We start from the raw sequence: 573,651 nt of genomic DNA, 5'->3' as shown, positions 1-573,651 counted from the left end.
CCAATTTAGCTTGTGGGGATGGGAAAGGGGTAGGGGACCTGCCACTCATGGTTGATACAGGAAGCATTTATGTTGGGTTTCTTCCCCCCAACATTTTTGCTGAATCCCATCCCTTGTAATACTCAAGAAATATGAGAAAAAGAAGCAGAGGGCTGGGTGCAGTGGCTCACGCCTGAAATCCCATCACTTTGGGAGCCCAAGGTGGGAGATTGCCTGAGCTCAGGAGTTCGAGAGCAGCCTGCAAAACATGGTGAAATCCCATCTCTACTAAAATACAAAAAAAAAAAAAATAGCTGGGCATGGTGGTGTGTGCCTGTAGTCCCAGCTACTCAGGAAGCTGAGGCATAAGAATCACTTGAACCCAGGAAGTGAAGACTGCAGTGAGCTGTGATCGCTCCACTGCACTCCAGCTTGGGTGAGAGTGAGACTGTCTCCAAAAAATAAAAATAAAATAAAATAAATTTAAAAGGCTGGGCACAGTGGCTCAAGCCTGTAATCCCAGCACTTTGGGAGACCAAGGCGGGTGGATCAATTGAGATCAGGAGTTCAAGACCAGCCTGACCAACAAGGTGAAAGCTTGCCTCTACTAAAAATATAAAAATTAGCCAGGCATAGTGGCAGATGTGTATAGTTCCAGCTACTCAGGAGGCTGAGGCAGGAGAACTGCTTGAACCTGGGAGGTGGAGGTTGCAGTGAGCCGAGATTGCACGACTGCACTCCAGCCTGGGCAACAGAGTGAGACTCCGTCTCAAAACAAAAAAAAGAAAGAAGAAGCAGAGCAAAAACAGTAGTCTACAGTTTTCCCCAAGCCACTCTCTTCATTAGGGCACTGCTCCCCCTTCTCCCAGCCTTTTAAGCAACAGGCACTAGGTTCACAAGCGAGCTACAGAATGACAGACATAGCCCACTTGGCTAAGTGCACATTGGCGAGCGGACGAAGGGAACTGGGTTGTATACTCAACGGTGTACGTTCTCCTGATCCCCCTTTAATCCCTGGACGATTCCAGTATAGGCTTCCAAGCAGCTTTCCCTTAGCTCATTCAGATAATCCACCATGTCATAGTCTGACTGTAAGACACAAAGAACAGAACCTACATCACACTGATCACTTTTAGCTGCATGTTTGTCAATAGTCCCTCCAATTAGAGCTAGACTTAAAGAACAGCCAAGATAGCTTTAAGCTTACCTTGTCCACCTGGGCTTGGGAGGCCTGCTGAAGAGTATTCAATACAACCTCTAAGTATTTTTTAAACTCTCCTCCAATAGCAAGGGCAATATCACCAAACACTGACAGAATCTGCGGCTTCACAGACCTGTGGACGTTCTCATTCTGACAAGGAACAAAAGGAAAAGTGAATTAAGTCAAAACTTGTTTGGTCCAAAGATTCATGAAAATTTCATTTCTAACAAGCAACTATTGATTTTAAATATTTGGATGGTCCTTTATAGCTTACAAAACCTTTCCCATTTGCACCTCACACCAACTCTAAGAAGCTAGCCCAGGTATTGGTATTCCCACTTTACACATGAGGAGACTGACTTAAGAATCAAGTGACTTGTCTGAGAACACACATGTACAATAATTAATGATGGCTATCTCTGGAGAGAGGTATAATATACAAATGGTCCCCTGCTCATGATGGTTTGATGATTTCTCCACTTTACAATGTGTTTATTGGGACCTAACTCCATCATAAGTCAAGGAACAACTGTATTTACTTTTCCTTTGCATTTTACTGTTTTGTTTTAAAAATCTCTAATAGAGCACACATTCCTTTAACTTTACAATCTTTCTTCAGAGTCATCTGTGAAATGAACAACTCCCCTCTTTATAAGCCCAAAGCCAATGTTCTAGAAACTTACAGCTCCCTGTCACTGATTTTTTTTTTTTTTTTTTTTTTTTGAGACGGAGTTTGGCTCTTCTTGCCCAGGCTGGAGTGCAATGGCGTGATCTTGGCTCACTGCAACGTCCACCTCCCGGGTACAAGCGATTATCCTGCCTCAGCCTTCCGAGTAGCTGGGATTACAAGCGCCTGCCATCACGCCCGGCTAATTTTTTTTGTATCTACAGTACAGACGGGGTTTCACCATGTTGTCCAGGTTGGTCTCGAACTCCTGGCCTGCCTCGGCCTCCCAAAATGCTGGGATTACAGGCCACTGCGCCCAGCCTGGTCGATATTTAACTATCTTTCCAACTGTTGTTTTCTTCAAAGAAGACTGGTTAATTAGATTGTGTGTAGATACTCACCCCCAAATTTTCCAGAAGCAGCTGCATCACCTCGTCACAGAAAGGTATGATGTTGGATTGCAGGGCACGGCACAAGTCTCCCACTAAGCCCACAGCTGCCAAACAAACCTGCCAAGAATCAAGGAAATAATCTTCTAACAGAAAAGGCTGCCTGCTGGGGCAAGATATTATTTTTAACTAGCTGCTGAGCTTTTATCACTTGAACCTAGAGTTAAATCCCTCTGCCGAGATTAATTTTTCAACAACCAACATGGCAGGCAGGGAACAAAGACTATCCGAGAGAGATCACTGATAAAGTTAAAAAAAAAAAAAAAAAAAAAGCCTTGCTCTCCAGGGTGCTAATAGCTCAACTTTATAGCTGCTCCTGCATTAGTACTGTCTAAGCAAATAAACAGTCATCTTGTCCACCATTATCTGTTACATCTAATATCTTGTCCACCGTTATCTGGTACATCTAATATCCTGTTTTTCATGGACTACTTCCAGTTCAAACGTTCAGGCAATGAATAAAGTAGCTTGCCTTTTAGGACAATGTATCAGGAAAAACTACTTAAGCTATAAGAACCTGGTTTTGCGTGCACTACAGTGACTGTCAGATATAAATGGGAACATACTATTTTGAAAAGCACATCCTACCTGGTATTCAGCATAATTTTTTAATCCAATGCCCAGGAAGGGTTTAAAGGCCTCCATGTACTTGAGGAATTCACCACCCAACACTGTAATGAAATAAGCTATTAGCCAATGACAGCACCACGGGTTAACACAGAGGCAGGCAGAAATAACCCATCCTACCTCTCCCAAAATGTACTCGCTCCACTCAACAGGTTGGGTGAAATGTGCTTTAGTTACCGATTCCATCATGAAGACATTAAAGGCTTGCATAAGCCAAATTTATTACTGCTGGAAGGGCCCTAATTCATACGCCACAGAGACAATGCCCACTGTCCACAGAATAGGGCTTTACTCTGACTAATACAACCAAGTGGTATGACCCTCAAGGAATGTCAAGGTTAATTTTAAATGGGCTGAACCAGCAATACTGACTCTTGTCCACCTCCTCATCTGATAATAGCATGTCCTTTCTGCAAGCCAGCTTCAAAACAGGGTCCTTAGGCAATTCCATCAAGGGCTAAACAAGCCACAGCCAGGAAAAGCAGCACTGGGCTTCAGATCCAAATCAGCCACTCCAGGAGCCAAAATTAACTTCTTTGCCCTTTCAGAGGAGTGGTCACATGTTGACAGACCAGTTGGACATAGGCTGTTTATGCCAAAAATAGGTCTAGTCCTCAGGAGAGTGGTCCTCAGGTAAATGGCCTTAGCAATGTACTTACAGGCCACCCCTGAAAAGGCATATCAGATTCCTAAAGTGCTTCGTAATGCCCCTTCAAAGAGTCTTAAGTCAGATATGGCTTCCCCAAACCAATTTTGCAGTCAGACATGTAAAAATCAGAAAATCAATTCCTAGAACTCGCTCAATGTTTCATTTCATCCCATACCAGGCACCATGATGTGTCAATCTTAGTCCAAAGCACTACAAACCAAACCAGGTGATGACAAGTACCAGGAAAGAAAATAGAAACTTTTAGCAGGGCACAGTGGCTCATGCCTATAATCCCAGCTACTCAGAAGGCTGAGGCAGGAGAATTGCTTGAACCTGGGAGGTGGAGGCTGTGGTGAGCCAAGATGGTGCCACTGCACTCCATCCTGGGCAACAGAACAAGTCTCAAAAAAAAAACAAACAAAAAAAAAAAACAAAAAAAAAACAACACCTCTGCCAATCTCCGTTGCAAACTGGCTCCCCATTTAAATGGACTGACAAGGCAGTTATACAAATTTAAGTGGTGTGCACTTAAGTTCAATCTAACTTTGAAGTGACTCATGCCCCAGTAAAAGGACTATGCTTTCTATAGTCAAAAATTCTTTAATGCTCTGACAAGGAGGCCCAGGAGTTTGAGACCAGCCTGAGCAATATAGTGAGACCCTATCTTCACACACAAACAAAATTAAGCTGGGCCCAGTGGCTCACATCTATAATCCTAGCACTCTGGGAGGCTGAGGCAGGAGGATCACTTGACTCAGGAGTTCAAGACCAGTCTGGGCAACATGGCGAAACTCCATCTCTACCAAAAATATAAAAATTAGCTGGGCATGGTGGTGTGCATCTGTTAGTCCCAGCTACTGTGGGGGCACTGAAGTGGAAGGATCATGTGAGCCCACGATTTCAAGGCTGCAGTGCGCCAAGATCGTGCCACTGCACTCCAGCCTGGGTGACAATTATTTAAGGCCACTGAAATGCCTACATTCCAAAGACATTCCCTGACCAGACAGTATTTCTCACCGACCTTCCACCAGTGTGCTAACTGCCATCAGGGCATCCTCTTGTACTCCCCCAGACCCAGCTGTGCTTTGGAACATCCTTAACAGGGAGGCCATAACCACATCAGAGATCTGCAAAGCATCTTGATGTTGCACTTTCCGAAGAACATTCTGTGAAATGAGTAAGAGTTCAAGATCAGTTGATTCCAAATCTCCCAATCAGAACACTATACCTTTTCTTTTTAAAATCAATTAAGTCCCTTGATATTTTTTAATTTTGGGAATGCCAAATGTATTTTATACACAAAAACATTGACAGTACCAATCATCAGCAATACATTTTAACATTTCTCCTGTTTCTCAATTCAGAACAAACGTGAGCTGATCCTCCGTTGTGCAGAAGGTCATGTCCTCTCAATTTCATTTGTCTTACTGTCTGACAAATCCCTGCTGGTAGCCGCCATAGTCCAGTCTTACTGGAATGATAGTTAAATTACTTCAGCTTTAGAGAAGGCCCTATCACCTTAGAGCTCTTATTCATAAAACAAACAAAAAGCAACCCTTCCTATATCCTACCTATTTACAGATGACCTAGAAATAAACTTGATAAAATCAAACCAACCTGACTTCTCCCATCAAACATTCCTTCCTCACTCGTTTGTTTCAACTAATGTCACTGACATTAGGTCAAACAGCAAATGTTTCAAAAGATGACGGTACAAATTCAAGGCTTTATTTTTAGCCAAGTGAACTATAGCTGGGAACCAAATCTGACTGAGCTAGGCTTGAATAACCTAATGAAAAACCAAGAGTTTTTTGGTTTTCAAAATAAAAAAACCAAAACCATTCAAGCTGCCAACACAAATGAGCTATACATCTGGAAGGAACCATCACACATTAAGTAGTTTCCTTCTCTACACAGTGACATTAGTTGAAACAAACGAGTGAGGAAGAGAGGTCTGAGGAGTGTATGTTGAATTAGGAGAAGTCAAGTTGGTTTGATTTTATCAAGATTACATCTAGACCATCTGTAAATAAGTAGGATTTGAATCTTTCTAGACAGACAGGTAAGGCAGGTGGGGAATTCCTCTCCCAATCAACCAATCACAGACCAAAGCCTTCTGAGAACAGCTTCTGATCCGCATCATCTATACCATTTTCGAGTTCTGTGTGTACACGAACTTGTTATACTGAGATACTAATAATTCTCCAACCTGGAGTTATTAAGTCATAAGGCACCACCATACCTGAAGAGTTGCACAGAGTAAAGACTGAAGGTCATTGAACTGGATTCTATCGGATGTGCTCTGGATATGTGACTACAAAGAAAATAAGAAAACATACTCTACATGAAAACCTTCCACTTTTGCTGGGACCATTTAATAATCTTCCCTAATACTAACATAGGAAAGTAAACAACAGCAACAAAAAACCCATAATACATATAGTGTAACACATATATGAGTAAACCATGACAAACAATGCTAACGTTAAGGTGCAATGTTTTTTGTATAAGCTTTATTATCTTTCTGAGAAAATATATACTTAAACACTAAAAAGACAGAACAGTCTGGAAAACAGACCTAGGTGTCAAAAGTACTACCCAATTCCCACCCATAGTCAGGGGCACTCTTAGGTCTCACCTCCATCTGAAGAACCTGTTGCAGTCGTTCCATGATGACCAAAGTCGTTTTCTGGACAGCAGGATAACAATCCTTGGCACTGTTTTTCACAATTTCCATCAGAGATTCATATGCAGAACTCCTCAGGTTGTTCTGGTGTCCATCAGGTCTGTAAAGAACACAGCGAAAATCTTAAAGCCTCAAATGAAAAGGACAGGGAAGAACATAGACAATGTCTTGCCAAAAATAAGAACTCAGGAACCGGTATGTCTGCAGACCTGGTTTGAGTTTGAAAACACAATATCCAAGAATGAAATCTTCAAGTCCTTTGAGCCAATGGCTATGTTCATTATGGTCTCCAGACAGTTAAAATTTAGAATGGCCCTTTTGGAAATGGGCTAAAATTATAGAGGAAAAAATGGTTTGAAATGGTAAAAAATCATGTGAACAATTTAACAGGTTGTCTGAAGTGCTATGAAGAAAATACCCCAATTTTCCTGGCTAGACGTGATGGCTCATGCCTATAATCCCAGCAATTTAGGAGGCTGAGGCAGGCGGATCACTTGAGGTCAGTTTGAGACCAGCCTGGTCAACATGGTGAAACCCCACCTCTACTAAAAATATAAAAATTAGCCAGGTGTAGTGGCTTGTGCCTGTAATCCTAGCTACTCAGGAGGCTGAGGCACGAGAATTCCTTGAACCTGGGAGGTGGAGGTTGCAGTGGGCCGAGACCGCACTCCAGCCTGAGCAACAAGACCGAAACTCCGTCCCAGAAAAAAAAAAATACCCCAATTTTCTTCATTCATTTAAAAAAGATGTCTTCATATATAATCTCAAAGAGGCATGGACATGAACTAGTTAAATGGAAGATTTTTTTTTTGATGGGCACAGTGGCTCAGGCCTACAATCCCAGCACTTTGGGAGGCCAAGGTGGGCAGATCACCTGAGGTGTCAGGAGTTTGTGACCAGCCTGGCCAACATGGCGAAACCCCATCTCTACTAAAAATACAAAAATTAGCCAGGCATGTTGGTGGGCACCTTTAGTACCAGCTACTCGGGAGGCTGAAGTACGAGAATCACTTGAACCCAGGAGGTTGCAGTGAGCCAAGATTGCACAATTGCACTCTAGCCTGGGTGACAAGAGAAGACTGTCTCAAAAAAAAAAAAAAGGAAGATTTTGTGCTCAGCTCTCTTCCTGAAGGTTTACTTTGCTCATGACTTTAGGTATAGCTCATACAAAACATAAATTGTTAAAGGTTGTCTCCAACTTATAATCCCTTTAAACAACATTTCAAAAGCTTGTTTCTAAGTCAACTGTATTTACCCCAAGTTCTTCATCCTATATAAAAATATGGTAGTTGGCCGGGCATGGTGGCTCATGCCTGTAATCCTGGCACTTTGGGGGGCGAAGGCAGGTGGATCACGAGGGTCAGGAGATCGAGACCATCCTGTCCAACATGGTGAAACCCTGTCTCTACTAAAAATACAAAAATTAGCCAGGCATGGTGGCATGCACCTGTAGTCCCAGCTACCCAGGAGGCTGAGGCAGGAGAATCGCTTGAGGAGGTTGCAGTGAGCTGAGATTGCGCCACTGCACTCCAGCCTGGGCAACAGAGCAACACTCTGTCTCAAAATAAATTAATTAATTAATTAATAAAATAAAATAAAAATGGTAGTTATTGATTTGGTGTGGCAATCAAATTCATAATGAGTACTATCATTTCTCTTGTAACCAAATACTCCTGTTAACTGTCAATGCTGCAAAATGAAGGAACCTCTCTAGATCTATTACTCTCTACAAAGAAAGCAGAGAAATTACACTATATTCAGATTTCAGCTGTAAACTGAACAATTCTAAGGTAGGTGGAATCTGCATTTCTTTCTCCATCTTTAAACAAACCAATCAATCAATCATGGAATTCTTTTTTTTGAGACGAGTTCCACTCTTGTTGTCCAGGCTGGAGTGCAATGGCGCAGTCTCAGCTCACTGCAACCTCCATCTCCCAGGTTCAAGCAATTCCCCTGCCTCAGCCTCCCAAGTAGCTAGGACTACAGGCATGCGCCAGCACGCCCGGCTAATTTTTTGTATTTTTAGTAGAGACAGGGTTTCACCATGTTGGCCAGACTGCTTTCGAACTCCTGACCTCAGGTGATCCAGCCGCCTTGGCCTCCCAAAGTGCTGGGAATATAGGCGTGAGCCACCGCGCCCAGCGGGTTTCTTTTAATTCCTCTAGAGAAGGTAGAGTCTTGTCCTGTCTCATTATGCTTCTATGATTAAGCTAGATATCCTCCACACAGAAGGCAATAGAACTTGGATGCAAAGACGTCACTCATTTCTGTGAAATATCAGTTACCTGTCTGTAGTCTCTAGGAGCTTCTGAACTATGAGTTCAAATGAAGAAGATAAGCAGTAAGTAGCTGGTTCTTCCTGATCATCAGCAACGTCTGCAGCTTCATAAGCAGCTTCAGCCAGACTGGAGAAAGCCTGAAATGCACATAGGTTCAATGTTAATCCTGAAAGAACCCCACACCTTAGGATTATCTCATTTTTCATTAAGATACTTTGGGCCGTGTCAGTGAACTTCCAACTTTTTCTGCCAAGGTCATCTCAAGACAGCATTTTACAGGTATCTTTTAAACTAACTATTTATTTATTTGATTTGTACTTCCTGTTCATCCTGTCTGATAATCTGACAACTCTCTAAGCAGCAGAGTACTTTCACCAATACCTGCCATTTCTTCTGTTTCCAATCACAGAAATCCTGTCTGATAATCTGACATCTCTCATCATCCTGTTTGATAATCTGACAACTCTCTAAGCAGCAGAGTACTTTCAACCATACCTGCCATTTCATTTCTGTTTCCTTTCACAGAAAGACGTTTAGCCCCATTCCTTCCTTATTTGAACTTCCTCCCCTTAACCAATTACATTAGCCTATACTGACTCAGCATTTAGGCTGCCTACCTTCCTTCCCTCTTGCCCTCTACTCAGCAATGATACTTCTTACAGCCAAAAACTCTCTACCTTAATCAAAACTTCTTGTCCCCAAGCAATTCAAGAAAGCAACCCAAGTCCAGATAGTTTCCCCACTGGGTTACCATGACTGTTCTAAGTGGTTCAGGAACCAGTAACCATAAGTCAAGTGTTCCCACTGGCTCTTGCAGTTGGAATCTCCCCCACATTTTAATTGAATAAATTAGAAAGAAAATCAGAAAAAGCATTCCAGTGAGGCAGATTGATTTCTCTCCCACACCTTCTACTTTCTTGCCAGTGGCGCAGGCAAGCTCCTTTTCTCACCAGCAAGAAAATCCCTTACCCAGCACACATTTGAAGCCACTCTGGGTTCAGCACTGAGACCCTCAATCAGACACTGTAGCAGGGGAGCCAAGTAGACATCATTGATGGCAGCTTCAGGAAGCAGCTCACAAATTCTGCCTACAGTCCATGCAGCTGTATCTCGAACAACTACACTGGGGTCTTTCATTAATTCTATTAGGGTGGGCATAGCCTGAAAATATAACAGTTATTAGCAAAGCAAAACAAAGATTAAAATTCATGTTAACTACTACCCCAGAGAAAGAAATACTGATGGATGGCTTAACTCAAAAAAGTCACCAAGATACTTCTGTAATTTTACAGGACATGGTGTGAAACATCTTTCAAAATATTTGAAAATATCTTTCAAAACTCCAGTTTAGAGTTTTATATTAAGAATTTGGTGTAAATGCTTTTAGTAGTCTGCAATAAATTACTCAGATAGAGGCCGGGCATGATGATGGCTCATGCCTGTAATCCCAGCACTCTGGGAGGCTGAGGCAGGCAGATCACTTGAGGTCAGGAGTTGCTTGAGGTCAGGAGTTCAAGACCAGCCTGACCAACATGATGAAACCCGGTCTCTCTACTAAGAATACAAAAATTAGCTGGGCATGGTGGCACATAGTCCCACCTACTCAGGGGGCTGAGGCACGAGAATTGCTTAAGCTGGGGAGCTGGAGGTTGCAGTGAGCCTAGATTGCACCACTGCACTTCAGCACTCCAGCATGGGTGACAGAGTAAGACTCCATCCCCCCGCCTCCCTACCTCAAAAAAAAAAAGAATTACTCAGATACTCAGAATTCTCAGGATGCAGCTATGATGGCATCTGGCTATATCCAGAAAGACTGAAGACTGAATTCTTTAAGCACTAAACTCAACTATAACAAACTCTTTTTTTTTTTTTTGAGATAGAGTTTCGCTCGTTGCCCAGGCTGGAGTGCAATGGCACGACTTGTAATAGCAAAACAAGCACAACATTTCCATAAGAACATTTTCATTACATAAAGGACATTTTGTCCAAAGAATAGAATAATAATGCCATTATTAAAAATTATGGGGAATCAGTGCTAGGTGCAAAAAAAAATTATTGGGAAATGTTTACAACATAGTATTAAATGAAGAAACAAGTTATAAAACAATCTGCACAGGAAGAGCCTGTTGCACACACATGCACATAGGAAAAAGCTTCAAGGATAAATACAGAGTTAAGAGTGGTATTTCTGGGCAATGAAATTAAAGATGACTTTTCTCTTTTGGCTTCTTTCACATGTCTCTGGATCATGCTGACTTATGTAATTAAAAACCTAAGAAATATATTTTACCCTCATTAAAAGTAAACAAGTATCTAGAGATAATCTTTGTAGATGACAATTTACAGTTTTGTTTTGAAAAATAAAGATATGCTTTAAGTTTAAACAATAAATATCCTACTTTCTACTCCAAAAATCCCTCAGTTTCACCTGTATAACTAGTGGTTTGAGCTGACTGGGCTCTGGTCCTTCCAAGATACAACCAAAAGCCATCACTGCTGCATCCCGGTACCGCCAATCTGGGTTCTTGATGTGTTCTTTAATGAAGGGGAGGACATGTGGGACAATGTCATCTTCACAGCAGGTGGCCAGAAGCATGAGGCACACCCCTGCTGCTTTGCAGGGGTTCCAGTCATCGTCATCATCATTTTCGTCCTGGTGAAAGAATATGGCACTAGTTAAGATTTTGTCCAAAGAATCATTTTAACTCTAAAGGTCCTCTGACTACTCTTGAATGTCTTTAGAACTTAAACTCCAGGGAAATAAAATATAAGACCTTTATATTTTGTCTCTTCCACAAACATTCATCACAGCATAGCCTTTGTTAAACAAGATTCAGATGGAAGAAGATTCCATTTAGTACTACACAACAAGAATGAAAAAATTTCAACTACATCCAAAAAGAATGAATTCCAAACATTTAGAACAAAATACAGAACTAGAATGTATGCTGTATGATTCCAGTTATGTAAAGTCCAAAATCGGCCAGGCGCGGTGGCTCATGCCTGTAATCCCAGCACTTTGGGAGGCTAAGGTGGGTGGATCACCTGAGGTCAGGAGTTTGAGACCAGCCTGGTCAACATGGTGAAACCCCATCTCTACTAAAAATACAAAAATTAGCTGGGTGTGGTGGCACGTGCCTGTAGTCCCAGCTACTCAGGAGGCCAAGGCAGGAGAATTGCTTGAACCTGGAAGGCGGAGGTTGCAGTGAGCCGAGATTGTGCCACTGTGCTCCAGCCTGTGTAACAGAGTGAGACTCTGTCAGAAAAAAAAAAAAACATAGTATTAAAAATAATAATAAATAAAGTCCAAAATCAACAAAAATTAACCTATGGAATAAAAGACCAGGAAAGTAAGGGAGTTTCATGACTGGGAAGAAGACATGATTCAATCAAAAGTTCAAAAAAGAGGCAAGGTGCAGTGCAGTGGCTCATGCCTGTAATCCCAGCACTTTAGGAGGCCAAGGCAGGCAGATCACTTGAGGTCAGGACTTCGAGACCAGCCTGGTAAACATGGTGAAACCTCGTTTCTACTAAAAATACAAAGACTAGCTGGGTATAGTGGCACACACCTGTTAATCCCAGCTACTCGGGAGGCTGAGGCAAGAGAATCACATGAACCAGGGAGATGAAGGTTGTAGTGAGCCAAGACCGCCCCACTGCACTCCAGCCTGGGTGATAGAGCAAGACTCTGTACCCCCCAACGCCACCCCAAAAAACCAAAAACCAAAACCACAAAAGTTCAAAAAAGAAAAGATTCCACTAATATCTCCTCTTAAGTTAGAATCCAAGGTATAGCTTCCTAATTGTGGCCATTCACACCACATAGTAAACTTAAGGCAGGTTGCCTATGCAGTTTCAGAAAATCACACAAAGAATAATTTGTTCTCAAATAGGAAAAGCACAATAAAAATATAAGAAAGGAGGCCGGGTGCAGTGGCTCATGCCTGTAATCCCAGCACTTTGGGAGACTGAGGTGGGCGGATCATGAGGTCAAAAAATCGAGATCATCCTGGCCAACATGGTGAAACCCCGTCTCTACTAAAACTACAAAAATTAGCTAGGCGTGGTGGTGCATGCCTGTAGTCCCAGCTACTCAGGAGGCTGAGGCAGGAGAATCGCTTGAACCCAGGAGGCGGAGGCTACAGTGAGCCGAGGTCGCACCACTGCACTCCAGCCTGGCAACAGAGTGAGACTCTGTCTAAAAAATAAATATATATAATATATATAAAATATATATAATTATATATAATATGTAGTACATATAAAATATATAACATATAACATAATATATAATATATAATATATAACATAATACATATAAAATATAATATATAACATTATATAAAATATATAATATATAACATTATATAAAATATATATAACATAATATATAAAATATATAATATATATATAAAATACACACACACACACACACACACACACAAAAGTAAAGACACGAAGTCAAAAGATAAAAATAGCAACTATAGGCCAGGCACAGTGGCTCACGCCTATAATCCCAGCACTTTGGGAAGCTGAGGCGGGCGGATCACTTGAAGTCAGGAGTTCGAGACCAGCCTGGCTAACATGGCAAAACCCCGCTTCTACTGAAAATATAAAAATTAGCTGGGCGTGGTGGTGCGCACCTGTACTTCCAGCTACTGGGGAGGCTAGAGTGGGACACTGCTTGAACCCAGGAGGCAGAGGGTGCACTGAGCCAAGATCATGCCATGACACTCCAGCCTGGGAGACAGAGTATGACTCCATCTCAAAACAAAAGAAAAAACAAAAACAAAAACAAAAAAACCCTGAGAGGAGAGATGAAAATTAAGGGAACACCCAGTTCATTTTAATCCAAACACATCCCTACTTAGCTTTTGAAACTGCTATATTGAGAATTATACACATCCCTAAAAACAATTACATTCCTGTGTACAAAGAAATGATGCAATGCTCAGTTACCAACATTGTTTCGTCAGAGTACTAGCAGCTCTTTGGTAATACTTCACATGCACCAGAAGAAGCTTCCCAAATACCGTATCAAAAAACACTGTGTTGCATCAAGTCAGGAGAACAAAAGCAACCAGGACACGGTCCTCATAAAAGAACTTCTATATTTACTCATTAGACCCCAATCTTTATGAAGTCTTGTCACTTTACTTTCATCCTGAATCTTAATAATTGAAGTTAATTATCTTAAAGGATCAGTAGAAGGGTTTCTTTCTTGGGTTGGGGTCCTTCATTAGCATCTGAATAACTTATATCCAACTTCCTTAGAATTTTAAAAACATACACCCTGTGAACTCACGAAAGTATCCTGGATATTACAACAGATACGCAAGTGGCCTAAAACCAGCACATCTTTGCTCCTAACCTTGCTTCACTGAAGCTTTGACAGAGCACCTTTCTTTTATGAGTTTGGACAATGGAGCACTCAGGAAATCAGAGCAGCATGTGGCTCATTCCTGAGCAAGATGCATCTGAGATGTTAAGACTCAGTTCTCCTTCACAAAGAAGTCAGAGCCTAGGGGATCTTATAGATGCAGCTTAGCTGTTTCTAAGTCATCAACAACAGAACATCAAATAGTTGATGGGCTGCGAAGTTCCTTCCATGGAAAGTTTCCACAGTTTACTCTTAGTAAGGTTCCACAGCTTACCTACCTATATTTGGAAGGTAACTCACCTGTTTAGTTAGTGTCTGTGTGAGGATTGGAACCAGATACTGTAGTGCTCCCTTCGCATAAAACTTGCTGGTGTGCTCAGGGGGCCGTCCTTGTTCTGCTGCCTGAGGAGAAACAAAGCAAATTCTAGACAAAAGCAACCGAGCTCTGTATACTAAAGGCATACAATGAGAGCCGAACAGGGATCTCTTAACAGAAACAGAAACATACAAGGACAAATGGTAACATACAATGTGATCTTGGAAAGTGCTAATTTTTTGGTCTACTTCAGTGAGAATCTTTTAGGCCATATAATATAGGTCCAAGGCAACATTAAGTATAACTTTTTTTTCATAAGTTCAATTCATATGGACAACCTGATATTTCAGTGTTCCTTGGATCAACACACACTCAGTTTGCCTAAAGATGCCAAAAAAAACCTTTTTATTTTTGTCCTGAAATAAAAGTGTGTAAAGACCAAGCTGGAAACAAAACTTGAATTCAAAGATCCCAAGTACAGAACTCCCCATTCTCTTCCATATCTGACTCTTTCACCAGAGTTAGTAAAGTATCAATTATACATCCTAGGCTTGCATTAGGACTTCCAAAAGGAAATAATTCAGCATCAGGCATCACCTTGGTAAACTGCGACAGCCTGCTGCCCCCTTGTGTTCACAGTGATAATACCACTATTTACGATCAATCATGCCTGACTGCTTGGCAAGAACGTGAGCCCTCATTACTGATGTGCCTCCTTCATGAAGGGCTCTGGCTAGCAGAAAAATCAAAATCTCTGCCAATGGAGATACCCTCTAAACCCAGACAGAATAAAGTTCTCCTAGAAGGGGAACATCATCCACAAATGAGATATGTCCCAAAGCGTATTCAGAGTAATAGTTCTCCCCAGCTCACCTCTGAAGCTTCAATGGCCAAATCCATTTCCTCATCACAGACATTGGACCAGAATTCTATCCCTTGTAAAGCCACCTCATCAATGTCACTTTTCATTGCTTCGATTGTGATCTTAAGAAGAAAAACACCCCAGGCCCCAAATAAGTACTGATTCAAGTGAGTCCCTGCCCCAACCCGGCTTTAACCACAGACATGCAAATTTCAGAAATGTAACTATAAAAAGGAAGCTAGGCTTGAAAGAAAAGATAGGAAAAGAAAGATTTTCTTTTCTTTTTTTTTTTTTTGGTGATGGGGTCTCACTCTGTCACACAGGCTGGAGTACAGCAGCACAATCTCAGCTTACTGCAACCTCCACCTCCCAGGCTCAAACAAACCTCCCACCCCAGCCTCCTCCATAGGTGGGACCACAAGTGCATGCCACCTCACCCAGCTTATTTTTGTATTTTTTGTAGAGGCGGGGTTTCACCATATTGCCTAGGCTGGTCTCAAACTCCTGGACTCAAGCGATCTGTCAGTCTCAGCCTCCCAAACTGCTGGGATTACAGGCGTGAGCCACCATGCCCAGCCTCAGATTTTCAAAATGCAGGTTGTTTCTTTTTTCTTTTTGAGACAGAGTCTCGCTTTCTGGCCCAGGTTGGAGTGCAATGGCGTGATCTTGGCTCACTGCACCCTCCGTCTCCTGGGTTCAAGCGATTCTCCAGCCTCAGCCTCCAGAGTAGCTGGGATTACAGGCACGTGCCACCACGTTCAGCTAATTTTTGTGTTTTCAGTATAGACGGGGTTTCACCATATTGGCCAGGCTGGTCTCGAACTCCTGACCTCAGGTGATCTGCCCACCTCAGCCTTCCAAAGTGCTGGGATTACAGGCGTTAGCCACCGGGCCTGACCTCAAAATGAAGGTCTTTTACCCACACAAAGTTAGCACCAGTTTTCTTGGCACACCACTGATGAGCTTAAACCGAACAGTCTCGAGGAATTTCCTTGATTCCATAGTATTAAGTAAAATATTACAGAATTGGCAAAATAGCGACTAAGGATGATGGGCTCTGTAATTAGCCACAAGCTCAAATCACATAAATAGAAATACTTACTGCAAAAAGAGCAGGACCCATATATGTCTCCATGTACTGATAATATAAGGACATTATCTTCACCAGATTCTGTAAAGCAGCCACTCGTACCTTTTATGAACAGCAGATCAGATAGTTTACTAAAATAACAACGCAATCTGACAAAGTTAGATTCACTCAAATGGGCCAATAATCCTAAGGATTAATTGAGGTAAATATGGGATACGTTATCATTTCCCTAAAATTCATTCTCTCCCTTTAATTCCCTCATTATCTGTTCCTTTATTTTCCCATTTTGTCTCTCTTTTTCGGGGAAGGGACAGAGTTCCGCTCCTGTTGCCCAGGCTGGAGTGCAGTGGCATGATCTTGGCTCACTGCAACCTCTGCCTCCCCGATTCAAGCAATTCTCGTGCCTCAGCCTTCCAAGTAGCTGGGACTACAGGTGCCCGCCACCATGCCCGGCTAATTTTTTGTATTTTTAGTAGAGACGGGGTTTTGCTATGTTGACCAGGCTCATCTCGAACTCCTGAGCTCAGACAATCCACTCACCTCGGCCACCTAAAGTGCTAGGATTAAAGGTGTGAGCCACTGCGCCCGGCCATTTTTCTCTTTTTTTTTTTTTTGAGACAGTCTTCTTGCTCTGTCGCCCTGGTGCAAGTATAGTGGCCATGATCACGGCTCACTGCAGCCTCAACCACCAGGCTCAAGCAATCCTCCCACTTCAGCCTCCCACGTAGCTAGGACTACAGGCTCGCCCCATCACGCACAGCTAATCTTTGTGGACATGGAGTTTCGCCATGTTGCCCAGACTGGTCTCCAACTCCTGGGCTCAAGTGATCCTCTGGCCTCGGTCTCCCAAAGTGCTGGTATTATAGGTGTGAGCCACCACAGCCAGTCCTTTTTTTTTTTGAGATGGAGTCTCCCAGGCTGGAGTGCAGTGGTGTGATCTCAGCTCACTACAACCTCCGCCTCCCGGGTTCAAGCAATTCTCCTGCCTCAGCCTCCTGAGTAGCTGGATTACAGACATGCGCCTGTAAAGTGTTGGGATTACAGGCGTAAGCCACCGCGCCTGGCCTCAGTCTTTTTTTTTGCATTAAAGGTGCGTGTGGAACCCATGGTACGGCTAAATTCACTAATACTATTCAGACTGAAGATATTACTTCTATCTTCTTGAAGGGTCAGGTTTTGGGTATAGCAATAGCAAAGCTGCTTTAATGGCTACAGGGGAAAACAATCACTTGAATAACCTATGGCAATAAAGTAGCAAAGCTGATCAAAAACCTTTTCTCCCTTAACTGTTTGTGTATATATATTTTTTAGTAGAAATGGCTTGAATAACCTACGGCAATGAAGTAGCGAAGCTGATCGAAAACCTTTTCTCCCTTAACTGTTTATTTGTGTATACATATTTTTTAGTAGAGATGGTGTCACTATGTTGCCCAGTTTGGTCTCCAACTCCTGACCTCAGTGATCCTCCTGCTTTGGCCTCCCAAATTGCTGGGATTATAGTGTGAGCCACCACACTGGCACCTTAAACCTTTTTTAAGAGGATGGCAACTTCCATGACAATTCTTCCCTCTTCTCTAATGTTTTTATTAATTATCATTATTATTTTTTGAGATGGAGTCTGTTTGCAGTGGCATGATCTTGGCTCACTGCAACCTCCACCTCCCAGGTTCAAGCGATTCTTGTACCTCAGCCTCCCCAGCAGCTGGGACTACAGGCACGTGCCACCACACCCAGCTAATTTTTTTTTATTTTTAGTAGAGACAGGGTTTCACCATGTTGGCCAGACTGGTATGAAACTCCTAACCTCAGGTGAACTGCCTGCCATGGCCTCCCTAAGTGCTGGGATTACAGGTGTGAGCCACCATGCCCAGCCAGAATATTAATTATTAGTAACAATATTAATCAAACCTTATTGCTGAAGTCAACTGATTCCCAGTATTTCAAACTTATATTAGATTTGACATTTCCTAAGAAAGATGTAAGACAGATTTTTCATATAACCTCACACTTACCCTCGTATCTGGACACTGTGTGGCTTCACAGACCACCTGCATAATAAAGTGCCTTTCAGACTGTAGGAGGAATAAAAATAAAGAGAATTAGGAGAGCATAACCTGTACGTAGGAAGATTTCCAGACTCCCTCTACAAGGAAAACCTCTCACTCCCCCTCAGGGCCCCACACAGCCCTGCCTGGTACAATCAAGCCACTCTCCCTTGAGATGGTACAGCACTATAAAGGCTATAAAGAGTTTACCTTCGGTGTCTGCTATGTGACTTGCCCTCCAATGAGGTCCCTAATCTTTTAATCTCCAAAATGACCACTAACAAAGACTTCAGGGAGGAAACAGAAAAATGTAGGTCACAAGTTTTAAATAAAAATGGTTAAAAGATAAAAATTTACATGTAGGAAAATCAGTTTCCTTATATAAGAGAATTCAAAACATCTGCTTTATTTCAGAGACCAAATTTGTTTTCTGAGAGGTAGCAAATTCACATCAAATGTGGTGAGAAAAGGGAGAATGAACTTTATGTGCTACCCTCCTAAATCTTCCAAAATCTATTAAGGAAAAATCCAGTTTTCTAATCAATTAGAATTGCCATTTGCTCTGGGGTTTCAGACCTTTCCAAAGTCAAGAAATGGTAAAAACCCAGCTGAAGTGTCAACAAACATATATACAGAAATACTTTCAGACCATGACCCTGGCAATTTTACTTGTCGGTATTTACCCTAAAGAACTGAAAGCAGAGTCTCAAAGATACACATGCATGCCCATGTTCATAGCAGCATTACCCACAATAGCCAAAAGGTGGATGCAAACCAAATGGCCATGGATGGAAGACTAGATAAACAAAATGTGGCATATACATATAATGGAATATTAATCACCCTTAAAAAGCCAATTTTGACAAATGCTACCCCTTAGATGAATCTCGAGGACATCATACTAAGTAAAACAAACCAGTCGCAAAAAGACAAATATGATTCCACTTACGTAAGGTATTTCGTTAGAGTAGTAAAATACATAGAAACTGAAAGTAAAATGGTCGTTACCAGTGGCTGAGAAAGGGGGAAATGAGGAGTTGTTGTTCAGTATGTACAGTTTCAGTTTTGCAAGATGAAAAAGTTCTGGAGATTGTTTCCACAGCAATGTGAATCTACTTAACTAACTATACATTTAAAAATGATTTAAGATGGTAAATTTTATGTTATTCATTGCATTTTCAGCCAAAATGTTTACATATATATTATACATACACATACATATACATATATATATATTTTTTTTTTTTGGAGACAGAGTCTTGCACTGTTGCCCAGGCTGAAGTACAGTGGTGAAATCTTGAGCCTTGAACTCCCAGGCTCAAGTGATCCTCCCACCTCAGCTTCCCAAGTAGCTGGGATTACAGGCATGTGCCAAAGCACCTGGCTATATATCCTGTTTCTTAAAAACACCTTCCTAAGGTGGTATGAAACAGACCAATTGCTATAATTTTTATTTATTTCATTTTTCATTATTTTTTTTCCATTATAAGCCCTGTAAACACAAGAGCTCACAAAACTGGTTAACAACTCAGTTGTTCTTCTCCACAGAAATTTTTTTAGAGACAGGGTTTTGTTACGTTGCACAGGCTAGTCTCAAACTCCTGGCTTCAAGTGATCCTCTTGCCTTGGTGGCCCAAAGTGTTGGGATTACTGGATGTGAGCCCCAGCACCCGGCCTCCACAAAATCTTTAGTACAAGGCAAAAGATTCACACAATCTTAAAAGAAACCAAAGTAAACCAACATATATAGTACATACCATAATTTCTTTCTTTTATTTTTTTTATTTTTTATTTTTTTTGAGACAGTCTTGCTCTGTCGCCCAGGCTGGAATACAGTGCTGCAATCTCGGCTCACTGCAACCTCTGCCTCCCAGGTTCAAGTGATTCTCCTGCCTCAGCCTCCTGAGTAGCTGGGATTACAGGCGCACGCCACCACACCCGGCTAATTTTTTTGTATTTTTAGTAGAGATGGGGTTTCACCATGTTCGTCAGGCTGGTCTCAAACTCCTGACCTGATGATCCACCCGCCTCAGCCTCCCAAAGTGCTGGGATTACAGGCTTAAGCCACATCGCCCAGCCTATTCCTTTCTTTTTTTTAAGGGACGATATCTGACTTTGTTGCCCAGGCTGGCCTTGAATAACTGGACTCAAGCAATCCTCCCGCCTTAGCCTCTGAAGTAGCTGGAGTACCAGTATGCACCACCATGCCCTATAATTTAAAAAAACCCAACAACATTCCACACTTTGGACTGCAAAAGGAAAAACCTAAGCTTAGAAACACTTTATTTCCAAAAGCATGATGAGAAACGGCAAACACTCCATGGGGATATCTCACACAATACGAACTCGACTAAACTGGAAACAAATACTTTTAAGTAGGTGGTACTTTCTAAACCATAAACTTAAGAAAACAAAACAAAAAACTTTCATTCAACTCTTTCATCCCTTACTGTCTGAATCTATACCTTATTGTCAAAAAACTTACCTCTTTATCAAAGTTTGCTTTGGTGAACTCCAATGAGTTCAGGAGTGCATTCGTAGCAGCTAGCTTCACATTATTACTAGGCTCTTCTTTCCTCATCCCCTGGATTATGGCAGTCAGAATCTCATTGGATTTATCTTGTAGCTGCTCTGGGTCCTGTAACAAGCAGAGAAGTGCAATGAATATACAGTCAGCCCTCTGCAGCCATGGGTTCCACATCTGTGGATTCAAACAACTATGGATTGAAAATATTTAGAGGAAAAAAAATGGATGGTTGCATCTGTACTGCACCAAAAGGTGCATGTACACCTTTTTTTCTTGTCATCATTCCCTTAATACAGTATACCAACTATTAATATAGCATTTACATTGAATTAGGTATTGTAAGTATTCTAGAGATGATTTAAAGTATATGGGAGGATGTGCATAGGTTATATGCAAATACTACACCATTTTATGTAACAGACTTGAACATCTGAGGATTTTGGTACCTGAGGAGGGTGCTGGAATCAATCCCCTCCAAAAGACTGCCATAAGGAGCTTCACGACAGAAGCAGTCCTTCTTCTGTTCTTAAGAGACAGGGTCTGTATTGCCCAGACTAAAGTGCAGTGGCTATTCACAGGCACTACCACAATGCACTGAACCCTCAAATTCCTGGGTTCAAGTGATCCTCCCACCTCAGCTTCCCAAGCAGCTGGGACTACAGGTGTAAGCCACTGTGCCTGGCTTAATTGGCAGTCCTTTTAACTGTAAAGTTCACTCAAGAAAGTATCATGAATTGGTGATCTTTCCCCACCCGTTTCCATTTGGGAATAACACTGCAAACCACCTGCAAAATGTCTCATGGTACTGGCAATCCAGAACTGAACAAAACCAAGTCAAACTCATCAACTTCATCTTTGACTTCTTAGCATAATGACTCTGGGTATGAGGTAATATTCGCTTTCCTCCCCACTTCTGTGCAAATGGAGATGGCAGTCTGTTCGTATTTTCCAGGCCATCTGTACTCTAAAGTAAAGCTTCAGGGCATTTAAGGGCCAAGGCCAAGGATCGACACCTAGGCACATCTAGGGAGTCTAAGTCTGGGTCAAGTGCTGTGGGCTCCTTTGCTTCATAAAGTCTATATATTAAAATACACACCAAGAGTGGTAACCTCATCAGGAACAACAGTGCTGGGGGGGCTACATCTAAAATACTGTGTCTCCAGTGGCTAAACCAACTACATCAAATGTTGGCAAAACTTTCCGTAATGTTGTAAATGAAAATGCGCCACAACATTCATGGTACATTCGGGATCTTAAGAAAAAAGACTGGGTCAGGGATAATCCAAATGAGAATATCCTCATTTTGTAAGTCTAGAATCTAAGACTCTTCAAACATAGACTTCTGTTTTCAGTTTGCGATCCTCAAGTTTCTTTACTTTAGGGCATGATTAGCAATGTGAAGACACAGGCCTAAGGGAAATAAATCAGTCTCACTTTCAAAACTGTGCAATTTAGCTTGGCTTTCTTCGTGATTCAATAAGGTAGTACTAATATCATTGATGTCACAGCTAGAGGCAATCAGAGGTATATAAACCAGATACATTAGGCAAGCACTTACTATATCTTGGCAAATATAACCGATGGCTTCCAATGTCGACTCCTTCATGTGCTCTGTGCTGTTGGGGTTTGTGACATTGGCCACCAGCTGAGGAATGAGTTCTGGCCACTGGTTTACTGGGATCTCTGCACAAGCAATACCAGCCACACACTGTGAGGCAGAACTAGGCCGGTAAGTTTCTGTACCCAATGTCTGCAAAACCTGCACCAAAAAAAAAGACAAAAGATACAAATTTCTAACACTATTTGACCACATTTTGCCCACCACCATACTTATATTAGTGTCTCTGAATTCTTTTTTTTCTTTCTTTCTTAAGACAGGGTCTCACTATGTTGCCCGGACTGGAGTGCAGTGGCACGATCACAGCTCACTGTAGCCTCAATCTCTACGGTGCAATCTATCCTCCCGCCTCAGGCTCCTGAGTAACTGAACTACAGGGGTGGATATGCTGACATGCCCAGCTATCTTTTGTTGAGACAGGGCATCACCATATTGCCCAGGCTCAAAAAAAAAAAAAGGAAAATACAAGGCCTCAGTCAGTTGTCCAGGGTGGAGTGTAGTAGCAAAACGATAGTGCAATGGCACAACGATACTGCAGCCTTGACCTCCCAGGCCTCCCTGAGTAGCTTAGACTACAGGCACATGCCATCACACCCAGCTAACTTTTTTGGGTTTTTAGTAGAGATGGGGGTCTCCCTATGTTGCCCAGGCTGGTCTCAAATTCCTGGCCTCCCAAAGTGCTAGGATTACAGGTGTGAGCCACTGTGCCCAGGCAGCTGTCTCAGAATTCTTTTTTTTTTTGAGACAAAGTCTCGCTCGTGTCCCCCAGGCTGGAGCATGATGGCGCGATCTCGGCTCACTGCAACCTCCGCCTTCTGGGTTCAAGCGATTCTCCTGCCTTAGCTCCCCCCAGCAAGTAGCTGGGATTACAGGTGCCTGCCACCATGCCCGGCTAGTTTTTGTATTTTTAGTAGAGATGGGGTTTCACCATGTTGGCCAGGACAGTCTCAAACTCCTGACCTCAGGTGATCCACCCACCTCGGCCTACCAAAGTACTGGGATGACAGGCGTGAGCCACTGTGCCTGGCCTCAGAATTCTTATCTATAATACGGAGAAGTAGGAAAGGCTGTCAGAAAAAACCAGCCTCAGTAGCAACATCAGCATAATCAACACTGCCCTAGAACCTAGAAACAAAACCAGTCATCCCACCTCACTTCAACCTTCAACACGAGGTGGGAAACCAGAAGTTACAAGAGGAGGTAGCAGTAAATGGCAAAGGAGAGAGATGGGGACAAAACTCATCTTCCAGGCTCATTGTTGCTGTTATAAGGAAAGGATGTTCACACCCTCGTTTTGTAGACAGACATGGACACTAGAATGAAGCTAGTTCTGGGGCATTCAGGTGGGTCTTATTCACAGTAGATCACTGTCTAATCTGATCCAAGGAGATCTTACTCATGAGACGTGGGCTGAAACAAAACTTTTTCCTTCTAATCACTAACAACTCAGCATTCGGGGTGACTTACATAGAAAGGCCTTGGTCAAGTAACAACATCACTAAATACAAAAACAACGTTGCTGATGTTAATAACACCTATGAACTAATCTTTATATAACTTCCAATCTGAAAGGATTTGTTCTGTTTGCCCAAGAATCAAAGAACTGTTCTATCACTGACAGATACCAAAATCTAGCCAGATGTCAAAACAAGATCCACTTGTCATTAAACATGTCTCGCTTGACATGGTAACCACGCCACCATTTATGTAAAGAGTAAAGGCACAGGTATGATAAAAGATGAAGCCACAATTGACCTAGAGCTAATTATTACCGTGATCAGCTAATTCAGTCAATGAACTCACTAAGAATCAGTAGTCCACTCAAAGGCAAACAGTTAACTGTTCTGGCATGAACACGGGACAAAGAATAGCTGCCAGATATTCAGGCCAGCTCTGCTGACTGGGTCGGATCACTTAGTATCCTGCTTTGCAGCTAGCACCAATAATGAACTCCCCCTTTCCTTCTTATACGGTATATCATCATCCCTGGCCCCCACCCCCATCAGCTCTACCCAACTACAAACAGTTCTGATTGATGTTAAATGAAAGGCTTTGCTCTCGAGGACTAGCAGAGCTAGAATGGACAAAAACGGTATGTCAAAGACACGAGGGAATGAGGGGGAAAAACAAGGTGAATTGTCCAAAATATCAGGGGCTGAATGGGTATTATTAACCCAAGTCCAGGGTGCCTTCACACCACACTACATAGTCTCCTAGTACATATGTGGAGTGCACTGAATCCCATTCTACCTTTACCTTTTTCCTTTAGATTGCTTTCTGAAGACTCCATATTACTTGAGGTGATTTAGAAACTACGGATGTCCACCTCCTGAGTACTAAAAGTTTTCTGTTTAAACTAGAGGTAACCTTAATAGTAATATTCAATTATCAGAAAAGAGAAACTAGCTCCCAATTGTGCCCCAATATCCAGATTTCAAAAAAGATCACCAACAGTGAAACTTAGTATTAGTTATCGTTGTGCTATGAAAGGGAAAAAGGCCAAGGTACTGTTAGCTTTTTTCTCATGCCCGAGGGCTTAACCATGCCTATACAAATTATCTAATTTTTTTTTTTTTTTTTTTTTTAAGAAATGGAGTGTCACTCTGTCACCCAGGCTGGAGTGCAATGCGCAATCTTGGCTCACCACAATCTCCGCCTCCCAGGTTCAAGCAATTCTCCTGCCTAAGCCTCCAGAGTAGCTGAGACTACAGGTATCCACCGCCACAGCCAGCTAATTTTTGTATTTTTAGTAGAGACAGGGTTTCGCCATGTTGGCCAGGCTGGTCTCGAACTCCTGACCTCAGGTGATCCACCCACCTCGGCCTCTCAAAGTGCTGGGATGACAGGCATGAGCCACTGCGCCCAGCCATTATTGTCTAATTTTTTTTTAAAGGGTTGGTGTTAAGAGTGATGTGCCAAAAAATAAGCCAATTACAATTCCAATTACATCTTATCCCATTTACTAGTGTGTAAATTAAGGAAGATGAGAAACTGAATGGGCACTATCAGTATCGAGATTTCCAGTGATAGAATATACTTCCATTTATGTCACTTAGCTGAGGGAGAAGGAATTAAAATGTTGTTATTACACAAGCAGAACCAACATGAATAGAAACAGCTCTACATGCTCCAAAACGATTTGAAACCAAGTTGGATTTAATAACCCGGCTCCTTATCATGGGTATGCAAGATTGGTGACAGAAGGAGGTACACAACCAGATACAGAAGTTACTGCCTTACAGGGCACTACTTTACCTAATGCTGATATCTAGAACCAGGAAATAGCAAGTATGATGTGCATAACCATGTCCTGCACAAGTACATATGTAGGAATTCCCCACTAGTTTCCACTCAAATACCAAGGACAAAATGATGACTGCACAGATATTTAACTCACTCCTCTTTGTGCCTTACCCATGTAAGACAGATCACTAAAGAACTTAATTTAAAAACAACAACAGCCAGGCGAGGTGGCTCACTCCTGTAATCCCAGCACTTTGGGAAGCCAAGGCAGGCAGATCACCTGAGGTCAGGAGTTCAAGACCAGCCTGGCCAACATGGTGAAACCCCGTCTCTACTTCAAGTACAAAAATTAGCTGGGCATGGTGGTGGGTGCCTGTAATCCCAGCTACTTGGGAGGCGGAGGCTGCAGTGAGCCGAGATCATGCCATTGCACTCCAGCCTGGGCAACAGAGCAAGACTGTCTCCAAAAAAAAAAAAAAAAAAAAATTCCCTGAGCTGTACTCCAGAAGTACCGAATCGGAATTTCTGGAGAGCTTGGAAATACCTATTAACAAATTCCCTAATTTTTATACAAATGTAGCACCAATTTGTACACTACTCCCATTTGCCAAACAGATTTTACCAATTATGGCACGTAATTAAAGTTTCCCAAACTGCTGCAGCCTACCTCAGTCATCTAAAAAGAATTCCAATCCATCAATGGGAATGGACAAGCTGTGTTGAGAAAGATTTAAGACAAAGACAATTTTTATCTTTAGGTAAAGTTGAGGTCCCAGAAACCTATCACACTGTTAGCTCTATCCCATGCAAATAGCAAAAGATCTGAGAAAGCGATTTCTTGTTCTCTGGGCAATATAACCAAACAGATAAGCGTTACTCACATAGTTCTTGACTTCTCGTCGAGCATTAGCATCAATAGCAAGCCACCTCTGCTGATATTGTGCCTTGATATCTGGATCTTTAGATGTCAAAGAGTTCTTGATTTGTAGACCAGCTGCAACTCTGGCAACCTGACTGTTTCCTGGATTTGCCAGCACTCTGGACAGTTCCACAAGGAAAGTGGGCTGTTAAGGGAAGATAAATTTGTAAATAAAAATATCTTAGGAATTTCCACAACTGAGGATAATTTATAGAGCACTGAACCACCAGAGGGGCGGCGAGGGGGGGAACTAATGTCTAATTTTTTTTTGATATAAGCATTTCAGGAAACCACAAAATATTTACTTCACTGACTTCTATAAAAATGTTACTTAGTGTAACAGGAAGTCTTCCACTTTTCTCGTGGAGCCTAGCACTTAATGAGGAATTACAGATTTCCCTATCAAGATCATTCTTAGTGCCCAAATTGTCATGTTAGACCCCCGAATTGCAAGGTTTCAGAGTATGGTAGTAGTAGTCAGTCTTCTATGTATACTGAGGTGTCCCAAGAACTTTTAATAATGTCTGGTACTCAATGTTTGTTAAATGAATGGCTGTTATGATGGGGGGTAGAAAATAAAACTGTTTATCTAAATTTCAAAAACCTTGGTCCCAAAAGAATGATCCAACTTTCCATCTCATGGCAGCAGCAGGGTAGCTTTTCAATCCATGGAAGGAGGTGATCTTTTATGAGAGGGGGAAATACAGATAAGCCTAAAACAAACTTAGGAGCCTCATCCTCCGTTTTATTTGTGGGCACTCAGCAAAAAGGGAACAATGAAAAAAGCAGATTTATAAGGAAAAGTGATAAGATATTTAGAAATAGGGAAAAAGTGAAAGAAAAAATCTTCAGGCAAGCTGTTCAAGCAAAATAACTTTGTATCTAATGATCAACAATTACTTGCTCCTTTACATTTGGACTTTAGTTGAGGAATACAGTGGATCCCTGAAAAGCATGTTCTTTTGTAACCTTTTGTAATCCACAGGCCTCAAAAACTACTCCCTTTGTTTAAAAATTTAGCACACACACACCTCTCCACCAAAAACCGTGCCCAAACAGCAAAGTTAGCAGGAAAAGTCAAAAGCAGACACATTTTTCTTACTGCTAACAAGCTCTGCAATCACAGCAGAAGATAATTCTTAAAAGTTTTATTAATTATGTACCACTAAAGAATGTTAAGAATGTTAGGAATAAGATAAAAAGCTTTTTGCAAAATTTGCAAAAGCAGAAACAGGAATAATACCCTAAATGGAATTATCAGCCTATACTAGTGGAAAAATCTCTTCTAGGAAAGGATAAACAGGTTAGTTGTAAAAATTGGCACATATGAAAAACAACAAAAAAATCATTCAAAGGCAGTCTGTATAAAATAAGCCTTGTCACTTTGTTGATGTTGACATTTTGCCTATATAACACAAAGGAACACATATGGTTAGTGTTACTCAGACTTAATTCCTATTACCTTTCTCAAAGATGTCAAGCATCATCCAATCCTTCCCTCTGACCCCATCCCCCAACAGGAGATGGACACCAAAGAGAAACTTAACTGGCATCTAGGCTGTTTCAACCAATCCATCCCACATTTTTATACAAAGGACCAGTCTCTAGCGGACTTAGCTTCATTTTCTCCGGACCCCTTAAATTTTAAAATATGAAAAACGAGGAACTTTCCCCTGTGATTTCATCAGCAAACAGGCCCCATCTCAAAGATGAGCCTCAGTCTGTTTTCTGGGTGCAGATCCCTAGTGATTAGGTCTCTATTCATCCAGGTCAGAAGAAAAAAAAAAAAGAAAGAAAGAAAAAGAAAAAACCCCAAGAGAGGAATAACCGAGCAAAGAGGGAAAAATATCAGTGGAAATGGGTTAAGAGGCAGTCGGGTGCCAGGCCTGGCCATGAGTACAGACCAAGGTAGCTAGGAAAGGGCAGAGCTCTAGGAAATAGGTGGGGAGAGCCACAGGGGCCACGGGATAGGAAGGAGAAGCCGGCCGGGGTCAGACAGGGCGGGCGGCCGGGCCCGGAGCTTCCACATGGCCCCTAGGCCCGACTCCCCCGCCCCCACCCCTGCTGAACACGCAGCGCCGCGCAACCTAACTTCCCTTCCCTCCCTCTTTCTCCCTCCCGCTGCACCGCCGCCCTCAGGCCGCGCAACGATTGGGCGGCAGGCAGCTCGGCGCGCCAAGCCATTGGCCAGTCGCGAGGCCCGGGGCGGGACACACCCACCGGCTTCCCGATGGCGGGGTTAGGTTGGACCGGGTTGGGGGGGGAGGGGGAGGGGGGAGGGGGACGGGATGGGGCGGGGTAGGTTCCCGAGGCCTGGGCCTCCGGGAGGGCGGGAAGGCCCCGCACGCAGGGGATGGGGACGCGGCGGGATGGGCGCGGCGGGGTAGCACGCACCAGGTTCTCCACGGCCGCACGCTCCAGGAACTTCTGCGCCGCTTCCAGCTCCAGCCGATCTAGGGGGAGGAAAGTGGGAGACGGAGCGGGGTCAGAGGGGCCGGGCCTCCCCTCCCCCACCCCAATCACCTCAGCCCTACCCCCGGCTCCTGCGTCCTACCGGGAGACACGGTCTTCTCGAGAATGGTGATCAGCTCCATGGCGGAGGTGGCGGCGGCGGCGACTCCTCCTAAGACGACGGCCCGGCCTTTCGGGCGGCGGCTCGAACTGGGGATGGGGGTTGGGGGTCGGGTGGGAAGGGAGGGTGGGGTGGGGGGCGGGGGTCACCACAAACCCATTCACCGGCTCTGTCTGGGTAGTCGGTCCGGCTCCCCTTCCTCTCCTCTTCCCTTACTTCCTCCCTCCAAATGGGCTGCTGGCGGCGGGGGAGGGACCCTGGGGGCAGCTCAGAGCGCGCTGGTGCTCGGGAGGCGGAGGGAGAAAGAAGGAAGGGAGGCTGTGAGTGAGAGGCGGCGCGCAGGGAGGGAGCGAGGGAGGGAGGAAGGCGGAGGGATATTCGGACCGGACCTCTCCGCGGAGGCGCCGCGCTCCACGACGATTGGCCGTTGTCCTGGCCACGCGGAATCCCTAACTGGCCAGGCGCTCAGCGTCGAAGGGCCGTCTCGCGCCCATTCGCCTGCTGGTTTCAAGGCCCGGGTTGGCTGGGCGGGCAGCGGAATGGAGCGCGCGGATTGGCCGAGGGGAGGGAGATTGGGATGGGGTAGGAGAGAGCCCGCCGTTGATTGGGTGGGCTTGGTAAAGGCCTTGAGCTCAGACCGGCTGAGCGCTGGGAGGAGGGTGGACCGGAGGCACGACTCGGATCCTGCGCGATTGGCTGGGATAGTAGGCGTTGATAGGATAGGGTGCCCGGGAGAACTAAGGAGAGGAGTTCGGGGTCGGGGCGCGGGAAGGCGGGAGGTGCCCGGCAACCCTAGGAGCCCGGCGCGGGGCACGATGGGACGCCCCCGGGAAGAGGCGGAGCTGGGTTCGAGCGCTGGGGCTGCGGTTGGGTAAGCGCCGTCGCTCCGAGGGGCGTGTTGCGCGAGGTTTTCGCGGGCCTGAGCGGGGGAGGGGGGACTGTTGAAGTCCTGCGCCGCGCCCACAGGAAGCTGCTTTAATGGCTAGGTCGGCTTGGTACCCTGCTTTCGGCTGGGAGGGATCCGTAAGGCCATGTGGCTCCACTGCCAATGTGTAGATGTGGAAACTGAAGCCCAGAGAGGGTATGGAACTTGTCCAAGGTCACACAGCTGGTTAATGGCTTGGTAAGGAATGGGTTCAGGAGCCCAGAGAGGGTCTGGAACTTGTCCAAGGTCACACAGCTGGTTAGTGGCTTGATAAGCTCAAGCTCTCCTGACGGCCCTTGTCCCTACAAGCAGCTTCCTCTCCAAGGAGTCCCCTAAGCCTGCTTATATGGGGCTTGAGACCTGTGCTGTGATAAATCTGACTTGCTTAGGGGTGAGCTAAGGGATTCCTCCTCTTAGACCCCCCATCCATAGCTACCAGGTACTTGACAGGATGGAAATGTTTCACCCTCCAAAAGTACCCTGTAAAGGCCCAACCTCGAACCAGAAAGAATGTGTGTACAGGAATAAAGGATTGTGGTTCTTAACCTGTTTCAGTTCTCAACCCCGGAAGAAACTCATGAATGCCTTTTCTTAGCAAAATGCATATAAAGAAAACGTGGGCCGGGCGCTGTGGCTCGCGCCTGTAATCCCAGCACTTTGGGAGGCCGAGGGGGGCGGATGACGAGTCAAGAGATCGAGACCATCCTGGCCAACATGGTGAAACCCCGTCTCTACTAAAATATAAAAAATTAGCCCGGTGTGGTGGCGCGTACCTGAAGTCCAAGCTATTCCTGAGGCTGAGGCAGGAGAATCGCTTGAACCCTGGACGCAGAGGTTGCAGTGAGCCGATATCGCGCCACTGCAGTCCAGCCTGGCGACAGAGCGAGACTCCATCTCAAAGAAAAGAAAAAAAATGTGCATACAGTATGTGGCTCAGGCCTGCAATCCCAGGACTTTGGGAGGATCGCTTGAGCCCAGGGGTTCAAGACTAACCTGGACAACTTAGCGAGATCCTGTCTCTTTTAAAAAAAATGAAGATTTTTAAAATGATAAAGGAAAAGTGTAATAATAGGGCCGGGCGCGGTGGCTCATGCCTGTAATCCCAGCACTTTGGGAGGCCGAGGCGGGCGGATCACTTGAGGTCAGGAGTTCAAGACCAGTCTGGCCAACATGGTGAAACCCTGTCTCTACTAAAAATACAAAAAAAAAAAAAAAACCTAGCCGAGCGTGGTGGCGCACGCCTATAATCTCAGCTCCTCAGGAGGCTGAGACAGAATCTCTTGAACCCGGGAGGCAGAGGTTGCAGTGAGCCAAGACTTCACCACTGCACTTCAGCCTGGGCGACAGTTAAGACTCTCAAAAAAAGAAAAAATAAATGGTAACAAAGAATTTCTTGAATTGTTTCATTTTCACAGTAATGATGTAGGGGTAATTGGATGTAGCTGGTTCATAGAGCTTTTTACCATATGACTTGAGCTTGTGAGGTAATTGCCCTGCAGTAGCCACACTGGGAAAACCTAGGAGGAAGTCTGACTTTGTTGAAAGGTTTCACAAAGAATTAGGAAAGATTGGCCAACTCTTTGTTAAAAGAGGAAGAAATGGTCTTTCTCTGCTAGAGATATCTTTGCAGTTTTGAAGCTAGAAATGTAGGGACACCATTCCTCACACCATACTGTGACTAGTGGATTTCCCATGGCTTAGCAGCTAACCCCAGCCTTTTGCTTCATCTATTAACTGTGGAAGAACTGCCCTGTGTGTGTAACTTTGTTATAAATCAGTGAAGATTGGGCCAGGGCGTGGTGGGTCACGCCTTTAATCCCAGCACTTTGGGAGGCTGAGGTGGGCAGATCAACTGAGGTCCGGAGTTAGAGACCAGCTTGGCCAACACAGTGAAACCCTGTCTCTACTGAAATACAAAATTAGCCGGGCGTGGTGGTGGGCACCTGCAATCAATCCCAGCTACTCAGTAGGCTGAGGCAGGAGAATTGCCTGAACCCGTGAGGCAGAGGTGGTAGTGAGCTAAGATTGCACCACCGCACTCCAGCCTGGGTGACAGAGCAAGACTCCATCTCAAAAAAAACCCACTGTACTCCAGCCTGGATGACAGCAAGACTCCATCTCAAAACAAAACAAAACAAAACAACACTGCATTCAGCCTGGGTGCCAGAGCAAGACTCCATTTCAAAAAAAAAGAAATCAATGAAGATTGGCCATGCGTGGTGGCTCACGCCTGTCATTGCAGTACTTTGGGAGGCTGAGGCTGGAGGATCTCTTGAGCCCAGGAGTTTGAGGCCAGCCTGACCAACATGGTGAAACCCTGTCTGTACTAAAAATACAAAAATTAGCCGGGTGTGGTGGTGGGAGCCTGTAATCCTAGCTACTTGGGAGGCTGAGGCAGGAGAATCACTTGAACCCAGAAGTCAGAGGTTGCAGTGAGCCGAGATTGCGCCACTGCACTCCAGCCTGGGCGACAGTGAGACTGTGTCCCCCCACCGCCGCTAAAAAGTCAATGAAGATTAAGTGAGATGACATCTGTGAAAATCCTGGAATTGTCCTTACCTGAGTTACCTACACTACAAATTATCCATAATTTGTTTCACTCAAGCTAACTTTCCCCTGCTCTCCAGCAGTTTGCTGGGCTACCTCTGTCTCAACATCAGTCATGATGATACCAGTGAGGGCAAATGGATTTTTAAAGCAACTGAAATAAGAGCAAAACCCTGTCTCTATACAATTTTCTTTCTTTCTTTCTTTCTTTTTTTGATACAGAGTCTCGCTTTCACCCGGGCTGGAGGGCGGTGGTGCCATCTCAGCTCACTGCAACCTCCGCCTCCCGGGTTCAAGCAATTCTCCTTTGCTCTTAGGATATAGACAAAACCACTTGCATGGCAGGCAAGGTCTTGTATGATCTTGCCTCCGCTCAGCACTAGCTCGACTCAATCCCTTGTTCTCAATCCCTTGTTTTCCCAAGTAGCTGGGATTACAGGTACCCACCACCACGCCCAGCTAATTTTTTTTATATTTCAGATGGGGTTTCACCATGTTGGCCAGGCTGGTTTCAAACTCCTGACCACAAGTTATCCGCCCACCTCGGCCTCCCAAAGTGCTGGGATTACAGGCGTGAGCCACCACGCCCAACCCATACAATTTTGAAAAAGCCGGGCATGGTGGCATGTACTTCAGGAGGGTGAGGCAGGAGGATTACTTGAGGCCAGGAGTTTAAGGCTGCAGTGACCTATGATCCTGCACTCCAGCCTGGGTGACAGCTAGACCCTGTGGCTGAAGTAAAATGCTGGGAAAATAAAAGTTTTACAGCAAAGTTCCAATCAAACATAAAATCCTTACCAAAATCAAAATGAACTGACTTTAGTTGAACTAAAGTTACTGATGGTGCTGTTTAGTTCTTATCAAAAGTACTCACATTCAATAAATGCTGGTGAGGTACCGGAGCTTGAGTGATGAGCACAGACTCCAGAAATTGGGTGCCTGAGTTCCTATCCCAGCTCTACCACTTCTTAGTTTGTGAGTTAACTTTCCTCAATGTAAAATGAGACTATTAATTGTCCTTACTATGTAGGGACAAATAGGGAGGTCCTAAGTGAGTTAAGACATGGTGAATGGGCTGAGTGCAGTGGCTCATGCCTATAATCACAGCACTTTGGGAGGCCAAGGCTGGAGGATCACTTGAGCCCAGGAGTTTGAGGCCAGCCTGGCCAACATGGTGAAACCCTGTCTGTACTTAATACAAAAATTAGCCAGGCGTAGTGGCAGGAGCCTTTAATCCCAGCTACTCGGGAGGCTGAGGCAGGAGAATCACTTGAACCCAGGAGGTGGAGGTTGCAGTGAGCCGAGATCACGCCGTTGCACTCCAGCCTGGGTAACGCAGCGAGACCCTGTCTCAAAAAAGAAAAGAAAAATATGGCAGCTTTAATTTTAATTTAAAAAAATAAATAAAAGACATGGTGAATGCCAGTCTAGCATGTTATGTATGCATTGGCTGTTATCTCCTTACCATGTATTTTGTGCTAAGTGAGTGGTCCTTGGTCTATTAGGGAAGATAGACTTTAATCATTTAATCTCTCAAACATGTAAAGTTGTAAAAGTGACACATGTCAAGGAAGGTTCCAGTCAGGGAGTTCAGGGAAAGCTTAGCTGAGGAAGGGAAGAGAGTTACTCAGGTGAAGAAGAGAGGAATAGTGTGTATGGAGACTCTCGTGGGAAGGAGCTTGGGGATTACAAGTTACTGCAAGAATGCCAGTGTCCCCAAAACAGAGAACAAGGGATTGAGTTGAGCTAGTTTTGAGTGGAGGCAAGACCATATAAGATCTTCCCTGCCATGCAAGTGGTTTTGTCTATATCCTAAGAGCAAAGGAGAGCTATTGAAAGGTTTTAAGAAGGATGGTCATTACAATGTCGAGATTGGGTGGGAAGGGGAAAGAGCAGATGCAGGGAGACCAGTTAGGAGGCCGTTGCAGTAATCACATAGGACATGATACTTGTGAAAAGGAGAAGGGTGGAAGTAATGGTAGAAACACAAAGAGATATCGAAATTAATTGAGCTTGGTGATTTTTTTTTTTTTTTTTTTTTTTGAGACAGGATCTCGCTTTGTCTCCCAGGCTAGAATGCAGTGGCATGAAGAACTTTGCGATTGATTGAAAGAAGAGGGAAGTGTCCACTGGTCCCTACTAGATTTCTGGCTTGCACTGCAGAATGGGTGGTGGTGCCACTTTGCAGTGTTTCCCAAGTGGGAGGAGTTGGTGGCCACATGGTTTAGTAGGATGGGGAGGATTACACCGAGACTTCAAGTTGCATTTCCTTGAACTATGTATGGATTACATCAGGCTTTTTTTTAGACAGGGTCTTACACTGACCCAAGCCGGAGTACAGTGGCGCAATCTTGGCTCACTGCAGCCTCCACCACCGCTATTCAAGCTGGGACTACAGGCACATGCCACCACACCCAGCTAATTTTTGTAGAGACATGGTCTCACCATGTTGTCCAGGCTGTCTTGAACTCCTGAGCTCAAGCAGTCCACCTGACTCAGCCTCCTAAGTGCTGAGATTACAGGCGTGAGTTACTGCGCCCAGATGCTTTCTTCTTTCTCAGATTATCAAAGAAATATATGTTCCTCACTGTAGGAATTTTGAAAAGGAATTCCGCAGAAACCACCTGCAACCTCAAATTATATCCACCATTAAAATATTGGCATATTTTCCCCAAAATGGTTCTATTTTAAATGGAAACCAAAATATTCCTATGTATCATTTCTTGTTGACTCCAAAAAATGTACTTTTAATGATTTTATTTATTTATTTATTTATTGAGACTGGATCTTGCTCTGTTGCCCAGGCTGAAATGCAATGGCATGATCTTGGCTCACTGCAGCCTCAACCTCCCGGGCTCAAACAGTCCTCCTCCCTTAGCCTCCCAAAAAGCTGGGACTACAGGTGTGAGCCACTGCACCTGGCTAATTTTGTTCATTTTTTTGTAGAGACAGGGTCTCCCTATGTTGCCCAGACAGGTCTTAAACTCCTGGACTCAAGTGATCCTCCTGCCTCTGCCTCCCAAGATGCTGGGATTATAGACATGAGCCACCTTGCTCCGCCCTTTTAAGAATTTTAAATTGACTCAACTCTTTATCAAGTTGCATTGAAAAGATAATATGAATTAAACATATGTGAACTGGCCCCAGTACATTTTCACACTGGTAGTGCAATGCAGAAGTGAAGCCTTTTAACTTTGACTTAACCTTTAAAAAAGGTACCTACTGATAGAATAAGCTAAAAGTTGCAAATCGTTGAAGTATGTCCACTGGGTCCCAAAACTGGAAGTTCACTGAGGCCTGTCTTCCTGGCCAGGTGTCACAGGGAATCCTGTACTCTGGCCCAGGGCTATTCTATCTTTTCTGTTTTTTTTTTTATATGTATAATTGCATAATGCTCTATTTTGATTGTCTGCCTTGTACAATTTGTATGTATGCATGTATCTTTTGTCCTGAGTTAGACTATGACTCAGGGTTTCTCAACCTTGATTATTTTGGACAACATAATTCTTTTTTTTGTGGGTGTTGGGGGGCGGTGGTGGCAGAGAGCAGAGTCTCACTCTTGTTCAGACTGGAGTGCCATGGCGTGATCTTGGCTCACTGTGACCTCTGCCTCCCAGTAGCTGGGTAACCTCCTGAGTAGCTGGGATTACAGGCATGCACCACCACACATGGCTAATTTTTGTATTTTTTGTAGAGACGGGGTTTTGCTGTGTTGCCCAGGCTTGTATCGAACTCCTGGCCTCAAGTGATCCACCCGCTTCGGTTTCCCAAAGTGCTGGGATTATAGGCATGAGCCACTGTGCCTGCCCTCACATAATTACCTTTGGGGAAGCTGTCCTGTTCATTTCAGAATGTTTAGCAGCATTTCTGGCCCCTGCCTACTAAGTTCCACTGGCTCGTCTCCCACCAAGTCATGGTGGGACAATCAAAAATGTCTCCAGATGTTACAGAATAACTCCTAGGAAGGGAGTGAATCCCTGCTAAATCCTCCCCACAATTGAGAACCACATTTATAGCTCCTCAAGGTTAGAAGCCATGTCATATAAATTCCTGTGTTTCCTGCCTAGCACATAGTAAGCATTTTTATTGTCCAAACAATATCATTGCTTCATGAAAATAATAGCTTTTTTTTTTTTTTTTGAGACCGACTTTCGCTCTTGTTTCCCGGGCTGGAGTGCAATGGCACGATCTTGGCTCACCGCAACCTCCGCCTCCTGCGTTCAAGCGGTTCTTCTGCCTCAGCCTCCCGAGTAGCTGAGATTACAGGCATGTGCCACCATGCCCAGCTAATTTTTTTGTGTTTTTAGTAGAGACGCGGTTTCTCCATGTTGGTCAGGCTGGTCTCGAACTCCTGACCTCAGGTGATCCACCTGCCTCGGCCTCCCAAAGTGCTGGGATTACAGGCGTGAGCCACTGCACACGGCCCTTTTTTTTTTTTTTTTTTTTTTTTTGAGACAGCATCTTGCTCTGTCACCCAGGCTGGAGTGCAGTGATGTGATCCCACTGTAGCCTTGAACTTCCCGCTTAAGTGATCCTCCCACCTCAGCCTCCTCAGTAGCTGGGACTACAGGTGTGTGCCACCACACCTGGCTAATTTTTGGGGTGTGTTGGGGGGTATTTTTTGTAGAAATGGGGTTTTGTCATGTTGCCCGGGCTGGTCTCAAACTCCTGGGCTTAAGTGAACCTCCCACCTCCCAAAGTGCTAGTATTATAGGTATGAGCCACTGCACCCAGCCTGATGTTTTTAAAACACTTACTCTTTGTATTGTTCAAGGCTCTTTACATATAGTAACTCATTTAATCCTCCCAGCAACCCTCCAAAATAGGTACTCCTATTGTGCCTTTTTTACAGTCAAGAAACTAAGGCTTGGCCAGGTGCGGTGGCTCATGCCTGTAATCCCAGCACTTTGGGAGGCCGAGGCGGCGAGGCGGGTGGATCATGAGGTCAGGAGTTCAAGACCAGCCTGGCCAAGACGATGAAACCCCGTCTCTACGAGAAAATACAAAAAAATTAGCCGGGCATGGTGGTGGACACCTGTAATCCCAGCTACTCGGGAGGCTGAGGCAGGAGAATTGCTTGAACCAAGGAGGTGGAGGTTGCAGTGAGCCAAGATCGCGCCACTGCACTCCAGCCTGGGCGACAGAACGAGACTCCCTCTCAAAAAAAAGACAAAAAACGAAAAAGGAAACTAAGGCTCAAAGAGTTTAGGTTAGTTGCTTAAGGTCACCCAGCTGAGAGAAGTGACACCTGGGATCTGAATACTACTAGCCCAGGTAGTCTGGCTACAGATTCTGGGCTGTCAACCATTTTGCTGTATACTGCTTCTAAATACAAAGAAAAGAATTAACTCATGACAGTGCTTTCAAAAAGCCTCATGTTATCCATCTGCCCACAAAATTTGCATAGACAAACATATGGTAAAAATAAAATTTCCTGGCCAGGCACAGTGGCTCACGCCTGTAATCCTAGCACTTTGGGAGGCTGAGGCGGGTGGATCACCTGAGGTCGGGAATTCAAGACCATCCTGACCAACATGGAAAAACCCCGACTCTATTAAAAATACAAAATTAGCTGGGCATGGTGTTGCATGCCTGTAATCCCAGCTACTTGGGAGGCTGAGGCAGAAAAATCGCTTGAACCTGGGAGGTGGAGGTTGTGGTGACCCAAGATTGCGCCATTGCTTCCAGCCTGGGCAACAAGAGTGAAACTCCATCTCAAAAAAAATAAAAAATAAAAATAAATAAATAAAATTTCCTATTCTGCCACAAAACATGATACAGTATAGCAAAGCATGTTGCTGTGTTGCTGAAATTTTCTAAGTTTGAATGGCTGCATCCTAGTCTATCAAGAGGATAAACAATAAACTAATGTAACCAGTCCCTTGTTATTGGGCATATGGGTTGTTGCTGATATTTATTTGAAACATAACTGTTTTTGAAATATAATTTACATGCAGAAAGTGCACCAATTTTAAGAGTACAGTTTGGTAAGTTTTGACAGATGTATAAACCTGTGCTACCACTACCACAGTCAAGATACTGACCATCGGATCACCTTTGTTCCTTTCTGTGGTAATGTGCTGGAGCTAGCTAGTACCAGCTCAGGAGAGCCAAATATGTACATCTCTTCCCAAATCTACATTAGTAACATCGTATTAGTAGCTCAAAGTTGGTCATGGTGGGAGTATTTACACCACAGAAAACAGTAAGTACCACAAATCCAGGCTTTTTCTTTCTTTCTTTTTTTGGGAACCAATTTACCAGCACCATGACTTACACTCCTTTGCAATCAACCTCCTACATCCTACAGCCACAGTCTACTTGTGGACATTATTTTATTTTGTGTTCTCTAGAATTTTATGTAAGTAAAATCGTGCCATATGTACTCTTTGGTGCTTCTTTTGCTCCGTGTGTTTTTGAAATGAAGCACATTGTTATGCATAGCAGTAGTTCATCCCTTTTCATCGTTTTCCATTGCATGGATGTACCACACATTTATTCATTCATCTGGTGATGGACATTTGGGTTGCTTCCATTTGGGATTACTATAAATAAACTTGTCATAAATATTTATGTGCCAGTCATTGGATGGACAAGTTTGAATTTTCTTGGAAAAATAGCTAGGAGTAGAGTTGCTGGGTCATATGTTAAGCTTATATTTTTATATAAGGAGCTGCTAACCTGTTTTCCAAAGTGGTTTGAGACAGGATTTTGCTGTGTTGCCCAGCCTGGAGTGCAGTGACCTACAGCCTCAACCTGCCCAGCCAATCTTCTCACCTCAACACCCCAAGTAACTGGGACCACTGGTGCATGCCACCACTCCTGGCTAATTTTATTTTTTGTAGAGACAGGGTCTCACTGTGTTGCTCAGGCTGATCTTGAACTCCTGGGCTCAAGTGATCCTCTCACCTTGGCCTCCCAAGGTGCTGGGAATACAGGTGTGAGCCAATGCACCCAGTCAGTCTTGTCTTTTTAGTTTTAGACATTCTAGTGGGTGGATGTATAGTGTTATCTCATTGTGTGTATTTTTAAATTGCCTTTATTGTGGTATAATATATTTTTTAAAATGCAGGTTTTAGGTTTCTATGCTAATCTGATCACCATCACAATCAAGATAGTGAACATTTCTATCACCACCAAAAGTTCTTGTGTCACTTCCAAACGACTCTCCTCCTCCACCTCCATCTCCAGGCAACCACCAATCTGTCCTCTGTCATCATAGATTGGATTTGTCTCTTTTTTTTTTTTTTTTGAGGCAGGGTCTCACTCTGTCACCCAGGCTGGAGTGCAGTGATGCAGTCTCGACTCACTGCAACCTCCATTTCCTGGGTCAAGCAGTCCTCCCACCTCAGCCTCCTGAGTAGCTGAAACTATAGGAATGTGCCACCATACCCGGCTAATTTTTGTGTTTTTTGTAGAGACAGGGTTTTGCTATATTGCCCAGGCTGGTTTCAAACCCTGGACTGAAGTGATCCTTCTGTCTCAGCCTCCCCAAAGTGCCGGAATTACAGACATGAGCCACCACGCCTGGCCAGATTTGTCTTTTTTTAGACTTTTGTATAAATAGAATCATAAAACATGTACTATTTTTGTGTCTGTTGTCGTTTGCTTAGTGTGAGATTCATCCAGTTGTTCCATGTATCAATAGTTTGTTCCTTTTTCTTGCTGAGTAATATTCTGATGTAGGAATTTGCCAGAATTGGCTTAGTCATTCTCCTGTTTATGGACATTTGGATTATGTCTGGGGCTACTATGAATTAATGCTGTTTTGAACGTTTTTGTGTAAGTCTTTGTGTGGACATCTGTTTGTTTGTTTGTTTTGAGACAAAGTCTCACTCTGTCATCCAGGCTGGAGTGCAATAGGGTGATCTCGGCTCACTGCAACCTCAGCCTCCCGAGTAGTTGGGATTACAGGCATGTGCCACCATGCCTAGCTAATTTTTTTTGTATTTTTTTGCAGAGACGGGGTTTCACCATGTTAGCCCAGCTGGTCTTGAACTCCTGACCTCAAGTGATCCACCTGCCTCAGCCTCCCAGAGTGCTGGGATTACAGGCATGAGCCACCGTGCCCAGCTTGGACATGTGCTTTTATCTTATTTCCACCTAGGAGTGGAAATGCTAGGTCATATGGTGCGCATATATTTATAAGAAACTGCCTAACTCTTTTCCAAAGTTGCTGTATTACTGTACATTTCTACCACAGATGTTTGAGAGTTTTAGTTGCTCCACATTTTCATAAACACTTGATATTGTCAGTCTTTTTAATTTTAGCCATTCTAGTCATAGTATTTCATTATGGTTTAAATTTGCATTTCTATGATGACCTAATGATGTTGAACATTTTTTTTTTTTTTTTTAGATGGAGTCTCACTCTGTCACCCAGGCTGGAGTACGGTGGCATGATCTCGGCTCACTGCAAGCTCCGCCTCCCGGGTTCACGCCATTCTCCTGCCTCAGCCTCCCTAGTAGCTGGGACTACAGGTGCCCACCACCACGCCCGGCTAATTTTTTGTATTTTTAGTAGATGCAGGGTTTCACTGTGTTAGCCAGGATGGTCTTGATCTCCTGACCTCATGATCTGCCCGCCTCGGCCTCCCAAAGTGCTGGGATTACAGGCTTGAGCCACCGCGCCCGGCCAATGATGTCGAACATTTTTTACCAGTCTACTGACCATCATATATCTTATTTTGTGAAATACCTGTTTAAATATTTTGCCCATTAAAAAAAAAATTGATCTAGGCCGGGTGCAGTGGCTCACACCTATAATCCCAGCATTTTGGAAGTCCAAGTGGGGTGGATCATCTGAGGTAAGGAGTTCAAGACCAGCCTGGACAACATGGCGAAACCCCATATCTATTGAAAATACAAAAATTAGCTGGGGGTGGTGGTGTGTGCCTGTAATCCCAACTATGATGCCTAGAACAGGACAAAACAAAATCTAAACTTTAAACAGAGGATACATATTCTCAGAGATATAACAATGTTGTATCAATGAAATAAGAACAGGTTTTTTTTTAAAAAAGAACATTGGAGAATAAAACATCTAAAAAATATGATAACCATTAACTTTAATCAATGAGTTGGAAGATAAAATTGAGAAAATAGCTTTTTAAAAAACCCTAAAAGCCAGAAAAATTTTTTAAAAACTAAAGGTGGCCCAGTAAGACTAATACTCAATTAAGAAGCATTACAGAGGGCCGGGTATGGTGGCTCACACCTGTAATCCCAGCACTTTGAGAGGCCGAGGTGGGCAGATCACAAGGTCAGGAGTTCGATACCAGCCTGACCAACATGGTGAAGCCCCATCTCTACTAAAAATACAAGAATTAGCCGGGCATGGTGGCGCATGCCTGTAATCCCAGCTACTCGGGAAGCTGAGGAAGGAGGATTGCTTGAACCCCCGAGGCGGAGGTCACAGTGAGCCGAGATTGCGTCAGTACACTCCAGCCTGGGTGACAGAGTGAGGCTCTGTCTCAAAAAAAAAAAGAAGCGTTATAATGATATGGAACATAGAGAAATGGAGAGAAAGCAATCATCAAAGGAAAAATTCAAGAAGTCATCTCAGATCTGAATGGCCTAGATTTCCAAAATGAAAGGCCCACTGAGTATACAATGTAATGGATGAAAATGTTCATTCAGACATATTATCATGCAGTTTCTGATCAATGTGTTAATAGAGGATCCTAAAACATAGAAAAAGCAGGTCACATTCAAAGGAACAGCGATGAGAATGGCATCATGTTTCTTATTAGCCATGCTGAAGGATAATGTAGGAATGTTTTCCAATGATTTATGATATATAATTTTATAAATTATTTAAATTGTGAATTCAGTAGAGTAAGCATATTTTCAGGGCCAAGTATAGTGGCTCATGCCTGTAATCCCAAGCCTTTGGCAAGCTGAGGCTAATGGATCACTTGAGCCTCAGGAGTTCAAGAGCAGCTTGGGCAACATGGTGAAACCCTATCTCTACAAAAAGAAAAAAAAAGGTTTGTGCTTGGAGTCCCAGCTGCTTGGAAGCTGCACATGGAGGATCACCTGAGCCCAGGGAGATAGAGGCTGCAGTGAGCCATGATCATGCCACTGCACTCCAGCATGGGCAACAGAGTGAGACCCTGTCTCAAAAAAATAAAAAATAAAGCATATTTTCAGATACGTGAAATCTTATTTCCTATCCATGTACCCTTTCTCAGGAAACTACTGGAGGATGTGGTGCACCAGAATAAGAGAATAAACCAAGAAACAGGAAGACGTGATCCAGGCAACAGGATATTCCAGTATAGGTGAGAAATAAGAAAGTCTCCAAGATGATAATGAAGGGAAATCCTAGGGTGATAGCTGGCCTGGCAGCAGGCCTAGGGAGCAATCAGTAAGGCTGGAGCCAGAGGACAAAAGCCTCCAGGAGGGAGGTACCCAAGAAATAAGATGAAATGAATACAGGAAAAATCTACACTTTTAGTGAATGATGGAGAATAAATTCATGATTGGAACATAGAAAACTAAGCAAATAAATCCCAATTTTGTTTTTAGGTATAATTGACTCCATGAAATTTTTTTTAACTAACAAAGAAACAAAACATAATCATAGTAGGCTAAATTGCCCAGCGGTGAATAATATATCCAGAGGCATAAACAAAGTGTGTCGATTTCCACCAAGCCCAGCATAACATGGGCTTTCCTCTTTATGGTCCAAGATGGCTACTTTCCAGCCGTCCTGCCTGCACTCCAGCCAGCATGAGTCCTCTTTGTTCCAGCTATCCTGGGTTTCTTTTGGTTAACTAGGAATTGAATTAATGAAATTCAATTAGTAAATTAAAGCATTAAGTTAATAAATGTTTGAATTAAAATATTAGTCTGGGCATGATGACTCATACCTCTAGTCCCAGATACTTCAGAGGCTGAGGTGGGAGGATCAGTTAAGCCCAAGAGGTAGAGGCTGCAGTGAGTATTGTGCCACTGCACTCCAGCCTACATGACAGTGGGAGACCCTGTCTCCAAAAAAAAAAAAAAGCCAGGCGCAGTGGCTCACGCCTGTAATCCCAGCATTTTGGGAGGCTGAGGTGGGCAGATCCTTTGAGGCCAGGAGTTTGAGACCAGCCTGGCCAAGATGGTGAAACCCTGTCTCTACTAAAAATACAAAAATTAGCTGGGCATGGTGGTACACGCCCGTAGTCCCAGCTACTCAGGAGGCTGAGGCAAGAGAATCTCTTGAACCTGGGAGGCAGAGGCTGCAGTGAGCTGAGATCTCACCACCACATTCCAGCCTGGGTGACAGAGCTAGGCTCCATCTCAAAAAAAAAAAAGAGAGACCCTGTCTCGGGCGGAGTTCCAGAACAGCCAGGCCAACATGGTGAAACCCCGTCTCTACTAAAAATACAAAAATGAGCCAGATGTGGTGGTGGGCGCCTGTAATCCCAGCTATTTGGGAGGCTGAGACAGGAGAATCGCTTGAACCCGGGAGGCGGAGGTTGCAGTGAGCCGAGGTTGTGCCGTTGCACTCCAGCCTGGGTGACAAGAGCAAAACTCTGTCTCAAAAAAATAAAGTAAATGCATCACTGAGTATTCAGAACAGCTGGGTTTTGACAGAGTTTCCAGTGATGACTTGTGTGACCTTGGGTAAAGCACTCTCTGGAACTCAGGTCCTTTTCTGAAAAATGGGAGGGTGGAAGAGATGATAATAAAAACATCAACCACAGTGCAGATCACAAGGATGTGGCAGTGCTGTGTAAGTGACTGAATGCTATGTAACCAGCTCAGCCGCCTGAGTAGCTGGTACCACAGACACACATCACCATGCCCGCCTAATTTTTTTTGAAACAGTCTCTCACTATGTCACCCAGGCTGGAGTGCAGTGGCATGATCTCGGCTCACTGCAACCTCCACCTCCTGGGTTCAAGCAGTTCTCCTGCCTCAGCCTCCCAAGTAGCTGGGACTACAGGTGCGCGCTACCACTCCTGGCTAATTTTTTGTATTTTTAGTGGAGACAGAGTTTCACCATGTTGGCCAGGCTGGCCTTAAACTCCTGACCTCAGATGATCCACCCACCTCCACCTCCCCATTGCTGGGATTACAGGCTGAGCCACCGCGCCCAGCCAACCCTGTGGGTAATTTTTAAATTATCTGTAGAGACAAGGTTGTGCTATGTTGCCCAGATTGGTCTCGAACTCCTGGGCTCAAGCAAGGAATCATCCCGCCTTGACCTCCCAAAATGCTGGGATTACAGGCATGAGCTGCTGTGCTGGATGGTGATTTTTCAAGAAAAGCTGGTAATCTGGATTTTTATTTAAAATACCTCGATTTTTTAAAGCTGGAATGGAAATTTTCAAGCAGATTGAGGGTTTTTGGTCTTCCCACCCACTGGCCACATGAGAAAATAAAATAAATAAGTAAATAAAATTTCAAAAAGACTTTGAAAGCATTGTGTAGGTCAAGAAAAAAAATGCAAGTTTGCAACCTCTGGGGTATAGTACTATAGAACATTTAGAGTAGTCAGTGACCTCTCTGGGGAAGAACTGTGTTTAGTTTGTTCTACTCACAGTTAGCAAGAGGGTTGTGGTAATGGTAAATCACATGCCTATCTGGGCAGAAGCTCTGCCCTCCTATACTTGGGTAATGTTTCATATTTTGCAGGCAGAGAGGAAATGGCCCAAAATGAGCCCTTATGTTTCTCCATGGTGACATGTCAGGGCTGGTCTGGAGAGGTAAACTCCAGGTTTCTCATCCATTCTGTGAAATTTGACTACTTGTTGTGCCTACTACTCGGAACCATTGCAAGAATAAAGTATCACATATTTGGAAATAGGTGGAATTTCTCCTAAAGTGTAATAAAGCAGGCACCAATTGGGATGATGATTTTGCCATGAACAGCTCAGAGTGTAACATTTCTGGAATGATGGCAGCTGCTATAAAAGCTGAGCTAGGACCAGCCTGGCTAACATGGTGAAACTCCGTCTCTACTAAAAATACAAAAATTAGCTGGATATGGTGGCGCATGCCTGTAGTCCCAGCTACTCAGGAGGCTGAGGCAAAAGAATTGCTTGAACCCAGGAGGCGGAGGTTGCGGTGAGCGGAGATCGCACCACTGCACTCCAGTCTGGGCGATAGAGTGAGACTGTCAGAAAAAAAAAAAAAAAGAAAGAAAAAAAAAGATGCTGGGCTTGAGCTTTGGCTATAAGAAATCAAGAGGTGGCCGGACGCAGTGGCTCACGCCTGTAATCCCAGCACTTTGGGAGGCCGAGGCAGGCGGATCACAAGGTCAGGAGATCGAGACCATCCTAACACAGTGAAACCCCGTCTCTACTAAAAATAGAAAAAATAAGCCAGGCAAGGGGGCATGCGCACGTAGTCACAGCTACTCGGGAGGCTGAGGCAGGAGAATTGCTTGAACCCAGAAGGCGGAGGTTGCAATGAGCTGAGATCGCACCACTGCACTCCAGCCTGTGCGACAGAGTGAGACTCTGTCTCAAAAAAAAAAGAAAAAAATCAAGAGGCAAGAATGCTTTGGTGATTCTGCTCTGGTGGGTTTGAGAAGGAGGCAGAATGATCTTTTCTGAAAGCGGTGTCAGGGAGTTGGTGTAGAGCTGAGAAATCCACATTGCCATAAATGGTGTGATCCTGTTCCAAAGAGCTGCATTCACCCCCAGGCTTCATAAGTCTCACACTGGAAGTTTCAACTGAAATAAACTTATGACCTTTCCATCAGTTCCCTGGAGCAGGTCAGGGTTTTAGAGGGTATTTCATATTCCCATTATGAGGAGATTTGAACTCTTGGGTTCTATTAAGAAAGCAGCACAACTTCTTATTACTAATAATATAATCTTAGTAGTATTCCTATAATGCTTTATAACTTAAAAAGACCTTTTATTTGTATTATTCTCATTTTGCTCCCTGATAACTATGAGATAACTGTTGTTATTATTCCCACTTTACAGGTGAGGAATGTGATGTTCTCCCATTGTTCCTTAGTTAGAGTCCTGAATATTTTTACTTTTTTTGGAGAATTGAGTCACACTATGTTTCCTAGGCTGGTCCTGAACTCCTGGGCTCAAGTGATCCTTCCACCGTTGCCTCCCTAAGTGCTGGGATTACAGATGTGAGCCACCATGCCTGGCCGAGTTCTGAATCTTTAACAAGGCCCAAGTTCTTGCCAGCCTGGCTCTAGTCTGTTTCTCCAGACCCCTCTTGTACCACTTTCCCAAGAGCTTTCTGTTCTCCTGGGTTTCTTTTTTTTTCCCCAGTATCTTTTTTTTTTTTTTTTTTTTTTTTTTTTGAGACAGAGTCTCGCTCTTGTACTATCTTGGCTCACTGCAACCTCCACCTCCCGGATTCAAGCGATTCTTGTGCTTCAGCCTCTCAAGTAGCTGGAATTACAGATGTGCACCACCACGCCTGGCTAATTTTTTTGTATTTTTAGTAGAGACGGGGTTTTGCCATTTTGGCCAGGCTAGTCTCAAAACTCCTGACCTTGGGTGATCTGTCTGCCTTGGCTTCCTAAAGTGCTGAGATTACAGGCGTGAGCCACTGCACCATGCTGTTTCTTCTGCTAATAAGACTTATTTTATTTTATTTTTTTAAATGGAGTCTCACTCTGTCGCCAGGCTGGAGTGCAGTGCTGCGATCTCAGCTCACTGCAACCTCTGCCTCCTGGGTTCAAGCAATTCTCCTGTCTCAGCCTCCCAAGTAGCTGGGACTACAGGCGTGCACCACCATGCTGAGCTAATTTTTATATTTTTAGTAGAGACAGGGTTTCACCATGTTGGCTAGGATGGTCTCGATCTGTTGACCTGGTGATCTGCTCGCCTCGGCCTCCCAAAGTGCTGGGATTACAGGTATGAGTCACTGTGCTCGGCCGAGTATCCTCTTTTTTTTTTTTTTGAGACAGGGTCTTGCTCAGTCACCCAGGGAGGAGTGCAGTGGCTGGACCACATCTCATGTACCTGAACTTCCTGGGCTCATGCGATCCTCCCACCTCAGTCTCCCAAGTAGTTGGGACTATGGGCGCATGCCACCACGCCTAGCTAATTTTTTTTTTTAAGTAGATACTGGGTCTCACTATGTTACCTAGGTTGGTCTTGAACTCCTGAGCTTAAGCGATCCTCCCACCTCAGCCTCACAAAGCGCTGGGATCACAGGTATGAGCTACTGCACCCAGCCCATCTTGGATTTCTTTTGCTTTTTTTTTTGAGACAGAGTTTTGCTCTTGTTGTCCAGGCTGGAGTGCAATAGCACTGCCTCGGCTCACTGCAACCTCCATCTCCCAGGTACAAGGGATTCTCCTGCCTCAGCCTCCCGAGTAGCTGGGATTACAGGCGCCCGCCACCATGCCTGTCTAATTTTTTTGTATTTTTAGTAAAGACGGGGGTTCACCATGTTGGCCAGGCTGGTCTCGAACTCCTGACCTCAGGTGATCTGCCTGACTCGGCCTCCCAAAGTGCTGGGATTACAGGCGTGAGCCACCGCGCCCAGCCCTCTTTTGCTTTCTTAAATAGGTCTGCTTCCTTCTAACTACAGGCCCGTTGCACATGCTGTTTCTTCTGCTAATAACACTTTTTCTCTCCTCTTTGCCTGGCAACTACTCATCTTTCATGTTTCAGTTTAACATTTCTCCAGGGAGACTTTCCTGAACCTTCAGGCTACTTTGAACTGTCTGGTATAGCACACTAAACTTCCCACTCCAGAGTTGGCACACTTAAAATTACTCATTCGATATCTCTTGTCGCTGCTAGATTGTAAGCTCCATTAGGGCAGAGACCAAGTCTACCTTATTTGATACTGTAGCCTCAATATCTAGTATAATAGGCATTTCCTTCTGCAGTAAAAGCTTTTGCAACTATGTAGTGTCTGCCATCTGAATCCCATAGCCATTGAACAAATCCATCAGAACCTTGCCTTGAATACTGCACTCAGGTTTAATGCTGTGGGGCTTTTCTGATAAGGTTCTTGTGATAACCAAGGTCTTTTGATCAGTGGCCAAAATGCACACCCGTCCCATCAGATAGCAGCCTGTGAGGCTGGAGCACAGTGCTGCTGTATTATTTGATAATGACTAGAAAAGGCTGGTCCCCTTCTCACCAGCCTTCTGTGATGCTTATGTACCAATGAGAACGTTTGCCCAGCATCTTAGTGGGGATGGCTAAGTTTGGATCCTAGAGAACAGGAACATTTAAAGCTACCTAGATTATTCCTATCTCAGGTCTTTCCTGGGTTTAGTGCACACTTGGGGCATTTCTGGATGGATGGCACATTTGTTTTATTTGTTGGAAGCAGTGAGGTGTAGTCACCAAGTTAACAGGGGTAAGCCTAGGAGTCAGGGCAACACAGTTGCTCAGGCTGGCGTGGCAGGTGTCAGCAGGTAAGCAAGCCCCAGTGGGAGGAACGCATGGCCTCATTCAACAGTGTCAGCAAGCTGAAGTCCCTGCACATTGGGAACCTATGAGAAGAATACCCTCACCCCCCTTTTTTTCAAACCAGTCACATCTCTCTTCACCAAAATCTTTGTGAAATTCATCATCATATAACTTCCTGAATCTAGTTAATGGTGATATTAACCAAAATTTGTAGCTCAACACCCAGGCAACAGTGTATAGGATTGCAAGTGTTAGTTCCAAATATAGTGCAGTTCACATCTCCAGTGAGGGAAGTACATTGAGTGAATTCATTACATGAGCCACTTAAACTAATTGAACCAGGAACTTAAAGTCACGTTCTTCAAATGTGTGCAGTCCACAAAACTGGCATTTAACATCAGGAAGTCAGGCTGGAAAACATTCATGAACCAGTGACTCTAAACAAGGAAGAAACACTTCTCAAGGTATGCATTTGCCAGCTGTTACTTTGTTCACAAGTAGTCTTTGGTGATTAGCTTCGTGACTTAGGACACGGGTGGCAGCTCTGAGCATGGCACATTTAGTTTCATACAGCAAAGACTGAAAACACGTGGCACTGGTTACGTGGTCAGACAAGTGAAGGAGGCACAGCCTATCTTCATTACTAAAAATATTCAAAATGCATAGAGTATAAAAACGTAGAGGAGTTTGTAAGAAGAGAGTCACTTTTTTTTCCTTCAATTTTTGGAAAATGAATACGACATGTATTACATTCATGAAAAATAAAATTTTAAATGAATAGGGGTTAGTGATAAAATGTTCTTAGGTGATCAGCAATTTGTTACAAGATTAGTAAAAATGTAACTTTGTTTTTTGGAGACAGGGTCTCATTTTGTTGCCCAGGCTCTATAGTGCAGTGGCACGAACATGGCTCACTGCCGCCTCCACCTCCTGGACTCAAGTGATCTCCCAACCTCAGTCTTCTAAGCAGTTGGGGCTACAGGTGTGTGCTACCACACTCAGTTAATTTTTTCAATCTTTTGTAGAGACAGAGTCTCACCATGTTGCCCAAGCTATTACTTTCAGTGATACACAAAAAAATACACTTGGATATATGAGGTGTAGCTCAGGGTGGTCCAATAGAACTTTCCTGAGTGATGAATATGATTTATATCTGTGCTGTTCAATACAGTAGCCACTAGCCTTATGTGGCTGCTGCGCAGTTGATTTGTGGCTAGTGCAACCAGGCAACTTTTTTCTTGAGACAGAGTCTTGCCCTGTTACCCAGGCTGGAGTGCAGTGGCATGGAGTGCAATCTCCGCCTCCTGGGCTCAAGCAATTCATCTGCCTCAGCCTCCTTAGTAGTTGGGATTACAGGCATGCGCCTGGTTAATTTTTGTATTTTTAGTAGAGACGGGGTTTCACCATGTTGTCCAGGCTGGTCTTGAACTCAAGTGATCCACCTGCCTTGGCCTCCCAAAGTGCTGGGATTACAGGCATGAGCCAGCCCCAAGCAACTTTTTATTTAATTCTAATTAATTTAAATAGCTGTGAATGGCTAGTAGCTACTGTATTGGTCACATAGGTCTTCCATTTGCTGAGAGTAAGAAATTAAGAGAAGGCCAGGTTTGGTAGCCAAGAGATCTAAGTCATGTACTATTTCGTTGTTTATCCAATAGTCTGTCTACTCTGTTACTGTTATAAGAATGAACTAAGAGGCCAGGCGCAGTGGCTCACGCCTGTAATCCCAGCACTTTGGGAGGCCCAGGTGGGCGGTCAGGAGTTCAAGACCAGCCTGGCCAGCATGGCGAAACCTCATGTCTACTAAAAATACAAAAATTAGCCAGACAGGTGGTGCATGCCTGTAAGCCCAGCTACTTGGGTGGCTGAAGGTGGGAGAATCGCTTGACCCTGGGAGGCGGAGGTTGCAGTGAGCCAAGATCACGCCATTGCACTCCAGCCTGGGCAACAGAGCAAGACTCCATCTCAAAAAAAAAAAAAATGAACTAAGGCGGGGCAAGATGGCTCATGCCTGTAATCCCAGTAACTTGGGATCACGTGAGCCTAGGAGTTCGAGACAAGCCTGGGCAACATGGTGAAACCCCACCTCCACAAAATTAACAAATTAAATTAGTGGGTGTGGTGGCACACACCTCTAGTCCCAGCTACTCAGGAGGCTGAGGTGGGAGGATCCCTTAAGCCCAGAAGTTCAAGGCTGCAGTGAGCCAGGATCGCACCACTGCGCAGTGAGCCAGGATCGCACCACTGCACTCCAGCCTGGGTGACAAAGAGATCATCTCAAGACAAAAAAGAAGAAAACAAAGAACTTCTTTACACTTGTAGAGGGCACAGTATTAACTTCATCCTATCACATCCCTTTACATTCTGACTTACAAGTGCTCTGCTGATAGAAGAGGAAATTGACCTGTTAGAAAAGCAACAGCAATCTCATCCATTCTCATTCATCTCAAATATTTTAAGTGCTTTGTACATTTTCTTGTAAGTTGTTTCCTTCCATCTCCCTTCTATTATTTTGTATGGTGTTCTTGAGACTTCTCCCACTAACCTAATAGCCACTCCACATACTGATTTTTTCTTCTCCTTATTTTTATTACTATTATTTTTGTTTGTTTGAGACAGGGTTTTGCTCTCACCCAGGATGGAGTGCAGTGGTGCCATCCTGACTCACTGTAGCCTCAACTTCCTGGGCTCCAGCGATCCTCTTCCCACCTCAGCCTCCTGAGTAGCTGGGACCACAGGCATATACCACTATGCCTGGCTAATTTTTTTGTATTTTGTATAACGAGACGGGGTTTCGTTATGTTGCCCAGGCTGGTCTTGAACTCCTGAGCTCAAGCAATCCACCCACCTCGGCTTTCCAAAGTGCTGGGATTACAGGCATGAGCCACCCCCCCGGCCCTATTATTGAGACAGGGTCTCACTGTCACCCAGCCTGGAGTGCAGTGGTGTGACCATAGGTCAGTGCAGCCTAAGCCTCCTGAGTAGCTGGGACTACAGGCACATGCCAACATGCCCAGCTAATTTTTTTTCTTTTAGTAGAGATGGAGTTTTACCATGTGGCCAAGGCTGGTCTCAATCTCCTGAGCTCAAGTGATCCTCCCACCTTGGCCTCCCAAAGTGCCGGGATTACAGGTGTGAGCTACCATGCCTGCACCTCCTTAACTATTTTTTATTTTTTTGAGATAGGGTCTTGCCTTGTCACCCAGGCTGGAGTGCAGTGGCATGATCTCGGCTCACTGCAACCTCCTGCTGGGCTCAAGCGATTCTCCTGCCTCAGCCTCCCAGGTAGCTGGGACTACGGGAGCATACCACCACACCCAGCTAATGTTTGTATTTTTTGTAGAGATGGGGTTTCACTATGTTGTCCAGGCTGGTCTCAAACTCCTGGGCTCAAGTGATCCGCCTGCCTCAGCCTCCCAAAGTGCTGGGATTACAGGCGTGAGCCACGGTGCCTGGCCCCCTGCTTAACTTTAAAAGTACAGGCTAATAAACATTAAGGAAGAGAATGTCCAGATGAGTACAAATAATGCAAGGTAATCAGTGCCCTATTAAGAGTTGCCCAGAATTGCAGTGTAACGTAATACACCTGTAAAATTTGTCAAATTGGTGATGAAGGTTAAAGGTGGTTAGAGTAGGGGTAGGGGATGTCTCAGAGGACCATATTGGTACTGTCAGCCAAACCACGGCAAGGATTATTTTTTTCTTCCTGGTAGTCATCTTAATTGATGTATAGTATATCTGCTGTTAGCTGCTACAACCTCCCTGAGAAAGCACAGATCATGACAGTAAACTATGTTCATTCTCTGCCAATTCCTCCCCAGTGTTGGAAACAGAAGCCCAGTAGTGAAAGCTACAGCTGCCATATACTTGCAGTGGAATCACAGGAGCAATCACAGGTCTTTGTAAGTGGCAGTAACAACTCACTTGACTTTCCTTCACCTGACACTGTCACCTATCACAACACTGGCCATCAAACTGGTAGAACAACCAGTCCTCTGATTTGGTTTCCTAGGGAAGGCAGTTGTTCGGCTCAATGTTTTGTTAACATCAAGGCTCTTATTCTTGCATTTGAAACCAAACACCTCAATCATTTTGCTTGCACCAGGGTTGGTACAAGAAGGCACGGTCCTTCTTGGGTGGGTATTTTGCATTGTCACAAATACTCTTATTTAGAGAAAACCAACTCTGAAACCCTAAAACTAGTATCTAGTAAAGGAAGAGATTCAGTTCTATCAAGCAATATATTTTTCAGTCAAGAGTGACGCTGTAAGTATAGATTCAGCAGTATAAACATATTACCAAAAGCTTGGATTTTTATTTATGCATTTTATTTTTGAGATGGAGTTTCGCTCTTGTTGCCCAGGCTGGAGTGCAATGGCGCGATCTCGGCTCACTGTGACCTGCGCCTCCCGGGTTCAAGCAATTCTCCTGCCTCAGCCTCCCAAGTAGCTGGGATTACAGGCATGCGCCACCACACCCGGCTAATTTTTTTTTTTTTTTTTTTTTTTTTAGTAGAGACAGGGTTTCTCCATGTTGGTCAGGCTAGTCTCAAACTCCCGACCTCAGGTGAACTGCCCGCCTGGGCCTCCCAAGTGCTGGGAATACTGGCGTGAGCCACCGCGCCTGGCCTGTTTATTTTAAAATTAATTGTTTTTTTTTGAGAGGGAATCTTGCTCTGTTACCCAGGCTGGAGTGCAGTGGTGCAATCTCAGCTCACTGCAACCTCTGCCTCCTGGGTTCAAGTAGATTCTCTCACCTCAGACTCCCGAGTAGCTGGGATTATAGGCATGCACCACCACACCGACTAATTTTTGTATTTTTAGCAGAGACGGGGTTTCGCCATGTTGGCCAGGCTGGTCTTGATCTCCTGACCTCAGGTAATCCACCTGCCTTGGTAAGTGTTGGGATTACAAGCATGAGCCACTGTGCCCGGCCCACTTGCTTTTATTTAATAACTTGCTAAAAAATAAAAACAAAAAACATTAGCACTTACATGTGGCTCCATGATGTCTTTCTGGTAATTCTGGAAACTTTTTGGGTTATAGAATTTGAAGAATCTATTTAGAGCTATAGAACTCCTCTTAATCCTCCCCAAGTTGTACTCAACAGATTTATTCCTTGCTCCCTAAAACCTATCCTTAGAAATTGCAAGTTGAGAATTCACCCCACCACTGCCCACTGTTCCAAAAAGCTTTACTGAATCTCATTAATGAAAAATAATGTAAAACTCTCCATAGGAGGCATTAACATACTTGTTTCTTCCAAACCTTCTGATTTCCACTAAAATTTGTAACCAAAATATATTAGGAAAAAGTAATTAAGCTTTAATGCTATTGCCTGGCCCAGTCTAACTATGATCTTTTAATTGTGGAGACATGGCAGTTCCCTGAAAGACCACAGCCTTTGGAGACTAGCAAACCTGGCTTGATCACTGGTTGATAGTTATTTTGCTGTATTAATTTGCCTTACTTTTCTGAGTCTGCATTCTCATCTGTAAAATGGGTGTATGACTTATGATAGGGAGCTATTTGAAAAACAAAACATCTGACACAGAAAAGGCTGAATTAAAACCTTTAGAGACCCAAAGCAGCAGGGCTATTGTGCCCAAATCACTCAAGGTATTGGTAGGAAAGAACACAAACTGAGGAAGGTTTAATAAAGGACTATTTACAGAGACATGGACAGAGTGCAGGAAAATCAATGAAGAATAATGGCGTAATCCAGGGCTGGTAACTAAGTCCTTTTTTTTTTTTTTTTTTTTTTTTTTGAGACAGTCTCGCTCTGTTGCCCAGGCTGGAGTGCAGTGGCACGATCTCAGCTCACTGCAGCCTCTGCCTCCCAGGCTCAAGCAATTCTTGTGCCTCAGCCTCTCAAGTAGCTGGTATTACAGACATGCATCACCATGCTTGGCCAATTTTTGTATTTTTAGTAGAAACAGGGGTTTCATCATGTTGACCAGGCTGGTCTGAAACTCCTGACCTCAGGTGATCTGTCTACCTCAGCCTCCCAAAGTGCTGGGATTACAGGTGTGAGTGACCGCACCCAGCTTGAGTCTTCTTTTTTTTTTTTGGAGACGGAGTTTCACTCTTGTTGCCCAGGCTGGAGTGCAGTGGCACGGTCTTGGCTCACTGCAACCTCTGCCTCCTGGGTTCTGGCAATTCTCCTGCCTCAGCCTCCCGAGTAGCTGGGATTACAGGCATGCGCCACCATGCCCAGCTAATTTTTGTATTTTTAGTAGAGACGGGGTTTCACCATGTTGGCCAGGCTGGTCTTGAATTCTTGACCTCAGGTGATCTACCCGTCTCGGCCTCCCAAAGTGCTGGGATTACAAGCGTGAGCCACCGCACCCAGCTCTCGAGTTCTCCTTTCTTTCTATTCCTAGATGTGAAGGAGCAAAGAGAAGGAGCCAGAAGCTAGAGGGGGCTGCTTGGTAAGAGCTGTGGTCTTTGCTAAAGGGACACAGACAACCCATGTGACCTGGCAATGAGAAAGCCAGAGTACTCTGACCATCTCTTCCTTATATCTTCTCATCTTCTTTGGATATTAATAATTGGATAAACAGAAGCTGAAGTCAGAGGGCAAGGGAGCCATTCATGCTGCAGTCCATGTGGGTCAGCACCCGCTGGGGTCCAGAGTGGGATGAAGAGGGGTTCTGAAAGGCAAATGGAAGACATCTAGTATAACCTCTCCCTGAACGTAATTCAAACTACTTAACTATTATTACAGACAAAAATCACATGTATGCTGAAAGTAAAATAACCTGTTTCCAGAATTTCTGATTGCAAAATTCTGAGTTCTTCAATTAAACCTGCATTTTTCTCAGTCTTTTTGGTGCCCCTGCTTCACTGGTGCCTTAAGAACATTTGAGAGCCTAAGGGCAGCCCTGAGCATGGTGCCTGAACTAGGGTGCCTCAAAACTAGGGACTGAGGAAGTCTCAAGTTCATTCCTGAATGCTGACTATAAGAGTCTCTGAGAGAGTTTTGAGAATGTAGAACTGATTTAGAATGAATCTCAGGATTTTTCTGTTAAGATCTATAAATTAGGAATTAAGGAACTGGATTTTTTTTGAATTTGAAAAATCCTATGATAGTATAACTTTGCATAAGCCTACTGAATGATAGGAAAGTTTTTAGTTTCTTATCAAAGAAAGAGAATAAAGTGAATCAGGACATCAGTTTCACATTGACATTTTTATTAACGCCAACTGTTTTTTAATTATTTTTTTAAAACAATAGCACAAAAATGTTTCAAGGAAGCAGTCTCACAATCTGATGACCTTCTGAAATACCGTTAAGCCACACCAAATATGAATTTCTGTTAATAACACAAAATATTTTTTTAAGAAAAAAAGAAAAAAAAGGTAGGGAAAGAAGAAGGGAATGAGATTTAGATTTAAAACTCATTGGATTAAATAGGTGAGGCTTATTAGGATATACTGTTGAAGCAAACAGTGGCACACACAGGCTTACAGTCTTTGTTTTTTAAACCAGTTACCACTAATGTATTAAGCCCTGCAGCAGTTACCACTGACTTCTCGCACGCATAAAATGAACCGGGAGAAGCCAGTGTTGATACTGTTGTGAAGAGGTTCAAGAGCTGGCTTTTCAGACAACTAAGACCATTTTTAGCAGAATAACTCCTTCAGAAAGGCCTGGCTGAAGATCTTTTTATTTCTATTGTCTCACCTATATAAATTTCAGGGTTCTTATAAGTCATCTTTAAAAAGAAAAAAATAATGTATATCAGTTTCTCTTATTTAATGTGGCTATGAAAGATGTTTCCTTATTATTTCTTCATCTCTAAGAAGGACACCAGGGAATGGGGGTTGGGGGTGGAACTAAAGGGAGGAAAAAAACCAGAACAGGGTAGGTTTTTGTTTTTTGCTTTTTGTTTTTTTTTGGCCAAGGGGTCGGTCACACAGAAGGGAAGGCAAGGAGGAAAACTAAACTACAATCCTTGGTTCAGATTGAGTTATGCAGGAATATATCTTCCTGATCAGTCCCCGTGCCAAAAAAAAAAAAAGCCACTTGGAATTATGCACTGACTCCAACTATGTGATACCAGCTATCAGCCTTTTGTGTTTAACCATTCCCAGAAATGGACACCACCCTTGGCTTTATAGGCTCCTTGCAGAACCCACTTCACAAAAATGCTCTTCACCAAGAAGCCTCTAGTTTCCTTTTGGTAGGTTATAAAAACAGAACATCTGTCATTAACAGTAGAGTGTTAAATACTTTTAACCACTGACAAGGCTTCAGAAAGTTTCACAGTTTCGTTATGCTCTATTTTATTACTATCATATTTACATTTTTATTTTTTATTTATTTTTTGCTGAATTGCTGATTTTCCTTTTTCAATAGAATTTAATTCTGGAGTGTGAGCAGGAACCAGTTAACTACATTCATTGTCCAACCCCCACTGGTTTGAAAGAAGACTCCAAATTCTTGGCATATGAATCAGCTGTTCGGTAGCTCCACCTTATCCCTGCAGCGAAGCAGCAGAACCGCCAATGGCGGCACCTCAGGATTCACACTGTGGGTGGTGAGGCCTTCCGCTGAAGGAGGTACTGGTGGATGCTCTCAGCATCTCGCTTTAGCCAGGCAGCATTCAGCAGAATATTTTCACAACACTGCTGGATGGTACGCTCAGCTGAAGGAGCTGGGTGACTCTCGAAGAAAGCCTGGTATAAAACAACCCAGAATGCAGGATCATTACTAGCAATAAGAAGTTAATATTACAGGTTATGAAAAAATACCCACTGGTCTATATGAAGGATGCATAATCTTCAGGCATGAGAATTTACCACTGCCACCCTCAGGCTAAAAGAAAACAAGCAACTCCTTGGACCTGCATATAGGAATTCTCCCCTTAATTATATGCTTAACAACCTAATCAAAAGTTAATAAAGAGACAGAACCTACTGCCTTTCTTTTAGGCTAATTGTGTAGTGGTAAATATAGTCTTTGGAATGAAGACTTGGAACCTGAATCCAGGCTTAGTCATGTACTAGCTTGTGACTGTGAGAAAATTAACTGCTCTAAGTCTCAGTTTTCTCAACTATGAGAAAATATCTACTCCAGAAGATTAAAGAGACAATCCATATAAACATTTGACAAAATACCTAGCACAGAGTACTTAAGGATTCAACACATTTTGGCTGCTTCAAATAAAGATTAATTTGTAAGGGATGATAATACAAAGAAGTTTAAATTGCTGCTATGCCCTAATAATTTAACACCCCATGGTCTTTTTTTTTTTTTTTTTTTTGAGACAGGGTCTCACTCTGTTGCCCAGGCTAGAGTGCAATGAAACGATCATGGCTCATCACAGCCTCAACCTTCTGGGCTCAAGTAAACCTCCCACCTTAACTTCCTGGGTAGCTGGGACCACAAGCGTGCACTCCCAGGCCAAATTGTTTTTTCCTTTTTGTAGAGATGGGGTCCTACCATGTTGCCCAGACTGGTCTTGAACTCTTGAACTCAAGCAATCCTCCCACCTCAGCCTCCCAAAATGCTGGAATTACAGGAATCCAACATTTTTAATACAGTAAACCAAACAATTTCTAAGTTTACAATTTATCACAATGCTTAATGATTAAAAGTTGAATAAACTTTTCTAATGCAGTACACCTGGTTTCACAGAAAACAAAGCAACTCTTAAACACCAGCTGGCAAAATGATAGGGCTTTTCCTTTGAATTAGTCACCACAGGTGTGAAAGACAGAATGACTAATCCATCTGATTAAACATAGACCTTTTAGAAATCAATAACCTTATTTACACAGATGACAATTGCTACTGTTCCAAGGCTCCTAATCATGGTTCAGTTCTCAGGGCCTCAAGTCTTTTTCCATTCCATCGCAGAGTAGTACCAACATTTATACACCAGAAACCTGGGGATTATCCTGGCTTGTTTTTCTTCCTCTCCCAGATATGCTCACAACAGAGAAGCCAATCAATAAATATTGTTGAACTAAATGGTTAACAAATTCAAGCCCCTGAATCTCCATTATTCCATCTCCTCCACTACTGCCACTACCCTACTGTAAGCTATTCTATCATTCTTGCTAGGAGAGTTAGCTTCCCAACATCTTCTCTTCCCCATTCCAAACTATTATCCACATTGCAGCCAGACTGAAATTTTTATAACACAAATCAGATCAAGGCACTGCCTTGTTTATAAACCATTCGAAGGCTTTCCATTTTTAGGACTTTTTTTTTTTTTTTTTTTTTTGAGACAGGAGTCTCGCTCTGTCACCCAGGCTGGAGTGCAATGGCACGATCTCAGCTCACTGCAACCTCCACCTCCCGGGCTCAAGCAATTCTCCTGCCTCAGCCTCCCGAGTAGCTGGGATTAGAGGCGTGCACCACCATGTCCAGCTAATTTGGGGTTTCACCATGTTGCCCGGGCTGGTCTTGAAGTCCTGACCTCAGGTGATCCACCCACCTCGGCCTCCCAAAGTGCTGAGATTACAGATGTGAGCTACCATGCCTGGCCATTTTTAGGAAATTCTTAATATGGCCTATACAGCCCTGCATGATGTCTTTCTCTAAACAAAAACACAGAGATGCTACAGTACATTATCCCAACACTATAATTACAACCAGGTTATTGTTTTTACTTACTAGACTGAAAAGTGAAGAGTAAACAGTATTTTCCTTACCTTAACCTCTCCAGCCATTTTATCAACTGCAAATCCCTCAACTGATAGCTGCAAAACAATGGTTTTAAACAGTAAGTGAAACCAAGAGGCTGAGAACAAACTTCCATTTACCCTAAAAATAAATCATTCTGTTCTCTGCCAACTTCAGTCTGTTATAAAGGATGTGTGATGGGAGATGGAGAAGTCCTTAAATAAAGCCAGTAACTATTTAAGGAAACTTTTTTTTTTTTGAGACGGAGTTTCACACTTGTTGCCCAGGCTGGAGTGCAATGACCTCATCTCGGCTCACCACAACCTCTGCCTCCCAGGTTCAAGCGATTCTCCTGCCTCAGCCTCCCAAGTAGCTGGGATTACAGGCACACACCACCACGCTCAGCTAATTTTTGTATTTTTAGTAGGGACAGGATTTCACCATGTTGGCCAGGATAGTCTCGAACTCCCGACCTCAGGTGATCTGCCCACCTCGGCGTCCCAAAGTGCTGGTATTACAGGCGTGAGCCACTGCACCTGGCCACAGGAAACATTTAAAGAGCAAAGACCACAATGTATGGGTGTAGTGAATCATGGATGTCACTAAATAATATCCATGATTAGCAAGCTACTCAAAGTTTTTCACATACCTTTATTAGTCTGGATATTAAGAATCCTCCCTGGTATCGGTTATAAAGTTCTTCCCAGTTGTCCTTTATGAATTTCCAAGCAGCTTTCCTACCATGCTTGCTGCCTCCAGCTACTCCACCAATTACCGATACAGTGTCCTGTGGACGTACCTCTTCCTAAAAAAAGAAAGAGAGCTAAAAGTCTAGTGTATCAAAAACATATTCTGGTACCAGAAAGTGCACCATACTGTGACACTGAAGTAATCACACTGAAGACACTTATTCCTTGTTTTAGGAATAACTGGAACCAGAAGTTCTCAGCAAAGAAGATAATGTTTAAGCTAAAGATAACCAAAATGAGAATGAGGTACTGAGACAGGTTCAGACAGACAGACTGCTCAACAGATACTTGCTTAGGAGCCTATAGGTTTAAGAAAGGAAGAGACACAAAGTAAGCAAAGGCATAAGCCAGTTTCCCAGTTTTCAAGAGTCCCTGTCCTCATAGTTTCCATTCTGGAGAGACAATTTGTTTACTCTCCCAACTATTCTGATTCTCGCCACTAGTGGGAGAAAAACAGAAGTCAGTAACAAAAACTCAAGCCAGTTACTCTGGAAAAGGAAGCTTTAGTTAGGGTTAAGGCAGCTCAAGAGGATCAGAGCTGAATCAGAGACACTTCTCAGAGATGGGTAACGATTCACTTCTAAATGCAGTTTTCACCGTAACTTACTGAAAGTGCAAACGTGAGGACTTTTTGAATCAGGTCAGGCAAAAGAGTAGCGCCAAGGACTCTTTCGATTCGGTTTTTCTCTTCTTGCATATCTGCTTGTTTATGAAGCTACAGGAAAAAAGATAAAGATAGGAATAGTTAACTCTCCCTTGGATGTTCTGCATATGATTATATGAGCTTCTTCCCCAGTAAGGTAAAACTTAGGTTCTATATTCTCACTAGGTAAGAATGGCAGGGCATTATATTAAAGAAAGAGAATACTTTTCAAGATGCTTTGGGCCAGGTGCGGTGGTTCACACCTGTAATCCCAGCACTTTGGGAGGCCGAGGCGGGTGGATCACCTGAGGTCAAGAGTTCGAGATCAGCCTGGCCAACATGGTGAAACCCTGTTTCTACTAAAAATACAAAAAAAAAAAATTAGCCGGGCGTGGTGGTGCCCACCTGTAATCCCAGCTACTTGGGAGGCCGAGGCGGGAGAATCGCTTGAACCTGGGAGGTTGCAGTGAGCTGAGATCGTGCCACTGCACTCCAGTTTGGGCAAGAGAGCGAGACTCTGTCTCAAAAATAAAAGAAAAAAAAAATGATGCTTTGGCACTAAATTTGTCATCTGCTGTTACAGTAAGTAAATCACTAGATGTAAATGCTACCAGATGAACAGCCTGTCATTAGTTCAGACCAGTTTAACATCAAGATCTAAGAGGTAAAATCTATCATAGCCAAATTCTTTACATCATTGATATCTGGCTAATGTTCTGTTTTAGAAGAACAAACTAATCATTAGTGTTCTTATACCAGATCATCAAATTAATTTATAATAGTGAAAAATTGAAAATGAATACTGTACTTATAAAAATGCATTATTGAAAGTTATATTTTAAGAATATATCATAAACATGTTCTTATATTTAAGTGAAGAAAGCAGACAAAGCAGAATTATCCTAAAAAATATATATATATATATGGCTGGGCACAGTGGTTCACGCCTGTAATCCTAGCACTTTGGAAGGCTGAGGTGGAGGTTGCAGTGAGCCCATATCGTACCACTGCACTCCAGTCTGGACAACAGAGCAAGACTGTGTTTCCAAAAAAAGGGGGTGGGGGAGAACCCCTGGAAATACATCAAAATGGTAGTATTAATTAATGATGGTTTCTGATCAGTGGGATTATGCATCTTCACACTTTTTAACTGCAAAAGCAGCACATACTGAATGCAGAATATCTGAAAGACAGAGAAGCATAAAGAAAAAAATAAAATTACTACTATATGTACATTAACAAATCTGGAAAGAGAGCATGTTATACATGCTGTTTTTGCTACCTGCTTTCTAAACTATAGGTAAGTTTTATTTTCCTCTTTATACTTTTCTAGTCTCTAAATCTTCCATAGTATATATGTATATAAAATCTTTTCATAGAAACAAAATGTTGTAATTCTTAAAAATTAGAACTATAAATGTATAAGAGCTATGTCTCCAAGACAATTTAGACTCTTTTGATCTTTTCTACCCCTTAAGATTTAACACTGACCAGAGTGTCTGGAGACCTCATCAAAGCTCTCAGTTTCCTCTTCCTTTCGACACTTTTTTTTTTTTCAATAAACAATTTTAATTTATAAGAAGTAGAGATGGGGTCTCGCTGTGTTGACCAGGCTGGTCTCTTTTTTTTTTTTTTTTGAGATGGAGTCTCGCTCTGTTGCCCATGCTGGAGTGCAATGGTGTTACCTCAGCTCACTACAACCACGCCTAGCTAATTTTTCTTTTCTTTTTTTTTTTTTGAGACGGAGTCTTACTCTGTCACCCAGGCTGGAGTGCAATGGCACAATATCGGCTCACCACAACCTCCACCTCCCAGGTTCAAGCAATGCTCCTGCCTCAGCCTCCTGAGTAGCTGGGACTACAGGCGCCCGCCACCACACCCGGCGAATTTTTGTATATTTAGTAGAGACAGGGTTTCACCATTTGGGCCAGGCTGGTCTTGAACTCCTGACCTTGTGATCCACACCCGCCTCGGCCTCCCAAAGTGCTGGGATTGCAGGCGTGAGCCACCGCGCCTGGCCTAATTTTTCTATTTTTAGTAGAGCCGGAGTTTCTCCATGTTGCCCAGGCTGGTCTTGAACTCCTGGCCTCAAGTGATCCTCCCATCCAAAGTGCTGGGATTACAGGCATGAACCACCACGCCTGGCCCCTTTGGACTCTAAGCAGCAGTGCAGTAAAATAGACAGGACCTTGGGAGATCTGGGTTCTAGTCCCAGTTTTGCCTCTAACTAGCTGTGTGATCTTGACTAAGTCCTTCATCCCTCTGGGTCTCAGTTTCCCCATGTGTAAAATGAGATGGGTGGACAGATAATTTCTAAGGCCCTTTTCAGCTCCAATATTCAAGGTCTGAACCTCTGGCTTTCAGGAAGCGTTTTCCTCCATAGAGAACTGTTATTCTAGTCCACTAGATGGCACTCTAACACCACATTTCAAATATACTATGAATTAATGTTTTTTAACTCTGCCACATTATTCCTAAATTACCATCATAAGACAACCCTCCTCATCTCTTACCAAGTGGCTTCTTGAAGAACCATGATTCGGCCTTCATTAGAGCTATTTCCATAGTGAAGCTGATTATCGTGAACTCTCTTGTGTTAAATAAATGCAAACTCTGAATAAATACACATACTTGTGGAAAATCTTAAAAGTGCCATGACATGAAAATATCAATGTATCTGCCATGAAATTTACAGAACCCCTATTTTTTTCCATATCATCATGGAATAGATGGAAAAAAATCAAATATCCCATTTCATACATATCATTTATAGTATACAGGTTCACAGAATATTAAGACTGAGAAGGGACCTTAATGTTCAGGTGGAAAGTAAACCCAAATTTAACTTTTTTTAGGGTCTTTTTTAAGATAGGGTCTTGCTCTGTCACGCAGGCTGGAGTGCAGTGGCACAATCATAGCTCCCTGCAGCCTTGAACTCCTGGGCTCAAGCGCTCCTCCTGCCTCAGCCTCCTGAGAAGCTGGAAATATAGGTGCATGCCACCGTGCCCAGCTCTCCCAAATATAACTTTTATATTCTTAGAAAGCAGGCCAGACATGGTGGCTCATGCCTATAATCCCAGCACTTTGGGAGGCCGAGTCGGGTGGATCACAAGGTCAGGAGTTCGAGGCCTGCCTGGCCAATATGGTAAAACCCCGTCTCTACTGAAAATACAAAAATTAGCTGGGTGTGGTGGCGGGTGCCTGTAGTCCCAGCTACTTGGGAGGCTGAGGCAGGAGAATCACGTGAACCCGGGAGGCAGAGGTTGCAGTGAGCCAAGATCGTGCCACTACACTCCAGCCTGGTGACAGAGTGAGACTCCGTCTCAAAAAAAAAAAAAAAAAAAAAAAGAAAGAAAGTAAACCTATTACAACATGGGTAAAGCAGTACATTTTGAGGTACAGTTTCTTAAAGTTTTTATTTTCAGACATCCTAATCATTTTTCAGAGGATTTGTTTAAAACCAAAATATCAGAATTTAGATCTGCAATTATGATCATTAGAGCTATTTCTACAGTGAAGCTGATTATCATGAACTCCCTGTAAGTCAGAAGAGTGTTGTTAATCCATGAAAGGTAGAGACAGTAAAGCACATTCCACTCCTGTCCTAAGCGTGGATCTTTTAACAAATGGGTTTTTAGGCACATTTTGCACATTTTATTTAATGATTAAAAAGTAGATTCGGCTACCTCCACCTCTAATGTAGCCAGTGCACTCAAGCCATTTCTTTATAGACCGGAACTGTATGAATAGGGACTGGAGATAGCATTTGCTTCACAGTACTACTATTGATTCAAAGTTGCAAACACTGCTGCCATTATGAGGACATGGAAAGTTTTATCTATATTTTGTCTAAGTCAGAGCTTAATTATATGCCAATTACTCTGGGAAAACTAGAGAGGCTATGAAGGCAGGTGAATTAATTTCCTGTCTATTAATAAAGGACCCTGCCATAGCTCAAATGCTTGAGACACTTGATCATCATCTGTCTATCCCTTTTCTAAGCACAAAAACAAACCTAAGCACAGAACCTAAGCACAGAAACAAACGTTTTGCTTAAAATGGGCAGAACCCCAAGTAAGTTTACACTGAAGATAAAATTTAAAGAAAGTGACTTGTTAATCAAAACGAACATTTATTTCAGTGTTAAAATTTCAGCTGGGCACAGTAGCTCATGCCTGTAATCCCAGCACTTTGGGAGGCTGAGGTGGGTGTATCACTTGACCCCAGGAATTTGAGACCAGCCTGGGCATGGTGAAACCTTCTCTCTACAAAAAACACAAAAATTAGCTGGATGCGGTTATCACACTCCTATAATTCCAGCTACTTGGAAGGCTGACGCAGGAGGATCACTTGAGCCTGGGAGGTTGATGCTGCAGTGATCCATGATTATGTCACTTTAGCCTGGGTGACAGAGTGAGACCTTGTCTCAAAAAAAAAAAAAATAATAATAAGATTTCAGATGCAAAAAGTGAGTAAAAAAGGCGGGGAAAAGTAAGATGTCTTTGGCATCATACTGATAATACTGATATAACATATATGGATAGACATAATTCTCTCACAGTTTTAAAATACTTGCATGTCTACAATATGCATCTTTCTTTTCTAGGACTGTCTTTTTTTTTAACCATTTAGAGGTTTACTGTGTGTCTATCCAAGTTCAAAAGCAGGAAATGGGAGCCTTCTCAAATATACTTACTTTTAACATAATATCTAAAGTAGTGCCATCACCATGCTTCAAAACAGTCAGATAGACCTACAAGGGACAAAAAATAAGTCATTTGATTAAATGTACCTTGTTTCAAGTATTCTAATACTAAGAAAAGACAGAAAGCAAGTAAACAATATTGTAAATGTTGGCCGGCTGCGGTGACTCACGCCTGTAATCCCTGCACTTTGGGAGGCCGAGGCAGGCGGATCACCTGAGGTCAGCAGTTCCAGGCCAGCCTGGTCAACATGGTGAAACCCTGTCTCTACTAAAAATACAAAAATTAGCTGGGCGTGGTAGCAGGTGCCTGTAATCCCAGCTACTCAGGAGGCTGAGGCACGGAGAACTGCTTGAACCCAGGAGGTGAAGGCTACAGTGAGCCGAGATCACACCACTGCACTCCAGCCTGGGTAACAGAGTGAGACTCCGTCTCAGAAAAAAAAAAAAAAAAAAAAAAAAGTAAATATTATAAATGTGAATATTACAAACTGTAGTTAAGGAGCTAGCAGTGCCTGTGAGCAACCACAAAGGTAAATGGCATGTTGTACCAGCAGAGCACAGCAGCTTTCAGGGGAATGTGCACAGCTAATCACCTTTCAGCACTGCAACACTGACTGAGAAACTTTAAACAAATAAGAAGAGGACTATAAACCACTTAAATAGTATATATTAAAATAGAGTTAGACGTGGTTTGTGGGTCAGTTCTTAGGTCAGTTTTGGCTATTAAAAAATGTTCCAGGCTTTTTAAAAAAAGTTACAGGCATGGTAGCTCACACCTGTAATCCCAGCGCTTTGGGAGGCCAAGGCAGGTGGATTACCTGAGGTCAGGAGTTCGAGACGAGCCTGGCCAACATGGCGAAACCTCGTCTCTACTGAAAATACAAAAATTAGCTGGGCGTGGTGGCGGCGCCTGTAATATCAGCTAGCCAGGAGGCTGAGGCAGGAGAATCACTGGAACTCGGGGGACAGAGGCTGCAGTGAGCCGAGATCATGCCACTGCACTCCAGCCTGGGCGACAGAGCAAGACTCTGTCTCAAAAAAAAAAAAAAAAAAGTTCCATGCTTCACAAAATGATGTTACCTATAAGTCAAGGGAATTTATGATGAAAACCTACAGGACTCCTCAGATCAGCGGAGAGAATCTGTTTTCCTTCCACGTGGTCCTTAAACCGACGACGGGCTTCTTCTAACGTTGCCTTATGTCCTGCTTTTCCTAGTTTTCCCAGAACCAAGCCCCTCAGGAGTGCATCGAGATGACCTGATTTGAGAAGTAAAAGAGACATAAGACTACTTAAAAAGCCTATTTTTATAAGTTTGCCATTTGGATATCTTATAATTGTGCTATACCAATTCTATGGTCTTGAACAAACACACTCAATTAACTTAATACCTGAGAGAATACTCGTTTTACATTTATCAAATCATAAGAGTGATATGCTAAACAGACTAGACAAGCAAATAAAGTTGCTGACTTTATCTACAGTCACGAATGCAAACTATCTGAGTTTACTAAATGTTTACTCAGTCTAGTTAACTACTCTGCTAAGGATTATGTGTGAAAAGGACAGGCTTACATCATGCTGTTTTGACCCAAGGTTCAAAGAAAGATCACATATGGAACTAGTATGCTCTTTGTATAATAAATTGAAATCTTAGATTTTAAAAATCAAAATCTGATGGGTCCATTCCTCCAAGACACACAAATAGCCAATAAGCACATAAAAAGATGTTTAACACATTAGTCATTAGGAAAATGCAAATCAAAACCACAATGAGATACCAATTCATACCCACTATGATGGCTATAATAAAAAAGATAATAGCAAGTGTTAGCAAGGATGTGGACAAATTGGAACCCTCAAACACTGCTGGTGGGAACACAATATGGTGAAGCCACTTAGAAAATCAGTCTGGCAGTCCCTCAAAAGGTTAAACATACAGTTATGGCCAGGCACAGTAGCTCATGCCTATAATCCCAGCACTTTGGGATGCCAAGGCAAGAGGATCGCTTGAGCCCAGGAGTTCAAGACCAACCTGAGCAACACAGCAAGACCCTGTTTCTACAAAAAACTTAATAATTAACCAAGCATGGTAGCATATGTCTGTAGGCCCAGTTACACAGGAGGCTGGGGAGGGAGGATCGCTTGAGCCCAGGAGCTTGAGGCTGCAAGGAGGTTGAAGCTGTAGTGAGCTATGATCACACTACTGTACTCCAGCCTGGGCACAGAGCAAGACCTTGTCTCTTTTTTTTTTTTTTTTGAGATGTGGTCTCGCTCTGTTGCCCAAGCTGGAGTACAGTGGCATGATCTCAGCTCACTGCAGCCTCCACCTCCCAGGTTCAAGCAATTCTCTACCTCAGTCTTCTGAGTAGCTGGGAATACACGGTTGTGCCACCACGCCCGGCTAATTTTTGCATTTTTAGTAGAGACAGGGTTTTGCCATGTTGGCCAGGCTGGTCTCGAACTCCTGACCTCAGGTGATCCACCTGCCTCGGCCTGCCACAGTGTTGGGATTACAAGCGTGAGCCACTGCCACCCAGCCGACCCTGTCTCTTAAAAAAACAAAAGGACGGGCGCGGTGGCTCACACCTGTAATCTCAGCACTTTAGGAGGCTGAGGCAGGCGGATCATGAGGTCAGGAGATCGAGACCATCCTGGCCAACATGGTGAAACCCTGTCTCTACTAAAATACAAAAAATTAGCCAGGTGTAGTGGCACAGACCTGTAATCCCAGCTACTCAGAAGGCTGAGGCAGGGGAATCACTTGAACCCAGGAGGCGGAGGTTGCAGTGAGCTGAGATCATGCCCACTGCACTCCAACCTGGAGACAGAGTGAGACTCCATCTCAAAAAAAAAAAAAAAAAAAAAAAAAAGAGTCATCATATGACTCAGCAATTTCACTCTTAGGTATCTTGAAAATAAATGAAAGCATGTCTACACAAAAACTTGTATACAAATGTGCATAACAGAATTCATAATAGCCGAAAACTGGAGCCCTCATGAATGGGAATAGTGCCCTTATAAAAGAGAGCCGGGGGTCTGGGTGTGGTGGTTCACGCCTGTAATCCCAGCACTTTGGGAGGCTGAGGCAGGCAGATCACGAGGTCAACAGCTCGAGACCATCCTGGCCAACATGGTGAAACCCCATGTCTACTAATAATACAAAAATTAGCTGGGCGTGGTGGCGTGCACCTGTAGCCCCAGCTACTGGGGAGGCTGAGGCAGGAGAATTGCTTGAACCCAGGAGGCGGAGGTTGCAGTGAGCCGAGATCGCACCACTGCACTCCAACCTGGCAACAGTGTGAGACTCTGTTACCCCCCCCCAAAAAAAAAAGGAATGAAAGACTGATACATGCTACAACATAGATGAATCTTGAAAATACTATGCTAAGTGAAAGAAGGAGATATAAAAGGCCAAGTATTTTGTGATTCTATGTACATGAAATGTTCAGAATAGGTAAATCCATGAAATAGAAAGTAAATTTGTGGTTGCCAGGAAATGGAGAGTGACTGCCAGTGGACACAAGGCTTTTTTTTTGGGGGGGTGGGGTGGGGCTGAGAGTGGGGAGGGTGAAGAAATTCTTCTGGAAATATAGAGGTGATAGTTGCACAATCTTGTGAACATACTAACAAATACTGAATTGTATACTTTAAAAGGGTGAATTTTATGGTATGTGAATTATCTCTCAAAAAAAGTTAACATCCAGGAAATAAATGATTGATTAAAAAAACAGTTAATGGCACACAAATCTGATGAATTGCAGCAGTACAATGGACAAATAAAATGTAGTATATTCATATGATGAAATACTACTCAGCAATAAAAAGCAATGAACAACCCAGATTATCTCAGAAACACTACGCTGAGTGAGAGAGGCCAGGTATAAGAACAGAACACACATTGTATGATTCTATGTATATAAAATAGAAGAGATAAATATTAATCTAGGTGAAAGAAATCAGAATGGCATGTGCCTGTGTGGGGTAGGCACGGGAGGCTCAAGTAGCAGGGACCAATTAGGAAGGAGCCCAAGCAGCTTTCTGGGTGATGGAAATGTGGTATGTGTTTGCCGAAAGTCATGGAACTGTAACATTTAGATTATTCATTTTGCTACACTTAAATCATAATTTAACCAAAAATAATTTTAAGAAAACCATCAGAGATCAATAGATAACTACACATTGTTGTGATGATTCTTACAAGAAGTAATTTATAATTCTGGCTCTGGTACTAACACGCTGTGTGATGCAAGGTAACATTTTATTATTTTGCCGTGTTTCATTCTCCCATCTGTATAGCTAGGAAATTGAAGGCATTCTCCCTATATTGTAAAGATAGTTTTGAAGTCAAAAAGTGTCACGTTATCATCATGAAAGAAAAGTGCAACATCCATTAATTTACCTGCATCTGTGTCCATGTACTCCTATCCTGTCACTATTCATCTGTGCTCCTATCTAAAACCAACTCCTTAACTTCTGCACTGGACCTCAACTCCTCTTGATTATTCAGCTGTCACTATAGCAATAAGCCCTCTCTCTCACAAAACATGAATTTTCTCCTGTCTCAGCCTCCTGAGCATATTACTACCGCATATGTTCAAATAGTTGCAGAAAATGTAATATAAAATCTCCCAACTTAAAAAATTCCTTCCTTTACCCCACGTCTCTCTCATCTACCCCTTTTCTCTGATCTTCTCAGCAAAACTCCTTTAAAAAGTTGTCTAAGTGTGTTGTCTCCATTTCCTCTCCTCCTATTCTAAAGAACCTGCTCCAAAAGTGGAGAATTCATTATTGTTCCCCACTACTCCACAAAACTTGTTAAATGTAATATTGAATTAGCCTTCATCATTCTGTTTGACTTAGTGTAGTAGCATCTGACACAGCTGATCACATTCCCTCTGCCTTCATCTACTGTTTCTTTTCATCTACTATTTATTTAAATTCTGGGATACCCCCCCTCTCTCCTGGCTCTCCTTCTACCTCACTGGCCAGTCCATCTCTTTTGCTGTTTCTTCCTTTTCCACACAATCTCTAAATCCTGAACTCAGACCACTTTCTTCTACTTACACTCAGTCACTGGTTGATCTCATCCAGTTTTGTTTTGTTTTTTAAAGACATGAGTCTCACTATGTTGCCCATGCTGGGCTTGAACTCCAGGACTCAACCAACTCTCCTGTCTCAGCCTCCTGAGTAGCTGGATTACAGGTGTGAGCCACATGCGTGATATGATTCCCACCCCCTCACTTTTTTTTTTTTTTTTTTTTTGAGACGGAGTCCCGCTCTGTTGCCCAGGCTGGAGCGCAATGGCGCAATCTCGGCTCACTGCAACCTCTGCCTCCCAGTTCAAGTGAGTTTCCTGCCTCAGCCTCCTGAGTAGCTGGGACTACAGGCGTGTGCCACCATGCCCAGCTAATTTTGTATTTTTAGTAGAGATGGGGTTTCACCATGTTGGCCAGGCTTGTCTCAAAACTCCTGACCTCAGATGTTCCACCCCCCTCAGCCTTCCAAAGTGCTGGGATTACGGGTGTGAGCTACCACGCCTGGCCTGATTCCCTTTTACACCCAAATATGCTTCTATGCCAGGCACAGTGGCTCATGGCTGCAATCCCAGCACTTTGGGATGCTGAGGGAGGAGAATTTCTGGAGTCCAGGAGTTCAAGACCAGCCTAGGCAACACAGTGAAGTCTCATCTTTTCCAAAAAAAAAAAACATAGCTGGGTATGGTGCATGCCTGTAGTCCCAAATACTCAGGAGGCTGAGGTGGGAGGATAGCTTGAATCCAGGAATTCGAGGCTGCAGTGAGCTATGACTGCATCACTGCACTCCAGCCTCGGCAACAGAGCGAGACTCTGTATCTTTAAAAGAAAAAAATGTTTCTACAGCAGTCTTCCCTATCCCTGTACATGGCAACTTCATTCTTCCAGTTCTGCAGGCCAAAATTTGATGACACTTCTCTTTCTTTCCACCACACAGTCCATCCTTCACCAAATAGTTTCAGTTGCACCTTCAAAATATACACAGACTTTACCACCTGTAAGTTCTAGTTGCAACCAGCATCTCAACTGGATTGCTAAAATAGCCTTCTGAATGGTCTCCCTGCCTCCTCTCGTCTTCTCTTAGTCTGTTCTTCAGAAAGCCGAGTAAATCAAATCAAGTTCCCCTGCCCAAAACTCTCTAATTAGCATGTCATATCACTAAATGTGAAAGTCAAAAAACTTCTCACTGTAGCAAACAGGTTCTACAGGATCAGAAAGGTCTCCCATTGCCCTCTCCCACTCATTCTTGTCCTGAACTCAGCAGCTTTCTTGTTATTCCTCGAATACCCTAAGCATGCTCCCATCTCAGGTCTTTTGTACTTGCTGTTTCCTCTGTCTCAACCACTTTTCTTCTAGGTAGCCTCAAAACTCTCTCCATGTCTCAGTTTATGCTCAATATCACCTTATTAGAGACAGTTTCCCCAAACACTCTCTATAAAATAGTGGCCCAGCACTCCTTATTATCTGACGACTTTCTTTTTCTTTTTTTTTGAGATGGAGTCTCGCCCTGTCACCCAGGCTGGAGTGCAGTGGCCTGATCTCAGCTCACTGCAGCCTCTGCCCCCTGGGTTCAAGCAATTCTCTGCCTCAGCCTCCCGAGTAGCTAAGATGAGAGGCACCCGCCACCACACCTGGCTAATTTTTGTATTTTTAGTAGAGACGGGGTTTCACCATCTTGGCCAGGCTGGTCTTGAACTCTTGACCTTGTGATCCACCCGCCTCAGCCTCCCAAAGTGCTGGGATTACAGGCGTGAGCCACCACCCCTGGCAACTTTATTTTTCTTAATGATACTTCCTGCCACCTAGACCATTATACATTTAATTATTTGCTATGTCTCCCATTAGAATGTAAGCCATATAAGGCAATATTTGGGTTGCTGCTGTTTCACCAGCTCTTAGAATAGTATATGGCATTTACTAGCTACATAAATATTTGTTTGGGACCAGCTGTAGTGGCTCATGCCTGTAATACAGCACTTTGGGCGGCCGAGACGGGCAGATCACTTGAGGCCCAGAGTTCAAGACCAGCCTGGCCAACATGGCGAAACCTCGTCTCTACTAAAAATACAAAAATTAGGCAGGCGTGGTGGTATGCTACTCGGGAGGCTGAGGCAGGAGAATCGCTTGAACCCAGGAGGCAGAGGTTGCAGTGAACCGAGATGGCGCCACTGCGTTCCAGCCTGGGTGACAAGAGTGAAACTCCATCTCAAAAAAAAAAAAAGAAGACAAGACATAGAGCTCTAGGTATTGCTACTATTTTTATTACAAAAGACTTCTGGGTCAAGACTGGTCAGGAGGAAACACCACCTTTAGTTATTAGCAGATGATAAAAAATAATGATATGTAAAACCTTTAAATAATCATCCCCAATATTTAAATGAGAGCAAAAAGAGTAAATATATGCTTATAGAAATAATCAGAGCAGAGAACACATGTAGAAAGCAAATAATTTCCTTAATTAAAAAAGCTGACCCCTGTGTCTCTCAGCACCTTTACAAGTTATACATAAAGGTGCCTGGTATTTATGGTAATAATAAATAAAACTTGGGAGGCCGAGGCAGGCGGATCACCTGAGATCAGGGGTTCGAGACCAGCCTGACCAACGTGGTGAAACCCCATCTCTATTATAAATATAAAAGTAACCAGGCGTGGTGGCACATGCCTGTAATCCCAGCTACTCGGGAGGCTAAGGCAGGAGAATCACTTGAACCTGGGAAGCGGAGGTTGCGGTGAGCCGAGATCGCGCCATTGCACTCCAGCCTAGGCAACAAGAATGAAACTCCGTCTCAAAAAAATAAAATAAATAAATAAATAAATAAAACAAAACAACCTAAAATTCCCTTTAGCTTTTCTTGACTAAAAATAGGCCTTTGGAATTCTGCAAAAGACTTTTATTTCCACCATGTGCACAAATTATATTTAGCATCGAACACACATAACCACTACTGTTTCTATGTTGTTGACCCATGTAACTTCACCAGCAGACTTAAAAGACTCACGTCTTAATTTCTGGCTTGCTGAATATATAGTAACATCCAGTAGATACAAAGATGATATTAATTATATTGTTAACCACATAAAAAAGTACCAACTTCTGCGTAATTCTTTCTCCATTTAGTATATCCATTACCTTCTCCAGGTTTGGGGTCCCAGCCCAGTCTCTCCCCTATAGGTGAAAAGACATCTTTCACAAACTCCTGGATTTCCTCATAGAAGTCTGTGTGGGACAAGAGAGTTGAGAGAATCCCCAGGTTACAGCTCAGGTCGCTCCATACAGTATAATTGGGCTCATTCACAAAAGCCTCCATGACTTTTAGAACCTCTACAGTGCTAATGATTCCAGCTCGAGCCTGGGATAGGAAAAAACATAAATTAACCTAGTCTTCAAACAAAACCAAAAAACATAAGCATGCATTTTTGGCATTATCTACTGCTAGCAATTTCTTTGGTTTAAGGAAATGGGACTGTATAAGCTCAGAACACTGTTAGCATAAAAATCCTATTCAGACAACATTCCTTCTTTAATCCTTTGTTATTTTTTTCTTTTTCTTTTTACAGAAAAATTAGAATGAATCATTTGCTATTTATACAAGAACTACTTTTAAAAATTACACTAAGAGTCCCAACAATTTGAGAACAACAACAAACCACTTAACTTCTATTTCTACTCAGTTTCTGGGGACTTGGCTTTGTTACTGTTTTGAAATTTTTCATACTTTCAGAAAAACTGCAAAAATAGTTTGAGCTTTGGTTTTTGACAAACATTCTTTCAAAGCCGGACCTGCAAACTGTGTCAACTTAAGCCTCTCCTTTACTCATTTCTAAAAGAACATAAACTAGAAGGCACTACAAATTCAAAGTCCTTTCAGAACTAACAGAGTTAGGAAAAAGAACTTCTGTTACAGCAGCCAGCTGCACAAACAGCTCACTCTCCTGGGACAGGTCTCTCTCAGCAATTAGATCAGCAGATGTGAGGTTTTGTGCATCAATGCTAATCTGTGTTTATACAAAGGCAGAATCCAAAACCAATGACTGCAGAGGGGAGGGAAAATTTCCAGTCCAATTTAAAGAAATACTAGGAGGAATATGACAATTTTATCATAAAGACATCTGGAAATTACCTAACCTACGCTGAAGTCATAAAGAAAATAATACTAATTGCTGCTTTAAATCCTTTCTGGAAGAAAGCCAAATATAAATATAATTCTAAAGCTAATGGGATATAATTTGAAATAAGAACACAATGTTTAAAAATTATGGCTTTCCCAGCAAAGTACAACCACTATTTAGAAAAACATAAAATCACTCTGACTTAATTATTTTAAAAACCTATCAGTAGGGTCATTTCTTCAAGGCTTATATTTATTTCTACTGAAAAGAAAGGAATTTTTTGCCTTACAAAGGATAGTTTAATTAAGAGTTTCAGAAAGCTGGCTTAGGAGTAGTGAAATGGGATTTAAATTATATAGCCTCAATCTTGTCATATTAAAAACAGTGATTTGCTCTAGTCCCAAAGGTGTTTTTAACCATCATGAAGACCCATATTCTTCTAATTATGTTTCAGACACTCCAGGAAAAACAGAATCTTTTAATCAGCAAAATCCATCATATTACTTAAGTCACAGATGCTCACCAAGGAGAAGAGGTCATTCTGTAATCCAAGTCGATCCACAGGGGGCAGAGAAAGGTCACGAATGCCTGGTAATAAACTTTCCAGCATGGCAGAGCTGTACTGGGTCCGATAAAACCCAACTGTTCCTAAGTTTAACTGCAAAGATATCCAGTAAGTACTATTAAACAGCTCCATTAATTTTTTAAATCAACCTTTTGTATGTTTAAAAGGAGTTCTGGTTTTAGATATATCTGGATGAAAAACAATTAAGACCATCTATGCCAACTAATGGATTAAAACAAGACAACACATCAAGACAGAATGAATGCACAGACAAAAGAAAAGGGAAACTTGAAATTGTGAGGGCCAAAGTGAGGGACAGTAGAAAGAACAAGGAAGGGACAAAATAATGTGGGTTTCTATTTCTAACCTCAATTTTAGGTTTACAGAAAATACTTAATATATATGAAAACACCTGGACAGTGGAATCTCTAAGAAAGCTTAGGCCTTTACAAACATTGATCTTATAAGCACAGAGACTGAACGGAATAACAATTTTCAGATTCCAATTTTAAAGAAGTACATGGACCTAAAAGGCAATTTCATAAGATTTTTGGCGTGAGGTAATTACTGACTGCATTATTCTTTTTTTTCTTTTTGAGATGGAGTCTTGCTCTGTCACCCAGGCTGGAGGGGAGTGGCATGATCTCAGCTCACTGCAACTTTCACCTCCCAGGTTCAAGTGATTCTCGTGCCTCACCCTCCCAAGCAGCTGGGATTACAGGCACCCGCCACCACACCCAGCTAATTTTGTAATTTTTAGGAGAGACAGGGTTTCACCGTGTTGGCCAGGCTGGTCTCGAACTCCTGACCTCAGGTGATCCGCCGCGCCTCAGCCTCCCTGGGATTACAGGCATGAGCCACTACACCTGGCAACTGCATTATTCTCTATAGGCTATTTACCAATAGCCAAAAAATAGTTTTGAGAACATTTATATTCAAAATAGTTAAATGGTAAAACAGTAAGATACAAATATTTTACTATTTATATGTAAATATTTTTAAAACCACCCCTACAATTTTAACGCAACTATCACTTTATTGATTCCCTTTATTTAACCTAATCAAAATTGTAGTGTACATAACTTTTTTCTCATTTATAAGAAATTTTTCATATTGCTACAACATAATCTTCCAGATTATAATTTCAAATGGTAATATTCCAGTGAGTATATTTTAAATATATATTTAAAAAAGTAAAACAATGCCAGGCATGGTGGCTCATGACTATAATCCTAGCTACTCCGGAGCCTGAGGTGGGAGGATCACATGAGCCTAGGAGTTTGAATCCAGCCTAAGCAACATAGTGAGACCAACTCAAAAAAAAAAGAAGTTGATAAACAGAAAAAATGGCTTTTTTTTTTTTTTTTTTTGAGATGGCGTCTCACCCTGTCACCCAGGCTGGAGTGCAATGGCACGATCTCGGCTCACTGCAACCTCCGCCTCCTGGGTTCAAGCGATTCTCCTGCCTCAGCCTACTGAGTAGCTGGGATTACAGGTGCACACCATCACGACTAGCTAATTTTTTTTTCGTATCTTTAGTAGAGACAGGGTTTCACCATGTTGGTCAGGCTGTTCTTGAACTCCTGACCTTGTGATCTGCCTGCCTCGGCCTCCGAAAGTGATCTACCTGCCTCGGCCTCCCAAAGTGCTACCACAGCGTTCGGCGGGCTTTTTTTTAAAAAAAAGCACAAATGTCTGATACAATGTATAATTCCTATTAGGAACATACAATTAAGAGTCTGTAGTAAATACTTTCATTATGAAAGGTACAGAGTACAGAATAATGAAAAATAATTCTTACCTATTGGTATTTTTGTGAAATGGTTTTGAAATACCAACTAAGGAATTTTACATTTCAGTGACACGAACCGATTATTATGTATGTCTGCTCTCATTAGATTACAGTAGTACACATATGGTGACAACACATCATTGAAGTTAACCTTTCATTACAATGACAGGGGAGTTTGAAGGTGTGAGACTACACATATTTTGGTTCATATATGCTTACACTCAGTCTACTTTTTTTTTTTTCTTCTCCTCCTTAGTCCTATGCCTTTGGATCTGCTTCTCTACCACTACCTTCCCTAACATAAGGACAAATGTCTGGACAATACTATATGAAAATTCGTCCTAAGTTTCACAAAGAAAAGTTTAGGTTTTTTTTTTTCTTTGAAACTACTAAACTGAAGCAGAATTTAAAACCGGCCATAAAATGTATAAGTGAGAGAAATCTGTTTAGGTAAGATTCTGAACTCACCTTCACCCATTGGTCTGGTTTGACATTTTTCAAAACCACATTCATCTCTGGCTTGTCCATTAGAATTTTTAGTTTGGCCTGGTTGGGGTCTTCACTAGTAGAGATTGTGATAGGGACCATCCACTGGGGACAATCTTCACCTAAGCCAGAGAAGAACAAACAAATTTTGCACTGGGACAAACAGAAGGTAAGGTGGAGAGAGGAGTGGTGGTGTTCTAACCAGGAGCCTAAGCCAAACTGTTAAGTCAATAGTTCATTCTTAGTGGTACATGAACTCTTCCAGATAACCTGAATAGTATCAGTGCAAAGGAAGGGATCATTTACTAACAAAATCACAACATGTTGTCTAAAAAAAGAAAACAGTTAACTCACTTGTAGAATCACAAATGCAATGACTTAAACTTAATTATCATTTTCCCCCTAGAGAGCAAAGACAGCAATTTTACTGTTAAAGTAAAAAAACAACAACAACAACAAAAAATATATATATATATGTATGTATATTTTTTTTTGGAGACAGAGTTTTGCTCTGTCGCCCAGGCTGGAGTGCGGTGGCGTGATCTCAGCTCACTGCAACTTCCACCTCCCGGGTTCAAGAAGTTCTTGTGCCTCAGCTTCCTGAGTAGCTGGGACTACAGGTGTGTGCCACCATGCCCAAAAATATACAATATTTTTTTGTACTTTATTAGTAGAGATGGGGTTTTGCCATATTGGCCAGGCTGGTCTCAAACTCCTGGCCTCAAGGGATCCACACGCCTCAGCCTCCCAAAGTGCTGGGATTACAGGTATAAGCCACTGCGCCCAGCCTTCATATATCATTTAAAAACAAATTCTAAGGTGCAGTCCTTAACAGGTATACACACTGCTGAAATATCGAAGGGTTAATTTTTATTGTTGTGATAGACAGGATACAACCTGGAAGCTGTTATGTTCCGTCACAGAGGAGTCATATCTACAAGCCAAAGCTTTTGTAAGGCAGAAACACTGTCTTACATATCAGACAGCAAAACAGACTTGGCATTAAGATGCCAAACAAAAAAAGAGTCCTTGCCCAGTACATTCATGGAAATGGAGCTACTTTAATAAATTACATAGCTTTATGCTATCAGGTTAAACCACAAAGTAAAATTTCTCCAATATTGGGATACTGCAAGTTTTAATGTTACCTCTACTGGTCACAGAGTATTAGAAAAACCTGTCAGTACTACAATGTGGATTATAGGTAAGAGGCAGAAAACGGCAACTGTGACACGTACAGATTTATTTGGATAATAAAACTGTCATCTGATTTGTTAGATATTTTTTCTCCCCCCAGACAGGGTCTCGCCGTGTCACCCAGGCTAGAATGCAATGGCACAATCACGGCTCACTGCAGCCTCGATCTCATGGGCTCAAGCAATTCTCCAACTCAGGCTCCCAAGTAGCAGGGACTGCAGATGCATGCCACCATGCCAAGCTAATTTTATTTATTTATTTTTTTGAGATGAGGTTTTGCCATGTTGCCCAGGCTGGTCTCGAACCCCTGGGCTCAAGCAATCTGACCACCTTGGCCTCCCAATGTACTGAGACTACAGGCGTGAACCACTGTGCCCAGCTTTGTTAGATATATTCATTAAAAGAGTAATTCTATGGCTGGGCACAGTGACTCACACCTGTAATACCAACACTTTGGGAGGCTGAGGCAGGCGGATCTCGAGGTCAGGAGTTCAAGACCAGTCTGGCCAACATGGTGAAACCCTGTCTCTACTAAAGATACAAAAAATTAGCCGAGCATGGTGGCATGTTCCTGTTAATCCCAGCTACTTGGGAGGCTGAGGCAGGAGAATTGCTTGAACCCAGGAGGTGGAGGTTGCAGTGAGCCAAGATCACGCTATGGCACTCGAGCCTGGGCGACAGAGTGAGACTCCTCAAAAAAAAAAAAGAAAAATTTCCTATTAGTTGGAATACTACTGGTATTAGTTAATATCCAAATTCATCAATCATATCTCACTTACAGCCATTTACTTACCAACATATGACCCACCAGCACAGAACTTCTTTTGGGACAACCTCAATAATCTGTCATCTTCTACCTAAAGAAGCAAAACAAAGGCTATAATAGTACTGACACCATCTGGGGTTTTGGTTTTTGTTTTTGAAGAGGAGGGAGACAACATTTCTGTGACAAATGCTGGAACGAGCACAACCAAATGTCTCATGAGTATACAAAATGCAATTGTGATGAAGACGGTAATACTAAAGAGAAAAGTCCAAATAACTAAAAAGCCAGAGGCAACAATGGTAAGTACATGTGTTTACAAAATACTTCAACAATATGCAGTCATTTGTGTCATTTATTAGTTACCACATCCTGGATTTCAAATAACACAGACTTAAGATCACCTAAATCAAATGTAAAATTGGGCTAATGAGTTTCATGGATAAACTTACTGCAAGAAATAGAATTGAAAAACTAAGAAAAAATTTAAGTGAGAAAGCAATGGCCACTTTGATGCCACAGGGAAACTATTAATGAACGTTAACACTAGATACTAATTATATATATAATCAGTTATATATCACACAGATTTCCCTGAGAAAGTTGAAACCTTTTACATTGATTCAGAATTAGAGCAAAAATATTTAAATTTGGGGAATGTAAAGTGAGAAACAGATCATAATCAAGATATGTTACACAGCTCTCCTATTCTTAAAAGAATTAAGAGCAACAGACAGGCCTTTAATTTCATTAATATATTTTTAATTTATTTTTAGTTTTTTTAGAGACAGGGTCTCACTATAATATTGCCCAGGATGATCTCAAACTCCTAGGTTCAAGCAATCCTCCTGCCTTAGCCTCCTAAAGTGCTAGGATTATAAGTTTGAGCCACTGCACCAGGCCATTGGCCTTTTATGACAATGCAAAATGGAGGATGAGTTTGGCCGTGCCTGTAGACAAAAAAGAAAACAAAGAAAGCAAGACCTTGAAAGCCCCTGGATGGAAACAGTTTCAGTAACACTGAGAAGTGTGGCATTACTGTTCTCTGTTCTAACTGATAAACTATTATTTCTTAAAAGTGTGTTCTGCTTTAAGAAAAAATTACGGCTTAATAATCTGTTTTATGTGTAATCATTAACATTTCAATAGTTTTGGGTTTGTTTTTTTGTTTTGGTAGAGGCAGCATCTTGCCGTGTTACCCAGGCTGGTCTCAAACTCCAGAACACAAGTGATCCTCCCAAAGTGCTGGGATTACAAATGTGAGCCACTGCGCCTGGCCAATTGTTTGTTTTTTAATACATGGTCTTGCTCTGTTGCCCAGGATGGACTGCAGTGCTGCCATCACAGCTCACTGCAGCCTTCACACCTCCTGTGCTCAAGCGATCCTTCCAACTAAGCCTCCCAAGTAGCTGGGACTATAGGCACGTGCCACCATGCCCAGCTAGTTTTTTTTACTTTTAGTAGAGACGAGGTCTCACTATGTTGCCCAGGCTTGTCTTGAACTCCTGAGCTCAAGCAATCCTCCCACCTTGGCCTCCCAGTATTCTAAGTACAGGCGTGAGCCACTGTGCCTGGCCCAGCCAATAGTTCAGTAGTTTTGAGGGAACGAAATGCTCAGATGAGAAGTAACAATAATTTTTGTATGTTAATATTCTTAAAAGAGTCAGTCTATATGCAGTGTCAACATCAAATTCAATTAGTCATCTCCTATAACAAGACTAGTCCCAAGTGCAGAAAAAAGACTGCAAAGAAATAGAACTGGTCACAGTGGCAGGTCACTAAACTTACAGGTATTCTTTCCCACCAAACATGATCAATTGCATTCCCTAAATTGCCTTTCCAAGTTATTGCAGCCAATCTAACTGAGAGGTCCTCCAGTGTGCACACTTTAGTGTAAAATCCAATCATGTTTAAAGTTAAGATTTGGCTCTGAAAGGGTAATCTGCAAGCTTACACGTGAAAATGTTCCATGTAAATTTGGGAGCATTTTGAGAGTGCAAGAATTGGTTTAAATGTCACCTAGAATACAAATGTGCAGAAAAGCAAATTTATAACTTAGATTGCCACATTGAGAAATTATTTGTAAAACATACTTGGCTTTGGCTGGGTGTGCAGTGGCTCATACCTGTAATCCCAGCACTTTTGGGAGGCAGGGGTGGAAGGATCACTTGAGCCCAGGGGTTCCAGACCAGGCTGGGCAATACAGTGAGACCTCATCCCAATTTTTTAAAATATAAAAGTAATAATAAAAAAATACTTAGCTTTGTGGACAATGTAGGACCACAAGAAAAAACACATACTAAAAAAGAACTATGAATCCACTTCCCTAAAAATGAACAGGAATTAATTCCCCATGCAGCTCACAAAACCATGGCAAATAAACTGAAGAGAACAATTTCATTTAATGAAACCGAGTTAAGATCACTTTTTGGTAGGCATTAAAGGATGTTGTGTAATTCTCAGTCCTTTTGAAGTATAACTCATACCAAAGTACTCCTCTCTGAATTCAGGTAACAGTTCAATTAATGAATTGCAATCCTAATTAAAATCACACTGCCATCCAACCAACATTAAAAACCTACTTTACACAATTGATATTATAAGTGGGTATGAAATTTTACCAAATGTTTTTTCTACATCTAGTCAGTGATTATGTGCTATTTGCATTTGATTCTGTTTATGTAGTGATTATAAATCAATACATTGATTTTTTTTTTTTTTTGAGACGAAGTCTCGCTCTGTTGCCCAAGCTGGAGTGCAGTGGCACAATCTCGGCTCGCTGCAACTTCCACCTCTCGAGTTCAAGCAATTCTCCTGCCTAAGTCTCCAGAGTAGCTGGGATTACAGGTGTGTGCCACCATGCTCAGCTAATTTCTGTATTTTTAGTAGAGACAGGGTTTTACTACATTGGCCGGGCTGGCCTCAAACTCCCGACCTCAAGTGATCCACCCGCCACGGCCTCCCAGAGTGTTGGGATTACAGGCGTGAGCCACCACGCCCGGCCTAATTTTTTAAAAAATGTTAAACCAACCTTGCATTTGTAGAATAAACCATATTTGGTGGTTTTAGAATTATATCAAATTTTACAGTATTTTCCCTGGAGACTAGACAAGCAAGTAACATTTTGTTTTCTCTCTTAAGCATGTATAATTTTAATGATGCAAGCTGTAAAATTACTGATAAAAGAGTAACAGGGCTGGTTTAAATGTCACTAGAAAACTTAAAGTACAGAAAAGCAAACTTGATACACTGTACTGAACTTCATTTAATACAATATCAGACAAATGGAAAGACTTTATATGTTTACCTGTTCAGCTTCCACATAAATGAGGGGAAATCCCATTTGTTTGGTCCAGGTATTCATCACAGCTGCTATAGGTTTACCACTAGCATTTTCTAAACTTTCCCAGAGATCCTCTAGAAGATAAACAATGATAATCTAAAATGTTTATATTTTTATTTTCCTAAACAAAAAAGAAATTTTATTTAACTTTTGACACTACACTGCTAATTCTTTGGTTCTTTCAGGTTCAGGAAACAGTGAGCCAAATTAACATTCCCCTTGCCACCCCTCTTCTGCAACTAAGTAAATTCTATCATAAAAACTGGTATTTTTTGAGATACGGTCTTACTTCATCACCCAGGCTAGAGTGCAGTGGCATAATCACAGCTCACTGCAGCCTCGACCTCCCAGACTCAGGTGATCTTCCCTCCTCAGCCTCCTGAGTAGCTGGGACTACAGGTGCACACCACAACACCTGGCTTTTTTTTTTTTTTTTTTTTTTTTTGAGATGGAGTCTTGCTCTGTTGCCCAGGCTGGAGTGCAGTGCCATGATCTAAGATCACTGCAACTTCTGCCTCCCAGGTTCAAGCAATTCTCCTGCTTCAGGTGCCTGAGTAGCTGGGATTACAGGCATGTGCCACCACACCCAGCTAATTTTTGTATTTTTAGTAGAGATGGAGTTTCGCCATGTTGACCAGGTTGGTCTTGAACTCCTGACCTCAGGTGATCCACTGCCTCGGCCTCCCAAAGTGCTGGGATTACAGGCATGAGCCACCGCACCTGGCCCATAATTTCTTGCAATTTTTTGTAGAGATGGGATTTCACCATGTTGCCCAGGCTGGTCTCAAAATCCCGGGCTCAAGCAATCCACCTGCCTCAGCCTCCCAAGGTGCTGGAATTACAGGTGTGAGTCATAACACCTGGCCAAAACTGGTCTTTTATTCTGAGATATACTTAATCATTCTAATTTATAAGAAAAATTACAAATTATAATAAAAGATAAACAGATGAGTTAAGGAGAAACAAAGAAATTGAAATGTGTTCAAGATCACTACTAAACAATCACTGACAAACTTAAGACCGTTATACCCATTCAATTAACCTCACTTTAAAAATATCCAGGCTGGACGCAGTGGTTCATGCCTATAATCCCAGCACTTTGGGAGGCCAAAGCGGGCGGATCACCTGAGGTCTGGAGTTCAAGACCAGTCTGACCAACATGGAGACACCCCATCTCTACTAAAAATACAAAATTAGGCTGGGTGCAGTGGCTCACACCTGCAATCCCAGCACTTTGGGAGGCCGAGGTGGGCACGTCACCTGAGGTCAGGAGTTCGAAACCAGCCTGGCCAACATGGTGAAACCCTGTCTCTACTAAAAATACAAAAATTAGCTGGGCATGGTGGCACACACCTGTAATCCCAGCTACTTGGGAGGCTGAGACAGGAGAATCACTTGAACCCAGGAGGCGGAGGTTGCAACGAAGCCAAGACTGCACCACTGCACTCCAGCCTGGGCGACAGAGCAAGACCCTGTCTTTAAAAAAAATAAAATAGGCCAGGCGCGGTGGCTCACGCCTGTAATCCCAGCACTTTGGGAGGCAGAGGCGGGCGGATCATGAGGTCAGGAGATCGAGACCATCCTGGCTAACACAGTGAAACCCTGTCTCTACTAAAAATACAAAAAATTAGCCGGGCGTGGTGGCGGGCGCCTGTAGTCCCAGCTACTCGGGAGGCTGAGGCAGGAGAATGGCCTGAACCCGGGAGGTGGAGCTTGCAGTGAGCCGAGATCGCGCCACTGCACTCCAGCCTGGGCGACAGAGCGAGACTCCGTCTCAAAAAATAACATAACATAACATAACATAACATAACATAACATAACATAACATAACATAAAATAAAATACAAAATTAGCCGGCCGTGGTGGCACATGCCTGTAATCCCAGCTACTCAGGAGGCTGAGGCAGGAGAATCACTTGAACCCGGGAGGCGGAGGTTGTGGTGAGCCAAGACTGCACCATTGCACTCCAGCCTGGGCAACAAGAGCGAAACTCTGTCTCAAAAAAAAAAAAAAAGAATTGAAAAGAATCAAAAAGTTAAAAAAATTAAAAAGTAAATTTAAAATGTTACAGTAAGCTAAGGTTAATTTATTATTCAAGAAAGAAAAATTATTTTTATAAATTCAGTGTAGCCTAAGTGTAAAGTATTTATAATATCTATAGTAGTGTATAGTAATGTCTTAGGCCTTCATATTCACTCACCACTCACTCAACTAGAACAACCTCTATAAGTTGTCCTATAAGCTGCATTCAGGTGTAGCACCTTATTTTCTTTTGAGACCGCGTTTCGCTGTTGCCCAGGCTGGAGTGCAGTGGCCCAATCACAGCTCACTGCAGCTTTGACCTCCCAGGCTCAAGTGATCCTCCTACCTCAGCCTCCCAAGTAGCTGGGACTACAGGCACATGCCACCACACCCAGCTAATTTTTGTACTTTTTATAGAAGCGAGGTTTTGGCATGGTGCCCAGGCTGGTCTCAAACTCCTGGACTCAAGCAGTCCACCTGCCCCAGCCTCCCAAAGTGCTGGGATTATAGGCATATCAGCCAGCTGGTGGAGCATCTTTAATATCATATTTTTACTGTACCTTTTCTATATTTAGAAATGTTCAGGTATACAAATACCATTGTGTTATAATTGCCTATGGTATTCAGTACAGTAACATGCTGTACAGGTATTTTGTAGCCTAGCAGCAACAGGGTATATACCATGTAGGCTAGGTGTACATAGCCTAGGACATACTGTGTAGGTTTCTGTAAGTACATTCTATGATGTTCACATATTGATGAAATTGCCTGACAACATATTTCTCAGAACATATCCCTGTTGTTAAGCAACACATGACTGTATTCCCTTTATTTTTTATTTTTTTCAGACAGGATCTTGTTCTGTTGCCCAGGCTGGAGTGCAGTGGTGCCATGATTGCTCACTGTAACCTCAAACTCCTGGGCTCAAGTGACCCTTCCCACTTCAGCCTCCTGAGTAGCTGGGACTACAGGCACATACCACCACACCCGGCTAATATTTTTGTATTTTTTGTAGAGGTGGGGTCTCGCTATGTTGCAAGCTGGTCTTGAACTGGGCTCAATCAGTCCGCACATCCTGGCCTCCCAAAGTGCTAGGATTACAGGCGTGAGCCACCACACCCGGCCCAGACTCTTTAAGTTGGCAAAATACTCAGTTATGGAAAGCAGAATGCTGGAGGATGACCAAAGGGATAACGAGTCCTGATTCATGTTGACCCTATGACTTACTGCAGGTTGAGTATCCCTTATCCAAAATGCTTGGGACCAGAAATGTTTTGAATTTCATATTTCTTTTGGATTTTGGAATATTTGCATTATACTTACTAGCTGAGCATCTATAATTGGAATATCCAAAATCTAAAATGTTCCAATGAGCATTTCCTTTGAGCATCATGTTGGCACTCAAAAAGTTTCAGATTTTGGGTGGGAATTGAACAATGAGAACACTTGAACACAGGGCGGGGAACATCACACACCAGGGCCTGTCATGGGGTAGGGGGCTGGGGGAGGGATAGCATTAGGAGAAATACCTAATGTAAATGACGAGTTAATGGGTGCAGCAAACCAACATGGCCCGCACATGTATACTGACGTAACAAACCTGCACATTGTGCACATGCACCCTAGAACTTTAATTAAAAAAAAGAAAGAAAGGAAAGAAAAAGTTTCAGATTCTGGAGCATTTCAAATTTCAGATTTTGAGATTAGAGATATTCAACCTGAACACAGCTTCAAATAAGGCTAATTTATTTATTACATGGATCCTGACCTTAAGTATTCAGAACAAAAATAAAATGTCCCAGCCTGGATAGAGTGACAATACTTTCTCTCCATTTCTATCTCAAGCTATTAGAGATTACCTGTGGCAGCATTCTTTTGTTGGAACTTGGTTAAATACATGTTCATTCCTTTCTTAAAGTCCTGAGAAAACACAATTTTTAAAATCCAGGGAAGTCAGATCTCAGAATTTATAGTATATTTGTATATCAGTAATCAAAAACAAATTTACTCAAATACTCAAGTATCAGATACACTGAAACACATATATCCTTCTGATGCCTACTGCCTTTTATTTAATAATGCGTACTCTATGCCTTCTATTCTTGCTCTTAAGTTTTGTAACAGCCTCCCATTTCCACTCCCAAACACACCTGCACATCACTCATCTAAGAGACCAGAGTAGTCAACTTCAAATAATTGAATTCTCATTCTTTTTGGTCATTAAAAAAAAATGACAAGCCAGAAACTATTTGGGAACTTAATCCAAATAAAGTGAGACTTTTTTTCATGCAAAACTCTTATGATTTCACCATAAAAGAATGAAATATTTAAAGTTTTTTTTTACCTTATCCCCAATGTAGTCATGCAGCATTCGGATGACAGATGCACCTTTGCTATATGATATAGCATCAAATATCTCATCAACCTCAGATGGATGGCCCACACTGACCTGGCAGACAGTGTGATTCAGGGTTATGACAGGAAGCAGATAGCCTGTAATACTGAATTACATAAAACGCTTTCTAGGAAAACCCTTCTAACTTACATTTTTCTGCCTTTAACTCACTCATAATGTATAACGATGGTCCTCAAAAAAATGTAGTAACTAATAATAATAAAGTTGAATAGAACATGATTCCTGTCATCCCTTAGAGCCTGGGTTCCAGTCCTGGCTTTGTTCTGCTGGGAAAGAAGCCACTATGGTTCTGTTTATTTTTGGGGTAGTTGCAGAGGAGTGATGAGGAAGATATGGAGGTGAAGAACATTAGATTTCTTGCACTAATTGTAATGAATTACAATTATATGGGAGCCTAATTAAATATGTTGAAGTAGCATTATAACTCTAGTTCTTTAGATACAAAATTTATATATATAAACTGAAGTAGGGATAGGCTAAGTCAAGAGAATTAAAGTATTCACAAAACAGACCCTGACAATAAAATATGTCCAGAATTTTCCTTGACATAAACAATGGAACCATAGTGTTACCCAATAGGTATGACTTCTCCCATACTATTCTTTTTCTTTTTTTTTGGCAGAGTTTTTTGCTCTTGTTGCCCAGGCTGGAGTGCAATGGCACGATCTCGGCTCACCGCAACCTCTGCCTCCCAGGTTCAAGTGATTCTCCTGCCTCAGCCTCCCGAGTAGCTGGGATTACAGGCATGCGCCACCGTGCCCAGCTAATTTTGTATTTTTAGTAAAGACGGGGTTTCTCCATATTGGTCAGGCTGGTCTCAAACTCCCGACCTCAGGTGATCCACCTGCCTCAGCCTCCCAAAATGCTAGGATTACAGGCATAAGCCACTGCGCCTGGCCAGACCAATTTTTTTTTACTGCCTACCTTAAAAAGAAATGTTAATTAGAACTTAGACTTACTAGCTTTTCAAGACTAGAAATATGAACCAGTAAAATCACCCATGCTATTTTCTCTTATTTTCAAAGTCCAAAGTATCTATGTAACAAATTACGTATTTCATTGTAAATGAGAGCAGTCATAGGCTAATGGTTAGAAAGTATGGCTCACTTCAATAGGATGGCTGTTATCTAAGGCGTCAAGCTCCTGGGCACGGGTGTAATCAGCAGAAACAAACTGAGTCCAAATATCATACTCTGGGAAGCAGTGGTCTACACACAGATATTCAATCCAGGATGCAAAACCTTCATTTAACCAAAGATGAGTCCACCATTCCTAAAAACAAAAGATGAAAATACTTAAAGAAAATGAAATGATTGTCATTCTACTAATCTAAAACACTCACATGTCCCTTCCACTATATTCCCAAACTCACAATTTAATGACCTAAAATTCAGTTCAAAACATTTGGCAAAGAACTCACATTTCTGAAAAAGAGAGAAGACTAAAAGAGATGTCAAGAAAGGCCAACTGGTGATATGAGAATTATATCTGAGGGTCATTTTCTTTTCCTTTCTTTTCTTTTTTTTTTTTTTGAGACAAAGTCTTGTTTTGTCACCAGGCTGGAGTGTTCACCAGTAGCTGGGATTACAGACATGTATCACTATGCCTGCCTAATTTTTGTATTTTTAGTAGAGAGGGGGTTTTGCCATGTTGGCCAGGCTGGTCTGGAACTTCTGAACTCAAGTGATCCACCTGCCTCGGCCTCCCAAAGTGCTAAGATTACAGGTGTGAGCCACCATGCCTGGGCTAAAGGATATTTTCAAAACATTGTAAATAACTTCTCCCGCAAACCCAGACAGGGTCTCATTCTGTTGCCCAGGCTGGAGTGGCAGGGGCACCATCGTAGCTTACTGCAGCCTTGAACTCCTGGGCTCAAGCAATCCTCCCGCCTCAGCCTGCCAAAGTGCTGGGATTACACGCGTAAGCCAGTGCATTCAGTCCTAAGTAACTTTTTAAATACCAAAGGTAGAAAAGGAAGAAGAGGGAAAAAAAAAGCCCATATATGGAAAAGGAAAAGACAACAGATAAATATAGGCAAATAGAGGTGGAAAATATAATCATGTAGAATTTAGTATAGTAAAGGATTATCTCTGAAAAACAAAAACAGAAAACTATCAGAGCCAAATAAAGAAAAATGGAAATGACAGGGGAAAACCACTCACTAATGAGTTGAATGTTCAAGAGAAACTGAGAAAGAGTACTGCTTATATAAAAATTATGTGAAATTAAACAAAAATGCAGTTCAGTAATGAATGGTGTTTAAGCACTTATGGAATATAAAATTATCACCTGTTAAATAAGAATGCATAGTAAATGGAATGGACAAAGAATATGAGTGACAGATAAAATCAATTTTAAAAAAATTTGAAAGATCTTAATCTAAATTTTATTAAAGTTGATTAAGCCTATTAGTAAAAGAAAGCAGGCCAGGCACAATGGCTTGCTCCTGTAATGCCAATACTCTGGGAGGTCAAGGCAGGAAGATCACTTGAGCCCAGGAGTTTGAGATAAGCCTGGGCAACATAGTGAGACTCCATCTCTAAAAAAATTAAAAAGTAAAAAAAAATTAGCTGGTCATGGTGACACACACCTGTGGTCCCAGCTACTTGGGAGGCTGAGGCAAGAGGATTACATAAGCCCAGGAAGATGAAGCTGCACTGACCCATGATTGTGCCACTGCACTCCGGCTTGGGTGACAAAGTGAGATCCCATTCTCCATCCCCAACCAGTCCCCCCAGAAAAGGCCAGGTGTGGTAGCTCATGCCTGTAATCCCAGCACTTTGGGAGGCTGAGGTGGGAGGATTGCTTGAGCCCAGGAGTTTGAGACCAGTTTAGGCAACAAAGTGAAACCCTGTCTCTACAAAAGGCAATACAGTGAAACCTTGTCTCTACAAAAAGTGCAAAAATTAGCTGGGCATGGTGCCACACACCTGTAATTGCAGCTACTCAGGAGGCAGAGACAGGAGGATTGCTTGAGCCCAGAGGTAAAGACTGTAATGAACCATGATTGTGCCATTGCACTCCAGTTTAAGTGACAGAGTGAGACTCTGTCTTAAAAAAAAAATTATTTTGATATTAAGTGATAAGTGGCTATTTGCCTAGTAGCTTCCTAAAATAAACTAGCATAAAATGAAACTTATTTTCCAACCTATCCCTAAGCCCTTGGAATTTCAGTTCTAATAACTAGAATAGTTACATAAAACCAGTAAAAAGTTGTTTAATAAGAATGTACACATTTCCCCTACTAAAATTTATTGCTTGTTTCAAAATAAAATCATAAAGTTATCTCAAAACCAAGCAAAAAAATTATTTGGTACAAAGTAGCAAACTTGCTGCATTAGAAGAAAAGGCCATTTCTTCACATATTTGAATACAGGCACCAACACATAATTCCACATGAAATTATATTTCTTTTTTTTTTTTTGAGATGGAGTTTCGCTCTTGTTGCCCAGGCTGGAGTGCAGTGGCGTGATCTCGGCTCACTGCAACCTCTGCCTCCCAGGTTCAAGTGATTCTTCTGCCTCAACCTCCAGAGTAGCTAGGATTACAGGCGCACACCACCACGCCCAGCTAATTTTCTATTTTTTTTAGTGGAGATGGGGTTTCGCAACATTGGTCAGGGTGGTCTCAAACACGTGACCTCAAGTGATCCACCTGCCTCAGCCTCCCAAAGTGCTGGGATTACCGGCGTGAGCCACCGTGCCCGGCCTGAAATTATATTTCAAAGAATTTTTTTCACCTGTAAAATTTTAAACATCCAAAATAAAAGGAAAAGATTTATTTTCAAGGGTTGACTTTCTGTAGAAACTCTCTGAGACACGTAATAGTTGATAAATGTCTTACATTCTTATTTATATGACGTATGGACTCAATCTACATTCAAATCAGGTTCTGCTCTTTGGCAGCCTAAAATGTCAGGGAATCTAGCTGGCTCCAGAATATCCAGTTATTTAATTGCAGAGGTACATCTAGTTCACTTATTAAATCCTGTGCTCCCAAGCTCTAACACAGTTGGCATTCATAAATAGTATTTACTTAGAGTAAGAGTGAAAAATCAGGACTGAAGGACAGAGATCATTACTGCAAACATTATAAGGATTTCAACAGAACAGCTGGAATTTTAATACAGCTTTATTCTGCAGTCACTCTGCAGTTTGTTTACTTTTATTTCATTAAATTTCAACTTAACATTTTAGGCAATGAAAAAACTGACTCCTAAAAACATTTCTCTCTAATTAAAGATCAGTTTGTTATTCATCAGGTTACTTTTCAGCTGTGAATCAGATTAACAAATAAGATTCAAGAAACTACAGTTAGCCTGGAATCTCACTGCATGATTCATTCATCTACACCTAAGAGGAATGTTTTTCTCTCACCCAAATTAGTATCTTGACTTTTCCCACTTGCAGACAAATTTTAGAACAGTTTAGGAAGTGTCTGTTGAATAAAGACTGTCCATATGCCCTTGTTCAATGCAGAGATTCTGATAAGCCTTTTCAAAGTGGACCTTTTAAAATAATACTTTTCTATCACTCAATTATTTTTTGGCACAGTGTTGCAGCCAAACTTGAAATACTATGTAGCCAAAATAATGTGGAGTAGGATGAAGATAAATATATTTGAGCACTTAAAAATATTAAATACCATAGTAACAAGATTTCCAAACCATTGATGGGCGAGTTCATGTCCCACAACCAGAGCAACCCACTGGCGGGATGAAGAACAGGAATTTTTTGGATCAATAAGCAATGCAGTCTCCCTGTGTTTAAAAAAAAAAAAAAGAAACAAATTTAAACAATAAAAGTGGGCATGCATAAGTTGGGAAGATTCAGACAGTAAGTCAGATGGACAAGTTAGGCTTTAGAGATATTAGGAAAATATTTCCTAATATGGAAAGAAAAAGTTTCACGAAGATTAAAGACTACCCCAACAGAATTAATACAACAGAATATCAAAGATGTGACACAAGTTTAATTATCAGTTTGTTGATAGAATAGCTGCCTGAAATTTTGGGAAAACATTGTCTAAGGGATTAGCGATTACTGTGCTAGATGGAGAGAGAAGAAAGTCCTTCCATTAAATGAGGGGAGTGGTGGAGGAAGATGCATTCCATAGTCCCAAAAACAGCACTGAGCCGGCTGTCCAACACTTAGCTCATCTAAAAAGGCAATTGAAAGTAGAAGGCAAAAACTTGTTTACAGACAGACTCTGCTTTTAAAAGTTATTCAACTCACATGTTTATGTTGTGGTGACAGACATGTAAAAACTTGGCTAGAAGATATGAAATTAGGGAAGGTTCTCCAAGCTGGATAAATAGCTATGAAACTACTGCAATGAGAAACTTAGCCAAGAATATATCTAAAAATGCTACTACCGCCAGATGCTCACTTTAAAATCTTACACCCTCAGACAGTAGCACCAAAGGGAGGGGTGTCCATCTGCATTCTTGAAATGTGCACGGAAGTGGGGGAAGGTAGAAAAATTTACACCATATCGTAAAGCAGAAGCTACTCAACTGTGATTAGGAGGGAAGCCCTTTTGAAATCAGTGATTTGAAAAGATAAGGCAGGGTAACACATCATTAACATACCTATAAGTAACAAGGCCCCAGTTCTCCATGGCACCTTCACAAAATAAATATAAACATTTATTGATATATATATATATATATATACTCTTGCATCAAAAGTCACAAAATTTTAAAAAGTTATTACAATTCAGCAATAAAATGAAATTTACTTTACCAGCTGCAAAGTCTGCAATAGCAATGAGATCAATTTTAGGTAGAGGATAAGGAACATTGAAGTAGTCCTTATAAAAAGGCAAGGTTTTAGCAGCAACCTATAAAAGTATAAACAAAATAACCATCTAATAAATATGTTATTATAATTCATATTGAAACCCACAAAGGAATCCTGTTGCAAGCCAATGTATCTTAAATTACTAGAAATGAATCCCGAGGAGCCCTACCCTCCGAAGACTGCCTTAGCTCCAAACTTTGAATACAATGGCCAAACTTTAATCCATTTATAACTTGATATGAAAAATATAACTACATATTTTCCAACCCATTCCCTAGAGAAATTCCACTCTTATATTCTCTTAATTATTATTTTGTAAAATAATGAAACACCAAGGTTGGCATTTCCTAAATTCTACTAAAAATAAACCAAGTAGCACAACTTTCAGATTAAATTATAAATAACTGTACTAATAATTGACCAGAAATGTAAATTCCCCAACCTGGAGTTATGGACTGTTGGAACAATCCTCTTCAAGTACATTTACCTCTAACGCAAATTTTCCTTGCTCTGCTTTGCCAACAGGAGTGTAAACACGGACACACACACCATCTTTTGACCTTGTTTCTACAAAGTCATATTCACCCACAACAAATGCCACCAGATATGTAGACATAACAGGTGTGCGGGCAAACTTCACTTCCACTAAATTTTCATCATCAGGGTATGGTTTCCGGTCAATTACATTCTTTAAGAAATAAAAAAAAGAAAAATTTAAATAGGTTTACATTAATACCATAGAGCAAATACCAGCCAAAAACTGTAGGCTTTATTGCATCTCTTTACCCCTTTCTATTCTAGCATGGCTTATTTCTCTACCCCAATTCATCCAGTGCTTTTATGCTGTCTTTAAGAAGGAAAGTGGTCTGATAAAACACTCATACTAAGAAGCTGGAGGCTGAAGTGTTAAAACTACCAAGGACCTGTGAAAGAAAAGAGGAATGGACTTTTCTCAAATACTTATTATAAGCCAGGCATTGGGATGATTTAAGTTAAGGGCTTCATACTTTTCAACTGACATAAGTTTAGGAGAAAATGACTATTAATAAAAATAAAATAGGGGCTAGGCGCGGTGGCTCACGCCTGTAATACCAGCACTTTGGGAGGCTTAGGCAGGCGAATCACAAGGTCAGGAGATCAAGACCATCCTGGCTAACATGGTGAAACCCCATCTCTACTAAAAATACAAAACATTAGCCAGGCATGGTGGGGGGTGCCTGTAATCCCAGCTACTTGGGAGGCTGAGGCAGGAGAATGTCGTGAACTAGGGAGGCGGAGCTTGCAGTGAGCTGGGATCACACCACTGCACTCCAGCCTGGGCGACACAGCGAGACTCCTTCTCAAAAATAAATAAATATAATATAATTGTAGAATCTCCCATTTCAAAGGATACAAACTTCTAGATCGAGGGCATTCTCTACCAAAGTTGGCTCTAAGCTTATTTGTGAAGAAATTTCAACTTTACCTTTGGAGTCCCTAATTTCCTTTGGTGTTCTCCCTCTTTTTCCTATTCAGGCTCTGTTTCCTCAAGCTCTCTCTATTCTTCCTTCCAAGGAAGACTTATTCAAGAACACACTGATAAATTCACTCATACTAAAGTGTGAATGAATATTTCCGTTTAATATATTAGCCTCCTCTTCTAAGAATATGTGAGAAGAGAATGACATTCTATTTATGGGATGCTCTCCCCCAATAAATACATAAAAGAGTTATTTTCAGGTGCAGCAGGTTTTTCCAAGTTCCCCACACAAGACAGTCCTAGACAACACACTTCAAGTGGGGAATGCTTACCCTGTTCATGAATGAGATCAATAACACTGGTGAAGAGAATACATTCCAAGAATACAAACAGCCAGAGACCTAAATATACTTCATTACGCAGCTACATCTTTTGAATTTTTTTAACTTTTTAAAAACATAAGAGACAGGGTCTTGCTCTGTTGCAACCTTTTTTTTTTTTTTCCCCCGAGATGGAGTCTTGCTCTGTCACCCAGGCTGGAGTGGAGTGGCGCGATCTCAACTCACTGCAGCCTCCACCTCCCAGGTTCAAGCAATTCTCCTGCCTCAGCCTCCCAAGTAGCTGGGGTTACAGGTGCCTGCCACCATATCTGGCTAATTTTTGTATTTTTAGTAGAGATGGGGTTTCACCATGTTGGCCAGGCTGGTCTCGAACTCCTGGCCTCAAATGATCCACCTGCCTCAGCCTCCTGAAGTGCTGGGATTACAGGCATGAGCCACCATGCCTGGCCTATTTTTTTTTTTTTAAGAGATGGGGTCTTGTTCTGTCACCCAGGCTGGAATACAGTGGCACAATCACGGCTCCCTGTAGCCTCAAACTCCTAAGTTCGAGAGATCCTCCCACATTAGCCTCCCAAGTAGTTAGGATTACAGACACGTGCCACCATACCTGGCTAACTTTTAAGTTTTAAATCTTTTGTAGAAATGAGGTCTCACTATGTTGCCCAGACTGGTGTCAAACTCCTGGCCTCAAGCAATCCTCCTGCCTTAGCCTCCCAAAGCACTGAGATTACAAGCAAGAGTCACTGTACCTGGCTTTCTTATGACATTTAATAAGTCAAGACCTTTTTCTTTTTTTTTTTTCTGAGATAGGGTCTGGCTCTGTCACCCAGGCTGGAGTGCAGTGGTGTGATCTCAGCTCACTACAAACTCCGCTTCCTGGGTTCAAGTGATCCTCCCACCTCGGCCTCCCAACTAGCTGGGACTACAGGTGTGTGCAACCACACTCAGATAATTTTTGTATTTTTAGTAAGGACAGGTTTTCACCATGTTGGCCAGGCTGGTCTTCAACTCCTGACCTCAAGCGATCTGCCTACCTTGACTTCCCAAAGTGCTGGGATGACAGGTGTAAGCCACCATATCCAGCCCAAGACCTTTTGCTTTTAGTTACTATAAATCTATTAAACTTGTCAATTTACCTCTCTAAATTAAAAGAAGTAGATAATCTTATAAATGTATTTAACGAGGAATTTGACAAAGAGAAAATCCTCCAAAAATAAAGCTATCAAGAAAAAGAGGTCTTGGCTGGGCATGGTGGCTCATGCCTGTAATCCCAGCACTTTGGGAAGCTGAGGCAGGAAGACAGATTGACCCCAGGAGTTTGAGACCAGCCTGGGCAACATAATGAGACCCCAACTCTACAGAAAAAAAAAAAAAAAAGAAAGAAAAAGAGGCTTATTGAAAATAAAGAAAACTAATATTTATGTTCCTATAATATACCAGCACTGTGGTAGGTGGTTTCATATTATCCCATCTAATCAGCAAACTAAATCTGCTAAAGCCTATTAAAATTTTAGATAAACTTATAAACACATACATACCATGTTTGATAAAGCTACTCTGTCTTTAGGAACAACCAATGAGATATCAAAAGTTGCTTTGATAGCAGGCTCATCCCAGCAAGGAAAAGCCCTTCGGGCATCAGTAGCCTTAAGAAAAGAATATGAAATATAAATACCTTAGAATTAACCTAACAAGTTATTTCATAAAGCAGTCACCATTTCCCTCTGTCATTCATTCATTCCCTTGTTCAAATATTTACTTTCTCTTCAGTGCCAGGCAACAAGCCAGGCATTAACTAGAAAGAAAAGACAACACTTGCTACCACTGCCATTCCAGCAAATATCCAGGAACAGTGTCTGCTATGGATTTTAACAATATATTATAATTATTTACAACTAAATTTTTGTTTACATTTTAACATTTCAAATTTAATGCAAATGCCTTCAAATCAATAATGTTAACACAACACAGCACAGAACAGTAAAGAGTATGCTATAAGAATTCAAAGTTGGGAAAACATGGTAAGTTGCCTCTCTGGCTTTTATTTTTGAATTAAAAATAAAAATATTCTCAATCTTTGACGTGCTTTGTTCTTTATCTGGAATGGCAGCAATGGGAATAAAGACAGATGCTCTATCAATTCAAGACAGGTCATTCATTTAATGGCACTTCCATATGCTACACATAAAACTGTCGCCACTTGACCTACTTGAGTCCTTACTCTTTCATTAAAAATTTAAAAAAGAGCAAACTTATGAAAGCAAAATAAAACTTAGGGGTTCTGCAGGGTATCAGTTATAAAGGAAAGAAACTTTAGTAAACAGAATTTTCCATTTATTTAGTAAATAAAATGGAACCAATGACAAGATTCTGTATTATAAAAAGAAACAACAGGCTGGGTGCAGTGGCTCATGCTTGTAATTCCAGCACTTTGGGAGGCCGAGGTGGGCGATCACCTGAGGTCAGGAGTTAGAGACCAGCCTGGTCAACATGGTGAAACCCCGTCTCTACTAAAAATACAAAAATAAACCAGGCATGGTGACACATGCCTGTAATCCCAGCTACTCGGGAGGCTGAGGCAGGAGAATGGCTCGAACCTGGGAGGCGGAGGTTGCAGTGAGCCAAGATTGCACCACTGCACTCCAGCCTGGGCGACAGAGCAAGGCTCCGACTAAAAAACAAACAAACAAACAAACAAACAAACCAAAGAGGTAGAAGAAACTTGGCTGACTATATTCTCAAAAACATTAAATAAATAATGAATTCTATCAATGAATAAAAAAGACATCTGAAAAGAAGGGAGAGTATAAGGAAAGAAATGGCAGCACAGAAGCATTTAAATTAGAAGCAGCAGCAGAGAAATGAATTTATACTAAAGGAAATTAATGACATAGATAACAAGATTTAAGTTTGAAAATATCTAAAGGACAAAGTGATAAAAGCAATTAAACATAATTTGAGAGACAGATACTAGAGCTAAACTGGGTATTAACTGAGAAGGGAATGGAATGGATATCACAGTGAAGATATAACAGAAAAACTCTTTCACACTGAAAAATTATCGGAATCTAAAAATCAATAGGGTTCACCAAGTACTAAGCAAAAATCAATGAAAAGTGAACACCTGGTTTAAAAAACAGTTTAATTTTCGATATCAAGATATAATTTAACAAGCAAGCAGGAAGAAAATAAAGCAAAACGAAACAACATCTTACCTACAAAGGAAGAAGAAACATTTTAGTCTGTGACCCCTCCTCTTGAAAAAGTGAGATGTAGAAGACTTTGGAAACAATATTCACAGACTTTTGAAAGTGAAAAATTGTAAGCTGATTGTACTACTCTTACAGTTGAATGAGCTGGGCCTATTACTCATGGCAAGAGAGAACTCACACCATAGGGAACCACTGGTGTCTCCATAAGAATGTAAGAAAGAACCCACTATACGATTTGGGATTTGGTTTACATGATTTGGAAGAGGGTCTAAGTAAACAGGGATTCACTCTAGATTGAGTGCTGCAAGAAGTCCTATGAGGCAATTCTATGGGTATGTATCTCAATAAATCTTATCTATACGGAGGCCAGACTAGAGCAAATCTAAAACCGTAATTGGTAAAGAAGCAGTAGTCACTCATTTTAACTGAGAGATGGAGATGTTTGATATTTTGCGGGTAGCATAGTGATCCTGTATGTACTGTACCTAGGCAAAATTATGGATCCCTTGTTTTGTCTCACTTTATTATGGTCTCAAGTAGCCTTGTCTAAAGTTGGTATTCTGTAATATTATGTCTAATAGGGAGAATAACATGGGCTAGCTGTGAGTGCCAGACAACCTCTGGATGTCAAAAGTTGCTCTTTTTACCTTTTTTCATCAACAAATCTATATACCCAGTAAATCTGGTCATGTATAAAGGCAAATGAAAGACTTTTCAGAAAAGCAAAGGCTCAGGAATTACATTACCCACATACCTTCTCCTAAAAAAAAATTGTTTAGAGACATACATCAGCCAACCATTCCAGGATGAAGTGTTCAAAGTGGGTAGAGAAAGGCATTAGAATCATTCAAACACAGAATTAAACCTAAATATCTGTGGCAAATATTATTCTAAACAGAAAGTAACATAAAATTATTGAAAGAGAAGATACATCAGGTAAAACAAATTAGTAGTAAACTGGATAAAAAATTTTAGGTTATCCCAAACAAGCAAACAATATAGGGATATGGGCAGAAACATAAGAACGGATATCATGAATTGTTTCTTTATCCATATTGAAATTTACAGAAATAAATTTAGATTTAACACTTAAAAATACGACTAGCAGATTCAAAACAATTTATATAATTTGCAAATACTTGACAAATAAAAATCATCCTGGCCTACATAGGACAGCAAATATATATATGTGTGTGTATATATATGTGTATACACACACACACACACACACACACACACACACACGGAGAAAAAAAAAATCAAAGACAGCACAGATACTACAGTAAGATAAACAAAAGATGTCAAAGAAGGAAAGGAATTCCAGAAAACAGCTAATAATACTGTAGGAAAAGCCATAGGTGTCAAATACTAAGAGAATGATTTTAAGAAAGGTACACAGTATATAGGCAATTCAGGTATCAAAATGTGTCGTGTGTTTGAGCGTCTGTGTGTATAACTGTATATAATCATTCCCCAACCCATACCCTTAATTCCCTCCTTTCTATAGAGATAATGGCTAAATATAAAATAAAAATTCTAAAATTGTGAATACAATCATGGCCAAGGGCACCTAGCCTCAAATAATCACCCCACATAATAAAACACAGCTTTGTCAGAATGCCTAATTTAAGAATAATAATATTTTAGAGAAGAATAACCCATACCTCAAACTGTGTTACAGCAGCATAGCGCACCTCTCCAGAAGGGGTAGTATATTTACTTCTATAGAAACCTTTCATTTTGTCATTCAGCTCTCCAACAAAATCTATCTTTAAGGTTCCCGTACCTGTGATTGAAGATAAATAAAAAACACTTTTATGGAGATGTTAAACACAGTTACCAAAAATATGTCCTCAAGACACTATATTCAGTTAGCTATTTACAATGTTCAAATCATTCCTTCCTTTTTCAAATATTCCTCCTGGCAATGGAGAGAATACAGTACTTACTAAAGTAAAAGGCAGACTAATCCTAAAATAACTCTTGAAAGTCATGTTTAGGGTGACTGCCTAAAAAGTTATTAACTTAGTCTCAAACTACCAATATGTGAAAATAAGAACAGGAAAGGAAACAAACATTTATTCTTAAATGCCTGATATGTGCTATTGTGCATAGTGCTTTTAAAATATATATAACTATTTATAAACCTGGAAGTAGATATTGTCCTCATTTTTTCAGATGAGGAAACTGAGGCTGAGAAGCTAAATAACTTGTCCAGTGTCATACAATTAGTAAGTAGTGAGAATGGGATAAAATGTTTAAGTCCAGAATTCATGCTGTCTGCCAATTATACATGTGAATTGGTCCTTTTACACAACTTCATGCATAGAAAGAGAAATGTAGCCAATTACTCTATCAAGATAAGACACTAAATGTTTACTCCAAATGGAACACTGATTGCATAATTTTGTAAGGAGCTATAGGGAAGACCAATGATTTGATCAGCAACAGGGCATAAAACAAATTCTTACAAGTCACCTCAATCATTTGAAATCTGACAAAGAAATACATTTAATTAATAAATTATTAAATGCAAATAAAAATACAACTTAAATATGTATTCTATTGTTGTATAAGAGCAAAAACAATTTAGACAAAAAAGTGAGCTTTTTTGAGTTCATATACTTTCTTTTTTATAACATAAAAAATTATAATTATTATCTAGTAATCATCTGCTAAATACAGATGCATGGCAAAACAGTAATCCCATTCTGTGTTTTACAAATCAAGTCACGAAAAAACGTAGAGGAATGGTGACTTTTTAGTTGACCATTTTAAAGGCCCTACTTATATCAAGATTTAAAGCATGGGAAGTCTAACAAATCAAAGATAGGGCATGACTATAAAGTAATTAACCAATCATACCAAACTTTTATATACTAATGTTTCAAATTGTCATTTTGGAATGCTAAAGAGCAATGACATTTGACATTGTTCAAAATGTTGTGACTTTCTCTCTTTTTTTTTTTTTTTTGAGACAGAGGCTTACTCTGTTGCCCAGGCTGGAGTACAGTGGTGTGATCTCGGCTCACTGCAGCCTCCGCCTCCTGGGTTCAAGCAATTGTGCCTCAGCCTCCTGAGTAGCTGGGACTACAGGCGGGCATCACCACGCCTGGCTAATTTTTGCATTTTTAGTAGAGACAGGGGTTTGCCATGTTGGCCAGCTGGTCTTAAACTCCTGGCCTCAAGTGATCCACCCACCTTGGCCTCCCTAAGTGCTGGGATTACAGGCATGAGCCACTGTGCCTGGCCCCTCTGACATTCTTTTGAATGATCTCAAAGTCAAATCTTCATCTTATAAAATTGAATTTGCTTTTGGAAAGGACCAAAAGTTATGGGGAGTGCGAGTCTACAGAATAAGTGAATGACAAACTACAAACTGTCTCTAGCCTGATGCCTCAAACTGGTTCTAAAAGTAATTTAAGTGAAAATTTCAGACCTTTAGAGCAAAGTCACCACTAATGAAAGTGCTATATTCTTAATCATTCTGAGAAAAAACCAACTCAACTGAAGCTTAATTGAAGACATTTGTGATGTTTATTTTTAAAAATCAGATGTTTGTAAATATCTAAAGAGGACAATGAATACTTTTTTCTTTAAAGAGAATGACAGGTTACTGGGACAGTATATATGAATATAGTAAAATAACTGATAATTCTAAATGATACTAAAAAATTAAACTATAAAGCAAAATTTAAATTAAAAATTTTTAATTTCTATTTTCTTTAGAAATTCACTTAATTTTTTTAAAAAAGCAAATGTATTCACATTAATAAAGTTTGCAAAGAACGTCTAACAGATTATAAAAACCTACTACCTTTAATGGAAACTATATGATGGAATTTTATGTTACAATTCCATAAGTGGAATTGCCCAGTCTGTTTCACTAAGTCAATCAACTGTTAAGATGTTTTTTAAATATAATTCATATTTCATGGTAAATCTACTTGCATTTTTTCCTAGTTGGAACAAAAGTGGTTTTAAAACTCATAACTAAATAAGAAAGACTGCTTACACTTTTACTCGGTTTTAAATCTCCAAGGCCATCAAACCATAACAAGATATTGACAGTGACCACTTCCAAAAAGTGGCATACTAAACAAAATACAAAGTATTGGAAAGAGTTATTACCTGAAATTCAAACAAAACACAAGTTAAAGTATTTAAAAATCATTAATAAGTTTAATTAGTGTCACATTATATGATACCAATTACAAAGTATTTACTTACTATTCATATAGTAGAATTTTAGGGCAAGTAGGAGAAAAAATGACTTTTTAATAAATTTCATTTATCAAATTTACACCATATTAATGAACGGATTGCCAAATTGTCTAATTTTATGCCTATCAACACACATAATTTACACCACTTCCTCAAATTAGATACCTTATTTCATATCCAATGTATGAAATATTTATGTTTGGGGTTGTAAACCTTTTGAAACATATATCAAGCTCGTTTATAAAGTAAACAACTGAAAAATTGGGACTTCCATCAAAAACCTTAAATGTTTAAAGCTTAGGAGAGTATAACAATTGTAAAACCTGGAGTAAATCTTGAAATACTTTAATAATAATAAATTTAATGAGCCTACTAAATGCTATAAAAATAAAGAGAATAATTTATACAAAAAGGGAATAAAGGTTGTTGCCTTTGTGTCACCACTTCTTTTTTTCTTTGGAAAATGGAGTCTCAGTCTGTCACCCAGGCTAAAGTGCAGTGGTGCAATCTCGGCTCACTGCAACCTTCGGCTCCCGGGTTCAAGCAATTCTCCTGCCTCAGCCTCCTGATTAGCTGGAACTACAGGCGTGCGCCACCAGGCCTGACTAATTTTTGTTTTTAGTAGAAACAGGGTTTCGCCATGTGTCACCACTTTTTATTATCTTGTTTTTGACTCTTCAAAATGCTGACAACTACCAGTGTTTCTCCATATAAATGCCACCCTTAGGACCCTCAGCCACTAATTCTAGGGTTGTTAGACCTTACAATAATTATGGTAATTTAATCACTATCCCAGAATGGTGCCAATTTCAGAAAAGTAGGTTTTACTTAGCTGTATAATAGCTTGCATTACTGTTAAATTTGATGAGGCTAAACACAAAGATTATTAATGTCCTCCTAAGATAAGCTCAGTATTTGCTTCATTATCAGATAGATCACTTGTGCAATCCGTCTTGAAAAAGATTAACTTCATTCTTAAAGCAAACCTTGGGAAAATGTGAAAGCCAATGATTTCAAACAGATATTAAATAATTCAATATTGTCGGTGGGGCGTGGTGGCTCACACCTGTAATTCCAGCACTTTGGGAGGCCGAGGTGGGCGGATCACGAGGTCAGGAGATCAAGACCATCCTGGCTAACACAGTGAAACCCCATCTCTACTAAAAATACAAAAACAAAATTAGCTGGGCGTGGTGGCAGGCACCTGTAGTCCCAGCTACTCGGGAGGCTGAGACAGGAGAATGGCATGAACCCAGGAGGCAGAGCTTGCAGTGAGCTGAGATCGCGCCACTGCACTCCAGCCTGGACGACAGAGCAAGACTCCATCTCAAAAATAATAATAATAATAATAATAATAATAATAATAATAATTCAATATTGTCACACCTGCAAGATAATTTTTCTGTTCTAATATTTATATCAGTTGTTATATTAGCTCAAAATTGTTATATTGGCCAAAAATATCAAAAATTATGTTAAATCATACTATACGAATGGTCATAACCTTCTCTAACTTGTTTGTTATTATTTGAAATAGCTTCACCATTTAGCATGTCTGCTGTAAACAGACCTTATCAAGAATGATACATCTCTTATATACTAATAATAAATGGCCTCCAATATTTACAGTTAAGGGGAAAAGAAGAAAGGTGCAGAACATTATGTATGGCATGGTGATTTCTGTGTTCTTAAAAAGTATATACATAAATGCTTACAAAAGCAGGGTATAGTTTTGAAAGGAAAATTTCATTTCATTCTGTTGAGGAATGGAGCTGAGAAAGAAGACGGTAGACTGGCAAACAAAATTTCATTGCATAGCATTTGAATTTCAAATTATGTAAATGTACTATGTTTTTGAAATATTTAATTTGAAAAATAAAGATAGCACAATGTGGTGGTTAAAAGTGCAGACTTTTCAGTTAAACTGCTTGGGTTTAAATCCCAGCTATGTTACTTACTAGCTATGTTACCTTGGACAAATTATTTAAGTTAATGAAATCATTTTTCTGCCTTAGTTTATCTACAAAATAGAAGTAACAGAATCTGGCTGGCGTAGTGGCTCATGCCTGTAATCTCAACATTTGGGAGGATGGCAAGATCCTCTCTCTGAGGTAGGAGGATCACCTGAGGCCAGGCATTTGAGACCAGCCTAGGCAACATAACGAGACCCTGTCTCTACAAAAAAATTTAAAAATTAACCAGATGCAGTGTCATGTGTAGGCAGTCCTAGCTACATGGGAGGCTGAAGTGGGAGAATCACTTAAACCCAGGAGTTTGAGGCTGCAGTGAGCCGTGACTGCACCACTATACTCCAGCCTGGGTGACAGAGAGACTTTGTCACAAAACAAATCTACCTCAAAAGGTTGTTGAAAGGATTAAATAAATTAATATTTTTGAGGCACTTAAAACAGTACTTGGCACAGATTATGTCGTGTGTGTGTGTGTAATCCATATCTTCTATCATGTTAGAAGTTTCTGTCTACTCTTCCCTGGTGAATTCTAGCAAATAAACTGATTCCTTTTGATAAATATAGAATGTTTAACTTTTTAAATTTAATGAAAAATGGTTACCATATTTCCTAATGCTGAACAACAATTCAATCTACGCTTTTATTTTCTATACTGGCTAGGTTTATATATCTTTTGGGACTATTTTTAAATATCAGTTTTTTAATATTTCTGCCCCTCACTTCACTTATTTCATTTGTTTCTGCTCTTAAAACTTTCTTCTACTTTCTCCAAATTACCTTTTGTTTTTATGAGTTTAATGCTTAGCTAATTAATTTTCAGTCTTTCTTCTTAACTAAATATCCTCTCTAATATTTTATCTGCATATGAAACACGTTTATCCCTAATGTTTCATATGTGGTAATTTCATTATTCAGTTCTAAATATTTTCTAATTTCCATAACAAGTCTTCTTTGACTCAATTATTCAGAGGTGTAATTTTTCCAAATATATAAAAAGGTTTTTCATTTCTTTTTCTATTGACTTCTAATTTTTTCACAGTGTAAACGCAGAATATATATAGTCTGTAATGATATAGATTTAAAACTCTAAAATTTTTTAAATTTCTATCAAAATAATAGTTCATAGTTTAAAATACGTAAGCTCCAGGCCCTGCTCAACACTAGGCCCTACTCCCCACACCCTGCCCCTAAGAAGCAATCAATTTCAAACTCTGTGACTTCTAAATGTCTTGCTTACACAGCTATTTTTTCTTTTCCTTTCTTTGAGACAGTCTTGCTCTGTCGCCCAGGCGCGAGGGCAGTGGTACAATCATGGCTCACTGCAGCCTTCAATTCATGGGCAAGCAATCCTCCCACCTCAGCCTCCCAAAGTGTTGGGATTACAGGCATGAGCCACGACCATGGCCTATTTCTTCATTTTTCAACTTTAGACATTTTCTCTTCACTGTAGAAAGTCATGCTTTAGCTAATCCATCCCCCACTCCAATATCTTTTACAAAGAATCAAATTTTCTATGACCTTGCAAATCTGAAAATATTTTTACTCCGAAATTCAAAGTTGGGTTAAGCATGCAATCTTAGGTTGAAAATCAGATTCACTTTGTATTTTGAATGAACAGCTTCATTAGAGTCTAAGTTTCCACTGTTCCTAATGGTAAGTCTAGGACTATTCTGATTCCTAAATTTTAAAGGTAGTATGCTACCTGCCTTCCCTCCTATTGCCCCCTACCCCAGACAGGAACTTTCTGGGAGTTTTACTTTATCGCAAAAGTTCTAAAATTTCAGTCAGTGTGGCAATTTTTACATTTTTTAAGCTAGTCTCTCTCAATGGTGTACCTTTGCAAACTGAAGGCTCCTGCTCTATCAGTTCAAGGAAATGTTCCTGTCTTTTTGAAAGTTTCTCTTCTGGCCGGGCACAGTGGCACACGCCTGTAATCCTAGCACTTTGAGAGGCCGAAGTGGGCAGATCACCTAAGGTCTGGAGTTCGAGACCAGCCTGGCCAACATGGTGAAACCCCAACTCTACTAAAAATACAAAAATCAGCTGGGCATGGTGGTATGTGCCTGTAATCTCAGCTACCCAGGAGGCTGAGGCAGGAGAATCACTGGAACCCACGAGGTGGAGGCTGTGGTGAGCCGAGATCGCACCACTACACTCCAGTCTGGGTGACAGAGCAAGATTCTGTTGCAAAAATGAAAATAAAAAAATCCTCTTCCCATTTTCTCTGCTTTCTGTTTCACTAGATGGATGTTGGTTCTGCTGGACTGGTTCTCAAATCTATTTTTCTGTTTTCTATCTGTTTTTTCTACTGCTTAGAAGTTTCCTCAACTTCATCTTTTAACACTTTTACTGGGTTTTTTATACCCATCATAATTTCCAAGTTTTCCTGCTGTAATTCTTCCTATCTGATGGCATTCTGTCCTGTCCTTGTTTAATGAACGCAATGCTTTCTCTTAATTCTCTAAGGATAGTAATTAGCTTTGGGTTTGTTTGTTTTTTTTTTAACTTTCTTTAGATTTGTCTTTGCTTTTTCCAACTTCCTTTATTTCTATTATACTTATAATTTTGCTTTTTGCCCTATCTTTCATTAGAAACTTTTTGCAAATGTCTGTTAAATGCTACCCCAGTGACTTTGGGCTTGGTCATGCTACTTGCTTTGGTCAATGAAATGTGAGTAGACATCAAGTATACCACCATCATACAGAAATTTTATTTTTTATTTTATTTTTTATAGAGACAGGGTCTCACTACATTGCCTAGGCTGGTCTCCAACTCCTGGGCTCAAGCAATCCTCCTGCCTCAGCCTCCAAAAATGCTGAGATTACAGGTGTGAGTCACCACGCCTGGCCATGCAGAAGTTTTAAATGTGTCTTTGTGTTCTAGCTTTCTCCCCTTCCCTGAGCCTCTGCCCTCTGCCATGCATGATACAGAGAGTGGCTGCCCGCTCACTACTAGTCCTGGAAAGACAGTTGGGAGCCAAGTGGAGCCAGTAGAGTTGGTGATATGGCTGCATATGATCAGCACTCCTCATGGCCCATGTGTAAAAAAGAAAGAAATCTCAGTGGTTATAAGCCACTGAGATTTGTGATCCTATTTGTGGGTTAAATTATATACATAAATTTATATATACATAGGAATATTTCTAGACAGATTCACCAGACAATGCAGCAGAAGAATCTCCTTCCTTTTCAAATTATATTCTTCAATAGCTTTTAATACATGTTCATGGCAAAGCATTTTTTGTTTTGTTTTGTTTTGTTTTTTGGGACGGAGTCTCACTCTGTCGCCCAGGCTGGAGTGCAGTGGTGCGATCTCGGCTCACTGCAAGCTCCACCTCCCGGGTTCACGCCATTTTCCTGCCTCAGCCTCCCGAGTAGCTGGGACTACAGGCACCTGCCACCATTCCCAGCTAATTTTTTGTATTTTTAGTAGAGACAGGGTTTCACCGTGTTAGTCAGGATGGTCTCGATCTCCTGACCTCGTGATCCACCCGCCTCGGCCTCCCAAAGTGCTGGGATTACAGGCGTGAGCCACCACGCCCAGCCCATTTATTTTTATAATAATTACACATAAAGGGCCTCCAAGAGCACTGAAATAAAAGACTAAACATCTCCAATTTAAATTTTTTCTAAAAATAATTTTATATTAATTCAATAGATTCTCAGTAGGAAAATTGTGAAAATCAGACAAAAGATATAAATAAGAATAAAAATCACCAATTATGTCAACACCCAGACATAACTATCATTTTACTTGTGCCATTTAGAGACATGATTCACCACCTTAAATATGTAATTTTATATTCTGCTTTTCAAGTTTACATTATAATAAGCACTTTACAGGGTGAAGAATTCACAAACCTCACTTTTAATTGCTAAGTATATTTCACTATATAGATATATATCATTCCTGGCTTGATCATTTCCTTAGTGTTGAACAAATATATTAATTATAATTTTTTACTACCATAAGTAATATCTCAGACACTTCTGGGCATAAAGTATTTTCTGTATTTATGACTTTTCCTTGGGATATATTCCTATTAGCAGAATTGCTGGGTCAAAGGACATGAACATATTTAGGCTCTTGATATACTGCCAGAATGCTTTTCAAAAAAATTACATGGATTTATACTTCCCCCAGCGATATCAAGGCAGCCATATCATTGGGAATTTTTAAAATCAGCTCACATGAGAAGCAAAAATTTCTCATTACTAGGAGGCTCAATATCTTTTCACATGTTTATTAGTCATTTACATTTTCTTCCTTTTGAATTATCTGTTCCTTTTCATTTGTTCATTCATCAAAGTCTTAGTACTTCACCAATTGATTTGTATATAATTTCTTCCACATACACTAAGCTCAGAAAGTCTATTTCTTTGTGCTTTTATACCTAACAATAGTAACATATCAACCTATCTTTCTTTCTGTGCCCTCAATAACACAATACCTATTTGATCTCTGGTTGTATATCAAAATCATCTGTGACCATTCACTTCAGGGATTTGGATTCAATTAATAGAAGATGCAGCTAGGTAAAGGTATTTTGTTTGTTTGTTTTAGACAGAGTCCCACTCTATCACCCAGGCTGGAGTGCAGTGGCACGATCTCGGTTCACTGCAACCTCCACTTCCTGGCTTCTGGCGATTTTCTTGCCTCAGCCTTCTGAGTAGCTGGGATTATAGGGATGAGCCACCACACTGGGTAATTTTTGTATTTTTTGGTAGAGATGGGGTTTTGCCATGTTCGCCATGCTGGTCCCTAACTCCTGGCTTCAAGTGATCAGCCCGCCTTGGCCTCCCAAAGCGCTAGGATTGCAGGTGTGAGCCACCATGCCCGGCCTAGGTAAAGGTATTTTTAAAAAGGTAAAACTGGAAAACAATACATTACATTCTAGGATAGAATGATCTTTAGTTTTTGTCCTGTTTTTCTTGGCTTGTTCGTTTAAAGAGAATATAGAGTGACAGGAGGTGGAAACCCTGCTTTTCGTAGCCCAACTTCCGCAGAAGGAAATGCTGGTGGCCCAAAAGTTGCAACAAACCTCTTTAAAAAGCTCTTAATACGGCTGGGCGCGGTGGCTCCTGCCTGTAATCCTACCACTTTGGGAGGCCAGGGTGGGCAGATCGCTTGAGATCAGGAGTTCAAGACCAGCCTGGCCAACATGGCGAAACCTTGTCTCTACTAAAAATACAAAAAAATTAGCCGGTGTGGTGGTAGGCACCTGTAATCCCAGCTACTCGGGAGGCCGACGCAGGAGAATCGCTTGAACCTGGAAGGTGGAGGTTGTAGTGAGCCAAGATCATGCCACTACTCTCCAGCCTGGGCAATAGAGTAAGACTCCGTCTCAAAGGAAAAAAAAAAAAAAAGCTCTTAATACTTAATCTGCTAATAACAATGAGGGGAAAAATGGCATACAATAAATTTCTCTGGAGGAAGTCAGATGTCACTATATTCATCACGAGATTTTACAAAAGCTATGTCTCTTACCTGTTTGCAGAGTACTAGGGAAAGACAAGGTGACTTTTTCATCTTCATTCTGATAGTTAAATCCTGTAGCATGTATTTCTGGAATGAGAAAAAAAATTACTTTACAATTCTGACTGGACTGACAAGACGAAATCAAGACTGCAACATTTTCAAGAGCAAAATCTCTACAAAAGCAAAATATTCTTAATTTGGTGAATTAAGTTCCTATTAGCAAGAGTTTCATTTCAAATGAGCCTATTCTAGGCTACATTATCTACATTAAATATGCTCCTTAAAAATAATTACAAATTCTTTAAAATTCACAAAACGTCAGTGATGTACAGGAAAGAAGGCTTTATAAATGTGATGCTTTTCTATCAGATTCCTGTGTGACTATGATATTGTGATATTGCAGTCTTACTCATGAACATTTGAGACTTGGCAACTTGCCAAGATTTCAGTGTTAAAGATACATCAAGGAAAGGTCTGTTCCCCCAAAGGTAAGTAGCAATTCAAACTAAGATATAAATCATACCCACTTCTGGTAAAATTCTTTGTTGTGGCCAGGCGTGGTGGCTCACGCCTGTAATCCCAGCACTTTGGGAGGCCGAGGCAGGCGGGTCACCTGGGGTCAGGAGTTCAAGACCAGCCTGACCAACACGGAGAAACCCCGTCTCTACTAAAAATACAAAACTAGCCGGCTGTGGTGGTGCATGCCTGTAATCTCAGCTACTTGGGAGGCTAAGGCAGGAGAATCGCTTGAACCCGGGAGGCGGAGGTTGCAGTGAGCCAAGATCACATCATTGCACTCCAGCCTAAACAACAACAGAGAAACTCTGTCTCAAAAAAAAAAAAATTATTTGTTGTTACATGAAAACAGGTATGCAAATTGAATTAAGGCTTTGACTTACTCTCTGCCAGGAATGAGAAGAGACTGCTTATTTGACTGATACTTTAGGATGCTTGGACATGTTAGGGAAATAACCAAAGAGACCAACTTCCAACTATGTCCTATCCCCATTCCAAATGAAAAGCTGGCCAATCAGGCCGGACACGGTGGCTCATACCTATAATCCCAGCATTTTGGGAGGCCGAGGCGTGTGGATCACCTGAGGTCAAGAGTTCGAGAACAGCCTGGCCAACATGGCGAAACCCCATTTTTACTAAAAATACAAAACTTAGCCAGGCATGGTGGCAAACGCCTCTAATCCCAGCTATGCGGGAGACTGAGGCATGATAATTTAGAATTGCTTGAACTCAGGAGGCGGAGGTTGCAGTGAGCCGAGATTGTGCCACTGTACTCCAGCCTGGGCGACAGAGCGAGACTCTGTCTCAAAAAAAGAAAAAAAAAAAAAAAAGTATAAGGTAGGATGTAGAGAAACTGGAGCATATATTGCTAATGGGAATGTAAATGGTGCAGCCACTTTTGGAAAACAGTTTGGCAATTCCTCAAAAGGTTAAATACAGAGGTATCATGTGATACAGCAATCCCATTCCTAAGTATATATCCAAGAGAAATGAAAACACATGTCCACATAATGTTTGTATACAAATGTTCATAGTAGCATTATTTATAATAATCCCAAAATGAAAACAACTCAAATGTCCATCAACTGATGGAATAGATAAAATGTGGTATATCCATACAACTGAATGTTATTTGACAATAAAAAGAAATGAAATAGCTGACACATGCTACAACGTAAATAACCTTGAAAACATTATACTAAGAAACCAGCCACATATTTGTCCATAACAGGGCAATCTATGGAGGCTGAAAGTAGATTCATAGTTGCCTGGGGCTAGGTGATAGAGGGGAAATAGGCAGGGTACTTTCTTTCTGGAGTTCAGAAAGTGTTCTAAAATTGATTGTGATGATGGCTGTACAACTCTGTAAATAGACTAAAAACCGCTGAATTGTATGCTTTAAATATTAATAGATGACATGTATGGTATGTGAATTATACATCAATAAAGCTATTATTGAGGCGGGGAGAAAGGAAAGTACTACAGAAAGACAAGGGAGGAGAGGTGGGCATGAGTACCTTTATCAGTCACAGGATGCTGTGGGTAACGATTCAGATTACATAACATTTTACAGGCAAGATGCCCATAATTCTTCCTTTCTTTTATGAATCACCCAAATATAGGATTTCAAATGTTTCTACTGTCACTATGGTTCACACATTTTTATAAAGCCAAAATCTCTACAAAACCAATTAAGAAACTGTAATTTCAGATTTTAAAAGAACTTTAATAAATCCTCTAATCAAATCTTCCTCATTTTACAGATGAAGAAAATGAGACATATAAAGTTAATGGTTTGTCAAATGTTAATTAGCTAGACTACAACTCAGTTCCCTCACTTCTATTGCCAAAATTATTTCTACAATCATAAGCTAGCTCCTAAATTTGTTTGGTTTTGTTTTGTTTTTTGAGACAGGATCTCACTTTGTTGCCCAGGCTGGAGTACAGTGGCGCTATCTCAACTCACTGCTACCTTTCCCATCAGGTTCGGGAGATTCTCCCACCTCAGCCTCCGGGATAGCTGGGGACTACAGGCATGAGGCGCCACTAGGCCCATCTAATCTTTTGTATTTTTAGTAGAGACAGGGGTTTCCCCATGTTGTCCAGCCTGGTCTCAAACTCCTGGATTCAGGCAATCTACCCACCTCAGCCTCCCGAAGTGCTGGGATTACAGGGCTGAGCCACCATGCCTGGCCTAGCTCCTAAATTTGAATAGAAATCAAATTTGACAAGAATCACTTCAATGCTTAAGAATGTTCCTTTCTGGGCTGGGCGCAGTGGCTCACGCCTGTAATCCCAGCACTTTGGGAGGCCGAGGTGGGTGGATCATGCGTGGTGGTGCATGCCTGTTATCTCAGCTACTTGGGAGGCTGAGGCAGGAGAATCACTTGAACCTGGGAGCGGAGGTTGCAGTGAGCCGAGATGCGCCACTGCACTACAGCCTGGAGACAGAGTGAGACTCTGTATCAAAAAAAAAAAAAAACAAAAAACCTACAGCTGTTGAATAAAAAGGTAAACAACCCAATTTAAAAATGGCAAGACTTAAACTTCACAAAGGAAAATTTATAAATGGCAAAAAAAAAAAGCACATAAAAAAAGTGTTCAGCATCATTAGTCATTAAGGAAAGGCAAATTAAAATCACAATGACATATCACTACACATCCATTAGACTAGGCTATTAAATGACTGACAATAAAAATGTTGCCCAGGGCCAGGCATGGTGGCTCTTGCCTGGAATTCCAGCACTTTGGGAGGCCAAGGCAGGAGGATCACTTGAACCCAGGAGTTCAAAATCAACCTGGGCAACACAGGAAAAATAAAAAAAAATTAGTCATACGTGGTGACACAAACCTGTGGTCCCAGCTACTCCAAAGGCTGAGGCAAGAGCATTGCTGAAGCCTAGGAGGTTGAAGCTGGAGTGAGCCATGATCATGCCACTGCACTCCCATCTAGGTGACAGAGTGAGACCCTGTCTCGAAAAAGAAGAAAAAAATGTGCAGGGTGTAGCACAATAACTAGAAGTCATGCTGGTGGTGCCTCTTTTACTATTCAGACTGTAAGCATTTTCCAACCCCAGGGTGTCTGCATCTGATTGCAAAGTCTTTCTCCAGATATCTAAACACTTTATGTCATTCAGGCCTCTGCTCAAATCACTTTTTTTTTTTTTTGAGACAGGGTCTCACTCTGTTGCCCAACCTGGAGTACAGTGCTGCCATCTTGGCTCACTGCAACCTTGACCTCTCAGGTTCAAGTGTTCCTCCCACCTCAGCCTCCCAAATAGCTGGGACTACAGGCGCCCACCACCACACCCGACTAATTTTTGTATTTTTTATAGACATGGGGTTTCACCATGTTGCCCAGGCTGGCCTCAAACTCCCGAGCTCAAGCGATCCTCCTGCCTCAGCCTCCCAAAGTGCAGGGATTACAGGCATGAACCACCACATGAAGCCTCGAATCACCTTTTTTTTTTTTTTTTTTTTTTGAGATGGAGTCTTGCTCTGTCGCCCAGGCTGGCATGCAGTGGCATGATCTCAACTCACTGCAACCTCCGCCTCCCGGGTTCAAGCACTTCTGCCTCAGCCTCCCGAGTAGCTGGGACTACAGGCACGCACCACCACGCCTGGCTAATTTTTGTATTTTTAGTAGAGATAGAGTTTCAGCACGTTGGCCAGGATGGTCTCAGTCTCTTGACCTCATGATCCACCAGCCTCGGCCTCCCAAAGTGTTGGGATTACAGGTGTAAGCCACCACGCCCAGCCTCAAATCACTTCTTTAAAGATCTGTTCTATCAACTTGAAGAACAATCCTCATTCTATACCCTCTTGTGATTTTACAGCACTTATCACTACTTTACATCACATATTTGCTTGTTGCCTATCTTCTCAAATATCAGAAATGTTGATGCTTGATTTTGTTCACAGCTCTACTTCCAATGCTAGCAGTTTCTGGCACATAGTGTGTGTTCAGTAAGTATCTGTAGAATGAATGAATCACTTCAAAAGCAACAGACTAAGTAATTATGTCATGGAGGTCATTAATGCTACTCATATGAAATATATTAATGAAAAATCACATTTACTAATGTTATGTGAATAGAGACATGGCTAGGGATAAAATTTCCAGTCACAACATAATATACTGATTCAAATAAGGATCTATCTCAAACCTCTTAGAAGATAATATTTGCTCTGGAACTGTTAGATTGTTCAAAGGGTAGAAACCCATAAATACTGAAGATGCATATGAGAAGTCTGAGGAGGCTTCACTGGAGAAAAAAGTATTTCTAAATTAATGTTTACATTAATACTAATATATAATTAGTATATTTATATATTATAGTAATATATAATACTGATATGATAAATGAATAATTCATTCACTAATACAGTTTGCAATATATTCATAATTGGAAATGTATATATATGTAAATTAAGCATTGTACATAGACACTTCACTATATATCATGTATCAATACAACTTAAACTTGATAGAAAACTTTTAAAAATGGAGTATGAGAGAATCTTATAAGGTATATACGATTATTCAATTCTCTAAGCCTCCGTTTCCACACCTATAAAATTAAAATCATATCATTACCTAATTCTTTCTTCTTAAAATTGAGATAAGGGTCTCACTATGTTGTCCAGGCTGGTCTCAAACTCCTGGGCTCAAGCACTGGCAATCCTCCCACCTCAGCCTCCTGAGTAGCTGAGATTATAGGAGTATACCATTGTGCCTGGCACTTGCTTCTTAATTAAAGATTGAGGGCCAGGCACAGTGTCTCACACCTGTAATCCCAACACTTTGGGAGACCGAGGTGGGAGGGTCACTTGAGGTCAGGAGTTTGAGTCCAGCCTGGCCAACATGGTAAAACTAAACATACAAAAATTAGCAGGGCATGGTGGCGTGCGCCTGTAATCCCAACTACTTGGGAGGCTGAGGCAGGAGAATCGCTTGAACCTGGGAGGTAGAGGCTGCAGTGAGCTGAGATCACACCACTGCACTCAGTCTGGGCAACAGAGTGAGACTCCATCTCAAAGAAAAAAAAAATTATATAATATACTCTTATATAAAACACACAGCACAGTTCCTAGTTATTGTTAAGAAACACTTTTCAGGGCCGGGAACAGTGGCTCACGCCTGTAATACCAGCACTTTTGGAGGCCAAGGAGGGCGGATCACGAGGTCAAGAGATCGAGACCATCCTGGCCAACATGGTGAAACCCCGTCTCTACTAAAAATACAAAAAATTAGCTGGGTGTGGTGGCACGTGCCTATAGTCCCAGCTACTCAGGAGGCTGAGGCAGGAAAATGGCGTGAACTCGGGAGGCGGAGCTTGCAGCGAGCCGAGATCGTGCCACTGCACTCCAGCCTGGGCAACAGAGCAAGACTCCATCTAAAAAAAAAAAGAAACACTTTTCTAGATCATAACACACCTTACAGTTCTTTATTGATCCAACTGCAATTGGTCCATTATATACATATATATAACAGCTTTTGCTGAAACTACTTATTAGGCCTTTTAAATATAATAAGCATTTTAAAATCTATAAACATACATATTTGGGTATAAGCATCTATGTGTAAGTGTGTTAGTCATCTATTAAATAGAAGTAAAATTTGATTATAAACATAGCATGTATAAAACCATGACCAGGCTGGGCATGGTGGCTCACGCCTGTAATCCCAGGACTTTGGGAGGTCAAGATGGGCAGATCACCTGAGGTCAGGAGTCTGAGACCAACCTGTCCAACATGGTGAAACTCCATTACTACTAAAAATACAAAAATTAGCCAGGCGTGGTGGTGCACGCCTGTAATCCCAGCTACTCAGGAGGCTGAGGCAGGAGAATCGCTTGAAACGGGGAGGTGGAGGTTGCAGTGAATTGAGATCACGCCACTGCACTCCAGCCTGGCTGAGAGAGCGAGACTCCATCTCAAAAAAAAAACAAAACAAACAAACAACAAAAAAACCATGGCATTATAAAATGACCATAAGCAAAATCAAAAGAGAAGTATATATTGGGGAAAAAATGCTCCAACTCATGATGGAAGGTTAATTTCACTCAAATATAAAGACCACGTTTTAAAAAATCAATAACAAGAATAACACTGCAATTAAAAATGGACAAATATGAATAAATTACAGAAAAAGGAAACACAAATGGTTTTTAAAATAATGAAGAGATTCTTTTTTTTTTTTACAATTAACTAAACTTTTTTTTAAATTAACTAAAGTTGGTATTTCACTAGGACGATTTAGCAGATGAAATGGGTTTTAAGTTTAGAACACCATTTCTTCTTCCTTATTACATTTCCCTTTTTAATGTTAGCCCTCTACAAACACACACATATACACACACACACACACACACACACACTCTGCATCAAAAAAGCCTTCCTACATTAATACTTGAGCATGATAACCTTACAATGAAAGGTAAATCATTAGTTGAATCATGAAACATTTTCTTCCCCTTGTGGAGAAAAATCAAATTGCTTTTCCTCTGCTCTTACACCACAATCATCAACACAGTAGACTTCTGTGACCAAATGTGTGGGGATTTCTCCCCACCAACAAGAAGCAATCAGTTCTGCAGACGATACCACCAGCTGAGCACCTTCTAATCCAATTCAATTATCATGCTATCTACCTGGAGATAGCATTAGATCCCACAGGCTGAGAGAGGGCTCAGTCTCACAAGACTGCCCCCACTTCAGACACTAGTTGTAAGGCTAGGCCTCATCCAGAACTTCTGGCCAACCAGCTTCAAGTCAGTGTTCCCATGACCCCCTTCTTAGGTTTGATTAATTTGCTAAAGCTGTGCCCAGAACTCAGGAAAACACGTGTACTGGTTTATTATAAAGAATAGTACAAAGAATGCAGATGAAGAGGTGCACAGAACAAGGCATGTGGGAAGGGGTGCAGAGCTCTCATACCCTCCCTGGGTGCACCACCCTCCAGGACCCTCCACGTGTTCAGCTATCTGGAAGCTCTCTGTACCTGGTCCAGGATTTCACTGGACAGTCACGACTGAAGCATGGACAACCGTGTAGAAATATGATTGGACAAAAGTAGGACCTAATGCTAACAGACTGAGTGGTGAAACCTAGCAAGGTCTCTCTGTTCAGAGTCTTCTTGGCCTCTCTGTGCAACTTCTTTCCTCCCAAGTACAGGGCAGGATGCCTTCTGAAATGGGGGTCTTATGACCTCCAATCAGACAAGGTAGGTCAGATAATTTCTTTGCTGTCAGCTCCAAGACAGAATGTTGGGGGATGATTAGAGTATATTTTTAGTTTCTATGGCCTGCTTGGGGAGAAAAAGGAGCAGGTAAAAGCAAGGCAAGAAAAGGTCAGAGAGAGATTCTGTTTTCTGAAGCCTGCTTCTGAGGTTTAAAGTGCCCCAACATTATTACAAAAGACCATCTTTCACTTTTATTGATCTGAAGCTGTACTGAAGCCACTTCAAAAACCAAGAATAAAAGGCCAAATATTTCAATAAAATATATGTGTATTGTTTTAGTCACTTAGGAAATAACAGGGACTATGGGTGTTCTATGACAGAAACTGTGGACGAAAACCAACATATATATCGTAATATCATAGCACCCCCCCAATCTTTTTTTTTTTTTTTTTTTTTTTGAGACAGGGTCTCACTGCATTGCCTAGGCTTGTCTTGAACTCCTGGGCTCAAGCAATCCTCGTGCCTCGGCCTCCCAAAATGCTGGGATTGCAGGCATGAGCCACTGTGCCAGGCCCCCTTTATGTCTATACATAATAAAACTTAATCACATAAAAGGAGGTATAGGGAAAATGAGAAGTACAAGATGGTATTCTGAGGCCACATTAAAAAAAGATTGAAATTTTTAAAAATAGCCGAAATCATTATTGCTTATACCATCTATACAAGCATCTAGTGGATTCTGCCTAGGCATTACATTGAGATACAGAAACAAAATCTTCTAAAATTTCAATATCAGAAGTGCCAAGTCAACTGTACTTCAAATTTTCCTTTACAAATTATCTATTTGAAACTCAGAATGTATTTTCCTCCAAGCCACTGCTATACTTAAACAAGTAATCTAAACCACATAATTCTATATAGCCCACATATACCAGTGTAGCTCAGTACTAGATCAAACACATTGTGAGGTTTTGTTTTGTTTTTTTATTCAGATAGCAACTTCCCTATCATATTGTTTATGTGGTTTTAGAAAGCAGTTCAGGTGCAAAAAAATAAAGTTCACAGTTCAAAGAAGGCCTACAGTGACCACCTGCTACTTGGAACATACTTTGTTTCTCCACAAAGCTGAAAATAATGTTGCAATGGGAAAGAAAACACATCATTCTGGAGGATATCCAAGGGGGATTCAAGTGAAAAATGGAACCAGGAACTTACTTTGCAAAGCTTCAAGGTGACCTCCTTCTCACCCTAGGGCATAAAAGCCAATCAGATATATGCATAGTTACAGTTCAAGCAGTACCTATACTGACAGGTCCCATATTTTCAAATGGATTTCATATTTATATAACATAGTGATGGTCCTATCTTATTAGGCTATCTAAAAAGTCTAAAAAGAATGAGCATGTGCCAAATATAAATCTGGCTCAACAGAACCAAAAAATTCCTTCTAGGGTGCCCCTGCTCTTAATAAATGACTGTGAACTATTTCGTTAAAATCACTCAGGATTCTGGACCAGGATTTCCATTGATTAAGTGGTCTTACAGGGTTACTTAATTTGTCTAGGTCTCAGTTTATCTTTTTTTTTTTAAAGGACTTTATTTTGGGTAATAGATGAGTATATAATTCAAACTAATTATCTCTCTCCTACTTGACACCCACAAAACTAAAAAAGCTGGAAGGAAGGGAAAACCTCTCCTTAAAAGAATCATAGAACAAGATAAGGTGATCAAGATGAAGAAGAGGATGAAATTCCATAAGGAGGAAGCTTTGCATTCTAGGCCACTTTTGCTCTGGGGTCATTTGCTGATCTAGCAGAGAAGTAGCAGATTTAGAAGCTGAGGCTATAGGCCCCAGGGACAAAAGTGGGAATCCAGGGACCATCAACACTGGGGGCTTTGTGGCTGGGTGGGCACTGTGTCTGTAATCCCAGCATTTTGGGAGGCGAGGTGGAAGGACTGCTTAAGCCCAGGAGTTCAAGTAACACAGTCTATCTAGGTAGCACAGTGAGACTCTATCTCTATTAGAAGAGAAAAGACAAGACAAGACAAGACAAGACAAGAGGCTTGAGTAAATGACCCCCTCCTTTGGGCTTGAAACCAAAAAAGTGATATCCTACCAGGAAAGATGAACAAGAAGAAAAGCAGTCCACAAGTGGAATGTGATTAAACTTCTGAACATCTGAAGCCCAGACATTGGAAAAAGATGAACCTTAAGTATTAGTAACCAACGGGGAACAAAACAAAAGCTCCCCTAGATACTAGCAAACTATTCATATACCTGCTTACTATGTTCAAAAATATAAAATCCCAATCCTGAAAAATTTGGCAAGTAACGCGAAGTTACTTTAAAAAAACAAACAAACAAAAAAACTCCAAAAAAAACCCAAAACCAAGCAAAACAAAGAAAACAAGCAAATTTGGAAAAATTAATTCTAGAACAAAAATATGTAATAAGAAAAAACAGGCCAGGCACAGTGTCTCATGCCTGTAATCCCAACACTTTGGGAGGCTGAGGTGAGAGAATCCCTTGAAGCCAGGAGTTCGAGACCAGCCTAGGCAACAAAGCAAGACCCCATCTCTACTAAAAAAAATTAGCCAGGCACCACGGTAGCGTATATCTGTAGTTCCAGCTACTCAGGAGGCTGAGGTGGGAAGATCACTTGAGTCCAGGAGTTTGAGGTTGCAGTAAGCTGCGATCCTGTCACTGCACTCTGGCCTGGGTGACAGAGCAAGACCCTATCTTTTTTTTTTTTTTTTCCTCTTTTTTGAGATGGAGTCTCGCTCTGTTGTCCAGGCTGGAATGCAATGGCGCAATCTCGGTTCACTGCAACCTCCGTCCGCCTCCCGGGTTCAAGCAATTCTCCTGCCTCAGCCTCTCAGGTAGGGGGGACTACAGGCATGCGCCACCATGCCCGGCTAATTTTTTGTATTTTTAGTAGAGACAGGGTTTCACCATGTTAACCAGGATGGTCTCGATCTCCTGACCTTGTGATCCACCCACCTCGGCCTCCCAAAGTGCTGGGATTACAAGCGTCAGCCACCACACCCAGCCGCAAGACCCTATCTTAACAAAAAAAGAGGCCGGGCATGGTGGCTCACGCCTATAATCCCAGCACTTCAGGCCAAAGCAGGCAGATCACCTGAGGACAGGAGTTCAAGACCAGCCTGGCCAACATGGTGAAACCCCATCTCTACAAAAACACAAAAATTAGCCAGGCGTGGTAGCAGGCGCATGTAATCCCAGCTACTTGGGAGGCTGAAACAGGAGAATCGCTTGAACCCAGGAGGCAAAGATTGCAGTGAGCCGAGATCTAGCCACTGCACTCCAGCATGGGTGACAGAGCGAGACTCCGTCTCAAAAAAAAAAGTGGGGGATGGGCCAGGTGTGGTGGCTCAGGCCTGTAATCCCACCACTTTGGAGGCTGAGGCACGTGGATCACTTGAGGTCAGGAGCTCAAGACCAGCCTGGCCAACATGGTGAAACCCCATCTCTACTAAAAATAGAAAAAATTAGCCAGGAATGGTGGCACAAGCCTGTAATCCCAGCTATTTGGGAGGCTGAGGCAGGAAAACTGCTTGAACCTGGGAGGCGGAGGTTGCAGTGAGCCGAGATCACACCACTACACCCCAGCCTCGGCAGCAGAGCGAGACTCCATCTCTAAATAAATAAATAAAAATTAATTAATTAATACAAATAAAAACCCACAAAAATGAGCCACGTGTGGTGGCGTACACCTGAAGTCCCAGCTACTCGGGAGGCTGAGGCACAAGCATTGCTTGAAGCCGGGAGGTGGAGGTAGCAGTAAGTTGAGATAGAGCCACTGTACCCCAGCCTGGGTGACAGAGACTGTACAAAAAAAAAAAAAAACATGGAATCAAATCATAATTGCCTGGGGAAGGAGCAAGGAAAAGGAGAGAAAAGGATTATAAAGGGGCATGAGGAAATGTTCTAGGGTGATGAATATGTTCATTACCTGGTTACATTCATGAGAAAACTTATCAAATTACATATTTTAATATGTACCCTTTATAGTATGTCAACATTACAGGTACTCTCACAAAGCTATCAACAAAAATAGGAAAGAAGCAGCAGCAAGCAACAACAGCCATAACTACTGCCTGGAGAATTTCCCCCAAAACAAACAAACCAAAAAAAGTGTGGGCTGCAGCTAAAAGCAGTACATTTTTAGGATTAAAATTTATATTTAAATGAATATACTAGAAAGAAGGACTAAAAAGTAATAAGCCAAACATCCATCTCAAGACTTCTGTTTGTTTTTTGTTTTTTTTTTAAGGGTAGTCAAGTGAAGCAGTGGGAGTGAAGAAGGAATAAAGAAATCTGTAACTGGCTATGATTGATGAGTTATAAACACCACTGCACTGGGACCAGCCTAAAGAAGTTTTTTTAAATCTGCAAAGTAGACCGGGCATGGTAGCGGTGGCTCACACCTGTAATCCCAGCACTTTGGGAGGCCAAGGCGAACCGATCACTTGAGGTCAGGAGTTTGAGACCAGCCTGACCAACATGGTAAAACTCCGCCTCTACTAAAAATACAAAAATTAGCTGGGTGTGGTGGCACATGCCTTTAATCCTAGCTATCAGGAGGCTGAGGCATAAGAATCACTTGAAACCAGAAGGCAGGGATTGCAGTGAGCCAAGATCACGTCACTGCACTCCAGCCTGGGTGACAGAGTGAGACTCCGTCTCAAAAATAAAAAAAAAACCTTGCAAAGTAAACCCAAAGGAAGCAGAAGTTAATAAGGAAATAATAGTCAACTGAGGTCTACAAAGCAATGGTTAGTTCTTTGAGAAAAAAAGCAAGAAAACTGAAAAAGATCTGGGATCAAGAAAAAAGTAAAACAGGCTGGGTGCAGTGGCTCATGCCTGTAATCCCGGCACTTTGGGAGACCACGGCAGGTGGATCACAAGGTCAGGAGTTGGAGACCAGCCTGGCCAACGTGGGGAAACCCCATCTCTACTAAAAATACAAAAATTAGCCGGGCGTGGTGGCCTACATCTGTAGTCCCAGCTACTTGGGAGGCAGAGGCAAGAGAATTGCTTGAGCCGCCCCGTCCCGGAGGGAGGCGGGGGGCAGCCCCCACCCGGCCAGCCGCCCCGTCCGGGAGGTGGGGGGCACCTCTGCCCGGCCGCCCCTTCTGGGAAGTGAGGAGCCCCTCTGCCCGGCCGCCACCCCGTCTGGGAGGTGTACCCAACAGCTCATTGAGAGCGGGCCATGATGACGATGGCGGTTTTGTCGAATGGAAAAGGGGGAAATGTGGGGAAAAGATAGAGAAATCAGATTGTTGCTGTGTCTGTGTAGAAAGAAGTAGACATAGGAGACTCCATTTTGTTCTGTACTAAGAAAAAGTCTTCTGCCTTGGGATGCTGTTGATCTATGACCTTACCCCCAACCCGGTGCTCTCTGAAACATGTGCTGTGTCCACTCAGGGTTAAATGGATCAAGGGTGGTGCAAGATGTGCTTTGTTAAACAGATGCTTGAAGGTAGCATGCTCGTTAAGAGTCATCACCACTCCCTAATCTCAAGTACCCAGGGACACAAACACTGCAAAAAAAAAAGGCCGCAGGGTCCTCTGCCTAGGAAAACCAGAGACCTTTGTTCACTTGTTTATCTGCTGACCTTCCCTCCTCTATTGTCCTATGACCCTGCCAAATCCCCCTCTGCAAGAAACACCCAAGAATGATGAATTAAAAAAAAAAAAAAAAAAAAAGAGAATTGCTTGAACCCGGGAGGCAGAGGTTGTAGTGAGCCAAGGTCACGCCAGCACAAGACTCTATTTCAAAAAAAAAAAAAAAAAAAAAAGTAAAACAGAAGGCACAAATAAATAAAATGAGCCCTGACTACTACCTAACTTCCCTTCTAATTCTATTAACTTGAAACTATAGCAGAGCTTCCCTAACTGTGGCAGATCCAAACATGGATTACAGGTTTATCAAGATAATAATTCCCTTGGCCCTTGGACCAGCCTGGTAGGCCTAGAGCAATGAAAGATCTCTGATACCCTCCAGTTGTGAGCCTCCTCTTCCTTATGTACCAGGAAAACATCAGTTTCTACTAATGCCTTGAAAAAAAGTAAGGAAGCATTGATTTGGAGAACAACTAACTCTTCCAGCTTCACACTTAAGAACAGCATACATGGCCGGGCGCGGTGGCTTGTGCCTGTAATCCCAGCACTGCGGGAGGCTGAGGCAGGCAGATCACCTGTGGTCGGAGGTTCGAGACCAGCCTGACCAACATGGATAAACTCCATCTCTACTAAAAATACAAAATTAGCCGGGTGTGGTGGTGCATGCCTGTAATCCCAGCTACTCAGGAGGCTGAGGCAGGAGAATCACTTGAACCCGGGAGGCTGAGGTTACGGCGAGCCAAAATCATGCCATTGCACTCCAGCCTGGGCAATAAGAGCGAAACTCCATCTCAAAAAAAAAAAAAAAAAGAACAGCATACACTACAATGTTACTAACATTATGCAATCAGTGTTTTCTCTACATTTAATGCAAAACTACATAATTTACAGCAGTTTTTTATGCTCTCCATTTTCTTAATATTTAAAATACCGTAAAGAATCTTTACAATTAGTAAGTATCTTGATGGTAGTCCTTAAAGGGAAGTAAAATACAAGTTAAAGCTGGTAACAAAATAATCTCAAATACGAAATAATTTTGTTACCCATAAAGTTAATAGGATAGAGCACATGAAGAAATGCAGACCTGACAAGTCCCCCCTTATCTGCAGTTTCACTTTCCACAGTTTCAACTGCCTAGAGTCAACTACGGTCTGAAAATATTAAATGGAAAATTCCAGAAACAAAGAATTCGTAAGTTTTAAACTGTACTGTTCTGAATAGTGTGATGAAATCTTGTACCCTCCCATTCCATTCTGCCCAGAACATAAATCATCCCTTTCTCCGACCTATCCATGCTGTATATATATGCCACCCAGCCCATTAGGCACCTAGTAGCCATCTCAGTTATCAGATTGACTGTCAATGTATCACAAGGCTTGTGTTTAAGTAACCTTTATTGTACTTAATAATGGCCTCAAAGCACAAGAGTAGTGATGCTAGCAGTTTGGAAATGTCAAAGAAGAAGGGTGAGTATAATACAATAAGATACTATAAGAGAGGCTGGGCACAGTGGCTCATGCCTGTAATCCTGGCACTTTGGGAGGCTGAGGCAGGAGGATCGCTTGAAGCCAGGAGTTCAAGACCAACTTCAGCAATAAAGCCAGACCTGACTCACAAAAAATTTTTACAAATTTGCTGGGTGTTGGTGCACACCTATAGTCCTAGCTAACTGGGAGGCTGAAGCAGGAGGATCACTTGAGCCCAGCAGTTTGAGGCTGCAGTGAGATATGATGGCACCACTGCACTCCAACCTGGGCAACAGAGACTCTGCCTCTAAAAATAAATAAATGAAATAATTTTTTTTAAAAAGAAGATATTGGCTGGGCGCGGTGGCTCATGCCTGTAATCCCAACACTTTACGAGGCTGAGGGGGGAAGATCACCTGAGGTCAGGAGTTTGAGACCAGCCTGACCAACATGGAGAAACCCTGTCCCTACTAAAAATACAAAATTAGCCAGGCGTGGTGGCGCATGCCTGTAATCCCAGCTACTTGGGAGGCTGAGGCAGGAGACTTGCTTAAACCCAGGAGGCAGCGGTTGCAGTGAGCCGAGATCACACCATCGCACTCCAGCCTGGGCAACAAGAGTGAAACTCCATCTCAAAAAAAAAAAAAGATACTGTGGCTCACACCTGTAATCCCAGCAATTTGGGAGGCCGAGGCGGGCAGATCACGAGGTCAGAAGATGGAGACCATCCTGGCTAACACGATGAAACCCCGTCTCTACTAAAAACACAAAAAATTAGCCAGGTGTGGTGGCATGCGCCTGTAGTCCCAGCTACTCAGGAGGCTAGGGCAGGAGAATCGCTTGAACCTGGGAGGCAGAGGTTGCAGTGAGCTGAGATTGCACCATTGCACTCCAGCCTGGGCGACAGAGCAACGTCTCAAAAAAAAAAAAAAGAGAGAGAGACGCACACAACATTCATGTAACTTTTATTACAGTATATTGTTATAATGGTTCTATTTTTTATTAGCTTTTGTTAATTTCTTACTATTTCAAATGTAAAAATTAAACTTTATCATAGTACATATGTATAGGGAAAAACATAGCATATATAAGTTTTGCTACTATCTGTGGTTTCAGGCATACCATTGGGGGTCTTAGAACACATCTGCCATAGATAAGGAGGAACTACTGTAACTACCATATGACAGACTTACTCCATTTATCTAGATTTTCTTCGTTTCATTCAATGTATATTTATTAAATCCCTACTATATGTCAGATACCAGGGAAAACCACAAATGAAAAAGAATGAATCATAATTACTGGATCTTTTTTTTTTTTTTGAGTAGAAGTCTCTTGTCCCCCAGGCTGGAGTGCAATGGCGTGATCTTGGCTCACTGCAACCTCTGCCTCCCAGGTTCAAGCAATTCTCCCACCTCAGCCTCCCGAGTAGCTAGGATTACAGGCGCCTACCACCACACCCAGCTAATTTTTGTACTTTTTTTTTTAGTAGAGACGAGGTTTCACCATGTTGGCCAGGCTGGTCTTGAACTCCTGACCTTAGGTGAGCCGCCCGCCTCGGCCTCCCAAAGTGCTGGGATTACAGCCATGAGCTACAGTGCCCAGCCCCTCAAGGATCTTAAGATTCCATTGAAAAGTAGTACAGACATGACACAAACAAATAATTGCAATATGGTGCGGTTATATTAATGACAGGCAATAGAGTGGCAAGTACATGGACCCTAGATCCAAACCGCCTGGGTTTGAATCCTGGCTCTAACATTTATCAGTTTTATTACCTAAAGTAGATACCCTCTCTGTGCCTACGGTTGTTCTCTATATGAACATGTAATGCACTTAGTGCCTGGTATAGAGTAAACACTAAACTCACCATTATTTTTATAATTATCACTATTAAACATTACATTATGAAAAATGTTTCACTTGGTTAGGCACCTAACCTGAACTGGAGGTTAAAAAGAAGATAAAACGTTCCCTCTATAGTCAGCAATAAGCCAACTAAATTCCTAAAACAGCAGTCACTAAAGCAATCCATATCACCTTAAGGCTATTTAAATAATGTTTTAAAACTTACCAAATATAACTAAGACAAAATTTAAAACTATTCTACACTCATATACTTTGTATATAGCCATATGGAAACCTACACAGGTTCTTTATCAGACAGCCCCTCAATATTACTCAAAACCAACAAATGTAAAAGTGAAAGAATGCAAATACACTGCAAACTTCATGTTCTTTATCTCTGATTTGCACTAAAAAGGAATAAAGGGGCTGGCTAACTATCACTTGCTCCTTCTAATGCTGACATTTCTTTATTTGGCTCCAGTTTGAACTAATGATACTTAAGGGTTGTTTATTTGAGAATGGATCTATCCTGCATAGAAACCAGAATATATTTCACAGATAAGCATAGAAATCCAAACAAGGGCCAAGCACAGTGGCTCATATCTGTAATCCCAGCACTTTGGGAAGCTGAGGTAGGACTGCTTGAGTCTTGGAGTCTGAGACCAGCCTGGGGAACATTGCAAAACCCCATCTCTACAAAAATTAAAAAATTAGCCAGGTGTGGTGGCACATGCCTGCCATCCCAGCTCTCCGGGAGGCTGTGGTGGGAGAGTAACTTGAGCCCAGGAGGCTGCAGTAAGCCACGACTGTGCCACTGCATTCCAGCCTGGATGACAGAGAAAGACCTGTCTCAAAAAAAAAAGAAAAAAAAAAAAAAGAAAGAAATCCCAACAAACAAGATCAGAAATTAGAAACTTAAGACTTTTGTCTTAATGTTAACACTATATAAACTCTTCCTCTTTGAAAAATATGCCCTCTGTTTGTCACTATTGTCTTGGCAATTCGTTATACTTTCTCACAAGCAAAGAAACCTATTTCAGACTTGCGTTCACACTTATCAAACTATCACTTAAACAGAGTATTTAAGGTCTGGTGCAGTGGTTCACACCTGTAATCCCAGCACTTTGGGAGGCCAAGGTGGGTGTCAACAGTTTGAGAGCAGCCTGGCCAAAATGGGGAAACCCCATCTCTACAAAAATTTAAAAATTAGCCAGGTTTGGTGGCACACACCTGTAATCCCAGCGACTTGGGAGGCTGAGGCACAAGAATCGCTTCAACCCAGGAGACGGAGGCTGTAGTGAGCCGAGATAGTGCCACTGCACTCCAGCCTGGGCAATAAGAGTGAGACTCTATCTCAAATAATAATAATAATATTTAATAAAAACTCTTTGAATGACACAAATTACCACTTAGGCAAAAAGAACCTTGGTATTTACAGGGGTAAAAAGTTCAAATAAATAATAAACTTCATTTATTATTATATATAAGCCAAGAGAATTTATTATATGCAAGGGAATCACTGTTCAGACAATGAGCTGAGGGGCCAGAATTTGTGAGACAGAAGGGGTCCTTTTCACACAATATTTACTTGAAGTTTCACAATAATCAAAGGTATCTGCTTTTAGCCCAGTTATTCATGTATACACATCAACAAGATTTAAATTCACCAAAATGTTAAATGTTTATTAAGCAGCCACCATATAATGTAGGTTTTGGAACTAGTATTTAAATGGAAGAGTATATCTTCAGAGTAAAGTTCCATTGAGAAATAGAAAAGTCTGTAAAACCAGGTCTTGTCTTATAACAAGAAACTGATACTGACTTCTGTAACAAAGCTAAATAGTCTCTTGATGTGTAGTTGGCACAATTCCAGAAATCTAAACTACTAGCAAATTTGCTTATATCTGGTATAACTGGGCCGGGCGTGGTGGCTCATGCCTGGTAATCCCAGCACTTTGGGAGGCCGAGGTAGGTGGATCACCTGAGGTCTCGAGTTCGAGACCAGGCTGGCCAACATGGTGAAACCCTGTCTCTACTAAAAATACAAAAATTAGCTGGGTGTGGTGGTGCACACCTGTGATCCCAGCTACTCGGGAGGCTGAGGCAGGAGAATTGCTTGAACCTGGGAGGCAGAGGTTGCAGTGAGCAAGATCATGCCATCGCACTGCAGCCTGGGCAACAAGAGTGAAACTGTCTCAAAAAAAAAAAAAAATTATATATATATATATACATATATATATATCTGGTATAACTGTTACTATATCTAAAGAAAGGGATGAGAAACAAACCTTTAATTTCTACTTGAAATGATCTTTCATTATTGCAAAGAGAAAAGGGTACATAACTAATATCCAAACAGCGTTAATAAAAGCCTATTAAGGATTATTTTAAAACAAGTTCTTTAAAACAAAAAAAAAAAAAGTAAGTTCTACTAGTTGCAGTGAGCCGACATTGCGCCACTGTACTCCAGCCTGGGCGATACAGCAAGACTCCATCTCAAAAAAAAAAAAAAAACACACACATGCCCATAGGTCTTTCAAGGATGACTGCACATATCACAAAAAAATGGCCTTTTTCTTCAAATAAAAACTTACACAAAGAAGTAACAATTGGCTAGGCACGGTGGCTCACACCTTTAATCCCAGCACTTCGGGAGGCCAAGGCGGGCAGATCACAAGGTCAGGAGATAGAGACCATCCTGGCTAATACGGTAAAACCTCGTCTCTACTAAAAATACAAAAATTAGCTGGGCGTGGCAGCGTGCGCCTATAGCCCCAGATGCTGGGGAGGCTGAGGCAGGAGAATGGCGTGAACCCGGGAGGCAGAGCTTGCAGTGAGCCGAGACTGCGCCACTGCACTCCAGCCTGGGTGACAGAGCGAGACTCCATCTCAAAAAGAAAAAAAAAAAAAATTAAAAGAAGCAACAATTTCATGCCTTGAGAGTAATTTTCTGATTTTACTTTTACCTTCTTTTTTTAAATTATATATATATATACACATACATGTGGAAGGCCAAATCTATCCCTGTTCCCAATCCAAACTTTTTTTTTTTTTTTTTTTTTTGAGACAGAGTCTTGCTCTGTCGCCCAGGCTGGAGTGCAGTGGCACAATCTCCACTCACTGCAACTTCCGCCTCCTGGGTTCAGGCGATTCTCCTGCCTTCAGCCTCCCAAGTAGCTGGAATTACAGGTGCCTGCCACCACGCCCAGCTAATTTTTGTGTTTTTAGTAGAGATGGTGTTTCACCATGTTGGCCAGGCTGTTCTCAAACTCCTGACCACAGGTGATCCGCCCACCTAGCCCTCCCAAAATGCTGGGATTACAGGTGTGAGCCACCACACCTGGCTGCCCCCAGTTCAAACTTTAACAACTCATACAACTTCCCATTCTCTTAAACTCTAAAATTACGTGGGCTTACACATGACTTCAGGTTTTTTCCCGTTGCTGTGGTAGAAAAGTGTTGAGAAATGTACCTTAGCTAGTTCTGAAGGAAAATATTTTTTTTTTGAGACAGAGTCTCTGTCACCCAGGCTGGCGTGCAGTGGCACGATCCTGGCTCACTGCAACCTCTGCCTCCCGGGTTCAAGCAATTCTCTGCCTCAGCCTCCCGAGTAGCTGGGATTACAGGCACCCGCCACCACACCCAGCTAATTTTTTTATTTTTAGTAGAGATGGGGTTTCACCATCTTCGCTAGGCTGGTCTTGAACTTCTGACGTCATGATCCACCCGCCACAGCCTCCCAAAGTGCTGGGATTACAGGCATGAGCCACTGCACCCAGCATTGAATATATATTATGTATCTAAAATAATTTAACGTTTTATCAGAATCTCTCTTCAAATCTCCTTTTCCATTAAGTTTTCATTTCTCTCCTGACTCTCTTAGTAAGAACACTAACTGGGCTTCCGTGAGATACAGATCATTATGAGCTTAGCAACATTCGGTTACGCATATTCAAAACTTTTCAGTCAGGTCGGGCGCAGTGGCTCACGCCTGTAATCCCAACACTTTGGGAGGCTGAGGCGGGTGGATCACAAGGCCAGGAGTTCAAGACCAGCCTAACAAACATGGTGAAACCCCATCTCTACTAAAAATACAAAAATTAGCCGGGTGTGGTGGCACACGCCTGTAATCCCAGCTACTCAGGAGGCTGAGGCAGAAGAATTGCTTGAACCCCAGAGGCGGAGGTTGCAGCAAGCCGAGATCGTTTGGCGACAGAGCGAGACTCCATCTCAAAAAAAAAAAAAAAAAAAAAGAACTTTTCAGTCACCTGAATTCTATCCTGACATTTTTAGTACAGGAAGATAAAAAACAAACTTGAGCTGAAACCATGCCAGCTGGAAGGTACACATTTATATTACTAGATCTACCTATCTACATACCACTTTAAAACCACACATCGAATTTAAACATTCTCTACCTGCAACAAAGAAAGCCTTGTTGCTTTGATATACCTGGCTAAAGTACTTCTATTTTTCTCCACAGTTAAAGAAATTAAATAATCACTCTTTCATTTACCAGACAATTTTTTAAAAGCTGGCACTCACTCAAGTCCATTTGAAGAATCTGTTCTTCCAGCAGTTTGATCTAATTTACAATCAATTGAACTTAAGTACTTCTTGGGAATAGTATGTTCAACTGCTACTACTTTGACTTTCTATAGACAAAATAGTTTAAGAAAAAATCATAAATGTTATGAGGCCTTAAAATGAAACTTCTTTTCAGTATAATGTAAAGGAGAGAGGAAATCAAAATATAAAATGTAAGTTAAAAGATCAAATGTGTAAATTATTTTATTTTATTTATTTATTTATTTTTTTGAGACGGAGTCTCGCTCTGTCGCCCAGGCTGGAGTGCAGTGGCGCGATCTCGGCTCACTGCAAGCTCTGCCTCCCGGGTTCACGCCATTCTCCTGCCTCAACCTCCCGAGTAGCTGGGACCACAGGCGCCCGCCACCACGCCCAGCTGATTTTTTGTATTTTTAGTAGAGACGGGGTTTCGCCGAGTTAGCCAGGATGGTCTCGATCTCCTGACCTTGTGATCCACCCGCCTCGGCCTCCCAAAGTGCTGGAATTACAGGCGTGAGCCACCGCGCCCGGCCGTAAATTATTTTATATTAAAGAAGTCTCAGAGTAACCAATAACCATTTTGACAAGGAATGTCTAGGTGAAATCAAAAGTAAAAAGGCAACCAGGTGTGGTGGCTCTTGCTGTAATCCCAGCAACCTGCAAGGCCGAAGAGGTCAGATCCCTTGAGCCCAGGAGTTCAAGACCAGCCTGGGCAATATAGGAAGACCACCCCCCCATATCTATAAAAAAATACAAATACGAATATTAGCCAGGCATGGTGGTACACACCTGTAATATCAGCTACTTGGGAGGGTGAGGTGGGAGGATGGCTTGAGACCAGGAGACAGAGGTTGTGGTAGTTGAGATCATGCCACTGCCCCCCAGCCTGGGTGACAGAGCGAGACTCTCTCAAAAAAAAAAAAAAGTAAAAAGCAATCCAGCTCCAATACTGATGTACTTGTAAGAGTTTATGCCAAACTTGGTGTCTATTTAAAAAGCAGCTCATACGGGAATAAGATTTCCAGTCAAAATGGACTACTTTCATACTAAAATTATAAGGTCTAAAACAGTTCTCATTTTATAGACACTAATGGAGTTCCACATTCTATACCATGTTTCTTTTTAGCATGTTCTTCCCCTGTAACTAACTCCATTATTTAGCTTCTAATCTTCATATTGTCTCATAAAGCAAATGTTTTTCTCCGAATTAGGAGTATGACTTATCTCAATTTTAAACTACAGTACAAAAAGAAAAAAAAACTTTAAGAAAAACATAAAAACGAAGCCTCTTTGAGGAGCCTTTCATGTTCAAAGTACTTAATTTTTCAAATAACTCATCAGCTTTATTATGCATATTATATTCATTTTATACTTATGAAAATGTGATTTCCCTAGTATCACAAAATAAGTTAATCTTGGAAGTAGAATTTAAATTGTGACATTTGGCCGGGTGTGGTGGCTCACATCTGTAATCCCAGCACTTTGGGAGGCAGGCAGATCACCTGAGATCAGGAGTTCAAGACCAGCCTGGCCAATATAGCAAAACCCTGTCTCTACTAAAAATACAAAAATTAGCTAGGTATGGTGGTGGACACCTGTAATCTCAGCCACTCAGGAGGCTGAGGCAGGGAGAACTGCTTGAACCCACGAGGCAGAGATAGCAGTGAGCTGAGATCACGCCACTGCACTCCAGCCTGGGTGTCAGAGCAAGACTCTGTCTCAAAAAAAATAAAAATAAAAATAAATTTAAAAATAAAATAAATTGTGACATTTACTTTATTTCACAATACTGTTAGGTTATACTATTCAATATTTCCCATAAACATTTTACCCTTTTTCTTTTTCTTTTTTTGAGTCAGGGTCTCACTCTGTCGCACAGGCTGGAGTGCAGCGGCGCAATCATGGCTCACTGCAGCCTCGGCCACCTGGGCTCAATAGATCCTCCCACCTCAGCCTCCCAAATAGCTGGGACTACAGGCACGCACCACTATGCCTAGCTAATATTTCTGTTTGTTTGTTTGTTTTTGTTTCGCCACGTGGCCCAGGCTGGTCTCAAACTCATGGGCTCAGGGATCTGCTCGCCTCAGCCTCCCAAAGTGCTGCGATTACAGGCGTGAGCCACTTCACCCAGCTGAATTTACCCATTTCTAAAGTAACAAACATTGAAGTCTTAACCTGAAAATGTCTCTCTCTCTCTCTCTCTCACACACACACACACACACACACACACACACCCCACATATGCACATGCAGACAGCAAATTAAAATGGAAAACAGCTCTTACCTTCATCTCCTTCTGGTGCATATGAAGCTGTAATAATATCAATATCAGCACAATTCATCACAATCTGATTAGTCGCCTGCCTCACCTAAGGGGAAAAGGAAAATCAACAGTGTCAGAAATAGCCTAGATTAATAGTATATACAACTTGGCCAGGTGTGTTGGCACACACCTGTAATCCCAGCACTTTGGGAGGCCAAGCAAAGAGGATCGCTTGAGCCCAGGAGTGAGACCAGCCTGGAAAACATGGCGAAACCCCATCTCTACAAAAAATACAAAAATTGGCCAGGAGTTGTGATGTGTGCCTATAGTCCCAGCTACTCGGGAGGTTGAAGTGGGAGGACTGCTTGAGCCCAGGAGGTTGAGGCTGCAATAAGCTGTGATTGTGCAGCTGCACTCCATCCTGGGCAACTGAGCAAGACTCTGTGTCTCTCAAATAATAATAATAATGATGTTCGTAAGACTTGAACTAATATCACAGTCAATTTTTTAAAATCCAGACTTCGCTAAAACCTAGACTGAGAATTTATGCATCAATGGTACAAATAAATGAAGTTTTAATAATCCAAAGCAACTCATATTTTCCAAATTATATTAAAAACAATAATGGATGTTTAAGTATTTCACATCACTTACATCTAACCAATGAGCCAAATAAAATAATGTTTTCTACTTAAACTTTGACTTTAAACTATTAAAGGGCTGGGCACAGTGGCTCATGCCTGTAATCCCAACACTTTGGGAGGCTGAGGCAGGAGGATTACTTGAGGTCAAAAATTCAAGACCAGCTTGGGCAACACAGTGAGACAAAAAAAATTTTTTTAATTAGGTGGGTGTGATGGTATCCACCTACAGTCCTAACTACTGGAGAGGCTGAGGGAGGAGGATCCCTTAAGCCCAGGAGGTCAAGCAAGGCTGCAGTGAGCTATGATTACATCACTGACCTCCGGCCTGAACAACAGAGTGAGACTCTGTCTCAAAAAATAAAAATAGGCTGGGGGCATCGGCTCACACCTGTAATCTTGGCACCTTGGGAGGCCGAGGCAGGCGGATCACTTGAGGTCAGGAGTTTGAGATCAGCCTGGCCAACATGGTGTAACCCCATCTCTACTAAAAATTAGCCAGGTCTGGTGGCACACACCTGTAATCCCAGCTACTCACGATGCAGGGGCAGGAGAATCACTTGAACCCAGGAGGTGAGCTTGCAATGGGCCGAGATCGCACCATTGCACTGCAGCCTGGGCGACAGAGTGAGCCTACGTCTCAAAAAAAAAAAAAAAAAAAAGAATACAAAAATCAGCCAGGCAAGGTGGCATAGGCCCATAATTCCAGCTACTCAGGGGGCTGAGGCACGACAATTGCTTAAACCCGGGAGGCAGAGATTGCAGTGGGCTGAAATCCTGCCACTACACTCCAGCCTGGTAACAGAGTGAAACTCTATCTCAAAATAAATAAATAAATAAATAAATAAATAAATAAATAAATAAATAAATACGTTTAATTTCATAAAAATCTTAATTAGGAAACATTTCTTACAACATATTGCAATAATTATATATTTTAACCTGCACATCGAACTCACCATGAGGCCTTCTGTGAGGATAGAGGAAGAAGGCTGACACTATAAATTATGTCAAAACTTTATACAATAACTCTTACCGCCGAGTGTGGTGGCTCACACCTGTAATCCTAGCACTTCTGGAGGGTCAGGCAGGCAGATCACTTGAGGCCAGGAATTCAAGACCAGCCTGGCTGACATAGAGAGTAGAGAGACCCCATCTCCACTAAAAATACAAAAATTAAGGCCGGGCACGGTGGCTCACGCCTGTAATCCCAGCACTTTGGGAGGCCGAGGCAGGCGGATCATGAGGTCAGGAGATCGAGACCATCCTGGCTAACACGGTGAAACCCCGTCTCTACTAAAAATACAAAAAATGAGCCGGGCATGGTGGCAGGTGCCTGTAGTCCCAGCTACTCGGGAGGCTGAGGCAGGAGAATGATGTGAACCTGGGAGGCGGAGCTTGCAGTGAGCGGAGATTGTGCCACTGCGCTCCAGCCTGAGCAACAGAGCAAGACTCTGTCTCAAAAATAAATAAATAAATAAACAAACAAACAAACAAACAAACTAGCATCTTGGTCCATGTTTTCCTGTGCACACATGAGAGAATTTTTCCATGGAAAGGAACCTAATAGTGGACTTTCTGGATTGTTGGACATAAATCTTCAACTTTACCAAGAACTGCCAAATTATCCTCTAGAGTGGTGTCAACTGACATTCCCATGAGCAAAGAATGAAGAAATCCCACTTTCAGCATGTTCTGAAAAACTTTAATATTTTTGACAATCTAATGGGTATTAAATGATAGTCCTGGCCAGGCACAGTGGCTCACGCCTGTAATCCCAGCACTCTGGGAGGCTGAGGTGGGTGGATCACTTGAGGTCAGGAGTTCAACACCAGCCTGACCAACATGGTGAAACCCCATTTCTACTAAAAAAAAAAAAAAAAAAAAAAATTAGCCAGGCCTGTGGTGCGCGCCTGTAATCCCAGCTACTTGGAAGGCTGAAGCAGGAGAATCACTTGAACCCAGGCAGTGGAGGTTGCAGTGAGCTAGACTGAGCCATTGCACTCCAGCCTGGGCAACAAGAGCAAAACTTTGTCTCAAAAATTTAAAAAAAAAAAAAATTTTTTTACTGATAGTCCATTGGTTTAATCAGAATTTCCCTGATTACTAATAACATTGGTTACTACGCATCTTTTCTCGTGTGTGTGTGTGTGCGCGCCATTAAGTTTTTCCACTGTGAACTGCTTGTTTAACACTCTTGTGCATTTTTCTTTTTTTTTTTTTTTTTTGAGATGGAGTCTCGCTCTCTCGCCCAGGATGGAGTGCCAATGATGCGATCTTGCGATCTTGGCTCACTGCAACCTCCATCTCCTAGGTTCAAGCGATTCTCCTGCCTCAGCCTCTTGAGTAGCTGGGATTACAGGTGTGCACCACCACACCCATCTAATTTTTGTATTTTTAGTAGAGATGGGGTTTCACCTTGTTGGTCAGGCTGGTCTCAAACTCCTGACCTCGTGATTCGCCCGTCTCAGCCTCCCAAAGTGCTGAGATTACAGACGTGAGCCACCACGCCTGGCCTCTTGTGCATTTTTCAATTTAGTCATAACCTTGCTTATATGCATTTATTTTGTTGTTTTAAACAAAACTTCAAATTCATTTCCAGACATTTGAATGTTCTAAATCTAAAATAACAAAAACACAGATGCCCTAAATCACAAAGAAATGCTTCCTGAGGCAGGTAAGTATAGCAAGCCATGTGGAAGCTGTGCACAACCCCTTAAAAGGAGGAGATGGTAGCCATTTCTTGGAGCCAATGAATTATCACTATGGTGACTGGCAGGTTTAGTGCTGACAGATCTTCCAATTTTTTTTTTTTTTTTTTTTTTTTGAGACGGAGCTTCGCTCTTGTTGCCCAGGCTGGAGTGCAATGGCGTGATCTCGGCTCACCGCAACCTCCGCCTCCCAGGTTCAAGCGATTTTCCTGCCTCAGCCTCCCTAGTAGCTGGGATTACAGGCATGTGCCACTACGCCCGGTAAATTTTGTATTTCTAGTAGAGACGGGGTTTCTCCATGTTGGTCAGGCTGGTCTCAAACTCCCGACCTCAGGTGATCTGCCCGCCTCGGCCTCCCAAAGTGCTGGGATTACAGGCATGAGCCACCGCACCTGGCCTGATCTTCCAATTTTTTTTAAAAAAGCTACAAATTCAGATTTCATGCGCAGTCTCCCGTTTTTTATTAATGGTAACTAATTCAAGTTTTCAGAAACACTGTATAGACCAAACAAAATCTGTGTGCAGATCAACAATGCTCTTAGACAACTGAACATACCACAAAACTAGGTAAGAACATCAGAGTAGTACGATATCTGCATGAAAGACCTGTATATGGGTAATCATTTATTAATAACCAATACATATTTAAACATGATTAGCTGGCAACTAAAATTACCTGCCTAAATGAGAGACAGTAAATTACAAAGTCTATAATGAGCTATTCAAAATCTCTAACACATAAAGTGAAACTACTTTGGCTCACAAAAAAAATGCTTCTCATAAATCTTCATGTTTCAAAACAAAGATGTCATTTAATGAATGGCTTATCTTTTAAGCAGCAATATTCCTTCACACTATTTCACCAAAACATACCTAAATAGCACTAAAACCTTTGTGTCCAACTGGCGATTTATAGCACTAAAGTTGAACAAAAAAACAAAAAGAATTCTTTGCCTATTCAGAAGTTGACTTAAAAATTCAGAAACATGGCTGGGCACGACGGCTCATGCCTGTAATCCCAGCACTTTGGGAGGCCAAGGTGGGTGGATCACGAGGTCAGGGGTTCGAGACCAGCCTGGCTAACATGGTGAAACCCCATCTCTACTAAAAATACAAAGATTAGCTGGGCGTGGTGGCAGGCGCCTGTAATCCCAGCTACTCGGGAGGCTGAGGCAGGAGAATCGCTTGAACCCAGGAGGCGGAGGTTGCAGTGAGCCGAAATCGCGCCATTGCACTCCAACCTGGGCGACAAAAGCAAGACTCCATCTTAAAAAAAAAAAAAAATCAGAAACACAAAGAAATGAAGCACTTACTGGGGTATGCTCCAATGGGTGAAATGAATAAAAACCTTTCTGAGTTTGAAGTTTATGCCAGCAAAATAATAACTGTGGTTTAGTTACTGGTCTTAATCATTATCTAGGCAACCACACTTTCATCCATCAACATCTACAGTGAATTTCACAGTAGCCAAGCAGTTAATCCACCAATGTCAAGATACCTGTACAACACTATACATGCCAAATCACACAGCACATTACTACTGCAACCATTCGAGAGAAAGTATTTGTGCATTTTGGAAAGGCACCATGCACAACATCCAATTACAAGTACCTTCCAACTCCTCCTGTGTTTAAGGGAAACTCATCTATTTATACTAATGAATTAAGCTGTTTCTTGAATTGTTACTAATTTTTTTTTTCCAGGATACTACCATTTCTGGAAGGGTGGGAGGGAGGAACCAAAGGAACAAAGGTACTTATCTTAAAAATAGAAATCCATTCACATTTTAAAAATTGGTCAGCATCTTGTCTTATATTAGAGATGCACTTATTTAAAAAGTTGACCAATAATGGGATAATCTATGTAAAGTCTCTGTTTTAGCACTTAGTGCTTCATATGTAGTCATCACTTAATAGATGTTAAGACATACACATACACACACACAGGTTAAATTGTGCTCTCATATCATCTAACAGCATTCACCTAACAGTTTATAAAGCTTCTGATCAGAATGATATGAAGTTTAAAAACTATGTATTGTATTATATGGCACTTTGGATATCAGCACATGTGTACTACCCCAAGAAGGTAATTTAAAATATCTGTTTGGACATAAGTGTATGTGCTGACTACAACGCAGTATAACACTGCTCATTGTGATGCTGCTCTTCCAAACAGTAGTGCTGACCTGATGGTGTAGTACATGATTTCCCACCTTTGACACCTTCATGTTAGTAAATATTAGCTGTGTGTTCCACTATCAAAAAAACAGGTAATAATTCAAAGAAATTTCAGCATTAAAATCTTCAGTTTCCCAGTTTAAAACACAAGTGAAACAAGGTTGGCATATAAAAGTGCACTGATAACAAGCTCATTTTCAATTTTTCTACTTGATGTTATTAAAGGATAGAATGTTAGTGTATCCTTGCTTTGTTTCAAACCCAGGATTAAGTCTTCTTGGCCTCCTATATAGACTGCACTTCAACTGAGCCAAATACTAAGTAAGGGCTGTACCAAAGAGGCAGCTTGACGCCTGGTAACAACTTTACAATGGAAGTTTCCTATGAGATAGGGAGGCAGAAATCGGAGATAACATTTTCCTGAATGAGTCTTTACTACAGTCACTCAGGAACATATCTTACATGTAAGATAGTAAGACTCAAGAGGGTTTTTTTCTGATTGTCAATGTCCTGAGATTTCAGTAAAAGAAAATCTCCAGTGTGACAATTCCAAATGCCAGTCTGAAGCCTGAGTCAATTTGCCTAATAAAACTGATTTCACCATTAAAATAGCAATAATTGTTGCCTTGGTGGAACAGTTCTATAATAGCTAAAGACAAGAAGAAGCAGATAATTAGTAAACTCAAGTTGAGCCAAGTTTTCTAACAAGAAACATTGAAAAGAGCCACTTGCAGAAGGTCAAAAATAATTACCATTAATGTAAAAATGCAAAAGGCACAGAATATTGGTATGTGATGTTTGTGGCTACTAATATGCAATTAAAGTTTTAAACTATACATAGGAATAAAAAGGAATAATACGCACCTACCTGAAGAAAGAAGTTACTTCTAGAGGCAGGGTGGGACGAGATGGAAATGGGCTTTAGTGATATCTGTGACATTTTATTCCCCCCCCAAAAAAAGCATGCACAGTCTGATGAAAATGGGGCAAAACGTTAACATCTGTTTAATCTCATAGTGTGTGACTTTCTTGTATTTCTAAAATATTTCCTAATTTAAAATAAAATTTTAAAGAGATTACAAGTGACCAAATAAACCAAGGACCACATACTTGTATGGTGTTCAAAACGAAATCACTAAAATCTAGAGAACTAATCTCAGTTAACAAAAGCCATCCGAAGGCTCAGATATTTCCCACTGACTCACATACAGATTAGAGTAAGATTTACTTCACAATAAGAGCAGGCTCATTTATGTGGCAAAGTTCGGAGAAGCTTCACAGATAATTTACTACTCAAGACCACATTTACCCAGGTTGTATCAGAGTATCAGTTGTATCTAGAACCAGGAGGCTAAAAAGAAAAAAGAAAAAAAAAAAAAAAAGGCCTAGATGAAAAGCCAAAATAGGTGATACAAAGTCCGTACAATAAAACGCATACCCTTTACTCAGAAGAGAATCCAACAAACTCTCACACAGCAATTGATTTTTTAGCCCAAACAAGCTTGTTTATCTGGCTACTAAGGCTTCTTCAGATGAAGTTCAGTAAAATACAAGAGGGAAGAAATTGCACAACAGGCAGCAACAAGGCACAATAAGCAGCAAGAAGAACATGAGAGTAAGGAAAACAAAACAACTTTAAAGAACAGATACAGGCTGGCCGGGTGCGGTGGCTCAGGCCTGTAATCCCAGCACTTTGGGAGGCCGAGGCGGGTGGATCACAAGGTCAGGAGTTCGAGACCAGCCTGGCCAATATGGTGAAACCCCTTCTCTACTAAAAATTCAAAAATTAGCCTGGCATGATGGCAGGTGCCTGTAGTCCCAGCTACTTGGGAGGATGAGGCAGGAGAATCGCTTAAACCCGGGAGGCGGAGGTTGCAGTGAGCTGAGATCACGCCACTGCACTCCGGCCTTGGCGACAGAGCAAGACTCTGTCTCCAAAAAAAAAAAAAAAAAAAAGAAAACAGATATGGACTAGGCGCGGTGGTTCATGCCTGTAATCCCAGCACTTTAGGAGGCAGAGGCAGGCGGATCACCTGAGGTCGGGTGTTTGAGACCAGCCTAGCTAACATGGCGAAACCTGGTCTCTAGAAAAATACAAAAATTAGCCAGGTGTGGTGGCATGCACCTGTAATCCTAGCTACTAGGGAGGCTGAGGCAGAAGAATCCCTTGAACTAGGGAAGTGGAGGTTGCAGTGAGCCGAGATCGCACCACTGCACACTCCAGCCTGGCCTAGGCAACAGAGTGAGACTCTGTCTCAAAAAAAAAAAAAAAAAAAAAAAGAACAGATATGGCTAGGCGCGGTGGCTCACACTTGTAATCCCAGCACTTTGGCAGGCGGAGGCAGGCAGATCACCTGAGGTCAGGAGTTCAAGACCAGCCTGGCCAACATGGTGAAACCCTGTCTCTACTAAAAATACAAAATTAGCCAGGCGTGGTGGTGCATGCCTGTAATCCCAGCTACTAGGGAGGCTGAAGCAGGAGAACTGCCTGAACCTGGGAGGCGGAGGTTGCAGTGAGCCGAGATTGTGCCACTGCACTCCAGCCTGGGCAACAGAGCGAAACTCCGTCTCAAAAAGAAAAAAAAAAGAAAAAAAAAAACAGATATGAAACTGATAAATTATAGTACATAGTTTGGGGTCAATGAGAGATGTTCAAAATAAAGTTCAGTATTTAAAAAAAACAATGAAACAAACCTACACTATGAGGAATTGCAAAGCATAAAAAGATAATGTATTTTAGAAATATTTCCATTCAGATTAGTCAACTTTTTTTTTTTTTTTAAAGACAGGGTCTCGCTGTGTCACCCCGGCTGGAGTGCAATGGCGTGATCTCAGCTCACCGCAACCTCCGCTCCTCCGCTTCCCGAGTTCAAGCAATTCTCCTGTCTCAGCTTCCCGAGTAGCTGGGATTACAGGCATGTGCCACCACGCCCGGCTAATTTTTGTATTTTTTTGTAGAGACGGGGTTTCACCATGTTGTCCAGGCTGGTCTCAAACTTCTGACCTCATGATCCACCCACCTCAGCCTCCCAAAGTGCTGGGATTACAGGCGTGAGCCACCACACCCAGCCTAGTAAACTTTTTTAAAAATGTCTAAGGGCCTCAAAGGGTAAACTTCAGTTATCTGGAAAATTCACTGCAGAATTCATTGCCAGATGAATTAGACAAAGCTTAGCATACAAAACTGTTATACTTCTTTCCTCACAGATACATTTCAAAAAACAGAAAATCTGAACAAATTCAATTCCTTATCACCAATATTTTGAATTTAATTTTATATATATGAATTTTTTTTAAGAAAATTTCTTCCTTTTTTTTTTCCTGGAGACAGGGTCTTGCTATGTTGCCCACACTGGTATCAAACTCCTGTGCTCAAGCAATTCTCCCACCTCCACCTCCCAAAGTGCTAAGATTACAGGAGTGAGCCACAGTGTTGGCCAAAATGATTACATAGAAAATATGCAGAAAATGGCCAGGCACGGTGGCTCATGCCTGTGATCCCAGCATTTTGAGAGGCCAAGGCGGGTGGATCACCTGAGGTCAGGAGTTTGAGACCAGCCTAGCCAACATGATGAAACCATCTCTCTACTAAAAATACAAAAAATTAGCTGGGCTTGGTGGTGCGCGCCTGTAATCCCAGCTACTCTGGAGGCTGGGGCAAGAGAAACACTTGAGCCTGGGAGGCAGAGGTTGCGGTGAGCCGAGATCGCGCCATTGCACTCCAGCCTGGGCAACAAGAGCAAAACTCCGTCTCAAAAAAAAAAAAAAAAAAAAAAAAGAAGCCAGGCACGGTGGCTCGGTGGCTCACGCCCATAATCCCAGCACTTTGGGAGGCTGAGGTGGGTGGATCACCAGAGGTCGGGAGTTCGAGACCAGCCTGACCAACATGGAGAAACCCCGTCTCTACTAAAAACAGAAAAAATTAGCTGGGCGTGGTGACGCATGCCTGTAATCCCAGCTATTTGGGAGGCTAAGGCAGGAGAATTGCTTGAACCTGGGGGGGCAGAGGCTGCGGTGAGCCGAGATCATGCCACTGCACTTCAGCCTGTGCAACAAGAGCGAAACTCCATCTCAAAAAAAAAAAAAAAAAAAAAGAGAGAAAATATGCAGAATTTGGGCAAAAAATTTGTAACACAGAATTGACAATAACCATTCAGGTGCCAAATTTTTAATCTGCCAAACAAACTACTATATTGGCAACTATTCACTTAGTGCCAATTTAGTTATCTCCAACATGTATATTTTGTTAGTAGAGGCCAGGGGTTGGCTAGGATATCCTGATTTCTGGCCTTGAATGATAAACTTAGTTTCTCTGGCACAGGTAAAATATTTCCATAAGAGAAAGCCCAGCTGGGCACGGTGGCTCACGCCTGTAATCCCAACACTTTGGGAGGCCGAGGAAGATGGAATGAGGTCAGGAGATCAAGACCATCCTGGCCAATATGGTGAAACCCCATCTCCACTAAAAATACAAAAAAATCAGCCAGGCATGGCGGCGCGTGCCTGTAGTCCCAGCTACTCAGGAGGCTGAGGCAGGAGAATTGCTTGAACCCGGGAGGCAGAGGCTGCAGTGAGCCAAGATCCCGCCACTGCACTCCAGCCTGGGTGGCAGAGCAAGACTCCATCTCAAAAAAAAAAAAAAAAAAAAAAGAATACCCAATTATTGTACCAACCACTACACACTCATAATCATAAATAGTAGTCACACACATAAACTTATAATTCATTTTAATTAATTATCCACAAACGGAGAGGATCAAAATATGAAATATCTACAAAAGTCCACTGCTCTCAAGTATCCAGTGTAAAGGGAGGGGACAGGGAATGAAATAAATTTTGGGCCTAGAGAAACTTCTGTATAATAACAAATTTTCAAAACCAGCTAGACCACACTAATGTGAAAGACAACTAATTTTTTTTTTTTTTTTTTTTTGAGACGGAGCCTCGCTCTGTCACCCAGGCTGGAGTGCGTGGCGCGATCTCGGCTCACTGCAAGCTCCGCCTCCCGGGTTCACACCATTCTCCTGCCTCAGCCTCCCGAGTAGCTGGGACTACAGGCACCCGCCACCACGCCCGGCTAATTTTTTGTATTTTTAGTAGAGGCGGGGTTTCACTGGGTTAGCCAGGATGGTCTCGATCTCCTGACCTCATGATCTGCCCGCCTCTGCCTCCCAAAGTGCTGGGATTACAGGCGTGAGCCACCGCGCCCAGCCTTTTTTTTTTTTTTTTTTTTTTTTTTTGAGACAGAGTCTTGCTCTGTTGCCCAGGCTGGAGTGCAGTGGCGCAATCTCAGCTCACTGCAAGCTCCGCCTCCCAGATTCACGCCATTCTCCTGCCTCAGGCTCCTGAGCAGCTGGGACTACAGGCTCCCGCCACCACGCCCAGCTAATTTTTTGTATTTTAGTAGAGATGGGGTTTCACCGTGTTAGCCAGGATGGTCTCGATCTCCTGACCTCGTGATCCGCCCGCCTCGGCCTCCCAGAGTGCTGGGATTACAGGTGTGAGCCACCGTGCCCGGCCAAGACAATTGATTTTTAAATCACTGAACATGGACTAATTTCTTCACCTTCTGCAGCAGTCCACACCCCAGGCCAGGTTAAAAATCCACTAAGTTGGCCGGGCATGGTGGCTCATGCCTATAATCCCAGCCCTTTGGGAGGCCAAGGGAAGGGGATCACCTGAGGTCAGGAGTTCGAGACCAGCCTGGCCAACATGGCAAAACCCCATCTCTACTAAAAATACAAAAATTAGTTGGGCGTGATGGCACACACCTGTAGTCCCAGCTACCCAGGAGGCTGAGGCAAGGAGACTCGCTTGAACCCGGCAGGGGCACAGGGTGGAGGCTGCAGTGAGTCGAGATCACACCACTTCACTCCAGCCTGGGAGAAAGAGCGAAACTCCATCTCAAAAAAATAAAAATAAAAAATAAAATAAATCCACTAAGTTTCTAATATGTAACCTACACAAATACTCTGGGCTTATCGTAAAATTTTGTAACTAAAGCAACTAAGCAACTTGCATGTTTTGTGTTATGTGATTCCAACTGTTAGGAAACTGATCCAATATCAGTCATAAATATAGGTTTCTACAGATAAGAATTTTGTCGCCGGGCACAGTGGCTCACGCCTGTAATCCCAGCTCTTTAGGAGGCCAAGGCGGGCAGATCACGAGGTCAGGAGGTCGAGACCACAGTAAAACCCTGTCTCTACTAAAAATACAAAAAATTAGCTGGGTGCAGTGGCGGGCACCTGTAGTCCCAGCTACTTGGGAGGCTGAAGCAGGAGAATGGCGTGAACCCGGAAGGCAGAGCTTGCAGTGAGGCGAGATCGTGCCACTGCACTCCAGCCTGGGCGACAGAGCGAGACTCCATCTCAAAAAAAAAAAAGAATTTTGTCAATATTTTAAAATGCCCACAAGATACCACCTAATGCCACAATTTAAACGTATTGCTCTAATTCATGGATTTCAAAAACATTAATATATGCTTTTTACTTCTTACCAATGTTAATTCCTCTTTTACCCTTCCAAACATGTCAATTAGTACAATTTAAAAGTCCAATCATCCTTTAATAAAACCTGTTGGAATTCACTATTGTGTCATCTTTGTGTTGCCATCTAGCCTGAAAAGAATTTCTGGAAAAAAAGTGTTTTGAAAAGTTCATGCTACTTAAAAAATTTATTTATTTTTTATTTATTTCCTTGCATCAAATTAACAAGTCCCTGCTAATATCTAGTATATTACCATATGCTCACTCAATGGCACAAACCAGTCTTCCACAAAAGTAGAAAAGAGGTAAGGAGAAACATGTCACTGCTTGTTGTTCTATCCCGATACTTAAATCAAACTCACTTCTTTAATAAGTAATCATTTAAAAATCTGTACTTTTTTCTAGACTTTTCCCAAAATATGTTTGCCTCCAAAAATTATGAATCCATTTTGGCAACTAATAGGGTAAAGAAACAAATGTTTTTTTTAATGTTAGTCTTTTCACATAATGCGAACTCATTCATCACTAGGTTCTCTTTCCCAAAGGTTTGCCAAGTCACAAGACACACTACTGTTTACAATCCCTCCCATCTGCCCCTTGCCAATATATATCAAACACTCTAGTCACTTGGCTTAAGCCACAGTTTCCCAAATAACCTTCTCAAATTCTAATTTAGACCCAAGATGCATTCGTTCTGATTCATATTCTTAATGGAAAAATTTTAAATCACCTGATTTTCACTAAGTTCTGCCTTTTGATGCTGCCAAATCCTAGAGCCCTCTTGCTTTCACACCAGTGCTCCAAATGTGACAGCTATAGTTATCTATCACAGATAAGTATAGATAACTATACTTTTAAATTCTGTACTTTTAGACATATTTTTAATCTGAGTACCGTACCCTCTTGGTTTTTCAAAGACAACTACCAACATTCAATTCATTCGAGCACCAGTCTTCACTTCATTTCATTACTATATACACCATGTTCTTTAAGGTGGGAGCCTACTGATTTCCCCCGACCCCAGACTGCAGTAGGAAGAGAAATGAAACAAAATATATTTACTAACATTCTATTTACAGATAACTATCAAACAGTTCCCATTTTTATTACAGGCTTCCTATTACATAGTATCATAAATGCCTATTGTGCAGGATGTTTGTCGGGCATCTATACTGATGGTCTCCAAAATCAAACAATACTTCAGATAATGCTGCGGGAGGAGGGAGTGGAGTATGATTCACCAAAAACTGCAGTGAAGAGTAATGGAATATTTTCACCGGTGGTATGTTATAACTAATAGCTTCTTTCTTTCCTTTTTTTTTTTTTTTTTTTTTTTGAGACGGAGTCTCACTCTGTCGCCCAGGCTGGAATGCAGGAATGCAGTGGCGCGATCTCGACTCTGCAACCTCTGCCCCCCGGGTTCAAGTGATTCTCCTGCCTTAGCCCCCGAGTAGCTGAGATTACAGGGGCCCGCCACCACGCCCCGCTAATTTTTGTATTTTTAGTAGAGACGGGGGTTTCACCATGTTGGTCAGGCTGGTCCCGAACTCCTGACCTCAAGTGCGCCCGCCTCAGCCTCCCAAAGTGCTGGGATTACAGGCATGAGCCACCGCGCCCAGCCAGCTTCTTGGGAGAGGAAGGTACTGCTAAGCAACCATCACGGTAGCAATAAATCCACCAGCTTCGAAGGCCGCAAAGCTAGGAAGATAGGTGGAAAAGCGGAGATGGGGTCCTCCCGCAGCTTCTCTGGAGGTTAAGAGAGAACAAAGTCACTGCTGCACTGTCACTTGAGGGAAAGGGGGAGGGGGCGGATCATCTTGGAAACCCAGCCCCTGGGCTGGAGCAGGCGGGGAGAAGTCAGCGAGGCTGCCTGGGATTAACATTCTCGTTCTCACCCTCTCCCCCCCCTTCTAGAAGCTCCCCTCGTCGCTCCAACGCGGCGGCCAGAGTCCCAAATGACCACCCCCTCCAATCTATCACCCGAGAGGTGTAGAGAGAAACCAAAGAAAGAACTGAGTCAGGTGGTTGAGGCAGAGCGGGGACTCCCATGACCTCTCCGTCCTCCCCCAACACCCTCCAGCCTCCCCCGGAACACTATCAAGCCCAGAAGGGTCCGGGGCGGGGGGGAAAGCCCCACACAGGTGTGCTCGCCGGGGAGGGGCGCAATGGCCGGGCCGCCGGCTCCCCAGAGCTCCCGCAGCGCGGCCCCAGCCCGAGCCCCAGCCTCAGCTCCGGCCACGGTCCCTGCCCCGGCCCCAGCCCCAGCCCCAGCCCCAGCCCCAACAGAGCAAGGCAGAGCACGCCGAACCCGGCGCCCTGCGGCCGCCCAGCCCCGACCCGAGGCCCGCCCGCCCTCCCGGCCGGGCCCTGAGTCCAGCCCGCGGGCGCGGCCTAACTGCTCGCCCCGCAGCTTGCCCCGGGGCCCGAGGGTCGCTGTACCTGGGCGGCGGCCTCCAGCTTGCCCTCGAAGGTGAAGTCCAGCAAGTCGGGCTTGAGGCAAAGGCTGTAGTTGATGGGGGAGACATCGGCAGGCAGCCGCTCGAAGGGCCTCTTCTCCGGCATCGCGGCGAGGCCCAGGCTGTGGAGGCGGCGGCGAGAGGAGCGGCTGAAGACGAGAAGGAGGAGGGGAGGAGGCGGAGGGCCGAGGAAGAGCAGGCGGCGAGCGAGGGAGGGGGCGGCAGCTGCCAGCCACATCCACCGAGCGCGGGCGACCGCCGGAGGAGAGCGACCGGGGGAGCCTGGGGGGCGGGGGAGAGACCCAGCCGGAGCGCTAGGGGCTGGGAAGGAGGCGGTGCGGGCGGACTGGCGGGCGGGCTGCCTACGGGGAAGGGGGCGGAGGGGAGGGAAGGGGAGGAGGGCCCGCAAGGAGGGAGGGAGAGGGGGAAGTGGTGGCGGCGGCTGCGTGCGCGGCCCCGCCGGCCGGGCGCGCCCCCGTGGAGTGCGCGCGCACGCCTGGGCAGAGGGCGGAGCGGCGAGGACGAGGGCGCGGCCGGCGGGGCGGGAGGGCGTCGGGTTGCTCGCGCGAGCGCAGGGCTGGAGGCGGGCGCTGCACCTGTCGGCGCCGCTCAGGACTGGGGGCGGCCTTCCAACTGGAAGGAGCCGGGAAGGGCTTGATCAGAGGAAGGAAAGGCATAAGGGGCCCTCGGGAAATTGAAGCCTACGCAGTTGGTCAGTTCAGCCAGGGTCGCATGCATAAAATACCAGTTACAAGCAAAACCCCAAACTGGATTCTGCCTCCAGGTCAGCGAAAAGCCCTGACTTGAGGCTCTCTGGCCTTAGTTCCTGTTAAGTAGCAAATTCAAAGGATGATTTGAAAGTTTTGTTATAAAACCTTTAATAGCCGGGCGCAGTGTCTCACGCCTGTAATCCCAGCACTTCGGGAGGCCGAGGCGGGCGGATCACGAGGTCAAGGAGATCGAGACCATCCTGGCTAACATGGTGAAACCCCGTCTCTACTAAAAGTACAAAAAATTAGCCGGGCGTGGTGGCGGGCGCCTGTAGTCCCAGCTACTCAGGAGGCTGAGGCAGGAGAATGGCGTGAACCCGGGAGGCGGAGCTTGCAGTGAGCCGAGATCACACCACTGCACTCCAGCCTGGGCGACAGAGCAAGACTCCGTCTCAAAAAAAAAAAAAAAAAAAAAAACCTTTAATAATCTAGGTTACTTCAACCAATGAGATTTGGACTTTTGAGGGAGTGATTTCAAAAACTGTATTTTTGTTTCCATGATTTAATGTTTAAAATGGGATGTTTCGGGCGGTCGCGGTGGCTCACGCCTGTAATCCCAGCAATTTGGGAGGCCGAGGCGGGCGGATCACAAGGTTAGGAGTTCAAGACCAGCCTGGCCAATATGGTGAAACCCCGTCTCTACTAAAAATACAAAAAAAAAAAAAATAGCCGGGCTTGGTGGCGGGCGCCTGTTGTCCCAGCTATTCGGGAGGCTGAGGTAGGAGAATCGCTTGAACCCTGGAGGTGGAGGTTGCAGTGAGCCGAGATTGCGCCACTGCACTCCAGCCTGGGCGACAGAGTGAGACTCTGTCTCAAAATAAATAAATAAATAAATAAATAAATAAATAAAATGGGATGTTTCACCTTTTCCCCATTTTCATCTTTGTTTCTTTTTAAACTAAAAGATCCTTCAGCAATCATGGCCTCTTTAATGGTGAACTATCTGTGGCTCTCTCAGTTCTGTAGATACCTTGCAAATTGAGGAGGTATATATACAAATGCATATATATATATATATATATATATATATAATGTAACTGAAATTATCTTTAAAAAGGGGGGCCAGGGCCAGGTACGGTGGCTCACACCTGTAATCCCAGCACTTTGGGAGGCTGAGGCAGGTGGATCACGAGGTCAGGAGTTCGAGACCAGCCTGGCCAATATGGTGAAACCCTATCTCTACTAAAAATACAAAAATTAGCCTGGCATAGTGTCATGTGCCTGTAGTCCCAGCTACTAGGGAGGCTGAGACAGGAGAATCGCTTGAACCCGGGAGGCGGAGGTTGCAGCGAGCCAAGATCACGCCACTACACTCCAGCCTGGGCGACAACGAGACTCTGTCTCAAAAAAAAAAAAAAAAAAGTGGGCCCAGGTGTGGTGACGTGTGCCTATGATCCCAGCTACTCGGGAGGCTGAGACGGGAGGATCACTTGAGCCCAGGAGGTGGATGGAGGCTGCAGTGAGCTGTAATGGTGCCACTGCACTCCAGATGACAGAGTGAGGCCCTGTCTCTAAAAAAATAAAAATGAAATAACAATTTTAAAAATGTTATTTAAAGTGTCAAAGGCAAGGAGATTTATCCATAATCTTCATATTTCTTTATAGAAATTTCTCAGATAGAACCCAGTAATTTCCAAAACTGAATGTAGTATGTTGTAATGGACCAGTACTGTCCAGCAGAAACATACTATGAACCACTAGGTAGTATTAAATCTTATAGTAGCCACATCACAAAAAAGTAAAAAGGAAACAAATGAAAACACATCTTATTTAACCCAACATATCCAAAATATTATCATTTCAACATGTAATCAATATAAAAAATATTAATGAGGCCGGGCACGGTGGCTCACGCCTGTAATCCCAGCACTTTGGGAGGCCAAGGCAGGTGAATAACCTGAGGTCAGGAGTTCAAGACCAGCCTGACCAACATGGTGAAATCCCGTCTCTACTAAAAATACAAAAATTAGCCAGGCATGGTGGCGCATGCCTGTAATCCTAGCCAGCTACTCTGGAGGCTGAGGCAGAAGAATCACTTGAACCCAGAAGGCGGAGGTTGCAGTGAGCTGAGATCACAGCACTGCACTTCAGCCTGGGCAAAAAGAGTGAAACTCCGTCTCAAAAAAAAAAAAATTAATGAGATATTTTACTTATTTTGTTCACACCAACTTTGAAATCCAGCATGTATTTTACATTTATAGCACATCTAAATTCTGACTATCCACATTTCACGTGATCAGTAGTCACGTGTGGTTAGTGGCTCTTGTACTGGGCAGCACAGTTTTGGACTCTGGGCCTGGCCTCTTAGCCTCTGAATCCTACATACTTTTCAGAAAGGCAGATTGAAAAGCTGCAATCCTTTCAAACTAAGGTGTGAGATGGGGCCTTTTCTTATATATATGTAGTTCTATGACCACTTACTGGTCAGAGAAATAATAATTTAAATAACATATAATAATTTTTTTTTTGAGCTGGAGTCTCCTCTGTCACCCAGGCTGGAGTGCAGTGGCGTGATCTAAGCTCACTGCAACCTCCACCTCATGGGTTCAAGCAATTCTCCTGCCCCAGCCTCCTCAGTAGCTGGGATTACAGGCGCCCACCACCATGCCCGACTAATTTTTGTATTTTTAGTACAGATGGAGTTTCACCATGTTAGCCAGGCTGGTCTCAAACTCCTTACCTCAGGTGATCTGCCCACCTAGGCCTCCCAAAGGGCTGAGATTACAGACATGAACCACTGTGCCCAGCCCATATAATAATAATTTAATTAACTGTAATTGAATGTTTTTCGAGTGCTTACTAAACACTTTTTTTTTTTTTGAGATGGAGTTTCGATCTTGTTGCCCAGGCTGGATTGCAATGGCATGATATTGGCTCCTGCAACCTCTGCCCCCCGGGTTCAAGCGACTCTCCTGCCCCAGCCTCCTAAGTAGCTGGGATTATAGGTGCCCGCCACCATGCCCGGCTAATTTTTGTATTTTTAGTTTTATTTGTTTGTTTGTTTTGTTTTTCTTGTTTATTTTTTCTTTTTTTTCTTTTTATTTCTTTTTCTTTTTTTAATTTTTGTATTTTTAGTAGAGACTGGGTTTCACCATGTTGGCCAGGCTGGTCTCAAACTCCTGACCTCAGGTGATCCACCTGCCTAGGCCTCCCTAAGGGCTGGGATTACAGGCATGAACCACCACGCCCAGCCCATATAATAATAATTTAATTAACTGTAATTGAATGTTTATCAAGTGCTTACTAAACATTTTGTTTTTTTTCTTTTGTTTTGGGTTTTTTTTGAGATGGAGTTTCACTCTTGTTGCCCAGGCTGGAGTGCAATGGTGTGAGCTCGGCTCACTGCAACCTCCACCTCCTGGGTTCAAGCAATTCTCCTGCCTCAGCCACCCAAGTAGCTGGGATTACAGGTGCCCACCACCACACCCGTTAATTTTTTTGTATTTTTAGTAGAGATGGGATTTCACCATGTTGGCCAGGCTGGTCTCGAACTCCTGTCCTCAAGTGATCCGCCCACCTCGGCCTCCCAAAGTGCTGGGATTACAAGTGTGAGCCACTATGCCTGGCCAACACTTTTCATATATTAATTCATTTAATTATTCTCAACAACTCTGTGAGGCGGACACCATTACCCCATTTCACATTTGAGGAAACAGGCACACAGAAATTCAAGGACTTGCCTAAGGTCATACACTAATAATTGGCAGAGCCACAGTTAGGACCTAGGCATTTTTTTTTCTCTCCTGAGAATCTTGCAGCAGATTCCCTGTTGTTCTAACTCTCCAGTTTTGTTTTGTTTTGTTTTGTTTTTGAGACAGAGTCTCGCTCTGCCGCCCAGGCTGGAATGCAGTGGCGCGATCTCAGCTCACTGCAAGCTCCGCCTCCCAGGTTCAAGCCATTCTCCTTCCTCAGCCTCGCGAGTAGCTGGGACTACAGGCACCCGCCACCAAGCCCAGCTAATTTTTCGTATTTTTAGTAGAGACAGGGTTTCACCGTGTTAGCCAGGATGGTCTCGATCTCCTGACATCGTGATCCGCCCGCCTCGGCCTCCCAGAGTGCTGGGATTACAGGCGTGAGCCACCGCGCCTGGCCCTAACTCTCCAGTTGTATTTTATTATAGTTCGTCTGTTTCTCAGCTTCTCAAAATGTTATTTTCATTATGTCTGTTAAAGCAAATTTCATTCATAACCATTTAAGGCTCTCCATGAACTGTCCTTATCATTTTCCCAGACTTGTTTTTTCTTATCCTTTAACATATATTCTCCAGTCTTAACAAGCTAACCGGTTTAATGCTTGGCCCTTACAGCTTGCTCATTCTTCTCTTCTCTACCATTGCTCAGGCATTATTGCTGGAATGACCTCCTCATCTTTTTCGGCAAACCGGGGCCCCTCCCTTCCTTCAACACTCACCTTTTCCAGAAAGTCCTCATTGACTAACTCCACCCAACTCTCTTTTCCCATCAGTTCACAAGTACTGGCTTTTGCTGATTTATTTGTACTTGTTCTGACTGTTACTCTGTAATTATGTTGTTTTTGTTTTATTCTGGGTTTTTTTTGAGATGGAGTTTTGCTTTTGTTGCCCAGGCTGGAGTGCAATGGCACAATCTCAGCTCACTGCAACCTCCGCCTCCTAGGTTCAAGCGATTCTCCTGCCTCAGCCTCCTGAGTAGCTGGAATTACAGGCATGCGCCACCATGTCTGGCTAATTTTTTGTATTTTTAGTAGAGATGGGGTTTCTCCATGTTGGTCAGGCTGATCTCAAACTCCCGACCTCAGGTGATCTGCCTGCTTCGGCCTCCCAAAGTGCTAGGATTACAGGCGTGAGCCACCGCGCCTGGCCTATAATTGTGTTTAAATTTATTTTATATGTGTATCTTTGCAAGATGTACTACTAGTAAGAGCTTGTTTCCTAATTCCTTTATTACTCTCAGTACTGGACCCTGCACAAAGTACATCTCAATTATTATTGAGCTGACTAACCAATTAACCAAGAGACAATATTTTACCCAGTCTGTAGCCTTTCCTGTATGTACAAGATGTATGCCCCATAGAGAAACTACGTGAACCTAAGACTGGAGGCAACTTTCTTTTATAAAATCACAGAAAAGATTAAAAACAAAACACTAGGCTAGGCACCATGCCTCACGCCTGTAATCCCAGCACTATGGGAGGCCAAGGTGGGCGGCTCACCTGAGGTTGGGAGTTCAAGACCAGCCTGACCAACATGGAGAAACCCCATCTCTACTAAAAATACAAAATTAGCTGGGCGTGGTGTTGCATGCCTGTAATCCCAGCTACTCGGGAGGCTGAGGCAGGAGAATCGCTTGAACCCAGGAGGCAGAGGTTGCAGTGAGCCAAGATCACGCCATTGCATTCCAGCCTGGGCAACAAGAGTGAAAGTCCATCTCAAACAAAAACAAAAACAAAACACTAGGGCCACAGACTTCATGGCAGCAGTAATTTTTGATCCTGCTGAGGAGAAAGAAGAGAACCTTACATGGCCCCATCCTTGGTCCCATGATCCAAGAGATTCCAATGCAGCAAGTCAAGAATAAACCCACACTTAGAACTTGGGCTAGAGGAATGGAAGGTAACACACAGTTCCCTTAAATATGACTGGATGACCACCTAACATATGCTCCATACAGGCTTCTCTGAAATAACAGAAATTAGAACACAAGGGCCCTTGGAAATTCATTTCCCTCCATGGTGCTTCAGAAGGAATGGGAAAGTCAGTAATGTCCCAAGATCCTTAGCCCTACTTTTAACAGGCTTCTAGGCTTCTCTGTTTACCACACCTTTGAAAATCTGCAAATGAAAAACCTATGGAAGTCCATATATATCAATAAAAAGTTAACAAAGATTTGGGAGACTGAGGCAGGAGGATGACTTGAGGCCAAGAGTTCAAGACCACTCTGGGCATCATAGTGAGACTCCCATCTCTACAAAAAAAAAAAAAAAAATTGGCCGGGCACGGTGGCTCACGCCTGTAATCCCAGCACTTTGGGAGGCCGAGGCAGACGGATCACGAGGTCAGGAGATCGAGACCATCCTGGCCAACACAGTGAAACCCCGTCTTTACTAAAAATACAAAAAAAAAAAAAAAATTAGCCAGGCGTGGTGGCAGGTGCCTGTAGTCCCAGCTACTCAGGAGGCTGAGGCAGGAGAATGGTGTGAACCCGGGAGGCAGAGCTTGCAGTGAGCCAAGATCGCGCCACTGCACTCCAGCCTGCGCAACAGAGCAAGACTCCGTCTCAAAAAAAAAAAAATGTTTTTAATTAGCTGGGTGTGGTGGCCTATGCCTGTAGTCCTAGCTACTTGGGAGGCTAAAGTGGGAGGATTCCTTGAATCCAGGAGTTTGAGGCTGCAGTAAGCTATGACTGCATCACTGCAGTCCAGCCTGGGCAACAGAGTGAAATCCTGTCTCTGTTTGTTTTGGTTTGGTTTATTTTTTTTTTTGAGACAAAGTTTTGCTCTTGTTGCCCAGGCTGGAGTACAGTGGCACAATCTTGGCTCACTACAACCTCCGCCTCCCGGGGGTTCAAGCGATTTTCCTGCCTCAGCCTCCCAAGTAGCTGGGATTACAGGTGCCTGCCACCACGCCCAGCTAATTTTTTGTATTTTTAGTAGAGAGGGGGTTTCACCATGTTGGCCAGGCTGGTCTCAAACTCCTAACCTCGGGTGATCCACCCGCCTCAGCCTCCCAAAGTGCAGGGATTACAGGCATGAGCCACTGCGCTCGGCCGAAATCCTGTCTCTTAAAAAAAAAAAAGTTTAAGAAAGAAAAGAAAGGAAAAAAAACAATCAGTCATTCTAGCCAGAGCCACTATTGTTTTCAGTTTTCAAGTACTAGCCTGACAAATATGAGGACACAAAAAGAAATAGTTTCAATATCATCACTGACTTTATGACCTAAAACAAGTCCTAGCAATTCTCTGCCTCAGTTTCCCCACCTGTAAAGCAGATGTGGGCATAATGCACGCTTATCTCAAAGAAAAGTATGATTTCTCCAGTGGTTTGAGAATTTCTTAAAAAGCCTATTATTGGGCCAGGCATGGTGGTTCATGCTTGTAATCCCAGCACTTTGGGAGGCCGAGGCAGGCAGATCACTTGAGGTCAGGAGTTCAAGACTAGCCTGGCGAACATGGTGAAACCCCATTTCTACTAGAAATGCAAAAAAATTTGCCGGGTGTGGTGGCGGGTGCCTGTAATCACAGCTACTTGGGAGGCTGAGGCAGGATAATTGCTTCAACCCAGGAGGTGGAGTTTGCAGTGAGTCAAGATCACGCCATTGCACTCCAGCCTGGGTGACAAAACGAGACCCCGTCTCAAAAAAAAAACAAAAAAAAAGCCTATTATTTTCTTAATGTGAGAATGGTCTTTGTAGCAGGACTAGTAAAAAGTTGAAGTAAAATTATAGAGAGCAAATGTAAGTCATCGAAAGAAGTATTTCAGAGCAAAGATAATGTAAAGGAATTGGATTAGGGAGGCAAAATATTCAGGCAGGAAGGAGAGAAACCCCAGCTATGGAACACAGAAAGAGAAAGATGTGGAGCGTTTGAGAGAACCATTACAAAACCACCAAGTTAGATCAAAACAAAGCATTACAGTTACTGTTTAGCCTCTCTGACTTACAAATTATGGCCTTCAATGTCAATTTCAAGCATACAAATTATAACTCGAATTCCACTAATATGTGTCTTACCTGCGGAATATGATGAAGGGGTTCCAAAGGCCAGGAACACAAAAACTTGGAGAGCAATCCATGGAAAATGATGCCATGAGGTCCCAGCCTTGACTCTTCCGTAACTTAAAATGGCTGTTGAAATGACAGTTGGAAATGTGAGTAGATGGAATGCTGCCTACCCATCCTGTGTTCTTCATGAAAGGAAAGTAGATTAATTTCACATGCTTTAAAATGTTTGCTATACTGATGGATAACTTAATTTGTCATAATAATATATGAGCTATAGATTGGATAGATTGATGGATAGATACATAGTTTTATTTATTTGGGGATAGCAATATGACATTATGCACATAAAAATGTGGCCAAAGGAAGGTCCTATCTGGTCATAGTTTTATTTCTCTTTGTATCTTTCCATTAGGAAGTTGAAAAAGACATACATTTCCACCTTTCTCACTTCCTTTCTAGCCCTCCTCTTTTTTTTTTTTTTTCAGTACTTCTGCTTCCCTTTTCACAACTACTTCTGCAGGTCTGTTTACCAATCCCAAGGGAGTGACAACTACAAGAGCAAACCTAACCCCTTTGTTGATGATCTTCAAACTGAGATGACCTGTTTGGCTGTGACCTGTTTGGTTGTAAAGGGTTAGCCACCAGGGCTTTGCAGAATATAAGTTAGGGAGCCAACTTATATGATAGGGTGAAGCCAATACCCTCTGCTGCAAAGAGTGCATATGTCTATGTCTGATGCGTGGGCCTCTGGAATGCTACTATAACATTTCTCCTGAAATCCCAAGTCTTTTTTTTTTCTTTTTTTGAGACGGAGTCTCTCTCTGTCGCAGTGGTGCGATCTTGGCTCACTGCAACCTCCACCTCCCGGGTTCCAGCAATTCTCCTGCCACAGCCTCCCGAGTTGCTGGGACTACAGGAGCATGCCACCATGCCCGGCTTTTTTTTATTATTAGTAGAGACGGGGTTTCACCATGTTGTGCAGGCTGATCTCAAATTCCTGACTTCAGGTGATCCACCCGCCTCAGCCTCCCAAAGTGCTGAGATTACAAGTGTGAGCCACCACGCCCGGCGAAATCCCAAGTTTTTAAAGGTTACAGTGCTCTGGAGCTGGCATGCTGGAATTGAGTTTGCAATGATGTTTGCCTTGACGTCAAATCCAAAAAAATCAGTGCGAGCTCAGGTTGAACCAGACCAGTGGGGTAGCCAAGAGGATTAGAAGTCGCAGCTTGGCAAGTCAGGGGGCCTCAGTTTCTCCACCCTTGGCTCTATTTCTGTTTGCTTCTTAAATCCTTGACAAGAAGAATTGACATCAGAATAGTCCTCACCCAATGTGCTATCCAAGGCCTAGCAAAGAGAATAAGCTTAACCCAGGTTAAGGGTGGGGTGAAGAGAAGAGACCCAAGACATTAAGGCCTACTAATCTGGCAGAATCACATCTCATGGGGCGTGATTTTATGAGAGCAATTTGCCTTGGAGTCTTAGCCACATAAATAACTAAGGATAAGAATCTTCTGCTGCCAGCCTCCCTACAGTTTGAGAGAGCAATTTGCCTTGGAGTCTTAGCCACATAAATAACTAAGGATAAGAATCTTCTGCTGCCAGCCTCCCTACAGTTTGCATAGGAGTCAAGATTAATAAATACTTAAAAAGTGTAAGGGGAGCTAAAAATTGGCTTGTGACCTGCTTATTCATAGGACTGAACCAAAAGTCATAGTGTCCCCAGTAAACAAATAATGCTAGAGCTAAAGAGAAACCATAAGGTAAGCATCTAAGATCCTTTCATTTTCAGATATACATGCTTTAGAAAAATTGTCTTGGCATGGAGACTAGCCTTTGGGAACTAGTGCCTTTAAAAAAAATCTGATGGTAACATCTCTATTTTGGTAAATTGATTCAAGAAAAAGGCAAAGAGACAAAAAGCAATTCAAACTGCTCATACTCTTTAGCCCTGGGAAGCCTGCACCGGCAGGTTTCTGGATATGGTCTATTTTAGTTCAAAGTGCAATCACACTGTATAAAATATAAAGTCACTACGAATGAGGCATAGCACAAATACCCTAGGGACCTGACATCAGGAATTAGGGCAGGTCACAAAAGAAAAAGACAAAACTCAGAGCTTCACTCTTGTTGCCCAGGCTGGAGTGCAATGGTGCAATCTCGGCTCACTGCAAACTCTGCCTCCTGGGTTCAAGCGATTCTCCTGCCTCAGCCTCCCAAGTAGCTGAGATTACAGGCATGCGCCACCACACCTGGCTAATTTTGTATTTTTAGTAGAGACGAGGTTTCTCCATGTTGGTCAGACTGGTCTCGAACTCCCATCCTCAGGTGATCCACACCCCCTCGGCCTCCCAAAGTGCTGAGATTATAGGCGTGAGCCGCTGTGCCTGGCCAAGACAAAATTCTTTAGGCAAAAAGGCACAATTTAAACCATTCGAGAGAGATTTATATTCCTGTTGCCCCAAACCTACATTAGCTGTTAAGTGGAGGCCACAGTTTTAGCAACTCTACATCAGGAAACCCTGAACTCTTGTTGTGCCCTATCCCAATGTGTCTCAGTGCCAAGAGATGCCAAACGATGTCATCTTTGTTTAGCTCTATGTACTTTTGCTAAAGTGATTCATTACTGTCTTATCTCAGTGTAAGAGGATATCAGTAGATGCAGGAGAGGGTGACAGAATCAAAGGAGTGGAGGAGGTGGAAGAAGAGAAAAAGTCGTCACTATTTTACAGAAAAAGTGCCATTATTGGTGTCTGACAAGGTAAATCGTTTTCTTTAGTTTATAAGCCCTGCCTCCTTTTATTTTTTCCAGAAATTAGAACAATAGTTCTATCCAGGTTTGGTTCAGACTTGAATTGTACAAGTCGCAGTTCTTAGAGCTGATACCAGGGTCCCATTCTGTCACCCAGGCTGGAGTGTGGTGATATGATCTCAGCTCACTGCAACATCTGCCTCCCAGGCTCAATGATCCTTTACCTCAGCTTCCCAGGTAGCTGGGACTACAGGCATGCACCACTAGGTCTGTCTAGTTTGTGTGGAGTTTTTTGGTAGAGATGGGATTTCACCATGTTGCCCAGGCTGGTCTCAAACTCCTGGTTCAAGCGATCCTCCCGCCTCCCCAAAGTACTGGGATTATAGATGTGAGCCACTGTGTCTGCCCTAAAATGGTAAAATCTTTAAGACCCTTGTTTTCCCTAATTTTTCCTCCCCTTCATGGTAAAGAAGTCCAGTATGCTATGTTACTAACGCTAGGATTCATAACTTACATTTTAAGGATAGCCAAAGTAAGTTGAAAATTACTTCCTATTGTTTTGTTCTTTATAATTGTTTTAGGGGGCCTCAAGTACAAGGGGTCAAAAACTGATGTAGGACAAAGATAGATGCAGTCATTGCCCAGAGTTAACTGCAAAGCAATGACTAAAAGCCATGATGAGAAGAATTTCTGACTCCCAGGCCTCTCTTCTTTCTGAATATCCTAGCAGTCCTAGATAACTCTCAGAGGACAAGTGTTGAAATGTGTTGACAAGTGTTGACAAGGAGGACCACACATACCCTAGATTTTCCAGGACAGTCCTGATGGCAAATATTCTCCACTGTCATCAGAAGCCATGTAAATAAATGTCCTAGAAATTCCAATATTCTAGCATTTTGGGTTAAAGAAAATGGAAGAAGAACTGCATGCCTGGGAGTCAAGGCAAAAAGGGCACATGATAGTTGGTGTCAAGGCCAGGTAACAGGAAGGAGACAGAAAGATCTGATTGCTAGAATAACCAGGCAGCTCAAATGAGGGTAACAGAATCTTGTGCAGCACAGCATCATGATGCTAAAAAAAAATGCTCTTTCCATGAGTGCTTAAAGCAGACTGAGAGAAAAGTTGCTGTTTTCAACCCACCTCTGGAGTACTAGTACTCCAGCCTCCATTAGTCAGGCTTCCACCCTGGAGATCTGACATAGTATGACAAGTCCTACAAAGCCAAACAATGAGGTCATCCTTTGTAGGTTACTTCATTGTGGGTGATAACTTAATCAGGAAAAAATATGTTCATTCAGCATTTTTCAAGTCCTCAAACTGCTTTATGAAATCAAGTCTGTTCATTCCTCTCTAGGAAGAGCAAACCTAGCAAGAGAAACAAGTTCTCTAGGTTTATAAATCTATATGGTTAATCCTAGGCTCTTAGCCCCTACTTAAACAAATCCTAACCCTAGAGATCTAAATGAAATATTCTCTTTACTTAGTACAATTAATCCATTACCACTCTGAATAATTGGAAATATATTTAAATGCTTTCATAGTGTGAGAGACAGAATGGAAATCCATGGAGCAGAAGAAAGGCTCAGTTCTTCTCCTTTTACCATGATCATGATAACTTTATAATTCCATGTAGTAAACCCTAAGGGCACGTTCTCATCAGCCAGGTTAGAGCCCCTTGTTCTACAGAGTAATGAAAGAGTTAGACCAAGTATCTTTCCCCAGTAATAGGGTGGCCAGATAAAAAAACAGGACACCTAGTTAAATTAGAATTGCAGATAAAATGAATAGTTTTTTAGTGTAAATAGTCTCAACTATTTCATGGGACATGCTTAGACACATGCTTAGACTAAAAATATGCAATAGTTTGCCGGGCGCAGTGGCTCATGCCTGTAATCCCAGCACTCTGGGAGGCCGAGGCGGGCGGATCACGAGGTCAAGGAGATGGAGGCCATCCTGGCTAACACGGTGAAACCCCGTCTCTACTAAAAATACAAAACATTAGCCGGGCGTGGTGGCGGGCGCCTGTAGTCCCAGCTACTCGGGAGGCTGAGGCAGGAGAATGGCGTGAACCCGGGAGGCAGAGCTTGCAGTGAGCCGAGGTTGCGCCACTGCACTCCAGCCTGGGCAACAGAGTGAGACTCTGTCTCAGAAAAAAAAAAAAGCAATAGTTACAAGTTAGGTTACTAAATACTAAAAACTATTCATTGTTTATCTGAAATTCAATTATTATTATTATTTTTTGAGACAGAGTTTCACTCTTGTTGCCCAGGCTGGAGTGCAATGGTGCGATCTCAGCTCACCGCAACCTCCGCCTCCGCCTCCCGGGTTCAAGTGATTCTTCTGCCTCAGCCTCCCGAGTAGCTGGGATTACAGGCATGCGCCATCACGCCTGGCTAATTTTGTATTTTTAGTAGAGACAGGGCTTCTCCATGTTGGTCAAGCTGGTCTCAAACTCCCGACCTCCAGTGATCCACCCGCCTCGGCCTCCTAAAGTGCTGGGTTGTTTTTTTGTTTTGTTTTGTTTTTTGTATTTTTTAGTGGAGACGGGGTTTCACCATGTTAGCCAGGATGGTCTCGATCTCCTGACCTTGTGATCCGCCCACCTCGGCTTCCCAAAGTGCTGAGATTACAAGTTTTCTTTTCTTTTTTTTTTTTTTTGAGATAAGGCCTCACTCTGTGGTCCAGACTGGAGTGCAGTGGCATGATTACAGCTCACTGAAGCCTTGATCTCCTGGACTCAGGTGATCCTTCCACCTCAGCCTCCCAAATAGCTGGTACTACAGGGATGCACCACAACATTTGGCTAATTTTTTTTTTTTTTTTTTTTTTTTTTGAGACAGAGTCTGGCTCAGCTGCCCAGGCTGGAGTGCAATGGCGCAATCTCGGCTCACTGCAACCACCCTCTCCCGGATTCAAGCGATTCTCCCGTCTCAGCCTCCCGAGTAGCTGGGATTAGAGGCACCCATCATCATGCCCAGCTAATTTTTGTATTTTAGTAGAGACAGGGTTTCACCATGTTGGCCAGCCTGGTCTTGAACTCCTGACCTCAGGTGATCCACCTGCCTCAGCCTTCCAAAATGCTGGGATTACAGCTGTGAGTCACCACGCCCAGCCTTTCGGCTAATTTTTGTATCTTCTCTTTTTTAGAGAAGGGACTTTGCCATGTTGGCCCGACTCGTCTCAAACTCTGGGCTCAAATGATCTGCCTACCTCGGCCTCTCAAAGTGCTGGAATTACAAGTGTAAGCCACTGAGCCTGGCCCGAAATTCAAATGCAATTGGGCATGCTGTATTTTTATTTGCTAAATATAGTAACCCTACCAGTACTATGCTTTCAGATTTTTTTTTTTTTTTTGAGATGGAGTTTTGCTCTTGTTTCCCAGGCTGGATTGCAACGGCATGATCTCGGCTCACTGCAACCTCCACCTCCTGGGTTCAAGTGACTCTCCTGCCTCAGCCTCCTGAGTAGCTGAGAGTACAGGCGCCCGCCACCAAGCCCAGCTATTTTTTTTTTTTTTTTTTTTTTTGAGACAGAGTCTCACTCTTGTCGCCCAGGCTGGAGTGCAGTGGTGCGATCTCGGCTCACTGCAACCTCCACCTCCCAGGTTCACGCCATTCTCCTGCCTCAGCCTCCTGAGTAGCTGGAATTACAGGCACGTGCCACCATACCTGGCTAGTTTTTGTTTTTTGTTTTTTTTGGGGGGGAGGGGGATGGAGTCTCGCTCTGTCGCCCAGGCTGGAGTGGAGTGGCGCAATCTTGGCTCACCGCAAGCTCCGCCTCCTGGGTTCCCGCCATTCTCCCGCCATTCTCCCGCCTCAGCCTCCCGAGTAGTTGGGACTGCAGGTACCGGCCACCACTTGCGGCTAATTTTGTGGGGTTTTTTTCTTTTTTGTATTTTTAGTAGAGATGCGGTTTCACTACGTTAGCCAGGATGGTCTCGATCTGCTGACCTCGTGATCTGCCCAGGTCGGCCTCCCAAAGTGCTGGGATTACAGGCGTAAGCCACCGCACCAGGCCCATATCTGGCTAGTTTTTGTATTTTTAGTAGAGATGGGGGTGTCACCATGTTGTCTAGGCTGGTCTCGAACTCCTAACCTCAGGTGATCCACCCGCCTTAGCCTCCCAAAGTGCTGGGATTACAGGCATGAGCCGTCACACCCGGGGTAAATAGGGATTTTAAAATAGCTTTGTGTGCTGGCAAATATCTTTTTCTGGAGAGTGGAATGACATTCTGTCATGTTTAATTTTTTAGGCTATGAGACCGCTAAAAGGGATATCTAACTCTCTTCTCCTTTTCTTATTCCCTAGGGTATTCACTTTAGTGGAAAACAGCATAGGTTAATATCAACTGGCTCCATAAAAATCAACTTGTCCCTTTAAATATATCAAATACTTTAAATAGTTTTTCCAATATTAAATATCCATGTTCAGAATATGGTGGTGATTATGCTGTATTTAATAAGAGAAATTACTTTGAGAGTGATGTTGGCAAGATTATGTCAAGTAGCAGCCAAGGCCTGATATGCCACACTGTCAAACCAATGATTTTTTTTCTTTCTTTCTTTTGCCACTGTTACTATATTAATATACTTTTAGTATTTCCACTCACCTGAAAATGATGCAGGCAGATATTATAAACCTGATTCTGCCACTCCTGCAAATATCAAAGCTTAAACATTTTAATGGGGAGGAAAAAAAAAAACACTCTGAAGAATAAATATTCATAGGATTTTAATCCAGAAGTATCCCAACAGGCGCAGTGGCTCATGCCTGTAATCCCAGCACTTTGGGAGGCCGAGGCAGGCAGATCGCCTGAGGTCAGGAGTTTGAGACCAGCCTGGCCAACATGGTGAAACCCCCGCCTCTACTAAAAATATGAAAATTAGCTAGGCATTGGCCGGACACGGTGGCTCATGCCTGTAATCCCAGCACTTTGGGAGGCCGAGGCGGGCACATCACGAGGTCAGGAGATGGAGACCATCCTGGCTAACACAGTGAAACCCCGCCTCTACTAAAAATACAAAAATTAGCCTGGCGTGGTGGCAGGCACCTGTAATCCCAGCTACTTGGGAGGCTGAGGCAAGAGAATGACAAACCTGGAAGGTGGAGTTTGCAGTGAGCTGAGATCGTGCCACTGCACTCCAGCCTGGGCGACAGAGCAAGACACCGTCTCAAAAAAAAAAAAAAAAAAATTAGCCAGACGTGGTCGCAGGTGCCTATAATCTCAGCTACTGGGGAGGCTGAGGCAGGAGAATCTCTTGAACCCAGGAGGTAGAGGTTGCAGTGAGCCAAGATTGCGCCACAGCACTCTATCCTGGGTGACAGAGTGAAACTCCGTCTCAAAAAAAAAAAAAAAAAAAGTATCCCAGCCAGGTGCAGTGGCTCATGCTTGTAATCCCAGCACTTTGGGAGGCCAAGGCGGGTGGATCACGAGGTCAGGAGTTCAAGACCAGCCTGACCAACATGGTGAAACCCTGTCTCTACTAAAAATACAAAAATTAGCCGGGCATGGTGGCGCATACCTATAATCCCAGCTACTCAGGAGGCTGAGGCTGAGGCAGGAGAATGGCTTGAAACTGCAAGGCAGAGGTTGCAGTGAGCCGAGATTGCACTGAGCCGAGATTGCACCATTGCACTGCACTCCAGCCTGAGCGACAGAGTGAGACTCTGTCTCGAAAAAAAGGTATCCCAACAGAGTTTCACATTTTACCATAACCCACAGGAGAGAAATCTTTTCCATAATCATTAATAATTTAGTTCTTTAGAAAAATCATTTCCTTTTCATGTGATTTTTCTTGTTTTAGACGTGGTCTCATGATGTTGGCCAGGCTGGCCTCAAACTCCTGGGCTCAAGTGATCCTCCTGCCTCAGCCTCCTGAGTAGTTGGGACTACAGGGATGTGCCATGACTTGTTTATCAAGCAGTTATTGAGTACCTAGTGTGTGCCACTCAGTGGCTTGTAAGTGGCAGAGCCAGTGGCAGAAGCCAGGTTACCTTGACTCAGAACAGGCACTCTTTCCTAATACTTGGTCTTCCCATGATCTCTTTCTGGAACCCCCAGGGCTGATGAAATATAACCCAAAGAATAAACTGGAACAAGACAAAGAGAAATAAAGCTTGAGTTTCCATTTAGCTCTTCCCTGACAGGTGGTACATAACTTAGCCCATTCAAGAGCAGATGAGTTTCCATCACCTGTTTTGTTTAAATATTAAGAACTATTAAAAGACATTATTTTCCCTTGATGGTTATCAGAATCTTCTGGCTTTCCAACAGTGCCACCCAAATCCTTTATCTGTCTAGAACCCCTTGCTGTTTCAGTTTATTCATCTGTAAAATTAGGTAATGGATTAGATCATCTTCAAAGTTCTTTCTAGCTCTTAAATTATTTTATTCTACTAATTTTCTGTGGAAAAAAATTATTATGCTCAGATCCATCAGTTTTGGCTAATGAGGGCTGCACTCCACAGTTTGAAAAGTTTAGGAAATTCCCGGCCTGGTGTGGTGCCTCATGCTTGTAATCCCCGTACTTCCAGAGGGCAAGGCAGGCAGATTACTTTTGCCCCCAAGTTTGAGACCAGCCTGGGCAACGTGGCAAGACCCTGTTTCTAATAAAAAGGTAAAAATGGCATATCATCCATGGCCTTTTTACTTTTCCAACACAGCCTGGGAAATTATTAATAACAATAAAATCTCTACAGAGTACTCTTTCCTAATTACTTTGAATATTTTCCTTTCTCACAATGTCATTGAGACACAAGAAGGTATTATTCATCCACCAAAAATGAGAAACCGGACATACAGATAGGTCATGCACTTTTTTTTTTTAAATGGAGTGTTGCTCTGTCACCTAGGCTGCAGTACAATGGCACGGATGTCCACTCACTGCAACCTCTGCCTCCTGGGTTCAAGCGATTCTCCTGCCTCAGTCTCCTGAGTAGCTGGGACTACAGGCGCATGCCACCACACCGGCTAATTTTTTGTGTTTTTAGTAGAGACGGGGTTTCACAAATTGGCCAGGCTGGTCTCAAACTCCTGACCTCGTGATCCGCCCACCTCGGCCTCCCAAAGTGCTGGGATTACAGGTGTAAGCCGCCACGCCCCGCCTAGGTCGTGCACTTCTAAAACTCACAGTAAGTGGGAGTAGATCTAAAATGAGAAAGTGGATCTCTCTGCTGACTGGGTCTCTTGTCCAGGCTTTTTATCCACAATAAGCTTTCTGGTTAATGTAGAGAATGTGGAATGCTCATTAATTGCTCTTGGAAAATGAACCTGTCTCTTCCTCCCTTCCTACTTCAAAAAAACACACACACAAAAACACAGAAAAACAATAATACCCTCACTTTACTAAATGAGCAAGAGGAAAAAAAATGAATCTGGCCAGGTGCAGTGGCTCATGCCTGTAATCCCAGTACTTTGGAGGCTGAGGCAGGCGGATCACTTGAGGTCAGGGGTTCAAGACAAGCCTGGCCAACATGGTGAAACCCTGTCTCTACTAAAAATGCAAAAATTAGCTGGGCGTGGTGGCACACACCTGTAATCCCAGCTATTCAGGAGGCTGAGGCAGGAGAATCACTTGAACTTAGGAGGCGGAGGTTGCAGTGAGCCGAGATTGCACCACTGCACTCCAGCCTGGGTAACAGAGTGAGACCCTGTTTCAAAAAAAAAAAAAAGGAAAATCCACAGTAGGCGCCGTCTGGAATGGCTCAGGTGATAGCCAGTCACCTGGAGCAGAGAAAAAGCTGTGGTCACTAGTAATTTCAGTATTTCAGTGATGTTTCCCACCACCAGCTGTCATCACAATTTCCAGAAAAGCTGCCAAGAAAAAGCAGGAATTCGCATTTCACACAACCCTAAACACACACACACACACACACACACACACACACACACACACACACACACACACACACACACAATGGATCTTCCTGACTGCTCTTTGCCCTCATATCTTCCTTCCCTCAAGCATTCCAGATAAACAGGTAAGGTACTTGACTCACCTGCAGCTGAATAACTCAGTACTCTTGAAGGCGCCTCCCTTCTGCCAGCAATCCTTACTCAGTTATTCTTTCCTTCCCTAATCTGGATTGTTTCCTTGAAACCAAAAACCCCAGTAATAGGCGCCTTATCCCTACTTCCCCTTTTTCCTTTCTCCTCTTGCCATCCCTCATTCCAAACAATACACTCAGGTCTGTAGCAATCCAGGCTCTTATCACACTTAGGAGGTAACTGGCTATTGAAGTGCTTATCTTTATTTTTACAATATGTGATATGTTTATGTTCTATTCCAATCCAGCACAGTGTCTGCCCCATTGTTGGGACTCAACAAATGTTTGTTGAATAGAACTTGCCTAAATTGGCCTCAGGCACCTCCTAAATTTCACAGTATGCTGAGTTCCAGGGAAAACTAGACCGACTAAGCCAACTGCTCCCTTCCTGTCTGGGAGGACCCACCCACAGAGCAGAAAGGGGAAGCTGCACCTCTGCAGACAGAGAGGGTTTGACTGATGTCCCTCCTCCGCCTGTGATCCCACCCCATTCTCCTTCCTCTGTCACAGGCTAAGGCAGTCCTGGAACGCCTCCCCCCACCCCAACCCCCCAGACTGATCCAGGCCATTTTATGTGGCAGAGCTGCTAATAGAACAGGCTGTGTATTAGATAGGGTTCAGGGTAGAGATCAGAGCCTGAATTTTATTGTAGGGATCACTAAGAAAGTTAGATTAGTTTGTGTTGTTTTTTGCTTTTTTTTTTTTTTTTTTTTGAGGCGGAATCTCGCTCTGTCCCCAGGCTGGAGTGCAGTGGCACGATCTCGGCTCACTGCAACCTCCACCTCCCAGGTTCAAGTGATTCTCCTGCCTCAGCCTCCCGAGTAGCTGGGACTACAGGTGTGTGCCACCACACCTGGCTAATTTTTGTATTTTTAGTAGAGGCAGGGTTTCACCATGTTGACCAGGCTGGTCTTGAACTCCTGACCTCAGGTGATCCTCCCGCCTCAGCCTCCCAAAGTGTTGGGATAACAGGCATGAGCTACTGTGCCTGGCGTTAGATTAGAATTTGATATGAACCTAAGTAGACTAGTCTGAGATGTGTCTGTAGGGATTGAGAGTGTGAAGCTCTAGAGACCTAATGTCTAGGTTCAAATAGTGTCTGTGCAACTTTTTAACCATTTGTTACACATTTAACCATAAGTTACACAAGTTACTTAACTGCCCTATACCTCAGTTTCTTCACTCATGAAATAGGGATAATAGGCCGGACGTGGTGGCTCACACCTGTAATCCCAACACTTTGGGAGGCCAAGGTGGGTGGATCACCTGAGGTCAGGAGTTCAAGACCAGCCCAGCCAACAGGGTGAAACCCCGTCTCTACTAAAAATACAAAAATTATCTGGGCATGGTCGGGGTGTGGGGGCGCCTGTAATCGCAGCTACTTGAGAGGCTGAGGCAGGAGAATAGCATGATCCTGGGAGGCGGAGGTTGCAGTGAGCCAAGATCGCGCCATTACACTCCAGCCTGGGCAACAAGAGCGAAACTCCATCTCAAAAAAAAGAAAAAGAAATAGGGATAATAACAGTACCCGCATCACAAGATTGTCCAAAGGATTAAATGAGTTAAAACATGTTAGTGCTAGGGCTGGGTATTGTGGCTCACGCTTACAATCCCAGCGATTTGAGAGGCTGAGGCAGGAGGTTTCCTTGAGGCCAGGAGTTCCAGACCAGCCTGGGCAACATGGTGAGACCCTGTATCCACAAAAAATTTTGACAAAATTAACTGGTCATGGTGGCATGGGTCTGTAGTCCCAGCTACTCAGGGGGTTGAAGTGGGAGGATTCCCTGGGCCCAGGTGGTCAAGGCTGCAGTGAGCCATGATCGCACCACTGCACGTCAGCCTGGATGACAAAGTAAGACTTTGTTGGCTGGGCGCGGTGGCTCACACCTGTAATGCCAGTACTTTGGGAGGCCAAGGAGGGCGGATCACGAGGTCAGGAGATCGAGACCATCCTGGCTAACACGGTGGAACCCCATCTCTACTAAAAATACAAAAAATTAGCCAGGCGTGGTGGCAGGAGCCTGTAGTCCCAGCTTCTGAAGAGGCTGAGGCTGGAGAATGGCGTGAACCTGGGAGGCGGAGCTTGCAGTGAGCTGGGACGGCGCCACTGCACTCCAGCCTGGGCGACAGAGCGAGACTCCGTCTCAACAACAACAACAACAACAACAACAACAACAACAACAACAAACAAACAAAAGGCTTTGTCTCAAAAATAAAATAAAATACACTAAAAATAATTTAATTTAAAAATAAGGATAAAACCATGTTAGTGCTCAATATTATTACCGAGGAGAATGGCTCTTGAATAGCAGCAAGTTTACTATGTTGAGGTTTGTATTTATTTTCTTTTATTTTTTTTTTGAGACAGAGTCTCGCTCTGTCGCCCAGGCTGGAGTGCAGTGGTGGGGTCTCGGCTCACTGCAAACTCCGCCTCCCAGATTCAACTGATTCTCCTGCCTCAGCCTCCAAGTAGCTGGGATTACAGGCACACACCACCACACCCAGCTAATTTTTTTGTATTTTTAGTAGAGATGGGGTTTCACCATGTTGACCAGGATGGTCTCTATCTCTTAACCTTGTGATCCACCCACCTCAGTGTCCCAAAGTGCTGAAATTACAGACATGAGCCACCGTGCCTGGCTCTTTTATTTTATTATTATTATTATTATTATTATTATTATTATTATTTTGAGACAGAGTCTTGCTCTGTTGCCAGGCTGGAGCACAGTGGCACGATCTCGGCTCACTGCAACCTCTGCCTCCTGGGTTCAAGCAATTCTCCCGCCTCAGCCTCCCAAGTAGCTGGGATTACAGGCTCCTCCCCCTACCATGCCCAGCTAATTTTTTATTTTTAGTAGAGATGGGGTTTCACCACGTTGGCCGGGCTGGTCTCGAACTCCTGACCTAAGGTGATCCACCCACCTTGGCCTCCCAAAGTGCTGGGATTACAGGCGTGAGTCACTGCGCCCAGCCCCTTATTTTATTTTTTGAGATGGAGTCTTGCTCTATCACCCAGGCTGGAGAGCAGTAGCGTGATCTTGGCTCACTGCAACCTCTGCCCCTCGGGTTCAAGCAATTCTCCTGCCTCTGCCTCCTGAGTAGCTAGGATTACAGGCACACACCACCATGCCCAGCTACTTTTTTTGTATTTTTAGTAGAGATGGGGTTTCACCATGTTGGCCAGGATGGTCTCTACCTATTGACCTTGGGATCAGCCCACCTTGGTGTCCCAAAGTGCTGAAATTACAGACGTGAGCCACCGTGCCCAGCTCTTTTTTTTTTTTTTTTTTTTCCGAGATGGACTGTTGCTCTGTCGCCCAGGCTGAAGTGCAGTGGTGTGATCTTGGCTCACTGCAACCTCACCTCTGGGGTTGAAGCGATTCTCCTGCCTCAGCCTTCCCGAGTAGCTGGGATTACAGGCACCTGCCACCATGCCTAGCTAATTTTTGTATTTTTTTCAGTGGAGACAGGGTTTTGCCATGTTGGCCAGGCTGGTCTTGAACTCCTGACTTCAGGTGATCCACCCACCTCGGCCTTCCAAAGTGCTGGGATTACAAGCGTGAGCCACCACACCTGGCCTAATTTTTGTGTTTTTAGTAGAGATGGGGTTTCCCCCATGTTGGCCAGGCTGGTCTTGAACTCCGGACCTCAGGTGATACACCTGCCTCGGCCTCTCAAAGTAGTGGGATTACAGATGTAAACCACTGTACCTGGCTGAGGTTTGTATTTCTTTTTCTTTTCTTTTCTTTTTTTTTTTTTTTGAGACAGAGTCTTGCTCTGTCGCCCAGGCTGGAATGCAGTGGCACGATCTCAGCTCACTGCAACCTCCACCTCCTGGGTTCAAGCGATTCTCCTGCCTCAGCCTCCTAAGTAGCTGGGATTACAGGCGGGCGCCACCACACCCAGCTGCTTTTTGTATTTTTAGTAGAGACCAGGTTTCACCATGTTGGTCAGGCGGGTCTCAAACTCCCAACCTCAGGTGATCTGCCCACCTCGGCCTCCCAAAGTGCTGGGATTACAGATGTGAGTTACTGCGCCCGGCGCAGTTGATTTAAAAAAAAAAAAAAAACTAAATGGGCTGGGCATGGTGGCTCACGCCTGTAATCCCAGCACTTTGGGAGGCCGAGGTGGGCACACTTGAGGTCGGGAGTTCGAGACCAGCCTGACCAACATGGAGAAACCCCATCTCTACTAAAAAAAAAAAAAAAATTAATTGCACAGGTAGGAGTAGGACTGGTGTGACAGTATCTTGTGTGAAAAAGGTTCAGGTCTCACGAAACCCAATGCAGTCAGAGTTTCATGAAAAGACACACTGTCAGATCCAGAGAGAGAATAGTCTCCCTGCATTTTAAACTGACTGGTTCTGACTGTCCCATATTAAGAAAGATATTGAGGGCTGAGTGTGGTGGCTCACGCCTATAATCCCAGCACTTTGAGAGGTTGAGGTGGGCGGATCACCTGAGGTCAGGAGTTGGAGACCAGCCTAGCCAACATGGCGAAACCCCATCTCTACTAAAACTACAAAATTTAGCTGGGCACGGTGGCACACACCTGTAATCCGAGCTACTCGAGAGGCTGAGGCACAAGAATCGCTTGAACCCAAAAAGCGGAGATTGCAGTAAGCCGAGATTGCGCCACTCCAGGCTGGGTGACATAACGAGACACCATCTAAAAAAAAAAACAGGCCAGGTGTGGTGGCTCACACCTGTAATCCCAGTACTTTGGGAGGTTAAGGCGGGTGGATCGCTTGGGGTCAGGAGTTCGAGACCAGCCTGACCAGTGTGCTGAAACCCGTCTCTACTAAAAGTACAAAAATTAGCTGGGTCTGGCGCCTGTAATCCCAGCTATTCGAGAGGCTGAAGCAGGAGAATCACTTGAATCCAGGAGGCAGAGGTTGCAGTGAGCCGAGATTGCACCAGTGCACTCCAGCCTGGGCGACAGAGTGAGACTCCCTATCTCAAAACAAACAAACAAAAATCAAACATTAAAAAGAAAGAAAAATATTGAGGAACTAGAATATGCCTAAATATGAGATCATATTTGAAAAAGATCTCATAACTTTACCAGGTGAGAAAGAATTTGATGGAGTTTGGAGATATTATTGATGGGGAAGAGAAGACTAATGTCCTCAAACAGGTATAATAAGGCTGACAATATAAAACTGTCAATGTTCAACTGTTTTGATCTATAAAAATAGCAATTTCATTTGGTTCAACCTAATAGAAGAGGATGTAGACTTATTTTTTAATGCTGCAGAGGGCAAACCAGAATCACTGGGTGAAAGAGGGAAGCAAATGTTACATCAATATAGGAAGGAATTTGTCACAATCGGATGCTCAGAAACAGAATTAAGTACCTTACAAAGATCTAGGTTCTTTGTCTGAGAGAGCCCAGGCAGAGCTGGGTGACAGTGTGTTGGGGATATTTAAAATATTCCGCATTCAGTGGGAGACTCTCCATGATCCAGCCTGCATTTGCACCCCGGCCAACTGGACCCCACAGTACAGGGACAACATACCAGACCACTTAGGGCACCCTGGCCATCCCAAGTTCCCAAGTTGTTTTACACTGCCGTGTCTTCATGCATGTCAATCCCTTTGCCTAGAATATTTATTTATTTATTTTTATATGTTTTTTATTTTTTTTGAGACGGAATCTCGCTGTGTCGCTAGGCTGGAGTGCAGTGGCGCGATCTCGGCTCCCTGCAACCTCTGCCTCCCGGGTTCAAGAGATGCTCCTGCCTTAGCCTCGTGAGTAGCTGGGACTACAGGTGCATGCCACCACGCCCCACTAATTTTTGTATTTTTAGTAGAGACGAGGTTTCACCATGTTGGCCAGGATGGTCTCGATCTCTTGACCCCATGATCCGCCCACCTTGGCTTCCCAAAGTGCTGGGATTACAGGAGTAAGCCACCGCACCTGGCCAGATTTTTATTTTTATTTATTTAATTAATTAATTTATTTATTTTTTGAGACAGAGTCTCACCCTGTTGCTCAGGCTGGAGTGCAATGGCACAATCTCTGCTCACTGCAACCTCCGCCTCCCGGGTTCAAGCAATTCTCCTGCCTCAGCCTCCCAAGTAGCCGGGATTACAGGCACACACCACCATGCCCTGCTAACTTTTCTATTTTTAGTAGAGATGAGGTTTCACATGTTGGCCAGGGTGGTCTTGATCTCTTGACCTCGTGATCCGCCCACCTCGGCCCCCCAAAGTGCTGGGATTACAGGCGCAAGCCACCATGCCCAGCCCCTTGGCTAGAATTTTATTTCTCCCTGCAAATTCCTGCTCATTTTAAGTGTGACTCAACTCCAGTGTGGCCCCACCTGAATTCTCAAAACGGTCTTTCATGCTGTCCTCTGCACCACCTTGTACCTTGTGCTTACTTCTGTAGTGGCTGTTATGGTTCTTTTGTTATTTTTGGTGTATTTTTCTCTTTCCTACCAAATATAAGCTGCTTGTGGACCAGAAACATTTCTCTTTCATTTTTATATTCCCCAGTGATTTCAGCAATATCTGCTACATGGCAAATACTCAACGAAAAATTCATTAAATGAATGAGGTTCGATATTTTGATTTTATATATATGTAACATCAAAAAGTTATAAATAAAAATTTTGAATCAAATATTATTAGTTAATAAAAAATTAATGTCTTTACTATGTGTGATGCACGATGATATTTTCTATTCTATATTCATTTTTTTAAATGTAAGTCATGACCTAGATTCCAAAATTAACTTGGGTTCCCAGCCTTATTCTGAAAAACACTGAACTGTATGGTCCACAGCAGGGATTTGAATGGAAGGTATGATCATGGAACCCTTTGAGAACCCAATGGAAGCTATGGGCCTTCTTGCCAGAAAGATGCATACGTGTACTAAAATTGACATTCAATTTCAGGGGCTCCTTGGACCCACCAAACTCCTTCTGAGAATCACAGGTTATGAGAAAGTTCCTTCTAACTCTATGATCCTATTTTTCTGAGAAGTATTAAAAAGTAGTTGGGCCTGCCTGGACAACCTGGTGAGACCCTGCCTCTACAAATAATAAAAGATTAGCTGGGCATGGTGGCATGTGCCTGGGGTTCCAGCTACTTGGGAGGATGAGGCAGGAGAATTGCTTGAGCTCGAAGTCAAGGCTGCAGTGAGACGGTGCTATGATTGTGCCACTGCACTTCAGCCTGGGAAACAGAGCAAGACCCTGTCTCAAAAAAAACAAAAAAAAATTAGGTAGCTGGGAGCTGGGCACGGTGGTGAGTACCTGTAGTTCCAGCTACTCAGGAGGCTGAGGTAGGAAGATCTTTTGAACGCCAGGAATATGAGACCAGCCTGGGAAATATAGCAAGAATCTCTCTAAAACAAAACAAAACAAAAAGTATTAGAAGTAGTCTTGGGGCTGGGTGCGGCGGTTCACACCTGTAATCCCAGCACTATGGGAGGCCAAGGTGGGTGGATCACTTGAGGTCAGGAGTTTGAGAGCAGCCTGACCAACATGCTGAAACCCCGCGTCTATTAAAAATATACAATTACCTCTATTAAAAATACAAAAATTAGCTGGGCATGGTAATGCGTCTGTAATCCCAGCTACTCGGGAGGCTGAGGCAGGAGAATTGCATGAACCCAGGAGGCGGAGGTTGCAGTGAGCCAAGATCACGCCACTGCACTCCAGCCTGGGTGACGGAGCGAAAGTCCATCTCAAAAAAACCCCAAAAAAGACCTAGTCTTGGAACCTCAAACCTCTATTAATCATCTATAGGGAGAGCACAAATTTGGAGGGGAGCTACATAAAGAACAAATAATGGAAAGAAAATTTTGAGGTGAGACAGGTAGGATAGATACGTACATGTGAAAAATCAAAGAGTGAAGAACAAAAGAAATCCCGACTAAGGGTTAGGTAGAGGGGAGAGGTGTGGCAATGCTGACCCAGGTTTTCAGGCCTGCAGTATCTGATTTTCTTTTCAGACTATTAGGCTTGGGATTGCAGCCCTGTAACGTTCTTCTTCCCTCCCTATGGCTCCCTCTCTCTTCCTCCCCTTTAGGCAGCCCTTATGGAAACTCTGAAACTCTTTCTCTTTTCTTCCAGATGGGGAGCTCTGGCAGAAAGAATGTTCTGGCCTGTGTGCAATGACTCTGTTTTCTCTGCCAACAGATAAAGCTAAAATCTGCTTTCTTGGAAACCAGCTAATGTCTTTAGAAGCATGACCCTAGTTAAGGAGAGACTGGGACCTTTTTTTTTTTTTTTTGAGATGGAGTCTCGCTCTGTCGCCCAGGCTGGAGTGCGGTGGCGCGATCTCGGCTCACTGCAACCTCTGCCTCTCATCTTCAAGCAATTCACCTGCCTCAGCCTCCCGTGTAGCTGGGATTACAGGTGCCGGCCACCAAACACGGCTAATTTTTGTACTTTTAGTAGAGACTGGGTTTCACCATGTTGGTCAGGCTGGTCTCAAACTCCCGACCTTAGGTGATCTGCCCGCCTCAGACTCCCAAAGTGCTGGGATCATAGGCGTGAGCCACCGTGCCCAGCTGAGACTGGGATCTTTTTTTTGAGACAGAGTCTCTGTTACACAGAGTGCAGTGGCACAATCTCGGTTTACTGCAACCTCCAACTCCCAAATTCAAGTGATTCTCATGCTTCAGCTTCCCGAGTAGCTGGAATTACAGGCGTTTGCCACCATGCCTGGCTAATTTTTGTATTTTTAGTAAAGACAGGGTTTCACCATTTTGGCCAGGCCGGTCTCGAACTCCTGGCCTCAAGCAATCCACCTGCCTTAGCCTCCCAAAGCCCTGGGATTACAGGTGCGAGCCACCACACCCAGCCCAGATGGGGACCTCTGAATAAAGGGAGGGTAAGAAAATAATTTTCAGCATCTACTGGTACAGTGACTCATAAAGATATGAGGATCTTGAACAGCAACAAATGATTTAAAAATGGAATATTCTGTCTCTGAGATCTAACCTTAGGATCACATTGGTCTTCTTTGAATCTAAGAATAACATCTAAAGTGTTTTTGGCAACCCGTCCAGGAGGCAACAAATATATATCTCACGTTTTCTACAGGACAAACTGTGAAAGAGATACATGTGAAGCCCAGAAGCATCACAGAATCAGCTTCCTATCCAACCCTCAGGAATTTGACAATTACAAGAACTTTGGTAAAGTCCAGAAAGCCCAGGACATTACTGTAGTCCATAAGTAACTAAGCTGAGGGAAAGAATGGAATTTGGGGTGGGGTTAGGAAACCTGAGTTATGTCCCTAGTTAGGCCCCTGATTCACTGTGTGATAATCACCAGTCACTTCCTGGTTCAGTGTTTCAGTCCCTTCCCCTGCCCAAGTAAAATAAAATAATGATTTTATTCTTTTTTTTGAGAAAGTTAAGCATGATTGTTTCTATAGAGAAATCTGGAAAGTAGCCAATCTCTTAGTGTAGCTCTATGGGATGATTTTGGTCATTTTATAAGCAATGTAACCTGTAAACCTCCTGGTTGTTGTTGGGACCCTCAGAAGGGAATGAGATAAATAGGTAGTCTGCTTTCCTCCTGCGTCTTCTGTCTAGGATGATACTGTTGTGTTGCTAACAGAGGGCCCTGGAGAGAGATTTAGGAGATAACTGGGTAACACCCAACTAGGTCAGGGAATGAGTCAGGGCTCAAGGACTCGATACCAACCTCTCCCACTCCTGCCAGGAAACCTCTGGGTGAGACAGATGAGAGAGAAGCCGAGGGGCGGGCCTCACGGCTGCCTGCCCTGGGTCCTCTGGCTTGTGGTTTCACCCTGGTTTGCCCTGCAGCAGCTGTAACGTGTCTGCTGACACGCAAGCCCTGGACATGGCTGTCCCTCCCCCTTTCCCAAACTTCTGCTCAGTTTCAGAAACAGATGGCACATTCCACCCCAGAAGTGACTGTTGGAGAGATGAGAGGAAAAAGGCAGAGCAGAGCTAGGTGGAGATGTGACACTTCAGAAAGCACAGGGCAAAACACCATACATGAGACTTTTCATCCAGGAGGCGAGTAGGAAGTAGAAACTAAACTCACCTCCAGAGAAATCAGGATGGGAAAAGGGCAGAACCACATGGCTGGGCTGTTGCAGATGACAGAACACAGCTGAAGGATAAGGCTGGGGTGTGCCCTGCAGCGCTAGCCTGGAAACCTGCAAGCCTTAAGAGCAAAATGACAAAAGGTCACGTCTCTTGTTTGGAGGTATTCAGTGCCTGCAAATCCATCTTTCTCTCCTCAACATCTCAATTCCCAGTTTATAATAGGCCAGTGCAAAAACGGTTTTAGGCACCTACAATCTACCAAGTTACCTGTTTCCATATATGATTTTACTTACGTTCACAACTCCTCTATGAGGTAAGTTCTCTGCATTTCAGTGTACCCATCTGTGAAATTATCTCCATTCCACAGATGGGTTTGCACTGAAATGCAGATGACTTAAGTAATTGGCTAATAAAGTTTGGAAATAGTGGAGCAAGATCTACATCAGTTGCCAGAGCCCCCACGAATTTCATTATGCCAAGCTTTCTTTGATTTGAAGTAATCAAAATGAAGAAAGCAAAATGATGTCCAAATAGTAGAGACTTCTTAAAAGCTTTTCAAGGGGCCGGGCGCGGTGGCTCACACCTGTAATCCTAGAACTTTGGGAGGTTGAGGCAGGCGGATCACCTGAGGTCAGGAGTTCGAGACCAGACTCAACATGGGGAAACCCCGTCTCTACTAAAAATACAAAATTAGCCGGGCGTAGTGGTGCATGCCTGTAATCTCAGCTACTCGGGAGGCTGAGGAAAGAGAATTGCTTGAACCTGGGAGGCCGAGGTTGCGGTGAGCCGAGATCGAGCCATTGCACACTAGCCTGGGCAACAAGAGTGAAACTCCGTTCTCAAAAAAAAAAAAAAGCCTTTTTTGAGATGGAGTCTCGCTCTGTCGCCCAGGCTGGAGTGCAGCAGCGCGATTTCGGCTCACTGCAAGCTCCGCCTCCTGGGTTCACGCCATTCTCTCGCCTCAGCCTCCCGAGTAGCTGGGACTACAGGCGCCCGCGACCACGCCCGGCTAATTTTTTGTTTTTGTATTTTTAGTAGAGACGGGGATTCACCACGTTAGCCAGGATGGTCTCAATCTCCTGACCTCGTGATCCGCCCGCCTTGGCCTCCCAAAGTGCTGGGATTACAGGCGTGAGCCACCGCACCCGGCTGAGCAATTTTTTAAAATTAATTTTTTTTATTTCAATAGCTTTTGGGGTACAAGTGGTTTTGGTTACATGGATGATTTGTATAGTGGTAAAGTCTGCGATTTTAATACACCAGTCACTCAAGTAGTGTACACTGTACCCAATATGTAGTTTTTTATCTCTCGCCCACCTCCCACTGGTAGTGAGGAATTAATGGAGATCCCTGAATCTCTCAACATAGGTATTTAAACATCCAGGAATTGGGTTTACACAGGCCTCCCTGCAGTCTGAGATCCGGTGCAGCCTTGGTACCCTCTAGTGGAAGTTTTCTGCATTCGCACAGCTTCCCTGTTTCCAATCCCAAAGAGCTGAGAAGGAAGCCTTCACCCAGCCACAGGAGAGCATCCCAAAAGAATGGTCAGCTGGAAGATAGACTTTTTTTGTTGTTTTTTTTTTTTTGAGATGGAGTCTTGCTCTGTTGCCCAGGCTGGAGTGCAATGGCACGATCTTGGCTCACTGCAACCTCCGCCTCCCAGGTTCAAGCAATTCTCCTGCCTCAACCTTTCAAATAGCTGGGACTACAGATGCACGCCGCCATACCCGGCTAATTTTTTGTATTTTAGTAGAGATACGGTTTCATCATGTTGCCCAGGCTGGTCTTGAACTCCTGAGCTCAGGCAATCCACCTGCCTCGGCCTCCCAAAGTGCTGGAATTACAGACGTGAGCCACCGTGCCTGCCCGGAAGGTAGATTTTTGTATAGCAGGGTCATGCAGGGTAGAGGAAGGAATACAGACTAGAGAAAATGTGTGCCAAGCACTTGGTTCACAAGGGACCCCCAAAATGAGTCACTGTCAGTATATAAATGAGCTTAGGCCTTTGTACATTATTAATAGGGGCTCAATATACATAACACAGGACTGGAGGCCTTTAGGGCTCTAGAGGGAGACTTTTTTTGAGACGGAGTATCGCTCTGTTGCCCAGGTTGGAGTGCAGTGGCATGATCTCGGCTCACTGCAACCTCCACCTGCCGGGTTCAAGTGATTCTCCTGCCTCAGCCTCCTGAGTAGCTGGGACTATAGGCACATGCCACCACGCCCAGCTGTATTTTTAGTAGAGATGGGGTTTCACTATCTTTGCCAGGCTGGTCTCAAACTCCTGACCTCGTGATCCACCCGCCTTGGCCTCCCAAAGTGCTGGGATTACAGGTGTGAGCCACTGTGCCCGGCTGAGACTTTTTTTTTTTTAATGGAGAAAATTAGTGATCAGAGAACAAAGTGACTTTGGGCAAAGCGATTTGCCAAAGGCCAAAGAGCAAATCAATGTCGGCAATGGTGGTACTAGAATCCATATCTCCTGTCTCCCAATCCAGAGGTGTTTCCACTCTATCGCACTTCCTTATTTGTGGTTGACTGATTTTAGCCATAAATTGGTGTGCATACAAGGACATAAAGGTTGTAGGTATAACAAGGAAATTGTTTCTGCCTTCATCTGCCCACAATCCATACATTTTTCATTCTTTCATCCAATAGGCACATTTATAGAGTGCCTATTCTTGCCACACTAGGCATTGCTTTTCAAGTTTGTGGACCCTTTTACAGGGTACTCCAGCATATGAGAAGAAGTTCCCAGGCTACTGGAACCCCATGCCTACAGCCCTCCAAGGCACTCCTGGAGCTTCTTTCCCAAGTTTCTAGCACTAAATTGTTAGGTTTATTTCTGTCTCCCTCCCCCTGGAGAGGTAATCCCTGGGAATGGAAGTGGGTTAGAAACAGATTACTCTGATCCAAGGGCTTTGCTCTCTCCTCCCTAAACGTGGTGTGGGAGGTGGGGGATGTGGGGAGTTGAAAATAGCCTGAAATTCCCTTTTAGGATTATTGCTTGATTTAGCCATCTGGGGTGAAAGTGGAGCAAGAAGAGGTGAGGGATTAATTCTAGACCTAGCTTGAGCAATGGGATGCATGGGCTTCTTTTCTGGCTCAGCCAAGGTGAGCAAGCAACATCTCTTCTGAAACCTGTCTTTAGAATAAGGAATCTAGGGCAAGCAAGCAGAAAGAGGTAAAGGAAAAGGATTTGTCCCCAGCAGCAGGGGTGAGTGGAAGGATAGATGGGAAAGAACAGCAGCTAAGAGAAGAAAGACCTTCAGCACAGGAATAAGGAATGACTTTTGGGCTTGGAAGCTACCTGCATTTCAGTGGTCTTAGCTTCAGCAAAGGCGAGAACTGCTCTCTAGGGGAAGAGAGCTAACGCTCAGGGCTTCCTGTGGACTTCTTGTTCATCCATCCAACAGGAACTCTCCTGCTTTAGGCACGCTGCACTGGGGTGGACTCTGGGGGCAGGGATGTTATCTGTGTCCAGCACAAAGAGCAGTTACACTTTCCAGGTTTCTGCTAGGCTCCTTATATCCCTTTCAGGGCTATGATGGGGCTTGGAAGCAGTAATTATAACTAACCAGAGTGGGACCATATATGAATTCACTTTATGAGTTAATAACGATTCTACTTAAATTCTACTTAATAACCCCCTTCCTTTCTTACTTTTTTTTTTCCTTTGATACAGAGTCTTGCTCGGTCGCCCAGACTGGAGTGCAATGGTGCGATCTCGGCTCACTGCAACCCCCGCCTCCTAGGTTCAAGAGATTCTCCTGCCTCAACCTCCCGAGTAGCTGGGACTACAGGCACATGCCACCACAGCTGGCTAATTTTTGTATTCTTAGTAGAGATGGGGTTTCACCATGTTGGCCAGGCTGTTCTTGAACTCTTGACCTCGTGACCCACCCACCTCAGCCTCCCAAAGTGCTGGGATTACAGGTGTGAGCCACTGCGCCCAGCCCCCAACTTTTTCTTTTTTTTTTGAGACGGAGTCTCGCTCTGTCGCCCAGGCTGGAGTGCAGTGGCACGATCTCAGCTCACTGCAACCTCCAACTTCCAGGTTCAAGCGATTCTCCTGCCTCAGCCTCCTGAGTAGCTGGGGCTACAGGCATGCACCACCACGCCCAGCTAATTTTTGTATTTTTTAGTAGAGACAGGGTTTCACCATGTTGTCCAGGATAGTCTCAATCTCTTGACCTCGTGATCTGCCCGCCTTGGCCTCCCAAAGTGCTGGGATTACAGGCGTGAGCCACCGCGCCCGGCCAATAACCCCCTTTCCATAGGTGAGGAAAAAAGGTGAAGCTAAGATGTAAACTCAGGCACTATAGCATTCTTAACCACTTTCACTATGTGAAAGCCATATACAGTCAACTCGAGTGACAAACAAGCTCTAATAATATTGCTAGCTAAAGATCAGCTGAAGCCGAGCGTGGTGGCTCACGCCTGTAATCCCAACACTTTGGGATACTGAGAGGGGAGGATTGCTTGAGCCCAGGAGTTTGAGACTAGCCTGGGCAAAATGGCAAGACCTTGTCTCTACAAAAAAAAAAAAAAAAAAGCTGGATATGGTGGCATGCTCTTGTAGTCCCAGCTACTAGGGAGACTGAAGCAAGAGGATCCCTTGAGCCCAGGAATTTAAGGCAGCAGTGAGCTGTGATGGTACCACTGCACCTCAGCCTGGGTGCCAAAGCGAGACTCCATCTCTAACTAACTAACTAATTAACTAAAGCTCAGTTGAGAATATTTCTTAGAAAGTCAGGATCCTTGTTTCTTCTACGGCACCTTATTTTGGACAATTCACTTATTTTGCTCTCCATAGTCTCACTTTAGGGAAGGGAAGTACAATATAAATACATGGCAAGCCTGGTACTTGCTTCAATTCTAGTATCATATTGTTTAGAATTGGGTTCTTCCCAGATCTCCAGAAGAATTTTCCTGGTTCAAATCAGCTGTGCTTCTCCTAGAAAGTAGGTCACTACGCAGAATTTCTGAAGTTTCCATCTCTGATGTCATCTGCCACTGGGAGGGGAAAAAATGTAAGTGTGTGCTCCACTGCTTACATAGGAAGAGTCTCATTCTCTTTGGTCTCCATTTATTTATTTATTTTTTGAGACAGAGTCTCACTCTGTCACCCAGGCTGGAATGCAGTGGCACAATCTTGGCTCACTGCAGCCTCTGCCTCCCAGGTTCAAATGATTCTCATGCCTCAGCCTCCCAAGAAGCTGGGACTACAGGCTCATGCCACCATGCCCAGCTAATTTTCGTAATTTTAGTAGAGATGGGGTTTCACCATGTTGGCTAGGCTGGTCTCGAACTCCTGGCCTCAAGCAATCCGCCTGCCTCAGCCTCCAAAAGTGCTGGGATTAGAGGCGTGAGCCACCACACCCAGCCCTCTTCGGGCTCCATTTAGAAATTTCAATAGGACAACAAGGGATTCCAGTAACCCACTTCACTGGGAAAAACAGGAAATCAACTTTTCCTTCTGCCTCATTATATTTCTTTCCTTCTTTTTTTTTTTTTTTGAGATGGAGTGTCGCTTTGTCGCCCAGGCTGGAGCGCAGTGGCCAGATCTCCGCTCACTGCAAGCTCCGCCTCCTGGGTTCATGCCATTCTCCTGCCTCAGCCTCCCTAGTAGCTGGGACTACAGGCGCCTGCCACCGCGCCCGGCTAATTTTTTGTATTTTCAGTAGAGATGGGGTTTCCGTGTTAGCCAGGATGGTCTCGATCTCCTGACCTCGTGATCCACCCGCCTTGGCCACCCAAAGTGCTGGGATTACAGGCATGAGCCACCGCGCCCGGCCTGCCTCATCATATTTCAACTGGAATTCTTCACATCTGCTTATTGTATAAATAAATATTGGAGTGTCTACTATGTGCAAGAGTGTTCTTTGCAAGACTGAGCCCCTAACAATCGATTCCTTCCTCTACTTGCACAATGAGTTCTCTTCTCTTGCTCCCATCATCGTGACAAGATCTTTTTATCTTGCTTTTTCTGAAATGTGAACTACGAAGATTGTAGGATTAAGAAATACCCTTTTTGGCTGGGTATGGTGGCTCATGCCTGTAATCCCAGCACTTTAGGAAGACGAGGCAGGTGGATCACCTGAGGTCAGGAGTTCGACACCAGCCTGACCAACACGGTGAAACCCCATCTTTACTAAAAATAGAAAAAATTAGCCAGGCTTGGTGGCGGGCACCTGTAATCCCAGCTACTTCGGAGGCTGAGGTAGGAGAATCACTTGAACCTGGAGGCCGACGTTGCAGTGAGCCAAGATCGTCCCACTGTACGCCAGCCTGGGCAACAAAGCGAAACTTCATCTCAAAAAAAAAAAAAAAAAAAGAAAAGAAATATCCTTTTGGTGTTACTTCTCTAGCAGACAGCTCCCAATTTTCTTCTCTCTCTCTCTCTTTTTTTTTTTTTTGGGCGGGGGGACTGAGTTTTGCTCTTGTTGCCCAGGCTAGAGTGCAATGGCATGATCTCGGCTCACCGCAACCTCCACCTCCCGGGTTCAAGCAATTCTCCTGCTTCAGCCTTCCGAGGAGCTGGGATTACAGGCGTCCGCTACCATGCCCGGCTAATTTTTTGTATTTTTAGTAGAGACGGGGTTTCTCCATGTTGGTCAGGCTGGTCTTGAGCTCCTGACCTCAGGTGATCTGCCTGCCTCAGCCTCCCAAAGTGCTAGGATTACACACGTGAGCCACTGTGCCTGGCTAGCTCCCAATTTTCCATGAAGCTGATGAGGTAGGAAGATATGAATTTTCCAAAACAGTAGCTCATCAAACAACAACAAAACTCACTTATAGCTCATCTCTAAGCAATTAAATGATATTGACTCCCCTATCATTATTTCATCCAGGCTGATATGGAACAAGTTTGTATTAACTGAGAAACTGATCAGAGGGTGGGCAGAGATGATGTGGGATGTGTTGGCTACTGTGTGAGGCTAACATAAAACTCAATGGTGGAGGAAGTAATCTAAGATAAATTATATTAATGTTCTGCATTAATCAATAATCTTGGCCAGGCGCGGTGGCTCACGCCTGTAATCCCAGAACTCTGGGAGGCCGAGGCAGATGGATCACCTGAGGTCAGGAATTAGAGATCAGCCTGGCGATGTGGTGAAACCCTATCTCTACTAAAAATACAAAAATTAGCCAGGCATAGTGGCAGGCACCTGTAATCCCAGCTACTCGGGAGACTGAGGCAGGAGAATCGCTTGAACCCGAGAGATGGAGGTTGCAGCGAGCCAAGATTGCGCTATTGCATTCCATCCTGGCTGACGAGTGAAACTGTCTCAAGAGAAAAAAAAAATCATGTTTTATTTTGTAGGGATTAGAGTAGATGGACAGGAGTCTGTTAAATAATCAGATATAGCTTATTTAAATGCTTAATAACATATATTCTATTTTTTTCTTTTTTCTTGTTTCCCTATGCTTCTATAGGCACTGAATAGCTCTGTTGCCCAGGCTGGAGTGCAGTGGTGGGATCTTGGCTTACTGCAACCTCTGCCTCCTGGACTGAAGCCATCCTCCCACCTCAGCCTCCCCAGTAGCTGGGGCCACCATGCCCAGCTATTTTTTTTTTTTTTTTTTTGAGACGGAGTCTTGCTCTGTCGCTCAGGCTGGAGTTCAGTGGCACAATCTCGGCTCACTGCAAGCTCCGCCTCCCAGGTTCACTCCATTCTCCTGTCTCAGCCTCTGGAGTAGCTGGGACTACAGGCGTCTGCCACCATGCCCGGCTAATTTTTTTGTATTTTTAGTAGAGACGGGGTTTCACCATGTTAGCCAGGATGGTCTCAATCTCCTGACCTCGTGATTCGCCTGCCTCGGCCTCCCAAAGTGCAGGGATTACAGGTGTGAGCCACCGCACCTGGCCTAATTTTTTAATTTTTTGTAGAGATAGGGTTTTGCCATGTTGGGCAGGCTGGTCTCGAACTCCTGGGCTCGAGGGATCTAACCCACTTCCGCCTCTCCAAGTGCTGGGATTACAAGTGTGAGCCACCCCACACGACCCCACATACTCTTCAACACATACATACAGCACTAATTTCATGACACTATTAATGTGTCGTGCTATAGGTTCAATACTGTGGCTGGAACTTGTAGGGAAATACTTACCACAGAAGAATGTACGATATAGCTGCGAAGTCAAGCTTTAAAAAACGCCTGTAATCCTTGCACTTTGGGAGGCCGAGGTGGGCGGATTGCCGGAGCTCAGGAGTTGGAGACCAGCCTGGGCAACACGGTGAAACCTCGTCTCTACTAAACTAGAAAAAATTAGCCGGGCATGGCAGCGTGCACCTGTAATCCCAGTTACTCTGGAGGCTGAGGCAGGAGAATCGCTTGAACCTGGGAGGCAGAGGTTGCAGTGAGCCGAGATTGTGCCACCGCACTCCAGCCTGGGTGACAGAGTGAGACTCCGTCTCCAAAAACAACAACAACAACACGTGATCTCCAAACCCAAAAGCAATCTTTCAGTTCCTCTGATAGTCCCCAGCACTTTGCTTCGACCTTTGTAGCAATTCCACTTCAGCCTGAAATTTCTTGTATGTACAGCCTGTAGCTCCTAACTTATTGCAAAATATTGTAGATAAGAACTCTGTAAGCTGTAATTGGCAGAATAATAACCAACGGCTAAGTGTGGAAAGTGTCTGCCTTTCAGCAACGTTTACGCTACTGAATTTACCAGGGTGATCCCAACATCACGAATCCTTTAACAACTCAACATGAAGCAGCACGTAGCAGTTACCTGCATGGGTTCTGGAATTAGGCTGCTTAGATTCGAATCTCGGTTCTGCCAGTTATCACCTATCTAACCTTAAGTAAATTACGTAATTGCTCTGTGACTCTTTTCCGAAATGACAAATCACAAATGTTTTTGTCAATTCACGTGTCTTCTGCTTTAGTAAACATAGTAGAAGATAGTAGTCAATCTCTTTTTTTTTTTTTGAGACAAAGTCTTTCTCTGTCACCGAGGCTGGAGTGCAGTGGCGGGATCTCGGATCACTGCAGCCTCCGCCTCCTGTGTTCGAGGGAGTCTCCTGCCTTAGCCTCCCAAGTAGCTCAGACTACAGCCGCCTGCCACCAAGCCCGGCGCTCTCTTGCTGGCGCATGACAACCGTGCGTTCCACCCTACGACTAATTTTTTTTTTTTAGACGGAGTCTAGCTCTGGCTGGAGTCAGTGGCGCGATCTCGGCTCACTGCAACCTCTGCCTCCTGGGTTCAAGCGATTCTCCTGCCTCAGCCTTACAAGCAGCTGGGACTACAGGCGCGTGCCACCACGCCCAGCTAATTTTTGTATTTTCGTCATTTTGGCCAGGCTGGTCTCGAACTCCTGACTTCAGGTGATCCACCGGTCTCGGCCTCCCAAAGTGCTGGGATTACAGGCGTGAGCCACCGCGCCCGGCCTCCTTTTCCTTTTTTAACTAATGGAATAAACGGCAATGTGCCAAGCATACAGCAATGCCCATTCCCGGCCTTCAGAAAGCCTCGGGCGCAGGCGCAGCTCGCGTTCAAGCGCTCTCTCGCTGGCGCGTGACAACAGTTGGTTCCACCCTACGCCCAACATTGTCTCCCTGCGCACGCGCGGCCGTACTCCGCCCGCCTTACTCCACCCTCCCCCACTCCCGCGAGCACGTGCGCGTCCTCGCGGCTCACATTTCGGCGGAGGGCGCGCTCCCTGGAAAATTCCACTCCTGTGCTAGCTCCACCCTATGCGGCTTTTCTCCTACCCGACGCTCTTCACTCTCAGCTCCCTTCCCGGCGGCCTTTGCGGGAACAAGATGGCAGCCCTCATACCTCAAGGGTTCTCTTGTTTATCGAGGGTTTTGGGCTGGTGGTCTCGGCAGGTGGGTAGGGACGGGGCCGATAGGACCCTAGGGGCTACAGGAGGAGGACAGAGTCGAGGGAAATACTCTCTGTGCAATTGTCCTTGGTGAGCTGGGACAATACGAGTCATACCTAGGCCGGGGAAGAGGCTTAGGTGGACAGGACCTAGCTGCGGAGCTCAGTGGTCGAATGGGGATAGCCTAGACAGGGCCATGAGAGCGAGTGAATTAACGGGTATTAAGTTTTTCCGGATTGGTTTGGGTCTGTCTGGCGAGGAGATATTAAAGGAGAGACAAGTAATGGGTTGGAAGGTGGACTCCCTAATCTTCGATTCTTATAAGTGAACTACGTTGAAGAGTAGCCGAAAATGAGGGCGTCCCATATTGTCACCGCCCCGTCTGAGCAAACCTCATGATCAGAGAGAAAAGGTCTCCTGGTCTTTCGAGGGTTTATTGGTCAGTTGGGTGCTAAAACGACAGAATAAAGTTTACAGCGAGACTCCCGATAGGATGAGCAAAATATCACGAGTACATATGGAGCAGATGCCTACAAGAGGACTTTGCTTATGCTTTAAGCATAGCATTCAGGGCCAGGCGCGGTGGTTCACACTTGTAATCCCAGCACTTTGAAAGTCCGAGGCAGAAGGATGGCTTGAGCCCAGGAGTTCGAAATGAGCCTGGGCAACATATAAGACCTGGTCTTTACAAAAAAATTTTAAAATTAGCCGGATGCGATGGCGCACTCCTTAGTCCCAACTACTTGGGAGGCTGCGGTGGGAGGATAGCTAGAGCCCAAGGAGGTCAAGGCTGCAGTGAACCGTGATCGTGCCACCGCACTCCAGGCTAGCGATCTGCCTCAAAAAATAATAAAGAATAGTATTCTGCCCATTTCAGTATTGAGTTGGTGTTTCCCCATCACCATCAGTTTTTGAAACTTGCTTTGATCAACTCAGTATCCGTAGGTGTTAGCATAGTCCTGTACTGTGGGAAGTTCTAAAGGAAAGCCTTTAGTAAATGTGATGTTAATAAAGGTTGCTAACTGTCTTCTATTTAGAGACACCCATAAGTATTAAGGTCCTAATGCATTTTTTCCCTGTGATATTGTTTTATAATTGTTCCTGAAGCATTCTTTGGATATTCCCTCTCTATAGTGCTTTGCTTAGAGTTTGTAAAAGATAGTAGATCTTTTTTCTAGGTTCCTAACCTTTCCTTTACCTTCCAGCCAGTTCTGGTGACTCAGTCCGCAGCTATAGTTCCAGTAAGAACTAAAAAACGTTTCACATCTCCTATTTATCAACCTAAATTTAAAACAGAAAAGGAGTTTATGCAACATGCCCGGAAAGCAGGATTGGTTATTCCTCCAGAAAAATCGGACCGTTCCATACATCTGGCCTGTACAGGTGAGGTATTTCTGGGACCCTGACCTGGGATCCTTCTGTCAGAGATCTTCTGGAACTTGGGATGACTTGGACTATGATTGATAATATTTAATTAAGCACGAAGTCAGTTCAGCCTCAATAATGATTAACCTTATATACACTATATATCATGAAGTTGTTCTTTGAACTTACTTTCACACTGTCCCTAGAAGGCAAGAGTGAAATTTCTCCATTTTGTGGAAGTAGAAACTGAGGCTCTGAGAGAAGACTTAAATCTTTCTGGCTTTTTTTGTTTTGTTTTGTTTTTTGAGACAGAGTCTCGTTCTGTCGCCCAGTGGCACAATCTGGGCTCACTGCAACCTCTGCCCCCCTGGGTTCAAGCGATTCTCCTACCTCAGCCTTCCAAGTAGCTGGGATTACAGGCACCTGCCACCATGCCCGGCTAATTTTTGTATTTTTAGTAGAGATGGGGTTTCACCATCTTGGCCAGGCTGGTCTTGAATTCCTGACTTTGTGATCCGCCCGCCTCGGCCTCCCAAAGTGCTGGGATTACAGGTGTGAGCCACTGTGCCCGGCCTTGTTTTGTTTTTTTCTAGTGTAACATAGTTCTCTCTACATGGAAGTCTGTTTCATTAGTCTACTTCATATCCACAATCCTTCCCAATTTTACATTACTTCAATTTTATGAGTTTTTCTCAATCTTTCAACACTTTCTTAATTTTTTTCTTCCTTTATTACAGCTGGTATATTTGATGCCTATGTTCCTCCTGAGGGTGATGCACGCATATCATCTCTTTCAAAGGAGAGATGATAGAGAGAACTGATAGAGAGAACTGAACGAATGAAGAAGACTATGGCATCACAAGTGTCGTAGGTGTCTGAGACAATTGGGTATTGGTATTAGAATAACAATTTTTTGTTGCTACTTTATCCCAAAGAGACCTTTTTGGGTTAATTGGGTTGGGTGTCATTCTCTTAATAACATGATGGTATTTTCTCCTTTGTACTAGAGTCTGTATTTAATGCAGAATAATGTGGGCTTCCTGATTCTCAGCATCCCTGCCTTTATTGGTAATTTTTGTCATATCAGTTAGGGAGTTGACTTTGGAGTGTATAGGATCCTTTTTTAATCATATATTTAATTTTTTTTTTTTTTGAGATGGAGTTTCGCTCTTGTTGCCCAGACTAGAATGCAATGGCACGATCTTGGCTCACCGCAACCTCCGCCTCCTGGGTTCAAATGATTCTCCTGCCTCAGCCTCCTGAGTAGCTGGGATTACAGGCATGTGCCACCATGCCTGGCTAATTTTGTATTTTTAGTAGAGATGTGGTTTCTCCATGTTGGTCTGTTGGTCAGGCTGGTCTTGAACTCCTGACCTCAGGAGGCCCGCCTTGGCCTCCCAAAGGTGCTGGGATTACAGGCGAGAGCCACCACGCCCAGCCCTTTATTTATTTATTTATTTATTTATTTATTTATTTATTTATTTATTTTGAGACGGAGTTTCACTCTTAACTCACCGCAACCTCTGCCTCCCGGGTTCAAGAGATTCTCCTGCCTCAGCCTCCCGAGTAGCTGGACTACAGACGCATGCCACCATGCCCAGCTAATTTTTGTATTTTTAGTAAAGACGGGGTTTCACCATGTTGGCCAAGATGGTCTCTATCTCTTGACCTCGTGATCCACCCACCTCGGCCTCCTGAATTGCTGGGATTACAGGCGTAAGCCACTGCGCCCAGCCGACCTGGCTAATTTTTAAAAGAAATTTTTGTAGAGACGGGGTATCACTATGTTGCCCAGGCTGGTCTCGAACTCCTGGGCTCAAGCAGTCCTCCCACCTCAGCCTCCCAAAATTCTGGGATTACAGGTGTGACCCGTCACACCCAGCCAGTCTAGCTCTGACTGTATCTATCTTTTTTTTTAAATTTGTACTGTTCATTGCAGAGCAGGGCTACCCCATAGGCCAGTGTGCCCAGAGTAGCCGCTGTCACTATATGTAAATCATGTATAGGTTTATGTGCATAAGTATATTGAGTAAGTATGAATTCTTCACATGGCCATGACTTATTTCTCTACATACAGATTTTATTGGCTGGGTGCGGTGGCTCACGTCTGTAATCCCAGCACTTTGGGAGGCTGAGGTGGGCAGATCACCTGAGGTCAGGAATCGAAAACCAGCCTGACCAACGTGGAGAAACCTCGTCTCTACTAAAAATGCAAAATTAGCCGGGCGTGGTGGCACATGCCTGTAATCCCAGCTACTCAAGAGGCTGAGGCAGGAGAATCGCTTGAACCTGGGAGGCGGAGGTTGCGGTGAGCTGAGATCGTGCCATTGCACTCCAGCCTGGGCAACAAGGGCGAAACTCTGTCTCAAAAAATAATAATAATAAAAAAGATTTTATCATATCACCTTCCTGCTTAGAACTCTTTTATGGCTTCCTGTTAACCAAAGAATAAAATCCAGATATCTTCAGTGGTATACAAAGCTTTTATAATCTGGTCCTTGCCTTTTTCTCCACCATCATTCTTTGTCCTTATTCCATTTTTCTCATCCTAAATTTTAGCATTTCCAAACTAATTGCCAATTCCTTGCCAGTACTGTACCATTCCTCTTTGTCTTTGCACATCCTTTCCTTTGCCTGAAATGTCTTTTTCCCCTCCTACTTTTTCTTCTTTTTTTGAGATGGAGTTTTACTCTTGTTGCCCAGGCTGGAGTGCAATGGTGCAATCTCGGCTCACCACAACCTCTGCCTTCTGGGTTCAAGCGATTCTCCTGCCTCAGCTCCCGAGTAGCTGGGATTACAGGCATGTACCACCACGTCCGGCTAATTTTGTATTTTTAATAGAGACGGGGTTTCTCCATGTTGGTCAGGCTGGTCTTGAACTCCCGACCTCAGGTGATCCGCCAGCCTCAGGCCTCCCAAAGTGCTGGGATTACAGGCGTGAGCCACCACGCCGGGCTATCATGTTTGTTTCTAAGGCCTCCATGACTATTTTTGGTGCTGCCTTTGCTGTGATCGTAATTGCACACTTGTATTTATTTCTCCTAATACTCTGTACTGCAATGTTTCCTCTCATGTATTTCTCTCCTGGACTGTGAGCAGGGTCCATGGTGATGATGAACAAAGCACATACAGTTTTACCATGCAGTTCTCTTCTAGGGGAGGAAAACAGTCATTAAATACTGATCGCACACAAATAATTATAGGTGTAGTGAAGTAGGAGTGCCGTGGGAGCATATGACAGGGAAAGATAATGGCCGGGCGCAGTGGCTCACGCCTGTAATCCCAGCGCTTTGGGATGACGAGGCGGGTGGATCACGAGGTCAGGAGATCGAGACCATCCTGGCTAACACAGGGAAACCCCGTCTCTACTAAAAATACAAAAAATTAGCCAGGCGCGGTGGCGGGCGCCTGTAGTCCCAGCTACTCAGGAGGCTGAGGCCGGAGAATGGTGTGAACTCAGGAGGCAGAGCTTGCAGTGAGCCGAGATTGCACCACTGCACTCCAGCCTGGGCGACAGAGCAAGACTCTGTCTCAAAAAAAAAAAAAAGATAACTTGGTCTGGGAGATCAGAGAAGACTTGCCTGAGGAAATGATATTTAAAGTTGGGATGGTGGCTGGATGCGGTGGCTCACAACTGTAATCCCAGCACTTTGGGAAGCCAAGGCTGGCGGATCACCTGAGGTCGGGAGTTCGAGACCAGCCTGGCCAACATGGTGAGATCCCATCTCTACTAAAGATACAAAATTTAGCCAAGCATGGTGGCACATACCTGTAATCTCAGCTACTCAGAAGGCTGAGGCAGGAGAATCGCTTGAACCCAGGAGGTGGAGGTTGCAGTGAGCCCAGATTGCACCACTGCATTCCAGCCTGGGCAACAGAGTGAGACTCCATCTCAAAAAAAAAAAAAAAAAAAAAGTTTTTTTTTTTTTTTTAGAGTTAGCCAGGTGGAGAAGTGTGGTGAGGAATAGCATTCTAGGGAAACAGAACAGTACAAGCAAGGCTTTGAGGTTAAAAGAGTATAAAGGGGTGTCAGATTTTGTCAAATGCTTTTGTGTGTCTATTGAGATGATCATGTGATATTTGTTCTTTATTCTGTTGATATGATGACATATTAATTGATTTTCTTTTCTTTTCTTCTTATTTTTGAGATGGAGTCTTGCTCTGTTACCCAGGCTGGAGTGCAGTGGCTCCATCTCGGCCCACTGCAGCCTCTGCCTCCCAGGTTCAAGTGATTCTCCTGCCTCAGCCTCCCGAGTAGCTGAGACTACAGGTGTGCGCCACCATGCCCCACTGATTTTTGTATTTTTAGTAGAGACAGGGTTTCACCATGTTAGCCAGCCTGGACTCCTGACCTCAGGTGATCCACCTTCCTGACCTCCCAAAGTGCTGGCATTACAGGCGTGAGGCACCGTGCCCAGCCTTATTAATTGATTTTCAAATATTAAACCAACCTCACATCCCTGGGATAAATTCCTTTAACACACTTAAATTAATACTTTGATTAAATCAAATTCTCTATATTGTTATGACTTGGAAAAATGCTGTTGACAGCTGAGTTATATAGTATATTATGAACACTTTTTCTTTCCTGCATAATATATTTTTTTTTTCTGAAGTGTAGTGTCTTAATTTGCTCATTTGCTTATGGAACTATGGGTTATGTAATTTCCTCTCTGTGCATTCAAAACATTAAATTTTTTTTTTTTTTTTTGAGAGGGAGTCTCAGTCTGTTGCCCAGGCTGGAGTGCAATGGTGTGATCTTGGCTCACTGCAACCTCTGCCTCCCGGGTTCAAGCAATTCTTCTGCGTTAGCCTCCCCAGTAGGTGGGACTACAGGTGTATGCCACCACACCTGGCTGTTTTGTATTTTTAGTACAGATGGGGTTTCACCATATTGGCCAGGCTGGTCTCGAACTCCTGACCTCATTATCTACCTGCCTCAGCCTCCCAAAGTGCTAGGATTACAGGTGTGAGCCACCACGTCCTGCAACATTAAATATTTTATTAATTTCATCTTTTTCAAGAAATCCTTCCTGGAGTCTTCTTACCTGTTTTAATCTGGACTAGTTGCTCTTAAGGCCAACTGTATGTCTTAGGATCTAAGATTCCTCTTGCCTCCGTCTTCTTTTCTTTTTTTTTTGAGACTGAGTCTTGCTCTGTTGCCCAGGCTGGAGTGCAGTGGCGCGATCTCAGCTCACTGCAACCTCCGCCTCCCGGGTTCAAGCGATTCTCCTGCCTCAGCCTCCTGAGTAGCTGGGATTACAGGCACGCGCCACCACGCCCAGCTAATTTTTGTATTTTTAGTAGAAATGGGGTTTCACCATGTTGGTCAGGCTGATTGCCTCCCTCTTACGTTGTATTCCCTGTTGCTTGGATCCTATGTCTTTATGTTTTCATAGTCTATTTCATTACTTTGGTGGAGCACATTTTCTAGCAGCTGCCTGAGAAAGGCTGCATGGTGGATAAATAAGATCTTGCAAGTCTAAAAAGAAATCTTTCTTTTATTTTCCCACTTCATTTATAATTTGCCCAGGTATTTAATTCTGTGATAGAAATAATTTTTTCCTCAATTAAAAGTACTGCTCAAAGTCTGGGCGTGGTGGGTCATGCCTGTAATCTCAACACTTTGGGAGGCTGAGGCAGGAGGATCACTTGAGCAGGAGTTGAATACCAGCTGGGAAACACAGTGAGACCTTGTCTCTACAAAAACTAAAAAAAAGTGAAAATTAGCCAAGCGTGGTAGTGCACACCTGCAGTTCCAGTTACTTGGGAGTCTGAAGTGGGAGGATTGCATGAGTCCCAGAGGTCAAGGCTGCAGTGAGCCCTGATGGCGTCACTGTACTCTAGCCTGGGTGACAGAGTGAGACCCTGTCTCCGTGAATGAATGAATGAATGAGTGAATGAATAATAAAAGCACTGCTCTGTTGTCTTTGTAATTACTTTTTATTTTATTTTTTTTTTTTTGAGACGGAGTCTCACTCTTTCGCCCAGGCTGGATTGCAGTGGCGCGATCTTGACTCACTACAACCTCTGCCTCTTGGGTTCAAACAATTCTCCTGCCTCAGTCTCCTGAGTAGCTGGGACTACGGGCGCCCGCCACCACGCCCAGCTAATTTTTGTATTTTTAGTAAAGACAGGGTTTCACCATATTGGCCAGGCCGGTCTCGAACTCCTGACCTTGTGATCCGCCCACCTTGGCCTCCCAAAGTGCTGGGATTACAGACCTGAGTCACTGCGCCCGGCCGTAACTTCTTTTTTTTTTTGAGACGAAGTCTCGCTCTGTCACCCAGGCTGGAGTGCAGTGGCAGGATCTCAGCTCACTGCAACCTCTGCCTCCTGGGTTCAAGTGATTCTTCTGCCTCAGTCTCCCGAGTAGCTGGAACTACAGGCATGTGCCATCACGCTTGGCTAATTTTTTGTATTTTAGTGGAGACGGGGTTTCACCATGTTGGCCAGGATGGTCTCGAGCTCCTGACCTCATGATCTGCCTGCTTCGGCCTCCCAAAGTGCTGGGATTACAGGCGTGAGCCACTGCACCCGGCCTGTCTTTGTAACTTCTAATGTTGCTGTTAGGAAGCCCAGTGTTGCCAGGTGCCATGGCTCAGGCCTGTAATCCCAGCACTTTGGGAGGCCGAGGCAGGCAGATCACAAGGTCAGGAGTTCGAGACCAGCCTGGTCAGCATGGTGAAACCCCATCTCTACTAAAAATACAAAAATTAGGCGGGCGGGGTGATGTGTGCCTGTAGTCCCAGCTACTCGGGAGGCTGAGGCAGGAGAATTGCTTGAACCCAGGAGGCAGAGGTTGCAGTGAGCCGAGATTGCGCCACTGTACTCCAGCCTGTGCGACGGAGTGCGAGACTCTGTCTCAAAAAAAAAAAAAAAAAAAAAAAGAAGCCCAGTGTTATTCTGACTCTTTTTTTTGAGATGGAGTCTCGCTCTGTTTCCCAGGCTGGAGTGCAGTGGCGCGATCACTACCTCTGCCTCCTAAGTTCAAGTATTCTCCTGCCTCAGCCTCCCAAGTAGCTGGGATTACAGACAGCACCACCATGCCCAGCTTTTTTTTTTTTGAGATGGAGTCTCACTCTGTGACCCAGGCTGGAATGTGGTGGTGCGATCTCTGCTCACTGCAACCTCCGCCTCCTGGGTTCAAGCGATTCTTGTGCCTCAGCCTCCGGAGTAGCTGGGATTACAGGTGCGTACCACCATGCCCAGCTTATTTTTGGATTTTTAGTAGAGATGGGGTTTCACCCTGTTGGCTAGGCTGGTCTCAAACTCCTGACCTCAAGTGATCTACCTGCCTCGGCCTCCCAAAGTGCTGGGATTACAGACATGAGCCACCGCACCTGGCCTATTTTGACTCTTGAGCATTTGTATGAAACCCGTTTTTTCTGTTTTTAGTGCATATAAGATGTTATCTTTGATTCTAGAATTCTGAAATTTCACTATGAGAGAAGTCTTAGTCTTTCTTTAGAGTGCTTAATTTAAGAGGGAGAAGGTTGAATTTCCAGGACTTGACACATTAAAAAATCAATTATTGGCCGGGCGTGGTAGCTCACGCCTGTAATCCCAGGACTTTGGGAGGCCGAGGCGGGTGGATCCTGAGGTCAGGAGATCGAGACCATCCTGGCTAACACGGTGAAACCCCGTCTCTACTAAAAATACAAAAATTTAGCCGCGTGTGGTCGCGGGCGCCTGTAGTACCAGCTACTCAGGAGGCTGAGGCAGGAGAATGGCGTGAACCTGGGAGGCAGAGCTTGCAGTGAGCCGAGATCATGCCACTGCACTCCAGCCTGGGTGACAGAGCGAGACTCAAAAAAAAGAAAAAAAAAAAAAAGCTAAACAATTATTGAGTAAGTGGATGGACATGAATGGAGGTCAGTGTAGGCTGTGAATTATGGAATTGTAAGACCTTTAGAAGTAATACTCAGGCTTAATTTTACAGAATCCGGAGGATAAAAGACTATGATGCCAACTTTAAAATAAAGGACTTCCCTGAAAAAGCTAAGGATATCTTTATTGAAGCTCACCTTTGTCTAAATAAGTAAGTGAACTCCCTACCTTTACCCATTCTGTTCTCAGCAGTTAGCTATTATTTTAGGCACAGTTTTTTGTTTGTTTGTTTTTGTTTTGCACAAATTTGTTTTCTGCCTTCAGGTAAGAGATCTAGAGTGAGAGAACTTCCTATATTGGAAGTAATTAGTGACTGAAGCTGTCTTTCACTCCCCTCTCTGCTTCTGGGAATTTCTACCATTTGGTCTGTCTCAGTTCCACCTGCAAGTGTTGGGACCTTGTGCCAGAATAGCTGCCTTTTTCACCCCATCTGATCCCTGAATTCATCCTGATCTTTTTTGTGTGTTTGTCTTATGTATCTTCATTTCCCTTTCCTTGGTTATTTTGAATATATTTCTTGTGAAAATTTCCAGCTCTCCCTCCACTTTTATTTTTTTTTTTTATTTTTTATTTTGAGATGGAGTCTCGCTCTGTCGCCCAGGCTGGAGTGCAATGGCTCAATCTTGGCTCTCCGCAACCTCCACCTCCCTGGTTCAAGCAACTCCCCTGCCTCAGCCTCCCAAGTAGCTGGGATTACAGGTGCACGCCACCACATCCAGCTAATTTTTTTGTATTTTTAGTAGAGACGGGGTTTCATCATGTTGGCCAGACTGGTCCCGAACTCCTGACCTCAGGCAATCTGCCCGCCTCGGCCTCCCAAAGTGCTAGGATTACAGGCGTGAGCCACCATGCCCGGCCCCCTTTTTTTTTTTTGAGATGGAGTCTCACTGTTGCACAGTCTGGAATGCAGTGGCATGATCATGGCTCACTGCAGCCTTGACCTCCTGGACCCAAGTGGTTCTCTCAAGGAATCTACTTAGTCCGTCAAGTAGAGCTGGGACCACCAGCATCTGCCACCACACCCAGCTAATTAAAATAAACTTTTTTTTGTAGAGACAAGGTTTTGCTGTGTTGCCTAGACTGGTCTCAAATTCCTGGGCTCAAGCAATCCTCCTGCCTTGGCCTCCCAAAGTGAAGAAATTATAGGCATGAGCCACCATACCTGGCCACCCAGCTTTTTCTTGATTCATCCAAGTTAGGGCTGCTAGGAAGATGAAGAACCAACATTAGGAGGCTGGAATATCTTAAGTACTAGCCGTGGACTGTTGCTGGCATTCTTTGATCTGTGGCTGCTGTGGCTAGGCTTCAGGTGGGACCCAAAACCTGTAGTCTAAAATCCATTAATTATTTCATTTTACTTTTATTTCTTTAAAAAAAAATTATTTATTTTGAATAGAGATGGGATGTCGCGATGTTGCCCAGGCTGTTCTTGTTTTTGTTTTTTGTTTTGAGACGGTCTTGTTCTGTTGCCCAGGCTGGAGGGCAGTGGTGCAATCACAGCTCATTGCAGCCTCAGCTCCGGGGCTCAAGCGATCCTCCCATCTCAGCCCCTTGAGTAGCTGGAACCTCTAGGGGTATACCACCACACCCTGCTAGTTTTCATATTTTTTGTAGAGATGGGATTTCACCATGTTGCCCAGGCTATGCAAGCCAGTCATTTTTTTTTTCCCCTTTTTGAGATGGAGTCTAGCTCTGTCATCCAGGCTGGAGTGCAGTGGTGCAGCCTGTGCCTCCTGGGTTCAAGCAATTCTCCTGCCTTAGCCTCCCAAGTAACTGCATGCCACCACACCCAGCTAATTTTTGTATGTTTAGTACAGATGGGTTTTTACCATGTTGGCCAGGTAGTCTAAAACTCCTGACCTCAGGTGATCTGCCTACCTCAGCCTCCCAAAGTGCTGAGATTACAGATGTGAGCCACTATGCTCAGCCTTGTTTTATTTCTCAAAACATTGTTTTTTTGTTTGTTTGTTTGTTTGTTTTGAGATAGACTCTTGCTCTGTTGCCCAGGCTGGAGTGCAGTGACGTGATCTTGGCTCACTGCAACCTCTGCCTCCCAGATTCAAGCAATTCTCCTGCCTTAACCTCCCAAGTAACTGGGATTACAGGCACGCACCACCACACCTGACTATTTTCTGTATTTTTAATAGAGACAGATTTCACCATGTTGGCCAGGCTGGTCTTGAACTCCTGACCTCAAGTGATCCGCCCACCTCGGCCTCCCAAAGTGCTGGGATTACAGGCGTGAGCCAACACGCCCGGCCTAATTTTTGTATTTTTAGTAGAGATGGGGTTTTGCCATGTTGGCTAGGCTGGTCTCAAACTCCTGACCTCAGGTGATCCGCCCTCCTCAGCGTTACTATTGTTTCTGTTGAGAAATTAACTTTTTTTTTTCATTTTGTTAAAGTTTATTTTTACTTTGTGTGCTTTTATTTATCTTTTTTTTTTGAGACAGAGTCTCGCTCTGTTGCCAGGCTGGAGTGCAGTAGCGCAATCTCGACTCACTGCAACCTCCGCCTCCCAGTTTGAAACGATTCTGCTGCCTCAGCCTCTTGAGTAGCTGGAACTACAGGTGCCTGCCACCACGCCCAGCTAATTTTTGTATTTTTAGTAGAGACAGGGTTTCACCATATTGGCCAGGCTGGTCTTGAACTCCTGACCTTGTGATCTGCCCACCTTGGCCTCCCAAAGTGCTGGAATTACAGGTGTGAGCCACCGTGCCCAGCTGACTTTGTGTGCTTTGAAGATTTTCTCTCAGGCTGGGTGTGGTGGCTCTCGCTTGTAATCTCAGCGCTTTGGGAGGCCAAGACCGGTGGATCACAAGGTCAGGAGTTCGAAACCAGCCTGGCCAATGTGGTGAAACCCTGTCTCTACTAAAAATACAAAAAAAAAATTAGCCAGGTGTGGTGGTGCATGCATGTAATCTCAGCTACTCGGGAGGGGCTGAGGCAGGAGAATCGCTTGAACCCAGGAGTCAGAGGTTGCTTTGAGCCGAGATCGTGCAGCTGCACTCAAGCCACGACAACAGAGCAAAACTCCGTCTCAGAAAAAAAAAAAAAAAAGATTTTTTTTCTTTCTTTTTAGTATTCAGCAATTTACTATGATTTATCTATGGGTATCTGTCTTCTTAAATTTTTATTTTTTTTTTAGTTTTTTTTTGTAGAGACAGGGTCTGGCCTTGTTGCCCAGGCTGGTCTTGAATCCCTGGCTTCAAGCAATCCTTCCACCTCAGACTCCCAAAATGCTGGGATTATAGGCATGTGCCACCACACTGGGCCATGTGTGTGTCTTTTATCCTGCTCTGGGTTCATATTGCTTCTTAAATCTTTAGGTGCTTTTTTTGTCAGTGTTGGAAAATTCTCAGTCAGAACTCATCTCTTCAGATGTTGCTTCTGCTCCACTTTCTTGTCTCCTTGTGTAGTTCTGAATACACATATGTTAGATCTTTCACTGTGTGCCAAATGTGTCTTCAGCTCTTTTCTATATTTTTCCAACCTTTTTCTTACCCCTCCAGCTTTAGTCTGGATATTCTATGAGCTATCTTCCTGTCCTCTTTTCAGTTGTAGCTAATCTGCTGTTAACCTACTTATCGAGTTCTTAATTTTATATTTATTTATTTATTTTCTGTTTTTTGCTTTTAGAATTTTCATTGTTGTTTTTTTTTTTTTTTTTTTTTTTTAGTGTGTCCAGATCTCTGGTAAAATTCTCCATTTTGTCATCTAATTTCTTGAACATACTAATCACAGTTATTTTAAAACCTGTGTCTGATAACTTCAAAATCTGTGTCTTCAATAGGTCCATTTTCTCTTGTCTTATTTGTTTCTTTTGGGTTTTGGTTAGTTCTTGTCATTTTTGTTTTTGTTTTTGTTTTTGTTTTTTGAGATGGAGTCTTGCTCTGTCACCCTGGCTAGAGTGCAGTGGTGTGATCTCCGCTCACTGCATCCTCCACCTCCCGGATTCAAGGAATTCTCCCTTCTCAGTCCCCGGAGTAGCTGAGACTACAGGTGCACGCCATGACGCCCAGCTAATTTTTGTATTTTTAGTAGAGATGGCATTTCACCATATTGGTCAAGCTGGTCTCGAACTCCTGACTTCAGGTGATTCACCTGCCTCAGCCTCCCAAAGTGCTGGGATTACAGGCATGAGCCACTGCACCTGGCCTTGTTTTTGGTTTTTGAGACAGGCTCTTGTGCTGTCACTCAGGCTAGAGTACAGTGGCTCGATCACGGCTCACTGCTGCCTTGACCTCCCAGGCTCAAGTGATCCTCCCACTTCAGCCTCCAAAGTAGCTGGGACTTAGTACATGCCACCATACCTGGCTAATTTTTAAATTTTTTGTAGAGACAGGGTCTTGCTATGTTGCCCAGGCTGGTCTCAAACTCTGGCCTCAAGCAGTCCTCTCACCTCAGCCTCCCAAAGTGTTGGTACAGTTTTCTTGCCATTTTGTATTCCTGCATTTTTTTTTAAACAAATAGATATTTTAGAAAAATCTAAGACAATCATTTATTTTAAAAATCATAAGATTAATAATAGCTTTTATATATTTATGGTAAAATACACATAATATACAATTTACCATTTTAATCATTTTGAAGTATATAATTCAGTGGCATTAAGTACATTCACAATGTTGTACAATTCTTACCACTATCCATTTCCAGATTTTGTTCATCTCAGACAGGAATTTTATACCCATTAAGCAGTAATTCCCCATTGCCCTCTTCCCTTATCACCTGGTAACCTCCATTCTACTTTATTTCTCTCTGAATTTACCCATCCTGATGCTATGGTCTGAATGTTAGTGTCTCCTGAAAATTCATTTGTCGAAATCCTAACCCCCAAGGTGATGGTATAGGCTGTGGGGGGACCCCTGGGAGGTGATGAGGTCATGAGAGTGGAGCCCTCATGAATGGGAATAGTGCCCTTATAAAAGAGACCTGGGGATCCGGGTGTGGTGGTTCACGCCTATAATCCCAGCACTTTGGGAGGCTGAGGCAGGCAGATCACGAGGTCAAGAGATCGAGACCATCCTGGCCAACATGGTGAAACCCCGTCTCTACTAAAAATACAAAAATTAGCTGGGCGTGGTGGCATGCACCTGTAGTCCCAGTTACTTGGGAGGCTGAGGCAAGAGAATTGCTTGAACCCAGGAGGTGGAGGTTGCAGTGAGCCGAGATCGCGCCACTGCACTCCAGCCTGGCGACAGAGCGAGACTTCGTCTCAAAAAAAAAAAAAAAAGAGAGACCTGAGGGAGCTTGTGCACCCCTTCCACCCACTGATGACACAGCAAGAAGTCAACATCTATGAGGAACAGGCTCTCACCAGACACCAAATTTGCCAGTGTCTTGATCTTGGACTTCCCAGCCTCTAGAACTGTGAGAAATAAATGTTGTTTATAAGCCACCTGGTTTATGATATTTTTGTTATAGCATCCTGAACAGATGAAGGCATCTAGGTACCTCACATAAGTGGAATCTTACAGTTTTTGACCTTTTGTGATTGGCTTAGTTCACTTAGCATGATGTCTTCAATGTTCATATATATTGTAGCATGTGTCTCCTTAATTTTATTTTTATTTTTTTTATCTTTTTTTTTTTTGAGATGGAGTTTCACTCTTGTCACCCAGGCTGGAGTGTAATGGCTCGATCTCCAGTCACTGCAACCTTTGCCTCCTGGGTTCAAGCGATTCTCCAGCCTCAGCCTCCCAAGTAGCTGGGATTACAGACGCCCACCATCAAACCTTGCTAATTTTTGTATTTTTAGTAGAGACGGGGTTCACCATGTTGGCCAGGCTGGTCTCGAACTCCTGACCTCAGGTGATCGCCTGCCTCGGCCTCCGTAAGTACGGGGATTACAGGTGTGAGCCACCGTGCCCAGCCACATATGTCTCCTTATTAAGGCTGAATAATATTTCATTGTATGTATATACAACACATTTTGTTTATCCATTCATCTAGTGATGGACATTCAGGTTGTTTCCACCTTTTATTGTGGCATAATGCTCCTGTGATTGTTGGTGTACAAGTATCTGTTTGAGCTCATGCTTTCAATTCATTTGGGCATATACTCAGAACTGAAGTTGTTGGATCACATGATAACTCTATGTTTAACTTTTTGAGGGGCTGGGTGGTGGCTCATACCCATAATCCAGCACTTTTGGAGGCCGAAGTGGGAGGATTGTTTCTGGGCAGCAGAGTAAGATCCCATCTCTATAAAAAATTTAAAAAATCATCCGGGCATGGTGGTGCATGCCTGTAGTCCCAGCTATTTGAGGTGCTAAGGCAGAAGGATTGCTTGAGCTCAGGGATTTTTGAGGCTGTGGTGAGCTATGATTGTGTCACTACACTCCAGCCTCAATGACAGAGTGAGACTGTCTTGAAAAAAAAACCCTAACTTTTTGAGGAACCACCATATGGTTTTCCTTAGCAGCTACACTGTTTTACATTCCTACGACCACTGCACAAGGATTCCAGTTTCTCTACATCCTCACTGATACCTATTACTTTCCTTTTTATTGTTTTTTTTTTTTTTTGAGATGGAGTCTCGCTCTGTTGCCCAGGCTGGAGTGCAGTGGCACAATCTCGGCTCACTGCAAGCTCCGCCTGCCAGGTTCAAGCCATTCTCCTGCCTCAGCCTCCCGGGTAGCTGGAACTACAGGCACCTGCCACTACGCCCGGCTAATTTTTTGTATTTTTAGTAGAGATGGGGTTTCATGTGTTAGCCAGGATGGTCTCAATCTCCTGACCTCATGATCCACCCACCTTGGCCTCCCAAAGTGCTGGGATTACAGGCGTGAGCTATCACGCCCAGCCACTTTCCTTTTTATTTAAAAAAAAAAAAAATATATATATATATATATATATATATATATGAGAGATGGGGTCTCACTGTATTGCCCAAGCTGGTCTCAAACTCCTGGGCTTAAGCAATCCTCTTGCCTCGGCCTCCCAAAATGCTAGGACTACAGGTGTGAGCCACCACGCCCAACCTTTTTCTTTTTATAATAGGCATCCTCATGGGTGTGAAGTGTAGTATCTCATTATGGTTTTGCTTTGTATTTCCCTAATAGCTAGTGACATTGAGCATCTTTTCATGTGCTATTGGCCTTTTGTACGTCTTCTTTGAAGAAAGGTTTTTTTTTTTTGAATTGAAGTCTTGCTCTGTCGCCCAGACAGGACTGCAGTGGCACAATCTCGGCTCCTAGCAACCTCCGCCTCCTGGGTTCAAGCGATTCTCCTGCCTCACCCTCCTGAGTAGCTGGGATTACAGGCATGCACCACCATGCCCAGCTAATTTTTGTATTTTTAATAGAGACGGGGTTTCACCATGTTGGCCAGGCTGGTCTCAAACTCCTGACCTCAGATGATCCACCCACCTCAGCCTTCCAAAGTGGTGGGATTACAGGCGTGAGCCACTGCACCCAGCCCAGAAAGGTCTATTTTTAAATTAGGCGGTTATTTTGTTGTTGAGTTATAGGAGTTCTTTATATATTTTGGATATTAATCCTTTATCAGATATATGCTGTGCTAATATTTTCCCCCATTTTATGGTTTGTCTTTTCACTCTTTTATTATTATTATTTTTTGAGATGGAGTTTTGCTCTTGAAGTCCAGGCTGGAGTGCAATGGCGTGATCTCGGCTCACCACAACCTCTGCCTCCTGGGTTCAAGCAATTCTCCTGCCTCAGCCTCCTGAGTAGCTCGGATTACAGGCATGTGCCACCATGCCTGGCTAATTTTGTATTTTTAGTAGAGACAGGGTTTCACCATGTTGGCCAGGCTGGTCTTGAACTCCCGACCTCGGGTGATCCACCTGCCTCGGCCTCCCAAAGTACTGGGATTACAGGCGTGAGCCACTGCGCCTGCCGTCTTTTCACTCTTGATAGTATCCTTTGATGCAAAAAAGTTTTAAATTTTGATGAAATCCAGTTTTTCAAGTTTTTTTCTTTTGTTACCATATCGAGTTTTTTATTTTGGTGTCATATTCAAGAAATCATTGCCAAATCCAGTGTCATGAAGTATTTCCCCTTCCTTTTTCTCTAAGATTTTTATAGTTTTAGCTCTCACATTTAGGTCTTTGCTCCATTTTGAGTTAGTTTTTGTATATAGTGAAAACTATGTGATGTTTTTGCTTTTTTTTTGCATGAGAATATTCATTTTTCTAGCACCATTTATTGAAGAGACTGTCCTTTCCCATTAAGTGGCCAGGCTGGTCTCAAACTCCTGACCTCAGATGATCCACCCGCCTCGACCTCCCAAAGCATTGGGATTACAGGCATGAGCCACCGCCTGTCCTCAACAGTGGTTTTTGCAGAAATAGAGAAACACAGCCAGGCGCGGTAGCTAGTTCAACCTAGTTTGAATAATATCAATTTAGTTTCAATAATATACAAACGCTCTGCTCCTATATGTCTCTCCCTCCCACTTCATTATGGCATGAGCCACCGCATCCAACCTTATGATGCATAATTTTAGAGATTGCTTTTTTAGACAAATATTGAACTCATGTATTAAACAGTTTAATGAAAACTCAGACTCTATCTGAATATGATCTCTTTTACTTTTATTCTTAAGTTATACGTGTTTATTATAAAAATATTCAAATTAGTAGGGAATTTTTAAAAATGTAAAATTATCTTGTTCATCCTAAATCCCATTTTTCAGTAGTAACTACTGTGAACACTTTTTGGGAGGGGGGAGGGGACAGGGTCTCACTCTGTCACCCAAGCTAGAATGCAGTGGCACGGTCTTGGTTCACTGCAGCCTCCGCCTCCTGGGTTCAAGAGGTTCTTGTACTTCAGCCTCCCAAGTAGCTGGGACTATAGGCGTATGCTACCATGCCCGGCTGATTTTTTTTTTTTGTATTTTTTTGTAGAGACAGGATTTCGCAGTGTTGGCTAGGCTGGTCTCAAACTCCTGACCTCAAGCAATCCACCCACCTTGCCTCCCAAAGTGCTGGGATTATAGGCGTGAGCCACCGTGCCTGGCCTGTTAACAGTTATGTTGTTACCTTCCATATCTTTATCTATGTGTATACAAACTGTCCTCTGTAACCCATTTTGTACATATTTTTTATTATATAATTTATTTTTAAAAAAATTCTTTTATAGGATACTTTTTCACACTAAAGATTCTCACAGTAGGAAAATAACAATTTATTACTTATATTTTTATATTTGTGGACAGATTGTTTTAGAACAAGTAAAACACATTTGAGAATTAAGTCTCAGTTTGGAATTTGTAATATTTTGATGCATCTACAAGGAGGACCTAGTCCTTAAATGGAACTTCTGTATATTCAGAAGCTCTTTAAGCTTTTCTTCACAGGATTTAGAAATTCATAATGTGAGAAATCAGCATTTCCTAATTTTAAACTTTACCTAGTATATGTAGTCATCAGTAGCTGGTATCTACTGAACAGAGGGAAGTTTTGGAAAATTAAACACTGGCTAATTTTCTGCAAAGTTTTTGTTCATTAATTAACAGTATTTCCCTTTGTCCATTTTTCCCAGGGCAAATATAGAAGCAGTTTGGTCATGTACTGGCAGTAATAAAGCTGGATTCTCTTTAAGAGATTGATCAGGTCGGGCGCGGTGGCTCATGCCTGTAATCCCAGCACTTTGGGAGGCCAAGGCAGGCAGATCACTTGAGGCCAGGAGTTAAGAGACCAGCCTGGCCAACATGGTGGAATCTCGTCTACTAAAAATACATAAATTAGCCGGGTGTGGTGGCAGTTGCCTGTAATCCCAGCTACTCGGGAGGCTGAGGCAGGAGAATTGCTTGAAGGTGGGAGGAAGATGTTACAGTGAGCCGAGATCGCGCCACTGCACTCCAGCCTGGGTGACAGAGCGAGACTCAGTCTCAAAAAAAAAAAAAAAAAAAAAAGGAAGGGGGGAAATCATACGTTTGCATCTGTAATGTCGATGTATCATGGACTCTTCCCTAGACTAGACTAGTGTCATCCAGTGCAGCAGCCGCTAGCCACAGGTAGCTATTGAAAACTTGAGGCTGGGCGTGGTGGCTCATGGCTATTATCTCAGCACTTTGGGAGGCTGAGGCAGGAGGATCACTTAAGCCCAGGAGTTCAAGATCAGGTTGGGCAACATAGCCAGACCCCATCTCTGCAAAAAATTTTAAAATTAGCCAAGTGTGGTGGCATGCACCTGTAGTTCCAGCTACTTGGAAGGGTGAGGCGGCAGGATCATCTGAGCCTGGGAATATCAAGGCTGCAGTGAGCCATGATGGCACCACAACACTCCAGCCTGGGTGATAGAGTGAGACCCTGTCTTAAAAAACAACAAACAAACAAAACCATAAAACAAAATCTTGAAATGTGGCTAATCTGGATTGAATTATGCTGTAAATGTAAAATACACATCAGATTTCTAAGACTTAGAATGTAAAAGAGAATGTAAAATATCTCACCAGTAATTTTTTAATTGATCACATGTTGCAGTGGTAATATTTAGGGGTATATTGGGTTAAATAAAGCATGTTATTAAATTAATTTTAGCTGGGCATGGTGGCACATGCCTGTAGTCCCAGCTGCTGGGGAGGCTGAGGTATTTTTTAAAGTGAGTGTTGGCCAGGTGCAGTGGCTCACGCCTGTAATCCCAGCACTTTGGGAGGCCGAGGAGGGTAGATCACCTGAGGTCAGGAGTTCGAGACCAGCCTGACCAACATGGTGAAACCCCGTCTCTACTAAAAATACAATAATTCGCCAGGCATGGTGGCACGTGCCTGTAATCCCAGCTGCTCCAGAAGCTGAGGCAGGAGAATCGCTTGAACCCAGGAGGCGGAGGTTGCAGTGAGCCAAGATTGCACCATTGCACTCCAGCCTGGGCAACATGAGTGAAACTCTGTCTAAACAAACAAACAAACAAACTGAGTGTTATGGATTGCTGGAGCCCAGGAGTTCAAGGTCCAGTGAGCTATCATCGTGCCATTCACTGTACTGCAGCCTGGGCAACAGAGCAAGACCCTGTCTCTTTAAAAAAAAAACAAAAAACAAAAAACTATGTTGCCCAGGCTGGAATGTAGTAGCTATTCACAGTATTCACAGGCACAATCATGGCATGCTACAGGCTGGAACTCCTAGGCTCAAATGATCCTCCTCTTCAGACTCCCAAATAGTCGGAACTACAAGCCCTCATTAGCATGCCTGAATTTTTTTTCTTTTTTGAGATGGAGTCTCACTCTGTCACCCAGGCTGGAGTGCAGTGGTGCGATCTCAGCTCATTGCAACTTCCGCCTCCTGGGTTCAAGTGATTCTCCTGCCTCAGCATCCCCAGTAGCTAGGATTACAGGCACGTGCCACCACACCTGGCTAATTTTTGTATTTTTAGTAGAGATGGGGTTTCCCCATGTTGGCCAGGCTGGCTGGTCTCAAACTCCTGACCTCATGATCTGCCTGCCTCAGTCTCCCAAAATGCTGGAATTACAGACATGAGCCACTACACCCAGCCAAGCCTGAGTTTTTAAAAAGACCTGGGTGTTTATCTGGGATGTGAGCCCCTGTTTCCTTTTACTATTTTTAATGTGACTGCTAAAAATTGTAAACTACACGTATGGCTCACATTATATTTCCATTGGACCTCGCTGCTCTGAACTAACAGATGAGGACAATAACACTGGCTTTAAAAATTACATAATATGGCCCGGCACAGTGGCTCAAGCCTGTAAGCCCAGGAATTTAGGGGAACTTGGCTGGGCACTGTGGCTCACGCCTGTAATCCCAGCACTTTGGGAGGCCGAGGCAGGCAGATCACTTGATGTCAGCAGTTCAAAACCAGCCTGGCCAACATGGTGATACCCCGTCTACTAAAAATACAAGACAATTAACTGGGCCTGGTGGTGGACACCTGTAATCCCAGCTACTTGGGAGGCTGAGGCAGGAGAATCACTTGAACCTGGGAGGTGGAGGTTGCAGGGAGCCGAGATCGGGCCACTGCACTCCAGCCTGGGTGACAGAGCAAGACTCTGTCTCAATAAATAAATAAATAAATAAATAAAGGAACTTGGAATGGGAGCCGTGGGGGAGTGGTGCTGGGTACGAGGCCTGTGTGTCTTGTTCCAGGGCTATCTTGAGTCACGGTCCACCTGCATGGGCTGCTGTCATCTCAACAATGGCCAGGTTGTAGATTAACTGCTTTGAGGTAATCTCTGGAATTTAGCAGTTGGGTCTTCATGCCTGATGTGTTTCAAAATTAGCCCCTGGAATTTCTAAATAAGTGCATAATTAGATAAGTGAGCACTGTGCACAAGAGTATCTGGTGGGAAGGGAGAGAAACAAAGAGCTTTATTTATTTATTTATTTATTTATTTTCGAGACAGAGTCTCACTCTGTTGCCCAGGCTGGAGTGTAGTAGCATGATCTCTGCTTACTGCAAACTCCGCCTCCCGGGTTCAAGCGATTCTCCTGCCTCAGCCTCCTGAGTAGCTGGGATTACAGGCTTGCACCACCACGCCTGGGTAATTTTTGTATCTTTAGTAGAAATGGGGTTTCACCATGTTGGCCAGCTCTTGAACTCCTGGCCTCAAGTGATCCACCTGCCTCAGCCTACCAAAGTGCTGGGGTTACAGGCATGAGCCACCAGGCCCAGCCAACAAATAATTTCAAAGTATGTTTCAAGGCTAAATGTAAGAAAGGAAAAAAGTTTCAAAATGCATTTTGAAGCTGAGCTACTTGGTTACATATTGATGCTTTTATTTCTGTAGGATAGATTTCCCAAACACACTGCTAGCTCAAATGTTATTTTCCAAATTGGCTGTAGCAATTTATATTCCCACCAGCATGTATGAGTGTCCTTTGTTTATGCTTTCAGTATAAGGTATGATTACTCTTTTTATTTGTTTGTTTGAGACAGGGTTTCTTTCGCTCTGTTACCCAGGCTGGAATGCAGTGGCATGATCTCAGCTCACTGCAACATCCACTTCCTGGCTCAAGTGATCCTCCAGCCTCAGCCTCCCAAGTAGCTGGGACCACAGGCATGAGCCACCATGGCCAGCCCATTTTTGTAATTCTTGTAGAGATGGGGTTCACCATGTTGTCCAGGCTGGTCTCGAACTCCTGAGCTCAAAGTTGTCTGCCTCCCTTGGCCTCCCAAAGTGCTGAGATTACAGGCATGAGCCACCGTGCCTGGCGCAGATATGGTTACTCTTTATAATTTTTGCCAGTTATTGAAAAGTGGCATCTCTTTTTTGTTTTAATTTGCTTTTTCCTGAATGAGGCTGAGCAGTATCTTTTTATATGTTTATTAACTATTTGAATTTCCTCTTCTGCAATTTGCCTATTTGTAGCCTTTGTCCATTTTTCTATTTGTCATTAGTTTCTTTCTAATTAATTTGTAGAAACTATTTATATGTTACAGGCTTTCATTCATATGTGTTACAAATATTTTCCCAATCTATTGTTTTTTTCTTAATTTCATTTACACTTTCACGATGGAAAAAACTTAACTTTCATATAGTCACTTTATGATTCCTCTTAATCGAGTTCTCTTCATACACACCTCCTCACTTTTATTTTTATTATTTTATACTTAGATATCTAATGCATTTCAAGTTATATTATCTTACATTATATGACATAGTGGCTGATTGCCCCAAATTTGCAATCAGCTCTATATAATAGAATCTCTACTACAATGCCTTAATCAAATAGGGGCTGGGCGAGGTGGCTCATGCCTGTAATCCCAGCACTTTGGGAGGCCGAGGTGGGTGGATCACCTGAGGTCGGGGGTTCGAGACCAGCCTGACCAACATAGAGAAACCCCATCTCTACTAAAAATACAAAATTAGCCAGGCGTGGTGTTGCATGCCTGTAATCCCAGCTACTTGGGAGGCTGAGACAGGAGAATCACTTGAACCCAGGAGGCGGAGGTTGCAGTGAGTGGAGATCATGCCATTGTACTCCAGCCTGGGCAACAAGAGTGAAAGTCTGTCTCAAAAAAAAAAAAAAATCAAATAGGGCTTTTTTTTTTGCTTTGTTTTTTCATGTAACAAGAAGAATAGAAGTAAAAGATCAGGACAGGTGTGGTGGCTCTACCATGCCATCAAAGATCCAGGCATCATCTCCCTTTCGGTTCCACAATTCAGGGATTCTTCTTTTTCTTTTTCTTTTTTTTTTTTTTTAAGATGGAGCCTTGCTCTGTTGCCCAGGCTGGAGTCCAGTGGTGTGATCTCGGCTCACTGCAACCTCTGCCTCCCGGGTTCAAGTGATTCTCCTGCTTCAACCTCCCGAATAGCTGGGATTACAAGTGCCTGTACCTCGCCCGGCTAAATTTTGTATTTTTAGTAGAGAGGGGGTTTTGCCATGTTGGTCAGGCTGGTCTCGAATTCCTGACCTCAAGTAATCTGCCCACCTCGGCCTCCCAAAGTGCTGAGATTACAGGCATGAGCCACCACGCCCAGCCTATTATTTTCTTTTTCAGGCAAGCCAGTTTCTGTACTAAAAGGGTCACATTTACACGTTATGGGCAGGAAGAATATAGGGTGAAGGACACCCTTCTTTTCTTTTTATCAAGAAAACAATAGCTTTCCTGGAAGCTCTACCCATTAGACTTCTAATTATGTCTCACTGAGTGGGACATGGCCACTCTTATTTTCAAGAGAGTCTAGGTGGTAAATAGATTTGTCTGGGCACCTTGCTGCCCTAAACAAAATCAAGATTCTGAATGAAAATTGGTTAGGCAACTAGCGGTGTCTGCCATAGGAACTAGCTTTATTTTCTTCTAGTTGTATACTCAATTATGCTAGCACCATAAAATAAATAAAGTAAAAAATAAATTAATAAAATAATAAAATAAATAAAATAAAATATAAATAAATAAAAAGTCATCTTGGTCCTTGTATTAGTCTGTTCTCATGCTGCTATAAAGGGCTGCCCAGGACTGGGTAATTTATAAACGAAAGAGGTTTAATCAACTCACAGTTGCACAGGGCTGGGGAGGCCTCAAGAAACTTACAATCATAGTGGAAGGGGAGGCAAACACATCCTTCTTCACCTGGTGGCAGGAAGAAGTGCTGAACAAAGGGGGAAAAGCCCCTTATAGAACCATCAGATCTCGTGAGAACTCACTCACTATCACTAGAACAGCATGGGGGTAACTGCCCCCATAATTTAATTACCTCCCACTGGGTCCCTCCCACAACATGTGGGGATTATGGGAACTACAATTCAAGATGAGATTTGGGTGGGGACACAGCCAAACCATATCAGTTGTTTATTAGATTGCCATGTAGTTTGATCAGTTTTGGGTTTCTGTTTTTCTTTTTTTAAAAAATAGAGATGGAGTCTCATTTTGTTGCCCAGGCTGGAAGTATAAAGGCATGATCATAACTCACTGCAGCCTTAAACTTCTGGGCTCAAGCAATCCTCCCACCTCAGCCTCCTGGGCAGCTGGGACTACAGGCACATGCCAGCACGCCCGGGTAACTTATTTGTTTTTATTTTTTGTAGAAATGGGGTTTTGCCTTGCTGCTCAGGCTGGTCTCAAACTTCTGGGCCTCAAGTGATCCGTGATCTACTCTCTTGGCCTCCCCAAATGCCGGAATTACAGGCATGAGCCATCACACCCGGCCTAATTTTTAAAATTTTTATAGACACAGGGTCTCACTTTGTTGTCAAGGCTGGTCTTCAATTCCTGGCCTCAGGCTGGGCGTGGTGGCCTGTAATCCCAGCACTTTGGGAGGATGAGGCGGGCCGGAGGCCAGGAGTTCAAGACCAGTCTGGCCAACATGGTAAAACCCTGTCTCTACTAAAAATACAAAAATTACCTGGGCATGGTGGCGGGTGCCTGTAGTCCCAGTTATTCGGGAGGCTGAGGCAGGAGAATCACTTGAACCTGGGAGGTGGAGGTTGCAGTGAGCCAAGATTATGCCACTGCACTCCAGCTTGTGTGACAGAGCGAGACTCCATCTCAGAAAACAAAAAAAAGAATTCCTGGCCTCAAGCCACCCTCCCGCCTTGGGCTCCCAAAGCTCTGGAATTACAGGCATGAGCCACTGTGCTATTTTCTCTAATGATCTAGATGTCTATTCCTGTGCCAATATCATACTGTTTTATTTACCATAGCCTCATTTTAAGTTTAATATATGATAAGACAGGTCCCCTTTGTTGGTATTCCTTTCAAATATTCTTGACCATCTCATTTATTCTTCTATATGAATGTTAAAATTACTGTCCAGTTTTTAAAAAAATTGATGTATTCTGATTCTAATTGCACTTATATGCTAATTTGGATTCATATGTTACATTTATATGTTAATAAAAGAATTGGCACCTTTATGATATTAATTCTTCCTATTCAAAAACAGAATGTTTTTCCTTCATTTAAAGGTGTGATTTTTATGTCTTTTAAAAAGGTCTAAGTCTTGAATTTTTATGTAGCCAAATTTATAAAAAGTTTTTTCCTTATAGCTTCTGAATTTGGTAACACGTGCTTTAAAAGGCCTTTTTCACTCCAAGATTAGAAAAATATTCATCCACGTTTCCCTTAGTACTTTTGTGGTTTCATATTTTGTCTTCAATTTTTGATACATATGTAGTTTATTTTGGCATAAAGTAATGATCTGGGTTTTTTTTTTTTTTTTAAGTCTAACCAGTTGTCTCATTACATTTATTGCATAAGCCATCTTTTTCCCACTGATCTGGAATGCTAGTTTTATCATATCATGAATTCAGTGTGTATTTGGGTCCACTTTTTGTTTTTGCAATTTGTTCTGTTTCTATACTAATACAATAAACATTTAGCCTCTTTGGAGTGCTAAGTGATTTCATCAAAACATTTAGTGTTCAATTCCCTGTGAATTCCACATTTTTCTTCCATTTTGAGATAAGGAAAGTGAATCTAGAGAAGGTAAGTTAATTGACCGGGCATGGTGGCTCATGCCTGTAATCCCAGAAATTTGGGAGGCCAAGGCGGGCGGATCACCTGAGGCCAGGAGTTCAAGACCAGCCTGGCCAAGATGGTGAAACCCCATCTCTACTAATAATACAAAAATTAGCTGGGTGTGGTGGTGCACACCTGTAATCTCAGCTACTCAGGAGGCTGAGGCAGGAGAATCGCCTGAACCCGGGAGGTGGAGGTTGCAGTGAGCCGAGATTGCGCCACTGCACTCCAGCCTGGGCGACAGAGCGAAACTCCGTCTCTAAAAACAAACAAACAAAAAACAAAAACAAAAAGAGAGAGAGAGAAGTTATTTCTCATGCGTTTGGATGTGGTCTCTTGTACTTTCTCCAGGGAGAGCAGCTTGTAGTCTTCATTACTTCCAAGCTGGGATGAGCATTCACATTAGAAGACATGGATGAGGTTCCGAGGTTATTATTATGGTATTGATCCAGGGACCAAGTAATGCTTAGGTCCCTGGGTGCCCTCTTCTCTTTGGCATTCCAGATCGAGGGAGCTACAGAGAGGTATACACAGGAATGGAAATCCAGTACCTCCCCCATGCAGCTCTGTTATATTCGATGTTTTCTCTCTTCTCCCTGAAACTGACATGATACAGACTGCAGAGGAGGCCTCTATAAGAGAACAAAAGAGAAATAAATAAGGCCCAAGGAATGCCTTGGACTCTGACCAATCATATTAACTACTCCTCCTAGGAGCTGAGGGGCCTAGGAAAGCCTTTTTGGGGCGGTAGTCCTGAGAAAATGGAGCAGAAATGTTCTCTCCCAAGATCTGCAAAGTTGAACCATATACCTCTAGTGTAACCAAAGGGCTACTGAGATTAAAAATTGAGGTGGGGTTGATGGTGGTTATGGTTAAGAGTCATTGTTTCCTTAGTGTTTTTATGTTCTCAGCCTATGAGTGTTTGCCAGTTCTACAGACCCCAGTTCTTCGGAATTTCTCATTAGAAACCTCAAGAATTACCTAAAGGGTATGTGAACTCCTAGCTGCTGGTATCTTCCATCATCCAATAATTGAAAAACATATCATTGTTTCAAGATCTCTTTTGAAAAATAGTTTCGCTAGGATATAATTCCAGTTTGACAATGATTTTCCTTTCAGATGTTAGGGGTGTTACTCTGCTATCTTCTGGCTTCTTCCGTTGGTGTTGAGAAATCTGCTGTCATTTTCATTTGTTTCTTTGTAGGTAAGATATATTTCTCTCTAGCTGTTTTAGGATCGTTCTCTTCAGTTTTCTGTAGTTTCACTCTGATGTGTCTTGATGTGGATTTCTTTTTATTTTTCTGGATTGCAGTTCACTGAGTTTCTTTAAGAATTTGGGTCTCATTAATTCTTGAAAATTCTCAGTCATAACCTTTCAAATATGGCCTCTGCCCCATTTTCTCTATTTCCTCCTTCTGGAACTCCAGATATACGTTGGATCTTTGCGCTTTATCGGCCATGACCCATGATCTTTCATGCTTTCTATTTCTTTGTCTCTGTGCATTCTGGGTAACTTCTTTGGGGCTATCTTCTAGGTCACAAATTATTCTTTCATACTATTCATCTGTTTAATCTTTCCATTGATTTTCTACTTTCAAATATTATAATTTTCTTTTTTTATGTTTTGCCTCTCCTAAAATCAGGTGTTACTTTAAAAAATTATTGTTATTATTATTATTTTGAGACCGAGTCTCGCTCCGTTGCCCAGGCTGGAGGAGTGCAGTGGCCTCATCTCAGTTCACTGCAACCTCCCCGTCCCCAGCTCAAGCAATTCTTGTGCCTCAGCCTCCGGAGTAGCTGGGACTACAGGCCTGTGCCACGACACCTGGTTAATTTTTGTATTTTTAGTAGAGGCAGGGTTTCACCATGTTGGCCAGGCTACTCCTGAACTCCTGGCCTCAAGTGATCCACCCGCCTTGGCCTCCGAAAGTGCTAGGATTACAGGCATGAGCCACTGCACCCAGCCTTGTTATAATAATTTTCATTTCAGAAGTTGTTTGATTCCCTAATCATTACGTACTTTCATGCCATGTTTTAACCTAGTCAAACTGCTGGTCTCATATGTTTTGTTTTTTGTCTTTGAGACAGAGTCTCACTCTGTCACCCAGGCTGGAGTGCAATGGCATGATCTCAGCTCACTGCACCCTCTACCTCCTGGATTCAAGTGATTCTCCTGTCTCAGCCTCCTGAGTAGCTGGGATTACGGGCATGTGCCACCACATCTGGCTTTTTTTTTTTTTTTTTTGAATTGGAGTCTTGCTCTGTCACCCAGGCTGGAGTGCAGTGGCTTGATCTTGGCTCACTGCAGCCTCTGCCTCCCCCGTTGAAAGGACTCTTCTGCCTCACTCACCTGAATAGCTGGGATTATAGGCACACGCCACCAGGCCCAGCTGACTTTTTAATTTTTAGTAGAGATGGGATCCACTCACCTCAGCCTCCCAAAGTGGTGGGACTGACTACAGGCGTGAGCCACCAGGCCCAGCTGACTTTTTAATTTTTAGTAGAGATGGGATCCACTCACCTCAGCCTCCCAAAGTGGTGGGACTGACTACAGGCGTGAGCCACCATGCCCAGCCACAGTTGTTGATCTTTTTAGTTTGATTTATTGGAGCATTCATAAGGAGCCCCTTATATGTTATTATGCTGTTTTGATATGAGTTGGACTAATTTTTGCCCATCTGGTTAGTCTTTATTTATATTGTGCTTTTTAAAAAGTTTGTTTACCATGCATGGGTTTTTTATTTTAATTTTGTACAATTTATTAGTCTTTCATGATGTCGGTATTTGGAGTTATTAGTTTGAAAGGCCTTCACTATTCCAAAGTTTTGTTTTTTTTAAGTGACAGGTTTTCATTCTGTTGTTCAGGCTGGAGTGCAAGTAGCAGGATCCTAGCTCACTGCAGCTTTGTAGTCCCGGGCTCAAGTGATCTTCCTGCCTCAGTTTTGAGAGTGTTGGTATTACAGGAATGAGCCACTGCACCTGGTGTAAGCCTTCCATCTTATTAAATGTTTTGTATTTGTCTTTCCTATTCTGGTTTGTTCCACTCGTTCCATTCTACCCTCTCTATTAGCTTTTTAAAAAGTTAATGTTACTATGTGCTTCTTTCCTCTTTCTGAATCCTCTGAAACTCTTAGGATACTGTAAATTCATTTGTCCATCTCCTGACGTATGTTTTATTTTTGTCATGTACTTTCATTCTCTGTTTCGTTAAGAATTATAATGGTTTTGGGCCAGGCGCGTGGTTCACGCCTGTAATCCCAGCACTTTGGGCGGCTGAGGCAGGCAGATCACAAGGTCAGGAGATCGAGACCATCCTGGCTAACACGGTGAAACCCCGTCTCTACTAAAACATACAAAAAATTAGCCAGGTGTGGTGGCAGACGCCTGTAGTCCCAGCTACTTGGGAGGCTGAGGCAGGAGAATGGCGTGAACCCGGGAGGCGGAGCTTGCAGTGAGCCGAGATCGAGCTACTGCACCAGCCTGGGCGACAGAGCGAGACTCCCATCTCAAAAAAAAAAAAAAAAGAATTATAGTGGTTTTGTCAGGTGTTTGTTGAGGATTATGCTAGTCACTTAAAATGAAACAGTTTGTGTAAATTTCATGTTATTTTTCTTTGAATTCTATATAGAACTTCGTGAGCAACTGAAACTTTTCTGGGAAAATTTTTGATAAATTCATTTTTTGGCAAAATTATAGGGACATTCCTTTTTCCCTCCTTTCTCTTTTTCTTTTCTTTTCTTCTCTTTTCTGTCCTCCCTCCCTGTCTCCCTCTCTCTCTCTCTCTTTCTTCCTTTTTTTTTTTTTAACAGTGTATCACTTTGTTGCCCAGGCTAGAGTGCAGTGATATAGTCATAGCTCACTGCAGCTTCAAACTCCTGAGTTCAAATGATCCTCCTGCCCCAGCCTCCTGAATAGGTGGGACCACAGGCACACCATGCCTGGCTAATATTTTTTTCTTTTTGTATTTTTTGTAGAGACAAGCGGTTTCGCTTTGTTGCCAAGGCTGGTCTCGAACATCTGGGCTCAAACTATCCCCCTGCCTCATCCTCCCAAAATGTTGGGATTACAGGCATGAGCCCTTGGGCCCGGCCTATTTGTATACACTTAAGTCAATTTTGGTGCGCTCTATTTTTCCAAGAAATTTGACTACTTTGTATAAGTTGCTGAAATTTTTGGACTAACATTGCCAATAGTATTTATTTATTTATTTATTTATTTATTGGGATGGAGTCTTGCTCTGTCACCCAAGCTGGAGTGCAGTGGCATGAGCTCGGCTCACTGCAGACTCCACCTCCCAGGTTCAAGTGATTCTCTGCCTCAGCCTCCCGAGTAGCTGGGATTACAGGCGGGCACCACCACACCCAGCTAATGTTTTTTATTTTTAGTACAGAGAGGATCTTGCCATGTTGGCCAGTCTGGTCTTGAACTCCTGACCTCAGGTGATCCACCCGCCTTGGCCTCCCAGAGTGCTGGGATTACAGGCACAAGCCACCGCACCTGGCCGTCAATGGTATTTTATTATTATTTTGTTAATTTTGCTAGCATTGGTGGTTATTACCCCATAGTTATTCCTGATGTTGGTATTTTTTTTTTTTTGATACCGAGCCTTGCTCTTGTTACCCAGGCTGGAGTGCAGTGGTGGGATCTCGGCTCACTGCAACCTCCGCCTCCCTGGTTCAAGCAATTCTCCTGCCTCAGCCTCCTGAGTAGCTGGGATTACAGGCATGCGCCATCACGCCTGGCTAATTTTCTGTATTTTTAGTAGAGACGGGGTTTCACCATGTTGGCCGGGCTGGTCATGAACTCTTGACCTCAGGTGATCCACCCACCTTGGCCTCCCAAAGTGCTGGGATTACAGGCGTGAGCCACCACACCCGGCCAGATGTTGGTGATTTGTATTCTGGTTTTTCTTTGTTTTTATTTTTATTTTTTTGACCAGTCCAAATAGAATCATTCAGTTGTGTTGACCTTTTAAAGAAGTTTTGGGCTTTGTTAATTTATTATGCCATCTCCCTGTTTTCTATTGTGTTAAACTTCTGCTCTTTACTATTTCCTTCCTACTACTTACTATGTGTTATATTTTCCTCTTCTTTTCTAACTTATAAAGGTGGAACCTTAGGTCTTTTATTTTAGATATTCTTTTCTAATGAAAATATATATGCTGCAAGTTCCTCTCTATTTTATTGAATCCCACAAGTTGTGTTTTTTTGTTTTTGTTTTTGTTTTTGCCGTTGTTGTTGTTTTGAGACAGGGTCTCAATTTGTCACCCAGGCTGGAGGGCAGGGGTGTGATCTCGGTTCACTGAAGCCTCGACCTCCTGGGTTCAAGCGATCCTCCTACCTCAGCCCCTCAAGCAGCTGGGACTACGGGTGCACGCCACTTTATCTGGCTAATGTTTTTGTATTTGTTGTAGAGACAGGGTTTCACCATGTTGCCCAGGCTGGTCTCAAACTCCTGAGCTCAAGCGATTAACAGGCGTGAGCCACTGTCCCCAGCCTACGTCTCAAGTTGTGATAAATTTCATGTTTGTTGCCATTCCGTTCAAGACATTTTCCAGTTTCCCTTGTGACTTTCTCTTGACTGCCTTAGTCTACCTTGGACAGAAGTAGAAGTCTTCTGCTGTTTGTTCTTAACATTGATTTTCCCTCTTATTTCTTATTTCTCTTCTGTTCTTTTTGTGATTATTTTTTAGTGCTGTATTTTAATCAGTTTAACAATGCAACTAGATAGTATTGCATTTAAACTTAATTAATTATATTAAGTTGCCTTAAAATGCCTTTTTGGCCATATCTCTTCCTATTTATATAAGTATTTATATTTATCTATATAGTGGTTGCTGTAGGGATTATAATTTTCTTATCAGTAAATTCAGTCTACTGAGTGTACCACTTTTTTTTTCTTTTTGAGACGGTGTCTTGCTGTGTCGCCCAGGCTGGACTGCAGTGGCACTATCTTGGCTCACTGCAACCTCCACCTCCCGGGTTCAAGCAGTCCTCCTGCCTCAGCCTCCTGAGTGGCTGGGACTACAGGCACACACCACTACACTCAGCTAATTTTTGTATTTTTAGTAGAGACATGGTTTCGCTATATTGGCCAGGCTGGTCTGAAACTCATGACCTCGAGTGATCTGCCCGCCTTGGCTATCCAAAGTATTGGGATTACAGGGGTGAGCCACCGCATCTGGCCTGTGTGTACCACTTAACACGAAATGCAGAATGAAACCATATAGACTTCTTTTACCTGTTCCTTTTCGAGTCTTTGCTGTAGTTTTATAGGAAAGCTACATACATCCACAGACCGTACCAGTGTTTTAATATTTAGTGTAAGTGGTCATTTGTATTGTAAATGAGTGTGAAGGCATTGTTGTTTTATATGTGCATTATATATTAAATGTACCTACATGTTTGTCGCTCTTTATATTTTTCTTCAGTTCTGAGCTTCCTTCTGGAGTCATTTTCCTATTGCCCAAGGAAAATTATTTGGTGTTCCCTTTAATGGAAATCTTTTACATAATGTTTTCTGGCTTTATTTAGTTATCTAGTTTTTCGTTTGATAACTTGCCTTTTGTTTTTAAGATTTTCATTTCTTTCCCTTAGTTTTCTGTAGTTTTATTAATGTTCCTTAGTGTATTTATTTACTCTGATTTATAGTGGTTCTTCAGTCAGTGGCTTTGGGTCTTCTGTTCTGGAAAATTTTTAGGCATTATCAGTTCAGATACTGCTTTCATGCCATTTTCTCTCTCATACTTCTCCGAGACTCTGATTACAGGTGTGTTAGACCTGCCTGCCTATTACATTTTTCATGTGTCTTATTCCATTTTTTGTATTTCTTACTTTTGTGCTAACATTCTGGATTTCTTCTTCTGACCTGTTGTGTTCCTACTAATTCTCTTTTCATCCATGTCTAAACTGCTGTTAATCCCACCCACTGATTTTTTTTTTCTTGAGATAGGGACTCTGTCACCCAGGCTGGATTGCAGTGGCACAATAATCGTTCACAACAACCTCCAACTCCTGGGCTCAAGCAATCCTCCCACCTCAACCTCCTGAGTAGCTGGGACTATAGGTGCATGCCGCCGCACCTGGCTCATTATTTTTTTTTTTGTAGAGATGGGGTCTCACTTTGTTACCTAGGGTGGTCTTGAACTCCTGGTCTCAAGCGATCTGCCTCAGCCTTCCAAAGTACTGGGCTTACAGGCATGAGCCACTGTGCCTGACTGATTTCTAAATTTCCGCTTTACTTCTGGAATTTTAATTTATTATTATAGTTTTTGGTTCTTTGCATCAATTTAGAATTTTGTCTTGTGTGTACTTGATCATAGTAAGCATACTTATTTTAAAATCTTTATCTGATAACTCCAAAATACTGATCTGTTTTGATTTTTGTGTTTCTCCTTATTCTCATTCATATTGTCTTGTCTGTCATGTGTTTGGTACTTATTATTGTGCTGGAAATTATATGTAATTAAGAAATTTTAGGCTGGGTGTGGTGACGCATGTCTGTATTCCCACCACTTTGGGAGGCTGAGACTGGTGGATCACTTGAGGTCAGGAGTTCGAGACCAGCCTGGTCTACACAGTGAAACCTCATATCTACTAAAAATACAAAAATTAGCCAGGTGTGGTGGTGGGCACCTGTAATCCCAGCTACTTGGGAGGCTGAGGCAGGAGAATTGCTTGAACTGGAAGGAGGAAGTTGCAGTGAGCCGAGATCACGCCAGTGCAGTCCAGCCTGGGCCATAGACCAAGGCTTTGTCTCAAAAAAAAAAAAAAAAAAAAAAAGGTAGAAATAATTTGTAGCCAAAATGATACTATTTTCTTTTAGAGAGGATGTATATTTGCATCTGCTTCGTGCCTTGGGGGTTGTAATTTCGGATTACCTTCATCAAATTTCAGAGTTTGAGATGGTCAGAGCCCTGGTGTCCTCTCTTTGAGGGTCTATGTACTTTTTTTTTTTTTTTTTGAGATGGAGTCTTGCTCTGTCGCCCAGGCTGGAGTGCAGTGGCGCGATCTCGGCTCACTGCAAGCTCCGCCTCCTGGGTTCACGCCATTCTCCTGCCTCAGCCTCCCGAGTAGCTGGGACTACAGGCGCCCGCCACCACGCCCGGCTAATTTTTGGTGTTCTTAGTAGAGTCAGGGTTTCACCGTGTTAGCCAGGATGGTCTCGATCTCCTGACCTCGTGATCCGCTCGCCTCGGCCTCCCAAAGTGCTGGGATTACAGGCGTGAGCCACCGCGCCCGGCGAGGGTCTATGTACTTTTAGTGTATTCTCACCCCTGGTTTGCCATTCAGTGTTGCATCTGAAAGGAGGAGAGGGGTTTACTTGTTCTCTTTTTCTCTTGGTTGTTTGTGAATGTACATCCCTGTACTGTGGGGCCTCTGAGTTTGTCAAAAGTACCCTTCAGGCCGGGCGCGGTGGCTCACGCCTGTAATCCCAGCACTTTGCGAGGCTGAGGTGGGCGGATCACCTGAGGTCAGGAGTTCGAGACCAGCCTGACCAACGTGGAGAAACCCCACCCCTACTAAAAATACAAAATTAGCCGGGTGTGGTGGCGCATGCCTGTAATCCCTGCTACTCGGGAGGCTGAGGCAGGAGAATTGCTTGAACCCAGGAGGCGGAGTTTGCAGTGAGCCAAGATCACGCCATTGCACTCCAGCCTGGGCAACAAGAGCGAGACTCTGTCTAAAAAAAAAAAAAAAAAAGAATTGTACCCTTCATCCTCACCACCGCTTTCTCTGAAATAGGCAAATGTTCCCTGGGCAAAAGTGGCCAAAAACTGTACCTAGGACTTACATTCTTTTCCAGTTTTAGCCCAGAAATTCCTCACTATCACATCAGCTCCTTAATACCTTCAGTCAGGAGACTGAGGCAGGAGAATTGCTTGAACCCAGGAGGCGGAGGTTGCGGTGAGCCGAGATTGTGCCATTGCACTCCAGCCTGGGCAACAAGAGGGAAACTCCATCTCATAAAATATATATATTTAATACCAAATTTAAAACTTGTCCAATTAAAATAGTGAAATGATTATTACTAATATTAAAAATATTGACACCAAGATAAAAATAATTTCATGTTGACATTTAAAAAGATTAAGATAATTAAATTTTATCATAAGTATTAAACTTTAAAAACCTCCTTTTATAGTGGTTGTCATTAGTAGTGTTGATCTGAATATTTAGTCTGCCTGTATAAGAAGTGTTAGTGCCAAGAACTGAATTTATAAATGTTTCCCTTTATTTATGCTTGTGTACATCATAACTGGGGAAATGATTAAGAATGCTTTTTTTTAGTAGTGGTTTGAGTATTCTCAAGCAATGGAAGTAAGACAGCAATGAGAATTTGTTAATGTCCTTGTTGTGCATTTGTTTCAATAGACATTGTAGGGATCTGTTAAGGAAGTTAATGATGTTAATTTGCTTTTGATAAAACTGAAAAGATGACATTTATTTATTTATTTTTAGGTTGGGCCCATGAGATGTGTGCTCTGTATATTCCGGAGGTACAATTTGCCAGTGTTTCCACAATGGAACCAATTGTTTTACAGTCTGTTCCACATGATCATTGTAATAAGGTACAGTGGATATTATTTTATTACTGTTTGAATATCACTGCTGGGAAATAGAAAGGAAGTCTTTGTATTTTTAAAATTATAGTTCTCCCCAACCTGGCTAATACGGTGAAACCCCGTCTCTACTAAAAATACAAAAATTAGCTGGGCATGGTGGCGGGCACCTGTAGTCCCAGCTATTCGGGAGGCTGAGGCAGGAGAATGGCGTGAACCTAGGAGGCAGAGCTTGCAGTGAGCCGAGAGCGCACCACTGCACTCCAGCCTGGGCAACAGAGCGAGACTCTGTCTCAAAAAAAAAAAAAAAAATTGTAGGTCTCCATCAAATTCAGGGAGATGTGGAAAAAAATTACTACACCAAACTACAATTATTAAAATGTTATTAATATGTTACTAAGGTCACAGGAGTACAAAGCAAGCAAAACTGTGTTACCTTTCATAGTAACCTAGGTATTTAGTATTCTACGATTTACAGGATATTTTAATCCTTACAGATTGGCCCTTTATGAATTACTGACCTCTTTTGCTCTTTCAGGTATCAAGAGTCTGGTAAATTTGAATTAATTATTATTTTGCATAATATTCATTACAATGTATCATACATTCTTTTTTAAAAAACAGTCCTATATTAGAATGTTACTTGTCCCCCCCCTCAAGTTATTTGTACCCCAAGATACGGTTTTTATTGTTGGCCTTAAAAAAAAAACTTAATGTTTGCTTTTTTCCTGTATGTTTTTCTTCATTTAGTATGTTATTGTTTTATTCTCCTCTGCATTTTAGGTTTCACCATTACCCAATGTGCCTTTAAATACAGTTTTACCACTTAATTGAAGGTACACATTCCAACTGTGGAAGAAATTGCAGCCAGCTTTAAGATTTTAAATGTTTTTGTGCAAAAAAACTTTTTATTATGTAATTAATATTTATTTTATTTTATTTTATTTTACTTTTTATTTATTTATTTTTTTTGAGACAGAGTCTCACTCTGTCACCCAGGCTGGAATGCAGTGGCATGATCTCGGCTCACAGCAACCTCTGCCTCCCGGGTTCAAGCAATTCTCCTGCCTTAGCCTCCTGAGTAGCTGGGATTACAGGTGCCCACTATCACGCCCGACTAATTTTTCTATTTTTTAGTAGAGACGGGGTTTTTTCTGTGTATTTTTGCTTATAGTATATACTTACGAAAAAGTTGAATCGTTTTGCTTATATTTTTTGTTTGCTTTTGAAAATTACACAGCATCTTTTGTGTGTCAATAAATTGTGTTTCTGCTGTATTTTTAATAGATACTTGGTCTGTAATACAGAATATCATGAGATTCAACAAACTGTAAATTTAATTAAGCAACCCTTTGTGGTTGAAGGGCCTAGTTTGGTGTCTGGCATTTAGTATACACTGCTAGCATCTGTGTAAAAGTGTGTGAACATTTTGGAAGCTTCAAGAAATACATTGTGTGAAATTGTCCTCTAGAACTTACACTGTATTAGCTGTATGTGAGATTGCTCATAACTCTATATTTTGTTAGGTACACTGTGTTACCCTTAAAAAAATCTTTGCTATTCTTTCTAGTAAAAAAAATATTAAAATGTTTGAATGAGTTTCTTTGAGTACTGGTAAGGTTGGTTATTTTAAAGTTTTTTTTTGAAGATTATTCATGTATGTTAATTGACCTTCCATATCTGTTTATTTTAATATTATAATTTTTTTTACAAAGTGTTTTATATTAGAGATCATATTCTTTTGTCTCGTATATTTGCTGTGTGTGTTTTTTCCCATAGTTTAACGTTTGGTGTTTAATTTTATTATGTCTTCATAGTTTTTGTTATTGGGATTCTAGCAGGTTAATTTTTTCTAATGCACAAGTTTACATTTTTGAGGTAATTTATGCAAATGCTCTTTATTGTTTCTGCCTTTGATGCCGTGCAAAGAAAATCTTTATATTAATGCACTTTTTTTTTAGTGCTTTGGAAGTTCATTTTTAAAAACCTTGTTTTTCTTTTTAATTTTAAAAGCGTTAAAACTTACAAACAGGTTGCAGGAATAGTACAAAAGAACTCTTCCTTCCCTAAACCATTTGAGAGTAACTTACCAATATAATATGCTGTCACCCCTGAATACTTCAGAATTTCCCATAAAGAAGAATATTCTCCTGGGAATATACAATATAACATCAAAATAAGGAAATTAACAGCGATGCATTATTCCTGTCTGATCTTTGGAACCCATTCGTGTTTTTGTAGACATATTCTTTATAGCAAAAGGATCATAAACTGCATTTTGACTCTTTGGTCTTTTTATTTATTTTTCTTTTTATTTTTGTACAGAGTCTCGCTCTGTCACCCAGGCTGGAGTGCATTGGCGCAATCTTGGCTCACTGTAGCCTCCACCTCCTGGGTTCAAGTGATTCCCGTGCCTCAGCCTCCCCAGTAGCTGGGATTACAGGTGTGCACCACCACGTCCAGCTGATTTTTTTGTGCTTTTAGTAAAGACAGGCTCTTGCCATGTTGGCCCGGGTGGTCTCGAACTCCTGGCCTCAAGTGATCTGCCTGCCTCAGCCTCCCAAACTGTTGGCATTACAGGTCTATGCCACCACACCCAGTCCTCTTTTGTCTTTTTAAATCTCAAATAGTAACTCAGTCTTTCCCTGAGTTTCATAACTTTGATACTTCTGAATATTACAGGTCAGTTATTTTGTAGAATGACCTCCTATTTGGATTTGCCTGATGTTTCGTCATGATTAAAAGCAGTTATGTTTTTAGCAGGAGTATCACATACGTGATTCTGTGTTTTTTGTTTGCATCCTATCAGGTGGTACATGATTTCAGTTTTTCCTTGACCACTTGGTTAAGGTGTGTCTTTTAGGTTTCTCCACTGTGAGGTTAATCTTTTTTCTCTTTATAGTCAGTATGGATTTTGTGGGGGAAGTACTTCGCCTATAAACATCTTGTTCCTTGCGCCTTTTCCTCACTAATTTTAGCATTCATTGATGTTTCTTGGCCTAATTTATGACCAGGATTGATGGCAAGTAGTGATTTTCTAATTTCACCTTTTCTTTCACATTCATCAGTTGACGTTCCGCTGTAAGGTGAAGCTTTCTTTACTCCCTGATTATTTGTATTAGTATGGACTTATGCTATTTTATTTTAATGGGTCATATTCCACTAATGTCATTTATTTTGATTTACATACTGTCTCAGGTTTTCCTGGTGGGACCTCTTTAAGCCGGCTTCTGTGTCTTTTGACCTATCATTTCAGAGAAGCATTTCTCTACTTCTGACACAACAGTATAATCTAGGCTCATCTTATATTATTCCTGCTGTAGTTCTGAAATCACCATTTCTCTGAGGAGCCTTGATTCCTTTTAGGTGAGAATAATATTTAGAAGCCAAAGTGGGTGCTAGGTGTGGGTTATTGCTACTCTCAGTCAGCATGGCTAGGAAATTGTGTGTGTGTGTGTGTGTGTGTGTGTGTGTGTGTGTATTCCTACAGAGATACATGTTTCTATAAATTCACATCTTATATTGTTTTTATATCTAAGTAGAAAACTGTGGGCCAGGCACGATGGCTCACACCTGTAATCCTAGCACTTTGGGAGGCCGAGGCCAGTGGGATGACTTGAGGTCCGGAGTTCAAAACCAGCCTGGCTAATGAAACCCCATCTCTAATAAAAATACAAAAATTAGCCGGGCATGGTGGGGCACGCCTGTAATCCCAGCTGCTTGGGAGGCTGAGGCATGACGAGAATCACTTGAGCCCTGGAGGCAGAGAGGGTGCAGTGAGCCAATATCACACCACTTCACTCCAGCCTGAATGACGGAGTGAGAGTCTGTCTCAAAAAAAAAAAAAAAATTGGCTGGGTCCAGTGGCTCATGCCTCTAGTCCCAGAACGTTGGGAGGCCGAGGCAGGTGGATCATGAGGTCAGGAGTTCAAGACCAGCCTGGCTAAGATGGCGAAACCCCGTCTTTACTAAAAAATACAAAAATTAGTCGGGTGTGGTAGCAGGCACCTGTAATCCCAGCTATTCAGGAGGCTGAGGCAGGAGAATTGCTTGAACCCAGGAGGCGGAGGTTGCTGTGAGCCAAGATTGTGCCACTGCACCTCAGCCTGGGCGACAGAGCAAGACTCCATCTCAAAAAAAAAAAATTAGCTGGGCATGGTGGTGGACGCCTGTAATCCCAGCTATTCGGGAAGCTGAGACAGGAGAATTGCTTGAACCTGGGAGTCGGAGGTTGCAGTGAACCAAGATTGTGCCACTGCACTCCAGCCTGGGTGACAGAATGAGACGCTGTCTCAAAAAAAAAAGAGAACAAACTGTGAGGTCACAATACTTTTGATTCATTATGTGAATATACATACACACTCACATCTCTATTACTGTATCCATCTCTATATATTGAACTCCATATGCTCATATTAACTTCGCCAAATCCAACCCAACAAAACAGGATTCATTTTAATTTTTCCCCCCATATTTATGATTCTCAGACAGAAACCTGACTCTCACTATTTTTAATAGTTTACTTATTTGATCAATTTCTCCTGTTTTGACATACCTTCTGTTGCTGCTCCACCTAAGGCAGATGCTGTTCCAACCCAGTTCAGGGTTGCTGCTACTTTCCTGCATGCCAGTCCTTTTCACCCCTCTTGGGATTTGATATTCAGCCTCAGTTCACTGCTTCAACTTTTGTTGATCTTTTCACCTTGCTCTGAGATTGTCCTCACCCCTATCCCCAACCCCTTAGGGAAGCCAGCCTTATTCAGGCTCTTATACTAGTATTGTACTGCCCCCTCCAATATCCATGACCCCCTCATGGATAATTACTATGCTTGAACTCACCTCATGGCTTTTGGGTCTCATTTTGTCACCCAGGCTGGAGTGCAGTGGTGCAGTTTTGGCTCACTACAGCCTTGACCTCTTGGGCTCAAGCAGTCCTTCCACTTTAGCCCTCTAAGTAGATGGGACTACAAGGTGCACCCATCCCACCCAGCTAAGTTTTCTGTATTATTTGTAGAGTTGAGATTTCATCATGTTGCCCAGGCTGGTCTTGAACTCCTGAGTCAAGTGAACTGCCTGCTCTGGCCTCCCAAAATGCTAGGATTACAGGCATGAGCCACCATGCCTATGCTAGGATTACAGGCATGAGCCACCATGCCTATGCTAGGATTACAGGCGTGAGCCACCATGCCTAGCCCCATCTCATGGCTTTAAGACTAAAGTGTTGAAGCAGAAAAGGAGCGAGGGTAGACCAAAGAAGGAATTATTTAGATATAAATATTTTATTAGCCTAGAATTAATTTTAGAATATGGTAAGATACGTGCCCAACTTTCCCCTCCCACCTGGTTAGTCAACTTTTTCAACACTATTGCTGAATAATCTATGTTTTCCATTGTGATTTGAAATCTTGTTTGAATCATTACTAAATTCTTGAATACTTGAGTATGTTTCTGGACTTTTTATGTGTTCCATTGGTGTGTCTATTTTTATCCTGGTGCCACACTATTTTAAATTATTATAGCTTTATATACATTTTAGTATATGGTAAGACAAATATTGTCATCTATTTTTCTAGATGAACATTAGGACTAATAAGCACACAATTTAGACTATATTAGAGTTACAGTGAAATACTGTTTTAGGGATGAATATATTTTTACAATATTGAATCCTTCCTTCCAGAAGCGTGGTGTATCTGTTTATCAAGTTTATTTTTTTCTTCTTTCTATTTCTTTCCTTTTTACAGCTTTTCTTATATGTGATTGCTTTATGTTTGTCGGATTTTTGTTGTTGATGATTTGTTTTGTTCTACTTAGGGTTAGAATAGGCTCAGTGGCTCATGCCTATAGTCCTAGCACTTTGGGACGCCCAGGCAGGAGTATCACTTGAGCCCAGAAGTTTGAATCCAGTCTGGACAACAAGCAAGACCCTGTCTCTACAAAAAAGAATAAATTTAGCCAGGTGTGGGGAGGCACATGTGTCTGTAGTCCCAACTACTCAAGAGGCTGCGGTGGGAGGGTCCCTTGAGCCCAGAGGTCAAGGCTGCAGTGAACCGTGACTGTGCCCTGCACCCCCACCTGGGCAACAGAGCAAGACCCTGTCTCAGAAAAGAACAGCAAGCAAAGAAACACAAAACAAAAAAGAAAGAAAGTTAATGGACCGGGTGTGGTGGTTCACACCTATAATTTCAGTACTTTGGGAGGTTGAAGTGAGAGGATTGCTTGAGCCCAGGAGTACCAGACCAGCCTGGGCAACATTCTGAGAACCCACCTCTGCAAAAAAGAAAAACAATTAGCCGGGCATGGTGGTGCTCGCCTGTAGTCCCTCCCAACTACTCGAGAGGCTGAGGTGGGAGGATCTCTTGAGCCTGGGAGGTCAAGGCTGCAGTGAGCTATGATTGTGTGACTGTACTCCAGCCCAGGTAACAGAGTGAAACCCTGTTTCAAAAAAATAAAAAAAGTTAATAAGGTTTTGTTCATATAAATTATTTATGCCTAATAATGGGGCATGCAATTCTGAAATGACAGGAATGATTGGAAAATGGGCTTGAAGACATCAGTCCTTAATGGATGGTAGGTAATAAAGGATAAGTTTGGGAACATTTATTTACTGGGCATTTACTATGGACCTACTTTGTATCAAGTGTTGTGTTAGACACCAGGAATTCAAGGATAAATAAAATAGGGGGTTTCCTCCTCAAGTAGGAAGACAAGTCAATAAATGTATGAAAATTAAAATATATGTTACATAATAATAAGGCTGAATGGAGTATTATGGGCAAATAATGAGAAATTATTCTTGTCTCAGGAATTGAGTAAGGCATACAAAGAGCTTCTAGGGCTTTGCAGAATAATTAGGCATTTGACCTTTGCAGAAAATGATCAACTAAAAATTCCAGACAGAGAAAGTGACGTAACCTAGGGTAGCAGGTGCAAAGGGAAGAGGTGGCAGGTAGGCATGTTCAGAGAATAAGAAATACTCCTATGTGGCTAGAACATTGTGGAATTTAGAAAAAAATGAAATTTTGTGAGTACTGGGAAAAAATTTACTAGAATATCTTTATTGTATATCTAAATAGCAAAGAATTTACTGTATTGACCTGTTAAATTTTCTACATGTCGTTAAATATGTAATGGCCAGTTTTAAAAATACTTATTTCTTTATTTATTTCAGTAGGTTTTTGGGGAACAGGTGGTGTTTGGTTACATGACTAAGTTCTTTAGTGGTGATTGCTGAGATTTCGGTGTACCCATCACCCAAGCAGTGTACACTGTGCCCAGTGTGTAGTCTTCTGTCTCTCACCCCATTCCCATCCTTTCCCCCAAGTCCCCAAAGTTCATTGTGTATCATTCTGATCCCTTTGTGTCCTCATAGCTTAACTTCCTTTTATTTATTTCTTTGTTTGGTTGGTTTTTTTTTTTTGAGACAGAGTCTTGCTCTGTCACCCAAGCTGTAGTGCAGTGGTTCACTCTTGGCTCACTGCAACTTCTACCTCCTGGGTTTAAGCAATTCTCATGCCTCAGCCTCCCAAGTAGCTGGGATTACAGGCATGCATCACCACTCCTGACTAGTTTTTTGTATTTTTAGTAGAGACAGGTTTTCGCCACATTGATCAGGCTGGGCTTGAACTCCTGGCCTCAAGTGATCTGCCCGCCTTGGCTGCCTCCCAAAGTTCTGGGATTACAGGTGTGAGCCAGTGCACCTGGTCTATTTATGTTTTATAGAAAAAGATCTCCCTATGTTGCCCAGGGTGGTCTCTAACTCTTGGTCTCAAGGAATCCTCCTATCTCAGCCTCTCAAAGTGCCGGGATTACAGTCGTGAGCCAGCATCCCTGGCCAGTGGCCAGTTTTTGTACAATTTAAATCATTGTATCCTATTTTTATATTTTTGACTGCTAATATTTTCTTCTGTAACGTGTTAACTCATCATTTCACTGACATGTTTTGTTAAAATTACCTTTTAATAAGTTTTCAGAAATGTGAAGATTGTGGCAACAAAGGGACTTGTGAACTTTTTTGGGGTAGAAGCTTGTATTCTTCAGAGTCAAGGAAGCATTCATTTTAGAAAGCTACAATTTGCATAGAGAGTAGTTAGCAGATGATGAGTATATCATATGTATATGTGTATATATGTATATATATATATATATATATATGCTTTTTTAATAGTCCTTCTTTATTGGATAGCCCTGAAGTAAAGATTATTTATAAGTATAGGAAGGATGATCATAGGCCAAAGAAACAAACAAAAACAGCAAAAAACATGATGTCATCTAATTGTAAGATTAAACCTAATGGAAGGCTTAGAAATTGCTAACCTGTCTCCCCCTTATTTTTTTCCAAAAGTAATAGTAGTGGATAGCAATTAAGTTTTTATCAGTATATTTAGCGTCTGTGTGAAAGATTTTTTTTTTTTTTTTGAGACGGAGTCTCGCTCTGTGGCCCAGGCTGGAGTGCAGTGGCTCAATCTCGGCTCACTGCAATCTCCACCTCCCAGGTTCAAGCGATTCTCCCGCCTCAGCCTCCCAAGTAGCTGGGACTACAGGCCAGGATGGTCTCGATCTCCTGACCTCGTGATCCACCCACATTGGCCTCCCAAAGTGTTTGGATTACAGGCGTGAGCCACTGCGCCTGGCCAGGACTTTTTTTTTTTTTTTTTTTTTGAGGTGGAGTCTCGTTCTGTCGCCCAGGCTGGAGTGCGGTGCTGAGATCTTGGCTTACTGCAACCTCCGCCTCCCAGGTTCAAGCGATTCTCCTGCCTCAGCCCCCGAGTAGCTGGGATTACAGGCATCCACTACTACACCCAGCTAATTTTTTTTTTTTTAAAGGCAGATTCTCACTCCATCACTCAGGTTGGAGTGCAGTGGTGTGATCTTGGCCCAGTGCACCCTCTCTGCCTCCCAGGTCTAAGCGATTCTCGTCATGCCTCAGCCTCCTGAGTAGCTGGGATTATAGGCGGGACCACCATGCCCGGCTAATTTTTGTATTTTTAGTAGAGATGGGGTTTTGCTATGTTGGCCAGGCTGGGCTCGAACTCCTGACCTCAAGTGATCCAGCGGCCTTAGTATCCCAAAATGCTGGGATTACAGGTGTAAGCCACTGCACCTGGCCAAGTAAAAGATATTTTTGAAAGCACCAAATATTCTTTATGGGTTTTAGGACTTCCAAAAATGAGGTTTCAGGTAAATAAGGAAGCTAAACATTTCATCTATCTGCCCATTGATCTCGTCCTCATTTCTGGCATGTCCTCTTATATGTACCAGGTCTGTATGGTGGATAGACGTGCATCAATCGGTGATTGTTAAACAATAATATGTGCAAGGATTTTCGAGGTACAGTGAATGTCCACCTAACCTTTAACAGGACTGAGGAAAGAGGGAGGAGGTATCTTAGAAAAGGTCGCAGTTTTTCCTAAGAGTAAGAAACCTCCAGGTGCTGGCTGTGAAGAGAGGAGAAAGGAAGGAACACATGAGTGGCTGTTAATTTTACAGATTGAAGGAGCAAAAGCTTTGAAGTGGGAAATAACAAGGAGAGTGGTGAGCAGGGGGAGGGATTTGGGATGGTGGCAGGGAGAAGGGTGGTATTGTTAGGACCCTGAATGTGCTAGAATGCTGAGAGGGACTGTCAAGGGTCAGATGTTCAAGCACCTCATGCATAATGTTAAGGAGCCTAAAGTTTATCCCTAAAGTTATTGAAGGGTTTTTATGTTCAGAAAGGATATGCTTAGGTCTGTCATTCTAATGGATTGGGGGAAGGAGGATTGGGAGATGGAAGATAGACGAGACAAGAGACCTAGAATCTATTTAGACTCTGACAGTGTCCCAGACACTGGAATGAGGATCTGAAGTAGTAGGAACAACGGGACAGAGACATTCGGTAATATGTAAGAGCTTCAGCTGACCAGCCTGGTGATCAGTTTAATGTGACAGAGAAGAGGGAGGAAGAAATATCAGAATGGGATTTTCATTTCAAGAATATAAGTACTAGGCTCATCACCACCACATGAGATAGAAAACATACACAAACACACACACACACACACACACACACACACACACACACACACACACACACACAGTGAGTTAGCTGAAACATTTCTTAGAATGAAGAGATAGACACTAAGTTTTAAATTCCTGGCTTACGTTCATGGAACATATTACCCAGTTTGTAAAACAAGTCTTGTGTCTACAAATTGTTCACTGGCATATATTAACAAGATGATAATAAGGCCCCCAGATATTCACATTTGTACGAAAGCATTGAATATATTTGCATTTGTCTATATCTAATAAATGTTTATTTTTGCTTGGCACTTTATACTAGTTACTTAGATGAGTGCTTAAATTAATTTTTCTTTTCTGGAGAATTGAATCATTTTGGAAAGCTAAATCTTGCAGTTCTATCGGTAAAAAAATTATTTTGCTCTTTTTTATACATCAGCTGATTCTCATTTTGAAATTTCCTATTTGACTTCTCTCTGTTGTCTTTGTGTGCTGTCTCTCTCCAGCCCGCTCTCCCCAACCCTAGTTACACATTCTCTTACATTTGGTATTCTCTTTTTCTCAGGAATAGTAAACTATTATTCATTATATTTGTTTCTTGTGGTCTCTCCTCCCCTTCCCCTCCCCTCTTCTTTTTTTCCAACATGGTCTTACTGTTCCCCAGGCTGGAGTGCAGTGGTGCAATTACAGCTCACTGTAGCTTCGACCTCCCAGCCTCAAGTGATCCTCCCACCTCAGCCTCCTGAGTAGCTGGGACTACAGGCATGCACCATCATGTCTGGCTACTTTTGTTTTTATTTTTTGTAGAGATGGGATCTCATTATGTTGCCTAGGCTGGTCTTGAACTCCTGGATTCAGACAACCCCCCTGCCCTGGCCTCCCAAAGTGTTGGAATTACAAGCTTGAGCCACCATGCCTGGCCTCTTTGTGTCTTTTGTGCTTGTCAACTTTATATATTATTTGCTTTCTTACTCTCAACAATTCCAAGACTCAAAGGCCTATTTATTTGATAAGGACTGTGGAAGAATGGCACTATAATATCCCTCATTGTTATTTCTTTTCTCTTAGCTACCAAAGGCAGCAAACATTCCAATCTAAACTTTTGGAAATGGGAGTGTATAGTAGCTAACTTAAAATTGTTCATGAGATTAAAATCTATAATCTCACTTACCAACATTACCTATCTCAGTGCTTTTCTTTTTGTAATATTTATTTATTTAGAGACAGAGTCTATTAGTCCGTCACCCCAGGGTGGACTGCAGTGGACAATTATGGTTCACGATAGCCTCAAACTCCTGGCCTCAATCAATCCGTCCTCCCACCTCAGCCTCTCAAGTAGCTAGGAGTACAAGTGCCACCACCACACCCAGTTTTTTTTTTTTTTAATATTTATAGAATTGGTAGAGAGACAGCGTCTTGCTATATAGCCCAGGCTGGTCATGAACTCCTGGCCTCAAGTTATCCTTCCAACTCAGCCTCCCAAAATGCTGGGATTACACTCAGCCACTATGCCTGGCCCTATCTCAGTATTTTTTTTTTAATGTTCATTTGGCTTCTGGAGTACTCTAGATGATAGGTATTTATATAATATAATCTGATAAGAAATTGATTAGGAGATTTTACAAAAACTGATACTTAAGGGGAGGTTACATTGCTGGGAAACATGGTATCAAAATAAGACAGGTCAAATTTGAGAAATCTCTGATTCTACAGGTTACCCTACAGGTAAGTGACTCAATGTCTCAGTCCTAAATTTCCAGGAGAGCAATTCTGATGTAAGCACCTGGATTTAGAAGCTGTTTTCACCTAGACAAACATGAGTACCTAGGCACCATTCCATTATTAGAAATTGAGCATAGATGCTAATTTCTAGAAAAGAGAGCTGGGTTGTCCAGGTGGGCAAGAAGTTGCAGTTTTGATCAGGCTGCTGCTGCTGCTAATTTTTTTCCAGTTACAAAGTTCCAGGATACACAGTTTGCCTCTTTCTCCCCTACCCCCGGCTGGCCCCCCCATTATAGGTCAAATTTATTTATTTTTTAAAGTTGATAGCATTGACGTATCCTGGAATTGTGACCATTTAAATTCCCAGATAATACACCATGTGATCATCTTTTTATAGGGTTATGTCAAGAACCTTTTGTATGTACCACCTCTTCCCCACAGTGATGAAGAAACAAAGAATGCATGTTAGTTGCAAAAAGTCTGAGTGAAGTAGACTCCTAGATTAACGTGTCTTATGTGACACTAGGAGCATATAGATCATTTTTAAGGGCATATAAGTAACCGTGATGATTAATGTTTACAAATTGGTTTTAATTTTTTGAAACTGTTGTTGTGCCATGTAATCCATTATGGTTTTCTTCACAGAAACATTTAAATGGAGTTTTTTCCTTTATCTAAACTCTTAACCAAAAAATTTTTTTCTTTTGTTTTGAGATGGAGTCTCACTCTGTTGCCCAGGCTGGAGTGCAGTGGTGCAATCTTGGCTCACTGCAACCTCCTCCCCGCGAGTTCAAGCCATTCTTTCAGGTACACATGGAACATTCACTTAGATAGACCATAACCAGGGCTATAAATAAATCTTAATTAATTTAAGAATTTAAATCATGCAAAATATATTCTCTGGCCAAATGTATTAAATTAGAAATCAGGCTTGGCACAGTGGCTCACAACTATAATCCCAACACTTGGGGAGGCCAAGGCAGGAGAAATGCTTGAGCCCAGGAGCTCAAGACCAGCCTGGAACACAAAATGAGACCCCATCTCTACAGAAAAAATGTTTAAAATTAGCCAGGTGTAATGGTGTGTGCCTGTAGTCCCAGTTACTTGCAAGGCTGAGGCAAGAGGTTGCTTGAGCCCAAGAGTTGGAGGCTGCAGTGAACCATGATCATGCCACCTGCACTCCAGCCTGAGCAACAAGCAAGACCCTCTCCCTAAAAGAAATAAATAAATTAGAAATCAATAATAATTAAGATATCTAGAAAATGTCCCAATATTTGGAAATTAAAGACTACATTTCTAAATAACCTACACTTCAAAGAAAAAATCATTAGGTAAATTAGAAAATATTTTAGTAAATGATAAAAAGCACAACATAACAACGTTTGTGAGATGCAATGAAAGACATATTAGGGGAAAATTTGCAGTTTTAATGTTAGAAAAGGATAAAAATCAGTTATCTAAGCTTCTATCTTAACAAGCTAGCAAAGAAGGGTAAATGAAGCCCAAAGTAAACAAAGACCAAATGATAGTAACAATAAAAATATAAACCAATGAAAAAGAAAAACAAAAGAGAAAAGTTAACAAAAATTAACAAAATCACCATTTGTGTAAAATTATTAATAAATTTAATAACTCCCTAGCAAGACTGGTTACAAACAAAAAAGAGAAAATAGAAATTACAAACATCAGGAATGAAAAATAAGACATCACACTATAGACATTAAAAGGATAATAAGGGGATATTATGAACAATTTCATGACAATAAACCTGACAAATTACATAAAATAAACTTTGACAAGACACAGTTCCACTTATAGAAAGTATATTTCTTCTTTATGATACTTACAGAAAGATATAGTGACAACTACAGAAAGATTTAGAAGAGGGAGGCTCTAAAGAGCTATATATCCATTGAATAAATAGAGCTCAATATTTTAAATCTTCAGGAATAGATGGTGAATTCTACCAAACATTTAATGAAAACAATAATCCTAATCATAATCATAAACTGATATGGTTTGGCTGTGTCCCCACCCAAATCTCACCTTGAATTGTAATAATCCTCAAGTGTCAAGGGTGGGGCCAGTGGACATAATCGAATCATGGGGGCAGTGTCCCCATAAGTGAATAAGTCTCACGAGATTTAATGGTTTTTATAAATGGGAGTTCCCCTGCACAAGCCCTCTTGCCTGCCGCCATGTAAGAGGTGAATTTGCTCCTCATTCGCCTTCCACCATGATTGTGAGGTCTCCCCAGCCATATGGAACTGTGAGTCAGTTAAACCTCTTTCTTTTATAACTTACCCAGTCTCAGATATTTCTTTATTAGCAGCATTAGAACCAACTAATGCACAAACTCAACCAGAAATAAAAAAGGGAGGGAAGACTTCCCAACTCATTTTATGAGGTCAGCATAACCCTAACAAAAAAATCTGGAAAAGACACTAAAAGAAAACTATAGACCAATATCCCTCATAAACATACTCTCAAAAATCTTTAATAAAATATTAGAAAATCAATAAGGTTAAGAGCTCTGTTGTATAACATGGTGACTACAGTTAATAACAATGTATAATATTTTTGAAAATTGCTAAGAGAAAAGATTTTGTGTTCTCATCACAAAAATAGGTATGTGAGGTAAAACACGTTAATTAATTCAATTTAGCCATTCCACAATGTATGTACATATTTTGAATCATGCAATATACAGTACATACAATTTGTATTTGTCTATTTAAAAATTAAAGGGTGACTATAGTTAATAATGTATTGAATGTTCTCACTACAAAGAAATGATAAATGTTTGAGCTGATGGTGTGAAAGGAAAATAAATCTCGGTATCCCAAAATCACTAAGCCAAAGGGAAAAGTCAAGCTGGGAACTGTGTCAGGCAAACCTACCTCCCATTCTATTCCTAAAGGAGATAGCAACAGAGATAAAAAATAAAATAAAATAAAATAAAATAAAATAAAAGAAGAAGCTACATTAACTCCCTCACAATTTGCCCATAAGGAAATTCCCCGCTTCAAATTGTCTTTCCCCTGCCCTTCTGGCCAATGTACATCTTACATGTATTGATTGATATTTCATGTCTCCCTAAAATGTATAAAACCAAGCTGTGCCCCAACCACCTTAGGCACATGTGTCAGGACCTCCTAAGTCTGTGTCATGGGCACACCCTTAACCTTGGCAAAAATAAGCTTTCTAAATTAATTGAATCCTGTTTCTGATATTTGGGGTTCACAATGGGTTGCTACTTACACTGATTTGATTATTATACAATGTATAAATGAAAGTACAATTATGTATCAATTTAAACATTTTTTAAAACACTTCTAATGTGTAGATTAACTTCTTCATTTATATTTAAATATGAATCTTCAGCAAAATAGCAAAAGTAACCATCTTGATTTAATGTCCTAGTATTTTCTTCCAAAAAATGAATTGTATAACCTTAGGTGAGGACAATAAAATCAGTTAAACTGTAAGTTTAGAACAGATCTGAGGGATAATTTTGCACAGCAGCTTTACTAATGGTACATTGTTGATTCAACAAAATGTTGGTTACACATACACACACACACACACACACACACACACACACACACACACACACAACTTAGTGGGAAACAAACAGCCAAAGGGATCAGTACCTCAACTTTGGGGGTCCTCAAATAAAGCTTTATTTGGAATTTGTAATACTGCAACCAGAACCAATCAGAATCCATTTTTTCTAGGGAGGGTTGGTAGTATAAATGAGAGTATAAACAAAGTAAATTCAAGGTATATGCATGCAATGACTGCCAAACTCAAACCACTTCATATTTAATCATTTACATGATATTCCACAAAAGGCAAAACTAGAGGGACAAAGAATGAATCAGTAGTTGCCAGGGGCTCAGGGTAGAGGAAGAAATGGATTACCAAAAGGGCATAAGAGACTTCTGGGGGATAATATAGTCTATATGTTGTGTATAGTAAGGGTTACATTACATTATTTTTAAGAATCCAAAGAACTGTATACCTAAAAAGAGTGAATTTTGCCATATGTACATTATACCTCAAAAAGCATGAATGTTTAAAAAGTGTGATCAAGAGAGTCGCTGAAGATACATGAGAACATAACAGATAGTGATAAAAATTCTACTGGATTTGTCAAAAGTTTTAAAAATTATTTTCTAATAATTTCAGAAGTCAAATATGCATACTGAATAATATATAATCTAGTAATTTTCTAGCACTATCAAGTAAGACTACCTAAAATTTTGAGTTTGGGTTAAGCTTAGCAATATTTGCCTTAGAATTCAAACAGAAGTTATGTAAACTAATCTTGTGTTGTTTTATATTCATATTGTATTGCTTCTTACTTACCTGTGCTTTAACTATCGAATCCTGTATTGTTTTTAACATGTAAACCACTGCTTGCCTTTCTAGATCTGGGCAATAAGTACATATTAAATAAAACTTACCTGCAGCTTTAGGAATTGTCAATATATCGGATAATTTAGTCATAAATTCTTGAATGCTAACCTTGCCACTTTCTGTAAGGCAAAGCATAATTTACTTAAAAGAAAGAATTATTGTTTCAGAATTAAATAATATAGCTGAAGCTAATAGTCAAATTATAACAGAAGTTAAAAGCTTGAGAGTAAGGCTGGGCTATTTCTTCTCCCTTACCTCTTGCATGCATATGATTATCAATTTCTGCTCATTTTATTTCCAAATACTTCTTGAATTTACTACTGCATTAACTAATACCTTTATTATTACAATGGCATCTTTAAAAACCTATGCCACCAGTCTCATCTTCTATTTATTTTCCACAGTATGTCAAGGGATGTATTCCTCTTTAAAAAAATTGATTATTCCCATGCATAAAACCCTTCAGTAGCTCCTAATTGCCTACAAAACTACAGAATAAATATAATACTGAGGAGGTGAGGGAGGGAAATTATAGACCAATATTACTCATACATGTGTTAAAGTATAAGTAAAATACTACTTATAGGATTCGGCAGTACAACAATGAAAAAAAAATTCAAGATACTTTCAGAACATACATTCTCATTGAGAGTGATACTGCTCTCAAGGGGTAAAACTGGTTCTTAGGAGAAAAAAAAAATCTCAGATATTACAATAGTTTCTGGCCATAGTACTTAAACAGATATATGGTATATCTGTGGTATTAAATTTTCATGGGGGTGGGGGATAATTAGGAACTAAAATGTCTATAAAGGCTTCTTAGGGGAGCAAGAGAAAAAAAGGTTAGAAACACTGCTTTAGTATGACAGTAGACACATAAATTTAATCTCTCCACGTGGTCTCCAAAAATCCATACAAATTAACAAGTAAGGCAAGTAAAATAACCTATAGTCCATGCCTACAGTGTAACTAAGAGGCAGAATATTAAACATTTGTATTTGCATATAAGTCAGGAAATAAAAATTTAGGACCAGCGCAGTCAGCTTCAGAGCCTACACCAAAGAGGAAACTCAGGCCAGACATGGTGGCTCATGCCTGTAATCTCAGCACTTTGGGAGGCTGAGATGGGCAGATCACTTAAGGTCAGGAGTTCCAAACCAGCCAGGCCAACATGGTGAAACCCCGTCTCTACTGAAAATACAAAAATTAGCCAGGGGTGGTGGCAGGAGCCTGTAATCCCAGCTACTCGGGAGGCTGAGGCAGAAGAATCGCTTGCACCTTCAAGGCGGAGGTTGCAGTGAGCCGAGAATGTGCCACTGCACTCCAGCCTGAGCGACAGAGCAAGAATCTGTCTAAAAAAAAAAAAAAAAAAAAAAAACAAAACAAAGAGGAAACTCAGGTGGCAATTTCATAGAAGAAAGAATAAGGAAATATCTTTATAATACAGAACATGGATAATATCAATGAGAGTTTACCCATAAGAAGAGAGTCCCCTTGCTGTGTAGGGAAATACTAAGAACAAGTCAGAGAGCTGATGGATGAAAGCCTTAACCTCTGGGGAGATAAAAGAAAGAAGCTTGGAAATACAGGAGGCCAAAGATAGCAGTCTTGAGATGGTATATGAGGGAAGCAGAAATTAATATTAGAACCTGGGTACAGGACAGATTCTGAAAGTGAATAGTATTACATAAAGCTTGGTAGGAAAATCGCACTAGTTCACCAGTAATGGATCCAAACCAAGAAGAAATCCCTGATTTACCTGAAAAAGAGTTCACGAAGTTAGTTATTAAGCTAATCAGGGAGGGACCAGAGAAAGACAAAGCCCAATGCAAGGAAATCCAAAATATGATACAAGAAGTGAAGGGGGAAATAGTCAAGGGAATAAAGAAAAAACCATCAAAAATTCAGGAAATTTTGGACACGCTTTTAGAAATGCAAAATGCTCCGGAAAGTCTCAGTAATAGAGCTGAACAAGTAGAAGAAGGAAATTCAGAGCTCGAAGATAAGTTCTTCTAATTAACTCAATCCAACAAAGACAAAAAAAAAAAAAAGAATAAGACTATATGAAGAAAGCCTCCAAGAAGTCTGTGATTATGTTAAACAACCAAATCTAAGAATAGTTGGTGTACCTGAGGAAGAAGAGAATTCTAAAAGCCTGGAAAACATATTTGGGGGAATAATCGAGGAAAACTTCCCTGGCCTTGATATCCAAGATGCTAGAGACCTAGATATCCAAAAACAAGAAGCACAAAGAACACCTGGGAAATTCATAGCAAAACAATCTTCGCCTAGGCACATTGTCATCAGGTTATCCAAAGTTAAGACGAAGGAAAGACTCGTAAGAGCTGTGAGACAGAAGCACCAGGTAACCTGTAAACGAAAACCTATCTGATTAACAGCAGATTTCTCAGTAGAAACCCTACAAGGTAGAAGGGATTAGGGCCCTATCTTCAGCCTCTTCAAACAAAACAATTATCAGCCAAGAATTTTATATCCAGTGAAACTAAGCATCATATATGAAGGAAAGATACAGTCTTATTCAGACAAATGAATGCTAAGAGAATTCATCATTACCAAACCACCACTACAAAAACTGCTAAAAGGAGCTCTAAATCTTGAAACAAATCCTGGAAACACATCAAAACAGAACATTTTTAAGCACAAATTACACAGGACCTATAAAACAAAAATACAAGTTAAAAAGCAAAAACAAAAAACAAAAAACCAAAGTACTCAGACAACAAAGAATATGATGAATGTAACCATACCTCACATTTCAATACTAACACTGAATGTCAAAGGCCTAAATGCTCCACTTAAAAGATACAGAACTGCAGAATGGGTAAGAACTCACCAACCAATCATCTGCTGCCTTCAGAAGACTCACCTAGCACATAAGGACTCAAATAAACTTAAAGTAAAGGGGTGGAAAAAGGCATTTCATGCAAATGGACACCAAAAGTGAGCAGGGGTAGCTATCCTTACATCAGACAAGCAAACTTTAAAGCAACAGCAGTTAAAAGAGACAAAGAAGGACATTATACAATGCTAAAGGCCTTATCCAACAGGAAAATATCACAATTCTAAACATATATGTGCCTAACACTGGAGCTCCCAAATTTACAAAACAATTACTAATAGACCTAAGAAATGAGGTGGAGAGCAACACAATAATAGTGGGGGACTTCAATACTCCACTGACAGCACTAGACAGTTCATCAAGATAGAAAGTCAACAAAGAAACAATGGACTTAAACTATACCTTGGAACAAATGGACTTAACAGATGTATGCAGAACATTTCATCCAATAACTGCAGAAGACACATTCTATTCACAGCTCATGGAATTTTCTCCAAGATAGACCATATGATAGGCCATAAAGCGAGCCTCAATAAATTTAAGAAAATTGAAATTATATCAAGCACTCTCTCTGGCCACAATGGAATAAAACTGGAAATCAACTCCAAAAGGGACCTTCAAAACCATGCAAATACAAGAAAATTTGAATAACCTGCTCCTGAATGAGCATTGGGTCAAAAATGAAATCAAGATGGAAATTTTAAAATTCTTTGAACTGAATGACCATAATGACACAACCTATCAAAACCTCTGGGATACAGCAAAGGCAGTGCTAAGAGGAAAGTTCATAGCCTACATCAAAAAGACTGAAAGAGCACAAACTGACACTCTAAGGTCACACCTCAAGGAACTAGAGAAGCAAGAACAAACCAAACCCAAACCCAGCAGAAGAAAGGAAATAACAAAGATCAGACCAGAACTAAATGAAATTGAAAAAAAAAAATACAAAAGATAAATGAAACAAAAAGCTGGTTCTTTAAAAAGATAAATAAAATTGATAGACCACTGGTGAGATTAACCAAGAAAAGAAGAGAGAAAATCCAAATAACCCCACTAAGAAACAAAACAGGAGATATTACAACTGACATCACTGAAATACAAAAGATCATTCAGGGCTACTATGAACACCCTTGCGCACATAAATCAGAAAACCTAGAAGACATGGATACATTCCTGGAAAAATACAACTCTCCTAGCTTAAATCAGGAGGAATTAGGTATCCTGAACAGACCAATAACAAGCAGCAAGATTGAAATGGTAATTAAAAATTACCAACAAAAAAAGTCCAGGACCAGATGATTCACAGCAGAATTCTACTAGACATTCAAAGAAGAATTGGTACCAACCCTTTTGACGCTATTCCACAAGACAGAGAAAGAAGGAACCCTCCCTAATTCATTCTATGAAGCCAGCATCACTCTAATACCAAAACCAAGAAAGGACATAACCAAAAAAGAAAACTACGGACTGATATCCTTGATCAATGTAGATGCTAAAATCCCTAACAAAATACTAGCTAACCGAATCCAACGACATATCAAAAAGATAATCCACCATGATCAAGTGGGTTTCGTACCAGGGATGCAGGGATAGTTTAACATATGCAAGTCAATAAATGTGATACACCACATAAACAGATTAAAAGCAAAAATAACATGACCATGCAGAAAAAGCATTTGACAAATCCAGCATCTCTTTATGATTAAAACCCTCAGCAAAATAGGCATACAAGGGACATACCTTAATGTAATAAAAGCCATCTATGACAAACCCACAGCCGACATAATACTGAATGGCAAAAAGCTGAAAGCATTCCCTCTGAGAACTGGAACAAGACAAGGATGCCCACTCTCACCACTCCTCTTCAACATAGTACTGGAAGTCCTAGCCAGAGTAATATGGCAAGAGAAAGAAAGGCATCGAAACTGGTAAAGAGGAAGTCAAACGGTCACTATTTGCAGATGATGATTGTTTACCTCAAAAACCCTAAGGACTCCTCCTGAAGGTTCCTAGAACTGATAAAAGAATCAGCAAAGCTTCCAGATACAAGATTACTGTACACAAATCAGTAGTTCTTCTATACACCAACAGTGACCAAGTGGAGAACCAAATCAAGAACTCAACCCCTTTTACAATAGCTGCAAAAAAAACAAAAACAAAAACAAAAAAATCTTAGGAATATACTGAACCAAGGAGTCAAAAGACCTACTTGTAGTTTTTTAAGGAATCTCCATGTTGTTTTCCATAGTGGTTTTATTAGTTTACACTCCCACCAGTAGCGTAAAAGTGTTCCCTTTTCACCACATCCATGCCGACATCAATTTAATTATGGCCATTCTTGTAGGAGTAAGGTGGTATCTCACTGTGGTTTTAATTTGCATTTCCCTGACAAATAGTGATGTTGTGCATTTTTTTCATATGTTTGTTGGCCATTTGTATATCTTCTTTTGAGAACTGTCTATTCATATCCTTTGCCCACTTTTTGATGGTTTTGTTTTTTTCTTGCTGACTTGTTTGAGTTCTTTGTAGATTCTTGATATTAGCCCTTTGTCAGATGTAGAGTTTGTGAATATTTTCTCTCATTCTGTGGGTTGTCTGTTTGCTGATTATTTCTTTTGCTTTGCAGAAACTTTTTAGTTTAATTAAGTCCCATCTATTTATTTTTGTTTTGGTTGCATTTGCTTTTGGGTTCTTGGTCATGAACTCTTTGCCTAAGCCAATGTCTAGAAGAGTTTTTCTAATGTTATATTCTATAATTTTTATGGTTTCAAATCTTTGATTTAAGTCTTTGATCCATCTTGAGTTGATTTTGTATAAGGTGAGTGATGAGGATACAGTTTCGTGTTTCTACATGTGATTTGCCAATTATCCCCACACCATTTGTTGAATAGGATGTCCTTTCTCTACTTCATGCTTTTGTTTGTTTTGTCGAAGATCAGTTGGCTGTATTTGGCTTTAATTCTGGGTTCTCTATTCTGTCCCATTGGTCTACATGCCTATTTTTATAACAGTACCATGCTGTTTTGATAACTACTGCCTTGCAGTATAGTTTGAAGACAGGTAATGTGATGCTCCAGATTTGTTCTTTTTGCTTAGTCTTGCTTTGGCTATGCAGGCTCTTTTTTAGTTCCATATGAATTTTAGGACTTTTTTTAGTTCTGTGAAGAATGATCATGGTACTTTGATGGGAATTGCAGTGAATCTGTAGATTGCTTTTGGCAGTACGGTAATTTTCACAGCATTGATTCCACACATCCATGACCATTTGTTTGTGTCACTGATACTCTCTTTCAGCAGTGTTTTGTAGTTTTCCTTGTGGAGATCTTTCACCTCCTTGGTTCAGTATATTCCTAAGTATTTATTTATTTTTTTTTTGTAGCTGTTGTGAAGGGGATTGAGTTCTTGATTCGATTCTCAGCTTGGTCATTGTTGGTGTATAGCAGTGCTACTAATTTGTGTACACTGATTTTGTATCCTGAAACTCTACTGAATTCATTTATCAGATCTAGGATCTTTTTGGATGAATCTTGAGGGTTTTCTGGGTATATGATCATATCATCGATGAAAAGTGACAGTTTGCCTTTCTCTTTACTGATTTGGATACCCTTTATTTTTTTCTCTTGTCTGATTGCTCTGGATCACAACAGACAGCAACTTTTAAACTGTGGTATTTGACAAAGTTTTGACATTTGTAAACACAAATAAACAATAATCACAATAAAATAATGAACATACTTATCACACCAAAAGGATTTTATATCATTTTGTCATATTTGTTTTGCTATTGTCTAAGAAATTGAGTAATTTTTAAAGTAAAAAATCCAAGAGAAAAGGAAATATGGAACAGGTGGCTGAAATAGAAAGTACTAGTAAAATGGTAGATTTAAAGCCAAATACTTTAGTAATCTCATAAGTGTAAGTTAACCACATGGTTTAATTAAAAGACATATTACTAATTAATTAATGGGAGTGAAGGAATAAATCGTCCCTGCCGAAGAATTTCAAATAATTTTAAAATGTAGAAGGAATGAGGGAAGTAGAAAATCAACATTAGAACAACACAGTAATAATTGCTACAGGCTAGCAATTCATCTGCCAATGAATGCTAAAATTAGTGGGAGAAACTTAGAGGAGAAACAGAATACTTGCACAGTCTCAAAGTATCTCCTCCAAAATATTTATTAATTACTGTGGTTATTTTAACACACGTCCCCAAATTCTTTGATACTCCTCCCTCTAGAAGAATAGCTTAATTTTCTTCTTGAGCATGGGGCTAAACTTTATGACTTGCATCTAACAAAAACTTTGAAAGAAGGAAAAACAGTAACTTTACGACGAAAAAATATGGCAGACACCACTTCAAGTGATCAAGGTTAATATCATCAGTAACAAATCATGTTAATATAATGCATTATATGTTGCAATAAAAAGGGCACTTTACCTTCGGGGTATTCATCCCAAAAGCGCATAACCCCAGGCTAATCATGAGATAAACCCAAACTAAGGGTTTATACAAAATACCTGACCAATACTCTTCCAAAGTGTCATGCTCACTAAATAGAAGGAAAGACTGAGAAACTGTCATACACTAGAGAAGGCTAATAAGACATGACAGCTAAATGCATCATGGTATCCCAGACTAGATCTGGGACATTAAAGAACATTAGTGAAAACAAGTGAAATCCAAATATATTCTGTAGTTTAATGAATGGTACTGTCCCAATATTAATATCTTTGTTTTAATAAATGTTACATGGCTATGTATGATGCTAACATTAGGGGAAGCTGGGTAGGGTACACAGGAACTCTGTACTATCTTTAAAACTCTTCTGTAAATGTAAACACTTCAAATAAAACATTTTTTAAGACACTAACAGGCTGGCAAAGCCATGTACTATTCATGAGATACATCTAAAATATAAGGATACAGGAAGAATGAAAGTAAAATGACAAAAAAGATATGTTATCCCTAAAAAAAAGATAGCCAATGTTGCTATACTAATATCAAGGTAGATGTTAAGAAAAAAGCATTATTAAAAACAAATATGAATACTTTATAATGAAATGTTCTATTAATTTGGATGATTTATCTGTTTTTTTGAGACAGGGTCTCACTTTGTCACCCAGGCTGGAATGAAGTGGTACGAATACAGCTCACTGCAGCCTCAACCTCCTGGGCTCAAGCAATTCTTGCCTCAACCCCCCAAGTAGTTGAGACTACAGGCTCACGCTATCACACCGAGCTAATTTATTTATTTATTTATTTATTTATTTATTTATTTATTTATTTTTGAGATGGATTCTTGCTCAGTCGCCCACGCTGGAGTGCAGTGGTGCAATCTCACCTCATTGCAAGCTCCACCTCCCGGGTTCACACCATTCTCCTGCCTAAGCCTCCCAAGTAGCTGGGACTACAGGCGCCCGCCACCACGCCTGGCTAATTTTTTGTATTTTTAGTAGGGACGGGGTTTCACTGTGTTAGCCAGGATGGTCTTGATCTGACCTCGTGATCCACCTGCCTCGGCCTCCCAAAGTGCTGGGATTACAGGCATGAGCCACCGCACCTGGCCCACACTGAGCTAATTTTTGTAGTTTTTGTAGAGACACGGTTTCACCATCTTGCCCAGGCTAGTCTCGAACTCTTGAGCTCAAGTGATCCGCCTGCCTCAGCCTTCCAAAGTGCTGGGATTACAGGCATGAAACACAATGCCCAGCCTTAATTCTAAGTCAGCATGTTAACAACATGGGCTAAAACTATAGACAGCAAACACTGACAGAATTAAAAGGAGAAGTAGACAAATACATAATCATGGTATAAAATTGTAGAAGATTTTAGAACAACTGTTTCAGTAACTATTGAACAAAGAAATAAAACATCAGTAAGAATATAAAAAAATTTGAATTTGACAATAAATCTGATCTAATATATAGAACACTCTCACCCAACCCAACTGCAGACTATATATTCTTCTCAATCACATAAAATATTTACTAAAATTATCATAGTCAATAAATCAAGCCTCAACAAACTTCAAAAGACTAAAATCAGAGTATGTTCACTGACCACCACAATGCAATTAAACTAGAAATTAATAATGTAATGACTATAAAACCTCAAATTTTTGGAAATTAAGAAACATACCTCTAAAACCATGAGTTGAAGAAAAAATGACAACAGAAATCAGAAAAATTTTGACCTGAACAATAATTAAAATACTATATATCAAAACTTGTAGGATGTAGTTAAATGAGTACTTTGAGGAAAATTTGCTGTGAGGTATGTATTACAAACAAAAAAAAAATCCTTAAAATTATTGAGCTAAATATTCATCACTAGAAATTGGGATATATTCACCCTAGGGAAGCTGACTGAAAAAAGGAAAAAAAAGAGTTAAAAAAAAACAAAGAAAAAATAGATGTTAGGATATAGGCGGAAGGAGATTAAAAAAAGGGGTTGGTTAATGGGTACAAAATACAGTTAGAAGGAATAAGATCTGGTGTTCAGTAGCACAATACAGTGACTATAGTTAATAATTTATTTTATATTTCAAAATAACAAAGAGTGAAATTGGAATGTTTCTAACACAAAGAACTGATAATGCTTGAGGTAACAGATAACCCAACTATCCTGATTTGATCATTATATATTGAATACTTGTATCAAAATATCACACATACCCCATAAATGTGTATAACAATTATTTATCCATAAAAATTAAAAATAAAAGAATTGTAATAAGTCAGCATATAGTAATCACTTATCAGCCTTTTGGCTAAGATCAAGTATAGACATTATAGTAAAGATAAAAGCAAAAATAATAAAGAGGAAATAAATTTTTAAAAGGGTCAATCAAGATAAAGGTTGAATTTTTTAAAAGATTAATAAAATTGAAAACTGTGGAGTTCAATCGAGAGTAAAAAAAAGAAGCTACAATCCACTAATTTTGAGAATTAAAATGAGGATAGCATTACAGCTATGTCAGATGTCAAAAAGAGAACAACTTTATTCAATACATTTGAAAAGGCAGATCTAATGAACGAATTCCTCTAAAAACATAGCTTGCCAAAACTAACAAGAAAATAGAATACCTTGTTAATCCTATTCATTTAAAGACATTAAATAAATAATCCAAAGCCTTTCACAAAAAAACTCTTGGCCCACATGGCTTCACCTATGAATTCTACTCAACATTCAAGGAAGAAAAAAGTCTCTTTTAAAAAACAAAACAAAAAAATACTCCCCAACTCATTTTAAGAACCCATCATGGATAATATTCAGCTATACCTGTCATTAAAATAGTAAAATTATTTTTTATATTTATAAATATCTGCTGCCCTGAGCCACCACTATGTGCAACACCCCCTGGTATCCCTGGATATCATCATAATTTACCTTCCAAAAACCAAAAGGGCCTCCAGGACCCTGTTTTACTCTATGGATGGCATTCTGATTGACCACTGTGCATGTCAGTCAGTTCACAAAATAATCTCACCTCCTAGGTACTGTCAGTGGACTCACACAGGGATAAGATGAGCTCTGACTTCCCCATTTGTTTGGCCCCATGAAGCTCAGGGTTGGCACACCTGTAGGGGCAGTACCAGTGTCCAGCAGTCATCCCACCTCAGCTTCCACAGGATACCCTCCATCCCTGCATGTCCTACCCATAGACCTTCCACCCCTGTGGTAGAGGATGGTCCTTATAAGATAGACGCATTGAAACTACTAACCATGTTCAGGTACATGTCTTAACATTACAGTAAGTATAGCATTAGCTGTATGAAGGTCCTTGTCCATCAATAATGTCTTGAGGTCAGAGACATCAACTAGATCATTCTGGAGAATTTGGGTAGTAGCTAAGAGTATCTGTGTAGCTGCAAAAGGAGAGCAAAAGCAAATGTTTCAACAGCAGAAATAGAGCATATGTTATTAGTTATCACTTAATAGCCTCAGGTTGCATAAAATATGAAGATCTGATTCTAGAATTGTACATGGAACTATTTGTATAGTTTTAAAAACCAGAGTGTATTACAATAGCTAACAGTCACAGGGCACTTGCTAAGTGCTAGACACTGTTTTAAGCAATTTCACTTTACCAGATTACAAATGTCTTTATAATAATCCCAAGATAGGCATTTTCATCCCTGTTTTTCAGATGAAAACACTGAGGTTAGCAAGATTAAGTGATTTACTAAATAATACATTGGCAGTAAGTGGCAGGGATGGGATTTAAGTAACAGACCCTATAGTTCCAAAGCCCATCCTCTTAACCACTGTGCCTTTCAAGTAGAAACATATAGGTAGTCAACCTTTATCCCTTGAGCCACATATTACTTCACATGTGGCCCTGAAATCATTGTGAAGCATTACTAATAAGCTTTAAATCAAAATTGTCTTTCATTATTTAACTTAAAGTTATGTTACCTTAAAATGATTAAACTGATGAATAACCTATAAGCATAATTGTTTTCTAAGAAATTCACTGGATATTAATATTGTGAAAAATAATTACTTCAGCCCTTTGTTGACATGAGTAGCTTCTTCTTCCAGTTCTTAGTCAAACTGGTCCCAGTTGAGAATATTGTATAAATAAAATAATTTATAGGTGAAATAGAAGGTATAGCTTGCTGGATGTAAGAGGACAAACCACGCTCCAATGTGATCCAACAATAATACTATCTTCCATTTATAAGGCAACTACCTTATACCTACATATTTTGTTTCTAAACAAAATTTTTTTATCTGAAATATCTGAATGTAAATAGCCAACAAAATGTCCCCTCACCATTAACTATATTATTGTGTTTTTTCTCCAATGAGAACATTCTCTTACATAATAACAATACAATCATAAAAATTCAGAAATTATTACATTGATATAATGTAAAAATGTCATCTAATTCTCAAACCCATTCACATTCTGCTATTTGTCCTGGTAATACCATTTTTAGCAAAATGATACATATTTTGTGAATGCTATAAAGAAGGCACCAAGATTAACTTTTTAATAAATGAATATTCAATTGAAATAACATCATTTATTTAAAAGGCCATCCTTTCCTTGCTCCATTGCAGTGGTACCTTTGTTGTAAAGGCGATGGGCATATTATGTGTAGATCTCTTTCTGGACTCTGTATTCTACTCTATTGGTTTTTGTGTCAATACCACACTGTCTTAATTACAGTAACTTTGTTATGATAACATGATAAGCACTATGTTAGAGACTTACCATTTAATACCTGGCCAAATAATCAAAGACAATAAAGGTAAAATATGGATATTGGGAAGCATTCAAAGACTCAAAAATTATATCTCCCATGCTGTTTTACTTTGGAACCTAATGCAAAATGTGCTTCAGTAAAATAAAGAGTAAATCATGACAGGGATTCAGTAAACATGTGAGCCATAGAACACTACTAAAGAGAAATCCTGGGATGACAGCTGTTTAGCGGGTGTAGGGGAGAAACAATCCAAATCAGAACATCTAAAGTACATAAAACTGTGTTTGAGTGTTTTGAAAATGTTAATATTCAAACATTTTTTATTATGATTTCAAAAATCATAGTCAATGTTTGACTAACATTTCAAACATGACTGTGTCAGAAATGTTTAAAGTCCAAGAAGTGAAATTACCTATGCAACATCATACAACCGGTCAGTAGGAAAAAAAAAATTCAGGTACCTAAAATATGACTACAATGTTGTTTTTCATATACACACACCACCAATTTGCAACCCTTTTTTAAAGCTTTTAAACATTTTTTTTATTTCTAAACAAACTCAAACTCTCAGAAAAGTTGCAAGTACCGTACAAAAATTTTTTGTCTGAAACATGGGAAAAAGTAATAGGTCTATAGGAAAACATATGTTTTTTAAAAAGATAATTGTTAACTCCAGAAGAAAGGGGAAGGGAGAGATTGCACATGCAAAGAGGCATGGAGGTAATGGGATGACTACTGACTCATCAATGAGCTAATTTGGATAGTCATAATACTACTAATTAAACACTGACTACTGATTTAACCAAAACCTGTGATATAATTACATTTTCACACACTTGAGTCTATAACTTTGTAATCTACCTAATACAGAGGCATGGTCTCAATTCTTACAACTTCTATAGAAGCATTATTAGCCTTATATCCTTTGGAGCATTAAGGTTCTCTTCTTTAAAAAAAGGAATTAACGCTATGAAGATTGGATCCTAAAGAAGCTAGCACACAAAATGGACCCAACTATGCCATTTGAATGAAAAGGATTCCAATGCCTGGATATAAAAGCAAAATGTGTTTCAAATTCCACTGATATTCTAAAGAAGAAAAGGATAATAAGAAAACTTAAATTATTTTTCCAGTATCACCCAGACAGTAATTACTATGGTAACCTATGCCATATAACAAAGTTATTTGCCAATTGTCTTCTAATTCTGAACCTACTCAATTTTTCAAAATGTAATATATAGGAGGCATAAAATTCAATTTACAGCACTGTATTTTGGAAAAGGCAGTCTATCAATTTAATAAAAACGTGATGTATTTACATTTTGCATCTCTTGACTTTGTAACTTTTTAATCAGTAGCTACTACAGGGAAATGCTCTCACTTAATTCTTACAACTATCATATGATATAGGCATTACTATCCTTATTTTGAGGAAAAGAAAACTGAGAATAAGAGAATCTATCTAATTTTCCAGGGCCAGTAATTTCTATAGTAATCCACATTATATAATAAGGTTATTTATCCATTAAATTCTTATGATAGTAAACTATACAACTTTTTAAAATGTGAAATATTTAAGGCAAAAAATTCAATTTACATCACTGAACTTAGAGACTTTTGAGACCAAACCACTCATGTGGAAAACGAATCTAAAATCCAAAGAAGTGAAATTACCTAACAAAATCCAGGTACCTAAAATTTAACTACAATGTTATTTTCCATATATGCATCGCCAATTGGCAACCCTTTTAAAAAAATTCTTTAACTTTTTTCTTTTTTTCTGTATAAAAGGGAAGTTTATTTTTAATACAAATACAAAATTTATTTCCATAGAAAGCAAAATTTATAAGTTAAATATAAAGATTAAAATAGTATTTGAAAAGCTCACTATAGTGCTAACAAACTAAATGAAAATAAGGCTATTTTGCATTTAAAACTGAAATACCTCTTAAAACAATTTGATCCCCAGTGTTTGCTCTTTTTGAAGTAACCGACTTACTCTTAAAAAGGATGGCTGCCAAGATGGAAAGTCTTATTGGGTTTTCATGTTAACCTATTCTTTGGACATAACTATGAATTTTGTATACAATGCATTTCATGAAAAGTTATGGCTCCCCCAGATTTCCCACAAGTGTGATCTTGAAGTCCTAAACATTTGTCCATGTAAGCTTCAAAACAGAGCCTTAACTGAGTTATTCAAGTAGCAGTACTTAAAGATATAATTTTTGAAGCAGTTTCAATGGTTTGTGATCCAAATAATCAGTTTCTGAACATTACTACTTCACGTAATAGAGTCCATCTTCAGTTTCTTCTCACTTTCTCTTTCCCTTTTGGGTTTCCTTTTTCTGGCCTGAGGCTACCAGTTCTTTGGGTACTATCAAGATACTTCCATCATGGGTACACTGAAGAGCATAGTGGTTTGGATTGACTGGCCTACCTTGGTCATCTCTTAATCTACTAAAAATATCATGATAAAGGTCATGCAGTTTGTTTCATTATGTTAATAGCTTTGATACATTGTGCTCGCTCTCTCTTAAGAGTTTCCTTCTTTGCTTGCAAGTTACATACATCATCTTCTAGATTCAAAATTATGTCCAATTTGCGTTTACGATAGTTCTGCGCAGCAACTTTATTTTTCCCTCTTCGTCTGATATCACGGATAAGTGAGACTTGTAGGTCTGTCAGATAGTACCTACTTAACATGCTATTGAATCAACAGGCATGCCGACAATTTCATCTACAGAAAAAAGGGATATGCAAAGCTTTAGCACGCCGTTCATCACGTTCAAGTTTCTATCTGTGTCTTCAAGGTACCTACTCCTTATCTTCTGTGACTTCCCAGGCCACGAAAAAGGTTCAGAAGTAGATTCTGGTGCACTTGGCTGCAAGTGGTAAGTGTGGTTATGAAATATGTGTTGAAATGTAAGATCCCCATGGAAACCAGAATCACTTTGATCCAAGTGACAAAGCTTACTGGGTTCTGGGTAGTAGCTGCCTACAGCACCTTCTAAGTCATGATGGGAACTAGATTCATGGTCAGTACAATAACCTATAGCACCTTCATCACACACAGAGTGAGAGGAATTAGACTTGATGACAGAGGTACTATTGTGACTTGAATCTAAAGACAGGTCAGAATCAGAATCTGATTCATCAAAAAGCTGAGAAACATCGATTGGATCAAAGTCGTCTTCTGTGGCCAATGACATTATCTCATCAAATATATTTACATCAAGGTCATACAGTAGGTCTTGGCTTGTTAGATTCCTCATAAGATTGTCAACCGGAGGGCCGGGCGCGGTGGCTCACGCCTGTAATCCCAGCACTTTGGGAGGCCGAGGCGGGCGGATCACGAGGTCAGGAGATCGAGACCATCCTGGCTAACACGGTGAAACCCCGTCTCTACTAAAAATACAAAAAATTAGCCGGGCGTGGTAGCGGGCGCCTGTAGTCCCAGCTACTCGGGAGGCTGAGGCAGGAGAATGGCGTGAACCCGGGAGGCGGAGCTTGCAGTGAGCCGAGATCGCGCCACTGCACTCCAGCCTGGGCGACAGAGCGAGACTCCGTCTCAAAAAAAAAAAAAAAAAAAAAAAAAAGATTGTCAACCGGAGAAAGAAATCCTGTCAAATTAGTTCCAGGAAGGGTTTGCTCAGGATTGGTGGTATGAGAATTTAACTTTAGAAACGGTTCTTGTGACTGTGAAGTCCTTGCTATTGGATCTCTTCTAAATGTACTGTTGGCACAAAGCAAGATGGCCTCATGAAGATTCACATCATGACTTATAGCCTGGCTGAAGTTTACGTGATAATGTGCTGAAGAATTCATGCCATCACTGATACTGCCTGGAAGAGGAATATCTCCCAATGAGAAGCCCTCCGTGAATTTTCAGGCTGTGATGAAAGCAACTGGAATAAGTCTTCCAGAGAGAAATAAGTATCTGTCCCATTCAGATGTCTCTCATTTCTAGATTCAGTGGTCTTTTCTGCCTCCCAATCAGGTTCCTCTGCTATTTTGTTTTCATCATCATTATTCTGCTGAAGTGAGTTCTCCTTCTGGGCTGACACCCTTTCTTCATTTTCCTCACGCTGGGAACTATGATCCACAGCTTCGTGCTTTTCTCTTAGTACCTCGTTCTCCCCGCTCGCACATCCGCCAGCGTCCGGCACCTGAGCCGTCGGTTCCGCGGGTGCCTTCTCCTCTTCCCCGGCGTCCAAGGGGCCACTCCGAGCCGCTCGGGAGTCCCCGCAGCCCCCCTGCACAGCCTGGCTGCCGCCGTCCACGCTGGCGCCGGCTCCTCCGGTGGACTAGGCGGCGGCGGCGCCGAGCAGCCCGTGGGCCTCGTCCGCTCTCCTGGCAGCCACGCTGTGCACCAGCCACGCATCCACCGGGGTGAGAGGGATGAAGGGGACCCCGAGCGCGCACCTCCCGGAGCAGCGGGCCCTCGGGCGGCGCGGCAGAGTCCAGCTCCCGGCCCTTGGGGTGCAACTGGCCCGCGCGCCCCCTCCCTCCCGAGGCCGAGAAGGGGCTGAGCGCGTAGACGGAGCTGGCCGGGCCGCCCAGGAACAGCAGCTCGTCCCGGAGCAGGGTGGGCGGCGGCAGTAGCAGGTAAAGGTCTAGGTCTACACGGAGCCCAGCAAAGCTCAGCAGGAGGGTAAGGTGCAGGAGGGTGAGGTGCAGGAGGCCGCCGCTGGCCGACCACCACCGCTTCAGGTGCTGCACCGCCGCCGTGCGCCCGGGAACGCCCCTGCCGGCGCCCGCGGGTCCCGGCGCCCCAACCGCCGGGGTGACACGTCGTGCGGACCCCGCGCGCCGCCCGCACCTACCTGGAACCCAGAGAAGCGAAACAATGGACCGGGGCGCGCGGCGGCCGTCGCGGGTTCCCAGGACCGGGCACAAAGGCGTTCCCTCGGCAGCCGGCACCGTGCCTGGCACGGCCGGGGATCGGGAGAAGCGAAGGAGGAGCCACCTGCGCGCCGAGCCCGTTCGCCCGGCCGCCCGCAGCCAGGCGCGGTGGCCAACTCCGCCCCGGGCCGCGGGCGCAGCCGACGGGAACACGCCCCCTCAACTTTTTTATTTTTAAACAATCTCAAACCCTCAGAAAAATTGCAAGTACAGTACAAAATTTTTTTATCTGAAATATCTTAATGTAAATAGCCAACAAAATGCCCCTTCACCATTAACTATATTATTGTGTATTTTCTCCAATGAGAACATTCTCTTACATAACAATACAATCATAAAAATTAGGAAATTATTACATTGATACAATGTAATAATGTCATCTAATTCTCAAACCCATTCACATTCTGCTATTTGTCCTGGTAATATCATTTTTAGCAAAATGATACATATTTTGTGAATGCTATAAAGAAGGCACCAAGATTAACTTTTTAATAAATGAATATTCAGTTGAAATAACATCATTTATTTAAAAGGCCATCCTTTCCGTGCTCCATTGCAGTGGTACCTTTGTTGCAACTTTATAACTTTGTTATAAATCTTGATGTAAAGTAACGTGAGTTTTACAACTTTGTCTTCTTCAACTTTGCCCTGGCTATTTTGGCCCTTTGCATTTATTCTCATATTTAAAATCAGATTGTCAGTTTCTATAAAATTATGCTAGACTTTTGATTGGGATTGCATTGAATATATAGCTCAAATTGGTGAGAACTGAAAGCATATTGAAACTACAAAACATAATATATCTCTCCATTTATTTAGGTTTTTCTTTAAATTTTGTCAAAATTGTTTTGTAGTTTTCTGTTTAAAAATTATAAACTTGTTTCACTAGTTACTCCTAAATGTTTACTTTTTTGTATCATTGCAAATCATATCTTTATTTTCATTTTATAATTGTTTGTGGCAAAATACAGAAATACAATTTTTGAACATAGAATTATATTAAATTGATCATGTGTCAAGCAGCTCTGATAAATTTGCTCATTAACTGAAATAAAATAATATAATAACCAGTGTATAGATTCATATTTTTTCTACCTATTAATTATATTGGCAATGAGTAATGGAAATTCTATTTCTTCCCTTTTAATCCTTATCTTTCTTATTCTGTTTTGCCTGTGATACTGGCTAGGACTTCCAGTACACGGTTGAACAGAAGTGATGATAGTAGACATTCTTGTCTCATTCCTAATCTCTGTGAGCAAGAATTTAAAATTTTCCTTCAAACATGATTGTTGTAGGTTTCTGTAAGTACCCCTTAACATGAAAAGGTGTTGAATTTGATCAAATATGTTTTCTACATCTATTAAGATGATTTTTCTTCCTCCTTTATTTTGTAATATGAAGAATTATTTTTATTTTTGTTAATTAATACCAATATTGCACTCCTAAAAAGAATTCAACTTGTGATATATCTTTCCTTTTTATATATCACTAGATTTCATTTGATCCTATTTTATTAAAGCTTTCCCCATTTGTGGTCATGATGGGGACTGAATTATAATTTGGTGCCCATGTAAGGTTTTTATATGAAGATTACATAGGCCTCATAAAATGAGGTTGGAAATGTTCTTCCTGCTTCTAAACTCTGAAAGAGTTTATGTAAGAGTGATACTATATCCTTCTTAAATTTTAAAATAACTTACCAATGAAGCCGTCTGAACCTGGAGTTACTCTTCAGATTTTCTAATTATTCTTCAGCTACTTTGGTAAGTTGAGTTTTTCAAGGAATTTATTCTTTTCATTAAAATTTTCAAATGCATTGGTATAAAAGTATAAGATCCTCTTAGTATCTTTTTTATGTCTGTGTATGCTGTAGTGATGTCCCTTTTTTCATTCCTGATATTGGTAACATTTCTTTTTTTTTTTTCTTTCTTTCTTTTTTTTATTGCTCATTCTTGGGTGTTTCTCGCAGAGGGGGATTTGGCACGGTCATAGGACAATAGTGGAGGGAAGGTCAGCAGATAAACAAGTGAACAAAGGTCTCTGGTTTTCCTAGGCAGAGGACACTGCGGCCTTCCGCAGTGTTTGTGTCCCTGGGTACTTGAGATTAGGGAGTGGTGATGACTCTTAAGGAGCATGCTGCCTTCAAGCATCTGTTTAACAAAGCACATCTTGCACCGCCCTTAATCCATTTAACCCTGAGTACACATGTTTCAGAGAGCACAGGGTTGGGGGTAAGGTCACAGATCAACAGGATAAGAATTTTTCTTAGTACAGAGCAAAATGAAAAGTCTCCCATGTCTACCTCTTTCTACACAGACACGGCAACCATCCGATTTCTCAATCTTTTCCCCACCTTTCCCCCCTTTCTATTCCACAAAACCGCCATTGTCATCATGGCCCGTTCTCAATGAGCTGTTGGGTACACCTCCCAGACGGGGTGGTGGCCGGGCAGAGGGGCTCCTCACTTCCCAGTAGGCGCGGCCGGGCAGAGGCGCCCCTCACCTCCCGGGCGGGGTGGCTGGCCGGGCGGGGGGCTGACCCCCCCACCTCCCTCCCGGACGGGGGGCTGACCCCCTCACCTCCCTCCCGGACGGGGCGGCTGGCTGGGCAGAGGGGCTCCTCACTTCCCAGTAGGGGCGGCTGGGCAGAGGCGCCCCTCACCTCCCAGACGGGGCGGCTGGCCGGGCGGGGGGCTGACCCCCCCACCTCCCTCCCGGACGGGGTGGCTGGCCTGGTGGGGGCTGACCCCCACCTCCCTCCCGGATGGGGTGGCTGCCAGGCGGAGACGCTCCTCACTTCCCAGACGGGGTGGCTGCCGGGCGGAGGGGCTCCTCACTTCTCAGATGGGGCGGCTGCCGGGCGGAGGGTCTCCTCACTTCTCAGACGGGGCGGCCGGGCAGAGACGCTCCTCACCTCCCACACGGGGTCGCGGCCGGGTAGAGGCGCTCCTCACATCCCAGATGGGGCGGCGGGGCAGAGGCGCTCCCCACATCTCAGACGATGGGCGGCCGGGCAGAGACGCTCCTCACTTCCTAGATGGGATGGCGGCCGGGAAGAGGCGCTCCTCACTTCCTAGATGGGATGGCGGCCGGGCAGAGATGCTCCTCACTTTCCAGACTGGGCAGCCAGGCAGAGGGGCTCCTCACGTCCCAGATGATGGGCGGCCAGGCAGAGACGCTCCTCACTTCCCAGATGGGGTGGCGGCTGGGCAGAGGCTGCAATCTCGGCACTTTGGGAGGCCAAGGCAGGCGGCTGGGAGGTGGAGGTTGTAGCGAGCCGAGATCACGCCACTGCACTCCAGCCTGGGCACCATTGAGCACTGAGTGAACCAGACTCCGTCTGCAACCCCGGCACCTTGGGAGGCCGAGGCTGGCGGATCACTCACGTTAGGAGCTGGAGACCAGCCCGGCCAACACAGCGAAACCCCGTCTCCACCAAAAAAATACGAAAACCAGTCAGGTGTGGCGGCGTGCGCCTGCAATTGCAGGCACTTGGCAGGCTGAGGCAGGAGAATCAGGCAGGGAGGTTGCAGTGAGCCGAGATGGCAGCAGTACAGTCCAGCTTCCGCTCGGCATCAGAGGGAGACCGTGGAAAGAGAGGGAGAGGGAGACCGTGGGGAGAGGGAGGGAGAGGGAGAGGGAGAGGGAGAGGGGACATTTCTTATATGTAGATCTCTTGGTAGTGAACTTTGTTTTTTTTAAAAATATTATTTCATTTTTAAAACATACTTTAATATAGAATACAATGTTCACAGCCTTTTAAAAAAGTTTAGTATTCAATGTTATTCCATTATCTCTGGCATTCATCAGAGATGGACCACAGCATTCTGAAAGACAGTGCATTTCACCAGCACTGTAACTCCTGAACAGTAATAACCAATAAACTATTGACTCATGAACTAAGCTAGGCTCCTCCAATGATAATTTTGTAAACATCTTTTGTAAAGAAAGCTACAAATATTTATTATTATTATCATCATTATTATTTAGAGATGGGATCTCACTCTGTCACACTGGCTGGAGTGCAGCAGCGTGATCACAGCTCACTGTGGCCTTGAACTCCTGGGCTCAAGTGATCCTCCTGTCTTCCTGAGTAGCTGGGACTACAGTCATGTGCCATCACACCTGGCTTATTTTTAAATTTTTTGTAGGGACAGGGTCTTGCCATGTTGCCCAGGCTGGTCTCAAATTCCTGGCCTCAAACGATCCTCCCCCAATGTCCTCCCAAAGTGCTTATAGACATAAGCCACCACACCCAGCCATCAGTATTTTTTTGCTCCTTAGAAAATAATGTATAACTTTTCACTGGTGGCTTTTAGGATTTTCTCTTTGTAGTTGGTTTTCAGCCATTTTACTCTCATGTTCTTAAATGTGGTTTTCTTTGTGTTTATCCTATGGCCCCACAAATCCTGACAGGCTTGGTTACTGCCCATTGCCCTTAAACAGTTGTGGTGATTGCTTATGTTGCTTAATTTTTACTAGATTTTATAGTTATTCTATAAAATACAAGCTACTTCATCATATACAGATAGAACCAGGTGAACCAGCTTTACGGGTAATTCTAGTTACCCTGCTCTGGTTAAAAATTACTGTTTAGGTTATTACTTTAAACAAAGCTATAGCAATCAAAAGTATGTGATATTGATATAAGGATAGAATAAATATAAAAGGAATAGAATTGAGAGTCCAGAAATAAACCCATACATCTATGATCAATTGATTTTCTCTAAGGGTACCAAAATCATTCAGTGGAGAAAGAACAATGTTTTCAACAACTGATGCTAGGACAACTGAATATCTGGAACAAAAAAGATAAAAATGGACTGTCATCTCACACCACATACAAAAATTAACTCTAATTTATTAAGGATTCAAATAACAGAGCTAAAACTAGAAGAAAACTTTGGTGTAAACCTTCAGGAGTTTGCATTATCTTTATGACATCAAAGAAGCAACAAAATAAAATATAAATTGAACTTTACCAAATTCAAAATCATTTATGCTTCAAAGGACATCAGGAAAGAAAAAAGACAACTAACAAAATGTGAAAAAATATTTGCAATTATCTACCTGATAAAGGTCTAGTATCCAGAATATATGAATAACTCTTAAAACTCAACAATAAAAAGCCTGATTTTAAAATGGGCAAAGGATTTGAATATACATGTATCCAGAAAATCACTGAGGAGAAAGTATGTATCCCAGAACAAGTTTTTAATGCAGACAAAAGTGCCCTATTCTGGAAAATAGTGCCAAAAAGGACATTTATTAGTAGGGAAGAGAAGCAAGCACCAGGATTTAAGAAGGGTAAGCTAGCTCTAATGTTTTGTGCAAATGCTGTTAGGTTTAAAATCAGGACTGCCCTTATCCATAAAGCTGCTAACCCTCAAGCCTTGAAGGGAAAAGATAAACTCCTGCTGCCATCTTTTGATTGTATAACAAGAAGATTTAGAAAACCAGAATTCTTTTTCTAGATTGGTTCCATCAATGCTTTGTCCCTGAAGCAAGGAAGAGACTGCCTTTTAAAGTTCTTTTGATATTGGACAATGCCTCTGGCCACCCAAACTCTATGAATTCAACACCAAAGGCATTGAAGTGGTCTACTTGGCTCCAAATATGATATCAGCCTCTACATTAGGGGGTCATAAGAGCCTTTAAAGGCCCATTACACATGGTACTCTATGGAAAGAATTGTCAACACTGTGGAAGAAAACCCTGACAGAGAGAACATGAAAGGCTTCAGTAGGATGCCACATCAAGCCCCAAACAATAAACTCCTGCTGGAGAAAGCTGTGTCCAGATGTTGTGCATGACTGCACAGGATTTATAACAGAGCTAAACAAGGAGATCATGAAAGAGATTGTGGAAATGGCGAGAAAAAAAATGGTGAAGGGTGAAAGGTTTCAAGATATGACTATTGGGAGAAATTCAAGAGTTAATATACACCACACCAGAGGAATTAACTGAAGATGACTTGATAGGGATGAATGCTTCCAAACCAGTGCCAGATGGTAAGGAAGAAGGCATAGAAGAAGCAATGCAAGGAAACATATTGACATTAGACAATCGGGTAGAAGAGTTCCAATTATTCATGACTGCTTTGACTTATATTATGACATGGACCCTTCAATGATATGGACACTGAAACTAAAGCAAACAGTGAAAGATTGGTATCATAGAGAAACATTCTTAGAGAAATGAAAAGCCAATAACGTCAGACAAGAAATTATGATGTATTTCCATAAAGTTAAACCAAGTGTCCTTGCCTCTTCTGCCTCCTCTTCCACCGCCTCCACCTCTTCCATCTCTCCCACTCCTGAGATAGCAAACCAACTCCTCTTCCTACTCAACTTGAAGATGGTGAGGATGAGGATGATGATCCACTTACACTTAATGAAGAGTCAACATATTCTATCTCCCTTATGATTTTATTAACAATATTTTCTTTTCTCTAGCTGTGTTATTGTAAGAAACAGTATTATATAAATATGCCGTAAAGATATGTGTTAATCAATCATTTATGTTATTGATAAGGCTTCCACTCAACAGTAGACTATTAGTAATGAAGTTTCGGGGGAGTCTGAAATTATACATGAATTTTTGACAGTGTAGCCACTCGTTTTCCAGCCAGTCTCTTGAAGCAAAAGTATCCACTTACCCTTGGACTTTTGGAAATGTGGACTTTCTTTCGTTTTCATTAAGCAATCTTTTAAATCCAACTCCATATTATCTAGAAGGTGCCCCTAACCCCCACATTGTTCAAGAGTCAATTGTACTAATTCATGCTATAATATAAATGAACTTTGAAAACACATGCTATCAGCATGGATGCAGCTGGAGGCCATTATCCTAAGTGCATTAACACAGAAACAGAAAACCAAATACTGCATGCTCTCACTTATAAGTGTGAGCTAAACACTGGGTACTCATGAACAGAAAGATGGCAACAATTGAAAGTGGGGACTACCAGAGGAGGGGAGGGGGAGAAGGGGAAAGGGTTGTAAAACTAACTATTGCATACTATCCTCAGTACCTGGGTGATGGGATCATTCATATCCCAAACCTTAGCATCACACAATATGCCCAGGTAACAAGCCTGCACATGTACCCCCTGAATCTAAAATAAAAGTTGAAAAAAAGAGAAAGAAAGCATATGCTGTATAAAAGAAGTTAGACACAAAAAAATACAATATGATTACATCTATATGAAATGTTCAAAATAGGCAAATTCATACAGACAGAAAGTAGATTCATGGTTGTCAGTAGCTGGAGAGAGGTGGGAATGGAGAATAACTGCTAACAGGTACAGAGTTTCTTTCGGAGTCATGAAAATGTTTTGGAATTAGAAAGTTGTGATGGTTGCACAACTTTCTGAATATACTAAAAATCACTGAATGGTACACTTTAAAAGGGTGAAATTTATGGTATATTAATTATGTCTCAATTCTAAAAGCTACATCTGATTAAAAATACTATAAGGCATCCAATTTTAGAGATATTAAAATGTAAAAAATGTGATACAAAGACATTTGTTTCACCAAAGCATTTAGAAATACGCCATTGATAAGGGTATCTGCATCCATGAAGAGTTCTTTGGTAGGTGTTCTCTGCAGATGTGGGAGTCAGGAAAATATGTTGGTGTTGAAATGGTCTCCCTAATTTCAAAAAGAATAAGACGAACCTCAGGGACAGAGGCCAAGCAGAAGTCTTTAAATAGCAGGGACAAAATGATGTGGTTAGGCAACATAGATAGTGTGGTATTAAGAATAATACAGGGATTGATACTGCGAGGATTTAGAAGGACTGATTAACTGAAGTTAGGATTTCTATAACTGAAATAGATGGGCAGTCCAGTTGTGAACATCTGAAAACTCCAGAGGCATGACTTAAGATGTCACAAAAACTGGTGGTCCCTCATCCAATTCCACACATGATTTAATTCATAGATCCACAAGTCATTGAAGAAAAACCTAACTACCTTTGAGAAAGGACCTTGCACATATTAATCTTTTTAACCTTACCTTGTTTTCCCCCTCATTATATCTTTGCCCAATTTTCTTCACTTATTTTTATATTATATTATTTATACTATACATCATAAGTGGCTTGAAATCCTTTTTAAAATTAGAGAGACTAAAAATTAAAAACCTGAAATCCAGATAGTCTTTTTTTTATTATTATTATACTTTAAGTTTTAGGGTACATGTGCACAATGTGCAGGTTAGTTACATATGTATACATGTGCCATGCTGGTGTGCTGCACCCATTAACTCGTCATTTAGCATTAGGTATATCTCCTAAAGCTATCCCTCCCCTGTCCCCCCACCCCATAACAGTCCCCAGAGTGTGATGTTCCCCTTCCTGTGTCCATGTGTTCTCATTGTTCAATTCCCACCTATGAGTGAGAATATGCGGTGTTTGGTTTTTTGTTCTTGTGATAGTTTACTGAGAATGATAATTTCCAATTTCATCCATGTCCCTACAAAGGACATGAACTCATCATTTTTTATGGCTGCATAGTATTCCATGGTGTCTATGTGCCACATTTTCTTAATCCAGTCTATCACTGTTGGACCTTTCATTTTTAAATGTCATTTTTAAATATTTATTTTCTAGCCATTCTCTTGAACAAGAAGTATTCACTTACCCTTGGACTTTTGGAAATGTGGACTTTCTTTCATTTTCATTAAGAAATCTTTTAAATCCACCTCCATATTATCTGGAAGGTCAAAGTAAAAAATGCTGACATTAAAAACCTGATACTGAATTGGCACATGAAATAAAGACCGATTTACAATAGTTAGCTAAAATTTCACTCTAGCTCACTTTTCTGTCTCAAATGATTGAAACTATTTCAATAGAACTTTTAACACTTTTTAAAACCACCCAGTGAATAGTTAATAATATTACTAGCAAACAATAGCTAACATTTTTGAGTTCCTTATATATACTAGGAACCCTTTTATGGTGTTTTACATATATTAAATCATGTAATCGTCATAATAATTCTGTGATGTGCATACTCTTCGCATGCCTATTTTTTTTTTTTTTTTTGAGATGGAGTCTCGCTCTGTTGCCCAGGCTGGAGTGCAGTGGCGCAATCTCTGCTCACTGCAAGCTCCGCCTCCCAGGTTCTGCATGCCTATTTTTGAAAGATGAAAGCAAATGGAAATTAAATAACTTGTCCAGGTCACAAAGTCAGGAAATGTTAAGAGGTTGTATTTTAATTGATGCAGTCTAAGGCCAGAGGAGACAATGTTATTAGAATACACACATACATGCACATGTACATGTACACACACACACACGCACGTGCACACACACACATACACAGTCACAAGTGAAGTAAGGTGCAATAATGTGACACAGCAGACAATCTAGGGCTATAATTATATTAAGGAGACTTTGAGTTTAAACAAAATGGCAGACCTGGGTAGCACAGAAACCATCCCACTACAAACCCCTAGAGATGCTCTATGACATATAACATTCCATGGATGTGTGACTGAGTCATATGAAGGAAATAACAAAAAGTTAACTGGGAACTGAGGTCCAGAATGCTAAGCATTGAGTACTAACACCAAAACTATCTTTGGGATAGAGATGAGACCCAGAAATGGCTAGGTGCTTGATTTAAATGTTCATACAGAGTCAGAAAAAAAGATTCGAGCCCATAAAAATAAGGTTAGGAACTTAGATATCAAATAAAACTGAAATGCTTAAAGGGTTTCAATCCTGGTTTTTTAAAAAAGAAATTAAAATACTATATTTATTGACTCAAATAAACAAGGAGGCCTAAATCTTCCCAATTCTGAAAGACAGTGGAAAAAAAAAATCTCTTGTGAGAAATTGAAGGCCCAGCATGCATCTCATGTGGGTGTGAAGTCTAAATTTATACCACTCTGATGATGTGAGAAAACTGAGATCAAAACATAAAAATTGATCTAGGTGAATAACAATCTGGGGAACCTGGCAAAATCAATAACTAAACTGTACTGGAGAGGTATTCTTAAACCTAGGACTCACAGGATTCCCAGACACAAATTGGTTAAGATAAGCCCAAAATAAAAGTTCGCCAAAAACCAACAGAACTCAGCAGCTTCTAGAAGTACTCTCAAATGATTTGACTTCCTAAAAGTAAATGTGTATAGGAAAGGAGATCAAGTACATATTACATGAAGTCAAAGACAGAAAACAAAGGTAAATATGGACTACTTGAAAACAATCACTAAAACTAAATAACTTATTTTTAAATGTAGTGAGCCCTCCCACATTTTATTTGGTTAAAAATCAAAATGGAGCAAGTACTGTAAAAAAAAAATGAAAGCAGATCTCCTCTGAAAAAGATTGCATATCAAAATAAGCTGCTGTTGTCATGTTTTTATTATACAATTTATGGTATTTTTCCACCCATGCTTATAAGTAATGAATGGTAATTAAATAAGCACATATAGTATCCATATGAGTATGAATAGATATGTTCAATAAATATTTAAATTAGTAGAGTGGTTTGGCTCTAATTTGTATCAACCTAAGCCTCCAAAAGAAAAATGACTCCCATTAGCATCTTATCCTTATAGGTACACTCTAAGACTATTTTTCATAAGTAGAAAAAAAATGAAAAGAATCTCAGGCCAAAAAAATGCTCACCACTGACGTTACAACAGTTAAGGGCTTCATTGAAGTCCTCCTCAGTTAAATTAACATTCAAACATTTCAAGGCATGCTCCAAATCAGGTATACCAATCTTGCCATTATCGACATGTGACAAGATGTTAGCAGCTTCTTTAATCTCTACAAAGATAAATGTACACAAGCTATTATGGTGTAAAAAACATTCAAAATAATTTGTCCAAAATCTACCATAGGTAAACCTCAAATTAAATATTTATCTGAATCAAAATCTCTCCAAAGGAAACACAATATTTTCTATTTGTAACTGATGGCCCACTTCCCTCAAGCAGCACTTGAAACTAAAAAACATTATGGCAAAGAGAATAATATGATGGGCTATTGACATGTATTATAATAAGACTTTGTCTTCATTCATTCATCCATTAAAAACTGAATGAGCTACATGCCTCCCTGTACATGTAGATCTAAAGATTTCTACCACCTGATGATGTAAACAAAGGCTAAAATTTGAGATTGAAGCTCTTGATCCCCAGGGCCTCAGATAGTTCATACTGTGCTTTTGTGTGAATTGGGAAAAGGCACCTCCTCTCTATGCATTAGTTACAAAAAAGGGTACCTTTCACTAGGCAACTGCAATCCAGCACAGAGGTTCAAGGCTTGGAGTATGAACTGCATTTCAGCCTCCACTTATGCTCTCTCAACAGGCACCTTTGTGCAAAGCACAACTCACATAACCAAACGGGGCAGTCCTGTTGATCTCACACCAATTTAAAATATAAAACATAATCATTATGTGCTTTTTAATTTTTCTGGTTTTTGTCTGTTTGTTTTTGTTTTTGAGATGGAGTCTCACTCTGTCACCCAGGCTGGAGTGCAGTGGTGCCATCTCAGCTCACTGCAAACTCTGCTTCCTGGTTCATGCCATTCTCCTGCCTCAGCCTCCCAAGTAGCTGGGATTACAGGCATGTGCCACCATACATGGCTAATTTTTTAAATATTTTTAGTAGAGACGGGGTTTCGCCATGTTGGCCAGACTGGTCTCGAACTCCTGAGCTCAAGTGATCCACCGGCGTCAGCCTCCCAAAGTGCTGAGATTACAGGCATCAGACACCAAACCCAGCCTAATTTTTCATCTGTACCATTTCTCAATCAATTTCTCCCTCAACCTCCACATGAAGTTGTCTATGTTTCCATATGCTGAAAATTGTTGCATTACACCAGGAGATCTAAGCCTTCATGGAGATCACTTGGAAAGAACACCATAATATCATCTTAGACCTACATTCATTCTACTAACAGTTATTTTACAGCTTCTAAGATCAACAATAAAATATTCAGTCCCTCGTATCAAAGAGTTTCAAGTAAATTCCTTGATAAGGGAGACTAAATCTGTCATATCTATAAACAAAATTATAATATATCATATAGTAAGTGATATGAGAAAAATACACACACAAAATTATGGAAGCACTGAGAAGGTTCACCTAACCTAGATTTAAAAAGTGATGAACTCTGGGAAGGAAGTCTTATGGCATCAGAAATGACATTTGAACTGAGTTTGGGGGGGAAATGTCAGTTTGTCTGTCAGGGAATGTATCCAAAGGAAACAGTATATGCAAATAAATGCAAAAGCAAATAGAGCCAATTTAAATTGTGCTAAGTAGTATGACTACAGAATAAATACAAATGCAGAAATGATAAACGGTGAGTCTGAAGAGATAAGAAGACAAATCTATTCAGTCATTCATTCAAAAAATATTCATGATTATGAGTTAACAACAAAAGATTTGGAACAATAGCATAGTAAATATTACATAAGTATCAGATGTTAATATTAGTTAACCTTAAGAGTCTAATTAAAGAGCCAGGACTCTGCTAGGTCCTGGAGATACAATGGAAAGCAAAGAGGAGACATATTCCTTGGCCCAATGATACCAGGCAAGTGGGAGGAAGAGATATTAATCAAATAATCGAAAACAGAAACGGATATTTATAATATGAAATAAGTGCTATGAAATGGACAGAATTTAATAACAGCATATAACAAAGGAAACAAAAAATTCTGACCTATACTAGCCACTGATGATAGGCTTTTCTATAATTGACTCATGGAGTCAAAAGAGATTATTCTCCAGCTTTCAGACTTAATGTTGTTTTCCCTTTTTGGTTTCGGACTTACTTGGGACCAATTATCCCTTTCTTCTCACTCATTTCTCCCTCTTGGAATGGATATGTCTATCCTATGCCTGTGTGTTTTGGAAGCATGTAACTTGCTAACTTCACAGACTTACTGCTGGAGGAGAATTTGCCTCAAGAAGAATTGTACCTTGAGTCTCACCCATCTGATTAAGATGAGACTCTGGAATTTGGACTTTTGAGTTGGCACGGGAACAAGTTAAGAGTTTTGGGGCTACCAAGATGGAATGAATGTATTTTGTACATGAAAAGGGCATGAATTTTGAGGGCCAGGGATGGAATGCTATGGTTTGATTGTGTCCCCCAAAGTTTATGTGCTGAAAACTTAATCCCCAATGCAACAGTGTTGACAGGTCAGGCCTAATAAGAGGTGATTAAGTCACAAAGGCTCTGCCCTCATGAATAGATTAATGTCAGTGATTTAGTTATTGCAAGAGTGGGCTTATTATGAAAGTAAGTTCAGTCTCCTCTTGCTCTCTTGCTCTCTCAAACTTTCTTGCCCTTCTGCCTTCTGCCATAGTATGACACAGCAATAAGGCCCTCACTAGATGTGGGCCTCTTGACCTTGGATTTCCCAGCCTCTAGAATTGTAAGAAATGAATCTCTTTTTTTTTTTTATACAAATTATCCAGTCTGTGGTATTCTGTTACAGCAACACAAAACAGACTACAACAGTAGGCAAAGAGGATCAGGGAAGAATATTCCAGGGAATAGAATATGCAAAAGTCTTGTAGTGGGAGGAAAGGGGAGTATCTAAGGAACTAAAGTAAAGCCAATTTAGTTGAAGTACAGAAAGCAAGGATAATGGTACAAAATAACGCTAGAAAGATAGGGCATGGAGGATTTTAATTTTTATCCTAATAACAGGAAATGTTTGAAGAGTTATAAATAGGGGGAGGTAACATGATCAGATTACTATTGTGGAAAAATAGTAATCTGGCTGAAGTCAGCAGGAAAAATGAGAAATACATTGGTACTTGGCAATTATTCTAAAAAATATCTCTTATTATTGAAAATTTTCTCATATACAAAGTTCTTACTCACCGTTTACCTTTGGTAATTTTAGATTTGAAGCCTCTTTCCTGAAATCTGCAAATTTAGAGAGAGACATTACACAATGAGGAATGGCATCCTGATCTTACCCTGTTTGAAAGGAAACCAATGGATAGATTGAATACTTCTTTTCCCACTAACATTTATCATTGATAACCATTCCCTTCTTCTCAAAAGTTGTTCCCTGGCTCCCAAAATATCCATTCTCTCCTCACTCTTTGCTTACTACTTGGGCTCCTTCATGGTTATCTTCCACCAACTCCTTAAATGTGGCAGTTTCTAATGTCACAGATGCTTCCTTTCTCCCTAAGGGGAGAAGTTAATCCCCAGCCGGTCTATTCAATAAAATCCTTAATTATTAGTCTAAATTGTCCTTCTTGATCTCTTACCTACCTATATACTATCTAGTCCCAGAATTTTTCCTAAGAACATTATACCCATTACTTAATTAAATGTAATTAATGAATGGGTATTACATTATACCCATTCACTCCACATACTTCCTACAGAGATGCAAGTTGGTGTAGAGATCTGAGGAACAAACGATAGAAATAAAATCTGTCCATTTGCATAGATGGACTCTATTGTATTAAAGAACAGTTTAGAATAACTCACAGCTAGCCCAGGTATTACCCTGAAACAAACAGAGGTTAGAATACACATAAATTATATTTGCCTTAATTTGTATTTTTGTTTTAAGCAGGATAAACAAAACAAATAACCTATAAAAAGTACTTTCAAAATAATAGGTTTGGGCAATTTTACATGATAACTCTAAACAGGATTGCTGAACCTAGGCACTATTAATATTTTTGGCCAGATAATTATTGGGGGGGGCAAGGGTATTATCCTGTAAATTGTAGGATGTTTAGCAGCAACCCTTGCCTCTATTCACTAGATGCCAGTAGTCCTCTCCCATCAGTTGTGATAACCAACACTGTCTCTAGATATTGCCAAATATTCTCTGGTGTGAGGTGGGGGGCAATGGGGGATTTGATTATACTTTTTATTTTGTATTTATTTATTTACTTGAGATGGAGTCTTGTTCTGTCGCCCCGACTGGAGTGCAATGACGTGATCTTGGCTCACTGTAACCTCTGCCCCCTGGGTTCAAGCATTCTCGTGCCTCAGCCTCCCAAGTAGCTGCAACTACAGGCATGGGCCACCATGCCAGGCTAATTTTTGTATTTTTTTAGTAGAGACGGGATTTCACCATGTTGGTCAGATTGCTCTCAAACTCCTGACCTCAGGTGATCTGCCCGCCTTGGCCTCCCAAAGTGCTAAGAGTATAGGTATGAGCCACTTCCCCCAGCCTGATTACATTTTTCAGCTGAAGCTAAATTTAAAGGCAGGAAATGGCTTTCTAAATATGGGGTAAACTCTATCTCAGTACATCCAAGCTGAGGCTATATAGATGGATCAGGTAAATTCTTTGTAAATAAAGTAAACAACAACTCGACACTTACAACTGGCTATAGAAATAAACATTAATTTTTCAACAATACCTTGCACTTCTCAAAGGGCCTTTCATCCAAAAACAGAAAGCTACAAAACCATTAAGACCTCTCTAAAACACATAAAAGGAAAAGGATTAACTTTGAAATAAAATTATTCTTCAAAGCCATGCCACAAATATATAAATACTCTGAGATCAATTTTACAATCCAGGTCATCAGATCACCCAGAAATTTGATACTGTAATGACTAAATCTCTGTGGGCACATATAACACATAGACCTGAATATGGTCTACAGTAAAGTGTCCAACAAGTTTATGGTGTGATTTAGGGGCCAAGTATTAAGACTTAAATAATACTTGGTAAAATAGTTTGAAATCCTTGGATAAAAATTTAGAAGAACAGTAATATCAAACATTTGGACCAGAAAGCCCATGGCTGACCTCCCTAAATTAAAAAACAAAAAACAAACAAAAAACAAAAAACTAAATAAAATTCAGAAGAAATTTTTTATACAAGCTGCTGGTTGTCTGTCAAATCAACTCATCTTCAACAAAGGAGTCATCCATTACTTCTTGAAGTATGTCATCAGTAAAAGAAAGCCTATCAGTGTTTTCAAGTACATCTGGATTTTTGTCTTTGTCAAACTGACAATTTTCTTTCGTGGAGTCCAATGTATTGATAGTCTCATTCAATGCTACAAACAGAGAATATACATACAACATGTAATTCAGTCCATGGATCTAAGTCTTTTGAGCATAACAATAAAATTGATGGCCTCTTTGAGATCTACACTGTCGAATAAGGCAGTCACCAGTCACATGTGGCCATTTAAATATTTAGAGTGGTCCATTCTCCACTCTGATAATTTTCTATAACTCTACTTCAATAGTTTTCTCCACTCCAATAGCTTTCTATTTGTAGCTCTAATAGTTAAAAATAACCCTTTTCTTTATTCTTAAAATTGATTTGTTAAATGTCTGGGTTTGAGGTGAGCTATTCTGCTACAGACAAAAGTATGCTAAAGTTTCCCTAGTTATTCTGTTAATAAGCGCACCATTTCAGTAAAGTCCCCTTCATTCCTCATAACTCCTCCTAAATGCCAATTTTTCTCTTTCCTTCCCTGCATCCCTTGTTCCTGTCAGCTAACTTCACCCATTTTAGAGAATCATCACAGCCTCTTATGTTTAGCACAGTCACAAACATTTGGACTAAGAAGACCATGGCTGACCTCCCTTGATTTAAAAAAATGTTAAAAGTTCACATTTCCAAAGTATATTCCTAAAAAGGCATCTCTCAGGATTTTGTTCTATGATATAGTCATTTGTCATTGGTAAGAAGTTTCAAAAACAGGTCAGTGAAGAAGAGTTGAAGGGATATTTGAGTCTAGAGAGAAGATTCATTTAGTGGGAAGGAAAGAGAACATGTGAGTTATCTTGACATTTCTGGAAGGCTATTAATGGGAGGAAGAGTCCAAATGTCAAATATGGTTCCAGGAAATTTCCACCAAATATGTGGAATAATGTTCTAGTTCTATAGCTGTCGAAAATTATAGAATGAGCTACTTCAAAAAGTCATAAGGACTTCCAAGACAAAGAGTGAAATGAGTGAATGTACCTTACCTAGCGTATCCCTGCAACCAACTAATTTTATTTTGATTGTTAAATAGTAAATATAAAAGTTGAGGGAATTCTGTCTCTAATGAACTAGGGAACTATCAAACCGTCTATTACAGACCTCATTCTCTGACCACAATAAAATACAACTAGATATAAAAAACAAACTTAAGGCAACAATGACATTTAAATTGCTTTGAAATTTGGCCGGGCGTGGTTCATGCCTGTAATCCCAGCACTTTGGGAGGCCGAGGCGGGCAGATCACAAGGCAGGAGTTCGAGACCAGCATGACCAACATGGTGAAACACTGTCTCTACTAAAAATACAAAAATTAGCCAGGCATGGTGGTGTGCACCTGAATCCCAGCTACTCAAGAGGCTGAGGCAGGAGAATCGCTTGAAACCGGGAGGCAGAGGTTGCAGTGAGCCAAGATTGCTCCACTGCACTCCAGCCGAGGCGACAGAATGAGACTCCGTCTCAATAAATAAATTAAATAAATAAATAAATTGCTTTGAAATTTAAAGTTTCCTCCTAAATAACTCTCAGACCAAGGAGAAAATCAAAATGCAACTGGAAATATTTATAAAATAACCATAATAATAGCCTAACAAGTCAAAGACTGTTAGATACACCAAAGTTTCACTAAAATGAAAATTGACTGCCTTAAACATGTTTATTACCCAGTAAGAAAAAAAATAAAGTAAATAAATAATTTAAACAAGAAATTAGAAAAACTATTAAATGAGTATAAGGGAACAATATAAAGGACTTACTAAAGGTAAAATCAGAAATTAATTTTTAAACTATAAATAGAAACGCTAAAGATAAACCCAAGAGCTAGTACTTTAAAAACAGAGATAATAGAACATTCAGTAGCAAAGAAAAAAGTTATATATATACCTATATATATAAATTTAAGAATGAGAAATAACCATATATACAAAAAAATGAAAAGAATTAGAAGTGCATAGGGCTGTCCTAATAGTCTAAGTCATTTTAACCTCAATACAATTTAAAATTTCCTGGAAGAATCAAATTACCAAACTGACAAAATGAAACAAAAGATGGCAAAAAGCAATCCATCAAAGTCAAAAAATCAAAAATAAACTAGAAAAAAATGTGAAATGGGTAAGACAAAGTATTAATGCTCCTATCAGAATTTTAAATAAATAATACCCCCTGTTGATAAAAGTGTGAATTTCCACAAATCTTTAGGAGGGTAATTAGGCAGTAGCTTGTTAACATTTTACATCTAAAAATACTTTGGCCCAGCAAGTCCACTTCTAAGGAATTTGCCCTACAGAAAAATTGTGTGCAACGTGCACAAAGATATATGTACAAGGATACTCACCAAATGTTTGTAATAGTAAAAAAATGGCAATAACCTAAATATTTATTAAAAGTATTGTGGACAAAATTATAGTTCATTCCTCTAGTATAACATTATGCAGTCTTTTAAAAGAATGAGGTAGGTTTACATAATATAGTGGAACACAGAATTATATCTAAGATATACTGTCATATATTGCACTCAAGTTGTGCAATATTATGGACAGATGTAAAGAAGAAAGCCTAAAAGGATATTTACCAAAGCTTCATAGGGATATTTCTGAAGGGTAACATTAATGTTACAAGAGACTTGCACTTTATACTTCTTACATTCCTGGTCATTTAAGTTTTTTACAGCATTAAAAAGAACTATTCATTCATATAATAAAGATGTCTTATTTTAACTATTGGAAAAGATCATACTCTTGTTATTTTTCCCATCTCCAATCACAAATGTACAATTCTTAAATTTCAAAATAAAATGTAGGAAGTTCCCCATAACTGAAAGTGTTCAAGTACACATGAAGCAAACATTTGGCACAGATACTATAAAGAAGATTTAAACACCAAATTTAGGGTTTTACTAGGTGAACTTTGAATAAGTTCTGTATCATTGCCTTCTAACAGTATTACCATAAAGCTCTTACCAATATAATTGGAAAATTTCTGGGTGTCCCTCAAAGCCCTCATACAGTCTTTAATGTTCACCATGTTATCTTCTGCAAGGAAAAGAGAGAGATGACAAACAAGAACCCCTAGACAAAGTAATACTTAAAGGCTAGTATCAAAATCAGCATATGACTTATATATTTCTCGAACATTTTATTTACAAGGTACTTTTAGATTCATTTTCATCCATTAAGCCTCGCAATAACCCTACAATGTTGTAGGTATACTAAGTTCTGATTCTACCTATAATGGGAACTGAAGTACAAAGAAAGCCCCAGTAACTCTGACCAGTAATTTGGTCAAAGGTGGCAAAGCTAGGATTTCTATTCACAGAACTTGAATTCCTAAGATGTTTTTCATTCGCTAAATCAAGATAGCAATGAGGACAGAGCATTCTAACAAGCCCACTTCCACAAAATCTAGACCCGCTTGTATAGAAGTATTCTCATAACTGCAAAAGAGGAAATTAAGAGGAAAGGCTCCGTTTCAAAGATTACATTTATAGTAACATAAGCAAATACCTATAGACCTTGCACATCTTCTTTACTCCTACAAAAAAAAAACCTGAGAGTAATATTTAAAATGCTTACCAGAAACAAAATCTGATTGAAGAATTTTCTCTACCTCTTCTTTAGGTGACTTAATCCCAACATTTCTTAGAAAGTCTTCCAAGTTCTTCCCAGCTATCATGTCACCTTCCAGCAAATCAGCAGCTAAGACAACTTCCTGTAACTCTATAAATAGAAAAAAAGTTAATTAATAAAAAGCAGTAGCCATCACTCAAGACATTTGTTAGTGGAAATCCATAGTTTATTATTGTATCCTGAACTGAGGAATAAGAAATCTCAGAGAGAAATTCTCCCCTCATAGAATTCTATGGCCAGCAGCACAATGTGCAAAGAGTTCTCTTGATCTATCACGTTTCTCTGGTGCGTTTATAAAATTTGCACAACCAAAATCACTCATATAGCTGAATTTTTCACTGCAATTATACAAAGTAATTATTTTGCTGTGGACCTCTAATGATATCAAATAAAATTAACTCATCAGATATAGGCAAAATAACTTTCAGAATTATGAAAAACGTAAAATATGAGACAAGATTTACAAGGGCTCATTCAGTTTTCCTTTTCAGTTCCACCAGGACCCAATTGTACCCTAGTGTCTGGAATGTTGCTTTATTTCCAGCACTGGTTAAGTCAGACCAGCATTCAAAGTCTGGCTCCAGGATTTGTAACCTGGAACTGTGCAACTGTGAGCAAATTATTACTACTTAATGTCTCGTCTAAAATGGGATAATACTATCTGCCTCACAAGGTTGATGTGGAGAGTAAATATAACAATGTATAAAAAGTACTTAAGATAGCATTAGACATATAATGCCTCAATAAATGTCATATTTATAGAATAAAATTAGTTTTATTATTATTATTAAAGTCAACAGAAACTAGCTGCAAATAGTAATCACAGTTTAAGTCTTATGTCCTGCCTCACTTTCTATTCCTCTAACATCACTGGGATGCAACTACAGATGGCAATCTGAGCTTTGCTGACACCCAGAAAACCTGTATCAGCTCTGCTTTCTTGCCTTAGCACTTGATTTCCTTCAAAAACAGTTTCTTTGCACAACCACCTTGAGTAGAGTCTGCTCATCCTCCCATGCTCCACATACTGTAAGACCAGGAAGCAGAATAGCATTTTCCTGTCTTTCTGCTGCTGCTATCAGGCCATTTTAGTTCCACCTTCAATCAAACCTTATCCCTCTCCCATGAGGCTCAGGCCTGTTATTCAACTATGCCACTCTCCTGACAACAGTATTGATTACTGTCTGATCACTCCTTCACATTCTCTGAGGATTTTGGCACTTTGATCATAATCCTCCTTCTACCTCTCATCCCAATATCATCCAATGATAATAAGGATGAGCCTGGCCTCAGAGCACTTTGACCTCTTAACTTCAAAAGGCCTTTATTTCCTTTCCAAAGTCATCCACACCAATGGCTACCCTTAATCCTTATCATTACCTAGAATTGTCTATTCCACCTCTAAAATCTTAAATTGCAAGGTCAGACACTGACCATATTCCCTTAAAATTACATGTGTAGATACTGAAAGAAGGCATAGAACTTCATACTATGCCTATTCTCTTGGCTCCTCCAAGTTCTTTAACAAATAGTCTAGACAGAGTAAACCAGCTTTATCAGTTAGTAATGAAGGATACATTCTGAAAGCCAAGTTCCTATATGCCAGCCAATGTTTAATCAAAACCAAGTTTCATCTGCGTATAAACATATCAATGCCAACATGTTAACCAGAAATTAGGTGAACACACAGCATTAAAAACAAAAACAAAAGCAAGTCCTTTCAATAAAAGTAAATCTAACCGTTATAAATAATTCAGTACTTACCTTCTAACCTGGCAGCATCACGCATATTCCTTACTACTTTTGCAAATTCTTCAAATTGTACTTTGTCACCTTCTGTGAGAAAAAACACTTTTAATAGACCAACCTCATTACGCAAAAGTCAGATCCAATAAAGCAACCTATAAAAATGTAAACCATTTGATGCACTCCTAAGAATCATATTTCCTTTTCATATTTTTGAATAACCAAAGGATTAATTTTATGGGATTAATAAATATTAAGACTATAGAAGTCAGGCTGATGGCTGGGCGTGGTGGCTCACGCCTGTAATCCCAGCACTTTGGGAGGCTGAGGTGGGTGGACCATGAGGTCAGGAGTTCAAGACCATCCTGACCAATATGGTGAAACCCCATCTCTACTAAAAAATACAAAAATTAGCCGGGTGTGGTGGCATGCGCCTGTAGTCCCAGCTACTCGGGAGGCTGAGGCAGCAGAATTGTTTGAACTGGGGAGGTGGAGGTTGCTGTGAGCCAAGATCTCACCACTGCACTCCAGCCTGGGCGACAAAGCGAGACGCCATCTCAAAAAAAAAAAAAAAAAAAAAAGTCAGGCTGAGTTCTCAATTTCAATCAATCAATGGAAACAATATAATCCATATTCCCAAAATATAAAACCAAGACATATTCCTAGACAAAATTAAGAGACATACCTCAGTCTTAGTTTTGTCTTTCAATTGTTTGAAGATAAAAATTCTACACCAGAAAACTTTAAAGACGTCTTTCAGTGCCTGATAGGCCTATGACTACAATTTCTGATATGTGTTTACACCCATTTCTTACACAGTACACAAGTACTAGATTACAAAGTTAAAGTGATGAACACAGGAAACAGAAGCAGCTTTGTTTTCCCAGCCAGGAATAAGGAAGCTTAGGATTTAGAAATATTATAGTTTATTATCATAGACTAGAACAAAGCACAACAAGCAAAATGTGTCACCAGCAGATAAAAGCCTGAACAGGGCTTAAGTATATAGCTACAATTAACAATGTCTCACCTTCTATCTACCTTAGCTTTAAATTGACACTTGAACTTTTAGGAACTATTCTCTAGAGTAAAAACGCATGTCTTTTTGCAGTATTTTTGCTGCTTCTGTCATTTAGTAGAGTCCTATATATCACTAACTGTAAAGGCTCTGTCCCTGAATCTGTGTTCTCTCTCTGATGGGAGAAACGGTAGAGAAGGATAGAAGTGTTTGTACATTCCATTCCTCATGCTTCTTTTATACTTTTATAATACTCAGGATGGCCTTCCACTAGCTTCACATCAGTCAACAAGGTTACATAATCAAATATTCTAAGACCATGTTATATAAAGACGCTCTTAATTAAGTGTCTTCAATTTACAGTAGCTTAAAGCTCAGCTTAAAGTAGGCAACGGGTACTGTAATTCAGTCACCTAAATGGAGTCCCCTCTGAATCTAGTTCTTGGTATGTATAATCAAGTAGAACTAAATCACAGCTACTTACAATTCTGGAAGGAAGGGAAGGGAAGGGAAGGGAAGGAGAGGGAAGGGGAGGGGAGGAGAAGGGAGGGAAGCAAAGGAGGGAGGGAGAGTGGGAAGGGAAGGGAAGGGAGGGAGAGAGGCAAGGAGGCAAGGAGGCAAAGGAAGAAAGGAAGCAGGGAGCCATCTGACGTCAACAGGTACTGATAACACTAACAAAATCTACAGCTAGCTTTGGACCTGTTTACCAAGGGACCCAAATCTGTAAGCATGACCTGTGATCTCATTTGATCCTTAGGTTCATACAACTTGCTGAAATAGAATAGCAACTACCAATATTAGGAAAGATTTCCTGGATATCTTTAAATAAATCCTGTGAAAAGAAATGTGGATGGATAGAGCTGCTGTCAAGAATTTGTAGCTCAATTATTCTTTGCTAAACCACCAAAACAGGATTAATCACAGCTGATGCCAGGTTGCAAAGTTAGAGCCTGAAACAAAGATTCAGATCTGGCTTCAATGGATATTGCATAAAAAGTCATGAAGATAAGTTCAGAGTCTTGCTGCCAAGCCGAAAAGAAAACAAAGTTATTAAGCTAATTTCAAACACATCAGATATCAGAGTCAGGAGAAACAGAGAATATCAGTTTAAGTTTAAAAATCTAAAACAAATAAAGCTAGAGAAACCACCAGCAGAGAAGAGATTGTCCCAGGCCTTAAATGCCTAACAACACCTATTAATGATTTCCTCTAATTCTTCGCCTATGGATTCAATGTCTCACATTCACCTTGACCATTTTCCATACCCTCTTACACATTTTTGCTCAACACCAACTTTCTTCACTCAGGTCTTTCAGAAGAAACAAGAGAGCTCATAAGCTACATGACTAGATATTTGGGAAGTATTTCTGAATATGCCAAATGATAAATTACCTTTTCTATTTTTCAATGCTTTTTTTGTAATCATCATAAAATTATTTTTTAATTTTAAATATATTTTAAAATATTAAGGAGTCAACATGGAATACCACCAATAACCAAGAACTCACTCTTCAATTTCACTAGAGAGAATCTGAATCAGTTGTTTTTCAGGGTTTTTTTTCTTTTTAACATAACCTGGTCAAAATAATACCCTAGATCAGTAATTTTAAGTTCTTTCTTATATTTCTAAGGTCTTATGGAGCTGTTTCAGCAGTTCACTTGGTCATTTCTCCCACTTTGGTCAGAGAAGCTCAACTTTAATATTTTATATATTAGGATACTGTATAAGATTTAATTTGGAAAAAAAGCATTCTGCTTTAACAATATCAAATATAAACAAAAATAACAAATCTCAAAATTTTGCAAACCACTGCATTAAAATAAGAACTAAATACCTTTGTACTAAGTGCACAATGTTAAAAGAAGAAATGATATGACAAATGGCGTACAGATACAGTTTTCAATATCATGTGTATATTTAGGCTTAAATTGTAAAATCTGCATTTTATATACTGTCTTTTGCTTCATAAGTACAGAATAATAAACACAGGCCTGGTGCGGTAGCTCATGCCTGTAATCCCAGCACTTAGGGAGGCCAAGGCCAGAAGATCACCTGAACTCAGGAGTTTGAGACCAGCCTGGACAACATGACAAAACCCCGTCTCTACAAAAAATTAGCCAGGCACAGTGCTGTGCACCTGTAGTCCCAGCTACTTGGGAGGCTGAGGCAGCAGAATCGCTTGAACCGGGAGGCAGAGGTTGCAGTGAGCCGAGATTGCGCCACTGCACTCCAGCCTGGGTGACAAAGCAAGACCTTGTCCCCTCCAAAGAAAGAATAATAAACACAATATATGAGTTTTTATTATCATAAAAAATACTTTTCTAGTTATTTTATTTATTTATTTATTTATTTTTATTGATTATTCTTGGGTGTTTCTCGCAGAGGGGGATTTGGCACGGTCATAGGACAATAGTGGAGGCAAGGTCAGCAGATAAACAAGTGAACAAAGGTCTCTGGTTTTCCTAGGCAGAGGACACTGCGGCCTTCCGCAGTGTTTGTGTCCCTGGGTACTTGAGATTAGGGAGTGGTGATGACTCTTAAGGAGCATGCTGCCTTCAAGCATCTGTTTAACAAAGCACATCTTGCACCGCCCTTAATCCATTTAACCCTGAGTGGACACAGCACATGATTCAGAGAGCACAGGGTTGGGGGTAAGGTCACAGATCAACAGGATAAGAATTTTTCTTAGTACAGAACAAAATGAAAAGTCTCCCATGTCTACCTCTTTCTACACAGACACGGCAACCATCCGATTTCTCAATCTTTTCCCCACCTTTCCCCCCTTTCTATTCCACAAAACCGCCATTGTCATCATGGCCCGTTCTCAATGAGCTGTTGGGTACACCTCCCAGACGGGGTGGTGGCCGGGCAGAGGGGCTCCTCACTTCCCAGTAGGGGCGGCCGGGCAGAGGCGCCCCTCACCTCCCGGGCGGGGTGGCTGGCCGGGCGGGGGGCTGACCCCCCCACCTCCCTCCCGGACGGGGCGGCTGGCCGGGCAGAGGGGCTCCTCACTTCCCAGTAGGGGCGGCTGGGCAGAGGCGCCCCTCACCTCCCAGACGGGGTGGCTGGCCAGGGGGGGGCTGACCCCCCCACCTCCCTCCCGGACGGGGCGGCTGGCCGGGCGGCGGGCTGACCCCCCAACCTCCCTCCCGGACGGAGCGGCTGGCCGGGCAGGGGCTGATCCCCCCACCTCCCTCCCGGACGGGGCGGCTGGCCGGGCGGGGGGCTGACCCCCCCACCTCCCTCCCGGACGGGGCGGCTGGCCTAGCGGGGGCTGACCCCCACCTCCCTCCCGGATGGGGTGGCTGCTGGGTGGAGACGCTCCTCACTTCCCAGACGGGGTGACTGCCGGGTGGAGGGGCTCTTCACTTCTCAGACGGGGCAGCTGCCGGGCGGAGGGGCTCCTCACTTCTCAGACGGGCGGTTGCCAGGCGGAGGGTCTCCTCACTTCTCAGACGGGGCGGCCGGGCAGAGACGCTCCTCACCTCCCAGATGGGGTCGCGGCCGGGTAGAGGCGCTCCTCACATCCCAGGCGGGGCGGCGGGGTAGAGGCTCTCCCCACATCTCAGACGATGGGCGGCCGGGCAGAGACGCTCCTCACTTCCTAGATAGGATGGCGGCCGGGAAGAGGCGCTCCTCACTTCCTAGATGGGATGGCGGCCGGGCAGAGATGCTCCTCACTTTCCAGACTGAGCAGCCAGGCAGAGGGGCTCCTCACGTCCCAGACGATGGGCGGCCAGGCAGAGACGCTCCTCACTTCCCAGACGGGGTGGCGGCCGGGCAGAGGCTGCAATCTCGGCACTTTGGGAGGCCAAGGCAGGCGGCTGGGAGGTGGAGGTTGTAGCGAGCCGAGATCATGCCACTGCACTCCAGCCTGGGCACCATTGAGCACTGAGTGAACCAGACTCCGTCTGCAATCCCGGCACCCCGGGAGGCCGAGGCTGGCGGATCACTCGCGGCTAGGAGCTGGAGACCAGCCCGGCCAACACAGCGAAACCCCGTCTCCACCAAAAAAATACGAAAACCAGTCAGGCGTGGCGGCGCGCGCCTGCAATTGCAGGCACTTGGCAGGCTGAGGCAGGAGAATCAGGCAAGGAGGTTGCAGTGAGCCGAGATGGCAGCAGTACAGTCCAGCTTCGGCTCGGCATGAGAGGGAAAGGGGGAGGGGGAGGGGGAGGGGGAGAGGGAGAGGGACGTTATTTTCATATCTCATAAAATAATACTTTGTTGGTCTGGTTCAAATAAATGCTATCTATTACTTTCTGTGGTACATGTTGCCTATAAATTCCATTAACTTTAACAAAAGAACCTGAAGCACTGCCACAGAGAAAAAGGGAAGAAAATCTATATTATTGGGTAGAAATTAGCCTTCTATTTTTCATCAACCCTTTTCACCTCAAATCTTCCAATAAAATAATCAATACATTTAAAGCCCAAAACTTCTAGCCTCAACTAAATGGAAGCTTAATGGATGAAAAGGATAATAAATGATTACAGAAAAAGACAGTTCTTTGACAAAGACCCCTGACAGCATGCTCGTGTTACTAATCTAGTTCTGTATAAACATTCCACATAAAAGAATATAAACGTACTAGGTACATTTTTAACTTCTAGGCACTAAGACTATGAGAGAGTAGAAATGTCTACCTGTAGGCTGGGTACTCTCCTTCCTGCATGTAGAATATGAGCAGTAAATGATGGAGACTTACTTTACATTTTTTAGTCTATAGTCTTTGTTATACAATACTTTTTTGAACTTTGTTTTTATTTTGTTTGCTTTTTTTTTTAACTTGCTAAATAGAGGTGGTAGCTATCAGCAGGTGTGTTTTTCTACCAAATTAAATAAAAGCCTATTTCAACAAAACAGTATGAATATTCCAAGTACTGTTATTATAAAATTTGAATAGATCTCTTAACATTTCCTAATCATGCCCTCTGTGTTCATTGGGATATGCCATTTTCCAGTAACATACCACACAACTTGAAGGTACTCAATGCATATTTGATCAATTTAGAGCAATAATAAATTACATAATAATATTTTTATATTGAATAGCCAAACAATCTGAACTTTCTTTATACAATATTTCCTAAATGCATATGTTGGCATTTCAATCATATTCGAACACTCCGTCTCGCCAAGTACAAGATACAATGACAAGAGTTGACAGAAAATAAAGTAATATCTTGGTATACTTTTTAATTTTAGTATTTGTAACACTCACCATCAACTGTCACTAGTTCCAATGCAGCTAGAAATTCATCCTTTTTTAAATTACTATTCAAACTAGACAGAGTATTCCACAGGTCAGAAACACTCATCGTCTCCTTTCTGAGATCGTCGAGGGTTTCAATAGCATCAGGCAATACTAAAGGGTAGATAAAACACAAGTTTTACGAATGCTTATGCAAGAAGTTAATACAGTAAACTGTCATCTGGAATAGACAAAAATTAAGGTTTTTATGGTTTAAAAGAATAATAAATATAGCATAAATGAATTGCCAACTTTCAAAAATGAAAACATAATAAAATATTTAGCCTAAAATATAATGTATTTTTGAGGATCTTGAAATATTTTAAGAACTTACAGTGCCCCAACCCTGAATAAACATTATAAATAATAATTTTTATTGAAGTTAGATTTTTAAAAGTGTGAATTCAGAAACATTTTCAATTGATAATACAATTAAGTAGCTTTTGTTCTATATCTCTCCCTAAAATTCTCCTCTGGCTCCTACTTCCTCTTCAATCTACCACTGTAGACAACAAAAAGAAGACTATTTCAATGCAAAATCCTGGAGCATCTTAAACAAAGGAGTGCAATTATCTTACTACAAATTTGTAAAAAGTCACTGTGCTGCTATATAGAGAATGGATTCTCAGGAAGATTAGACAGTTAGGAAGAGCCAGCAGATATTAGTGACCAAGATTTTGTTTATAACCTGTACAATCTTCTCAGCTGTGTGATCTTCTCCAGAAATGCTGTCAGACACAAGAAGGAAGGTAATTGGGTTCATTCGGGGTTGAGAGTTTTGCCAGATAGGTGCAACAAAAGTACACGGAGGCAAGACAGTCTAGGGTATTAGGTATATATAGATAAGATAATTTAAACTAAATAAGGAAGAAAAGTGAAAACAGGAGGAGACTGATGGATTAGGAGAAAGCGGAGGGGTAAAGGGATATAAGGTCCCAATGAGGTATATGGAACCAATAAAGAAGACATGCTTTGAGCAGTCTAATGAAGAAAAAAGAAAAAGAAGTAAACATAAACATGCAATATTAACAATGAGATATAAAATACAATGACAGAGATAGATTAGGTAATATACTATATAACTCTGTGCTAATAAAATTTTAAACTCCATAAAAGTGAATTTCCTAGGAAAAATGAAGTAACTGACAATCTCTTTCTCTGTATGATATACCCCTATATAGGAGACAAATTAAATCTTATATTGTAAGGTAAAAAGAGCTGCTACTTAAAATCTACTGTTACCTAACATGTAAGAACAAAATAATACGATGTTACTTTCAGCCCCAATTTTTAGAATGCATACTAACTTCACTCCATTAAAAATATACACATGTGACCTTACACTTCTTTATGGTGAACTTCTGAGTGGCAAAACTATCTTTTCCATATTACCACACTTACAGCTTAACATAAAGCCTAGTACATATTAATGGTTCATAAATGTTACTGAATACATTGGAAGATAGAAAGAAATGGGGACAGATGTAACCAGAAATTCTCATATTAGTACTCAGGCACTAGAAGGCATCATTTTTCCTAAGTTGAAAGACATTTTAAATCTTTTCCCCAAAACGAATGCTATACATGGTTCTAGCCCTCTATAAGTGCGCTAATGAAAAATAAAATTATGATAGCTTTTAATTCACTTGCATGTAGAAGACATTCTAGAATTAGGGGTCATTAGAGGAGATTAAAGCCAAATATAGCAGCAGGAAGCCAGGCATTTATTTGTCGGATGACCTGCAGGATAACTAGCTCTATAAGAGACTAAAAGAGTGTTTACGCTCTTCTAAAATCTGTCAAACTATTTGGTCCACAAAAAGCAGAAGACATGATATTCTTACGTACCTAATTTTTCAGAGAAGCATTCCGTGTTGCTCATCATAGTATCAATGAATTCTTTAAAATTCACTTTTTTTGTTTCTACAGGAAAAAGAAACACATTTTTTTGGCATCTTTTAAGTATTATTATGAAAAATATTGAATTATATAAAATACGTTATATATTCAGAAATATATAATTATATCCATCAGGTAATACTAACCAATAAAAATATATGGGTATAAAGGGGAAAAGCAAATCAATTTACAGTAGAGAAGTAAACGCTGAAAAACACCAAGAAAACGGGTCAAAATTCTTCCAGTCCCTCTCAAGCATACATAATATTTTTAACTTTTATTTATTTTTATTTTTATTTATTTATTTATTTATTTATTTATTTATTTATTTTTGAGAAAGAGTCTCACTCTGTCACCCACGCTAGAGTGCAGCGGTGCAATCTCAGCTCACTGCAACCTCCACCTCCCAGGTTCAAGCGATTCTCCCACCTCAGCCTCCCAAGCAGCTGGGATTACAGGCACGTCACCATGCCCAGTTAATTTTCATATTTTTAGGAGAGATGGGGTTTCCATTATATGAATACACAATGGTGTATACCACAATTTATGTATACATTCTGTGGATGAATATCATGCTGCTTTCTTTCTCCTTTTTTGCCATTAAGATCAGTGCTGCCATGTACATTCTTGAATATGCTTCCTGGTACTTAAGTCCAAGAGATTTTCCAGGATTTATAGCTAAGAATAGTATTTCTAAACCATGGGATATGCAAATGTTACAAGATACTACATATTATTTTCCAAAGTGGTTTTACCACTTTCACCATATTTACCAATACTTAGAATAACATATTTCTTACTTTTTCCCAATTTTAGTGGATATAAAAATGTATGTCATGAGCCAGGCATGGTGGCTTGTGCCTTTAGTCCCGGCTACTCAGGAAGATGAGGTGGGAGGATTGCTTGAGCCCAGGAGTTTGAGGCCAACAGATCCCTCTTTTTTTTTTAAGTATCTCATTATGACCTAAACTTTGCACTTCCCTAATTACTAAGGATGTTGAGAACCTTTTCATGTGATTATTAGCAACTTGTGTCTTCATGTGGAAAACTTCTATAATATCTGTTGAGTTGTTGGTTTGTAAAAGTTGCCTATATATTCTCTACGATAATCATCACTGTTGTAAGTGTTGCAAATAACCAGTGTGTGGCTTGTATTTCATTCTCTTTGTTGTATCTTTTAACAAAGAGAAGTTCTTAATGTATGCAAATTTATCAATCTTTTCTAGTTTCTTATTTCATATCTTAAAAAATCCTACGTCAGAAAATTTTTCTTCCCTTTGTTTTTTCTAAACCTTAGTTCTCACACCTGGAAATTATTGAATACGGAGTGAGACAGGGATCTAACTATTCTTTCCATTTGAATAAGTAATTTTTTCAGTACCATTTATTAAATGGTCCTTCTTTCCCCAGTTATCCACCACTTTATCATATATGTTGCCATGTATGTTTGTGGATATGTTTGGAAGTTCCTTATCTTGTCCTATTGGTAAATTTCTCTATCCCTTTGCCATTCTCACACTCTTTTAGTCACTACGGCTTTATAAGGAGATTTGATATCCAGGAGAGCAAGTTCCTCCCAACCCCCACCCCCCAACACACACATATCTCCACAAATGTTCTTCTTCAAGAGTGCTTTAGCTATTCTTAGCCTTTAGTCATTCATATAAATATTAGAATTAGCTTACAAAAAAGTCAGGGTTTTATTAGAATTGCTTTGAATAAATAAGTTAATTAGAGAATTGACAGTCTTGGGTCTCTGAATCTACAGACATGGGATACATTCTTATTTATCTAGATTTTAATGTCTTCACATAGTCTTATTTTCTCTATACAGGTATCATACAACTTAGACATATTCCTTTTTTTACTTTTTATTATGGAAAATGTTAAATATACACAAAATAGAATAGTGTAATATGTTCATATACTATCTCTAGCGTCAACAATTATCAACTCATAGACAATATTATTTCACCTATAACCCCAGTCTCCTGTCGAGCCACTCTCACCCTTTCCTTTAGAAGAGCTGCTGCTAGGTTATATGGGCACAGATACTCAAAAATGGTTTAACTTTATTGTGAATTGTAGGTTTTGACATAATAATGAATCCCTATTTGCCCCAATTTAATGCCTTTTGTCCTGACTTCTACCTTGTCAGACAGCAATACCACAAATTCTGCTTTCTTTTTGTCTGCATTTTTGCCTAGGAAAAAAAATCTTGAAAAGATTATTTAAAGAATAAATAAATAAAATTTTTTTTTAATTAAAAAGACTATTAATACTGGTTATTCCTAAATAACAGGCTTTTGAGTGTTTTCTTGTACTTTTGAGTATTTCCATACTTTTTGTATTAGTTTAATTTTAACTTTTTATAATAAAAAAATTAGTCATTTTTCTAAGAAAAAAATAACAAATTGACCCTCCTTCCAGATGTGTCAATGCAGTTTGCCTGAAAATATATCACTCACCACCAGCTTCAGTCAGTTCTGTGATCTTCTTAAATTCTGGCTTAGAAAGGTAAATACCAAAATTTTGAAGACAAGTATTTAGATCCTCATAATCCACATTTTTATCTTTAATTTTATCAATGGCTTTAATGACACCAGGCAACGCTAAAAATAAAGGAGTATGCTAATAAGTATTAAATATAAGTCAAAAATAAAACACCACTAACAAGATGAATTTTAGTTCTAACACTAAATTAACAAAAATATAAATCACTTCAGCAGTGTTATATACTAAAAGCATATCTAGAATCTTTAATAAAAAAAGTAAGTATCAAAATCAAAGTCAAAAATATATTATTCTAGGCCACACACAGTAGCTCACACCTGTAATTCAAACACTTTGAGAGGCCAGGCGGAAGAATCACTTGAGGCCAGGGATTTGAAAGCAGCTTGGGCAACAAAGCAAGACCCCTGTCTCCACAAAAAAATAAAAAATTAGCTGGGCATAGTGGTGTGCACCTGTATTCCTAGCTACTGGGGAGGCTGAGGTAGGAGAATTGCTTGAGCCCAGAAGATGAAGGCTGAGGTGAGCTATGATAGTACCACTGTGCTTCAACCTAGGCAACAGAGCAAGACCATCTCAAAAAATATATGATAGATAGATAGATAGACAGATAGATAGATAGACAGACAGACACACATACACATATATATTATTCTACTATACTATAGTCTCTGAACCTAAGGAAGCACCAATTTAATTGCACTGATAGTACCATAACTGAAATACATAGGAACAAAATATTATATAATTTCTCCATTTAATTCAACAATTTAAAATTCTTTGTACTCTGCTTCTCAGTAGCAGAAATACAAGCAGAAAATTTTCAATCCAAAATGATAAACTTGGATAATTTTGTGGCAATACATGGCTCAGTCTTTGGTAAATTCACCTTAGTTTATCTTTCTAAATATACATATTATTACTTAGGAATAACTATTCTACATCTCTTCTTATAATAACTTGGAATTTACTCTTCATAAATTTGGTCAGTATTTTCTCCACAAAATTTAAACTGATAAATTTTTACTGCAATTAAAGCATTCTTAAAGGAAATTACTTACAAATATACTGAACTCTTAAGAAGGTTGGCTAACTGGAATTCATCTGGTTTAATCAGAAAACTTCAAAGTAGAGGTGGCACCTTAAATCACTTGAAGAAAAAGATGAAAAAACACAGAGAGAGAGAGAGAAAGTGTGTGTGTGTGTGTGTGTATGAAAAAAACAGAGGTTGTGTATGCGTGTATATTGTGTGTGAATATTGTTTGTGTATATTGTGTTTGTATATTCTACCCCTCTCTCAATAAGTTTTATAATATACAAACACACACAATATATACACATACACACATATACACACACAAACTCTAGAACAAATTAAATAGGTTTTCTCTAATTGATTAGGATAGGTAAAGTAGGAAGCTAGGCAGCAGAGGGCATTAAAGCCATTACCAGGTATAAACTTTAAGTAGTCACTGGAAATCATTATGGCTTTCTAAACAAACAAGTGATGATCAAACTGATGTCTGAACTTGATGATTCTTAAAATGATTATTTAAAAGATGATTCTTTTAAAGAAGATGTGTAAATAGTACATACAGCAAGATACATGTCCCTATCTTGTGAAAGAAATTTTTAAGTGAACAAAATTCCCATTTAAAAATTAAAAGCTCTTTTTTAATTTTACAGGTAGAAACAGCAAGTCACCTTAAGCAAATTTGAGATAAAATGGAAAATCATTTGCAGCCACTGTAGGGGTAGAATAACAGAAACATTTTTCTTTCATCAGCTCAGCTTCTATACATCCAATACCACATGGAATGCAGAAATCTGGGGAAAGGGTGGACCATTTATACAAAAAGCCCAGGTAAAAGAAGAGAATGAGTTTCCAACTATTATTCTTGAGATTCAAAGTTAGCATAATCTGTCAGAGAGGGATAGGGTAAAAAAAAAAAAAAAAAAGATGAAATGAGGGGCCTGGTCACTGTATTGAGTCAGCAAGGGGAAAGATGGTTCTAAATTCATGAGGTGGCTGATAAGAACTCTATTCTCACCTAACCCTCTAAGACTTGGGATTGTAAAGTGGCTGCTGAGTGAATATAAAGAGCTGTACCTTTGAGAATCTTGTTTAGTTTGTCATGGGGCTTTCTTGCTTGAACTCACACAATGCTTCCTTGATGCAGGTCCATATAAAGAGCTATACGCTTGGGAGTACAGTGGCTCACACCTGCCATCTCAGCATTTTCAGAGGCCAAGCGGGGAATTGCTTGATACCAGGAGTTCAAGACCAGCCTGAGCAACACAGGGAGACCACATCTCTACAAAAGATTATTTTTAAAAATTAGCTGGGCTGAGTGGCATGTGCCTGTGATCCCAGCTACTTGGGAAGCTGAGGTGGAAGGATTATTTGAGCCCAGGAGGTCTAGGCTGCAGTGTGCAATGATTCAGCCATTGCACTCCAGCCTAGATGACAGAGCAAGACCCAGTCTCAAAAAAAAGATTATGAATGGCTAGTAAGCATGTGAAAATATGCTTGACATCATTACTCATTAAGGAAATGCAAAACTAAAACCACAGTGAAATACCATTTCACACCTATTATAACAGTTATAATAAAAAAAAAAATCAAGTGTTGAGAAGATGTGAAGAAACTAGAATCCTCATACATTGTTGGTGAAAAATGAAAATGTTATAAACACTTTGGAAAACAGTTTTGACAGTTTAAGAGTTAAACATAAATTCACCATATAGACTAAAATTCTTCTCTTAGGAATCTCCCCAAGAGAAATAAAAGTGTATGTCCAGAGGAAGACATGTATACAAATGTTAATTTCAGTATTATTCATAACAGCCCCAAACTGGAAATAATCAAATGTCCATGAGCCAATGGACCACCAACAAAGTAAAGAATATCCATACAATATAATATAGATTTATTTAGCCTTAAAAGGGGATGAACTACCGATACATACTACATAAATTAACCTTAGAAACCAGAAGTGTGATGTCACCAAAATGGCAGAACAGAAGCAATCTGGCTTCATTCTCCCCTACTGAAAACCAAAAACAAATATCCAGTGCCAAGATTAACACCAGTAATATCCCAGAACTCACATCTGAAGCTGAAATGACTCCTGGGGGCACAGAGAAGTGAAAATCTCCAAGCAGATGTTAAGAAAAAAGGACTTCTATATCCACAACACCCCTCCCCCAAACTGCCAGGTACCATGAGGAAAAGTCCCCCTGAAATCTTCATTTCTACAGTGGAAAAAGTGAGACCATGGCAGTCAGCCAGCTTCCCCACCATCTTGGGTTCCTTTACAGGAAAACCATTCCTGAATCAACCCAAAGGAAGTATTATGAGTGCCTATAGGCAATAAACCCCCTGAGGGCAGCTAGAAACTAAAAGAGAGGTGGGACCAGCAACCCCAGGCCACAAAATTCTGCTCTTTATCTCAGCCAAAGGAGACACCAAATCAGAGTGGCTGTTCAGCAGTACCACACTGTAGGAAGGCACATGCCATGGCTCCACTCAGCATGAACCTATAGACAGCCTTCCCACACAGCTAGAGTATCGCTTTTGAGACCTCCCCATTTGAGACATGCAGGACTCTGAACAGTTGTGAAGCCAAGGCAAATCTGGGTTTAAAATACAATCTAGTAACAAAAAGATGCAGTGATCTAGGGTTAAGGTGACTCAACAGGCAAAGTGCAAAAATCCTCTAAGCATATATACCCTGGGAAGACCAAAACAAGCTAGACAGCAAAGACTGGAATAAATAATTAATGGTTCAATGACAAGATATAGACATATGTCCACAAGGAAGAACAGCAAACTAGGAACCATGACCTCCTCAGATGGACAGAGTAAAGAACTAGTAACTGACCTTAATAAGACAGCAATGTGTGAGCTCTCAGATAAAGAATCCAAAATAGTGGTTTTAAGGAAATCTCATCAAAGACTGTAGAGACAAAGAAGGTCACCAAGTAATAATAAAGGGGCTGATCCAGTAAGAGGATATAACAATTATAAATATGTATGTACACAACAACAGAGGACCCAAATATATAAAGCAAACATTAATAGACCTAAAGGGAGAGAGAGACTGCAATGCAATCCTAGTAGAGGACTTCAACACACCATTCTCAGTAATGGACAGATGATCCAGAAAGAAAATCAACAAAGAAACATCAAAGTTAAACTACACTCTAGATCAAATGAACCTGACATTTGCAGAACATTTCATCCAACTGCTGCAAATACACATTATTCTCATCAGCACATCGAACATTCTCCAGGATAGGCCACACGTCAGGCCACAAAAGAAGTCTCAACAAATTTTAAAAAGTCAAAATCATATGAAGTACTTTTCTGATCCCGATATAATAAAACTAAAAATCAATAACTAAGGAATTTTGGAAACTATGCAAACACTGAGACTGCTGGCAAGATGGCTGAACAGGAACAGCTCCGGTCTGCAGCTCCCAGCAAGACCAACACAGAAGGCCGGTGATTTCTGCATTTCCAACTGACGTACCCTGCTCATCTCATTGGGACTGGTTGGGCAGTGGGTGCAGCCCATGGAGGGCGAGCAGAAGCAGGGTTGGGCATCGCCTCACCCACGAAGTGCAAGGAGCAGGCGGCGGCGGGGAGGGGGTGGGAGGGCTCCCTCCCCCAGCCAAGGGAAGCCTTGAGAGACTGTGCTATCTGGGCCAGATACTATGCTTTCCCCACGGTTTTTGCAATCCACAGACCAGGAGATTCCTTCGCGTGCCTACACCACCAGGGCCCTGGGTTTCAAGCATAAAACTGGGCGGCTGTTTGGGCTGACACCAAGCTAGCTGCAGGAGTTTTTTTTTGTACCCCAGAGGCACCTGGAATCCCAGCGAGACAGAGCTGTTCACTCCCCTGGAAAGGGGCTGAAGCCAGGGAGCCAAGTGGTCTCGCTCAGCGGGACCCACTCCCATGGAGCCCAGCAAGCTAAGAACCACTGGGTTAAAATTCTCGCTACCAGCACAGCAGTCTGAAGTCAAACTAGGAGGATCAAGCTTGGTGTGGGGAAGGGCATCTGCCATTACTGAGGCTTGTTTTCCCCTGACAGCGCTAAAAAGGCCTGGAAGTTCGGACTGGGTGGAGCTCAACACAGTGTGGCAAAGTGGCTGCAGCCAGACTGCCTCTCTAGATTCCTCTTCACTGGGAAGGGCATCTCTGAAAGAAAGGCACCAGCCCCAGTCAAGGGGTTATAGATAAAACTCCCATCTCACTGGACCAGCGTATCTGGGGGAAGGGGCGGCTGTGGGCACAACTTCAGCGGACTTTAAACGTTCCTGCCTGCTGACTCTGAAGAGAGCAGCAGATCCTGACAAGGAGGGCTCTCCCAGCACAGCGCTTGAGCTCTGCTAAGGGACAGACTGCCTCCTCAACTGGGTCCCTGACCTCCATACCTCCTGATGGGGAGAGACCTCCCAACAGCGATTGTCAGACACCTCATGCAGGAGAGCTCTGGCTGGCATCAGCCTGGTGCCCCTCTGGGACAAAGCTTCCAGAAGAAGGAGCAACAGCAATCTTTGCTGTTCTGCAGCCTACACTAGTAATACCCAGGCACATAAGGTCTGGAATGGACCTCCAGCAAACTGCAGCAGACCTGCAGAAGACGGGCATGACTGTTAGAAGAAAAAGTAACAAACAGAAAGCAGTAACATCATCAACATAAGGAACCCCCATACAGAAACACCATCCAAAGATCAAAGGTAGGTAAATCCATAAAGATGAGGACAAACCAGCACAAAAACGCTGAAAATTCCAAAAACCAGAATGCCTCTTCTCCTCCAAATGATTGCAACTCCTCTCTAGCAAGGGCACAAAACTAGACAGAGAATGAGTTTGATGATTTGACAGACGTAGGCTTCAGAAGGTGGGTAATAACAAACTCCTCTGAGCTAAAGGAGCATGTTCTAACCCAATGCAAAGAAGCTAAGAACCCTGACAAAAGGTTACAGGAACTGCTAATAGAACAACCAATTTAGAGAAGAACATAAATGACCTGATGGGGCTGAAAAACACGGCACAAGAACTTCATGAAGCATACACAAGTATCAATAGCTGAATCAATCAAGCAGAAGAAAGGATATCAGAGATTGAAGTTCAACTTACTGAAATAAGACATGAAGACAGGATTAGAGACAAAAGATTGAAAAGGAATGAACGAAGCCTCCAAGAAATATGGGACTATGTGAAAAGACCAAACCTACGATTGATTAGGGTCCCTGAAAGTGACAGGGGAGAATGGAACCAAATTGGAAAACACACTTCAGGATATTATCTGGGAGAACTTCCCCAATCTAGCAAGACAGGGCAACATTCAAATTCAGGAAATACAGAGAATACCACTAAGATACTCCTTGAGAAGAGCAACCCTAAGGCACAAAATCATCAGACTCTCCACGGTTGAAATGGAGGAATAAAAGTTGGCTGAGCGTGGTGGCTCACGCCTGTAATTCCAGCACTTTGGGAGCCCGAGGCGGGCGGATCACAAGGTCAGGAGATCGAGACCATCCTGGCTAACACGGTGAAACCCCATCTCTACTAAAAAAATACAAAAAATTGGCCAGGCGTGGTGGTGGGCGCCTGTAGTCCCAGCTACGTGGGAGGCTGAGGCAGGAGAATGGCGTGAACCCAGGAGGCGGAGCTTGCAGTGAGCGGAGATGTGCCACTGCACTCCAGCCTGGGCAACAGAGCGAGACTCCTTCTCAATAAAAAAAAAAAAAGTTAAGGGCAGCCAGAGAGAGAGGTCAGGTTACCTACAAAGGGAAGCCCATCAGACTAACAGCAGATCTCTCTGCAGAAAACCTACAAGCCAAAAGAGAGTGGGGGCCAATATTCAACATTCTTAAAGAAAAGAATTTTCTAACTGGAATTTCATATCCAGCCAAACTAAGTTTTATAAGTGAAGGAGAAATAAAATCCTTACATACAAGCAAACGCTGAGGGATTTTGTCAACACCAGGCCTGCCTTGCAAGAGCTCCTGAAGGAAGCACTAAATATTAAGAAGGGAAAAACTTTCTTAATATAAGAAAAACTTTCTTAATACCAGCCACTGCAAAAAAAAAAAACAGTCGTATATAAAGACCAATCACACTATGAAGAAACTGCATCAACTAATGTTCAAAATAACCAGCTAGCATCATGATGACAGGATGAAATTAACATAGAACAATATTAACCTTAAATGTGAAGGGGCTAAATGCCCCAATTAAAAGACACAGACTGGCAAATTAAATGTATTCAGGAGACCCATCTCACATGCAAAGACACACATAGGCTCAAAATAAAGGGATGGGGAACTATTCACCAAGCAAATGGAAAGCAAAAAAAAAAAAACAAAAAAAAAAAACTGGGGGTTGCAATCCTAGTCTGTGATAAAACAGCCCTTAAACCAACAAAGATCAAAAAAGACAAAGAAGGGATTAATGCAACAAGAAGAGCTAACTATCCTAAATATATATGCACCCAATGCAGGAGTACCCCGATTCATAAAACAAGTTCTTTGAGACGTACAAAGATACTTAGACTCCCACACAATGAAAGTGAGAGAATTTCACACCCCACTATCAATAGTCGACAGCTCAAGGAAACAAAAAATTAATAAGGATTTTCAGGACTTGAACTCAGCTCTAGATTAAGCAGACCTAATAGACACCTACAGAACTCTCCACCCCCAACCAACAATATACATTCTTCTCAGCACTTCATCGCACTTATTCTAAAATTGACCACCCCCAATCAACAGAATATGCACTCTTCTCAGCACTACATCGCACTTATTCTAAAATTGACCACATAATTGGAAGCAAAATACTCCTCAGCAAATGCAAAAGAATGGAAATCACAACAGTCTCTCAGACCACAGTGCAATCAAATTAGAACTCAGGATTAAGAAACTCACTCAAAACCAAACAGCTACATGGAAACTGAACAACCTGCTCCTGAATGACTACTGGGTAAATAATGAAATGAAGGCAGAAATAAATAAGTTACTTGAAACCAATGAGAACAAAGACACAATGTACCAGAATCTCTGGGATGCAGCTAAAGCAGTGTTTAGAGGGAAATTTATAGCACTAAATGCCCACAGGAGAAGGCAGGAAAGATCTAAAATCGACACCCTAACATCACAATTAAAAGAACTAGAGAAGCAAGAGCAAACAAATTCAAATGCTATCAGAAAACAAGAAATAACTAAGATCAGAGAAAAACAGAAAGAGATAGAGACATGAAGAGTACTTCAAAAAATCAATGAATCTGGAAGCTGGTTTTTTGAAATGATTAACAAAATAGACTGCTAGCAAGACTAATAAAGAAGAAAAGAGAAAAGAATCAAATAGACACAATAAAAAATGATAAAGGGGATATCAGCACTGACCCCATAGAAATACAAACTACCATCAGAGAATACTATAAGCACCTCTACACAAATAAACTAGAAAATCTAGAAGAAATGGATAAATTCCTGGACACATACACCCTCCCAAGGCTAAACCAGGAAGAAGTCGAATCCCTGAATAGACCAATAACAGGTTCTGAAATTGAGACAGTAATTAATAACCTACCAACCAAAAAAAGCCCAGGACCAGATGGATTCAGAGTTAAATTCTACCAGAGGTACAAGGAGGGGCTGGTAGCATTCCTTCTGAAACTATTCCAAACAACAGAAAAGGGGGGACTCCGCTCTAACTCATTTTATGAGGCCAGCATCACCCTGATACCAAAACCAGGCAGAAACACAACAAAAAAAGAAAATTTGGGGCCAATATTTCTTATGAACATTGATGTGAAAATCTCAATAAAATACTGGCAAATTGAATCCAGCCACACATCAAAAAGCTTATCATCACATAAACAGAACCAATGACAAAAACCACATGATTATCTCAATAGATGCAGAAAAAGCCTTCAATAAAATTAAGCACCCCTTCATGCTAAAAACTCTCAATAAACTAGGTATTGATGGAACACATATCAAAATAATAAGAGCTATTTATGACAAACCCATAGCCAATATCATACTGAATGGACAAAAGCTGGAAGGATTCCTTTTGACAACCGGCACAAGACAAGGATGCCCTCTCTCACCACTCCTATTCAACATAGTATTGGAAGTTCTCCCCACAGCAATCAGGCAAGAGAAAGAAATAAAGCGTATTCACATAGGAAGAGAGGAAGTCCAATTGCCTCTGTTTGCAGATGACATGATTGTATATCTAGAAAACCCCATCGTCTCAGCCCAAAATCTCCTTAAGCTGATAAACAACTTCAGCAAGGTCTCAGGATACAAAATCAATGTGCAAAAATCACAAGCATTCCTATACATCGAAAACGGGCAGGCAGAGAGCCAAATCATGAGTGAACTCCCATTTACAGTTGCTACAAAGAGAATAAAATACCTAGGAATACAACTTACAAGGGATGTGAAGGACCTCTTCAAGGAGAACTGCAAACCACTGCTCAAGAAAATAAGAGAGGACACAAACAAATGTAAAAAAATTCCATGTTCATGGATAGGAATGATCAATATCATGAAAATGGCCATCTTGCCCAAAGTAATTTATAGATTCAGTGCTATCCCCATCAAGCTACCATTGACTTTCTTCACAGAATTAAAAAACTACTTTAAATTTCATATGGAACCAAAAAAGAGCCTGTATAGCCAAGACAATCCTAAGCAAAAAGAAGAAAGCTAGAGGTATCACGCTACCTGACTTAAAACTATACTAAAAGGCTACAGTAATCAAAACAGCAAACAGCATGGTACTGGTACCAGAACAGATATATAGACCCATGGAACAGAACAGAGGTCTCAAATAGCACCACACAGCTACAACCATCTGATCTCTGGCAAACCTGACAGAAACAAGCAATGGGGAAATGATTCCCTATTTAATAAATGGTGTTGGGAAAACTGGCTACCCATATGCAGAAAACTGAAATTGGAACCCTTCCTTACACCTAATAGAAAATATAACTCAAGATGGATTAAATACTTAAATGTAAGATCTAAAACCATAAAAACCCTAGAAGAAAACCTAGGCAATACCATTCAGGACATAGGCATGGGCAAAGACTTTATGACTAAAACACCAAAAGCAATGGCAACAAAAGCCAAAATTGACAAATGGGATCTAATTAAACTAAAGAACTTCTGCACGCAAAAGAAACTATCATCAGAGTGAACAGGAAACCTACAGAATGGGAGAAAATTTTTGCAACCTATCCACCTGACAAAGGGCTGATATTCAGAATCTACAAAGCACTTAAACAAATTTACAAGAAAAAAAAACCCATCAAAAAGTGGGTGAAGGATATGAACAGACGCTTCTCAAAAGAAGACATTTAACTTTGGGAGGCTGATGTGGGCAGATCACAAGGTCAGGAGATCAAGACCATCCTGGCAAACATGGTGAAAACCTGTCTCTACTAAAAATACAAAAAATTAGCCAGGCATGGTGGTACGTACCTGTAGTCCCAGCTACTCAAGAGGCTGAGGCAGGAAAATCACTTGAACCCAGGAGGCAAAGGTTGCAGTGAGCCAAGACCGTGCCACTGCACTCCAGCCTAGGTGACAGAGTGAGACTTTGTCTCAAAAAAAAAAAAAAAAAAAAGAAGAAGCAATTTATGCGGCCAACAAAGATGAAAAGAAAGCTCATCATCACTGGTCATTAGAGAAATGCAAATCAAAACCACAATGAGATACCATCTCATGCCAGTTAGAATGGCGATCATTAAAAAGTCAGGAAACAACAGATGCTGAAGAGGATGTGGAGAAATAGGAACGCTTTTACACTGTTGGTGGGAATGTAAATTAATTCAACCATTGTGGAAGAAGTGTGGCGATTCCTCAAGGATTTAGAACCAGAAATACCATTTGACCCAACAATCCCATTACTGGGTATATACCCAAAGGATTATAAATCATTCTACTATAAAGACACATGCACATGTATGTTTATTGCAGTGCTGTTCACAATAGCAAAGACTTGGAACCAACCCAAATGCCCATCAATGATAGACTGGATAAAGAAAATGTGGCACATATACACCATGGACTACTATGCAGCCATAACAAAGAATGAGTTCCTGTCCTTTGCAGGGACATGGATGAAGCTGGAAACCATCATCCTCAGCAAACTAACGCAGGAACAGAAAACCAAACACCACATGTTCTCACTCATAAGTGGGAGTTGAACAATGAGAACACATGGACACAGGGAGGGGAACATCACACACTGGGGCCTGTCAGGGGGTAGGGGGCTAGTAGGGGGATAGCATTAGGAGAAATACCTAATGTAGATGATGGGTTGAAGGGTGCAGCAAACCACCATAGCATGTGTATACCTATGTAACAAACCTGCACGTTCTGCACATGTATCCCAGAACTTAAAGTATAATAAAATAGTCTATTTGCTTACAAACTGAACATAAAGGAACACTTTTTAAAAGAAATCGACTTGCTAATATTGTCTTCAATAAATCCAGACACTTCACCACTTACATCCATCAGAAATGACAAATGATAATGTAGCTTTTAACATAAGTCTCTTCATTTAAGTATAAAAGGCAATCTTGCTTTGGACTAATCTTTCCTTATCTGGGGAATTTTTTGGAAAGAGACAAAAAGCTTATCTTTCGTTTTTAGCATATGTATAAACAGAACAAAATAAAAACAGCAAGCCTTAATATCTTTCGTTTCTCATTTTAATCTTGCTAAAAAATATTTAATCATTTGTATAAAAATATTGCAAGCAACAAAAGCGTATTGTGGTAATAGTTCTACAACTCAATAAATTTAATAAAAATCAGTGGATGAGTGAATTTTATATACATAAATTATACCTTGATAAAGCTGTTTTTAAAAGTTCTAAATCAAAGGTGAACCAAACCAGTATTTCATTCAAACAAGTCCATGGGAAAAAAAAAAACAAACCATATCACCCATCAATTCCTAATCAATGTTGCTAATTACCTATTTGATCTCCGCATTATCATTATTACCATACATTTATGGCTCACTTTTCAGTTTGCAAAATTCACGTGACAACTCTGTGAGGTAAACAAGTTAGCTATTATTACTCTGATATAGCAAGTTTTTAAAAACTGGCAACTGACTTGCCTAAGAGTCACAGGACTATTAAGTATCCATCCAAAAGCAAGCCCAGTTCTGTTGAACCTAATTCTTCTCAACACACTGCTCTTCCCTCTAAATCATTTTAAAACAAATTTCCTACCTACCATTGCATTCAGGAAAACTTCGCTCCTTGGCGAGAGCATTTACAAAGTCATCTAACTCCACCATTCCATTCTCTGTTTTTAAAAAGAGTTTAGATTATACATTCTGGTGTATTTTTGCATAAAGGCAAATTTACATTTTAACACAACTATTTTTAAAATTTACTTGATCCTTCATTTCATCATCCTATTTCTCCTTCATATCATGTCTCATAATTCTTTCTAGATTAAGTCAGTTCATTTGAACAATTATTGAGAGCATATTAGTGCCAAGAACCATGCTAGGCACCGAGAATACAAAAATAAGAAAGACACAGTCCTTGCTTTCTCAATATCTATTACATGCAAAGGACTGAGTTAGATACTAATTTCTTAACAGATCTAGGAAAAAAGAAAGATGTCCATATAGATAGACCATGAGAGAGTTAAGGAGTCTATTTCATACCATCTTGAAAACCCACTCAATATACTATCCATTAAGACACCTTAACAATACTAACCAGCCCTGATAAAACCAAGGATTCCCATCTCTATCTCCCTAGTATCCATGTGGTCCAATGTTTTACCTATTTTTAGATATAAACCCTCAGAGTGATCATGTCAATCCTGATAAGCAGCAAAAAGGGCTCAATAATTTTAGTGCCACCCACTCTTTATATAATTTTTAATTGAATCTTCTTTCAGATTTGCCTTAGCTAAAAAATTGTGCCCAGATTCTGAGGATTCACTTCTAATGTTATTCTCCAATCAGTCTTTCCCCAAAATGTCACCTCTTTCCTCTCCTCAATTGAACTTCTGTTGTGGAAAATGCTTAGTTACTGATAAAAATAACTTCCCTAGTATAAAAACCCTTCCTAGAAACTTAAACTCTGCCTTTAACTTAGGCTAGTGACTGGGATATGCCACTCAACATCTAAATGTTAACTGCTAAGCATACCTGGCTCTAAATTCCCCCGTATTTTGTAATCTCCAATTATTAATCTTTGGATCCTTGGGCTATTTGTGCAGATATATCCATACCCCTTAGATATTGTGGTCTTGCCATCTGAACCTCGCTACAACTGGATCAGTCTCCCCAGCACTACCCTACTATTAATAGGCACAGATAGGGATAGTGATGAAGAGCTTTACTGAAATGATCTGGAAATACGAAAGGCTCCAAACCAATCCATTTGGTCAGAACTTAAAGGAATTTTTTTTTACTATTTTCCATTTTTATATCTGAATTTTCTTTAGAATGACCCATTCTGTCCCATTCCTAATTTCTAATTGAGAGGAATTCCTCCAATATTTAATACTATCCGATAAAAATATCTAACTTTCTCAGAAACTTCAGTGTTATCAGTCTCTCACCATTTCTACTAGTGTCTGTCACAATCTTCTGGAATTCTTCATCTAATAAATTAATTCCTGTTGAAGGCAAAATAGACTGAAGTTCTTCTGCTGCAATGTAATTTTCTTGAAGTTTACTGATAGCTTCACAGAAGTTTTCTAAATACACAAAATGTAGAGAACTATTAGGCAACAGAATTTATGTGTCAAAAGCAATAATACTCAAAATCTTTAGAAATTAGAGAACAAGTTTTATCTATTTTATATTACCTTATAGATTTTATAAGACTGCTTTTCTCTCCATATCTGTTTATATTACATTATATTTAATCTTTCTCTTACAGCTCAAACACAGAACCGTCCTAACATTCTATAAACATTTATAATCTACTTGTTTGGGGGAACAGCCTGTTCCAGTGGCCCAGCCAATGCTGCTTGCTTCTGATTAAAATAAAATTAATGGGGCCAGGTATGGTGGCTCCTGCCTATAATCACGGCACTTCGGGAAGCCAAGGCAGGTGGGTCATTGGAGGTCAAGAGTTTGAGACCGGCCTGGCCAACATGGTGAAACCCTGTCTCTACTAAAAATACAAAAATTAGCTGGGTGTGATGGTGCATGTGTGTAGTCCCAGCTACTCAAGAGGCTGAGGCAGAAGGATCACTTGAACCCGGGAGGCAGAGGTCGCAGTGCACTGAGATCGCACCACTGCATTCCAGCCTGAGTGTGTGTGTGTGTGTTTGTATGTGTATGTGTGTGTGTAAAATTAATGAGTCCAAGAAATAAAAATACCGAAGTGTTTTGTTTAAATTGAAGAATTCCAAGCAAAAATGTAGAGTTCTTCACCCTCCCATTAATTTACTCTACCATGTTTTCAGTTCATAACCTTCAAAAAATAAAATCTTAGAAGCAAATACACATAGACGTCATGTGCTTCTTACTGATGCACTGAGATGGGTACAATATCACTTCTGAGGTAATCTGACCAAAAATGCATAACCTGAATTTATTTGTGAAGGAATAAAAGAAAAATCCAAAATGAAGAGTATTATACAAGACAACTAGTCAATAGTCTTCAAAGTGTCAAGGTCATGAAAAATTGAGGAAGCATCCCAGACTGAAGGGGACTAAAGAAAAGTGACAACTAAATGTAATGGGTGATTCTGGATTAGATCCTGGAATTGAAAAAGAACATTCATGGAACAACTGACAAATTTGAATAAGGTCTGTAGATCAGTAACAGTATTGCATCAGTGTTAATCTCCTGGTTTAGATCATGTCCTAATGGAAATGTTTGTACTATTTTTGTGACTCTTAAGAATGTGAAATTATTTAAAAATGAAAAGTTAGAATTTTTTAATGTAAATCATACAGGCAGTCATATTCCATAAAAGTCCAATTACCATTAATTTGTTTTGGGAAGTTATGCCAGATAAACTATTTCATACTTCTCTATATTCAGAACATTAAGTATGGCTGTGGTAGATGACATCATTTTATTTTAGTGACACGAGAAAGGTAGATATCACTTTCTTCTGACAGCCTCTTCTACCCATGTCTGTCTGCTGTTTCATTATTCCTTTAACCAAGGTTTTAATTCTTTTGAAATAAAAATAACTCTCAGAAATTCAAATGAGGCACAAAGTAGCAGCAGTGCATTGGTAAAGGAATCAGAATCAGGATGATAATCACTGTGCCTCCTTAATAGATCACATTCCTTTTTTCCATTGAGTTATTTGAATTATGCACTAATGTATGAATCACAAAATTTTCACTAAACAATCATTTTATCTATTACATTAAATACTAAATGTGATATGACAGTAAGTTTTTAAAAGAGAATAAATATGACTTAAGTAACTTCAGCAGAGGACTACAGGAAGAAATCTTTAACTGGGTTCCACACACACTGCTTCTATGATGAAAGTAATACAAGGAGAGAAAATATATTGGTTGGGAAACCATTGCTCATCTTTGAGAAAAATCATAAAGACTTGGAGCCCTAGATATATAGTATTATTTTTTCCTGATATTCTCCTTCCATAAGAGATAATACCTGAAGTACTATGAATATTATATATTTAAATTACAGCACTCTAAGCAAAAATTTCACACAGATTTCCTACTTGTTTAAATGTTTAATAAATTACAAAATAAACGTTTCCAAAAGAAACCAGGCCTTCTACTTTCTAGGAAATATTAATGATTGCAATTAATCACTGAATAAGTTTCTCAGGAAAAGTTAAGCTCCTCCCTAAAGAGGGCATCTGGAAAGGAATTATCATCAAAATCACAATATTATATCCATTAGTCTATGTGTCAGAAGTGGCAGGCCGGACGTGGTGGCTCATGCCTGTAATCGCAGATCCTTGGGAGGCCAAGACGGGAGCACTACTTGGGGCCAGGAGTTCAAGACCAGCCTTGGGAACATTATGGGACCCCCGTCTCTATGAAAAAAAAAAAAAGTTAGCTGGGTGTGGTGGCATGTTCCTATGCTCCCAGCTACATGAGAGGCTGAGGAGGTGGGAGGATCACTTGAACACAAAAGGTCGAGGCTGCAGTGAGCTAGGATCACGCCACTACACTCCAGCCTGGTTGACAGAGTGAGATTCTGACTCAAAAAATAAAAAATAGACATACTATTCAGTGGCATTAATCACATTTACAAAGTTGTACCACCATCACTACTGTACATTTCCAGAATTTTTGCATAGGCATGGTGGTTCACGCCTATAATCCCAGCACTTTGGGAGGCCAATGCAGGAGGATTGCTTGAGGCCAGGGGTTTGAGACCAGCCTGGGTAACCCTGTCTCTATAAATAATTTAAAAATTAAAAAAAAAAGAAGTGGTGGTTACCCAGGGTGTTAACAATTGAAATGCTTACAACTATCTAATAATTGATTCATTCTGTTCATTTCTGTGATGACTGAAGAACTCAAGAACCTAGATTTTTACTTACCCAGAGTACTAATTGCAGTTTTTTCCGTAGACGAAACCTGTTTTTGGAGACTGGAATGCTTTCTTACAGCTGGCTTCTGAAGTTTTGGGATACTAGAAATATCACTTTTATCCAGAGACTTACTGAGGCTTGTACTACTCTTCAAGCTTTGTGGTTTAGACTTTGAGTCATGAATTTCACCCTTCTCTGAATGTTTTTTAAAGTTTATGCCATTCTTTGAATATGGTTCTTGGACTCCTACATTACTGCTGCCAACCCCACCCAGAAATTTTCTTATTTGCCAAGTATTTTTTGGTCTTTTAGATTCAAGGTCATCATTCTCCATAATTTTGCTATAATATTGGTTGCTTTTTTTATTTAACTTTTTGGATATTGAAGGTTCAGGGAGTTTGGAAGACAAACTATTTTTCTTCTTATATTTTAGATAGCATCCTGCTACACTTGATAACTTTCTGTCTGAAGTAATTTCATTCAAAGGTGATCCTTCTGTAATTGCTAAATAAGAGAAATATACAATTATTTCATTTACCTGTATAATTTGCAATACATTTCAAAAATAACAACTAAGTCCTCATGAAAACTATTCAAGAAATTATCAGTTTCTTAAACATATAAAACAAACCAAAAAAATTAAAGAACTGACAGTCAAAAGATTGGACTATTAACTAGGTCAAATGTAATGTGCTGCTTTAATATATTTACATATTCCCATCCAAAGCTATTTAAAGTTACAGTAAAACTAAAATGATAGCCTAATGAAGTATATGGTTCTCATTCCCCACTCCTTCCCAATTGACAAAGATAATAGATTAATAAGCTAATACAGATAGAAATTCCTTACTTATAAAAGGCAGAACTATGAGGAAAGGGGAGATTTTATTTATAAAATTAGAACTTAAGTAATTACTCTCCTAAATATTCTTGGTATTTGTGGAGGAAAAAATAACTTCATATATAAAACAACATCTTTAGAAAATTATTAACACAATGCCCCAAACTGAGACTTCATTTACAAAATTTATCTGATGTTTCAGAATCTTATCTTACATTTTAATAACACATTTTAAAGTATTTCAAATGTTATAATATTTGATCCTCAAAACAACTCTATGAGACTGTCACGCAGCAGCAATATAATCTCAACTATGAATAAATTTTGCCTAGAGGAAATAAAAAAGTTTCTTATCTTAGACTCTATGAGAATTAACAATTGAAAATAATTAAATGAAAATATTTTAATATTAAAGTCTGAAAATACTTAAAGATGGTGCTATATATGTATCTCTAAGTGCACTATGTATCAGATAAATAGGTTAGTGAGCAGGTAAAAATATAATCTTTGACACTTCTGATTTAGGCTTTTGGACCACACCAAACAGCCTGCCCAGAATCTCTGATTCTCACTGATTAAGGGCTTTCCCAGTCCTTCAAATGCAGAGACATCAACATAAGGCAACAAGAAACATGAAAAATCAAGGAGACATAATACTACCAAAAGAGCACAATAATCTCCTGATAGCTGACCCCAAAGAAATGAAGATACAGAAACTTCCTGACAGAATTCAAACTAATTGTCTAGAGAAAGTTCAGGGAATAAAATTAATGACATACAGAGAAAAAAATTCAGTGAAATCAGGAAAACAATAAATGACCAAAAACAGAATTTTACAGAGACACTGAAATTACACAAAAGAAAATAAATAAACAAAAATCAAGAGCTGAAAAGTGTAATGAAAGAAATGCAAAATACAATAGAGAACATCAACAACATAACTGATCAAGCACAAGAATGAATCTGTGAACCTGACAACAAGTTATTTGAAAATATATAGTCTGCGGTGAATAAAATAAAAAGAATGAAAAATAATGGGGAAAGCTTACAGGATTTATGGGACAGCATCCAAAGAGAAAATAGTCAAGTTATAAGAGTTTATGAAGGAGAAGAGAAAGACAAAAGAGTAGAAAACTTACATAAAGAAGAACAGAAAACAATCCAAATTTGGGCAAATATATAAATATCCAGGTACAGGAAGGCCAAATGCCTCTAATCAGATGAATTCAAACAAGACTACACCAAGACATATTATAATCAAACTGTTAAATATCAAGAACAAGAGGGAGATTCTGAAAATAGCAAAAGTAAATAACATATACGTTCCAATAAGGACAGCAAATTTCTCAGCAGACACCTTATGGGTCCATAGAGAATGGACTATATATTCAGAGTACTGAAGGAAATAAACTGCCAACCAATAATACTGTACCTAGAAAAACTGTCCTTCAGAAATGAAGATAAAGACTTTCCCAGACAAAAGTTGAAAGAGTTCATCCCCTATATTTGTCTTACATGAAATTTCAAAAAGTGTTCTTCAAGCCAAAAGAAAAGGATGCTGTTTAGTAACACAAAAAATAAATGTGTAAAACTCACTGGTAAAAGTAAGTACACAGTCAAAGTCAGAATACACTAATACTATAATGGTGGTGTGCACTTCACTTACATAGTATGAAGGTTAAAAATAATAAAAGCTACAATGATTTGTTAAGGGAAACAATATAAAAATCTGTAAATTGTGACATCAAAAATTATAAATGCAGAAGGAGAGATGAGGTAAAAGCATAGTTTGTTTATGCAAGCAAAGCTAACTTGCTATCAGCTTAAAATTGCCTGTCATAACTACAAGATATTTTGTAAGCTTCAGAGTAGCCACAAATCAAAAACCTACAGTAAATACACAAAAGATAAAAAAGTAAAAAAAAATCAACAGAGAAAAATCAGTCACAAAAGAAGAGAAAAATAAGGAAACAAAGGATCTATGAAACAAGCAGAAAACAATTAACAAAATGGCAGTAGTAAAATCCTTCCATATCAATAACTACCTTGAATGTAAATGAATTAAAATCTCCAAAGAAAAGACATAAAGTGCCATGTGGAACTGTGAATCAATTAAATGTCTTTCCTTTATAAATTACCCAGTCTCGGGTATGTCTTTATTAGCAGCATGAGAAAAGACTAATACAGCAACCAAAACAGTATGTATAAAAATAGACACAGAGGCCGGGCACAGGGGCTCACACCTGTAATCCCAGCACTTTGGGAGGCTGAGGCAGGTGGATCACCTGAGGTGAGAAGTTCAAGACCAGCCTGACCAATATGTTGAAACCCCATCCCTACTAAAAATACAAATATTAGCCGGGCATGGTCATGCATGCCTGTAATCCCAGCTACTCAAGAGGCTGAGGCAGGAGAATCGCTTGAACCCAGGACGCAGAGGTTGCAGTGAGCTGAGATCACGCCACTGCACTCCAGCCTGGGTGACAGAGCGTGACTCTGTCTCAAAAAAAATGGACACAGAGAGCAATGGAACAGAATAAAGAACCCAGAAATAAAGTCACATATTTACACCCAACTGATCAACTGTTGGTTTACACCCAACAAAGCAACAAAGCCAACAAAGCAGTCAAGAATATACACTGAGGAAAGGATACCCTCTTCAATAAATGGTGCTGGGAAAAGTGGATAACCATATGCAGAAGAATGAAACTAAACCCCTATCTCTCATCATATACAAAAAACAACTCAAGCTGGATTAAAGACTTAAACATAAGACCTGAAACTAAAAAACTGTTTGATGATAACATAGGGAGAAGTCTACAGGACATTGGTCTAGGCAAAGATTTTATGACTAAGATCTCAAAAGCACCAGCAACAAAAACAAACATAGACAAATGAGACTATATTAAACTAAAAAGCTTCTGCACAGCCAAAGAAATAACAGATTGAAGAGACAACATCTTGAATGGGAGAAAATATTTGCAAACTATTCATCTGAGAAGGGATTAATATCCAGAATTTATAAGGAATTCAAGGAATTCAAACAACAGTAAAAAAAAAAAAAAAAAAAAACAACCATTAAAAACTGGGCAAAGAGCCAGACGCGGTGGCTCACGCTTGTAATCTCAGCACTCTGGGAGGCTGAGGCAGGTGGATCACCTGAGGTCAGGAGTTCAAGACCAGCCTGACCAACATGGTGAACCCTCTCTCTACTAAAAATACAAAACTAGCTGGGCATGGTGGCATATGCCTGTAATCCCAGCTACTTGGGAGGCTGAGGCAGGAGAATCACTTGAGCCCAGGAGGCAGAGGTTGCAGTGAGCCAAGATCGCACCACTGCACTCCAGCCTGGGCAACAAGAGCAAAACTCCGCCTCAAAAAAAAAAAAAAAAAAAACAAACAACAACAACAACAAAAAACTGGGCAAAGAATATGCATAAACATTTCTAAAAAGAGGACATGTAAATAGCATTTTGAGTATTATATTTTATCTCCTTGATTTAAGAGGGTAAATTATTCAGAGAAGGTTTTCAAAACCCTTTATAAAATAAAACTTATAAATTAAGATTTAATGTAAAGACTTTAATTATAAACAAAACTTGTCATAGCAACAAGAGCTCACTTACAAACATCCTCATACTGTTCCTGTAGCTCATTCAAAGTAAATATAATATCCCCAATATCCACCATGTGGTTACCTGTAATAGAATAAGTTCAAATACTGTATTTACTTTTGAACATAGATATATCTGCCATCCTATTCTAATATGAAAACAACACAGAATGTGTGGCAAGTAGGAACAAAGAGCCAACTATTACAAAGTCTTGAATAAAATCTGAAATCATGAATTAATAACTCAGTACACGCCCAACATAAGAGTAAGACCATGGTCTTTTCTCCTTAATAAAAGAGTTTTTCATCAAAAGAAATAGTCATGTTTTAAGCTCTTATGCTAATCAGGATATTTTTTCATTTTACATGTTTTTTAGAGTTTATTACAGGTATTTATTTACTCTTTTGACTTCATTTCTAGATTGTGAACTCCTCAAGAACAGAGGATGTGTTTTTCCTTTGTTTCCCCAATGCCTCGCAAAGTACCTACTTCTTATCACTGAAAATTATTTTTGGCTGAACAAAATATACAGAAGGTGATTTAAAAAACAATGTAATGTCTACATAGTGAATAGCAAACAACGATTTACTTTGTACCTTCTCTGTGTCCAGCACTCTTATAACTTCCCATTATTCCTGCCCCTGCCCGCCTAAGACCATTTTACTTCTTGGATAATGCATGATTGAGGATGTGTTCAGATGCAGTCACCTTGAATAATGTCATTTCAATTGTGCACAGAGGTAGAAAATGCTTTGCCCAATAGTTCTTGCCTCCATATATTTGATTTTGCTTGCCATCCAAGATGAAAAAGACTGAAAATTTACTTATCTATAATAGTGATGGTTTTTTCTTCAGTCTATTCATAAGAAATCAACTGTTCAATAATATGCATAAGTGAAAACTGAGAGGAAGAAGCAAATTTTTATTGTTTTCCAGAAACAGGAAGATATGTTTATTTTACTGTCCAATTATTTCCTTTAAAAAGTTGAATGTTTGATAAAATAAACTTTTGGTACCATAGAAACCTTTCAACATCTACAATGACATATTATTACTATGCACAACTTCAAAAACAAATGCCTCCAGCTCCAAGTAAAGTGATGTTGAACATCCTGACTATAGTTCGGCTGTAGGAAATTTCTTGTATTGCCAATGGTTTCCTCGCCTTGGAAAAAAATACACAATTGAAAAATATAAATAAGACCTTCAATGAGTTGGGAATAATAAAAATGATATCTGAAGTTCAGTCATCTAGATCTTGGGAAGTTTGCAGTAGCTCTAAGGGTTCAACAAGCAAAATAAAACCCTGTGAATATTTAAACTTCAGTCATCCAGGAGGTCCTGTAGGTTCACAGTCGGTCTATCAAAAACAAAAGCTATTCCTGTTGTGGTAGAACTTGGTATCAGGTTCATATACCATTTTTCACCAGCTCATGAACTCCATTCTCATCGATGATTAAAGGTGCATGGAATTCTATATCTGCCACATAACTTTCTATTCCTTCCTCAGCATTAGAGATAAGAGGAGAGATTTCACACTGGATTGGTACATCATTGGCATCCTTTAAGTGGGAAATTGCTGGAAGATGATAGCCATTTTCATCTATAAAGTGACCCCTGCATTGAGAACCCAGCAATAATGAAAGTGTGCCTTGCGGTAGTAGAGTTGTCTTTCCCATTCTGACTGTCAGCATTCTTTAGTGTGGAAAAGTCATCTTCCCATAATATTTCATAAACCACAGACTTCTTTGTGAACTAGAAGATTTTTCTATACTTATTATGGAAAAGACAAATTTTTCCATACTTATTCCACTGGGTTTATCTGGCTTAATTAAGTGCTGTTGGGTATCCACATAAGGAATCTTCTTTTGAGCCACATGGTGCTACAACTGAGGTTCATAAACATTGACAACATCTCTCAGAAATGGTACAGTGAATAAATGGTTGGCAATATTCCCCACATTGAACAGCAGTCATCCATCTGAGCTTCATTTCTGAGCTGTTGCCAGGGAAATATCACTATATTCTACCACCTGGTAAAATCCATCCACTCGGCAAACCACTCCAACCAGTTCTGTAGGGTTTGTTTTCTCTACCACCTTTGCTCCACAGTCTGCTCCTTTCTGAATGCAAAATCCAATGAACCGTGGGTCTGCCACTTTTACTAATACACTGTCAACACAATAGACACGAATGTTCCAAATGCCTCTTTGCTCCATATCCTCCACAATATGCCAGGCTGCAAGAGCCTGACAAAGACCACCATTCTCATCTGGAGCCATAGAAACTTTGTTCTTCTCTTCCAAAATAATTTGCCCATCAAAACTCATGGCAGGGAGCATTCCTTACTGAAAAAAAGATTATATTTTCTATTTTTTTTAAACCAAAGTACTTGTGCTTGGTGAAGAACTCCTTTGTAGATTCTGCTGTTCTGCCACTGATCATTATATGGAATAATGCATTTGTTGCCATAATATTTTTCAGCTAACTGTTGTAGCTTCAGGATATGCTCTGCTTGAATCTGAAAAAGTGTCTTATGGGATGGCAAACCAACATCATACATCCCCTTTGGATATGCAACGAGTCTAGTCCCCTGCCCACCAGCTAGAACAACTGTGACTTTGTTCTCAGAAATCTGGAAAACTTTGCTTTCCCAGGCCTGGAGCTGATCTAGCTTCCCTGCAGCACTGCCCAGTACTTCTCGAGGGACAGGTTCCATTCACGCATCCACCTTTTCTTGATGAGAGGACTGGTTAAATCCTTCAATGGCCTTTTGGAAAAAGAAGTTCAGTTCCTGAAAGTCGATGGCCTGGAGCTCTGCATAAAGTTCTACCTGTCAGGCTTCTTCAAGCTCATTCCAGAAACGTAGTGGGTGTTCTTGCTCAGCTTTGGACAACCTGAGTTTAAGGTCATTAGTGTTCATAATGCTCTGATAGCCAAGCTTTGTGAAAATAGGGGTGCAATGCATGTATCTACAAAGCTTCCTCAGCGGGACCACAGCTCCACCCGGCTCCTTCTCTGCCGGCGTCCTACGTCCCCTCCAAATATATACCCTCATCCTGGGCCATGGCGGCGGGGTGGGGCAAGCCAGGACCAGGGCCAAGGGGAGTGGCCCAGCCATCCTGCCCCTCTTGCCGCCACGAGAAGCAAATATGTAAATTAAAGAATAGTATCATTTTGGTGTTGGGTCCACCTGATTCACTCTGATTCTCTGAAAATTGGTAAACTATGTATTTCAGGTGCAGGCCTTTAAATCACTGCAAAGCAAGTACTATGTGTTTGAACCAATCAAAGAAATGCTAGACAAAATTGGTGCTAAATTGCCTTCTGATTAGAGATTGCTTCCTACATTTTGGTTTCTTATTTCCTTGGTATTTATCCTCATTCTGGTTTTGATTATAGTTCTAACACTTCCCATAACCTCCCCAGTAACTGGCACTTGTGGTAGATTGATTCCATGTCCCATGTTCTTAGATCATGGCTTAAGTCCTAAGACAACTCAAAGCTTCAACCCTCAAGCTCTTGAATCTGATCACTGAAAAGTATTCTGTTAGACCATACATGTATTAATCCAGTGGAAAAGGCCATCTTGCTTTTACCTGCTCTTCATTTAGAAAACTCCTTTCTCTGAACAGAAGTCCAATGTCAACTAATAAGAGTATGGTAGTCAACCATGTTCACAGATTCATTAGCTCTTGCTCAAATTTATTCCTTGCATCTATGCAATAATAAACACCTATTATGAAACTCCCAAACAAATATTACCTACTTAAATAGTCCCTAGTGGCCAAAGACGCGTTCGAGAATCTGAAATGACTATCTTGGTCCCTATCTAACTTAGCAAAACCTTAAAGAATGATTCCTGGTTGAAACTAAGGCAATCAATATGGTCATAGGTATCACTTATTTCCTAAAGGGAGCTCAAAACAGCCTCCTACTCTAAGGTATATAATTCTGGAGGAAATTCATCCTGGAAAATGCAGCTACCTACTGTGAGAGGAAAAAAATGATCCTAATTATTAAGGTCATATATGCAAGGCAACGTTACTCTGAAGGTGCTAAGTGACCATTAACACTACATTTCTGTAATCTTCAGGTAGCTCCACAATATTGAAAGCCTCCTCTAGCAAAAACTGCACTAGTCACAACTTCCCACCCAGTTCAATTTCCAGATCTCTAACCTCCATGAGAGAAAAAAAAAAAAAACTGCTATACCAATACAGTATTTCAGAAACCAAAATACCTGACCCTCTAAGAACTGCCATCAGCTGATTTTCCATATGGCACTTCTTGCCATATCTTAATAAAGCAAATCCTCCTTGGACTTTCCTGAAAATTTCAGGGGGCTAATTCCTTCTCCCTCATTGCAAACATCTATAAAGATGAACATATTATCTACCTATCATCTCCAACAATATACCAAATGCAAAAATAAGATGCTGGAACAGTACCTGCAGTGCTATGTCTTCTTTTAGCAGGACTGTGTTATATTATTCCTTACTGCAAAATTCTGCTACAGAAAAATTAACATCTCCTACCTGGGTGACCCAAAATTTTTGGCATCCTGGGGTTAATGTTTCCTTTAATATTAAAATAGCTCAGACCCCAGAGCATATACTAACATAAATCAATACCTTGACCAAAATTTGAGGATTCCTGAGTCACTTGTGCTCTTTTTATTTTTGCTTTGTTTCTCTATTCCCATGGACTCTTGATCTCACTCACATTATTACCTTCTACAGGTACAATCCTCTTTCTGCCCCAAGCAGATCGAACATAGAACCTATAGGTCTTTATCCTTGAACTCTCCCCACCAACAATACTAATACAAGTCTATTGTATATAACCAACTTTTACTGGTAATTTGCAATTGATGGGAGTAAGGGAGTTCTTAAGAAGCACAGCAAGCAACTACATACTATAGTCCTAAAGTTCTATGGTTACTCTATCCTCACTCACTCTTAGGTTCTATCCATCTTCTTCCTCCACTACTGAGCCACTACTATATTTCAAATTCCTGTTGCTTTCTTATGTACAGTACTTTATCTTATCTTTTTGCTCAATCTAGGTGTTTCTCAGTATGTTTTAACTCTCATAATCTAACATATCTATTAAGATTATTTTCCTGGTCAAAAGATAAGGACCTTCCTTATGAGGAATTTTGCCTCAAACTACAGCCAGCTTATTCATATGATAAAATGAAGAACATTTTGTTCTTTCTGATTGGAAGATGTGGCATGAGGAATCAGAATTATTCATTCATTCAACAAATATTTGTTGAGCGGTTAATATGTGCTATAAGCACCACGCTAGGTACTGAAGATACAATATTAAGCTAAAGCAGACATGATATCTGCTCACCTGATGCTCAGTCTTATTTGAAATATCAATGTCAATCAAACAAAAATACAAATTTCAATTGCGAATAGTGCTATAAGAGTGTATAACATGAGAATCTGACCTACTCAGAGAGGTCTGGGAAAACATCCCTGAGGAAAAGACAGTTGAGTTTGGATCTAAAGTGTAAGTAGGAATTACCTAAGGGGAGAAAAAGGTTCAAGGAAGAGAAATGAACACATGCAACAGCTATTTGGCAAGAAGGGGCATGGTATATAGTTGAAACTCTAAGAAGGCACAGAGAGCAAGGAAGAATATGGTCTCAGATAAAGCTGAAGATCTGGGCAAAAGCCAGAACCCACAAGGCCCTGTAAACCACACTAAAAGAGTTATTTATCCCAAGAGGTATTATTAGATTTTATATGAGGAGAATAACATGATCAGACCCGTATTTGAATGAAGATCATTATGGCTGCAGTATAAAGGAACATAAGAGTGGACAGGGGTATACTTGTTAGGATGAACTGCAATGGTCCTGAGGAAAGGTTATGTGAACTTGGACTAAGATAGGGAGATAAAGAGAAATAGATCACGTCTGTAATCCCAGCACTTTGGGAGGCCAAGGCAGGTGGATCAGAAGGTCAGGAGATCGAGACCATCCTGGCCAACATGGTGAAACCCTGTCTCTACTAAAAATACAAAAATTAGCTGGGCTTGGTGGCACGTGCCTGTAATCCCAGCTACTCGGAGGCTGAGGCAGGAGAACCACTTGAACCAGGGAGTCGGAGGTTGCAGTGAGCCGAGATCACACCACTGCACTACAGTCTGGCGACAGAGTGGAGTTAAAAAAAGAGAGAGAAATAGAAAGACTTAAGAGATATCTATCTTATATATAGAAAAAAGGAGAAAAGTTTTTAAAAAGATGTATCTAAGACTTTAAATAAGGGAACTATTGCATGAGGAATAGAGAAGTAGAGTTGCCAAGGATGACTCTCAGGTTTCTGCCTCACCCTTCTGTCTGTTCTAGGTGCCAAGCACTGTGATAAATGTTTATATTTAATTCCTATAACAATTCTATAAAATTAGTATCATTTGTCCAATATACCTCCCCAAATAAAGCAGGAGACCTGGAGACCCAGGCCAGAACTCCATAAGCCAAAAAGCAAGGTACTGCAGCTGTTTCATATATGATTTCTGTTGTTCCTGGTAGGGCATGCCCTAAAGGCTTAAGAATAGTCTTTAAAATCCCCATTTTACATTTTCATACCCCATCATATCCTTCCACTCATGCCTCACCCCAGAGCACACCATACCTGACTTCCTAAGAGAACTCCATGTGGCCTGATTCTATCTCCAGACCACATATCAGCAACCAAAAGCCCACTACAAAACCACCATTAATAAATGACAAAAACTAGTGGAAGCCCACTCAAAAAGATGTCATGTCTGATTATTTTTCTGCCATATTTACACAAACTGTTCCTTTGGCTTAAGATGTTTTTCTCACTCTTTGCTACCACCTTCAACTACTTAATTCATACTGATCCTTCAAGATTTAGCTCAGACATCAGCCCCTCTGATAATCTTTCCCTAAGGCTTCCAGTATGTATTAGCAGCCTATGTACACTCTATTATAGTATTTGCCATGGAGCATTTTAATTTTCGGTTTACTTGACTCTTTCCACACTTGAACGTGAGCTCCCTCAAAAAAAAAAAAAAAAGAAGTGTGTTTTATTCATCTTTGCATCACCTAGCACAGTTCCAGGCATAGTAGATATTAAATGACTGACTATCTGATTCATTAAGTGAATGAATCAGGCTGGGCCCAGTGGCTCATGCCTGTAATTCCAGCTACTCAGCAGGCTGAGGCAGGAGGATCACTTGCTTCCAGAAGTTTGAGACCAGCCTAGGAAACATAGCAAGACCTCATCTCTACAAAATAAAAATTAGCCTGGCATGATGGTGCACACCTATAGTCCTAGCTATTCAGGAAGATGAGGTGGGAGGATTATTGAGCCTAGGAGGTCAATATTACAGCAAGCTATGATCACAACACCGCACTACAGCCTGGGCAACAGAGTGAGACACTGTCTCTAAAAATAATAAAATAATTGTAGGGTCCAGCCCCACAGGGTCAGTGGGTTTTCTCCCCGTGTGCGGAGACGAGAGAGTGTAGAAATAAAGACACAAGACAAAGAGATAAAAGAAAAGACAGCTGGGCCCGGGGTACCACTACCACCAAGATGCGGAGACTGGTAGTGGCCCCGAATGCCAGGTTGCGCTGATATTTATTGGATACAAAACAAAGGGGCAGGGTAAGGAGTGTGAGCCATCTCCATTGATAGGTAAGGTCACATGGGTTACGTGTCCACTGGACAGGGGGCCCTTCCCTGCCTGGCAGCCAAGGCAGAGAGAGACAGACAGACAGACAGACAGCTTACGCCATTATTTCTGCTTTTAGTACTTTCACTAATTTGCTACTGCTATCTAAAAGGCAGAGCCAGGTGTACAGGATGGAACATGAAGGCAGACTAGGAGTGTGACCACTGAAGCACAACACCACAGGGAGACGGTTAGGCCTCCGGATAACTGCGGGCAGGCCTGACATCAGTCAGGCCCTCCGTCAGGCCCTCCACAAGAGGTGGAGGAGTAGAGTCTTCTCTAAACTCCCCCGGGGAAAGGGAGACTGCCTTTCCCAGTCTGCTAAGTAGCGGGTGTTTTTCCTTGACACTGACGCTACCGCTAGACCACGGTCTGCTTGGCAACAGACATCTTCCCAGACGCTGGCATTACCGGTAGACCAAGGAGCCCTCTGGTGGCCCTGTCCAGGCATAACAGAAGGCTCACACTCCTGTCTTCTGGTCATTTCTCACTATGTCCCCTCAGCTCCTATCTCTGTATGGCCTGATTTTTCCTAGGTTATGATTGTAGAGCGAGGATTATTATAATATTGAAATAAAGAGTAATTGCTACAAACTAATGATTAATTATATTCATATATAATCATATCAAAGATCTATATCTAGTATAACTATACTTATTTTACATATTTTATTATACTGGAACAGCTCGTGCCCTCAGTCTCTTGCCTCGGCACCTGGTTGGCTTGCCGCCCACAATAATAAAACAAATGAATCAATCAATTAATCACTAATTATGATAGGACATCCTCTGGTTACAAGTAAACATGTAATACAAAACACCTGCTAAATATTTTTATCATGTTTAAAGCAATCCACATTGTGCAGAGAGCAACTGAAGGGCATAGCAAAATTGTTTAATCAAAGCTACATAATAAAATTGAGAATTCAAGAAATTTAGGTCTTCTAACTTGTGGAGTCAATGCTCTTGATACTACAAGAAACTACTTCTCCACAAAGACCAGAAATGACTTGGAAAAGAGATGTAAGGCTGAATTTTTTAAAATTCATTTTATTCTTTAACCAAACATACCAAACTATAACAATTTTAGAAACCTCTCATTTAATTTTTCTAGACTATTTCTTACTATAGACACCAGTAAACAGTGTCAATGGCAAAAGGTAAGAATCAAGAGAAAAAAGGAGAAGCAAAGGACAGATCACAAAATTGATATCCGGAAAAAAATGTATAAATATATGCACATATATATGGACATATATATCTCAATGCAAATAACTCACTGTCAATATAGGTATGTTTTGTCACTTCTTCTAAAATTTCACGGTTTATAGGGATACCCATGCTATCCAAAACAGCAAACACGTCATCAGTTGAAACTCGACCACCTTTTATCCTACAGAAAATCTTCAAGGCATCCTGGAATGCTGCAAAAAAGAAATTATTATACCATGAGAATCAACAGCTTTTCTTGGAAAAGCAGTTGATTTTGTGTCAATAGCCTACTAAGGGAAAATAACTTTGTATAAGCACAGGGTTTTATAAATATTTATCTACAAGCAAACCACTGATATAAAATAACTTTATAATAGTGGTTAAAACATTGGTCTTTTATTTCTCCATAGGAATTTCATATTCTTATGTTAACAATCCTTAGCACATAAAATGAATTGAAAAGAACCTAGTCAGAAGGAAATATTCAGCATGGCCCTGACTAGCGAACCAAATCTGGGGGTCCCCAAGACATCTACTTTTGAATGTCAGAGTCTATAATTTTAAAACAATTTAACTAAAATAAATTAAACACTAAATCACTTTATCATTTTCTAAAATATTTAGAGTCACATCAGAGAGCTCAGTATATTTTTAATTTTAAAAAGAAAATATTCAGATAAATTATAATTTTCCACAAAAAAAACTTCCTTAAAAATTAAACAGATTGCTGGGAAAACTGGCTAGCCATTTGTAGAAAGCTGAAACTGGATCCCTTCCTTACACCTTATATAAAAATTAATTCAAGATGGATTAAAGACTTAAACGTTAGACCTAAAACCATAAAAACCCTAGAAGAAAACCTAGGCATTACCATTCAGGACATAGGCATGGGCGAGGACTTCATGTCTAAAACACCAAAAGCAATGGCAACAAAAGCCAAAATTGACAAATAGGATCTAATTAAACTAAAGAGCTTCTGCACAGCAAAAGAAACTACCATCAGAGTGAACAGGCAACTACAAAATGGGAGAAAATTTTCGCAACCTATTCATCTGACAAAGGGCTAATATCCAGAATCTACAATGAACTCAAACAAATTTACAAGAAAAAAATAAACAACCCCATCAAAAAGTGGGCAAAGGATATGAACAGACACTTCTCAAAAGAAGACATTTATGCAGCCAAAAGACACATGAAAAAATGCTCATAATCACTGGCCATCAGAGAAATGCAAATCAAAACCACAATGAGATACCATCTCACACCAGTTAGAATGGCGATCATTAAAAAGTCAGGAAACAACAGGTGCTGGAGAGGATGTGGAGAAATAGGAACACTTTTACACTGTTGGTGGGACTGTAAACTAGTTCAATCATTGTGGAAGTCAGTGTGGCAATTCCTCAGGGATCTAGAACTAGAAATACCATTTGACCCAGCCATCCCATTTCTGGGTATATACCCAAAGGACTATAAATCATGCTGCTATAAAGACACATGCACATGTTTGTTTATTGCGGCACTATTCACAATAGCAAAGACCTGGAACCAACCCAAATGTCCAACAATGATAGACTGGATTAAGAAAATGTGGCACATATACACCCTGGAATACTATGCAGCCATAAAAAATGATGAGTTCATGTCCTTTGTAGGGACATGGATGAAATTGGAAATCATCATTCTCAGTAAACTATCGCAAGGACAAAAAACCAAACACCGCATGTTCTCACTCATAGATGGGAATTGAACAATGAGAACACATGGACACAGGAAGGGGAACATCACACTCTGGGGACTGTTGTGGGGTGGGGGGAGGGGGGAGGGACAGCATTAGGAGATATACCTAATGCTAAATGACGAGTTAATGGGTGCAGCACACCAGCATGGCACATGTATACATATGTAACTAACCTGCACATTGTACACATGTACCCTAAAACTTAAAGTATAATAATAATAAAAAAAAAATTGAAAAAAAAATTAAACAGATTGAAAGCCGTGTCCAACTGCTAAATTTATATCCTCCCTGACCACTACACCCCTTAATTAGCCTTGACAAAAAAAAAAAAAAACACAATTCCCATTATCAATTTCAGACGGAAAATCATTTATAGTCAGACTAGATTTTCTTGAAATTCATCATATAATAAACTAATGATTACTAAGTTCTTTGATAAGCACAGTCAAGGAGGAAAAACTGGGCATTATTTGTTCATTCGATTAGTCTTTTTTTTAATTAATTAATTTTCTTTTTTAAAGACAGGGTATCTCTCTGTAGCCCAGGCTGGAATGCAATCACACGATCTCGGCTTACTGCAACCTCTGCCTCCCCAGCTCAAGCGATTCTCCCACCTCAGCCTGTTGAGTAGCTGGGACTACAGACACGTACCACTATGCCCCGCTAATTTCTTTGTATTTTTGTAGAGATGGATTTTTGCCATGTTGCCCAGGCTGGTCTCGAACTCCTGGGCTTAAGTGATCCACCCGCCTTGGCCTCCCAAAGTGCTGGGACTACAGGCATGAGCCACCATGCCTGGTCTCAACTAGTCATTATTGATCAAGTGAACAAAAATAGCAGAGGAAGGGACCTCCAGAAACCCTCTGCTCCATAAAAGCAATGAGAACTCTGGCAAAAATTATCAGAACCAACTTGTTTCAAAACTCTGAAAATAAGCCAAAGGCTTGCAGCTATCCGAGGAATTTCTTCAAGAAAAATGACTGAGTCTCAATAAGAACAGTGAGGTTTGTGGCATTTAAACTTGCCCTATTCCCATCTACCCATCTCCAGGTTCCCTGGAGCATTGAAAACCAGTACTCCACAATCATGATGAAAATGTATGTGTGTACTATTGAGGTGAGAAAGGCCTCTTTAAGCACAACTCAAAACTCAGAAGACATAAAGAAAAAATAATAAATTTTGTGATAAAATGTAACAGTCCCATTCCAAAAACCAAAGACACCAGTTCAAAATTAAAAGAGAAACAACAGACTAGAAGAAAACATTTGTAACATACATAACAAAGGATTAATAGCCAGAATATGAAAACTCCTACAAATCAATGAGATGAACAACCCAGTTTTTTAAATGAAAAGTATATGTGAAAAGGCAATTCATAGAAAAAATATATAAATGACCAGTAATTATATTAAAAGATTACTAATTTCATAATTGAGAAATATAATTAAACAAGATAGTTCCTGCAAAACAAGGTGGCAAAATTTCTTTTTCTCTTAAGAAAAAGATATTTGCATTTTTCCCTTTTATTTTTCTCTAGGGAGTCTCTTGATTTCTAACTGTATGCTTGATCTTTTTACTAGTTTCTATGAGACCTAGGTCCTTTGCTTCCACTCTGCCTAGTAATTGATAACTCATTTTGCCTTGACAAAACATAAATTATATGTATGTATGTGCATATAAAAAGAATTCTCAGGTCAGTATTAAACTGCAGCAATCTTGGGTTAAAGAAGGTCTTTCACATCTTTATACACATATATTGCTTGGATATTTTATTACAACAATATATTCAAGAATTATGTGTGTTCTTTTAAAAGGAACAAAAGAAACCTGAGAGTTCTTGATTAGTCTCAGAACACTGTCCACAAACAGAAAATAAGGTCAAAATAGGAAACCAGGACTTGAAAAATCAAGGAATATAGGGAAGTAAATAAGCTATTCTAAGTTGTGATTCAAAAAGTGGTCTCTACACGCTGCTCTGTCTGTCCGAGTGAAAGTTGCAAGTTAGTCCTGCCTCCTATCCATCATTTTTCCCTACTGTCTGGAACTCAACTTACATTTTTTTCTGACTATAGATTTATATGTGTGTTTGGACTCCTAAGTACTGACCACAGATACATACATATAATTTATGTTTTGTAGCAGGGCACAGTGGCTCACGCCTGTAATCCCAGAACTTTGGGAGGCCGAGGCAGGTGGATCACCTGAGGTTAGGAGTTCGAGACCAGCCTGGCCAACATGGTGAAATCCCACTTCTATGAAAAATACAAAAATTAGCTGGGCGTGGTGGTGTGCGCTTGTAATCCCAGCTACTCAGGAGGCTGAGGCAGGAGAATTGCTTGAACCAGGGAGGCAGAGGTTGCAGTGAGCGAGATCGCGCCATTGCACTCCAGCCTGGAGTATAAAATAGTAATTTATGCTTTGTCAAGGCAAAATGAATTATCAAAACGTCAAAATAGGAAACCAGGACTTGAAAAATCAAGAAATACAGGAAAGTAAATAAGCTATTCTAAGTTGTGATTTAAAAAGTAGTCAGTTAGTAGACACTCACATCGTGAACTTTTGCTCCAAGAACTACTGCAGGAACATATCAGGAAAGCCAAGAGAATCCAAAGACCCCTTCAAGGAGATGGATGCCCTTGCAGGCTCTGTGGGACAGGCAAGTAACTGTGAGTCGGCTTGCTTTCTCAGTGGGGAGGCTTGTAGCCTGGGACAAGCTCTCATCCCTGCTCACCGCCTGCCTGGAAATAAACTCGGTGCTACAGGTGAAGCGCAGTGGGAGTGAAACCAGTCTTTCAGACTGTGGGCTGCGTGGAAGCTGGGTGAGGCCTATCGCTGCTGGCTTTCCCCCACTTCCCTGGCGACCTGTCAGGCAGCAGAGGCAGCCATAATCCTCCCAGGAACATAACTCCATTGGCCTGGGAACCACACCTTCACCCCGACAGCAGCTGCAGCAAGGCCCACCCAAACAGAGTTTGAGCTCAGACATGCCTAACCTGCCCCACCTGATGGTCTTTCTCTACCAATCCTGGTAGCAGAAGACAAAGAACATAATCTCTTGAGAGCTCTATGGCCCTGCCCACCACCTGACCCTAGGGCAAGCTTGTAATCTCCCTATACTACTGCAGCTGATGTGCTCTTGAAAGTGCCACCTCCTGGCTGGAGGCCAACCAGCACACTAAACAAAAATACAACCAAGGACCCTAATAGAGTCCACTTCACTCCCCTGCTACCTCCATTGGTGCAGGTGCTGGTATTCACGGCTGAGAGACCTGAAGATGGAATACATCACAGGACTCTTTGCAGACACTCTCCAGTACCAGCCTGGAGCCTGGTAGCTCCACTGGGTGGCTAGATCCAAAAGAGAAATAACAATTACTGCAGTTTGGCTCTCAGGAAGCCCCTTGTCCAGGAAGCCCTATGTCTCAGGAAGCCCCTAGGGGAAGGAGAAAAGCACCAAATCAAGGGAGCACCCTGAGGAACAAAAGAATCTGAACAGCAGCCCTTGAGTCCCAGAGCTTCCCTCTGATATAGTCTACCCAAATGAGAAGGAATCAGAAAAACAATTCTGGTAATATGACAAAACAACGTTCTTTTACATCTCCAGAAGATCACACTCAAAAGCTTAGCAGCAATGGATCCAAATCAAGATGAAATCTCTGAATTGCCAGAAAAATAATTCAGAAGGTCAATTATTAGGCTAATCAAGGAGGCACCAGAGAAAGGTGAAGTCTAACTTAAAAAAAAAAAGATACAGGATATGTATGGGAAAATCTCCAGTGAAATAACATAAATAAAAAACAATCATAACTTCTGGAAATGAAGGACACACTTAAAGAAACGCAAAATGTGCTGGAAAGTCTCAGTAATAGAATCAAATAAGTAGAAGAAAAAACTTCAGAGCATGAAGAAAAGGCTTTCTAATTAACCCGAGGCAACAAAAACAAAGAAGAAAGCATTTTTTAAAATGAATGCACCCAGCACTGCTGGGTGCAGTGGCTCATGCCAGTAATCCCAGCACTTTGGGAGGCCAAGGCAGGCGGATCATGAGGTCAAGCAATCGAGGCCATCCTGGCCAACCTGGTGAAACCCCGTCTCTACTAAAAATACAAAAATTAGCTGGGTTTGGTGGCGCGCGACTGTAGTCCCAGCTATTCGGGAGGCTGAGGTAGAAGAATCACTTGAACCTGGGAGGCAGAGGTTGCAGTAAGCCGAGATCGCATCACTGCACTCCAGCCTGGTGACAGAGCGAGACTCTGTCTCAAAAAAAAAAAAAAAAAAAAATGAACAAAGCCTCCAGGAAGTTTGGGATTACGTTAAATGACCAAGCCTAAGAATAATCGGTGTTTCCAAAGCAGAAGAGAAATCTGAAAGTTTGTTAAAACATATTTGAGGGAATAATCGAGAGAAACTTCCCCAGCCTTGTCAGAGATCTAGACATCCAAATACAAAAAGCTCAAAGAACACCTGAGAAATTCATCGCAAAAAGATCATTGCCTTGGCACATAGTCATCAGGTTATCTAAAGTCAAGATGAAGGACAGAATCTTAAGAGCTGTGTGGCAAAAGCATCAGGTAACCTATAAAGGAAAACCTATCAGATTAACAGCAGATTTCTCAGCAGAAACCCTACAAGCTAGAAAGGATTGGGTCCTATCTTTAGCCTCCTTAAACAAAACAATTATCAGCCAAGAATTTTGTATCCAGTGAAACTGAGCTTCATAAATGAAGGAAAAATACAGTCTTTTTCAAACAAATGCTGAGAGAATTTGCCATTACCAAACCAGCACTACTGACTGCTAAAAGAACTGCTAAAAGGAGCTCTAAATCTTGAAACAAATCCTCAAAATACACCAAAATAGAATCTCCTTAAAGCATAAATTTCACAGGACCTATAAAACAATAACACAAGAAAAAAACACAAGATATTCTGTCAACAAATAGCACAATGAATAGAATAGTACCTCACATCTCAACACTAACATTGAATGTAAATGATTTAAATGCTCCACTTAAAAGACAGAGAATGGCAGAATGGATAAGAATTCACCAACCAAGTATCTGCTGTCTTCAAGAGACTCACTTGACACTTAAGGACTCACTCACATAAACCTAAGGTAAAGGGGTGGAAAAAGATACACCATGCAAATGGACACCAAAAGCAAGCAGGAGTAGCTATTCTTGTATCAGACAAAACAAACTTAAAGCAATAGCAGTTTAAAAAGGCAAAGAGGGACATTATATAATAATAGGACTAGTCCAACAGGAAAATATCGTAATCCTAAACATATATGCACCTAACACTGGAGCTCCCAAATTTATAAAACAGTTACTACTAGACCTAAGAAATGAGACAGACAGCAACAGTAGTAGGGGGCTTCAATACTCAACTGACAGCATTAGACAGGTCATCAAGACAGAAAGTCAACAAAGAAACAATGGACTTAAACTATACTCTAAAAAAAATTGATCTAACAGAAATTTACAGAACATTCTACCCAATAAATGCAGACTATGAATTCTATTCATCAGCACATGGAACATCCTCCAAGATAGACCATATGGTAGGCCACAAAACAAGCCTCAACAAATTTAAGAAAATTAAAATTACAGCAAGTACTCTTGCTACAGTGAAATAAACTGGAAATCAACTCCAAAAGGAACCCTCAAAACTATGCAAATACAGGGAAATTAAATAATCTGCTCCTGAATAATCACTGGGTCAACAATGAAATCAAGATGGAAATTTAAAAAATCTTTGAACTGAACAATAATAGTGACACAACCTATCAAAACCTCTGGGATACAGCAAAAGCAGTATTAAGAGGAAAGTTAATAGCATAAAATGACTACATCAAAAAGTCTGAAAGAGCACAAATTGGCAATCTAAGGTCACACCTCAAGGTACTAGAGAAACAAGAACAAACCAAACCCAAACCCAGCAGAAGAAAAGAAATAACCAAGATCAGAGAAGAACTACATGAAACTGAAACAAGAAAAAAAATGTAAGTCAAAAACCAAGTAGATAAAAGAGAACCAGGAAAATCCTAATGCCATGGAGTCTATCAAAATGCCAAAAAGAAAAAGCAAGCCAAGCATCATATCTATATTGTTCACTGCTGCATATATAGGCATATTAATGTTTATTACATAAATGAGTAAATAAGTATTGAAGAGTTTTTATTGCCCTTTACTTGCTAATCCAGTTCTATAAAGACTATCACATTCACATATCCTTGATTCTAACAAAATAAAATCTGGGCTGGGTGCAGTGGCTCACACCTGTAATTCCAACACTTTGGGAGACCAAGGCAGGCGGATCACTTGAGGTCAGGAGTTCGACATCAGCCTGGCCAACATGGTAAAACCCCATCTCTACTAAAAATACAAAAATTTAGCCAGGCATGGTGGTGCATGCCTGTAGTACCAGTTACTTGGGAGGCTGAGGCAGGAGAATCCCTTGAACCCGGGAGGCAGAGGTTGCAGTGAGCCAAGATTGTGTCACTGCACTCCAGCCTGCATGACACAGCAAGACTCCATCTCAAAAAATAAAAAAAAATAATAAATAAATAAATAAATATACAATCTGATTCACTATAAAAGGAACATACCTCAAAATAATAAAGGCCATACATGACAAACCCACAGCCAACATCCTACTGAATGGGGAAATGTTTAAAGCATTCCTCCTAAGAACCAAAACAAAACAAGGATGCCTACTTTCACCACTCCTATTGAATATATTACTGGAAGCCCTAGCCAGAGCAATCAGGCAAGAGAAAAAAAAGTAACAGGCATCCAAGTTGGAAAAGAGGAAGTCAAATTATGTCTGTTTGTTGATGATATAATCTTATACTGAGAAAACCCTAAAGACTCCTCCCAAAAAACCCTGAGATTTGATAAACAAATTTGGTAATGTTTAAGTAGATAAAATCAACATACAAAAATCGGTGGCATTTCTATACACTAGTATCAAGCTGAGAACCAATCAAGAAGGCAATGCCATTTAGCTTAGCTACAAAAAACAAAGTACCTAGGAATACATTTAACCAAAGAGGTGAAAGATCTCTACAAGGAAAACTACAAAACAGTGATGAAATAAACTATAGAGAACACAAACAAATGGAAAAACATCCCATGCTCATGGATCAAAAACTTAATATCATTAAAATGACCATACTGCCCAAAGCAATCTACAGATTCAGTGCAATCTCCATCAAAATACCAATGTCATTTTTCACAGAAATAGAAAAAATAATCTTAAAATTTACATGGAACTAAAGGAGCCCAAATAGCCAATGTAATCCTAAACAAAAGAACAAAGCTGGAGACATCACATTACCTGACATCAAATTATACTATAATAGTAACCAAAACAGCATGGTACTGCTATAAAAGTAGAAACATAAATCAGTGGAACAGAAAACAGAACCCAGAAATGAAGCTTCATATCTATAGCCACCTGATCTTTGACAAAGTTGACAAAAACATACACTGGTGAAAGGACACTCTTTTCAATAAATGGTAAAGGGAAAATTGGATTGCCATTCACAGAAGAATGAAACTGGACCCCTATCTCCCACCATATACAAAATCAACTCAAGATGGATATAAACTTAAATGTAATACTTGAAGCTTTAAGAATACTAGATGAGGCCGGGCGTGGTGGCTCGCGCCTGTAATCCCAGCACTTTGGGAGGCCGAGGTGGGAGGATCATGAGGTCAGGAGATCGAGACCATCCTGGCTAACACGGTGAAACCCCGTCTCTACTAAAAATACAAAAAAATTAGCCAGGCGTGGTGGCGGGCACCTGTAGTCCCAGCTACATGGGAGGCTGAGGCAGGAGAATGGTGTGAACCCAGGAGGCAGAGCTTGCAGTGAGCCAAGATCGCACCACTGCACTCCAGCCTGGACAACAGAGCGAGACTCCATCTAAAAAAAAAAAAAAAAAAAAACTACATGAAAACCCAAGGAAAACTCTTACTGACATTGGTCTAGGCAAAGAATTCATGACTAAGAACTCGAAAGCACAAGCAACAACAACAAAAAAAGACAAATGAGACAACTAAACTAAAAAGCTTCTGCACAGCAAAAGAAATAATCAACAGAATGAACAGACAACTTGAAGAATAGGAGAAAATATTTGCAAACTATGCATCCAACAAGGACTGATATCCAGAATGTACCAAGAACTCAAACAGATCAAAGACAACAAAAGCAACAAATAATCCTGTTAAAAAGTGGGCAAATGACATGAATAGACATTTTTCAAAAGAAGATATATAAATGGCCAAACGAGCATTATGAAAAAATGGAAAGCAGTGTGGAGATTTCTCAAAGAACTAAAAATAGAACTACTGTATGATCCAACAATTCCACTACTAGGTATATATGCCCAAAGGAAAAGAAACCATTATCTCAAAAAGATACCTACACTCATATGTTTATCACAGCACAATCCACAATAGCAAAGACATAAAATCAACCTAAGTGTCCATCAATGGATGACTGGATAAAGAAAACGTGGCGCGCGCGCGCGCGCGCGCGCGCACACACACACACACACACACACACAGTGGAATACTAGTCAGCCACAGAAAAGAATGAAATAACATATTTTACAGCAACATGGATGAAACTATTAACTATCTGACTTTCTGTTTCTGACTTGTTTCACTTAAGATAATGAAAGCCATTTATAGGTAGGAGCCAAATTTATAGGTGGGAGCCAAATGTGTACACATGGACATAGAGCATGAAATAATAGTTACTGGAGACTTGGAAGTGTGGGAAGGGGGTGAAGGATGAAAAATTACTTAATAAGTAAAATATATAACTATTCGAATAATGGTTACACTAAAAGCCAGACTTTACCAGGATGCAATATATCTTGTAACAAAACTGCATTTGCACCCCTTAAATTTATACAAATAAAAAATAAAATTATATAATTCCAAGGACCGAGCATAAGAACTTGATATCGCCTAATGGAGGAAGAGAAGAATTGCTAACATCAGGTCATGAACACCACAGATTTCATGTTTTTGGAGGTACTGTTTCTACCATTAATACGAATACCCTTTCCAACCACTTTATTTATAATGTATAGGTAATGTAAACTAAAGGTTACTAGGAGACCCATAAGTATCTGAAATTTTTAGGAAGAGATACAAACAAGACTCCTGGCAAAAGGAAGAAAGTACTGTTAAGGATGAAGAAGAAAACAGATGAGAGATTTCAACAGAAAAAAAAACACACACACACACACAAACAAAGGCGTGGGAGTAATAATTATATTGGCATGTATGGAGATTTATGACTAACGAGTATGTGGTTCTTGCCTGGGAAAGGTTCTGTGATAAAGGTAAGAGTGGTGAACAAAATTATGAAGGGGTGAGGAGGCTAAGCATGAGAGTTTGGCCTCTATAGATTCATTTGATAATAGGAAGAGCATCTAAATTCTTGAGCAGGAAAATGACATGGTGAAAATAGTATTTTAAGAGAATTAGTCTAGCAGTTAATGTGCAGGAAAACTAGAGATCAGAGATAGAATGTTTGAATATTGGGGCAGTATAATCCAGGTTTTGTAATGCCTTTTATGACAAAATTCACTCCTCATTTTTCTCAGCCCACACTAGTGGGAGATTTGTAAAATATAAATTAATTCATATATAAAATACCACCCCTCCCAACCCCAAAATCAGTTACAAAAGTATTATCTTCTATACTTTTGAAGAAGTCTTTTTTACCTGGATTCTGAGAGACCAAATAAGAAACATCAGGCCGGGCACGGTGGCTCACACCTGTAATCCCAGCACTTTGGGAGGCCGAGGCGGGTGGATCATGAGGTCAAGAGATCGAGACCATCCTGGCTAACAAGGTGAAACCCCGTCTCTACTAAAAATACAAAAAATTAGCCAGGCGCGGTGGCGGGCACCTGTAGTCCCAGCTACTCGGGAGGCTGAGGCAGGAGAATGGCGTGAACCCGGGAAGCGGAGCTTGCAGTGAGCCGAGATTGCGCCACTGCAGTCCGCAGTCCAGCCTGGGCGACAGAGCGAGACTCCGTCTCAAAAAAAAAAAAAAAAAAAAAAAAAAGAAACATCAGCCACAGCTTTAAGGAAATTTGAAAAATCCAGCATTCCATTAACTATAAAAATGGTTCCAAAACAGAAGTGAAAAAAACTCCATCAGCAAACATTATTAGCAAACTCACTAAGAACATAAGATAAAAGTGGCAACTAAAAATGTAAATAGAATTAACTAATGACATTAGAATACTATTATCTATACACAGAGCAGTCGACATTATATATAGAATGTAAAAAGAATATTTACCAGAAAAAAATTTACATATTGTAATTAGGTAGTAAATAGTGTTCCAGCAGTAATAAGAATGCTATGGGACTAGTACTGTAGATACTGCAGTGCTCTTTGCTCAAGACTAATTTTTATATTTGTAGTTCTTCAAGATTCTTCAAGTTAAATAACTATGAATTCATCTTCTCCTGTCATTAAATAAACGAGCCCAACTTTGACAGGGTTTATTTACATCAGTGATGTTATCTATGTCACGAAGAAAACAAGTATAAATCTATATTTCAATTTAATGTCATCTGAGCAGAAATAGCCTATAGAGGAATACTTCAGTGCTTCCAATTGTCTGCAGAGGAAATGACAAGGCTTGGTTGTTCTCACTTCCATACCACAGAAGCACTTTCTCCAATACTGAAAAGTCTATCAAGTTGTCTGTCTCCACTTCTTCAGTGTAACAACTTGAGAGTGGGTTCTCCTTTCTTTCAAAAACAGTGAAACATCTGTCCAAATTTTAATGAACTACTTTGACTTGTTTTCTGATATTGTTGTGACTTTGGGTTGGCAAAGATCTTTTAGATAAGATATCAAAAGCAATTCATGAAAGAAAAAATTGCAGACTGGACTTCATCAAAAGTATGAATTTTTCCTTTTCTAAAAACATTCTTAAGAGAATAAAAAGACAAGCAACAGAATGGAATAAAATATCTACGAATCACATATCCAATAAAGGACTTATATTCAGAATATATAAAGAATCTCAAAATACAATAAGAACACAATTTTTCAATGGGCAAAAAATATACAAATGGCAAACAAGCACATGAAAAGATATTCAACATTATTTAATCATTCAGGAAATGCAAATTAAAACCACAATCAGATAATAACCGTATATCTATTAGAACAACCATAATTTTTAAAGGCGATCAATTCAAGGGTGGCAAGAGCAAGAGCATACAAAAAAAGCAGTATACAACAATATGAATAAATCTTAGTCATATAATATTAAGGGAAAAAAACAAAAGATTATATACATAATGAAAAACTGTTTACTAAAGTTTTTTAAACAACTAAAATTTTTGAACTATTTTACAAAAATACCTATCCATAACAATAATACTATTTAAACAGAAAAATAAGAGAATAATGAATATAGGATTCAAGGTAATTCTTACCTCAGGTTGGGGAAAACAGAATAATAGGTTGCTTAGGAAAGTTTACAGTTGGATGTAAATTATTGACAAGGTCCTACTTTTTATTTTGGGTGGTTGGGTCAAGTATTTATTACATTATTTAAATTACGTAACTAAATAAGATTAGACCATGCGTGGAACAATAATGAGAATATGCCATAATCCAGTCTAGTAATTAATCAATCCAATTACATAAACCTGAGGCCAATTTTCAATATCATTATTGTAAGTAATGTTCTTGTAACATGTAAAAATGTTTTGTAACATACAATATGACCAAAAATGATGTTTTTACAATATATTTTAAGGTTTAGCTTTCCTATCATTTGTAATTAATCTGACAAACATATTTATGATTGCAGACCCTTAAACTAATACTGAAAAGATAAAACTTACCATCAATATCAACAGTCTTTAGTGCCTGTCGCATTTCTAAATCACTTATAGAAATTCTCAAGATGCAAAGGATCACTGGAAGATCATTCACATAAATCTTACCACTTCGAATTTTACTAAAAATTTTACAGGCTTTATGAAGTGCTGCACACACATAACAAAACATTTAGTTAGTTAATCAAAAAGAATAATTATCCTTATTCCCCCCACTCTCAAAAAAATAATAATCACTAAAAAGGGAGCCAATCTGTGTTTTCAGCCTTTCAAACTTGTTTCTTTTTTACCCCACCCTCTTCAATCTTTTAATATTCAAATCTTTCAACCTGTTTCCTAAAGAACTTTCAGAAACTGTCAGACAAGTCACACAAGGGCACATAGGCAAAGGCTTCCACAACTTGCCCTAGGAATGGTAAATTTTTCCTCTGTGTTCCCATAGCACTTACTATGTATCTCAGTGAAAGCCCTTGGTATTATGATTGCTTGCATGTCAATATCCCTCACTAAACTGTCAGCTTCTATGGAGCAAGATTTTTTCATTCTTCTGTTTCTAGTGCCTAATTAAGAAATTCTCAAAAAAATGTCTATTGAACTGAATTTTTTGGTTCAGTGGATACTACACTTTATTTTCAGAAAAGAGGCAATTGATGATAGTGCTATTTTTGTTTGTCTTTTTAGAGCCAGAGTTTCTCTGTTGCTCAGGCTGGAATGCAGTAGTGCAATCATGGCTCACTGCAGTCTCAAACTCCTGTCGCGAAATCCTGGGCTTAAACAATCCTCCTACCTCAGCCTCTCCAGTAGCTAGGACTACAGCTGTGTGCCAACATGCCCAACTAATTTTTTGTTTTTGTTATTTTTTGTAGAGATGGGATCTCACTATATTGCCCAGGCTGGTCTTGAACTCCTAGTCTCAAATGATCCTCCCACATTGGCCTTCCGCAGTGCTGGGAATACAGGCATGAGCCACCTCACCTAGCCCTAACAGTGATAAATACAAAATAATGACTAAAGAGTTGATAATAATGGCTTTAATAAAATAAGTTTTAGTAGAATTTTGGAGGTGGAAGCCAGATTTCCATGAAATGGGAAGTGAGAAAATTCAGCAACTAATGAAAACAACTCCTTCAAAAGGCTTCTCTGAAAAAATATTGAGTATAAAATTAGCAAAGCATAGGCCTTGAGAAAGCAGAAGAAAATCAAGAAATGAAAGGATTAGTCTGGTGAAAGGGCACCTTTTCCAATGAGACAAGATGAAAGGATATGAATGTTGTTTGTAGGTAAGAATATCAAGGAGTTTAGGAAGCTTCCCAACAGCCCTTACTAACTCTCTATGAAAAAGCAAAGCCACATGATCCAGTAATCCCACTTCTGGGTATTTATCCAAAAGAATTAAAACCAGGATTTTGAAGAGACAGTAGTACTCCCCTGTTCACTGCAGTACTATTCACAATAGCCAACCTATGGAAAACAATCTAAATATCTGTGGAAACAACCTAAATGTCAGATAAATGGGGGGGGGGGTAAAGTACGTTATATACATATGACAGAATATCAATCAGCCTTTAAAAAGAAGAAAATCCTGTAATATGTAATAACATGAATGAATATGAAGGACATTATGCTAAGTGAAATAAGCCAGTTACAGAAGGACAAATACTACAGAATTCCAATTATATAAAGCATCTAAAATAGTCAAACTTATGGAACAAAGAATAGAATTGTAGTTGCCTGGAGCAGGGGGTATGAGGAAATAGTGAGTTGCTAATCAGTGAGTATAAAATTTCAGTTACACAAGATGAATAAGTTCTATAGAAATACTGTACAATATTGTGCCTATAGATAAGAATAACTTACATTTTTAAAATCTGTTAAGAGGGTAGATCTCATGTTAAATATTTTTACCACAATAAAATTTTTTTCAAAAGAAATAGGGGAGAAAAGATTCAGTTTCATAGATTTCAGACTAGCAAGTTTTAATTTTATTTTAATTAAGTAAAACATTTTTAAATGTTTAAAGTTGGATAGGTGACATAATTGAGTATTTGAGGAGAGTAGTGAAGGTTTGGAATAGATACCAAAGGAAACAGGAGAGATCACACCAAAACTTAAAGGGAATACCAACTGGTGCTAAGGGCAGCTGAGGTTGGAAATCATACAATCATAGTGGCACCAAATGGAGAGGTCAAGGAAATAAAATTCTAAATAAAAAGAGCTGGAAGTATAAGAGATTGTGAGTGAAGAATAAGACGTTGACGTCTGAGATTTTCACATAATGACAATGTGTAATTTGTGGCCATCAGTGTTGGTCAGGAGAATCAAGGTAAAATTATTGGTTTTGAACGTGTGAAGCTCCAGAAGTATGAGTCACCCATTTGGACACTAAGATACACAATATGACAACCAGAGTTAAGGTAAAAGGAAAACTATGTGAAATTATTCCATAAGTATAAAGGAGAAACCCAAGATACGGGAGAGGTCAGTGTCATGAAGGAGTGAAGGGTAGTATAAGCCTTAATACTAAGATACCAAAGACTAAATTCCAGTGATATCAGTGACTCCAGCACTTACTAATTTATCCATGGGATGTAATATGCAGACATTTTTCCAAAAAATACATTTGAACTAGTATAAGCTACATATTATATTTTCCCTATCTTACCAATACAACCAAAGATATTTATGGATTAAACTATCTACTTTTGCTTCCTCACAGCCCGCAGCATTTGCCATACCATGTATTATCAGTTGATACCATAAGCCATTAGGAGTAGATGAAGAGGCACTAACTGCTGAAACAATTCCTAAAAAGCACATAACCAGGAAATGTATTCAAGAAATTTTAGAACCTCTTATTACCACTTAATTCTTTTGAGTGTAAATATCCATGGGTTACTTCATCATATAATGTCATGTAGAGGTTAGACAGCATTTCCTTTTCCCTGTCAAAGAAACAGCCATATTAGAAAGTGGCAATGAAAATATGCAAATTCCATTTTAAAATATTAGCAAACTTACCAATAGTCTGAGATTCATAAGAACCTTTCTTGAAGAACTGTCCAAGTTATGGAAAATTCCATATTCTTCACTTCAGAAGTCTCACCTTATTTCTTTTCGAGATATTTTTCTATAAAGCAGAATTCACCCTAGTCTGCAAATAGTGCCCATGACCTACTATCCTTCGACTGTGGTCCAATTTTTCCTATTCTTAATCCAAGTCACAGCAAATTTTTAAGAAAGTTATTATAATAAAGCAAACAAGAACATCTTTAAACAGCCAAAGAATCTCAGATTCCATCACCTATCAGGAAAAATGTCTGGAAAAGATGATTTATCTAATACTATAACATGTAAATTGCTGAAATCATATAATGTTAGTGTTGGAAGACATCTTAAGAGTTCATTTAGTACAAGATCCTTATACAGATGTGGAAAGTGATGCCCAGAGATGTAAATTTTACAAAAGTCTAAGCATGTTAGGTCAATCGGACTCAAATCTAAGTCTTCCAATTCCATATACAGTGCTCTTATCTCTACACAATCCTAACAGCATAATTAGCATAAACTACTTCATATTCTTTATGTGGAAGGGATAAATGATTCTGGAGAGAAACACCCAAGTCTGAACCCAACATTTAAAAAATAGAGTACAAGGATTTAAATACCGAGTAATTGCAGAAGATGTACAAAGAGGTGATGAAGTCTTGTGAACGCTGTACTGATTCGGCAACTTGCATAAAGAGTTTTCTTTCCTTGTCACCTTCTCCTTTGACAGCTTCAGAAAAGGAGGGATAATCTAGAGCCAAATGCAAGTATGTTGGTGCCTGAGGTGAGTGACACTGGTAATTCAGCATTCTTGGATGATACAACTCTTAAAAGATAATTAATCATACCTTGGCTCCTCATTAATTATGCTTCTGGTGTAAAATTGCCTTTTGTAATTAAATTACATTTAATATAAACTAAAATTTTAATAAACTATGCAATGTTCTCTTGCAAAGCCATGGTTTTCTTAAGTATGCAGTTAATCATGTCATTAATACTTGGTAACTATATAGTAATGGGTTTTACAAAGCAGGGAAAACCTATGGTATAGAGAGAACAAGAAGACTCAGCCACCAGACTCTAGGCTACATATAAAGGCTTTGACTTAAGTGCAATGTGGAGAATCAACACAGTTATTCAAATGATACAGGTAATTTTGTTTTCGATTATCCCTATCATTGAGTAAATTATCCACTTAAGATTGCATGTATAAACATGATTCCAAAAAGGCAAGCACTAGGTGGATAGGAAAGTAGCACTTTAGAAAAATAAGAATTCTAATTACAGGTGTCTTCACTTTTACATGGAACCCTGAGCATTGAGTTTTAATGACCATGCAAGATGTGGAAAAAAGACTCTCACGTTACACAAGATTGACAGGAATTGGTACTGAGATGCCATACGGAACCAAAATCTTCAAAAGACAATGTTTTCAGCAAGAGTGGGGAAGGAAAAAACTTATTCCCCAGTGAAAAAGTATGATTAAAACATGTCTCTATCCCAGCTCCAGGTTAGAAAAAAAGAAAGACTATTCCTCCTGATTAGTCATAATCATAACTCTACATACATGAGTTTGGAACTCAAATCTACACTAAATATATGGGCCAGGGAAACAGAAACCAAAAAATTCATTTAAAATGACCTCAGATTTGTAACACTTCTGAAGTGCATGGCAAAGACAAAAGCAAATTTTCTTTTTAAAAATTCTCTTGAAGAAGGGCAAACTGAAGATTCCCACAGATTTAGATCAACTATATATGAAAGAATGTACAAAATATATATAACACCCAAAGAACAAGTTAACATGAGTGAGAATCAGACAAAACAACAAACACAACATTTAGATCCCCCAAGAATTTCATACAGTGAATTGATCAGATACCAATCTTGAAATAACTATAGAATATGAGCAAAAAACATGACACAGGGCATATTTTAAGAACCATCAAATAAAATTTCTGGAGGTAAAAAATAGAATCACTGAAATTAAAATCTCAGAGGAAAGGTTAAACTGTAGATTAGATTCAGCTAGATAAAGAATAAGTGAACTAGAAAGTAGATGGGGAGAAATTACAAAGAACAAAATAGAGAGACAGAATAGACAAAAAATATGAAGCAATATTAAAGAATATAGAAAACAGGATGACAAAATCTAATACACATCTAACAGAAGATACAAAGGGACAGTAAAGAGATTGAAAGAGGGGAAATATCTAAAAGATAACATATTAGAATTTTCCAGAATTGAAGAAAGGCATGCATTCTCAGATTTAAGAAGCACAGCAAATACTAAGACAGAGGGGAAAAAAGGATATATACCTCTAAGTATATCATAGTGAGTGACTACACAAAAAGATATTCCATGTTCTAATATCTGAAACCTGTGAATGTCACCTTATTTGGAGAAAATGTATTTGCAGATGTAATCAAGTTAAGATCTTGAAATGAAATATACAATGACAGACGTGCTTGTAAGAGAAAGGAAGGAGATGAGATACAGACACAGGAAAAGAGGCCATGTGAAGACTCATGGGAAGATGGAGGCAGAGATTGGAGTTATGCTGCCACAAACCAAAGAACACCTAGGGTTCCTGTTAAAAAAGCAAAAATGTTAGCAGAGAGCACAGTAAAAAAGACAAAAAATAAGTTTAATAGGGAAAAAACACAAATTTTTCATAAATTCCTGAAAAGATTCCTTGTTCTATTTTTTTTTTAAGGAGAAGAAAAAGGAGAATTAAGAACAGAAGAGGAGAAGCAAGACCAGGTAGTGATATTTAAGACTGTGACATTTCAACACTTGGACTAAAAAATTTAAGGGAATGTTTGAGGGCTAAGGAAAATATTTGAAGGTAAAAGAAAAATTTCCAAATCTTTATTTACCTCAGTTCTTTTACTGTGCTGTTGTACTTGTAAACTCTTTCTCCCAACTTTTTTTTCTCCTGAAAAATCAGAGGACTTTTCTTCTCCACAAAAGATTATTGATGTTTCAAATCTAAATGACACAGAAATTGGAATCATTCTTGAATTTCTTTTTACTTATTCTTTTCAACTTTTAATTATGGAAATTTTCTAACATATACAAAAGTATACAGAATCCCATCACCCAGTTTCAACAGTGGTCAATCCTATTCCATCTATATCCCATCCCTGTTCCCATCCCTTATTATTTTTGAAATAAATCACAGTATATTATTTCCATCTGTAAAGATTTTAATAGAAATCTCTACAAGGTGTCTTTTTTTGTAGAGATTGGGCTGGGTACGGAGGTGCACACCTGTAATCCCAGAACTTTGGGAGGCCAAGGTGGGCAGATTGCTTGAGGTCAGAAGTTCAAGACGAGCCTGGCAAACATGGTGAAAAACCCCATCTCTACTAAAAATACCAAAAAAATAGACAGACGTTGTGACACATGCCTGTAGTCCCAGCTACTCAGGAGGCTGAGGCATAAAATCGCTTGAACCTGGGAAGTGAGCTGAGATTGAGCCACTGCACTCCAGCCTGGGTGACACAGCAAGACTCCATCTCAAAAACAAAACAAAACAAAAAACACCATATGACAGCTAAAAATTAACAATTTCTTAATATCATCAAATATACAGGCACCATTCACATTTCCAGTTGTCTCGTAAATGTCATAAAATTTTTTAACATTTTGCATCAGGACTCAATAAAATCCCAGCATCATAATTGACTGAAATGTCTTTTTAACTTCTTTTCATCTATAAGTTCTCCTTCTATACCTTTTATTATCATTATAATTATTATTACTAGGTCATTCATCCTGTAGATTTTCCACAGTCAGGATTTTCCTGATTGTATCACCACGGTTGTAGGATTCTAGAGGCTTGAACATATTAACATTCAATAGTTGAGGGAGATGCAAAACCACTCTCTAGGTGGTGACGTTATTCCATCAGGAAGCACATAATGTCCAATTGGCTATTTGTGGTATTAGCAGCTACTTATACATAATAGATCCAGTAAATCATGAGAGACTGGCTGGGTATGGTAGCTCATGCCTGTAATCACAGCACTTTGGGAAGCCAAGGTGGGCAAATCACCTGAGGTTGGGAGTTCGGGACTAGCCTGGACAATATGATGAAACCCCGTCTCTACTAAAAAAAAAAAAAAAAAAAAAAAAAAAAATTAGCCAGGTGTGGTGGTGCACGCCTGTAGTTCCAGCTACTCAGGAGGCTGAGGCAGGAGAATTGCTTGAACCTGGGAGGCAGAGGTTGCGAGCCAAGATCGCATCACTGCACTCCAGCCTGGGTGACAGGGCAAGACTCTGTCTCAAAAATAAATAAATAAAAATAAAAATAAAAAATCATGAGAGACTGCAAAGTGGTTATATTATAAATCTATCATTCCTTCAATCATTAGCTAGAATATTTCTTTTTTTGTATGTGTAGAGATGGAATCTTGCTAAGTTGCCCAGACTGGAGTACAGTGACTATTCACAGGTGTGATTATAATAGACACTACAGTTTCAAACTCCCAGGCTCAAGTGATTGCCCCACCTCAGCCTCCTGAGTACTGAATTATAGGCACACACCACAATGCCTGGCTGCTAGAATATTTCTACAAATAGACACTTTCTCTCATGTACTATTGGGTTGCCTAGTGGTACCAGTTCATATAGAAAGGCAAGATATAGACAGATTCAACTGACTTTAAAAAAAAAAAAGAACAAGAAAGAAAGAAAGGTAAGATAATTGCTCTATTGTTTTCCTTTATTTACCACTTTTCATAACAAAGACTTGGCTCACTTATAACCTCTAAAAATGACAAAATAATTTTATACCATTTTGAACGCATAGACTTAAATATATTTGATGCAGTTTAATTCCCTGAAATTATTATACTTATTGATGCTCTAATTTTCTCATCTTTTATAGGAAAAGGTGGGAGACTCTTCCAGTAGGCTCTTGAGTCCTTCTGATGAATCCCTGATAGTAGTCTTTTTTATTAATAGTTTCCTTATCTCCGGAAGACAAGATGTTCCAGGCTTACTTTACATTTCCTTTCACAGACATGCAATCAGCATTTCTCTAAACAGCCTTTTAATAAGAAATGGTATTTCAAGATTAAAGTTTGGGCACTAGAAGCTGAACTTCTTTTTAATCAACATTCTTCTTTCTTATTGTTTGGTTTTCTCTTATTTCTCCTTTTTCCTCTTCTTATTGGACTGTCAAAAACCTTTTTTTTTTTTTTTTGAGATGGAGTCTCACTCTGTTGCCCAGGCTAAAAGCACAGTGGTACGATCTCAAGACCTTTCATAACATAAACATTCCACAAACCAGGGGTCCCCAAACTCTGGCCCATGAACCAAAACTCGTCTGCACAGTAGGAGGTAAGTGGCTGGCGAGTAAGCATTACCACCTGAGCTCCACCTCCTGTCAGATCAGCAGCGGCATTAGATTCTCATAGGGACACAAATCCTATTGTGAACTGTGCATGCAAGGGATCTAGGTTTTGCCTCCTTATGAGAAACTAATGCCTGATGATCTTCTGAGGTGGAACAGTTTCATCCAGAAACCACCCCTGCCTCCTCCCCATCCCCTCGTCCATGGAAAAATTATCTCCCATTAAACTGGTCCCTAGTGCCAAAAAGTCTGGAGACCACTGCCATAAACTACACAACAATAAGATAAAATGTAATTATGAATTACATTTGAATTAAATTTTAGAAGAGAAGACACATACTCTTAGAAAGTGCTTCAAGTAATCTAGGGTAGACTTAAATTTCAAGAACAACCCATCAGGACAGTGACTAACTAGATTATATCTACAACAGCTTCAGGTGAACTCAGCCCTAAGCAAAACTGTGACATAAAAAAATATATTATAATTCATGCCACTCCCTTTCTTTAGCAAGTACCTTGGCCTTTTTTTCCAATTTTATTTATTTATTTTATTTTAAATTGATAGACAAAATTATATATATTTATTGTTTCTTAAATTTATTTTTAATTGACAAATAAAATTGTATGTATTTATGGTGTACCCTGCTCTTTTTTACTGACTTATTTCTCCAAGAAAAAGTATCTTGCTTTTTTGACACACTATCCCTTTAAATCCAATCTCCCAAATTCATACCCTGTGAACCCCCATACTTTGCTCTTCACTTCCCTGAAGCTGCCATATGATTAGATCCCTCTGCAGTCCTCTAGTCTCAAAGCAAGGACTTTCAACTATTTTGCCTATGACCCACAGTCAAAAGTAAATTTTCTATTGAGGTACAATATACATATACAGAGATAAGAGGTGCAATAGAAAGCAAGGGAGAGAGAGGAGGAGGAAAAAGCACTCTAATGTTTTCAATTCTATTCTAACTTATTTATTTAAAAAAAAAAACTAGTAGTAAACCAGCTGCAGTGGCTCTCACCTGTAATCCCAGCACTTTGGGAGGCCAAAGTGGCAGGACTGCTTCAGGCCAGGAGTTCAAGACCAGCCTGGGCAATATAGTGAGACCTCACCTCTCCAAAAAATTTAAAAATTAGCCAGGCGTGGTGGTGCACACCTGCAATCCTAGCTACTCAGGAGTCTGAGGTAGGAGAATCCCTTAAGCCCAGGAGTTCCAGGCTGCGATGAGCTACGATCATGCCACTGCACTCCAGCCAGGGTGGTAGAGTAAACTCCTGACTCAAGAAAGAAAAAAAAAAAAAAAAACTAGTAGTGACCTCCTAACCTGATTTCATGACCCATTACCCATTAATGAGTCACAACCTGCAGTTTACTGGTGCTTTATATCCCCCATATATCCTTATTGAAGTTGAGCCTTCTTATTTCTAATATAATCATGACTTCCACTCCATTACATGACTTTTGATCTTTCATCTTTTTTCAAAAAATGATAAAGAAAATAAATTTTTAATCTGATGAATGCAAGACCTCTTTAAATTATCAGGCCCAAAGAGGCATTAAAATGAGATAGGAGTCACTGTCTCACATCCCCTTGAGCTAAGCAATTATTTCAAAGTTGCCTGCTATGTGGACTCTAGACTGTCACCAAGTAGCCACAAATTAACCTAACAATGCCATACACTGGATACTATAACTCATACGCTACAGTTCAGCAATATATAGCCAATCACTAATCAATGTTATTTCTGTAAGCCAGTAAGAATTCCTGAAAAACAACTTTTGTAATCAACCCATCTCCTGATTGGTTCCTTTTTTCTTTAAAATATTGAACCTCTCCTTTGTTCTTCAGAGTACCTCCCAGTGTTTCCCAGGCTGCAGTCCTCAACCTGGGCCTAAACAAACTCTCTACTTATATTAATTTTGCCTCAGTTTCCTTATTTAGGTAAACAAAAGTGTATTTTTTAATTATGAGCTACTTCACACATTTCATAGAATAAGGATGATTTGGTATAAATAATGAATAAGTAAAAACATTTGTCCTGTACCCCATTTTTAAATTTTTTTTATTTTTATATATTTAGAGGGTACAAGTGCAGATTTCTTACATGCACATAGGCATTGTGGTGAGTTTAGGCTTTCAGTGTACCCATCACCAAATTCAACCCTCACCCCTCCTCCTACATTTGTAGTCCCAATGTCTATTATTCTACTCTGTATGTCCATGTGTATGAATTGTTTAGCTCCCACTTACAAGGGAAAACATGCACTGTACCCCATTCTTTTGAGGCATGTGCTTCCCACAGTGCTAACCTATCTTGAAGAAAGCTAATGGAAGAAGGTAAAGGGATGCTCCCACGACCTTCCTTTTCTTCCTAACCTCCCACGACCTTCCTTTTCTTCCTAGGTAACAAGTTTTATTGTAGTCTTCTAGAAATAATTGCTTCATCTTTTGCCATCTAACAAACAGGAGTAGTGGTGAAAATGTTAGATTAAATAAAAGTGAAATACAGATTTCTGGAAGGTAGAGGAGATTTTTATTTAGGTGCCTCTCCAATCACAATGTGTAGGTAATTTCCAGTTTCACCAACAGGTAAGATGAGCATTTAGTTAAAGATAAAGTGACATAAGCTCTGAATGTTTTCCCAGAGGCTTTTAGATTTTTTTTTATTTTTTAGTCATTTTATAAATAATAAATACAGATTGAGTATTTCTCCTACATGCATTTAAAATGCTAGAACTTCTACGACTAACAAAAGGCAACCAGGCAATGCAGTATACAAGAAAGAACTGCTAAAAGATTCAAATAGCTTGGTCGGGTGCAGTGGCTCACGCTTGTAATCCCAGCACTTTGGGAGGCTCAGGCGGGCAGATCATGAGGTCAGGAGTTCAAGACCAGCCTAGCCAATATGGTGAAATCCCGTCTCTACTAAAAATACAAAAAAAAAAAAAAAAAAAATTGGCCAGGTGCGGTGGCTCACGCCTATAATCCCAGCACTTTGGGAGGCAGAAGCAGGCGGATCATGAGGTCAGGAGATCGAGACCATCATGGCTAACATGGTGAAACCCCATCTCTACTAAAAATACAAAAAATTAGCCATGCATGGTGGTGGTCGCCTATAATCCCAGCTACTTGGGAGGCTGAGGCAGGAGAATGGCTTGAACCCAGGAGGCGCAGCTTGCAGTGAGCCAAGATCGTGCCACTACACTCCAGCCTGGGCAACACAGCGAGACTCCATTTCAAAAAAAAAAAAAAAAATAGCCGAGTGTGACGGCGCACGCCTGTAGTCCCAGCTACTCAGGAGGCTGAGGCAGAAGAATCACTTGAACCCAGGAGGTGGAGGTTGCAGTGAGCCATGGCTGCGCCACTGCACTCCAGCCTGGGTGACAGAGTGAGGCTCCATCTCAAAAAAAAAAAAAAACTATTCAAATATCTTAATTTCATGGAAGACACAAAGCCAAGCCTAGAGGAAAGAACCTTCTGTTTCCTTCTTAAATTCTCTTTAAGACAAACTTAACAGACATATGGATAACTGTTCTCCTCTAACTAGAATCCTATGATTCCAGTTAGCTTATAGCTTACTTATAGGCTTCCACATGTGATATAGTTTGACTCTGTGTCCCTACCTAAATCTCATGTTGAATTGTAATCCCCAATATTGGGGGAGAGACCTGGTAGGAAGTGATTGGATCATGGGGGCAGATTTCCCACTTGTTGTTCTCATGATACTGAGTGAGTTCTCATGAGATCTGTTTGTTTAAAAGTATGTGGCACTTCCCTCTTCACTCTCCCTCCTGCTGGCCTTGTGAAGATATGCTTGCTCCCCCTTCCCCTTCCACCATGATTCTAAGTTTCCTGAGGCTTCCCCAGCCTCGCTTCCTGTAAAGTCTGCAGAACCATGAGCAATTAAACCTCTTTTATTTATAAATTACGTAGTCTCAAGTAGTTCTTTATAACAATGTGAGAACCAACTTAGACAACATGGAAGCCTATAGATGGCTGTGAGAGAAGTCAGAAAAAATGTAAGAACAGCTATTTAGGAGTTAAAATTATGCTACTGAAAGAATGACCACAAATATGCATGATCCTATACACATGGTACATTATGAGAACGCATAAGCCACAGCTACATTTTGGCATTCTTAACTTGCAAAAGTATAATTCAATAAAGTAAGTTCAGAGTTTTTAACTTACATTTTTTTATATTCTGGGCTCAAACTCCTAATTTCCGGTGAAATTTCCTTCTCTATTGTTTTAGAAAACTTGATGTATTTCTTGTGGTTAATAGTTCCTGATGACAAGTCAGTTGCAAAAGAATTAGAGCCATCATCTAATAAGTCAATATTTTCCTCTGCCTGGGGAATATAAGAGCCACAATCAAGCATGTCCTCTTTGCACATACATATTAAATATGACATTCTGGGTCAATCATTCATTTTAGATTGATATTCTTTCTCAAATAGTGCTACCGAAGAGAATTTTGTTGAAAAAGGTTTTACTCACTAATGTATTATTTTTCCAGATTCAGTACATACTCTAAATAACTCCAATTATCCTTAGTGCATTATACAGCTATAAAAGAACATCATTTATGAATATGTCTAACAGTTATTGCATCTAGCACTTTTTCTTTTTTTGAGACAGGGTCTCTTTTTGTTGCCTAGGGTGGAGTCCGTGGTGCAATCATGGCTCACTGCAGCCTTGACCTCCCAGGCTCAAGCAATTCTCCCACCTCAGCCTCCTGAGAAGCTGAGACCACAGACATGCACCATCATGCGTGGCTAATTTTTTATTATTCGTAGAGACGAGGTCTCCCTACATTGCCAAGGCTGGTCTCGAACTTCTGAGCTCAAGCAGTCCTCCCACCTCAGCCTCCCAAAGTGCTAGAATTACAGGCATGAGCTACCTCTCCCAGCCTGGATCTAGCTCTTAAGGCATCAAGGTACAAAAGTTTATCATACTCTTTGCCAAGAAAGATACAAAAGTTTATCATACTCTTTGCAAAGCAGTATTTTTATTATAAACATTAACTCGATTTTAGATACAAACTAAAGCCATGATCCATGAAAGAAATAATCGATAAGTTAAACTTCATTTAAAGCTTCTGCTCTGTGAAAGACACCATATCAAGACAATGAAAGGACAAGTCACAGACTGGGAGAAAATGTTTTCAAAAGACATATTTTATAAAGAACTGTCATCCAAAATATACAAAGAACTCTTAAAACATAATAAAAAAGAACTCAATTTTAAAATGAGCTAAAGACTTGAACAGACACCTCACCAAAGAAGATACACAGAAACATGGTAAATAATGATATGAAAAGAGGCTCAACATTATAATGGGATTAGGGAACTGCAAATTAAAAGGAAATACCATCATTACATACCTGTTAGAATGATGAAATTTTAACAAAAAAAAAACTATAAAACTTTGATAAAGGAAACTGAAGAAGACACAAATAAATGAGAAAATAGCCCAAGTTCATGGATTCAAAAAATTAATATTGTTTAAATGTCCATACTTTCCAATGATATCTACAGATTCAATGCAATTCCTCTCAAAATTCCGATGTCATTTTTCACAGAAATAAAAAAATCCTAACATTCATATGGAAACAGTAAACACCCCATATAGCCAAAGCAATCTTAAGCAAAAAGAACAAAGTTGGAGGCATCACACTTCCTAATTTCAAAACAGATGATAAAGCTATAGTAATCAAAACAGAATGTTACTGGCATAACCAATCAATAGGACACACCAATCAATAGGACAGGATAGGAAGCCTAGAAATTTTCCAAATATTTACAGTCAGCTGATTTTCAACAAAGGTGCCAAGTACACACAATGGGGAAAGAACAGTCTCTTCAATAAATGGCATTGGGAAAACTGGATATCCTTCTGCAGAAAAATGAAATTGGGACATTATCTCACACCATATACAAAAATCAATTTAAAATGCATTAAAGATTTAAACACAAGACCTAAAACTGTAAAGTTACAAGAAGATAGGGGAAAAGCTCTACCACATTGGTCTGGGGAATGATTTGTTGGATAAGACTCTATAAGCACAGGCAACAAAAGCAAAAATGGAAAATGGGATTATATGAAACTAAAAAGCTTCTGTACAGCAAGGGAAACAATCAACAGGTGAGAAACAACCCACAGAAAGGGAGAAAATATTTGCAAACCTTACATCTGTTAAGGCGATAAAGGATTTATACCCAAATTACATAAGGAACTCAACTCAAGCAAGAAAACAAACTATCCAATCAAAAAATGTGTGAAGGATCTGAACAGACATTCTCAAAAGAAGACATACGAATGGCCTATAGGTTTGTGAAAAAATGCTCAATATCACTAATTATTAGGGAAATGCAAAATAAAATTGCAATGAGATATCATCTCACACTATTCTGTTAGATATTCTGTTAGCTATTCTGTTAGAACAGCTATTATCAAAAAGACAAAGGATAACAAGTGTTGGCAAGGATGTGGAGAAAAGGGAACATCTGCACACTGTTGGTATGAATGTTAGTACAGCCATTCCAGAAAACAGTATGGAGGTTCCTCAAAAACTAAAAACAGAATTACCGTGTGATCCAGCAATCCCACTTCTGGGTATATATCCAAAGGAATTGAAATTAATATGTTGAAGAGATATCTGCACTCCCATATTCATTTCAGCATTATTCACAATAGCCAAGATATAAAAGTAACCTAAGTGTCCATCAACAGATGAATACATAAAGAAAATGTGGTGAATATATACAAATGAATACCATACAGCCTTTAAAAAGAAGGAAACTGTCATTCACGATAACATGGATAGAACTGGAAGACACTATGCTAAGTAAAATAAGCCAGGCACAGAAAGACAAACACTGTATGATCTCACTTACATGTGAAATCTAAAAATGTTGTTCTCATAGAAACAGGGAGTAGAAAGATGGTTATCAGAGGCTGGGGGGTGGAGAGGTTTGGGGGAGGAAGAGGGATGGGGAATGGGAAGACATTGATCAAAGGGCACAGAGTTTCAGTTAGACTGGAGGAACAAGTTTTAGTGATCTAATGCATTGGTGAACATGGTTAGTAAATAATATATACTTCAAAATCACTAAAATTTTTTTATGTTCTTACCACAAAAAAAGTTGGTAATGATTATGCTAATAGCTAGATTAAATATTTCTATAATGTATACATAGATCAAAATACTACATTATGCCCCCAAAATACACACAATTATTATTTGTCAATCTAAAATAATAATAAAAAACTCAATTAAGAAAAAAGAATGGCAATAACCCAAAACACTGACAACAACAAATGCTGGCAAGGATGTGAAGCAAGAACTCTCATCATTGCTGATGGGAATGCAAAATGGTACAACCACTTTGGAATACAGTTTGGCAGTTTCTTACAAAACTAAACATACTTTTACCATACAATCCAACTATTGCACTTGTTAGTATTTACTCTAACAAGTTGAAACTTTATTTCCACATAAAAACCTACAATTGGATGTTTATAGCAGCTGTACTCATAATTGCCAAAACTTGAAAGCAATCAAGATGTCCTTCAGTAATTAATAAATAAACTGTGCTAAATGTAGAGAATGGGATATTATTTAGTGCTAAAAAGAAGTGAGCTATCAAGCCTTGAAAATACATTTAAAAACTTTAAATGCACATTAAGTGAAAAAAGCCCGACCTGAATGGTTCCATATTGTATAATTCCAACTATATGACATTCTGGAAAAGGCAAAACTATGGAGACAGTAAAAAATCAGTGTTTGCCAGGGGATGGGGGAAGGAGAAGTAAATAGCTAGAGCACAGAAGATTTTAGGGCAATGTGATTATTCTGTATGATACTATAATGTTGACTATATGTCATAATACATTTGTTCAAACCCATAGAATGTACAACAAAAGTGAACTCTAATGTAAACTATGGACTTTGAGTGATAATGATGTGCCAATGTTGGTTCACCAATTACAACAAATGTACCACTCTGGTACAGGATGTTGATAGCAGGGTAAGCTGTGCATGTATAGGGGCAGTAGGTATATGGTAACTCTCTATTTTCTGCTCATTTTTTTTATGAACCTAAAACTGCTCTAAAAAAAAGTCTACATATTTAAGACCTGAAACCATAAAAATTCTAGAAGACTACCTAGGAAAAACTCTTCTGGACACTGGCTTAGGCAAAGAATTTATGACTATGACCCCAAGAGCAAATGTAACAAAAACAAAAATAAATAAATGAGACCTAATTAAATTCAGAAGCTCTTACACAGCAAAAATAATAATCAACACAGTAAACAGACAACCAACAGAATGAGAGAAAATATTTGCAAACTATACATCCAACAAAGGACTAATATCCAGAATTTACAAGGAATTCAAACAAATCAGCAGCAAAAAAACAAGTACTCCCATTAAAAAGTGGGAAAATAACATGAACAGATATTTCTCAAAAGAAGATATACAAATGGTCAACAAATACATGAAAAATGCTCAACATCACCAATCACCAGGGAAATACAAATTAAAACCACAATAAGATATCACCTTACCCCAGCCAGAATGGCCATTATTAAAAAGTCAAAAAACAATAAATGTTGGTGCAGATGGGATGATGTAAATTAGTATAATTTCCACAGAAAACAGTATGGAGATTTCTCAAAGAAATAAAGGTAGATCTATCGTTCAATCCAGCAAACCCACTACTGGGTATCTACCCAAAGGGAAAAAAAAGTTGTTGTATCAAAAAAAAAACCTACACATATATGTTTATCTCAGCACAATTCACAATACCAAAGGTATGGAACCAACCTAAGTACCCATCAACTGATGAGAGGTTAAAGAAAATGTGGTATATATACTACGGAATACTACTCACCCATAAAAAAGAACAAAATAATGTCTTTTGCAGCAACTTGGATGAAACTGGAGGCCATTATCCTAAGTGAAGTAACTCAGGAACAAAAAAACCAAATACCACATATTCTCATTTATAAATGGGAGCTAAGCTATGGATCCAAAAAGGCATATGGAGTGGTAGAGATTCAGAAGTGGAGAGGGGACAGGGAAGTGAAGGATGAAAAACTACCTGTTGGGTACAATGTATACTATTCAGGTAACAGGTACACTAAAAGCCCAGACTTCACCACTGTATAATTCAGCCATGTAACCAAAAACCACTTGTACCCCTGAAGCTACTGAAATAAAAAATATTAAATAAATAAATATCTTTCTCTACAAAAAATAAAATAACAAAAAACAAAGCCTATATTTAAAAAAAAAGAAGCTATATTGCTTCTAAATAGACACCACTCCCCACCCCCCCAAAAAGAAATAGAGTTTAGTGACAATAAACGTTTAGAAATAGAAGAATGCAGTTGGAAATATTCTCTCCTGAAATCTGGCTGTTTGCTTAAGACAACTGGCGGCATCCAGTCGATCAAAGGTGCATTAGTCCTGAGTCTTTGAACCCAAAGGTGACCATGAAGATTACACAGACAATTTATAAAGATTACCAAGGAAGTTTAGAGAGAATCTCTGTTTCCACAGGATGGAAATTAACAGAACTATTTCAGTGACTTTTAGAATCTGCATCATTTGTCTTATAACAAAGGCATACCTTTAAGTTGTTTCAAAAAGGCAATTTGATTTGCTGCCTTGATGAGATGTGTATTACAAATGATGAAAGGATTCCTAAAGAGATTGAAAAAAATGACCCAAAATAGAAAGCTGAGGGGGAAAAGGGGTAGGAAATCTAAAAAGACAGAAAAACCTGTTACCAAAGGCCAAGTGAATGAAAACAAAGAGTAGAAGCTTTTGACACAGAAGAAGAAAACAATCTCAGAAACATTGTAGTAAAAGGTGAGCCATCTGTGAAGTATAAATTATACAGTCTAAGGAAAACAAACCGGTATGATACTTTAATATTAATTTTTAAGAATTCATCTTCAAAATCAGTTTATAAGGGCAAAATCAACAAAGTAGTAGGTATAAAAAGGTAAATTTTAAATGTATATATGTGTATATATATGATATAAAGTACATATCTCAGCACTTTTCAAGAGTCTCTGAGATTATTTTTCAGACTATAGTATAGGTACATGTTTTACACAGTAGCGTCAGATCTTTAACAAGGATAAATTTAAAAGATTAGGACTCTCAATTGACAATGCTGAATTTCACTTGAGCCCTAAACTCCCAGAAAACAGTGAGGGTTAAAGGAATCCCCCCACCCTTTTGTGTTCTGGAAAATGGCTTACTGCAAACCACTCCTCCCCATATGACTTAGGTAAGACTCTGGAATGCCCCCCTTGTTTACTTATGACAATGCCAGACACACCCCCTCAAAATTCCCTTTCTTTGCGTCATAAATTATTAGCTGTTTTATCCCCACTGATAATCAGAATATAATAGACTGACTTCATGATAAAATACTCTCCAATCTACTTATCTAATCATTCTACTATTTCATCCAATTTCCCCATACCTGGTTCTTTCCAGCGTCTCTCTATAAAAGAAAACTTCTGCCCAACCCTTGAGACACCTACAGATCTTACGGTCACAGCATTCTTTCCATTGCAATAGTCCTCCTCCTCTTCCAATTTCAATAGTCCCTTTTTTCTCTTGCAATAATTATTTTGAATAAAGTCTCTGCTTACTAAGTCCAGATTTGTTTTTATTTGAAAAAACTTGTCTTATTTGACACAATACTAGCAAAAAAAGGTGGAGGCATCTAAAAAGACAGAAGGGCATAAAACTCTGAAGTACAGATAAGAGGGCTAAAGAAATTTGATGTCCTCTACATTATTTTTTGGTTATACTCTCACATCATTAATTACATTATCTACAACCTCTCATGTAAGTTTAACCCTTTTGATCTCCACAAAAATTATCCAGGTCCGTACCCCACCAAAATACTCTCATCATACACCACAGAAGATCTCTCAGTATTATATGGGTTGTAGGGATGGGAGTTCAATACATGTTCACTAAAATGACTCAAACATCATCTCAGTTACTTGGCCAGGTTCCTTATAACTATTACTCTATGAATTTGCTTACTGATTATGAATATGAGGTAATGTAAACTAATTTTAAAAAGAAGAAAGAAGAAATCTTTAGAAACTGTTTTAAATAAATACCTGGCAGAATAAATGTACTTTAGTTTCCATCTTTCTGTTTAGAGGTAAATTCTGTCCTTAAGGACTCCAGGCTTTGATGAACAAGTATGAATGAGCAATAGTACAAAAGGATTTCCTGCCAAAAAAAGAGAAAGAAGAAATCATACGCTTGTTTAGAACACTTAAGCAATTATATTTACCTACCTGAAGTTATCTCTTCAATGTAACACTGACTTGGGGTATGATACACAACATTTCACCAACACAGATATGTGGGCAAACACTAGAAAAAGCAGTTAGTAGACTATAAATCACAGATCATCCAATTCCTTAACTTTACCTTTTGTGGTTTGAGAAATCCAGTTTCAAATGGCATACAAAGCTGAGAAATCCAATTACATCTGTTTATTTAAATAAACCCTGAGAAGCAGAACTGCTAAGACAGTAGTAATCACTCATGTTACTGAATGCTTACTGTGTGCTAAATATCATGATAAAGACTTGAAGAGGTCAAGTTTCCCAAGATCACACAGCCAGCAAATAGTAGAGACAGAATTTGAATTCAGACAATTTAACTCCAAGCCTGTGGTCTTCAGTCCCATAGAACATTGCCTTTCAAAACAATGCTACTGCAAACAAAAGATGGTGTAGGCCGGGCGCAGTGGTTCACGTCTGTAATCCCAGCACTATGGGAGGCCGAGGTGGGCGGATCATGAGGTCAAGAGATTGAGACCATCCTGGTCAATATGGTGAAACCCCGTATCTACTAAAAATACAAATCAATTAGTTGGACGTGGTGGCATGCGCCTATAATCCCAGATACTCAGGAGGCTGAGGCAGAATCGCTTGAATCTGGGAGGCGGAGATTGCAGTGAGCCAAGATCGCACCACTGCACTCCAGCCTGGGATATACAGTGAGACTGTCTCAAAAATAAAAAAAAAGGCCAGGTATGGTGACTCACATCTGTAATCCCAGCACTTTGAGAGGCCAAGGCAGGTGGATCACGAGGTCAGGAGTTCAAGACCAGCCTGGCCAAGATGATGAAACCCCGTCTCTACTGAAAATACAAAAATTAGCCGAGTGTGGTGGCACGCACCTATAATCCCAGCTACTCAGGAGGCTGAGGCAAAGAACTGCTTGAACCCAGGAGGCAGAGGTTGCAGTGGGCCAAGACCACGCCACTGCACTCCAACCTGGGTGCAAGACTCTGTATCAAAAAAAACAAAACAAAAGAAAACAAAACAAAATAAAGAAAGAAAAGATGGTGTAGCCTCACTTCAAACTCAAGACTTTCACATTATGCAAATGTGATAACCAACACTTAGAAATTCCTCAAATTTTCATATTTTCAACTCACATCTGAGTTACATTTTATGAGCTATTTATCACAGTGCTAGCTATATTACATTATATTACATTGCTAGTTATAATCATCAGTCTTTTTCTTGTAAAGTTTAACTGCAAGTATTAATATTCTAATGAAGACAGAGTACTTAAAATCATTTTTATTTATTTCTGACATATGTTTATAGTCATTATTTTTCAATGTGATATGTCCAACATTCCTGGAATTCAAAATATGTTAAAATAAAATAGAACCACATTGAAAATACTCATCTCAGAAAATACTGGAAATCTATGCAGGTCTCCCCAGTAACCCATCCTACGTAATCTCTTCTAGATCTTCTCCAACCAGTTCAATATTTACCTCTAAACTACTGTGCATAGCACTTACTGCCTTCACTATTCTTGTCTTCACTATTTAACTGACATTAATCATTTGCCTTGTATTTGTATTTTTCATATGTATAGCTCCTATACCAACTATAGCCTAAATTTATAAAGAACTGGGACTGGTAACTTATCATTCTTAAAATTATTTCTCACAGTATCAAATACAATGGTATATATATAATGAAGGAAAGAGTAGAGGAAAGGAGGAATGGTATGGAGGGAGGGGAAAAGAGAGGGAGAGAGGGATGAATGAACAAATTCCCTTCCTACTAAGCTACTCACCAAGATTTCTTAAATCATCAAAGTGCTTAATTAAGCAGAGTTGACACGTTTTGAATAAATCTTGAAAGGAACAATTGTTCTGTAATTTATTGACGAGATTATCAAAAAGTTGGCAGGTCTTAATTTGCTGGATGAATCAGGTACCGCATAAGCCTCTCCAAACTTAAAAGAAAAAATTAACTTAGAAAGTCTATTCCCTGTAACTCTGACAATATAATTTTTCTCAACTATTTCAATCCTGTCTTCTATCGGTGAACTTGCAGGAACAAATCAAGAGAAATGGAGGGAGTCGTATCCCTTTTCTCCAGTCATCTATCCATTCACCTTTCTATCCATGAATTCAACGTATATGTCTGCATGCTTAGTGTGCACTAGGTTCTCTCCTAGGCTCTAGGGATATACCAATGAACAAAATATATATATGCTATATATATATATATATATATATATATATATATATATATTTTGTTTATATATATATAAAATCTGCCCTCATGAAGCTTATGTTCTAGTCAGGGAGTGAAATAATAAAATAGAAAAATAAAACATATTGTATGTTATCTGCAATAAGTACAAAAAAAAAAGTAAAGCAGGGAGGGGAATATGAAATGTAGTATAGGGGAAGAGATGCAGGGAACAGAATGGGTGGCCAAGGAAGACCTTACTGAGAGGGAGACTTTTGAGTACAGACCTGCAAGAACTGAAGTAGGGAGCTGATTAATATCTTAGGGAAGAGCATTTCAGCCAGAAAGAAAAGTAAGTACAAAAGCCCCGAGGCAAGAAGAATGTTCAAGGAATAGTGGGAAGGCCCCAGGAGGCTGAAGCAGGAGAGATCAGAGAGGCTAAGTGAAAGTGGCATATCATGGAGGACCCCTAGATGACAGTAAGAACTGTGGCTTGTACTCTGAAGGAGTGACAAGCATTGAAAGAGTTCTGAGGAGAAGGATTACATAATCTGAAGTTCTTTCTGAAAGGATCACTCTGGTTACTGTGAGGAGGGAAATCAGGTAGGTCTGGGTTCCTGAATGCCAAGTGAAGAAAGTACTTCAAGAGTGAGCAATCAGGCTGTGCATGGTGGCTTATGCAGGTAATCCCAACACTTTGATGCGGGGGTGGGGGTCTAAGCAGGAGGGCTGCTTAAGGCCAGGAGTTCAAGACCAGCCTGGGCAACAGTGAAACTCCCACCTCTACAGAATTTTTTTTTTAATCAGCTGGACATGGCGACCTTAGTCCCAGCTACTCCAAAGACTGAGCCAGGAGGATCTTTTGAGCCCAGGAGTTTGAAGCTGCAGTGGGCTATGATTGCACCACTGCACTCCAGCCTGGACGACAGAGACCTTGTCTCAAAAAAAAAAAAGGGGGGTGGGGTGGGCGGTTAAGATCAGTACTGAATGGTTCGCTAGGTTTCACAACACGGAGGACACTGACAAACTTGAAAGGAGCCATCTGGGTGGGGTGGTAAGGAGACAATGTCGTCAGAGTGAGTACAAGAGAGAACGGGGTAAAGAAATTGAACCCAGCCAGTAGGGTAGGCTCTTTCAAGGAGTTACGTTGTTAAGAGAAATAAGGCAGTAGCTGAGAGGAAAATGGGGCTGTGAGGCTTTAAGATGAGAAAAACAAAGGCGTCTTCACTGAAGCATGACTCTGTATGACATCCTTTCACAAAATACCTTCCTCTTTCCTCTCATGCCACATTTCCCTCACAAGCCGCCCGACTCGCTCGCTTTTCTCTCGCCAGAGGGACTGAAAACGTCATTAATACCAACTGCATACACAACTCCATTGCAGCTACTGCCATTCATGAACGTTCAAACTTTCGTCACCCTGTTTTCATATTTGTGTAACAAACGTCGAGTGAACGAACCTCCACCTCTTCCAAGAACCCACGCTGAGGAGGCTTCCCATAGACCCTGCTCTTACGAAGCCAACGACTTCTACAGGAAGAAAGAGGACCTGTAAGCTAGCGAGTGAACGACCCGCAAGATGGAAATGAGTGTGCTAATAGAGGTCTCCGCCTCCCGCTGAAGGAGCAGGGAAGTGACACCACCCCCGGGACCGCCAGCCTTCTACAACAACCACCATTTCTGAGGAACCACCTGATCAGTCTCAGTCACCCTTCAATCTGCCCCTTTGTCCCACTCAGTCCCCTCACTGTTCCTTTCTGGAACCTTCCTTCACCCAGCCCCACCACTGTTCTCCTTCCTCCCTCGCACCCTACTGCATTCTCCACCCTCCACCTCGAAGGCTCCCCTCCCAACTCCTCAGCGGGTCTCGCCTCCCCTCCCCACCTCTGTCCCCCAAGGGTCCCACTACCGGCCCGAGCTGCCCTCCCTTCCTCTCGGCTGGAGGCCCCCGCGCTCTCTGTGGTCAGCCCCTGCCGCCCCTCGGGCGGCGCTGCTCTAGCTCTGCAGCCTTCCCAGGATCCCGCGCCGCGCGGCCCCGCCCCCGCGGTCACCTGACCGAGCCCGACGCTCCGCCCACCGACCACCCCGAGCGGAGCGGGCCCAGGACCCTATCGGCTGTCGAGCCGGTGCTGCCGCGGCCACCGCCACCGCCCAGGGGCTCCGGGGCTGTGGGGAGCGGCTGAACTCAATACCGCCTCCGCGCTGACTGGAAGGCACTGCGGCCGCGCCTGCCTGCCCCACCTCGTAAGGGCCTGTGACCTCACGAGGCCAGCCGCCGGGCGCTGCATTCGAGCGGTGGGGCTCCTGTCCGTGCGCTTTCCTCCCGCAGCCCCGGCCGGGATTCCGCCCTCCGTCCTTGCCACCCGCTCGCCACTCTTCCCTAATCGCTGTTCATTCTCCGGTGCGCTGTCCCGCCATGGTCTGACCCCACTTCAATCTTACCTTCGGTCCGTCCTTTGAACACCCCGACCCCCGACCCCTTTCTTCCAAAACATTCCATCCTTCTTGGCTTCTGCTACTCAATAATGGACAGCAGCTCGAAGGCCATGTGTCCCACGGCTTTGCTGAAATTTGTCTCGGGTTGCCTTTAAGGAGACTGTCGTTTCCTTTTGAAAGAGATACTTTGGTTGGTTTGGTTTTCTTCTGTGTGTTTGTTTTTCCTATGTATTTATCGTATGCAGTTGGGCAAAATACTTAACGCTCCCTGAGTCTCGATTTTCTCATTCTTCCAGGGTTGTGGGAATTCAAAAATATATACGTAGTGCTCAATAAATGTTACAATATTTAATCCCTTCCGTGATACTACTGTGTTCATTTACATCTTAAACCTTGCTTTGTAGGCATTCTTTAATATTTTATTTAGATTTTTATTATTATTAAATATATGTACAAATCATAATTGTAAATATTTAATGGGGTACAATGTTATATTTTAATATATGTATACAATATGGAACGACTAAGTCAAGCTTAACATATCCATCACCTTGTTTAACGTTTTTTATGGTGAGACATTTGAAATTTACTCTTAGCAGTTTTGAGATATACGATATATTATTATTAGCTATAGTCACCACACTATGCAATAGATCTCAGAAACTTGCTGCTTTTGTCTGACTGAACCTTGTACCCTTTGAACAGCATCTCCCCATCCTGCATCTCCTACCCGCCCCGTCCCTTTCCAGCCTCTAACAACTATTCTACTGTCTACTTCTATGAGTTTGACTTTTTAAGATTCCACATATAAGTGAGATCATGTGGTATGTGTCTTTCTGTGCCTGGCTTTTTTCACTTAGTATGTCCTCCAAGTTGATTCATGTTGTCACAAATGACAGAAATTCTTTTTTAAGGCTGAATAGTATCCATTGCATATGTTGATTCATGTTGTCACAAATGACAGAAATTCTTTTTTAAGGCTGAATAGTATCCATTGCATATGTTTACTACATTTTCTTTATCCATTCATCCATCGATGGACACAGGTTGATTCCATTATCTCAGCGATTGTGCATAATGCTGAAATGAACATGGAAGTGCAAATAAGTCTTTGATATACTGATTTCAGTTACTCAATATATGCCCAGAAATAGCATCGCTGGATCATATGGTAGTTCTATTTTTAATTTTTTGGGAAACCTCCATATAGTTTTCCATAATGGCTGTAATAACACTAACAGTGTAAAAGGTTTCTCCACATCCTCAGCAACACATTTTTTTCATCATTTTGATAATAGCAATTCTTTTTTTTTTTTTTTTTTTTTTTTTTTGAGATTGAGTCACTCTGTTGCCCAGGCTGGAGTGCAGTGGCACAATCTCAAATCACTGCAACCTCCATTCCTGGGTTCAAGCAATCTTCCTGCCTCAGCCTCCCAAGTAGCTGGGATTACAAGCATGTGCCACCACACTTGGCTAATTTCTGTATTTTTAGTAGAGATGGCGTTTCACCATGTTGGCCAGGGTGGTCTCAAACGCCTGACCCTCAAGTAATCTGCCCACCTCAGCCTCCCAAAGTACTGAGATTACAGGTGTGAGCCACCACACCCAGCTTAATAGCCATGCTAACAGGTGTGAGGTGATATTGTAATCTTATTTTGCATTTCCCTAATAATAGTGATTTTTTTTTTCGCAAACCTGTTGGCCATTTGTATGTCTTCTTTTAAGAATGGCTGTGTCAGGCTGGGCATGGTGGCTCACACCCATAATCTCAGCACTTTGGGAGGCCAAGGTGGGAGGACCGCTTGAGCCCAAGAATCTGAGACCAGCCTGGGCAACATAGTGAAGCCTCATCTCTACAAAAAAAAATTTTTTTTAAAAGTCTATTCAGATTATTTGTCTATTTTTAAAATCAGGTTATTTGCTTTCTTGCTACTGAGTTTCTTGTATATCTTGGATATTAACCTCTTGTCAGATGTATAATTAGTAAATATTTTCTCCCATTCAGCAGGTTGTCTCTTCACTCTGTTAACTGTTTCCTTTGATGTGCAGAAGTTTTTAGTTTCATGTAATTCCATGTGTTTATTTTTTGTTTTCTCGCCTGTGTTCTTGAGGTCATGTCCAAAAAAATGCCCAGACCAATGTAGTGGAGCTTTCCGCCTGTTTTCTTCTAGTGGCTTTCTTCTATTTTTTCTTCTAGTAGCTTTCCCTCTATGTTTTCTTCTAGTAGTTCCAGTCTTACAGGTAAGTCTTTAATCCATTTTGACTTTTGTATACGGTGTGAGATAAGGGTCCAATTTCATTTTTCTACACATGGATATATGGTTTCCCAACAGTTTTTATCAAAGAGATTCCTTTCCCCATTGAGTGTTCTTGGCTCCTTATCAAAATTCAATTGTCTGTAAATTCTGGACTCTCTAGTATGTTCTATTGGCCAATGCATCTGTTTTTATGGAATACCATGCTGTTTTGATTACTGTAACTTTGTCGTTTATTTTAAAGTCAGGGACTGTGATGCCTTCAACTTTGTTTTTTTTTTGCTTTTTTTTTTTTGAGATGGATTCTGGCTCTGTCTCTCAGGCTGGAGTGCAGTGGCACAATCTCGGCTCACTGCAACCTCCACCTCCTGGGTTCAAGTGATTTTCCTGCCTTAGCCTCCCAAGTAGCTGGGACTAGAGGCGCGCACCACCACGCCTGGCTAATTTTTTTGTATTATTAGTAGAGACGGGGTTTTTTTTTTACCATGTTGGCCAGGCTGGTCTTGAACTCCTGATCTCATGATCTGCCCGCCTCGGCCTCCCAAAGTACTGGGATTACAGGCGTGAGCCACCACACCTGGCCCAACTTTGTTCTTTTTGCTCAAGATTGCTTTGGTTATTTGGGATCTTTTACGGTTCCATATGAATTTTAGGATTTTTTTATTTCCATGAAAAATAACTCTGGAATTTTGATAGGAATTGCATTGAATCTATAGATCACTTTGAGTAGCATGGGCATTTTAATTATATTAATTATTCCACTCCAAGAACATGGGATGTCTTTTCGTTTATTTGTGTTTTTTCCAATTTCTTTCATCAGTGTTTTTTAGTTTTTAGTATAAAGATCTTTCACTTTCTTGGTTAAATTTACACCTTTTTTGTTTCAGTTTTGGTTTTTGCTAATATAAGTAGAATTATTTTCTTAATTTCTTTTTTGGATTTGTTGTTGGCCTCTAGAAATGCTGCTGATTTTTGTGTGTTGACTGTGTACAGCAATTTTACTGACTTTATTAGTTCTAACAGTTTTTTGGTGGAGTCTTTTGGGTTTTCTATATATAAGATCATATTGTCAACAAAGAGAAAATTCCAATGCTTCCTTTCCTATTAAGATGCCTTTTATTTCTCTTGCTTAATTATTCTGACTAGAACTTCCAGTGCTATGTTGAAAAAAAAAAAAGCAGTAAGAGTGGGCATCCTTTTCTTGTTCCTGATCTTAAAGGAAATGCCTTCAACTTTTCACTGTTGAGAATGTTAGCTGTAGGCTTATCATATATGACCTTTATTGTGTTGAGGTACGTTCCTTCTATACCTAATTTGTTGAGAATTTTCATCATGAAAGGATGTTTAATTTCATCAAATGCTTTTTATGTATCTATTGAAATGATCATATGATTTTTGTTTATGTGGTGTATCACATTTATAGATTCCCATATGTTGAACCATACTTGCATCCCAGGGATAAATCCCACTAGATCATGGTGAATTATTCTTTGAATGTATTGTTGAAGTCAGTATGCTAGTATTTTGTTGAGGATTTTTGTATCTATACTCATTAGGGATATGACCTGTAATTCTTTAGTGCTTTTTAAATGTATATAGTTTATCTCCCCAAAGATTCTGAAATATCTGAGTGCTGAGACCATGTCTTTTATTTTTGTAAATACCCCTCAATCCACCCTCCATCACCCGCTTTCCCACTCCCCACGCCTGTTGTGTTTAAGGATGGTACCTCGGAGTACTGTTCAATCAGGCAAAGACTCTCTAAAGATTTTAAGAGTGGCTGGGTGCAGTGGTTCACGCCTGTAATCCCAACACTTTGAGAGGCCGAGGTGGGTGGATCACCTGAGGTCAGGAGTTGGAGACCAGCCTGGCCAACATGGTGAAACCTCATCTCTACAAAAATACAAAAAAATTAGCCGAGCGTGGTGGCGGGTGCCTGTAATCCCAGCTACTCAGGAGGCTGAGGCTGGAGAATTGCTTGAACCCGGGAGGCGGAGATTGCAGTGACCCAAGATCTCGCCACTGCACTCCAGCCTCGGTGACAGAGTAAGACTCCGTCTCAGAAAAAAGATTTTAAGAGTATGGCTCACAGGTCCTCTCATTCAAACAATAGGGCTTCTAAGAAACTTAAGGTCTTTGTCCTTCAGCAGAAGCCCAAGGTAGAAAAAGACATATCTCAAAGGTATTTGCTGCCATGGCTTTTGTCTCCTGGACTAAAACCCAGTAAGATTCACAGTAGATTCAAAAATTGTTTTAAGAGAATTGTATTGTCAGAAATACTGTCAGCTTGAGCTGAAAAAGAGTACAAAAAGGAAAGGGGCCTTTGGACCCTTTCTACAAACGCATTTCTACAAACAGGAAGCAGGCTAAGAAAACTATTTAGGTCCAAACACATCTCCCTTTCACACAAAAAAGGATGACTTAGAGGATAAAACCAAGAGCCCAGAAGGTGGAACCAAAAGCCATAGGGAGTTATTCCCAGGCTTTGAGTGTAGAACTGCAAACCTGTACTCAAATGGATTTCAGAATTGCTATGAACCAGTGACTTCTGTGCACCTTGGTTTCCACCTGTTGGAACAGGAGTGTCTATAGCAGTTATCTCCCTGCCCCTGCTGTTTTACATTGGTTGCTGTGGGGAAAGGAGCATATGACCTTTTTCTTTTTGTTCGCAGAACTTCAGATTGAAAAGCATGTACTTGAGTAGCTGTATTTAAGGAATTACACCCAAGAAGTCTCATCTTCCCTGGACTTACGTAGAGGATAAGATTCTGAACTTTGAATTGATGCTATAATGGGATAAGACTTTGGGGCCTTAGAAGGGGTAAGTTTATTTTGCATGTGGGAGAACTATAAATAATTTGTGACCAGAGGGTTGCCTGAGGTAGTCTTAAAATATGTCCACAAACACTTTGATATTTGTATTCATTTCCTATGCTGTGGTAACAAATTACCACAAACTTAGTGGCTTAAATAGCACAAATTTATCATCCCAAGTTTCTGGAGGCCAGAAGTACAAAATGAGCCTTACAGTGTTAAAATCAAAGGCTGCATTTCTTATTGAGGCCGTGGAAGAGAATCCATTCTTTGCCTTTTCCAACTTCTACGGGCTGTATACATTGCTTGACTTATGGCCATATCAGTCTGACCCACTTCCATTCACTCTCACTCTGGCCCCCCTAACTCCCTCTCTTTTTTTTTTTTTTTTTTTTTTTTGAGACAGAGTATTACTCTGTCATCCAGGCTGGAGTGCTGTGGCACAATCTCGGCTCACTGTAACCTTTGCCTCCTGGGTTCAAGCGATTCTTATGCCTTGGCCTCACAAGTAGTTGGGATTACAGGTGCGTGCCACCATGCCCAACTAATTTTTTTGTATTTTTAGTAGAGACAGGGTTTCGCCATGTTGGCCAGGCTGGTCTCAAACTCATGGCCTCAAGTGATCCAACCACCTCAGCCTCCCAAAGTCCTGGGATTACAGGCATGAGCCACTAAGCCCAGCCCTGACCCCCTCTTATAAGGACACTTGTGATTACATTGAGCCTCCCCAGATAATCCAGGATGATTGCCTCATCTAAAGATCATTAATTATGTCAACAAAGTTGTTTGTTCCACGTAAGGTAACATATTCACAGGTTCTGGAGATGGGGATGTGGCTGTCTTTGGGGGGCAATGATTCTGTACACAATGCTCCTCCCTTCAAGAGGTGGCATCTATTTCCCTCCTCTTGAATGTTAGCTGGATTTAGTGGGCTACTTCTAATGAATAGTGTATGGCAGAAATTATGGTGTAACACTTACAAAACTAAGTCATAAAAAAATTGTAGCTTCCTCCCTGTTCTCTCTTGGATTACTCCCGCTGGGAGAAACTAGCTGACATGTCATGCAGACACTCAAGCAGTCCTATAGAGATATCCAAGTGGTGAGGAACTAAGGTCTATTGCCAATAGCCAGCATGGAATTGATGCCTCCTGCCAACAGCCATGTGAGTAAGCCATCTTAGAAAAGGATTCTCCAGCCCTTTTTAGCCTTCAACCGACTACAGCCCTGGCCAACAGTTTGACTCCAACCTCATGAGAGTCTCTGAGCCAGAACCACCCAGCTAAGCCATTCCTAAATTCCTGACCACAGAAACAGCAAGATAATGTTTGTTGTTTTAAGCTACTAAATTGTGGAGTAATTTCTTATGCAGCAACAGATAACTAATACAATCCCCACTGGGTGTGGTGGCATGCACCTGTAGTCCCAGCTACGTGGGGAGGTTGAGGTGGGAGGATTGCTTGAACCCAGGAGTTCGAGTCCAACCTGGGCAACAAAGCAAGACCTTACCTCCTTAAAAAAATTTTAAAAATAAATAAAATAATACAATCCCCAAGGTCACATATTGAGCTATGAGGGCTACTTAACTTCTAGGTATTAACTCTGCATTCCCGCCTGCAAGATGAAGGAAATGGAGAAAAGTATGTTCCTTCCCTTAAACAGCATTTACTGGAAGTTGCATACACCTCTTTCATTTACATCTCATTGTCTATGAGATGGACATGGCACATGTAGCTACAAGATTTTTGCATGCTCTTTGTATCTAGCAACTTTACTAAATTTGCTTATTAGTAATAAAAGAATATTTATTCTGGGCAACCATGTGCCCAACTAAACAGCAGAAGTTCTAATATTATGTGAGAAGGAGAAAACATACTGGGCACAATCAGCAATCTCTGTCACAATGGTGAGTGTAAGGGTCAGGAAAGGCAAAGTCCAGCACACACCCATCAACATTTTTTTCCAATTTCTTAACGAAGTATTTCCATTGGCCACCAAAGCGATATTTACACATCATCACTGTGATCTCTCCAAAGAATCAAGCCAATTCTGTATGAGTCACTGGAAAATCCAATTACTATACTAAAATGAAATCAATTGTGAAACGTTTTCCTTACAAGTTCTTATTGGGGACACTGCTAAAGAATAATTTAAAATGGACATTTTGTTTAAAGGCTCCTAAATTTTCTAAATGGTGCTTTCTGTGAGCAATCTTTGATGTGTCAGAAAATATACAGCTGATGAAAGTGTTTCCTTTATGCAAGGAGTTGGAGGGGCTTCATTATAACATTAGCAGCCTCAAGGAAGGCAGTCATGTTCCTGACCTCTTCATTTTCTTTTCACATACAAACCATTCTTAGGTAGCCACATTAAGTGGATTTTTAAATTTTTATGTAATGATATACTTAACCCTAATCACAAGCTTCTAAGACTGCCTCCTTGCATGTTTTAACCAAACTAAAACAAATTAGGAATATATACTTCCATAAATATATTGTATTATAAAACCAATTAGAAATGATTTTTAAATGGCTTATTTGCAGAGCATACGTTATGGTTCCATTATACTGTGAAAACTGAGTAATTCCCAGGCAATCTGCTTGTAATTGGTCCCAGTGGCCATTAGATGGCTCTGTTACTGTAGAGTTTGGACTACCGAAGCCAAGCGTTAAAGGATTACAAATGTGGCTTGACATATAGCTTTTCATCTCATTTTACATAAGATCCTCTATTTTCATCCAGACATTTAGTCAGCAGTTACCAAGACGTAAATAAAACATAGTGAATCTCACAAGATTTCACCATAAAAGGTCTCAGTCTATGTTCACGTAATCTCTTAATGATGTCATGTATTGTATTATGCTCAAAAAATGTACATTATGTTAGGAATTTAAGACTCAGGCCAGGCACCGTAGCTCACACTTGTAATTCCAGTACTTTAGGAGGTAAAGGTGGAAGGATTGCTTGAGCCCAGGAGTTTGAGACCAGCCGGGGCAATATAGTGAGACCTCATCTCTACAAAAAAATATGTATTTAATTAGCCGAGTATGGTGGCATGTGTCTGTAGTCCCAACGCTTTGGAAGGCCAAGGCAGGAGAATCCCTTGAGCTTGGGAGGTCAAGGCTGCAGTGGCCATGATGATGCCACTGCATTCTGGCAACAAAATGAGATCCCGTCTGAAAAAAAAAAAAAGGACTTAAAGACAAAGATTATGTTATCAGTGTTCTGTAAGGTACTTCAGTCCCACACTGTTGGTGTTCAATAAATTTTAAACAGCCTTTTGGCTGTAAAGTAAAAAATTCTAAGTATTATTCTAGCATCCTATAGGATGATAATGTTAATAATTAAGATTTTGATCCTATCTCCTGTGAATAAATTCTGTAAGAATATTTCCTTGCTTGTGTCTTAGTACACATAAAAAGTATCCTGTTAGTTTTTCCCCAGGATTCTATTCTTCCAGTTTTTCATGGGAATTTGTGGTCATGAGTGAAAGCAAGATACCCAAGATCATTTAACCTGGAAAATAGGTCAAAGTAGATTTTCATTTTGTGTGGGTGGATATTTCATCTTCTGAGTATGTCAGGCAAGGTTTGCTATTAACTGTATATAGTAACTAAGCTGCCTTACTATAAAGTTCTTTCTAGGCAAGAAGGCTAAATATGTGATTCCTTAAATCAGTTGTTCTTAAACTTGAGCATGAATTAGAATCACCAGGGAGGCTTCTTAAAACAGATCATGGGTCCCCACTCCCAGATTTTCTGATTCAGCAGCTGTGGGGTGGGGCCTGTCAATTTTCATTTCTAACAAGTTTCCAGCTGATATTGATGTTGCTGGTCTTGGGACCACACTTTGACACCCACTGCCTTAAATAAAATTTAGGCATTTAAATGGTCCTGTAAATAATTTGCCATTAAGCTATTATTTTATCCATTTATGCTTCCTACAAACAAAATCTAGGCTACACTGGCAGTCTGTTCTTTTGAGGTTGCACAAGTTCCTAAATAATACCCAATTAAAAAAAAAAAACCGCAAACTCTTAGAACAGTAATAACCTACTCATTTAAAAAATATTAAGTCTAAAGAGGGCCGGGCCTGGTGGCTCACACCTGTAATTCCAGCATTTTGGGAAGCCGAGGCCGGCGGATCAGTTGAGGTCAGGAGTTTGTGACCAGCCTGGCCAACATGGTGAAACCCTGTCTCTACTAAAAATACAAAAATTAGCCGGATGTGATGATGCACACCTGTAATCCCAGCTACTCAGGAGGCTGAGGCAGGAGAATTGCTTGAGCCCCGGAGGCAGATGTTGTAGTGAGCAGGGATCACACCACTGCACTCCAGCCTGGGCAACAGAGAGAGACTCCATCTCAAAAATAAATAAAAATACAAAAATTTGCCAGGTATGGTGGTGGGCGCCTGTAATCCCAGCCACTCGGGAGGCTGAGGCAGGAGAATCTCCTGAGCCCAGGAAGCAGAGGTTGCAATGAGCCGAGATCGCGCTCACTTCACTCCAGCCTGGGCAACAGAGCGAGACTCCATCTCAACAACAACAACAAAAAAATCTAAAGAGAAGCTCTGGATTCTGAAGCTAGCTTCAGTACCCATAGTAGTCATCATTCTGTTACATTTGGAAACATGCTTGTTCTAAAATAATCATTTCTGAGTCAATGACACCTATTCTTTTCATCCAAAGGAAACAGAAATAACAACACAGGAAGCACTGAGCAGCCTTAGGCCAATTCTTTTTGGAAAGTACATTTAATTTACTGTTGCACAAACCCAAACAGAGAAGGTGGTTAGGAAGTGAGGAAGGCACTTAAGAAATTTCAACCACAGCCGGGGGCAGTGGCTCACGCCTGTAATCCCAGCACTTTGGGAGGCCGAGGCGGGAGGATCACGAGGTCAGGAGATCGAGACCTTCCTGGCTAACACCGTGAAACCCCGTCTCTACTAAAAATACAAAAAGAAATTAGCCGGGCGTGGTGGCAGGTGCCTGTAATCCCAGCTACTCGGGAGGCTGAGGCAGGAGAATGGCGTGAACCCGGGAGGCGAAGCTTGCAGTGAGCAGAGATCGTGCCACTGCACTCCAGCCTGGGTGATAGAGCAAGACTCTGTCTCAAAAAAAAAAAAAAAAAGAAAAGAAATTTCAACCAGGAATACTTAACAAAGAAAAAGAGGCCTTTGGACCCCATTAAAATCATGGATGACTGGCCGGGCACAGTGCTTCACACTTGTAATCCCAGCACTGTGGGAGGCCGAGGAAGGTGGATCGCCTAAGGTCAGGAGTTCGAGACCAGCCTGGCCAACATGGTGAAACCCCGTCTCTACTAAAAATACAAAAATTAGCCGGGTGTGGTGGCGGGTGCCTGTAATCCCGGCTACTGGGGAGGCTGAGGCAGGAGAATGGCTTGAACCTGAGAGGCAGAGATTGCAGTGAACTGAGATCTTGCCATTGCATTCCAGCTTGGGCAACAAGAGTGAGGCTTTGTCTCAAATTAAAAAAAAAATCATGGATGACCTGGGAATCTCAGAGAAGTAAAGAACTGACTCCTAATATGGCAACTTGTCAGGAATATTCAAAGTTTTCCGTTATTGTCCACAGATCCTGAGACTGGACATAAATTTTCTCCAAAAGAGCTAGACACAATCCCTTTGTGCCGTGTTATCTGATGCCAGAACACTGTTTAGCTGTTCACCCCACAGGCCAAAACTGCTATTTGCTACCTCATGAATGCAGCTACAGGTTATCCCCACATATTGACAAATAATATTGGTCTTCAAGACCTGTGAACTTCATTCCAGTAGCTCAGACAAGATTCCTGATTTGATTCACCTGTTAAATACATTTTCTTCCCCCTTTGATACAGTTTCTTCATATAAAACATCTTATCTAAAGAAAATGTCCCATTAACACTCTCATGGACTCTGTCTTAGTAACTGAAGATTATAATCACAGGCGTGAGCCACCACACCTGTCTTAGTAGCTGAAGGTTATAATTACAGGCATGAGCTTCCACACCTGTTCCCTGCCACTATTTCTAAGGACTTCTTGGATCCATGACTATCCCTCCCCGCCCCCTATTTATCCCTCTACCATACTGCCATTCCCTACAGTAAGGAGTAATCCATGGGTGAGACAGGGCTCAGTCATTGCCCCATATCTAATTCCAAGGCTTATTCTCAATGTTAACACAATAATACAGAATAGATATTTCAGCTACTTATGGATTCCTCTTCCCTAATATGTGGATGCAAATGTGTGCAAAGTGAAGAAAGAAATAATAACTAAATGAAGCTTAAGTGCTACATCAGGAGAGACGTAACTATTAACAAATGTTGGAAAACGGGTTTGGAGAGAGGATAGAATGAGACTTTCATTGAGAAAGGTGATATGGAATGACATCTGCTCTTGCCAAAGCCAGGTCTCTCAGATCTCCCAACTAAAAACACAAACAGTATCAATATCCCAGAGAATCTTAACCGCACATTTGATGACACAGTAAGTCCCAGCATCTTAGAATGTTGATACTGAAAGAGACCTTCAAGACTGGCTGCTAAAATCCCATCATTTCTCAAACTAGAAAACAGCTTTAAGAAGAAGAAAGTGACTTGCCTTAATTAAAGATTATTTAGCTGTAACACTGAGGCCAGAGCTCCAGTTTTCTGCTCATGGAACAAATGTTGATAAGTCTTTCTTTTTTTCTTGGGCATTTGGGGGTGGCTTTTAATGTTGGATGTATGTCAACACCAATGGAGCCACTGCTTTTCTGGGACAAAAGAACAGTCCCTCTTCCTCAGGAAAGGTCCAATGTGTCCACACATCTATCCCCATAGCCTTCTATCATGAGAGAGCCCCTCACAGATCCAGCCACTGGCCAGTGACTTGCTGTGAATGATGCCAAGTGGGAGTGTCTGTACCCTGCCCAAGTCTGTGTGGTTTCCTATGCTCTCCTTCTTTGCCATCACATAAATTTACAAATATAATGCAAGCATGTTTATATACATGTTCTTTTAAGTTAAGAAAACCTCATCATGAGAAAAATAAAATAAAATTGCACTGTGGCCTCTCAGATTAAAGACTGAGTTAAAATGAGGTTGTCCAACCCATAGAAGAACAGGCCACACGTGCTGATACAACTGACCCATCATTCCATCCTGGCACTTATTCCCAGCCAACTCATGGGAATAATTCCTTCACAAGGCAGCCAAGAGGTAGAAGGTAAATACAATCAGCCCCATGGATGGATACAGCACACCAAGGCACAGGGCCAGGTATGTGGAGGTGCTATGGATGAGGGACAGGAGGCCGGAAGCATAGGGCCAGACCTCTGGCTCTACAATAGCACTCTCTCCCTTTGAGGAAAAGCATTTGGTCATGAGAGACATCCCCAGCTCATAGCAAATGTCTACAGCAGTGAGGGTGTGGAATTAGGAGGTAAAGAGATGGTGCTGGCCTAAGGGTGACACACTTCTTCTAAACAAACCTCCAGAGTAGAGCTGCCAATAAGGCAAATCTGAAGGGTTGTGATTATGAACTGGGAGATGCTGGTACATCCCCCAGGCCATGAATGACCCCTGAGTGGCCCAGACATCCTCACTCCCAACAGGTCAAAGAATTAGCTTGCAAGGACTTCCCTTGCGAGAGAACCATAGCTGGGTTGAGGGGATGGCAAAAGGCACAGGCAGCTCTAATAGTTCAGCTCTCCCTGACTCCTCCTTCGGCCTGAGGGAGGGGAAAGGAGGCAGAGGTACAGATGACCCGGGCTGCCAAGCCCAGCAGTTCCTACCATAGCTGCTGAGAGTCAGGCCTGAGAACCATAAATTTATGAACTCAGGGTAGAGCCAAGGCTTGGTGTCCCTTCCTCTGGAATGAGAGGCCTCAGCCCTGCCCTTCTCTTCAGGGACAATGGCCTGATGAGGAAAGCTGGCTTCTCACTGAGGTAATGAAGAACACCTGCTCAGCTCCATAGTCACCCTCAAGCTAAGCAGGAAGAATCCCTGCAGGAGGCATTCTGGGACAAAGGCTAAGGAGCTCAGCTTATCAGGACACATCACAATTTTAAATTACACACTCCCACACACAACACACACACATAAACACACAGACCCCCACATACACACACACAGACCCACACTTCCACATACTGACATTCTCCCAACCTACCCCACTCTGAGCCCCAAATCCCTCCCCACAAATACTGTCCTCTGTAAACATGATGGCAGGGACTCCTGCAATCGTGGCACAGGCTGATAATGATCTGAGGATGACTGCTTATCATTAAGTGCCCCGGTACGTGATATTGGTGAAGGTAGACGTGGCCTCTTTATACAGTGGGTTGTTGGCCTGTGGAGGAAACAGAATAGCATCTTACAGTGACTTCCTTAAGTCCTTCCCTACCCTGAATGTTTAAAATTCATCTCAGAAGTTTTCCCAAGGCACCGTTCTCTGGAATACATCATCAATGAAACAGAATAATGTTCATTTTGCTCACACTTTAGTTCTTGGCATGGGAATTGATAGGAAATAACAGGAGGAGATGAGGTAGAATGCCATCCTGCCACCGTTTCTTTTTTTTTTTTTTTTTTTCAGACAGGGTCTCATTTTGTTGCCCAGGCTGGAGTGCAGTGGCACAATCTCGGCTTACTGAAACCTCCACCTCCCCTGACTCAAGACATCCTCCCACCTCAGCCTCCCAAGTAGCTGGGACTACAGGCACACACCACCATGTCTGGCTAATTTTTGCATTTTTTTGTAGAGATGGGGTTTCTTCATGTTGCCCAGGCTGGTCTCAAACTCCTGAGCTCAAGCGATCCACCTGCCTCAGCCTCCCAAAGTGCTGGAATTACAGGCATGAGCCACCACACCTGTTCCCTGCCACTATTTCTAAGGAGCTATATTCAGCCTATCACTCTTCAGTGATTCCACAGCATTCGGGGATAGAACCTCTCCTATTTCACCCCTGTGTCCCCGTCTCTTTTGCCCTTCTCCTATTTTCCATTCCCTGTGACAGTGATAGGAGATGTGGACAAGGGACAGAAATGTATCAGGTGCAATTCAGAACACAGAGGAAAGCTTTTGCTCAAATAATTATTAATTTGTTTTCATCTAATCTGGCCAAGCACTAACCATGGCCAGGCATGGTGGTTTATGCCTATAATCCCAGCACTTTTAGGGGCCAAGGTAGGAAGATCACTTGAGCCCAGGAGTTCTAGACCAGCCTGGGTAACAGAGTGAGACCCTGTCTCTACAAGGGAAAAAAATACAAAAATTAGCTGGCTCGGTGATGTGTGCCTGTAGTCCTGGCTACTTGGGAGGGTGAGGTGGGAGGATCACTTGAGCCCAGGAGATGGAGGCTGCATTGAGCCATGATGGCACCACTGCACTCCAGCATGGGTGACAGAGCGAGACCCTGTCTCAAAAAAAGAAGGAAGGAGGGAAGGGAAGGGAAAGAAAAGGAGAGGAGGGGAGGAAGGGAAGGGGAGGGGAGGAAGCGTAAAAGGAAGGGGAGGGGAGGAGAGGGGAGGGGAGGGGAGGGAATGGGAGAGGAGGGGAGAGAAAGAGAAAGCACTATCCACAAACTGTCATGTTATCAGGAAAAAGTAAGACCCTCACTAGGTTTCCCAAACTATTTTCCAACAGAAAGTAACAAATCCTATAATGGTAGCTTCAAGAAACACATTCTTAGCCAGGCGCAGTGGCTCACGCCTGGAATCCTAGCACTTTGGGAGGCCGAGGCGGGTGATCACGAGGTCAGGAGTTCGAGACCAGCCTGGCCAACATGGTGAAACCCCGTCGCTACTAAAAATACAAAAAATAGCTGGGCACAGTGGCTGGCGCCTGTAATCCAGTTACTTGGGAGGCTGAGGCAGGAGAATCACTTGAACCTGAGAGGCCAAGGTTGCAGTGAGCCAAGATCGCTACACTCAAGCCTGGGTGACAGAGCAAGACTCTGTCTCCAAAAAAAAAGAGAAAGAAACACATTCCTGTGGGCCTCATAGGTACAGGATGTTCCACACTGTTCTAACAGAAACATCTCAGTTTCTTGGGACCCTTGAGTATAAAGCTCTGGGGTCAACATCAAATGGGAACAAACTTGCAGCCTAACTCTGGACATTTGGGGAGTCAAATAGCCATTTGGAGGGTCGAGGAAAAAAGTTGAAATGTGAAAGAAGAGCCAAAAGAGAATAGAGTAAGATTAAGTATATAGAAAGTTCTCAGTAAATGCTTATTTAATTGGAATAAATCAGGATAAAAGAGTAGAGTCTGATTTGGAAGTAACCTTTTATTTTATTTTATTATTATTATTATTATTATTATTATTTTTGAGACCGAGTCCTGCTCTGTCACCCAGAGCAGGGTGCAATCTCAGCTCACTACAACCTCTACCTACTGGGTTCAAGCAATCCTCCTGCTTCAGCCTCCCGAATAGCTGGGATTACAGGCATGCACCACCACACCCGGCTAATTTTTATATTATTAATAGAGACGGGGTTTCACCATGTTGCCCAGGCTGGTCTCGAACTCTTGAGCTCAAGTGATCTGCCCACCTTGGCCTCTCAAAGTGCTGGGATTACAGGCACGCGCCACCAGGCCCAGCCTGGAAGTAACCATTTATTTGAGGAGAAAGAAGAGAATGAGATGGAATGACATCCTGCCACTATTTCTAAGAGGCTGAAGGAAGCTGAAGGACAAGGGGATAGTGAGACCATCTCTCCCAGTTTCCAGAACAGAGGATAATGGAAAGACGATGGTACTGGCTGAACATGACCACCCAAAGCATCTGCTGCTTCCACTTAAGAGTCTCAGACCAATGACTTTAGAAAACGCCCAGCCCCGTCTCTTACTGTGTCCCATTTTGCTCTGGCGCGTTCTTCCTCAAATTTAGCGAATTCTTTTCGGTCGTGGATGGTGATGAGGAGTTTCCAGATGAGCAGGGCGGCAAGGCCAATGAGCAGAATGGCCCCCATCACTGAGAGCAGGACCACCAGGATGTCAGGGCCCTTGGGACACTCTGTGAGGAAGAAGCACAGAGCAGGGCGGTTGTGAATGAAGCAGGAGTCACTTGAACTGGCTATGAAAAAGGTGTTCTTGACAAAGTAACTAAGGTCCTTGAAGGAAATAGGACAGTTTTCAAAAATTAATTTTTTTAAGGAGACAATCATTAGGACAGCAATAATCTGCACTGAGTGGCTCAAATCAGAAGTCTAGACCTGGTAACCCCTAGACAGAACCCAGCCACACCTTTGTGTGGGGGTTCACCCAAGTGTTTATTTTAAAAATTAAACACAAAGAAGAGAACACCAGACACTGGGACCTACTTGAGGGTGGAGACGGGGAGGAGGTGGGGATCGAAAAACTACCTATGAGTCACTATGCTTATTACCTGGGTGATGAAATAATAGGTACACCAGACCCCCATGACTCACAGTTTATCTACGGAACAAACCCACACATGTACCCCTAAAGCAAAAATAAAAGTTTTTTAAAAAATTAAAAATAAAAAGCCGAGTGTGGTGGCTCACACCTGTAATCCCAGCACTTTGGGAGGCCAAGGTGGGCAGAGCACCTGAGGTCAGGAGTTTGAGACCAGCCTGGCCAACATGGTGAAACCCCATCTCTACTAAAACTACAAAAATTAGCCTAGCATGGTGGCGAGCACCTGTAATCCCAGCTACTTGGGAGGCTGAAGCACAGAATCACTTGAACCTGGGAGGTAGAGGTTGCAGTGAACCGAGATCACACCATTACACTCCAGCCTGGGTAACAGAGCAAAACTCCATCTCAAAATAAATAAATAAATAAATAAATGAATAAGAAATAAAAAATTGACTTTATTGGCAATATTGAATAATCAGGAGATTCTCCCCCTAAAATTTCATATTAGTCTCTTTAAAAAGAAAATCCAGGCCAGGCCCAGTGGCTCATGCCTATAATGCCAGCACTTGGGAGGCCGAGGCAGGAGGACAGCTTGAGTCCAGAAGTTCAAGACCAGCCTGGGCAACATAGTGAGGCTCTGCCTCTACAAAATTGTCTTTTTTAATTAGCCAGGCATTGTGGCATATGCCTGTAGTCCCAGCTACTCAGGATGCTGAGGTGGGAGGATCGTTTGAGCCTGGGAGGTCAAGGTCATAGTGAGCCATGATCGTGCCACTGCTCTCCAGCCTGGATGACAGAGGGAGAGACTATCTCAAAAGAAAGAAAGAGAGAAATACAGAAAGAGAGAGATTCTTATATTCCTGCAGAGCAGCAGTTAGCTAGAGCTGAGGAGGAGCTGCTCCTTTTAGTTGGAACTCATGTTTTCTAGTTTACCAGAATCCCCACCACTCTCCCTTCTCTCTCCTAGAGGAAGGCAGTGTGACTTGTTGGTGTGTCTGCGCTCCTGTGGATGTTACAGCCAGACTCCCTGGGTTTGAATCCTGACTTATCACTTAACTTTTATACATGATCTTTGGAAAATTACTTAACCTTTCTGAATGTCTGTTTCCTGTTTCTCCATCTTTAAAATGAAGATAGTAATAGCACTGACTTTAAAAGAAACTTGTTATGAGGAATGATTAAATTAAATATATCTTAAAAACTCAGAACAATGCCTGGCACAGAGTAAGTGCTCAGTAAATATCAGCTACCGTTGTAACGGATCTTCTTACACCCAGCTGTTTTCACTAACTTATTTGCTTCCTTAGCCACTGTAAGTATTTGTGTCTGTTATCCTGGTTCAGATATTTACATTCCTGAGGGCTGTGAACCTAATGACATTTTTTGCATTCTTAGAGACCAGGACCTGCCAGCCAAGACAATATTTTGGGTTCTTTCCCAAAATACTTAGTCATCTAAAATCATAACCCTATTGAAAGCTGCCTTCCTGTTCAACCCCAGTCAACAACTAAAACAGAGGCATGTCACCCCTCTGGGGGTCAGGCTGAGTATACTCTGCAGAGCTCTGCTTCCCACAAATGTCAGGTATCTAATAGGTGATCTTATTCCAGTAACCTCAAGTGTTATGAAACCAGGTGTTTATATATGAGGGTGCTAATGAGCCTGGAGAGGAAGTCACACCCACTTTCCACACTGTCTCCCACCTTCTTCGCCAAACATATACCCAATGCTCACCACACACACCACAAAAACAACCACCACCATAACTCAAGCTGGCTATCTCCCAACCCGCCAAATTACAACCTGTCTATAATTAAATGAGTGCCTGGAGAGAGGCTGTGAGGTTCCAGTGTTCAAGTTCCCAAGAGTGAAGGGCCCCAGTTCTGGGAAAAACAATTATGGATTCTCTGGAAGATTTGGGTAGGGCTGACCCTCAATTATCAAAGTAAAATCTCTTTAATTCTGCACATTAGTATGGGCAGGGCAGGTAGGGTGCCAGGAGGTCTTTAGGGGAAAACAATCTGTTAACCATGTGTCCTGAAAGGAGTTTGGGGTGGGTTTCCTGGAAGCAGAAGGCAAGATCAGGTGACCTCTGGAGGGCCCTTCCAGCCACAGCGGTGGACCAATGGCAAATGACCCAAGGTCAGAGAAGTCTGGGTAGGGTTGGCAGATTCAGCAAACAAAAACACAGGATGCTTGGCCAGGTGCAGTGGCTCACACCTGGAATCCCAGCACTTCAGGAGGCCAAGGCAGCCAGATCACTTGAAGTCAGGAGTTCAAGACCAGCCTGGCCAACATGGTGAAACCCTGTCTCTACTAAAAATACAAAAGTTAGTCAGGTGTGGTGGTGGGCGCCTGTAATCCCAGCTACTCAGGAGGCTGAGGCAGGAGAATTGCTTGAACCTGGGAGGCAGAGATTGCAGTGAGCCAAGATCACGCCGCTGTACTCCACCCTGGGCAACAGAGCAAGACTCTGTCTCAAAACAAAAACAAAAACAAAAACAAAAACAAAACAAAAAAAGCAGGAAGCCAAGACAAATCTGAATTTCAGATAAATGATTATTTTTTACTATCATTGTGTACCAAATACTGCATGGGACCTAGTGTATTTTATTTGGTAACCCCATCTGGGAGTGATAAGAGCCCAGCTCAAGAGCCCATTCCATGTGGTTAAATTCCATTTGGCCAATGCCAAAACTTTTGGCAGTGTTGTCTTTACTGCCCTATAGTGGCTTAGCCCTTCAAAGAGAGCATCTGCAAGAGCATGAGTTGGGGAAGAGAAAGAGAATCATCTCCCCCACTGTCTGAGGCCCCAGCTGCAACATTCTACTCAAAGCCAGGAAATGATTGGAGCTGGGAGATGAGCAGGGAGGCGGAGCCTAGAATTCCAGAGCAACAACATAGGAAATGTTGGCCCTGTGTGTTGGCTCACACCTGTAATCCCAACACTTTGCGGGGGGCTGAGGCGGGGGGATCACTTGAGTCCCAGAGTTTTGAGACTAGCCAGGGCAACATAGTGAGACTTCATCTCTACAAAAAAATAAAAATTAAAAAGTAGCCAGGTGTGGTAGTGTACGCCTGTAGTCCCAGGGAGGCTGGGATGGGAGGATTGTGTGAGCCGAAGAGGTTGAGACTGCAGTGAGCCAAGGTCGCACCACTGCACCCCAACCTGGGCAACAAAATGAGACCCTATCTCAAAAAAAAAGATAGGAAACGTGGGTCTATGGATCTGGGGTCTGTTCTCCTAATGTGGGGGAAGGGGTCTACTGGCAGTGAATACTCAAAAATGTTTTCTAATAATTCATCTTAACCTGTTGTTTAAGGAGAACAAAGGCCATGAAGGTGTTAAAGGGAAGCAAGCGATCGACAGCATTGGTTGGTGACAAACCTGTGGCTGGTCTGTGTATGATGGGATGGATTCCTCCTGCTCCCAGAAGGCACTGTACTTTCAGTGTTCAGGGCAGCCTTGCCTTAGTGCCTCAAACCTATCCCTACATCCTGCAGTAAACTTGGAAAGGTAACACCTCTAACCATCAGGCCTTCCTCTGAAGCACAGTCAAGTTGCTCTTGGCAACCATCTCAATTTTAATAGTGCAGATGCCATGTGCTGTAAAGTCCTAAAATTTAAATTCTTTATTTCTTGACATCATTGCCTCAAAAAAATGCGTGATATATTTTGTCCATTAATGAGATCCATATCTATCTTCTTCTCCTTACCTGCTTTCTGATTTTCCTGTCTCCTCAATTAACAAGTCACTTTCTTGATAATATTTGTATTTATAAATGCCCTTCACCCAGATGACGGTCCCTAACTTATCGTTTTTTTTTGTTGTTGTTGTTGTTTGTTTGTTTTTTTGAGACAGAGTCTCACTCTGTTGCCCAAGCTGGAGTGCAGTGGCGCGATCTCAGCTCACTGCAACCTGTGCCTCCCGGGTTCAAGTGAGTCTCCTGCCTCAGCCTCCCAAGGAGCTGGAATTACAGGCATGCACCACCATGCCCGGCTAATGTTTTTGTATTTTTAGTAGAGACAGGGTTTCACCATGTTGGCCAGGCTGGTATTGAACTCCTGACCCCAGACGATCCACCCACCATGGCCTTCCAAACTGCTGGGATTACAGGTGTTAACCACCACACCTGGCCCCTAACTTATCACTTGCAGGCTTAACCTGTTTTGCTTAACAGCTTCGATGAGTAGAGATTCCTGCCTAACATGGTTCTCCCTCTCCCTCCTGGGGCAGGGCCGGGAGCCGTCAGGGTTCACTCACCTGGCTCTTCTACCACATACAGGATGGACTTTCCACTAGAATCTTCATAGTACTGGAATCTGACGACACAGTCATCCTCATTCTTATAGGTACAATTCACTGCATCCTTGCCAGTGTCCTCTGGGAGTAGGGAAAATGGAGGAATAAAAAGTGAGACAACTACTGGAAGATGGGACCACTCCAAACCCCTATCACAGGACTTCCAGGGAAGTATGTGACAGGAAACCCTGTGCCTCATGTGCACGATGCCTAGATTCAAGGTGGCTGTTGTGTCTGGCAGTTGCCACTCACTGACACTCACTGATGTATTTTGTACTGCATAGGCCCTTTTTGGTTCCTAATCCTTCCTCTGAAAGGGACATGATATAACAGTATTACACAATTTAATTCAAATCCTGGCTTCACTACCTACCCGTTGTGTGATCTTGGGTAAGTTACCTGACCTCATCAAGTCTTTCTTCATCTATAAAAAGAAAATGATACCCCCACCTCACAAGGTCGGTGAACTAAACAGCATAAAGTGAACAGTGCCTAACATATAGTAGGTGTACTCTTCCCTCTCTTTCCTTTCTCTGCTTGCTTAGTGATTCTTAATAGTTTGCTTATGCAGCTGTTCTATTTCTTCCATTTCTGTTTCTGATCCAGTATACCTCCCCAGAGCTATCCTCTCTTCTCTGACTCCCACCGTGTTTTGTAGACTTCATCTCTTCTAATTCTAAAGTTTGTTATTCTGCAAAGATACTAGGGGTTACCCTCCACTAGCTGCACTGTGCCCCATACTGATGAAACCAGATGAGTAAAACTGACACATGATGAAATTAAGCAAATGTACCCAGGTCACACAGCAAATGAGTGATGAAGCAGAACAAGAACAGGAGTCTCAAAGCACATCTTGCAGACTTGAACTCAACAACCCTTCAGAAAACCAGTGGTATTATAATACAGGGAAAAGAGTACGGATTTCAGGACCTAGTTCTTATCTTAATTTGCCATTCCCTTGCTTGGGCCAGTTACTTAACTTTCCTGAGACTCAAAATGAAGATGAGAATAGTACTGTAGTTCTACTTCACTAGGCTATTGACAGAAAAATAAGATAATGTATATGAAAGATACTTTATAACTTTTACAAGCTATAAAATTCCCTATAAATAAGCATTTATTTTAATATGCTTATTTCCACACTCTTTTCCCTGTACTATAATACCACAGGTAGAGGGGAGGTGGAGGTACAGAACTGCTTATCAATTAGCCTGTAATACCCACCTAGTGTAGATGGTAAAAATAATATCTCAGCAGCCTCTCCTCTCTGAACTAATCATAGCAAGCCTAATCTCCTCCAGAGGAAAAACTGTTTCTTCAAACTCAATCCCCAAATCGCTAACCTCACCCCAGCCCTACTTCTGATATTAGCCAAAAGGCCCAGAGAGCTGACTCTTTTCTATAACACGCCCACCAGGAAGCTGACTGGCTGGCTGTGTCTTACTGTGGCTCTCTCTGAAATGTGTTTCTGCCTTCATGGGAGATTGCTATCTATGGAGAGATTGCCATCTCTCTAGTACTAGAGTACCATCTCAATGCCTCGCTGGCCCACATAACTATATCAGATGTGATGACAGCAGCAAAGATCATCTCCTTTTAAGTTAAGATGAAGGACAGAGAATACTTCAAGAATAATTGCAGGCAAGATTTTTTTTCTCCCTATTGTTTGTATTTCTGTCTGTCTTATTTCAAAAGGGGCCCCAGAGAGGCAGAAGGACTTCAGATAAAGCTTTTGGTTGCCTATCCATAAGGTTGAAGGTTTCCCTCCAAACTGCAAAGCTTTAAGCAAAATCTTGGGCACTGCATAACACTTTTAGTTAAGTAAACTTGGTAAACGCTTACTAGCCTACTGAGCTAAGATGATGACTATCACAGGCAACCACTTCCCAGCTCTGTGCCTCAGTTTTTTCATCTGTAAAATGGGATACATTCTCTTCCCTTCCTTAGGGAGGCACTTGCTCCCTTTGCTTTGCAGGCTCTTGCTGAGTCTGTGGGCTCTGGGAAGCAGAAGTGGTGGATGGCTGCACACACTAGTAAGAGAGGAGGACAACTCTCAGAGACACCAGCTCACATCAAGTGTCCATTGTTCCTCAAGCCTGCACAACATTCCCTGAGGTAGAAGTCACGCTTCCATTTTACAGGTGGGAGTTGGATAGGTTCTGGGATTGAATTAGAAACATTTAGAACCTGGGTGTGTGCAACTCTAAGATGTGCTGAACTTACTAAGCTCTTTCACTGACTCAATCTCGTCACGGCAGTAACGGTTGCAGGTATTTTCGTCATGTAGGGCTCCCCGGTCAAACTTCTTACACTCCACACATTCTCTGAAGGAGAGAGGACACAGTGATTAAGGCAAAGAAGGAGCAAGCCTAAGCGTATCCCAGTCCAGCTCTGATCTCCATGCATTCAGAAAGCTGCTCCACCTCCATTAAAACACACACACACACACACACACGCGCGCGCGCGCCTGTAAGACAATCCTGGGGACCTGAATGGCAAGTGTGGAGTTCAGGGGTGGGAGTGTCCCCCTCACCTGTAGGCAGCACCTGGCAGCCAGAAGCCTCCCAGGTCCTTCATTAAACTTCCCGTCCCATCCAGGGCTGTGCCAGGATGGTGAACCCTATGCCATTTCTGAGAACTATAAAGTCAGAACCAGTCATGTCATTTGGGGGCCCAGTGCAAAATGAAAATGTCAGCTCCCTTGTTCAAAGATTACTAAGAATGTCAAGACAGTGATGGCAGAGCATTAAAACAAGCATGAGGCCCTTGTAGGCACAGGGCCCTATACAGCTGCATAGGTTGCACACTCGTAAATCTGGCCCTGCTTAAAGTGGTAAGCAGAATGGCAGTGCCATGGACTCAGGCTGATGGGGCTTCCTCTGGCCCCTAAAGTGGGAGGTTTGTAGTAGTTTCACAGAGTGTCCTCCATAATTCCAGCCCTCACATCTCCCACTGAATCAGAACATTAGCACTGGATTGTTCCTCAGACTGGTTTAGCCTTCCTCCCAGCTCAGAGGGAGTCAGGATGTCACCCTAGGAGAGGACATTCTCAATCGAAGTCCAGCTCGTTCAACTTTGGCTCCTTCACAGTTGGCTCTATTCCAACTTGCCCAAAGCCTTTGGCAAAAGGAGAGACAGCCATCTGGCTGGAGTGGACTCCTCTCCCTAAGGCTCTGGTGAGCAAGAAACACACCTGGAGAGCTGGGGATTCTAGTCAGGGGATCCTCTCCTACCTCCCAGCCTCCCGGCTCTCTCCAGACTCCACACTCACTTCTTAAAGGTGCAGGCATCTGGGCAGGTGGGGCACTTCTCACAGGTGTCCCCATAGGAGCCCGGCTGGATACAGACACAGCTGCCACATTCACACTTGCCGCGGCCGCTGCACAGCAGCCCATTGCTGGACATGCAGGTGTCAGTACGCGTGGTACAGTTGCAGTAGTAGCCGGTCCAGTCGGAGTCACACAGGCAGTCCCCACAGCTGCACTGGCCATGGCCTGAAAACACACAGCCCAGGAAGGTGGACCCGCTGGCGAGAGCTCCACTCCCATGGCAGCAGGCTACACACGACCATCCTGCTCTCCCAACCACACAGATAATGATCCTCCAGGTTGGCAGGGAATTGGCTCACCACCCAGGGGAGTCCTACCCAGCAGGGACAAACTCAGTTTTCTAGGGGTCCCAAGGTATGGCAGGACTTGCTCGGAGCCACTGTAGAGCAAAAGATTCTCAGGAACTAAGTCTCCTGGGCCTCTTGCCCTCTCTCTTGCCCTTTTCTGAATACCTCTGCCTTCTGAGAAAGGCAAGAGAAAGGGTAGGAGGCTTAGAAGACTTAGTTCCTTCTAGTCTAAGAACTAGAAGCAAGCTCTTTAGCCCTTCTAGTTTGGCTGACACAGCACAAAGCCACAGCCCTGAACCTACACAGGGCACTCAGTAGCCTTGACGGTGTGACTTGATGATGGCAAAAGGCCTCACAGGCCCCAAAACTCTCTCCCTTTGACCTGACACAGCGCTGCTCGCCTCTCCTACCTGACCTGAGAGGCCTACTACCATTGTCGTCATCGTGGCCACCCAGTTGGGTTAGACAACAACATAGGGTCCAGTTTGGAAGAGCTGGTCCCGTCCCACTAACAAAGCAGCCACCACTTCCATTTCTCAAATCAGCTAGGTGTTACCTTGCAGGATGAGAAGCAGGGCTCTGAGGGCACATGCACAAGACAGGAAAATTGTAGCATAGGGAAAGAAGGAAAGGAGAGATCCAGGGCATGGGGTTATTCCAAATGCAGAGAGGGAAAGTGCACACAGAGCACCCTGAATGTATGGGTAGATGGGGTGGGGCATCCAAGGGGCAGAGGGACGGCACTGAGAACCCATGGAGTTGGCCAACGGAGCCAAGTAAGCAGAGAGAACAAATATCCCCTACCTCCCAGACTGCCGAGGGCCAGTGCAGTTAAACAAATCCCATGAATGCCATAGAGAAAAGAAGTCAGAAAATAAGAGAAATTAAATGAAAAAAAGAGAGATTTTCCTAAGGTGAACAGCAGTAGAGACAATCACTAGTAATGACCTCACGTAGCCCGATGGCCTCCCCCATGCCCCTGTTGACTCATCCTGGTTCCTGCCTCTGCACTCAACAGGTGGAGAAATGTTTGCCACAATTCAACATTTTTTTAATTAATTAATTATTTAAAGTTACAGGCGCAGTTCAAGTTCACCAACACAACCTGTCTTTCTTGACCTGGTTCCCTTCTCAATCTGACCTCATCATATCATATCTGGGAGTGCAGTGGAACAGACTTGGAAAGCATTTAGAGAAGAGAATGTGTATCTACTTTCCAAACCAACCAAGGAGGCATTTAATATGTGTCAAGTACTGTGCCAAGTTCTTTTTCTTTTTATTTATTTGCTTTTTTTTTTTTTTTTGAGACAGAGTCTCACCCTATCACCCAGGCTACAGTGCAGTGGTGCAATCATTGCTCACTGTAACTTCAAACTCCTGGGCTCAAGTGATCTTCCCACCTTAGCCTCCTGAGTAGCTGGGACTACAGGCATGTGCCACTGCAGCTGGCTAATTATTTTTGTTTTTGTACAGATGGGAGTCTTGTTATATTGCCTAGGCTTGTGGGCTTGTGCCAAGTTCTTTCTTTTTTTTTTGAGAGTCTCACTGTCACCCAGGCTGGAGTGCAGTGGTGCCATCTTGACTCACTGTAAACCCCCACCTCCCGTGTTCAAGCGATTCTCCTGCCTCAGCCTCCCAAGTAGCCAGGACTACAGGCATGCACCACCATGCCCGGCTAATGTTTGTATTTTTAGTAGAGATGGGGTCTCACCATGTTGGCCAGCCTGACCTTGAACTCCTGACCTCAGGTGATCCATGTGCCTTGCCCTCCGAAAGAGCTGTGACTACAGGCCCGGCCAGCTGGTCCACCATGCCCAGCCGCAAGTTCTTTAGTATGTTATCCTTTTCATTTGTTATAACAACCCTTTGAGGTCAGAGAGGTTAAGTAACTTTCCCAAGGCCATATGCCTTGTAAATGGCAGGGTCAGGACTCAAACTGAAGTCACTGTGACTTCAGATCCCAAGTGCTTAGCCTCTATGCAGTGTCATAAGCAATGCTTTTCCCTATTTATACTAATATGGTCTTTCCAGAAGATGTCTCTAACTTACAGAGAAAATGGCCTTAACCAACAGAAGATGGAGCCAGTTTTAATGGAATATTCTTCAAATTGACCAGTGGAGGAAGAAAAGAGACCAAAGTAGTAAGAAAGAAGTTATGGAAAGTCCAGTAACTAGGCTTGATCTCAATGAGAAATTTCAAGGAAGGAACATTTTAGGAGTCAAATGTTCTGAACTATTTAAGCGAAGGGTGGATGGGCCTCACTGTAGATATTTCCATGCCCTGTCCTCAGCCTGGTCCTGTCTCTAGATAAGTAAGTCATCTCCCCTTCTCCAGGTGATTGTCAATTCCTCTGTGGCCAGGATTCTCTTTGTAAAATGTGATTTCTCAACCTTGGTACTTTTCAATATTTGGGGCCAGATAATTTTTTGTTGGGGAGGACTGTCCTGTACATTAGGATGTTTAGCAGCATCCTTGAGCTCCACCCTCTAGACATCAGTAGCACCTTTCCAGTTATAACAATCAAAAATATCACCAGACATTGCCAAATGTGCCCTGGGAGACAAAATAGCTCCTTCCTCCCAGTTGAGAACCACCGTTTTAAAGTATGAGTCAACTTGATCATGTAACTCACCTGCTTAAAAACCTTCAAAGGCCAAGCATGGTGGCTCATGCCTGTAACCTCAACACTCTGGGAGGCCGAGGCAGATTGATCACTTGAGCCCAGGAGTTCAAGACTAGCCTGGGCAACATAGCGAGATCCCGTCTCTACAAATTTTTAAAAAATTATCCGGGCATGATGGCAAGAGCCTGTAGTCCTAGCTACTTCGGAGACTAAGGCAGAAGGATCACTTGAGCCCAGGAGTTCAAGGCTGCAGTGAGCCATGATCATGCCACTGCACTATGGGCTGGGCATGGAAAGAAATGTCTGCTTCCCAGGAAGGATGGCGGACATAACCCAAGCTGCCCCAGCTGCCAAGTATATCTGGAAAGTAGAGATGTTGGGCTGCCAGAAGGGTGGGGAAAGCAGAAAGGCTGTGTCCCGAGGCTAGGTTCCCTAGAAGTACAGCTTGGATGAGGATCTTATTTAAGGGACTCGCTGAGGATGTAGAGAGGAGGGAGGGAAACAGGACATGGCAAGAGGCAGAGCTGGCAGGAATGTGGTCTCAGCCAGATGCCCTCCAGCCTGATCCTACGTGAATGGCACCACAAAGCCAGGCCCACCCTGAGGCGAAGAGTCTAGCCTTGAGTAACCCCTTCTCCATCAGTCATTGGCCAACATCTAGGGGCAAGACAGCTCCTGTCAGCCGAGGGCAGTTCTTCACAGAAGGGGCAGCTGTGAGCTGCTATCGGCCAACCTCACAGCAGCTGGGGGAGGAGTGCGCCAGCCAGCAGAGCTGCCCCCCCACCCGCCCCCCGGCCTTTCACTACACCCTGCATTTGGCCACGGCTCCTGGATGGGAAAGACCGACACCACAGGGGCCTGGCAGCACTCAGAGGCCTCCGCCTCCTCAGAAACTCTTGTCCCATAGTGTTTCCTTTGTGAGGCTAAACAAAGTGATCTTTGACAAGATGGGCCAGCCAGGGAGTGAGGTTGGGAGTGGAAGTGACAGGTCAGAGCCAGCAGGCTGACCCCAAGCCTTGGTAGGGTTAGCCCTTAAAAGGTAGCCACAGTGTGGTAATGTCACAGGACTGGCACCCTTCCAGCAAAAGGGAGGCTGAGTCCGGGTTCATCGGAAAGTCAGAGGAGTAAAGTAAGAAATGAAGAGTGGAAGAGGAGAAAGGGAGGGGAGCCAGAAAAGGGAGGGAGGAACGGGTGCTTAAGGTCATTGGGAACACGAGCCCCACAGCTAGACCTTCTGGGCTGATGCTCGCTCCACTCCTGTCTGTCCTGAGCCTGCCCCTCCTCTGAGATCTGTCAGACATCCCACCTCCTCCATGAAGCCACCCAGGCCTACCCTGTCCCCAGTCAAGTCTCGCTCCAGTGGACTCCTATAACATTCCCTGAGCACTCCACACTTCCTGGATCTGTCAGATTCAACCTCATGTTGGGAATTATCCTTGGTTAACTGTCTTATTCACGCCTCTCTATCCTACTCCACAACAGCACAGAATCTGGCTCACAGAAGCTGCCTGACTGATCTGTGGCTGTGGCAAGTGGAAAACTCCCTTGAGGATGATGCACTTCTTGATGTTTGAGGCAGGAATGTTGATCATGAGCAACCATGAAGACCAGGCCCAAAGTAGGGAGGGGACAACGGGGATGGCCAGGGAACCAGCCGCCATGCTTACAGGCCATGGGCTAGGGAAATGGCCGAGTCACAGAACACCTGCCTCCTGAGCCCCTGCTTATAGCAAAGAATGAAGCATAGAGCCAGCAGCTCTGGCAAGGGGCAATGGTGAGTGGGGCTTTAAGCTTGGAGAGGTCAGGGATCATGCATGACCCCTTGTTCACTCATATGGACCAAATGATGGCACAGAGCAAGTGCTCAATGATGTGCGCCCCTGAGTATCTGTCACTGGAGGATGTGATGATGGCACCACAGGGTCTAGACCTGAGGCTGGGTGGGCACCTGACACCCTAGCAAGACATGGTAGAGGGAGGCGGCAATGGCTGCCCTGGTTCCCTCATGGATTAGACTGGAATGCACTGAGGAGGAGCTGTTCTTGCACTGGTGAGAGGCAGGAACTGGGGCTTCTGACCCAGTCAGCTTTGTTTTGTGGCTTTAGTGGGGCAGCAGCCAAAAGAAACATGCTCTGGCTGGGATCCTGCCGCAGTGCCTCACACCAGACCAGGAACCATCAGGCCATGGAGGAGGACTGGGGGTGCCCCCGTGGTCCAGCCGTACTCCTCTCCTGGGACCACCCTCTCTCCCTCAGTCCCCAACCTTCTTCCCAGGGGTCTCCCACTTCAAATTTACCCATTTCCTTTGGTACTTTGAATTAGATATAAATACTTTAAATAGTAAAATGAAGTGAAACTCCTGCCTCACCCCCTAATTCAAATGGTTGCTGTTTGTGCTTTCATCTGTGTGTATCTGATCTCTTGCTCTCCCCTAATCATTCTGATAACACTTCCTTCCAAACTCTCTCTAAAATTTTGACAGCATGAGTAAAGGAAACAATGTCGTAGATAATAAAAAAAGCAGTCATTTTTATGTTACTGACATGCTTTAGAAAGACACAGATCGACCTTTCTAAGTGAGCTTTTTTAAAGGTTAATATCAGTATCGAAGTGAGTATCTGCATGGATTAGCTCAACTGATTAGAGCCCCAATGCTGGCTGGGCGCAGTGGCTCATGCCTGTAATCCCAGCACTTTGGGAGGCCGAGGTGGGAGGATCACGAGGTCAAGAGATCGAGACCATCCTGGCCAATGTGGTGAAACTCCATCTCTACTAAAAATACCAAAATTAGCTGGGCATCGTGGCGCATGCCTATAGTCCCAACTACTCGGGAGGCTGAGGCAGGAGAATTGCTTGAACTGGGAGGCAGAGGTTGCAGTGAGCCAATATCGCACCACTGCACTCCAGCCTGGCGATAGAGCAAGACTCCGTCTCAAAAAAAAAAAAGAACCCCAATGCCAATGAAGCCAATCTGAGTCAAGGGTCATCCCCAGAAAACAATTATAATCTCTCTGTTTGGCCACACAATACACCCGTAACCCAGTCCCAACCAACTTGTGTCTGTCGCAAGAGGGATTAAGCCACAGTGATTATGGCCCAGTAAAAACCCATCCTCAGTGCCCCAGGAACAACTCAAGACTATTTGCCCTCTGAGAGTGTTGCCAACATGTCTGCGGATAAAGACTACATTAACATTAGTTCAACTTCTAGCTGGGAAAGTACCCCAGGAGTGGTTCTTGGGGCAAGGAGAAACTAGTTTGAGATTATCAGTGGGCCTCAAGATTTTACTGAATTTTGCAATGAGAAGGACAACTCAGTACCCTGCTGAGTAGAAGGACTTAAAATTATAATCCCCAATCTGTCAGCAGGGACTCTCTGTGGCAGTGCTATCCAAGAGAACTTTCTATCACGTTGAAATGTTCTAGATCTGTCCAATATAGCAGCCACTAGCTACATGTGGCCACTGATGAGCTGAAGAACTGAATTTTTAATTTTTCAATTTTGGTTAATTTAAATAGCCACATGTGGCTAAAGCCTACCATATTGGATAGCAAAGATCTAGAATCCAAAAAATAACAGTAGCACCAATAGTAGTAACAGTGATTAACAAAATAGTGCTAACATTAACAAGAGCATTACACCATTTTCCAGACATTGTTCAAGCACACTCCAATGTCTTGCATATATACTACTCTTTTCCCGGTCTCTTGTGATACAAAGATAAACTCATGTAAAATTATTACTAACCTTACTACATATTCTGACATGTGTTTTCTAAGTCTATAAATGCTAAAAATTTAATTGCCATCTATCAGTAACTTTTTTTTTTAACGTGAAAAGGGGATTGGTCCTTATACTCAAAAAGATTAGGAACCACTGACTTACACCTCTGCCTGCAAAGACCCATCTCAGGCCTTCACCTATGTTTCCAGTGGTTGCAGGTATATGAGGGGGTGTGGGTTCCAGGACAGGGGGCCCTGCAGTTCTCCTCACCTGAGCACATCTCCCCCTTGTAGCGGACACAGGAGAAGTCGTCACACTCGCAGTACTTGCCCGTGATCTTGCCAAAGTCACTGCTGTGGCAGACACATTGACCACAGAGGCACTCGCCCCGCTGGCTGCAGACGGGCTGACCCTCCCGGGGGCTGCATTCGTCCTGCTGGGAAGGGCGATAGTCCTCCTCTGAGCACTCACACTGGGATCCCAGCCAGCCAGGCCCACAACGGCATACCCCACACTCAAAGGTCCCATTGCCATTGTTGCAGCGATGGCTATTAGGTTCAGCTTGGGCCTGGCAGGCACAGTCACAATCAAAGGTGACCTGGACGATCAGGCTGTCCTTGAAGCCCACGGGCTTTATGGTAAAGGACTTCTCCTTCTCCTGGGGACAGCCTCGCACCTTGGCCTCAATGCTGAAGCTCACCTGGATGGAAAGAAAGATTGTATTTAGACACAGTTGGGCCCAGTTAACACTCCAGCTCTGGAGGAAAAAAAAAGTTGTTCCCTGCCCTGCCAAGGAATACCCAAATTGGGTGTCTTATGCTTTTGCAATCTGGAGTTCCTCAGCCTTCCCTATATGAAGGTCTGCAAAGCAAAAACACAAGCACGGGAATAGTATCGTTGTGACATATCTAGCTGGATGCAGAGACATGGTTTACAGTCAATAAATAATAAAAGGCTGTTTTTTCACTCCACATATGAAATAGACCAGCTCAAACTGAACAGAACCTGTGATCATATAAACACCCTGCTTTGGCCTGATTATAATTATCAGCAAGATGCACAAAGCACTATTTTGCACCACACAATCCCACATGGTGGTCAATCATAAGCTCAGGATCTACTTCAGTTCCCACACATTTCATAGCTTATGCAATAAAGCATGTTTCAGGACAATATTTCTAACATGGGATGTTTGCACAAGTGCCTGAGAGACAGATAGGTCAATAGAAAGGATCAGCGTATCCAAAGATCTATTTTCTTCCCCTCCTTCCTCCCCTCCCACCAACCCCTCTCCCCTTAGGCAGAAGCGGAGGAGAAACGACCAATAAGGAAAGTCGTGGAGAGACTGGAGTGTTTTACATTTTAGATTTTACTTTCTTGTGTCGTTTTACAAAAGAAAGGTATTAATTACCTTGGAAAGGCTGGCGACTGGTGAGGGACTGAAGGTAAAGAAATATTTTCCTTTGCAATCAACTGTGCATACACAAACAAAGGTAACCAAATTGTAAGTTTTTCAAATTCCTGAGAGTGAAGTTCACGTAACAGAAATGGCTTACGCAACAGAAGCCTCAGAGGAAAAGATTGGTGGATCCATTACATCTAACTTAGAATGACTTTCAGGAAACGTATTTTTCTTGCCCATATTTTTTTTCTGGTGGAAGGGGGCCATTTTTAGTCACTACAAAAGGAAGAAAGGGGGTTGGGTGCCCACAGATGCTCCAGGACAAAGGCCCTGCCCAGCCCACCTCACCGTGTCTCCAATCTTGAGTCCCATACAAGACTTGAGGCCAGGGATGACCTCATTGTTGAGGCAGGTGGCATTGAAGGATAGAGACAACTCTTCAGGGAGGTCACGCACTTCCAGCTCTACTTTAGAACGGATTTTCTGAGCAGAAAGGGGCACAAGAAGACAAGAAATTGAACTGAAAGGAAACGGGAAATGGCAAGAGCCAGTTCCATCCCAAGCCAAATCTGGCAAGTAGCTCTGGACTCACCCCAGCAGTGCCAGAGGCCAAGGTTTGACCTGGAAGCTGCCGGAGCACCCCTAGGACTCTGTTTCCTGCGCAGGAACCTGCTCCCTCTTTCCATCTCCACTTGCGTCTAGGTGAGTCTGGGTAAAATGTACCAGCTACACCCTCCTGCAGGCCTCACAGATGTTGCAAAAGGGGAGTGCCAATACTGGTCACCTTGGAAAGTGGCATTTTCTACCTAATGTTTCATCAACCTCACCTTCCCCATGTCTCAGCTCTCTCTTTTCCCTGTTATTGGAGCCCAGTTTTCCCTCACTCTGCCCCCACAATTCCAGGGCTCTGCTCCTTCTCCATCTAATCACCATCCCCATCCCCATCTTCTTTCCTTCTTTCTCTCTTCCTTCCTTCCTTCCTTCCTTCTCAGAAGGCTGCATCCCTTCTAGAGCGGGCCATTGCCTGGGCTCTGGGAGCACACGGAGAAGGCAGTAAGACCGTGTGGTAGACTGGCAACTGGGACTCACAAATCTGAGCCCTGCTGTGTAAGCCAAATGAGGTGGACTCTCCGCGGGACTATTCCCAGCACAAGACACTTACCCCATAAGCATCAACAATGAGCTGGAGGACATTGCTGGAATCCATGGACAGAACCCCAACTGTGGTCCCTGGGATGAGCTCACTATAGTTCTAGAAAGGAAAACAAAGATGTCCAGAGCTTACCAAAGGAAGCTGGTGGTCTCCAAAAGCCCTCCCCAAATCCCACTGAGAGTCCTGAGATGAAGATTGGAGGAAGGTACGGGATATTTCAATTGTCACTGCCAGGAATATATCTAGCAGTTTTTCAGCCCTGAGCAAAAGTAGAGGAAACCTCTCACACCCCTCACCACCTCCCCTCCACCACCACAAACACCAACACATACCTAGTAAGTTCAAGATTGCAGGAAAAAGGCCCAGAGTGCAATCTTTAGCTCCTGGGGAGTGGATTAGGGGAGACTCTTTCCTGATTGGGGACTGTATCCAATGCTAGCACAGGCTGGCTACCTGGGGCACCCACCATCACAGGGCCCACTCCAGGAAGCCCGAAGGCACAGTCACCTGATAGAGATTGACTACATTTTCAGTCACTGCAAAGATCAAATTGATGTTTTTCTGGGATAGCTTCTCAGTCATCAGCCCCAAAGAGGGATAATCCTAGGAAAATGAAGGATGTAGAGGTTAATGACGTCTCATGTACATCTCTAGGGTCTAAAGCTTAGAACTTATCTTGCTTGGGCTGTGGCTCAGAGTGTGGTGGTGCTTAAACCATTTCACTTCATGCTGAAAGTGAGACAAGAGCCTGGGCAACATAGCAAGACCCCATCTCTACAAAAAAATTTTTTTTATTTGCCAGATGTGGTGGTAAGTGCCTATAGTCCTAGCTACTGGGGAGGCTGAGGCAGGATCACTTCAGCCCAGGAGTTGGAGGTTACAGTGAGCTATGATTGCACCACTGCACTCCAGCCTGGGCAGCAGAGCAAGACTCTGTCTCTAAAAAAAAAAGGGGGGTGACAGTGAGATAAGAAGGGTAAGTAGCACAGAAGTCTACTTGTGAACTCCAGGGATAGACGAAGAGGTACAGGCCAGTGGTGTCAAAACTAAGCACCTCTTTCTTCCTGCTTGAATTTAATGCACTAATACTATGGAGCTGCTTCCGTGCACAAGGGACTGGGTTAGGCCTCTGTTTTGGAACTACTGACAAATGCCTTGGCCTGGCCCTCGTGATCCTCCACCGTGTGGTCTCAGTCTTTCTTTCCAAATATTGCTCACCTCTCTCCCTCTTCCACTCAGCAGTGATCTGGCCCACTGTCTCCCACCTGGAGTGGCCTTCTTGTTGGTAATCCTCCTCCTTTCTTAGGGCCTAGCTTAGCCCCCACCTTCTTCAGGAGACTTCCTTGGCCATCCCAGCTCATGATGACCTTTCCTCCCTTGGATACGTATAGCCACATTGGCTGTGCCACACCCATTTGGCACTAATCATGCATCTTGTGTTATTGTAAATATATATATCCTTTCTCCTCAAGTAGACCAAAAACTCCCCAAGGATAGAACCATACATAGTCTTGTTACCTCCCTCAGCCCCTGGCCCAGTGCCTTGCATAGATTAGGGGTCAAATGTTGCTGACTCATTGTCTGGTAGTGCTTGACTTGGATATGGCTGACACCAAGGAACTCAAGGACACTGTGCGGGGGCGGTGGTGAATCGTGAACATGTCCATGGGATCCTAGACCTTGCAGGGAGCTCATTAGATCCTCAGCTCAGTCTCCTGCCTTTACACAGGTACACCTTTAAGTCACCTAGATGAGGAAGTTGCTATATTGTCCTTAGGAGACGAAGAGTTCACACCTGCCCCAGATACCTAGAGCATTACAGCACATTTCTCTTATGGCTTATAGTAATTTCTCCTGATTCAATTTAAATATTTTCCTCTTGTTTAACCTTCTATGGCCATATAAAACAACTTATAAGAAGTTTTCTCATGTATAAGCTAAATCATCCTTTAGCCTTCTTTCTTTCAAGCTAAATGACTCTGGCCCTTTAATCTTTCCTCGTAGGACCTGTTCACCATGCCTTTTATGTTCTTTCCCCTCTTTCTCTCTCTCTCTCTCTCTCTCTCTCTCTCTCTCTTTCTAAGAGAAGGGGTCTCCACTAGGAGCAATGGCTCACACCTGTAATCCCAGCACTTTGGGAGGCTTAAGAGGGCAGATTGCTTAAGCCAAGGAGTTTGAGACCAGCCTGGGCAACATAGAAAGACCCTGTTTTCAAAAATTAGCTGGGCATGGTAGTGCATGCCTGTGGTCCCAGCTATTCAGGAGACTGAGGTGGTGAAGCTTGTGAGCCAAGATTGCACTACTGCACTCCAGCTGGGCAACAAAGCAAGACTCTGTATCAAAAAAAAAAAAAAAAAAAAAAAAAAAAAAAAGCAGGGGTGGTTCTTGCTCTGTCACTCAGGCTGGAGTGTAGTGGCAAGATCACAGCTCACTGCAGCCTCAGACTACTGGGCTCAAGAGATCTTTCTGCCTCAGCCCCACAAGTAGCTGGGACCATAGGCACAAACCACAACACTCAACGAATTTTTGCATTTTCTTGTAGAGGCAGGGTCTCACTATATTTCCCAAGCTGGTTTCAAACTCCTGGACTCACGTGATCCTCCCACCTCAGCCTCCCAAAGTGCTGAGATTACAGGCATGAGCCATCATATGCCTGGCCAATCTTTCTCTTTTTTTTCCTCTGTCTTCTTCCAATAACCACAAGTTAGTATGGTATTCCAAGAAAGGGCTAATCAGAGTGGAGAGGAAGACCTGCTTTCCAGCTGGGTTGTAAAAATCCTTTGGGTCCATTCTGGATCCCATGATGCTGCTGCTATGCTGGTGACAGTGAAGGCAGTGATAACACCACAATCAGGGACATCTCTAATGGTTATATAGGTTGTATGCTGGATGACGGTGTCCAGTTGGTAAGGGATAGGGGCAAGCTGGAACCGAGCCCTGCACCCTGCCCAGAAGGAGGGGCTGCCATTTTCATATTCACACAGACTCTGCCTAGATTAGGGCAACCCTCACAATCATGAATAGAAACCATAGGTGGTGCCAGAGATCTCACCATGGTAGTGGAGGCAGAGTAATGATTGTCACTACCAACATGACACTGCCCGTCATTAGGCTGGACAATGCCTGCCAGCCTTCCGTCCAATGCTATATGAGTCTTGGCATCAGTGGTAAACACCAGCAAGTGGGATGCATCATTCCTCCAGCCAATCTTTTCCTGTTAAAAGAAAACAAAAAACAAAGGCAGAGGAGACAAAACAAATTCAGCCATGTCACTGGTAGAGAACAGAGACCCAAGGTGCTCCCTGGCTAAAGGGCTGGACAGCTTATTTTTCTTCAAAACAAGGGTCTCAGTCCCAGTCCTTGGAACCGAAGCTGAAGCTTTCCAGTTCAGGAGTTTCATTCTCTTCAGAAAACAGTCTCATAGCTGATTAGTTCAAGCAGCTGAATGAGATCTTCTTAAACTCCAAACTTAACTCTTCTAATGACAGTCACATTGCTCATCTAGAAACTGACGTGCATCCACAGAGCTGATCTGGGCTAGAAGAAATCTCATCTGAACATCTGCCTACTTTGCTGAGGTTAAGTTAACTCAGCCTTAACTCTGAAGTAACTCTGAAGATGGGAAGATGCTCTCCCCTGGGAACATCTGAGACCACTGAGGTTCAAAGAAATGTCAGCTCAGGCCAGGGAGTGGATCTAAGCCAAGGCTGAATATCAGGAGCAACTTACTACTCATAACTGCAGGAAGCCCTGCTTAGTTCTCATCTCATTTTACACCAGAAATCCCCAGAGTTCAGTCACTTCCTTTCCCATTTTGATCTATGCCAGCCACACCTGGCACTCCAAGTCCTCCAAACTCACATCACAGACTGTAGCCTGCATGATGGCATCAAAGCCACCCTCTGGGGCATCTCGGTTCCGTGACACACTCTGCTTCTTCACTTCCTCATTGAAGCGGGTCACCTGGTCAGTTAGCGTCAGCACGTGTTTGTAGCCAAACATGGGCAAGCAGGTGGTCTTCATACTGGGGAGGGATGGGAGATAATTTAAGCAGACACCTTCATGGAAAAGGCAGCATGGGAATTGGGAGGAAAGAGAGGGGACAAATATAGATAGTGGTATGCCAAGGCCAGTTCCATACAACCACAGTTACCCAGACAGTTCAGACTCCAAAATCCTCAAATTATCTGAAGCTCCCCATCAACATTACCCCCATCCAGCTAACCTAGAAGATAAGAGATTGAGCTGGAAACAAGACTCCCTGAGCTTAGATCCCAGGTGCCCTCTGTACTAGTCATGGGACCTTTGGCAAGCCTCTCAATCCAACCTATGAAAGAGGGGCCAGGATAGCACATATCCCATAAGAGTTGTGAGACTTAAGTAAGTTCATACACACAAAGCACTTAGACCAGAGCGAGGCTCGAGTTGCTATTACTATCACCTTATACTTAACACTTTCCTAAAGTAACAATAAAGCAAAAGTCCATCAGTAAGTTAAGGTCCCTGAACCATCAATAAATTGATAGATCATGCAAGACAGGAGCATTTCTGCCCCCAGTCAAAATAGTGTGTTTAATTAATAGCTGATGTCTTGCCTGGGAACCTTACAACCCAGATAGAAGGTTGAATGCCACATCATATAACTTCAAAACTTTTTCTTTTTTTTTTAGAGACAGTTGTGCTCCATTGTCCAGGTTGGAGTGCAGTGGCACAATCATGGCTCACTGCAGCCTCAACCTCCCAGGCTCAATCAATCCTCCCACCTCAGCCTCCCTGTAGTCCTGGGGACTGCAGGCATGCGCCATCACACATAGCTAATTTTTTTGTAATTTTTGTAGAGATGGGGGTCTCACTATGTTGCCTAGGCTGAACTCAAACTCCTAGGCTCAAGTGATCCTCCCATCTTGGCCTCCCAAAGTGCTGGGATTACAGAAGTGAGTCACCCCACCTGGCCGTAACTTTGAAAACTAAAAAGTAAATTCACACCTTTTCAGGCTCAGCAACCAGCATTGTAAGTTATTCTAATACATGGATTTGCACAGTCTCCACCGATTAAATAAATAAGCCATTCAGTTTTAAGCCAAAGTGTCAAACAGAGGCACAAGTTATCCATTTACAGACTATAAAAGTGTCCAACAAATGTCATTTCCACTCTTTTATATTCCTTAGCACTTCATTTCTTCTGTTTTCACCCTGCAGGATGCACGGCCTTGATGAAGACAATAATGCCAACAATGGAATCGATCCTTCTGTAATCGTAATTTCTCGGTTTCCTTATCCATAAATTTCTTTCTACTTTTGACGTCATTTCCCTCCCATTCTCTCTTGCCTTCTATTTATTTGTTACCAAGACTGAGAAGCTGATGAATTTTCTTTCTAGGTTCTCCAAACAGCCTTAGGCTCCATTGACACAACACTCCAGATCCACAAGCTAGCCCATTTGCCAAACAGGGAGACCAAGGTAGAAAGGAGCTATAGTTTGGCAAGAAGACAGCCAACAAAGTGATCCTAGAGCTAGAAATAGGAACCAGGACTTGGACCTTCCTGGGGCAAAGGATGCTGTCCTGGCGTCTGGAGGAGGGACTTACTCATAGCAGGGGTTTTCGAGGGCCTCTGGTGGGGAGATATACATGTATGGTGACACAGGCTTGTCCACAAATGCCCCGAAGCCAATCCGCAGGTTACTGGTGAGCTTTCGCATCTGGGTGGCCAGCTTGGTACCCAGGTTCTGGATGCTCCACAGATCATCCTTCATGGAGTAAGACAGGTCCATCAAGTAGTAGATGTCCACAGGGTAATCCTCCACCTGCCGCACTTGGATGGAGAAATTCTTCGAATCATCTGGAAGGCAGAAAGATGTTAGTTTTTATCTTCTTCTCCCACCAAGATTGAATAAGCAGATTTGGATACAGTTGGGACTAAGAAATTGCATGATCAAAGCAAACCAGAAAGCCCTGGTCCCTTTTCCTCTTCCTTTGCAATTCTATTACTCTTCTAATCTCTTGACCCTCCTATTTTTAACCTCTTCTTTTCCATTCTAAAATTTTCCACTTTCTCTAAATCCCAGGGGATTTCTAATCCTGTGAGTTCCACGGGTCTATCACTGTGAGTCACAGAGATTTTGATAGTTACTACACTTCAGACTCTGTAAAAGACAGAAACTGCACCCTACCCTTCTCTGAATCCCATTGCATCCAACACATGCCTTGATAGTAGGTAAATCCTTCTTGACTTAGTTGGAAAGTCAAAATCAATGCTTCAAAATTTCTGTCTTTAGTCTAACCCTTCCTCCCTCTAAAGGTCTTGTGTACCTATTGTGTCTGCCCCCATTCCCCTGTCCCAATTCCCCATGAAAGGGGGGCTTACAAGTCGCTTTCTTGTTCTATATCTCATTTGCACCTCAACACAAAGCTCTAAGCTAGGTAAAACAGGCACTTGGGTAAAGAAGAAACAAATATTTTTTGAGCACCTACTATGTCTGAAGGGTTAAGTAACTTGTCCAAGGTCAAATAGCTAATATATGATACAGTAAAGATTCACCTCAGATCTTCTGACTCAAGTCCTAACGTCTCTTATTTTCTTCCATTCTCTTGCCCACACCTCCCCCCTCATCCTTGTCTTCCCACCCCATTTCCATTCTGAGCTACTTCCCCAAGACTTCCTCCTCAGACCTCCACCTTGTGCTCTATGCCCACCTGCTTCAGGTCTCTCCCCGCAAAGAGTCCCAGCCCTACCTGGCCGGAGCCGGAGTGCAATCCTCTGGGGACTGACTTGAGTGACCTGGGAGCTGTCTCCAGAGCCCTTGTCGCTGAGGGGCCTGTCCTCTAGTACTCGGGCCTCACTCACTGGGAACTCGATGGATTCTGGGGCACAGTTATCCTTCAGCAGATTCTCCTTCAGGTCACAGCGAGGTGAGCCCAGAGGCAGGGCCTGTAAGACAGGAGCCCAAAGAGAAGTCCAGCAATCAGAGCTATGGCGACTCTCTACCTCCTGCAGGCCCTACCACTTCCCAATAGCTAAGAGTTTACCCCGTACATTGGAGCATAAACAAATTGTTGTGGTCTTTCCTGGGATAATCCCTTAGGACCGTTGTACAGAAAGGGGAAATTGATACTTTGGGAGGCCAAGGCATGAGGACTGCTTGAGGCCAAGAGTTCAAGACCAGCCTAGGCAACATAGCTAGACCCCGTCTCTACCAAAAAAAAAAAAAGGAAAAAGAAAAGAGAAATTGAGATATCAAGAAGGCCTATTCATGGAGTTGTAGCTAGAAGGAGAGCCTGTACAGTAAGATGCCTGGTAGACCAGCATTTTTTAACTGTGGAATACCACACATTTGTGGGTCCCAAAATCAATTTAGCAGGTGTCAACCATCATTTTGTTAAATAAAATACAATAGAATAGAATAGAAAATATGAAAGTGTACAAATAGTCAAAGGGTTGTTTTGTGAAATTCTTATATTGTTGGAGGAGAGTGGAGAATAACACATATAATAAATAACTATACCCAGTACAGTGTGTTTCTTTCTGTAGGTCAGAGTCAAAACAGTTTGGAAGCTACTGTATTTGACACGGGCTAGACTGTGAGATCCATGTAGTCAGGGACTGTGTGTGTCTTGGCCCCTCTCATTTCCCAGCATCCGACCTAGGACTTACCACAAATGTGATAGGGAAAGGCAGTGTAAGGAGGCAGGAGAGAGTCAGGGCTAAGAGCACAGGAGTAAATCTCAGCATTGCACTTACAACTGCTTACTAAGGCAAGTCACCTAATTCCTCCAAGCCTAGTTTCCTCAGCTGTAACACGAACATAATAACAGTCCCTCCTTCAGTACTTAACAGCAATCAAAATCATAGAGTCAAAAAGTAGAATAGTAGTTTCCAGGGACTGGGAGGAATAGAGAATTACTGTTTTGATGGGTACAGAGTTTTAGTTTTACAAGATGAAAAGAGTTAAGGAGATAGATGGTGGTGAGGGGTTTCATGACATTATGAATGTACTTCATGCCACTGAACTGTATGCTTAAAAATGGTTAAGATGGGCCAGGCACAGTTGCTTATGCCTGTAATCCTAGCACTTTGGGAGGCTGAGGTGGGCAGATCACCTGAGGTCAGGAGTTCGATACCAGCCTGGCCAACCTAGTGAAACCCCGTCTCTACTGAAAATACAAAAATTAGCCAGGTGTGGTGGCGTGCACCTGTAGTCCCAGCTACTTGGGAGACGGAGGCAGGAGAATCGCTTAAACCTGGGAGGTGGAGGTTGCAGCAAGCCAAGATCGTGCCACTCCACTCCAGCCTGGGTGACAGAGCAAGACTTGATCTCACAAAACAAAACAAAATGGTTAAGATGGTAAATTCTATGTTATGTATATTTTCCCACAATAAAAGTTACTTAAAATAATAGTAATTATGGTACCTCCCTCACAGGGATGTCACACAGGCTAAATAAGACAATCCACATAAAATGCATTGGACAGCACCTGGCACAGAGGAAGTCCTCAGCAAATGTAAGCTATTACTATGAGATGCTTGACAAGTACTTCCTGGATAAGCTAATTATGAATAAACTCCACAAACTTGGGAACATGGGCCAGGCACCTAACCAGAGCCCATCCTATCACTTCAGTGTCCTCCTTCACCCTGAACAAAGAACAAATTGAGTACCCTTCCAAAAACCCACGGCCCCCTGGGGCTCTGGGTGCTTAAACCTGAGTATTGAAGGGGACCACGCCACCCTGGAAAGAACACTGAAAATCAGGAAAGAAGATCAATCCTAGGCCTGCCACTGACTAGTCATGTGACCTCAGATACGTCATTTTGTGTCCTCACCTGTTCAACAAGGCCTTTAGATGACACAGTGTTTTCAGTCCCTTCCGGCTCTGACATTCAGCCAATTTAGCCAACACTGTGTGGGTGCATGTCTATGAGGGCTCCTTACCAAGTTGAGGGGACCAGCCAGGAAGCTGGAAAACCCCTCCCGGGACCTATTTCACAATGTCTAGGCCTTCGGGCTCTCCTCAACCCCACCCCTACCCACATCCCCAACCAGCACTTCCAAATGTCTGCTGGATAACCCACACCAATATCCCAGAACAACTAGTGTTGACATTTATTGAACACTTACTGTATGTCAGGCACTGTGGTGAGCACTTTACATGGATTATTGCAATATGCCTGACAGTTCCATAATGCTGGAACTATTATAATTTTACAAGGGAGAAACCTAAGGTTTGGAGGCTTCACAAATAAGGAACCCAATCTTACAGGTAAGGAATCTGAGGCTTGGATAAATTAAGGAATTTGCTCAAAGTTGCAGAGCTAGGAAGTGGCAGAACTGAGAGGCCAGCTAGATTGTCTGACTGTAATTATCATCATAAAATAAGCTTTACTACATTCCGTATAGAGTGAGAGTCAAGGCACGGAAAAGGAAAAGTGTGGAAGGAATGGTCCTAGGGAGGAGCCACAACAGAGAATGCCCCAGGTAGGGAACAGGATGCAAGGTGGGCATGTGCGAGGGATGGAGAAGGATGGATGACATCTGCCTCCTCAGCCCCCTCAAGCAACCTGGCAGCCATAATGCCAGAAGAGGGACTGGGCCACAAGGAGCCATTCATACTCAAAAGCCCTGTAACCGGCCGGGTGCGATGACTCATGCCTGTAATCCCAGCACTGTGGGAGGCCGACACGGGTGGATAACTTGAGCTCAGGAGTTCCGGACCACCCTGGGCCACAGGGCAAAACCCCGTCTCCACTAAAAATACAAAAATTATCTGGGCATGGTAGTGCACACCTGGAATCTCAGCTACTCAGGAGGCTGAAGTGGGAGGATCACTTGAGCCAGGGAGGCGGAGGTTGCAGTGAGCCAAGATCACACCACTGCACCCCAGTCTGGGTGACAGAGTGAGACCCCACCTCAAAACAAAAACAAAAACAAAAAAACCCTGTAACCCAAAACCCTTCCCAATGCTTAAAGTCTCTCTCCCTCTCCAGTCCGATCCCCCTTTCATGGGCTGAAGCCTTCCCCACGTGGATGGGGACACGAGCAACATCAACAGCATGAGGACTACCCTGGCCCAGGCAAGAAGTAAGTAGAGTTTCTGGAAGCCAGCAGCTTCTCTCTTTCTCTCTCATCTTCACAGGTATGCAGGCAGGGAACCAGCCTCGGCGATGGAAATCAATGAATAAGACTTAACCTTCCTGGTGGCAAATACTCCAACAGGGACATCACAGACCTTCCACAACTCTGAGGAAGATGAAAGTCTCCCGTGCACCCAGCTCTGGCTGAGGACGGAATGACCTGGGGAGAACTTGGGCACTTCAGGTTTTGTGCCCAGACTCCTCCTGTTGTCCCTGCCCACCTCTCCTACCCCTTCCTCCTCTGGAAGCAGTCTTTCTCTTGCTCAAAAAAGCCCCAATCCTATCTCTGATTCTAGCTGCCCACAAAGCCCCAGGGAGAAAACCTTCCCAAAAAGGCAGTGGATAAATCAGAATGCAGTGAGGAGCGGATCCTTTCCAGGACCAAGACAGATGCTGAAGAAGACAGCAGGGACCGGAGCCCAGCAAACTGGATGAGAGCAGCAAGGCCTTCATGCATCTTCAGGCTCCATCAGCAGAGGGAGAGAATGCATTAGACGGGAGTTTCCTGACTCCTATTTTCTAATGTGGCAGTCCTAATGAGAAGAGGGTTTGAAGCGCTAAGATGTGCTGACAGTCCTAATGGTTTGTTATGAGTTTCCTTAGAAAAATTAAACACTGAAAAACAAAACTGCCTCCCTCCCTCCCTTTGTGGTTGCTGACATCAGAGGTCAGGAATATAACAGGCCTGCTCGTCAGCCAAGCTCTCCACGAGAGCCCTCTGTTCCAGAAGAGCACCAAGGCAGTGACCTCAACATACTTGGGCAACATTCCCTTTCTTGGTAACCCAGGCTGAGAAGGTAGAAAGAATGTCTCCAGGTTATGCAGGAAGAAAGCTAGAAGGGGGAGGGGTGGATATTAAAGTTTCAGTTCCCAGGGAAACCGGATGTTACACAAAAAGGGCAAAAATAGCCAAGACCCAGGGGAAGGGCCTGAGCACAGAGGTGGGAGGTTCCAGCCAGCGCCCTGCGAGCTGGCTGAATTACCTCCCTCTCCTGGGAGGGTGACACACGCTCTTGGTACCATTCTCCATTAATCCCATTTTGGAAATTGGGAAAGTACAACATGAATAGTTGTCATTATCCTGCCTATTTCACAGGGTTGGTCAGGAAGTAAAAGAAGACTGTGAATGTGAAATGCTTTCAAAATATAAAAATCTCAACATAAGTTAACTATACTGAAATCCATTAGGACAGAGGTTCCCAACCTTTTAGGCACCAGGGACTGGTTTCAGGGAAGACAATTTTTCCATGGACAGGGAGGTGGGGATGGTTTCAGAATGAAACTGTTCCACCCCAGATCATCAGGCATTAGTTTGATCCTCATAAGGAGTGAACAACCTGGATCCCTCCCATGCCCAGTTCACAGTAGGGTTTGAGCTCCTGTGAGAATCTAATGCCACCACGGATCTGACAGAAGGTGGAGCTCAGGCGGTAATGCTCACTCACCTGCTGCTGACCTCCTGCTGTGCGGCCCAGTTCCTAACAGGCCATGGACTAGGAATTGGAGCCCCTGCTTTAGGACACAGTATAAGCAAATAAATGCAAATATAAGTGACTCTTTTTTTTTTTTTAGATGGAGTTTCGCTCTTGTTGCCCAGGCTAGAGTAGTGCAATGGCACGATCTTGGCTCACTGCAACCTCCACCTCCCGGATTCAAGCAATTCTCCTGCCTCAGCCTCCCTAGTAGCTGGGGTTACAGGCCTGCGCCACCACGCCCAGCTAATTTTGTATTTTTAGTAGAGACGGGGTTTTGCCATGTTGGTCAGGCTGGTTTCAAACTCCTGACCTCAAGTGATCTGCCCACTTTGGCCCTGCTGGGATTACAGGAGTGAGCCACCACACCTGGCAGGTGACTCTTTTTTACAGTTACCACAATAACTACTATTATTTCATACTCTTCTTGGAGAGCGAGAGTCAATATGCCCCAGTACTTTTTTTACCCCAGAGCACCACCAAAACATCTCCCATCCATTGCTGTCTTGATTAACTCATCTGGTGAGGACAAGAAATCACTTGAACATGCAAAGAGAAAAGAATGAAGAGGGCAGAAAGGAGGAGGGGAGGAACATGAAGCATTTTTGTTTATAGTTGTTGGTATTCACATTTCATTGTTTACAAGAAGAGGAGCACTCTTAATATTATACTTCCTTTTACAATAATAAATTGGAGCAAAACTCTCAAGATGAACATTTGTCCTCCAGATTAAAAATAAATAGAAAGAAGACAAGTCAGAATAAAATTATGTTTGTGATTATAAAGAAATGTAAATCATGGCCTATATCTTGCTCCTGCAGTTGCAGAGAAGAAAATGAGAAGGAAATCCTATTAGAGTCTTCCTCTACTTTGCTAGACTCAAACTCCTTCTTCCTCTGTCACCCTTGGTTGTCAGGCTAAGTGGGAAGCTGGCCCACCTTCCAGGGTGTACTCAGGCTTATATAAGAATTCCTAGTATTTCCCTCCACTGTAGGGTTGCCAAATTTAGCAAATATTTGGGACAAACTTATACTAAAAATTATTTTTTAATTCAAATTTAAGTGGATGTTCTGTAATCTAGATTTATTTTTTAGAGACAGGATCTCCCTGTGTTACCCAGGCTGGAGTGCAGTGGCTATTAGCAGACATGATCATGGTGCACTATTGCCTCAAACTCCTGGGCTCAGAGGATTCTCCCACTCCAGCCTCCTGAGTAGCTGGGACTACAGGCACCAGGCTGGATGTTCTGTATTTATCTGGCAACCTTAACTCCACCTCCATCCACCTTGACCCAACCCCAGTGGCCCTTCAATTAGCAATGTTTGCCAAACTTGCTATCATAAATATCCATTCTGATGTAACAGACCCAGGATCCATCCCGGGAAGCTTTATTTTTAACAAGCACCTCAGGCAATTCTCAACACCAAATGAGTTTGGGAGGTTCTAGACTCCAGCATGTCACTGTTGAGACTAAGACTACGCGTTGAGTCTCTGTATAAAGCCCGCCTCTTTGCTAGATTTATGGACCAGAGAGAGCACAGCAACCCAACCCGCGTCGGTATCCAACCCTCCAAGAACACACCCTATGCAGATGGGCCCAAAACTCCGTGCTCATCCACGTTGGCTGTTTTCCTCTTACCCAGCCAAGCTCTCACTATACACACCCAAGAGCTCCGGTCCTCTAGGACCAAGGGGAAAGCCGAGCCCAACCAGTTGTTTTTCCAGGCACTGCCAGCTTGCCTGGAACAGCCAACTCAGGGGAGGAAGAAGAACAGAGGGCTCTCCAAGGTTTGATTATTCAAAAAATTACCTAAAAAATGGACCAGCCAGTTCACCTTTGGTTTTTTGAAGTCAATGTCCAAGGCATTTTCAGCAGTTAAACTTGGCCTATCCAGGGGAAGCCCTGCTCCTCTCAAGAACAAAATAGCATTTATGTTCAGGTTACAGTCCAGGATTCCCACCTCCCATCCCTCCCCGGTCACCACATTCTGTCCCATACTGGGGTCCTCCACCCTTCCTTCTCTCCCTCCTCCCTCTTGCTGAGGGATAGTTGTAGTCCTTCACTAACCTTGGCCCCGCCTCCTTTCATGTTTATATGCCATTCTCCCAGGGAATATCTTACTGGACTTTCTACCTCCTTCCATTTGTTTTCTTTGGTCCTAGCTGCGCCCATTTCCTCACTGACTGCACCCCTAATTCCTAGGCTGGTCCTATGTCATGCTCTGATCTACCCTGCACCTTTCCCTCTGCCCTCCCCAGGCCTGCCCCAGGGGACAAGGAGCACAACAGTCACCCATAAATATTCTACATTTGCATCTTTGAAATCTGGTTATGTGACCTAAGGGCTTTGTCTGGTCAGGCCCCAGCCCACCTCAGCTGCATGGCTAGTCCCTATACAGATCAAGAGGGATGAAAAATGGGGGATAGGGAGCAGGACAGACCCTCCAAGAAGGTTTTCTTTTTCCCCAGATTCTCTGGGCCAGAGATACCTGCATTTTCTCTTGCTTTGGGTTGGAAAGGAGGGAAGGAGGAAAAGGGGGAAGCACCCTTTGAGTGACACTAGGGCTTCTGTCCTGACCTTCCTCTGCTCCTGAAGGCTTTCGGCTACCCAAGGCCCCCCTCCCCATTCAGCTCTCTCTTCTTCCAGCATTCAGTTGCAGAATTGCAACTTCCTGGTAAAAGAAGCTTTAGTAATATCACGATGGGAGGAAGGAGGACATAGTGAATAAGGAGGGAGGAGGCTACATCACACTGAGCAGCCCGCTCAGCCCAGAGGGGAGGAGAACCTGCGGGGGTGGGGGAGAAGGTCTCATCCATGCCCCCCTTACACCCCTTCCCTAGCCCCAGGGAATGTTTCATTTGCTAAATGAAGTTAATGTGGCCCAGATGTTGGGCAGCTGCCTCTGGAAGCAGTTCCCGTGCTGAACGGCAAAGAGGCCAAAGCAACGTGCGGAGCTGGCCTCTGCTGCTCTGGCAGCCCTCCTGGCCGGTGATAAACACAGCCTCCCAGCTCCCGCCCCTCCCCCCAGGCGGCCAGGGAGGTTGCCTTTTTAGGAAACTCAGCAGATCTGAAAAAGAAGCAGACAGAGAGACTGAGGGCTGGATTGGAGCGGTCATAAAACTGGAGAGGGCTGGGACTTGTTGTGGGACAGAGGAAGCCTCAGGTAGCTGAGCCGCAGCCAGGCCAGGAACTCAGGTAACCACCTGCTGGCCAGGCCAGTGACTCAGCCTGAGACTCTATAATCACCGAATCTCTTCAACCACATTCATCTTCCACCCCCACCCCATCAGCTCTTGCCAGCTCCAAATTTCCATCCCAGCCACAAACATAGCCATTCCCTCAGACACACTCATTCCCTAGGGCCCCAGACACAACAAACCCTCTGCCTAGACACAACTAACCCTTTCCTGTCCCCCTTCCATCCTCACCAAGTGGGCCCAGCTCCTTTCTTCAACACCTGTGAGAAGGAAGGAAGGAAAGAAGAAGAGAAAGAAAAATGTAAAGCCGCGGGGCCCAATCATCAAAGAGAAGGGAAGAGAAAAGATTTTCTGACTAAACATCACCACACACAAGCACAAGATTTCTCTTCTATTTGCCTTTTTTAACCTCTAGGAAAAAGAAGTAAGCCAGCAACCCCTCCCAACCCCATCCGTACCTATACCCCTTGCTGCCTCTCCTTTTGAGACCTGACGCCCTGCTTCCCTGGGATATTCCACCCCAAGAAATGCAAGCAAAGGGCTGGGCATGGTGGGTCACACATGAAATCCCAGCACATTGGGAGGCCAAGGTAGGAGGATCTCTTATGTCTAGTTCAAGACCAGCCTGGGCAACATAGTGAGACCCTGTCTCTACCAAAAAATTTAAAATAAACTGTTTTTCTTAGGAAAAAAAGCAAGCAAAGTGTGAGAAAGGGCAGCAGTGGTTACAGAGAGGACAGGAGGTCGAGCCAAACTGGCAAGGGCCAGGGGCTATATGGTAGACTTGGGTTAGTATTCCCAGCAACATCCCCATGACAGCTCCTCACCATGCATCAATGGGAAAAATTCATCAAAGTTTTGCTTAGAAGGGATAAGGGGCATGTGTATTCAAGAGGGAGGTGATAACTTCATGGGTCTGTTTCTGCACAAAAGCAGCTTAGTCTGGAGAAGAAACAAGGTCTGGTATCTGCTCCTTACCTCATCAGAGCACCAGGCACACATGGGGCTCACAGCCAGGCACTGCTGGCAGGAGCTCACACCTCGCGTGGTACAGATGTTGGGCCCTGCAACAGACAGACAAAGGCATTAGCACCAGATTTGGCTCAGTGAAGGTACTTGCCTGCCTCATCCTTCCCAACTTTCCCAATGTCCAGGTTTACAGCTCTCAGGTGCACACAAACACACCCTAACCATACCACAGACGTCTACCAAATACAGGTTATTGGTTAGGAAGAAGGAGGAGGAGGAAAATCAGGAGAAACTCATCACCGCTCTCAACTGATGAGGCCACAGTGGTAACAAGTGACAGGGCAAGGCTGAGCCATGGACGCAAGTCTCAGATCGTAACTGATGGAAAGGCTTTAATTAACAACTGGTTTGACACCTACATTGTGCAAATGAAAATATCTCCGGGGCCCAGAAAAATGGCAATGTATCCCCTCTTCAGTCATTCTAGTGATATTCACAGCCACTACACAGGGGATCCAAGGCCCAGATGCACTAACATTAACACATAGCCTAAATACAGTGGGGGCGTGGAGGGTGAGGTGACTTTGGTGGCAGTGTCCCACTGACTGGCAAAAGAAAAGCAAATCTGAAATCTTCTCAAGCTTCTCAATGCATATATCTTGGAATCCAACCACAAAATGCTCTAGGAGGAAGTGCAGAAATGTTAGAAAAGGCTGACTGATATACACTAAAAGAACATGGAATTTTAGAGTTGGAAGGTTTGTGCTTGAATTCTGAATGTTCTTCCTGCTAACTACTTCATGACCTTGGGCAACTCAACTAGCCTCTATGGGATGACAATATCTGTCTCTCAGGATTTGTACAAGAATTCAGTGAGGTAAGGGGAAGCACTTGGTACACTATAAGGTGCTATTCAAATGTGAACAGTCCTCATACTGTCAAAGGACAGAGCAAAGGCTACGAGGAGGAGCAGAAACAACCAGGAGAACCAAAATCACCTTGAGAAGCTCAGCCAGGAAGCCAAACCCAGGCATCTGCTTAGACAGAAGCCACTGTCCTCTCTAATTGCCTAGCTCAGCATTCCTGCTCCAGCCAGGTGAACCCTTCTTCCTGCAGTGCCTTAAGGAGGTTTTTTCCAATATAAGGAGCAGAATGTGAGGGATCTGTTCCTCTCCATGACCCAGTTACCCTGACAGCTCCTTCATGCAGTTTTCCAAAGGGACCTCTTTGACCCCAGCTGGTAAGACCAGCGAACCTATTTTGGAGAAATCAGCCTGACCATTGCGATGTTTTCCCAGTGTCCCCAAAACTTCTCATTTAGCTGTCTCCATTCATTTTATTACAGTGTGACTGAATTCCCTCCTTCCCAACACCTGGACAAAAACACACTCAGAAAATGAGGGTGTATACACACACACAATATTGTAAAGAAAAATTATGGCCAGGCGTGGTGGCTCATGCCTGTAATCTCCCCACTTTGGGAGGACGAGGCAGGCGGATCACTTGAGTTCAGGAGTTTGAGACCAGCCTGGCCAACATGGTGAAACTCCATCTCTGCTAAAAAATACAAAAATTAGCCGGGCGTGGTGGTGCACTCCTGTAATCCCAGCTACTCAGGAGGCTGAGGCAGGAGAATCACTTGAACCAAGGAGGCAGAGGTTGCAGTTAGCTGAGATCATGCCACTGCACTCCAGCCTGGGTGACACAGTGAGACTCCATCTCAGAAAAGAAAAAAAAGGAAAGAAAGAAAGGAAGGAAGGAGAGAGAAAGAAAGAAAAGAAAGAACGAAAGAAAGAAAGAAAGAAAGAAAGAAGGAAAGAAAGAAAGAAAAAAAAAGAAAGAAAGAAAGATTACATAAAATTTGGAAACAGGCAAAGAAAATACAAATGTCCTTTCAATGTAATGCAGAATGTTGACTAGCTGACCCACCATGCTTAGGGATTATCTGATTTTCTAAGAGTATGTACCTATTATTTGGCTTCTATTAATCAGGATATTTTACAATACTGTAAGAGTAGATGTTGACCTATTGAAAACCATAAAAACGGAAATGATCACCATTACACTCCAACCCTGGGCAATAGTGCGAGACTCTGTCTCAAAAAAAAGGGAAATAATTCTTGATGAGAACAATGTATATTATTCTTTTAAAAAAAAAATGGCCAAGCGCAGTGGCTCACACCTGTAATCCCAGCACTTTGGGAGGCCGAGACCGGCGGATCACGAGGTCAGGAGATCAAGACTATCCTGGCTAACACAGTGAAACCCTGTCTCTACTAAAATACAAAAAATTAGCCGGGTGTGGTGGCAGGCCCCTGTGGTCCCAGCTACTTGGGAGGCTGAGGCAGGAGAATGGCATGAACTCAGGAGGCGGAGCTTGTGGTGAGCCAAGATAGTGTCACTGCACTCCAGCCTGAGCCAGAGCAAGACTCCATCTCAAAAAAAAAAAAAAAAAAATAGCCCCGGTGAGGCGGCTCATGCCTGTAATCCCAGCACTTTGGGAGGCCGAGGCAGGTAGATCACCTGAGGTCAGGAGTTCAAGACCAGCCTGACCAACATGGTGAAACCCCGTCTCTATTAAAAATACAAAAAATTAGCTGGGCATTGGGGTGGGCGCCTGTGATCCCAGCTACTTGGGAGGCTACTCAGGAGGGGCAGGAGAATCACTTAAACCCAGGAGGCAGAGGTTACAGTGAGCCGATATCATGCCACTGCACTCCACCTGGGCAACAAGAGCAAGACTCTGTCTCAAAATAAATAAATAAATAAGTGTTTGCTGTTTAAGCCACCCAGTTTATGGCATTTTGTTATAGCTGCTAGAACTGGCTAAGACAACATTTTAATCTAATCATGATCATATTGTGGTGTGCAAGGTAAATTATTTAGATAAGAGAACAATGTATATTATTCTTATCCAACAACAATACCAATGATTTCTGTCTGGTAGAAAAGGTTATCCCCCACAGGTTAAGGTTCATTGCCTTGCAGAATATTAACCAATTTTCAATCTATTCACTAATTCATTTCAGCATTCCTTTGACTGATCAACCATAAATCTCCCTTCTTTGAAATTCCTTTTGAACTACTCCTAACGTCTTACTGGTTCTTTAATTACTAAAGTTGAATAAAATCTTTTACACATATTCCCTTTATATTTGTGTAGAAATCATACTTTTAACTCTGTTAAAATTATATATACTTTAACAGTACCCATTTCAGGACCTTACTTGGGGGACAGGAGGTCTAACAGAATGGGTACACACAATGAGTAGACTGTCATCCTAATCGAGTCACCCACTAATAGTGTGGCCATGGGTGAATCATTTAACTCCTCTCAGCCTCCATTTCTTCAATTCTAATATTCCTACCACATCATAATAATTTATGTGTCTGCCTTAACAACACTGCCACCCAACAGATTTTAAGTCCCTTGAGACCTGCTCTGCCCTGCCCAGCTCAGCTCCAGTTCTTACTCAGTGGAGATGCTCAGTAAATATGCACTGGGGCAAAATGAAAGGTAGGGGAATAGATGAAGTTTTGCTTTGCTTTTTTAAGCAACTGAGCTCATTTCTCAAAATTATGCATAGAATTCCAATATAAAACATGTAAATGGGCTACAACAATTCCTCAGGCAATTTAAACTTTCATTGTTCTCCCAAAAACCCTAGATTATATGCGGAATCCTTGAAGCACCTCCTGGAAGCCCCAGGTTTCCTCAGAGCCTTGAGTCCATCTAACTTCAAAGGCCTTGCCCAACTTTAAAATTCTACAAGTGGGATGCCTTTATGAGCCCATGAATAACCTCTGGGGCTCCACTCTCCGACTTGACTACAACTTCAGAATGTAAGCGTGAGGCCCATGAGTGGGAATGATGACATTGGTTCCAAGCCTGGCCTTAAAGCATCAAGGTCACCTCTGAGATGGGGCAGCCCTGAGCCATGCAATGTCTATAATGAAAGAAAAGTGGCTGCTAGTTTCAGAATTCCTGAATGTTCACAACGAACAATGCAACCCAAGACTTCTCCCTGCATGAGCTGCCTGGCCATCTCTTAGCCTTATAATTGCTCTCTTCCCAGGCAGATGTGGACAGAGCCTCTCTTTTTTCCCCTATCAGAAGACTTCTGAGAGGAGCACAGCCTGAACTATTTTAAGTATCTCCCTCCCTTTCTGGAGTTTCCATGGGAATTGGCATGCCAAGGGGTAATTCTGGACATAAATGCCATTGATATTCACAAGAGACAGAAGCACAAGAAGACATCAAGAAGGGTTAGAAGAGGGAAGAGGACCATGGGAGATATGAGCACTGCTATGGTTTGGCTGTGTCTCCACCCAAAACTCATCTTGAACTGTAGTACCCATAATCCCCACAGGTCATGAGAGGGACTCAGTGGGAGGTAATAGAATCACAGGGATGATTATCCTCATGTTGCTGTTCTCCTAATAGTAAGTTCTCACAAGATCTGATGGTTTAATAAAAGGCTTTTCCCCCTTTGCTCAGCACTTCTCCATCCTGCCACCATGTGAAGAAGGATGTGTTTGCTTCCCCTTCCACCATGATTGTAAGTTTCCTGAGGCCTTCTCAGCCATGCTAAACTGTGAGTCAACTAAACCTCTTTCTTTTATAAATTACCTGGTATTGGGTATGTCTTTATTAGCAGTGTGAGAACAGACTATTACAGTAAATTGGCAATGGTAGAGTGGAGTGCTGCTATAAGGATACCAAAAATGTGGAAGTGACTTTGGAACTGAGTAACAGGCAGAAATTGCAACAGTTTGGAGGGCTCAGAAGAAGACAGGAAAATGTGGGAAAGTTTGGAGCTTCCTAGAAACTTGGAGGGCTCAGAATACAGGAAGATGTGGTAAAGTTTGGAACTTCCTAGAGACTTGTTGAATGACTTTGACCAAAATGCTGACAGTGATATGGACAATGAAGTCCAGGCTGAGGTGGTCTCAGAAGGAGATGAGGAACTTATTGGGAACTGGAGTAAAGGTCATGCTTCCTATGCTTTAGCAAAGAGACTGGCAGCATTTTGCCCCTGCCCTAGAGCTCTGTGGAATATTGAATGTGAGAGAGATGATTTAGGGGATCTGTCAGATGAAATTTCTAGGCAGCAAAGCATACAGCAGCAGGAAGCAGAGCATAAACGTGTGGAAAATTTGCAGCCTGACGATGTGATAGAAAAGAAAAACCCATTTTCTGTGGAGAAATTCAAGCCAGCTGCAGAAATAAGTAACGAGGAGCTGAATGTTAATTACCAAGAAAATGGGGAAAATGTCTCCAGGGCATGTCAGAGACCTTCATGGTAGCCCCTCTCATCACAGGCACAGAGGCCTAAGAGGAAAAAATGGTTTCCTGGGCTGGGCCCAGGGCCTCCCTGCTATGTGCAGCCTAGGAACTTGGTGACCTGCATCCCAGCCACTCTAGCCATGGCTAAAAGTGACCAACATAGAGCTCAGGCCATGGTTTCAGAGGATACAAGCCCCAAGCCTTGGCAGCTTCCATGTGGTGTTGAGCCTACAGGTGCACAGAAGTCAAGAACTGACGTTTGGGAACCTCTGCCTAGATTTCAGAGGATGTATGGAAACACCTGGATGTCCAGGCAGAAGTTTGCTACAAGGCAGGGCCCTCATGGAGAGCCTCTGCTAGGGGAGTGCACAAGGGAAATATGGGTTGAGGCCCCCACATAGAGCCCCCCACTCGGGCACTGCCTAGTGGAGCTGTGAGCAGAGGGCCACCATCCTCCAGACCCCAGAATGGTAGATCCATTGACAGCCTGCACCATGTGCCTGGAAAAGCCACAGACATTCAATGCCAGCCCATGAAAGTGGCTGGGAGAGAGGCTGTACCCTGCAAAGCCACAAGGGTGGAGCTGCCCAAAGCCATGGGAGACCACCTCTTGCATCAATATGACCTAGGTGTGAGACATGGAGTCAAAGGAGATCATTTTGGAGCTTTAAGATTTGACTGTCCTGCTGGATTTCAGACTTGCGTGGGGCCAGTAGCCTGTTTGTTTTGGCCAATTTCTCCCATTTGGAATGGCTGTATTTACCCAATGCCTCCACTCCCGTTGTATCTAGGAAGTAACTAATTTGCTTTCAATTTTACAGTCTCATAGGCAGAAGGGACTTGCCTTGTCTCAGATAAGACTTTGGACTTGGACTTTCAGGTTAATCCTTGAATGAGTTAAGATTTGAAGGAACTGTTGGGAAGTCATGATTGTGTTTTGAAATGTGAGGACATGAGATTTGGGAGGGGTTGGGGTGAAATGATATGGTTTGGCAGTGTGCCCCACCCCCCAAATCTCCTCTTGAATTGTAGTTCCCACAATCCCCATGTGTTGTGGGAGGGACCTGATGGGAGGTAATTGAATCATGGGGGCAGTTACCTCCATGCTGCTGTTCTCATGATAGTAAGTGAGCTCTCATGAGATCTGATGGTTTTATAAGGGGCTTTTCTCCCTTTTGCTTGGCACTTATCTTTCCTGCCACCATGTGAAGAAGGACGTGTTTGCTTCCCCTTCCACCATGATTGTAAGTTTCCTGAGGCCTCCCAAGCCATGTTGAACTGTGAGTCAATTAAACCTCTTTCCTTTATAAACTACCAAATCTTGGATATGTTTTTATAAGCAGCATGAAAATGAACTAATACAGACACTGTCAGATTACTTTTTAGGACTTTTCCCAGTCTATTCATTTAACCACCCATTCATTCTCAAATTAGCATTTCCCTATGAGTCCTTGACTTGTAGCCACAATAGAAAGTTTTGCAAGATACAAAATAAATAACAGCAGGTCCCTCCCAGTGAACTAATGGTCCCTGACCCCAGAGGATAAAATGAGGTGCTGGGATTTGTTCTTTAGGAAATCATGCCTGCAGAGTCATGGTTACCAAGTCCCTTTATCCACTCTTTTTAATGAATCACAGGTTGATTTTATGAGAACCAATGAACCCCCCATGATACCCCCAACCAAGTCCTGCTACCCAGGCAGATTCCCTGGAATGCAGTGGTTAAAAGTGACTGACTCATCAGAAGTCTCTGCACTGAGCCCATGCTGATTCAATGAGTTGTTGTTCTGAGCCCACCCCTCCCTCCTGAACGTGTGGAAGGAGTTTGGGCCTCTGTTTCCAGTCATTCATAAAGCCTATGTTCCTGCTCATTCTCTGGGGCCCAGACTCATTCCTGCTAAAGTGGGAATCTTCACCATAATGTCACTTACAGAACAAACAACTCCTACCTCCTACCACCCCTTTCCTCTGACAGGTTAGCCAGAACCAGGGACAAGGTGGATTGACCCCAGTCTTCACAGGGTGGTTGTAAGGATGAAATAAACCAAACCCTGTAAAACTCTGAGCACAACAGCTGGAACACAGAAAGTACTCAATAAATGCTGCTGCTGCTGCTGCTGTAATTTATATTGGTTTTATTGTTGTTTTTATCCTGAGTCTCAAATTGTTTAGGGCAGGTGAATACTTTTTTTTCCTTGATGACATCATTCTAGGGGACACTAGACATGACGTTAAGTATGCCCTGAGCAGAAGGAGTCGTGGGAGCGTGGAGCCAGAAAGTATCACACCAGGGTGAAATGTTTACTTGTCAGATCTGGCTTCTAAATGGGGTTAGGAATATTAGTCTTCGAAAATCCAGGCTCATGCCTGTAATCCCAGCATTCTCGGAGGCCAAGGCAGGAGGATTGCTTGAGCCCAGTAGTTGGCGACTAGTCTGGGCAACATAGTGAGACCCCCATCTCTATGAAAATTTTTTTAAAAATTAGCTGGGCATGGTAGCATGCACCAGCAGTCCCAGCTACTCAGGAGGCTGAGGCAGGAAAATCAGCTGGACCTGGGAGGTTGAGGCTGCAGTGAGCTGTGATTGTGCCACTGCACTCCAGCCTGGGCAACAAAGTGAGACCCTGCCTCAAAAAAGTTTTTTGAAAATAACAATTTTAATCCAATCAAGACCAGCCAAGAAGTTTGCCTGGAAAGTAGAAGTAGAAGGCTGTGGTTTGGCACATCAGCTTGAATCACAGAAGCAGAAGAGAGACAAAGGGTGGGAAAAATGGAAGAACAAAGGAAACAAGGGAGGGAATTGGATCCAGTGGAAGTCATAATGCGTCAATGGGGGCTATTTTGAGGACATGTTGTCCAGTGAGACAGGATGCTGGACTGTAGGAACAGGCCACCCTAATGAGGACAGGGGACTACAGGAGAGGGCTAAGTCACAGTAAGAGGTGTTTATCGAGAAGGGAGGATGTTCCACTAACACTATGGACATCTATCACTCTGCCAGAAAGGAGTTCTAATCTGGGTCCCCAGCCCTGCCACTGACCTTTGACTGCTCACTTCCCAATTAGGTCCATGGGGACAGTGGGTGACTCACATGATGCCTCATTGTAGTCACCTGGCCATGTGACTCATGAAAAAAAAAAATCTCATGCTTACTGTCCTACATAGGCACAAGTGGTTTATCTAGAGCAAGTTGCTAAGAAAGTTTATTTTAATTTTGGTCCTTCCTTAAATGTAGCATCAGCTAAGTAACCCAAGGAAGGAGAAGGAGACAGGGAGGTGGAGTTTAGGGTAACACATACCTCTGTGCTCTGAGCAAAAAGCTCCAGTAAGCATCACCCAAAGCAGTAGAGAACCCAGGCACCATATTTCATCAAATCTAACACTATGAATATAGTATATGTCCTGATTTTAGAGATTTAAAACTGTTTTTAAGTATATCAGAGCCAGTTAAGTACGGTATTTAACATTGGAAAACATTTGTGTATAACTTGCCTCCACCAATATTAAAATGTGTTATAAGTTGACTTATGTCCCCAAAAAAGATATGTTGAAGTCCTTACCCCAGTGCCCATGACCATGACCTTACAGAGAAATCAGGTCTTTGCAGATGTGATCAATTGATGTCGTTAGGGTAGGCCCTAATCCAACATGACTGATGTCCTTATGAGAAGAGGAAAACACCACACGAAGAGAGAGACATATAGAGAGAATGCCACATGAGGCAGAGATTGGAGTGATACAGCCAGAAACTAAGGAACACCAAGGATTGCCAGCCAACACCAGAAGATAGGAAGGAGGAAGGATTCTACCCAGAGTCTCAGAGGGACCATGGGCCTGCTGACACCTTAATTTCAGATTTCTAGCTTCCAACAAGAATAAATTTCTGTTGTTTTATGCCACCCAGTTTGTGGTGCTTTGTTACAACAGCCCTAAGAAACTAATACAAAATGGATTTGCATCTCCATCATGTATATGGCATGATTTTGAAGAACACTGCCGTGAAATACTTTGCATGATTGAAAAAAAGCCAGCATGAAATGAAATTTTTGTTGCATTTAATCCACGTATGGATAAGGTTTGAAAAATGGTTACTTTAGCTGTACATTTTTCTACCTATATATATCAATGGTGTCAGCATTCATTGATTCATTCATTCATTTACTCGACAAATATTCATTGAGCATCTACCTGTGCCAGGCACTCTCCTAGGCACTGGAGACACACTGATAAACTAAACAAAGCCCCTGCTCTTGTGAAGCTTACATTTTAGTGAGGAAGATGGTAACAAAAAATACACAACAAAAATGCACAATTTCAAACAGTGGCAAATGCTGTAAGAAAATAAAGCAGGATAAAGGAATAACAAGCAATAAGGGGAAGGACTCTCTTTAGAGCATGTGATCAGAAAAGGTCTCTCTGTGGAGCTGACATTTCAAAATGATGTTAAAGAGTGAATCCTGGGACGATCCAAGGCACAGACATTCCAGAAAGAACCCAAGGCAAGATCTGGATGGACATCAGCCTGTTAAAGAAATAGCAGGTGGAGAGAAAGGAGGAAGAGAAAAGCACAGAGGAGGTTAGAGGAGCAGTTAGGGACCAGAACACTAGGAAGCTATAGGCCATGGTAGAGAGTGTGGCTTTTTTCTCCACATAGTGGGAAGCCACTGGAGGAATCTGAGCAGAGGTGAGCAAAAAAAGATCATCCTGGCTGCTGAGTGCAAGACAGAAAGAAGGGAAGCAAAAAGGAAAGAGACTTATTATTCAATTAGAAATGTACTAAAATAATCCAGGCAACAGATGGCAGTGGATTTGGACAGTAGCGGAGCCACTGATGTGGTCAGACTCTAGATACGTTCCATCTAAAGACTTGCTGATGGATGGCTCATGGGGCATGAGGGTGTGAACAAATGTGAACCTGAAAGAGCCAGTCCTTCAAGATAGATCTGGAGTGGCTAAGTGGGCCTAAATTTTAAACAGAGCAAAGCTGCCATTTGCTGACTAGAGGTCACAACCCACTTTGAGTTCCCTGAAAATCAACACCTCTCTTCAACTTTGGGACCTCCAGAGCTAACCTAAAATAACCAGTCAGGGCTCTGCTGCCTTGACCAATCAGGCCTCAGTTGTTTCAACCAAACAGAACTAAGCAAGTTGGAATTGTTCATTTGCATAAGTGGACCTCATCAGGATCCTAGGCAGGAACTTTCATTATAAACCCCCAATTCTGACACCAACAGCTGAGTTTCCCCAGTTTCCAAACTGTTCATTGGAATAAAGTCTTTCCTCCCAATTCCTTTTCAGAGAACTTTTGTTCACAAGGGAAAAACAGGAAGGATTTTTGTCTGAGCAAGGGGATTCCCTGTACACAAAGTTCAAATGTCTTGACCACTGGCCATATCCTTTCATTGACCCTTCATGCTGTAAGAAAATAAAGCAGGATAGGCCGGGCATGGTGGCTAACACTGTAATCTGAGCACTGTGGGAGGCCAAGGCGGGTAGATCACCTGAGGTCAGGAGTTCAAGACCAGCCTGGCCAACATGGCGAAATCCAGTCTTTACTAAAACTAGAAAAATTAGCTGGGCATGGTGGCACGCACCTGTAATCCCAGCTACTTGGGAGGCTGAGGCAGGAGAATTGCTTGAACATGGGAGGCGGAGTTTGCAGTGAGCCAAGATCGTGCCACTGCACTCCAGCCTGTGTGATGGAGTGAGACTCTGCCTCAAAGGGAAAAGAAAGGGTGGGGGTGGGGGGGGCGGGGAATAGCAAGCAATGAGGGAAGGAGTCTCCTTTAAAGCATGTGGTCAGGAAAGGTCTCTCTGTGGAGCTGACACTTCAAGATGATGTTAATGGGAAGATCTAGGGCAGGTCCTGTCCTTGTAAATGAAGCCACATTATGTCTGGTTATCATCTCCAATGAGGTTAATTAGGTCGCCATGTGCTGAAGACTGCATAAAGCCCATTCCAGGGACAGAGTCCTGTCTTCTCTAAGGTTGTGGTCTAAAATTAACACCCAGCTCCTGAGAAATGTGGTAAGGCAGGAGCAGTAAAACAACAGATGGATATGGCAGAAAAAGCATGCAAAGCAGCAGGAAACCTCACGTCTAAAGCCATCTTTGCCCTTCCTCTGGCCGTATGACCTCAAGTACATCCCTTCATCTCTCTGGTGCTCTCTCCAAGGCCCAGTGCCTCTTTGAGTCTATGTCACATTCATAGTCGAGAAGTGATAACTGCTCTGTAGTATTTAACGGGTCTAACCAGCCACATCGGCCAAGCACCGGAGACTCCAAACAGCTGCTTCCTTTCCCCAGTGCTCCCGAGTTGTTAGGATTAAATGACATAACACGTATGAAAGAACCCTCTATAGTGGATGCTCAATAAATGTTCATTTCCTTCCCCCTTACTTTCACTCTAGTCACTTCCTACACCAGGAATCCCCATCCCCTCGCCTCCACCTCAGGGTCAGACGTGAAAGGGCCCTTTGTCTCTAACAGGATATAGTGAAGAAATCACTCTGGGCAGGAGACAAGAGTCCCCAGGGAGAGACCCAACCAATGCCACTGAGCCAGTTGTATGATCTTGGACAAGTCACTTCACTTCTCAGGAACTCCCTTTTTGCTTTTTTGTAAAACAAACAGGTGTCAAATTTGATGATCTTCAAGGTGCTGCCAGTCCTGGAAGTATCCACTCTTCCAGCCAGAAAACATCAACAGGGGGACTCATACCCTAGGAAGCCTAGCAACCCAAGGCATGAGAACCCTCAAACAAGGCACAAGTGGCCATTTCTTCCTGATGGCCTGATATTTGACTCAAACGCTGCATCTCAAGAGTTCTGGAAATTTTTATTAGCATCGACCCCACCTCATTCAGTATACAGAAGAAGCAGGTCTGTACCAAGCTGTCCGAGGCTCAGCCCAGGGGTGCCCTATTGGTGACCTCCTTGGCATCCTGCTGTCCAGTTCTGCAGCCTTCCTCCCCCAGCTCATGTGTTATGGGTGTGGACAGCAGGCCGCGGTGCTAACACCAGTCCTTACTGCCAGCCTGTCTTGGTAGGAAAGCAAACTGGTTCAACCGTTTGGGAGGACAAATTGACAACACCTACTAAAATTTAAATTTAAAATACGCATGCCCTTCGACCCACCAACTTTCATTCAAGAAATTAAGTCTGTAGAAACACTTGAACAAAGGTGCATAATAAATGAATAAGGATATCCCCTGCAGCTTTATTTGTAGTAGCAAATAATTGGGAATGATCCCAATGTCTGCCAACAGGGAATTGGTTAAGTAAATTCTGATATATCCATATAACAAAGAGTATGCCTTATGGCTAGAATTATAGCTCTTGGGATAAATAATGGAAAGCCATAAACTGACATAAAAAGATGCCTAGAGTATATTATTAAGAGACAATGGGCCAGGTGCGGTGGCTTATGCGTGTAATCCCAGCACTTTGGGAGGCCGAGGCGGGTGGATCACCTGTGGTTAGGAGTTCAAAACCAGCCTGGCCAACATGGCCAAACCCTGTCTCTATCAAAAACACAAAAATTAGCTGGGCGTGGTGGCAAATGCCTGTGATCCCAGCTACTCGGGAATCTGAGGCAGGAGAATTGCTTGAACCCAGGAGGCGGAGGTTGCAGTGAGCTGGGATCACACAACTGCACTCCAGCCTGGGCGACAGAGTGAGACTCCATCTCAAAAAAAAAAAAAAAAAAGACAATGATCCTATTATTGATTATCCTATTTGAGAAATAACAATAATGATAAATAATTATATATGTTGACAAATACATAGAAAAAAACTCTGCAGTAACTATCAACAGTGGTTATCTTTAAGGACAAGACTACAAGGAACTGGTACTGGTACTTTCTGCATTATATTTCTGAGCTGCCTTTTTTTAAATAATAAGCTTAATTACTTTTATAAGCTAAAAGAAAATTAAAGCTAATTTGAAATGTCCTCTGTTCTGCCTCCCTGTCGACATTTGCATTTATTTAAATGTAGGCTCCCCAGAGTCTGCTGGGCTTTCCACAAACTGCACCTTCAGCATCAAAACCTCTTGGAATGGCAAACTCAGCAGGAACACAGAAATGAGCTTTGGGGTATGGTTTGCATGAGGAGATGCTGGTCAAGGGATATAAATTTTCAGTTAGACAAGAGGAATAAGTTCAAGAGATCCACTGTACAACATGGTGACTATAGTTAATAACCGTATGTCATCTACCTGAAAATTGCTGGGAGGAGATTTTTAAGTGTTCTCACCACAAATAAATCAGAAGTATGTATGTGAGGTAATGCATATGTTATTTAACTTCATTTAACCATTCCACAATGCGCACATATTTCAAGACATCATGTTGTACATCATAAATATACATAATTTTTATTTGTCAATTTCAAACAATAATAATAATAAAAGAGAATGGAAAAAAAAAAAGGAATAAACTTTGTCAGGCCCACTCTCACAGCCTTCAAGAACTGCCCAGGGCAGCATGGTCTGTTCTCAACTTGTGGAAGTCCCAGAAAGGAAACACCACCCTCCCCTCCACTGGGGATTGGTCAAACATGCTCCTTGCAGGCGGCTCCAGCAAAGGCTCAACCTGGAGTTCAACACGTGCGATGGCTAAAGTTGGGGTCTGGAGCCATCAGTGGATCTCACAGACCCAGGTTTCTCTATCCAAAATTTCCATTAGCAAAGAGATGTAGGGTTGACTACAGGGACTTTTTAAGTGGCTACTGAATATGTCTTTTGCCAAACTTCTGGAGCTCTCTTCTAGTGCAAAGTTTTTCAAGCTTGATTTTAACAGCAGGATCTTCTTTTTTTCCCAAAGAAATCCTTACATGAACTCCAAATTGTTAATTAGTTAAAGGAGTTCCAGTTGAAGGTGGTGGGGAAGGGGCAGGAGCAAATTGAAGTATTTCCCTTCATCTTCTCTGTCCCACTTTGCAGCCCCTGGGACACCAAGAGACTGATGCCTAAAGGTAAAGTCACTTGTTCAAAGTCACCCAGCAAGCTGATGAAAAAGCCTGCAGAACTGTGAATCGAATGTAGGTTTCTTAATTCCAGATACGTTGTTCTTTCCACACTGAGCTTTTTTCTATATAAAAGGAAGTACTATATATCATGGGTTTAAGTAAAGGAATACACACACACACACAAATAAACATAAATGCGAGGGGAAATGTCTAAACAGAACACACCACCTGATTAATATGAACATTATAGGGGAATAGAATTAGAAGGGAACCAGCAATTTTAACGACTGACAATGATCCTATGTGGATGAACCTATTTGAGAAATAACAATATTTGTTTTGTTTTGTTCTGTTTTTTGAGACAGAGTTTTGCTCTTGTTGCTCAGGCTGGAGTGCAATGGCACAATCTCGGCTCACTGCAACCTCTGCCTCCTGGGTTCAAGCGATTCTCCTGCCTCAGCCTCCCGAGTAGCTGGGATTACAGACGCATGCCACCATGCCCAGCTGATTTTGTATTTTTAGTAGAGACAGGGTTTCTCCATGTTGGTCAGGCTGGTCTTGAACTCCTGACCTCAGGTGATCCGCCCGCCTCGGCCTCCCAAAGTGCTGGGATTACAGGCATGAGCCACCGCGCCCAGCCAAGAAATAACAATATTTGTTATTTTGACTTTTTTAAAATGTGTATCACCTTGTTCTTTTTCTTTCTCTCCTTGAATATTTAAACATCTTCACTAACTGAACTAAGAAATTGAACTAACTCAACTATAAAACCGAGAGAGGGGGGTAAGTAAATAGTCTTTTCATGGGAACATGACAGAAAAACAGAAATAAGACATCTAGTGTTAGATCTAGTGTTAGAATTTGTCTAGCAAGCTTTCTGGTTTTGGCCAAAAAGCCACCCACCCACCCACCCTCCCAAAAAAAAGGAAAAAAAAAAAGTCAAGTGGGTTGTTTTTTCAGAGATGCTACCAAAAATGTAAAAAGGTAGAATAGCCCCCAGGTTTACTTAACAACTTCTGACTCCAAGCATCATGACATACAATATTTGGCCACAAAATATCTGTTACTCCTATGAGCAAGAATAATAAGTGTTGGTTGCTACAGAATCCTCTCTAGTATCCTGAAGTCTTTAACTACTTAGCACATGGAAAATCTAATGACTTATATATAGCTAAATACATCTATCCAATTATAAAATTTAGAAGCTGAAAGCTGGGGAGCACCTCCAAAGTTTAACGGATCCAGTCCCACTGCTTTCAGGGTAACTGTTCCAACACGGAGGATGACGGAGTGGCCTCAGACAATGTCTTAGAGTTACTGATAGATGCAGCATCATAGATTAACCCCAAATGTATTGTGCTAAGTGAAAGAAGCCAGACTGAAAGTCTATACACTGCATGCTTTCATTTATATGACATTTTGTAAAACATAGAACTGCAGGGACAGGAAATAGATCAGCAGTTGCAACCGACGAGGGTTGAGGGTAGGGTATCGATTACAAAAGAGCTGGGGGGGCACCTGGCACAGTAGCTCACGCCTGTAATCCCAACACTTTGGGAGGCCGAGGTGGGCAGATTGCCTGAGCTCAGAAGTTCGAGACCAGCCTGGGCAATATGGTGAGACCCTGCCTCTAGAAAGAAAAAGAAGGGAAAAAAAGAGCTTGGGGGAATTTTAGGGGATGATGGAAAAATTCTGTATCTTGATGATGGCAATGGTTACTTGACTATATGCATTTGTCAAAATTCATAGAACTGTATGCACTAAAAAGGGTGAATTTTACTGTACATAAATTATACCTGAATTATCTAACAAAAAAAAAAAAAGAGTGTTTTTGGTGAGACTGTGTGTGTGGACAGAAAGGCAGATGCTATCACTTTTTTGCTGGAGAGTCTCACGTTTCAATAAATGCCAGCAGTTCCCACACGGGGAATAGGCAGTTCCCCTAAACAGAGTCATTTCCCTGCTCCCACCTTCATTTCCACTAGTGGCCTGAGCTCCATCAGGCACAATGAAGGTCCCACTCAGGAAGGGCCAAGGTTCAGGAAGAGGGAGCAGAGGCGATGGGGTGGAGCAGCCCACTCTGTGGGCAGCAGAGAGGGCTGGGTAAAACGAAGCGGTTCATCCCTGAAGCTGCTCAGTCACTCCCTCGGTTAATTATCTGTCTTCTGATTCATGAGTTGTGGTTCCTGTGGGCATGCTTCCTGGAGATTTCTGCCAACAAGGGAAGAAGGGTTCTTGGGACTGGGAGGGGATGATAACCTCAGATCCCAAGTAGGGTGGGGAGCTTTAGAGGAGAAATTTCGATCAGGAAATTCTAAAGTCATAGCCAGACTCCCCCTCCTCACTGTGGTGTGCTTGCCCCATCTTATGGTCTTCCCAGGAGACCTCTGTCACTCCTCACCCTTGCCCCAACACCCACACGTCCAAGGGGGAGAAAGGAGAATGTTGCCCTTCTAACGGCTCCTCCCAGGAGGGAAAAAAAGGCAGACACTTTACAGAGGATCCCTTGAGTTTTTCACACTCTCAGATCACAGGTCTAAATGGTGCAACAGTGCAGCGGCCCAAATGCCCAAAGAATTCATGATCTTGGCTATGTTTTCATACCCTCCAGATTATCCAAACGGAGCACTTGAGGATCTTGTATGAATGAGTGCAAATATTCAAATATTGGGTTTCTTAAAGGGAGGCACATCATCTATAGATGCCTTTACATAGCATTCCACAGATATTTGTTTTGCTGCCTATGTGCCAGGCAGTGGGCATAGAGTATTGAACAAAATAGACATGTCCCTCTTCTCATGGAACTTGAAGTCTTATAGATCCTTTTATCTTCCTCTTTTTTCAGATACAGGGCTTGAGGTTTTCTTATGGGTAAAGCAAATGTATAAGCCTTTTTCCTTCTTGGCTTCTTCTGTGGATTCTTGCCGGGTTAGAGTAGCTGAGATATGCCAAACCAGCAATGAGGAACGAGTTGAAATAAGAGGGACCCCCTCTCACATATGTGGGGGAAAGGGACCCCATCAGTTTCATTCTGGAAGCCTGCATAGCGCATATGCATGAAGTAGTAACAGCTTTTGCCTCCAATACATGGCAGATAGCATGGATAGGAAGAATAATGACAATAGTAGTTGTCATTCATTAAACACTTATTTTGTGCCTCTGTTTCATTTAATCAGCATAATCATAGGCATTGTTTCCTCTGCCTTACAAATGAGGAAACTGAGGACTCAAGAGATTAGGTAACTTATTTAAGGCCACACAGCCTACAGGAGACAAAGTCAAGAATCAAACCCACATCTTACTGGCTTTAAACCATAGCCCTCCCTTTCCGAAGCCAACAAGCCTTCCTGCTGTGTTTCTCCAGGACCTGAGGATACCTGCAGAGGGCTTCGATTGGAGAGCTTCTAGGATATAAACTCCAGAAGAGAAATAAGCACCTCAGCTTAGACCTAATTAGGTCAGAATAAAAACCTAAACACGAGGAAGACACAAAACCCATACTTCCTGGGTGAAGCTAAAAAGATCATCTTTGTACATAAAATGAAAAACTTGATGCTATCCTCAGTCAATCTCTCTTCTCCCCAAAGCAGACTCCGCTACTCTGGGACAACCTCTCTGTGCCACTCAGCTCTTTCTGTGCCCCTTCAACACTTGGAGTCCCAACACAACTCTCCTACTCTCATCCCACCATCTGCTTCCCCAGGGATCTGAAGACCCTACCACCAACACTGGGATGGCAGATATAAATATAGTAGAAACTGATTTGTGAGGTTGGGGGGGGGGGTATTACTCTGGAAGTCTGACTTTAGAGCCCCTGCCCTTAAACACTACTGTACACTGCTTCTCAGAGAGAGTGTGGGGCTAGCTCAGCACAACCCATTACCACTTCTGGAATCGCCCCAATCACAAGATTAATCTGTGAACAGATCGCCTAAGGATTTTTTTTTAATTTTTAGTAGAGATTAGGTCTCACTATGTTGCCCAAGCTGGTCTCGAACTCCTGGGCTCAAGCAATCCTTCTACCTCCACTTCCCAAAGTGCTGGGATTACAGGCGTGAGCCACCGTGCCTGACCAGATATCTTAAAGGATCTTTTAATGCAAACTTACGTATGTCAATGCAGTGGAATCCAATACACTCCAAAGTGAATTTAGAAGACTGTGAATGTGAAAATTTTTTAATGACAGCAAAAATTGTCGTAAGTGCATGGAAGCAAGCATCTCATCCTGGACAGGACAAGGATACCCTTTTTTTAATTATGTATTTATTTATTTATTTATTTATTTATTTTTACTGAGTTGCCCTGGTGGATTTCTCCATTCCCGGCATCAATAGCCAGCAGCATCTGACCCAAGGCTCCACATGTCCCAGGGCAGAATGCTGGAGATTCTTATTTCTGTGTCATAGTCATCAGACTGCTCACTGCACGCTAACACTATCAGCTGATCTGTTTTAGTCCCAGTCACATAGGAAATGCAGCAATAACCACTGCAATATTCCTCTACATATCAACTGTAATCCCTCCTTCAAGATACCCTTGGCCGGGTGCGGTGGCTCACGCCTGTAATCCCAGCACTTTGGGAGGCCAAGGCAGGCTGATCACGGGGTCAAGAGATCGAGATCATCCTGGCCAACATGGGGAAATCCCGTCTCTACTAAAAATACAAAAATTAGTAGGGCGTGGTGGTGCGTGCCTGTAATCCCAGCTACTCGGGAGGCTGAGGCAGGAGAATCCCTTGAACCCGGGAAGCGGAGGTTGCAGTGAGCTGAAATCGCGCCACTGCACTCTAGCCTGGCGACAGCGAGAGTCCATCTCAAAACAAACAAACAAACAAAAAAAGATATCCTTGCCCTGTCCAGAATGAGTTATACGTCTATACATACACAGAAGAGTCTTGACGGGAATCACTAAAGTATTTTCGAATAGTTTATCTTTGAAGTGAATTTATCAACAAATCTTCCCTTTTTAAAATAAATCCTGGCCAGGTGCGGTGGCTCACGCCTGTATTCCCAGCACTTTGGGAGGCTGAGGTGGGCGGATCACTTGAGGCCAGGAGCTCCAGACCAGCCTGGCCAACATGGTGAAACCGCGTCTCTACTAAAAATACAAAAATTAGCCGGCCGTGGTGGCAGGCGCCTGTAATCCCAGCTACTCGGGAGGCTGAGCCAGAAGAATCGCTTAAACCCAGGAGGCAGAAGTTGCAGTGAGCCGAGAACCCACCACTGCACTCCAGCCTGGGCGACAGAGCAAGACTCCGTCTCAAAAATAAATAAATAAATAAATAAATAATAAAATAAAATAACAAATCCCTTCTGCAGGGTGTAGATTGTTTTACGAGTACTACAGTTTTTATTAAAAATACTTACATGCACTCTTGTGTCATCCTCTGAGGCAGAGGCGGCCCCAGCAGACCAGGAGCCAGGGTTTCTCTCCAGCCCAGGCAAAATCACCAAGGACTCAGAGAGGACCACGGGCAGCAACCCCGGGCTGTGCCCGCTCCATCCCTCCACCTGTGTCCCCAGTACCAAAGAGGCCGAATGCCAATTGCCCTGACGGCTGACGGTGTGCGCAGCAGCCAGAGACAAAGCCAAGGATCCCACCGGCCCAAGGGAGCCTTTTCATGGCTCCCCGAATACACTAGAGATTTTTCGGGTGCAGGGTCTGCCCTGGGAGCAGAGGCACCGCTGCCACCTGGGGACACTGGAGGAGGCAAAGCCCTCATCCTGCTCCAAAACAACCCCGCAGGAAGCCAAGTTGAAGGTAAAAAAAAGAAAGAAAGAAAGAAAAAAGGAAAAGAAAAAACCTTCTGGAGAAAGCGTAACAGGAGAAATTGGAAATGTGGGGAAACTGGCAAACCCGCGCGCGCGCACGCTCTCACCCAGGAAGCTACAGCGGCATCCCTCTGCCAAGGCGCGGGAACAACCCCCGGAAGCCCCACCTCGCCTTGGCTCCTGGGCCAGTCGTCCTTGGCCCGACCAGGACCACCCGCGACGCGCGCAGCCCCGGGTGAGCGCGGGGCTCAGAGATGCGCCCACCGCACCGTGCGCGCCGCGGCGGCCGGGAAGGCGCTCAGCCTGGCTGATGGCTTCGGCGTCTCGGAGGACCCGCTCCCAGGCACCAGGCACCTCTCAGCCCCGCCACCGCCGGGCCAGGAAGGTCCCCAGCTCCCGGCTCCGACCGCGCCAGCCAGGACACGCGCATTCCCAGCGCAGACGCGCGGGACCAGCCCTCCGCGTTTGCCGGCTCCAAGTCCGCAACTTGACCGGGGCGCAGATCCTGGGGCAGCTGCGACGCTGCCGAGCCGGAGCCTCACTCACCTCCTACGCCAACGCCCGCCAGCGCCCCCAGCGCCAGCACAGTCGCCCAGAGCGGCCGGGGCCGCGGCCGCGCTCGCATCTCGTCCGCCTCCCGCGGCGCTCCGCCCGCCCCACAGTGGGCGCCGCCGCCCGCGGCCGCTTTTCCCGCAGCGGGAGGGGAGGGGAGGGGACGCGGTGGGTGGGACGCAACGGGGCGGGCCGCGGACTCGCGCTTCCTCCCCTCCGGCTTCTCTAGATCCCCTCGCGCTTCTCTAGACCCTGCGCCTGAGAGGGAGCGGTGGGAAACTATTGCTCCTCTCTCGCCGCCTCCCTCGCCTCGCCCACGAGGACCCGCCTGCCAGCCGGGTCGTCAGCGCATCCTGGTCCCGGGGGTCCGCGACTGGGCACTTGGTGTGCTTAGAAAGGCCAGGAGCCTGTGGCCCCTCTCCGGACCCTTCCAGTCCCGCCTCCTGGGAGACCCTGTTTCGCTGGATTCTTGGGACACATTCACCCACTACCTCGAGTTTCATTCATTCACACTTTAATTCATTTGACTGGCAAACATCTGCTGAATGCCTTCTCTGAACCGGTTCAGTCCTTTATTATTCACTAATTTTTTTCTTGCCTTAGTTTGGTTTTCCGGTAGACTACCTACCTGTTGAGGGCAAGACCACATCCCAAGCTTGCGTAAGCAGTGATAGGTCCATGAAGAGCCTCGCCCTACAAACACTTGCTTGCACCTAGCCAGTGTCTGAAAACGTTTCAGAACACAGCATATTGCCTCCAAATTCACACTCACAGGCTTTGGGACTTTATCTATTTTCCTCAAAGGCCTCCTGCCTGACTCCCCCAAACTGTGGCCCCTTATCTCCCACCCCAATCTTTCTTTGAGTCCCTGGGTCTTCCCCAGACTTAAAACCTCTGGAAGCTCAGAGAGGCAAAATACTATGGCTATGAGCAAGAGGGCACCAGGAAGTAGCTGGTAGTGCAGCCTGCCTCAATGGGTAGTCCTGATGGTGATAAAAACAAGGCCAGAGGCATCAGTTCCCCTTTAGGGCTTTCAGAGTGGCCCTGGGCTTCCCTACGCAGCGTGCCCACCCTCTTCTGAGACACACAAGATGCCAGACAACTGGCCCTGACCCATCTCTCCAGCCCATCTCCCACCCTAGTCCAAGAAGATACTTGTCATTCCCCAATGCTCCATGCCTTCCTATCTGACTGATTTTCCTTCCTTTTTCCACTTGGAAAATTCCACTTATCTTTCAAAACATCTCAGATGCCATCTTTTTCCATGTAATTTTTTTCTGACAATCCTCCACCTCCTGCCCCACCCTCCCAAACACTAGGACCTTAATAGTAACACACATCAGCTGAAGCGTCACTAGCAATTTGCAAGGGGAAAAGCCAGCTCTGCAAAGGGTACTTGGGCCCTCTGACCTGGGTTTTCAGGCTGAAGCTCCATCTACCTCCCCTGGCTGCAGAGGGCCTCTAGGCCAGAAGCATTTTAACAGCAGTGTCAATGCCCTGGAGCAAAGTTCAGGTCACATGGCCTGGTTACATCTCTGCCTAAGTATTTAGTTATCTGCTCCATTCCCATATATATAAAACCAATCTCCAGCCACTTAGGTGTCTCCTTAGCCTATCCCTGCTGTCAGCAACCACTTGGGGTGGGCACTGGCCTCAGCAAGTATGCTAAGTCCACAACCCTAGCCCAAGCCCTAGCAAACATGACATAATTGTGCAAGTGAGTCCATCCTGCACTCCCAGCCCCAGGGAAGGCAAAGGAGCTAGTCCATTCACATTTAGTATAGTAATTGATGGTTGTGTTTACATTTACTATCTTGTTATTCGTTCTATCTTTTTGGCTGGTTTCTCTGTTTCTCTTTTTCTGCTTTCTTTTGGGATAATTTTTTTTTCTCTACTGGCTTCCTAGCTACACCTCGTTTGCATGTGTGTGTGTGTGTGTGTGTGTGTGTGTGTGTGTTTGCTCTAGGTATTACAATATTCCTCCTTAACTTATCATACAGTAGCCTATGTTGAATTAATATTGAACAATTCTATGTAAATTGTAAGAACCTGTAAACTAAAAATAACATTATAAGCCCCCCCACAACTGTCTGAACTAACCCTTCCTCTCAGCCAAGGGCATTCCAAAGTTAATCTGAAAAACTAGTTCAGACCATGATGTGAAGCAGGTTTGGGGAAGGTGGAGGGGGGGTGGTGGTTGAATATGCCTCACAGCTGACCAGCATTAGCATCAACACAAAGACCTTAAGGCTGATAGAATAGACTCTCTAAGTCTGATAAGAAACATTAACAGTCTATTCTGTCTGAAGCCTCTGGCTTCATCTGCATGATAAAAGTTTGGTCTCCACAACCCTTTATCCTAACTCAGACATTCCTTTCTGTTGGTTCTAGGTCTTTAGATAATAACACTTACAACCAATTGCCAATGAAAAAATCTTTGAATCCGTCTCTAACCTGGAAGTCCCTGTGTCAGATGTCCTGCCTTTCTGGACTGAACCAATGTTCAATGTACATGTATTGATTGATGTCTTTTGTCTCCCTAAAATGTATAAAACTGAGCTGTAGCCTGACCACCTTGGGCACGTGTCTTCAGGACTTCCTGAGGCTATGTCATGGGCATGTGCTTAACCTTGGCCAAATAAACTTCTAAATTGATTGAGACTTGTCTCTTCAAGTACATTAAAGATGGTCTGCTGTTTGCTGTCTCCATCATCTCTGGTGAGAAGTCTGCCATCCTTTATATTCTTGTTTCTCTTTCTTCTCCTCCTGGATTTTTTTCCCTAACTTTTTATTTTGAAATCATTAATACTTACAGAAGAGTTACAAAATACTAAAGAGAGTTTTCTTATGTCCTTCACCCAGCTTCCCCTAACGTTCACATCTTACATTTCTACATCATAATTATCAAACACAGGAAATTAACATCGATATAATACTATCAATTCATCTAGCTACAGAATTTGAATTTTACCATTTTTTTTCCCATTAATGTTCTTTTTCTGGTCCAGGATCTAATCCATTGTATTTAGTCATCATGTCTCCTTAGTTGGCCTCAATCTGTGACATTTTCTCAGTCTTTCTCATTCATCACTTTGACACTTTTGAAAAGTCTAGGCCAGCCGGGTGTGGTAGCTAATGCCTATAATCCCAGCACTTTGGGAGGCCAAGGCAGGTGGATCACTTGAGGTCAGGAGTTCAAGACCAGCCTGGCCAAGATGGCGAAACGCTATCCCTACTAAAAATACAAAAAAGGGCCAGGCGTGGTGGCTCATACCTGTAATCCCAGCACTTTGGGAGGCCAAGATGGGCAGATCACCTGAGGTCAGGAGTTTGAGGTCAGCCTGGCCAACATGGTGAAACCCTATCTCTACCAAAAATACAAAAAATTAGCCAGGCATCATGGCAGGCACTTGTAATCCCAGCTACTTAGGAGGCTGAGACAGGAGAATCGCTTGAACCTGGGAGGCGGAGTTGCAGTGAGCCAAGATCACACCACTGCACATCAGCCTCGGTGACAGAGCAAGACTCCGTCATACACACACATACACACAAATTAGCTGGGCATGGTGGTACGTGCCTGTAGTCCCAGCTACTTGGGAGGCTGAGGCAGGAGAATCACTTGAACCTGGGAGGCAGAGGTTGCTGTGAGCCGAGATTGCACCGCTGCACTCCAGCCTGGGTGACAGAGGAAGACTCCATCTCAAAAAGAAAAAAAAAGAAAAGAAAAGTCTAGGCCAGTTTTTTGTAGTATTTTGTTTATTTGGGGCTTGTCTGTTGTTTTCTCATTTTGGACAATAATACCACAAAAATGATGTTGTGCCTTCTCAGTACATCATATCAAGGAGTATATGATGTTGATATGGCTTATTACTTTGATCACATTGTTAAGGTGGTGTCTGCCAGGTTTATTCACTATAAAGCTACCATTTCTGTGAATGACAGGGCCTTAGCAGATGGATAATAAAAAGTAAAAAAATACAAAAAAAAAGCTACCATTTTTCTCTTTGTAATCAATACATATTTAATGGGAGGATACTTTAATTTTATGCAAATATCATAATGGTTTCATAATTTCACCCACTAATTTTATCATCCATTGATGATTCTTAACTGCAACAATTATTACTGTGGCATTTGATTCACAGTGATTTTCTATTTTCCTTTTTCTTATACAGTTATTAATTAACATTCAACAGTAAAGAAGAGCTGTCCCTTCTCTTCCACTTTAAAATTTGTTTATTTATGTCAGTATAAACTCACAGATATTTATTTTATTGCAGGACTGATAATCCAGTACTATCATTATTATGCTGCTCAAATTGTCCCAGGTTTTTCTCTAGCTACTCTATTCAACATCATCTAGATGTCGTCTATCTATTTGGAGACAGTTTTCAAATCCTTTCTAAGATTTATGTTCTCTAGGTGATATGACCCCAATTTATTTTATTTTATTTTATTTTATTTTATTTCATTTCATTTCATTTTTGACACAGGATCTTGCTCTGTTGCCCAGGCTAGAGTGCAGTGACATGATCATAGCTGATTGTAGCCTTGAACTCCTGGGCTAAAGCAATCCTCCTACTCCAGCCTCCTCAGTATCTAGGACTATAGGCACACACCACCACATCCAGATAATTTTTAAATTCTTTGTAGAGACAGAGTCTTCCTATGTTGCCCAGGCTTGTCTCAAACTCCTGGCCTCAAGTGATCTTCCTGCCTTGGCCTCTTAAAGTCCTGGGATTACAGGCATGAGACACTATGCCTAGCCTTCTCCAGTTACTTTTAAGTTCTTTATCTTTTTTTTTTTTTTGAGATGGAGTCTTGCTCTGTCACCCAGGCTGGAGTACAGTGGTGCAATCTCTGCTCACTGCAACCTCTGCCTCCCAGGTTCAAGCAATTCTCCTGCCTCAGCCTCCCAAGTAGCTGGGATTACAGGCACCCGCTGCCACGCCCAGCTAATTTTTGTATTTTTAGTAGAGACAGGGTTTCGCCGTGTTGGCCAGGCTGGACTCAAACTCCTGACCTCAGGTCACCCACCCGCCTTGGCCTCCCAAAGTGCTGGGATTGCAGGCATGCACCACCATGCCCAGCTCTTTCTTTATCTTTGGTTTCTCAGCAGCTTAACTAAAAGGTGATTAGGTGCTGTTTTATTTTATTTATCTAGCTTACAGTCTGGTGTGATTTATGGATATATAAGTGGTTTACTTTTCCTCACATGTAGGTTATTTTTAGCCATTATTTCTCAAAATACTATTTTCTACACATTTTCTCTCTGCTTACCTGCTGAAACTCCAATTACACATATTTTAGACTATCTGATTTTATTCCACAAACCACTGCAGTTTAGGTCTTTTTTAAATTACTTTTTCTGTCTTTCAGATTAAATAGTCTATTGATATCTCTTAAGTTTCTCAATCCTTTCTTTTGCAGTCTCTAATATTCTGTGATGCCTATCCAGGAGAATTTTCCTTTCAGACATTATACTTGTAAGTTCTAGAATTTCCATTAGTTCTCTTCTATACTGGCAATTTATCTGCTGATATTCCCCCATCTCTTCAACCATTATGCCTATATTTTTCTTTAAGTCCTTAAACATGTTTACAGCAGTTGTTTTAAAATTCTAGTTTGCTAATTCTAGTTCATCTCAAGGTTTGTTTCTATTGATTTCCTTTTTCAGGAAAAATTATGGGTCCCTATGTACCTATAATCCCAGTTACTCAGGAGGCTGAAGTGGGAGGATCACTTGAGGCCAGGAGTTTGAGACCAGCCTGAACAACATAGCAACACCCCATCTCTTAAACAGCCTGAACAACATAGCAAGATGCCATCTCTTTAAAAAAAAGTAACAAAAAAAATTATGCATCCCATTTTCCTTCTTCTTGACATGTCTAGTAATATTAGGTTTTATAGTGAAACATTGTGGACTACTGATTTTGAGTTTACGTTGTCTTTTCTTGAAGAGTATTGAGTTTTGTCCTATTAAGCAGTTAGGCCAAGTATGGTGGCTTATGCCTGCAATCCTAGCAGTTTGGGAGGCCGAGGAAGAAGAATCATTTAAGCCCAGGAGGTTGAGGTTGCAGTGAGCTATATCATGCCACTGCACTCTGGCCTGGGTGACAGAGTGGGACCCTGTCTCTAAAAATAAATGAATAAATAAATAATCTGTTAAATTAGTACCAGATTGTCTTGATCTAGTCAGGCTTAGTTTTATTCTTCATCAGAAATGGCCTTTTTAAATTTTATCCTTGGTCTTAAAGTGTGGTTTCTTGTTCTTCTTGTTGTTGTTGTTGTTCATTGTTTCTAAATTATAATTTTAGCCAAAAGAATATTCTTACATAGAAAACGTGTGGATCCAGAATCTATTTCTTTCATCAAATGTCATTTCAAGTTAACTCTAACTTTTAATATACTTTATTTTTTTTAGAGCAGCTTTACATTCACAGCAAAATGTAGTGGAAAGCACAGAGTTCCCACACACGCCCCTGCGCCACACATGGAGAGCAACCCCCATTATCCATCCCCCACCAGAGTGGTACATTTGCTACAACTGAGGAACCTACATTGACACATCATTATCACCCAACATTCACAGTTTACATGAAGTTCACCCTTGATGTTATACATTTTATGGGTTTGGACAATTTTTTTTTTTTTTTTTTTGAGACAGAATCTCGCTGTGTCGCCCAGGCTGGAGTGCAGTGGCACCATCTTGGCTCACTGCAACCTCTGCTTCCTGGGTTCAAGCAATTCTCCTGCCTCAGCCTCCCAAGTGGCTGGGATTACAGGCACCCACTGCCATGCCCAGCTAATTTTTGTATTATTAGTGGAGACGGGGTTGCACCACGTTGGCCAGGATGGTTTCGAACTCCTGACCTCAGGTGATCTGCCCGCCTTGGCCTCCCAAAATGCTGAGATTACAGACGTGAGCCACCGCACCCGGCTGGACAAATTTATAAATATGTGTATCTACCATTATAGTATTATAGTCCCCTAGAATCGTTTCACTGCCCTAAAACTTCTCTGTGCTCTAAATATTTATCCCTCCTTCCCTCCAATCCCTGGAAACGACTGACCTTTCTACTGTCTCCAGGGTTTTTCTTTCTCCAGATTGTCATATAGTTGGAATCATATAGTGTATAGTCCTTTCAGGCTGGCTTCTTTCACTTAGTAATATGTAGTTAAGGTTCCTCCCTGTCTTTTCATGGCTCAATAGCTCATTTCTTTTTAGCACTGAATAATATCCCATTGTCTGGAGGTACTACAGTTTATTTACCCATTCACCTACTAAAGGATATCTTGCTTCCAAGTTTTGGCAATTTTGAATAAAGCTGCTTATAAACACTATGTGCAGATTTTTGTGTGGACATCAGTGTTCCGGATTTTGGCCATTCTAACAGGCGTGTAGTAGCATTTTATTATTGTTTTACTTCATATTTCTCTGATGATATATGATGTAGAGCATCTTTCATATGTTTATTTGCTTCTTGTATACCTTCAAGGAGTGTTTTTTTACTATTGAACGTGGTCCTTCCTCCTAAGGCATGGATTTTCTGGAGTGTAATCTGAGGACCCAAGTTGCTCAATGAGATTTATTCATTCTGGCTAAGCCGAAACTCCAACATCTGCAAGCCATGTACAGCCTCTAGTGACCTGTTCAGCTCTCAGCTGCTCTCTGAAAAACCTTAGGGAGTCTCACCCTGTGTATATCAGCCCATCCCTCATCCAAAGACCATGCAGAACACCCATGCAAACTTCTGGGAGCACCTCTGTGTTCAGTTCCTTCCTCTCTAAAAGCCTTCCTTGCAAATTACATCTTCCTCAGCAGCCCTGAATTCTAATCTATGCCTCTTCTGCCCAATGAGACCAACATGTACTTCTTGAGCTTCTGGATTGCAGTGCAACCCAGAAAATGTCCCAATGCAGAAAGCTGGGCAGATATAGGGTTGAGCTCATGTGTTCTCTCTTCCTTCAAGGATTATAATTCTGCTCTGCCTATTGCTCCATTTCTAAAAGGAGTTCTTTAAATATTTTTTCAAAATGTTTTGTTGTTTCCTGTGGGAGAGCAAGTCCCATACTAGTCACTTTGCCATAGCCAAAAGCAAAGGTTCTGTGATTACTTATTTACTTACCTCCACCTCTTCTACCAATACTGGACAGCAAGATGTTTTGAGTGCCAGGACTTATTTATATTTCCTAGCAAGCTCTCAACAAATAAAAGAGTATCTTCCTATTTGTTTACCGTTTTCATTTTAACAGACTACCTATCCAGCACATATGTTGGGAGACCTGAGTGTCCACTCTTTGATTTGCCCAAGTGCCATGCTCCCTAGCAGATAGGACCAGGGAGGGGTATCCAATGCATGGCAGGTGGAAGATCTTTCCCAAGATCCGTTTACAAGGCAAGAGTCACATTATCTGGTCCCTTGCCCCACTGTGCCAGGCTGATACCAAAATAGGTATGCTTTTCCTGTGTTCTCATTAATAGTCTGCCCCAACCCGGGGCAGCTCCTGCTCCTATTCAGTTCCTTATTGTCACCACTATAAGTTTTGTGGCCAGGTTTGTGGCCGTTTCTCGAACCTCTTACCTTCATGGTCATGTTTAATTCCCCTTTGTACAAAGAGCCAAAAGGTCTAGATTCACATCCTTGCCTCATCTTTTACTAGTTAGATGACCTTGAAAAAGTCTCCAAATCCTCTCTACATTCATCTTCTTTATCTGTAAAAAATACACTGCCTGTTTCCTGCCTTTTTCCCACCCCCAATTTTAGCCTTCCCCCTCCCAACACACACACATGGATATGAGGTTCCATTAGACCATGGATATACGAAAGCCCTTTGGAATCTGGAAAGCACAGAGGCATGTGTTATTATTATTGTTATTTGTAGAGAGACTGCAGAGAAGACCAAGTGTGGCTCAGAATCTTCTCCTCCTACACATTTGGCAGAGACTCTTCTGTCCATTGAGAAAGGGATGACCCAGCTGTTCTTTTGGCTTACAGGAGAATGGGCTTTTCAGAGTCCACACTGACTAAAAATGGCGTACCTGGACTTTATGGGCTCTGGGGAGCTACTTGAAAACTATCCCTAGTTTTTTATCAAGGAAGTTGTGGAGGGATGAGCTCAGCCTTGGCATTCAACATTCATTCATAAGCATGTACTAAGCATATGCAGCATGCCAGGTGCTTCTCTGGATGCTGAGGCCTTAATAGTAAAGAACAACAGGCCCGGCCCTCCTAGCACTTGAGCCTGGTTGGGCCTGGTGCTCTGTCTTGGAGTGCAACTCCTTCCTCATCCTCATGTGAGGCAGCCCTTCCTCTGCTGAGAAGAAAACGTGTGAAGCTCAGGGCCATACCAAACGCATCCTGTGCCCACTGATGGCAGCCGTGACCTACATGGAGAAACAGGACTTCCGCATGTACCTCCTGAGCCACAAGGAGCTGGGAAGCCAGCGTGGCTATGCCCACACTGTGATGGATGAGTTGCTGATCTCGTGCTGGGCGGTCAACTGCCTCCTCATCCTCCCTCTCCTCTGGCCTGGTGCCCTCCTCACTCTCACCTACACCTGGGGCCTACACTGGCTGGCTCCCACGGTACTGTGGCTGTAATGTGCCCAGCCCTGGGGGGCTGTGCAGAGCTACATCCTCCCTGCAGGCGGCAGTTGCTATGTAAATTAATCTTGTACATGTTGGGTGTGCGTTCTGTAACCTCTTCCCCTTCCCTCTCAACCACACCATATGAATTATACAAAATATTTCTGTTGAACTAGGACTGTCCTTTCCTTGGCTTTTATACATATTAAACAGTTGTGAATCTAGAAAGAAGAAAGGAAGGAAGGAAGGAAAGAAGGAAAGAAGGAAGGAAGGGGAGAGAGAGAGAGAAAGAAAGAAGGAAAGAAAGAAAGGAAGGAAGAAAGAAAGAAAAAAAAGAAAGGAGGGAGGGAGAGAAGGAAGGAAGGAAGGGAAAGAGAGAGAAAAGAAGAGAGAGAGAGAAAGAAGGAAAGAAAGAGAAAAAAGAGAGAAAGAAAGAGAGAGAGAAAAAGAGAGAAAAGAGAGAGAAGAAAGAGAAAGGAAGGAAGGAAGAAAGAAAGAAAAAAAAAGAAAAGAAAAGGAAAAGAAAAGAAAAGAAGTGAAGTGAAGCCAAGGACTTTCCATCCCAGCTCAGCAAACAAGGTACTGCCTGGCCAAGCCTAGATTCAAGCTCTGTGCCCACAAAGGGCATCACTGCCCATGCTCCATCTCAGACCAATCCATGCCTCTTCCCCATCCAACCCCGGAATAATGGAGCTACTGCTTGGCTTCTGGCCCCAAGCTCCTGTTCTAGTATCCCTCTAAATCCCCCGTCGCCCTCCTTGGGACCCTGCTCCAGTGAATTCAAACTTGCAGCTGGCTCCAGACATTTCTCTCAGCCCTCTCTGACATTCCCTATTTGGTTTTTTTTTTTTTTTTGAGTTGGAGTTTTGCTCTTGTCACCCAGGCTGGAGTGCAATGGTGCGATCTTGGCTCACTGCAACCTCTGCCTCCTGGGTTCAAGCGATTCTCCTGCCTCAGCCTCCTGAGTAGCTGGGATTACAGGCACCCACCACCACACCCGGCTAATTTGTTTGTATTTTTAGTAGAGACAGGGTTTCACCATGTTGGCCAGGCTGGTCTCGAACTCCTGACCTCAAGTGATCCACCCGCCTTTGCCTCCCAAAGTGCTGGGATTACAGTTGTGAGCCCAGCCTTCTTATTTGTATTCTTAAAAGACAGGTTTGAATCCTAGAGCCTCCATTTCCTAGCTGAGGGACCCTGGCAAGTTACTAGACTGCCCTAAGCCTCCATTTCCTCATCTATGAAATAGAGTTAGAAGGGACATGATGGCTCATACCTGTAATCCCAGTGCTTGGGGAGGCTGAGGCAGGAGGATCACTTGAGCCCAGGAGTTCAAGACCAGCCTGAGAATCGAAGCAAGACTTCATCTCTACGGAAATGTTTAAAAATTAGCTGGGTGCACTGGCACACACCTGTAGTCCTAGCTACTTGGGAGGCTGAGGTGGGAGGACTGCTTCAGCCACTTAGCACAGTAATTAGCATGTAATAAGTATTCAATAAATGGTGGGCATGGTGACTCACACCTATAATCCCTGTGTGGGAGATTTTAGGTGTGAGCATTGTGGGAGGCCAAGGAGAGGATCCCTTGAGCCCAAGAGTTTAAAACCAGCCTGGACAACATGGTGAAACCCCATCTCTAAAAGTAAGTAAGTAAGTAAATAAATAAACAAATAAATAAGAGCTATTTTTTCCTCTTAGGATCAACTCATCTATGCTGGTTTAATCTACCCCCACATTCTGCCTACGAGTCAGGATACCTACTGATTTTCATTGTTGCTGCCCATCTCTAGCTCCCTGGACAATGTTGGCTGAATGGAGGCAGGAGGAGGTTGCATACTGTCTGGGTACTGTCTTTACCAGTCAAACTGAGCATCCTCTGACAGCTCCTGGATCAGGTCCTGTGCCCTGTGCCAACCCACGGGTGGATCTAGTGTCTAGTCCTTGGGCTTAATTAGTGCTGCTGGGACAAGTCCACCAGGTTTCTTCACCTGAAGTCCCTTGATGAGTTCCTGGGGATCTGTGAGGCCCCTCTAATATGCAAACATTTGTGTGATATGCATTTTTCTATAGAAATGCTCCTTAGTTTTCACTAGCTTCTCAAACGGGTCTGTGACCTCTAGGGTTAACAACAATTGTTCCACCTTCTTAAAGAACTAAAAGTAGATCTACCACTCCATCCAGCAATCTCACTACTGGGTATCTACCCAAAGGAAAAGAAGTCATTGCATCAAAAAGACACCTGCATGCGTAGGTTTATCACAGCACAATTCACAACTGCAAAGATACGGAATCAACCTAAGTACCTATCAACTGATGAGTGGATAAAGAAAATGTAGTAGTTGGGCATGGTGGCTCATGCCTGTAATCCCAGCACTTTGGGAGGCCGAGGCGGGTGGATCACCTGAGATCAGGGGTTCGAGACCAGCCCGGCCAACATGGTGAAACCCCGTGTCTACTAAAAATACAAAAGTTAGCTGGGGATGGAGGTGCACACCTGTAACCACAACTACTCGGGAGGCTGAGGGAGGAGAACCACTTGAACCTGGGAGGCAGAGGTTGCAGTGAGCCAAGATTGCACCATTGCACTCCAGCCTGGACGACAGAGCGAGTGTCGGTCTCAAAAATAAAAAAGAAAATGTGGTATATAGACATCATGGAATACTACTCAGCCATAAAAAGGAAGGACATAATGTATTTTGCAGTAACTTGGATGGAGCTGGAGGCCATCATTCTAAGTGAAGTAATTCAGGAGTGGAAAACCAAATACTGTATGTTCTCACTTATAAGTGGGAGCTAAGCTATGGGTATGCAAAGGCAAACAGAGTGGTATAATGGACTTTGGAGACTCAGAAGGGGGAAGGTTGAGGGGGTTGAGGGATAAAAAAAACACATATTGGGTACAATATATACTACCCAGGTGATGGGTGCAGTAAAATATCAGACTTCACCATTATACAATTCATCCATATAATCAAAAACCACTTGTACTCCAAAAGCTATTGAAATTTTTAAAAACATATCTATAATAAGAAAAAAAAAGAACAATTGCTCCAGAGGAATCCTAGGATCTAGAACACCATGAGGCTAGTTTGGGCCACTGAGGACTCAGGAAGGCCCTTGCTATAGCCAATACCCACACTGTCAGCTATCTGCTTTCACTACTCCAGCCTGCCACTCACCAGCTTCTCTGGAGTAGCAGGACCTAGTCAGTTCTCCCAAATCTGCCTGAATTCAGTGCCAGTCCATTGTCCAGTCCCCGACATTTCTACTCAGCAGAGGGGGTTAACTCCACAGGTCTACTCCAGCCAGGGACTGACCTCCCTTCCCCCAACCCCACTTCCCCTCAGCACATGAGCTGCTGACCCAGGTCCTCTTCCCCAGCGTCTGGCTTTCCTCCATGGGAAGGAACTAGAATTTGAGAACACCTACCATATACCACCTTCTATACAAATATTGCAAATATTGATTATTTCCCTCAATCCTCATTTTATAGAGGTGCAAACTGAAGCTTGGTGGGCGAAGAGACAGTGATGATGATGATGATGATGATTTTACTAGATGCCATTTATTTTGAGGTTAGTGTGTTCAAGATACTATGCTAAGCATTCTTTCATACTTTTCTTTTTTTTAGTCTGCGGTAAGATACGTGGGGAAATCCTGATTTTACAAGTGAAAAAATGGAGGCACAGAGAGATGAGGTAATTAGCTCAAGAGCACCAGGGAGTTAGTGGCAAAGATGGGGTTCAGAAAAGTTCAGCCTGACTTCAGTGCTTACCCTACAACCTACTGTCTCCCTTACTGTAAGTGTGGGTATAGAATGTCAGGCACTCCCAAATGTTTCAAGTCAGCATTGCTATGATAATGGGAGAAATTCCTGTTTGTCATAAAACACTACTAGATTTCCCATTGTCTGAGATAAAATTGGGAAATCCATAAAGACATTATCTCTAGCGTCGCTGCAGCCCAGGCCAAGTCCAGGAATTCTGTGCCACTAGCCTGAGGAGGCACCCAGAGCTGGGTCAGTCCTACCCACCCCCAAGGGCTGCTCTATTTCCAGGTCCTGACCACTTCCTGTCTTGACTATTACAAGAAGTTACCAACCATGTCTGGCTGAATCCTGAGATATGATAGTGGCACCAGAAAAACCTGGGCATTGGGCCAAGGTCTGAGCTAAACAGAGGGCCCTTGGGATACAGCTTTTCCTTGAAAGGATGACAAACAGAGAGATGACTGTGAGCTGGAAGTATGATTAGCAAGCATGTCTCACTTCCCCCATGGCCCTATGTGTTTCCAACCCAGTAAGACCTGCCTGGAAGCCATGAGGCCTGAGGAAGCAGCCGTGAGGCCTCACCTCCTTCACTGCACAGGACCCCTGGCAGGAGCGCTCCTCTGCCTCTCTGGTCCTGCCTCCTCCCTCTCCTCTCCACCCCTCTGGCTCCATTCTCCTCGCTTCAGGGACTCAGATACCTGTGCCTACCCCAAGGGCTGTGTTCCCCGTCCCTGGGCAGTTACTCTCAACCGCCATCCTCTGTCTGCCTCACCCTGATTCTTTGGTCCTTCCCTAGGAACTCTTTGCCTGCACACCGATCCCTTAAATGCTCAGAGGATTCTGTACATGGTAAAACTTTCAGCCTAAGACCATTCTAGTTAATGAATGCCCTGTTTCCTAACGCTTTCCTTTGCTCAGGTCATAAAATGGACTCGTTGTGCCTCAGAATTCTACTAGGCAATGCACTGAATAAGATTTAAGCTAAGAGGACAAGAATGTTGATAACTTTACATCTGACATTTATTGAGGGCTCATTTTGGGCCAGGTGTTATTCTAATAAATGCCTCATACATATTACCTTGTAACATCCTCACAACATCCCTTAATGAGGTGGGTGTTGTTTTCATCCCCATTTTAGAGAGAAGGATGCCAAGGTGCAGAAAGGAAGAGGAGTCTCCAGTTCTAAACTCTGGCATTCTGGCTTCAGAGGCCAAACACTCAATAGTCAAGCCATACCCAGAAGCCTTCAATGCCTACACCCCCAAAAAGTAATTAATAATGGATATTTGGGGCACTGTGGCAGGTGACCATGGATACCCTTCAAGGTAGGGGGATAGAACTCCCAAAGTCCCTCAAAATCTAATTGTAATATGGCAGAGGATGGGAAGGAAGCATGTGAAGGTTTGGCTATGATATTAATTACATAGGTTATAAGATATAAGCCCCAGCTCTGTTTATCTGTGCCAACTTTTTAAGTTGTATTTTTTCATCAAGACAGACGGGGAAAAAAGTACCTTAAAAATATGAGCTAGCCAGGCACAGTGGCATGTGCTACTCAGGAGGCTAAGATGGGAGGATGGCATGAACTCAGAGGTTCGAATCCTCGCCTCTAAAATTAAAAATTAAAAAAAAAACCATAAAAATATGAGTGATTTTGTAGCAAGACTATCCTTACTGATGGCAGCAGCGGGCCATCCGAAGCAGGGGCTTACCATCACACCAGCTGCAGCAGGGAGGAGCCAGCAGTGGCGACAGGAGCAGCTGTGGGAGTGGCAGTGGCGGCGGTGGGACCCCTGCGCCCCACGTCCCATGTGCCCTGCATCCCGAGGCAGCCGACTGCACCGCCCTCACCATCACACGGCGTGGGTGGGACCCACCCCCAGGCCTGGAGCCTCCATCACTTTTGACCCTGCCCCCATGTCGCCACTCTTGCCCACCGCGGCTGCGGGGAGGGTGTGGGGAGGAGGATGACAGTCCCCAGAGCCCAGCCCAGGGAGCTGCCCCAGAGCCCGCCGCCCTGGGGGCCACCGCAATGGGGCCAGGCCCAGTCACCAGCCTGCAGGGGAACAATGCAGTTGGGCACAGAGAGGTGTGCAGAGAGGGGCCTGGGGCGCAGAGCTGGGGCCGTGCTTAGGGGACCGGGGGTGGAAAGCGGGAGCGGCCCCTGCTTAGAGACCCAGCCAGCAGTACGGCCACGTGCCCAACCCACTGAGAGCAGGGGTTCCTGTGCCTCAAGAGGAGGCTCTGCGCAGGGTTGCCGGGGCTGCATCCCCAGGATCTGCCCTACATCAGGGTGACCACCGAGCCTGACACTCCTGATGGCCGGGCTCAGGACCTACAATCCACTCTCGAAGTCACTCCTGGAGGCACCCCTGGGCAGGGTCTGACAGGGCGGGGGAGAGCCCTGGGCCATCCCTGAGCATTGGGGCCATGGTAACTCATGACAATGACACCCTTACACCAGATGCCTGGCCCAGGCCCAGGCCCAGTGAAAACTTGAAGACCTCACTCCAGACTGTGAGGAGGCACCGCCAGGGCCGCTCGCTCCACAGAGCCAGCAGGAGCCAGGGACTAGCAGAAGCCCCACCCCTTCCAAGTTGGTGGGTGGGAACTCCCCAGGTGCTGCTGCAGCCACCCTGCCCTGTGGAATCAGGCATTTCTGCACTCTTGGGAGCCCAGGAAGGTCCCTCTACCCCCTGCAAGCTCGGGGGTGCCTACTCCCGCTGCCTGGCTTCTCCCCACTGTTGGCACCCACTCTGATCTCAGAGCAAGGCCAGGGCCTAGCCTGGGCACTGTCACAGCCCTGCCTGGGATGCACACACTTGAGGCAGTGCTGACACACCAGGCCCCTGCTGCCTTGGTCCCCTCTGGACTGTGGGTGCCAACAAGCACAGGAAGGAGGCTGAGGGGAGTGCTGAGGACAGCCCGGAGCTGGCCTGCTGACTGAACAGCCTGGGCACCATGAAGTGGACAGGAGGCAGACAGGCTCCTGGGTGGAAGAGGGAGGGTCCCCAGTGAAGCTCCACTTTCAAGGGAGTGGCAGGGTGGGGGGCAGCTGCCAGTCCAAGACCAGAGAGGGAACCTGAAGTGCTTTTCTCTGAACCCTGCCCATAGCCACCTATGGACAAATCAGCATGCACTTCCTCCCTTATGAAGCCCATAAAAACCCTGGACTCAGCCAGACTGAGCAGAGGAGGGAAAGCATGACAGCCAGGGAGGTGATGACCAGCTGCAGAGAGGAGCTGCCCTCCCCAGAGGAGCTGCCCACCCCAGGGTCTCCTGTCTGCTGAGAGCTGAGGAGATGACCAGCTGCAGAGAGGAGCTACCCTCTCTGCTGAGAGCTGAACACTTATTGGGACACCCTGGCTATGGAGAGGAGCCGCTCACTACAGGTCTCCTCTGAGCTGTTCTGTTGCTCCATAAAGCTCCTCTTCATCTTGCTCACCCTCCACTTGTCTATGTACTCATTCTTCCTGGTTGCAGGGCAATAACTTAGGACCTGCCAAATGGCAAGGCTAAAAGAGCTGTAACACAAACAGTGCTGAAACATGCCGCTTGCTTGCCCCATTGGGGGCAAAGAGGAGAGAAAATCTGTGGCCCTTTAGGAATCTCAGACCTGGGAGCTCCCCAAGCCAGGGCTGTGACTCCCTCTTTGGGGCCCTGCAGTTCCTGGCATCTCCAAGCTTCTGGGTGCCACTGCATTCCCCACTGCCAGCCAGGGAAGCTATTTGTGCACCCAGTCCAGCAGCAGCCTCACAGAGAGCTGGCACCCATGTTACCACCTGGAGCTGCCCACCCTGTGGCAGCAGCCGGCATGTCCAACTGCGCACAGTGGCTAGACCCCATGCTCACTCATGCACCCCTTACCACTCCATGTCTGACTTGCAGTCTCCCTTGAAGGCATGGGATTCAGGCCGATAATGTGAGCGGAGCATGGCCTGCCAGGCCGAGTGGGTGGAACAAGCCCAGTAGGCCTGAGCAAAACTTGGGCAAAGGCGCTGTTGGCCACAGACGTTTCCCACCAGAAAAGCAACACTCCAAAGATCCAATAACACTACCAAGTCCAAATAATCTGAGTCCCATTCACGGAAAAAAGAAATTTAGTAATAGGTATACCTGAGTTACAAATCACATGACACAAGTGACTTACTGTCTCTCCTGCTACTCCCTACCCACTCCATCTCTTCTCCCACAACCCACAAGACTCATTGCAACCAGATGCCACAAAGAAAGGACCAGGGGACAGGGTCACCAGGACACATCCCCTCATTCCACCTTCCCAACTGGAGCCGCAAGCAGCATTCCTCATTTCCTTTAATTTAAGGTCTCTTTGGCTCTTAATCCCTGGGAAGTGTCCCTAACTCACCTCTAGTCTCTGATCATTTCTGTACTCTAAATCATTTCAGTATTTCTGCCCTAATTTTGTTAAGTGTTGGTCGGATTTATTTATTTATTTATTTATTTATTTACCTGCTAGCAGGTTTGTACCAAGGCCTGAATGCTTTGCTCTACACTTCTTTGAGTATTCCTAGTGTCATGTTATTTGGTGGCCAAAATGGTACATGATGGCTGAGTAACCAAAGCTGGAGAAGAGGGGAGAAAAAGAGCTGGAAGGGATCCCAGAGCACCTTTGTCTCCTATACTGCAAAAGGAAACTGAAGCCCAGGAGGAGAAAGTGACTTGACAAGGTGAAAAGTTTGACTGGTGGTGAGGGACAACCAGGTAGTTTTTGTTTCCTACTTCACGGCATTGGGTAGAGAAAATTGGGGTGGGGCCAAGGAAAGCAAAGGGCAATAAGGCATGGCGCTAAGAACACAGGCAGCGAGCTGATGTGGGCCTGATTCCTGAAGCTTCCACCCACTCACTGAGTGCCCTGGTGAGAGTTACTTAACCTCCAGAAGCCTCAGTTTTCTCATCTGTAGAATGGGGATAACCACACCTACCTCATGAGGAATCTCTGGGAAGGGTAAATGAATAATGTACACAAAGCACTTGAAACAGCATAAGCACAGGGGAAGTATGCAGAAGAGGGAGGTGCTCTTACTATTATGAGCAGTATTTCTCTCTCCATTTGTCTTCTAGGCATTTTTTATTCTTCTTTCTTTCTTTCTTTTTTTTTTTTGGTCGGGTGCAGGATCTCACTCTGTTGCCCAGGCTGGAGTGCAGAGGCACAATCAAGTCTCACTGCACCACTGACCTTCCAGGCTCAAGTGATCCCCCCACCTCAGCCATTGGAGTAGCAGGGACCAGAGACACACACCACCACATTGGCTTTTTTTTTTTCTTCACTTTTTGTAGAGATAGGGTCTCACTGTGTTGCCCAGGCTGGTCTTGAAGTCCTGGGCTCATGTGATCCTCCCACCCTGATCTCCCAAAGTGCTGGGATATCAGATGTGAGCCACCACACCCAGCCATTTCTATTATTTTTGAGTTTTCTAAAAGAATAATGGTTCTTTCATTTTCCTTCTTTTGCTAAGGTTATTCCCATTGCTTAAGATACCCTCCTCCCCTACAGAGCTAATGTGTATTGAGTCCTTACTATATTGCAGACACTGTTTTAAGTGCTTTACACATTTTAAATTATTTGATCTTCTTAATAACCAAATTGGGTCAGTATGACTATTATCCCCAGTTTATAGATTAGGAAATTAGCCAGGCATGGTGGCTCACTCCTGTAATCCAAGCACCTTGGGAGGCTGAGGAAAGAGGATTGCTTGAGGCCAGGAGTTTGAGACCAGCCTGGGCAACATAGTAAGACCCCATCTCTACAAAAAGTAAAACAATAAAATAAAATAGCCAGGCATGGTGGCACCCACCTGTAGTCCCAGCTCCTTGGGAAGCTGAAGCAGAAGGATGACTTGAGCCCAGGAGTTTGAGGTTGAAATGAACTATGCACAGCAAGACTCTGTCTCAAAAAAAAAAAAAGTAAGTTCCAATTCAAAACAAAACCAGCAATACAATGCATTAAGGACATGATTATGAAACTAACTATACAGAGTTCTCTCCACGTTCCAACTGGTAACCAAGCTTTTAATGCTGGATCTTTGACTTCTAGCTTTTGTTTGTTTGTTTGTTTGTTTGTTTGTTTTGAGACACAGTCTCACTCTATTGCCCAGGCTGTAGTGCAGTGGCATGATCTCGGCTTACTGCAACCTCCACCTCCCAGGTCTAAGCGATTCTCCTGCCTCAGCCTCCCAGGTAGCTGGGATTACAGACATGCGCCACCATGCCCAGTTAATTTTTGTGTTTTTAGTAGAGATGGGGTTTCACCATGTTAGCCAGGCTGGTCTCGAACTCCTGACCTCAAGTGATCCACCACCTGGGCTTCCAAAAGTGCTAGGATTACAGGCGTGAGCCACTACACCCAGCCAACTTCTAGCTTTTTTCATTAGACTACAGAGCACAGATAGACTGAGCTGATTACTGAAGAGTGTAGGTGGAAATGGAAAGGGAGAAGGTAGGGCCAAGGGGGCCATTATTGAATCTCCTTTGAAGCTCCAGGGCCAGGAAGTTGAGACCAGCTCAGGCAGATGTGCAGTTTCAAATTCTTGGCCACCAAGACCAAAGTCTCACACATCACAAAGAAAACTGAGACATGGATGCCCCCAATTCCCTGTGCCTACATCGATCACATCTGTCAGTTACAAAGTGACACTTCTGTCCCTAATAACTAATATCATATAAGATTTATGTAAATGCAAAATGATTGAGATTTTTAGGAACTGCTCATACTCTCTTGAGTATGACCAAAAATTTGTGAGAGGAGAATCACTTCCATTGACAATGAACTTAATTCTACAGAAAAATTAGGCCGAGTGCAGTGGCTCACACCTGTAATCCCAGCACTTTGGGAGGCCGAGGCGGGTGGATTATCTGAGGTCAAGAGTTTGAGAGCAGCCTGGCCAATATGGTGAAACCCCATCTCTACTAAAAACACAAAAATTAGCTGGGTGTGGTGGCAGGCACCTGTAATCCCAGCTACTCAGGAGGCTGAGGCACTAGAATCACTTGAACCCGAGAGGCAGAGTTTGCAGTGAGCTGAGATCACACCACTGCACTCCAGCCTGGGCAGCAGAGCAAGACTCTATCTCAAAAATAAAATAAAATAAAGAAAGGAAGAAAGGAAGGAATTAAACTGATAGGAATGGAGGCATGTGAGTAAGTGCTGATCATCAGGAAGATTCAGATCTACTGGGAACCTGACCATCTGAGGGAGGACACCCAGTGGAGGCCATCAGAACCTGACAAAGGAAGAGAGGAAAAGAGGTGGCCTCAGTGGTGTGCAAGCCTGTGCGCCCTCAGTTCCTACTAGGGGATATGTGCCCCTTGCAGATCCAGCAGGGTTTGGAACAAGATTGAGAGGAGCTTGGTGTTTATGCAGATCTAAGTGGCCCCACAAAGGAGTAAAAGTTATAAGTGGAACTGTCTCTTTAAACCCAAGAGTGACCCAAAGAATGGCGGGGGGCAGAGCTGGAAGTGAAGAGAGTCCTGGGAGAAAGAGATGAGCTATCTTGGAGTTCATGGTAGCCTGAGAGGAAGACTGGCTACACCAGATGCAATGTCAAAACATTCAGGAAAAAGATAAACAGTATCCCACAAAGGCCCTGAAACAGCAGTTCTTAACCTTTTTTTTTTTTTTTTTTTAGGCCTCTGACCCCTTTGAAAATATAACAAAAAGGACAAATCCTCCCCTTGGAAAAACAGCAGAAATATGCCTACAATGGTTTTCTATGGTTAAGAACCTCAGTTTCTATTGTAAAAAGAATGAATGGTACTCAAAATTGAAATTCTAGGCCGGGCATGGTGGCTCATGCCTATAATCCCAGCACTTTAGGAGGCTGAGGCAGGAGAATCACCTGGGGCCAGGAGTTCAAGCCCAGCCTGGGCAACATAGCAAGACCCTATCTCTAAAAAAAAAATGTTTAACTAGCAAAGCATGGTGGCATATGCCTATAGTCCTTGCTACTCAGGAGGCTGAGGCAGGAAGATGGCTTGAGCCCAGGAGTTCGAGGGTGCAGTGAACTATGGTCATGCCACTGTACTCCAGCCTGGGAGCAGGGTTCCAGTCAGGAGGCACAGGGGCCTCCCTCTTTGCCAACATAACCACAGATTCTACCTTTTAGGATTTGGGTAAAAAGTAAAGAAGAATAAAAGAAGAGTGAGAAAGAGAACTGGAGAATGGGATAGAGGCAAGGAAAAGGGAAGAAAGACACGATGGAGCGGGGAGCACCCATTCACTCTGGAGTGATGTGTACCCATTCAGAGGTAGAGAAGCAAAGTGAAACAATCTGAATATAGGTCAGGTGTGGTGGCTCATGCCTGTAATCTCAGCACTTTTGGAGGCTGAGCAGGGCCAATCCCTTGAGCCGAGGAGGTCGAGACCAGCCTAGGCAATGTGGCAAAACCCCATCTCTACAAAAAATAGAAAAATTAGCCAGGTATGCCTGTAGTCCCAGCTACGTGGGAGACTGAGGTGGGAAGATCACCTGTTCCCCCCCAGCAAGGCTGAGGCTACAGTGAGCCTTGATTGTGCCACACTCTGCTCCAGCCTGGGCAATGAAGTGAAACCCTGTCTCAAAAAAAAAAAAAAAATCTGAAGGTGAGCTGGGAAAGCACTCATTCTTTTCTCCCCTAATCTTGTACAACCACAGAATCATAGGTTTCAGGGTTGGAAGAGATCTTTAGTTCAAACTCTTCCATAAAAGCCCCATGAAATATTTGCTAGTGTTCACTTGAATACCTACCACGACATGGGACTCAATACTTCGCAAGGTAGACCATTCCATTTGAGAAAACCTCTAATCGACATTAAATTTTTCCTAGCAGGGATCTGACATATACATCTCTGAGGTTTTCATCCACTGATCCTGGATTTGCCCCCAAAGTGACCCAGAAAAAATGTAGGACAATTCCCCATTATAGAAGTTGCTGTTTCCCCATTTCTCAGCCAAGTACTTTCCAGCAGGTGATTGTTCTAGGCAAATACTCTTGAATCCGTATTATGTGGCCATTTGCTCTGAAACCTGTTTTATCTTGGGTCTCAGTTCCCTCTAAGCTACGTATTTTCATGTTTTAGAGTCAGAAGATTAATCTCCTTGACAGAAAAGATGGAACTGAGGTCAAAATAGAAGTTGAGTTCTACTAATGTCACACTGCTGGCACAAAGGGCAGTGCCCTTCCTGCTCTTCTTGCTCTGAACGTAAGTAAAAGCATATATTTGTTGGTTTTAACATATAAACATTTTCATTTCATTTTAGACTTATGCCTTCTTGGCTTTGTTCTCACAGCTCTATGCCACTACTTTATGTCCATCAGCGGCTCTCAGCTCACCTTCAGAATTTTTTTTTTTTTTTTGTAGACAGGGTTTCACTTCATTGCCCAGGCTGGAGCACAGTGTGGCGCAATCACGGCTCACTGCAGCCTCAACCTTCCCAGGGGGGAACAGGTGATCTTCCCGCCTCAGTCTCCCGTGTAGTTGGGACTACAGACATGCCTGACTAATTTTTCTATTTTTTGTAGAGACGGGGTTTCGCCACATTGCCCAGGCTGGTCTTGACCTCCTGGGCTCAAGGGATCAGCCCTGTTCAGCCTCCAAAAGTGCTGGGATTAGGCATGAGCCACCGCCCCTGACCTATCTTTAGATTGTTTCACTTTGCTTCTCTACCTCTGAACGGGTACATGTCCCTCCACAGTGAATGGGTGCTCCCCGCTCCACCTTGTCTTTTTTCCCTTTTCCTTGCCTCACATCCCATTCTCCAGTTCTTTTTCTCACTCTTCTTTTATTCTTCTTTACTTCTTTTTGCCCAAATTCTAAAAGGCAGGAACTGTGGTTATGTCGGCAAAGATGAAGGCACCCTGTGCCTCCTTACTGGAGCCCCGCTCCCTGAGTTCTTGTCTATTGATATTCCATCAGAGCTTGCCACCTCTCCTCCTTAAAGCCCTCCCTGACCACCCCTCCTCCTCTGAGCTCCTAGTGTCCTGGTCCCACACCTCTCCCTTGCTCCTTAGACATATACTGCCTAGTGTCATTTCGATTATTTTGTCTTTTAATATAGTTCAGCTCCACTTATATATTTTTTCCCTCAAGTAGAGTATAAACTCATAGAGGGAGAGACCACAGATGACTTTGTTTTTATATCCTGAAGTACCTACTGCTGTGCACTCAATAATTTATTTTGAATGAATGCTTCCCACCGCTGGAGGTTCTAAACACACATATACAATAAGGATCAAAACGAAACAAATGGACTAAGGCTGACTGTAGTGAGAGGGAGTTGCTGAATGCTAAATGATTAGTATCAGAGAGCTGGAAGGGACATGAACCATGATCTAATCGATTCCCTCATTTTGCAACCTGTGGACTGAGGTTGAGTGGGGATGTGACTTGACCAGGTCCCCACATGTCCACAAGTGTCCTCTCTATGACCCCTCATTGCAAAACCTTTGTGGGGGTACTGAAGCAAGCGAACGAATTGCTGTGAGTCTTTAAAAGTAAACAAAAACTCCATTTGTCTGAAGGCAAAGAGACGGACTAAGTGATTTCTCAAGTTTCCTTTCAGCCCGGGCTGGCAATCGGTTTTCTCCAGCGTCTCAGGAACGTGTCAAACGTGGGCGTCCTGTTGGAAGCACGCTGTTGCAAGTTTGTCATCTAGTGGTGGAAGGTAGGTATTGCGCCACCAGCCATCTCCAACACCGTTTTCCCTAAAAGCCCTGGTCAACGGAGTTTGTTTAGGATGCCAAACGCGTGATGACACTCTGCTAACCGTGGCCCTCAGGTGATTACAGTCTACTAGAAGTCTGCAGGGTCTCCTGTAGCTCTACAGTTCCAGTCTGGCGACTGTGTTAGGGAGACTAAATTGTGACCATCACTAATTAATACAGATGGGAAAATCTCTAGGGAAGAGGTGAGCCTGACTTGCGTATTGAAGGGTGGGAATAAGGTGGATGAACAGAATGGGGCACGTATCAGGAGAGAGAAACAAGATGAATCAAGAGGTCCTGGGGTGAGGAGAGAAGGGGAGAGGGAAGCAGCACTGGGGAGCTAACAGAAAGAAAGATCAGCTGGCTTCAGCCAGTGATGCCTCTAGCAGATTTGGGGCAAATAAAGGAAGGCCTTAGAAGTTAAATAGAAAGGTTTGGAAATGACCCAGTAGGGGATAGGAGCTCTTTTAAGTCCTAATTAGGGAAGAAATTTGATTAAAACAGTGTTTCAGGAATATAAATATGCCATGCTACCATCTTTTTTCTTTTGTCTTTTTCTCACCACCCCCCACCCCCCACGACCAGCCCCACCCCCTAGACGGAGTCTTGCTCTGTCACACAGGCTGGAGTGCAGTGGCGCGATCTCAGCTCACTGCAACCTCCGCCTCCCAGGTTTAAGCAATTCTCCTGCCTCAGCCTCCCAGGTAGCTGGGATTACAGGCATCTGCCACCGCGCCTGGCTAATCTCACCATGTTTGCCAGGCTGGTCTCGAACTCCTGACCTTGTGATCCGCCTGCCTCGGCCTCCCAAAATGCTGGAATTACAAGTGTAAGCCACCGCGCCCGGACTTCTTTTTTTTTTTTTTTTTAAGATGGAGTCTCACTCTGTTGTCCAGGCTGGAGTACAGTGGTGCGATCTTGGCTCACTGCAACCTCCACCTCCCGGGTTCAAGTGATTCTCCTGCCTCAGCCTCCCGAGTAGCTGGGATTACAGGCATCCAACACCACGCCCAGCTAATTTTTGTATTTTTAGTAGAAACAGCGTTTCACCATGTTGGCCAAGCTGGTCTTGAACTCCTGACCTCAGGTGATCTGTCCACATCAGCCTCCCAAAGTGCTGGGATTACAGGCATGAGCCACTGTGCCCAGCCCATGCTACCATCTTTAACTGGAGAGGGGAAACTAGAAAAATTATGAGTCGAGTTTGTTGTTATTATTCTTCCTATGTATTTTTAAATTAATAATTAAATTAATAAATGTTTTTAATTAATAAATACATAAACTCCTAAACTGCTATGACAGAATGATAGAAGTGCTTAGCACAGTGCCAGCACATAGTAGGTGCTCAGTAAGTTGATGATGCTCTTTATTATCATCTCTCTGAAATTCACCTTTGACATCAGGGGACCTCATATGATCATCATCTTAGCTCTAGTGACCGCTTTGCTCATTTTCTCTCCGCGGGGTAGTAGAGGCTCTGGCCTCTGTCAGGGGCCTGTGGCAGTGGACAGGGAGGAGACTTACAGAAGGCCCCTGAATACCCTCTCCCCCTCTGCTCCTTTCCCACCTCCCTCCTGAAGGTCACTGGCTGTTCGTTCCTCTGACAGTGGGAAGTTTCCATGAAGATACCCATCCTCTGATAACTTTCTGGGCAACTTTCTCCCCAGCATCTGTCCACAGGGAGCAGAAAGCCTGGCCTTTGGGGAACACACAGTCATACTCTCTTTCCACAGAAGCAGCTTCCCTGTGTCCCCTCATGTGTCATCATCCCTTCAGGATGGTGCCATTGCTGGCTCCAGGCCAGAGCCCCCCTTAAATCTTCCCCCGAGCTGGGACACCTTTCCCCTCCTCCTTCTGGCCCACTTACTCACACTCATCCTGCCTGAGATGCCACCTTCTCAGGCCCTCAGTCAGGAACCCCTCAGGGTGGTGGAAGGGCCCCCAGTGGGCTCAGTCCTATTTCCATAAATTATGGTTGACCCATGAACAACGTAGAGGTTGGAGGCACCAACCCACGTGCAATCAAAATGTGCATATAACTTTTGATTCCCCAAAAACTTAACTACTAATGGCCTACTGTTGACTGGAAGCCTTACGAAAAGCATAAAAATTTAACATATTTTGTATCTATATATTATAGACTGTATTCTTATAATAAAGTAAGTTGGAGAAAAAAATTAAGAAAATCATAAGGAAAAGAAAATATATTTACTAGTAAGTGGAAGTGGATAATCTTCAAGGCCTTCATCTTCCTTGTCTTCAGGTTGAGTAGGCTGAGGAGGAGGAAGGGTTGGTCTTGCGGTCCTAGGGTGGCAGAGGTGGAAGAGGAGGTGGAGGTGAAAGGAGAGGCAGGAGGGACAGGCACATTCAGTGTAAATTTTATTGAAAAGTGTCTGTATATAAATGGATCCACACAGTTCAAGCCTATGTTGTTCAAGGGTCAACTGTACATGGTCTGGATCTGGGTTCGAAATAGTGGAAGTCAGTCTAGTTGAAGAAAATCGTGAACTTTATTTAGTCACTTTTTATGCATACCTCTTCCCAGGAGGGGCAAGTGCCAAACCTTAGTTATGGGCCGGGCAAAGTACAGGGTTGGGGAAGGGATGACTAGGAGGACAAGAGTCTCTTCTGTCTTCAGATAAACAAGCCCAACACCATGGAGGCAGCAAATAAGTTGCACTGGTTCCCAAGGAGGTTTGTGAAGTAGAAAATGCTTCCCGGCTGGGCGCGGTGGCTCACACCTGTAATCCCAGCACTTTGGGAGGCCAAGGCAGGTGGATCACCTGAGGTCAGGAGTTTGAGACCAGCCTGGCCAACATGGTGAAACCCCATCTCTACTAAAAATACAAAAAATTAGCTGGGTGTGGTGGCGCGCACCTGTAATCTCAGCTACTCGGGAGGCTGAGGCAGGAGAATCGCTTGAACCTGGGAGGTGGAGGTTGCAGTGAGCTGAGATCGTGCCACTGCACTCCAGCCTGGATCACAGAGTGAGACTCCATTTCAAAAAAAAGAGAGAGAAAAGAAAATAAAATGCTTCCTGAACTATTCTCTCAGTGGAAGTGATGGCTGAGCCGGAGCAGCATCTTAGACCATGTGTAGAGGTCACACACTGAGACACCATACGATAAAAGAACTTGGGTCCCTGAGGACTGTGGAGCATGCCGGCTGTGCCAGCCAGGGACTGCCAATCTCTGGATTGTAATGGGAGGAAGAAACGCACTTCCATGTCTCTTAAGCCACTGTGTTTTGGTGTCCATACGCACAGCCAAATATAATCTTAATTAATACTGTGTTCAATAAATGTTGGCTGATGTTGTCACATGATTATAACTAATGTCTGTCTTCCCACTAGACTGAAAGCTCCTTGAGGACAGGGGCCATGTCTGTGTGGTTCAGTATATCCCCAAGGCTCATGCCAGTGCCATGTGCACAGCAGGTACCCAATGGGCATCTGTTGAATTAGTAAGTGAGCTATGACCTCTGTTCATGCTCTTCTTCTCCCTGGGGCTAAGCACCAACCTTGGGGCACCTTTTCCTTTAAGGTCTCACTGAAAGCCCTTCTCCCAGAGAAAATATTTGTAATGCCTCACTTCTTTCTGGTTCCTCCTTGTATTGGTTCCTTAAAACTTACACTGTATGTTACATAGATGGAGTTATCCCTATGCTATTTGGGGATCATTCTCTATTTATCCCTGGATACTTATGTGCTTGCTTAAGTGGACAGTAAGCTACTTTGGGCAAGGAAAACACTTTCAGTTTTCAAATCACTGGGAACCTTAACTCCAGTTCCTCACAAGTGAATACAGTGAGCAATAAATACTTGCTGAAGAAAGAAAGAAGAGAGGGAGGAGGGTGAGGATCAAAAAACTACCTATCAGGTACTATGTATATTACCTGGGTGGTGAAATAATCTGTACACCAAACCCCTGAGACATGCAATTTACCTATGTAACAAACCTGCACATGTGCCCCTGAACCTAAAATAAATGTTAAAAAACCAAAAAAAAAAAAAAAAAAAAGAAGGGAAGGAGGAAAACCTGACGAGGCCCCAGTGCTAAGGAGAATGTTGGCATTTCAAACTGGGGGTGTGATTTAAAGAAAAGGAGCAGAAAGTGAGGCCAAAAAGAGCAGTCTGCGAGGTAGGGACAAGGAAAAGAGTCCTAAGAGCCAAGCTTGGAAAACATTTCAAAGGCAGGTTGAAAATGGTGTGTTGAAAATTGAAACAATGTAGAATTCAGGGGACCTTGTCAACATTAGCTGTGACCTTGATTAAGTCACTTCCCATTTAAGGATCTGTTTTCCTGATTTTGACTCTTAGGAAGTCTGACTAATCGGTGAACTGGCTCTGCTCCAAGGAGCCTAGTTAGAGGCTCCAAGAAGCCTGAACCCAGCCCTCTCCTCCTCAGCCAGAGAAACTCTGTTCTCTTCAGTTTCATGCACTGACTTCCCCATAAAATTTAGTTCGAACAAAAGGCTATGGGTCTAAACCAAAGTTTGAGAACCACTGGATTCAATGAACCCCTGCTCAACCGTATAAAGATCCCTGGTTTTGTGTTTCAACCAGTCACTCACAAAGCTGAAACCCTTCCTCAAAGAAAATCTGGGAAACAAAGGGCATGTATATAGACCTTGGCCTTGTCTCCCCAGCCAGACTGTAAATTCTAAGAAAAGCAAACTTGGGCTCATGGTTCTCAGCTTCCCATGACAGGCAGGCAGCCTTGGCTGAATTCTTAGATGTTTCACAGAGTTCTGTGGCTGGATGATTGATAGTTAGGCAACAGAAAGGCCATGGGAAGGATTTATTTCACCTTGGGGAGTCCTCAGGGATGTAAGGACTCCCTTTCTGGGATGACTGGACCCCTGTGCTCCCATATAAATATTTCTACTCATATACATGTGTGTTTAACTTCCTCACATCATCTTGCTCCTTCTTCCCAATTGCTGGTTTTCAGGCGTCTCTTTTCCACGTGCCTCTCCCCACTCTCCTCCTCTCTCAGCCTGAGGTTCCTGACCTCTGACCCTGACTCTTTCCAGGGCACTGAGCTGGAATCCTGGGTCTGGAGTCAATGAGATGTCCAGAACAGGCAGGACTGAACCAGGTACCAGGAGCTTTGCACTCAGAGGAAGAGGCACCTAAAAAAGCGAGGACCAAACCAAACCGTGGTTGACCTATACAATGGGACATGATTCCGCCTTAAAAAAGGAACACGAGGACATTGTGCTAAGTGAAATAAGCCGGTCACAAAAGACAAACACTGTCTGATTTCACTTATCCAGGGTGGTCAAATTCATAGAAATGGAAAGTAGAATGCTGATTGCCAGGGGCTGGGGGAAGGAGGGAATGGGGAGTTATTTATTGAGTACAGTGTTTCTGCTGGTGGAAATGAAAAGGTTCTGGAGATTCATTACTGATATGGTTTGGCTGTGTCCCCACTCAAATCTCATCTTGAATTCCCATGTGTTGTGGGAGGGACCCAGTAGGAGGTAACTTTCCCATGCTGTTCTCATGATAGTGAATAAGTCTCACAAGATCTGATGGTTTTTAAAAGGGGAATTTCCCTGCACAAGCTCTCTTTGCCTGCCGCCATCCATGTAAGATGTGCCTTTGCTCCTCCTTGCCTTCCGCCATGATTGTGAGGCCTCCCCAGCCATGTGGAACTGTAAATCCATTAAACCTCTTTTTCTTCCCAGTTTCAGGTATGTCTTTATCAGTAGCATGAAAAGAGACTAATACAGTTACACAACAATGTGAATATACCTCACTCTACTGACTTGTATGCTTAAAAATGGTTAAGATGGTAAATTTCATGTTATGTGTATTTTACAACAATTTTTGTTTAAAAGCAGCAAGAGCAAGGACCAAAGGAGGAGTCCCTGCCTCAGCCTGGCCCCTCTCTGCCTGCCATCTGGAGGTGTGATTAGGTAGAGGGTGAGCCCAAAGGGAATAAAACTCCTCCAGGTGACAACTCCTCAAGCTGCTGGCCTTCCAGAGCTTGCTCTCCTGGGTCTGACCCCAATATCTCTAGATCCACAGGCTTTTGTCCTTGTCTCCTAGCTCCCAGATACTACTCATTTCTCTGAGCACACATGAGGCCTCAGGTGACTTTATCTCTCTCTCTCTCACACACACACACACAACGCAAACCAATGCAATTCGTTAATTAGTTTTAAAAAAACAAACAAAACAGAGACTGGTCAGAATCCCAGAGCCCAGCCTGGCCGTGTTAGAGCTGTTTATTAACAGGGAGGGCCTGTAAGGTCCTTGGGGCAGTGGTGTGGTGATAAGTCGAGGACTCCATCTCAGCTCACCCAGCCGGGGCCTCTCTTTAACTCACCCTGGTATGGCTAAAGCCAAGGGCCAGGCACCTGAAAGAAAGTGCTAGGAGGAAAGGGCATTTCACCCTCCTAGACCCAGCCCCTTACCACACCCAGGGGGATCCCAGGGAAAACCTAGGGAAAGAAGTGAGGAAGAACGGGGTCAAGAGCACAGGCCAGGGACCTTCTCTTCCACTTGGGATCGGCTTTCTCACTCCCAGGAGCCTGTACAGGAGGCCCCAGGCCTGAGGGAAGGGCATTGCCTTGAGAGATCCTGGGAGAGGCAAGAGGATGTGACTGATAGGGTCAAGACAGGGTGAACAGGCAAGGGCAGGCAGGAGACAGGAGATGGTGAGTGAGCAGGGCTGTCCTCACTTCCTGATCCCAAGAGGTTTCCTCTTAAGGGGTCAGGGCTGGGACAGATGCCTTCTAGGGCACATGGTGTTATTCTTAAGGCCCTATGTGACCCCGGAAGGGACCAGGAGGGAGAGGCTGCACTCACCTGGAAGACTCTGCTTCACCCTGACATGATGTGCTTGACAAAGGCTAGGAAAAAAGTGAAAATCAGCCACCATGTGGCTCAGCGCCTCTAGGCCCATAAACCACTTGTCCCTTCTCTACACTGCCTGACTTCTAACCCTCCTGCTCCCCTTTCTCCAGACTGTGTAGTTCCTGCTCTTATTTGGGGGTTGGTGGGGAGAAGGTGGGTGGAGGGCAGATACCTAGACTCTGCTCTGTGCCCACTCTCTATGCTGATTCTCAACACAAATGGAATGAACTACATTATCTCTATGAATCCCCACAGCCTTGAGAAAGGTGCCAGCATCACCCCCATCCCTCAGATGAGAAAACTGAGGCTCAGAGAAAATCAGTGACTTAATCAAGCCCACCAGCTAATATATCACAGAGCTATCTCCAAAATCCATGCTCCCGCCATTACACTAGGAGGTTCACTCACAAGATGGAACAGAACAACATCCAATGGGGGGTCTACAAAAACCCACCTCAGACACATACCCTCCAGCTCCTGGGCCCACCCCACCCAAGCTGTTCCCATCCTACCATCCCTGGCTGCCCTGGGATGCAAGGCGCGGCTTAATACCTTCATAATTGATGCAGCCATTGGCATCCTCTTGCCCAGCTAACAGCTGCTCCACTTCAGCCTCAGTCATCTTCTCTCCTGCGGTGGGTTTGGGAGGTGGTGCGCTCTTAATTACAGATGGCAAAGGAGGAACTGGCAATACCCAAGTACCCCCTTAAGTGTGAAGGTCCAAGACTGCCTGGATCTGGGAGGTGGTTCAAACCAAGCCTCTCCCAGAGGTTCTGAAGGGTGCGGCCAAGGGTCTAAAGGTCTTGCCTAGTCTCCGAAGCCTCCCCCTCTGCCTTACAGCTTCCAGAGCCTCAGTGTTTCAGGCAAAGACAAGGACAGAAGCCCTGAGTCCCACCTCTCAGGCCTCAGTAGTAAGCCCTGCTCTGCCAACCTGCTCTCCCCTCCTCTCCCAAACCCTGGTACCTGCTGAGCAAACCCAACTGGGAATGGTTGTTCTTGCAGAGCCCAGGGAGACAGGGCCTGGATCAGGTCATTATCCTCAGGATGCAAAGACCCTTGTATACCACCCCCCACCCAACCAGCATATGTCACCTTGGCACCTCCCACCCCTCCATTCCTCCCACTTGGTCTTCATCTCTGCCCAGCTGGCATACCCAGGGTGGCAAGGACGTGCCGAAGCTCAGCACCCATGACCGTGCCATTGCTCTCCTTGTCAAAGACACGCAGGCCCTCCACGAAGTCCTCATAGGTGCCCTGCTCCTTGTTGCGGGAAATGTGCTGCAGGATGGGCAAGAACGTCTCAAAGTCCAGCATCTTGACATTCATCTCTTCAGGCAGGCAGGGTAAAGAAAGAGAAATCAATGTGAGCAGGTGCTCAAGGGAGCAGAGGGTCAAGAGGGGGCCTCACCCCAAGTCTGACAGCACCCAGGGCTTGGGCTGCAGCCAATTCTGGGTGGTACACCCATTAGTGCTCCTAGAGGACACAGAGCTTCCCATCCAAGCAAGGTAGGGGACTGGGAGCTGGGGAGATGGTCTCAGGGGCCCTCTTTTCTCAGTGAAAGCAGTAGGATGGAAGGAAAAAGGAGCCCTCCACCCAGACCTCTAAGCACCAGGTGGCCAGCCAAGCGGAGGAGCTGAGGGTGGCAGCAGCAGGATGTGAGGGGTCTGAAGTGCCACGCGGCCCGGGCCTCACACTCAGTTTAGACCCTTGACGTGACAGACCTATAATCACAGGGGCAAACCAACAGGATTGAAAAAAGCAACGTTTGCATCACTCTGCATGGGGTCCCATCACTAGACCACACAGCTTGAAGCTACTCTGAATCAATAATTCTTATAAATTCACAGTTCTCTTGTGAATAGCATACTTCTCCCACATGGTAGTGTATTTAAAAGGCTTTAATTTAATAGAGGCAAACTATTTTTAAATATCACAAATGTGGGCATTTCTTTCTTTTATAAGCACACAGGACTTGCTTCTGACTTCTGAGATGCAAGCCCCTAGCCCTCTGGTCCTTTCCTGCCCACATCCTTCACCCCCGCGGTTACCTTCAGCCAGAGGAGAAGGGGGACGGGCCAGAACCAAGGGATGGGGAGGAAACCACTATGGGGCCCAGGAAGCCTCCAGAGACAGACCACCCTTGCTGAGAGGCTCACCCCACCCCAAACCCCGTGCCAACACCACTGAGGAGAAGCATGTGTGTGTGTTTTAGAGCAGCTGTTAACTTGACTGGCACACATGACAGACAACATTCACAAACAGGACACACTCCCTCACACCTCTTCTCATCTGCCGTAATGATTGACAGAGGCACAGCTCACATGAGTATGAACACTCAATGATCACACTTAGGAGCCACAAAAGAATCGTTTGCACCACTTTCTAAACACTTACTCACCATTCTAAACACTCACTCACCAAAACCTATTGAAATGCAAATGAATGAAAGAGGCAGCACGTAGAGCTAAGAATCTTGAAGCTGCTCTAATTTATACCAAACAATTTGCAAACGTCAGTACTCTAACCATTATTAGAAACAAATTGTTTGTAATACAGCTCGCGATGGCCACCACAGGATACCTCGGTGCTGTGACAGATGCCCCTCCTGAGAGCTCCTGGGCTGGGGAGTGGGAACCATCAGTTATCAGATTTCCAGATTCCCACTCAGCCTTCCTCAGACACTGAGGCAACAGAATGTGGCTCATGCCCCACAGGAGCTCCCAACCTCGTGAGGGAAACAAGCCCAGGCTACATTCCTCAAGGGTCACTTAAGTACGGGGACGTCTAGATAAATTCTCAAAATGGGACTAGGGTAAGCTGGGTAGGTGAGGCTGGTCCTGAGGGGCTAAAGCAGGAGAAGAGAGAGTGCAGATGGCAGAGAAGATCTGGACAAGGAGGAAGCCAAGGGGCTGCAAGCCTGACCCTGGGAGAGGTCTGCCATGCAGCCGCACTGACCTTCAGGCTTGGGCTTGCCCAGCACACGCAGCACCTCGGCATTGGTAGGGTTCTGGCCCAGGGCCCGCAGTACATCCCCGCACTGGCCGTAGGTGATCTTCATCTCTCCAGTCGGGGTCCGGTCAAACAATGAAAAGGCCTCTTTGAACTCTGTGGAGAGAAGACCCAGCTATACCTTCCAATCCCCAGTGAAGGTGGTGGCTGGTGGCCAATCAGCCTCCACCCAAGCTGAATAGCAGGTGAGTGTGGTTGTTAAAATATCCCAATATTTCGCTTTGTCCATTATCCCAGGCCGTCCCTCGAACCCGTCCTCATCCCATCTTCTGTCAACCAAAGAAGCAGCCTGGTGCCTCCACGACCCATTCCAGGGCTGGGACTGGGATCTCTTCTATTGCTTCGTTGTTATAAAATTCCAGTGTTGGGAGGCTGCGGCCCGAGAATCGCTTGAGCTCGGGAGGCAGAGGTTGCAGTCAGCCAAGATCGCACCACTGCACTCCAGCCTGGGTGACAGAGTGAAACTCCATCTTGAAACAAAAAAAAAATTCAGATGTCTCCCTGGCCTCCACCCCTCCCACCCACACATCCCGCTCTGGTGTAGGTGAGGTTCCTGACTCCTGAAATGACAGACAAGTGAAAACAGCACTGGCCCAGAAGTGAGGATTCCTAAATTCTCATCTTGGCTCTGCCTCAGAGTGCAGGATAAGCTGGGCTGGGTCTCAGCTTCATGTGCACACAAAGGGAGTGACAACTACACCCCACTCCCTGGGCCTGTCACTGTGAGAGCAAAGGGAGGTCGCAGTGTGTGGAAGCACTTTACAAAGTGATAAGACCGCTGGAAAGTCAGCTGTTATCAGTACTGCCTGTTCCAGGCTGAAAGGCGGCCCCCAGGCCAGATAAGGCAATGGTCAGACCACCCCAGCTCTGCCATGGACTCGCATACAGCCTTGGGCAAACTATTAACCCCTGTGGGCCCTCATTTTCCTAGCTCTAAGTGGAGATACAATGATCACTTGAGTGGGTTGCAGGTGGGATCACAAAGCACGCCAAGCAATGTTCAGCATATGGTAAGGGAATCGACAAATTGTGGTTACAGCTGTTTCCTAGTTCTCTTTCCTACTTACCAGCTCAGAACCACAGGGACTGGACTCCTTGAAGGCAGCAGGGCAAGTATCCCTGCAGCAAGACCAAAGGAAGGCACTCCTGGTCCCTTTTTCAAAGAACCTTAACTCTTCATTGATTTGTTTTGGTTTTGTTTTTGTTTTTGTTTGAGACAGAGTCTCGCTCTGTCACCCAGGCTGGAGTACAGTGGTGTGATCTCAGTTCACTGCAACCTCCGCCTCCCAGATTCAAGCAATTCCTGTGCCTCAGCCTCCGAGTAGCTGGGACTACAGGCGCCCACCACCACGACACCTGGCTAATTTTTGTATTTTAGCAGAGACAGGGTTTCACCATGTTGGCCAGGCTGGTCTCAAATTCCTGGCCTCAAGTGATCCATCTGCCTTGGCCTCCCTAGTGCTGGGATGACAGGTGTGAGCCATCATACCCGGGCCCAATTCTTCATTGATTGGGATTCAACCAATTCATTAGTGGAGGTAATTTGGCCTGGGAGGGGCATTTAAGTTACCTTATGCTACCCACAAAGAAGTGCTTTACTAAGCAGATGAACAGTATAAGCCAAAAAAGAATTCATGAACTACTTAGGAAAAAAAGCCAGTTTTCATCCTTTCCAAGTACTTCTTTCCTTCGAGGCTGCGTATGGATTATTTACAAATCATTCCACATATCACAGAAGATTCCCCAGACCTTTACTTCCAACTCTTTCTTCGGCTTTATATGAATTTAAAAGACATAAAACCACATTTCTTTCACATTACTGAATAATCGAGTTCAAATTTCATTCCCATTGCTTGACTTTGGACAAATAAATATTTAACCTCTAAAAACCTCTTCTATAAATGGTACCTACATCATAGGTTTCTTTTTAGTTAGTTTTTTGTTTTTTTTTTTTTTTTGAGATGGAGTTTCACTCTTGTTGCCCAGGCTGGAGTGCAATGTCGCGATTTCGGCTCACTGCAACCTCCGCCTCCCGGTTCAAGCGATTCTCCTGCCTCAGCCTCCTGAGTAGCTAGGATTACAGGCATTACAGGCATGCGCCACCACGCCAGGCTAATTATGTATTTTTAGTAGAGACGGGGTTTCTCCATGTTGGTCAGGCTGGTCTCGAACTCCCAACCTCAGGTGATCAGCCCACGTCGGCCTCCCAAAGTGCTGGGATTACAGGTGTGAGTCACTCCACCCAGCTATCATAGGTTTCTTAAATTACATTCAAATTAATATAATAATGTATGTAAATATACTAGGTATATAAATACAATAATGTATGTAAAAATTTTTAACACAATGACCAGCACATAGTAAATGCATAAACAATGCTGCTAGTATTATCTTATTGAGTTTAATCCTAATTTGGATCACTTAACCATGTGATCTTGGCCAAATCATTTAACTTTGCTGAACTTTGGTTTCCTGCTTTGTAAAAAGGAAATAACACCTACCTCATAGCCTTGTTATAAGGATGTAATCTTTTTTTTTTTTGGAGACAAAGTCTTGCTCTGTCACCTGGGCTGGAGTACAGTGGCACAATCTCAGCTCACTGCAACCTCCACCTCCCAGGTTCAAGCAATTCTCCTGCCTCAGCCTCTCGAGTAGCTGGGATTACAGGTGCGTGCCACCACCCCCAGCTAATTTTTTATACTCTTGGTAGAGGTGGGGTTTCACCACGTTGGCCAGGCTGGTCTCCAACTCATGACCTCAAGTGATCCACCTGCCTCAGCCTCCCAAAGTGCTGAGATTACAGGTATGAGCCACCGCACCCAGGCAGGATTTATCTTTTTTACCTTTAAAACAATTAGCATGGTGTCTGGCACAAATTCAGTGCTTGATAAATACATATTTGTTAGTTGAATCTGAAGTCAGACTTTTTGATCTCCTAGTTCATTCAGAAGAGTGAGGTCAAGTTTAACAAAAGAGGAAGTCTCCTCAAAAGAAGATGTAATGATGTGCCAGGCACAGTGGCTCACGCCTGTAATCCCAGTACTTTGGGAGGCCAAGGCGGGCAGATCACCTGAGGTTGGGAGTTTGAGACCAGCCTGACCAACATGGAGAAACCCCATCTATATAAAAAATACAAAATTATCTGAGCGTGGTGATGCATGCCTGCAATCCCAGCTACTCAGGAGGCTGAGGCAGGAGAATTGCTTGAACCCGGGAGGCGGAGGTTGCGGTGAGCAGAGATCACACCATTGCACTCCAGCCTGGGCAACAAGCGCAAAACTCTGTCTCAAAAAAAAAAAAGAAAGAAAAAGAAAAAAAAGATGTCATGATGCTTAATAAGAGGGTGAAACCTGAAGAGGAAGGTAATAAGAACAATGACCTATAATTTGAGCACTTACCATGAACCAGGATCTGAGCAAATAATTTTGCATAGAACACTTTATTAATCTTTATGAAAAAATATATGCTATAGGTATTATTATCCTCATGTAAAAGCCAATGTAGATATGACTTATGATCAACTATTAAGCAAACCAAGGAAATGATGGGGAGGAAGGAGGAAGAGAAGGAGACCTGCTTGTTATAACTGCTAATGCTCCAACCAATCACCTGGCCTGCTGGGAAGCCTGGTATGCACATAAAAAAATCAAACACTGAAGTTTAGGACTACAACTAGAAAAAAAAAAAAAAAAGCCAGTGTGAACTTCAGGTATTAGAGGTGATGTTCAAGGGTCCAGAAGAGACCTTTCCTCAATAATCTGCAGTAGTGTGGTCACCTGCTTACTAGAGCAATGAGTCCAGTGGTAGTAACCCCTCTCTAAAAGAATACAGAAGTCTGGAGAGGGATGAGAAGCAAGCCAAGGGTTAGAAGCTAATTCCTATGAGGGGGAAAAAAAAAAAAAGCACAAAAGAAATTGGGAGGCCAGGCACAGTGACTTAATGCCTATAATCCCAGCACTGTGGGAGGCCAAGGTGGGAGGATTGCTTGAGGCCAGGAGTTGGAGTCCAGTCTGGGCAAAATAGCGAGACCCCCATCTCTACAAAACATAAAAACAATGGTACATGCCTGTAGTACAAGCTACTCAGGAGACTGAGGTGAAAGGATTGCTTAAAACCAGGAATTCAAGGTTATCGTGAGCTATGATAGCACCATTGCACTCCAGCCTAGGTGAGAGAGCAAGACCTTGTCTCAAGATAAAATAAAATGATAAAATAAAATAAAATAAATTGAGGCATATCACCTAGAGAATATAAATCTTAGGAGGGATTTGAAAACTATCTCCAAATAGATGGAGGATATCTAGAGGATGCTGAATGGACTAGAATTTCTGAATTGAAACCCAAATACCCTCACTTTGTGGATAAGAAAATTAAGATTTAAAGAAGTGACTTGTCCGAAGTCTCATGGCCAATAATGGAAGAATTAGGGCTAATACGAAAGTCTCCTAATTCCAAATTATGTTCTTTCCACCATAACCAAGATGACAATGAGAAAACCATTATAATCTTCACCAAAAAACAAATGAAAAGATCGCTGGGGTAAAATTAAAGGAAAAACAATTCTGATTCAACAGAAGGAAAAATGTCTTCAAAGTCAGAGGGATAAAAGATCAGAATGAGTTGTCCCCTCCCCATCAGCCCTGAAAGTCTTCAGGAGAGAAGAGATAACCATCTGTTCCAGTTGGCCATTTGGGAAATTAAAATTTTAAATCATTAGTTGATTTTCCAGTCCTCACTAGTGTCATTGTGTTTCTATATCCACGTAAGTATATATTTAACTAAAATGCATTGAAATTAATGCTGCAAGTGAGTATCCACTGAGTATTATGAAAACAGAGTCAGGCTCAATTCACTAGTTTCAAAATGCATATGCCAGCTCTCATGCTCCATTTGTGGGTAAACTGGTGTCACTTTTTTGGAGAGCAACCTGGTAATAACCATTATAATTTAAAATGCACCATCCTTTAAACCCTGCTAGGAAGGCCACAGGCGAAAGAAAGCTGATATCCTCCCACCGGAAACAATCTGAAAGCCTATCAATATAGTCTTGATTAAATTAAAAGGGTACATCTGTGTGTGAGAGTCTATATAATTGTTTAAAAGAATGAGGTAGAACTGTTTGTGTTAATTTTGAAAAGATATCCAAATACTGTATATTATTAAATCCAAGTATATATTTAATAAAAGGTGGACAGTGTGTATCACACGGCTTGATTTGTATAAACTGTATACACTCATACATACACACAAACTTGTGTATCATTATATATTTTTCTGAAAGGATACATAAACACCTGTTCACAGTGGTTGTCTTTGGGAGAGGAATCAGCATGGAAAAAAAGGATTTTTATTTTTTATTATTTACTTTTAAGTAATATGTGTGTGCTTTTTTGCTTTTTTGTTTTACCATGTGCAAATATTCATTTAAGTTTTAAAAGAGAGTATGTGCTTAAAATGAGGGGGTTGGATTAGGTGATTTTTCAAGGTCCCTTCCAATTCCTATAATTTTATGTCCTAGAGGCGTTTGGTGGAGGAAACAGAGGGATACGCTGCAATGACATTGAGTCCTGCTTTACAGCTGGGGACACAGAGCATCACATGATAAAACATTTCATTGGCCCTGCCACCATTAGTGGGTTAGCATATTGGCAGACTTCATGGTGGGAAGAGGGGAAGCTGGTAAACTAAGGAGGGCTTTCCAATAATGGGAACAGAAATGAGGGCTTCCAAATATCTTAGATAGATCTTTGGGGCCAAGAAAAAAAGGCACTAACTTTTGTTAAGCATCTACTATGCTCCAAGCAGTCTGGCAGAGTAGTTGAGGAAACAGATCTGGAATCAGATTGCCTGAGTTTGAATCTTAGCTCTACTGCTGACTGCCATGTGAGACTGGGCAAGTCACCCAATCTCTATGTGTCTCAGTTTATCACTTGTAAAATGGGGGAGGTAACAATTTCTACCTCATGGTGTTGTTATGAGAATTAAAGGAGTTAATCCATATAAAGTGCCTAGGACTATGCCTGACACATGGTAGATGCTCAATATAGGTTTGCTATGATGATGACAGTGATTACTATTACCATGAGGACAACTACTCCTCCTCTTCTTCCTCCTCCTCCTCCTCCTCCAGGAAAGTGCAATAGAGACGGAGAGGTGGGGTTGTCCATACTCACCTTCAATCTGGTCGGCAGTGAAGTCTATCTGTAGGGAGGGAAATAGTAGTGAGGGCTTGGATTGCTAAAAGCAGTTGTAAAGGCCCCCCAAAGGGAAGTAGAAGCAGAAGTGGCTTCCAATGCAGTATGGCCACCTCCAGCAGGCCACTGATAAGCAGGGAAGGTGACTTGTGCTAAGGGTAAAACACAAGTCTCCTGATGAATGAGCCACAACTGACAGGCTATAAAATACCGTCGGCCCTCCTCCCCAGGTTCAACCAACTCTGGATTGAAAATATTCAGAAAACAATAAATAACCACACGAAAATAAAATATAATACAAAAAATACATAACAACTATCACATAGTATTCACATTGTACTAGGTATTATAAGTAACCTAGAGATGATTTAAATTATACAGGAGGTTGTGTGTAGATTATATGCAAATATGCAAACTTTATATAGGAGACTTGAGCATCCTCAGATTTTGGTATCCGTGGGGGTCCTGGAACTAATCCCCTACAGATAACGAGGGACAACTGTAATGCAGACTCCAAAGCTCTCTCAATACCGCTTATTAAGTGATGGCTCCAGGTAAGAGCGAAAGGGAAAGAAAAATTCCCTGGATAATTCTAGAACGTACACGGACTGCCTATTGTAATGCCTCCGGGTCTGAGGTAAATTCTTCATCCTAGCCACCCACAAACTGCCCTCACTGTTGCCCCTTCAATCTCTTCCTAGTCCATAGTCCTCTGACAAGCTGCACTTCTGCCCTCTTTGGGCACCACCACTCCCCACACTCGGACTGCTCTTTCTATTTGATTCTGATTTTAAATCCACTCCCTTCAATGAAGGCTTCCCACACCGCATCCCACTCCAACCCCTCCTTCAGCACATATCCCTCGTTAAGTACAATTTATAAGAGGCCGTTGGTTTGTACTGAGCTCCTACACTAGGACCAACAGACCAAACCAAAATAGATTCACTCATGCTGAAGTTCCATGTCACCAAGCTGAAACTAAGTTGTTCATCTGATTTTCCAAGAAATCAGGAAAATAAGAGATAATAGCCAAATCCCCAAACATGACAGTTTCAGCCAGCTTGATAAGAAAGTGCCATCTGCTTTAACCTTTACAAGAAAAGTAACTTTGCAATGAACAATTTGCATTTTGCTCTCATTTCTGCTTACCTCAGCCTTTCTTTGTCTATAATACCACCTCCTCTGCTCGGCTCATTGTTGCCAGATTCTAGACTCAAACATAAAAGCCAATTCAGATCTTTAAACTAAAATGCCTTCTAATTTTGTCTTCTGACACACTCTTAGGCACTCTGGGACAGCAAGAGCAATTGGCATGGGCCCTCCACGCTTCCTAATTGTTTCCAGTCATGCCTTTACGTGCACTCTGTCTCCTTGAAGCCACTGCTCCCTCAGGCAAGGATTCTTGTTATTGTTCACTGAAATGCTCAGTACATAGTAGGCACTGAAAAACATTTGTTGAATGAAGTAATACATTTTAGATTTCCCCCATATAATGCATAGTAATTTAATGCTGAGTACAGAAGAGGAGAGTGAATGACAATGGCCAAGCATAAGTCATCATTTTATTTTATTTTTTATTCTTATTTTTTGAGATGGAGTTTCGCACTTGTCACCCAGGCTGGAGTGCAATGGTGTGATCTTGGCTCACTGCGACCTTCGCCTCCCAAGTTCAAGCGATTCTTCTGCCTCAGTAGCTGAGATTACAGGCACCCGCCATAACGCCCAGCTAATTTTTGTATTTTTAGTAGAGACAGGGTTTCACCATGTTGGCTAGGCTGGCCTCGAACTCCTGACCTCAGGTGATCCACCTGCCTCGACCTCCCAAAGTGCTGAGATTACAGGCGTGAGCCACCACACCCAGCCCAAGTCATCATTTTGATTTAAGATCTTGTATGTTACCTCGTGGTCCTTATGCACCCCACCCCACCCCATCCCATCCCATCCCCTCTCCACTGGTGGTGGTTCCAATCCTGGAGCCTCTTCTTCAAGTGCCGTCATTCCTAGTCCTAATTCTGCTGCTGCTTGTGCTGTGCCCATCCTGTCTCATCTCCGAGAACTGACCTCCATTCATGAGGACCCAGATATGGCAGCCATGAGCTGGGGATAGGTTGGGGCAGTGGGGAGTTAACTGGGTTGGAAAGAAAACTAGTTGTGGCTAGGAATAGACTGCCAAAAGTAGGGGGTGGTCAGAAAGTTAAAGGAACCCCCTAGATGGGGTGAAGGATGCTCTGCATTCACTCTCTGAGGAAAAGGCACAGTTTGCCTTACTTTACAATGCTTTAAGAACCAGGAATAAACATGTAAGAGCAATTAATGTAAAAACTTAAAATCTCAATAGACGTGGTCCTAACTACACACACTGGGCTTAAGTTTGCTTCTGTTCTATCTTCGAATCTTTTTTATAATTTATTTATTTATTTGTAGAGACAAGGATCTTGCCATGTTGCCCAGGCTGGACTCAAATGCCTGGCCTCAAATTACCCTCCCGCCTCAGCCTCCCAAAGGGCTGGGATTATAAACATGAATCACCTCATCTGGCTTCTCTTCTGTCTTGGAGTAAAGAACCTTCTAATCAAAGGAACTGGGTAAGTATAACACAATAATAGGGAAAATGTCTCTCATAAAAGATACCTATTTTTTTTCTACTTCAAAGCAACTTCAACAACCCCCATGAAGATGCAGATATGGAAAAGAGGATTGCAACCAGGGGTGCAATTTCTCACGGGTGAGAAATTGAGAGAGGAGAGTGAATGAAAGAAGTGACAGGCCAAGGGAAGGACACCAGTTTGATGCCACTAGGCAGCTGTTGCCCAGACACCAGGGACAAGGCCTGGCAACCCACCCAAAGGCACAGTGCTTTATGGGAACAAATCAGAAATAAAGGCGAGGAGGGATCCTGAAGGGTGAAATAGTCAGCTTTTCCTGCCAGGCTCAGCTTGTAAATGGAGTGATGTATGACCTAGAAAACCTGCAGGTGTTTTCAGGGTCCTACAGTAGCCTCAGTTTCCCCAGAGTGAGCCATAACCAAGCTCAGAAAAGGGACAATTGCCTCCATCTCTTGGCTAAGCAGTTCCTGTCCCTTGCGGGGACTGGGTCTTTGGCATAATACTTGTAGGGTTATCCCGGCTGTGGGTATGAGAGGAATTCTCAGAGGGCAGGGAGGTCATACAATTAGAGCTCTGGGTTTTAATTTCCCTGCCTGCTTGTCACAGAACCTTGTCCTGTGCTCTTATTTTGACCTGATCCCTCACCACCCCCAGCCCTGTCCTAAGGCTGAGATCCCTGGGGGCTCAGCACTCCCAACCTGTTATTAATAGCTCTTCATACCAGTAGCCACTTGACCTTTTCCACTCTGGTGCCAAGGCTTAAAACTGCTCCTCTTCAGAGGTCTCTGGCCCCCTCCCTCTTCAGCCCACCCCTCTCCCACCAGTTCCATTCCTTCAGCAGCTGGGCCAGAGAGCTGGGAGGTCTAAAATGACTGAGTCAGCATGCAGGGCCCACACCAGCTCCAGGGAGAGGAATGTTTTGTGTGAGGAGAGCAGGGTGGGGCAAAGGAACCAGGCCCAGCTTCCTGACCCGGTTGGAGAGAGGGTCTCAGCCCAGGGTGGGCCAGTCCTCTGCATGCTACAGATAGGAACCCAGGCTAAGGCCACAGAAGGAAAGGCCCGTCTGGGTAAGGAAAGAGAGAGAGGAATCCGGGCTCCTCTTACCTTAACCACAACCTCCTTCCCACCCTGCCCTCACCTGCCGTAAGAGTGTTTGTGAGTGAAGCCTTTCCCAAACTGCCATGCACAGGGAGGATATTCCCTGACTGTTTATATCACTTACTCCAAGTTACACTGGCAGCTGCCATGATCTGTCTGTTCTCCATAAAGATATCCCACTACCTCCTAGGAAAAGGCTAGTCTGTTTTACTTTGCTATGGTGGTCCTCATAATGCCTTATAAAAGGGTGGATGGATGGTTGGTTGTACCTCCCCCCATTCCCAACTTAGCTGCACAAATCTAGGGTAGCAGGACAGGGCTCCCTCAAAGCAGCACCTCATTCTTGACGGAAAAGGTTTATGACTCAATCTCCCCCTCATCAGCCCCAACACCCACTCCACTGCCCCATGGGACTGCGATCTGGGGCATGGACACCCTAGTCCTCATCCCAGTCCAGCCCACATAAAGTAGATCGCTAAGCTCCAGAGCAAAAGGACTCTCAATGTCATCCCCACCTCTATCCCAATGGCTGAGCCTCACTTACCTTTACACTCTTGGGGTCAAAGGCAGGTTCCTTGGGAGCCTCAGGAGCTGGGGCAGGGGCTGGTGCAGGGGCTGGAGCTGGAGCTGGAGCTGGCTTGGCTGCCTCCTTCTTAGGCTCAGGCTTCTTGGGAGCCATGTTGTCTTGTTGGGATCTTTGGCAGAGGAGTGATCTAAGAAGAAACCGAGAGACGTGGCGTCTGGGAGATGAGATAGGAGCCTGGGCTGCCTCCCTTCCCTTTTATCCTGGGCAGGAGCCCCCACAGAGGGGCTGGGTGAAAGCAAGAGCAACTGCTGCTGACTATAAAAGGAAGAAACGCCAGCAGGGTACAGCTGACAACTGTGTATTGTCACCAGGTTTGGGGCCACCAGCCCCCTCCCCTTCATGCCACAGCTCTCTCTTCACCTCTAGGACAGGCTGATCCCTTCTTGCCAATTGGTGGAAACCCAGAAGGACCAGGGAAACAGACCTTCTCAAATATGCCGGAGCAGCCAGAGAGATGAGCTGACTTGAGCAGTTGATAAGCCTCACACAAAGCCCAGGGGAGGGTGAGGCTTTTTTTAGCCCCTCCCGAGCAGAGGCAGCCCACTGCACATTCCTTCTAAGCCAAGATCCTTTAAGCTGAGAGCCACTCTGGGCCCTCAGCTCTGCCTAGAGGCCCAACTCTCCAGGCATGGAGCTCTGAAGCAACAGCTGGTCCAGCCAACCCACACTGCCCCACACCCTCCCAACTCACAGGATGAAAGCCTCCATTTTCCAGAGCAGGCATCCCAGGAACTCCACAGACCTCAGATCCCTAGATCTACCCCCTTACACACAACCTCAGTCATTCATTCAACAAGTAGTGAGCACTGAACCCATGCCTAGGCACCTAGGAGAGAAGCAGAGAGATGTGGTAGAAAGTCGAGGAGACTGAGGGTCAGAAAACTTGGGGTTTAGTTTTCACTTTACCTCTAACTCATTCTGTGCTCTGTGTGTGTGTGTGTGTGTGTGTGTGTGTGTGTGTGTGTAGTGCTTACTACTATCAGTACCAGGAACTGTTAAGTGCTATTCATATAAAATCTCATTAAATCTTCACCATGATCCTATAAGGTAGATACTATTTTGTTTGTTTGTTTGTTTTAACAGAAACAAGGTATCGCTCTGTTGCTCAGGTTGCAGTGCAGTGGTGCAATCACAGCTCACTGCAGCCTCGTCTTTCCTGGCTCAAGCGATTCTCCCACCTCAGCCTTCCGAGTAGCTGGGACTACAGGTGCACACCAGCACACTTGGCTAATTTTGGGGGAGTTTTTTTGTTTTTTGTTTTTCAGTAGAGATGAGGTCTTGCTAAATTGCCCAGGTTGGTCTTGAACTCCTGAGCTCAAGGGATCCACTAGCCTCGGTCTTCCAAAGGGCTGGGATTATAGGCATAAGCCGCCACGCCAGGCCAGGTAGATACTATTATTATTTTCACTTTACACATGGGGAGATTGAGACTAAAACTGGATGAACAACTTGGCCAAGGTCACTCAAATAATTAGCTATAAGCTGGGATTAGATGTAGATATGTCTGAGTCTAAAGCCTATGCTTGAATAATGTATATGATAATCCAGTTGTCGGGGAGAGACATACAAGTTTCTGCATTTATTGGAGGAGTCAGGATGGATACACGCTGAACTGTTAACAGAGACACCTCTGGGGACCTAGGGGGTAAGGGTGGGAGGATAACAGCAATTTGCAGTTTTTTACTTTTTTCACTTCCTGTATTAATGGAAATTTTTATAACGAGCATTTACTGTTTATGTAAAAAAAACTTTGAAAGTCAACAAAATAATTCAGAAAAATAACAACAAAAAAGCTTATGTATCCACTACACAAAACTGCTTTGTGCTGAATCTTTAGACTCTACAGTTCAGAGGAAAAGAGGAATAAAGCTGAGAGAGGCAAAAAAATCACTTCGCCTTTCTAGGCCCAGTTTCCTCACCTGTAAAGCAAGATTGCTAGACTACAGAATCCTGGTTGCTGTTAGCTCCTAAGCCTGCAATTCTGGGTGCCCTGGAGCCCACATCTGCCCATTTCCCAGCTCTCTAACTACAGGTTCCATGCCCCAGATCATTGCCTTCAGAGCCAGAAGGACCCTTAGAGATCATCTGGCCCCATGCTGTTTTACAGGCAAGGAATCTAAGGTCCAGGGAAACGTTGAAGTTGCCTCAAGACATTCAGCTACTTATAGGCAGAGCTGGGCCAACTAATTCTGTTTCCTGGGGTGCAGTGCTCTCTGTAGCACACTGCTCTTCACTGCTCCTCCTGTAGCCTATACACGCTCACTGGTGGTGACAGAGAAGCCCTCAAAGGAAACGGGCAGGAAAAAGGGCCAGGACTTGCTCAAGGGAATACTAGAACGAGACCAGGGCCCAGATTCTAGCCCAGCCCTGGTCCTGAGCTGGGATGGTGGCTCCTTTGCTCTGTGCACCTCACCTCCTCCCCTCATCTTCTGCCTCACCTCTCTTCCTTGCCGGCTACCAAACTTGATTCCTTGTACCTTCGCTCGCACTCTTCTATAATCCCTGTCAGTCCTCTCCTTGACCTACCCCATTCCCCACAGGGGTTGGGAGTTCAGGTTGTTGGTGACGAGGAAAGAGAAAAAGTGGAAGCCCAGGCCCTCCTCCTTCTCCACCTCCACCTGCATCCCTTCCTGGACTGCATCCTGCGGAGTTTGTGCAAAAATATACAAACTGGGATTTCTGTAAAGAGCTGCAGGATAGAAGCTGGGAGACCCAGGCACTAGTCCTGACTCTGCCAGCCACTTCCTCTCTCTGGGCCTCAGCTTGCTTATTTTAAAAGGAAAAACAATCAGGAGACTTTCAAACCATGTTCAACAGAATCCTGAGACTAGCAATCTTGCTATCTTGCTTTATAGGGTGACATGCTTCTGGCTGCAGGGTACATAGAAAGGCCAGACCTTGGAGCTCCTTCCACCACCATCACTTCAGTCACCACCACTCCTGTGTTTTACATACTGGAGCTCCCAGTATGTAAAACAGTATCATTTTCTAATGGTTCCATGGCTTAAAATTTTTTTAAATAATCACTGAATGACACATGCCCCCTTCCAGTTAAAACACACACGCACACACAACAAGTTAGTATTATGTTATTGTTGTAGTTATTCTACAAAGACGTATGATCCTCAGAAGAAAAAGCTGGAAGGTTGTTCTTTCCTTTTCTTCTTTTCCTTTTTTCCCCCACCCCACTCCCCTTTCTTTTCTAAATTCTAAGAAGCAAAATATCAGGTCTGCATGGGAACAGAGCTATGAGGTTAGAAAGCTGGGAAAGCCGAATGGGGCTCCGGAGACATCCAAAATCACGCAAATACTGTGGACTCTGGAGGTAGACAGTGATGGGTCTGAAGCCTGGTTTTGCCACTTTCTAATCTAGGCCTTAGTAGCCTCAGGACCTTTGAGGATAAACATTTCCTTTTCAAATTGTCATGAGATTTGTATGAAATAATGTTAAGTAAGGCACTGCAAACAACCTCTGCCATGTAGGAAACATTCGAAGATGTTCATTTCACTTTCCTTTGCCAAGCAGGTTGAAGCTAGAGGTGCATTCAGGCTTCCCAGATTTGGAACTTCCAGAGAGAGGTCCACATGAGAAAGGGACAAGGTAAGGTGACAGTGGCTAAAGGGATTTTAAGGTGTGGGATTAGGAATGAGGAAGAGGTGGAAAGGAATGGAAGCGGGGGGAAGGGCAGCAGCTGGGAACTCATGGTGTAAAATATTTGTGGCTCAGAAAGCATGTGGCAAGTCTCTAGGGCCAGGCAGCCTGTCTGACGGAGAACACTCAGAGAAGGCATGCCCAACCACCTGAAACCTTAGGCACAGGAGCCCCAGCAGGGGAGGAGACGCTCCTCAAATCAGTTTCGGATTCGTTTTCAGCAGCCCCAGTGAAAAAAGTGCCTGGCACTTCAGAAACAACTGGAGGAGAGCTGTGGTTTCAGGGAAAGAGCCATGCATGAAGAAGCAACATATCAACCCCTGGCCTTGTTTTTACTAAAATTCATGACGCCACGCTTCATTAGAGCCCAGTAACTGGAGTCCGAGCTTCCATCGTCTTATGGTCTTCATTCTGTTTCATGGCCAGTAACTTTCACCTTCAAATCTTACCAATCGAGAGCATCCTTCCCAGGGCCTATGACACAGACTTGCCCTACAATATGTGTTGGCCCATCAGAGCCAAGGAAAGAAGGAGATGTAGTAGTGTGAAGAGGCAAGTATGGCAGTGGGTACTGGCAGCCAAACAACTTTCTCTGGGAAGCATCTGGTGGTTTCTGAGCCAGAGTTGCTGAGGCTCACCCAAATGCTCCCATGAGGGACTTCCAATTCAGCAGATTGAAAACACAAGACAGAATTTAGCACCAACCGGTTTACATCAGATGTCAAATTCGGACACAAATGCACAAAGGAGAAGTGACATCAGCCCTCATTTGGGCTGAGCTCGCAAACACTCACTCCTCCTCCTCCCTTCATCTCTAACCACACAGAGCCTGTCTGTGTCCTGCTCAGAGAGGTCCATTAGAGTCTCCTGCCTGGGATCAAATGCTGCTGACAGCTAGCCTGGCTGTTAATGCCTTGTTCCTGTCACCCTCTCTCTCTCTTCTCTGACCAATGTCTCATAAGCCTGGACATCACAGGGCAATGCCCTGGCCAACACTTTGTCAATCGTCCCCATAGAGAGTACTGGGTAATTTGGGTTTCACTGCAAGGCAGAGGTTAAGAAGGCTGACTCATGAATCAGACTGCCTGGTTTAGAGTCCTGGCTTAGTTAGTTAACTTTTTTTTTTTTTTTTCGAGACAGGGTCTCACTTTGTCACTCAGGCTGGAGTGCAGTGGTGAAACATAGTTCATTGCAGCCTCCATTTCCCTGGTTCAAGTGATTCTCCCGCCTCAGTCTCCCAAGTAGCTGGGACTACAGGTGCACCCTACCACACCTGGCTACTTTTTAACTTCTTCATGCCTCAGTTTTCTCATCTGTAAAATGTGGCTGTTATAACTACAAGGTAGTTGTGAAGATTAAATGAGTTAATACAGGTGGCACATGTAGAATAAAGTGTCTAGCACAAAGCAACTACTCAAGATCTTTAAGCTTGGATCCTGATGGAACTACTGTGACCATGGCTCCCTATCCCAAGATCACCCGCAGAAGAGTTACAAAGAGAAAATATCAAGAAATGAAGAAAAACTCGAGAAACCCCTTGGGTGAAGGAGAGGACCTTGTTTTGAATTGGTGTGTGTGGTAGAAGGGTGGCTTTGATTAGAGGCAGGAAGTGGCCAGGCACAGCTGTGGAATGATTAAAAAAAGAAAAGGAGCTCTCAGGGTTCTGATCTCCCTTTTCCTCCACCACTGTCTTATGACAAACGGTGCTACTCCCTCACTCGCCATGACTCAAACTGTGGTCCGGGTGTTGGTAAGAGTAACAGCAAAGCACTGGAGATGCACTGTGCTTGTGATCAAAACAGGTAAGGGGGCAACCCAACTTTAGACAAATGTTCCCCCTCCTTAGCCCTCTAAATTTCCAGGGCATGTGAACTATACTCTAAGAAGTGTTTTGGCCACAGACACGGTGGCTCATGCCTGTACTCCTAAGGCTGCTTTTCCCTGATGGGAGGGCAAAGGGTGAAGCCCTGACATGGAGAGTTATTTTATGAGTCTGAGCATGACACACTTGGGAGTTTGGGAGCCAAGCATTCTCGGTTTTAGGGCTCATTCACCCCCAGCCTTCAACCTCTAAGCTCAATGGCACTAGTATGCATTGTTGGACAGAACAACCTGTATGGCCAAGGACAAAATAACAAGACACCTGAATAGCACAACTCATCCGAAAGGATACAACTTACTTGATTACACAGTGTAACTTAAGTGGAAATATGACAACAGATGGACCAAGATTTTAAAAGTAGCCCAAAAATCATGCTAAAAGAGATAAACGAAAATATTACTAATATGACACCAGGACAAGAAAATGTAAAGAACAAACAGAATATCAACTATAAAAAGTATAATAGATGAAATAAGAAAAAATATTTTTAAAAAACAAGCAGATATCTTATGTATGAAAAAGTAATCACCAAAATAGAGCACATAATAGATTTGAAAAGTGGCAGAATAGATATAGCTGGGAAACAAATTAGGGAATTGAAAAACAAGAAAGACTATCTCCCAGAAGAAAAAAGAGGGCAAAGAAATAGAAAACATAAAAGAAAAGCTAAGAGATATGGAGGATAGTACGTTTACATTTAATTGACAATTTAAAAAAAGGGATATGAAAGATAGAAGTCGAAATGTTTTAGCCCAGTATTCCCAGCACTTTGGGAGGCTGAGGCAGGCAGATCACTTGAGGTCAGGAGTTCAAGACCAGCCTGGCCAACATGGTGAAACCCTGTCTCTACTAAAAATACAAAAATCAGCTGGGCATGGCAGTGCATGCCTGTAATTCCAGATACTCAGGAGGCTGAGACAAGAGAATTGCTTGAACTAGGGAAGCAGGGCTGCAGTGAGCCGAGATTGTACCACTGCACTCCAGCCTGGGCAACAGAATGAGACTCTGTCTATAAGTAAATAAATAAATAAATAAATAAATTTAAGCTTCAAGGAAAGAAAACATCTCTGACTTATCTAGATAGGTGAAGGAATTTATGCTCAAATTGAAACCTTTCACAATACAAATCAATATACATTATTTCAATGTAAGTATGCAGAAGATTCTAATTGTAATAAACAGTATTATGTAAATTGGCTACAAAAACAAGAAAAGTTTAAATAATGCTTTGTTGATATTAATAAATTTAGAGTTGCTTTTGTTGATATTAATAAATTTAGAGTTGCTTTTTCAATTTATACAATACCTCTTTGAATTTCGTGTTAATGATACTGAGTTGACAGAAGAGTTAGTGAATTTACTTAATTTGGACAGATGTAGTTTTAAAACTGATATGTTTTTGCTTCAAAGTCAAGTCAATTCTGCTAAAATAAATATGACTAATATGACTAATATGAAGTAGTTTTGTCAGTTTGCATGTAAACATTAAAGAAAAATACTTTTTTGATATTTGATTATTAGAAAACTTTTAAGTATGCTTGGGACAACTTAGGTATATGAATCTACTTTTTCGACTGTGCATTTTATGAAATCTAAATACAGATTAAGTGTTTATAATGAAAATTTACCATCCAAATTGAGATATGCTATAACAGTAAAATACATACTGGATTTTGAAGTACAAAAAAAGAATGTGGGCCTGGCACAGTGGCTCATGCCTGTAATCCCAACACTTTGGGAGGCCAAGGCAGGTGGATCACTTCAGGTCAGGAGTTTGAGACCAGCCTGGCCAACATGGTGAAACCCCTTCTCTACTAAAAATACAAAAATTAGTTGGGCGTGGTGGCACGTGCCTGTAATCCCAGCTACTCGGGAGGCTGAGGCAGGAGAATCACTTGAATGCCGGAGGTGGAGATTGCAGTGAGCCGAGATCGAGCCACTGCACTCCAGCCTGGGCGACAGAATGAGACTCCATCTCAAAAAAGAAGACAAAGAAGAATGTAACATATCTCATATTGATTACATGTTGAAATGATAACATTTTGGGTGTATTGAGCTAAATATTATTAAAATTTTTAATAATACACACATACTAGAAGCATTACCCATTATCCAAGAACACATACAAACAAAAAAATACACATTAAAAGTATTCAATAATTGCCTAGAGTGGGTGTGGTTTGGATGGCTGGGTCAATGAGATAAAAGAAAATAAATAAGTAATCCGGCCAGGTGCAGTGGCTCACGCCTATAATCCTGGCACTTTGGGAGGCCGAGGCGGGCGGATCACCTGAGGTCAGGAGTTTGAGACCAGCCTGACCAACATGGAGAAACCTCGTCTCTACTAAAAATACAAAATTAGCCAGGTGCTGTGGCTCATGCCTGTAATCTCAGCTACTTGGGAGACTGAGGCATGAGAATCACTTGAACCTGGGAGAGGCGGAGGTTGCAGTGAGCAGATCGTGCCATTGCACTGCAGCCTGGGCAACAAGAGCAAAACTCCGCCTCAAAAAAGAAAAAAAAAAAAGAAAAGAAATAAGTAATTAAACAAGAAAGGCGTTGCATGGACCACTGAAGAAAGAAGGCCATAAATCAGGAGAATGATTAACCCAATCCTCTGTATATAAGAATCCTTCCCACCAAGGAGGGAGGAAAAAAAAAGCAATGAATCACCTGAAGGCTCAATAATTCATAAGGCCCAGAACACCAAAAATGAAAGCAGAAAAGGAGGGGAAAGGTGTCTAAAATCAAAGTTCAAGGACCACAGTAAAACTAGCTATCACAACACTTTATTTTTTACTTATTTATTTTTTGAGACGGAGTCTCACTCTGTCACCCAGGCTGGAGTGCAGTGGCTCGATCTCTTACTGCAACCTCTGCCTCCCTAGTTCAAGCGATTCTTCTGCCTCAGCCTCCTCAGTAGCTGGGATTACAGGTGCCCGCCACCATGCCCAGCTAATTTTTGTATTTTTAGTAGAGACAGGGTTTCACCATGTTGGCCAGGATGGTCTCAAACTCCTGACCTCAAGTGATCCACCTGCCTTGGCCTCCCAAAGTGCTGGGATTACAGGAATGAGCCATAGCGCCCAGCCAACACTTTAAATCATCCTCTCAAACTTCATTTCCTTGACTGCTTTAGCATAGGTGGAGAATGCTATATGTTCAGCCTCATCACTCAATTGTTTAAATGGTTGAAGCTCATTTCTGTACTGCAGTCAAGGCAGTGCTGTCTAGTGACATATGTGTGAACTGAATCCTGTGAGAAGGACACTGGGAGGGAGCCTGCCTAAGGTGGGTTAGAGTCTACCTAGGGATCTAAAGCAGAGGGCAGGATAGCTGGTGTTTGGCAGAGATTTATAGTTGCAAAGCAGCAGAGAGCAAGTTGGAATCCTCACCAGTCATCCAAACTGCATCATCCCAGATATGCTAACAGCTACAAGGAACTTCAGAGGTCCAGAGAGAAGGGGGTGACTTGCCCAACGTCACACTGAGTTATGACCGACCTGAGACTAGAATGCAGGATGCTAAGACAACCATGGGAGCTGGCAGAACTGACAAAAGGGTTCTCTGACGGAGAAGCTTAGCCCCCAAGGGGGCAAGGAAGCAAGGAGACATCAGTAGAAGAGACGGCCCTGGAACCCACAGCATGGGTATCTCTCAGTAAGCAAAAAGAGCCTAAATCCTTTCTCAGCAATTGGGGATATATTTTTAATGCTAAAGATTATTCTTTCTTCTCAGTTTCCCTTTCCACTGACTTCCTCTTTTACTTCTTGAATTCTGACTTCCTCTCTAGCACACCACCAGTGACTTCCCTGTGACTAGATCTAGTGTGCTTGTCTTGGGCCTTCTCTGCTATGCTTGTAACACCAAAATTCTGCCACCAACTCTCCTCTCCCTCATTCAGATTACTCTCATTCATTCATTCAACTAACACTTATTGAGGCCAGGCGTGGTGGCTCACATCTATAATTCCAGCACTTTGGGAGGCCAAGGCAGGTGGATCGCTTGAGCCCAGGAATTCGAGACCTGCCTGGGTAACATGGCGAAACCCTGTCTCTACAAAAAAAAACCCACAAAAATTAGCCAGGTATGGTGGCACATGCCTGTAGTCCCAGCTACTCCAGAGGCTGAGGTGGGAGGATCGGTTGAACCCAGGAAGCAGAGGTTGCAGTGAGCTGAGATGGCGCCACTGCTTTACAGCGCGAGTGACAGAGACCCTGTCTCAAAAAAAAAAAAAAAAAAAAGACTTTACTACAACTAACATGTATTGAGCACCTACAATATGCAGGTACTTTTTTTTTTTTTTTGAGACAGGGTCTCCAAGAAGCTGGGATTACAGGTACACATTTGTTAATGTAATGCCTTGTAAAATCTTTGTGAAACTATTTATCATTATATTAAAACTACGTATTTGTATGTCTGCATCCTCTACACCAGACAGTGAGCTCCTTGGGGCCAGGAATGGTCTCTTATTCATCTTAGTAGAAGTACCTGCAGGCTGGGCACAGTGGCTCATGCCTATAATCCCAGTACTTTGGGAGGCCAAGGCGGGAGGATCGTACAACTGAAAGAAGGTGCGCAACTAAAAGATGCTTTTAGTTCTGCCTGAAAACTCTCTCTCCAGTCCCAAATTCTTTCCTTGTTTGTTTATTTGTTTTTCTGGGGTTTTTTTTTTTTTTGAGACAAAGTCTTGCTCTATCTCTCCAGCTGGAATACAGTGGTATAATTTTTTTTTTTTTTTGAGACAGAGTCTTGCTCTGTTGCCCAGGCTGGAGTGCAGTGGCACAATCTTGGCTCATTGCAAGGTCCACTTCTGGGGGTCACACCATTCTCCTGCCTCAGCCTCCCAAGTAGCTGGGACTACAGGCGCCCGCCACCACGCCCGGCTAAATTTGTATTTTTTTTTTTTTTAGTAAAGACGGGGTTTCACCTTGTTAGCCAGGATGGTGTTGATCTCCCAACCTCGTGATCCGCCTGCCTCGGCCTCCCAAAGTGCTGGGATTACAGGTGAGAGCCACCATGCCTGGCCATACAGTGCTATAATTTTAACTCACTGCAACTTCGAACTTCTAGGCTCAAGAGATCCTCCCACCTCAGCCTCCCAAGTAGCTAAGACTAGAGGCATACACAACCATGCCTGGCTAGTTTTTTTTATTTTTTTTGTAGAAATGAGGGTCTCTCTTTGTTGCCCAGGGTGTTCTCGAACTCCTGGCCTCGAGTGATCCTCCTGAACTTCCAAAGTGCTGGGATCACAGGCGTGAGCTACTGCGCCTGGCCAAGCTTCACGTTTTCAATTAACCTTTGGATATTTCTCATCTGAGGCTCTCCCAACTCAGTCTGGTTTAAACCTAGATCAGCCTCTATCTCCCAAATCACATATCTGTAACAAAAACAAAGTCTATTCAAGACAGCTACGGTGTAAACTGAATACTAAAATATAATCAATCTGTGTTTAATCCATTGCTCTGCAATTTACCCAGAGAAAAAATGAGGCTGCTTAGAGCCTAGTTAGAAAAGAGAGAAGCAAATAATCTATTATTTGGTGGGCATCCACTCCAGATGCTATAGATATTTTTTATCTAGTAGTCAGGTATATACGTCACTTCTGAGGAAAAAAAGAGATGACAGCCACTAAGATCATTAAATTTACTCTTTTTGTTCTAAGTCTGTACTCAGTAAGCAGTCTTCTGGTTAGAATCTGAATGCCTTCAGGTCAAGGAATTGGATAAGAATATTTCTCATTTTAAGTTAGTAACTCAAAACTGTTTAAATTTTCTATCTTTTTTCAGATTCAACCATCTAAGATCCTAGAATAGTGAATATTCAGAGTTGCCCAGACTCCCTGGCAGCCTCTCTGCTGCATTCCTAGCCCCTAGTCTTTCTCTCCTCCAATGCACATAATCCTCAGCTGTTAGCATAATCTTTTTCAAATTCTGGTCTCATGAGGTCACTCTCCAGCTCAATCATCATCAACAGCTCCTTTGGTCTATTTTATCAAAACTAAAGTCATCAGCCAGGAACCCAAAGGTTTTTATCAGCTGTCCCCAACACCACCATTTCAACCAAGCTTATACAGCCTCCAGTCCAGACAAGCTAATTTGCTTATAGTCTCCTGCCTTTATTACAGATGCTCCCCACCATCAGTTGACAATATCAAGTCAAAAATGCATTTAATACACCTAACCTACTGAACATCATAGTTTAGCAAAGCCTACCTTAAACGTGCTTAGAACACTCACCTTAGCCTACAGTTGGGCAAAGCTATCTAACACAAATCCTATTTTATAATGAAGTGCTGAATCTCATGTATTGAATACTGTACTGAAAGTGAGACACAGAATGGTTGTATAGGTATCTGAAGTACAGTTTCTACTGACTGCACATTGCTTCTACACCATCATAAAGTCAAAAAATCATAACTTGGGGGCTGTCTGTAGTTTATTTCCCTGTGCTTTTGAGTCAGCCCTAGGCGCCCTAGTCATACGCCATTTAGCACATCTCGGAGCTCATCTCAATCAAGATGCATTTTCTGAATAGTCTCAATACTTCAGATACTGCCTTGACTTTAAATCCCTTAAGGATTTGGCCGGGTGCGGTGGCTCATGCCTGTAATCTCAGCACTTTGGGAGGCCAAGGCTGGCAGATCACGAAGTCAGGAGATCGAGACCATCCTGGCTAACACGGTGAAACCCTATCTCTACTCAAAATACAAAAAATTAGCCAGGCGTGGTGGCGGGCGCCTATAGTCCCAGCTACTCGGGAGGCTGAAGCAGGAGAATGACATGAACCCGGGAGGTGGAGCTTGCAGTGAGCCGAGATAGCGCCACTGCACTCCAGCCTGGGCGACAGTGCGAGACTCTGTCTCAAAAAAAAAAAAAAAAAAAAAAAACCCTTTAAGGATTTATGTGCAAGACCAGCATGTTCTCTGGGCCCAGAAAGGGGGAGTCAAAAAAAAAGCATCATGTTTAGATCAGTGAGATGAAATTAAGTCATCAAGTCATTCAATCATCAGATATTTCAAAAATATTTATATATTTACAATATTTTAACGAAACAAGAGCGAAATATTATAATATTTTAGCAAAACAACAACAACAAAAAATATTTATATATTTTATAATATTTGTGCAGGGCACTGAACTAGGTGATGGGGACATAATGTTCAAACCAAGGTCCCTGCCTTCAATGCAGCTTATATTAAACAAATACGATTAAAATTACCATACATACTATGAAAGAAAAGAACAAAAATGGCATGAGAGAGAATAACAGGCTGGAGCTAAGAATTTAAATTAGGTAGGTCTAGGAATATTCTGAGGATGTGATACTGAAGCTGAGGCTTGAAGAATAAATAGAATTTCACTGGTCAAAGAGTAAGGGAAATGTATTTCAGGAAGAAAGAATAATATGTAGAAAGACTTCCACTTTAATCACTCAGTCAATATATTTCTTAAGAATTTTCTACATATGTGGTGTTTTTCAAAGAACAATATACAGAAATATAAGACTTGGCCCTTGCATTAGGGAGACAAGACATAAACAGAATAATCAATTATATAAGTCTACCTGGGCTTGCCATAACAACATACCACACACCGGGTGGCTTGAACATTAGAGATTTATTTTCTCATGGTTCTGGAGGCTAGAGGTCCATGATCAAAGTGCTGGCAAAACAGATTCTGGTGAGGGCTCTCTTCCTAGATGTTGGCCTTTTCCCTGTGTCCTCCTATGACCCTTCTTTGGTGAATGCCCACAGAGAGATCAAACTTTCCTGTGCATCTTTTTATAAGGACACTAATTCTGTCGGATCAGGGCCCCATCTTTATGATATCATTTAACTTTAATCACTTTCTTAGAGACCCCATGTCCAAATACAGCCACACTAGGGGTTAGCTTCAACATATGAATTTTGAGGAGATGCAACCAGTCTATAACATCAATCAACAAACAAAAATAATACTAGGAACACAGTGAGTTTATTCTATTCATTCATTAAACAAATAATACTAAGTTCCCATTAGATGCCAGATACTGTACTAAGTGTTGAGAATACACAGGGAACAAGGCAGACAGGGCTTCTGCCCTCATGGAGCTTATAGACTAGACCAGAAGTAGACAATTAAACAGATAATTAATTACAGCAAAGAGTGATGGGAGTAATGACAAGTCTGGTAGCACTAGAGTAACAGCAGGGAGAGCCAAGCTATCCCAGAGGAGCAGAAAAGGCCTGGAAGAAGTATATTTGGAGGATAAGCAGAGCTAGCCAGATGAAGAATAGAATTAAGATGAAGAGTGGAATTAAGAGGGTTCTGGGGAGAGTGCAGTACATGCAAAGCCTGTGAGGCAAGAGAGTGGGTGATTTTGGGAGGCCATGGCAGGCGGATCACCTGAGATCAGGAGTTGGAGACCAGCCTGGCCAACATGGTAAAACCCAGTCTCTACTAAAAATACTTGGCTGGGCACGGTGGCTCACACCTGTAATTCCAACACTTTGGGAGGCCAAGGCGGGCAGATCACCTGAAGTCGGGAGTTCGAGGCCAGCCTGACCAACATGGAGACACCCCGTCTCTACTAAAAATACAAAATTAGCTGGGCATGGTGGTCTATGCCTGTAATCCCAGCTACTTGGGAGGCTGAGGCAGGAGAATCGCTTGAACCTGGGAGGCAGAGGTTGCGGTGAGCCAAGATCATGCCATTGCACTCCAGCCTGGGCAACAAGAGCAAAACCCCGTCTCAAAAAAAAAAAAAAAAATTAGCCCACTGTGGTGGCATGCACCTGTAATCCCAGCTACTTACTTAGGAGCCTGAGGCAGGAGAATTGCTTGAACCCGGGAGGCAGAGTTTGCAGTGAGCCAAGAGTGCACCATTGCACTCCAGCCTGGGTGACAACAGTGAGACTCTGTCTCAAAAAAAAAAAAAAAAAAAAAAAGTTCCATGAAGGGGCTGGGCACCGTGGCTCACGCCTGTAATCCCAGCACTTTGGGAGGCTGAGACGGGTGGACCACTTGAGCTCAGGAGTTCGAGAAGAGCCTGAGCAACATGGCAAAACCCCGTCTCTACAAAGGATACAAAAAATAGCCAGGCGTGGTGGCATGCACCTGTAGTCCCAGCTACTTGGGAAGCTAAGGTGAGAGGATCACTTGAGCCTGGGAGGTTAAGGCTACAGTAAGCTTCCAACCTGGGTGGAACACAGAGACCCTGTCTCAAAAAAAAAAAATTCTATGTAATTGGAAGGTGGACTATAAAGGAGACATGAGTGAGATAAGGCTGAATAAAGAGGCAGCTACTAGACCTGAAGGTAAGTCCTGAATTTGGGGGGTGGGGGAAGACAGGGAGAGGAGTCCTAACATGATCAGACTTATTTTTGGAGGTAGATAAGATACAGGAAGGAAGAAACATGAAGATATATTTAGGAGGTAAAATTGGCAGGTCGTTGCGACTAGATATTGGAGTTGTAGAGTCAAAATATGCCACACTGATATATGCCACTTTGGCATAAGGATTATTTTGAGAATAATATACACTTGAAAAACAGCATATGCAAGAAGAGCACTCTGGCCTTCCTTTTTCTTACTGAAACCAGTAGATAAAACTCCATGTGAAAGATGCCCTCCTTGTACCAGGAGAAAGCCATTCTTATCACCAGAGACAGAGCTGAGGCTGGGAATAAATCTGTACAAACCTTGTTAAACTAACCCTTATCTAATCTTTTGGGCAATGGAAAAGATGGTGATATCTTAAACTGGGATAGGAAATATTTTAAGACAATGAGGGGTTCCATTCCGAACAAAGTACCTATGAGACATCCAGATAAAGGTGTCCTCTTGGCAGTTAGTCATTTGGGCCTGGAGCTCTAAAAAGTAGTCTGGCTGGAGATACAAATTTTTCAAACCATTTGTAGATGAGAAACTGGGGCCACAAGAATGGATAGGGGCGGGGTATGGTGGCTTACGCCTGTAATCCCAGCACTTTGGGAGGCCAAGGTGGGTGGATCACCTAAGGTCAGGAGACCAGCCTGGCCAACATGGCGAAACCCCATCTCTACTAAAAATGCAAAAATTAGCCTGGCATGGTGGCGTGTGCCTGTGGTCCCAGCTACTCGGGAGGCTGAGGCAGGAGAATCGCTTGAACCTGGGAGGTGGAGGTTGCAGCGGGCTGAGATCACACCACTGCACTCCAGCCTGGGTGACAGAGTGAGACTCTGTCTCAAAAGAAAGGAAAGAGAAAGAAAAAGGAAGAAAGAAAGAAAGGAAGGAAGGAAGGAAGGAAAGAAAGAAAGAAAGGATAGTTTTGCCTAAGAAGAATGTGTAGGGTGGGTGAGAAGAAGGCCTAGAACAGGTCCTTGAAGCATGCTTAATATTAAAGGGGCTGGCAGAGGAGCTGCAAAGGAAACCGATTAAAAAACAGAGCAGTAGGCCAGGCGCAGTGGCTCATGCCTGTAATCCCAGCATTTTGGAAGGCTGAGGCAGGCAGATCACTTGAGGTCAAGAGTTCGAGACCAGCCCAGCCAACATGGCGAAACTCCGTCTCTACTGAAAATACAAAAATTAGCTGGGTGTGGTGGCGCACACCTGTAAATTCAGCTACTCAGGGGGCTGAGGCAGGAGAATCGCTTGAACCCAGGAGACGGAGGCTGCAGTGAGCCGAGATAGCGCCATTGCACTCCAGCCTGGGTGACAGAGCGAGACTCTCTCAAACAAACAAACAAACAAAAACAGAGCAGTAGGAGGAAAGCTAGGAGATGGTGTCATTAGAGAAGCCAAAAGAAGAGGATGATTTGACCAAAGAGTAAACATGGTGAGGGTGGGGTGGGGGTGGTGGGGTGCAAGGTCAGGTAAGGAGGCCATAAAACCGCACGCAACAGGGACAAAATGAAGGGTACAGACAAGGAGGACTGAAAGACTTCAGGAGAGTACACTTACTCTGGGCTATGTTTCAGTGGGACCTACATTTTGCTACTGATATCACGTCTAGCTTTTTGAATAGTTCCCTAAATGCCAGCCTCCAAATCTGACTGAATATGAAATAGACCAAGAAGCAGGCTTAGGAGAAAAAATAATTTTCCAATTCCATTTTTGGAATAATGCTGTTGTAACCCAACTCCACTCACTAGCCAAACATATTGGATAACGGATGACAGCAGGATGCCCAAGTGGTTGATGAATAGCGAGTTTAAGTAGGTCAATTAGGAGCAGAGAAGGAAGTAAAAACACTCCAAAATACCCCATCAAAGTACTTCAAACAATGTGGCTTTGCTGTGGATGAGTAGAAACCACAACAGATGTATTAGCCTGGTCAACAACAATCAGAAAGGAGATGCTTTTTTTTTTTTGAGACACAGTCTTGCACTGTCACCCAGGCTGGAGTGCAGTGGCCCGATCTCAGCTCACCGCAAGCTCCGCCTCCCAGATTCACGCCATTCTCCTGCCTCAGCCTCCCCAGCAGCTGGGGACCACAGGTGCCCACCACCACGCCCGGCCAATTTTTTGTATTTTTAGTAGAGATGGGGTTTCACTGTGTTAGCCAGGATGGTCTCGATCTCCTGACCTTGTGATCTGCCCGCCTTGGCCTCCTAAAGTGCTGGGATTACAGGCGTGAGCCAACGCGCCTGGCCTTTTTTTTTTTTTGAGACGGAGTTTTGCTCTTGTTGCCCAGGCTGGAGAACAATGGCGCAATCTCAGCTCACCGCAACCTCCACCTCCCAGGTTCAAGCGATTCTCCTGCCTCAGCCTCCCAAGTAGCTGGGATTACAGGCATGTGCCACCACGCCCAGCTAATTTGGTATTTTTAGTAGAGACAGGTTTTCTCCATGTTGGTCAGGCTGGTCTGGAACGCCTGACCTCAGGTGATCCGTCTGCATTGGCCTCCCAAAGTGTTGGGATTACAGGCGTGAGCCACCTCACCCAGCCAGGAAATGCTCTTTTTTAGGTTAAAAAAAGAAAAAAGGCTTTAGGCAAATTCTAAGCCTATAAGCCAGAGTGCCAAGCATCAGAGGCTCTTTAAATGCTGACTCTAGATCCATATTTTCACAAAGTATCATCTTTATGTATCCTCTGTGGTAAGGTCCTATATTTAGGTTTACAAAACTCTGCTGCACACATACAAGACTTGGGTTGGCAGCATGTTGTGTGAAAAAGAGCTGAGTCCGTAAATGACCACACAAGTTTAGCATGAGCAAACAGTGTCATGTGACTGCTAAAAAATGTAAATACAGGCTGGGCACAGTGGCTCACACCTGTAATCCCAGCACTTTGGGAGGCCGAGATGGGTGGATCATGAGATCAGGAGTTTGAGACCAGCCTGGCCAACATGGTGAAACCCCGTCTCTACTAAAAATACAAAAATTAACCGGGCGTGGTGGTGCGCACCTGCAATCCCAGCTACTCGGGACGTTGAGACAGGAGAATTGCTTGAACCCCGGAGGCGGAGGACGCAGTCAGCCGAGATTGCGCCATTACACTCCAGCTCTGGGCAACAGAGCAAGACTCAGTCTCGGAAAAAAAAAATGTAAATACAACTGTAGTCCACTTTAATAGACGTGTCCAGATAATAATAGTCCAACTGCATTCTGAATTATTCAGAATAAATCTGGAGTACTGTGTTCAGTTGAAAGGGTCACATTTTAAGAGTGATAGCTCTTACTTATCCCTTTCTTTCCATTCCCAATCTTAGATACTCTCATCTCATATCTAGCGTGGTAGATTGTTTCCAAAGATGACCCAAAAACTCCTCCCATGGCACACGCCCTTTGTGGTGTTACTTTGCCACTCTTCCCATTAAGAAGTAGACTATTCCTCCTGGTGAATCCAGGGTGGCTCTGAGTCTTACTCTGACCAACAAGAAGTGATGCTCACAGGCCTAGGCCTAAGGGACCTCACAGCTTCTATTTTTGCGCACTTTGTTGTCAACCACCAAGTCAAGAAGCTGGAGCTAAACTACTGACTCATAAGAGGCCAGTGTGAAAAGAGAGGTCATGCAGAGAAGAAATGAAGGACCCAGCCAATAGCTACCACTGACACCCTAGACATGTGAGTGAAGCCATCTTGAATCTTTCAGCCCTAGCCAAGCCAGTGCTGGTGATGTTCTTCTATATCTGTGTGACTGTCCAATATGGCAGTCACTAGCCACATACAGGGCTACTGAATCCTTGGAATGTGGCTAGGGCATCTGAAGAACTTCATTTTTAATTTCATTTTAACTTAAACTTTAAATAGCTAATGGCTACTTTCCAGGCCAGTGTAAAAGTCTGTTACCACTCAAGTCATCCAGCATAATCCCGCTAAAGCAACTGGGCACAGGGCAGCCAAAAATCATCTTAGCACCTGCCCTTTAGGGGCTATAAGTATATATACAGTGACAAGACAAGGCGGTGGAGAAGGATGCAGTGTAGCTCTGTCAGCCTTGTTTTTAAAAATGAAAGAAAAAATATCTCCCTCTAACATCACCCAAAGGGAAATTTCCAAGCAATGGAATATATCATGATTCTCACATCTAGCCTAGAGAGCTCCTGACTAGAAAAGTAACTTTCAAAAACTGTTTCCTCATCTGCTGAAAAACAAAATTTAAACAGTCCCCTGGTTCACTCTTTTTGGGGGGAGAAGGGGAGCAGAAAGGAAATATGAGAGAGTCTACATTGCATGCTAGACACGGCCACATTTATAATACATCGAATTCTCTTAATCCTTTTTTTTCAAACTAAGCGAACATAAGTTCAGAGAGGTAATTTGCCAAGGACCTATGACTAGTTAGTGCTAAAGATAAAATTCAAAACCAGGCCTCTGAATTTCCGACCCCCTACTCTTCCCACCACAGCGGAATGCCTCACCTATCAAAAATAAAAATTTCTAATGGCCTATTGAGCTTTTCCATGATCTCTTCACCTAAGTAACTATTTCCAATTAATGCCTTCTTAGCAGACTGATCCCATTTTTCCTCCCTTCACTTTCCTATACTTCTTTTTCCTCTAATTTTACCCATCCTTCAAACTCCATTTTAAACTTTTTTTTCCTTCCATAGAACTTTCCTTATCTTATCACAATTGCCCTCTCTGAATTTTTATATTACTTATAATAGGCACCATATAATATAGCGTTCTCTGTTACACTGCTTTTCCCTTAAATAGACCTTAATCTCCTTGAAGACAGAAGCTATCCTATGTCTTTGGGGAGTGGCAATCTTTCCAAATTTCTTTAGCTTTCCCCCAGAGCCGTGAGTAGATACTTCTGGAATGGACGAATGATCTAAACTCAATAGACAAATACTTGTTGATTCATTAAAGACAGCCCCAAACTCTGCTGTTTCACCCTTTGCTTCATAATCTACAGCACACCAATTAATCCAAAAGGGCTGAGGGGCTAATCCACACTGCAGCCCCGCCACGTAACGCTACCCGCCCGCGCTGTCACGCCACGCCCAGCCTGCTGGTTGCAGATTTGGCGTAGCCCAACCCTGGGACGGCCGATTGGGCGTGGTGTGCGTGGCTGAAGGCGTGGCTGAGAAGAGAAACCTACGCTTTGGGTCAGACTCGGTAGCTTCCGGTAATCTTCGACAATTTCCGGCAACGGTTTTCTCTCTCGTCGACCAACCTCGGGTATTTCCGACTCCCTTCGGGCTTTTCCGTCTGGTTCCCGCTCGGCTTTCTCCACTTCGGGTATTCCCGTGTCCCGCTCGGAAGCACTCGGCAATCGCTCGGCCTCCCCCATCCCCCGGTAACGGTCGCTGGTGAGTTTAAATGAGCAGGGGCTGGCCGGGCCGGAGCCGCTACAGGGGGGGCCTGAGGCACTGCAGAAAGTGGGCCTGAGCCTCGAGGATGACGGTGCTGCAGGAACCCGTCCAGGTAATGATAACCTTCTTCTCTGGGGCTTGGCTGGCAGCCTCGGTCGGGAAGCAGCAGCGTAGGGCCACTCCGCGGCCTGGTGCGGCCTAGGCCCGGCTGCTTCTCCCGCCTCCCCTGCTGCCGTGTCCTGCCTATCTTTAGTCAGTTCGGAGGCCTTGCCCACAGCCTAAGCCGTGTTACCTCTGGCCCTACATTACTTCACCCTTAGCGTGAGCGGCTTCGGCGAAAATAACCGCCTTTCCCGTCCGAGCCAACGTCCGGCCAGCCTTTCCTGTCAGTCCAGGGGCCTGGCTTGACTGGGGGTGGGAGATGAGGGGCCGAAAATGCACCCCAAGCGCTCTCTTGCCTAAAAGATGATCGAGAAGCACATTTGATCGGAGCTTGTGTGATCTTCGTGACGGTAGGGCAAGTTTACGGAGGTTTTTTTTATTTTGTCTTGTATGAGAGGGTGGAGGGAGCGTAGGATCGGTCTTTTTAATACTAATTTCTATTTTGGTAACAGACTTCCTATCCCACGTTTCCTTTCTCGGTGAATTTCCCACCGGACAATGATGGTTTGAGAAGACAACTCCAAGCCTCAGTGCTGAGGCGCAAGCACCAATACCAGGGGAGGAGGTGGAAAGGGCACATTTGGGTTGTTTTCATCCTCTCTGATGGGGATCAGGAGCATTTTGTTGTGCATGTTTATAAGGCATTCAGGAAATGAAACACAAATAATGGTGTTTCTGTCCATTTCACTGCCTTTACACCAGGGTATGCTTTGACGCACAGTGCTGTGTTGCATTAAAGGAACCCTATTGGATTTTAAGTGTGTGATGCGGTGCCAAGTCATTTTCCCCCCTGACATCTGGAGAAACTGTATCTTTTGTGCCTTGGTAATGGACCAGGTCTGGGAGACTTCATCCCACTATATGATCTTTAACTTGATCAGAATTGACCTCTATCAACTGCTGTCATTGAGTCATGGACTTTATTTTGAAGTTATAAAGCAAACTGATTTTTAGAAATTCCTTCATATTGCCCTTAAAAGGCTTGAGGTATCAAACAGTAAATATTTTAATATATCACTACTTTCATATTTATTTCATTTTTCTAAACAGCATGAAATACTCATTTCTTCTAGTTTGGTTTTTTTCTCCAGCTGTTTACATATAGCAGCTATTAGTGTTTGAATTAATAAAACGTAAGATTATATCTTATGAAATTTACCTGTCTGTAAGTTGTATTAGTTTTTCTAGAGCTATTTCCATCCAAATTCTTTTTACCAGTATAGTTTCTTTTAAGATTTTTTTTTATTCTGGCTGTAGATGAGGTAATTATATATATATAATTTTTTAAGGCCTAACATGAACTTAAATAGATAAGCAGATTACTCAAGTTATTTAATTTCTGTTGCATATTCTTATAATTTTGTTTTAATAGTTAATGATTTTTTTTTTTTTGCCTTCTCTGGCCCCAGAAGTCTTCTAAAGTGATAAACTAGTTGCATTGATAGACTATAACCACCATTTAATAATAATTTCAGACTTTATAAAAGCATGGAAGGCCGGGCGTGGTGGCTTACACCTGAAATCCCAGCACTTTGGGAGGCTGAGGCGGGTGGATCACCTGAGGTCAGGAGTTCGAGACCTGCCTGGCCAACACAGTGAAACCCTGTCTCTACTAAAAATATAAAAAATTAGCCAGGCGTGGTGGTGGGCGCCTGTAATCCCAGCTACTTGGGAGGCTGAGGCAGGAGAATTGCCTGAACCCAGGAGATGGAGTTTGCAGTGAGCCGACATGGTCCCGCTGCACTCCAGCCTGGGCGACAGAGTGAGACTCCATCTCAAAATAAATAAATAAATAAAAAATAAAAGCATGGAAAAGAAAAGGAATATGTAGCCTGTTTCTAGATAGTACCCATCAGGTTTCCTGTTTGTCCTTAAAGTACTCTGAGCAGTAATACACTTTGATATTTTTAAGGCTTAAATGTCAAATTTGCTTCTTTTTCATAGCAGCATTGTCCATTAGATTTTTGAGATAGTGGTAGAAAGTTTTAGGATATGACTAGGTGAAAATTTTGGTTGTATAGTATAAGAAGCCATTCAAGAATGGATTTGGAACAGTGAGAAGAACAAGCAACTTTGGCTACAATGATAAAGATCAATGATCAGGGATAGTGCTGCAAATGGGAAAGAATTAGGAAGAGAATAAAAATAGGACAGATATATAAGATACTGTCTTTATTAAAAAAAAAACTATGATGACAGATTGCGTGTATTTGGAAAGCAATGAGAGTAAGTTGGAAAATTGTTCTTTCTTGGAATGCCTCAGAGTTGATGGTATTACTAGGCATAGGAAAAAGTTCACAGAAAATATGAAGAACTGTTTTCTGCATTTTTTTTTCTTTAAAGTTTTAATGTAGAATGGCCAGTCCGATATACCATATATGCCTAAATTAAAACTCCGTCTCAAATTACTACCTCTCAGAAGAGTATTACTTTATATTTGAGTCCTTACAAAAGTCTCACATATGAGGCAGAATTTCTGTCAGTTCTTTTATTTTTAATGGTAACTATTTGGAAAGACACACTAGCCTAAGTGACTTCAGTGAGAGCTTTTTGAATATTTATAAAAGTCACCTGGTGAAATTGGTTTTTAAAAAAGAAGCAAAGAGATTTTATATAGATTTAGCAATTATTCCTAGGGGTAAGACTTCACAGAAGTGTTGGATGAAGTTGTAAATAAGCCTTTCGAAAATTAATTTAATAAGCAATATAGCAATTGGGTACTATATACATGATACTGTTTTAGAGATCATTAGATGGTGAAGGAGTACTCTTGGCTGGGGATAAAATGTTCAGGGACAGCATCTAACATGGATTCAAAGAGTAACATATTTTGGCTACTCAATGAGAAATTTAGATTTAATGTGCATTGGTAATGAATAACCATTATATGAGCAGAAGAGTTTTTGAGCAGAGGAATTATGTAATAAAAGCACCACTTTGGGAATATTTATCTGGTGCTGTTGGAAAGGGAGGAAGAGACAAGAGTTAGACATACAGACTAGTAGAATAATCCAACTGCATGATCATGTAGACCAGGGCTGCTTAATCTGAGCACTATTGACATTTGGGGCAAGCTAATACTTTGTTGGAAGCTGTGCATTGTAGAATGTTTTGTAGCATCCCTGGCTTCTAACCACTGGATGACCCCTCCATTTGTGACAACCAAAAATACCCTCTAGACATTGCTAAATGTTGGGGCATTAATTGGGAGTAAGAAGGCAAAATTGCCCAGAGTAAGAACCACTGACGTGCATCTAAACTAAATCAGTATCCTAGAAATTCAATTATAATGTATAATATGAAATTTCAACAGTGATTTTTTTCTTTGTATCTTCTTACATTGTCTGAAGCCTTTATTATCCATTTATTTTATGGTTTTTAAAAAAGGGCAGCTGACTGGGCACAGTGGCTCACGCTTGTAATCCCAGCACTTTCAGAGGCTGAGGCAGACAGATCACTTGAGCCAAGGAGTTCAAGACCAACAAATAAAATAAAATAAAGACAGCTTTTTTGACAAAAACAAGAACACAAAATGTATAAAAAATTTAACAAAAACAAGTAAACAAATTTTTTGTAATAAGCTTTCTCTAACAAAAAATTTATAATGATTACAGGCCGGGCGCGGTGCCTCACGCCTGTAATCCCAGCACTTTGGGGGGCTGAGGCAGGCGGATCACGAGGTCAGGAGATCGAGACCATCCTGGCCAACAGGGTGAAACCATTCCTTCTCTACTAAAAATACAAAAAAAATTAGCCGGGCATGGTGGCAGGCACCTGTAGTCCCAGCTACTCAGGAGGCTGAGGCAGGAGAATGGCGTGAACCCAGGAGGTGGAGCTTGCAGTGAGCCGAGATCGCGCCACTGCACTCCAGCCTGGGTGACAGAGTGAGACTCTGTCTCAAAAAAAAAGAGAAAAATTTATAGTGATTACATTTAAGTCTAAGTACAACTTATAGAGGTTTGTTTATATTTTAAATAATATTTTATATTTAAGAATAGCTAGCTGGTAAGGAATTTTGCAACTTTAAGCTGTTGGTTTATTTATCTTTTAAATTAGTGCACCTGGGGACTAACCCATTAATCAGTCAGATTTCTCTTAAACATTTTTTAGGGGAGAGGGAGAGGAGCGTTGTTCTTTTTGGCTTCATAACTTTCTTTTAGCAGCATTTCGTTCATCTGGCTTTAATTTGTAGAACTCTAGCGGTAATGCACTGGGTGTTCTTTTAAGGGAAGGCCCACACCATCAGTTGGGCAGAGGTGCTGATTTTAGCCCTGTTCATCATCAGCTACTAATCTGTAGTGCCTTAGAGAATAATCTGTTCTTCCCCCCAATCCCGGCACAAGAGACACTGTTAGTCAGGAACTTAGAATTGATTGAGCAAAGCGGGATGGAAGCAGTATGTGAGATTCTCGAGATGGCAAGTTTTTTCTGATGCTCTTAAGAACTGGTGATAAGGGAATGATGTTCTGAGCAAAGCTTGATTTTAAGTCAGAAATGGATACAACTCTTGAATATGATACCTTTTTTCCTTCTTTTTTCCCCCCGCCCTTGCCTCTTATTTCTTTAATTTTAAAAGGACAGAAAAAATTTCAAAGCTCTAGGACTTTTTGACTTTAGTATATGTGTGTGAAATTTTCCTAGTGGTCCATAGTAGTAAAATAGCTGGTAAATCATTTGAGTCTTTTGTGGCTTATATATTGCAAAATAAGCAGTTGTAGCAGGTATGCTGGGGAGATGTTATGCAACAGAAACTACATATTTATTGAATTTCTTTATATTAAGAGATTGGCAAGGAAAAGGTTTTCCAAGTGCTTAATGTATGATAGTATACTAGGAGCATTATAAATGGATCATTTCATTTAATCCACAAAACAACTCCAATAAATAAACTCCATTTATCAGATGAAGAGATTGAGGCTGAGAAAAGTTGAGTATTTCCCACAAAGTCCCACTACTGGAAGTGCTGGCACACAAATTTGAGCACGTCTCCAAACATCAAATCTTTGGTATCTTCATTCTACTCACCATTTTCTTTCACTTACAGCAAAATTAAACATGTAGGTTCTTAGGAAATCCCAGATTTCATAAAGGAGTAATTTGGTGGTAATTATTTGCATAATAAAATAATTCTTCTATTTATCACAGAGTTTCTTTCAATAGAGACTCCCAGAGATTCTTTATTATTAGATATACATCTAGGAATACAAAGAAACTTAATGCTAAGACTAACGTACAAGAGTGTCAACAGTGGAAGACTGCTAGAAATTAAAGATCATTTGCTTATTCATTCAACATATAAGCACCTGCTTTAAAAGCACATAATGGATACTGGGAGTATAATAATGAGCAAAAACAGACGTAGCCCCTACCTTGTGGAGTTTGTAATATAGTAAGGAAAACATCACTCAAATACTCTCCTAAATTAATACAGAATTATAGCAGTGGGAAGTATTACAAAGGAAAGGTACTTGGTGCAATTAGAGTGTATAATAATGGTGCCTAATCTCATCTTTTTCCTTGTATCTAGATAGGAATGGTAAAATTAGACATCTTTGAGACTTTATAAAATTTAAGCTATATAAACAAAGGTTAAACAAGAGGCTCTGGAGATCCCAAACTAAGTTCATTACTGTTCTTTCTTGAGGAAATAGAAAGGGCTAAGTCATTTACTACTTTTATTTTTAAAATTATAATTAATATACTCATTGCAGAATTATTAAACATTTACTTGTTTGTTCAACAAAATTTGTTGAGCCTTTACTGTATCTAAGGCATATTAATCACTTAATATAATTTAGATGTACTGGTACAATGTTAGCTAGTGATCAGTAACCAGATTTTACTGGTTTCCGTTGTAACCTTTTTAAATCATTCAACAAATTATAAGCTGGTGTATGTGCTAAAAATAAAAAATAACGCTTGTATCATGATCAGGTGTGAGATATCTCAAAAGTAGTTTATTACTAAAAATGATTTGACATTACCTAGTAAAGATGAACATATGCATATTCAACAACCCAGTAATTTTATTCCTAAATATATATCCTAATTTGGAGAGATTCTTTTTTGTGTTTTTTTGATGGGAGTCTTGCTCCTATTGCACTCCAGCAGCTATTCACAGGTATGATCATAGCCTTGAACTCCTGGACTCAAGCAGTCTTCCCAGCTCAGCCTTCTGAGTCGCTGGGACTAAAGGCTCACACCACCGTGATAGGCTGGAGAGATTCTTAAATATATACCCCAGGAGATGAATCTAAGACTGTTGCAGCATTGTTATAATTGGAAAAACAAAACAAAACAAAAAAACACCCTAGAAATAACCCAAATGTCCACATGCTGTAAAATAGATAAAATACATTTTGGATTTTGATATGTTTATACAATGGAAATATTATTTATTCAGCAATGAAAACAAATGAACTCTAGCTACACACATCAAGAATGAATTTTCAAAACATTGGATTTCAAAAGCAAATCGTAGCAGAATGTATACAATATGATTGTATTTATTTAAAGTTCAAAAACAGGAAAAAGTAAATGTTATACTGCTTAGAGATGATATGTACAAATGTATAAAATTGTGAAGAAAACCAAGAGAAAGGTCAAGAAAATTCAGTGTGGTGGTTTCCTCTTTGGGGCAGGGAGAGGTTTTGGTATCAACAAGGAACACACAGGGAGTTTCAGAGATATTTTATTTCTTAAGCTGGGTGGTGAGTACATGGGCCTAAATGTCTTTGGTTATTGTTACTTAAAATGTCCTTCTATCTCATATATACTTTAGGTTATATGTTTTGTAATTCTAAAAGAGAAAACATATATTCAAAAAATTAAAAGTTATTCCTATGATAACTTTACTCATTTGCATTCCAATATGCTTCCTGGAGTGGATGAGAATTGAGTGGCATTAAAGGTAATAGATAGGGAAGTTTTTGTGGGAGGATGACATACATTTTAATATCTCTGTCATGTATATCACATAAAGTGGTTGAGAACCACTGCTGCTAAAAGTCTGTAGTTTAGTAGGGTTGGCAGTCCTGTTAACAAATAACCATGTTATGAGTGCTCTACTAGAAGAGGTATCTTAAAAAAGAAATGGCTTGACATCAGCCAGGAAAGCTTTATGGGGCAGATGTTATTTAAGCTGGATCTTTAGGGACGAGCAGTTTATAAGGGGAGACTGGTGAGGGGAGCCCACATTGCCCAATGGAGGAAAAGGGTGTACAAAGGCACAGAAGCCTAAAAGTCCATAGAGAGTTGAGTGAGGAAATTCAGATATGTTAGGAGCCATACTGTGAAGAGCCTTGCCCGGCACACTCTGGAGTTTGCTCTGTGGGCATTGGGGTTTTATCACTTAAATTAGGGATATTAATTTCAGTATTTGATGTAAGGCTGTGTGCTAGTAGTTACCTTGAAAGTCTGTATGTATGTATATTTATGTTCTTTTTCCTCCATTTGCAGGCTGCTATATGGCAAGCACTAAACCACTATGCTTACCGAGATGCGGTTTTCCTCGCAGAACGCCTTTATGCAGAAGGTTTGAAATCTATTCATTGCTGTAGAATGATAAATGAATAACATATATGAAATTCCATAACTTTTTATCACTGTAACAAGATTCTAGCTATCATCATCTTGTTGTTTTTCTGATTGACACTAGTTCATAAAATCTTTACTTTTTTTCTGTGTAGTTCCCTTACATACTACTTTTAATAACTATGTAGAATTGATTCAGGTTTATATGCTATGATTTACTTAATCATTTTTCAATCTTTAGGTTTTTTTTTCCCCCAGGGTTTTTGTTGTTTTGGGTTTTTTTTTTTTTTTTTTTTTTTTTTTTTTTTGAAACAGGGTCTCACTCTGTCACCCATGTTGGAGTACAGTGGGACCATCTCAGCTCACTGCAACCTCTACCTCCCAGGCTCAAGCGATCCTCCCACATCAGCCTCCCAAGTAGCTGGGACCGCAGGCACGGACCACCACGCCTGGCTAATTTTTTTTTTTTTTTTGGTAGAGATAGGGTTTTGCTATGTTGCCCAGGCTGGTCTCAAATTCCTGAGCTTAGGTGATCCACCTGCCTTGGCCTCCCAAAGTGCTGGGATTATACTCATGGGCCACCATGCCATGTATTTTTTTTTTTTTTTTTTTTTTTTAAGAAAAGAGTCTGTATTCTATGGTGAAGAACATGGATTTAGACTCTATAGCCTTGGAACAAATCCTAACCTGTCACTTAAATGTACAGTTTTATAACCTTGGACGAGTTACTTTAATATCTGAAAATTCAGATATTTCATCTATAAAATAATCATTGCCCCTTAGAATTAAAAATTCAATGAGATGGTTTATTTAAAGCCCTTAGCACAGCCATCTGGCTTGGTAATCAATGCTTAATAAACACCACTGATAATGTATGTTTTGTTTCTGTCATTATTATAATTCCCTTTCTAAGATGCTGATATAGATCATTGTGTACAGCTTTTTTTTTTTTTTGAGTCATTTCCTTGGGTTATGTACTTTTAAATGGAATTTACAAGTCAAACAGTATGGGTTTAGTAGCTGAGAGTTGTGAGAACAAGGCCTAAACCTCAGGGGCAGGAAATTTCACAAAAGGACAAAGAGCAATGCTTGGAAGTAGTTTTGAGAAGTTAAGTGGAAACCAGCCTTACCTTGACTCTGAGATAGTGGGATGTAAGGTGATTACTGTCCATGTGAGAGAGCTGTCTCCTCGGTGGAGAATGGGAATTCAGTGAGAAAAGTGAGGAAGATCTGGGCAGCAGGAGTTTAAGGTCCCAATGAAAAGATTAGAAAGGTGAGAAGGAATGGAAGGCTTAGAAAGAAGATTATACAATAGATTAATCTACTCCATTCACTTATGCAAAAGTGATGTTTATTGTGAATAATCTATTTAAAAATATTTTCATTGATACCTAGGCAGGCCCCATATTTTGCTGTATTTTTAAAAATTTTTGTTGAGTCAGAATCTCACTCTGTCGCCCAGGCTAGAGTACAGTGGCACAATCATAGCTCACTGCAGCCTTGAACTCCTGGACTGAAGTGATCCTCCTGCCTCAGCCTCCCAAAGAGCTGGAGTTACAGATGTGAGCCACTGTACTCGGCCACTGTCTTCTATTTCTAGTATTTCCTTTTTGTTTTTGTTTATTATTAAAGAATAGGCAGTTTCTAGTTTATTATAGTTAGGCTCTTAAAAATTGTAAATTCATGGTTTAGAATTCAATTAGATTTTCCCATAGAATTGGTGGCAAGATTCCCAGATTAGTCCACATAAAGCTGTTTAATCCACGTTATTTATGTACCTGATACAATGCTTGGCACTTGGAAAGTTGCTCAGTAAATGTTAGTTTCTTTCAATATAGAACCTCACCATTCGGTTTAACCATATTTATATGAGGAAAGATTTTAGAATTAAGTGTAGTAAGAGCAGATACTATCCTGGCTCAGTAATAATAACAATAATTCTATCACTTATTGATTTCTTACTGTATACTAGGTACTCTAAGTATTTAATATTAGTTACTAATTTAATCTTCAATAATCCTATCAAATAGACATTGCTATTGCCATTTTCTGGATGAAGAACTGAGACTAATGTCCACAGGCGGTAACTAGTAATCTGTCTGATTCCGCTTTCCCAAGAGTAGCAATTACCACTTCTCTGATTTGCAACCATAGTAGGCATCACTAATCCATTACAGTACTCATTCCCACTGAACCAACCTCAGAATTCTTGGCAACAGTTTTCTTGGTGGACAATATCAGTTGATATGCTAGATGTAACCTGTTTGCTCAGGGGCCTCCTATGTCACTAGTAGCAGTTTCTATATTTGGAGAAAGACATCCAACAAGGCATGAGGCTAAAGCAGTTGATCAGTAGGATCTTCTGTAAGTCAAATTCTTGAAATAATTTCTCAGTTTCACTAGTTCTTTGTCGCCCATTTGTCTTTCTCTCGAGATTTATAGTCGGCCTGAGACTGTGGGATCAGAAAGAAGGAACAGCAGAATGATATAAGAGAGAATCTGGGAGGCTGAGGTGGGCAGATCACCTGAGGTTGGGAATTTGAGACCAGCCTGACCAACATGGAGAAACCCCATCTCTACTAAAAAATACAAAATTAGCCGGTGTAGTGGCACATGCCTGTAATCCCAGCCACCCAGGAGGCTGAGGCAGGAGAATTGCTTGAACCCGGGAGGCGGAGGTTGCGGTGAGCCGAGATTACACCACTGCACTCCAGCCTGGGCAACAGAGCGAGACTCCGTCTCAAAAAAAAAACGGAAAAAGGAAAGAGAATCTGAATTCAGATACTCATTTGCCATTTGATCTTAAGCCAAAAGTCATTCTGAGCCTTATTTTCCTTATCTTTAAAATAGAAGAGAAATATCTGTTTAACAAGATAGTTTTAAGGACTAAATACAGTAAAATATGTAAAGAGTCTGCTGTAGTTTCTGGCACATAGAAAGTCCTTTACAGGTTCCCTCTCCCCTAACATATCCTAATACAGTGACTTTTCAGGGTTTTTTTTTTTTTTTCTTATTTTTATTTATTTATTTATTTTTGAGATAGCCTGTCACCCAGGTTGGAGTGCAGTCATGTGATCTTTTCTCACTTCAGCCTTGACCTCCCAGGCCCAAACAATCCTCCCACCTCAACCTCCCTACTAGATGAGACTACAGGCACATGCTACCATGCCCAGCTAATTTTTGTATTTTTGAGAACACGAGATCTCACAATGTTGCCCAGGCCAGTCTTAAACTCCTGGTCTCAAGCAGTCCTCCCACCTCCGTCTCCCAAAGTGCTGGGATTACAGACGTGAGCCACTGTGGCCTGGCCAGATTTTTTTTACCCTTATTAGATATGATACACTCTAATATTTTCCATTGAGTGGTTTTGTTGTTGTTGTTTTAACGTAGGCTGATAACCACTAAATTGACATCACAGTCCACTAGTGAGTTGAGATTTGCTGTTTTGGAAAAACTGTCCTAATTTTACCATCTCCCTCCAATAAATTCCCTTCCCCCATTGTAAGCATGTATTTTTCTTTCCCACCACCAATACCTGATCCCCTTGACCAAGGTTTTTCTCTTTTGTTAATTAACTGTTAAGAATGAATAGAAATAAGTGCTATACAACAAATAGAAATAGTGTTAGACTATGAGGAAAAAAATACATTAATGCAACTACTATGATAGCTCTTTGGAGATATGTGTGTGTGTGTGTGTGTGTGTACACACACATATAAAATAAGAGTTATGTTCAGAAAATCAACCAGACATAAGTTTTGTGTGCATTTTTTTCATAAGTAATTGCTACCTATGGAACTCTATGAGACTAAGAGGATTGTAACTAGTGAAAGGAAAAGAAAGAGAAACAGCTGAAAACCTTGTGTCAACATGTATTCCTAGGTTATTTTGAGGGTCCTAGCCCAGAGTTCAAAATTGCTTAAGGTCTACTGTTTTATCTTAAATTAATGTGGGTTTTACATCCCACACTGCAAAATGTTTTTGTTTGTTTGTTTCAGATAGGGTCTCCCTCTGTCACCCAGGCTGCAGTGCAGTGGCCCAATCTCGGCTGACTGCCTCCCAGGTTCAGGCAATTCTCCTGCATCAGCCTCCTGAGTAGCTGGGATTATAAGCGCCTGCGGCCACGCCCACCTAATTTTTGTATTTTTAGTAGAGATGGAGTTTCACCATGTTGGCTAAGCTGGACTCAAACTCCTAGCCTCAAGTGATCTGTCCACCTCGGCCTCCCAAAGTGCTGGGAATACAGGCGGGAGCCACTGTATCCGGTCTTTATTTTTTAATATTAGTACTTTTTAAACATTTTTTTTTAAGTCAAGATCTCCCTATGTTGCCCATGCTGGCCTCAAACACTTGGGCTCAAGCGATCCTCCCAGGTAGCTAGGAATACAGGCATGTGCTGCTGCGCCCTACTTGAATGCATTTTAAATGACCGTAAAATCGTTCACCAATTTTCTACCTGTCTTAGTGATTAGTGGGTAAGATGTATAGATTGCATCGGGTGTATCAATTTTAGTAAATTAGGCTCAGTGGGAGAGAACTGAACCAGAGTAAAACGTTCAGCATCTGTTTCTTTTCTATTAACCAGGATACTGAGAGCCCAAACTCACAGAAATATATGCGTACAAATGGCAACATATAAAAAAAAACTTATTTACCAGATTGTGTTAAGATCAGTATTAAAGAATATCCAGAATTCTACTAAAGATGTGGAATAATGTATCATTTTGAGGCCTTTATTGATCCAAGACTCACCTATTTTCATTGAATTAACTTGGATGTTTCACAGACACATCAAACTCAATATATTCAAATCTAACCTAAGATACCACTAACTGAATTTTCCTTATCTCCCGTTCCCTGCCTGTTCCTTTTCCCCTCCCAAATTTATGTTCCTTCTTAAAACCCTTCAGAAGTATCTAATTGTTGTAAGGATCTGTTCCTAAATCTTTACACAGTTTACAAAGCCCTGCACAATTTGGCCATCTTTTTTCTCCTCATATATTGCCATTTTCTGCCTCAAACACTAAGGAGCCTTTTAAAACTTCTTCCAGCCCTCTTTTATTTGTGGTCTTTTTACTCTAAGCGTGGTTTTAAAATACTTAAGAGCACTATTAACCCCATCATTAACAACAGGTATAAAACCAGTTGGTATTGAAATGCAGGATGTAAATAAATGTAGAAAAGATAAACATTGAGAATAGTATTCATATGCTAAATTTGCATATGTAGATGAAATGTTCAACAGTAGAAATGACTCTGAACAACAGAATGAATAATGAAATATAAGAAAAGTATAGCCTCCATACAATTGAAAACAGAAAAAAAAAAAGTTGATGAAATAGAATTACTTGAGCATGTGGCTCAGGGACACTTATGTACCCCCTGCATTAATATCAAATATCTATTCAGGTATTGTAAATTTAAGAGAAGGCCAATAATTAAAATAATAGCACATACAGCCTTCACTATGTGTCAGATACTATCCTAATTGCTGTGCATGTATTAAGTCATTTAATCCTAACAGCAACCTTTAAAGGTAGGTATCATAGTCCTTACCGGATGAAAAAAAAATGAGGGTCAGAGAAGTTAAGTAACTCTGCCCTAAGTCATAGCTAGTAGGTTGAAGTGCCAGAATCTGAACCCAAGCAGTCTAGCTTCAGAGTCGGTACTTTAATCCACATGTCATACTACTTATAGTTGATTAAAAAACTTAACAGATAATCGATTTGTTTTATTTTTTTTCTTTTGAGACAGAGTCTCGCTCTGTTGCCCAGGCTGGAGTGCAGTGGCGTGATCTCAGCTTACTGCAACCTCTGCCTCCCAGGTTCAAGCGATTCTTGTACCTCTACCTCCCAAGAAGCTGGAATTACAGACATGCACCACTATGCCTGATTAATTTTTGTATTTTTAGTAGAGATGGGGTTTCGCCATGTTGGCCAGGCTGGTCTCCAGCTCGTGGACTCAAGTGATCTGCCCACCTTGGCCTCCCAGAGTGCTGAGATTACAGGCATGAGCCACTGTGCCTGGCCCAGATAATCAATTTGAAACATGTGTCACAAATCATAAAAAGTTCCATAGGTTCTATGCCCTTAAATTCACACAACATCAGAGTTCATGACAGGGTAGCCACAGAGTACTCTAACCTCTGAGGGCTTCTCTGATATTTGTATAGTTTATCAAGGCTAGGTAAAGAACAGTCACCTCAACAAATTTTAAATTTGTCAAAATTGGTCCATTTTAGAAAGGCTGCTTATTTAGATTATAAATCAGCGTGAAGAAGAGGCGTCTATCTGGTTTAAAAGCTTTGAAAGACTAATTTACCTTTCTGTTTGATGTAAATGTATCTGGAGGATGCAAGGTTAAACCCCTCTTAATTATTTTGGACTTACACTCAAAAGACCTTTCCAATTTTGAAGCCAAACCTGTTTGTAAGAAGAGGAACTTCAGTAGTGCTGCTACAACTTACTTCCTTCCTTCCTTCCTTCCTTCCTTCCTTCCTTCCTTCCTTCCTTCCTTCCTTCCTCTCTCTCTCTTTCTCTCTTTCTTTCTTTCTCTCTCTCCTTTCCTTTCCTGTCCTGTCCTGTCCTGTCCTGTTTCGATAGTCCTGTTTCGACCGAGTTTCGCTGTTGCCCAGGCTGGAGTGCAGTGGCATGATCTCGGCTCACTGCAACCACTGCCTCCCGGGTTTAAGTGATTGTTCTGCCTCAGCCTCCCGAGTAGCTGGGATCACAGGTGCACGCCACCACACCCGGCTGATTTTTGTATTTTTAGTAGAGATGGGGTTTCACCATGTTGGCCAGGCTGGCCTTGAACTCTTGACCTCAGGTGATCCACCTGCCTCGGCCTCCCAAAGTGCTGGGATTACAGGCTTAATTTGTTTGTTTTTTCACTTTAGCAGTACATTCTGGAAATCTTTCTATGTCTGTATTTTTCATCACATGGACATAGCATAATTTAACTAGTACACGATTGATTTCTCAATATTACTTTAAGAGTGACTTAATGGAGTCAATGCTAACTTCATTCATGATTATGCAATATATTATGGACCTTATAATTCTAATCCCATATTTTAATTAAGTCTGTAAATAAAGGATGGTAAATAAGTGACATGCAAACATCTATAACTGTTTCTGGATCCTGTTATTTTGATCACTACTCTTGGTAGCTAGGCCATGATCAGCCTCAAGAAGTTTTCTGAACATGGCATTTCAGACAGCCATTATCCGTAAGTTGGAGTTACTGTTCTAGATGAAATCTTTGTCAATCCTATCCAGTAAACATATTCTGTGCTTTTTAGATTTATGGCTGCTTACCACTGCTTCTTTAGTTGTGTTTGGGGTACTGTTATCTTTTTCTGCTGCCAAGTTACTTGTGAGGAGCCTAAGAAACCACCCGTGTCACAACACTTCAGATTGCTCTGGATTTGCTTCCTTATCTGACAGTTTCATTATATTTATTTATTTATTTAAACAGAATCTCACTCTGTCACCCAGGCTGGAATGCGGTGGCACGATCTCGGCTCACTGCAGTCTCTGCCTCCTGGGTCCAGGCGATTCTCCTGCCTCAGCCTCCGGAGTAGCTGGGATTACAGGCTTGCGCCACCGCGCCTGGCTAATTTTTGTATTTTTAGTAGAAGACGGGGTTTCGCCATGTTGGCCAGGCTGGGCTTGAATTCCTGACCTCAGGTGATCTGCCTGCCTCAGCCTCCCAAAGTGCTAGGATTACAGGCATGAGCCACCACGCCTGGCCAGTTTCATTATTTTTAAGTTTTGCCTAAATCACCAATCCGTATTCCCATTTGAACATATAATTTTTAAGTTACTATGCTTCAAAAAGCTAATTGCAGTATTACACTAAAATTACACACGCACATGTACACACAAAAAGAATAGTTGGTGTCTTTATTAGGCAATTTTATTGCAGTGAAAGTGGACCTACACATAATCAAATATTTGTAAACAATTGAGACAGCATTACTGTGACTGGGAGTTAAATTAGTTTGTGGGAGCCATTGTTTATTGGTATAATCAATAGTTTTTAAAAACTTATAAGGTGAAAAGAAACCAGACCATTGTAAAATCTAGAGGAAATCAAACTTTCTAACTTATGTAAATTAGAAGTTGTAGCTCAGTAAAATTAATAGTTTATTCCTACTGCAGTGAGCGCCCCATTCTTTTTTTTTTTTTGTAGCTGCAGCACTAATACTACTATACATCTCATTAAAACACATCTGCCAAAATTTCTTATCATTTACTATTTATTATTTTTTACACTGTGGTTTCATAAAAAACCATAAGATGGACCAGAGAAGAAGGGTTCTGTTGGTTTTTGCTTGCACATATCTGTGACAAAAAACTTAGAAATAAAATTTCAAATTACTTTTTTATCCAAACTCTTAGAATGATGTTAACTATTTAAAAAGATGTGGCAAGTTTGTCTTGTACTTTACAACAGTGGTTCTCAAACTTGAGAATGCCACAGAATCACTTGCAGAGTTTGTTAACCACGTAGATTACTGGTTCCTACTCCCAGAATTACTAATTTAGTGGGTATGAGATGGGACACAAAAATTTTCATTTCTAGCAAGTTTCCAAGTTATGCTGATACTGGTACAAGGACCACACTTTGAGAACCACTGGCTTAGAAGATCCTTCAGCTCACTGGTATTATTGCATAACCCATTTTTAGAAGCACAGTTTTGTGGTTTTCCCTCTCTTTCCATCCTCTTTGTTGTTGCCTCTGTAGACCCTGGATTGTGGGGATAGAAGTGAAGTGATGATCAGTTTAGTAGAGACATAGACTAAATAAGGGTGAAAAATGCCACTTGCATTAAGAAGGCAGGGGGCATTTCCTAATGTAAAAAGGAGGGACAGATTGATAGATAACTCAGCTCTTGCTATTGTAATGTAATTTAATTATTGTTACTATAGTCTGTCAACTGAATGTTAAAATGGTGTGAGCATTCACAATTTATAATTTATCTTAAATATAATTTAATGTATATTTGATGTTAAAGCAAAACAAGTGGATTTTTTTCAATCTGGTCTTTTTAAAATATAGAAATTATTTCATATTGGTAGTTAGATTTATTTACACTCAGGTTTCTCTTGCTAATGAAATTTGACTTCTATCCTCCCGAAAGATTTATTAGAAAAATATTACCTAAAAACAAGATCCTTTACTGGTAGTCTGTTTAAAGGCAGGGGTGTTTCTGTGTGTGTATGCTTTTCTTAAATATTTACAGAGAATACCATGATTGTCTTCATTGTATTATTTCCTTGGTTTCTTGTAGAGAAAAGTAATCAAGATCTAAGGAACTGACTTTGCTATAAGCAAACCGTTTCTCCATAATTCAAATTTGAATTAATAAGTGATTGTTTTGTGTTAAAATAGCAAGCCTAATTTTTTTTTTTGCTAAACTTGTTTATTGCATGATAAACTGATTATCATTCAATATACTGAACAATAGCCTTTTTAAAAAATGTCTGTTTTTAGTACACTCAGAAGAAGCCTTGTTTTTACTGGCAACCTGTTATTACCGCTCAGGAAAGGCATATAAAGCATATAGACTCTTGAAAGGACACAGTTGTACTACACCGCAATGCAAATACCTGCTTGCAAAATGTTGTGTTGATCTCAGCAAGTAAGTTTTAAAATATTTTCTAGCTATTTTGTTTTACTTACACTGTTGAATTTTGGATAAAATTCCTTTCAGATTAAACTCTGATTCCCTTTCTTCCCTGTTTTCCATCTATTTCAGTAACATTCGAAATGTTTACACTGTTGCCTATGGCATTATTTATATTATGGAGATTTCATTGTTATGGTAATAAATAATAGAGTTTAACTCTGGAGAAACTTAAGTTATAACCGATTCTTATTGGTTTCTTAAATGATCACAAATATTTCGTTTTCTTTGCTTTCAGTGTTAGACCAATTTGAGTAAGCCTGAAAACCCACCAGCTCACTTGAGATTAAGGCTCCCTTGTGTTTAGGTGATTGTATAGTTTCCTTTCAAGATCATTTTATTGAGTACTTCTTTTGCACATTACAGTTAAACCAAGTCAGCTGTCCCTATACCAAATTTGGAGGCATTTAGAGATACAGATAGTTAGGTTCTATTCAATTCTTTTCTGTACTGTAAGAGATGGAATAATGGTAAAAGGGACTAAACGGTCACATGTGTAAACGGTGTTAGATATTTGTAAAAGCCTGTATGTATAATTGGCTTGTAGGTTTACAAGGGGAAGATACAAGTAAGTCTCACCATAGACTGATCAATAACTATATTATCTGTCCAGTGACTAATTGATGGCTTTTTAATTAAAGCTAGCTAAAATATCTGAAATTTCTGAGACATTTGTTGTTGAATTACTTTTAAATTTCAAAGATCCTAATGTGGAATTCTTAAAAATCTTTCTTATGTAATTTGCCAGTTCCTTTTTCTTTTTTCCTTTTTTTAGAGAAAGGGTCCTGCTGTGTTGCTCAGGCTGGAGTGCAGTGGGGTGATGATGGCTCACTGCAGTCCCCATCTGGGCCTAAGCGATCCTCCCATCTCAGCCTCCCACGTAGCTGGAGCTGCAGACACGTGTCACTACACCTGGCTAATTTTCTTATTTTTTGTATAGATGGGGTCTCACTATGTTGCCCAGGCTGGTTTTGAACTCTTGGGTTCAAGCTGTCCTCCCACCTTGGCCTCCCACAATGCTGGGGTTATAGGCTTGAGCCACTGTGCCGGGCATAAGTATGCAATTTTTAATTAAACTATGTTAGTCTTGTTTAATTTGCATATACATTTCTATTTTAAGGAAGTAAAAAGGACCACCATGTTTGTTAATGAAGAACCATTTATATTTTCTCCCCCAGTATAGTAATCATCTTCTGTTCCTTCTGACATGAGTAATGAATATGTTGCTCAGACTGGATTTGTACATACAGAGACTAAATGTAATTGATTCTGTTTTTAAAGGTAAAAGTGAAATTTTAAGATCATAAATTTCCAGCCTCTCAAATGATTCTAAATAAGTGTTTGCCACTATTGTAATTAAAAAAAATTTTTTTTACAAAAAACAAATTGGCCAGGTGCAGTGTCTCATGCTTGTGATCCCATGAGATGAGAGGATTGCATGAGCCCAGGAGTTTGAAACCAGCCTGGTCAACATAGTGAGACCCTGTCTCTACAAAAAAATTAAAAATTAGCTGGGTGTGGTGGTGTGCACCTGTAGTCCCAGCTACTCACAAGGCTGATGCAAGAGGCTCACCTGAGTCCAGGAATTTGAGGCCATGTGAACTATGATTGTACTACTGCACTCTAGCCTGGGTAACAAAGCAAGACCCTATCTCTTTAAAGAAAGGAAGACAGAGAGAGGGAGGGATGAAGGAAGGAAGGAAAAGGAAAGAGAGAGAGAGAAAAAATTTGTGTCTCCATAGTTAGATGCACTTTGGTAATGAAGAATATGTTTACATGAACTGCTTTTTATATTGGTTTTTAAAAATCTTTAAATTTGTATTTTAAAGGCTTGCAGAAGGGGAACAAATCTTATCTGGTGGAGTGTTTAATAAGCAGAAAAGCCATGATGATATTGTTACTGAGTTTGGTGATTCAGCTTGCTTTACTCTTTCATTGTTGGGACATGTATATTGGTAAGTAAGAATGATTCAAACTGTCAGAAAAGCATTTCCATACAAGTATGTTTTATAGTTTAAAAAACCTATGTTGATCAGTGTTTATCAAATATTACTTGGCTGAGTAGTACATAGTCTGATTCTATGACCTTATTAAAATAGCAGAGATGCTAATCTAAGTTTGAACTCTCCACTTATCCTTACTGATAATAGCTACAGCTGCCCTGCCTAACAATTGATCATACATGTTAGGTTTTTTTGTTTGTTTCTATTTTTTTTTTTTTTTTTTGAGATGGAGTTTCACTCTTGTCACCCAGGCTGGAGTGCAATGGTGTGATCTCAGTTCACTGCAACCTCCACCTCCAGGGTTCAAGCAATTCTCCTGCCTCAGCCTCCCAAGTAGCTGGGATTTCAGGTGCCCGACACCACGCCCAGCTAATTTTTGTATTTTTGGTAGACAGGGTTTTACCATGTTGGCCAGGCTGGTCTCAAACTCCTGACCTCAAGGTGATTCACCTGCCTCAGCCTCCCAAAGTGCTGGGATTACAGGTGTGAGCCACCGTACCCGGCCCCATGTTAGTTTATTTTACCTTGGGTGAAAAGAGTATCTTTATGTGATCCACTGAGGAGATAGAAGAAAAGATAGCCAGGTGCATTGTCTCACGCCTGTAATCTCAACACTTCGGGAGGTGGAGGTGGGAGGATCACTTGAGGCCAGGAGTTGAAGACTAGCCTGGGCAGCATACCAAGACCCCATCTCTACAAAAAAATAAAAAATTAGCTGGGTGTGGTGGCACATACCTGTAGTTCCAGCTACTCAGGAGACTGAGGTGGAGGATCTCTTGAGCCCAGGAGGTTGGAGCTGCTGTGAGCTGTGATTGTGCCACTGCACTCCAGCCTGGGTAACAGAGCGAGACCCTGTTTCCAAAAAAAAAAAAAGAAAAAAAAAAAGAAAAAGAACAAGTAACTCTGCCCATGGGAATGCTTCACATGTGTAAATGTTATCTGTTGTCACTTCTCCCCCGTGGGAGAAGTGACTGGGGACTGCTTGTCTAAAGAACTAGGATAGCATCTGTTTTAAGATAAATTGAGGCTAGTTTGAATATTGGTTATTTTTCAAAACCTTGAAAATGTATTTCTGAACAGAATACATTATTTGACTAAGTTTGGGGGCCCGTTTTCAGGTGTAACGGTGGTATGTTTATCCATTAACACCACTCTTGCGAACATGAGTAAGCAAAGACATAATATCAATATATTCATTTACCTTAAGGACTGAGAATAATAAATTTAGTTCATGAAACTATGATTCTTCTTGTCATTTAGTCAAGAAACTTTGAGATTCATTTCCATTATAGCTAAACACACTTGGCTTGAATATAAAGATAAATAACTCACAGTCATACTTGGCTTGAATATAAAGATAAATAACTCACAGTCCCCACCCTCAAAGGTTTATAATAGAGTAGGAGAAGAGAAACAGTAAACAAAAGTTTGTAAGTGTGATATAGTGAAATATATATATTTGGTCTTTGACCTCATTTCCTCGTATACACTTAGAAACTCCAAAGTGATATCTTTTTGTATGCAAACGAATTGACTGGTAGCTGGCATCCCCTAGGTAGCTTCAGGATGGGGACTGGCAGCAAAAGACCAAGGCAGGATTAGAGGATTGGGACTTTTCATCCCCACCCCGCAACCTCCCAGGAGGTGAGAGGAGCTGAAGATTAAGTTTCACCATTAAATTGGTGATAAGATTATCACCAACAGCCAATGGTTTAATCAGTAATGCCTATGTAGTGAAGCCTCCGTAAAAACTCAAAAGGACAGGGTTCAGAAAGCTTCCAGAAAACTGAACACATGGAGGTTCCTGGCAGGTGGCTTGCCTGGAGAGGCCATGGAAGCTCCGCACCTCTCTTTCCCCATGCCTCGCCCTATGCACTCTTCATCTGTATCCTTTGTGATATCCTTTATAAGTCAACTGCTCTAGCAAATTCATCAAACCTGAATAGAGCATTGTGGGAATCCCAATTTATAGCTAGTTGATCAGAAGTTCCTTAGGCCCAGACTTGTGACTGGTTTCTGAAGGTGGGGCAGGGCAGTCTTGAAGACTGAGCCCTTAACCTGTGGGACCTGAGGCTGTCTACAGGTAGATGGTATCAGAATTGAATTAGCGGACATTCAGCTGGCGTTTGATGCTTGGTGTGTTTAGGGGGAATTAGAAAACCCAGACATTTGGTCACAGAAGTCTTCTGTATTGATGATTGTTACTGTTAAGAGAGAATAGGAAAAAACAAAATGTTGCTTTTTCCACACTCAAAGTTCGTTTTTATTATCACATTAAACGTTCTGTCATAAAATTTGAGCATTATATTGTTCAAATGAGAGAATAATTAGTCCTGCCTGGTTAAGAAGAGGGGTTGTGATAACTAGGAAAAACTTGATAGAAAAAGTAAAATTTGACAACATCTCATATCTATAGAGTGACTTCCAGAGGAAAATAGATGTTCAAAGACTACAAATTATTTGAGAGGAGTGATGTACAAACACTGGAGGGTAGACAATTTATGAAAGAAGTTGGCAAAATTTTAATAAGGAATGTTGGAGAAATAATCCTAAAGAGCATCATATTCTTTTATTTTTAGAAAATTAACTAAAATGAAGTATTATAAATATTACTCTGTTGAAAAAAGTTGCATTAGATAATAAAAAGTCACACATGGATAAGAAAATCTCAAAACATTTGGAAATGAAACCACATACTTCTAAATAATTAATGGGTCTGGGCACAGTGGCTCACGCCTGTAATCCCAGCCCTTTGGGAGGCCAAGGTGGGTGGATCACCTGAGGTGGGGAATTTGAGACCAGCCAGGCCAACATGGTGAAACCTTGTCTCTACTAAAAATAAAAAAGTTAGCCGGGCATGGTGGTGCACGTCTGTAATCTCAGCTACTTGGGAGTCTGAGGCACGAGAATTGCTTGAACCTGGGAGGCAGAGGTTACAGTGAGTCGAGATCACACCATTGCACTCCAACCTGGGTGACAGAGTGAGACTCCATCTCAAAAAAATTAAATAAATAAATAATTCATGGGTTGAAGAGGAAGTCTCACAGGAGATTTTAAAAATATATTGAACTGAATGAAAGGGATAATAAATATGACATATTAAAAACTATGATGTTGCTAAAGTCTTACAGCGAAATTTATAGCACTAAATGTTTGTTATAAAAGAACAGTTTCAACTCTGCTATCTAAGCTTTCACTGTAAGAAACTAGAAAAAGAAGAGCACAGTAAATCCAAGCAAACAGAAAGAAGGAAATAATAAAAAGTAGAAATCAGTGAAATTGCAAACAGAAAAACAATAGAGAAAATCATAGAAACCAAAGCTGGTCCTTGGAAAGATTGGTAAAACTGCCGAAAGTGACCCCAAAAAAGAAAGAGAGAGAACACCATTACTTATATCAGGAATGAAAGAAGGAATATCACTACCTACCCTGAGGACAGTGAAAGGATGTGTATGCTGAAAACTTAAAACAACTCTATGCACATGAATTTAACAACTTAGATGAAATGGGCCAATTTCTTAATAAGCCACACTACCAAAACTCACCTAAGAAATAGAAATCTGAATAATCCTAAAATTATGAAAGAAACTTTAATTTGTAGTTAAAAGTCTTCCCTAATGCTACATAATCTCTTCCAGAAAACAGAACAAGAAGAAATACTCCTCTACTCATGAGGCCACATTTCCTTGATTCCAAAATGAAATACTGTTCTAAAAAGGAAAACTATAGGCCACTATTCCTTAAGAATACATGTATACACAAAAATCTTCAAAAAAAATTAGGAAATCAGATGTATCAGTGATATATAAAAATAATACTATTTCTCAGAAAATTGAAACTAGAATTACTATTTGAGCCAGTAATTCCACTTGTGGGAACATACACAAAATAATTAAAAACAGGATCTTGGATGGTCAGTTGACTTTTGAAGAAGGTGAAAAACAATTTAATGGAGGAATGATATCCTTTTTAGCAAATAATGGTGCCAGTGCAATTGGATATCCATAGGCAGAGAAATGAGCATTGACTTAAACCCCATACCTTATTAAAAATTTAACTCAAATGAATCATGGATCTAAATGTAAAACATAAAACTATTAAACTTTTAGAAAAAAATCTTTATGAGCTAGGGTTAGGCAAAGACTTCTTAAACATAACACCCAAATGACAGTACATAAAATAAAAAGTTGATAAATTTTATCAAAATTAAAACTCTTTGCTTGGCAAAAGACATTAATGAAAATACACACAAGTCACAGCCTGGGAGAAAATATTTGCAAATCCCATAAACAACACAGATTGTATCTAGACTATATAAAGAACTCTCTCAGTAATAAAAGAAAAATCAGTTCAATTAGAAAATAAGTAAAACAATTGAATGGACATTTCACCAAAGAGAGTATATGGATGGTAAATAAGCAGGTGAAAAGATGTTCTAAATCGTTAGCCATTAAGGAAAGTGATTAAAAACCACCATTAGATACAATGGCTAAAAATAAAAACTACTGACAATACCAAGTGCTGGTGAGAGGATGCAGTGCAGCAGGATTCCTCGTACACTGCTGGTGGGAATGTAAGGTGATATTTTACACAGGAGTTCATAGCAACTTTATTCATAAAAGCCCAAAACTGGAAACAACCCAAAATTCAGTAAGTAAATAGATAAACTAGTCCATATGATGGACTACTTAGCAATAAAGAGAAACAAACTACTATATTGATATGTATAGTAACTTAGATAGATTACAAGGTTATTATGGCAAGTGAAAAAAGCCAATTTCAGAAGTTTCTATAATTCCATTTATATAACATTAATCTGACAGAATTATAGTGAAGGAGAACAGATCAGTGGTTCTCAGGTTGGGTTAGGGTGAGGATGTAACTATTTAGGGGTTTCTTTGGGATATTAAAACAGTTTTATATCCTGATTGTAGTAGTGGTTATAGAAATTTGTAAATGTGATAATATTCTCTATATAAACGTGTAAAAACTGCTAAAATTCAAATAAGCTCTGTGGTTTAGTTTACAGTTGTTGTTGTTGTTGTTGTTTGAAATGGAATCTTGCGCTCTGTCGCTCAGGCTGGAGTACAGTTGCACAATCTCAGCTCACTGCAGTCTCCACCTCCCAGGTTCAAGCAGTTCTCGTGCCTCAGCCTCCGGAGTAGCTGGGATTACATGTGAGCGCCACCATGCCCAGCTAATTTTTGTATTTTTAGTAGAGACGGGGTTTCACCATATTGGCCAGGCTGGTCTCAAATTCCCAACCTCACATGATCCACCTGCCTCGGCCTCCCGAAGTGCTGGGATTACAGTCATGAGCCACCGTGTCCAGCGTAGTTTACAGTTTTGTACTAATGTCAATTTCCTAGTTTTGATAACTGTACTATGGTTATGTCAGATATTATTGGGGGAAGCTGGGTGTAGGGTACATGGGAACTGTGTACTGTTTTTGCAAGTTCTATGTAAGTCTAAAATTATTCCAAAGTAAAGTTTAAAAAAATTAAGTTAAAATCACAAATATGTTATACAGTCATGTGTCACTTTATGATGGGGATTTGTTCTGAGAAATGTGTCCTTAGGTGATTTTGTCATTTGTGAACATCATAAAGTGCATATGCACAAACCTAGATGGTGTAGCCTACTACACACCTAGGCTATATTGTATAACCTATTGCTCCTGGGCCACAAACCTGTACAGCATGTTACCTTACTGAATACTGTAGGCAGTTATAACAGTATGGTAAATATTTGTGTATCTAAACAAAGAAAAGATACAGTAGAAATATGGCATTATAATCTTATGGGGGCCAGGCAGGGTGGCTCACACCTATAATCCCAGCATTTTGGGAGGCCGAGGCGGGCAGATCACCTGAGGTCAAGAGTTCGAGACTAGCCTGGCCAACACGGTGAAACCCCACCTCAACTAAAAATACAAAAATCAGCTGGGCGTGGTGACACGAGCCTGTAATCCAGCTACTGGGGAGGCTGAAACAGGAGAATCACTTGAATCCAGGAGGCAGAGGTTGCAGTGAGCTGAGATCGTGCCATTGTACTCCAGCCTGGGCAGCAAGAGTGAAACTCCATCTCAAAAAAAGCAAAAGAAACAAATAATCTTATGAGACTATTGTCATACATGTGATCTGTTGTAACAGAATGTCATGTGGCACTGAACTATTCAGATAAAATCATTAAAGTTTTTTTAAAGATGCAGTTAAATCAGTTCCTCAGAAAGGTATGTGTGTGTATGTATACATATATGTAAACAAGGAAGTTCTTTTTTCTCCTTCTTCAGAGGAATATGGATGGGTTCTTTTATATTTTTTTGGTTTTGGTAGATATGGGGTCTCCCTATGTTGCCCAGGCTGGTCTTAAGCTCCTGGGCTCAAGCAGTCCTGGCACCTCAGCCTCCCAAAGTGCTGGGATTACAGGCATGAGCCACAGCACCCAGCCAAGGGTTATTTTTATTCATCATCAAGATTAAAAGATTGAGTATTGAAAGTGGAACAACCCTACCCCAATCCTGGCTTTTCATTTTAGCCATTATATACCAGAATTGCACCTAGTAATCTAGATACATACATGTGGTTTTGTAGCTAAGGTGTGTTAGGTTTTCTTTTCTATCTCCAGTATAGACTTTTTTTTGTCTTTTTGTCTATTACAGCACATGAGACTTCTATGTTTAGGACACAACTGATACTAAGTCTGATTCCTAAATTATCCTATTTCTTCCCAATACCACTTAAATAATATTTTTTATGCCAGTTCTTTAGGAAACTTCTGGCTGGGTTTTGTGTGTATCACTCAATTTTAATAAAAACTTCGATCTAAATTTAGAGTACCCCAGCACTTTACTTTTCTTAAATCTTTGTCCCCTTTTATCTCTCTATTGAATAATTAGAGGTTTTATCTTCCAGGCTAGATTATTATAATTCCACACCTGACTTCTTCCCTAGTTAGCTCTTATGTGATTTATACATATATCTATCCATATGTGTATCTAATCTCTTAACAGACATGAATTTTGATTTAAATTTCTTCTGTTTTGTGGTCTATTCATGAAATAATTACTCATTATAAAAATCAGCCTTGCCAACTTAACCAAGTTTGATTTTTTCTTTTCCTAATATAAAAATAATACAATTTTAATTTAAGTAATACTGGAAATGAGACTTTTCAGCACAAAGGATCACCCCTCTTACTTTTCCAGAATATTTTTCCCGTAACAGATTATTTTGTCTTTGCTTAATCAATGTTTGTCTACTTCCTTTCTGGCCATGTAAATAATTCATACAGTTCACTAATGCAACTTTTAAAATTATTAATAAAAATGTCTGTTTTATATCACATTCTGCTGGCAAAGCAAGGGGACGGGGCTACTTGAAAACAGGAAACAGGTAGTATAAAAATGGCAAAGACTAATTCTCCATTCTCAGAGAGCTTATAATCACTTGCAAGAGAGAATGCTTGAAAAGATAAATAGGCAGACTATGGTTAGTATTATGAGACAGAAGGGGCCTAGATAGATGAATTGAAGGGATGAAGAGGCAAGACATTAATTAGGAATCTATTGATGGTTTAGATGAGAAGCAATAAGGATCCTAACAGTGAAAATAAAGAGGGAACTTAAGCCAGAAATAAAATGAAAGTACATGAATTATGGCTTCGTTGCTGATTGGCTGTGAAGGTCAGAGGAGAAGAAGAAGGAGTCAGTGCTATCTCTAAGTAGGATTTTTGAGTCTGTAAACTTGTAAAAATAGTGGTGTCCTTAAAACACACACAGAAAGAAAGAGAAAGAACAGATTTTGGGGAGAAAAGATGAACTTGACTTTGAATTTACTAAGCTTTAGATAAGGAAGTAAAACCTAGATGAAATTGCCCATCAGGCAAAGGAAAGGTAAGGTTGAAGTTAGAAGTAGATTTAGTTGTCATCTCTGTAGAAGGGATTCTCACCAGACAGAGATTTTCTAAAGAAGGGACTGAGGCCTGAGGGAATGGCTTTACTTAGGAACTACAAGAAGAAAAAAAAAAAAAATGAAGAAATGGTCATTGACCTATTTGAAGCTTAGGATAATCCTCAAACAATGAGATTTCACTGTATTTTGTTTTTATTTATTTATTTGAGACAGAGTCTCGCTCTGTCACCCAGGCTGGAGTGCAATGGCATGATCTCGACTCACTGTAACCTCCACCTCCAGGATGCAAGCAGTTCTCCTGCCTCAGCCTCCCAGGTAGCTGGGATTACAGGTGCCCACCACCACACCTGGCTAATTTTATGTTTTTAGTAGAGACGAGTTTTCACCGTGTTGGCCAGGCTGGTCTCGAACTCCTGACCTCAAGTGATCCACCTGCCTTGGCCTCCCAAAGTGCTGAGATTACAGGCATGAGCCACCGTGCCTGGCTGTGTATTTTCTTTTGCTTAGCCTTATGTTAAAAGCTCCCAAGCACTGATTTGCCACGTTCCACCCTATTACTTTCAGCAAATGTTTTTTTGTATGCCCTTTCTTCATTTCCTATTTCTAAATTACCACTCTATCCCTGGTGGGTGATTATGTCAGTCTTATGACAATTATATTTAAGAAATTTCAGGCCAGTTGTGGTGGCTCACACCTGTAATCCCAGGTTTGAGACCAGCCTGGGCAACATAGCAAAACACCGCTAACTTTTTTTTTTTTTTTTAATTAGCCAGCCATGGTAGCATGCACTTGTAGTCCCAGCTACTTGGGAGGCTGAGGCAGGAGAATCACTTAAGGCCAGGAGTCCAGCCTGGGCAACATAGCAGGATCCTATCCCTTTAAAAAAAAAAAAAAGAAAGAAATTTTTGATCTAAATGATCTTAGATACAGACTTTGATAAAACTTATTTATGTTTTCCAAAAGTCTGCATCCTACTTCTGCTTCCTACTTTGTCCATTTGTTTATTGGCTTAAATTACACAAGTGTGGGAAGCTAGATATCCTTCAACTGGTAGTACTTTCTTTGTCATATCACTTATTTCTAGTTTTTACTCACTTGAAAATTTGGCAGTGAGGCAAACTAATATCTGGTTCCCCAAGGGTACCTTCTTCATAGTTCTCTGAGGTTATACTGACATTCCGCACATAAACAGATGATGTATACATTTTACCTGATAGTTTCAGTTGAGGATCTCGGTTAGATTTCTTCTGGTCCTTTATATATAAAACCTTAGAATTTTGGAAGAATTGCTGTTCTGAATTTTTTTCCATTTGATATTGAAGCATTTGAACTTCAGACCAGGTAAGTTGTATTTTTTACCTGAATGCTTTAATTGGTCTCACTAGCCACTAACCCCTTCCATCCTCCTATTTAAAAGCTAAGGAGGAGGCGACCAGGTGCTGTGGCTCACGCCTGTAATCCCAACACTTTGGGAGGCTGAAGCGGGTGGATCACTTGAGTCCAGGAGTTCAAAAACAGCCTGGCCAACCTGGTGAAACCCTATCTCTACTAAAATATAAAAATTAGCTGGCATGGTGGTGTGCACCTGTAATCCCAGCTACTCGGGAGGCTGAGGCATGAGAATCACTTGAATCCAGAAGGTGGAGGTTGCAGTGAGCCGAGATCATGCCACTGCACTCCAGCCTGGGCAACAGGGCCAGACTCTCAGGAAAAAAAAAAAAAAAAAAAGCTAGAGAGGCAGCAATGCTGTTCTGATAATCCCCAGATTTTTCCAAGTATATATGTTCCCAGGGATATTGTCCAGATTCCATATGTAAGCGTTTATACACCTGATTTAGAAAGAAACATAAATTTTCCTTTTCATTAAGGAAGCAGATCCTCCACAAACAGATCTTGAGGGGAGAGGGGAGGAAAAAGACCTACCACCTCTAGTTTGTTTGAAAAAAAAAAAAAAGAAGCAGAGGTTTCAGCAGTGGCATCCAGGGCTGGGGTCGCAGCCGTGGATGGGGCCGGGACCGAGGCCACGGAGCTCGTGGAGGCAAGGCCAAGGATAAGGAGTAGATTCCCATCACCAAGCTGGGGCTCCTGGTCAAGGACATGAAGATCAAGTCCCTGGAGGAGATCTATCTCTTCTCCCTGCCCATCAGGGAATCTGAGATCATTGACTTTTTCCTGGGGGCCTCTCTCAAGCACAAGGTTTTGAAGATTATGCCGGTGCAGAAGCAGACCCGTGCCAGCCAGGGCACCAGGTTCGAGGCGTTTGTTGCCATCGAGGACTACAATGGCCACGTCGGTCTGGGTGTTAAATGCTCCAAGGAGGTGGCCACTGCCATCTGCAGGGCCATCAACATCCTGGCCAAACTCTCGATTGTCCCCGTGCGCAGAGGCTACTGGGGGAACAAGATTGGCAAGCCCTACGCCGTCCCTTGCAAGGTGACAGGCCACTGCGGCTCTGTGCTGGTGCGCCTCGTCGCACCCCCAGGAGCACGGGCATCGTCTTGGCACGTGTGCCCAAGAAGCTGCTCATGATGACTGGTATCGATGACTGCTACACCTCAGCCAGGGGCTGCACTGCCACCCTGGGCAACTTCACCAAGGCCACCTTTGATGCCATCTCTAAGACCTACAACTACCTGACCCCGGACCTCTGGAAGGAGACTGTATTCACCAAGTCTCCCTATCGGGAATTCACTGACCACCTCGTCAAGACCCACACTAGAGTCTCCGTACAGAGGACCCGGGCTCCAGCTGTGGCTACAACATAGGGTTTTTACACAAGAAAAATAAAGTGAATTAAGCCTGGAAAAAAAACAACAACAAATAAAAACCTGGTCATTTATGCTATATTTAAAGCATTTAAATCACTTTCAGAATTACCACTGGGAATGTTGTATTAAAAATTAAGGCCAAGCGTGGTGGATCACGCCTGTAATTCCAGCATTTTGGGAGGCTGTGGTGGGCAGATCACTTGAGCTCATGAGTTCGAGACCTGCCTGGGCAATATGGCAAAACCCCATCTCGACGAAAATACAAAAAGGCCAGGTGCGGTGGCTCACACCTGTAATCCCAGCATTTTGGAAGGCCAAGACAGGTAAATCACCAGAGCTCATGAGTTCAAGACCCGCCTGGGCATCAATGGTGAAGCCTGGTCTCTACAAAATATGCAAAAATTAGCCGGATATGGTGGTGCGCACCTATAGTCTCAGCTGTTCAGGAGGCTGAGGTAGGAGGATGGCTTTAGCGTAGGAAGTAGGGGTTGCAGTGAGCCAAGATCATGCCACTGCACTTCAGCCTGTATGATAGAGCCAGACCTTGTCCAAAAAAAAAAAAAAAAATTAAGAATAATACTGAAGGATTTGGATGTTTTTCACATCTCCCTCAATAACTCTAGTATCTGACAGGAAGTTTAAAGTAATAGTAATATTCAAGAAGGCAACGATAGTTTGTTTTGTAAGCATTTCTTTTGATTCATGTTCTGTGCGCTTTCACTTGATTTGGAGATTAGCAGATGGGAGAAATTGGTAACTTAGAGAAGCATCACAAAGAGTGCTCTCTGAACTTCTGTAACTTTTACCTAATTTTTTATACTAAAAGTTTATGATACAGGTTTTGGGGTTTGTAGCTTATTTAATCTACTTGTTTCTCTCCACAGCAAGACAGATCGGCTTGCCAAAGGATCAGAATGTTACCAAAAGAGCCTTAGTTTAAATCCTTTCCTCTGGTCTCCCTTTGAATCATTATGTGAAATAGGTAGGTGGGTGGGGTTGAGAGGTGGGTGGGTTCCCATCTCCTCTTCTTTTTTTCCTGCTACTTAATTTTTGGAGAGCAATACAGATCATCTACCCCCAAGAAAAATATTTTTCAAAGTTAAAATTGAGAATAAAAAATAAGTTAGAATCTTCGGTATGTTTCAAGAATCATATAACTGAAAATTACACAAAGATTAAATCCAGTAGATTCTTCTGTTGAACCAATCTATTTTCAAGTATCTGGTGTCCTCTAGAATGGGTTATATTGTGTGTTTAACACTAGCAAAATTGCTTTCTGAATAAGAAAATTAATAAAATTTCTAATGCAATTAATAAATGCCTGAAACTTACAAGACCTGAACAGTACAGGGAGAGAATTTCTCAGTATATTTGGCCTAGGATACATAAAGGACCATTTTTCAGCATTGTTGCATCTATGTATATATAGAAGGGCTTCAACCTTTACTGTAAAATATGATGGGTTTTAACTCTTCAACCTCATCTCCTACTTTGAGAAAAATGAGATCTAGTTATTTTCAGCTTTAAAACAAACACAGAAATCTGCATTTTTCTGCGATTTGTTATGTTTAAAATTAGTGTTCTTGTAGTTTATTTTCATTTACAGCTTTATCTTACTGGTAAACTTTTATGATATATTGATAGATGGGTTTTTTGGGGGTAAATTTGATTAGCAGAAGTGGACAGGAGATTTTTAAAGTTTGGATAAGGCCTATTTCCTGTTTCCACTGATTTATGCATACTTGAAAAACATGTATTCCTCACTTCCTCAGAGACAAACTTTTTTTTTTTTTGTCTTCACAGGTGAAAAGCCAGATCCTGACCAAACATTTAAATTCACATCTTTACAGAACTTTAGCAACTGTCTGCCCAACTCTTGCACAACACAAGTACCTAATCATAGTTTATCTCACAGACAGCCTGAGACAGTTCTTACGGAAACACCCCAGGACACAATTGTAAGTGTCTTATATTCTAGTGTTCAAAATATTATGAAAACTACAAAGAATGATCTGAACTAAATAATATATTGTGAATGACTTGGTAGAAATTTTCTGTTTCAGGAATTAAACAGATTGAATTTAGAATCTTCCAATTCAAAGTACTCCTTGAATACAGATTCCTCAGTGTCTTATATTGATTCAGCTGTAATTTCACCTGATACTGTCCCACTGGGAACAGGAACTTCCATATTATCTAAACAGGTTCAAAATAAACCAAAAACTGGTCGAAGTTTATTAGGAGGACCAGCAGCTCTTAGTCCATTAACCCCAAGGTAAGTCAAACAAGATACTTTCAAATGTGCTATAATACCAAATGATCTTATGATAACTCATATTGTTAGTAATGCAGATTATTACAACAGCAACTTCTAAATCACTGTGGAAACAGGGGCATTCTGTTTTCAGAAAATGAAGTAAAAACTGGCAAATAGTGATGTTGCCAGGTGCGGTGGCTCATGCCTGTAATCCCAGCACCTTGGGAGGCCAAGGCAGGCAGATCACCTGAGGTCAGGAGTTCAAGAACAGCCTGGCCAACATGGTGAAACCCTGTCTCTACTAAAAATACAAAAATTAGCTGGGCATGGTGGCGGGCGCCTGTAATCCCAGCTACTCAGGAGGCTGAGACAGGAGAATTGCTTGAACCCGGGAGGCGGAGGTTGTAGTGAGCCGAGATGGAGCCACTACACTCCATCCTGGGCGACAGACCAAGACTCCAACTCAAAAAAAATTGATATTGAATATTGGACTGGCCAGGCGCAGTGGCTCACGCCTGTAATCCCAGCACTTTGGGAGACCAAGGTGGGCAGATCACGAGGTCAGGAGATCGAGACCATCCTGGCCAACATGGCGAAACCCCGTCTCTACTAAAAATACAAAAAACTAGCCGGGTGTGGTGGCACGCGCCTGTAGATCCAGCTACTCGGGAGGCTGAGGCAAGAGAATCACTTGAACCCGGGAGACAGAGGTTGCAGTGAGCCGAGATGGTGTCACTGCACTCCAGCCTGGGAGACAGGGCAAGACTCCATCTCAAAAAAAAAATTGGAGGAAAATTTAAAACTCTGAAATATTCCTTAATTAGGTAGTAAACACATTAAAAAATACTGTCTTTATGGCTGTGCATTAATGGATAGCGGTGAGCCTCATGAAATGTTATAATCAGGGCACCACTGGTTACTGTTAAAGTGCCTTTTTCCAAAACATGGAGGAAATTTGACACCTACCTTTTTTTGTTTGAGACAGGATCTCACTCTGTCACCCAGGTTAGAGTGCAGTGGCACAATCATAGCTCACTGCAGCCTCAAATTCTTGGGCTCAAGCGATCCTCCCACCTCAGACTCCTGAGTAGCTGGGACTGCAGGCACATGCCACCACACCTGGCTAATTTTTTAAGTGTTTTTGTAGAGATGGGGTCTTGCTGTGTTGCCCAAGCTGATCTGGAACTCCTGGCCTCTAGTGATCCTCCTGCTGTGGCCTCCCAAAGTGCTAGGATTACCGTGAGCCACTGAACCTAGCTGTCACACCTATTAATATAAAATATTTTATCAAAATTATTAGAAGTATATGTATGTATAAATACAGGAACTCAGCCCAGAGGATACATATCCAAAAGTATCAAAATGAAAAATTATGTGCTAGAATGGGTTGGGCATGGGGGCTCATGCCTGTAATCCCAGCACTTTGGGAGGCTGAGGTGGGCAGATCACTTGAGACCAGGAGCTCAAGACCAGTCTGGCCAACATGGTGAAACCCTATCTCTACTAAAATTACAAAAATTAGCCCGGCATGGTGACACATACGTGTAATCCCAGGTACTTTGGGGGTTGAGGCACAAGAATCATTTGAACCCAGCAGGTGGAGGTTGCAGTGAGCTGAGATCATGCCACTGCACTCCAGCCTGGGCAACAGAGCGAGACTCTGTCTCAAAAAAATATATACATATATGCTAGAAGAAATTCTATGAATCAGGTCCTGAGGCCGGGGAACTACTAAAATAGCATGACCATGAGATTACAACTCTGGAGAGTTATAGTTATCTAATGGTCTCTAGAGACATTTTCTCTGTAGTTGTGTCTAAATCCCATAAATTCCAAGAATTTGAAGTAATCTCATCATTTGGATCTTAGATTTATAAAGCTACTCTTCTTTATTTCTAATAAATCTCCTGAGATCAGTAATTGTTGCTCAGTTTAGTTCCTTGTTTGATAGCTTTTTAAAATTTTAGTTATGGTGGGTGGAATAGTCTACATTCACAGCTTATTTTTAATCTGCCCCTCAGATCCTCACTGTCCCTAAGACTGATTTGCCATTCTCTTCCTTTTAGACCTTCTAATTTAAGTATACTGCTGCTTTATATATGCCTTGATGACTTTTTGACACCTTGATTTCAACCTCTTCTCAGTTTTGGGATTTTGCCATTAGAAACCCCAAGTCCTGGAGATGGATCCTATTTACAAAACTACACTAATACACCTCCTGTAATTGATGTGCCATCCACCGGAGCCCCTTCAAAAAAGGTATTTTCCATGTAAAATGCAGTTTGGGAATTGATTAAAGCAACTTGTTTATTTCAATCTTTTAAAGGTAATCTCAGGGAAAATCTTACTTTATGTAATTGCTTTTGCCTTATATTTGAACCCAGCAGGTAGAGGGTGATCTAAATATAAAAGAATGTCATTATTGTTGTAGCCTCTTGGTTACAGTAGGAGACAGACTTCTTACTCTTTTGGCCAAGTAAGATTGTATCTCACAAATTTAGTTTATTTCAGCATATAGTTAAATAAACATAATCATATTTTTACTTTTTAATTTCCTTTTTAAAAAACAAAATTAATATTGTTTATATTACTTGACTATAAATAACAGAAATTATGTCTGCCATAGTTTTTACTTGTCCCTACCACTGTGTATATATGTTTTTTTAATAACACTAATAATTATATGAAAAAAAATTTGCTCAGGTAAAGCCAGATATTTCTGATAATAAGATTTTTGGTAGATCATGGATGTATAGTTTTAACATGAAAATGAAAAATATTTGGTAGTATACTTATAGTAAATATTGCGGCAAGTTTCATGAGGCTTTTTTTTTTTTTTTTTGAGACAGGGTCTCGCTCTCCTGCCCAGGCTGGAGTGCAGTGGTGTGACCATGACTCACTGTAGCCTCTACCTCCCAGGCTCAAGTGATCCTTCCACCTTAGCCTCCCAAGTACCTAGGACTATAGGTGTACACCACCACACCCAGCTAATTTTTTTAACTTTTATTTTTGTAGAGACAGGATCTCACTGTGTTGCCAGGGATGGTCTCAAACTCCTGGGCTCAAGCAATCCTCCTGCCTTGGCCTCTCAAAGTGCTAGGATTATAAACATGAGTCACTGCCCTGCTGAGGCTCTTGTTTTATAATGTTCCCTTTTATAGGTATATGGAAATAGAGGCCAAAATACCATTTTTAAAAAGCATATCTGTGGCACAAGGTAACTTCTGTGAGAATTAAATTAGGTTCTATATATAAAATACCTATTGCCATGCTTCATAAATATTCAAGAAATGGAAGCTAAACAAGTCATACTAATATGTGAATAACAGTTATACTCTCTTTACCTTAATAGAAACATGTTTCTTCTTATAGTTGTTTTTTTACTATTTTACTCCTGAACATCCTTAGAATCTGCAAAAGATTTTTCTATAATAACTCCTTAGTGAGTGATAATAGGAACTCCAAGAATACTTAAAAGGGACTGCAAAATAGTTTGTGTATGGATTGTTTTAAACATTACAGTTATGAAGAAGGCAAAACAAAATGGTAGTTAGCATGCCAGGTGAAGTAGGCCAAAACTAGAAGAGCCATAATAACCATAATAACCAGAGCAAGTTAAGACAGTGGGCAGGCACATGATTTTAGTGCCCAGATAAGATTGCTCTCTCATCCTCTTCTGCCTCTGTTCTCCTCTTACCTTATTACAAGACATTCCCAGAAAAGTCACGCATGTAGGTCTGCATGCAGTGTCAACTGAAAATATCAAACCAGGTATTGAGTGCAGTGTACATAGTTCTTTGATAAATAAGGAAAAGCCAGAGTTGACTTTTGTCCCTTGGATGAATGTAGTGATCCCAATTTGGAAAAGGCGGAGGAAGGCTTATGAAGTTTTATTTTGAAGTGGTGGTACATTAGATGAAAATATTCAGTAGAAAGTTAGTCATAGAGGAAAAAATGTGACCTGCTGATAGAAATAATAATTGAAACTATTAAAATGACCAGGCTCTCCTAGGGAAAGAAAGAGTAGCTAAGGAGAACAGAGTAAACCTAATTTAAAAATAGTAGAAGGATAAAGGGCCAGCAAATGAAGTGGCAGGACAAATAATGTAATGTTTTGGAAGTAACACAAAGTTTCAAAAAGTAGGGCATGATCAGTGATGTTGAATGCAGGAAAGGCTAAAATAAGGTTTTAATATCTGATGAGACAGTGATTATTAGTGATTATTTATAATATGCAGTTTGAGGATTGTGTACAGGACATCAGGGTAACAGTAAGTTTTGAAGAAAATTCTCTGGTAGCCAAAGGGGAAAAACAGTGCACTGATACAATAGTCATAGATCATTTAAAGAAGCTAGATGGTGGAAATGAATAGAAATAAGGGAATAAATTAGAGAAGACTGAAGAGCCAAGCAAAGATTTTTTTTTCTCCAAGGGAACAGAAACCAATTAATGAAGATTAGAAAAACTAAGCAATATTAACTCTAAAGAACAATATCCTTAGGTTTTGGAAAGTAATCAGATGGTTGTTTTTTTAAAATCTACTCCTCTGAACTCCTTTAGAACTGTTACCAAGTGCCAAAGGAGTATAAAATCTTATCGTATTATTATTTTTTTCTGTGTATAATGAGATAAATCATAAATCTTGAGAATTTAGCTGTCTTAAAATTTTTTAGTACTTAACCCCAAATAGAGAAGGTATGTAATAAATGGAGGATGGTCACAATGAGATGAAAAGAATAGCTTCTGGGGATTTTTAGTCTTTGAAACAAAAAGCGAAAGATGAAAAGACATTATAGAGGTAAAAATACTGTGAGATTAAAACAGGGAAATAGACTGATGTTCATACTAATACAACAATAATTAACAATATGATATAAATAGTTTATCTTTAAGGTGACAGTATATTATGGCTGCTTGTATTGAGAAAATGTAGATGGGAGCGTTGTGTTGTCTTTTATCATTTACAGTGCAGCCCATAATTCACAAACCTTAGACTTTTCGTGTTTTACAGTCTGTTGCCAGAATCGGCCAAACTGGAACAAAGTCTGTCTTCTCACAGAGTGGAAATAGCCGAGAGGTAACTCCAATTCTTGCACAAACACAAAGTTCTGGTCCACAAACAAGGTATTTATCATTGTAATTATTCAACTTTTCTTGGCATAAAACTTGATTCTTTACATTTCTTTAATTTAGGCAGATAGTGACTCTCGTGGATTCTAGAATAACTACTGTAAATTTTGAAGATGTAAAATTTGAAACCTCTAACTTACAACACTAATGTAATTTTGAGTTGAGTTTTGTAATGCACAGAAGACAATAGTTAACTAAAGCAGCATTTTAGTTTACTCTGATTGCCTCATGGATTTGTAATTTTCTTCTTATGCACATGACCCTTTCTATAGTTTAGGTACAGATAGGTTTCATACTCCCCTTCCCCACATTATGCATGTCTATAAACAGATTATAAAAATAACAGACAAATAAACTTCAAATAATGAATCTATTTCCACACAGAAATGGTGTTAGATAGGATTTTCTTTTCCTCTTCAAGGACTCAATAGATTATAGCTAACATTTTAAAAGGAAGATACAATTTTCTTTCTCCTTTCTAAAACTGTGAACATGTACCTAAATTTTAAAACAGACATACACACAGGTGTGCATATACCTCCTTGACTATCTAAAAGACCTCTATGTTCCTGTAATGCTCCCAGAATGGTAAGTCTAATCCTCTTGAGTGCCAGCTTGCAGTGATTGCCTGAGGCTCTGTTGTGAGAAGGAACTTGAGACCTCCTGCAAAGCAACATTATATGTAAAAATAATTTCCGATTTGTACATTTCACTTTAGAGTCAAACAAATAGACTAACACTAATAAACATCAGCTCTTTTTTTTATGGAGATGGAGTTTCACTCTTGTTGCCCAAGCTGGAGTGCAGTGGTGTGATCTCGGCCCACCACAACCTCCGCCTCCCGGGTTCAAGTGATTCTCCTGCCTCAGCTTCCTGAGTAGCTGGGATTATAGGCATGTGTCACCACACCCAGCTAATTTTGTATTTTTAGTAAAGACAGGGTTTCTCCATGTTGGTCAGGCTGGTCTCGAACTCCCAACCTCAGGTGATCCGCCTGCCTCAGCCTCCCAAAGTGCTGGGATTACAGGCATGAGCCACCGTGCCTGGCCAACATTCACTCTTAATAATTTTGTGTTCTTTGTATTGTTGATTCCATTTTATCTCCTTAATTGCCTATATTAGTTTTCTAGGGCTGCCATAACAAAGTACCACAACTTAGTGTCTTAAAACAACAGATACTTATTCTCTTACAGTTGTAAAGCCATAAGTCCAAAATCAAGGTGTTGGCAGGGTTGTTCCCCTTCCAAAATCTTTAGAGGAGGATTTTTCCTTGCCTCCTCCAGCTTCTGATAACCCCAGGTGTTCTTTAGCATGTGACAGTATAACTCAGTATCTTCCTCTGTCTTCACATGGTCATCTTCCATGTGTGTTTCTGTATCTAAATTTCCCTCTTGTAAAGACAACAGTTATATTGGATTAGGGTCAACCCAGATATCCTCAGCTTAACTCAATGACATCTGCAAAAACCAAATTTCTGAATAAAATCACATTGACATGTACTGGGGCTTAGGGCTTCAACATATCTTTTGGGGAGGTACAATTCAATATTGCCTTATTAGCAATTGCTCTTTATTTTGTCTTTTTAAAGGTTGTTTGGAGTTTGTAGTAAACATTTTAACTTATCAAGGTTTGCCTTCAAGTAATAGACAATTTCATGTATAGCACAGAACCTTACAATAGTATACTTTCGTGCTCCTCTCTTAGTCTTTATGGGAGGGATGGCTGTAATATATTTAATTTCTATATATGTTATAAACCCCACAGTGCATTATTGTGGTTGTGGTTTCTGCCTTAAACAGTCAGTTGTCTTTTTATAGAGTTTTGTTTTTGTTTTTGTTTTTGTTTTAGACGGAGTTTCGCTCTGTTACCCAGGCTGTAGTGCAATGGTGCAATCTCGGCTCACTGCAACCTCCACCTCCCCAGTTCAAGCAATGCTACTGCCTCAGCCTCCCATGTAGCTGGGATTACAGGCATGTGCCACCACGCCCGGCTAATTTTTGTATTTTTAGTAGAGACAGGGTTTCACGATGTTGGCCAGGCTAGCGTCAAACTCCTGACCTCAAATGATCCACCCGCCTCAGCCTCCCAAAGTGCTGGGATTACAGGCATGAGCTACCATGCCCAGCTGAAATTTTTTTAAATGAGAAAAAGAAGTCTATTTTATATTTACACACATAACTACAATTTCTGGTGCCCTTTCCTTCTATAGATCCAGATTGCGATCTGATATCATTTTCCTCCACCTTGAAGGACTTCTTTTTAACATTTCTTTTTTTTTTTTTTTTTTTTTAAGACAGAGTCTCACTCTGTCACCAGGCTGAAGTGCAGTGGCACGATCTCGGCTCACTGCAACTTCTGCCACCTGGGTTAAAGCGATTCTCCTGCCTCAGCCTCCCGAGTAGCTGGGACTACAGGTGTGCACCACCACACCCAGCTAATTTTTGTATTTTTAGTAGAAACGGGGTTTCACCATGTTGGCCAGGATGGTCCCGATCTCTTGACCTTGTGATCCTCCTGCCTTGGCCTCCCGAAGTGCTGGGATTACAGTCATGAGCCCCACCGCACCTGGCCTTTTTATCATTTCTTATAGTACGAGTCAGCTGGTAATGAATTTTTTCAGCTTTTGTGGATCAGAAAAAAAGTTCTTATTTCATCTTTATTTTTGAACAATATTTTTACTAGGCAAGAATTTCTTTCTTTTTCTTTTTTTTTTTTTTTTTTTGAGACAGAGTCTTGCTTGTTGCCTGGGCTGGAGTGCAATGGCACAATCTTGGCTCCCTGCAACCTCTGCTTCCCGAGTTCAAGCAATTCTCCTGCCACGGCCTCCCGAGTAGCTGGGATTACAGGCATGTGCTATCATGCTCAGCTAATTTTTGCATTTTTAGTAGAGATTGGCTTTCACCATGTTGGCCAGGCTAGTCTTGAATTCCTGACCTCAGGTGATCGCCCATCTTGGCCTCCCAAAGTGCTGAGATTACAGGCATGAGCCACTACGCCTGGCCAAGAATTTCTAATTGACAATTTTTTTAGGGATGTTGCTTTACTGGTTTTTTGGCTTATATTGTTTCTGACAAGAAATCTGCTGTCAATCTCATTTTTGTTCCTCTATATGTAGTAATATGTCTTTTCTCTGTTTCAAGGTTTTGTTTTTAATTGCTGATTTTAAGCAATTCGATTATGATGTGCTCTAGTGTAGCTTTGTTGTTTCTCGGCCTTTGGATTTATTGAGCTTCTTGGATCTGTGGGTTTATAGTTTTCATAATAGTTGGCTAAATTGGGGGCATTATTTCTTCAAATATTATGTCCATGTCTTACCCTCTCCCTCTGGGACTCCAGGTACTTGTATATTAGATTGCTTGAAGTTGCCCCACAGCTCACTAATTCTTCATTTTTGTTTCCAATCTTTCTCCTCTCCGTGTTTCATTTTGGATAGTGTTTATTGCTATGTCTTCAAATTAATGTTTCTTCAGCAGTGTCAGACCTGTTATTAACCACACCCAGTGTTGTTGGGTTTTTTGTTTTGTTTTGTTTTTTTATTGCAGACATTTGTCTTTCATCTCTAGATTGATTTGGTTTTCTTTCTTTCTTTTTTTTTTTTTTTGAGATAGAGTCTCGCTCTGTTGCCCAGGCTGGAGTGCAGTGGCACAATCTGGCTCACTGCACCCTCCGCCCCTCCTGGGTTCAAGCGATTCTCCTGCCTCAGCCTCCTGAGTAGCTGGGATTACAGGCATGTGCCACTGCGCCCTGCTAATTTTTGTATTTTTAGTAGAGATGGGGTTTCACCATGTTGGTCAGGCTGATCTCAAACTCCTGACTCGTGATCCGCCCACCTTGGCCTCCGAAAGTGCTGGGATTACAGGTGTGAGCCACCGCGCCCAGCCTTTTTTTTTTTTTTTTTTTTGAGACAGGGTCTCACTGTCACCCAGGCTGGAGTGCAGTGATGCTACTATGGCTCACTGTAGCCTCAAACTCCTTGGCTCAAGCGATTCTCTTGCGTTAGCCTCCTGAGTAGCTGGGACTACAGGCACATGCCACCACATGTGGCTGATTATTTTTATTTTTTATTTTTTTGTAGAGACAAGGACAAGGTCTCTATGAGACAAGGTCTTGCTATGTTGTCCAGGCAGATCTTGACCTCCGGGCCTGAAGCAGTCCTGGCTTGGCCTCCCAAAGTGCTGGGCCGACAGGCATGAGCCACCTCATCCAGTCTCTTCTATGTTTTTGAACGTATAGGATGTATTTGTATTTTTTTAATGTTTTTGCCTACTAAGTCTGTTACTTTGTTATTTCTAAGTGTTTCTTATATTACTTTTCCTCTTCATTGTAGATTATATTTTCCTGCTGTTTTCTATGCCTAGTGTTTTTTTTTTTGTTTGTTTGTTTGTTTGTTTGTTTGTTTTTGAGACGGAGTTTCGCTCTGTCGCCCAGGCTGGAGTGCAGTGGCGCGATCTCGACTCACTGCAAGCTCCGCCTCCCGGGTTCACGCCATTCTCCTGCCTCAGCCTCCCGTGTAGCTGGGACTACAGGCGCGCGCCACCATGCCCAGCTAATTTTTGTATTTTTAGTAGAGACGGGGTTTCACCGTGTTAGCCAGGATGGTCTCGATCTCCTGACCTCGTGATCCGCCCGTCTCGGCCTCCCAAAGTGCTGGGATTACAGGCGTGAGCCACCGCGCCCGGCTGCCTAGTGTTTTTTAATTGGATGTCAGTTATTATAAATTTTACTTTTTTTCTTTGAGACAGGGTCTTTTACTCTGATGCCCAGGCTAGAGTACAGTGGTGTGATTATAGCTCAGTGCAGCCTCAAACTCCTGGGCTCAAGAAGTCCTCCCACTTCAGGCTCCTGGGTAGCTGGAACTATAGGCACGTGCCACATATGGCTAATTTTTTTTTAGTTTTGCAGAGATGGGGTCTTGCTGTGTTGCTCAGGCTGTTCTCAAACTCCTGGCCTCAAGCAATCCTCCCACCTCACCCACCCGAGTTGTTGGGATTACAGGTGTGAGCCACTGTGCCTGGCTATAAATTTTACATTGTTGATTACTGGATATTTTTGCATTCCTTTAGGTATTTTAAAGTTTTATTCTGAGATGCAGTAAAGTTGCTTGGAAACAGCTTGATCCCTTCAGGTCTTACCTTTTAAATTTTGTCCAGACAAAAGTAGCCTTAGTCTGGACTAATCTTGTCCCACCATTGAGGAAGTACCCTTTGAGTACTCTCCTCAAAAACCTGTTTAGTATGAGGTTTCTTCACTCTGCCTATTGAAAGTATGAGCTATTCCCAGCTTGGAGTGAGATCCAGTAATTATTCTGTCTGCTTCTTTTCAGTAATACTTTCCCCAGCTTTGGGTAGTTTCTTCACTATAGTACTATAATGTAATTCTGATGCTAACTACCCAAACTTAGCACAGACACCACAGGTTAAGATCACAGTCCCCAACAAGAACTGTCTGAACTGCCCAGTTGTAGGTTCTGGGTTCCCCAGGCCACCCACATTTCTGACCAACTGGCTACAAATTTAAGGATTCCTACTACCCTCTTACATTCAGTAATTTGCTAGAGCACCTCACAGAGTCCAGGAAAGTGCTATACTTAATGATTACAGTTTTATTGTAGATGACATAATTAGGAGATCCATAGGATTAGATATGGGAGGGTCCTGATACAGAGCTTTCATGTCTTCTTTCTGGGCTCACCCTCCCAATGCATCAGTATGTTTACAAACCAGGAATTTGAGCCAAGTTTTGGTGTTCAAAATTTTTATTAGGGTTTTTAAATTATGTAGGTGTGATTGATGGAATCATTGGCCACATGATTGAACTCAATTTCCTTCCCAGAGGAGCTCAGGCTGGTGTTGCTGGCTCAAAGCCCCAGCCCTCTAATCACATGGTTGACTTTTTTTTTTTTGAGACAGAGTTTCGCTGTTGTCGCCCAGGCTGCAATGCAATGGCACGATCTTGGCTCACTGCAACCTCCACCTCCCGGGTTCAAGTGATTACACTTGAACCCGCGAGTGGCTGGGATTACAGGCACCCGCCATCATGCCCAGCTAATTTTTGTATTTTTAGTAGAGATGGGGTTCCACCATGTTGGCCAGGATGATCTCGATCTCTTGACCTCGTGATCCGCCTGCCTTGGCCTGCCAAAGTGCTGGGATTACATGTGTGAGCCACCATGCCCGGCCACATGGTTGACCTTTACAGCACAGCCAGCACCCATCCAGAAAGTATCTAGGAGTTACTTCATTAGCATAAATTCAGGCACGGTCCCAGGAGCTCATAATGAATAACAAAGACATCCCTGTCACTTGAGGAATTCCAAGGACTTAGTAGATCTCAGGAGCCTGGGACGTGGACCAGACAAATTCTTTATTATATAACACTCAAACACCTACACTGATCAATTTTCAACTGAAGACTCTAGGGAAGCCCTCTGCAGATCTTTGTAGGTCTCCTCTTTGTAGCTCTCTTCTCTCTGGTGCTCTGCCTTGCAAATTCTGGCTGCTTTGGCTTTCTCAAATTCTCAACATTTTCTTTTCAACACAGTGGGACCACTGAGCTCTATTTTGCATTCTTTTTTCCTGCAAGGTGGCCCTAGAACTGTCCTCGGAAATGTTTTGCCTATTGTCCAGTGTCTGAAAACCATTGTTCCATATATTTGGTTCAGTTTGTAGTTATCTGAAATGGGAGAATAAATTTATTCCATTTTACTCTGTCATGACTAGCGGAAGTCTGTTCTTTCTATTTAGAAAGTTTTTTTAGAGATGATTAGAATGGCATAGTACTTTTAGCTAAATCATCCAAGAAAGGTTGTGTGTCATTTGCTCCATATGAAGTGAAGTCTAATTCTGAACTTTGGAAGCCTTTCGTTATCAAACTCCTAGTTTATCAGATGCAGATTAAAAGGATTTATGTGTGTGTGTGTGTGTGTGTGATATACACACACATGCATATACAGAGGTATCTGTACATATTACATATGTACATATCGTAAAAGATGAAAATATATATCTTTTTATTTTCTGAAATTCTTTGACCCAGACTCAGGTAGCTAGTAGGATTTCCCATAAATTATAAAGTTTAGATAGTTTAGTCCACAAGTTTACCCACTGTCAATTCTAGATTGTTTCAGATTTTAAGTTTGCTTGCTAAGATTGAAATTCTCATATCTCAGGGTTTGCCTTTAAAGTAAAAATGTACAGAGGCTCCTTTCGCTCTAAAGAGAATAAGCCTTTGATATAGCTGTTTGAATTTACAGGGAAATAACTTCTCAAATATTAGTAGTTCTAGTGGTATTTACTTGTTAACAAATACCCCACATTTAGACTATCTTTGCCCAACTGTCTTTTCTTTTTTCTCTAACTTGTTGTAGTTGCAAATGAAGGGTAAAAATAATTGATTTATAGATGTGCTTATCATTTGTCGATCCAGAGTTTTATGAGGATTATTTTTAGTTCAAATTAAGAATTTCAGAGAGAGTGAAGATCTATGCTATAATCTTTACTATTTTGTAGTAACGAGTCATTTTATTTTTATTTTTTTATATGAAGGAAAGTTTATTAAGGATTATTGACTTATGATCACAAGGTGAAGTCCCACAAGAGGCCATCTGCAAGCTGAGAAGCAGGAAAGCCAGTCCGAGTCCCTCATTTTTAAATACTGTGTTTTCATAGAGAAACCACGAAAAGAACTGATCAAATTCATCAACTTTAGAGTACTTATATAATTAATGTATATTTTTAAAATATACCCAAATTGAAACAATGGTTAATGGTCATAAATCAAGTAAAATATTAATGTCTTCCTTTATAATTTTTTTTTAGTACAACACCTCAGGTATTGAGCCCCACTATTACATCTCCCCCAAACGCACTGCCTCGAAGAAGTTCACGACTCTTTACTAGTGACAGCTCCACAACCAAGGTAATTTAAAGATTTCTGTATGTCACATTTACTTAATGCTTCGCCTGCTAACATTTCTGTTCATTGATGACTCCATTCCTAATAAGTTAACAAAGAGACTATTTCGAATTTTAAAATGTTTTAATTTAGAGGGCCATCTATGATTTTTGTGAAGTTAATTAGTCCTTTGGTAAATATTATATAATATTCTTTTTTAATTAAAAAATTTTTTTTCTCAAGTTAAAAATGACATAGGAATAATCTTGAAATGGCAAAATTATAGGAATGGACAACAGATCAGTGATTATTAGGAGTTAGGCCTCTAGGGAGGATGTTACTATTAAATCATGGCACAAAAGAATTGCATTGTGGTGGTACAACAGTCCTGTATCCTGATTGTGGTGGTTGATTACACAGATCCATTCACGTGATAAAATTTTATAGAACTATGCACACACATACACACACACGGGTTTATATAAAAACTGATGAAATCCATGTAAGGTCTTTAGCTGATAATATTGTACTAATTTCAGTTTCCTGGGTATGATGATATACTATGGTTATGTCACATGTTATCATTTGCAGAAGAGTGAGTCTAAAATTATTTGAAAATAAAAGTTAAAAAAAACTGGAGACCCGGCGGACGCAGTGGCTCACGCCTGTAATCCTAGCACTTTGGGAGGCCAAGGTGGGCCGATCACTTGAGCTTAGGAGTTTGAGACCAGCCTGGTCAACATAGCAAGACCCCATCTCTGAAAAAAAAAATTAGCTGGGATGGTAGTACTCTTTGATCCCAGCTGCTTGGGAGGCTGTGGTGGGAGAATCACTTGAGCCTGGGGAGGTCAAGGCTGTGGTGAGCTCTGATTACATCATTACACTCCAGCACGGGCAACAGAATAAGATCCTGTCCCAAAAACAAAACAAAGGCCGGGCACGGTGGCTCATGCCTGTAATCCCAGCACTTTGGGAGGCCAAGGCAGGCAGATCACCTAAGGTCAGGAGTTCGAGACCAGCCTGACCAACGTGGAGAAATCCAGTCTCTTCCAAAATAAAAATTAACCGGGCGTGGTGGCTCATGCCTGTAATCTCAGTTACGCGGGAGGCTGAAGCAGGAGAATCGCTTGAACCCGGGAGGCAGAGGTTGGGTTGCGGTGAGCTGAGAATTACATCTACTTATTTTCTTACTTTTAAATAATAAATGAGAGTTTGATATACTTTCACAAGAGGGCTACACTTAATGCTGACACACCTTAGTCACTATTAGTTAATGTAATTTATGTTCAGAATTACTGTGTTTAAAATTAAATGACTTTGAAGACCTTTGTTTTTATAAACTCTCTTCTGAAAAAAATATAGAATTAATCAAGATTGTACATTTATTTTATATCTAATACTGGAGAAAGGGCTGAGGAGAAATCTAAAATACATGAGTATAACAGGTGTGAAATTTCTTCCCTTTTACAGGAGAATAGCAAAAAATTAAAAATGAAGTTTCCACCTAAAATCCCAAACAGAAAAACAAAAAGTAAAACTAATAAAGGAGGAATAACTCAACCTAACATAAATGATAGCCTGGAAATTACAAAATTGGACTCTTCCATCATTTCAGAAGGGAAAATATCCACAATCACACCTCAGATTCAGGCCTTTAATCTACAAAAAGCAGCAGCAGGTCTGTTTTAAATGCTTAATATTATCTTTGTATTTTATTATGTACTTATTTTAAGTAAATTTCTTTATGTTCATTACAGTACCTTCATTGTTTTTTATATAGATGTTGGAATTTTTAATAGATTAGTTTGTAATTACCTTTTCTAGAGAAGCAGACTAGTTTATTGCGTTTTTTCCTTTGTTTACTATGTTGTTTTCTCCTAGAAGGTTTGATGAGCCTTCTTCGTGAAATGGGGAAAGGTTATTTAGCTTTGTGTTCATACAACTGCAAAGAAGCTATAAATATTTTGAGCCATCTACCTTCTCACCACTACAATACTGGTTGGGTACTGTGCCAAATTGGAAGGGCCTATTTTGAACTTTCAGAGTACATGCAAGTAAGTATAGAAAATGGTTATATATGCCTTTCTAGAGATAATTTCAATTTCATTAAAATAAATGCCCATGCTTAAGAAGGCTAGATCTAAAAGATCAGTATTTATTATGTAATGTCTATATATTTATTTTGTCAGTATTTATAATTTATAGATATAGTTCTTTCTTGTGTTAAGGAGTAATTTAAATTCTTTGCAACTTCTCGGAATAGGTTTATAGAGACCCAAGTCATCCAGACATTCTTACGTAGAGTGTGTCCTATTCAGTTGTGTCTGAAAATACATATTTATATTTACCATGTAATAGGATTTATTTATTTTTCTGCAATATACAGAGTTAATTACTGGGGTGAATTTTTGACATCGAATATGTTTTATAAGCTTGAAGAATGCTATAAAGAAAATTGTGCTGAATTGAGGACACAATGTCTTTAATACAAGGCTTTTTACTCTTTGGATTTTAATTAAATTTGTTGCTTAAGTTATCTGTCTATACCAGAAAAGGAGAGAATGATTAACCTAAAGCCAAAGAAAATTCTAATTCCCAATTTATATTACCCCTTAGTTCTTCCCAAAGCATTTTCTCCACCCCCAACTTAAAAAAAGAAACCTTTTAGAAACCTATATATTAATAAAATATCTCTAATATGGATTAAAGTTGATATGATTCGTTTTTTGCTTAATTTGCTTTCAGTTCATTTATTCAATATATATCTCTGTGCATATGATATCCTGGACTCTCTTCTAGACTCTGTATTACAGCTAGTCAGACAATTTCTTGCCTCTGTGGAGCTTACATTCTAGCAACAGACAGATTATAAGCCAATAAATGTATAAGAACAGGTAGCAATAAGTCATGAAGAAAAATGAAGCATGGTGAGGAAACTGGGAGACAATGAAGTATGGTGTTTTTGTTTTTATGTACTCAGAGGGAAGGTTACTCTTCCCTTCATGATCCATGCAAAGATCTAGGGGAAAGGTGTTCTTTCCCACAGGGAATACATACAGAGGATACCTATTCATATAATTTAATTTTGAATAGTACAGAACAGAGAGTTGAAGACAGAAAGTCTTATTCATTGCTACAAAACCCATGTTTCGATTATGGTCCTTTACTGGTATGTAGCATATACACAGACAGGCAAGAGCTGTGTTCGGAAAAGCCATTTAAAAAATTATTTCTAATTTATTGTTTCACAGCTACTTTAACATAAATGAATTTTATTGTTTCCCCTAGTTATAGTGGTGACCCAAATATTTAATTAAAGAAAGCCTCTGTTTCAACTTAATTTCTGAGTTTTTTTCCCATTTTTCTTTTTGTCTATGCCATAATCATTTTTCAGAGGAAGCAACAGATTCTGAAAACTTTGAAACCAAAAGGTACCTACCTATATTTGGCTGGTAGGTCTTTTATCTTGTTACCATGCCTGAATGAAAAACTTGGCCAGGTGTGGTGGCTCATGCCTATAATACCAGCACTTTGGGAGGCCAAGGAAGGGGGATCACTTGAGCTCAGGAGTTGGAGACCAACCTGGCCAATGTGGTGAGACCCTGTCTCTACAAAAAAATGAAAAAATTAGCTGGGTGTGGTGGCACTCACCTGTGGTCCCAGCTACTTGGGAGGCTGAAGTGGAAGGATCACTTGAGCCCTGCAGGTCAAGGCTGCACACTTACCTTTATAACTTTTAAGAGATTGCAAGGAAGTTACAAATCGTTAAGCTATTCCTATATATCATATGACCACTTCTTGGAATTAAGCACTCAGTTTTAAAATGCTCTTATTTTCTGTCATACTCATTTCATTAAGAATAGTCCAGATATTCCTTATTATAAACTAAACTGTGAAAATTTCTTTTCCTTTCTTTTTTTTTTTATTACCTAGACCTTTTCTGGCAGCTGAGAATTTTGAACTTGGTAAATTGATAAACTAGGAAACTGATTTTATATAACCTAAATCCTCAAACTTTAGAGGGAGAGAAACACAGTTCTGGGAGCTGTGAATGTGATGAGGAAAAAAATTGATGAGGCAGCTGAGGAGAGACCCTGAAGTCAAGAGAGTGCTGCAAAGGAAAGGATAATTAATAGGTAGGGCCTATGATTCCTAGCAGACACAATATTGGTGTGTATATTCAGGGCTCAATAGGATTTATAACCATAGGATTGATAGCCAGCTTAACCTGTTTCTTCCCTCTAAATTTTCTGGCACAACCTCTCGGTAAAAATTGTTCAAAAATAGATTTTATGTTACAGAAATCATTCTTCCATCATCTTTCCTAAAAGAGTTATTCTGGCCAGGTGTGGTGGCTCATGCCTGTAATCCCAGCACTTTGGGAGGCCGAGGCGGGTGGATCACAAGGTCAGGAGATCGAGACCATCCTGGCTAACATGGTGAAACCCTGTCTCTACTAAAAAATACAAAAAATTAGCCAGGTGTGGTGGCAGGCGCCTGTAGTCCCAGCTGCTTGGGAGGCTGAGGCAGGAGAAGGGCGTGAACTCGGGAGGCGGAGCTTGCAGTGAGCCGAGATTGCGCCACTGCACTCCAGCCTGGGCGACAGAGTGAGACTCCATCTCAAAAAAAAAAAAAAAAAAGAGTTATTCTGTAATGCCATTATTAAAACTTGGAAATGAGGTTTTTGAGAAGGAAATATTGACTTTTCTTTTGAATTGTAGCTTTGTATAGATTTCTCTTCGGTCTTTTTGGTAGAAACTCAAATTTCCTTTTCAGAGTTCATGTTCTTACCATGGCTTGTATATAAATACTAGGTTGACTGTCAATATGGTTACATCACTATTTGACCTGCCATAGTAGATTGCTGAATTTGTCCTTGTGTTAATACTCATTCACATAAAAACCATAATACAAGGCAGCATTTAGATCCTGTGAAGATAATGACCAGGGCTTTCCCTGTGTATATATATAAATTGTATCAACTTGTTTTCTCTTACTAGTTTTTTTTATTTCAGGCTGAAAGAATATTCTCAGAGGTTAGAAGGATTGAGAATTATAGAGTTGAAGGCATGGAGATCTACTCTACAACACTTTGGCATCTTCAAAAAGATGTTGCTCTTTCAGTTCTGTCAAAAGACTTAACAGACATGGATAAAAATTCGCCAGAGGTATGTTAACCAAAATACTTTGCTTATATAGTTACCTTTTTGATCACCCTCAACAGATAGAGATGAACCAAGCAATTCAAACACTATTTAGTGTCACCCACGCTTATTTCTTTTTTTTCCTCTCTCTCTAGTCAGGGACTCAGAGAGGAAGAGAAAGTCCTAGAATGTGTGGTGCAGATTCACAAATAGAAAAATCACAAAGCAGCTATTTCATTCAGGATTTATCGAGATTTGACTACGTTAAATTTGCTGTTGTCACCAAGATTAGGGTTCGTTGAGCAGAAGTTACATAGATTGAAAAAATTAATAATTTTAAATTAAAATAAATTAGTATTGTCATTGTAAGACATAGGTGCAATTAATGTACATGCTCTAATCTTGTAAGATTGTATTTCATTGCATCTCAAAAATATTTAATGATACTTTTGTAACATATCTAAGCTTAGAATTAAACACAGTCAACTCCCATTATTTGCGGTAATTCTGTAGTCAACATGAACACTGAATTAGTGCTACTGAACCAATGTTCCTGGGAGTGATGGAGAGTTTGAAACAGAGATAGATTGTGGATTATAATCTTGAATCCTAAAAATAACTCATCCTGGTAGATCCTATTTTCTTTACAAAAGAGAGAATGCTGCTGGGTGTGGTGGCTCACACCTATAATCCCAGCACTTCGGGAGGCTGAGGCAGGCGGATTCCTTGAGCTCAGGAGTTCCAAGACCAGCCTCGGCAACATGGCAAAACCCTTCTCCACAAAAAATACAAAAATTAGCCAGGTATGGTGGCTGGCATCTGTGGTCCCAGCTGCTCGGGAGGCTGAGACAGGAGGATCACTTGAGCCTAGGTGGCGGAGGTTGCATTGAGCCAAGATCACACCACTGCCCTCCAGCCCGGACAACAGAACAAGACCAGATCTCAAAAAAAAAAAAAGAGAGAGAATGAGGTTCAGAGGTGACTTGCCTGAAGCCATCCTACTTAAAAGTGCCAGCAGTGGGATTCAAATTCTGTCCAACTGTCCCCAGAGCCAAAGCTTCTTGCACTACACTAAACTAGCCCACAGAGTTTCTGTCCCTGGTCATCTCTGCATGAGAGCTAAAACAAGAAGGTAGAGTCACATTATTCAACCTCAAATGAGAACATACCTTTTGATGACTATGAAAGCACTGCAAGTATTGATTTTGGTTTTACAAATAAATTTTAGCAATCAGACAAATTCACAAATATGGAATCTGTGAATAATTAGAATTGAGTATCTACTGAAGCTCCTCCATTTTTGTCTTTCTGTTCTAAGTTGAGGCTTGATTTTAGTCATAGATTTGGTTTTAGAAAAAGTAAAATTTTAATTCTGTTTGGTTTTTGTTCCCATTTTTTTAAGGCCTGGTGTGCTGCAGGGAACTGTTTCAGTCTGCAACGGGAACATGATATTGCAATTAAATTCTTCCAGAGAGCTATCCAAGTTGATCCAAATTACGCTTATGCCTATACTCTATTAGGGCATGAGTTTGTCTTAACTGAAGAATTGGACAAAGCATTAGCTTGTTTTCGAAATGCTATCAGAGTCAATCCTAGACATTATAATGCATGGTAAGTGGTAATGAAGTACAAAGACAAAGTCGTATTGATGGTGCTGGTACTTACTAATTTTTCTTGTTAGATAGCTCTTTATTATCATGAATTTGGTTACTTATACTTAGGGATGGTACATACTGGTCAATAACTTCTAACTAAAATGTTTTCTTATGAAATGTACGTCTTTAACAAACTCTTAAATTAACTAATGATAATAGAATACCAGATCCTTATACTCAACAGTTTCAGCCTTCTACCAAACTTTTGCAGATACTGTAGTTGTTTTTTGTTTGTTTAGTTTTGTTACTTTGTTGCTTTTTCTTCGAACACCGAAATGGTGATTGGGATGAAAAGTGCTTGGGAAATTGGAAAGGAATAGCATAATTCACTTATTGGATAATAGGAAAAAAAATTGAAAAAATTTACTAGTTGCTGCTTTTTGACAGTGTTCTGGTTTATTGAGTTACTATTAAGAACTTAGTGTACCCTTTTATTTAGCAGTATCTCTATTTTACTTTTTTGTACTTGTGTATAAGTAGACACATAGGAAATTACTACCTAGGTCATATTGTTATCAACTGAATAAGATATGAAAAAGTTTGGTCCTATTTCTGCCTCAACACCATACTTACTGTTGACATTTATTGTATTTTTCTGGACTGACTTAATAGTTTAAATATCAAGATAAGGTATAATTCTGAAGCCATAACTCTGTGGTAGTTTTTTTGTCAGATACGGTTATCTTTGGGGTTATTATAGCAGTTGAGTTGTATCATTCTATTTGCTTCTAAATCTGAAGCATTATATTACTAAAACATTTTTTGATTTGTGAATATGTTGTTAATGGATTATGTCTCATTTTGCAGTAGTAGTTACATTGCCTGAAAGATGGCCAAAAAAATAGTGCTAGCTTTTGCTGACCAATGTAACAATCAACTTGCCAATGCTGCTGTCTCTTCCGATAGCTATGTTCTCTGTAATATTTTAAGAACTCAGTTTTTTTTTTGTTTGTTTGTTTGTTTTTTGAGGCAGAGTCTCGCTCTGTCACCCAGGTTGGAGTGCAGTGGCGCCATCTTGGCTCACTGTATGCTCCGCCTCCCAGGTTCACGCCATTCTCCTGCCTCAGCCTCCCGAGTAGCTGGGACTACAGGTGCCTGCCACCATGCCCGGCTAATTTTTTTTGTATTTTTAGTAGAGACGGGATTTCACCATGTTAGCCAGGATGGTCTCAATCTCCTGACCTCATGATCCACCCACTTTGGCCTCCCAGTGCTGGGATTACAGGCATGAGCCACCATACCCGGCCAGGAACTCAGTTCTTAATAAGACTTGTGTTGTTTTTGATTTTTTCCCAAGTCTGGTTGATCCTTGTGTTGTTTTTTTTTTAAATGTGTATTGTCTGTTCAGCTATTTTGCAGGAGTTGCATTCTTAAAAAACTTAACCATATCAAAAATTGTGTTTAAAGGAGGATTATTCAGATTGGCAAGCTTTTACTAGGAGGAGTTTAAATGCTGACGTATTTAGGTAACTAAATACTGAGCAACTTTATTCTAAGTACAAAATAGATAGCCTTTCTTTTGTTTTCACTTTCACTATCATTAGCATAGTGTTTAATACCTTTTCTTCATCTATAACACAAGTATAATGATATATAAAGCCACTCAAATAAAGCAGATATGTTGTGCTTTTTTCTTATTCATTTGATGCTTATTCCCCATCATCATCATCATCATCATCATCATCATCATCATCATCATCTAGTTATGGCCATGAGAAGTCTCCGTAATATAAACCATCCACACTATATTCATTTGACATTTTGAAAATTCAGGAGAAATACCTGCATATTAACCTAATACACTATTACATAGCCTTTAGAAATTGTAATTTTGAGGTCTATAAGTATAGGAGCATGCTTTTGATAACAGTAAGTGGGGGACAAGGAAGCCAAACATGACACTATGTATGCTATAATTATAATAATATAAAACAGAAATGTGGGAATAGCATTGTTAGGAGTTCAGCCTTTAGAATCATTAAGGAAGAACCTGGTTAGAATCTTTATTAGCTGTATAACTTTAAGCAAGTTATTTAACTTCTCTAAGTTTCAGTTTCCTTATTCGAAATAAGGATGATAATGGTACCTATGATTCCTCTAGGGATTAAATGAGATAATTTAGCAATGGTCTTGGCACACATGTAATAACTACTCAGTAAAAATTAGCTGTTAAATCTAGAATATGACAGGTATGGTGGCTCATACCTATAAGCCCAGCACTTTAGGAAGCTGAAGCTGGAAGATTACTTGAGACCAGGAGTTTGAGACCAGCCTGGTCAACATAGCAAGACCCCTTCCCTAACAAAAAAAAAAAAAAAAAAAGAAAACAATTAAGGCCGGGCACGGTGGCTCACGCCTGTAATCCCAGCACTTTGGGAGGCTGAGATGGGCGAATCATGAGGTCAAGAGATCAAGACCATCCTGGCCAACATGGTGAAACCCCGCCTCTACTAAAAATACAAAAATTAGCTGGGTGTGGTGATGCGTGCCTGTAGTCCCAGCTGCTTGGGAGACTGAGGCAGGAAAACCACTTGAACCTGGGAGGTGGAGGTTGTGCCACTGCACTCCAGCATGGCAACAGAGTGAGACTCCATCTCAAAAACAAAACAAAACAAAACAAAACAAAAAAAAAACAATTAGGCATGGTGGTGTATGCCTGTAGTCCTAACTACTCAGGAGGCTGAGGTGGGAGGATTGCGTGAGCCTAAGAGTTCAAGGTTACCTGCAGTGAGCTATGATCACGCCATTGCACTCCAGCCCGGGCGACAGAGCAAGACGTTGAATTAAAAAAAAAAAAAAAATCTATATGGGTTTAGGGGTGTGGTTTCTTTTTTCCTTATTATCATAGTTTGATTTGATTTGATTTGATTGTTTTTGCTTGTAAAAGTGACTCTTTAAAATGTTTTAATGGTCTGGGCATGGTGGCTCATGCCTGTAATCCTAGCGTTTGGGAGGCCAAGGTGGGAGGATTGTTTGAGGCTAAGAGTTTGAAACCAGCTTGGTCAACATAGTGAGACCTCGTCTCCACAAAAAATTAAAAATATGTTAATATAAGAAGGCTGGGGGTGGTAGCTCACACCTGCAATCCCGGCACTTTGGTAGGCTGGGACAAGCAGATCACTTAAGGCCAGGAGTTCAAGACCAGCCTGGCCAACATGGGGAAACCTCGTCTCTACTAAAAATACAAGAAAATTAGCTGGGCGTGGTGACACATGCCTGTAATCCCAGCTACTTGGGAGGCTGAGGCACGAAAATCGCTTGAACCCAGGAGGCAGAGGTTGCAGTGAGCTGAGATTGCACCACTGCACTCCAACCTGGGTGACAAAAAGCAAGACTGTCTCAAAAAAGAAAAAAAATATATGTAGGCCAGGTGTGGTGGCTCATGCCTGTAATCCCACCACTTTGGGAGGCCGAGGCCGAGGCGGGCGGATCACCTGAGTCGGGAGTTCGAGACCAGCCTGACCAACATGGAGAAACCCTGTCTTTACTAAAAATACAAAATTAGCTGGGTGTGGTGGCGCATGCCTGTAATCCCAGCTACTCGGAAGGCTGAGGCAGGAGAAACGCTTGAACCTGGGAGGCGGAGGTTGTGGTGAGCTGTGATCATGCCATTGCACTACAGCCTGGGCAACAAGAGCGAAACTCCGTCTCAAAAAAAAAACAAAAAAACAGCTTGGCACCATGACTCACACCTGTAGTCCCAGCACTTTGGGAGGCCAAGGCGGGCGGATCACCTGAGGTCAGGAGTTCAAGACCAGCCTGACCAACATGGAGAAACCCCGTCTCTGCTAAAAATACAAAATTAGCCGGGCGTGATGGTGCATGCCTGTAATCCCCAGCTACTCGGGAGGCTGAGGCAGGAGAATTGCTTGAACCTGTGGGTGGAGGTTGTGGTGAGCCGAGATTGCACCATTGCACTCCAGCCTGGGCAACAAGAGCAAAACTCTGTCTCAAAAAAATACATATATATTATATATATATATATATATATATATATATATGTATATTTGTGTGTGTGTGTTTGTGTGTGTGTGTGTGTGTGTGTATATGTATGTGTGTGTGTGTGTGTGTGTGTGTGTATATATATATATATATATATATATATATATATATATATATGCGCCTGGGCAACATGGCAAAACCCCATCTCTACAAAAAATACAAAAATTAGCCATGCCTGGTGGCGTGCACCTGTAGTTGCAGCTACTCAGGATGCTGAGGTGGGAGGATTGATCACTTGAGCCTGGGAGGTCAAGGCTGCAGTGAGCCGTGATTGAGCCACTGCACTCCAGCCTAGGCAACAGAGTGAGGTGCTATCTTTAAAATATAATAATAATAATAATAATAATAATAATAATAATAATAAACTGCTTTAATGGCTAGGCATTGTGGTTCATGCCTGTAGTCTCAGCTACTCTGGAGGCTGAGGCTGGAGGATTCTTTGAACCCGGAAGTTCAAGGATGCAGTGAGCTATGATTGGCCCACTGCACTCCAGCCTGGGTGACAGAGTGAGACCCTAATTCAAAAAAAAATTTTTTTATTTAAAAATAAGTAAATAAAATGCTTTAATGATTTTTATCATAACTGGTATTTTTTGCCTCTCCTCTAAGACCACCAGTATTCCACTGGATTATTAAAATGCCAGATTCTATACTTGTTCTTTTACTAATTGAACTAAATTAGCAACCTAAACTTTATATTTTTAAAATTATACTTTGTTTTATACTTTCAGGTATGGTTTAGGAATGATTTATTACAAGCAAGAAAAATTCAGCCTTGCAGAAATGCATTTCCAAAAAGCGCTTGATATCAACCCTCAAAGTTCAGTTTTACTTTGCCACATTGGAGTAGTAAGTAGCTTTCTAAACATTAATACTCTATTAATCTCCCTTTTGAAATATGTTTGTTATTGATTTAATTGCTGTGATAAAAATTGGTCCTTTTTTGTGTTGAAACAGTATTCTGGAGCCTATTACACCCAAAAATACTACCCATTTGGCTTAGCATAAAAAATCACAGAATTGCCCTTATCCCTTGCACAAGTCACTTCATTGCTCTGAGCTTTTATTTTATGAATGTCATGTACTACTTGCTTACCTCATAGGGTTGTTCTGTGACTCAAGTAAGATATCTCCTGGCCAGTTGCAGTGGCTCATGCCTGTAATGCCAGCGCTTTAGGAGGCCGAGGCAGGTGAATCACTTAAGGTCAGGAGTTGGAGACCAGCCTGGGCAACATAGCGAGACCCCATCTCTACAAAAAAAATTTAAAAATTAGCCTGGCATGGTGGTGCACACCTGTGGTCCTGGCTACTTGGGAGGCTGAAGCACAAGGATCACTTGAGCCCAGGAGTGCAAGGCTGCTGTGAGCTAAGAAGGTGATACTGCACTCCAGCCTGGGCAACAGAATGAGACTCCATCTCTTAAAAGAAAATAAATAAATTTTACTTTAACAGGAGAAAAGATATGTACATTATGTTTGTTTGCTTTTTAAAATCGCATTTATTAGCTTCTGTGTAAGTACGGTACCTTAAGTTCTTGTTCTCATCCTCTCATCCCTTTCCCCTTCTCCCTCCCCTCAGCTTCTCTCTTTTTTTCCCCCTAGCAAGTTTAGCTTTTGTGGGAATGGTCATACAATGTGAGGAAATTGTTAGTTTGAAATGTCACTATCTTGGGGAGAGTAGAATTCTAATTCTCTATTGACTATAATGACATTGACCATGATAATTTTCTTAAAAATGGACATAGTCCAGCACCGTAAGACAGGGCAAGAAAAAAAAGTTGACAGTAACTTCTTTTATAGTTAGCTACTACGGAAAAAATGGAGAGATAATGTGTCTACTTAAAATTATTTTTTGTTGTCATCACCTTATTTATTCAATTCAAAATTAAATCTCTTGACACCTTTTGGTGAAGTTGAACACTTTTTTAAAAATAGGAATTCTTCTGAACTTATTGTAGAACAGGTTGTTTTAAATTTTTGAGTGGTTTATTTGAAGAAATTGTCAGGTAAGAGAGTAAGCTTTTCTCTTTTCGGGAACTAGTATTTAGGGTCTCAGTCCTGTGGGCAGAATATTTGGCCACCATTAGATCATTGCGTAGATGAGTTTAGCAAGCAGACGTTGGCACTACCTATTCTCACATTCTTATGACCATGATATTTGTTAAAGTTCTGCAGCCACATTCATACATTCATTCACCCCACTTTTTTAATTTAATTTTTTTTTTTTTTGAGATGGAGTTTCGCTCTTGTTGCCCAGGCTGGAGTGCAGTGGCACAATCTCAGCTTACCACAACCTCCACCTCCCAGGTTCAAGTGATTCTCCTGCCTCAGCCTCCTGAGTAGCTGGGATTACAGGTGCCCGACACCACGCCTGGCTAATTTTTTGTATTTTTAGTAGAGACGGGGGTTTCATCATGTTGGCCAGGCTGGTCTCGAACTCTTGACCTCAGGTGATCCACCCACGTTGGCCTCCCAAAGTGCTGGGATTACAGGCGTGAGCCACCGGGCCCAGCCCACCCCACTTTATAACATATAATTTGTCCAAGGAGGAGCATAGCAGAATATTAGTATACACATATGAATGAATAGTGAGGTTTGGTACTTTTTAAATCTTTTAAATTTTAAGTTATTTAAAATATCTTAAGTTATTTGCTTCCCAGTATTAGAGATCAGTGATTTTCAATTATGTAAAACAGTAAAATCATTTTTCTTTTTTTTCTCTTTTTTTATTTTTATTTTTATTTTTTGAGACGGAGTCTCGCTCTGTCGCCCAGGCTGGAGTGCAGTGGCGCGATCTTGGCTCACTGCAACCTCTGCCTCCAGGTTCAAGCAATTCTCCTGCCTCAGCCTCCCAAGTAGCTCGGACTACAGGCGTGTGACACCACGCCCGGCTAATTTTTTGTATTTTTAGTAGAGATGGGGTTTCACCGTGTTAGCCAGGATGGTCTCGATCTCCTGACCTCGTGATCCACCTGCCTTGGCCTCCCAACGTGCTCAGATTACAGGCCTGAGTCACCGCACCTGGCCAGTAAAATCATTTTTCAAATAAATTCCTAAAATATTGAAAATATAATTGTTCTGAGTGAAACAAGGTTTGTAAACAGGAGTGTTAACACAGTTTTGAGAAGTCTAATATTTGAAAGACCGCATAAACCTGATGAAATGTGAATATTATCTGGCTAAATAGTACAGATCTTTTTTATGAATAGAACACCAAGGTTTTGCTTGCCTTTTAGACTTAAAGGTAACCAAATATCTGCTCTAAAGATAGACTATTGATTATCATCATAGGTATGTACCAGAGGACCTAGATTTTTATCACAGAGCAAATTATTTAAGATCTCTAGACTTCAGTATTCTCATCTTTAGTGAAGCAGTTGAACTAGAATTAGAAGTGATTTTAGAGATAATCTATTAATCATTTGGTAATTAATTACTAAATCCACTTAATGCAGTGGACAATCCAGTTAGACCCTACAACCTTATCTCTAATAATTTGATTATGTTGGTTTTGAGTCACGTTGGTTCTCACCTTTCTTCATAAATATCAAGAGGGAGTATTAACATGATCTTTATTTCTTACAGGTTCAACATGCACTGAAAAAATCAGAGAAGGCTTTGGATACCCTAAACAAAGCCATTGTCATTGATCCCAAGAACCCTCTATGCAAATTTCACAGAGCCTCAGTTTTATTTGCAAATGAAAAATATAAGGTAAGATAAATATCTTAAGGGTCTTCAGTGTTGTATTGCTTAAAAACAACGTTATCCCTTGTTTTCAATAAACTGAAAGTTATTTATTTAATTTTGATCTGAGACATTTTTCCAAGCTGTTAATTTCATTTTTTGTGATTTTTATGTCTTCATGAAATACTCATAGGAAGGATAGGTGTGTGGATATTTAGGAATATATAGTTATCCCTTGTAAAGATGTCTTATATAGAAAGGCAGTTTTTTCATCAGGTAGTTATCTTAAAGTTATCTTAAACCATCCTCTTAGGACCAAAATAAGTGAACAGATGAAAATGAATGTATGGGCCAGGCGCAGTGGCTTACGCCTGTAATCCCAGCACTTTGGGAGACCAAGGCGGGCGGATCACCTGAGTCAGGAGTTCAAGACCAGCCGGGCCACATGGTGAAACCCCATCTCTACTAAAAATACAAAAAATTAGCTGGGCATGGTGGCAGGTGCCTGTAAGTCTCAGCTACTGGGGAGGCTGAGGCAGGAGAATCACTTGAACCCAGGAGGCAGAGGTTTCAGTGAGCCAAGATCACACCACTGCTCTCCAGCCTGGGCGACAGAGCGAGACTTCATCTCAAAAAAAAAAAAAAAAATTAAAAATTAAAAAACAGAAAAAGAAAACGAATGTGTGTGCATTATTCAGCTTTTATTGATTACCCAGTATGTGTCAGGCACCAGGAATATAGTGGCAAGTAAAGCAATCATCTTTCCTGCTTTTGAGGGGCCTACTATCTAGTACTCTCTAGGAAAACAGACATTAACCAAATAATCACAAAATATAATAAATGTTTAATACATAAAGGGAAAGTGTATTAAGTTATGAGAGCTTATAACACGGAGACTAGTTCTAGTCTGATGTGTCTTTCTCTTTACTTCTCACTCTTTTTCAAATTATGTATGCTTAGCCTGAAACAAGTATTGAAAAAAGAAGATAAGGAAACTGAGAAAGAGATAAGAGGCAAAAAGACACGAGATTTTTGTTATCATTTATTCAATCAGAAACCATGAAGCAAAATCTTTTAAAATAAATTCAGGGCTGGGCGCAGTGGCTCACACCTGTAATCCCAGCTCTTCGGGAGGCCAAGGTGGGCAAATCACTTGAGGTCAGAAGTTCGAGACCAGCCTGGCCAACAGGGTGAAACCCCATCTCTACCAAAAATACAAAAATTAGCCAGGCATGGTGGTGTGCACCTGTAGACCCAGCTACTTGGGAGGCTGAGGCACGAGAATCACTTGAACCCAGGAGGCAGAGGTTGCAGTGAGCCAAGATTACGCCACTGCATTCCAGCCTGGGCAACAGCAACACTCTGTCTCACAAAAGAAAAATAGAAAGAAATATACCAAACCAGTGATAACTTTTTTTTAATACTAATAAAAATCCCTATAATCCCGTCACTTTGGAGGAAGAGGCAGGCAGATCACATGAGTCCACGGAACTTGAGACCAGCCTGGGCAACATGGCAAAACCCCATCTCTACCAAAAAAAATACAAAAATTAGCCAGGTGTGGTGACGTGTGCCTGTACTCTCAGCTACTCAGGAAGCTGAAATGAGAGGATGGCTTGAGCTCAGGAGGCGGAGGTTGCAGTGAGCTGTTTTCGCGCCACTGCACTTCAGCCTGGGCCACAAAGCTAGACCCTGTCTTAAAAAACAAAAAAAAAATAGGGCCAGGCACAGTGGCTCACGTATGTAATCCCAGCCCTTTGGGAGGCTGGGGCGGGCAGATCACGAGGTCAGGAGTTTGAGGCCAGCCCGGCCAACTTGGTGAAACCCCGTCTCTACTAAAAATACAAAAATTAGCCGGGCATGGTGGTGGGCACCTGTAATCCCAGCTACCTGGGAGGCTGAGGCAGGAGAATCGCTTGAAACTGGAAGGCAGAGGTTGCAGTGAGTTGAGATCACACCACTGCGCTCCAGCCTGGGCAACAAGAGTGAAACTCCATCTCAAAAAAAAACGTAAAAATAGGCTAATAAAGATATACAAAGGGATTAAATATATAATTTATCTAGTAATTCCTTTAGTTTTATTCTATCTTCTTTATGAAGACACGGGTTTCTATTTTTACTGGTTTTGTCCTTTTAAAAAGCTTGTCTTTCTTTAGTTTTTGTTTTTCTTGCTCTGTTGCCCAAGCTGGAGTGCAGTGGTGCAATCATAGCTCACTGAAGCCTCAAATTCCTAGGCTGAATTCCTTGTACCCAGGACTACAGGCATAAGCCACCATGCTCAGCTAATTTTTTTATCTAACTGGAGTCTTTAAAAACCTTCTTTTAGGGCCAGGTGCCGTGGCCCATGCTTGTAATCCCAGCACTTTGACAGGCCAAGGCAGCCAGATCACTTGAGGCCAGGAGTTCAAGACCAGCCTGGCCAACATGGTGAAACCCTGTCTCTACTGAAAATACAAAAATTAGCTGGGCCTGGTGGTGCACTCCTGTAATCCCAGCTACTCAAGTGGCTGAGGCATGAGAATCGCTTGAACCCATGAGGCGGAGGTTGCTGTGAGCCCAGATCACACCTCTGCATTCCAGCTTGGGCAACAGAGGGAGACTCTGTCTCAAAAAAAAATTTTTTTCATAAAGCTTATTTTAAATCTAATAAGCCCGTTTCAACTTTTAACTACTCTTTGAAGTACTATAATTGCAAATCAGTATTTGTTTTTATGTATTTGCTTTATGTACCTCTTTAGATATGAAGGACTTTATTCATTATTCTTAAAGCCATTTTAATACCAACATACCTACCAGATAGGCCACATAAATCAGCGTTTACTTGCTTCAAGAAACCCAAGTTCTAATCTCATCAGTTGTCTGGACTATGATATATATAGTGATAGCCATTTTTGTGGGGTTTTCTTTGATTGTTTAATTAGGCAGCCTTCCAATCCAAAGTAGGACCAGAGAGACTCCCTCTTTTGTTGTTATTATCATTATCATTATTATATCAGGCAGCCCCCTGAGCCACAGTAGACTCAGAAAAACTCCCAGTTATAGCCATTTTTGGGTATGAGCTTGGGGCTTCGCTGAATTATGAGGCCTAATTTGCTGCATGGATTAGATATAGAAATGTGACTGTATGAAAAGGGCATAAGGAAAAGTTAAAAGGTACATGTTCTCAGGATCTCCTGGGGCTGTGTCATTCCCTGGTCACTTGAAAAAAAGAAAGAAAAGTTAATGATTGCTTCTGAGATTTTCTGGCTCCAAAATGAAAATCAAGGGGGCCATTTCAACATCTCTAAAACATTGCTAGCCATCACCTTATTTAATGTGCTGTACTGATATTTAATTATTTAAATCTTAAGTCTTTAAGGTAAAAGTAAGAGCTCTGATGCTATGTGAGACACTATTTCTCAATGAGTCCTTGTAATTAGATCGCTGGGGGTGGGGATAGGCATGCTGGTTGCATGAAATGTTGATAACAATTATAATATGCAATCATAGAAAGAAAACATATCAATTCTGAATTGTGTGTGTTGTAGCAGTGAAGGAGGATTGGAGTGTGTCATCTTAGAGATTAAGATTTCTTTAAAGGCCAGGCGCAGCAGCTCACGCCTGTAATCCCAGCACTTTGGGAGGCTGAGGCGGGTGGATCACGAGGTCAGGAGTTCAAGACCAGCCTGGCCAACATGGTGAAACCCCATCTCTACTAAAAATACAAAAATTAGCCAGGCATGGTGGCGGGCGCCTGTAATCACAGCTACTTGGGAGGCTGAAGCAGGAGAATCGCTTCAACCTGGGAGGTGGGAGTTGCAGTGAGCCACTGCATTTCAGGCTGGACGACAGAGCAAAACTCCATCTCAGGGAAAAAAAAAAAGATTTCTTTAAAGGCTAGGCATGATGGCTCACGCCTGTAATCCCAGCACTTTGGGAGGCCAAGGTGAGAGGATCACTTGAGGTCAGAAGTTCGAGACCAGCTGGCCAATATGGTGAAACCGCGTGTCTACTAAAAATACAAAAATTAGCCAGGCATGGTGGCACACGCCTGTAATTCCAGCTGCTCAGGAGGCTGAGGCAGGAGAATCACTTGACACTGGGAGGGAGAGGTTGTAGCGAGCCAAGATCACGACACCACACTCCAGCCTGGGTGATAGAGTGAAACGCCATCTCAAAAAAAAAAAAAAAAAAAAAAAAAAAAAGATTTCTTTAAAGTAAGGCCGGGTGCAGTGGCTCACAACTGTAATCCTAGCACTTTGGGAGGCCAAGGCAGGTGGATCACCTGAGGTCAGGAGTTCAAGACCAGCCTGGGCAACTTTAGTGAAACCCCATCTCTACTAAAAATACAAAACAAAATTAGGCATTACAGGTAAGCCCCTGTAATCCCAGCTACTCGAGAGGCTGAGGCAGGAGAATCACTTGAACCCAGGAGGCAGAGGTTGCAGTGAGCAGAGATCGCACCACTGCACTCCAGCCTGGGTGACAGAATGAGAGTCCATCTCAAAAAAGAAAAAAAGATGTCTTTAAAGTAATAATTCTCAGAGTGGTCTGGGAATTTCTGGGGGTCCCTAAAATCCTTCCAAGGAGTCCTAGAGGTCAAAGCTATTTTTACAATAATATCTTGACGTTATTTACCTTTTTCACTCTCATTCTGTCCAAATGGACAGTAGAATTTTCCAAAAGCTACATAATATGTGATATTGAAACAGATTAAATGGAGAAGCAGATAGATGTGAGAATCTAGCTGTCTTCTACTAACAGAGACTTGCAAAAATGTTAATGCCACTCTTCTCAATAACTTTTTGTTGTTCTGAAAAATTATATAGTTATTTTTCGTTAAAAAATAAATCACTGGGCCGGGCATGGTGGCTCACGCCTGTAATCCCAGCACTTTGGTAGGCTGAGGCGGGCAGATTACTTGAGGTCAGGAGTTCAAGACCAGCCTGGCTGACATGGTGAAACCCCGTCTCTACTAAAAATACAAAAATTAGCTGGGTGTGGTGGCGCATGCCTGTAATCCCAGTTACGCGGGAGGCTGAGGCAGGAGAATTGCTTGAATCTGAGAAGCGGAGATTGCAGAGAGCAGAGATGGCGCCACTGCACTCCAGCCTGGGCGACAGAGCGAGACTCCACCTCAATAAATAAAAATGAATAGATAGATAGATAGATAGATAGATAGATGACCAAAAGCAAGGATTGTTACCACCTGCATATTTCACGAAGAGGGGTGTGTGTGTGTGTGTGTGTGTGTGTGTGTGTTTTCAGTGTACTAGAGTGCCTGCCATTTCTTAGTACCTATTGTCATATAAGTATGCATTTTATTTTCACAGCAATAAGAACTAATACAATAAGGAAGTATATTGATTAAGATTTAGTTAGCTTTTGTGAAGATGATTTGGGAAATCAAATAAGTAAAAACGCTTGGTCAAAACTTTAAAAATTTTTGCTACTTTAAGGTTTTTCTTTGCCTTTTTCAGTCTGCTTTACAAGAACTTGAAGAATTGAAACAAATTGTTCCCAAAGAATCCCTCGTTTACTTCTTAATAGGAAAGGTAAAGACTGGGGTCATGGTCCCAAACAGTGACTTTCATAGCAAATAATGACATTTTATAAGAATAAATGTAATACTTCCTGTACATATCTATTGAGCAAATTAAACTAAAGCTCCGAACTGAGTGCTCTGGGAATAACAGATTTAGTTCTAACACTTAAGAAAATGATATCCTAGCCAGGCATGGTGCCTCACGCCTGTAATCCCAGCACTTTGGGAGGCCTAGGCAGGTAGATTACGTGAGGTCAGGAGTTTAAGACCAGCCTGACCAACATGGTGAAACCTGACCTCTACTAAAAATACAAAAAATTAGCTGGGCATGGTGACACATGCCTGTAATCCCAGCTACTCCAGAGGCTGAGGCACGAGAATCACTTGAACCTGGGAGGCAGAGGTTGCCATGAGCCAAGATCACCCCACTGCACTCCAGCCTGGGCAAGAGAACAAGATTCTGTCTCAGAAAGAAAAAAAAAAAAAAAAAAAAGTAGAAAAAAAAGTAGAAGAACATGAATGGCACTGTGTTGTCTTGATTAAGAGAAATGGCTTCTGAGAGTCCCAAGGCCAGACTAGTCAGTTTTTTACAGACTAGACCTCCATATGCCAATTAGTTAAGGTGACTGTGGACAGTTGTAAAGAGTTGATATAACTCAATTTAAAATCACTGTAAATGAAAGTTAATTAAGCAGTTTATAATCCATTTAATCCCATTATCATTGCTCCAGTCAGAGTGATATTTATTGGAAACTTACTACCTGAAAGATAGAAGCAAGGAATTCTGAAAATAATGTCTGATTATATTAAAAGGAACTCAAAAGCTGGTATGAGTTCATCTGTAGGAAGAAAATGTCCTACCCTTAGAATGAGTTTAGAGCACATAAATCAGGAGCCTAATTTAAATTATAAATATTTAGAATTGTAGAGGCTGGGCGCGGTGGCTCACACCTGTAATCCCAGCACTTTGGGAGGCAGGTGGATCATCTGAGTCAGGAGTTTGAGAGTAGCCTAGCTAACATGGCAAAACCCTGTCTCTACTAAAAATACAAAAATTAGCCAGGGGTGGTGGTGGGCACCTGTAGTCCGAGCTACTCAGGAGACTGAAGCAGGAGAATCGCTTGAACCTGGGAGGTGGAGGTTGCAGTGAGCCAAGATCGTGCCATTGCACTCTAGCCTGGGTAATAGAGTGAGACTCCATCTCAAAAATAAATAAATAAGTATATATATAGTTAGAATTTTATAGTTGAAGCTCACAACTTAATGAAAAATGTAGTGCTGCTGTTTATTTTTAGGTTTACAAGAAGTTAGGTCAAACGCACCTCGCCCTGATGAATTTCTCTTGGGCTATGGATTTAGATCCTAAAGGAGCCAATAACCAGATTAAAGAGGCAATTGATAAGCGTTATCTTCCAGATGATGAGGAGCCAATAACCCAAGAAGAACAGATCAGTAAGTATCATACATATGATTTTGAGTATTTAGAAAGTTACCTTTTGCATAAGGATTTGTAGGCTACTCTTTTATTTTATTTTTCTAACCATGGTGTTTTCATTATACCAAATGGACTTTTAGGGAAATTGAACAGGGTGATGTAATAACAAAATGCATATAAAGTCAGATAATGAGTCTCTGTTCTGGATCTAGTTTGCTGTGTGACTTTGACAAATTCATTGCTAAGTTTTACCTGGACCTCAATTTATGTTTGAATATGTAACCAGTACTGTTTTATCTGCTTCATAAAAATGTAGTTTTTTAAATAACAGAATGGAGAAATTTCTGACAAGATAAATTCTGATTAGATGCCTTTGTTCCAGAAAACTTGGTGAAAGGCTTTAATTAAAATTATAAGCCATGGGGCCAGTCGCAGTGGCTCAGGCCTGTAATTCCAACACTTTGGGAGGTGGAGGTGGGTGGATCACCTGAGGTCAGGAGATGACACCAGCTGACCAACATGGTGAAACCTCGTCTCTACTAAAAATACAAAAATTAGCTGGGCGTGGTTGCGGGCGCCTGTAATCCTAGCTACTCGGGAGGCTGAGACAGGAGAATTGCTTGAACCCAGGAGGCTGAAGTTGCAGTGAGCCGAAATCACGCCATTGCACTCCAACCTGGATGACAAGAATGAAACTCTGTCTCAAAAAAAAAAAAAAAGTATATATATGCCAGGCATGATGGCTTGCGTATGTAATCGCAGCTACTCAGGAGGCTGAGGTGGGAGGATTGCTTGAGCCTAGGATTTCACGACTAGCCAGTGAGACCCTGTCTCTAAACAAATTTTTAAAAGTAGCTGGCTGTGGTGGTACGTGTCTATAGTCCCAGCTACTTGGGAGGCTGAGGCAGGAGAATCATACCACTTGAGCCCAGGAGTTTGAGGCTGCAGTGAGCTATGATTGTGCCACTGCACTCCAGCCTAGGTGACAGAGCAAGATAGATGATTGATTGATTGATTGACTGATAGACTGACCCCATAAACCTTTTGAAACTGAAGGTTATAGTCTGTGTTTCTGTGGACTAGCAGGGAGTATTCTTAAAGTGGAGTCAGTGATTGGAGGTTGGGGGAAATGTCAATTTTTTTTTTTTAATGTCTCAGAGAACTAGCTAGTTGTAATTCCTAGGGCAGGAATAAGGAACTCATTAGGAAGAGGCAGTTTTGGTAGTTAAAACTTAAAGGTAAAATGCAGTAAGCTAATATCAGACCTATTATAAAGTTAGGAAACTTGAGTTGCATTTTATTAAAGGATATGAGGATTTTTAAGGGCCTTTATTTAGGGTTTTATCTCTCTGAATATAATACAATTTTTCTTACTTGTTTTCATGAACCAACAGGACATATTTGTCAGAAAACTTACTGTGGACTTCTGTTTTATTTTTAAAGTGGGAACAGATGAATCCCAGGAGAGCAGCATGACAGATGCGGATGACACACAACTTCATGCAGCTGAAAGTGATGAATTTTAACTTCTGGAAATCAGACTTTTACAACTGGATGTGTGACTAGTGCTGACGTGTTTCTTGTCCCTCTGTATACTGAGTCTTTACTCTTGAGCTGGCGGTGTCATCGTCCGTCACTTATACCATGAGTGTGCCACTTTCATTGGACCCTGACTGTATACAGAATGAAAGGCAGTGCAATATTTAGCTGCTAACAAGACTGGCTCTTTTACCAGTATGAATGACAATTTATGGGGGGTAGGGTGGGGAACTTTCTTTTCTGTTTTTCTTTAATCTCCCTTTGTTGGAAAGTATCATGAAAGGAAGAGTTATGCTTTATCTTGAAGGAACCATTAGATATGGAAAATAGTGATGAACCAGAGTTTCTTGGTTGCTTTTTCAAAAATTTGTTTTTATTTGGTTCTGTTCCTGATAAACAGAGTAACTGACCTTCATTTCTAGGTTCTTCAAGAATGGTGTTTGCAAGTGCCAGATGGAACAATAAAAGACGTTGCCTATAACAGTGACTTGATTGCCAAGGAATGTAAATTACCTTAAACTTGCAGTATCTCCCATAAACAAATGTAATGGGCATATTGGGACTCGTATGTAGGAATCAAATATCCCTCCATACAGTGTACTCTTATTCTTGGCAAGAATGCTTTAATGTCTAACCAAGAATTTTAATTTATTCATCTTGCTTCAAAGTGTTGATCATTGTTGTCTTGGTATTGCAAACTTTAAAATTGTTTCTTACCATATTGCCTCTTCTCTTTGAGCTCTGTGGGATCACCTTTAACATTCAGAGATGATAGAGTGGTTCCCCACTGAGAAGCCAAAACAAGGCCCTTAATAACCCCTTAAGTTCACCATATGAATCAGAAGGAGAACACTAAAGTGGAGAGACTTTTAAGAGATCATGATAGTGAAAGCCTTAATATAATCAGAATTGTACCATAACCTTGAATCTATATTTGTTCAAAACATCCCTTTGACTTTTCTAAGTGTTTGCTTAAGCAGAGTGTAAGAATGTGTGGTTACCTTTGGTTGAGATCCTTTCCATTCTTTTTGACTCTCTGCTTCAGATTTTTTCAGTAGTGTGAGTCACCAAAACATTTACTAAGAGTAATTGGGTTTAGGATGTTGGAAATTTTTAGCTTGGGGGAAAAAACATTCTTATGAAGGAGATAGGTTCTCTTCTGAGTTTGTCATAATATAGATTGGTGTCTTTGGAAAATGGCCACAATTTTAAGAATTCAATTATGCATATAAAATGATAATTATTGGAATTCCACAGTAACAGATTTAAACAGTCTTAAATTGTTTATCTCCTTTACTGTAATGTATTGAAATTTTTAGAGAAATTTTAGTTGTTAACATTTTATTAAGTGCCAGTGTCAGAATATAACAAATTATAGTTTCTTATGAATGACAGGCCTACAGTTATTATTCTGGATTATTTGATGGAGGACAAACTTACCTGTATTTGTTAGTCAAGCTGTGAAAATAAGGTGGATTACAAAAGATGTGAAAAAAATTTTAGTCTGTAGACTCAGTAATTTTCTATAATTTACTGTTAATCTCATTTGAACATGGATTAGGTACAATTTATAAATTAATTCAAGTCAGGGTCTTTAGGTATCAGGTGCCAGAGAGATATTTAACAGATTTCCCTACCTAAATTTATGTATATGTACTGTCTAAAACAATACTTTTTTAAAAAAAAGGAACAGTTGGGAGAAAATAAATATAATGAAAAATTCCCAGAGGCTAGCACTTGGATTCTAACACGTATGCTATTGTATTATCCATTAGTTCTGTAATATTTAATTTTAGATTCTTTTATTTTTTTAATTGGCAAAGCACAAGGTGCTGTATAACAGTGTCATTTAGAGTTTTATAGAAAGCTTCAACCTGAGTTCTGCGTTATAAAGCCTGGAGAAAGCTAAGCTTAGAACATAACTTGCTGAAGTATAATTATCTTTTTGTAGCAGGAATTTATGTGCCAGAGGTGAGAGTCTTTCTGGTACTGATTTTTTGAGACCAAGGATAAAAGGATCGTTTTGTAAGACATGCCATGGCAATGGCTGGTTGGGGGACAGTTTCCGCCCAAGCTTGGCCTATTTTATTTTTCCTCATACCTACTTTCAAAGTCATTTAGGTATTTGAAGCCTTATTTCCCACGTAGTAACACTTTCTGGCTTTTGCAGTTTCTTTTTTTGTTTGGTTTTGTTTTTTGCATGGAATGGGGATCAAACAACCCGAAGAAGAACACATTTTGATCAAGCAAAATGTTTGCTTCAAATTTCAGAAGTTTATTTTACAGAAATTAAATTAAGTAGTTTGACATCCTTTTCTCTGTTTCACACATATATTAGGTTGGTGCATAAGTAATTGTGGTTTTTGCCATGACTTTTATGGCAAAACCTGCAATTACTTTTGCACCAACTTAATACATCTATATACATATATATATACGCGCACACACTTGTTCAGAAGTTATGTTGTGGCCTTGGATTTGTTTTTCCCCTTGGAAATGGTTCTTAACTCTGGGATTTTAGAAGGTTAGAATATTTTTTCAAGAGAACAGTGGTACTCAAAAGAATGAAAGGTGGTCCCTACATTTTCTGTATTCATCACTTAAAATTTTTAATTTTTCCGAGAACTACAAGTAACATTTGAACCATGCTGCTGTTGTACCTTAAACAAAAACTCAGTGATAACCAGTATTTAGTCTATTAAAAATGCTCTTTTTGAAGAAAAAAGTTTGGAAGTCTCTGATTAGCCAGAGTATAGTATGAGTCTTCACTGAGAAATATGGTGACCCATTTTCTTTGTGAAAACCTGGGAAAATGCAAGTGTGGGTATGAAGTGTGTGTTCTGTTTGCATTGAAACAATGTAATTTTGTGTCTTCTTTTTGCTTTAACTGACTTATTTCAGAAATTGTACAGTGTTGAGGGGGAAAGTCTTTTCTGTTAATATATTTGCAATTCATTAAAGGATATGGAAAATCCAAATAAGTTACTTTTGAAAGCAATTTATAATCAAGTTGTTAAAGCTATATGAAAGCTGTGCCATCTGTATTTTAATAAGAAGGCACAGAAAAACAGAGATACAGTTTTATGTTTCACAAAAAACTAGAGCAATGTTTATCTAATTTTTTAAAACTTACACTCTTAATATATTTATATTTTTAAACGGTCATACTCTTTTTTAGTATTATTTGGAATATCAAAATAAATACTATGACAAAAACAATGGTAATTTTTAGAATACCTTTTTTCAAACTACAGAAGCCCCTTACCAACCAGCAGCTGCGAATTTGCAAGTCAACTGCTTATTCTTTGATCACGTGATTTCTGAAATTTCTTCAAAAGGGACACAAAGGTTTTTTTGTTCCAATTAGAATCTATTTAAAAAGGTCAGGATCTGAAAGAAGTAAGATGTAGAAACTAAATTTTACTCTAATTTGAAATTTTTTTTTTTTTGGTATCTTGGAGAAAGTACAAAGAGCTGAAGGGTTTTATTCAGACTTGAAGAAAAGGCAGTAACAGGGAAAAACATGTGAAGGTGGGGTGAGCTGGGCAGTTCCAAGGGGAACAATGCAGACCTCATAACCTTCCCTAGGACCTGCCATTTAATGTCAGCTGAACAAGGATAAACAGCAGCTTAGACATGGAGCTATTCTTTGGCTTGTTTAGCTGACAACTTATGGTTCATGAAGGTTCAGTATAGGTTTTATTTTTCTTTGTAAGTGCAAACTTTGTTTAAAAGCTATGTTTGCTGAGATCCTGGTCTATGGATTGTGTTACTTGCTTTGTGGATGGTATTTTCAATTCTCATCACTAGAAGGTAGGTATTACTTCATTTTACAAAACAGAAAACAGGCTCAGCTATTAAATGATAAAACTGGGCACTTTTGGCATTAGTGTATGTTCAGAATCTTATATTTTAGTTTTGGACTTCCTCTGGAGGTTTCAAGTCATATTTAATGGTAACTGTAAGTTGTCTTCTCTAGCATTTTTTTAAAGACAGTCTCGCTCTGCCCCGCATCCTGGAGTGCAGTAGTATGATCATAGCTCACTGCAGCCTCGAACTCCTGGACTCAAGCAATCCTCCCACCTCAGCCACCCAGGTAGCCAGGACTAAACATGCACCACGACACCTGGCTCATTTTTTATTTTTTATTTTTGTAGAGTCAGGGTATTGCTATGTTGCCCAGGCTAATCTCAAACTCCTGGCCTCAAGCAATCCTCCCACCTCAGCCTCCCAAAGCACTGAGATTATAAGCGTGAGTCACCTCACCCAGCCCTCTAGCCTTTTTTTTTTTTTTTTTTTTTTTTTGAGATAGAGTTTCGCTCTTGTTGCCCAGGCTGGAGTGCAGTGGCGCGATCTCGACTCACCGCAACCTCCACCTCCCAGGTCCAAGCGATTCTCCTGCCTTAGCCTCCTGAGTAGCTGGGACTACAGGCATGTGCCACCACGCCCAGCTAATTTTTGTATTTTTAGTAGAGACGGGCTTTCCATGTTGGTCAGGCTGGTCTCAAACTCCCGACCTCAGGTGATCCGCCCACCGTGGGCTCCCAAAGTGTTGGGATTACAGGCTTGAGCCACCGCATCTGGCCCTCTCTAGCATTTTTTTTTTTTTTTTTTTTTTGAGACGGAGTCTCGCTCTGTCACCCAGGCTGGAGTGCAGTGGCGCAGTCTTGGCTCACTGCAAGCTCCCAGGGTTCACGCCATTCTGCTGCCTCAGCCTCCCGAGTAGCTGCGACTACAGGCGCTCCCCGCGACGCCTGGCTAATTTTTTTTGTATTTTTAGTAGAGACGGTTTCACCATGTTAGCCAGGATGGTTTTGGTCTCTTGACCTCGTGATCTGCCCACCTCGGCCTCCCAAAGTGTTGAGATTACAGGCGTGAGCCACCGCGCCCAGCCTAGCATTTTTAAATATAAAGTCTACTGTAGGCCAATATCAAGGTCCAGGTTTTACAGAGGAAACTTTATTATTAATCAGCCAGATCTGTTGTAGTATAGTCCTTTGTTAGGGCTTTGATCTATGTGCTGCTTCTCTTCTGCCACTGAAATTGGAATATATTTTCCCTCTTTGAGTGACTAGGATTTGCTTTAAAGTAGAAAGTTATAAATCTTCAATTTTCTTTCAGTTCTTGCATTTTTATTAACTTCCTCTATTGCAAGCATTCTTTTTTTTTTTTTTTTTTTTTTTTTTTTTTTTTTTTTTGGAGACAAGGTTTTGCTCTGTTATTCAGGCTGGAATGCAGTGGCACGATCACAGCTCACTGCATCTTCTACCTCCCAAGTTCAAGGGATCCTCCTGCCTTAGCCTCCCAAGTAGTTGGGACTACAGGCATGCCCCACCACTCCCAGCTAATTTTTTGTGTTTTTGTAGAGATGGGGTATTGCCATATTGCCCAGGCTGGTCTCAGACTCATGGGCTCAAGCAGTTCGCCCGCCCCAGCCTCAAGCATCCTTTTAATATTCAACACTCTTAGGAAAAATGTAGGCCAGACGTTGTGGCTCACACCTGTAATCCCAGCACTTTGGGTGGCCGAGATGTGCGGATGAGCCCGAGTTAGAGACCAGCCTGGGCCGCATAATAAGACCCCGTCTGTATTAAAAAAAGAGAGGGAGAGAGAAAAATGGGCCGGGCGCGGTGGCTCACACCTGTAATCCCAGCACTTTGGGAGGCCAAGGCAGATGGATCACGAGGTCAGGAGATCCAGGTCATCCTGGCCACCATGGTGAAACCCCGTCTCTACTAAAAATACAAAAATTAGCCAGGTGTGGTGGCGTGCGCCTGTAGTCCCAGCTACTCTGTAGGCTGAGGTAGGAGAATCACTTGAACCTGGGAGATGAAGGTTGCAGTGAGCCGAGATCGCACCATTGCACTCCAGCCTGTGTGACAGGGCGAGACTCCATCTCAAAAAAAAAAAAAAAAAAAAAAAAAAAAAATAGAAAAGAAAAGAAGAAAGAGAAATGTAGGCTGGGCACCGTGGCTCATGCCTGCAATGTTAGCACTTTCGGAGGCTAAGGGTGATGGATCACTTGAGCCAAGGAGTTCAAGACCAGCCTGGGTAACATAGTGAGACCCCCATCTCTACAAAAAATGGGTAAAAATTAACCAGGCATGGTGGAGTGCACCTCTGGTCCCAGCTACTTGGAAGGCTGAGGTGAGAGGATCACTTGAGCCTCAGAGGTTGAAGCTGCAGTGAGCCATGATGGCACTGCTGTACCCAGCCTGGGTGGCAGAGTAAGACCCTGTCTCAAAGGAAAAAAGAAAAATGTATTTATGGCCGGGAGCGTGGCTCACGCCTGTAATACCAGCACTTTGGGAGGCCAAGGCAGGCGGATCATGAGGTCAGGAGATCAAGACCATCCTGGCTAACACAGTGAAACCCTGTCTCTACTAAAAAAAAAAAAAAAAAAAAAAAAAAAAAAAAAAAAAAAAAAAATTAGCTGGGCGTGGTGGCGGGCGTCTGTAGCCCCAGCTACTTGGGAGGCTGAGGCAGGAGAATGGCATGAATCCAGGAGGCGGAGCTTGTAGTGAGCCGAGATCGCGCCACTGCACTCCAGCCTGGATGACAAAGCGAGACTCCGTTTCAGAAAAAAAAGGAAAAAAAAAAAAGAAAAATGTATTTATGACACTTGCTAAAGATCATAAGACACAATGGGGGGCATGGACATAGGTATAGGGCCTACTGCAATGGGGTCTTGCAGTAGGGGAGAGAGATAGGACTCTGATTTTAACAGGGACAAGTGGAGGTGTATATCCAAGGAACAGAATGGGGTCAGTTGATGGAAAATTACTAAGAGAAAACATCAAAGATAAGGGGTTTCTGGCTAAACTGACTTGATAGGATTATTGCTGGAAGCTGACTACATTGATAAGATATCAAAGATGGGAGATTTTTTCTAAAATGATTTAGCAGGATTTTTTTTTCAAACTATATTCTACAAGGACAGAGAGGGAAGCCCAAGGTCAGGCCTAATCAGAAAGGACTCAGAGGGGCCTGCCCAAAGTTTTGGTCAAAGGAGAGAATCTTGTCAACATCATCAACATAGAATTTTCAATTGAGAGTAAAAGCTGTATTTGAATCCCAAACAAATTCAGGGAAAGAAAAAGCTGTATTTGAAAATTCAAGGCCTTGAAAATGCAGAATTCAGTTTGAATAAGAAAGGGAATAATAGACCCAGTGCTTTGGGAGACTGAAGCAGGAGGATCCTTTGAGGCCAGGAGTTCAAGACCAGCCTGGGCAAGGTAGGGATACCCCGTCTCTACAAAAAAAAAAAAAAAAAAAAAAAAGGAAAAATTTGCTGGGCATGGTGGCATGTGACTTTAATCCCAGCGACTTGGGAGGCTAAAGTGGGAGAATCATCTGAGCCCAGGGAGGCTGTGGCTGCAGTGAGCCATGATTGCACCACTGCACTCCAGCCTGGGTGACAGAGCCAGCACTTTGGGAGGCCAAGGTGGGTAGATTGCGAGGTAAGGAGTTCAAGACCAGCCTGGCCAAGATGATGAAACCCCACTCTACTAAAAATACAAAAATTAGCCAGGGATGGTGGCGGGCACCTGTATTCCCAGCTACTCGGGAGGCTGAGGCAGAGAATTGCTTGAACCCAGGAGGCAGAGGTTGCAGTGAGCCGAGAAAAAAAAAAAAGAATAGATTTGCTGTGACCAATTTTGATATTATTTATTTTTAGCCAAATGTATTGACCAAGAATGACCAGTTTAGATAAATCATGGTCCTGCGATGGAACACAAAGAAACTGGAATTTTATTAGCAAAGGAGAAGGGGAATGGCTATTGAACGTTGATGTTGTGTTCAATTTAGTGAGGGTTTTTTGCTTTGTTTTTTGAGACAGGGTCTCAGGGTCTTGCTCTGTCTCCCAGGCTGGAGTGCAGTGCAGTGGCATGATCATAACACTGTAGCCTTGAACTCTTCAGGCTCAAGTGACCTTCCCACCTCAGCCTCCCAAGTGGCTAGGACTGCAGACATGCACCGCCACACCCGGCTCATTTTTTAATTTTTTGTAGAGATGGGATCTCATTATGCTGCCCCAGCTGGTCTCAAACTCCTGGGCTCAAGCAATCCTCCCACCTTAGCCTCCCAATGCACTGGGATTACAGGTGCAAGCCACTACACCCGGCCTGAACTTTCTTATTCTAAGGATTTGCAGAGTTTCTGTTTAAGCCATTATCTTCAAATAATGATGTTAATTTCTTTTTAATCCTTATATAGAATACCTTATTTCTTCTTTATTTATTGCCATGCCAGGATCACCAATACTATATTGAGCAGTAGCAGCATAAAAACTAGTATTTATTGTCTTACTCTCAATATTAAAAAGATGCTTCTCAATTTTCTCAAATTTGACATTTACTTTCCACTCAATGACACAATCTAAAGCCACTAATGTACAGTATGTTACACTCTGTCACCCAGGCTGGAGTGCAGTGGCGTGATCTTGGCTCACTGCAGCCTCTACCTCTCTGGCTCAAGCAACCCTCCCACCTCAGCCTCCTGAGTAGCTGGGACCACAGGTGCACGCCATCATGACTGGCTAATTTTGTTTATTTTTTATTTTATTTTATTATTATTATTTTTGAGACAGAGTCTTGCCCTGTCACCCAGGCTGGAGTGCAGTGGTACGATCTCGGCTCACTACAACCTCTGCCTCCTGGGTTCAAGCGATTCTCCTACCCCAGCCTCCCTAGTAGCTGGGATTACAGGCGCGTGCCTCCATGCCCAGCTAATTTTTGCATTTTTAGTAGAGACGGGGTTTCACCATGTTGGTCAGGCTGGTCTCAAACTTCTGACCTCGTGATCCACCCGCCTCGGCCTCCCAAAGTGCTGGGATTACAGGCATGAGCTACCGCGCCTGGCTGTTTATTTTTTATAACGACAAAGTCACACTGTGTTGCCCAGGCTGGTCTTGAACTCCTGCCTTAGCCTCCCAAAGTGCTGGAATTACAGGCATGAGCCACTGCACCCAGCCCAATACATTACCTTTGCTAATCTTATGGCCATTCCCAACACTCAGCTCCACTTATAACTATCATTTATAACCATTGATAATACCACAAGATCACAAGATACCTCCTTTTTTTTTTTTTTTTGAGATGGAGTCTTGTTCTGTGGCCCAGGCTGGAGTACAGTGGGACAATCTCAGCTCACTGCAACCTCTGCCTACTAGGTTTAAGTGATTCTTCTGCCTCAGCCTCCCAAGTAGCTGGGACTACAGGCAGGTGCCACCATGCCCAACTAATTATTATTTTTTGTTTGTTTGGTTGGTTGGTTGGTTTTTTTTTCTTTTGAGACAAAGTCTCATTCTTGTCGCCCAGGCTGGAGTGCAATGGCACGATCTCAGCTTACTGCAACCTCCGCCTCCCAGGTTTCAAGCAATTCTCCTGCCTCAGAATGCTGAGTAGCTGGGATTACAGGTGCGTGCCACCATGCCCGGCTAATTTTTGCATGTTTAGTAGAGACAGGGTTTCACCACGTTGGCCAGACTGGTCATGATCTCCTGACCTCAGGTGATCTGCCCGCCTCAGCCTCCCAAAGTGCTGGTTTACAGGCATGAGCCACCACACCCAGCCAAGATACGTCCTTTCTATTGCTAGTTTTCAATGGTTTTCATCACGACTAGATACTGAAATGTATCTGTGTATTAAAAGCATACAGGCCAGACATGGTGGCTCACGCCTGTAATCCCAGCACTTTGGAAGGCCAAGGCAGGTGGATCACCTGAGGTCAGGAGTTTCAGACCAGCCTGGCCAACATGGCGAAACCCCATCTCTACTAAAAATACAGAAATTACCCCGGCGTGGTGGCGTGTGCCTGTAATTCCAGCTACTCAGGAGGCTGAAGCTGGAGAATCACTGGAACCCAGGAGGCAGAGGCTGCAGTGAGCCAAAATTGCGGCACTGCACTCCAGCCTAGGTGACAGAGACTCCATCTCAAAAAAAAAAAAAAAAAAAAAAAAAGAAAAGAAAAGAAAAAGAAAACAAAAAAGAAAAGCATGCAGAGACTTCTGGGGCCGGAGAACAATAGCGGTAACCTCATTGTAAATCTGTCCCTCACTCTCCCAAAACAACCATAAAATCAAGTAGGACAAATAAAAATTACACAGGGCAGAATACTGCAACTTCAAATTACCTGTAAGTAGAAGAAAAGGTTTGCAACAGGGATCCTGCCACCACCATAAGCCTGTGGGTGTGTGGAGTGAGGAAAGGGAGGTTAAAGCATTATATGGACAAAGCAGAATGGAGTTTAGGACTTAGAGGAAGCACAGACACAATCTCCAGGGGGGAAAATGTGACATAACAAGTGTAAAATACTGAACACAGGTTAGTACTTGGTAGATCACAGCCCTGTCTTTGGGACACAGCCTTAAAAATGTGTGGTACCAGGAGTGGCAGCCTCATAGAAAGTGTTTCTGGGAGAGAATCGGTTATAAGGAAGGGTGGTGAAAGGAAAAGAGGGAATTGAAGAAAAAGAGAAGAGAAAATGCCAAGTTTTTCCCCCACCCCATCAACAAATATCTTTAAATTGCACAAAAGAGGGCAGAACTGACAAGGCCACTCAAGAATTTTATGAATTGGGCTGGGCGCGGTGGCTCACGCCTGTAATCCCAGCACTTTGGGAGGCCGAGGCGGGCGGACCATGAGGTCAGGAGATCAACCCCGTCTCTACTAAAAATACAAAAAAAAAAAAATTAGCTGGGCGTGGTGGCAGGCTGAGGCAAGAGAATGGTGTGAATCCAGGAGGCGGAGCTTGCAGTGAGCCGAGATCGGGCCACTGCACTCCAGCCTGGGCGACAGAGCGAGACTCCGTCTCAAAAAAAAAAAAAAAAAAAAGAATTTTATGAATTGAATGATTTGGAATAAAGTAGCCAACATCCATAAAAAATTATTGCAAAAGTCAGGAAATTAAAGGTTTTTCTGCTGTTGAAAAGCCTCCCCAAAAACCTACAAAGCTAAAGGAAAAGAAAAATGTCTTTCAAAAAGCATGTGAGAAAGTGAAAAGTCACCTTAAATTAGAAAAAAAATAGAAAGGAAAAATGAGGCCAGGCGTAGTGACTCACGCCTTCTAATCTTAGCACTTTGGGAGAAAGGAAGATCGCCGAAGCCCAGGAGTTCGAGACCAGCCTGGCCAACATGGCAAAACTCTGTCTCTACTGAAAGTACAAAAACTAGCTGGGCATGGTAGTGTGCGCCCGTAATTCCAGCTACTTGGGAGGCTGAGGTGGAAGGATGGCTTGAGCTCAGGAGGTGGAGGTTGCCTTGAACCGAGATTGTGCCACTGCACTGCAGCCTGGACAGCAGAATGAGACTCCATCTCAGAAGCAAAAAAACAAAACAACAAAACAACCAAACAAAAAAAAACCCCACATATGCATCTATGCTTCTATTGAGCAATCCTACTTCTAGGAATTGACCCTGAACATACACCTCAACAACATGAAAATACATATGTGTAGGTTTATTCATTACTGATTATCTGTAATTGCAAAATCTTGCAAACTACTCAAAAGTCCAAGCAGAGGAGGTTGGTTGGATACACTGTGGTAAACACATGCATGTGGCGTACTACATAGCCAAAACATTTACTAGGGGAACTGTGGGGCTTCAGAAGCCAGGGTCTTAGTATAGCCTTTTTTTCTGTTTTTTATTTTTCTTTTCTTTCTTTTTTTTTTTTAGAGAATCTCACACTGTCGCCCAGGCTGAAGTGCAGTGGCTCTATCTCGGCTCAGTGCAACTGCAACCTTTGCCTCCCAGGTTCAAGCGATTCTCCTGCCTTGGCCTCCTGAGTAGCTGGGATTATAGGCACCCAACACCACGCCTGGCTAATTTTTTTTATTTCTAGCAGAGACGGGGTTCTGCCATGGCCAGGCTGGTCTCGAACTCCTGACCTTAGGTGATCCACCTGCCTTGGCCTCCCAAGGTGCTGGGATTACAAAGTGTGAGCCACTATGTCTGGCCAGAATAGATCTTTATGAGACATTCCATAGGCTTTCTTACAAATACAAATAACTTGTTTACTCGATTTCCAGGTAAAAACATTTTTTATCTTTTAGAAACATTTTCAAAAAATACATTAAACAAGTTTTACAGCTGTCTTGAACTGGGGAGGTGGAGGTCGCAGTGAGCCAAAATCGTGCCATTGCACTCCAGCCTGGTCAACAGAGCAGGACTCCATATCAAATAAAAACAAAAAACAATATATATCACTATTTGTCAACCACCAAAGTTATAATTGTTTCAGGCCAGAATAATCATTACTAAAATTAATAAGCAAAAATGTGATTAAAAACAAGATTTGTACGTAGTCTCAAAAGTGCCTCCCCAGGCCGGGCACGGTGGCTTACACCTATAATCCCAGCACTTTGGGAGGCTGAGGTGGGCGGATCACCCGAGGTCGGGAGTTCGAGACCAGTCTAACCAACATGGAGAAACCCCCGTCTCTACTAAAAATACAAAATTAACTGGGCATGGTGGCCCATGCCTGTAATCCCAGCTACTTGAGAGGCTGAGGCAGGAGAATTGCTTGAACCCAGGAGGCGGAGGTTGCGGTGAGCCGAGATGGAGCCATTACACTCCAGCCTGGGCAACAAGAGCGAAACTCTGTCTCAAAAAAAAAAAAAAGTTCCTCCCCACAAAATGGTTATTATTTTTCCTAGTAATATATATGGAGAAGTACACAGCATCACTTCTGGATATTCCTGCCAAAAATTTTTCCTAGTAATATATATGGAGAAGTATACAGCATCACTTCTGGATATTCCTGCCAAAAATGCATAACCTGAATCTAATTATGAGGAAATACTATGCAAACTCATACTGAGGGACATTGTACATAATAAGTGGTCTGTAACCTTCAAAAGTGTCATCAAGGTTATGAAAATCAGACAGACCAAAAAACTATTGCATATTAAAAGTGACTACATTGACAAGTAAATGCAATGTGTGATGCTGAATTGGATCTTGAGACAGAAATTTTTTAAAATTTTTTCTTCTCCTATAAAGGACATTACTGAGACAGTTGGCAAAATTTGCATAGTGTCTAGATTAAATAATAGTACTCTGTCAAAGTTAATTTCTTGATTTTGATAACTGTACTGTGATATAAGAAAATAGGCTTACTTTTAGAAAGTACGAGTAATGGGCTGGGTGCAGTGGCTCATGCCTGTAATCCCAGCACTTTGGGAGGCTGAGGTGGGTGGATCACAAGGTCAGGAGTTCGAGACCAGCCTGGCCAACATAGTGAAACCCCGTCTCTACTAAAAACACAAAAATTAGCCGGGCATGGTGGCACATACCTGTATTCCCAGCTACTGGGGAGGCTCAGGCAGGAGAATTGCTTGAACCCGGGAGGTGCAGGTTGCAGTGAGCTGAGATCTTGCCACTGCACTCCAGCTTGGGCAACAGAGTGAGACTTCGTCTCAAAAAAAAAAAAAGAAAAGAAAAAAGAAAGAAAGTACGAGGAGTAATGAGGGACAGGGGAATTGTGCATGCAATTTATTCAATGATAGTTTTGGGGAAAAATGTGTGTGGGGAGTGAGGGGAGAGACAAAAATTAAAAAGCAAACGGTAAAATGTTAACATTTGAGGAATCTCAATGAAGAGTAGATGGATTCTTTGTATTATTTTTGCAACTTTTCTGAAATTATTTCAAAATAAATGTTAAAATAATAAAGTATACTCATGTAACTCTTGACCAGGCATGGTGGCTCACACTTGTAATCCCAGCCTATACATACATATATATATACACACACACACATATATACATATATATAATTATATAACTCTTTCAAGGGAAAATACTAAACCATGCTTAGGAATACATACACAGTCAATATAAGTACAAAGACAAGCAAGAAAAGTATTTACTATAAAAGTCAGAAGGCTGGGCACAGTGGCTCACACCTGTAATCCCAGCAATCTGGGAGGCTGAGGCTGACAGATCACTTGAGGTAATGAGTTCAAGACCAGCCTGGCCAACGTGGCGAAATCCCGTCTCTACTAAAAATAAAAAAAGGGCTACCCTCTTTGGGTCCCCTCCCTTTGTATGGGAGCTCTGTTTTCACTCTATTAAATCTTGCAACTGCACTATCTTCTGGTCCGTGTTTGTTACGGCTGGAGCTGAGCTTTTGCTTGCCGTCCACCAGTGCTGTTTGCCGCCATCGCAGACCCGCCACTGACTTCCATTCCTCCGGATCCAGCAGGGTGTCCACTGTGCTCCTGATCCAGTGAGGTGCCCATTGCTGCTCCCGATTGGGCTAGAGGCTTGCCATTGTTCCTAAACGGCTAAGTGCTGGGTTCGTCCTAATCGAGCTGAACACTAATCACTGGGTTCCACGATTCTCTTCCGTGACCCACGGCTTCTGATAGAGCTATAACACTCACCGCATGGCCCAAGATTCCATTCCTCGGACTCCATGAGGCCAAGAACCCCAGGTCAGAGAACACGAGGCTTGCCACCATCTTGGAAGCAGCCCGCCACCATCTTGGGAGCTCCCGGTAACAGGAGTGGCGATCCTGGGTTCATAAGGTGGGCCAATGTGATAACGAGGCTCCTTATCAGAGGGAGGCAGTGGGATCAACAGTCAGGAGTGGAAGATGTGATGAAGGAAGTAAAAGGTGGGAGTGAAGCAAGGAAGCAGCCATGAGCCAAGGAATGCAGGTGGCCTCAGAACCTCCAGAAAGGACCAGTTCTACTGACACCTTGACTTTAGCCCAATGAGACTGATTTTGGACTTCTGACCTCCAGAACTATATAAAGAAGATGACAATTAGCGTGTGGGGGGTCCACAAGACATTGTGATGTTAAATGTGGGTCCTTCTTCTTGACAAGGGATACCCACCTACCTACTGAGAGACCTCCAAACAGAGACATCAACATAGAAACCTCAGCAGAGATAACCAGATCTCCATATGCAAACCCATGCAAAAAGAAGCCTAGAGAAACAGACGCCCAGATGAAGAGGGGCGTGAGTATAAGCTTTGCAGTTGGAGCTACCGCCGGGAAAGACTCAATGTGCTTCATTGGCTGATGCCCACTCCTCAAAAAACAAAACAAAACCAAAAACAACAAGTGGTGTACAGAGAAATGAGAATTGCCAAAAGGGAAAATTACTTGGTCTAGAATTATTTTGTGATTTTCCAACTACCTGCACCAGTGTCTGACTGATAACGCATACTCAGTAGATAGTGAAT

The 573,651-nt window shown here is 42.0% G+C and overlaps 6 protein-coding genes, 3 long non-coding RNA genes and 6 pseudogenes across 52 annotated transcripts in view, besides 60 other annotated features; 8 read left to right on the top strand and 7 right to left on the bottom strand.

Moving 5' to 3' along the window:
- The window catches only part of KPNB1 (karyopherin subunit beta 1), a 35,587-nt gene extending 6,130 nt beyond the window's left edge, over positions 1-29,457 (bottom strand). Inside the window, exons 1-19 of one of the 2 annotated variants that reach the window (NM_002265.6) lie at positions 29,092-29,457; positions 28,932-28,990; positions 26,500-26,682; positions 22,316-22,516; positions 20,716-20,868; positions 18,198-18,257; positions 16,198-16,287; positions 15,107-15,217; positions 14,218-14,319; positions 10,966-11,190; positions 9,507-9,698; positions 8,544-8,674; positions 6,211-6,358; positions 5,815-5,886; positions 4,594-4,738; positions 2,885-2,967; positions 2,249-2,356; positions 1,187-1,330; positions 963-1,068 (exon numbers count right to left, since the gene is read on the bottom strand). In NM_002265.6, the coding sequence (NP_002256.2) occupies positions 963-1,068; positions 1,187-1,330; positions 2,249-2,356; positions 2,885-2,967; positions 4,594-4,738; positions 5,815-5,886; positions 6,211-6,358; positions 8,544-8,674; positions 9,507-9,698; positions 10,966-11,190; positions 14,218-14,319; positions 15,107-15,217; positions 16,198-16,287; positions 18,198-18,257; positions 20,716-20,868; positions 22,316-22,516; positions 26,500-26,682; positions 28,932-28,990; positions 29,092-29,131 (2,353 nt within the window). In that variant the 5' untranslated portion in view covers positions 29,132-29,457. Of the gene's footprint in view, positions 1-962; positions 1,069-1,186; positions 1,331-2,248; positions 2,357-2,884; positions 2,968-4,593; positions 4,739-5,814; positions 5,887-6,210; positions 6,359-8,543; positions 8,675-9,506; positions 9,699-10,965; positions 11,191-14,217; positions 14,320-15,106; positions 15,218-16,197; positions 16,288-18,197; positions 18,258-20,715; positions 20,869-22,315; positions 22,517-26,499; positions 26,683-27,999; positions 28,312-28,931; positions 28,991-29,091 lie in introns of those variants that run through there. The other variant, NM_001276453.2, reaches the window with a different exon arrangement.
- Positions 15,468-15,537: an enhancer, noted in NCBI's record as "active region_12314". NCBI's record gives its function as "activates an Ori minimal core promoter by ATAC-STARR-seq in GM12878 lymphoblastoid cells {active_cell/tissue: GM12878}" and the evidence as "EXISTENCE:reporter gene assay evidence [ECO:0000049][PMID:35858748]".
- Positions 19,069-19,218: an enhancer, noted in NCBI's record as "active region_12313". NCBI's record gives its function as "activates an Ori minimal core promoter by ATAC-STARR-seq in GM12878 lymphoblastoid cells {active_cell/tissue: GM12878}" and the evidence as "EXISTENCE:reporter gene assay evidence [ECO:0000049][PMID:35858748]".
- Positions 28,437-28,486: a silencer, noted in NCBI's record as "silent region_8635". NCBI's record gives its function as "represses an Ori minimal core promoter by ATAC-STARR-seq in GM12878 lymphoblastoid cells {active_cell/tissue: GM12878}" and the evidence as "EXISTENCE:reporter gene assay evidence [ECO:0000049][PMID:35858748]".
- Positions 28,787-28,926: a silencer, noted in NCBI's record as "silent region_8634". NCBI's record gives its function as "represses an Ori minimal core promoter by ATAC-STARR-seq in GM12878 lymphoblastoid cells {active_cell/tissue: GM12878}" and the evidence as "EXISTENCE:reporter gene assay evidence [ECO:0000049][PMID:35858748]".
- Positions 29,037-29,106: a silencer, noted in NCBI's record as "silent region_8633". NCBI's record gives its function as "represses an Ori minimal core promoter by ATAC-STARR-seq in GM12878 lymphoblastoid cells {active_cell/tissue: GM12878}" and the evidence as "EXISTENCE:reporter gene assay evidence [ECO:0000049][PMID:35858748]".
- Positions 29,537-29,716: a silencer, noted in NCBI's record as "silent region_8632". NCBI's record gives its function as "represses an Ori minimal core promoter by ATAC-STARR-seq in GM12878 lymphoblastoid cells {active_cell/tissue: GM12878}" and the evidence as "EXISTENCE:reporter gene assay evidence [ECO:0000049][PMID:35858748]".
- Positions 29,727-29,776: a silencer, noted in NCBI's record as "silent region_8631". NCBI's record gives its function as "represses an Ori minimal core promoter by ATAC-STARR-seq in GM12878 lymphoblastoid cells {active_cell/tissue: GM12878}" and the evidence as "EXISTENCE:reporter gene assay evidence [ECO:0000049][PMID:35858748]".
- Positions 29,787-30,056: a silencer, noted in NCBI's record as "silent region_8630". NCBI's record gives its function as "represses an Ori minimal core promoter by ATAC-STARR-seq in GM12878 lymphoblastoid cells {active_cell/tissue: GM12878}" and the evidence as "EXISTENCE:reporter gene assay evidence [ECO:0000049][PMID:35858748]".
- On the top strand, positions 29,948-57,849 carry KPNB1-DT (KPNB1 divergent transcript). 3 transcript variants are annotated; one of them, NR_171700.1, is made up of 4 exons: positions 29,948-29,980; positions 42,775-42,864; positions 52,749-52,829; positions 57,289-57,849. It is a non-coding gene; the product is annotated as a KPNB1 divergent transcript (long non-coding RNA). The 3 variants fall into 3 exon arrangements; NR_171699.1 differs by having other exon boundaries at positions 55,310-57,849; NR_171701.1 differs by lacking the exon at positions 29,948-29,980 and adding an exon at positions 30,047-30,232.
- Positions 30,457-31,302: an enhancer, noted in NCBI's record as "H3K27ac-H3K4me1 hESC enhancer chr17:45725440-45726285 (GRCh37/hg19 assembly coordinates)". NCBI's record gives its function as "activates a minimal SCP1, AML or CMV promoter by ChIP-STARR-seq in naive H9 embryonic stem cells {active_cell/tissue: H9 hESC(naive)}" and the evidence as "EXISTENCE:reporter gene assay evidence [ECO:0000049][PMID:30033119]".
- Positions 56,100-156,443, bottom strand: NPEPPS (aminopeptidase puromycin sensitive). 6 transcript variants are annotated; one of them, XM_017025373.1, is made up of 25 exons: positions 156,313-156,426; positions 147,821-147,986; positions 133,383-133,467; positions 109,882-109,959; positions 99,865-99,986; positions 96,527-96,634; positions 93,676-93,876; positions 93,132-93,228; positions 92,978-93,011; positions 92,032-92,146; positions 88,495-88,659; positions 87,316-87,420; positions 86,831-86,891; positions 82,914-83,023; positions 79,637-79,700; positions 77,629-77,768; positions 75,327-75,461; positions 73,824-74,043; positions 66,774-66,916; positions 65,651-65,707; positions 60,919-61,026; positions 60,212-60,367; positions 60,004-60,098; positions 59,592-59,639; positions 56,100-57,608 (listed from the first exon to the last, which is right to left on the bottom strand). In XM_017025373.1, the coding sequence occupies exons 1-25, from the start codon at positions 156,387-156,389 to the stop codon at positions 57,536-57,538; spliced, it is 2,763 nt and encodes a 920-aa protein (XP_016880862.1). In that variant the 5' UTR covers positions 156,390-156,426; the 3' UTR covers positions 56,100-57,535. The 6 variants fall into 6 exon arrangements, with proteins under 6 accessions (XP_016880862.1, NP_001317186.1, NP_001398059.1 ...); NM_001330257.2 differs by lacking the exon at positions 60,004-60,098 and having other exon boundaries at positions 156,313-156,443; NM_001411130.1 differs by lacking the exon at positions 156,313-156,426 and having other exon boundaries at positions 147,821-148,268.
- Positions 62,894-63,395: an enhancer, noted in NCBI's record as "H3K4me1 hESC enhancer chr17:45693347-45693848 (GRCh37/hg19 assembly coordinates)". NCBI's record gives its function as "activates a minimal SCP1, AML or CMV promoter by ChIP-STARR-seq in primed H9 embryonic stem cells {active_cell/tissue: H9 hESC(primed)}" and the evidence as "EXISTENCE:reporter gene assay evidence [ECO:0000049][PMID:30033119]".
- Positions 112,110-112,609: an enhancer, noted in NCBI's record as "H3K27ac hESC enhancer chr17:45644133-45644632 (GRCh37/hg19 assembly coordinates)". NCBI's record gives its function as "activates a minimal SCP1, AML or CMV promoter by ChIP-STARR-seq in primed H9 embryonic stem cells {active_cell/tissue: H9 hESC(primed)}" and the evidence as "EXISTENCE:reporter gene assay evidence [ECO:0000049][PMID:30033119]".
- Positions 112,610-113,111: an enhancer, noted in NCBI's record as "H3K27ac hESC enhancer chr17:45643631-45644132 (GRCh37/hg19 assembly coordinates)". NCBI's record gives its function as "activates a minimal SCP1, AML or CMV promoter by ChIP-STARR-seq in primed H9 embryonic stem cells {active_cell/tissue: H9 hESC(primed)}" and the evidence as "EXISTENCE:reporter gene assay evidence [ECO:0000049][PMID:30033119]".
- Positions 142,517-142,718: a silencer, noted in NCBI's record as "fragment chr17:45614024-45614225 (GRCh37/hg19 assembly coordinates)". NCBI's record gives its function as "represses an EF-1alpha promoter that drives an FKBP-Casp9 reporter gene in an ReSE screen in K562 erythroleukemia cells {active_cell/tissue: K562}" and the evidence as "EXISTENCE:reporter gene assay evidence [ECO:0000049][PMID:32094911]".
- Positions 147,399-147,578: a silencer, noted in NCBI's record as "silent region_8629". NCBI's record gives its function as "represses an Ori minimal core promoter by ATAC-STARR-seq in GM12878 lymphoblastoid cells {active_cell/tissue: GM12878}" and the evidence as "EXISTENCE:reporter gene assay evidence [ECO:0000049][PMID:35858748]".
- Positions 147,609-147,758: a silencer, noted in NCBI's record as "silent region_8628". NCBI's record gives its function as "represses an Ori minimal core promoter by ATAC-STARR-seq in GM12878 lymphoblastoid cells {active_cell/tissue: GM12878}" and the evidence as "EXISTENCE:reporter gene assay evidence [ECO:0000049][PMID:35858748]".
- Positions 157,298-157,799: an enhancer, noted in NCBI's record as "H3K4me1 hESC enhancer chr17:45598943-45599444 (GRCh37/hg19 assembly coordinates)". NCBI's record gives its function as "activates a minimal SCP1, AML or CMV promoter by ChIP-STARR-seq in naive H9 embryonic stem cells {active_cell/tissue: H9 hESC(naive)}" and the evidence as "EXISTENCE:reporter gene assay evidence [ECO:0000049][PMID:30033119]".
- Positions 167,468-167,587: a silencer, noted in NCBI's record as "silent region_8627". NCBI's record gives its function as "represses an Ori minimal core promoter by ATAC-STARR-seq in GM12878 lymphoblastoid cells {active_cell/tissue: GM12878}" and the evidence as "EXISTENCE:reporter gene assay evidence [ECO:0000049][PMID:35858748]".
- Positions 176,159-177,358: an enhancer, noted in NCBI's record as "P300/CBP strongly-dependent group 1 enhancer chr17:45579384-45580583 (GRCh37/hg19 assembly coordinates)". NCBI's record gives its function as "activates an origin of replication core promoter dependent on BRD2, BRD4, P300/CBP, MED14 and CDK7 cofactors, with strong dependence on P300/CBP, by STARR-seq in HCT116 cells {active_cell/tissue: HCT116}" and the evidence as "EXISTENCE:reporter gene assay evidence [ECO:0000049][PMID:35650434]".
- Positions 186,312-186,827: an enhancer, noted in NCBI's record as "H3K27ac-H3K4me1 hESC enhancer chr17:45569915-45570430 (GRCh37/hg19 assembly coordinates)". NCBI's record gives its function as "activates a minimal SCP1, AML or CMV promoter by ChIP-STARR-seq in naive H9 embryonic stem cells {active_cell/tissue: H9 hESC(naive)}" and the evidence as "EXISTENCE:reporter gene assay evidence [ECO:0000049][PMID:30033119]".
- MRPL45P2 (mitochondrial ribosomal protein L45 pseudogene 2) lies at positions 186,756-229,149 on the top strand (annotated as a pseudogene). The gene is made up of 6 exons (NR_033934.1): positions 186,756-186,982; positions 188,184-188,361; positions 189,081-189,210; positions 196,286-196,384; positions 222,583-222,692; positions 228,498-229,149. The product of NR_033934.1 is annotated as a mitochondrial ribosomal protein L45 pseudogene 2 (transcript).
- Positions 186,889-186,988: an enhancer, noted in NCBI's record as "active region_12312". NCBI's record gives its function as "activates an Ori minimal core promoter by ATAC-STARR-seq in GM12878 lymphoblastoid cells {active_cell/tissue: GM12878}" and the evidence as "EXISTENCE:reporter gene assay evidence [ECO:0000049][PMID:35858748]".
- Positions 201,446-201,646: a silencer, noted in NCBI's record as "peak2874 fragment used in MPRA reporter construct". NCBI's record gives its function as "represses an SCP1 promoter by STARR-seq MPRAs in K562 erythroleukemia cells {active_cell/tissue: K562}" and the evidence as "EXISTENCE:reporter gene assay evidence [ECO:0000049][PMID:32103011]".
- An 8,914-nt stretch (positions 229,150-238,063) lies between the features above and the next one.
- EFCAB13 (EF-hand calcium binding domain 13) lies at positions 238,064-355,421 on the bottom strand. Of its 11 annotated transcripts, NM_152347.5 has the most exons (25): positions 355,302-355,421; positions 354,853-354,922; positions 352,989-353,150; positions 350,993-351,107; positions 344,020-344,180; positions 337,344-337,455; positions 335,084-335,214; positions 334,278-334,360; positions 331,425-331,568; positions 317,855-317,998; positions 308,868-308,939; positions 304,410-304,904; positions 301,473-301,610; positions 300,123-300,194; positions 287,796-287,939; positions 285,277-285,351; positions 283,399-283,542; positions 277,173-277,244; positions 275,355-275,498; positions 274,743-274,814; positions 269,685-269,729; positions 266,460-266,603; positions 264,457-264,528; positions 249,415-249,558; positions 238,064-238,945 (listed from the first exon to the last, which is right to left on the bottom strand). In NM_152347.5, the coding sequence occupies exons 4-25, from the start codon at positions 351,020-351,022 to the stop codon at positions 238,662-238,664; spliced, it is 2,922 nt and encodes a 973-aa protein (NP_689560.3). In that variant the 5' UTR covers positions 351,023-351,107; positions 352,989-353,150; positions 354,853-354,922; positions 355,302-355,421; the 3' UTR covers positions 238,064-238,661. The 11 variants fall into 11 exon arrangements, with proteins under 11 accessions (NP_689560.3, NP_001413516.1, NP_001413515.1 ...); NM_001426587.1 differs by lacking the exons at positions 238,064-238,945; positions 317,855-317,998 and having other exon boundaries at positions 248,666-249,558; NM_001426586.1 differs by lacking the exons at positions 238,064-238,945; positions 331,425-331,568 and having other exon boundaries at positions 248,666-249,558.
- Positions 252,684-255,927, bottom strand: NFE2L3P2 (nuclear factor, erythroid 2 like 3 pseudogene 2; annotated as a pseudogene).
- Positions 255,810-255,879: a silencer, noted in NCBI's record as "silent region_8626". NCBI's record gives its function as "represses an Ori minimal core promoter by ATAC-STARR-seq in GM12878 lymphoblastoid cells {active_cell/tissue: GM12878}" and the evidence as "EXISTENCE:reporter gene assay evidence [ECO:0000049][PMID:35858748]".
- Positions 269,106-269,306: a silencer, noted in NCBI's record as "peak2873 fragment used in MPRA reporter construct". NCBI's record gives its function as "represses an SCP1 promoter by STARR-seq MPRAs in K562 erythroleukemia cells {active_cell/tissue: K562}" and the evidence as "EXISTENCE:reporter gene assay evidence [ECO:0000049][PMID:32103011]".
- Positions 278,006-278,206: a silencer, noted in NCBI's record as "peak2872 fragment used in MPRA reporter construct". NCBI's record gives its function as "represses an SCP1 promoter by STARR-seq MPRAs in K562 erythroleukemia cells {active_cell/tissue: K562}" and the evidence as "EXISTENCE:reporter gene assay evidence [ECO:0000049][PMID:32103011]".
- Positions 309,968-311,834, bottom strand: LOC100421523 (UDP-N-acetylglucosamine pyrophosphorylase 1 pseudogene; annotated as a pseudogene).
- Positions 316,859-317,153: a silencer, noted in NCBI's record as "tiled region #1659; K562 Repressive DNase unmatched - State 12:CtcfO". NCBI's record gives its function as "represses a minimal TATA promoter and a strong SV40 promoter by Sharpr-MPRA in K562 cells {active_cell/tissue: K562}" and the evidence as "EXISTENCE:reporter gene assay evidence [ECO:0000049][PMID:27701403]".
- Positions 339,588-340,089: an enhancer, noted in NCBI's record as "OCT4-NANOG hESC enhancer chr17:45416653-45417154 (GRCh37/hg19 assembly coordinates)". NCBI's record gives its function as "activates a minimal SCP1, AML or CMV promoter by ChIP-STARR-seq in primed H9 embryonic stem cells {active_cell/tissue: H9 hESC(primed)}" and the evidence as "EXISTENCE:reporter gene assay evidence [ECO:0000049][PMID:30033119]".
- Positions 354,633-354,812: an enhancer, noted in NCBI's record as "active region_12311". NCBI's record gives its function as "activates an Ori minimal core promoter by ATAC-STARR-seq in GM12878 lymphoblastoid cells {active_cell/tissue: GM12878}" and the evidence as "EXISTENCE:reporter gene assay evidence [ECO:0000049][PMID:35858748]".
- Positions 354,853-354,942: an enhancer, noted in NCBI's record as "active region_12310". NCBI's record gives its function as "activates an Ori minimal core promoter by ATAC-STARR-seq in GM12878 lymphoblastoid cells {active_cell/tissue: GM12878}" and the evidence as "EXISTENCE:reporter gene assay evidence [ECO:0000049][PMID:35858748]".
- Positions 355,283-355,692: a silencer, noted in NCBI's record as "silent region_8625". NCBI's record gives its function as "represses an Ori minimal core promoter by ATAC-STARR-seq in GM12878 lymphoblastoid cells {active_cell/tissue: GM12878}" and the evidence as "EXISTENCE:reporter gene assay evidence [ECO:0000049][PMID:35858748]".
- EFCAB13-DT (EFCAB13 divergent transcript) lies at positions 355,475-375,933 on the top strand. 2 transcript variants are annotated; one of them, NR_110880.1, is made up of 3 exons: positions 355,475-355,687; positions 360,756-360,904; positions 375,594-375,933. It is a non-coding gene; the product is annotated as an EFCAB13 divergent transcript (long non-coding RNA). The 2 variants fall into 2 exon arrangements; NR_110881.1 differs by lacking the exon at positions 355,475-355,687 and adding an exon at positions 355,763-355,839.
- Positions 365,633-425,549, bottom strand: ITGB3 (integrin subunit beta 3). The gene is made up of 15 exons (NM_000212.3): positions 425,436-425,549; positions 404,872-404,957; positions 395,827-396,022; positions 394,681-394,933; positions 392,954-393,116; positions 392,145-392,306; positions 389,600-389,695; positions 389,102-389,191; positions 388,288-388,422; positions 386,808-387,237; positions 379,846-380,068; positions 378,798-378,898; positions 376,536-376,655; positions 371,739-371,905; positions 365,633-369,237 (listed from the first exon to the last, which is right to left on the bottom strand). The coding sequence occupies exons 1-15, from the start codon at positions 425,512-425,514 to the stop codon at positions 369,172-369,174; spliced, it is 2,367 nt and encodes a 788-aa protein (NP_000203.2). The 5' UTR covers positions 425,515-425,549; the 3' UTR covers positions 365,633-369,171.
- Positions 386,489-386,989: an enhancer, noted in NCBI's record as "H3K4me1 hESC enhancer chr17:45369753-45370253 (GRCh37/hg19 assembly coordinates)". NCBI's record gives its function as "activates a minimal SCP1, AML or CMV promoter by ChIP-STARR-seq in naive H9 embryonic stem cells {active_cell/tissue: H9 hESC(naive)}" and the evidence as "EXISTENCE:reporter gene assay evidence [ECO:0000049][PMID:30033119]".
- Positions 387,228-388,214: an enhancer, noted in NCBI's record as "VISTA enhancer hs2033". NCBI's record gives its function as "enhancer in: trigeminal V (ganglion, cranial)[3/4]" and the evidence as "EXISTENCE:transgenic organism evidence [ECO:0001131][PMID:17130149]".
- Positions 390,539-390,833: an enhancer, noted in NCBI's record as "tiled region #4395; HepG2 Activating non-DNase unmatched - State 20:ReprD, and K562 Activating DNase matched - State 5:Enh". NCBI's record gives its function as "activates a minimal TATA promoter and a strong SV40 promoter by Sharpr-MPRA in HepG2 and K562 cells {active_cell/tissue: HepG2 | K562}" and the evidence as "EXISTENCE:reporter gene assay evidence [ECO:0000049][PMID:27701403]".
- Positions 392,227-392,276: an enhancer, noted in NCBI's record as "active region_12309". NCBI's record gives its function as "activates an Ori minimal core promoter by ATAC-STARR-seq in GM12878 lymphoblastoid cells {active_cell/tissue: GM12878}" and the evidence as "EXISTENCE:reporter gene assay evidence [ECO:0000049][PMID:35858748]".
- Positions 392,687-392,976: an enhancer, noted in NCBI's record as "active region_12308". NCBI's record gives its function as "activates an Ori minimal core promoter by ATAC-STARR-seq in GM12878 lymphoblastoid cells {active_cell/tissue: GM12878}" and the evidence as "EXISTENCE:reporter gene assay evidence [ECO:0000049][PMID:35858748]".
- Positions 393,067-393,116: an enhancer, noted in NCBI's record as "active region_12307". NCBI's record gives its function as "activates an Ori minimal core promoter by ATAC-STARR-seq in GM12878 lymphoblastoid cells {active_cell/tissue: GM12878}" and the evidence as "EXISTENCE:reporter gene assay evidence [ECO:0000049][PMID:35858748]".
- Positions 398,265-398,765: an enhancer, noted in NCBI's record as "H3K4me1 hESC enhancer chr17:45357977-45358477 (GRCh37/hg19 assembly coordinates)". NCBI's record gives its function as "activates a minimal SCP1, AML or CMV promoter by ChIP-STARR-seq in naive H9 embryonic stem cells {active_cell/tissue: H9 hESC(naive)}" and the evidence as "EXISTENCE:reporter gene assay evidence [ECO:0000049][PMID:30033119]".
- Positions 398,265-398,893: a biological region, named in NCBI's record as "Sharpr-MPRA regulatory region 4923".
- Positions 398,599-398,893: an enhancer, noted in NCBI's record as "tiled region #4923; K562 Activating DNase matched - State 8:EnhW". NCBI's record gives its function as "activates a minimal TATA promoter and a strong SV40 promoter by Sharpr-MPRA in K562 cells {active_cell/tissue: K562}" and the evidence as "EXISTENCE:reporter gene assay evidence [ECO:0000049][PMID:27701403]".
- Positions 399,114-399,851, top strand: LOC107985029 (uncharacterized). The gene is made up of 2 exons (XR_001753127.2): positions 399,114-399,407; positions 399,520-399,851. It is a non-coding gene; the product is annotated as an uncharacterized LOC107985029 (long non-coding RNA).
- Positions 399,859-400,228: an enhancer, noted in NCBI's record as "active region_12306". NCBI's record gives its function as "activates an Ori minimal core promoter by ATAC-STARR-seq in GM12878 lymphoblastoid cells {active_cell/tissue: GM12878}" and the evidence as "EXISTENCE:reporter gene assay evidence [ECO:0000049][PMID:35858748]".
- Positions 402,936-403,483: an enhancer, noted in NCBI's record as "H3K27ac-H3K4me1 hESC enhancer chr17:45353259-45353806 (GRCh37/hg19 assembly coordinates)". NCBI's record gives its function as "activates a minimal SCP1, AML or CMV promoter by ChIP-STARR-seq in naive H9 embryonic stem cells {active_cell/tissue: H9 hESC(naive)}" and the evidence as "EXISTENCE:reporter gene assay evidence [ECO:0000049][PMID:30033119]".
- Positions 403,779-404,073: a silencer, noted in NCBI's record as "tiled region #629; K562 Repressive non-DNase unmatched - State 1:Tss". NCBI's record gives its function as "represses a minimal TATA promoter and a strong SV40 promoter by Sharpr-MPRA in K562 cells {active_cell/tissue: K562}" and the evidence as "EXISTENCE:reporter gene assay evidence [ECO:0000049][PMID:27701403]".
- On the top strand, positions 419,956-420,018 carry RNU7-186P (RNA, U7 small nuclear 186 pseudogene; annotated as a pseudogene).
- Positions 425,495-425,754: a silencer, noted in NCBI's record as "silent region_8624". NCBI's record gives its function as "represses an Ori minimal core promoter by ATAC-STARR-seq in GM12878 lymphoblastoid cells {active_cell/tissue: GM12878}" and the evidence as "EXISTENCE:reporter gene assay evidence [ECO:0000049][PMID:35858748]".
- Positions 440,203-441,139: an enhancer, noted in NCBI's record as "H3K27ac-H3K4me1 hESC enhancer chr17:45315603-45316539 (GRCh37/hg19 assembly coordinates)". NCBI's record gives its function as "activates a minimal SCP1, AML or CMV promoter by ChIP-STARR-seq in primed H9 embryonic stem cells {active_cell/tissue: H9 hESC(primed)}" and the evidence as "EXISTENCE:reporter gene assay evidence [ECO:0000049][PMID:30033119]".
- Positions 441,140-442,076: an enhancer, noted in NCBI's record as "H3K27ac-H3K4me1 hESC enhancer chr17:45314666-45315602 (GRCh37/hg19 assembly coordinates)". NCBI's record gives its function as "activates a minimal SCP1, AML or CMV promoter by ChIP-STARR-seq in primed H9 embryonic stem cells {active_cell/tissue: H9 hESC(primed)}" and the evidence as "EXISTENCE:reporter gene assay evidence [ECO:0000049][PMID:30033119]".
- Positions 449,522-449,571: an enhancer, noted in NCBI's record as "active region_12305". NCBI's record gives its function as "activates an Ori minimal core promoter by ATAC-STARR-seq in GM12878 lymphoblastoid cells {active_cell/tissue: GM12878}" and the evidence as "EXISTENCE:reporter gene assay evidence [ECO:0000049][PMID:35858748]".
- On the bottom strand, positions 451,726-489,943 carry MYL4 (myosin light chain 4). 7 transcript variants are annotated; one of them, XM_047436131.1, is made up of 8 exons: positions 489,905-489,943; positions 469,819-469,987; positions 465,457-465,577; positions 459,323-459,472; positions 457,521-457,694; positions 456,919-456,996; positions 456,319-456,362; positions 455,697-455,867 (listed from the first exon to the last, which is right to left on the bottom strand). In XM_047436131.1, the coding sequence occupies exons 2-7, from the start codon at positions 469,951-469,953 to the stop codon at positions 456,334-456,336; spliced, it is 687 nt and encodes a 228-aa protein (XP_047292087.1). In that variant the 5' UTR covers positions 469,954-469,987; positions 489,905-489,943; the 3' UTR covers positions 455,697-455,867; positions 456,319-456,333. The 7 variants fall into 7 exon arrangements, with proteins under 7 accessions (XP_024306534.1, XP_047292087.1, XP_011523141.2 ...); XM_011524839.3 differs by lacking the exon at positions 489,905-489,943 and adding an exon at positions 470,221-470,348; NM_001002841.2 differs by lacking the exon at positions 489,905-489,943 and adding an exon at positions 470,221-470,348 and having other exon boundaries at positions 465,550-465,577.
- Positions 453,679-453,973: an enhancer, noted in NCBI's record as "tiled region #4457; K562 Activating DNase matched - State 5:Enh". NCBI's record gives its function as "activates a minimal TATA promoter and a strong SV40 promoter by Sharpr-MPRA in K562 cells {active_cell/tissue: K562}" and the evidence as "EXISTENCE:reporter gene assay evidence [ECO:0000049][PMID:27701403]".
- Positions 457,332-457,987: an enhancer, noted in NCBI's record as "H3K4me1 hESC enhancer chr17:45298755-45299410 (GRCh37/hg19 assembly coordinates)". NCBI's record gives its function as "activates a minimal SCP1, AML or CMV promoter by ChIP-STARR-seq in primed H9 embryonic stem cells {active_cell/tissue: H9 hESC(primed)}" and the evidence as "EXISTENCE:reporter gene assay evidence [ECO:0000049][PMID:30033119]".
- Positions 457,988-458,644: an enhancer, noted in NCBI's record as "NANOG-H3K4me1 hESC enhancer chr17:45298098-45298754 (GRCh37/hg19 assembly coordinates)". NCBI's record gives its function as "activates a minimal SCP1, AML or CMV promoter by ChIP-STARR-seq in primed H9 embryonic stem cells {active_cell/tissue: H9 hESC(primed)}" and the evidence as "EXISTENCE:reporter gene assay evidence [ECO:0000049][PMID:30033119]".
- Positions 460,309-460,418: a silencer, noted in NCBI's record as "silent region_8623". NCBI's record gives its function as "represses an Ori minimal core promoter by ATAC-STARR-seq in GM12878 lymphoblastoid cells {active_cell/tissue: GM12878}" and the evidence as "EXISTENCE:reporter gene assay evidence [ECO:0000049][PMID:35858748]".
- Positions 473,725-473,824: an enhancer, noted in NCBI's record as "active region_12304". NCBI's record gives its function as "activates an Ori minimal core promoter by ATAC-STARR-seq in GM12878 lymphoblastoid cells {active_cell/tissue: GM12878}" and the evidence as "EXISTENCE:reporter gene assay evidence [ECO:0000049][PMID:35858748]".
- Positions 474,615-474,664: an enhancer, noted in NCBI's record as "active region_12303". NCBI's record gives its function as "activates an Ori minimal core promoter by ATAC-STARR-seq in GM12878 lymphoblastoid cells {active_cell/tissue: GM12878}" and the evidence as "EXISTENCE:reporter gene assay evidence [ECO:0000049][PMID:35858748]".
- Positions 474,675-474,764: an enhancer, noted in NCBI's record as "active region_12302". NCBI's record gives its function as "activates an Ori minimal core promoter by ATAC-STARR-seq in GM12878 lymphoblastoid cells {active_cell/tissue: GM12878}" and the evidence as "EXISTENCE:reporter gene assay evidence [ECO:0000049][PMID:35858748]".
- Positions 474,945-474,994: an enhancer, noted in NCBI's record as "active region_12301". NCBI's record gives its function as "activates an Ori minimal core promoter by ATAC-STARR-seq in GM12878 lymphoblastoid cells {active_cell/tissue: GM12878}" and the evidence as "EXISTENCE:reporter gene assay evidence [ECO:0000049][PMID:35858748]".
- Positions 478,916-478,965: an enhancer, noted in NCBI's record as "active region_12300". NCBI's record gives its function as "activates an Ori minimal core promoter by ATAC-STARR-seq in GM12878 lymphoblastoid cells {active_cell/tissue: GM12878}" and the evidence as "EXISTENCE:reporter gene assay evidence [ECO:0000049][PMID:35858748]".
- Positions 481,183-481,606: a transcriptional cis regulatory region, noted in NCBI's record as "candidate enhancer chr17.3215 targeted for multiplex CRISPR interference". NCBI's record gives its function as "positively regulates MYL4 gene expression in K562 cells {active_cell/tissue: K562}" and the evidence as "EXISTENCE:mutant phenotype evidence [ECO:0000015][PMID:30612741]".
- Positions 489,877-490,473: an enhancer, noted in NCBI's record as "H3K27ac hESC enhancer chr17:45266269-45266865 (GRCh37/hg19 assembly coordinates)". NCBI's record gives its function as "activates a minimal SCP1, AML or CMV promoter by ChIP-STARR-seq in primed H9 embryonic stem cells {active_cell/tissue: H9 hESC(primed)}" and the evidence as "EXISTENCE:reporter gene assay evidence [ECO:0000049][PMID:30033119]".
- On the top strand, positions 490,081-561,673 carry CDC27 (cell division cycle 27). 18 transcript variants are annotated; one of them, NM_001353047.2, is made up of 19 exons: positions 490,081-490,230; positions 497,739-497,814; positions 507,312-507,459; positions 509,334-509,459; positions 521,073-521,170; positions 521,992-522,146; positions 522,252-522,463; positions 524,590-524,704; positions 527,458-527,570; positions 535,394-535,493; positions 536,940-537,147; positions 537,354-537,523; positions 540,485-540,637; positions 542,016-542,224; positions 547,002-547,119; positions 549,855-549,983; positions 555,416-555,490; positions 556,840-556,932; positions 558,359-561,673. In NM_001353047.2, the coding sequence occupies exons 1-18, from the start codon at positions 490,204-490,206 to the stop codon at positions 556,912-556,914; spliced, it is 2,307 nt and encodes a 768-aa protein (NP_001339976.1). In that variant the 5' UTR covers positions 490,081-490,203; the 3' UTR covers positions 556,915-556,932; positions 558,359-561,673. The 18 variants fall into 18 exon arrangements, 17 of the variants coding, with proteins under 17 accessions (NP_001339976.1, NP_001280018.1, NP_001339964.1 ...); NM_001293089.3 differs by having other exon boundaries at positions 556,776-556,932; NM_001353035.2 differs by having other exon boundaries at positions 537,351-537,523.
- Positions 490,157-490,346: an enhancer, noted in NCBI's record as "active region_12299". NCBI's record gives its function as "activates an Ori minimal core promoter by ATAC-STARR-seq in GM12878 lymphoblastoid cells {active_cell/tissue: GM12878}" and the evidence as "EXISTENCE:reporter gene assay evidence [ECO:0000049][PMID:35858748]".
- Positions 490,507-490,556: a silencer, noted in NCBI's record as "silent region_8622". NCBI's record gives its function as "represses an Ori minimal core promoter by ATAC-STARR-seq in GM12878 lymphoblastoid cells {active_cell/tissue: GM12878}" and the evidence as "EXISTENCE:reporter gene assay evidence [ECO:0000049][PMID:35858748]".
- RPS2P47 (ribosomal protein S2 pseudogene 47) lies at positions 519,378-520,222 on the top strand (annotated as a pseudogene).
- Positions 542,231-543,905, top strand: LOC112268192 (protein GVQW1-like; annotated as a pseudogene).
- Positions 542,247-543,446: an enhancer, noted in NCBI's record as "BRD4-independent group 4 enhancer chr17:45213296-45214495 (GRCh37/hg19 assembly coordinates)". NCBI's record gives its function as "activates an origin of replication core promoter dependent on BRD2, P300/CBP, MED14 and CDK7 cofactors, and independent of BRD4, by STARR-seq in HCT116 cells {active_cell/tissue: HCT116}" and the evidence as "EXISTENCE:reporter gene assay evidence [ECO:0000049][PMID:35650434]".
- Positions 558,966-559,576: an enhancer, noted in NCBI's record as "OCT4-NANOG hESC enhancer chr17:45197166-45197776 (GRCh37/hg19 assembly coordinates)". NCBI's record gives its function as "activates a minimal SCP1, AML or CMV promoter by ChIP-STARR-seq in primed H9 embryonic stem cells {active_cell/tissue: H9 hESC(primed)}" and the evidence as "EXISTENCE:reporter gene assay evidence [ECO:0000049][PMID:30033119]".
- Positions 561,674-573,651: the final 11,978 nt, after the last annotated feature.

Source organism: Homo sapiens, chromosome 17 (assembly GCF_000001405.40).
Source record: "Homo sapiens chromosome 17, GRCh38.p14 Primary Assembly".
NCBI classification, from domain to species: Eukaryota; Metazoa; Chordata; class Mammalia; order Primates; family Hominidae; genus Homo; species Homo sapiens.
Note: the sequence above shows the minus strand (reverse complement) of the source record. Positions and strands in the feature narration are given on the sequence as shown.

Coding starts and splice junctions, on each gene's coding strand:
- ITGB3 (NM_000212.3), bottom strand. CDS start 425,514: ATGCGAGCGCGGCCGCGGCCCCGGCCGCTCTGGGCGACTGTGCTGGCG. Junction 380,069..386,807: donor CAAGGGGGAGATGTGCTCAG/GTGAGGAGAACT, acceptor GTGTGTTTTCAG/GCCATGGCCAGTGCAGCTGT. Junction 369,238..371,738: donor CCAGAGCAAAATGGGACACA/GTAAGAGACGGG, acceptor TTTCCTCCACAG/GCCAACAACCCACTGTATAA.
- CDC27 (NM_001114091.4), top strand. CDS start 490,204: ATGACGGTGCTGCAGGAACCCGTCCAG. Junction 509,460..521,072: donor TTGTTGGGACATGTATATTG/GTAAGTAAGAAT, acceptor TTCTCTCCACAG/CAAGACAGATCGGCTTGCCA. Junction 524,705..527,439: donor CCGGAGCCCCTTCAAAAAAG/GTATTTTCCATG, acceptor CACAAACCTTAG/ACTTTTCGTGTTTTACAGTC.
- NPEPPS (NM_001411130.1), bottom strand. CDS start 148,075: ATGTGGCTGGCAGCTGCCGCCCCCTCCCTCGCTCGCCGCCTGCTCTTC. Junction 96,635..99,864: donor CTGCTGTAACACAGTTTGAG/GTATGGGTTATT, acceptor TCTTTTCTTAAG/GCTACTGATGCCCGAAGGGC. Junction 77,769..79,636: donor TGCTGGTGGGTCATATGTTG/GTAAGTAAATGG, acceptor TCTCTGGCTTAG/GTGAAGATTGTCCCCAGTGG.
- EFCAB13 (NM_152347.5), bottom strand. CDS start 351,022: ATGGAAACTAAAGTACATTTATTCTGCCAG. Junction 334,361..335,083: donor ACATCTTCTGCAATTACTCG/GTATTTAAATCC, acceptor TTTCTTTGACAG/GGAAAAGGAAATGCTGTCTA. Junction 317,999..331,424: donor AAAGACTGTTGATATTGATG/GTAAGTTTTATC, acceptor TCTTTTTTGCAG/CATTCCAGGATGCCTTGAAG.
- MYL4 (XM_047436131.1), bottom strand. CDS start 469,953: ATGGCTCCCAAGAAGCCTGAGCCTAAGAAGGAGGCAGCCAAGCCAGCT. Junction 465,578..469,818: donor TTGACCCCAAGAGTGTAAAG/GTAAGTGAGGCT, acceptor CCCTCCCTACAG/ATAGACTTCACTGCCGACCA. Junction 459,473..465,456: donor GAGGAGTAGTTGTCCTCATG/GTAATAGTAATC, acceptor TTCTCTCCACAG/AGTTCAAAGAGGCCTTTTCA.